General features: G+C 43.3%; 159 protein-coding genes and 7 non-coding genes across 166 annotated transcripts; 76 read left to right on the top strand and 90 right to left on the bottom strand.

Annotated features, from left to right (window-relative positions):
• Nucleotides 1-3,667: 3,667 nt before the first annotated feature.
• Nucleotides 3,668-10,302, bottom strand: P175DRAFT_0439477 (uncharacterized protein; the record flags this gene model as incomplete). The annotated part of the gene is made up of 3 exons (XM_040893966.1): nucleotides 3,668-3,823; nucleotides 9,189-9,260; nucleotides 10,201-10,302. Coding segments are annotated over 3 exons (330 nt in total), but the record flags the coding sequence as incomplete, so codon positions are not given.
• Nucleotides 10,303-61,230: 50,928 nt separating this feature from the next.
• P175DRAFT_0517386 (putative MFS phospholipid transporter (Git1)) lies at nucleotides 61,231-63,331 on the bottom strand (the record flags this gene model as incomplete). Its single annotated transcript, XM_040898977.1, has 6 exons — nucleotides 61,231-61,651; nucleotides 61,711-61,981; nucleotides 62,046-62,356; nucleotides 62,416-62,434; nucleotides 62,488-63,086; nucleotides 63,167-63,331. 6 exons carry the CDS (start codon nucleotides 63,329-63,331, stop codon nucleotides 61,544-61,546), a joined length of 1,473 nt encoding a protein of 490 aa, XP_040751847.1. The 3' UTR covers nucleotides 61,231-61,543.
• Nucleotides 63,332-64,768: 1,437 nt separating this feature from the next.
• Nucleotides 64,769-66,545, top strand: P175DRAFT_0502574 (uncharacterized protein). The gene is made up of 8 exons (XM_040897417.1): nucleotides 64,769-64,984; nucleotides 65,048-65,152; nucleotides 65,216-65,235; nucleotides 65,309-65,414; nucleotides 65,483-65,576; nucleotides 65,643-65,914; nucleotides 65,992-66,099; nucleotides 66,158-66,545. The coding sequence occupies exons 1-8, from the start codon at nucleotides 64,876-64,878 to the stop codon at nucleotides 66,370-66,372; spliced, it is 1,029 nt and encodes a 342-aa protein (XP_040751846.1). The 5' UTR covers nucleotides 64,769-64,875; the 3' UTR covers nucleotides 66,373-66,545.
• A 264-nt stretch (nucleotides 66,546-66,809) lies between these two features.
• Nucleotides 66,810-67,063, top strand: P175DRAFT_0285456 (uncharacterized protein). Its single transcript, XM_040892765.1, has one exon. The coding sequence runs from the start codon at nucleotides 66,864-66,866 to the stop codon at nucleotides 67,017-67,019; it is 156 nt and encodes a 51-aa protein (XP_040751845.1). The 5' UTR covers nucleotides 66,810-66,863; the 3' UTR covers nucleotides 67,020-67,063.
• Nucleotides 67,064-68,199: 1,136 nt separating this feature from the next.
• Nucleotides 68,200-68,946, bottom strand: P175DRAFT_0510353 (GPI anchored serine-threonine rich family protein; the record flags this gene model as incomplete). The annotated part of the gene is made up of 1 exon (XM_040898504.1): nucleotides 68,200-68,946. One exon carries the CDS (start codon nucleotides 68,944-68,946, stop codon nucleotides 68,200-68,202), a length of 747 nt encoding a protein of 248 aa, XP_040751844.1.
• Nucleotides 68,947-69,859: 913 nt separating this feature from the next.
• On the bottom strand, nucleotides 69,860-71,118 carry P175DRAFT_0533461 (uncharacterized protein; the record flags this gene model as incomplete). Its single annotated transcript, XM_040900058.1, has 2 exons — nucleotides 69,860-70,835; nucleotides 70,904-71,118. The coding sequence occupies 2 exons, from the start codon at nucleotides 71,116-71,118 to the stop codon at nucleotides 69,860-69,862; spliced, it is 1,191 nt and encodes a 396-aa protein (XP_040751843.1).
• Nucleotides 71,119-71,535: 417 nt separating this feature from the next.
• On the bottom strand, nucleotides 71,536-73,337 carry P175DRAFT_0517382 (uncharacterized protein; the record flags this gene model as incomplete). The annotated part of the gene is made up of 4 exons (XM_040898976.1): nucleotides 71,536-72,198; nucleotides 72,251-72,412; nucleotides 72,479-72,990; nucleotides 73,046-73,337. The coding sequence occupies 4 exons, from the start codon at nucleotides 73,335-73,337 to the stop codon at nucleotides 71,635-71,637; spliced, it is 1,530 nt and encodes a 509-aa protein (XP_040751842.1). The 3' UTR covers nucleotides 71,536-71,634.
• Nucleotides 73,338-73,702: 365 nt separating this feature from the next.
• Nucleotides 73,703-75,186, bottom strand: P175DRAFT_0439305 (uncharacterized protein; the record flags this gene model as incomplete). The annotated part of the gene is made up of 5 exons (XM_040893954.1): nucleotides 73,703-74,016; nucleotides 74,116-74,561; nucleotides 74,631-74,754; nucleotides 74,812-74,944; nucleotides 74,998-75,186. 5 exons carry the CDS (start codon nucleotides 75,184-75,186, stop codon nucleotides 73,703-73,705), a joined length of 1,206 nt encoding a protein of 401 aa, XP_040751841.1.
• A 513-nt stretch (nucleotides 75,187-75,699) lies between these two features.
• On the top strand, nucleotides 75,700-77,289 carry P175DRAFT_0524665 (cytochrome P450; the record flags this gene model as incomplete). Its single annotated transcript, XM_040899382.1, has 1 exon — nucleotides 75,700-77,289. One exon carries the CDS (start codon nucleotides 75,700-75,702, stop codon nucleotides 77,287-77,289), a length of 1,590 nt encoding a protein of 529 aa, XP_040751840.1.
• Nucleotides 77,290-77,555: 266 nt separating this feature from the next.
• On the bottom strand, nucleotides 77,556-79,307 carry P175DRAFT_0558624 (uncharacterized protein). Its single transcript, XM_040900855.1, has 4 exons — nucleotides 79,150-79,307; nucleotides 78,785-79,074; nucleotides 78,119-78,716; nucleotides 77,556-78,039 (listed from the first exon to the last, which is right to left on the bottom strand). Exons 1-4 carry the CDS (start codon nucleotides 79,214-79,216, stop codon nucleotides 77,678-77,680), a joined length of 1,317 nt encoding a protein of 438 aa, XP_040751839.1. The 5' UTR covers nucleotides 79,217-79,307; the 3' UTR covers nucleotides 77,556-77,677.
• A 2,649-nt stretch (nucleotides 79,308-81,956) lies between these two features.
• Nucleotides 81,957-84,390, bottom strand: P175DRAFT_0438443 (uncharacterized protein; the record flags this gene model as incomplete). Its single annotated transcript, XM_040893913.1, has 6 exons — nucleotides 81,957-82,109; nucleotides 82,161-83,453; nucleotides 83,503-83,534; nucleotides 83,589-83,811; nucleotides 83,871-84,249; nucleotides 84,305-84,390. 6 exons carry the CDS (start codon nucleotides 84,388-84,390, stop codon nucleotides 81,957-81,959), a joined length of 2,166 nt encoding a protein of 721 aa, XP_040751838.1.
• A 1,622-nt stretch (nucleotides 84,391-86,012) lies between these two features.
• P175DRAFT_0438762 (MDR family MFS transporter) lies at nucleotides 86,013-88,046 on the bottom strand (the record flags this gene model as incomplete). Its single annotated transcript, XM_040893928.1, has 7 exons — nucleotides 86,013-86,557; nucleotides 86,624-87,127; nucleotides 87,200-87,295; nucleotides 87,379-87,553; nucleotides 87,617-87,668; nucleotides 87,726-87,802; nucleotides 87,873-88,046. The coding sequence occupies 7 exons, from the start codon at nucleotides 88,044-88,046 to the stop codon at nucleotides 86,013-86,015; spliced, it is 1,623 nt and encodes a 540-aa protein (XP_040751837.1).
• A 98-nt stretch (nucleotides 88,047-88,144) lies between these two features.
• Nucleotides 88,145-88,544, top strand: P175DRAFT_0502566 (uncharacterized protein). Its single transcript, XM_040897416.1, has one exon. The coding sequence runs from the start codon at nucleotides 88,343-88,345 to the stop codon at nucleotides 88,520-88,522; it is 180 nt and encodes a 59-aa protein (XP_040751836.1). The 5' UTR covers nucleotides 88,145-88,342; the 3' UTR covers nucleotides 88,523-88,544.
• Nucleotides 88,545-88,918: 374 nt separating this feature from the next.
• P175DRAFT_0404613 (uncharacterized protein) lies at nucleotides 88,919-89,551 on the top strand (the record flags this gene model as incomplete). The annotated part of the gene is made up of 3 exons (XM_040893011.1): nucleotides 88,919-88,985; nucleotides 89,075-89,364; nucleotides 89,435-89,551. Coding segments are annotated over 3 exons (474 nt in total), but the record flags the coding sequence as incomplete, so codon positions are not given.
• Nucleotides 89,552-89,783: 232 nt separating this feature from the next.
• On the top strand, nucleotides 89,784-90,487 carry P175DRAFT_0502564 (uncharacterized protein). The gene is made up of 2 exons (XM_040897415.1): nucleotides 89,784-90,053; nucleotides 90,102-90,487. Exons 1-2 carry the CDS (start codon nucleotides 89,828-89,830, stop codon nucleotides 90,407-90,409), a joined length of 534 nt encoding a protein of 177 aa, XP_040751834.1. The 5' UTR covers nucleotides 89,784-89,827; the 3' UTR covers nucleotides 90,410-90,487.
• Nucleotides 90,488-90,731: 244 nt separating this feature from the next.
• Nucleotides 90,732-91,925, bottom strand: P175DRAFT_0439724 (MBL fold metallo-hydrolase; the record flags this gene model as incomplete). Its single annotated transcript, XM_040893978.1, has 2 exons — nucleotides 90,732-91,764; nucleotides 91,831-91,925. 2 exons carry the CDS (start codon nucleotides 91,923-91,925, stop codon nucleotides 90,732-90,734), a joined length of 1,128 nt encoding a protein of 375 aa, XP_040751833.1.
• A 677-nt stretch (nucleotides 91,926-92,602) lies between these two features.
• Nucleotides 92,603-94,783, bottom strand: P175DRAFT_0548952 (cytochrome P450). Its single transcript, XM_040900424.1, has 6 exons — nucleotides 94,342-94,783; nucleotides 93,905-94,270; nucleotides 93,612-93,835; nucleotides 93,102-93,555; nucleotides 92,920-93,009; nucleotides 92,603-92,862 (listed from the first exon to the last, which is right to left on the bottom strand). The coding sequence occupies exons 1-6, from the start codon at nucleotides 94,657-94,659 to the stop codon at nucleotides 92,764-92,766; spliced, it is 1,551 nt and encodes a 516-aa protein (XP_040751832.1). The 5' UTR covers nucleotides 94,660-94,783; the 3' UTR covers nucleotides 92,603-92,763.
• A 527-nt stretch (nucleotides 94,784-95,310) lies between these two features.
• P175DRAFT_0558619 (uncharacterized protein) lies at nucleotides 95,311-103,713 on the top strand. Its single transcript, XM_040900854.1, has 6 exons — nucleotides 95,311-96,057; nucleotides 96,116-97,198; nucleotides 97,282-97,657; nucleotides 97,762-98,516; nucleotides 98,573-102,587; nucleotides 102,654-103,713. The coding sequence occupies exons 1-6, from the start codon at nucleotides 95,410-95,412 to the stop codon at nucleotides 103,595-103,597; spliced, it is 7,821 nt and encodes a 2,606-aa protein (XP_040751831.1). The 5' UTR covers nucleotides 95,311-95,409; the 3' UTR covers nucleotides 103,598-103,713.
• Nucleotides 103,714-104,140: 427 nt separating this feature from the next.
• Nucleotides 104,141-106,426, bottom strand: P175DRAFT_0481835 (GMC family oxidoreductase; the record flags this gene model as incomplete). The annotated part of the gene is made up of 7 exons (XM_040895479.1): nucleotides 104,141-104,278; nucleotides 104,340-104,363; nucleotides 104,444-104,485; nucleotides 104,544-104,999; nucleotides 105,062-105,923; nucleotides 105,996-106,037; nucleotides 106,127-106,426. 7 exons carry the CDS (start codon nucleotides 106,424-106,426, stop codon nucleotides 104,232-104,234), a joined length of 1,773 nt encoding a protein of 590 aa, XP_040751830.1. The 3' UTR covers nucleotides 104,141-104,231.
• A 1,882-nt stretch (nucleotides 106,427-108,308) lies between these two features.
• P175DRAFT_0548914 (uncharacterized protein) lies at nucleotides 108,309-116,627 on the top strand (the record flags this gene model as incomplete). The annotated part of the gene is made up of 7 exons (XM_040900423.1): nucleotides 108,309-108,566; nucleotides 108,630-108,713; nucleotides 108,773-108,830; nucleotides 108,888-109,221; nucleotides 109,284-109,809; nucleotides 109,875-110,463; nucleotides 110,540-116,627. The coding sequence occupies 7 exons, from the start codon at nucleotides 108,309-108,311 to the stop codon at nucleotides 116,401-116,403; spliced, it is 7,713 nt and encodes a 2,570-aa protein (XP_040751829.1). The 3' UTR covers nucleotides 116,404-116,627.
• A 223-nt stretch (nucleotides 116,628-116,850) lies between these two features.
• P175DRAFT_0494195 (uncharacterized protein) lies at nucleotides 116,851-118,344 on the top strand (the record flags this gene model as incomplete). The annotated part of the gene is made up of 1 exon (XM_040896007.1): nucleotides 116,851-118,344. One exon carries the CDS (start codon nucleotides 116,851-116,853, stop codon nucleotides 118,342-118,344), a length of 1,494 nt encoding a protein of 497 aa, XP_040751828.1.
• A 2,796-nt stretch (nucleotides 118,345-121,140) lies between these two features.
• P175DRAFT_0533443 (uncharacterized protein) lies at nucleotides 121,141-123,226 on the top strand (the record flags this gene model as incomplete). Its single annotated transcript, XM_040900057.1, has 3 exons — nucleotides 121,141-121,454; nucleotides 121,535-121,702; nucleotides 121,765-123,226. The coding sequence occupies 3 exons, from the start codon at nucleotides 121,141-121,143 to the stop codon at nucleotides 123,224-123,226; spliced, it is 1,944 nt and encodes a 647-aa protein (XP_040751827.1).
• Nucleotides 123,227-123,698: 472 nt separating this feature from the next.
• On the bottom strand, nucleotides 123,699-125,571 carry P175DRAFT_0517373 (uncharacterized protein; the record flags this gene model as incomplete). Its single annotated transcript, XM_040898975.1, has 1 exon — nucleotides 123,699-125,571. Exon 1 carries the CDS (start codon nucleotides 125,346-125,348, stop codon nucleotides 123,699-123,701), a length of 1,650 nt encoding a protein of 549 aa, XP_040751826.1. The 5' UTR covers nucleotides 125,349-125,571.
• A 256-nt stretch (nucleotides 125,572-125,827) lies between these two features.
• Nucleotides 125,828-127,516, top strand: P175DRAFT_0440096 (flavin monoamine oxidase family protein; the record flags this gene model as incomplete). Its single annotated transcript, XM_040894004.1, has 3 exons — nucleotides 125,828-126,146; nucleotides 126,204-126,624; nucleotides 126,670-127,516. The coding sequence occupies 3 exons, from the start codon at nucleotides 125,828-125,830 to the stop codon at nucleotides 127,514-127,516; spliced, it is 1,587 nt and encodes a 528-aa protein (XP_040751825.1).
• A 682-nt stretch (nucleotides 127,517-128,198) lies between these two features.
• P175DRAFT_0439004 (uncharacterized protein) lies at nucleotides 128,199-129,706 on the top strand (the record flags this gene model as incomplete). The annotated part of the gene is given in 4 exon segments (XM_040893937.1): nucleotides 128,199-128,803; nucleotides 128,885-128,907; nucleotides 128,924-129,281; nucleotides 129,346-129,706. 4 exon segments carry the CDS (start codon nucleotides 128,199-128,201, stop codon nucleotides 129,704-129,706), a joined length of 1,347 nt encoding a protein of 448 aa, XP_040751824.1.
• Nucleotides 129,707-130,893: 1,187 nt separating this feature from the next.
• Nucleotides 130,894-132,260, top strand: P175DRAFT_0439885 (phosphatase PAP2 family protein; the record flags this gene model as incomplete). Its single annotated transcript, XM_040893991.1, has 3 exons — nucleotides 130,894-130,972; nucleotides 131,009-131,546; nucleotides 131,627-132,260. The coding sequence occupies 3 exons, from the start codon at nucleotides 130,894-130,896 to the stop codon at nucleotides 132,258-132,260; spliced, it is 1,251 nt and encodes a 416-aa protein (XP_040751823.1).
• Nucleotides 132,261-132,937: 677 nt separating this feature from the next.
• Nucleotides 132,938-133,467, top strand: P175DRAFT_0284359 (uncharacterized protein). The gene has a single exon (XM_040892762.1). It carries the CDS (start codon nucleotides 133,059-133,061, stop codon nucleotides 133,359-133,361), a length of 303 nt encoding a protein of 100 aa, XP_040751822.1. The 5' UTR covers nucleotides 132,938-133,058; the 3' UTR covers nucleotides 133,362-133,467.
• Nucleotides 133,417-134,592, bottom strand: P175DRAFT_0502558 (class I SAM-dependent methyltransferase). Its single transcript, XM_040897414.1, has one exon. It carries the CDS (start codon nucleotides 134,525-134,527, stop codon nucleotides 133,574-133,576), a length of 954 nt encoding a protein of 317 aa, XP_040751821.1. The 5' UTR covers nucleotides 134,528-134,592; the 3' UTR covers nucleotides 133,417-133,573.
• Nucleotides 134,593-134,828: 236 nt separating this feature from the next.
• On the top strand, nucleotides 134,829-136,743 carry P175DRAFT_0558608 (Zn(II)2Cys6 transcription factor domain-containing protein; the record flags this gene model as incomplete). The annotated part of the gene is made up of 5 exons (XM_040900853.1): nucleotides 134,829-134,888; nucleotides 134,962-135,507; nucleotides 135,561-135,704; nucleotides 135,771-136,296; nucleotides 136,349-136,743. The coding sequence occupies 5 exons, from the start codon at nucleotides 134,829-134,831 to the stop codon at nucleotides 136,681-136,683; spliced, it is 1,611 nt and encodes a 536-aa protein (XP_040751820.1). The 3' UTR covers nucleotides 136,684-136,743.
• A 152-nt stretch (nucleotides 136,744-136,895) lies between these two features.
• Nucleotides 136,896-137,672, bottom strand: P175DRAFT_0510334 (CIA30 family protein; the record flags this gene model as incomplete). The annotated part of the gene is made up of 3 exons (XM_040898503.1): nucleotides 136,896-137,076; nucleotides 137,133-137,582; nucleotides 137,632-137,672. The coding sequence occupies 3 exons, from the start codon at nucleotides 137,670-137,672 to the stop codon at nucleotides 136,896-136,898; spliced, it is 672 nt and encodes a 223-aa protein (XP_040751819.1).
• A 228-nt stretch (nucleotides 137,673-137,900) lies between these two features.
• P175DRAFT_0481806 (uncharacterized protein) lies at nucleotides 137,901-139,982 on the bottom strand. Its single transcript, XM_040895478.1, has 3 exons — nucleotides 139,370-139,982; nucleotides 138,897-139,304; nucleotides 137,901-138,831 (listed from the first exon to the last, which is right to left on the bottom strand). Exons 1-3 carry the CDS (start codon nucleotides 139,616-139,618, stop codon nucleotides 138,121-138,123), a joined length of 1,368 nt encoding a protein of 455 aa, XP_040751818.1. The 5' UTR covers nucleotides 139,619-139,982; the 3' UTR covers nucleotides 137,901-138,120.
• P175DRAFT_0502549 (uncharacterized protein) lies at nucleotides 139,983-142,033 on the bottom strand. The gene is made up of 4 exons (XM_040897413.1): nucleotides 141,974-142,033; nucleotides 141,811-141,917; nucleotides 141,532-141,753; nucleotides 139,983-141,473 (listed from the first exon to the last, which is right to left on the bottom strand). Exons 1-4 carry the CDS (start codon nucleotides 142,025-142,027, stop codon nucleotides 140,102-140,104), a joined length of 1,755 nt encoding a protein of 584 aa, XP_040751817.1. The 5' UTR covers nucleotides 142,028-142,033; the 3' UTR covers nucleotides 139,983-140,101.
• P175DRAFT_0502548 (cytochrome P450) lies at nucleotides 141,735-143,349 on the bottom strand. Its single transcript, XM_040897412.1, has one exon. It carries the CDS (start codon nucleotides 143,329-143,331, stop codon nucleotides 142,198-142,200), a length of 1,134 nt encoding a protein of 377 aa, XP_040751816.1. The 5' UTR covers nucleotides 143,332-143,349; the 3' UTR covers nucleotides 141,735-142,197.
• Nucleotides 143,350-144,349: 1,000 nt separating this feature from the next.
• On the bottom strand, nucleotides 144,350-146,107 carry P175DRAFT_0284605 (uncharacterized protein). Its single transcript, XM_040892763.1, has one exon. It carries the CDS (start codon nucleotides 145,991-145,993, stop codon nucleotides 144,707-144,709), a length of 1,287 nt encoding a protein of 428 aa, XP_040751815.1. The 5' UTR covers nucleotides 145,994-146,107; the 3' UTR covers nucleotides 144,350-144,706.
• Nucleotides 146,108-146,251: 144 nt separating this feature from the next.
• P175DRAFT_0533432 (GFA family protein) lies at nucleotides 146,252-146,739 on the bottom strand (the record flags this gene model as incomplete). The annotated part of the gene is made up of 2 exons (XM_040900056.1): nucleotides 146,252-146,530; nucleotides 146,590-146,739. 2 exons carry the CDS (start codon nucleotides 146,737-146,739, stop codon nucleotides 146,252-146,254), a joined length of 429 nt encoding a protein of 142 aa, XP_040751814.1.
• Nucleotides 146,740-148,342: 1,603 nt separating this feature from the next.
• Nucleotides 148,343-148,760, top strand: P175DRAFT_0548890 (uncharacterized protein; the record flags this gene model as incomplete). The annotated part of the gene is made up of 1 exon (XM_040900422.1): nucleotides 148,343-148,760. One exon carries the CDS (start codon nucleotides 148,343-148,345, stop codon nucleotides 148,652-148,654), a length of 312 nt encoding a protein of 103 aa, XP_040751813.1. The 3' UTR covers nucleotides 148,655-148,760.
• Nucleotides 148,761-149,089: 329 nt separating this feature from the next.
• P175DRAFT_0502543 (sugar porter family MFS transporter) lies at nucleotides 149,090-151,151 on the bottom strand. Its single transcript, XM_040897411.1, has 4 exons — nucleotides 150,804-151,151; nucleotides 150,496-150,752; nucleotides 149,733-150,421; nucleotides 149,090-149,650 (listed from the first exon to the last, which is right to left on the bottom strand). The coding sequence occupies exons 1-4, from the start codon at nucleotides 151,095-151,097 to the stop codon at nucleotides 149,226-149,228; spliced, it is 1,665 nt and encodes a 554-aa protein (XP_040751812.1). The 5' UTR covers nucleotides 151,098-151,151; the 3' UTR covers nucleotides 149,090-149,225.
• Nucleotides 151,152-152,495: 1,344 nt separating this feature from the next.
• P175DRAFT_0533428 (uncharacterized protein) lies at nucleotides 152,496-153,539 on the bottom strand (the record flags this gene model as incomplete). The annotated part of the gene is made up of 3 exons (XM_040900055.1): nucleotides 152,496-152,943; nucleotides 153,013-153,233; nucleotides 153,348-153,539. 3 exons carry the CDS (start codon nucleotides 153,537-153,539, stop codon nucleotides 152,496-152,498), a joined length of 861 nt encoding a protein of 286 aa, XP_040751811.1.
• A 2,604-nt stretch (nucleotides 153,540-156,143) lies between these two features.
• On the top strand, nucleotides 156,144-156,795 carry P175DRAFT_0481787 (carbohydrate esterase family 5 protein; the record flags this gene model as incomplete). The annotated part of the gene is made up of 2 exons (XM_040895477.1): nucleotides 156,144-156,332; nucleotides 156,430-156,795. Exons 1-2 carry the CDS (start codon nucleotides 156,150-156,152, stop codon nucleotides 156,793-156,795), a joined length of 549 nt encoding a protein of 182 aa, XP_040751810.1. The 5' UTR covers nucleotides 156,144-156,149.
• A 693-nt stretch (nucleotides 156,796-157,488) lies between these two features.
• P175DRAFT_0558598 (uncharacterized protein) lies at nucleotides 157,489-158,530 on the top strand (the record flags this gene model as incomplete). The annotated part of the gene is made up of 3 exons (XM_040900852.1): nucleotides 157,489-157,601; nucleotides 157,754-157,900; nucleotides 157,934-158,530. The coding sequence occupies 3 exons, from the start codon at nucleotides 157,489-157,491 to the stop codon at nucleotides 158,112-158,114; spliced, it is 441 nt and encodes a 146-aa protein (XP_040751809.1). The 3' UTR covers nucleotides 158,115-158,530.
• A 338-nt stretch (nucleotides 158,531-158,868) lies between these two features.
• Nucleotides 158,869-159,896, top strand: P175DRAFT_0502541 (uncharacterized protein). The gene is made up of 2 exons (XM_040897410.1): nucleotides 158,869-159,238; nucleotides 159,297-159,896. The coding sequence occupies exons 1-2, from the start codon at nucleotides 158,903-158,905 to the stop codon at nucleotides 159,570-159,572; spliced, it is 612 nt and encodes a 203-aa protein (XP_040751808.1). The 5' UTR covers nucleotides 158,869-158,902; the 3' UTR covers nucleotides 159,573-159,896.
• An 81-nt stretch (nucleotides 159,897-159,977) lies between these two features.
• P175DRAFT_0533423 (uncharacterized protein) lies at nucleotides 159,978-160,477 on the bottom strand (the record flags this gene model as incomplete). The annotated part of the gene is made up of 3 exons (XM_040900054.1): nucleotides 159,978-160,021; nucleotides 160,137-160,364; nucleotides 160,420-160,477. The coding sequence occupies 3 exons, from the start codon at nucleotides 160,475-160,477 to the stop codon at nucleotides 159,978-159,980; spliced, it is 330 nt and encodes a 109-aa protein (XP_040751807.1).
• Nucleotides 160,478-161,003: 526 nt separating this feature from the next.
• On the bottom strand, nucleotides 161,004-163,428 carry P175DRAFT_0510324 (beta-glucosidase; the record flags this gene model as incomplete). The annotated part of the gene is made up of 5 exons (XM_040898502.1): nucleotides 161,004-161,410; nucleotides 161,475-161,881; nucleotides 161,937-162,091; nucleotides 162,138-162,854; nucleotides 162,904-163,428. 5 exons carry the CDS (start codon nucleotides 163,426-163,428, stop codon nucleotides 161,004-161,006), a joined length of 2,211 nt encoding a protein of 736 aa, XP_040751806.1.
• A 430-nt stretch (nucleotides 163,429-163,858) lies between these two features.
• Nucleotides 163,859-165,587, bottom strand: P175DRAFT_0438753 (putative general amidase; the record flags this gene model as incomplete). Its single annotated transcript, XM_040893927.1, has 3 exons — nucleotides 163,859-163,980; nucleotides 164,040-164,124; nucleotides 164,175-165,587. The coding sequence occupies 3 exons, from the start codon at nucleotides 165,585-165,587 to the stop codon at nucleotides 163,859-163,861; spliced, it is 1,620 nt and encodes a 539-aa protein (XP_040751805.1).
• A 759-nt stretch (nucleotides 165,588-166,346) lies between these two features.
• On the bottom strand, nucleotides 166,347-167,384 carry P175DRAFT_0461248 (sterol desaturase family protein; the record flags this gene model as incomplete). Its single annotated transcript, XM_040894759.1, has 1 exon — nucleotides 166,347-167,384. A coding segment is annotated over one exon (1,038 nt), but the record flags the coding sequence as incomplete, so codon positions are not given.
• Nucleotides 167,385-169,438: 2,054 nt separating this feature from the next.
• On the bottom strand, nucleotides 169,439-170,369 carry P175DRAFT_0517357 (MscL family protein; the record flags this gene model as incomplete). The annotated part of the gene is made up of 4 exons (XM_040898974.1): nucleotides 169,439-169,634; nucleotides 169,691-169,835; nucleotides 169,947-170,147; nucleotides 170,230-170,369. 4 exons carry the CDS (start codon nucleotides 170,367-170,369, stop codon nucleotides 169,548-169,550), a joined length of 573 nt encoding a protein of 190 aa, XP_040751803.1. The 3' UTR covers nucleotides 169,439-169,547.
• Nucleotides 170,370-170,879: 510 nt separating this feature from the next.
• Nucleotides 170,880-173,574, bottom strand: P175DRAFT_0439936 (putative glycosyl hydrolase; the record flags this gene model as incomplete). The annotated part of the gene is made up of 2 exons (XM_040893994.1): nucleotides 170,880-172,274; nucleotides 172,330-173,574. The coding sequence occupies 2 exons, from the start codon at nucleotides 173,572-173,574 to the stop codon at nucleotides 170,880-170,882; spliced, it is 2,640 nt and encodes an 879-aa protein (XP_040751802.1).
• Nucleotides 173,575-175,222: 1,648 nt separating this feature from the next.
• Nucleotides 175,223-177,981, top strand: P175DRAFT_0517355 (uncharacterized protein; the record flags this gene model as incomplete). The annotated part of the gene is made up of 5 exons (XM_040898973.1): nucleotides 175,223-175,888; nucleotides 175,946-176,461; nucleotides 176,818-176,887; nucleotides 176,936-177,223; nucleotides 177,296-177,981. 5 exons carry the CDS (start codon nucleotides 175,223-175,225, stop codon nucleotides 177,979-177,981), a joined length of 2,226 nt encoding a protein of 741 aa, XP_040751801.1.
• A 323-nt stretch (nucleotides 177,982-178,304) lies between these two features.
• On the bottom strand, nucleotides 178,305-179,826 carry P175DRAFT_0558592 (Zn(II)2Cys6 transcription factor domain-containing protein). Its single transcript, XM_040900851.1, has one exon. It carries the CDS (start codon nucleotides 179,590-179,592, stop codon nucleotides 178,378-178,380), a length of 1,215 nt encoding a protein of 404 aa, XP_040751800.1. The 5' UTR covers nucleotides 179,593-179,826; the 3' UTR covers nucleotides 178,305-178,377.
• An 806-nt stretch (nucleotides 179,827-180,632) lies between these two features.
• Nucleotides 180,633-182,157, bottom strand: P175DRAFT_0558591 (SDR family oxidoreductase). Its single transcript, XM_040900850.1, has 4 exons — nucleotides 181,553-182,157; nucleotides 181,393-181,500; nucleotides 181,181-181,337; nucleotides 180,633-181,127 (listed from the first exon to the last, which is right to left on the bottom strand). The coding sequence occupies exons 1-4, from the start codon at nucleotides 181,861-181,863 to the stop codon at nucleotides 180,942-180,944; spliced, it is 762 nt and encodes a 253-aa protein (XP_040751799.1). The 5' UTR covers nucleotides 181,864-182,157; the 3' UTR covers nucleotides 180,633-180,941.
• Nucleotides 182,158-191,267: 9,110 nt separating this feature from the next.
• P175DRAFT_0558590 (putative MFS pantothenate transporter) lies at nucleotides 191,268-193,231 on the bottom strand. Its single transcript, XM_040900849.1, has 2 exons — nucleotides 192,478-193,231; nucleotides 191,268-192,381 (listed from the first exon to the last, which is right to left on the bottom strand). Exons 1-2 carry the CDS (start codon nucleotides 193,036-193,038, stop codon nucleotides 191,548-191,550), a joined length of 1,395 nt encoding a protein of 464 aa, XP_040751798.1. The 5' UTR covers nucleotides 193,039-193,231; the 3' UTR covers nucleotides 191,268-191,547.
• A 1,365-nt stretch (nucleotides 193,232-194,596) lies between these two features.
• Nucleotides 194,597-196,136, top strand: P175DRAFT_0481764 (magnesium transporter CorA family protein). Its single transcript, XM_040895476.1, has 2 exons — nucleotides 194,597-195,433; nucleotides 195,491-196,136. The coding sequence occupies exons 1-2, from the start codon at nucleotides 194,862-194,864 to the stop codon at nucleotides 196,062-196,064; spliced, it is 1,146 nt and encodes a 381-aa protein (XP_040751797.1). The 5' UTR covers nucleotides 194,597-194,861; the 3' UTR covers nucleotides 196,065-196,136.
• A 9-nt stretch (nucleotides 196,137-196,145) lies between these two features.
• Nucleotides 196,146-196,698, bottom strand: P175DRAFT_0533410 (uncharacterized protein; the record flags this gene model as incomplete). The annotated part of the gene is made up of 2 exons (XM_040900053.1): nucleotides 196,146-196,382; nucleotides 196,585-196,698. The coding sequence occupies 2 exons, from the start codon at nucleotides 196,696-196,698 to the stop codon at nucleotides 196,146-196,148; spliced, it is 351 nt and encodes a 116-aa protein (XP_040751796.1).
• A 562-nt stretch (nucleotides 196,699-197,260) lies between these two features.
• Nucleotides 197,261-199,224, top strand: P175DRAFT_0284156 (NAD(P)/FAD-dependent oxidoreductase). The gene is made up of 3 exons (XM_040892761.1): nucleotides 197,261-197,526; nucleotides 197,581-198,119; nucleotides 198,179-199,224. The coding sequence occupies exons 1-3, from the start codon at nucleotides 197,517-197,519 to the stop codon at nucleotides 199,055-199,057; spliced, it is 1,428 nt and encodes a 475-aa protein (XP_040751795.1). The 5' UTR covers nucleotides 197,261-197,516; the 3' UTR covers nucleotides 199,058-199,224.
• A 166-nt stretch (nucleotides 199,225-199,390) lies between these two features.
• On the bottom strand, nucleotides 199,391-201,820 carry P175DRAFT_0502536 (uncharacterized protein). Its single transcript, XM_040897409.1, has 3 exons — nucleotides 201,456-201,820; nucleotides 201,020-201,372; nucleotides 199,391-200,964 (listed from the first exon to the last, which is right to left on the bottom strand). Exons 2-3 carry the CDS (start codon nucleotides 201,318-201,320, stop codon nucleotides 199,697-199,699), a joined length of 1,569 nt encoding a protein of 522 aa, XP_040751794.1. The 5' UTR covers nucleotides 201,321-201,372; nucleotides 201,456-201,820; the 3' UTR covers nucleotides 199,391-199,696.
• A 611-nt stretch (nucleotides 201,821-202,431) lies between these two features.
• P175DRAFT_0502535 (ATP-dependent 6-phosphofructokinase) lies at nucleotides 202,432-205,619 on the top strand. Its single transcript, XM_040897408.1, has 3 exons — nucleotides 202,432-203,558; nucleotides 203,623-204,084; nucleotides 204,146-205,619. The coding sequence occupies exons 1-3, from the start codon at nucleotides 202,815-202,817 to the stop codon at nucleotides 205,289-205,291; spliced, it is 2,352 nt and encodes a 783-aa protein (XP_040751793.1). The 5' UTR covers nucleotides 202,432-202,814; the 3' UTR covers nucleotides 205,292-205,619.
• Nucleotides 205,576-207,646, bottom strand: isn1 (IMP 5'-nucleotidase ISN1). Its single transcript, XM_040897407.1, has 8 exons — nucleotides 207,365-207,646; nucleotides 207,299-207,309; nucleotides 207,223-207,243; nucleotides 207,159-207,173; nucleotides 206,954-207,101; nucleotides 206,079-206,873; nucleotides 205,829-205,968; nucleotides 205,576-205,737 (listed from the first exon to the last, which is right to left on the bottom strand). Exons 1-8 carry the CDS (start codon nucleotides 207,387-207,389, stop codon nucleotides 205,642-205,644), a joined length of 1,251 nt encoding a protein of 416 aa, XP_040751792.1. The 5' UTR covers nucleotides 207,390-207,646; the 3' UTR covers nucleotides 205,576-205,641.
• Nucleotides 207,647-208,928: 1,282 nt separating this feature from the next.
• On the top strand, nucleotides 208,929-209,769 carry P175DRAFT_0502531 (uncharacterized protein). The gene has a single exon (XM_040897406.1). It carries the CDS (start codon nucleotides 208,975-208,977, stop codon nucleotides 209,695-209,697), a length of 723 nt encoding a protein of 240 aa, XP_040751791.1. The 5' UTR covers nucleotides 208,929-208,974; the 3' UTR covers nucleotides 209,698-209,769.
• Nucleotides 209,770-209,992: 223 nt separating this feature from the next.
• On the bottom strand, nucleotides 209,993-211,819 carry P175DRAFT_0510308 (putative MFS quinate transporter; the record flags this gene model as incomplete). The annotated part of the gene is made up of 4 exons (XM_040898501.1): nucleotides 209,993-211,054; nucleotides 211,113-211,241; nucleotides 211,305-211,494; nucleotides 211,542-211,819. 4 exons carry the CDS (start codon nucleotides 211,817-211,819, stop codon nucleotides 209,993-209,995), a joined length of 1,659 nt encoding a protein of 552 aa, XP_040751790.1.
• Nucleotides 211,820-213,424: 1,605 nt separating this feature from the next.
• P175DRAFT_0533402 (Zn(II)2Cys6 transcription factor) lies at nucleotides 213,425-215,784 on the top strand (the record flags this gene model as incomplete). The annotated part of the gene is made up of 5 exons (XM_040900052.1): nucleotides 213,425-214,270; nucleotides 214,361-214,539; nucleotides 214,620-214,918; nucleotides 214,965-215,182; nucleotides 215,239-215,784. The coding sequence occupies 5 exons, from the start codon at nucleotides 213,425-213,427 to the stop codon at nucleotides 215,782-215,784; spliced, it is 2,088 nt and encodes a 695-aa protein (XP_040751789.1).
• A 1,490-nt stretch (nucleotides 215,785-217,274) lies between these two features.
• P175DRAFT_0461210 (hybrid sensor histidine kinase/response regulator) lies at nucleotides 217,275-220,915 on the top strand. Its single transcript, XM_040894758.1, has 6 exons — nucleotides 217,275-218,235; nucleotides 218,305-218,973; nucleotides 219,039-220,094; nucleotides 220,156-220,432; nucleotides 220,490-220,604; nucleotides 220,662-220,915. The coding sequence occupies exons 1-6, from the start codon at nucleotides 217,658-217,660 to the stop codon at nucleotides 220,871-220,873; spliced, it is 2,907 nt and encodes a 968-aa protein (XP_040751788.1). The 5' UTR covers nucleotides 217,275-217,657; the 3' UTR covers nucleotides 220,874-220,915.
• A 638-nt stretch (nucleotides 220,916-221,553) lies between these two features.
• P175DRAFT_0438748 (putative ABC multidrug transporter) lies at nucleotides 221,554-226,307 on the top strand (the record flags this gene model as incomplete). Its single annotated transcript, XM_040893926.1, has 14 exons — nucleotides 221,554-221,748; nucleotides 221,803-221,847; nucleotides 221,908-222,315; nucleotides 222,372-222,916; nucleotides 222,971-224,092; nucleotides 224,142-224,416; nucleotides 224,470-224,645; nucleotides 224,693-224,786; nucleotides 224,838-225,145; nucleotides 225,196-225,310; nucleotides 225,361-225,452; nucleotides 225,500-225,659; nucleotides 225,708-226,147; nucleotides 226,209-226,307. The coding sequence occupies 14 exons, from the start codon at nucleotides 221,554-221,556 to the stop codon at nucleotides 226,305-226,307; spliced, it is 4,074 nt and encodes a 1,357-aa protein (XP_040751787.1).
• Nucleotides 226,219-227,819, top strand: P175DRAFT_0502523 (uncharacterized protein). The gene has a single exon (XM_040897405.1). It carries the CDS (start codon nucleotides 226,685-226,687, stop codon nucleotides 227,618-227,620), a length of 936 nt encoding a protein of 311 aa, XP_040751786.1. The 5' UTR covers nucleotides 226,219-226,684; the 3' UTR covers nucleotides 227,621-227,819.
• Nucleotides 227,820-228,857: 1,038 nt separating this feature from the next.
• Nucleotides 228,858-229,810, top strand: P175DRAFT_0517341 (5'/3'-nucleotidase SurE; the record flags this gene model as incomplete). Its single annotated transcript, XM_040898972.1, has 2 exons — nucleotides 228,858-229,054; nucleotides 229,114-229,810. 2 exons carry the CDS (start codon nucleotides 228,858-228,860, stop codon nucleotides 229,808-229,810), a joined length of 894 nt encoding a protein of 297 aa, XP_040751785.1.
• Nucleotides 229,811-229,987: 177 nt separating this feature from the next.
• Nucleotides 229,988-231,111, top strand: P175DRAFT_0283550 (NPP1 family protein). The gene is made up of 2 exons (XM_040892760.1): nucleotides 229,988-230,391; nucleotides 230,500-231,111. Exons 1-2 carry the CDS (start codon nucleotides 230,165-230,167, stop codon nucleotides 231,002-231,004), a joined length of 732 nt encoding a protein of 243 aa, XP_040751784.1. The 5' UTR covers nucleotides 229,988-230,164; the 3' UTR covers nucleotides 231,005-231,111.
• Nucleotides 231,087-232,548, bottom strand: P175DRAFT_0502520 (uncharacterized protein). The gene has a single exon (XM_040897404.1). It carries the CDS (start codon nucleotides 232,415-232,417, stop codon nucleotides 231,218-231,220), a length of 1,200 nt encoding a protein of 399 aa, XP_040751783.1. The 5' UTR covers nucleotides 232,418-232,548; the 3' UTR covers nucleotides 231,087-231,217.
• Nucleotides 232,549-234,229: 1,681 nt separating this feature from the next.
• On the bottom strand, nucleotides 234,230-236,021 carry P175DRAFT_0524622 (carotenoid oxygenase family protein; the record flags this gene model as incomplete). Its single annotated transcript, XM_040899381.1, has 3 exons — nucleotides 234,230-235,299; nucleotides 235,333-235,896; nucleotides 235,959-236,021. The coding sequence occupies 3 exons, from the start codon at nucleotides 236,019-236,021 to the stop codon at nucleotides 234,283-234,285; spliced, it is 1,644 nt and encodes a 547-aa protein (XP_040751782.1). The 3' UTR covers nucleotides 234,230-234,282.
• Nucleotides 236,022-238,669: 2,648 nt separating this feature from the next.
• On the top strand, nucleotides 238,670-242,190 carry exg9 (putative exo-beta-1,3-glucanase; the record flags this gene model as incomplete). Its single annotated transcript, XM_040895475.1, has 7 exons — nucleotides 238,670-238,824; nucleotides 238,895-239,190; nucleotides 239,243-239,661; nucleotides 239,717-240,091; nucleotides 240,151-240,627; nucleotides 240,690-241,787; nucleotides 241,846-242,190. 7 exons carry the CDS (start codon nucleotides 238,670-238,672, stop codon nucleotides 242,188-242,190), a joined length of 3,165 nt encoding a protein of 1,054 aa, XP_040751781.1.
• A 341-nt stretch (nucleotides 242,191-242,531) lies between these two features.
• P175DRAFT_0524620 (uncharacterized protein) lies at nucleotides 242,532-243,991 on the bottom strand (the record flags this gene model as incomplete). Its single annotated transcript, XM_040899380.1, has 1 exon — nucleotides 242,532-243,991. The coding sequence occupies one exon, from the start codon at nucleotides 243,989-243,991 to the stop codon at nucleotides 242,549-242,551; it is 1,443 nt and encodes a 480-aa protein (XP_040751780.1). The 3' UTR covers nucleotides 242,532-242,548.
• Nucleotides 243,992-244,310: 319 nt separating this feature from the next.
• Nucleotides 244,311-245,422, top strand: P175DRAFT_0558571 (LysM peptidoglycan-binding domain-containing protein; the record flags this gene model as incomplete). Its single annotated transcript, XM_040900848.1, has 2 exons — nucleotides 244,311-244,911; nucleotides 245,254-245,422. The coding sequence occupies exons 1-2, from the start codon at nucleotides 244,328-244,330 to the stop codon at nucleotides 245,420-245,422; spliced, it is 753 nt and encodes a 250-aa protein (XP_040751779.1). The 5' UTR covers nucleotides 244,311-244,327.
• A 626-nt stretch (nucleotides 245,423-246,048) lies between these two features.
• P175DRAFT_0440011 (uncharacterized protein) lies at nucleotides 246,049-246,601 on the top strand (the record flags this gene model as incomplete). The annotated part of the gene is made up of 3 exons (XM_040894001.1): nucleotides 246,049-246,100; nucleotides 246,158-246,301; nucleotides 246,363-246,601. The coding sequence occupies 3 exons, from the start codon at nucleotides 246,049-246,051 to the stop codon at nucleotides 246,599-246,601; spliced, it is 435 nt and encodes a 144-aa protein (XP_040751778.1).
• A 316-nt stretch (nucleotides 246,602-246,917) lies between these two features.
• P175DRAFT_0461186 (uncharacterized protein) lies at nucleotides 246,918-249,093 on the top strand. The gene is made up of 10 exons (XM_040894757.1): nucleotides 246,918-247,304; nucleotides 247,374-247,387; nucleotides 247,441-247,513; nucleotides 247,562-247,893; nucleotides 247,947-248,090; nucleotides 248,139-248,353; nucleotides 248,405-248,602; nucleotides 248,658-248,685; nucleotides 248,741-248,856; nucleotides 248,907-249,093. Exons 1-10 carry the CDS (start codon nucleotides 247,126-247,128, stop codon nucleotides 248,988-248,990), a joined length of 1,383 nt encoding a protein of 460 aa, XP_040751777.1. The 5' UTR covers nucleotides 246,918-247,125; the 3' UTR covers nucleotides 248,991-249,093.
• A 659-nt stretch (nucleotides 249,094-249,752) lies between these two features.
• Nucleotides 249,753-250,153, top strand: P175DRAFT_0533387 (uncharacterized protein; the record flags this gene model as incomplete). Its single annotated transcript, XM_040900051.1, has 2 exons — nucleotides 249,753-249,906; nucleotides 249,984-250,153. 2 exons carry the CDS (start codon nucleotides 249,753-249,755, stop codon nucleotides 250,151-250,153), a joined length of 324 nt encoding a protein of 107 aa, XP_040751776.1.
• Nucleotides 250,154-250,583: 430 nt separating this feature from the next.
• On the bottom strand, nucleotides 250,584-252,575 carry P175DRAFT_0533386 (ferric reductase family protein; the record flags this gene model as incomplete). The annotated part of the gene is made up of 1 exon (XM_040900050.1): nucleotides 250,584-252,575. The coding sequence occupies one exon, from the start codon at nucleotides 252,573-252,575 to the stop codon at nucleotides 250,584-250,586; it is 1,992 nt and encodes a 663-aa protein (XP_040751775.1).
• A 600-nt stretch (nucleotides 252,576-253,175) lies between these two features.
• Nucleotides 253,176-253,667, top strand: P175DRAFT_0411976 (high-affinity Cu transporter CTR3; the record flags this gene model as incomplete). Its single annotated transcript, XM_040893058.1, has 2 exons — nucleotides 253,176-253,206; nucleotides 253,267-253,667. Coding segments are annotated over 2 exons (432 nt in total), but the record flags the coding sequence as incomplete, so codon positions are not given.
• Nucleotides 253,668-253,816: 149 nt separating this feature from the next.
• P175DRAFT_0502518 (aegerolysin family protein) lies at nucleotides 253,817-254,694 on the bottom strand. The gene is made up of 2 exons (XM_040897403.1): nucleotides 254,572-254,694; nucleotides 253,817-254,506 (listed from the first exon to the last, which is right to left on the bottom strand). The coding sequence occupies exons 1-2, from the start codon at nucleotides 254,655-254,657 to the stop codon at nucleotides 254,185-254,187; spliced, it is 408 nt and encodes a 135-aa protein (XP_040751773.1). The 5' UTR covers nucleotides 254,658-254,694; the 3' UTR covers nucleotides 253,817-254,184.
• Nucleotides 254,695-255,805: 1,111 nt separating this feature from the next.
• On the bottom strand, nucleotides 255,806-257,511 carry P175DRAFT_0517333 (sugar porter family MFS transporter; the record flags this gene model as incomplete). The annotated part of the gene is made up of 3 exons (XM_040898971.1): nucleotides 255,806-256,877; nucleotides 256,924-257,232; nucleotides 257,285-257,511. 3 exons carry the CDS (start codon nucleotides 257,509-257,511, stop codon nucleotides 255,833-255,835), a joined length of 1,581 nt encoding a protein of 526 aa, XP_040751772.1. The 3' UTR covers nucleotides 255,806-255,832.
• A 476-nt stretch (nucleotides 257,512-257,987) lies between these two features.
• Nucleotides 257,988-260,288, top strand: P175DRAFT_0548756 (Zn(II)2Cys6 transcription factor; the record flags this gene model as incomplete). Its single annotated transcript, XM_040900421.1, has 8 exons — nucleotides 257,988-258,041; nucleotides 258,113-258,141; nucleotides 258,216-258,290; nucleotides 258,351-258,422; nucleotides 258,513-259,127; nucleotides 259,176-259,337; nucleotides 259,441-259,986; nucleotides 260,042-260,288. 8 exons carry the CDS (start codon nucleotides 257,988-257,990, stop codon nucleotides 260,286-260,288), a joined length of 1,800 nt encoding a protein of 599 aa, XP_040751771.1.
• Nucleotides 260,289-260,498: 210 nt separating this feature from the next.
• Nucleotides 260,499-262,717, top strand: P175DRAFT_0558567 (glycoside hydrolase family 2 protein; the record flags this gene model as incomplete). The annotated part of the gene is made up of 3 exons (XM_040900847.1): nucleotides 260,499-261,910; nucleotides 261,961-262,368; nucleotides 262,418-262,717. 3 exons carry the CDS (start codon nucleotides 260,499-260,501, stop codon nucleotides 262,557-262,559), a joined length of 1,962 nt encoding a protein of 653 aa, XP_040751770.1. The 3' UTR covers nucleotides 262,560-262,717.
• A 583-nt stretch (nucleotides 262,718-263,300) lies between these two features.
• On the top strand, nucleotides 263,301-266,578 carry P175DRAFT_0481708 (putative beta-galactosidase; the record flags this gene model as incomplete). The annotated part of the gene is made up of 3 exons (XM_040895474.1): nucleotides 263,301-263,889; nucleotides 263,949-265,338; nucleotides 265,402-266,578. 3 exons carry the CDS (start codon nucleotides 263,301-263,303, stop codon nucleotides 266,576-266,578), a joined length of 3,156 nt encoding a protein of 1,051 aa, XP_040751769.1.
• Nucleotides 266,579-266,784: 206 nt separating this feature from the next.
• P175DRAFT_0533379 (uncharacterized protein) lies at nucleotides 266,785-267,273 on the bottom strand (the record flags this gene model as incomplete). The annotated part of the gene is made up of 3 exons (XM_040900049.1): nucleotides 266,785-266,913; nucleotides 267,014-267,142; nucleotides 267,211-267,273. 3 exons carry the CDS (start codon nucleotides 267,271-267,273, stop codon nucleotides 266,785-266,787), a joined length of 321 nt encoding a protein of 106 aa, XP_040751768.1.
• A 965-nt stretch (nucleotides 267,274-268,238) lies between these two features.
• P175DRAFT_0283107 (aldehyde dehydrogenase family protein) lies at nucleotides 268,239-269,854 on the top strand. The gene is made up of 2 exons (XM_040892759.1): nucleotides 268,239-269,064; nucleotides 269,127-269,854. Exons 1-2 carry the CDS (start codon nucleotides 268,267-268,269, stop codon nucleotides 269,751-269,753), a joined length of 1,425 nt encoding a protein of 474 aa, XP_040751767.1. The 5' UTR covers nucleotides 268,239-268,266; the 3' UTR covers nucleotides 269,754-269,854.
• P175DRAFT_0524613 (amidohydrolase) lies at nucleotides 269,813-271,546 on the bottom strand. The gene is made up of 3 exons (XM_040899379.1): nucleotides 271,106-271,546; nucleotides 270,793-271,037; nucleotides 269,813-270,727 (listed from the first exon to the last, which is right to left on the bottom strand). The coding sequence occupies exons 1-3, from the start codon at nucleotides 271,475-271,477 to the stop codon at nucleotides 269,956-269,958; spliced, it is 1,389 nt and encodes a 462-aa protein (XP_040751766.1). The 5' UTR covers nucleotides 271,478-271,546; the 3' UTR covers nucleotides 269,813-269,955.
• Nucleotides 271,547-271,760: 214 nt separating this feature from the next.
• On the bottom strand, nucleotides 271,761-273,235 carry P175DRAFT_0502514 (glycoside hydrolase family 88/105 protein). The gene has a single exon (XM_040897402.1). The coding sequence runs from the start codon at nucleotides 273,072-273,074 to the stop codon at nucleotides 271,776-271,778; it is 1,299 nt and encodes a 432-aa protein (XP_040751765.1). The 5' UTR covers nucleotides 273,075-273,235; the 3' UTR covers nucleotides 271,761-271,775.
• P175DRAFT_0502513 (putative 2-ketogluconate transporter) lies at nucleotides 273,236-275,444 on the top strand. Its single transcript, XM_040897401.1, has 5 exons — nucleotides 273,236-273,867; nucleotides 273,940-274,217; nucleotides 274,299-274,817; nucleotides 274,867-275,078; nucleotides 275,150-275,444. The coding sequence occupies exons 1-5, from the start codon at nucleotides 273,535-273,537 to the stop codon at nucleotides 275,389-275,391; spliced, it is 1,584 nt and encodes a 527-aa protein (XP_040751764.1). The 5' UTR covers nucleotides 273,236-273,534; the 3' UTR covers nucleotides 275,392-275,444.
• A 146-nt stretch (nucleotides 275,445-275,590) lies between these two features.
• On the bottom strand, nucleotides 275,591-277,425 carry P175DRAFT_0439084 (GMC family oxidoreductase; the record flags this gene model as incomplete). Its single annotated transcript, XM_040893941.1, has 3 exons — nucleotides 275,591-276,540; nucleotides 276,609-277,322; nucleotides 277,386-277,425. The coding sequence occupies 3 exons, from the start codon at nucleotides 277,423-277,425 to the stop codon at nucleotides 275,591-275,593; spliced, it is 1,704 nt and encodes a 567-aa protein (XP_040751763.1).
• A 1,354-nt stretch (nucleotides 277,426-278,779) lies between these two features.
• Nucleotides 278,780-281,629, top strand: P175DRAFT_0533371 (uncharacterized protein; the record flags this gene model as incomplete). Its single annotated transcript, XM_040900048.1, has 4 exons — nucleotides 278,780-278,915; nucleotides 280,251-280,412; nucleotides 280,495-280,649; nucleotides 280,694-281,629. The coding sequence occupies 4 exons, from the start codon at nucleotides 278,780-278,782 to the stop codon at nucleotides 281,627-281,629; spliced, it is 1,389 nt and encodes a 462-aa protein (XP_040751762.1).
• A 566-nt stretch (nucleotides 281,630-282,195) lies between these two features.
• Nucleotides 282,196-283,752, bottom strand: P175DRAFT_0517324 (uncharacterized protein). Its single transcript, XM_040898970.1, has 6 exons — nucleotides 283,634-283,752; nucleotides 283,330-283,610; nucleotides 283,091-283,267; nucleotides 282,714-283,001; nucleotides 282,593-282,629; nucleotides 282,196-282,547 (listed from the first exon to the last, which is right to left on the bottom strand). Exons 1-6 carry the CDS (start codon nucleotides 283,743-283,745, stop codon nucleotides 282,213-282,215), a joined length of 1,230 nt encoding a protein of 409 aa, XP_040751761.1. The 5' UTR covers nucleotides 283,746-283,752; the 3' UTR covers nucleotides 282,196-282,212.
• Nucleotides 283,753-283,892: 140 nt separating this feature from the next.
• P175DRAFT_0461156 (alpha/beta hydrolase) lies at nucleotides 283,893-285,555 on the bottom strand. Its single transcript, XM_040894756.1, has 3 exons — nucleotides 285,243-285,555; nucleotides 284,417-285,185; nucleotides 283,893-284,364 (listed from the first exon to the last, which is right to left on the bottom strand). The coding sequence occupies exons 1-3, from the start codon at nucleotides 285,397-285,399 to the stop codon at nucleotides 284,202-284,204; spliced, it is 1,089 nt and encodes a 362-aa protein (XP_040751760.1). The 5' UTR covers nucleotides 285,400-285,555; the 3' UTR covers nucleotides 283,893-284,201.
• A 639-nt stretch (nucleotides 285,556-286,194) lies between these two features.
• Nucleotides 286,195-288,369, top strand: P175DRAFT_0524606 (uncharacterized protein). Its single transcript, XM_040899378.1, has 3 exons — nucleotides 286,195-286,695; nucleotides 286,761-287,008; nucleotides 287,047-288,369. The coding sequence occupies exons 1-3, from the start codon at nucleotides 286,672-286,674 to the stop codon at nucleotides 287,978-287,980; spliced, it is 1,206 nt and encodes a 401-aa protein (XP_040751759.1). The 5' UTR covers nucleotides 286,195-286,671; the 3' UTR covers nucleotides 287,981-288,369.
• On the bottom strand, nucleotides 288,370-293,187 carry P175DRAFT_0524605 (putative RNA helicase/RNAse III). Its single transcript, XM_040899377.1, has 6 exons — nucleotides 292,973-293,187; nucleotides 292,752-292,910; nucleotides 292,425-292,677; nucleotides 292,222-292,369; nucleotides 291,069-292,151; nucleotides 288,370-291,011 (listed from the first exon to the last, which is right to left on the bottom strand). Exons 1-6 carry the CDS (start codon nucleotides 293,078-293,080, stop codon nucleotides 288,440-288,442), a joined length of 4,323 nt encoding a protein of 1,440 aa, XP_040751758.1. The 5' UTR covers nucleotides 293,081-293,187; the 3' UTR covers nucleotides 288,370-288,439.
• A 932-nt stretch (nucleotides 293,188-294,119) lies between these two features.
• Nucleotides 294,120-295,461, bottom strand: P175DRAFT_0439927 (uncharacterized protein; the record flags this gene model as incomplete). The annotated part of the gene is made up of 4 exons (XM_040893993.1): nucleotides 294,120-294,614; nucleotides 294,671-294,945; nucleotides 295,099-295,114; nucleotides 295,408-295,461. The coding sequence occupies 4 exons, from the start codon at nucleotides 295,459-295,461 to the stop codon at nucleotides 294,120-294,122; spliced, it is 840 nt and encodes a 279-aa protein (XP_040751757.1).
• An 805-nt stretch (nucleotides 295,462-296,266) lies between these two features.
• P175DRAFT_0502502 (GNAT family N-acetyltransferase) lies at nucleotides 296,267-297,642 on the bottom strand. The gene has a single exon (XM_040897400.1). The coding sequence runs from the start codon at nucleotides 297,330-297,332 to the stop codon at nucleotides 296,736-296,738; it is 597 nt and encodes a 198-aa protein (XP_040751756.1). The 5' UTR covers nucleotides 297,333-297,642; the 3' UTR covers nucleotides 296,267-296,735.
• Nucleotides 297,193-298,902, bottom strand: P175DRAFT_0502501 (uncharacterized protein). The gene is made up of 3 exons (XM_040897399.1): nucleotides 298,452-298,902; nucleotides 297,912-298,376; nucleotides 297,193-297,846 (listed from the first exon to the last, which is right to left on the bottom strand). The coding sequence occupies exons 1-3, from the start codon at nucleotides 298,857-298,859 to the stop codon at nucleotides 297,670-297,672; spliced, it is 1,050 nt and encodes a 349-aa protein (XP_040751755.1). The 5' UTR covers nucleotides 298,860-298,902; the 3' UTR covers nucleotides 297,193-297,669.
• A 43-nt stretch (nucleotides 298,903-298,945) lies between these two features.
• On the bottom strand, nucleotides 298,946-301,707 carry P175DRAFT_0524601 (anoctamin family protein; the record flags this gene model as incomplete). Its single annotated transcript, XM_040899376.1, has 5 exons — nucleotides 298,946-300,509; nucleotides 300,580-301,011; nucleotides 301,062-301,350; nucleotides 301,416-301,593; nucleotides 301,623-301,707. 5 exons carry the CDS (start codon nucleotides 301,705-301,707, stop codon nucleotides 299,256-299,258), a joined length of 2,238 nt encoding a protein of 745 aa, XP_040751754.1. The 3' UTR covers nucleotides 298,946-299,255.
• Nucleotides 301,708-302,164: 457 nt separating this feature from the next.
• Nucleotides 302,165-303,535, top strand: P175DRAFT_0558553 (uncharacterized protein; the record flags this gene model as incomplete). Its single annotated transcript, XM_040900846.1, has 4 exons — nucleotides 302,165-302,530; nucleotides 302,578-302,829; nucleotides 302,892-303,314; nucleotides 303,490-303,535. The coding sequence occupies exons 1-4, from the start codon at nucleotides 302,394-302,396 to the stop codon at nucleotides 303,533-303,535; spliced, it is 858 nt and encodes a 285-aa protein (XP_040751753.1). The 5' UTR covers nucleotides 302,165-302,393.
• P175DRAFT_0t89 lies at nucleotides 303,481-303,554 on the bottom strand. Its single transcript has one exon. It is a non-coding gene; the product is annotated as a tRNA-Ile (tRNA).
• A 169-nt stretch (nucleotides 303,555-303,723) lies between these two features.
• On the top strand, nucleotides 303,724-303,797 carry P175DRAFT_0t90. The gene has a single exon. It is a non-coding gene; the product is annotated as a tRNA-Ile (tRNA).
• Nucleotides 303,798-303,826: 29 nt separating this feature from the next.
• nte1 (lysophospholipase) lies at nucleotides 303,827-309,305 on the bottom strand. Its single transcript, XM_040897398.1, has 2 exons — nucleotides 308,443-309,305; nucleotides 303,827-308,355 (listed from the first exon to the last, which is right to left on the bottom strand). The coding sequence occupies exons 1-2, from the start codon at nucleotides 308,808-308,810 to the stop codon at nucleotides 304,110-304,112; spliced, it is 4,614 nt and encodes a 1,537-aa protein (XP_040751752.1). The 5' UTR covers nucleotides 308,811-309,305; the 3' UTR covers nucleotides 303,827-304,109.
• Nucleotides 309,306-311,800: 2,495 nt separating this feature from the next.
• P175DRAFT_0494125 (putative vesicle-mediated transport protein (Imh1)) lies at nucleotides 311,801-315,514 on the top strand (the record flags this gene model as incomplete). Its single annotated transcript, XM_040896006.1, has 3 exons — nucleotides 311,801-311,809; nucleotides 311,939-315,420; nucleotides 315,472-315,514. 3 exons carry the CDS (start codon nucleotides 311,801-311,803, stop codon nucleotides 315,512-315,514), a joined length of 3,534 nt encoding a protein of 1,177 aa, XP_040751751.1.
• A 361-nt stretch (nucleotides 315,515-315,875) lies between these two features.
• P175DRAFT_0502494 (GNAT family N-acetyltransferase) lies at nucleotides 315,876-316,635 on the top strand. The gene is made up of 2 exons (XM_040897397.1): nucleotides 315,876-315,961; nucleotides 316,037-316,635. The coding sequence occupies exons 1-2, from the start codon at nucleotides 315,922-315,924 to the stop codon at nucleotides 316,519-316,521; spliced, it is 525 nt and encodes a 174-aa protein (XP_040751750.1). The 5' UTR covers nucleotides 315,876-315,921; the 3' UTR covers nucleotides 316,522-316,635.
• A 322-nt stretch (nucleotides 316,636-316,957) lies between these two features.
• P175DRAFT_0t88 lies at nucleotides 316,958-317,031 on the bottom strand. Its single transcript has one exon. It is a non-coding gene; the product is annotated as a tRNA-Ile (tRNA).
• A 612-nt stretch (nucleotides 317,032-317,643) lies between these two features.
• Nucleotides 317,644-317,717, top strand: P175DRAFT_0t91. The gene has a single exon. It is a non-coding gene; the product is annotated as a tRNA-Ile (tRNA).
• A 7,754-nt stretch (nucleotides 317,718-325,471) lies between these two features.
• Nucleotides 325,472-325,545, bottom strand: P175DRAFT_0t87. The gene has a single exon. It is a non-coding gene; the product is annotated as a tRNA-Ile (tRNA).
• A 1,388-nt stretch (nucleotides 325,546-326,933) lies between these two features.
• On the bottom strand, nucleotides 326,934-327,404 carry P175DRAFT_0533358 (uncharacterized protein; the record flags this gene model as incomplete). Its single annotated transcript, XM_040900047.1, has 1 exon — nucleotides 326,934-327,404. The coding sequence occupies one exon, from the start codon at nucleotides 327,402-327,404 to the stop codon at nucleotides 326,934-326,936; it is 471 nt and encodes a 156-aa protein (XP_040751749.1).
• Nucleotides 327,405-328,162: 758 nt separating this feature from the next.
• On the bottom strand, nucleotides 328,163-329,503 carry P175DRAFT_0282277 (uncharacterized protein). The gene is made up of 4 exons (XM_040892758.1): nucleotides 329,059-329,503; nucleotides 328,894-328,997; nucleotides 328,704-328,826; nucleotides 328,163-328,644 (listed from the first exon to the last, which is right to left on the bottom strand). The coding sequence occupies exons 1-4, from the start codon at nucleotides 329,200-329,202 to the stop codon at nucleotides 328,500-328,502; spliced, it is 516 nt and encodes a 171-aa protein (XP_040751748.1). The 5' UTR covers nucleotides 329,203-329,503; the 3' UTR covers nucleotides 328,163-328,499.
• Nucleotides 329,504-331,019: 1,516 nt separating this feature from the next.
• P175DRAFT_0502492 (actin-related protein ARP5) lies at nucleotides 331,020-334,117 on the bottom strand. The gene is made up of 5 exons (XM_040897396.1): nucleotides 333,600-334,117; nucleotides 333,209-333,529; nucleotides 332,216-333,156; nucleotides 331,387-332,163; nucleotides 331,020-331,332 (listed from the first exon to the last, which is right to left on the bottom strand). The coding sequence occupies exons 1-5, from the start codon at nucleotides 333,793-333,795 to the stop codon at nucleotides 331,300-331,302; spliced, it is 2,268 nt and encodes a 755-aa protein (XP_040751747.1). The 5' UTR covers nucleotides 333,796-334,117; the 3' UTR covers nucleotides 331,020-331,299.
• Nucleotides 334,118-334,155: 38 nt separating this feature from the next.
• On the bottom strand, nucleotides 334,156-334,761 carry P175DRAFT_0282203 (DASH complex subunit DAD4). The gene is made up of 5 exons (XM_040892757.1): nucleotides 334,726-334,761; nucleotides 334,615-334,671; nucleotides 334,518-334,562; nucleotides 334,376-334,460; nucleotides 334,156-334,320 (listed from the first exon to the last, which is right to left on the bottom strand). The coding sequence occupies exons 1-5, from the start codon at nucleotides 334,726-334,728 to the stop codon at nucleotides 334,292-334,294; spliced, it is 219 nt and encodes a 72-aa protein (XP_040751746.1). The 5' UTR covers nucleotides 334,729-334,761; the 3' UTR covers nucleotides 334,156-334,291.
• A 125-nt stretch (nucleotides 334,762-334,886) lies between these two features.
• On the top strand, nucleotides 334,887-335,875 carry P175DRAFT_0502491 (uncharacterized protein). The gene has a single exon (XM_040897395.1). It carries the CDS (start codon nucleotides 335,138-335,140, stop codon nucleotides 335,705-335,707), a length of 570 nt encoding a protein of 189 aa, XP_040751745.1. The 5' UTR covers nucleotides 334,887-335,137; the 3' UTR covers nucleotides 335,708-335,875.
• A 638-nt stretch (nucleotides 335,876-336,513) lies between these two features.
• P175DRAFT_0481648 (Got1 family protein) lies at nucleotides 336,514-337,885 on the top strand. The gene is made up of 5 exons (XM_040895473.1): nucleotides 336,514-336,874; nucleotides 336,974-337,000; nucleotides 337,092-337,140; nucleotides 337,202-337,217; nucleotides 337,297-337,885. Exons 1-5 carry the CDS (start codon nucleotides 336,844-336,846, stop codon nucleotides 337,591-337,593), a joined length of 420 nt encoding a protein of 139 aa, XP_040751744.1. The 5' UTR covers nucleotides 336,514-336,843; the 3' UTR covers nucleotides 337,594-337,885.
• Nucleotides 337,886-338,067: 182 nt separating this feature from the next.
• pfy1 (profilin) lies at nucleotides 338,068-338,926 on the bottom strand. The gene is made up of 3 exons (XM_040897394.1): nucleotides 338,839-338,926; nucleotides 338,643-338,777; nucleotides 338,068-338,538 (listed from the first exon to the last, which is right to left on the bottom strand). Exons 1-3 carry the CDS (start codon nucleotides 338,917-338,919, stop codon nucleotides 338,410-338,412), a joined length of 345 nt encoding a protein of 114 aa, XP_040751743.1. The 5' UTR covers nucleotides 338,920-338,926; the 3' UTR covers nucleotides 338,068-338,409.
• Nucleotides 338,927-340,472: 1,546 nt separating this feature from the next.
• Nucleotides 340,473-342,407, top strand: P175DRAFT_0481641 (uncharacterized protein; the record flags this gene model as incomplete). The annotated part of the gene is made up of 2 exons (XM_040895472.1): nucleotides 340,473-341,484; nucleotides 341,638-342,407. The coding sequence occupies exons 1-2, from the start codon at nucleotides 340,665-340,667 to the stop codon at nucleotides 342,405-342,407; spliced, it is 1,590 nt and encodes a 529-aa protein (XP_040751742.1). The 5' UTR covers nucleotides 340,473-340,664.
• Nucleotides 342,408-342,606: 199 nt separating this feature from the next.
• On the bottom strand, nucleotides 342,607-348,972 carry P175DRAFT_0502486 (RNA helicase SLH1). Its single transcript, XM_040897393.1, has one exon. The coding sequence runs from the start codon at nucleotides 348,867-348,869 to the stop codon at nucleotides 342,888-342,890; it is 5,982 nt and encodes a 1,993-aa protein (XP_040751741.1). The 5' UTR covers nucleotides 348,870-348,972; the 3' UTR covers nucleotides 342,607-342,887.
• A 373-nt stretch (nucleotides 348,973-349,345) lies between these two features.
• P175DRAFT_0502484 (DUF3431 domain-containing protein) lies at nucleotides 349,346-350,953 on the bottom strand. The gene is made up of 3 exons (XM_040897392.1): nucleotides 350,267-350,953; nucleotides 349,594-350,163; nucleotides 349,346-349,543 (listed from the first exon to the last, which is right to left on the bottom strand). Exons 1-3 carry the CDS (start codon nucleotides 350,566-350,568, stop codon nucleotides 349,486-349,488), a joined length of 930 nt encoding a protein of 309 aa, XP_040751740.1. The 5' UTR covers nucleotides 350,569-350,953; the 3' UTR covers nucleotides 349,346-349,485.
• Nucleotides 350,954-352,860: 1,907 nt separating this feature from the next.
• On the bottom strand, nucleotides 352,861-354,307 carry P175DRAFT_0502483 (uncharacterized protein). The gene has a single exon (XM_040897391.1). The coding sequence runs from the start codon at nucleotides 353,832-353,834 to the stop codon at nucleotides 353,205-353,207; it is 630 nt and encodes a 209-aa protein (XP_040751739.1). The 5' UTR covers nucleotides 353,835-354,307; the 3' UTR covers nucleotides 352,861-353,204.
• A 1,157-nt stretch (nucleotides 354,308-355,464) lies between these two features.
• P175DRAFT_0510258 (putative MFS monosaccharide transporter) lies at nucleotides 355,465-357,240 on the bottom strand (the record flags this gene model as incomplete). The annotated part of the gene is made up of 4 exons (XM_040898500.1): nucleotides 355,465-356,311; nucleotides 356,385-356,925; nucleotides 356,990-357,097; nucleotides 357,147-357,240. The coding sequence occupies 4 exons, from the start codon at nucleotides 357,238-357,240 to the stop codon at nucleotides 355,465-355,467; spliced, it is 1,590 nt and encodes a 529-aa protein (XP_040751738.1).
• A 2,385-nt stretch (nucleotides 357,241-359,625) lies between these two features.
• Nucleotides 359,626-361,202, bottom strand: P175DRAFT_0502480 (metallophosphatase domain-containing protein). Its single transcript, XM_040897390.1, has one exon. It carries the CDS (start codon nucleotides 361,042-361,044, stop codon nucleotides 359,935-359,937), a length of 1,110 nt encoding a protein of 369 aa, XP_040751737.1. The 5' UTR covers nucleotides 361,045-361,202; the 3' UTR covers nucleotides 359,626-359,934.
• Nucleotides 361,203-361,569: 367 nt separating this feature from the next.
• P175DRAFT_0481623 (uncharacterized protein) lies at nucleotides 361,570-362,152 on the bottom strand (the record flags this gene model as incomplete). Its single annotated transcript, XM_040895471.1, has 2 exons — nucleotides 361,882-362,152; nucleotides 361,570-361,808 (listed from the first exon to the last, which is right to left on the bottom strand). Exons 1-2 carry the CDS (start codon nucleotides 362,090-362,092, stop codon nucleotides 361,570-361,572), a joined length of 450 nt encoding a protein of 149 aa, XP_040751736.1. The 5' UTR covers nucleotides 362,093-362,152.
• A 1,373-nt stretch (nucleotides 362,153-363,525) lies between these two features.
• P175DRAFT_0461086 (alpha/beta fold hydrolase) lies at nucleotides 363,526-364,792 on the top strand. Its single transcript, XM_040894755.1, has 3 exons — nucleotides 363,526-363,920; nucleotides 363,976-364,329; nucleotides 364,402-364,792. The coding sequence occupies exons 1-3, from the start codon at nucleotides 363,564-363,566 to the stop codon at nucleotides 364,579-364,581; spliced, it is 891 nt and encodes a 296-aa protein (XP_040751735.1). The 5' UTR covers nucleotides 363,526-363,563; the 3' UTR covers nucleotides 364,582-364,792.
• A 167-nt stretch (nucleotides 364,793-364,959) lies between these two features.
• P175DRAFT_0524584 (uncharacterized protein) lies at nucleotides 364,960-366,419 on the bottom strand (the record flags this gene model as incomplete). Its single annotated transcript, XM_040899375.1, has 5 exons — nucleotides 364,960-365,238; nucleotides 365,295-365,872; nucleotides 365,926-366,153; nucleotides 366,214-366,309; nucleotides 366,377-366,419. The coding sequence occupies 5 exons, from the start codon at nucleotides 366,417-366,419 to the stop codon at nucleotides 364,960-364,962; spliced, it is 1,224 nt and encodes a 407-aa protein (XP_040751734.1).
• A 419-nt stretch (nucleotides 366,420-366,838) lies between these two features.
• Nucleotides 366,839-367,885, bottom strand: P175DRAFT_0461083 (putative short chain dehydrogenase; the record flags this gene model as incomplete). Its single annotated transcript, XM_040894754.1, has 2 exons — nucleotides 366,839-367,500; nucleotides 367,600-367,885. The coding sequence occupies 2 exons, from the start codon at nucleotides 367,883-367,885 to the stop codon at nucleotides 366,989-366,991; spliced, it is 798 nt and encodes a 265-aa protein (XP_040751733.1). The 3' UTR covers nucleotides 366,839-366,988.
• Nucleotides 367,886-368,287: 402 nt separating this feature from the next.
• Nucleotides 368,288-369,737, bottom strand: P175DRAFT_0481614 (uncharacterized protein; the record flags this gene model as incomplete). The annotated part of the gene is made up of 4 exons (XM_040895470.1): nucleotides 368,288-368,450; nucleotides 368,512-368,861; nucleotides 368,929-369,441; nucleotides 369,498-369,737. 4 exons carry the CDS (start codon nucleotides 369,735-369,737, stop codon nucleotides 368,288-368,290), a joined length of 1,266 nt encoding a protein of 421 aa, XP_040751732.1.
• Nucleotides 369,738-375,073: 5,336 nt separating this feature from the next.
• Nucleotides 375,074-377,034, top strand: P175DRAFT_0438868 (serine/threonine-protein kinase; the record flags this gene model as incomplete). The annotated part of the gene is made up of 4 exons (XM_040893930.1): nucleotides 375,074-375,258; nucleotides 375,330-376,268; nucleotides 376,321-376,546; nucleotides 376,597-377,034. The coding sequence occupies 4 exons, from the start codon at nucleotides 375,074-375,076 to the stop codon at nucleotides 377,032-377,034; spliced, it is 1,788 nt and encodes a 595-aa protein (XP_040751731.1).
• A 301-nt stretch (nucleotides 377,035-377,335) lies between these two features.
• Nucleotides 377,336-378,167, bottom strand: P175DRAFT_0481610 (MGMT family protein; the record flags this gene model as incomplete). Its single annotated transcript, XM_040895469.1, has 3 exons — nucleotides 377,336-377,734; nucleotides 377,809-377,935; nucleotides 378,053-378,167. 3 exons carry the CDS (start codon nucleotides 378,165-378,167, stop codon nucleotides 377,563-377,565), a joined length of 414 nt encoding a protein of 137 aa, XP_040751730.1. The 3' UTR covers nucleotides 377,336-377,562.
• Nucleotides 378,168-379,109: 942 nt separating this feature from the next.
• Nucleotides 379,110-379,979, top strand: cwc26 (putative cell cycle control protein (Cwf26)). The gene has a single exon (XM_040897389.1). The coding sequence runs from the start codon at nucleotides 379,122-379,124 to the stop codon at nucleotides 379,692-379,694; it is 573 nt and encodes a 190-aa protein (XP_040751729.1). The 5' UTR covers nucleotides 379,110-379,121; the 3' UTR covers nucleotides 379,695-379,979.
• Nucleotides 379,980-381,126: 1,147 nt separating this feature from the next.
• P175DRAFT_0533334 (uncharacterized protein) lies at nucleotides 381,127-381,738 on the top strand (the record flags this gene model as incomplete). Its single annotated transcript, XM_040900046.1, has 2 exons — nucleotides 381,127-381,290; nucleotides 381,354-381,738. 2 exons carry the CDS (start codon nucleotides 381,127-381,129, stop codon nucleotides 381,736-381,738), a joined length of 549 nt encoding a protein of 182 aa, XP_040751728.1.
• Nucleotides 381,739-382,515: 777 nt separating this feature from the next.
• On the top strand, nucleotides 382,516-384,301 carry P175DRAFT_0461069 (putative nuclear envelope protein Brr6). Its single transcript, XM_040894753.1, has 3 exons — nucleotides 382,516-382,713; nucleotides 382,779-383,680; nucleotides 383,732-384,301. The coding sequence occupies exons 1-3, from the start codon at nucleotides 382,599-382,601 to the stop codon at nucleotides 384,071-384,073; spliced, it is 1,359 nt and encodes a 452-aa protein (XP_040751727.1). The 5' UTR covers nucleotides 382,516-382,598; the 3' UTR covers nucleotides 384,074-384,301.
• A 1,015-nt stretch (nucleotides 384,302-385,316) lies between these two features.
• P175DRAFT_0510247 (uncharacterized protein) lies at nucleotides 385,317-386,908 on the top strand (the record flags this gene model as incomplete). Its single annotated transcript, XM_040898499.1, has 4 exons — nucleotides 385,317-385,596; nucleotides 385,667-385,884; nucleotides 385,980-386,220; nucleotides 386,280-386,908. The coding sequence occupies 4 exons, from the start codon at nucleotides 385,317-385,319 to the stop codon at nucleotides 386,906-386,908; spliced, it is 1,368 nt and encodes a 455-aa protein (XP_040751726.1).
• Nucleotides 386,909-387,741: 833 nt separating this feature from the next.
• Nucleotides 387,742-388,537, top strand: P175DRAFT_0438940 (cutinase family protein; the record flags this gene model as incomplete). The annotated part of the gene is made up of 3 exons (XM_040893933.1): nucleotides 387,742-387,915; nucleotides 387,970-388,184; nucleotides 388,270-388,537. 3 exons carry the CDS (start codon nucleotides 387,742-387,744, stop codon nucleotides 388,535-388,537), a joined length of 657 nt encoding a protein of 218 aa, XP_040751725.1.
• A 1,460-nt stretch (nucleotides 388,538-389,997) lies between these two features.
• On the top strand, nucleotides 389,998-391,615 carry P175DRAFT_0439429 (fungal specific transcription factor domain-containing protein; the record flags this gene model as incomplete). The annotated part of the gene is made up of 2 exons (XM_040893962.1): nucleotides 389,998-390,432; nucleotides 390,485-391,615. The coding sequence occupies 2 exons, from the start codon at nucleotides 389,998-390,000 to the stop codon at nucleotides 391,613-391,615; spliced, it is 1,566 nt and encodes a 521-aa protein (XP_040751724.1).
• A 3,916-nt stretch (nucleotides 391,616-395,531) lies between these two features.
• On the top strand, nucleotides 395,532-396,374 carry P175DRAFT_0533328 (cell wall mannoprotein 1 family protein; the record flags this gene model as incomplete). Its single annotated transcript, XM_040900045.1, has 1 exon — nucleotides 395,532-396,374. The coding sequence occupies one exon, from the start codon at nucleotides 395,532-395,534 to the stop codon at nucleotides 396,372-396,374; it is 843 nt and encodes a 280-aa protein (XP_040751723.1).
• Nucleotides 396,375-413,679: 17,305 nt separating this feature from the next.
• Nucleotides 413,680-415,381, top strand: P175DRAFT_0461054 (SANT/Myb-like DNA-binding domain-containing protein). The gene is made up of 6 exons (XM_040894752.1): nucleotides 413,680-413,823; nucleotides 413,885-414,003; nucleotides 414,060-414,165; nucleotides 414,227-414,294; nucleotides 414,352-414,452; nucleotides 414,519-415,381. The coding sequence occupies exons 1-6, from the start codon at nucleotides 413,748-413,750 to the stop codon at nucleotides 415,012-415,014; spliced, it is 966 nt and encodes a 321-aa protein (XP_040751722.1). The 5' UTR covers nucleotides 413,680-413,747; the 3' UTR covers nucleotides 415,015-415,381.
• Nucleotides 415,382-415,575: 194 nt separating this feature from the next.
• On the bottom strand, nucleotides 415,576-416,944 carry P175DRAFT_0481585 (FAD-dependent oxidoreductase; the record flags this gene model as incomplete). The annotated part of the gene is made up of 2 exons (XM_040895468.1): nucleotides 415,576-416,328; nucleotides 416,414-416,944. 2 exons carry the CDS (start codon nucleotides 416,942-416,944, stop codon nucleotides 415,576-415,578), a joined length of 1,284 nt encoding a protein of 427 aa, XP_040751721.1.
• Nucleotides 416,945-417,418: 474 nt separating this feature from the next.
• On the top strand, nucleotides 417,419-419,982 carry P175DRAFT_0510242 (fungal specific transcription factor domain-containing protein; the record flags this gene model as incomplete). The annotated part of the gene is made up of 7 exons (XM_040898498.1): nucleotides 417,419-417,459; nucleotides 417,645-417,719; nucleotides 417,810-418,222; nucleotides 418,281-418,351; nucleotides 418,376-419,008; nucleotides 419,076-419,305; nucleotides 419,376-419,982. The coding sequence occupies 7 exons, from the start codon at nucleotides 417,419-417,421 to the stop codon at nucleotides 419,980-419,982; spliced, it is 2,070 nt and encodes a 689-aa protein (XP_040751720.1).
• A 2,789-nt stretch (nucleotides 419,983-422,771) lies between these two features.
• P175DRAFT_0502465 (uncharacterized protein) lies at nucleotides 422,772-423,258 on the top strand. The gene has a single exon (XM_040897388.1). It carries the CDS (start codon nucleotides 422,777-422,779, stop codon nucleotides 423,047-423,049), a length of 273 nt encoding a protein of 90 aa, XP_040751719.1. The 5' UTR covers nucleotides 422,772-422,776; the 3' UTR covers nucleotides 423,050-423,258.
• Nucleotides 423,060-424,826, top strand: P175DRAFT_0510240 (SGNH/GDSL hydrolase family protein; the record flags this gene model as incomplete). The annotated part of the gene is made up of 10 exons (XM_040898497.1): nucleotides 423,060-423,258; nucleotides 423,311-423,317; nucleotides 423,374-423,410; nucleotides 423,464-423,516; nucleotides 423,574-423,698; nucleotides 423,820-423,907; nucleotides 423,956-424,049; nucleotides 424,101-424,160; nucleotides 424,218-424,454; nucleotides 424,524-424,826. The coding sequence occupies 10 exons, from the start codon at nucleotides 423,060-423,062 to the stop codon at nucleotides 424,824-424,826; spliced, it is 1,203 nt and encodes a 400-aa protein (XP_040751718.1).
• A 381-nt stretch (nucleotides 424,827-425,207) lies between these two features.
• P175DRAFT_0533321 (uncharacterized protein) lies at nucleotides 425,208-425,619 on the bottom strand (the record flags this gene model as incomplete). Its single annotated transcript, XM_040900044.1, has 2 exons — nucleotides 425,208-425,288; nucleotides 425,386-425,619. 2 exons carry the CDS (start codon nucleotides 425,617-425,619, stop codon nucleotides 425,208-425,210), a joined length of 315 nt encoding a protein of 104 aa, XP_040751717.1.
• A 295-nt stretch (nucleotides 425,620-425,914) lies between these two features.
• On the bottom strand, nucleotides 425,915-427,259 carry P175DRAFT_0481575 (Zn(II)2Cys6 transcription factor domain-containing protein). Its single transcript, XM_040895467.1, has 2 exons — nucleotides 426,567-427,259; nucleotides 425,915-426,517 (listed from the first exon to the last, which is right to left on the bottom strand). Exons 1-2 carry the CDS (start codon nucleotides 427,245-427,247, stop codon nucleotides 425,963-425,965), a joined length of 1,236 nt encoding a protein of 411 aa, XP_040751716.1. The 5' UTR covers nucleotides 427,248-427,259; the 3' UTR covers nucleotides 425,915-425,962.
• A 330-nt stretch (nucleotides 427,260-427,589) lies between these two features.
• On the top strand, nucleotides 427,590-428,605 carry P175DRAFT_0502464 (class I SAM-dependent methyltransferase). The gene has a single exon (XM_040897387.1). It carries the CDS (start codon nucleotides 427,633-427,635, stop codon nucleotides 428,431-428,433), a length of 801 nt encoding a protein of 266 aa, XP_040751715.1. The 5' UTR covers nucleotides 427,590-427,632; the 3' UTR covers nucleotides 428,434-428,605.
• A 32-nt stretch (nucleotides 428,606-428,637) lies between these two features.
• On the bottom strand, nucleotides 428,638-429,513 carry P175DRAFT_0481567 (uncharacterized protein; the record flags this gene model as incomplete). The annotated part of the gene is made up of 2 exons (XM_040895466.1): nucleotides 428,638-429,276; nucleotides 429,346-429,513. 2 exons carry the CDS (start codon nucleotides 429,511-429,513, stop codon nucleotides 428,638-428,640), a joined length of 807 nt encoding a protein of 268 aa, XP_040751714.1.
• Nucleotides 429,514-429,689: 176 nt separating this feature from the next.
• Nucleotides 429,690-430,543, bottom strand: P175DRAFT_0461032 (uncharacterized protein). The gene is made up of 4 exons (XM_040894751.1): nucleotides 430,509-430,543; nucleotides 430,384-430,448; nucleotides 430,220-430,306; nucleotides 429,690-430,162 (listed from the first exon to the last, which is right to left on the bottom strand). The coding sequence occupies exons 1-4, from the start codon at nucleotides 430,518-430,520 to the stop codon at nucleotides 430,072-430,074; spliced, it is 255 nt and encodes an 84-aa protein (XP_040751713.1). The 5' UTR covers nucleotides 430,521-430,543; the 3' UTR covers nucleotides 429,690-430,071.
• Nucleotides 430,544-430,825: 282 nt separating this feature from the next.
• On the bottom strand, nucleotides 430,826-432,251 carry P175DRAFT_0524564 (WW domain protein; the record flags this gene model as incomplete). The annotated part of the gene is made up of 2 exons (XM_040899374.1): nucleotides 431,005-432,251; nucleotides 430,826-430,932 (listed from the first exon to the last, which is right to left on the bottom strand). Exons 1-2 carry the CDS (start codon nucleotides 431,777-431,779, stop codon nucleotides 430,826-430,828), a joined length of 882 nt encoding a protein of 293 aa, XP_040751712.1. The 5' UTR covers nucleotides 431,780-432,251.
• Nucleotides 432,252-433,171: 920 nt separating this feature from the next.
• On the bottom strand, nucleotides 433,172-435,919 carry P175DRAFT_0494090 (putative membrane bound cation transporter; the record flags this gene model as incomplete). Its single annotated transcript, XM_040896005.1, has 10 exons — nucleotides 433,172-433,232; nucleotides 433,285-433,471; nucleotides 433,526-434,699; nucleotides 434,752-434,829; nucleotides 434,881-434,952; nucleotides 435,006-435,113; nucleotides 435,165-435,180; nucleotides 435,234-435,236; nucleotides 435,302-435,779; nucleotides 435,916-435,919. The coding sequence occupies 10 exons, from the start codon at nucleotides 435,917-435,919 to the stop codon at nucleotides 433,172-433,174; spliced, it is 2,181 nt and encodes a 726-aa protein (XP_040751711.1).
• A 2,403-nt stretch (nucleotides 435,920-438,322) lies between these two features.
• On the bottom strand, nucleotides 438,323-439,962 carry P175DRAFT_0440125 (UbiD family decarboxylase; the record flags this gene model as incomplete). Its single annotated transcript, XM_040894007.1, has 3 exons — nucleotides 438,323-438,865; nucleotides 438,924-439,038; nucleotides 439,112-439,962. The coding sequence occupies 3 exons, from the start codon at nucleotides 439,960-439,962 to the stop codon at nucleotides 438,323-438,325; spliced, it is 1,509 nt and encodes a 502-aa protein (XP_040751710.1).
• A 968-nt stretch (nucleotides 439,963-440,930) lies between these two features.
• On the top strand, nucleotides 440,931-441,623 carry P175DRAFT_0438710 (UbiX family flavin prenyltransferase; the record flags this gene model as incomplete). Its single annotated transcript, XM_040893925.1, has 1 exon — nucleotides 440,931-441,623. A coding segment is annotated over one exon (693 nt), but the record flags the coding sequence as incomplete, so codon positions are not given.
• A 1,344-nt stretch (nucleotides 441,624-442,967) lies between these two features.
• Nucleotides 442,968-447,756, top strand: P175DRAFT_0558505 (anoctamin family protein; the record flags this gene model as incomplete). Its single annotated transcript, XM_040900845.1, has 8 exons — nucleotides 442,968-443,434; nucleotides 444,634-444,727; nucleotides 444,779-444,932; nucleotides 444,990-445,284; nucleotides 445,342-446,972; nucleotides 447,317-447,323; nucleotides 447,397-447,497; nucleotides 447,555-447,756. Exons 1-8 carry the CDS (start codon nucleotides 443,249-443,251, stop codon nucleotides 447,754-447,756), a joined length of 2,670 nt encoding a protein of 889 aa, XP_040751708.1. The 5' UTR covers nucleotides 442,968-443,248.
• A 466-nt stretch (nucleotides 447,757-448,222) lies between these two features.
• On the top strand, nucleotides 448,223-448,849 carry P175DRAFT_0494085 (putative GPI anchored protein; the record flags this gene model as incomplete). The annotated part of the gene is made up of 1 exon (XM_040896004.1): nucleotides 448,223-448,849. One exon carries the CDS (start codon nucleotides 448,223-448,225, stop codon nucleotides 448,847-448,849), a length of 627 nt encoding a protein of 208 aa, XP_040751707.1.
• Nucleotides 448,850-449,046: 197 nt separating this feature from the next.
• Nucleotides 449,047-451,079, bottom strand: P175DRAFT_0481555 (putative GABA permease (Uga4)). The gene is made up of 7 exons (XM_040895465.1): nucleotides 450,745-451,079; nucleotides 450,633-450,680; nucleotides 450,428-450,575; nucleotides 449,833-450,365; nucleotides 449,698-449,784; nucleotides 449,260-449,641; nucleotides 449,047-449,186 (listed from the first exon to the last, which is right to left on the bottom strand). The coding sequence occupies exons 1-7, from the start codon at nucleotides 450,883-450,885 to the stop codon at nucleotides 449,056-449,058; spliced, it is 1,470 nt and encodes a 489-aa protein (XP_040751706.1). The 5' UTR covers nucleotides 450,886-451,079; the 3' UTR covers nucleotides 449,047-449,055.
• Nucleotides 451,080-451,611: 532 nt separating this feature from the next.
• P175DRAFT_0439800 (aquaporin) lies at nucleotides 451,612-452,813 on the bottom strand (the record flags this gene model as incomplete). Its single annotated transcript, XM_040893983.1, has 3 exons — nucleotides 451,612-452,054; nucleotides 452,118-452,418; nucleotides 452,496-452,813. The coding sequence occupies 3 exons, from the start codon at nucleotides 452,811-452,813 to the stop codon at nucleotides 451,612-451,614; spliced, it is 1,062 nt and encodes a 353-aa protein (XP_040751705.1).
• Nucleotides 452,814-453,724: 911 nt separating this feature from the next.
• fhpA (flavohemoprotein) lies at nucleotides 453,725-454,966 on the top strand (the record flags this gene model as incomplete). The annotated part of the gene is made up of 1 exon (XM_040898496.1): nucleotides 453,725-454,966. One exon carries the CDS (start codon nucleotides 453,725-453,727, stop codon nucleotides 454,964-454,966), a length of 1,242 nt encoding a protein of 413 aa, XP_040751704.1.
• A 709-nt stretch (nucleotides 454,967-455,675) lies between these two features.
• On the bottom strand, nucleotides 455,676-456,625 carry P175DRAFT_0533306 (uncharacterized protein; the record flags this gene model as incomplete). Its single annotated transcript, XM_040900043.1, has 4 exons — nucleotides 455,676-455,934; nucleotides 456,268-456,317; nucleotides 456,376-456,500; nucleotides 456,553-456,625. The coding sequence occupies 4 exons, from the start codon at nucleotides 456,623-456,625 to the stop codon at nucleotides 455,676-455,678; spliced, it is 507 nt and encodes a 168-aa protein (XP_040751703.1).
• A 158-nt stretch (nucleotides 456,626-456,783) lies between these two features.
• On the top strand, nucleotides 456,784-457,619 carry P175DRAFT_0533305 (uncharacterized protein; the record flags this gene model as incomplete). Its single annotated transcript, XM_040900042.1, has 2 exons — nucleotides 456,784-457,002; nucleotides 457,077-457,619. The coding sequence occupies 2 exons, from the start codon at nucleotides 456,784-456,786 to the stop codon at nucleotides 457,617-457,619; spliced, it is 762 nt and encodes a 253-aa protein (XP_040751702.1).
• Nucleotides 457,620-458,090: 471 nt separating this feature from the next.
• Nucleotides 458,091-458,939, bottom strand: P175DRAFT_0533304 (uncharacterized protein; the record flags this gene model as incomplete). The annotated part of the gene is made up of 2 exons (XM_040900041.1): nucleotides 458,091-458,375; nucleotides 458,706-458,939. The coding sequence occupies 2 exons, from the start codon at nucleotides 458,937-458,939 to the stop codon at nucleotides 458,091-458,093; spliced, it is 519 nt and encodes a 172-aa protein (XP_040751701.1).
• Nucleotides 458,940-459,862: 923 nt separating this feature from the next.
• Nucleotides 459,863-461,238, top strand: P175DRAFT_0439284 (intradiol ring-cleavage dioxygenase; the record flags this gene model as incomplete). The annotated part of the gene is made up of 5 exons (XM_040893953.1): nucleotides 459,863-460,106; nucleotides 460,161-460,307; nucleotides 460,358-460,500; nucleotides 460,561-460,709; nucleotides 460,776-461,238. 5 exons carry the CDS (start codon nucleotides 459,863-459,865, stop codon nucleotides 461,236-461,238), a joined length of 1,146 nt encoding a protein of 381 aa, XP_040751700.1.
• An 859-nt stretch (nucleotides 461,239-462,097) lies between these two features.
• Nucleotides 462,098-463,149, top strand: P175DRAFT_0517274 (uncharacterized protein; the record flags this gene model as incomplete). Its single annotated transcript, XM_040898969.1, has 3 exons — nucleotides 462,098-462,136; nucleotides 462,353-462,766; nucleotides 462,819-463,149. 3 exons carry the CDS (start codon nucleotides 462,098-462,100, stop codon nucleotides 463,101-463,103), a joined length of 738 nt encoding a protein of 245 aa, XP_040751699.1. The 3' UTR covers nucleotides 463,104-463,149.
• A 1,366-nt stretch (nucleotides 463,150-464,515) lies between these two features.
• P175DRAFT_0502450 (S53 family peptidase) lies at nucleotides 464,516-466,649 on the top strand. Its single transcript, XM_040897386.1, has 3 exons — nucleotides 464,516-464,697; nucleotides 464,751-465,727; nucleotides 465,789-466,649. The coding sequence occupies exons 1-3, from the start codon at nucleotides 464,589-464,591 to the stop codon at nucleotides 466,512-466,514; spliced, it is 1,812 nt and encodes a 603-aa protein (XP_040751698.1). The 5' UTR covers nucleotides 464,516-464,588; the 3' UTR covers nucleotides 466,515-466,649.
• A 20-nt stretch (nucleotides 466,650-466,669) lies between these two features.
• P175DRAFT_0278055 (uncharacterized protein) lies at nucleotides 466,670-467,574 on the bottom strand. The gene is made up of 2 exons (XM_040892756.1): nucleotides 467,367-467,574; nucleotides 466,670-467,135 (listed from the first exon to the last, which is right to left on the bottom strand). Exons 1-2 carry the CDS (start codon nucleotides 467,459-467,461, stop codon nucleotides 466,766-466,768), a joined length of 465 nt encoding a protein of 154 aa, XP_040751697.1. The 5' UTR covers nucleotides 467,462-467,574; the 3' UTR covers nucleotides 466,670-466,765.
• Nucleotides 467,573-469,395, top strand: P175DRAFT_0481542 (putative amino acid permease family protein; the record flags this gene model as incomplete). The annotated part of the gene is made up of 2 exons (XM_040895464.1): nucleotides 467,573-467,723; nucleotides 467,789-469,395. 2 exons carry the CDS (start codon nucleotides 467,573-467,575, stop codon nucleotides 469,234-469,236), a joined length of 1,599 nt encoding a protein of 532 aa, XP_040751696.1. The 3' UTR covers nucleotides 469,237-469,395.
• Nucleotides 469,396-469,471: 76 nt separating this feature from the next.
• Nucleotides 469,472-469,543, bottom strand: P175DRAFT_0t86. The gene has a single exon. It is a non-coding gene; the product is annotated as a tRNA-Ala (tRNA).
• Nucleotides 469,544-470,349: 806 nt separating this feature from the next.
• P175DRAFT_0481539 (uncharacterized protein) lies at nucleotides 470,350-473,133 on the top strand (the record flags this gene model as incomplete). The annotated part of the gene is made up of 3 exons (XM_040895463.1): nucleotides 470,350-471,427; nucleotides 471,494-471,970; nucleotides 472,012-473,133. 3 exons carry the CDS (start codon nucleotides 470,350-470,352, stop codon nucleotides 473,121-473,123), a joined length of 2,667 nt encoding a protein of 888 aa, XP_040751695.1. The 3' UTR covers nucleotides 473,124-473,133.
• Nucleotides 473,134-473,170: 37 nt separating this feature from the next.
• P175DRAFT_0278006 (uncharacterized protein) lies at nucleotides 473,171-475,337 on the bottom strand. The gene is made up of 4 exons (XM_040892754.1): nucleotides 474,666-475,337; nucleotides 473,840-474,610; nucleotides 473,533-473,787; nucleotides 473,171-473,476 (listed from the first exon to the last, which is right to left on the bottom strand). Exons 1-4 carry the CDS (start codon nucleotides 475,086-475,088, stop codon nucleotides 473,219-473,221), a joined length of 1,707 nt encoding a protein of 568 aa, XP_040751694.1. The 5' UTR covers nucleotides 475,089-475,337; the 3' UTR covers nucleotides 473,171-473,218.
• On the bottom strand, nucleotides 474,839-475,787 carry P175DRAFT_0278046 (uncharacterized protein). The gene has a single exon (XM_040892755.1). The coding sequence runs from the start codon at nucleotides 475,605-475,607 to the stop codon at nucleotides 475,113-475,115; it is 495 nt and encodes a 164-aa protein (XP_040751693.1). The 5' UTR covers nucleotides 475,608-475,787; the 3' UTR covers nucleotides 474,839-475,112.
• Nucleotides 475,788-479,137: 3,350 nt separating this feature from the next.
• Nucleotides 479,138-479,992, top strand: P175DRAFT_0461003 (uncharacterized protein). Its single transcript, XM_040894750.1, has 3 exons — nucleotides 479,138-479,578; nucleotides 479,653-479,720; nucleotides 479,788-479,992. The coding sequence occupies exons 1-3, from the start codon at nucleotides 479,328-479,330 to the stop codon at nucleotides 479,841-479,843; spliced, it is 375 nt and encodes a 124-aa protein (XP_040751692.1). The 5' UTR covers nucleotides 479,138-479,327; the 3' UTR covers nucleotides 479,844-479,992.
• Nucleotides 479,993-480,323: 331 nt separating this feature from the next.
• Nucleotides 480,324-480,395, bottom strand: P175DRAFT_0t85. Its single transcript has one exon. It is a non-coding gene; the product is annotated as a tRNA-Arg (tRNA).
• Nucleotides 480,396-480,520: 125 nt separating this feature from the next.
• P175DRAFT_0510223 (uncharacterized protein) lies at nucleotides 480,521-482,522 on the bottom strand (the record flags this gene model as incomplete). Its single annotated transcript, XM_040898495.1, has 8 exons — nucleotides 480,521-480,617; nucleotides 480,681-481,033; nucleotides 481,108-481,109; nucleotides 481,226-481,410; nucleotides 481,459-481,747; nucleotides 481,836-482,058; nucleotides 482,132-482,291; nucleotides 482,359-482,522. 8 exons carry the CDS (start codon nucleotides 482,520-482,522, stop codon nucleotides 480,521-480,523), a joined length of 1,473 nt encoding a protein of 490 aa, XP_040751691.1.
• A 111-nt stretch (nucleotides 482,523-482,633) lies between these two features.
• Nucleotides 482,634-483,840, bottom strand: P175DRAFT_0502442 (uncharacterized protein). Its single transcript, XM_040897385.1, has one exon. It carries the CDS (start codon nucleotides 483,582-483,584, stop codon nucleotides 483,123-483,125), a length of 462 nt encoding a protein of 153 aa, XP_040751690.1. The 5' UTR covers nucleotides 483,585-483,840; the 3' UTR covers nucleotides 482,634-483,122.
• Nucleotides 483,841-503,731: the final 19,891 nt, after the last annotated feature.

Raw genomic sequence — 503,731 nt, 5'->3', positions numbered from 1 at the left:
ACCCTAACCTAACCCTAACCCTAACCCTAACCCTAACCCTAACCCTAACCCTAACCCTAACCCTAACCCTAACCCTAAACCCTAACCCTAACCCTAACCCTAACTCTTACCCTTATATTATTCTAAACCCTAACCCTTATCCTATTCTAAACTCTTATCCTCACCCTCACCCTTATCCTATTCTAAACCCTCACCCTTACTCTTACCCTTATATTATTCTAAACCCTCATCCTTACCCTTATCCTATTCTAAACCTTCACCCTTACTCTTACCCTTATATTATTCTAAACCCTTACCCTTACTCTCACCCTTATTCTTATCCTCACCCTTACCCTTATATTATTCTAAACCCTTACTCTTACCCTTATCCTATTCTAAACTCTTATCCTCACCCTCACCCTTATTCTTATCCTCACCCTTACCCTTATCCTATTCTAAACTCTTATCCTAACCCTCACCCTTATCCTATTCTAAACCCTTACCCTTACTCTTACCCTTATATTATTCTAAACCCTTACCCTTACTCTTATCCTATTCTAAACTCTTATCCTCACTCTTACCCTTATCCTATTCTAAACCCTCACCCTTACTCTTACCCTTATATTATTCTAAATCCTTACCCTTACCCTTATCCTATTCTAAACTCTTATCCTAACCCTTACCCTTATCCTATTCTAAACCCTCACCCTTACTCTTACCCTTATATTATTCTAAACCCTTACTCTTACCCTTACCCTTATTCTTATCCTCATCCTTACCCTTATATTATTCTAAATTCTTACCCTTACCCTCACCCTTATTCTTATCCTCACTCTCACCCTTATCCTATTCTAAACCCTCACTCTTACCCTTATCCTATTCTAAACTCTTATCCTTACCTTTACCCTTACTCTTATCCTTACCCTTATCCTTATATTATTCTAAATCCTTACCCTTACTCTAACCTTTATCCTTATCCTTACTCTTATCCTTATCCTTATCCTTATATTATTCTAAACCCTTACCTATACTCTTACCCTTACTCTTATATTATACTAAACTCTTATCCTTATATTATACTAAACCCTTACTCTTTACTAAAATTATAGGAAATTCTTGCCTGCTAATTTCCTTAATCTCTAACTATATATAATCTCTTAATCTTAACTATTAAATATATTCCTAATTTAAACCTATATATTAATTTATATCCTAAATAATATTCTTATCTTAATACTTCTAATCTTCCTCCCTTATATTATAGATCCTCCCAAACTTTCTTATATTTTATTTTATAATTATTCTATTATTTATACTAATTTACTATCTTAACTCTTATTATTAAATCCCTACTTTTCTTATAATAAATCCCTTTATTTCTATATTATTTAAAATCCTATACTCTATTTACTCTTATAAATCTAATTATTTATTTAACTTCTTTTTCTACTAGTTTATCTATTTTTATTTCTTAATTAATTTATATTATTATTTACTTTTTAAAATTTACTTATTACTAATTTTATCTACCTACTATTTTACTTACTACTCTACTAAATATCTTATAAATTATTAACTAAAACTATCCTTTTAATATTTATAATATCTAATTTACTTACCTACTAATTATATATTATTACTAAATCTTAATTATAAAAATATAATTTAAATTTTACCTGAACTAATAGACCTTCCTACTAATTTATAATCCTTAATAATACCTAAATATTAATTACTATTCTAGCTTATCTACCTATATATCTAATATATAATTATAGATGGCCCTATCCTAACCCTACTTAAAATAATATACTATTACTAAACTACTTAATATACTTATAATAATCTCTTACTTTTCCCTTAAATTAAAATATATTCCTTAAATTATATATAAACTTACTAATAAAACCTGTATAATATTTCTATATTTAATTATAATTTAATAATTATTCCTTAATATTTATAGTATATATATATTACTACTAATATTATATATCTACTATAGATTAACCCTAAATAATTAAATAGTATAATATATATAAAATTACTATAATATATTCTTAATCTCCCTGCAGATCTACCATAACTAATAAAATACTATCTAGATCTCAACCTCTTGCCTATTAATAGTTCCCTGCCCAAAAAATACTATAATTAATATAATCTAATATATATCCATAATATAGGGCTTAATAGCCTGCTGATTCCCCTTATTAGGGAATACTATACAGCCTTTAATAATCTAGCTATATAAATACCGCTCGAATATATCATGTATAGCCTCCCCATGTAATCTATATAATATCCTGGTAATAAGTAAAACTAATGCACCACACTATATATATGGCTGGCGGGCCTGCTACTCTAAATAAATAGATTAGGGCATACCATATATATAATAATACTAGAATAGGATATAATCTACCTGGGACTAGACCTAAATTATCTACTACTTAATAGCCTGGCTATTAAGGTATTAGTATAAATATAACTTATAATTATTATCCTAGCTACTAGTAGTATAAATATAATACTAATTTAACTATATCTAGGCTTCCTACTTAATAAATTTATAGTTAATTCTAGCCTGCATGGCCCTGGACTGCTGACGGATAGCCGCCAGGAGATATTGCGGATAGGGTGGAATAGCTGCTAGTATAGGGGCTGCTGTATGGGGGCTACTTCCACGCCTAAATCCAGACTCAGGGGGCACCTGGGACATGAACAAATTATCTATCTAAATAGATACTACGCAGGTGACTAGATAGGGGGTAGACAAGAATATAGGTAGTACTAATTAGGTAGGTAATAGAGATAGTAGTACCCTAGATATTAAGCTAGGGGCTACTAGGATTGGTAATATTAAGGTAGGACTAACTAGCTCCTATACTTCCTACTTAGGATTGCATGTATTACATGGTAACTTCTCTAAATTAATATCCTGGCACTACTACTAGAAATACCTATTAATAATCCTGTTTAAGTACTAGTCTAATATATACTATTAATATAAAACTCCCTGGACCTCCATATACTGCTGCACATGCTTAAAATTAGCCTCAACAATCTAGTTAATTTATAGATCTAGGCTATCCCACCCCTAGGGCTAGATAATAATAGCTTTACTAGTAATACCATCATGCCCAGCATGGCCACTTTCCTGCCTATAATCTAATAACATTCATAGCTAGCTAATATAAATTACATACTAAATATCAGGGATATTAATCCTTATACCTAATATACTAGTAACACTAATAACCTAAGTCTGGCTGGCCTGGAACTACTACATGACCCTAGCTTAATCTAATACCATACTATAGTACAGCTCACACCTAATTTCCCAACTAATAGCCTCCACCTGACTCTTGATATTGGTATATATAATAACCTAGCTACTATAAGCCTAGTAGATGCATGCCTGGATAAAACTAATTACCCTAGGGGTAGTCAACTACTAGTACAGCTCCTAAGGCACCCTATATAGTAATATTAGCTGGTGCACGTGATATGCTATATTTAGATAGCTGGTCTGGCTGTAATATATACCAACCTTACTAGGCTAATACTAGATCTGCTGCAAAAATATAGCTTTACTAGATAGGGGTAACATAGCTGTTAAATATACTATCTACATGTGGGTGCTGGCCAATCAGCCTAACTAGGCTATAGCAGGCTAGAAATCCTTCTACAGGTTTAATATTACATGGCATTTATTAATAATAATCCAGTCTAGCTGCCATAGCAACCACTGCCGGTTCAAAAATATGTAGAAATTAGGGTTTTTAGTAAATTTAAACATGACTAGTATAATCATAGCTTTATTAAGAGGGTGGTAGCTTTCCTATAATATATAATAAATCTCTAGTATCTAGTACTACTGTATTAAATTAGCTTATAATAAAATTAATAGAATAATTATAATAGTACAACCCCCCAGGGCAGTATATATAAGTAATATAAATAATATACTTTTCCTGCCCCTAGTAAGTATAATAGCCATAACCAGGCTGGCACTATCCTAGATAGCTTTAATAGCTGGCCTCTACACCTCATGGAATATAATCTCCTGCCTAATTATATACTACAATACCTGCTCTAAATTAGCCGCCTGTAATTATACTTGCTACTAGATCTAGTAGTCTATTACTTGTTCCTCCTACAGGTTCTCCCACTTACCTAATATAGGGTAGTCCTCCTAAGTAAATCCTAAAAATCAGTACTAGTCTATGCTAGATACCTAGAATTTTAACTGCTATATAATAATACTGCCTTTAAACTTAGTTACCTCCTAGCTATATATTATCCTGGCTATATAAAGGGTATAGCTAGCCTGCTTATTTATAATATTCCTAATCTTATTAGGATCTTTATCTACCTCTATAGTAACTATCTCCTACTCCTACTTAACCTATATATTATTCAGGAATACGCTAGATAGATATAAAAAATAATAGCTAATACTTACTATAATATCCCAATAATAAGTAATATTAAGCAGGTATAATAACCCTATACTAGTCTGGCTCTCTTACTTTAATACCTTGTGGAACCACTCACTAGTCTAGTCCTAGCTACTACTAATATTAGGTCCCTATAATCTTGAATTATAGTAGTAACTAGGATAGTAGTATAAGTATTAGTTAGTATAGAATATTACTAGCTACTATATAAATAGTAATACTAACTATAAATACTATATAACTAACTTGCCAATTACTTAGGGTAAATATTAGTAGATAATCTTTATATTATTACTAGTATGGAATCCTTTATAATATATAGTAATAAATACTACTATACTATCCTTAATATATATATTTTAGCACTAGTTAGTCTTAGTATTTATATACTAGATACTTAATAACTCCAGGGCTCATACAGGTACCCCCCTAATTAAATGCACGGCCACTACCAGCTTCTCTTTAAACTAGGCTACCTGCTAGAAATATTTCTAGATCTTAGGACTGCTGACCTCCTTCTAGGTAGTAAAGATATAGGCTATAGCAGGTTCCTATATGATCTAGTCTAGTAGCTAGCTATATCCAGCCACAGGCTACTAGGTCCGCGCATCCTGCAAAAAACTCTAGCTAGGGGTGGCTTTAATAGAGTTATTAAATAACTAATCTTATAGAATGGCAGGCTATTAATCTAGATTAGGTTAGTATAATAACCCTGCTATAAACTCCTGCACAGCCCTAATCAAGCCATGTATGAACCCCTAGAACTTGCCTATAGTAAAACTTATCTCCTTATATAATAACTACTCCTGTCCTATCTAGGTCACATGCCTGGGGGTGATGGTGTTATAATAAATCTTTAATTTAAAGGTCTGCTAATCTAGCAACACCTTTACAGGCCCATGCTGGCCATGAATTATAAATTACTAGACTATCTAGTCTACTCTGGCTTGAAATAGCATTCCCTGGGTTTAGGGAATCTAGTAAATAGGGGCTGCAGGCAGGCTAAGCAGGCTAGATAGTAGACTAGATAGGGGGAATATAATAGGGGTATTAGGTCCCTCTATATACCCTTTATTAATAATGAATCCTAACTCTTTATTTATAGTATCCCCTATTTATGACCCTTGCTCTATAGCCACAGCCTATATATAGATAATCTCTATATACTATAGATCTAGCTATAATACTTTTTATATAAGCATGAAATATATTACTTTTAATATCTAGAAAATAATAGGTGGGTAACTCTTAGGGCCCTACCAGGTTACTTCCCCCTAACCTAATATAGTTATAGCATAGATTAACAAGCTCTTATACTTATAAACCTTAATTTTCTAATTTAGTAACTTAATGCAAAACTCTAAGCATATAGTCTTGATTATAGTTATAATAAATAGCTAGACTATGGGGGGCTGATCCTTAACCTCTATAGGATTAGGACTGTGCCAGGATTCCTGCATAGTTATTTACTATAATTACTATTATGTTTTCTACTACTAGGTAGTTATAATATACTATAGCTATTACTTCTATAACTAGTCTATCTATATATAGATAATAAATAGTAAAATCTACTATTATAACTAGATATAATCTTAGATATTCTTCTTATTTATATACACTTGCAATAGCTAGTACGGGGTCTGGTGCAGTATAATATATATAGCAGCCATTTAGATCCTATTCCCATACTACTTTACTATATGCTAGCTATACTAGGCCAGTAATTTTATAGTATCCTATACTACACGCATGGTACTGCTCACAGGGTCCTCTAGCTTAGGATTAGGAGTAGCCACCACTACAAGCAGGTCTAGAATATACATATTAGCTAAATACCAGGCCCAGTAGGTCATGCACAGTCATGGATTAGCATCCTAGAGCTCCCTAGTCTAGATAACCTAGGTAGCTACCTCCTACTTGTCCACTACCGCCCGCGCCTTGATCTCCGCGACCAGCTACTCATAAGTAATAATTAGGACAGGTTACTCCTTAAGCTAGGGATCATGCAATAAAATATATACTAAATAGAAATTTTTCTAGCTAGGGAATACCTACTACTAGGTAACTAGGTAGAATAATTACTAAAGCTAGATCTATTATTTCTCCTACTTCCAGGCAGGAATCCCTCTATAGAACTAGTACTAGGTCTAATCATATACTTCTTTCTAGTAATTTCGCATAAATTTAATACTAGTAGTAATATATATATATTACTCTAGTCCCTTACTATAATCATGCTAGTATAATAGCCTGTTAGTATAAATAAAGATAATAGAAACTAGCATGTCTAGTATATAGGGAATATATAAATTATCTAGCTACTAGATAATTCCTGCCTAGCTAGCTACTACCTGAGCAATAGATTAATTATTCTATAGCTTAAGAAAATACTTCTTCTATAGATATATTATAACCTCCTTAGGATAAATACCATGCTAGCACTAGTAATATATAATAATTTATAATATAAAGATCTTCTTAAATAGCTAGTATTCTATAATAAAATATAGATAGGTAGCAGCCAGGTATAGATAAAAATATAATATTAGATAGGAAAACTAATAGAAATACTTAGAGAAATTAAAGTTTAACTAGGCTTTTTAACTAGATAAGCCCCTAATTATTTAGTTTACTAATACAACTAATCTATTACTACTATATATAGCTATCTAAGTCTATCCCCCACCAAATCTTTAACAAAACCCCAACTAACTTTAACATACTACTATATATTTACCTAATACCTACAGGCTCTAAAACTTAGGAATCTATAATTTAAGTAGCTAATCTATATCTAGTAAAAATTTAAACTATAATATATAACAGGTTCTATAGGCATCCTACTCCTGAAAATTAAGCTACCCTATAATAAGTTGACCAATCAGCGCTGGTCCTCCACAAAACCCTAGAGCCACCCTAGTAGCCTTCCTCAACCCTTGTGGGATAGGGAACCCTTACCTACTAATTTCCTTAATTCCTAACTATATATAACCTCTTAATCTTAATTATTAAATATATTTCTAATCCTAATCCTAATTAATTTATATTCTAAATAATATTCTTACCCTAATACTTCTAATCTCCCCCCCTTATACTATAAATCTTACCAAACTTTCTTATATTTTATTTTATAATTATTCTATTATTTATACTAATTTACTATCTTAACTCTTATTATTAAATTCCTATTTTTTTTATATTAAATTTCTTTATTTTTATATTATTTAAAATCCTATACTCTATTTACTCTTATAAATCTAATTATTTATTAAATTTCTTTTTTTACTAGTTTATTTATTTTTATTTCTTAATTAATTTATATTATTACTTACTTTTCAAAATTTATTTATTACTAATTTTATTTACCTGCTATTTTACTTACTACTCTACTAAATATCTTATAAATTATTAATTAAAACTATTCTTTTAATATTTATAATACCTAATTTACTTACTTATTAATTATATATTATTACTAAATCTTAATTATAAAAATATAATTTAAATTTTACCTAAATTAATAGATCTTTCTATTAATTTATAATTTTTAATAATACCTAAATATTAATTACTATTCTAGCTTATCTACCTATATATCTAATATATAATTATAGATGGCCCTATCCTAACCTTACTTAAAATAATATACTACTACTAAATTACTTAATATACTTACTATAATCTCTTACTCTTTCTCTAAACTAAAATATATTCCTTAAATTATATATAAACTTACTAATAAAACTTATATAATATTCCTATATTTAATTATAATTTAATAATTATTCCTTAATATCTATAGTATATATATATTACTACTAATATTATATATTTACTATAGGTTAACTTTAAATAATTAAATAATATAATATATATAAAATTACTATAATATATTCTTAATCTCCCTGTAAATCTACTATAATTAATAAAATATTACCTAAATCTTAACTCCTTGCCTATTAATAATTCCCTACCTGAAAAATACTATAATTAATATAATCTAATATATATCCATAATATAGGGCTTAATAGCCTACTAATTCCTCTTATTAGGGAATACTACATAGCCTTTAATAATCTAGCTATATAAATGCTACTTAAATATATTATATATAGCCTCCCTGTGCGGTCTATATAATATCCTGGTAATAAGTAGAACTAATATACTATACTATATATATAGCTGGTAGGCCTGCCACCCTAAATAAATAGATTAGGGCATGCCACATATATAATAATATTAGAATAGGATATAATCTATCTAGGACTAGACCTAAATTATCTACTACTTAATAGCCTGGCTATTAGGATATTGGCATAAATATAACTTATAGTTACTATCCTGACTACTAGTAGTGTAAATATAATACTAATTTAATTATGTCCAGGCTTCCTACTTAATAAATTCATAATTAATTCTAGCCTGCATGACCCTAGACTGCTGATGGATGGCCGCTAGGGAGTATTGCGGATGGGGTGGAATAGCTGCTAGTATAGGGGCTGCCGCGTGGGGGCTACTTTTATACCTAAACCTGGACCTAGAGGGCACCTAGGATATAAATAAATTATCTGTCTAAATAAATACTACATGGGTAACTAGATAGGGGGTAGATAGGAATATAGGTAGTGCTAATTAAGTGGGTAATAAGGATAGTAGTACCCTAAATATTAAGCTAGGGGCTACTAGGGTTAGTAATATTAGGGTAGGACTAACTAGCTCCTGTACTCCCTACTTAGAATTACATATATTATATAGTAACTCCCCTGGATTAATATCCTAGTACTATTACTAGGAATACTTATTAATAGTCCTATCTAAGTACTAGTCTAATATATATTATTAATATAAAACCCCCTAAATCTCTATATACTACTATATATACTTAAAATTAGCCTTAGTAATCTAGTTAATCTATAGATTTGGGCTATCCTACTCCTAGGGCTAGATAATAATAACTTTGCTAGTAACTCTATTATACCTAGCATGGCTACTTTCCTACCTATAATCTAATAATATTTATAGCTAGCTAATATAAATTATATACTAGATATTAGGGATATTAATCCCCATACTTAATATACTAGTAATACTAATAATCTAGGTCTAGCTAGCCTAGAATTACTACATAATCCTAGCTTAATCTAATACTATATTATAATATAGCTTATATCTAATTTCCTGACTAATAATCTCTACCTAACTCTTGATATTAGTATATATAATAATCTGGCTACCACAGGCCTAGTAGATACATGCCTGGATAAAACCAATCACCCTAGGGGTGGTTAATTACTAGTACAGCTCCTGGGGCATCCCATGTAGTAATATTGGCTAGTGCACGCAGTATGCCATATTTAGATGGCTAGTCTAGCTATAATATATACTAATCTTACTAGGCTAGTACTAGATTTGCTATAAAAATATAGCTTTACTAGATAGGGGTAACATAGCTATTAAATATATTATTTATATATAGGCACTAGCTAATTAGCCTAACTAGGCTATAGTAGGCTAGAAATCCTTCTATAGGTTTAATATTATATAGTATTTATTAATAATAATCTAGTCTAGTTACTATAGTAACTACTACTAGTTTAAAAATATATAGAAATTAAGATTCTTGATAGATTTAGGCATAACTAGTATAATTATAACTTTATTAGAGGAGTAGTAGCTTTCCTATAATATATAATAGATTTCTAATATCTAGTATTACTATATTAAATTAGCTTATAATAAAATTAATAGGATGACTATAATAGTGTAACCCCTTAAAGTAATATATATAGGTAATATAAATAACATGCTTTTCCTACTCTTAGTAGGTATAATAGCTATAACTAGGCTAGTACTATCCTAGATAGCTTTAATAGCTAGCCCCTATATCCTATAGAATATAATCTCCTACCTGGTCATATACTATAATACCTGCTCTAAATTAGCTACCTATAATTATACCTACTACTAGATCTAGTAGTCTACTACCTATTCCTCCTATAGGTTCTCCTACTTATCTAATATAGGGTAGTCCTCTTAAGTAAATCCTAAAAATTAATACTAGTCTATGCTAGATATCTAGAATTTTAACTATTATATAGTAGTACTACCTTTAAACTTAGTTATCTCCTAGCTATATATTATCCTAGCTATATAAGAGGTATGGCTAGCCTGCTTATTTATAATATTCCTAATCTTATTAGGATCCTTATCTACCTCTATAGTAATTATCTCCTGCTCCTACTTAACCTATATATTATTTAGGAATATACTAGATAGGTATAAAAAATAATAGCTAATACTTACTATAATATCCTAATAATAAGTAATATTAAGTAGGTATAATAATCTTATACTAGTCTAGCTCTCCTACTTTAATATCTTATAGAATTACTTACTAGTCTAGTCCTAGCTACTACTAATATTAGGTCTCTATAATCTTAAGTTATAGTAGTAACTAGAGTAGTAGTACAGGTATTAGTTAATATAGAATACTACTAGCTACTATATAAATAGTAATACTAACTATAAATACTATATAATTAACTTACTAATTATCTAGAATAAATACTAGTAAATAATCTTTATATTATTACTAGTATAGAATCTTTTATAATATATAGTAATAAATACTATTATACTATCCTTAATATATATATTTTAGTACTAGTTAATCTTAATATTTATATACTAGATACTTAATAACTCCAGGACTTATATAAGTACCCCCCTAGTTAAATATATGGCTACTGCTAGCTTCTCCTTAAACTAGGCTACCTACTAGAAATACTTCTAGATCTTGGGGCTGCTGACCTCCCCCTGGGTAGTAAAGGTATGGGCTATGGCAGGTTCTTATATAATCTAGTCTAGTAGCTAGCTATGCCTAGCTATAGGCTACTAGGTCCGCGCATCCTGTAAAAAACTCTAGCCAGGGGTAGCTTTAGTAAGGTTATTAAATAACTAATCTTATAGAATAGCAGGCTATTAATCTAGATTAGGTTAGTATAATAACCTTGCTATAAATTCCTGTATAGCCCTAATTAAGCTATATATAAACCTCTAGAACTTACCTATAGTAAAACTTATCTCCTTATATAATAATTACTCTTATCCTATCTAGGTTACATGCCTAGAGGCAGTAATATTATAATAAATTTTTAGCCTAAAGATCTACTAATCTAGTAATATCTTTACAGGCCCGTGCTGGCTATAGACTATAAATTACTAGACTATCTAGTCTACTCTAGCTTAGAATAGCATTCCCTAGATTTAGGGAATCTAGTAGATAGGGGCTGTGGATAGGCTAAGTAGGCTAGGTAGTAGGCTAGATAGGGAGAATATAATAGGGATATTAGGTTTCTCTATATACTCTTTATTAATAATAAACCCTAATTCTTTATCTATAGTATCTCCTATTTATAATCCTTACTCTATAGCCACGGCCTATATATAGATAATCTCTATATACTATAGATCTAGCTATAATACTTTCTATATAAGTATAAAGCGTGCTACTTTTAATACCTAGGAAATAATAGGCAGGTAATTTTCAGGGCCCTGCTAGATTATTTCCCCCTAACCTAATATAGCTATAGTATAGATTAACAGGCTCTTATACTTATAGACCTTAATTTTTTAATTTAGTAACTTAATATAAAACTCCAAGCATGCAGTCTTAATTATAGTTATAATAAATAGCTAGACTATAAAGGGCTAATCCTTAACCTCTATAGAATTAGGACTATACTAGAATTCCTACATAGCTATTTACTATAACTACTACTATATTTTCTATTACTAGGTAGTTATAATATACCATGGCTACTACTTTTATAGCTAGTCTGTCTATATATAGATAATAAATAGTAAAATCTACTATTATAGCTAGATATAATCTTAGATACTCTTCTTATCTATATATACCTGTAATAGCTAGTATAAGATCTAGTATAGTATAGTATATATAGTAGCTATTTAGATCCTATTCCTATACTACTTTATTATATGCTGGCTGCACCAGGCTAGTAACTCCATAGTATCTTATATTACATATATGGCACCGCTCATAGGGTCCTCCAGCTTGAGATTAGGAGTAGCTACTACCACAAGTAGGTCTAGAATATATATATTAGCTAAATACTAGGCCTAGCAAGTCATATATAGCCATAGATTGGTATTCTAGAGCTCCCTAGCCTGGATAACCTGGGTGGCTGCCTCCTGCTTATCTACTACCGCCTGTGCCTTGATCTCCGTGACTAGCTGCTTATAGGTAGTGATTAGGATAGGTTACTCCTTAGGCTAGAGATCATGTAATAAGATATATACTAAATAGGAGTTTTTCTAGCTAGAGAATACTTACTACTAGGTAACTAGGCAGAATAATTACTAAAGCTAGATCTACTACTTCTCCTACTCCTAGGCAGGAATCCCTCTATAGAACTAGTACTAGATCTAATTATATACTTCTTTCTAGTAGTTTTATATAGATTTAATACTAGTAGTAATATATATATATTACTCCAGTCCCTTACTATAGCTATACTAGTATAATAGCCTGTTAGTATAAATAAGAATAATAGGAACTAGCATGTCTAGTATATAGGGAATATATAAATTATCTAGTTATTAGATAATCCCTACCTAGCTAGTTACTACCTAAGTAATAGGTTAACTATTCTATAGCTTAAGGAAATACTTCTTCTATAGGTATATTATAACTTCCTTAGGATAAATACTATACTAGTACTAGTAATATATAATAATTTATAGTATAAGAATCTTCTTAAATAGCTAGTATTCTATAATAGAATATAAATAGGTAGTAGCTAGATATAGATAAAAATATAATATTAGATAGGAAAATTAATAGAAATACTTAGAAGAATTAAAGTTTAACTAGACTTTTTAACTAGATAAGCCCCTAATTATTTAGTTTACTAGTATAACTAATCTATTATTACTATATATAGCTATCTAAGTCTATCCCTTATTAAATCTTTAATAAAACCCTAACTAACTTTAATATACTATTATATATTTACCTAATACCTACAGGCTCTAAAACTTAGGAATCTATAATTTAAGTAGCTAATCTATATCTAGTAAAAATTTAAGCTATAATATATAATAGGTTTTATAGGTACCTTACTCCTGAAAATTAAGCCACCCTATGATAAGCTGACCAATCAGCGCTGGTCCTCTGCAAAACCCTAGAGCCACCCTAGTAGCCTTCCTCAACCCTTGTGGGATAGATCTTCCTACTAATTTATAATTCTTAATACTACTTAAATACTAACTATTATTCTAGCTTATCTACCTATATATTTAATATATAATTATAGATGGCCCTATCCTAATCTTACTTAAAATAATATATTACTACTAAATTACTTAATATACTTATTATAATCTCTTATTCTTCCTCTAAACTAAAATATATTTCTTAAATTATATATAAACTTATTAATAAAACTTATATAATATTTTTATATCTAATTATAATTTAATAATTATTCCTTAATATTTATAGTATATATATATTATTACTAATATTATATATTTATTATAAATTAATTCTAAATAATTAAATAATATAATATATATAAAATTACTATAATATATTCTTAATCTCCCTATAAATCTACTATAACTAATAAAATACTACCTAGATTTTAATTCCTTATTTATTAATAGTTCCCTACCTAAAAAATACTATTATTAATATAATCTAATATATATCTATAATATAGGGCTTAATAGCCTGCTAATTCCCCTTATTAAGGAATATTACATAGCCTTTAATAATCTAGCCATATAAATATTACTTAAATATATTATATATAGCCTCTCCATGCAGTCTATATAATATTCTAGTAATAAGTAGAACTAATATACTATATTATATATATAGCTAGCAGGCCTGCTACCCTAAATAAATAGATTAAGGCATGCCATATATATAATAATATTAGAATAAGATATAATTTACCTAGAACTAGACCTAGATTATCTATTACTTAGTAGCCTAGCTATCAGGATATTAGTATAAATATAACTTATAGTTACTATTCTAGCTACTAGTAGTATAAATATAATATTAATTTAATTATATCTAGGCTTCCTACTTAATAAATTTATAATTAATTCTAGCCTACATGGCCCTGGACTATTAATAGATAGCCACTAGGGGGTATTATAGATAGGATAGAATAGTTACTAGCATAAGAGCTATTATATAGGGACTACTTCTATACCTAAATCTAGACCTAGGGGGTACCTAGGATATAAATAAATTATCTATCTAAATAAATACTGCTTAAGTAACTAGATAGGGAGTAGATAGGGATATAGGTAGTACTAATTAGATGGGTAATAAAAATAATAGTATCCTGGATATTAAGTTAGGGGCTACTAGGATTAGTAATATTAGGGTAGGACTAATTAGCTCTTATACTCCCTACTTAGAATTATATATATTATATAATAACTCCCCTAGATTAATATCCTAGTACTATTACTAGGAATACCTATTAATAGTCCTATCTAAGTACTAGTCTAATATATATTATTAATATAAAACCCCCTAGACCTTTATATACTATTATATATATTTAAAATTAGTCTTGGTAATCTAGTTAATTTATAGATCTAGGCTATTCTACTTCTAGAACTAAATAATAATAACTTTACTAGTAATACTATTATATCTAGTATAGCTACTTTCCTACCTATAATCTAATAATATTCATAGCTAGCTAATATAAATTATATACTAGATATTAGGGATATTAATCTCTATACCTAATATACTAGTAGTACTAATAATCCAGGTCTAGCTAGCCTGGAATTACTACATAACCCCAGCTTAATCTAATACTATACTATAGTATAGCTTATATCTAATTTCCTAACTAATAGTCTTTACCTAACTCTTAATATTAGTATATATAATAACCTGGCCACCATAGGCCTGGTAAATACATACTTAGATAAAATTAATTACCCTAGAGGTAGTTAACTACTAGTACAGCTCTTAGGGCACCCCATGCAGTAATATTAGCTAGTATATATAGTATGCCATATTTAGATGGCTAGTCTGGCTATAATATATACTAACCTTATTAGACTAGTACTAGATCTACTGTAAAAATATAACTTTACTAGATAGGGGTAATATAGCTGTTAAATATATTATTTATATATAGGTGCTAGCTAATTAGCCTAATTAAACTATAGTAGGCCAGAAATCCTTCTATAGGTTTAATATTATATAGTATTTATTAATAATAATCTAGTCTAGCTACTATAGTAACTACTACTAGTTTAAAAATATATAGAAATTAAGATTCTTAATAAATTTAGGTATAACTAGTATAATTATAACTTTATTAGGGGGGTAGTAGCTTTCTTATAATATATAATAAATCCCTAGTATCTAGTATTACTATATTAAATTAGCTTATAATAAAATTAATAGGATAATTATAATAGTATAACTTCTTAGGATAATATATATAGATAATATAAATAATATACTTTTCCTACTTCTAATAAATATAATAGCTATAATTAGGCTAGTATTATTCTAGATAACTTTAATAGCTAATTTTTATATCTTATAGAATATAATCTCCTGCTTAGTTATATACTATAATACTTATTCTAAATTAGCTGCCTATAATTATGCCTGCTACTAGACCTAGTAGTTTACTACCTATTCCTTCTATAGGTTCTCCTGCTTGCCTAATATAAGGTAGTCCTCTTAAATAAATCCTAAAAATTAGTACTAGTCTATACTAGATGCCTAGAATTTTAATTATTATATAGTAGTATTATTTTTAAACTTAGTTACTTTCTAGCTATATATTATCCTAGCTATATAGGGGGTATGACTAGCCTACTTATTTATAATATTCCTAATTTTATTAAGATTCTTATTTACCTCTATAATAGCTATCTCCTACTCTTACTTAACCTATATATTATTTAGGAATATACTAGATAAGTATAAAAAATAATAGCTAATACCTATTATAATATCCTAATAATAAATAATATTAAGTAAGTATAATAATCTTATACTAGTTTAGCTCTTCTACTTTAATATCTTATAAAATTACTTACTAGTCTAGTCCTAGCTACTACTAATATTAAGTTCCTATAATCTTAAGTTATAGTAATAATTAGGATAGTAATATAAGTATTAATTAGTATAGAATATTACTAGCTACTATATAAATAATAATACTAATTATAAATATTATATAACTAACTTACTAATTATTTAGAATAAATACTAGTAAATAATTTTTATATTATTATTAATATAAAATCCTTTATAATATATAATAATAAATACTATTATACTATTCTTAATATATATATTTTAGTATTAGTTAGTCTTAGTATTTATATACTAGATACTTAATAACTCTAGGGCTTATATAGGTATCTTACTAGTTAAATATATAGCTACTACTAGCTTCTCCTTAAACTAAGTTACTTGCTAGAAATACTTCTAGATCTTAGGGCTACTAACCTCTCTCTAGGTAGTAAAGATACAGGCTATGGCAGGTTCTTACATAATCTAGTCTAGTAGCTAGCTATATCTAGCTATAGGCTACTAGGTCCGCGCATCTTATAAAAAACTCTAGCTAGGGGTAGCTTTAGTAAGGTTATTAAATAACTAATCTTATAAAATAGCAGGCTATTAATCTAGATTAGATTAATATAATAATCTTATTATAAACTTTTATATAGTCCTAATTAAGTTATATATAAATCTCTAGAACTTGCCTATAATAAAACTTATTTTCTTATATAATAATTACTCCTATCCTATCTAAATTACATGCCTGGGGGTAGTAATATTATAATAAATCTTTAATCTAAAAATCTACTAATCTAGTAATATTTCTACAAGTTTATACTAGCTATAGATTATAAATTATTAGATTATCTAGTCTACTCTAGCTTAGAATAGTATTTTCTAGATTTGGGGAATCTAGTAGATAAGGGCTATAGACAGGCTAAGTAGGCTAGATAATAAGCTAGATAAGAAAAATATAATAAGAGTATTAAGTCTCTTTATATACCCTTTATTAATAATAAATCCTAACTCTTTATTTATAGTATCCCTTATTTATAACCCTTACTCTATAGCTATAGCCTATATATAGATAATCTCTATATATTATAAATCTAGTTATAATACTTTCTATATAAGTATAAAGCACGCTACTTTTAATACTTAGGAAATAATAGGTAGGTAACTCTTAGAATTCTACTAGGTTACCTCCCCCTAATCTAATATAGCTATAATATAGATTAATAGGCTCTTATATTTATAAATCTTAATCTTTTAATTTAGTAATTTAATATAAAACTTTAAGTATATAATCTTAATTATAATTATAATAAATAGCTAGATTATAAGGGGCTAATTCTTAATTTTTATAAAATTAAGATTATACCAGGATTTTTATATAGTTATTTACTATAATTACTATTATATTTTTTATTACTAGGTAGTTATAATATACTATAGCTACTACTTTTATAGCTAGTCTATCTATATATAGATAATAAATAGTAAAATCTATTATTATAGCTAGATATAATCTTAGATACTCTTCTTATTTATATATACCTATAATAACTAGTATAGGGTCTAGTATAGTATAATATATATAATAATTATTTAGATTTTATTCCTATATTATTTTATTATATACTAGTTATATTAGACTAGTAACTCTATAGTATCCTATACTACACGCGTGGTACTACTTATGGGGTCCTCTAGCTCAAGATTAGGAGTAGCTACTATTATAAGCAGGTCTGGAATATATATATTAGCTAAATATTAGGCCTAGCAGGTTATATATAGCTATAGATTAGCATCTTGGAGCTCCCTAGTCTAGATAACCTAGGTAGCTATTTCCTACTTATCTATAGCTACCTATACCTTAATCTCTATAACTAGCTGCTTATAAGTAGTAATTAGAATAGGTTACTCCTTAGGCTAGGGATCATGTAATAAGATATATATTAAATAAGAGTTTTTTTAGCTAGGAAATACCTGCTACTAGGTAACTAGATAAAATAATTACTAAAGCTAGATCTACTATTTTTTCTATTTCTAGGCAGGAATCCTTCTATAGAACTAGTATTAAGTCTAATTATATACTTTTTTCTAATAATTTTATATAAATTTAATACTAGTAATAATATATATATATTACTCTAGTCTCTTACTATAGCCATGCTAGTATAATAGCCTGTTAATATAAATAAAGATAATAGGAACTAGCATGTCTAGTATATAAAGAATATATAAATTATCTAGCTATTAAATAATCCTTATCTAGCTAGCTATTATTTAAGTAATAGGTTAATTATCTTATAACTTAAGAAAATATTTCTTCTATAAATATATTATAACTTCCTTAGGATAAATACTATACTAGTACTAGTAATATATAATAATTTATAGTATAAGGATTTTCTTAAATAGCTAGTATTCTATAATAGAATATAGATAGGTAGTAGCTAGATATAGATAAAAATATAATATTAGATAGGAAAACTAATAAAAATACTTAGAAAAATTAAAGTTTAACTAGACTTTTTAACTAAACTAGTCCCTAATTATTTAGTTTACTAGTATAACTAATCTATTACTACTATATATAGCTATTTAAGTCTATCCTCTACTAAATCTTTAATAGAACCCTAACCAACTTTAATATATTATTATATATTTATCTAATATCTATAGACTCTAAAACTTGGGAATCTATAATTTAAATAGCTAATCTATATCTAGTAAAAATTTAAGCTATAATATATAATAGGTTCTATAGATATCCTACTCCTGAAAATTAAGCCATCCTATAATAAGCTAACTAATTAGTACTGGTCCTCTACAAAACCCTAGAGCCACCCTAGTAGCCTTCCTCAACCCTTATGGGATAGGAAATTCTTACCTGCTAATTTCTTTAATCCCTAACTATATATAATCTCTTAATCTTAATTATTAAATATATTCTTAATTTAAATCTATATATTAATTTATATCCTAAATAATATTCTTACCTTAATACTTCTAATCTTCCTCTTTTATATTATAGATCCTCTTAAACTTTCTTATATTTTATTTTATAATTATTTTATTATTTATATTAATTTACTATCTTAACTCTTATTATTAAATCCTTACTTTTCTTATAATAAATTCCTTTATTTCTATATTATTTAAAATCCTATATTCTATTTACTCTTATAAATCTAATTATTTATTTAACTTTTTTTTTTACTAGTTTATCTATTTTTATTTCTTAATTAATTTATATTATTATTTACTTTTTAAAATTTACTTATTACTAATTTTATCTACCTGCTATTTTACTTATTACTCTACTAAAAATTTTATAAATTATTAATTAAAACTATTCTTTTAATATTTATAATATTTAATTTACTTACCTATTAATTATATATTATTACTAAATCTTAATTATATAAATATAATTTAAATTTTACCTAAATTAATAGATCTTCCTACTAATTTATAATTTTTAATACTATTTAAATATTAATTATTATTCTAGCTTATCTACTTATATATCTAATATATAATTATGGATGGCCCTATTCTAACCCTACTTAAAATAATATATTACTACTAAATTATTTAATATACTTACTATAATCTCTTACTCTTCTTTTAAATTAAAATATATTTCTTAAATTATATATAAACTTACTAATAAAACTTGTATAATATTTTTATATTTAATTATAATTTAATAATTATTTTTTAATATTTATAGTATATATATATTATTATTAATATTATATATTTACTATAGGCTAATCCTAAATAATTAAATAGTATAATATATATAAAATTACTATAATATATTTTTAATTTCCCTGTAAATTTACTATAATTAATAAAATATTACCTAAATCTTAATCCCTTGCCTATTAATAGTTCTCTACCTAAAAAATACTGCTATTAATATAATCTGATATATATCTATAATATAGGGCTTAATAGCCTACTAATTCCCCTTATTAGAGAATATTACATGGCCTTTAATAATCTAGCTATATAAATATTACTTAAATATATTATATATAGCCTCCTTATGTAGTCTATATAATATCCTAGTAATAAGTAAAACTAATATATTATATTATATATATGGCTAGTAGGCCTGCTACCCTAAATAAATAGATTAGGGCATGCTACATGTATAATAATACTAGAATAAGATATAATCTATCTAGGACTGGACCTAAATTATTTATTACTTAGTAGCCTAGCTATTAGGGTATTAGTATAAATATAATTTATAATTATTATTCTAGCTATTAATAATATAAATATAATATTAATTTAATTATATCTAGGCTTCTTATTTAATAAATTCATGGTTAATTCTAGCCTATATAGCCCTGGACTACTAATAGATGGCTGCTGGGGGGTATTATAGATAGGGTGGAATAGCTACTAGTATAGGGACTACCACATGGGGGCTACTTTCATACCTAAACCTGGATCTAGGGAGTACCTAGGACATGAATAAATTATCTATTTAAATAGATATTATTTAGGTAACTAGATAAGGAGTGGATAGGAATATAAGTAGTACTAATTAGGTAGGTAATAGAAATAATAGTATCCTGGATATTAAGCTAGGAGCTACTAGGATTAGTAATATTAGGATAGGACTAATTAGCTCCTATACTCCCTATTTAAGATTATATATATTATATAATAACTTCTCTAGATTAATATCCTAGTACTATTATTAGAAATACTTATTAATAGTCCTATTCAAGTACTAGTCTAATATATACTATTAATATAAAACCCCCTAAACCTCTATATATTACTATATATGCTTAAAATTAGCCTTAGTAACCTAGTTAATCTATAGATCTAGGCTATTCTATCTCTAGGGCTAGATAATAATAGCTTTACTAGTAATATTATTATACCTAGTATAGCTACTTTTCTACCTATAATCTAATAATATTTATAGCTAATTAATATAAATTATATACTAGATATTAGGGATATTAATTCCCATGCCTAATATACTAGTAATATTAATAATCTAGGTCTAGCTAGCCTAGAATTACTATATAACCCTAGCTTAATTTAATACTATATTATAGTATAGCTTATACTTAATTTTCTAACTAATAGTTTCCACCTGACTCTTGATATTAGTATATATAATAATCTAGCTGCCACAGGTCTAGTAGATGCGCGCCTGGATGAAATTAATTACCCCAGGGGTGATTAACTACTAGTGCGGCTCCTGGAGCACCCTATACAGTAATATTAGCTAGTACACATAATATACCATGTTTAGATAGCTAGTCTGGCTGCAATATATGCTAATCTTACTAGGCTGGTGCTAGATTTACTGTAAAAATATGGCTTTACTAGATAAGAGTAACATAACTATTAAATATATTATTTATATATAGGCACTAGCTAATTAGCCTAATTAGACTATAATAGGCTAGAAATCCTTCTATAGATTTAATATTATATAATATTTATTAATAATAATCTAGTCTAGCTACTATAATAATTACTGCTAGTTTAAAAATATATAGAAATTAGGGTTCTTAATAAATTTAGGCATGACTAGTATAATTATAGCTTTATTAGAAGGATAGTAGCTTTCTTATAATATATAATAGATTTCTAGTATCTAGTACTACTATATTAAATTAGCTTATAATAAAATTAATAGGATAATTATAATAGTATAACCCCCTAGGGTAATATATATAGGTAATATAAATAATATATTCTTCCTATTTTTAGTAAATATAATAGCTATAACTAGACTAGTACTATCCTAAATAGCTTTAATAGCTAACTCCTGCACCTTATAGAATATAATCTCCTATCTAGTTATATATTATAATACTTACTCTAAATTAGCTACCTATAACTATGCCTGCTGCTAGATCTAGTAATCTACTATCTATTCCTTCTATAGGTTCTCTTACTTATTTAATATAAGATAGTCCTCCTAAATAAATTCTAAAAATTAGTACTAGTCTATACTAGATATCTAGAATTTTAATTACTATATAGTAGTACTACCTTTAAATTTAATTATCTCCTAGTTATATATTATTCTAGTTATATAAGAAGTATAGCTAGCCTGCTTATCTATAATATTTCTAATCTTATTAAAATCTTTATCTATCTTTATAGTAGCTATTTCCTACTCCTACTTAATCTATATATTATTTAGGAATATACTAGATAAGTATAAAAAATAATAGTTAATACCTACTATAATATCCTAATAATAAGTAATATTAAGTAAGTATAATAATCTTATACTAGTCTAGCTCTCTTACTTTAATATCTTATAGAATTACTTACTAGTCTAGTCCTAGTTACTACTAATATTAGGTCTCTATAATCTTAAGTTATAGTAGTAACTAGAATAATAGTATAAGTATTAATTAGTATAGAATATTACTAGTTACTATATAAATAATAATACTAACTATAAATATTATATAATTAATTTACTAATTACTTAAAGTAAATACTAGTAAATAATCTTTATATTATTACTAGTATAAAATCCTTTATAATATATAATAATAAATACTACTATATTATTCTTAATATATATATTTTAATACTAGTTAGTCTTAATATTTATATACTAGATACTTAATAATTCTAGGGCTTATATAGATATCCTACTAGTTAAATATATAGCTACTACTAGCTTCTCCTTAAACTAGGCTACCTACTAGAAATATTTCTAGATCTTGGGGCTACTAACCTCCCCCTGGATAATAAAGGTACAGGTTATAGTAAGTTCCTGCATAATCTAGTCTAGTAGCTAGCTATGCCTAGTTATAAGCTACTAGGTCTGTGTATCTTATAAAAAATTCTAGCTAGAGGTAGCTTTAGTAAGATTATTAAATAACTAATTCTATAGAATAGCAGGCTATTAATCTAGATTAGATTAGTATAATAACCCTACTATAAACTCTTGTATAATCCTAATTAAGCCATGTATGAATTTCTAAAACTTACTTATAATAAAACTTATCTTCTTATATAATAATTATTTCTATCCTATCTAGATTACATGCCTGGGGGTAGTAGTATTATAATAAATCTTTAACCTAAAGATCTACTAATCTAGTAATACCTCTACAGGCCTGTGCTAGCCATAGATTATAAATTACTAGACTATCTAGTCTACTCTAGCTTGGAATAGTATTCCCTAGATTTGGGGAATCTAGTAGATAAGGGCTACAGGCAGGCTAAGTAGGCTAGATAGTAGGCTAGATAGGGGGAATATAATAGAGGTATTAGATCTCTTTATATATTCTTTATTAATAATAAACCCTAATTCTTTATCTATAGTATTCCCTATTTATAACCCTTATTTTATAGCTATAGCCTATATATAGATAATCTTTATATACTATAGATCTAGTTATAATACTTTTTATATAAGTATAAAGCATGCTACTTTTAATATTTAAGAAATAATAGGTAGGTAACTCTTAGGGCTTTACTAGGTTACCTCCCCTTAATTTAATATAGCTATAGTATAGATTAACAGGCTCTTGTATTTATAGACCTTAATCTTCTAATTTAATAACTTAATATAAAATTCTAAGCATATAATTTTAATTATAGTTATAATAAATAACTAGATTATAGGGAGCTAATTCTTAACCTTTATAAGATTAGGATTATACTAGGATTCTTATATAGTTATCTACTATAATTATTACTATATTTTTTATTACTAGATAATTATAATATATTATAGCTATTATTTCTATAGCTAGTCTATTTACATATAGATAATAAATAATAAAATCTACTACTATAACTAGATATAATCTTAGATACTCTTCTTATTTATATATACTTATAATAACTAGTATAGGGTTTAATATAGTATAGTATATATAGTAGCTATTTAGATCTTATTTCTATACTACTTTATTATATACTAGCTATACTAGGCTAGTAACTCTATAATATCTTATACTATATATATAGTACTACTTATAGGGTCCTCTAGCTTAAGATTAGGAGTAGCTATTACTATAAGTAAGTCTGGAATATATATATTAGTTAAATACCAGGCCTAGTAAGTTATATATAGCCATGGATTAGTATCCTAGAGTTTCCTAATCTAGATAACCTAGGCAGCTACCTTTTACTTATCTATAGCTACCTGTGCCTTAATCTCTGTGACTAGCTACTTTTAGATAGTGATTAGGATAGGTTACTCTTTAGGCTGGGGATTATATAATAAGATATATATTAAATAAGAGTTTTTCTAGCTAGGGAATACCTATTACTAGGCAACTAGATAGAATAATTATTAAAGCTAGATCTATTATTTTTCTTACTCTTAGGCAGGAATCCTTCTATAGAACTAGTATTAGGTCTAATTATATACTTCTTTCTAGTAATTTTATATAAATTTAATACTAGTAATAATATATATATATTATTCTAGTTCCTTACTATAGTTATACTAGTATAATAGCTTGTTAATATAAATAAAAATAATAAGAACTAGTATATCTAGTATATAGGGAATATATAAATTATCTAGCTACTAGATAATCCCTATCTAGCTAGCTATTATCTAAGTAATAGGTTAACTATTCTATAGCTTAAGAAAATACTTCTTCTATAAGTATATTATAACCTTCTTAAGATAAATACTATACTAGTACTAGTAATATATAATAATTTATAGTATAAGAATCTTCTTAAATAGCTAGTATTTTATAATAGAATATAGATAGGTAGTAACTAGATATAGATAAAAATATAATATTAGATAGGAAAACTAATAAAAATATTTAAAGAAATTAAAGTTTAATTAGGCTTTTTAGCTAGATTAGTCCTTAATTATTTAATTTACTAGTATAATTAATCTATTATTACTATATATAACTATCTAAGTCTATCCCCTACCAAATCTTTAATAGAACCCTAACTAACTTTAATATACTACTATATATTTATCTAATATCTATAGGCTCTAAAACTTAGGAATCTATAATTTAAATAACTAATCTATATCTAGTAAAAATTTAAGCTATAATATACAACAGGTTCTATAGATACCCTACTCCTGAAAATTGAGCTACCCTATAATAAGCCAACCAATCAGCACTGGTCCTCTGCAAAACCCTAGAGCCACCCTAGTAGCCTTCCTCAACCCTTGTGGGATAGGCATTAATAGTTGCTGCCTAGTAAATAAGGTACCTATATGGTTGCCTGACCCATCTAGTTAACCCTAGAGTATTAGGGCTACCTAAATAGGTCTAGACTACCCGCAGCTTGGCATACCCCATCAAAAAAAGCCTGTTTTTTTCTTTTGACTTTCTACCTTCCTAATTAGGGAATTTTCGATTTTTTTTTAAATATTATAAAATTCTACTTCATTAGCTATCTAGATATCTAATTTTTATTAAAAAAGACCTAGAATTCATGATTTTAGGAGGGGGTATCGTATCAAACCCAATACCCCCCCCCTAGAAACCCTAAATTTTTGCAGAGTACCCCCCCCGGTATTGTGACAGAATAGTAGTAGTTTAATTAGACTTTTTAGCTAGACTAGTCCCTAATTATTTAGTTTACTAGTATAATTAATCTATTACTACTATATATAGCTATTTAAGTCTATCTTTTACTAAATCTTTAATAGAACCCTAACTAACTTTAATATATTATTATATATTTACCTAATATCTATAGGCTCTAAAACTTAGAAATCTATAATTTAAATAGCTAATCTATATCTAGTAAAAATTTAAGCTATAATATATAATAGGTTTTATAGGCACCCTACTCCTGAAAATTAAGCTACCTTATGATAAGCTGACCAATTAGTGCTGGTCCTCCGCAAAACCCTAGAGCCACCCTAGTAGCCTTCCTCAACCCTTGTGGGATAGGGTAGTAGCTATTAAAGATAGGTATAGTAAATTAGGGATATTAAGATATTTATTAAAGGTGTCAGGGGACAGAGTCAGATTCAGATATTCATTAACTAGGAGCTAACCAGACAGAATAGTAGAATAGTAAGTATTAGGTAATAGACAGGATATAGCTTAAAGAGCTATAATAGGATTAAGAATAATATAATTTAAATATAGAAATAAGAGTAAATAATTAAGATAAAATCTAATTAGATAAGTATTATAATTTTATACTATAATAATACCCCCTTTCTTAGGATTAAGCTTTATTAAGACTAGGGAGGAATTAGCTAGAGTTTCTTAGGATAATAAAAATAATAATTATTTACTAGTTAATAAATATTCTTTAGATATTTAATAGGCTCTTTAGTTAGCTTATTATATTTAATTTATTTAATAATATATTATAGCTTAGGTTTACTATAATTTTAATAAATTTATTAAGAATTAAGAACTTCTTTAACTTCTTATTCTTTTAATCTTTCTACTTTAATAAGTAGTAGTAAATTAGAATATTAATTAAGTAAAGAGTTATTAGTAGTAGGATAGAGTAAAAATATATTAAATATAGAATAAATTCTTATACTTTTAAATAATTTAAATTTATAAATATATAGGCTAATAATTCTCTTAATATAATATAGCCTAAAGTTCTTCTAGTCTAATTTTTTTTATAGGTAAAGTATTTAAATATTATAAGTATCTAGCTAGATTTCTTATCTTATAGTATAGTAATATATAGATTATCTTTAATAATTAATTTATATTTTATAATAGGCTTAAGTAGATAAAATCTTAATATAAATAAATTTATAAATCTTATATATAATATTAGTAAATTTCTTAATATTTTTTTTAATAAAATAAATAATAAAATAACTTAATTTAAATTCTAATATTAAATAAAATCTATAATTAGCTATAAATAATAATACTCTTATAAACTTAAAATAAATAGAGTTAGTAATAAACTTAATTATTAATAATTATTTAGATTAATTATCTTATAAATATAATATATATATTTATAAGTATTATTCTAAAATAATATTAATATATTTAATTTAGTTATTAATTTTAGAGTAATAAATAATAAATAATAAATTATAGATTTTTAAGTAGGATATTAAGTATTTTTAGAAAATAATAATAAACTAGACTTTATAATTTAATATAATTATTTTAGGAATATTATAGAGTTTTTAAATATATTTAAGATATAGATTAGTTACTCCTTTAGTATTAATTATTCTAGTATAGGAGAGAAAGTACTTTATCTTTATTAAATAATTAATTATAATTAAGATAATATTATAGCTATTACTTAATAATAAGTATATAATAAAATTTATACTTATATCTTATTAAGTATATTTAAGAATTAATAAAGGCCTTAATACTCCTTACTTTATTTCTTAGAAAGAAATAATTTAATAATAAAAATAATAATTCTAGATTTATTAATTAATATATTTATAAATTCTAGGCTAGAAATATTTATATAATATTAATTTATATATCTTAGTTTTTTTAAAATATCTAGTAGTAGAATTTTTATAATAAAGTTTTAATATTTTAGCTTTTATCTTATTATAATTAGATATATAAAATTAGTCTTAATATCTTAAGTATAGACTAGTATATTTATAGTTAGCTAGTATAATATTAGGGTATCTTAATAGATTATTCTTTAAGATATTTAGAATAGACTAGAGCTTCTTATTTTATAAATAAGTTTTATTAAATAGTAATTATAGTATTAATAATAGAAAGATTAGTTTATTAGTAGTAAGTTATTTAGTAAAGTATATTTAATATTAATTATTAATATTTAGTCTTAGATTAGTAGTAATCTTAGGTAGCAAGTTTTTAGATTTTAGAATAATCTAGGTCTAGTAAAGGAATTATTTATTCTTCTTCTTAGATAGGTTCTCTAATCTCCTAATTAGTATATTAGGCTTAGTACCTAACTTTCTAGAATAATAATATATTTAGAAATTAAATTTTAATAAAAATTTAAACTAGTAGGCTTATTAATAATTTAGTAACTTAATTAATATAAAATATTCTAAATTTTAGTAATTTATAATAATCTTTATAAGTAATAAAATTTCTTCTAGTTTAAGATATTATTCTTTAAAATAATAAATAATAATTAATAATTCTTTATTATAAATCTTATAATTATATTTTATTATAGAATATTTCTTAGAAAAAAATATAATAAAATATAATATATCTTTATTATTATATTATAATAATACTTTAATAAATATATAATTAAAAATATTAATTTCTAGAATTATATCTTTTAACTAATTAAAAGATTTTAATATTAAGATATTTATAAAAATAGTTTTTAATTATTTAAATATTTCTTAATAAATAAGTATCTAATTAAAGTTAATATCTTTCTTAATTAGATTAATTAATAGTCTAATAATTTTTAAAAAATTATAGATAAATTAATAGTAAAAGTTTCTAAAGTTAATAAAGGCTTAAATATTAGTTAGATAGGTTAGTATTTTTTACTTAATAATTATTTTTATTTTATTAGAGTTTATTTAGAAGCTATCTTTATTTATAATTAGTTTTAGGAACTTTATCTTGCATATAAAAAATTTATATTTACTAAATTTAATATAAAGTTTTACTACTTATAAGTATTTTAATATTTATTAGATATAATAAGTATATTTAATATAAATTTAATTATAAATTAGAATATTATCTAGATATATAATATAGAAGATATCTAAATAATTATATAAGACTTTATTAATAAATCTCTAGAATAATACTAGGACTCTAGTAAGTCTAAATAATATTATTAAGGATTTAAATAGGCTTAATTAAGTTTAGAAAATAATAAAATATTCTTATCTTTTTTTAATCTATAAATTATTAAAAGTAAAAATAATATTAATTTTTAAGAAATATTTTATTTTTTTTAGATTATTTAATATCTCTTTTATTAGTAATAGTAAGTAATAATCTTTTATAATAATTATATTTAGAACTTAATAATTTATATAGAATTATAAGCCTTCTCTAGATTTTTTTATAAATAGGATAGGGAATATAGTAAGAAAAAAATTAAAATAAATAAAATCTTTTTTTAAGTTCTTTTTAATCTATTCTTTTAAAATTTTTAATTTATCTTAAGATATATTATATAAGTTTCTAAAAAATAGGATTTTTCTAGGTAGTAATTTAATCTTATAATTATTAAATTAGTAAGATAGTAAGTACTTAGCCTTCTTTAATAAGAATATATTATAGAATTTAGTAAATTTAGGAGATAGTTATTCTTATAGCTTAGATTTAATAATAATAATAGGATTTAAAGTAACTTTAATATTAATAATAATAATAGTAAATATCTAGTATCTATAGCAGGTATATATAGTATAAATAATAATCAAGACTTTAATAATATCTTAATTCTTTAAAGATTTAGGGTAGGAATTAAGGTATTAAAAAGAAGTTTTTAATAATATATTATATAATATTAAAATCTTTATAAGCTTTAGAAATATATTATAGTATTTTTTATAATAGGAATTTTTAAATAAAATAATATAATTAATAAATTTAATTTAGAGATTATAGATCTTTAATTAAAGTAAGTTAAGAATAATAAGAAAATATATAAGTTAGATTATAAGAAAAATAATATTTTTTTTAGTATAATTATAAATTTTTTAAATTAAATAAATAAAATAAGTAATATAATTAAACTTTACTAGAATATTATTAAATCTCCTTAATAAAATAGGATTTCTTAATAATAATATTTTTAATTAATTATTTATAACTTAATTATAATCTATAAAATATTTATTCTTAATTTTAGAGTTAATTATAATAAAGATTAATAAAATCTTATTAAGGATTTCTAAATTAATAGATAGGATTATTAATTTAAATTAGTAATTTTTCTTTTCTACTATTATTCTAGTTATTATAGCCTTTAATAAATAAAGAAAGTACTAGGGGTATTCCTAATTATAATTTAAATTAGGAATACTCTATTTTTTAATTTAGAAGATATAGGATATTTAGTAGATAGGATTCTAGTTAATAGAAAATATAAGTCTAGTTTAGTAGTAAATATAAAGGTATAGCTAGTTAATCTTTAATTAGAATATAGGTAGCTACTTACTAGGTAGTTAGTACTACTATAGCAGTAATACAGGTATTAGATTCAATAATTAAGATAATAGATAATAGACAGGTCTATTAAGTCTTTAGTAGGAGTAGTAGTAATAATAGAATTAATAAGAATTATAGGAATTTAAATAGTAAAAATTAGCTTTAAAATAGATTAGGAAGGCTAGAAATTCTTTATAAATAGGGGTAGGATAGTACTTATATAATAATAATAATAATTTTCTAGATTTTATAAGTAATTAATAAAGTTATAATATTATAATAAGATTTTAAAATATATTAATATTTTTTAAAGTTTTTAACTAATAATTTATTTTAAAATTATAAATAAAATATTTTTATTTATATTCTTTTTTAATATAAGATATTAAAATTTAGTAAAAAAAATACTAAACTTATAATAGATTTATTAAAGGTAAAATAAGTTAATATAAGTATTAATTTCTAGATTTAAGTCTTTAAAAGTGTCAGGGGGCAGAGTCAGATTCAGATATTCATTAACTAGGAGCTAACCAGACAGAACAATAGAATAGTAGATATTAGGTAATAGATAGGATATAGCTTGAAGAACTATAACAAGATTAAGGACAATATAGCTTAAATATAGGAATAAGGGTAGATAGTTAAGGTAGAATCTAACTAGATAGGTACTATAGCTTTATGCTATAATAGTACTCCCCTTCTTAGGGTCAAGCTTTATTAAGACTAGGGAGGAATTAGCTAGGGTTTCTTAGGATAATAAAGGTAGTAATTATTTACTAGTTAATAGATATTCTCTAGATACTTAATAGGCTCTTTAGTTAGCTTGTTATATTTAATCTACTTAATAGTATATTATAGCTTAAGTTTGCTATAATCTTAATAAATTTATTAGAAATTAAGAACTTTTTTAATTTTTTATTTTTCTAATTTTTTTATTTTAATAAGTAGTAGCAGATTAGAATATTAATTAGGTAAAGAATTATTAGTAGTAGGGTAAAGTAAAAATATATTAAATATAAAATAGATTTTTATATTTTTAAGTAATTTAAGTTTATAAATATATAGGCTAATAATTTTCTTAATATAATATAGTCTAAAGTTCTTCTAATCTAATTTTTTTTATAAGTAAAGTATTTAAATATTATAAGTATCTAGCTAGACTTCTTGCCCTATAGTATAGTAATATATAGGTTATTTTTAGTAGTTAACTTATACTTTATAATAGGCTTAAGTAAATAAAATTTTAATATAAATAAATTTATAAATCTTATATATAATATTAGTAAACTTCTTAATATTTTTTTTAATAGAATAGATAGTAGGATAGCTTAATTTAAATCCTAATATTAGATAAAATCTATAATTAGCTATAAATAGTAATACTCTTATAAACTTAGAGTAAATAGAGTTAGTAGTAAACTTAATTATTAATAACTATTTAAACTAATTATTTTATAGATATAATATATATACTTATAAGTATTATTTTAAGATAATATTAATATATTTAGTTTAGCTATTAATTTTAGGATAATAAATAATAGATAGTAAGTTATAAATCTTTAAGTAAAATATTAGATATTTCTAGAAAATAGTAATAAACTAGATTCTATAATCTAATATAATTATTTTAGGAATACTATAGAGCTTCTAAATATACTTAAAATATAGATTAGCTACTTCTTTAATATTAATTATCCTAGTATAAGAAAGGAAGTACTTTATCTTTATTAAATAATTAATTATAACTAGAATAATATTATAGCTATTACTTAGTAATAAATATATAATAAAGTCTATACTTATATCTTACTAGATATATTTAGAAATTAATAGAGGCTTTAGTATTTCTTACTTTATTTTTTAAAAAGGAGTAATTTAATAATAAAAATAATAATTCTAGACCTATTAATTAATATACTTATAAATCTTAGGCTAGAAGTATTTATATAATATTAGTTTATATATCTTAATTTTTCTAGAATATCTAGTAATAGGATTTTTATAATAAAGTTTTAGTATTTTAGTTTTTATCTTATTATAGTTAGGCATGTAAAGTTAGTCTTAATATCTTAAGTATAGACTAGCATGTCTATAATTAGCTAGTATAATATTAGAATATCTTAATAGATTATCCTTTAAAATATTTAAAATAAACTAGAGCTTCTTATTTTATAAATAAGCTTTATTAAATAGTAGTTATAGTATTAGTAGCAGGGAGATTAGTTTATTAGTAGTAGGTTATTTAATAAAGTATACTTAGTATTAGCTATTAATATTTAATCTTAAATTAGTAGTAGTCTTAGGCAGCAAGTTTTTAGATTTTAGGATAATCTAGTTCTAGTAAAGAAGTTATTTATCTCCTTCCTTAGATAGGTCCTTTAATCTCCTAGTTAGTATATTAGGCTTAGTACTTAACTTCCTAGAGTAGTAATATATTTAGAAGTTAAATCTTAATAAAAATTTAGACTAGCAGGCTTATTAATAATTTAGTAGCTTAATTAATATAAAATATTTTAAGTTCTAGTAATCTATAATAATTTTTATAGGTAATAAAGTTCTTTCTAATTTAAAATATTATTTTTTAAAATAATAAATAATAGCTAATAGTTCTTTATTATAAATCTTATAATTATATTTTATTATAGAATATTTTTTAGAGAAAAATATAATAAAGTATAATATATTTTTATTATTATATTATAATAGTACTCTAGTAAATATATAATTAGAGATATTAATTTCTAGAATTATATTTTTTAACTAGTTAAAAGATTTTAATATTAGAATATTTATAAAAATAGTTTTTAATTATTTAAATATTTCTTAGTAAATAAGTATCTAATTAAAGTTAATATCTTTCTTAATTAGGTTAACTAATAGTCTAATAATTTTTAAAAAATTATAGATAAATTAGTAGTAAAAGTTCCTAAAGTTAATAAAGGCTTGAATATTAATTAGATAGGTTAGTATTTCTTATTTAATAATTATTTTTACTTTATTAGAATCTATTTAGAAGCTATTTCTACTTATAATTAGTTTTAGGAACTTTATCTTATATATAAAGAATTTATATTTACTAAATTTAGTATAAAGTCCTATTACTTATAGATATTCTAATACTTATTAAATATAATAGATATATTTAGTATAAGTTTAGCTATAAATTAGAATATTATCTAGATATATAGTATAAAAGATATCTAGATAATTATATAAAGCTTTATTAATAAATCTTTAAAATAATATTAGGGCTCTAGTAAGCCTAAATAGTATTATTAAGGATTTAAATAAGCTTAATTAAGTTTAAAAAGTAGTAAGGTATTCTTATTCTTTTTTAATTTATAGATTATTAAAAGTAGAGATAATATTAATTTTTAAGAAATATTTTATTCTTTTTAGGTTATTTAATATTTCTTTTATTAATAGTAGTAAATAATAATCTTTTATAATAATTATATTTAAGGCTTAATAATTTATATAGAATTATAGGCTTCTTCTAGGTTTCTTTATAAATAAAATAGGGAATATAATAGAAAAAAAATTAGAGTAAATAAAATCTTTTCTTAAGTTCTCTTTAATCTATTTCTTTAGAATTTTTAGTTTATTTCAGGACATGCTATACAGGCTCTTAAAAGGTAGGGTTTTTCTAAGTAGTAATTTAATCTTATAATTATTAGATTAGTAGGGTAGTAGGCACTTGGCCTCTTTTAATAAGAATATATTATAGAATTTAATAAACTTAAAGGATAGTTGCTCTTATAATTTAGATTTAGTAATAGTAATAGGATTTAGAATAGCTTTAATATTAGTAATAGTAGTAGTAAATATCTAGTATCTATAGCAGGCATATGTAGTATAGGCAGTAATTAAGATTCTAGTAATATCTTAATTTTTTAGAGATTTAGGGCAGGAATTAAGGTATTAGAGAGAAGCTTTTAGTAGTATATTATATAATATTAAAATCTTTATAAATTTTAGAGATATATTATAGTACTTCTTATAATAGGGACTTTTAAATAAAATAGTATAATTAATAAATCTAATCTAGGGATTATAAGTCTTTAACTAAAATAAATTAAGAATAATAAGAAAATATATAAGTTAAGTTATAAGAAAAGTAATATCTTTTTTAATATAATTATAGATTTTTTAAGTTAAATAAATAAAATAAGTAATATTACTAGATTCTATTAAAGTACTATTAAATTCTTTTAGTAAGATAGGGTTCTTTAATAGTAGTATCTTTAATTAGTTATTTATAGCCTAATTATAATTTATAAAATATTTACTCTTAGTTCTAGAGTTAATTATAGTAAAGATTAGTAGAATTTTATTAGAGATTTCTAGATTAATAGATAGGATTATTAATTTAGATTAGTAACTTTCCTCCTCTACTATTATTCTAGTTATTGCAGCTTTTAATAGGTAGAGGGAGTACCAGGGGTATCCCTGATTATAGCTTAAATTAGGGATACTCTATTTTCTAATTCAGGGAATATAGAGTATTTGGTAGGTAGAGTTCTAATTAATAAGGGGTATAGATCTAGTTTAGTAATAGATATAAAGATATAGCTAGTTAATCTTTAGTTAGGATATAAGTAGCTGCCTACTAGGTAATTAGCACTGCTATAGTAGTAATACAGGTATTAAGTTTAATAATTAAGGTAATAAATAATAAATAGGTCTATTAAGTCTTTAGTAGGAGTAGTAGCAATAACAGGATTAATAAGAACTATAGGAATTTAAGTAGTAGGAATTAACTTTAAGATAGGTTAGAAAGGCTAGGAATTCTTTATAAATAAGGATAGGATAGTACTTATATAATAATAATAGTAATTTTCTAGATTTTATAAATAATTAGTAAAGTTATAATATTATAATAAGGCTTTAGAATATATTAATATCTCTTAAAATTCTTAATTAATAGCTTATTCTAAAATTATAAATAAGATATTTTTATTTATATTTTCTTCTAATATAAGATATTAGAATTTAGTAAAAAAGATATTAAACTTATAATAGATTTATTAGAGGTAAAATAGATTAATATAAATATTAATTTTTAGATTTAGATTTTTAAAAACTTTCTTTAAGATTTCTAAAATCTTAATATAATTATTTAATTTATAAATTTTATTTTAAATATATAATAAGATTTAAGTATATAGGATTTCTTTAAAGTAACTAGTTATATAAGCTATTCTATTATTTAGGATTAGAAAATAATTAAGGTTTATAATTATTTTCTAGTAAATTTAAAAAGTAAAGTATCTTAAATTACTTTATTAGTTATTAAACTTATTAGAGTTAGGAAGTTATTTAGAGATTTAAGTAGTAGAAATAGATATAGTAAGAGTAGTAGTAGTAATAAGAGAGGTAGTAATATTAGTATCTCTTTTAAAAGGAAATAGTAATTAAGAAAGCATATTATTTTAAGTAAGTACTTTAAATAACTTTTATTAAGTTTCTTTAGCTTATATTTTCTAGTACTTAATTATACTATTTTTTTATTAAATATAATTAAAAAAGTTAGTAATAGTAAAATATAGAATAAATAATTTATAGAGTTCTTCTATAATAGTAGTAAAGAACTAGTATATCTTAATAATATATTATCTTAATTTATTAGGGGTATTATATAGGAGGGTTTCTATACCTTTAGGTAGTATAAGTAGTAAGGTAAGTATAATAGTAATAATTAACTCTTAATAAAGAGAAGCTATGTAATATTAGGGGGTAGAATTAGATTTAGATATTTATTAATTAGGAGCTAACTAGATAGAATAGTAGAATAGTAGGTATCAGGTAATAAATAGGATATAGCTTAAAGAGCTATAATAGGATTAAGAATAATATGGCTTAAATACAGGAATAAGGGCAGACAGTCAAGGCAGAATCTAACTAGATAGGTACTACAGCTTCGCGCCGTGACAAAAAGCTTTCTCTAGGATTTCTAAAATTTTAATATAATTATTTAATTTATAGATTCTATCTTAAATATATAGTAAGATTTAGATATATAGAATTTCTTTAAAGTAACTAGTTATATAAGTTATTTTATTATTTAAGATTAAAAAATAGTTAAAATTTATAATTATTTTCTAGTAGATTTAAGAAATAAAGTATCTTAAATTATTTTATTAATTATTAAACTTATTAAGGTTAGGAAGTTATTTAGAGATTTAAGTAATAGAAATAAATATAATAAGAGTAATAATAATAGTAAGAAAAATAATAATATTAATATTTTTTTTAAAAAAAAATAATAATTAAAAAAATATATTATTTTAAGTAAGTACTTTAAATAATTTTTATTAAATTTTTTTAATTTATATTTTCTAGTACTTAATTATACTATCTTTTTATTAAATATAGTTAAGAAGATTAATAATAATAAAATATAGAATAAATAATTTATAAAGTTCTTCTATAATAATAGTAAAAAATTAGTATATCTTAGTAATATACTATCTTAATTTATTAGAAGTATTATATAAGAGGATTTCTATATTTTTAAGTAATATAAGTAGTAAGGCAGGCATGATAGTAGTAATTAACTCCTAGTAGAGAGGAGCTATATAATATTAGGGGATAGAATTAGATTTAGATATTTATTAACTAACCAAACCCTCTGACTAAGTCTCCGGGATCGCGCGTAGCGCGATCCCAGCAGCTTAACAAGCAGGTTGGCTCAATATATACCTATTTAAATACTTTAATTTCAAAATATTCTAGTACTACTAAATTAAAGGATATTATTATAATTTATAAACTAAAATAAAGCTTATTACTTAATTCTTCTTTTTAAATGCTCGCGACTATTTTATAATAATTTCCTATTTAATAGCATGATTAATAAGCTCCTTTATAACCTTTTTCTATTATTTCTAAAGCTATAATCTTTCCTTCTACTTATTATATTTCTTCTTAAATTACTTTATTTTTTGTATCCAGGTGCTTGATAATGTGCCTCTTATTTGTATTTAGGATCTAGATGTCAGGGGGCAGAGTCGGATTCAGATATTCATTGACTAGGAGCTAACCAGACAGAATAGCAGAACAGTAGGTATTAGGTAATAGACAGGATATAGCTTGAAGAGCTATAATAAGATTAAAGATAATATAGCTTAAATATAGGAATAAGGGTAGATAGTTAAGGTAGAATCTAACTAAATAGGTACTATAGCTTTATACTATAATAGTACCCCCCTTTTTAGGGTTAAGCTCTATTAAGACTAGGAAAGAATTAGCTAGGGTTTTTTAGGATAATAGAAGTAGTAATTATTTACTAGTTAATAGATATTCTTTAGATATTTAACAGGCTCTTTAATTAGCTTATTATATCTAATTTACTTAATAATATATTATAGCTTAGATTTACTATAATCTTAATAAACTTATTAAGAGTTAAGAACTTTTTTAACTTCTTATTTTTTTAATCCTTCTACTTTAATAGATAGTAGTAAATTAGGGTATTAATTAGATAAAGAGTTATTAATAATAAGGTAGAGTAAAAATATATTAAATATAAAATAAATTCTTATATTTTTAAATAATTTAAATTTATAAATATATAAGCTAATAATTTTTTTAATATAATATAGCCTAAAATTCTTTTAATCTAATTTTTTTTATAAGTAAAGTATTTAAATATTATAAATATTTAACTAGACTTTTTACCCTATAATATAGTAATATATAGATTATCTTTAATAATTAGCTTATACTTTATAATAGGCTTAAGTAAATAAAATCTTAATATAAATAAACTTATAAATCTTATATATAATATTAGTAAATTTTTTAATATTTTTCTTAGTAAAATAAATAATAGAATAGCTTAATTTAAATCCTAATATTAAATAAAATCTATAATTAGCTATAAATAATAATACTTTTATAGACTTAGAGTAGATAAAATTAGTAATAAATTTAATTATTAATAATTATTTAGATTAATTATTTTATAAGTATAATATATATACTTATAAGTATTATTTTAAGATAATATTAATATATTTAATTTAATTATTAGTCTTAAGATAATAAATAATAAATAATAAGTTATAAATCTTTAAGTAAGATATTAGATATTTCTAGAAAATAATAATAAATTAGATTTTATAATTTAATATAATTATTTTAGGAATATTATAAAGTTTCTAAATATACTTAAAGTATAGATTAGCTACCTCTTTAGTATTAATTATCCTAGTATAAGAAAGAAAATACTTTATTTTTATTAAATAATTAATTATAATTAAGATAGTATTATAATTATTACTTAATAGTAAATATATAATAAAGTCTATACTTATATCTTATTAAGTATATTTAGGAATTAATAAAAATCTTAATATTTCTTACTTTACTTTTTAGAAAAGAGTAATTTAATAGTAGAGATAATAATTCTAGATTTATTAGTTAATATACTTATAAATCCTAGACTAGAAATATTTATATAATATTAGTTTATATATTTTAGTTCTTTTAAGATATTTAATAGCAAGATTTTTATAATAAAGTCTTAATATTTTAGCTTTTATCTTATTATAGTTAGGTATATAAAGTTAGTCTTAATATCTTAAATATAAACTAGTATATTTATAATTAGCTAGTATAATATTAAAATATCTTAGTAAATTATTCTTTAAAATATTTAGAATAAACTAGAGTTTCTTATCTTATAAATAAGCTTTATTAAATAATAGTTATAATATTAGTAGTAAGAAGATTAATTTATTAGTAATAAATTATTTAGTAAAGTATATTTAATATTAATTATTAATATTTAATCTTAGATTAGTAATAGTCTTAAGTAATAGATTTTTAGATTTTAAGATAATCTAGCTCTAGTAAAGAAATTATTTATTTTTTTTTTTAAGTAGGTTCTCTAACCTCCTAATTAATATATTAGGTTTAATACTTAACTTCCTAAAGTAGTAATATATTTAGAAATTAAATCTTAATAAAAATTTAAACTAGCAGGCTTATTAATAATTTAATAACTTAATTAATATAAAATACTCTAGATTCTAGTAATCTATAATAATCTTTATAAGTAATAAAGTTCTTTCTAATTTAGAATATTATTTTTTAAAATAATAAATAATAACTAATAATTCTTTATTATAAATCTTATAATTATATTTTATTATAAAATATTTCTTAAAGAAAAATATAATAAAGTATAATATATTTTTATTATTATATTATAATAGTACTCTAGTAAATATATAATTAAAGATATTAATTTCTAGAATTATATTTTTTAACTAGTTAAAAGATTTTAGTATTAAAATATTTATAAAAATAACTTTTAATTATTTAAATACTTCTTAGTAAATAAATATCTAATTAAAGTTAATATCTTTCTTAATTAAGTTAATTAATAATTTAATAATTTTTAAAAAATTATAAATAAATTAATAGTAAAAGTTTCTAAAATTAATAAAGGTTTAAATATTAATTAAATAAGTTAGTATTTCTTATTTAATAATTATTTTTATTTTATTAAAGTCTATTTAGAAGCTATTTTTATTTATAATTAATTTTAGGAACTTTATCTTATATATAAAGAATTTATATTTACTAAATTTAATATAAAGTCTTATTATTTATAAGTATTTTAATATTTATTAGATATAATAAGTATATTTAATATAGATTTAGCTATAAATTAAAATATTATCTAAATATATAATATAAAAAATATCTAGATAATTATATAAGGCTTTATTAATAAATCTTTAAAATAATATTAAGGCTTTAGTAAGTCTAAATAATATTATTAAAGATTTAAATAAGTCTAATTAAATTTAAAAAGTAATAAGATATTCTTATTCTTTCTTAATCTATAAATTATTAAAAGTAAAAATAATATTAATTTTTAAAAAATATTTTATCTTTTTTAAGTTATTTAATATCTCTTTTATTAATAATAGTAAGTAATAATCTTTTATAGTAATTATATTTAGAACTTAATAATCTATATAAAATTATAGGCCTTCTTTAGGTTTCTTTATAAATAAAATAAGAGATATAGTAAAGAAAAAATTAAGATAAATAAAATCTTTTTTTAAATTTTTTTTAATCTATTTCTTTAGAATTTTTAATTTATTTTAGAATATACTATATAGGTTTTTAAAAAATAAGATTTTTCTAGATAATAATTTAATCTTATAATTATTAAATTAGTAAAATAGTAGGTACTTAGCCTTCTTTAATAAGAATATATTATAGAACTTAGTAAATTTAGGGAGTAATTACTCTTATAACTTAGATTTAGTAATAATAATAGGGTTTAAAGTAGCTTTAATATTAGTAATAATAATAATAAATATCTAGTATCTATAGCAAGTATATATAGTATAAGTAGTAATTAAAACTCTAGTAATATCTTAGTTCTTTAGAAATTTAGGGCAAGAGTTAAGATATTAGAGAAAAGCTTTTAATAATATATTATATAATATTAAAATCTTTATAAATTTTAAAAGTATATTATAGTATTTTTTATAATAAAGGCTTTTAAATAAAATAATATAATTAGTAAATTTAATCTAAGAATTATAGATTTTTAACTAAAATAAATTAAGAATAATAAAAAAATATATAAATTAAATTATAAGAAAAGTAATATTTTTTTTAATATAATTATAAATTTTTTAAGTTAAATAAATAAAATAAATAATATAACTAGACTTTACTAAAATATTATTAAATTCTTTTAATAAAATAAAGTTCCTTAATAATAATATCTCTAATTAATTATTTATAGCCTAATTATAATCTATAAAATATTTACTTTTAACTCTAGAGTTAATTATAATAAAAATTAGTAGAGTTTTATTAAAAATTTCTAGGTTAATAAATAAGATTATTAATTTAAATTAATAACTTTTCTTCTCTATTATTATTCTAGCTATTATAGCCTTTAATAAATAAAGGGAGTACTAGAGGTATCCCTAATTATAACTTAAATTAAGGATACTCCATTTTCTAATTTAGGGGATATAAGGTATTTAATAGGTAGGATTCTAGTTAATAAGGGGTATAGGTCTAGTTTAGTAGTAAATATAGAGATATAGCTAGTTAGTCTTTAATTAGGATATAGATAGCTACCTACTAGGTAGTTAGTACTACTATAATAGTAATATAGGTATTAGATTTAATAATTAAGGTAATAAATAATAAATAAATCTATTAGGTCTTTAGTAAAAGTAATAGTAATAATAAGATTAATAAGGATTATAAGAATTTAGGTAGTAAGAGTTAGCTTTAAAATAGATTAGAAAGACTAGGAATTCTTTATAAATAAGAGTAAGGTAATACTTATATAATAGTAGTAGTAATTTTCTAGATTTTATAGGTAATTAATAAAGTTATAATATTATAATAGGACTTTAAAATATATTAATATTTCTTAAAATTCTTAACTAATAACTTATTCTAGAATTATAGATAAGATATTTTTATTTATATTTTTTTTTAATATAAAATATTAAAATTTAGTAAAAAAAATACTAAATTTATAATAAATTTATTAGAGATAAAATAAATTAATATAAATATTAATTTCTAAATTTAGATTTTTAAAAGCTTTCTCTAGAATTTCTAAAATCTTAATATAATTACTTAATTTATAGGTTCTATTTTAAATATATAATAAGATTTAAGTATATAAAATTTCTTTAAAGTAATTAGTTATATAAATTATTTTATTATTTAAGATTAAAAAATAGTTAAGATTTATAATTATTTTCTAATAAATTTAAAAAATAAAGTATCTTAAATTACTTTATTAGCTATTAAACTTATTAAGGTTAGGAAGTTATTTAGAAATTTAGATAATAAAAATAAATATAATAAAAATAATAATAATAGTAAGAAGAATAATAATATTAATATTTTTTTAAAAAAGAAATAATAATTAAAAAAATATATTATTTTAAGTAAATATTTTAAATAACTTTTATTAAATTTCTTTAACTTATATCTTCTAGTACTTAATTATATTATTTTTTTATTAAATATAATTAAGAAGATTAGTAATAATAAAGTATAAAATAAATAATTTATAAAGTTTTTTTATAATAATAATAAAGAACTAGTATATTTTAGTAATATATTATCTTAATTTATTAGAAGTATTATATAGGAAGGTTTCTATATTTTTAAATAATATAAGTAATAAAGTAGGTATAATAGTAATAATTAACTTTTAATAAAGAGAAGCTATATAATATTAGGGGGTAGAGTTAGATTTAAATATTTATTAACTAGGAGCTAACTAGATAGAATAGCAGAATAATAGGTATCAGGTAATAGACAGGATATAGCTCAAAGAGCTATAACAGGATCAAGGATAACATGGCTTAAATACAGGAATAAGGGTGGACAGTCAAGGCAGAATCTAACTAAATAGGTACTACGGCTTCGCACCGTGACACTAGAAGACCTTACTTGCTTATAGTGGGCACTATCTGCCTAAATATAGCTATCTAATTCCTGTATAAGTACCTCTACTAGATATATTTATATAATACTACCTTTAACTAGTAATTCTAAAGTATTATAAAAATTATACCCTAGATCTCTAGTAAAAGATAACTAATTCTTATAGAATCTAAAATATTAGACTATTTTTAGGGTATTTCTAAAAAATCTAAAAGAACTATTATTTCTAGCTTCTTTAGGTATCTCTAGGTAATTAATAGGTAGTTTATCAAGTACCTTACTAGGATTAAAAGGCACTATTCTAGTATATTAAAAGCTATATTATATTATATGCTTTTTAAAGATTTTTTGGTAAATTCTAGTAAGTACTACTAGGAATTTAACTTTTATAAATTTTCTACTACTTATATAGATTATATCTATAACTACTTTAGTATACTAATACTTATAGGTATGAAAGATACCTATATTAAGTAATTAAAGAAGATAGCTTGAATATAATAATAATAAGAATAAAATAATATTATTTTACTTATAAAATAATATAAATTTATAGGTTATATAGGATCTAAAGCTATTATAAATAAATAGCCATTTTTTGCCTTTAATATAGTACTTAGTAGAGGTATTAAAAATCTAAATCTATTAATAAGCAAGCTTATTAGTTATATATCTAGTCTTAGATACCCCTATATAATATCTCTTTTCTAAATATTTAAACTAACTCTTTAAGATTAATTTAGTACCTAAAATTACTAGTAATTCTATAATATATCTACTAGTATTAATAGCTTCTACTAAAGTTATATATTTCTGGTTAGTATTAATCCTAATATAGGCCTTTTTGTATTATTAATCTTATATAATAATCTAATAATCCCTTCTAATACTAATTTAGAAGCTAGTTTTATTAAAATTTTATATATCTTTACTTGTAATCCTATAATTTTAAATAATCTAGTATAGTAACTAGAATCATGCCTAAATAATAGTATAACTTTCTACTTTCTTCTAATCTACTTTAATAGCTTGTATATGCTTTTGATTATAAGTAAGATTCTAATTTAGCTAGTATTTTAACTAACTTTTACTAACTTATAGTGGTTTGCCTGGTAGGCTACTATAGATAAATTATAGAATAAAATTAGTATAATTTATAAGTATTATTAGTTATGGGGGAATCTCTAATTTATCTAGAATATTAATATAGTATCTAAAAATAAGATCTTAAGCTAGAAATAGCTTTAAATTTATTAATTATCTTATAGATTAATTTGCTCGTCTCTTAAAGTATATATTAAGATAATATCTTGGAATATTAAAATCTTATGTAATTTAGGAGATATTTGGTTTTTCTTAGTGATTTAAGGTATTAATAGCCTTCTAGATTTAGTCTTTAATTTTAAAATAATTATTTACCATGTTATGGTTGAATAGTAACGTGTTAAAGTATGGTATAGGATTATTTAAAGAAGTGCGTGTTGAGCCAACCTGCTTATTGAGCTGCTGGGATCGCGCTACGCGCGATCCCGGAGACTTAGTCGGAGGGTTCGGTTAGGAGCTAACTAGATAGAATAGTAGAATAGTAGGTATCAGGTAATAGATAGGATGTAGCTTGAAGAGCTATAATAGGATTAAGGACAACATGGCTTAAATACAGGAATAAGGGCGGACAGTCAAGGCAGAATCTAACTAGATAGGTACTACAGCTTCGCGCTGTGACAAAAGGTAGGTTTAATTACTATTTTAGTTAAATTATAGAGATTTTCTATATACTATTACCTAGGTAATATCATATAATAATAATAGGTAATATTTTTACTAGGATCTCTATCTAATTAGGTAGTAGATCTCTATACTAGGGTATAGGAGTATAATAAGAGTTTCTAGAGATCTATAAAGTATAAAATAGAACCTTAAGGAGGGCTTATAACCTAATAAGAGATTATCAAACTATAATAGTAGAAAGTTAACCAAAATAGGTTTAATTAGGTCTAACTAGGAGATGAAGAGATGCTTGGAAGAAGCATGGAGATCTGGAAAGAAATGGTGGCCTAAATACATTTGTCGGATATATGATGATCCTAGGGGTAGCTCAATGGAAGCAGGTGATCAGATCTATTGATGTGTGTGTCTCTTAGGGGGTTGTGTGCTTGCCTAAGGCCTTAATATAGGATAATAACCTCCCTTTACTTACTAAGTATATCATAAGATACCCCTTTAATTTAATATATCCCCTCAGGTTCAAAGGATTTTATCTAGTTTAAACCTATAATTATATAATTTAAGATATTATTCTTATCCTAGATAGATTTAAACTATATCTAGTAATAGGTTATTTATTAATTTTAGTCTCTTTACTATCCCCAAGTCCTTTATAAATACTTTAAAGCTTTGGTAGGGTAGTATCTTAATTAACCTATCTATAATTATTTTAATAATAAAATAATATAATACTTTTATTTTTTCTTTCTAGGCTTCTTACTTAATCTAGTAATTATAGATATTTATATAGTATAGTCTTGTATTTAAGTAATTAATTTCCTTATTTACTAATTAAATAGTTTATATATTATTATATTAAATATTAATAATTAGATTCTCTAATTCTACCTAGATTTTATCTAATAAATACTTAGTAAAGATTCCTTTCTTTACTATATATAATAATGCTAATAATTCTACTTTAGTTATAAAGGTTATTATAGTTACCTACTTACTAACTTTCTACCCTATTATATTTCTAAATAGCTTTATAATATACCCCTACAAGCTTCTTTAGTCCTAATTATCTATAAATAAGGTATTACTATATAATAGATAGTTATCTAAATCTTTAAGTTATAGGGTAAGTTTATTTATTCTTTTTAGATATTATAGATATTAATTTATTTTAATATAGTATTCTTTACTAGGATTTATAAGATACTAGAATAACTAGAATATTATAAATATAATATTTAATTATATTATAATTATTATATATATTATAAATCTTACCTTCTATTAATATTATTAGGTATATAAGTAAGATACTTTATCTTAATCTTTCTAGAGTACTATTTTTTTTAATATAGGAGTAGTATCTAGATCTTTCTTTTTATCTACTAGGTTAGTAATCTTATTAATATATACTAACTAATCTAACTAGATAAGTTTATTCTCTCTATCCTAAATAATTTCTATTTTTAGAAACTATTATAAGTTATTTCCTCCTATTATCTTAAACTAGTCCTAAAGCTCTTATATAGTGGCCTGTATTTATACTAATAATTTTTAATAATAGATAAATATAATATTATTTATATAAAAAAATATTAAAATCTTATTTCTAGTAATATAATATAGTTTATATAAAATAGGTTTATATTCTAGTAACTTTAGGATTTTTTAGAAAATTATCTACTATAGATAAAGAGATTATTTAAATTTATATAGTACTTTCTTTAGTTTTAATACTTTATTTAATTTTTAATATTCTAAAAATATTTTTATATATATTTCTTTATTATTATTTATATTAATAAATATATTTATAATATTATATTACTTTAATTCTAGATTAAATTAGACTATTACTATTAGGAAGATTTAGAAAGATCTTATTACTAAAGTTATAATATATAAATTCTTTATTAAATTCTTTTATTAATCTCTTCTTACTACTAGATATACTTTATATTTAGTTAAATTACTATCTTAATTACTTTTATATATATATATTTATTTATATTCTAATATTTTTATATACTTAGGTTTATCTATCTCTATTTATATTTTTATTATTTTATAGCTAGCTAGGTAGTCCTGCTTTGCCTTTATAAATTCTTTAGATAATAAGTAGTTTTTAACTTAGTAGTATATCTTTAGAAGGGTTAGTAGTTAATCTAAGTAAATCCTAATTAGATCCTCTAGTTACCTATTCTATCTTTATATTTCTACCTTAGAGGCTAGTATTCTATCTTATTAGGTTAGTTATATTAACCTCCCTATTATAAATACTAATTTCTATATAATTTAATAGCTTTTATTTAGCTTAATTTCTTCTTTAATTTTAGCTATCTTATATTAGTAAGTACCTGCTAATATTACTATTAATTATTCTAGGCTACTATCTAATAGTATTAGATAGGCTATTTACTTATTTATATTAGTATTCTTATCTTTATCTACAGCTTTAAATACTAATCTTGATATTTAAACTAGATAATTAAGTAAGTTAAAATTACCTTCTAGAATATCTCTTATTATAGGGTAATCTATATTTAATACTCTCTAGATTAAAATATAGATTTTAACTTTAATATTCTTAATTATTTATTTAAATTTATTAATTTTAATTATTAGAAAATTATTTTTTATTACTTAAATAAATATATCTCTATCTCCTAAAAAAAATTTTTTTTTATTAAATATAATATTTCTTATATAAATAATCTTTCTTTTCTTCCTTAGATTTTATATTTAATAGATATTAATAAATTTATATTTTATTATATATTTTATAAATATTCTTAGATTAAATTATTTTTTATACTTTACTATTATAATTACTTATAATTTAATTATTATAAATACCTTATACTTATATACCTTTAAGTAAGCTTTTTAGAATTTTTTATATTTTATTACTATTCTATCTTAGTAAGTAATATAAATATAGAATTAATTAATTAATATTTTCTATCCTACCTAATATTTAAATATTTAGTTATATAGATATACTACTATATAGATATATTTAGATTATAAAAATATAAATAATTTTATTTCTTATTTTATTATATATATTTTTTCTTTTATTATACTTTTTAAGTATTCTATATCTTTATTTTAGGCTAGTATATATAGAGTAGAGTAATTAAGTCTTGTTTTTTTAAATTATATAAAGTCTTCTAACTATCCCTTTATCTTACTATCTAATTTAATTACTTAGGATTTAATATTATATTACCTCTCTAGAAGGGTAAATAGGTTAAATAAGATATTTTTAATTATCTTTATATATTAGTTTAAGAGGTAATAGTCTTATATAAAATCTGACTATTTATCTATAATTAATAATAGGGCTTAGTAATTATCTATTCTTATTTTAAAATTATAAAAGTTAATTACTAATTATAAATCTAGTTCTTCTATAGTAATATAGTCCTTTTAATTAATTCTTTACTTTATTTTTACTATACTATAGATATTATATTCTATTATAGTAGGTCCTTTAATCCTTACCCCCTTAATATTCTTAATTAGATAATCTAATACTTATAGTCCTAGATATCTAAAGTATAAATATTACTATTTTATATTTCTAATACTAGTAATAATTTAGAATATTACCTAGCCTGTTATATTATATAATTTATTATTATATTTTATTATAAATTAGCTATATTTTTTATTAAGATAGGCTGCTACTATACCTTTAGAAGTATAGAGTAGGTTAAAGTTAGGATTATTCTTAAAATAAATACTTATTTAGTTTAGTAATATAAGTAATATTAAATTATATACTATTTCTTTATAATAAGTTATATTCTTAAAGATTATATAGTTATATTTTATATTTTTATTTTATTAAATTATAACTTATATATTAATATCTTTATATCTTATAATAAGTACTTTTAAATTTCTTATTTATATATAATTATCTTATATTAATTTTATATATTACTTAAATTAATATAAATTATTAAATATATAAATTAATAATCTTAAGTTATGTCACAGTGTAGCCGTGTACCTATCTAGTTAGATTCTGCCCTAACTGTCCGCCTCTACTCCTGTATTTAAGCTATATTACCCCTAATCCTATTATAGCTCTTCAAGCTATATCCTTATCCTAATCTAATCCCTACCTATTATACCTGTACGTAGATAGCCTAAATATATATCCTACTATTAATTATACCTACTACCTGCCTACCCTCCATAATATTATATAGCTCCTACCCTAGGTATAGTTATTACTAGTATGTTAAAACAACCTGAACTACCCCTAATTATAGACTTAGTTAAGGAGTTCATGAGCCATATTATAAATAACCCTATTATCTAGATTATTTACCTCAAGTCCTGTAATAAATATACTAATTCCCTAGAGAAGGAGATTCACGCCCTCTAAAACTAAGCTAATAAAGCTAGCCTGGAGCTGGCCAAGAAGGAAGGAGTAGTACTATACTAGAAGGAAGAACTAGAAGCTATTTAATAAAAGTTAATTAAGTCCAAGCATGTATTTACTATATTATAGGTTACTACTACCTCTACTATACTTATTCCTGCTACTACTCCTGCTCCTATTAAACGCGCCCCTCTTACTAAAGCCGCAGCAGCTGATATAATAGAAGTACCTATGCCTATTTTTACTAGCCTGCCCCCTAATACCTATCTTAGTAAGAAACTCCCTAACTTATAAGAATTTAATAGTATTTATTCTAATCTCTATTACTTTATATAATAAATCTATAGTAAATTAGATATTAACCTAGACTATTTCCTAGCTACTAAGGCCTGACTAACCTATATAGCAGGATGCCTGACTAGAAAGGCTTATAAACTAATCCTATCCAAGATAAGACTTAATATTCCCTAGTTCCTGGACTATCCTAACTTACTTAATTATCTAGAAACAGTATTTAGAGACCCTAATTAAATTTAAAATACTTAGAACCACCTCTATAGTTAGAAATAAAGAAACTTAAACTTTAATACTTACTTTATAGAGTTTTATTACCTTACTTTAGAAGGGAAAATACTTAATAACTCCCTAATATTCCTCCTAATCTAAAATATCTTAATTAAACTCTAAGATATATTACTTTATAATCCTGCCCTGTTCTAAGACTTCTAAGAATATGCTAACCACCTCTAGTTACTAGAAAACTACTACCACTAATACTAGCTATAAGTATCCTATTCTTGCCTAATATCTAGTTCCTACTACCCTAGCCTGGTAGTACTAAGGAATTTCCCTAGTTCTATTCTACTTAGTTACCCTATTACACCCCCCGCGCCTAGAAGAGATTTAGATACTATAGACCTATCCTATACCCACCATATATCATACTCCCCTAAGGGAGAATAATATAAGTGTAAGAAATATTTCTACTATAGAAATAAAGTATATTATATAAAGAACTACCCCTTACCTAACTAATACCCTATATAAATCTAGAAGTAGATAAATATACTAGTATATCTTCCCAGCCTGACCCTTACTATAATATTACCCACTCCCTGTACTATAACTTAGAATAATCCCTTTGCTACCCTAGAGAAACCTAACCAACCATATTTACCTAATACCCTGCCTAACTTGGAAAATAGAGTCCACCTAGCTATAGTTACTACCTAGTACTAGAACACGCGTAGAAGCCCCTACTACTAGACACACCACTCTACCTATCCTATACTATTACTAAACTAACTAACTCCCCTAATCCCTATTACGTGCGTGCCAACCTCATGATATGGCGGGTATAACTATACTAAAAAAACCTAAAAATACTAATTTATACTATAACTAATTCTAGAGTTAAAGGAGTTAGCTTTATAAATTATTAATAGATAGAAATATATAGATTAAAGACTATTTTACTTCCTTATCTAATACCCTTATCTAGCTTCCATAGCAAGGAGGTAGAAGAAGGTATAGTAACTTATTATATAAAGGCTGACCTATTATTAAATAATTACTATAACTAAAAATCTATCTTCTATATTACCTATCTTTCCTATTACTTAATTATCCTGGGACTAGCCTAGCTCACTATATATAACCCAAAGATATATTTCTCTAACTAAATAGTTATATTTAATAGCTAATACTATTATAAACACTATAATATACCTCTCAAGCTTATAAGGGTAAGAGCCCTAATAGATATCCCCTAGAAAGATCAACCTAAGTAACTAAATTAATAAAAAGAACCACTAGAGTCAAAACCCCCTATATCTATAAAAATACACTAAATATCACTAAGAGCACTAGCTATATATACCTACTATCTAGTATAGAAACTATACTAAACCTCATTAGATAAAATTAATAAAAAACTAAAGTATAAAGATACTAGTCCTAAATCACTACCTATACTTTCTCTAGAACTACAAGATTTCTAAAACATATTTAATCCTTAAGAAGTAGAGAAGCTGCCACTGTACTAATTATATAATTATAATATTAAGATCTAAGAAGGAAAATAGCCTTTATTTAGTAAATTATACTTAATATCACAAGTATAATTAATTACTCTAAAGGAATAACTAGAAGAAAACCTAAAGAAGGATTTTATATATTCTAGCTTATCTCTAGCTGCCTCTCCTATCCTATTTATTAATAAGCCTAGAGATGGCCTCTACCTGTGTATAGATTATTAAGGACTAAATACTGTATTAATTAAGGACTACTACCTATTACCCCTAACTAAAGAAACCCTAAATAACCTATAGGAAATATAGTACTTCTTTAAGATTAATCTAGTAGCTATCTTTAATAATATCTATATTAAGAAGGGGTTAGAGTACCTAACTACTTTCTAAACCTATTTTAGGCTATATAAGTCCCTAGTTATACTATTTAGCCTAACTAGTACCCTAGCTACCTTCTAATATTTTATAAATAATATCCTATAATAATATATAGATATATTCTATAATATATTCCTAGATAATATCCTAATCTATAACTATATAAGAAAAGAATATACTAAATACTTAAGATAAATATTATAAATCTTAAGAGATAATAACCTACATGCAAAGATATCTAAGTATAAATTTTACTAGCTAGAAGTCAAGTTCCTAGGTATTATTATCAGAAAAGAAGGCACCTATATAGACCCCAAGAAGATCAAGACTATAGTAGATTAGAAGCTACTTAAGATAATTACTAATATCAAGAGTTTTACAGAATTTGCTAGATTCTACTAATACTTTATTAAAAGATTCTCGCAGATCCTTGCGCCTGTTACTACCTTGGAGAAGAAAAGAACCCTATTCTTATAGACTCTAACTTACTAGACTACTTTTAAAATATTAAAAGCAGAATTTATTAAGGAACTGATACTATAGTCCTTTAATTAGGATTAACCAGCTATTTTAAAAATTAATACCTTAGACTTTATATCTACTAAAGTACTATTATAATATAATAATAATAAATTCTATACCTGGTAGGATTTTACTTAAAGAAAATAACTCTAACTAAGTATAATTATAAAATATATAATAAGGAGTTACTAGTAATTATCTATTATTTAAAAGAATAGATCCTAGAACTAGAAGAATACTAGTATCTAATCAAGATTATAACTAATTATAGAAACCTGGAGTATTTTATAATAACTAAGATACTAAATTAATAATAAGCCTGATAGTTTAAATTCCTGTCCTACTTTAACTTTATAATTAATTATTGCCTGGGTAAGTATAGGGTAAAACTAGATAACTTAACTAGAAGGTTATAAGATCTTCCTAAGGAGGGGAATAAATACTTGCTATATTAGAGTTAAATAATATTAAAAAGAGAAAATTTAGCAAGTTTCCTGCCTAAATATTTAGAGAAGTTGCAGAGTTAGTAGATACTATAGTTAATCTAGCTCTAAGCTACTACTAGAAGAAAGTTAGTATGCTTCTAGCTACCTAAGCCTAAAAAAGAAGAGATTATCTAGCTCCCTAAATAGCTAAAAGAGTGCCTAAATAGAGGTTATAAATAAGATCCAGCCCCTAATAATATTCTGGAAAGTCTGGAAAAGGGCTATAATTACTATCTACTAATTATATTATCTAAGTATACCTGCTATTCTAGACTCTTATTTTACTATAACTAACTATATATCCCTAATATAGAAGAATTAAAGATAGGACTAATATATAAATGCTATAAAAGTATAGTTACTAGCTACCAAGGTAGATTAAAGACCTATAAATTACTATTATAATTATACTACTAGTCTGGAATACTATAGTTTATAGAGTAATAGATTTATAACTACTATACTTATAAATAATCTATACCCTACTAAGACAGGTATTAAAGTATACTCTATTTCTTACTTATATTTAAGGGTCCCTAGAGAGATATATCTATTAATTTTATTATATATTTACCCTGAAGCTTAGACTTTAATACTATTATAGTAATAATTAACTAGTTAATAAAGTTTTAATACTACATTCCCTATAGTAGTACCTATAATACCAAGGGAGCTACCTACCTATTTTAAGACTATATTTAGAAATTTTATAGATTCCCTAAGTCTATTATATTTAATCAAGGACCCTAATTTATATTAGTATTCTAGATATACCTGAACTATACCCTAAAGATAAGATTACTTCTATCTATTACTTACTATCCCAAGACTAACAAGCAAACTAAATATATAAATATTATTTTAGAACAATATCTATAAGTCTATATTAACTACCTGTAAGATAATTAGGCTAAATAGCTATTTATAGCAGAATTTGCTACTAATAATGCTAGTTCTAAGATTACTAGATACTCCCTATTCTTTACTCTATATAGTTTCAACCCTTATATAAGATTTAAGCCTATCCTACCTAATTACTATCTATAAACTTACAATGCCTACCAATTCACCCTGATTATAAAGTAAATATAGGAATATTACCATATTACTATAGTTACTACTCAAGCCTGCTATAAATACTATGCTAACTAAAAATACTACCCTACTAGATATTATACCAAGGGCTAATTAATCTAGTTAAATATTAAGAATATCATGACCCTGCGCCCCTAAAAAAAATTAGACTAGAAAAACCTAGGCCCCTTCCCTATTAAGAGGATTATTAGCCCTTATATCTATAAACTAGACCTGCCTAAGAGCATGAAAATATATCTAGTATTTTATATTAAATTATTATGCCTGACTACTAAAGACTTACTACCTAGACAAGAAAAAACTAAACCCCTATATATTAAAGTTAATAGTATTAAGGAATAGGAGGTTAAGGAAGTAGTTAACTCTTACTAAAACTACTATAGCTAAGGTAGCTACCCGTGTTTAAAGTATACTATCAAGTAGGTTAGATACCTTACTATTACTAAAGTTCCTGCTAGCTACCTAGAGAATACTACTAAATATATTACTACCTATTATTATTACTATCCTAGAAAGCCTAGACCCTAGGAATACTTTGCTAGAGCTCAGCCTAAAAAAGGGGATACTATTATAATATAGCCATGTACCTATCTAGTTAGATTCTGCCCTAACTATCTACCTCTATTCCTGTATTTAAGCCATATTACCCCTAATCCTGTTATAGCTCTTCGAGCTACGTCCTTGTCCTAACCTGACCCCTACCTATTATACCTGTACGCAGATAGCCTGAATATACATCCTGCCGTTAACTACACCTACTGCCCGCCTGCCCTCCATGACAAGTTAAGAATAATAAAGTATTATAATAAATATAGTATATTTTTAAATTAAATATTAAATAAAGCTTTAACTTTATCTTTATTTTTATTTTTTATTTAATTTACTCCTTAGTTACTTTTTCTTTCTAATTATTCTAGATCTTATTTATTTTATTCTTATTTTTTTATTACTTTTTTAGCTAGGGCCTTATTTATCTTAAGTTATATATTAACTAGCTTTCTTATTATACTTCTTTTCTTAAAATTCTTAAGTACCTTTTCTAGGAATAAATAAAAGTATTATATTTATTTATATCTTTAAGAATATATATTATATAATTAATATAAGTCTTTAGAAGTACTCTTTTTAAAATTTATTCTTTCTATATTATTATATTTATATTTATATTTTATTTCCTTATCTTATAGTAAGAATATTTCTTTATTACTAGTTATATTTATTATATCTTTAGTAATAAATATTAGTCTAAAAATTTCTTTACTAGTCTTATTATATTACTATAGGAATATATTAATAATATTATAAAAGTTATTTATTATAGTATAGAATAATAATATTCCTACTAATATCTTTTTCTTATAGTCTAATTAATAGAATATAGTCTAGGATAGAGCTAGATAATATATTATATTTAAAAAGTCTTTTATCTAGTCTAGTAATAATTTTATAATTTTAAGATTTACTTTAATTATCTATTAAATAGTAAATTCCTAGTTATTTAACTAACTAACTAGATTACTTTTTAGAGATTAGATTATCTTTATATAAGTATTATAGGCTATATTTTAAATTTATCTTTAGTTAACTATTATATATTCTTTTAGTTTAAGATATTACTCCTCTAAAATTTTTATTAGCTTGTAATAAAAATAATAAATCTTTAAAGAAATTATATATTAAATCTATTTTTTTAATTTCTTAAGTTCTATATTCTAATAATTATACTTATTTATTTCTATTTTATAAAGTACTATTTTAGAGTTAAAGTCTTATAATAATATTATAGAATTTTTAATATTATTTACTAGTAAAGTCTTTTTACTATCCTTAATTAATCTAGTAAATTATTATAGATAACTCTTACTACCTTTTATTATCTCTTATAAATAGTTATCTCTTACCTATACTTTAAATAAGAATTACTATATTAGCTAGTCTTTCTACTTAGTAAGCCTTATTATATTATCTTTATTATTAATAGTTAGAGATATTATACTTAGTATTTTACTAATTAATAAGTTTAGTAGAGGTTATTAGTATTTTAATAATTAGTAGGTTTTAGTAGGGGTTATTAGTATAGATTCACGTGCTTTAAGTAAATATAAGATTCTTAATTATTAGATATATAATAATCCTAGGGGTAGCTTAATAGAAGTAGGTAATTAGATCTATTAATATATATGTCTCTTAGGGGGTTGTATGCTTGCCTAAGGCCTTAATATAGGGTAATAACCCCCCTTTGCTTACTAAGTACATCACGAGATACCCCTTCAATTCAACAACATTTGTCGGATATATGATGATCCTAGGGGTAGCTTAATGGAAGCAGGTAATCAGATCTATTAATGTATGTGTCTCTTAGGGGGTTATATGCTTGCCTAAGGCCTTAATATAGGGTAATAACCCTCCTTTACTTACTAAATATATTATAAGATATCTCTTTAATTTAATATACCTCCTTAGGTTTAAAGAATTTTATCTAGTTTAAACCTATAATTATATAATTTAAGATATTATCCTTATCCTAGATAGATTTAAATTATATCTAGTAATAGGTTATTTATTAACTTTAGTCTCTTTACTATTCCTAAATCTTTTATAAATATCTTAAAGCTTTAATAGGGTAGTATCTTAGTTAACCTATCTATAATTATTTTAATAGTAGAATAATATAATACTTTTATTCTTTCCTTCTAGGCTTCCTACTTAATCTAGTAATTATAGATATTTATATAGTATAGTCTTATATTTAGATAGTTAATTTCTTTATTTACTAGTTAGATAGTTTACATATTATTATATTAAATATTAATAGTTAGATTCTCTAATTCTATCTAGATTTTATCTAGTAGATATTTAATAAAGATTTCTTTCTTTATTATATATAATAATGCTAATAATTCTATTTTAATTATAGAGATTATTATAGTTACTTACTTACTAACTTTCTATCCTATTATACTTTTAAATAACTTTATAATATACCCCTATAAGCTTCTCTAGTCCTAATTATCTATAAATAAGGTATTACTATATAATAGGTAGTTATTTAAATCTTTAAATTATAAGGTAAGTTTATTTATTCTTTTTAAATATTATAAATATTAATCTATTTTAGTATAGTATTTTTTATTAGGGTTTATAAGATATTAGAATAGCTAGAATATTATAAATATAATATCTAGTTATATTATAATTATTATATATATTATAGATCTTATCTTCTATTAATATTATTAGGTATATAAGTAAAATATTCTATCTTAATCTTTTTAAGGTATTATTTTTTCTAATATAGGAATAATATCTAAACCTTCCTTTCTATCTACTAGGTTAGTAATCTTATTAATATATACTAACTAACCTAGCTAGATAAGCTTATTCTCTCTATTTTAGATAATCTCTATTTCTAGAAACTATTACAAGTTATTTCCTCCTATTATCTTAAACTAGTCCTAAAGCTCTTATATAGTAGCCTGTATTTATACTAATAATTTTTAATAATAAATAAATATAATATTATTTATATAAAAAAATATTAGGATCCTGCCTCTAGTAATATAATATAATTTATATAAGATAGATTTATATTCTAGTAACTTTAGAACCTTTTAGAGAGTTATTTACTATAAGTAAGGAAATTATTTAAATTTATATAATACTTTCTTTAATTTTAATATTTTATTTAATTTTTAATATTTTAAAGATATTTTTATATATATTTCCTTATTATTATCTATATTAATAAATATATTTATAATATTATATTACTTTAATTCTAGATTAAATTAGGCTACTATTACTAGGAAGGTTTAAAAAGATTTTATTACTAGAATTATAATATATAGATTTTTTATTAAATTCTCTTATTAATCTCCTCTTACTATTAAGTATACTTTATATTTAATTAAATTACTACCTTAATTACTTTTATATATATATATTTATTTATATTCTAATACTTTTATATACTTAAGTTTATCTATCTTTATCTATATTTTTATTATTTTATAGCTAGCTAGGTAATCCTACTTTACTTTTATAAATTCTTTAAATAATAAGTAGTTTTTAACTTAGTAGTATATCTTTAAAAGAATTAATAATTAATTTAAGTAGGTCCTAATTAGATTCTCTAATTACCTATTCTATTTTTATATTTCTACCTTAGAGGCTAGTATTCTATCTTATTAGATTAGTTATATTAACCTCCCTACTATAAATATTAATTTCTATATAATTTAATAGTTTCTATTTAGCTTAATTTCTTCTTTAATTTTAGCTATCTTATATTAGTAAGTACTTACTAATATTATTACTAACTATTCTAGGCTACTACCTAGTAATATTAAATAGGCTATTTACTTATTTATATTAGTATTCTTATTCTTATCTATAGCTTTAAATACTAATCTTAATATTTAAACTAGATAATCAAGTAAGTTAAAATTATTTTCTAGAATATCTCTTATTATAAGGTAATCTATATTTAATACTCTTTAAGTTAGAATATAGGTTTTAACTTTAATATTCTTAATTATTTATTTAAATTTATTAATTTTAATTATTAGGAAATTATTCTTTATTACTTAGATAAATATATCTTTATCTTTTAAAAAGAATTCTTCCTTATTAAATATAATATTTCTTATATAGATAATCTTTCTTTTCTTTCTTAAATTCTATATTTAATAAATATTAGTAAATTTATATCTTATTATATATTTTATAAATATTTTTAGGTTAAATTACTTTTTATACTTTACTATTATAGTTACTTATAATTTAATTATTATAAATACCTTATATCTATATATCTTTAGGTAAGCTCCTTAAGATTTCTTATATTTTATTACTACTCTATTTTAGTAGGTAATATAGATATAGAATTAATTAATTAGTATTTTTTATTCTACCTAATATTTAGGTATTTAATTATATAGGTATATTACTATATAAATATATTTAGGCTATAGAAATATAGGTAGTTTTACTCCTTATTTTATTATATATACCTTTTCTTTTATTATACCCCTTAAGTACTCTATACCTTTATTTTAGGTTAGTATATATAAAGTAAAGTAGTTAAGTCTTGCTCCTTTAGATTATATAAAGTCTTCTAATTATCTCTTTATCTTACTATCTAATTTAATTACTTAAGATTTAATATTATATTATCTCTCTAGAAAGATAAATAAATTAAATAAGGTATTTTTAATTATCTCTATATATTAGTCTAAGAGATAATAATCCTATATAAAATCTAATTATTTATTTATAATTAATAATAAGGTTTAATAATTATTTATTCCTATTTTAAAATTATAAAAATTAATTATTAATTATAGATTTAGTTCTTTTATAATAATATAGTTTTTTTAATTAATTCTTTACTTTATTTTTACTATATTATAAGTATTATATTCTATTATAATAGGTTCTCTAATCCTTACTTCCTTAATATTCTTAACTAGGTAATTTAATACTTATAGTCCTAAATATTTAAAATATAAATATTATTATTTTATATTTCTAATACTAGTAATAATTTAAAATATTACCTAGCCTGTTATACTATATAATTTATTATTATATTTTATTATAAATTAGCTATATTTCTTATTAAGATAGGCTACTACTATACCTTTAGAGATATAAAGTAGATTAGAATTAGAATTATTCTTAAAATAAATATTTATTTAATTTAATAATATAAATAATACTAGATTATATATTATTTCTTTATAATAAGTTATATTCTTAAAAATTATATAATTATATTTTATATCTTTATCTTATTAAATTATAATTTATATACTAATATCTTTATATTCTATAATAAGTACTTTTAAATCTCTTATTTATATATAATTATCTTATATTAATTTTATATACTACTTAAATTAATATAAATTATTAAATATATAAATTAATAATTTTAAGTTAAGAATAATAAAGTATTATAATAAATATAGTATATTTTTAAATTAGATATTAAATAAAGCTTTAACTTTATCTTTATTCTTATTTTTTATTTAATTTATTTCTTAATTATTTCTTCTTTCTAGTTATTCTAGATTTTATTTATTTTATTCTTATTTCTTTACTACCTTTTTAGCTAGGGCCTTATTTATCTTAAATTATATATTAACTAGCTTTCTTATTATACTTCTTTTCTTAAAGTCCTTAGGCATCTTTTTTAGAAATAAATAAAAATATTATATTTATTTATACCTTTAAAAATATATATTATATAATTAATATAAGTTTTTAAAAGTACTTTTTTTAGAATTTATTCTTCTTATATTATTATATCTATACTTATATTTTATTCTCTTATTTTATAATAGAAATATTTCTTTATTACTAGTTATATTTATTATATCTTTAGTAATAAATATTAGTCTAAAAGCCCCTCTACTAGTCTTATTATATTATTACAGGAATATATTAATAATATTATAAAAGTTATTTATTATAGTATAGAATAATAGTATTCCTGCTAGTATTTTCTTCTTATAATCTAATTAATAGGATATAGTTTAAAATAGAGCTAGATAATATATTATATTTAAGAAATTTTTTATTTAATCTAGTAATAATTTTATAACTCTAAAATTTACTTTAATTACTTATTAAATAGTAAATTCCTAGTTATTTAACTAATTAACTAGATTACCTTTTAGGGATTAGATTACCTTTATATAGATATTATAGGCTATATTTTAAATTTATCTCTAATTAACTACTATATATTTTTTTAATTTAAGATACTATTTCTCTAGGATTTCTATTAACTTATAGTAAAAGTAATAGATCTTTAAAAAAACTATATATTAAATCTATTCTTTTAATTTTCTAAATTCTATATCCTAATAATTATACTTATCTATTTCTATTTTATAAAGTACTACTTTAGAATTAAAGTCTTATAATAATACTATAAAACTCCTAATATTATTTACTAGTAGAGTCTTTCTACTATTCCTAATTAATCTAGTAGATTATTATAGATAACTCTTACTACCTTTTATTATCTCTTATAGATAGTTATCTCTCACCTATACTTTAAATAAGGATTACTATATTAGCTAGTCTTCCTACTTAATAAGCCTTACTATATTATCTTTATTATTAGTAGTTAGAGGTATTGCGCTTAGTATTTTACTAATTAGTAGGTTTAGTAGGGGTTATTAGTATTTTAATAATTAGTAAGTTTTTAATAGGGGTTATTAGTATAGATTTATATACTTTAAGTAAATATAAGACTCTTAATTATTAAATATATAATGATCCTAAGGGTAGCTTAATAGAAGCAGATGATTAGATCTATTGATATGTGTGTTTCTTAGGGGGTTGTGTACTTACCTAAGGCCTTAATATAGGGTAATAACCCCCCTTTGCTTACTAAGTACATCACGAGATACCCCTTCAATTCAACAACATTAGGTAGTCACGTGTCGCTATCTGCTTTATGGTGGTGCTGGTTGCATTCACTGAGTGCAGCACTCCAACACAACATATATTCTGCTATCTCCCACATCAGGGATAGCCTATATTTCAACAGTGCCCATGTCGCCGGTCGGAGTAGTTAGCTAGCCAGTCGGTGGCGTGGTCCTACATAGCCGTTGGGAGCACGACATATGGAGCAGGAAACAGGGTCCACTCCCAATATCAGGTGGCAGCAGCAACAAGCTAGCCACCACATCTTTTGAATTAAGTAACTATTACAGGGTAATACTATTATAATTTTTTGCAGTAATATATCTCCCAGACACGCAATCAGCAGAAACATCACGCTCTCAACCTTGACCGCCCATGATTCATCGCACCTACTCCGTCGCCGATGCGGGGGCACCAGATACTCCCATAGTTGAGGTGTCATAGCCCTCTGACTCGAGATAGGCTCGGAAGCGGGCATCTTCGTGGGTGATAGTATCCTACCCGACGGTCAGAATGTGATCTCCTCAATCAAATTGAAAGGGGTACCATCGCTTACCTGGTTGATCTGGGGCAGTAGGAAGTAGGCTAGGAAGGCGCTGAACATGCAAAGTGCGCTGGAGACATAAAAAGGGTCCTGCCCTTGGCGCACCGCATTCGGGGCATTCTTGATAATGACAGGAAAGACATAAGTGCCGACGAAGGCCCCGATCTTACCGACAGCGGCTGCGCCTCCATAGTATTGACCGCGAATGGGAGTGGCGCAGGTTTTGGCCGCACAGAGACCGATGTTGTCACCGGGACCGACTTCACCCAGGGCAAGGAAGATACTAGAAGACGGGATGCATCGTCAGACACGCTCACAAGTAAGCAGTAAGACCGGACATGACTTACCCATATAACACCACGAAGGCCGCGACATATTCGTTGGTATTGAGATAGGGGTAGCAGCCCGTCATAATGAAGCCGACCGCACCTTGAAGGAAGACACCCAGGGCAAGTGTATTGCGGGGACCCATCCAGTCACTTAATAAGGCACCCAAGAGAGAGCCCGGTAGGTAGAAGACGTTGATCACCGTGTTCCACCCAAGTGTTACCCATAAGGGAGCGCTGTCCCCAATGATAATATACAGCCATTGGGAGGAGTAAATGCCAAAGGAATAGGCCGAGAAATCGTAAATGAACCAGATCAGGGAGACGACACACTAGAAGACAAGACCATCAGCTTTGCGAGTTTAGGTTCTCGTAGACCTTCATTGCTTACCCAACGCTTCCAATAGAATCTAGTGGCTCGTGATTAGTATTCTGCGATCACCAGGGGTTCACTAGCACTTACTTAGCAATAAGCCAGACAGGGAACTTGTGCATTTTCTCCCGGGAGTACTCGATCGGCTCCTGGAGCCTCATCCGCAGATAGATTAGACTCAAAGGGGGGATCACACCAAGGCCCAGGCAAATGCGCCATGCTGCACGGAGATGATCCTCACCGGTCGCGAGGACGACAATCATGGGGACCAGGGAGGAGGCGACACACGCAAGATCCAATTGGAAGTTAGTAAACAAGATAAACCAGCGGTGCCGGGTACCCTCTTTCATTTCTCCACTGCTTTCTGCGGCCGCCACCGAGCCCGCTGGATATTCGCCGCCCACGCCCAGACCCAGGAAAAAGCGATAGGCCGTTAGGGCATTGAACATTCCCGGGAGGCTTCCGTGGGCACCGTATGCACCGGCGCAGAGGGCTCCAAAAACGAAGAGGATGGAGGTGGACACCATCAGGGTATTCGCGCGCGACCAGTGGTCAGAGAGGTAGCCGAAGAACAGCATTCCCACGACGGTGCCGACGAAGGCAATGGAGGAGACATTCTGACTGTAGGTGGAACCTTTGTAGATGGTGGGGTAGAGTTTATCGAGGATGGTATTGACCGTGCCAATCACCTAGCGAGAGCAGCAGCAGCCCGGGGGTCAGATCCCGATCGTTCTTGGAAGCGAGATGGAATGGGCCGGGAGCAACTTACATATTGCAGATACCCATCAGACCACAGACCAGCACCACATGCAAAGGTCGGCCAAGCACGTTCCCAGAAGGTCTTCGTCGGGCCTCCCAACGGGTCCTCGTCAATCTGGGGTTCGCCTCGCGGGAGAACAGTAAGCTCCGACTTTTTCTCGTCTCTGGGATCCATAGTGATCCCTCCAGAAGTCAGACACACAGTAAGCTCTCCAAGAATTAAATTGAGTCAGATGACTGTGGAACCTCTGCTGTCGACTGACGGGGATAAGGTCGATGTCTACCTGAGATAAAAAAGAATTCCCCTCCAGATGCGAGGAGGGCGAACCTTTATACCACTACGCGCGGCCGATATGACTTGCTTGGGCTGTAAGGTGTGATTTCGAACGCATGGTGATACATGGGAAAAAAGCAAAAAAGCTCAAGATAATCAGGAGAGAAGACGAGCGCGGGATGAGTCCCCCACCCTGGCGAACGGGGAGATATCCTTTTTCATACTGATGCGAGGAACTAAGAGCTTCGTATCATCCATGACCCACTGTCCCCGAGTCAGTGTCCTCTCCGCCCGAGACGAGATGGGTTTTGTGTGGCATCATGAATAAGCTAAGAACGAGCCTAAGTTACCGGACTCTACCTCTCAATATCAAATACCAAGCTTAGCGGGAGTTTTGGCCTGGTCTAATTAAGCCTTTTGCTAACTTCTGTCCATGTGCGAGCCTGTGGCCTTCTTACTAGACGACCAACCACAGACACGGCACACAAGGCCACTACTCAGGACTAGTACGTTCGTCCTAACTACCATGACATGAGCCAGCCGTTTTCTTGGCTCGTCTGATGTTCTGATGTTCTTCCGATGTTCTGATGTTCTTCCGATGTTCTGATGTTCTTCTGATGTTCTGATGTTCTTCTGATGTTCTGATGTTCTTCTGATGTTCTGATGTTCTTCTGATGTTCTGATGTTCTTCTGATGTTCTGATGTTCTGGTATTTAGGGTTAGGGTGTTTGATGTGCTGATGTTCAGTGTCCCATTCCTTATTGCAGCGCTATCGTGTTTAAAACTTTGCTTAGTCCTAGAATTCTAGTCGCATGGGCAGTGTATAGTTATACAGAGCAGTTATAAAGTATTATTCTGTACATCCTGGGGGGAAGGAAGTCACTCAGGGGGGTTCTGGCTATTAGTATTAAATAGCTTGCGTACTCCGTATGTACATAGTTCCCACCAACGGAGGGAAAAAAAAAAAAAAAAAAAAAAAAATCGTTGCCTAATATCCGAATATCACAACCAAGTGCATCTCCAACACTTAATCCAAGGTAGAATCGACCAACGTGCCCAGTTAGCAAGGTGATAATAAGCAACGATGAATTTTCTGTCCAAGCAATACATCACACGCACCATTCTCAGCCATTAATGGCTAAGCTTTTAAGACACTCCACCGGTCCACTATACATCGGGCCAATAGTGTAGTTCACTGGGCCCCCATAAGCACCGGCCGGGACCTTTTATCGATGCACGTGGGCTTCACTATCTAGGGTCAGCGGAAAGCAACTGGGATGGCTCGCGAAAAGCAGGAACCCGAAAGAACTGCTCGTGCCTCTATATAAATCGGGTCTACTCTTGCCTCATGGTCAGTTCCAGCTCTCACTCATGTGCTAGGTTTTCTTCTTTCCTCGTCAATCTAACCAAGATACCTGGCCATCGGCTCCATACCTGTTGTCAAGATGAAGCTTTCCATGAGTCTGGTTCTGGCTGGTCTGTCCTTGACAGCCGCCATGCCCTTCGAATCCCGGTCCTCCCACAAGACCAAGGTCAAGGGAAAGTGGTTTGAACGTAAGAGAACAGTCCTTCCATCTGCAGTCGCGGAGACGCAACATACTAATCGCATGATAATAGGTTTCGTGGTGATTGTCCTGGAGAATACCAACAAGGATGTCACTTTCGGAGATCCTTATTTCCTCAACCTCACCAACATGGGCATGGTGCTTGGTGGCTATCACGGTAAACATTCCCCAGACATCACTGATGATCGCAGCTGTTTCTAACATCGCAATGTAATTCTAGGCACCACTCATCCCTCCCAGGTAAACACAAGGCCTCGCTCGCTCCGCTGGGAAATAACCCCACATGAAGTCACTCTAACATCGAACTCTATAGCCTAACTACATCACTATGGTTTCCAATACCATTGCTGGTGGTGTTTTCACTGATGCCGATGCCAACACTACCCAGGCCAGTGTGATTGACCTGTTTGAGCCCGCCGGTATGATAACCCTGACCCAACCTAACCTTGCGTCACCAATGGGTGGAAGGCTTATGAAAGGAAAATAGGTATTACCTGGAAAGCCTATATGGAGGGCTACAGCCCCCTCGATAACGGCGACTGCAACCCTTACTCGGAAGACAAGACCACTCTCTATGTCCGGTGAGCATTATCAGATGGCCTGACAGGCACCCAGTAATGTGGATTGGCGCGCTTACTGTCAGATAGCAAGCACAATCCCTTCATGTCCTTCGACAACATCCGCAACAACCTTACTCGCTGCCAGAACATTGTCAACGCCGAAGAGAACTTCGCTAAGGATGTTGCCCTGGGTGCCGATGCCCCCAACTACATGTTCTACACCCCTAACCTCAAGAACGACGCCCACGACACCAATATTTCTTATGCGGCAAAGGACGTGCAGTATCTGGTCGACACTATGCTGCTCAACAAGGAGTTCATGAAAGATACCCTGATTCTCATTACTTTTGACGAGAACAGTAAGCCACCCAACCCTTGTCAGGGCTTATGCTCTTTCGTCAGCGACGGCAATATAGTTACTTACATACCCTCACAGTGATCTACCTCAACCCTAACTTCGGCCAGCCCAACTCCATCTATACTCTCGTCCTGGGTAACGACACTGTCAAGTGCTATGATTGCGTGGACCAACAGTACTACAACCGTAAGTTCTTCTCAACATATTTCTCTTTGCCACGTCAAATTCTGACTTGTTTCACTAGACTTCTCCCAGGTCGTGACTCTCGAGCGCAACTGGAACCTGACCACTCTTCCCCAGCCTGATGGCAGCGAGGAAGGCTGGGACCAATGGATGCGCCCCTTTGGTATGCTTCGTAGCCGTCATGACGACGTCTGCGCCTACGCTCCTTGCGACGAGTACTATGATGGTAAATCCCCTAAAGCGGCCGACGGCAACTGGGGAGACCAAGACTACTAGGGGAGCTGCCAAACCGGAATGGGACCTCGGAAAACGCTTTGTTTTTTGGGCCTAGACCAACATCGTCCGACTACTGTAAATTTATTGAGCCGGGACTTGCTTAATCTTTTAGCATACTGATTGATCCCTGTTTACATATTTTTGGGGGGGGGGGGTTGTTTTTTTTTCTGTTTCTGGTGGTTGTTTATCACATGAACCTCGTGAGATCACCCAACCTCCAGTAACCTTACACCTAGTTAGTTACGTGATTTAGTTAAACTGTTAATATCTATCAAATCAATCTTTCAGCTAATTATCTGCTAATGTGCACTGCTTAGAGATCAATACGAGGTCGCCTATCGCTAAGTAACTGGACTCATTTAACTACTATCTTAATCACCTCAACACAGTGTCTTTTTTTCGCAGTTTCAAGGGGAGGTCGAACCCTAAAAAAAAGATTGGAGCAGCCTTCCATATCGGTGAGACAGGTTCCACTGCGAGCCATGATATAAATGGGATATCCAACACCGTGGGGGTACTCCCATGAGATCGACTACGCACTATTCAGTGCTAGTATTCGGATTGATCGAATTTTCTTTAGCAAGGGCGGTTTCTACTACTCCATGTGGGACCAGGGCATCTCAACGCTTCTTTTCCCGCATATATAAATCCAACGCAAGCCCACCATCTTTTGGGTAGCAGGCATCTGGGCATAATTAACTGAGAAATCGCAGTTACTATAGTATGCTGACCTCCCTTCGCCACGTATTCACCATGTAGAACATCTGGATACCTTTGACCTAGCGGATGACGCAATTTATGACAAGGATCACTTCCGGACATTAGTTCTCCTTACAGTAGAACCAAGACCCGATAAATTCCTTGATGTTTCACAGGTTTGGTGTCATAGAGTGCAAGTAGCGCTTGACAGCCTGTAGCTTGACTAGCAAGCATGGTGGTACATGGGCTGTTGTCTTCGGATCCACACACGTTATAAGGTATACATATATTACTACCGGAGGATTCCCAACATACCACCACCCATGAGTGAGCCAGGGTATTACTTCTACCTCTATATTTTCAAGTATACTGGGTATATTTCAATTGGGTTGGTCTACTAAAAACATAATATGAAGACAGCATCAAGAGAATGGTCCCATCTTGTTAGAGGAGAGAGTACAGTACGTATTCGTATTTGATGTCCCTGAAAGGGTTATAATCCTTGGTCCATAAAGACCACAATCATTATTTTTGGACTCTACTCCGTACAGTTCTTCCACACACGAGGTTAAGTTCCATCTTAGCCTCACTTCCCATCCACCCGATTGTAATCCCGTAAGCCTAAACCCTTAGCCCCATCTACCCCGTAAAGTCGTTCTGAATGTTTCATTATGTTTGAGTGGAAGTGTGGCAACGTGGAAACCGGGGTAAATAGCCCATGGGGTAGGAAAAACCACACACAGTTAGTTAGGGTTTATCATTCCGTTTCACCAATACCTAGTTTTCATTCGATCAAAAGAATTACCTAGCAGCTCTAAACTTGGGAACCCCGTGAATAAGAACAAGACCAAGACAGTAAGTATCCAAGGGCGTCTATAACTACCTGTAACGATCTTATTCTGGAGTACCAGATATTAGGACTTAGACGCGAGTGAAGCAAGAGGCACAAAAATTAGACATGCAGCATTAACATCAGGCCTCACATTCACACGACTAGCTACCATAACCCTAATGGGTTTGCATAGGTCAGACAGAGAGTTGAACATTCATTGACGCCATGTGAAGCAGGGTATCTTTGTTTAGGGCCGAGTATCAAAAAGGGAGAACGGAAAGACTAAATCAATATCTTTACAAAGCCAAAACACCGATGAGTGCAGCAGCAAGAGCGCCACGGCCAATGATGTTGTGTGCAGCGGCGCCGGTGAAAACAGGTGTGTTTGCAGAAGTTGAGGGAGATCCAGATTCAGGGTTCACAGAAGTAGGCTGGGAAGGCGCAGGAATGACGGGTTTCGAGGTCCAAGCGGGAGTGCCGGTGGGCACGGGTGCGGAAGAGGACTGGCAGTTGCAGCGGGTGGTAGTGACGACAACGGAAGGAGTAAAGGTGCTGTAGGAAACAATGCTTGCGGGATTTGTCGTCGTGGGGGCAGTGGTAGAAGCAGTTGTAAGGGCAGTGGTGGGCGCAGCAGTAGTAGTTGTAGAAGAGGAGCTCGAATCAACACCCTTGGAGATGCCGAACTGGGTCGAGTACTGGTACTCGCCGGTGGCGTCCACAATCAGGAGCAGGCCGTAGTGGGTGACATCAGGCTCCAAGCTGGCGGCAGGAGTCCAGGAGTACTTGCCAGAGTTGGGAATGCCCTCAACCAGGGTTTCGAGAGGAACGACGTTGGTGCTGGGCCCGCGGAGGAGAACCAGCGAAACAGTTCCGGTAGTGGTAGGGTCCCAAGTGATCGTGTAGGGCTCGCCGATTGGGACCTGGTCATTCAATCCGGGCAAGCGGATGGGGTTGCCCTCAGGGCTGAGCGAATAGTCGGGCTGGGTTCGAGCGGAGGCGATGGCCACGAAGGCGGAGAAAATGGCAAGAGCAAACGAACGCATCTTGAGGAAGAGGGCGATGAAAAGCAGCAAAAAGAGTGATATGAAAAGAGCGGCAATGCAAAAAGCAAAGAATGACTATGGTGAGAATCGTAGAGAATAGAGAGCGTGGGAAGAAGAGAGAAAGAAGGAAAGAGAGAAGTTGGAAGCAGCAGACTTTTGAGGAAAAGGTTAAAGAAGAGGAATCTCGAGTCTGACTTTTTTCCAAGACTGCAATTTCCCCAGAAGCCCAATGGAGTTGTTCGAATGGCTTCGGATATGGGGCAGCGGAATCTGGATGGAACCTTTCTTCGTATAAGATGAGCCACCACCCTGTCTTGCGGGCTCCAAAACTGAGACATTTTTGATTCGAGCGTTTTAATTAGTAGGAATGGCTTCCATAGGCTCATCTTGAAGGTAATCTCCGTAATAATCGGGAGACATATGATGCCCTAAAGCCGTCCATATCGCATCATCAACTCGCACCGATTTTCAGGGGAACAAAGCCGTTATAATTATATGGAGACAGGGGTTGAGCTGGTTAAGGCCCAGACAACAATCCGTTCTAATTTTCAATCCTCCTGTGTCGAGATTAAGTGGATCCGTACTTCACACATCCGAGACTCGGGCGTAGCCGTGATAATCAAAGTAGTGGAAATGAGTATGAAGAATGTCCTACTTAACTATATATAAGGAGCTCCTAGGGCCCCCTAAACGCCGAAATTGCAGTGCGAAAGCCCCCACGAAACAGTGGCACATTATTCTAAATACGCGAAAATCGTTGAATTACTTCGTCTTGACTCTCTGCTCTCGTGGCGCTATCTACTCCCAACAGGCCGCCCCCTCCATATCTCGGAAACGGTCGCTGTCCCTATATATTCTTGGTCCAGGACTTCTCCCGTGTATATCACTGATGAACCCCTCCCTCATACGAGGCTCATACAACGGCATGTCCGGTTTGTTGCGCTCGTCGTCCAGTTCCCACTCCATCCACGCCCTTCTCTTGGTCCTTGCCCAGCCACGGCTTGTTCGATTCACCCATCTGGCCCTCCTTGATGAAATAAACAAACAGGCCGATAATGATGAGGACAAAGGCAATCGGATACAGGAAATGCACGGAGTAATGGAAAACCTTCAGACCGATAATCAGACCCCAGAAGTTCATCGTCAAAAGGGAGATGTTAAAGAAAGTCGCGGATGAAAGGCGGAACATGATCGGGGCCAAGGTGTAGAAGATGAACAGGACGATGGTGTATCCGGCAATATAGCCACCCACTTTACCATTCCAGGTGGCTCCGTGGAAGGAAGTGCGGTCGAAGATGGCACACTGCACGCCATTAATGAGCATGCCCCAAAAGCCCATCTGACCGACCACCTCGTACATCGGGCGTTTGGATACCATGAACTCCTCAAACAGGTTGCTGAAGGCATAAATGGTGGATGCCAGCAGGGCGAAAAGGTCCCCCTTGACTCGGTCCTCCGCCGCGTAGTTCGCACCGCGCAAGTAGTCGGAGGCGATGAGCATTCCCAACCCACCACAGGCGAGGAAGATCCCGAGATATTGCGTGATATGATAGCGGACGCCGAGGAAGATGAAGGAAATGATCACGATGCAAATAATCGTCCAGAAGCTAAACAGCTCTGCGCTCAGCAACGACGTGTATCGGTAGGCCAGTACCATAAAGTAATTCCCCTCGACATCGAGGAACGACAGAATAAAATATCTCCAGCAGTCGGTGTACAGCATGCGGAACCATTTCTTGAACCCGTACTTGTAGAGGGTGATGCTCGTGTAGACCAAATTGAGAAGGACGTAATTCCATAGGGTTTGGAAGGCGGGGATGCTGGTGCCCTCGTTGGACAAAAGCGAGGAGAAGGTGGAGGAACTAATGTTGGCTAACGCGATAACTTGACTACATATATAACCGGAATCAGCGACTAGTTCCTACTTATACCGAGGAACAAGCTGTCAACCACTTACCCCATGGCCAGCAGAATCCAGAAATCGCGGGTCTTCATATACTCAAACAGGGGCCATCGTTTTCCTTGTCGCGCCTGCTCCCCACCAACATCCTCCTCTGGCGAAGACGACTCTATCACCGCTGGTGTCGCTTGGGTTTTCTCATCTCCGGTCGGGAGCTGGTATTCCACATCGGCCGCCGCCGAGGGTCTCTCAGGTTCCACGGCGATTGACATAGTAAATGGAGGGGTAGAGCTTTTCGCCAGCATATGTGAGCGCAAAGCCCTGAAGTCGCTCACTGCTAATTAGAGGCGCAAAAAAAGAAAGAAAAAAAAAGTTAAGAACCGATGGCGGGGCCAGGGAGGTTTTATACCTACTTTACCTATGATTTTTCTCCCAGCTGGCGTGAAAAAAAAAAAAAAAAATATCACATTTAGCGGCGAGACTAAGCATGACGGAATCCTGGATGTGAACGGCACAACCCTCCATGATTGGGTCAAGACTATAAAAATTTGGATCGAGTCCACCATGTGAAGAGGGTATGTATTCCTCATTGGCTTGTTTCTTTTCATGGTGACTCGCCGGGTCGCTGATTCGGATTCCCTTAAGTTGCATTTTCACTGCTTGTTACGATATACATACGTACTTTCCCCCGGGTTGTTACGTACTGGCAAAAAGGTGAGCTGATCAAGGATAACGAACTTCGCAAATAAATCCCCCCAAAACCTTCCCCTCTGCGGTGCACGGGTTGGTTAGGCGCTTCTAGCTTTAATCTTCTTCCTGAGGTGGTAAACTGCCACTCCAAGCAACCAAAGTACGAGAAGGATACACGCTTGAAACGGCGCAAAGGCAGCTCCACGGATAACCACAAATCCACTGGCCAAGGCGAAAACGACCGGGACCAAGAGGAATGGCTTGTAAGGCCGCTCACGGTGTGGCTCGCGAAAGCGAAGTAGTATGGCTCCGAGAACTGTGAGGCAAAAAAAGCTATATTCCCCGAGGCCATTGAAGGTAAGGAGTGCCCTAAAATTGCCCAGGAGAATATAAAAGATCGGAAGAAGCGTCGAGAGGATAATAGCATTCAATGGCGCATCAGATATACTTCGCTCCGCCGCTGGGTGATTGAAGGGACGAGCAGAGGCGCGTACATGGCCTATAAACCCGAGAAAGCTGGGAAGCCAATCCTGGTGTGCTGCAGCAACTACCATGCGACCGGCGACGAAAGAATTCCCGAGCAAGGAACCAGCAACGACCAGGCAAAAAAGGAATGCAGCGACAATGCCAAATCCGGGTCCAAGAAGGCGTTCCATCGCGGTCTGATTCCCGGGGTCAGCCTTGTAAAACACCCTATACCACCCATAAACTCACCACAGCAACGCTATCGGTGGAAGGAATCACATCCCATGGTAGAAGTACATAGTAAGCCGCATTGGCTATGATAAAGCAAAGAATAATTATAGGAACTGCCGAATTAATAGCCAGCGGGAGTTGGCGGGCAGGAGCGGATAGTTCATCGGTGATGTAGATCGCCTAAGAGAAAGCACAATCAGTATGCTAGGTAGTGTACATATCGTGCCCTCCGGAGCTTCGACCTGCCTTATCCCATCCCGAATAAGCCCACAAGGCACCGTATAGAGCCGTAGAGTAGTGTCCTAAAAGCTCCCATAGCGGGATTTCACTCCACTTGATTTCCCGTCCATCAGTGGCTTGGGTGTCTCTGAAGCCAAACCAAGGTCTACTATACCAGTCCTTGGATCCCGTATGCCCTTCGCGGTTGAGCAGGTGTATGATCATGACTATAGCTGCTGCCGATACAATCCCCAGGACGGAAACGAATTTCGTCGCCACAAAGAACCTATTAAGTCGGGTGCTCACTCTAGTGCTAATGCAGTTCGCGACATTGGCAAAAATCAAAACGAGAATTGATAATAGCTTGTGGTCAATTCTCTGGGCCTGATCGGTCACCCCAAGGGCCGAGTAGATGCTTTCGATAAAAACAATACTGATAATCGCCAAGGTAGCGGGCATAATGGCGAGAATCCAGGTCCACGCGGCCAGGAAGCCAACAATATCCCCGAAAATATACTGAAGGTAGGGTTGCACGCCTCCTATACGCAGCCCGAGTCAATCTTCTGCCTGGGATTTGAGCTGGGAAACACAGACCTTGACCGGGGATTGTTGTACCAAGCTCCGCCATAGTGCTTGCCCCCGTCCACGCGAGAATCCCACCGGCGAGCCATACAATCAGAGCAGCACCAGGCGAAGGGACATTTGCATCGATGGCTCCGGTTGATGTAAAGATACCACTGCCGATCACGACACTAACGACGACGCCAAAGGCTTCCGCCGCTCCCAAGTTCCGGGCGAATGCGTTTTGCTGAGCCGGATTGGTCTGTTGGTCTGGCAGTAGGGGAGTATGGATGCTATTTTCGCTATCCTGAGCGTAGTTCGACATGGTTAAAGCTTTGGTGTTGGAAGAAGCGAGGAGGCGATTGGAATAATCGGTCCAAGTGCGCGCCTGAAAATGACGCCATGAAGCATGCTCTTCCCGCCCGGTACAGAGTCTATATTGCATAATATAAGTCTGCCGTTGTGAACAAGAGTGAATGAGGAGACGAATCACTAAGTGTGGCCAGCAAGATAAATGGAGAACGAGGATATCGATCTGGCAGCCATCCCACATCATTTTCAACTGAAGCTTTTACCGGAGAGACTACATGTTGCCTTGAAAAAGACTGAGCATTTCATGTAAATAGACCAAATAAATTGACTTCCACCACCATCCTCCCCTTTCCCTTCCGCTCCCGAATGTCCTCTGCATCAAGCAAGCTCAGCTTCAATCACGCTTTGAGTGGCCACAGGCGAGCTCCAGATCTTGACCATCCGGAAGCCGACTGACTCCAGTAGATTTTTCCACATCGACTCGGTTCGCTCAAATGCAGAAACCTTGACCATCATAGTCAGATCATAAGCTGTCGCTTGGGGATGTGGGTTATCTTCAGGTAGAACATGGTCATGCACTAGTAGTTTGCTGTAGCCTGGGGTCATTGCATTTCGCAGATGGATCAGGATGTCTTGGGCTGGCTTGTCGGACCAGTCGTGGATTACACCGTGCATATAGTACGCGCGAGCTCCTAGTTCATGAACACCAAATTAGCGGCTGAGGAGATCTCTTTCCGTGTTGTGATGTTAGAGAACTAGAGAGGGAGGGAGATGGATAAAGGAGCGCGAACCTTTCACGGGCTGGGGGGTGAAGAAATCATGAGCCATGATTTGAACGGTGGACGGGCATTTAGCAAGACGCACAACATCTGGGCGATCTTGAAGCACCAGCCGAGACGCAACTTCCGGGTGACGAGAACGGAATTTCTCAATATCGTGGCCGACATTGCCACCAACGTCCACCAGAAGAGGTGTCTTGGAGTCGTTGGGCTGCGAATCAGTCAAGCTTTCATACGGATAGACATCCAACATGCCGGCCTGGTTGGCCATAACACCGCCCATAACGTTGTTGAAAGAGTCACCCTCGGTAGAGTGAGTATCATAATATTCAAACAAGGATCCCTTGAAACCCTTGGTGTACTGGAAGATGCCATCGTTGGGGTCGGCCGGGTTCTTGTAGCCGGTTTTGGCCAGGTACTCGGGCATCTTGTGAAAGCAAGGAATTGTCGCGTCATACCTAGCGGGCAAATGTGAGAGCTCGTCCTTGAGAATCAAAACCGCCCAGGGAGGTATATCTGCTACTTACAGATAATTAATCCACTCCCCGAAGACGGGCTGGATGAGGGACTTGCTAAAGGTGGTTTGTTTGTATTGTCCATGAGAGACCTCTTGAATCACATTGGTGGAAGTGAAGTGACGAAGAATACGCTCTGAGGAGATCAATAAGTCAAATATTCTGTATCAAGAAGAAGCTTCTTGTTCCTTACGAAGCAAAACTGGATCACAGCCGACCAATTTCGCGAGCTGTTCGCCGGATTGCGGAGCATTATCGCCCAGTTGGTACCATTTCTCGAACAGATGAAGGTCGCGAGCAACCTTCAGCGATGCTCCCAGAGCAGGCTAGGAGAAATAGTTGAGAAAACAGAGTGCAGTGGTGGCAAGGCACGACCTACCTCGGTCATGCACAGACGCGCAACTGTATCCCATGGCGTCTCCAGCCGACTAACCAGACTGTACGCCGCCGCAAGAGCCTGAATGCGATCGCCATCAAACTGAAATGACGAGGCACTAATTCCTTCAATGGAATGGACAAAGTCGTTTACATCGACCTGAGAGAGGTTGGTTCCTTTGAGGCCCGGCATTGTGATGCGGATGCTGTGAAGTCACTTTCGGATGATGAGTCTCTTACCGTGAAGTAGCTAAATGGAAAGACGGCACTAAATGTATCATTTCCCCCAGTCTATAAGAACAAGAAAATCACTTGATCTAAACCCGTTCGCTCTGGTGCATGACACAGAGTACGGTATGGTTTCCCTATGTCTGCGGCGGGAGGCCTATTCGCATGGGGTGCCCGGCACCGAGTAAATCGACAATCCTGAGTGCTTGTAGTACCCAGTCCCTATACCGGTTGAAAGTTGACCATTTCCTTACTCTTATTTTATTTTTTTTTATTTTTTTTTATTTTTTTTTTGCATATGTTCCAGTTCATTGAACATCACCCCACCGGCTGCGTGGTGGACTTCAACGGGCCAGGACCAAATTAATCCTGCCTGGGATATATAAAGACTGTAAATGCGCAGCAGGCGCGCTAAACGGCCCGTCAGAAGCTGAATCCTATGGACGAAGATCTTGCACTGCCTTAGAAATTCCACATCATGGGCCTACTCCAAGGTCAGGTTGGCCTCTTGTCCAACATCCTGCCCAGCTTCTCGCAGGTCCCCATTGTAATAGGAGCCCTGATCGTGTCTGTGGGCTTGTACAGACTATATTTCCATCCTCTCTCACACATCCCTGGGCCGCCATTCGCTTGTGTGTCTTCTTTGTTTCTATACGCGATCTGCTACTATGGCACCGAAGGCCATATCCTTCTGTATTATCATCAGAAATATAACACCCCGGTGCTAAGAATAGCGCCCAACGCGGTTTCAATCTCCGATGGGGATGCTCTTCATTCCGTTTATGTTGCCGGCGGCGGTCTACCGAAAGACGCCCGCTATAGCAACTTCCGGGTGGAAGGACACGACACCATCTTTTCAACCCTCGACACGGCCTACCGAGATGCAAGGGCAAAGGCTGTCCTCCCTTTATTTGCACCAAGCCGGATCAGGTCTTCCTGCGAAGATAATGAGATCATCGGGCAATTGGTGGACAAATTTGTCACGCGTCTCGAGATGGATAAAGCGAGCGCTTCTAAGCCTCAGAACACTGCGTCGCCGGCGAAAAAGGTGGACATTCTGGATCTCTCATCGCGTCTGTCCCTTGACGTTTTGACGGGATATCTCTTCAATAAGATCTATGGGGGATTGGACGAACGAGAAGATATCAACCCGACTACCACATCCACGATGAAGCCCCCTAGTGTTTGGGCAAACAAACTCTCGGCAACCCCATTTGTCCTTGCGATTGTGGCCTTTAGTCGCTTCTCACTATTGCCCAACTGGCTCTTCAACCTCATCTTCTCGGCTCTGGCGGAACGTGTGCTGTCAAAGGAGGACGTCCTCGCGTCCCTCAAGAAAGTCGATGGCTTCACCAGTGGCATTCTGGAGTCAAATGCCAATATTCGCTCCAAGGCTGATACGTATCAGTCTCGATTGCTAGCTGCGGGGATATCGCGCGCAGAGACCCTCATTCAATGCAAAGCCGCGATGTTTGCCGGCGCTGACTCCACTGCCGTTATCCTAGCAACTATTCTCTTTCATCTCGTTCGGTCCCCGGATGTTCGGAAGCAGCTTCAAGAAGAGATTGCAAAGAGTCCTGCAGGTTCCGATCCCCAGGGACTGCCCTACTTACGGGCAGTCATTCGGGAAGGGCTTCGTCTGGGAATGGCCAACCCAGCACGTCTCACGCGGATTGTGCCTCGGGACAGCAAGGGCTTGACTGTGAGTGGATTTTATCTCCCCCCTGGCACGAAAGTAGGCGCAGCGGCCTATGTTTTCCATCATAACCCTCAGACATATCCTGCTCCATTTGAATTTCAGCCGCAACGATGGTTGCCTCAGGGTATCGATAGGACGGACGGCGACATGCAAGCCAGGCGCATCCAAGAACGAGACATGTTTGCGTTTGGCCTGGGAGCGCGAGCTTGTGTGGGTCGCAATCTTGCCACTCAGCAGCTGTTTGTGACGGTCAAAGCCATAGTTGAACGAGGTGTACTCGAAGGGGCAAGAACCTGTAAAGACAAGATCGAAATAATAGAATGGTTCAACGCGGAAATCATGGGGCATACATTGGAGATAGAATGGTAGAGTCGGGAGCTCAGGCCAGACAATCGTCGTCGCCTCTGCACAGCCGACCGATTACAGGATTTGTTGACTCTGATGGTGAAGTAGCTGAGGCTTTATTTCATCACCCCGAAAAGACCGCACAAGAATGAGAATCGATATCTTTCATTAGCTCTCACCAACAAAAGAACTGCGGGTGACGTGGTAAGCAGAGAGTCCATATAAAGAATGACAGAGAATATCAACCACGATGGGGAAATATAAAAGATAAAACGAAAGATATAGCACTCCTTGATTGATAATAGTCTAAGTCTTAAAACGTATCTATACACCTGTATACCCTTTCCCAGATCCAACCCAATCCCTCATCTGGCTGTACCAACTGTAGCGGGACCCTCTTTACTGGCCGTTATTATTGATCTAAGGCCTCGTTTCTTATGGTTCGATGTTCGAGTTTCAAAGTCACTGAGTTAGCTATTCCTACTACCGCCCCCATAATGTGCGATAGCTGCTGGGAGGTACACACTACATTGATGGATGCGTGTTGCAACGGTTGAGAGGGGATCTCCGACGGCTCCAAGGCTGTAAGAGGTTGACAGGCGGGGTCGCATGGCGGCAGGGACTCTAATGATGACAACAGTGCGACGGGATTGGTGTCTTTGCGGGCAACCTGCGGTTGGTTGTCAAGTGGCCTAATGCCTGCATTATGTGCCGGCATTATCTGACCAGGGGGGTAGATTGCCGAAAGATCTGACGGGGGGTATGCGTGAGCCACTGGAAATCATCCGACTTGTCAGCTGCAGGAACATGCGATTTCATGCAACAACTACCGGGGGGGGGGGGGGGCTCTCACCGTTCATGAAATTCTCTCGGTCAGGTATCGTGAAAGAAGAAGCAGCGGCGGCGGCGGCGGCGGGTGGGTGTAGAGTGGCCAGCATTGTATCCAGGCTGGTATGATGGTCATAGTTACCCAAGTCCAGGTCAGTGTCAAAGGGAACCGTAAATTCCGGGGTGGAGCTAAGCTTCGAGGCCTGATATACAGGATACTGTGCATACTCCGGCAAGGCTAGAGAAGGGGATGACAGGTCCTGCAGCTCCATCAAGTCCGCGTTTGAGCCTGTGACAGACGAAAAATGGTCTTCGTCGGAGGTTTTGAGATCATCACTGTCATCAAGATCAATTTGAGCATAGTTGCCGTCATCTTCATCGTCCTCCATCCCCCCCTTTACTGCCACCGAAGACCTTCGTTGACCCTTTTGTCGGCTAAGGGAGGCGGTCAAATGGCGACCTTTCGGATTACAACTACTCTGTCTATTATTGTTGGATATCTTTTTGCGCAACGCATTGTACCGATTCCTAAGCGCGAGAGTGGTTCGCGTAGGAAGATGTTTAGCAGCAATCATTGCCCAGTTCGTCCCCAGTCTCTCCGTGGCCTGCAGCAGCGTCTCGTCCTATTCTTATTTGAGCTGACCTCGTCTTGCTTGCATTTGCATCTGGGGATTCAGTTGTCGGGACTGACCTCTTGCCATGTCCAGTCACTGAAATCGATATCTGGATTCAGGGTCTGGCTCCAGTGACTCGAACACTGATCCGAGTTCCGCGTGCGGACCTCTTGGGCTACCTGCGCCCATTTTTTCCCGTGTTTTCGCACGGCGTTCCATAGTCGTTCGTCTTCCGATTCTGTCCAAAACCCCTTGGAAAGACCCCGGGCCAGGGAGTTATGCCAGCGGCGCCGACAGTCTTTGTTGCTTCGGCCCGGGATACCTTTGGCGATCTCACACCAGAGAATAGGGGAAGATTGTTCAATTGCTGCCGGGTGGGAGAGTTAGAATCACTTCCTAGGCTAAGGCCGGATGCTAGGGACTAGGGATAAACCCGACAAACCTGTCTGTACTAGCTCTCGAAGACGTGCATCCTCTTCCGGAGCCCACTTCCGACGTGCTTGCGCCATGGATACTTATCAAAGGAACAAAACGAATATTGAGTCGTATCCCGTCATGAGCAATGGTAGCTGATCCTGAGGTAAACGATGTTATAACCTCACCCATCAACGCTTTGGTGGTACCATTCCCCCCCCCCCCAAAAAAGCCCCCATCGAACAGGCGACAGGCTGAGCCGGGTCGGTTCCTCGTCATCCACATTACTCCGACGCGATATCTCACCTTCACTGTGGGATCAGTAGTATTTCCAAATGATACGGCCACGCCTCTAGCGCCCTTAATGGGCAATGGGCATAGTCCAAGGCTTAGCTCTTCCTCATCATGCAGCCGCTCTTGATAATCTAGGTAAATTATCATTGCATTCCAGACCTGAAACCGCTGGACTATCCCACATAGTGCTTGGTTAGATCGCTCGAGACTACTAAAGTAATTGGATAGATATCCCTGCTCACCCTCCAGCTCTTTCGTTTCCATAATCCGGTACAGCCCAGTCAGCACTAACTCAGGCGCAGGGGTTTGAATCCTACCGCCCCCAAGCTATGCCGATTGAGCGGAGACACGAGAGCTTTGGCCGTTATCTCATATCCATTATCGAAACAACGTGGAACTGAGAACTAACTCTTCAGTCGTAAAGCGTCTGGTCTAGTTTCTCTCTCTCTCTCTCTCTCGCGCGCGCGCAAGAAAGCAACGGAGGAGGCATCTAGCCCCTCGCTATGCCCGCCCGGGAAGAGAGGATCATAGTATAACTTGCCTAGAAGTGTTGATTGAGTATCTCGTTAGGCATGATGATGTGTCTCGCTCGCTCCAAGCTGAGGGTCCAACATCTTTCACGTGGCAGGCTCGGATATTGTGGTGAACATCGCCAATGACTTTAGGTAGGGGTTTTTAGGGTCTAGAATGGTACAGCCCGGAGTATATAGCGATATCTTTGCCGGAATATGCGCGCTTCATTCGTCCTTTTCAGCCCCCAGAGTCTAGTTGCCACCAAATCGGCCTCCTTCGTATTATGCAGTCTTCAGTATGGCTAGCGCATCGTGGTAGAGGGCCTAGCTCTAGCAGCATGGGATTCTTCACCTAGAAGAGACGGACCAGAGGATGGGTCAATTCATCTATTTACCCCTCACTTGAGGGACATTTTCCTTAAACGACATCGCCAATCAAGCAGTGACTACCATCGTAACCGAGGTCCAAGTACGTATCCTTCAGATTTAACGGGGCCCTCGATCAAAAGTGGGATTGGAATAGAATTGCAACCCAGATTCATTATTTATATCCGTGACGGTTCTCTGCGAACATTTCGACATCCGCCGCGTGGGGGAGGGGGAGGGGAGAGGCTTAATCTTAAAGCCTCTTCGAGAAATTCTACAAACCAGCGAAAGTACGAATGTGCTCAAAGATCATTATCCATAAATCAAAAATGAATTAATTCGGTGAATAAAATCAAATTCAACAGGACATCTAGATTTACGCCCTTGAATCCATCTAGTTCCTCATGGGACTTTGCATGCAACCTGACACCAAACTGACAATATATGGGTAGGGCTGGCGGTATTGAAATCCGTAAGATGATGATATTTTCCGACCCATCTTAGCTAAGATTTAATTTGAAAATACTTGGAATTAACCTATTAATATTCTAGCGTTGCCAAATAAGATAAAGCGAGTGGTCTTGGAAAAGCTAAGCACTGGAAGGATTCCGTCAGAGTGGATCTATCTCGACTTGTTAGATCGCTTCCAAGGCATCCTCCCGATGATGAATATCCATAGCAGTTTCCGTTCCGGTTGCCTTGTTTGGGGGGGAGGGCTGTGTGCAGGGGAGATGAACGTTCCAATGCATGGCCTCTTGCAAGCAAGACGTAGCAACTGCGGATCATTCACCCATGCGCAAAGTCCAGGGGGCTCCAGATCTCACGATCCAGCCACGGGCTCCATACTGAAGTACTGAGTACTCAGTAGACACGAGGTTGGCTTTAGCTTCATAATTTGTCAACGCTATTCGCTTCTGCTGGTATATCTCGGATTACTTTCGGCGTAGCCTTGATCTCGGCCTCTGCCGTGAATAATGATCGGATAATAATAAATGCACTCACCAAAAAGAGGACACAATCTGCCGAGTTTGGATGTGGTAATTCGCTTTGCCCACGTTCCGGGGGTTGGCCCGCAATGAATGGACCATCCCTCGGGGAAGGTCCCGGTAAATTACGTGTAGCGCCAGAGTTGCATGTCCAAATTGTATCATTGATTCACAGGAAGTTGGCCCATGCACATACATGACCCAGGCGCCGTTCCCGATCGCTTATACAGTATTCTTCCAACATGAGCCCCCCCCCCCCCCGGGATCTCAGCATACTAGGCACGGAAAATCCTCGGCATTAAGCACTGATAAGTCTGGAGAGTCAAATCAAAGCCCAAGATATTCAGGCAATTCCGGGAACAATAATCTTCCTTGGTGATCCGGGTATTGGCTGAAGACACTAAAATGCCGCAGGGTTCGCCGCCGGTTCCGTATATGGGGGAATGATTACGGTGTCGACGAACTTCTGCTTTTGCACGCGACGGCGCAAACTTTGTCCCCGTGAAGTGTCTTCCCTGTCTACTAGACATCGTACTCTATATGTTCTCTAAACATCAGCCAAGGGCGCGCCGCACTCACGTGGCATGGTAAGCCCCGTTCCTTCTCTTGCGTAGGCGGCTAGGTCATTATTTGTCGTGCGTTGCGTAATATGTACGGTACACCTCACTTGCTTGAGGTTAGTTGATAGTTGGCCACGCTAGTCCATGGTCGTCACGCTGAAGGATTGTCGCGTCTCCAGGCCTCCCTTGAACGCTAATATCAACCATCCCCGCAACCTCTTTACCTTCTGGGAGGAAGCTAGCCCGCTCGATCAACGCATCCCATGTGGTCTGTGCTATAGTCAGTATGATACCTCCGCAGGTGGCACTCAGGGAACAAACCCAGTCAATATCCATGTCATTGGACATGGCAAAAAGGTCTTTTTCTAGGGATAGATTGCCACTCATCCATTGGAAAGGTGGGCTAGGATCAAAGTGTGATCTTGGACTCTGGGCTTCAGAGGAGCTAGTTGCAGAAAGAGGACGAAAAGTCGAGAGCATGCCAGAGAGAATTTGATAGACTTCCCGAGCCTCATCACATGAGGTTTGCGCGTCCGCCCAGAGACCACAGGACTTCTCTAGGGTCTGTAGCAGTATGCCACTGGCAGGGGATAGTTCGGGATCGTGATCTCTCCGTCTATATTCCAACTCTAGAAAGAGTAGCATCCCGGCAAGTGTTAACATTCTTCTGGTCTGTGGGAATTTGTACCAGGATGGGTCTACAGCATGTTGGAAACCAAGCAAGGTTAAAGCTGACGAAATACATCGAGATTGGGAAAGATTGAATTGCGGGTCGATTCGGCCCTTGGCAATGAATTGCCGGTGTAGGGTACACATCCCGTAATGATACATCGACTCCAGTTGTAAGTTCGAAAAGTCGGATTTGCTGGTGAAGGGAATAAGATTACCACTTGCATCCAGAACTTTCATGTGGGGTGGGATATCTTGATATGCATTATACAGCGCCTTGTCAATTTCCAGGACGGTGTGATAAGACGTCGCATTGGGGGTATTTTGTAGATCCGGGACACGACCGAGAGCACGGAATAGGCGACCCTTGACAATCAAATAAGTAGTTTCAGTAGGCTCCGTGAGCGGTCTCGATGGTGGAAGAACGGGACTTTCGTCAGACAACTCCCAGTCATGAAGATTGCGTGGCTCTCGCGTATCTGAGTAAATCGCTGGGAACATCCGAGGGAAGCCCGCGAGAAACGAGGCAACGTCATCCATGCTGATGATAGATAACCAGACGCGCCGCCGATACTCGGCTTGTACGGGAGTGATGGAGGATGATTGGCCAGGGTCCCGATGATATCCCATATTGATCGCTGCTCGAACGATGACCCCTGTCATGATCCATAAACCCCGGCTGTTATCGTCCCTTCGGTTAAGCTCAGCGGTTGCGTTGAAGCGTAGTGTCTCCAACGTGTATGGCAAACATTTAGCGATATCACCAGTAAGCAGGCAATGTGCCGTGCGGAGGCGATAAAGTTGGAACAAGGACTCTGAGAGGCCTTCATACTCGGGCGGTTCACCGTACTGGTGGTAGGAGAGCATAACAATTCCGAGGATAGAGAACAGCAGGCCGAGCCATATGATGTTTGTCTTGGAAGGCTCTTTCCAGTGTTCCGCGTACTACGAAGAAGTCAGCCGAACGATTCATGGCTTCGGGCGGGAGTAATACCTCACGCATGAAAGTGGGCTCATGGAGAATGGCTAAGAATCTCGTGAGCTTTTCTTCACGCTAAGATGCGAATTTGCAAAGCTTACCCGGGACAGTTATAGGCAAGGTTTTCCGATCGAAGAATTGCCGGATCAGTTTATCAACTTCGGGTTTCGGCGGGAAAGTCGCTAATATCTCTATTCTTTCCATGGGCTTAACGTGCCCAAAAAGAAAGCTCGATCCATCCACAATGTTTGAAAAGCTAGGGGGGGAATCATAATCGATTGGGCTGTCTTGCGTTTGGCCCCAGACCTTCTTAAGCTCGTTGATCTAGTGTGCGGTTAATCCTGTTTCACTGAAGAGAGTAGAGAGATCGGGACTAATAATACCTCTCGCAGCACGTCATGCCAATCATCCGACCCTTTATACACCGAATGGACGCCATCAATTATGGTTGTATGCGGCGTACTGCCGGTTAAACCTGGTCCGCTGGGAATTTCCGACACCACCGGAGTCGGCATCGCCTCCGTCCGGGGCGGAATAGTATCCAAGCCTTGGGATAAGTCATATGCCGGAAGCTCTTGTTGTTGGGTTATCAGCCTCTTCACCAAATCCTCCAAGTGATCGATCCTCTGCTGCATGGGATCGCCCTGGTCCTGTGGATGGGATACCGGGGGGGTGGCGACTTTGGAACCTCTGTATCTGCAGTTGATTGCTTCATTGCGCGTAACACAGTTCTGGCAGGGCTGTTCGCGGTTGCATTTCAGTCTAACTCAGTCAGCGCTCATCGTACAAAGATTCCAGATGTCTAGCGGCGACGCACTTTCTAGTACGGCAGGGATCACATGATAGAGGTACACGAGAGCGTCGAGCAGGCTTGTAAGATTTCTTAACTCCCTGAGGCTGCATCACAAAGAAAAGAGAGAAAAACGCGAGGCTTCTGGGTGATATCTATCTGGAGAGGGGGGGTTGGGATAACGGGGAGCTGGGTGGAATCCATCGGACCGGATTTACCCAGAAGCCGCCTCACCCTCTTGTCCGGATAACTATACAGTGTTGAGTACTAACGAATAAACTATTCAACTACTCGAAATATCAATCAGGAGGGAGTGTTTATAGTCATCCTCCATGCTTCTAGTATTTCTCGTGTGCCTTGTAGTTTTACCACGAAAGTGAGTCCTCAAAAGTTGGTCATCCCCAAAACAAACCCTAAGTATGTATGTAGTTGAACCCCTATGTTGCAGGCAAGACGGTTTAAATCTCTTGAGATTTGGTCTTCTATTATCCTAAACTAGGCGCAGCCAATATAATAAATATCATCACATACAGGGTTACTGCACCACTATAGTTAGGGGTGAGAACGAGTGATAGTTAGGCTTGACTGCGCTTGATTACATATATATTATGTATGTATAGTTATATATATATATTGAAACTCATACTCAGTAACCAAACTCCAACTAGATCCTTTATTTTCAAAGTAATCCGGTTTTCCATCATCTAAACCTCAGTAGAGAGAGTTAACTTGCTGTCTAGGTTTGTTCAGATCAAGAAAGATACTATCATGCCAATCTTATATCCGCTTTAAACACTAATACTTAAGCATCTCCTAGACAGGGGTAGGTTCTTTTATATAAAATAAAGTGATAGAAATTAGGATTATTCACCAAATAGGAAGTTTAGATTGCTCTATAGTTTTATATGTGTAGCTTCAATATGGGGTGGGCGTCTTAAATCCTCGAGCTCCTAGTGTCACTCTTTTCACCACTTTTCTACTACCTGGATACTTGCAAAGAATATATACAACATTCTCATAACCTCGACATAGCAAGTAATAAAGTAACAGTAGCTTGGTTTCCACCTATCTTACATATCCATCTGACCAGGGTGGCTACATCTCCTTGTACATAATCTACAAGCCTCAACAACATCACTTCGCGGAGGCAAGTTACCTATTCTTAGTACATCTGATGATCTTTGAGCACTGGTTTATGTCCGCGGAGGAGTAGGGTTTCACTGGAATGAACCCTCGAGATGGATCATATCCGTGGACTTAACAACGGAGTCTTGTATTGTTTTGTCCAAACAGATGCATGTAATACGGAGTACTCCGTCCCTTATATGGGGCGCAACTCCAATCATATCCTCGGACTACATAGGTACCTGTTAGTACGTATTTTAAATGCCTAAAAAGACCGGGATTTTTCCCCGGCGCTGGCATGTGGGCTTCCGTGTTTAGTTGCCTTCACCATGGCAGCGTGGCGATGAGAGGCGTCGACTAAGAAAACACCGGCATCCACAATCGGATACGGATGTAACGGGAACTAAGGAGAAATTTGGCATTAATTTATGTAATTCTACGTAGTCAAATCCGCGGGAGATCCGAGCCGGTTAATGATGTTTATTTGAATGGCTCTTGATAATACATAACCCCTTTTATGGAAACTACCTAAAACAAGACTACGGAGTAGAGAAGAATAAATTCCGGATGATCATGCGCGTGTTCCATCGCTTAATTTAACCCGCAGCATTCAAGTCTCTGCGGCTGGAGGACTAGTGTCTTCTTTCCTGAGACGTACCCATCCCATCCCAGTGGCAGATAAGAATGCTCCGCACGCAGCGCCGGTGGCGAGGTACATGACATGATTGAATGTTTTGCTGTATGCTAACAGCACACCTGGGAGGAAAGCGGGCGCCACGGCGGCGCGCACATCGGCTGCAGAAGCACCGGCCGCAACCACCGCATCAGCGTCCACCCCCTGAGCGTAGATTCCCAGCTCGTGTTTAAGCTGGTTATTGAAGATCACCTCGGCCAATGACAAAAATACAGCACCGCTAAGATTCTGCGAGAAGACGACCAGGGCGGCCGCGACAGAGATCTCCTTTTTTCGTACCCCATTCTGCACCGCGAGGATTGGGATCTGGAAGCCGAAGCCTTGTCCACCTTGAATGATCTGGTATCCTATCCGATGGGCGACAGATGACGTTGGTGTAACTGTAGTGATGAGCCCAGACCCGAGAGCTGTGAAGACCCCACTGGCCAATGCGAAGGGCATGTAATAGCCTACTCGTCCCACTAGTGACAGTTCAGCATTTGCCTACCTATCTAGGTACGGCTTGTGAGAATGCAAACTCCACATACCTAATGCTCCAGTCACGATGGTCAGAATCATATTGGTGATGATTTGGGGAAGCATGTCAACACCACTTTGGGTCGGGCTTGCATCTCGCACCGCTTGGAAGTAAATGGGGAAATAGTAGGTGGTGGTGAACGCGCAGCCGACAAAGCACGCCATGTTCAGGCAGCTGCTCCATATAATGCGCCTTCGGACGAGGGAGAGTGGAATCATGGCTTCGTCGCCCAGGCGATGTTCCCATAGCAGGAAAACAAGTAGATTCCCAAACGAGCCGCAGAAGAGGCCGATAATTGTCGCACTGCCCCAGGCGAACTTGGACCCCCCCCACTGCAACGCAAAGATTAACATAATCGTCGCTGGGGTAAATAAAAGAAATCCAATGAAATCCAGTCTCCCCAGCCGTTGAATCACAGTTTGCTTTCTATCGCCCGCGATTCGATAATCCGGAATCGGCACCACGAGCAGGAAGAGAGCTACAATGACACCGCAGGGTAAGTTGATTAAAAAACCTATCATGGAACAGAATCAGATCGCGTCATTTGAATTTGACCAGTCAAGCCGGGGGGAGGGGGCAAAAGTACACCATCGCCAACTTGCATATTGGGTCAATGCACCTCCAACCAAAGGACCAGCTAGCAGACCAAAGAATGAGAGGCCCATCAGGATCCCGCGGTATGCTGTTAAAAAAAAAAAAAAAAAAAAAGAGGGCACCCTCATGGTTAGCTACAGTATCTTGACAAATGGGTCTGGGCTTCCGTACAGGGTTGCTTAGCCACAGGCAAGATTGAAGCTATGATCGTGTAACTTCCGTTCAGGAGCCCCGATGCTCCCAAACCGGCGATCGCTCGTCCAACAATGAGCATTTTCGACGAATTAGCACCACCGCAGAGCGCAGATCCTACTTCAAAAAGGGCGAAAAACACTAGATATGACCACTTTGCAACTTGGGGTCAGATATATACGGTTTGCTGGTGGGAAATGATTTGAAGAGAACGTACTTTGACGTTAAAATGGGAATAGACTTTGCCAGTAAGAGGCTGGAAAGCGCAACTAGACCGTGGCGCGTTAAAAAAAAAAAAGTATCACAGGTGTTATATCAGCACTCACTTCGCCGTAAGATATGCCGTTCCGTACCATCCGACATCATCCAGGGAGTGGAATTGGCCTGTGATTCGGGGAATCGCCTGTGGGATACAGATTTAGCGATGCTGTGAAAATCAATCAATATACAGACGTGGGAATGCAGGTCCTAACCGTAGCTATGATCGAGGAATCCAGAAGCATCAAGAAAGCTCCTAATGTTAGACTCAACATCACCGCTGCTAGCCTCAGACCGGAAAGATAGCCATGTTCCTCGCCTTGCTCAGGAAGAGTACTGTCTGTGTCACCCACTTCGCCTTCCTTTGAATCTGCGGTATTGTTTGGCATGGGAGAAAGGATTGGTTCTTTCCCTTCGTTTAGATATATCGAGTCACCCGTATTCATGATATCTGAGTTTGAGTTTTCCGAGATTTCCATGTTGATCCGTTGCGACTGCCCTCGTTCTGCTCCTGGGAGTAGGAGCTATGGATTGATTCCCTTCGAGATCGAAGGAACTATATTCATCTGTTTCAGTCGCGCCGATCGCGTAAGAATCTAGCGAGCGCCCTCACAACTTGCCAACCTTTTCCAGAGCTGCGATCTTCAGTAAGACGCTGGGGCTATATGTACGCCGGGTGAATTCCATGGCTGAATCTCAAGCTGCGGGCTCCGATGCAGGCATGTGGAGAGCGCTCTTTAGTACCCCGAGTACGGCCATAAATCTCGCCTCGTTCCTGGCCAACTGCCTGCTGGTGTATTTACACCAGACAATGAAACTAAGCCGCGGGTGGTCGAGACTTCCAGCCCCAGCCGTCGCCGGCTAGTAACTAATCTCAGCAATGTTCGTCAGACGGCTGAGGCATCTTCATTTCCACGGCGCCCCTGCGGACTTAAGCCATGCTTCTCCACGGCTCCATGGGCCTGCATTGTGTTAATTCCGATTAGGCTAGATGCTGCGCCCGTACGAAGAATGGACTGGACGCGGAAGAGTCGTTTGCGCAAAAGCTTAGTCTTCCCTCCGTTGTTGCTTGTATACGAGATGTGGGGCTGACTTGCTGAGCCGATTAACATCCATCTGTTCTTCTGTTAAATTGTAAATCATCGCTGCTCACGGTCTGTGCTCTGGATATGTGGTTGGATTTCGTCTCCTCTCTTTGACTTGCGATCTGTCGGTGCCTTCATCCAGAATTTCACGACTAGATCCAGCCTCGCGAACAATCATGAGGAGAATTAGAAGTAACTGGACCCCGAGAGAGGACGCTATTCTTCGCGATCTTGTTCACAAAGGTAGGTGGTGATCCATGAGAGCCTCATCCCACACGGCACTGCTGTCCCTCTGTATCCCCAATGTACATTTTGATTCTGAACTCGCCCAGAGCTGGAAAATTCCCGTCCCCTTCTATGGCGCGAATTAGCTAAACACCTACCGGGCCGCTCGAATAAGGACTGCCGCAGAAGATGGTGGAACAGCCTGGCAGGGGGAACTGTGAAAGGGCCATGGTCCCATGAAGAGCATACTCGGTTGATTGAAGGTGTATGTAAACATGGCACCAATTGGGATCAAGTTGCTGCTGTGGTTGGTTCCAGGCGTGCCGAACAGTGCTCGATTCGCTGGGCCGAGGTATCGACTTCGGACTGCAACTACCCCACCTGGACGACACAAGAGGTTCGCTAAGATGCTTCAACGCTGGATCCAATTATCCCGGGTGGCAAGGCTAATACGATGGGGGTGTTAGGACGAGCGGTTGCTACACGCGGTGCTCTCATACGGCACCGACTGGTCCACCATCGCGGCGTCACACAAACCACAAAGAACTATCATTGCACTGGAAAACCGGTACTTGCAGCTGCGCCTTCGACATCAGAATCTCAATGCACATGAAAAATACTCCCTAACTCAGCTACCCGCGACTGTTTCCCCAGAAAGATTGACAAGCAAAAATGGGAAGAACTGTATACCGCCCAATAAGCTGGACAGCCAATGCATCATCACAGAAGATGAAGGGCGGCCCGCGGACGAAAATGAAGAAACTGACGCCCGAAAGAGTCAGGGCAATTATGTCCAAGCTAAAGGCGAGGTGAAACCTTTGCGGAAGCGCAGGGATTCTAACTGTCCGTCTGGTACGGATATGTCGTCACTGAGTCCCGATGAGATGTTAAGAAACATTCCTAGCCCTGAAAGTTCACCTGGGAGCAAGAGACAGCTGAGTTGTGGCAGCCAACCGTGGATGGATGATATGATGGGCCAAATGATCAGTGGTGAAACTGTGTCACCGGTATACTTTGGCGAAGGCTTCTTTGGTGCTACTCCCCAAGGTAGTGAGGAGGACACGAGCATGTCGTTCGGGGTTCATGGTAGGTGGTTTTGGTTAACCGCAGTGAATCTGGCTAAGCTTTTTGCAGATGACGACGAAGATGAGCAATCCCAGGAATTAAAGAGAGCCCTCTTCCCGGAATGTGAAATGCCTGACAGCTTTAGCCCGACTCCAGGATATCTGTTGACTCCCGGAGGATCGTTGTCATGGATGGATGGTACAACTCTCAGCCACCAGAGCTCTATAAAGGGAACAACGATGGATATGGATGTTTCAGAGTCTCTGCTGTACCAAGTTTCAATTGACCTGTCATGCACAGCCGACCAATTGAGCAATATCATGACTCGACTAGCTAGTACCGGGTCAGCTGTAAATGTCAAGATCGACACATGTTAGACTCATTAGAGGAATGAATGAGACCGTATATTTTAGGTTTAGTTGACATGCACTCCCAGATGGTGGGAGATTAGGGAACTTTACTTGAATAGATTGACTGCCGTATTGCCAAATAGTTTAAGAAGTCCAGACGCTCTCACTACCTCATATCATAATGCGATTCTAACCCTAAATCTTAAAAGGCTGCGGGACTGCCGACGAGGAGGAAAACCCCTGCGTCAGAAATTCAAACATAGCACCGCAGGAGTTACTTAGATGTGGTAATGTTTGTTGTCATAACAAATGTTATTCTTCCGTCTAAAATACGCAGATCTCATGTAGCCTAATGCAGTGCGTCCTCGAAATCTTTACAGAAAAGCCACCGGGTCTCTGAACGCAGACCCTTTGCTTTCCAATCATTGATTGGCCGCGGAAATAAATCTAGACTTTCTTTGATCGATTCATCATGGGCGAGAATAATGAAAATATTGTCTGCCGCGTCTAGCTCTTCAATCTTTCGCACCGTATCCAATGCCACGTCGTATTCGGGAAAAAGAACAGGTGAGAGGGTAAAGAATGGCTCTGTGGCGTTGCCATGAGGCTGGAGACCCTGTAGCATCTCCCCAGGACATATATGTGGATATTTCCTCACTGGTGACGGGCTAATGCCCACTGGCAGTGGCAGGTATTCGGTAGGGCGAAGAACACCGGGATGATGGCACGCGTCCGCTCCCATAAAAACAAATGAACTATTGTCCGAATCTCCATCAGGGCCGGCCGTGACTCGTGCCAGCGCACAAAGGTGTCCTAGGGAATGACCGGGTGCATCTAGAAGGTAGAAAGAGCCATCGCCAAAATAATCAAAGGCGTTAAAGCGGCCAATTTTGCATATCTGGGGCGAGTCGGCGGCGAAATCAATCTCTCTCACCTTGCGACCTTGGATATCGCTATCCAGAACGAGTGAGTCTGGATTGGACGGATATGCTGGCCAGCAGAATGCCTTCACCCCCGGACCAAGCACCAGGTCGGTAGATGGAGGGAACGTGGATGGATCCCCAATATGGTCAAAGTGATGATGGGACCAAATTACGGCTTCAATATCCTTACTGCGAACTGCCGGTCCTGGGCCTACCCAGTCCTCATGGGAATCTAAGATCTCCGAGACATTCTTCTCTGTTTTGACTTGAGTAGTGCGACGAATAAGGTCGACCGTCTTTGGAGCATAGTTATCCCAGTCACGGCGCACTCCCAAGTCGAAGAGGACATGTCGATCTCCGTTCGAAACGAGAAAGCAGTAGATAGGTACGTTTATTCCATTGAAGCCTTTCACCTCTGGCTGCCAGAACAGTGGTGGATTCAAAAATAACGAAGTTGTCCTGAGTAAAGATGACCGGATAAGTGCTTTTGTAATATCAAGAAGGGAGATTGGCTAAGGGCCTTACGAGTCGATTACTCGCACCGTCACAGTGGATGACGAGGATGGGATATGCAGTTGTGGTGGCGTCTTAGGCCGCGCTAGGAATAGAGAAGAAGACATTGTGCTGTATCATTCGATTACTCACAAACAGACTAGACGAGGAAGGTCCCATAGGATATTTAAACTATTTACCTGGCCTTTTTGCACAAAGAGGCCAGGCTGAACGAACTGGTTATGGGTTGGGGGAAGTATTTGACCCACATGGTTATGACAACTACATTCTCCATGCATCCTCTCAACCATTCATGAATTACTGGAATATGGGATTCAAAGGGTAATTGTCCAATGTTGATTGATCCTTCTGGACGGTGACAATGACTAAAAGCACCGTGTAAGCAGCAGTGGACGTGTCTGTTGGGTTGGCACACGGGGGATTTACTCGGTGCCGCCTAAGCCCGGAGTTGTATAGTAAGATATAGCGACGTGGCGTAAGCTCACAGTATCAAGACTTACTTGGTTATCGTTTCTGCAGAATCTTGGAAAACCATCCAGGATATCCGAACGAGACGCTTAAGCATAGTAGAGCCTCGCTCTTACCGAAAGCAAAACATTCGTCAGCGTGCTTGAAACGGCGCTACTTCTCTAGAACTGCCGGGACATGGAGGAGATATTGCCCCAGACCTGGCATTTCTTGTCCGGATGGATAAGAAAATTCATCAAGCCCGCCTGGCTATAATTTAACAACGGTCATGTTGAGGTCACGCTTTATATATTCCTTGTATTGAAGAGACGGTGTGGTTCATTTTGATAGCTGCATCTGGATAAAGATTGAAAAACGGCCCCCCCTCCTCAGGCTAAAATCCAATGGAAACGTCTTCAGATCATATATTCGATCTTTCACTTACTCATCCTCATGATAGTCTGCCCCATCCGTGGTGAGATTAGGCAGCATGATAATCTACTGTTGCAGCCTCTGCTTGACCTTGACGTCCATTCCGTACTGTCGAAAGAACCATGAGTTCTCAACCTTGTATCTCTTGGCATCAACCAGTTCAAACTGAAGTTATTAGCTTTCATCAATGACAGGCCATTTGTCTATAGTTTGGATGCGTACCTCATATCGAAGGAGCAAAGCTGGGACAATCTTTTTCAGTTCTAGGAGAGCGACGTGACGTCCGAGGCAGACACGTCTCCCAGCACCAAACTGCGATACGGCTTCTGTTAGCAAGTGACATCGAAGTGATTGTATGCCCGGGAGAACGAGCCACTGGCATAATAGTAGAAACAGGTACTTACGGTCATTACGCTTGCTTCAAGCTTTCGCTTTTTCTCCTCTGGTACCATCCACCGGTCCGGGTTCCATATCTCCGCATCTTCGCCGAAGGTTGGCTTGTGGCGATTCACCACATAGGGGCTCATTCCGACCACAGTGCCTTGCGGGAAATACTGGCCACCGATCACAATTCCTCCCTTGGGAACGACCCGCTCAAAAGGGAGGCAGAAAGGTGGGTGTAACCGGATACCCTCGAGGACGCAGGCATCGAGATAAGGCAAGTCACATACGTCCTTCCAAGAGGGGAATGGTTTCGAAAAGCCACCGGACTTCTTAGATTCTGCCTCGAGTAACTCGGCCCGGAGTCGATTCAGTGTATCTGGGTAAGCTAGAAGGTTATACCAAACGGTCTTCATTACAACAGCGGTAGAATCCGACCCAGCGATCACATTCGAGAAAGTCCAGGCAGTGACACACCTTGCTACAATGTCAATTGCTTGCTGCTTGCAATGTTCAGAGGGCTATCAGCGTACCAGGGTGGGAGAGAAGAGTTCGTGGCTTGGATTTCGAAGAAGTGAGACAACATGTCTCGATCGCCCAAGTCTTTATCGATACCCTTCTGAGACTTACGTGCCTCTTGTCGTTCCGCGATATATTTTCCTACGATTCCAAGGATTGAGAAACCAGTAGTCTTTTGAAACATGGCCATGAATGAATTCTTTTGCCATACTTCATCAAACCATGGAATTTGCGTCATCTGGCAAGGTCAACCACGTTATTTCCGCCGGCCGTCTGTCTCTCCGAGAGGTTCCTGAGTGACACATACCGGTGCTGCCCTACTCATGTAGCTCCAAATGGTACTCAACATGTCATTAACATCGCGTCCTTGCTCCAGAAATCCGTATCTCTTCGAAAAGGTCAAAGTGCCCATAACGTCAAATGCGAAGTACTGTAACCAGTCGGCCAGGTCAAAGGTAGCCTCTGAGTCAACAAACCGCCGATCTAGTTGCTCTGTCATTACGGCGATCGTTTTATTGACAAAGATCTCCAACGGCAAGACATTGGATAGAGAGAAGAGCGGTGCAATGGGCGACTTGATTCGCTTATGGAGCTCTTCATCACGGGTATTGAAGACCGCGGGCAGCGCTCCTCCCTTTTTCGTGTACGGCATTAGAGTCCTATAGAAGTTGCTCTGTTCAATAACTAATTAGTATTGGCGCCGCGGGATTTGATTTTCACAATGGCCACATGATGCAAGCTTGCCTTTGGAAATCCTGGTCGAATTGGATATACTGTAGGAATCCACTCGGGATTTGCAAGAGAAACCATATTGGGACCGAATTGCACAATCTCGCCATACTTTTCATGCACCGCTTGATGAATTTCATGTGCACGCTTGGTGTTCACCCATGAGATTCGCTGCAAGTTTGTAAACCTTGCCCAGAATGGGCCGGGGACATGTCTCAGTCTCCAGTAAACCCCGAAGAGATGCAAGACAATACAGAATGCGGCTAGTCCGAGGACAACCTGGGCAGTGAATAGCCCTTTGGAAGAAAGTAAACCAACAGAAAGGTCCATCATTTCCCTTGGTCTCTGGTCGTAGTTCCGTTGAGAGCAATACTGGTCTGAATAAGCACTCGGGGAGCGTCTCCCGCAAAATCAGCCCAGAGAAAAGGGAAAAGAAAAGGGAAGGAAAGCAAGCAACGGTATAGGGCAGCCTTATGTGTCTTAGGTTTCTGGAGTACCGCTGGTCCTTTATGGTCCACCGCTGAGGTATAATTTTTACAATCCCAAGGCAACTTATCCGGCTTGAATCGCATGGCCTGACTACCTCGTCATCTCGTCGACCCAACCACAGGAAAAAGACAGGCATGGCCGACAGGTGCTCCAAAGTGAGTCCTACATTATGCACGTGGCTGATTGGAGACCGAGAGCACTGAGTATACTCGGAGTGATGGAGTCACTCTAATACACTAGGGTGCATAAGCCCTTGAGTTGACGGGTCCTTTGAGCCCTGAGTAGATCTTTCGGCACCAAGTACCGTCGTCGGAGACGCAGTCCCTGCGAGAGACGAAGTACCATGCATGCATTGAATACGCTCTGAGTCTATTTGAATTTAACGCTTGCTACAACATTAAGACGATCCGAACGCTATTTTTCCTGTACTATGGCCCTTTTTTGCCTATAGCTTCGCCACTGCTTCAGAATACCCCCGGGCGATTGCCTTGCTTTACCGTGGAATACCATAGATTCAACATCAGTTTCTTTTCTGTTCTTTTCTTCTTTTTTTCATCTCTTACCCAGTATTATTCCTCTATCAGGACTTTCAAGATGTCTGTGACCAATTTAAGGAAATCCCTTTTGTTGATCGGCCCTCAGAGATCTCGAGTTACTGCCAAAGCCCTGAGTGAACTTCGGTCGACAATCATCAACACTCCCCGATTGGCGTTCCTTCAAGCTGCGATTAATGAACTGCCGTCAGTATGGCCAACAATCATTGAAGCCTATCCAGCGCTCGAGAAAGTTCACGGTGACAAAACCCTTCAGACCCTGCAGCAGATCTTCAAGGGCGGCGAGTTGGAGAATCTAGACATGTTTCCGGAGGGTATGGGTAGTATGCTATTTGATGTCATTACCGTCCTTTATCATGTCGTCGACCTCTGGGAGCTTGTAACAGGGGAAGTTCAGAGCAGTATACTGCCTAACACCTCAACGAAATGTGACAGAACGTTAGGAGACGTTCAGGGGTTCTGCATCGGATTTTTGACCGCTGCGGCTGTTTCCGGTTCCAAGAACCTGGCCGAGTTAGAGAAGCACATTGCAGTGGCCCTGAGACTTGCGGTTTGTGCCGGAGCTCTGGTGGAATTAGACAGCCTTAAACTGGGTGCCTCTCAAAATCGAGCAGTGTCGTTCTCAGTGAGTTGGAACTCCGAGGCGGATCACCAGGAGTTTACGGGCATTCTTAGCCTTTGGCCTGATGTGAGTATAGCATTCAAGGCTCTTTACCACTAAGAGACGCTGACTCACGACAAAATAGGCCTATGTATCTTGTTTGACTGATACAAACCGTGTTACTGTGACTGTCCCCACGAGCGAAGCGAGTTCCCTGGAACAAAAACTATCCGCCATCGGCATGTCGGTTCAGCCTATCAGCCTCCAGGGACGATATCATTTCGAGTCCGCCCACGGAGACGGAGTTCGCGCTTTGAAAGCGCTTTGTGAAGGAAATCCCAGCTTTCAGCTTCCAAACTCTGCAGAGCTTCAGCTCCCACTGAGGTCCAATGTTGATGGTGGCCTCATTTCCACTGGCACATTGCATGATATTGCCCTGGAGTCCATTCTTTTACGCCAGTGCCAATGGTACCAAACCGTCCAGGCGGCCATTACTTCCTCGGCCATCGCAGCAGATGATATTCTTCCTGTAGGTCCCGAGGCCACAATTCCCCGTTCAGTGGCCAAATCTCCATTGTCGAAAAGCAAACCCAACGGGGTTACAAATGGTATTGGACATGAACTGAAGAATGGGTCTGGGGCGGAAGATGGAGTTAATGCACTGGACAATGCTGCGACTTTGCAGGATACATCTGCCGTTGCCGTGGTTGGTATGGCCTGCCGATACCCTAACGCAGACACCCTGGAGGAATTCTGGAAAATGATCTGTGCAGGAGAGTCCGCTGTTCGGACGATTCCTGAGGATCGATTTAAGCTCTCCGAAACTGCCCGTGAACCCAAGGGCACTTTCTGGGGCAACTTTCTCCGCAACCCAGACGTATTCGACAATCGATTTTTCGGTATCTCCGGCCGCGAGGCCAAGTACATGGATCCCCAACAGCGCCTGGTGCTTCAGGTGGCATATGAAGCGCTGGAATCAGCCGGTTACTTTGGACTAAAGTCCTCCCCTGACAAATCCTCGTTGGATGTCGGATGTTATCTCGGTGTCGGCTCGGTTGACTATGGCGATAATATTGCATCCCATGATGCCTCCGCTTTCTCCGCTCTCGGAAGCTTGCGAGCCTTTATTAGTGGACGCGTGAGTCATTATTTTGGATGGAGTGGACCATCAATCACCTACGATACGGCCTGCTCTTCAGGTGCCGTTGCTATTCATGCGGCTGTTAATGTAAGCCTACTTGCTCGGATCTGACAGCTGAGATTTTCATGAATTCCTTCCTTCTTCAAAGCTAACAATGCATGTTTCCATAGGCAATCAGAGCCCAAGAGTGCTCTATGGCTCTTGCTGGTGGTGTTAATGTGATAACCAGCCCAGCCCTGTTCCAGAACCTAGCCGCTGCATCATTTTTGAGCCCGACAGGGGCCTCGAAAGCATTTGATGCCGGAGCCAATGGTTACTGTCGTGGAGAGGGGGCTGGCTTGGTGCTCCTGAAGCCACTGGCAAGAGCACTTGCGGATGGTGACTCTGTGCTTGCCGTTATCACTGGTTCTGCCGTCAACCAAGGAGCCAATTGCTCGCCGATTACCGTCCCGGTATCCGAGTCCCAAAGTGCCCTCTACCGCAAGGCCTTGGATATATCTGGAATTGATCCTAAAGAAGTCAGTTTCGTAGAGGCACACGGTACAGGTAGGCAACGCTTTTTTATTATTATTACCATTCATCTATCACCCACTGTCTTACTCCCGAGAGCTATTATATTGAAGTTATACTGACTGTCTGGGCGGCAAAAGGTACACCAGTCGGCGACCCAATTGAGTGTGAGAGCATCCGCCGTACTTTTGGAGGGCCGGACCGCACTAGCCAGCTATATATTGGATCTGTCAAGGATAATATCGGACACACTGAAGCCGCTTCAGGGGCCGCTGCGCTTATTAAAACGATCATGATGATGCAAAAGCGAGTCGTGCCCAAACAAGCCAACTTCACTCGCCTTAACCCGAAGATCACCTCGCTGGAGGAAGACCGTGTAGCTGTTTCCCAGAATACCCAGCCGTGGGACGTTGCCACACGTATCGCAGTGGTTAACAACTACGGAGCGGCTGGAAGCAATGCCGCGATTGTGTTACGGGAGCCAGCCTCGGAGGAAAACAACGTGCCTGCCCAGGGCACCACTGCTCCCCATCTTGTTGAAGCCGAAATTCCCTTCTTTATTTCCGCGAAAACTGCAGAAAGCCTGCAGGAGTACTGCAGGGTTCTGAAAGGCAGCTTGGCGAGTATTGAAGACGCTCAACGAGCCAGAGCAACTTGGACTCTTGCGTACAACTTGGCCGTCAAACAGAATCGGGATTTTGACTATAATTACGCATTCACTGCCTCAAACCTCGCTGAGGTTGCTACGAAGCTCGATCAAGCTACGACCACCACGCTGAACAAGCTCCCCTCAACCAAGCGTTCCGTTGTCCTTTGCATCGGTGGTCAAAACGGCCAAACTGTTCACTTGGATGAGACTATGCTTCGCAGTAGTAAGCTTTTAGAGAAACACCTGGTAAGTTATGGCCTTGAACTATGCACAAAATTCCGAGGGCTAATATCCAATCTTAGAATGACTGTGACAGAACATGCCACAGCCTGGGCCTACCCAGTTTGTTTCCCGCAATTTTCAAGGGGGAACCTGTTGATGATCTAGTGAGCTTGCACTGCATGCTCTTTTCACTACAGTATGCCAGCGCCAAATCATGGCTCGATTCCGGACTGCAGGTCGACACCATAGTTGGCCATAGTTTCGGCCAGCTCACGGCTTTGGCAGTTGCAGGCGCGCTCTCTCTTTCAGACGGCCTGCGTGTGATCTCAGAACGTGCCCGCCTCATTCAATCATCTTGGGGAAATGAAGCTGGCGCCATGCTGTCTGTGCAGGGCGAGAAGGGAAAACTTCAACACCTCATGGACACGACCAAGTCAAAGTATCCGGAATTTACTGCAGACATTGCCTGTTACAACGGGCCTAGTTCGGTTGTCTTAGCTGGAGACCGGGCATCCCTCAATGCAGTTGAGCAGGTGGCCGACCTGGAAGGACTGTCTGATTCACTGAAGCTAACGCGACTACCCAATACACATGCCTTCCATTCCAGTCTTATGGATGGTATTCTTCCCGGTCTACGCGAAGTTGCAGCAACCCTTACTTTTAAGCGCCCCGCTATTCATATCGAGGCTTGCTCTCAGGACCAGGATTGGAACGATTTAATCACTGCGGACATGCTTGTTCAGCACAGTCGAGACCCAGTTTATTTTGACCTTGCGGTCAAAAGAATTGCAGACCGGCTGGGATCCTGCGTCTTTGTGGAGGCTGGATCGGCATCACCCATTGTCCCTATGGCACGGCGAGCTTTGATGGATATGAAAAATGAGGGTGAACATACCTTTATTCCCGTCGATATTGGACCCCCGAATGCACTCAGCAAATTCGCAGGAGCAACGTGCAATCTGTGGAGTGCCGGGGTTAAAGCCCAGTACTGGCCTTTCCACCACAGCCAGAAAGCCCCATCGACCTGGATTAATCTCCCACCTTATCAATTTGAGAACACTGCACATTGGATGCCGTATATTGAACGCAATGTAACCATTCCAGAGCCGACTCCAGTGGTTGTGAAGGCAGAGCCACTCCAGCTCCTTGATCTGCTTGAACGCACGCAGCAGAGCATTAAATTCCGAGTGAATTGCATGCACGAAATGTTCGAGCTTTGCACCACAGGCCATGCAGTCCTGGGCCAAAGCCTGTGCCCCGCATCCATGTATGTGGAAATTGCAGTCCGGGCAGCCAATGTACTCGCTTTCGGGAAGGGTTCTTCTATCGCGCCGCGCGTTCGAGACCTGAAGATATCCTCTCCATTATCCATCAAGACAGACCAGACTGTGCTCCTCCAGTTGGTACCCATCACCACAGAACAGGATACCTGGGAATTTACCGTCATGAGCCCCGGCCCTCTGGCGGGAGGACATTTGACAAGACATGCGACAGGAACTGTTTCTTTGATCCAGTCGGATAGATATTTCCAGGCCTCTAGAATGCAATTTCTTGAGCGCATTATTGGACAGAATAAATACGAGCATCTGCTCAACACCCCTGGCTCCAACGCGCTCAACGGCAAGATCGTGTACCAGGTCTTTGGCCAGGTCGTCGACTATGCCCCTTATTACCGAGGTGTGAAGGAGATTGTGTCGCAGAACAACCAAGCTGTAGGAGTCGTGGCGCTTCCCAGCAACCAGATAGCCGTGATGAACGAGGCAAACTGTGACCCAATAACGCTGGATAACTTCCTTCAGGTTGCAGGAATCCATGTTAATTGTCTGACTGAACGGAACGAGGATGAAGTATTCATCTGCACTGAGCTTGGGGAACTATTCCTGAGCGACAAGTTCCTGGCCAAACGACGCGAAATTCAGACATGGAATGTCTATTCATCTTTTGAAAAGAGTTCCGGCAAGACTTTGGTTAACGATATCTTTGTTTTTGATCCGCAAACCGGCGATCTGCTCGTTGTTTTCCTCGGTGCTATTTTCCAAGCGGTCCCTCTCAAGTCTCTCGCGAGGACTCTGGCAAAGCTGAACAGTTCCGCCAGCCCGGCAGACCCTGAAAGCCACCCCAGGACAGTTCTCCCGAAACCCATTGACTCCGGACTTCAATCTGGATATCCAGTGGCTAAGGAGGAAAGAAAGATGCCGATGAATGGGGAGCCCGTGGGCAGGACCCCAGTCAACGCAGGGATCCAGAACGCAGGCGAGGAGATTCGTCAATTGCTGAGCCGAGTTATCGAAATCCCCATTGAGGACGTCCAGCCCAGCTCTAGTCTGGTGGATCTCGGAGTCGATTCCCTGATGAGTACGGATGTTCTCAATGAGATTAAGAGCCGGTTTAATGTGACAATTTCTGCTTCGGAGTTTCTCGAAATCCCAGATGTCCAGTCCCTCGCTCGCCGTCTGGGACCGGTTACGTCCATGTCACAAGTCCAGCTCCCATCTTCTCACCCGCAACAGGCTTCTGCTCCTGCTGCTGTTACTGCTGTCAGTGTGGCCCAGAAGAATATTCCCTCTGCATTTAGCCAGGTGCAGCAGTTTTTGGGCGATATCTTGGGTGTTCCAATGAGTGAAATCGCCGCAACCACCCCCCTCGGCGATCTGGGAGTCGACTCTCTCATGGCCACGGAAGTTTTGACCGAGTTGAAGAAACAGTTTGGTGTTACAATTCCGCTGGATGAGTTCCAGGACATTGAGGATGTCGGTTCACTCGCTGGACGTCTTAATTTGCAGCCTTCAGCGTCATCCGCCCCCGCGATAACCTCTCAGCAATCGAATGGGCAAGATCCAAGCGACAGGTTTGACGACGTCGGCAGCAAGAGGCCATTTGTATCCCTCACACACGAAAGTTTTGTTCAAGTTCGTCGTGAATTCGATGATATCTCAAAGTTGACCAACCTCACCGGATTTTATGAGTCCGTTTATCCTGCGCAAATGGACCTTGTCGTTACATACGTGGCGGAGGCCTTCCAATCCTTTGGATGCGCATTGGCAAATCTCGCGCCTGGCGATAAGATCCTTGATATCCAAGTGCTGAAGAAGCACCAGAAGGTGAAAAGCCAAATCTATCGCATTCTGGAAGACGCACGCATTATTCAACAAGATTCAACCGGACAATTCGTGCGAACTAGCACTGCACTTCCACAGGGTCAATCAGAACAGCTTCATCAAGCGATTATCTCTCAATACCCCCAACATGCCTACGAACATGATCTTCTTGCATCCACAGGATCGAAACTTGCCGACTGTCTCACGGGGCGTACTGATCCGTTATCCATCCTGTTTGGCAGTGCGCAGGCTCGGACGTTGATGGAGAACGTGTATACTCATGCACCTATGTTCAAGACAGGCACCATCAACCTGGCGCACTACTTGGTGGACATCTTCAATAACTTCAAAGAACGCAGGCCCATCCGCATCTTGGAGCTGGGAGCTGGCACGGGTGGAACAACAAAACACCTCATCGAAGAACTCACTGCTACCAAGCAAGAACTCGAATACACCTTCACCGATCTCTCACCGTCTTTAGTTGCAGCAGCCCGGAGGAAATTTGCCAAGTATCCTTTCATGAAGTACACCGTGTTCAATATTGAGGAGGAGCCCGCCCCCCAGTTCCTTGCTCAGTATGACATCGTGATTTCAACCAACTGCATCCACGCTACTAAGGATCTGACGCGTTCCTGCACAAATATTAACAAGGTTCTCCGTCCCAGCGGTATTCTTTGCCTGGTCGAGCTCACCCGCAATCTATTCTGGTTCGATCTGGTCTTTGGCCTGCTGGAAGGCTGGTGGCTGTTCGAAGATGGTCGTCAGCACGCTCTGGCAAACGAAAACCTATGGAGAAAGCATCTTTCTCGCTCTGGATTCCATTGGATGGACTGGACGGTGGGAGACTCAGAGGAGTCTAACCTACTCCGCGTCATCACTGCCTCGCCGTCCGACTTGGCTCAAGTTGAGACTGTCGAGTTCAAAAGAGTTGGAGATGTGGCGCTTCAGGCTGATATCTACTATCCCCCGAATACCAGCCAAGCTGTGCTTCCGGTAGGTGAGAAATTGCCATGTTGAAGAAACTGGTTCCCAGGACTTTACTAATCTGCAATGGACTTACTAGCACTAATGATCCACGGAGGTGGCCATGTTATGCTCTCACGAAAAGATATCCGTCCCGCCCAAACTCAAACTCTCCTCGATGCTGGCTTTCTCCCCGTCAGCATCGATTACCGACTGTGCCCGGAAATGACCCTGGCCGATGGCCCAATGCGCGATGTATGCGATGCGCTATCATGGTGTCGGACCGTCCTCCCGACCCTCACGCTCCAACGTCCCGATATTCGGGTTGATGGCAGCCGTGTGGTGGCCGTAGGTTGGTCGACGGGCGGTCATCTCGCCCTCACTCTTGGCTTCACCGCACCCCAAGCCGGAGTTCAAGCTCCCAACGCGATCCTGGCATTTTATTGCCCTTCGGACTATGAAGATCCATTTTGGAAGCAGCCAAATCTTCCCTTCGGCCAAGGAGCCCAACTGTCCAACGGGAGCTCGCTACAATATAACCTCTTGGAGGGTGTGTATGATCACCCGATCACCGCCTACAATCCGCCAGCAGCGAAGCGAGCGATGGGGGGCTGGATGAATCCTACTGATCCCCGTTCGCGGATCGCTCTTCATATGAACTGGAAGGGCCGCGCGCTTCACGTTCTCCTTAACGGCCTGTCTCCTCAAAAATCGAATGGGATATCCACTGACGACTACACCGATGGACTTCCTGAGCCGAGCCTGGAACAAATTCAGTCCGTGAGTCCATTGGCTCACATTCAACGCGGCGCATACCAGGTGCCAACATTTATCATCCACGGCACCAATGACGATCTGATCCCTTGGCAGCAAGCAAAGCGAACATACGATGAGCTACGGAAACACGACGTTGTCGCCGAGATTCGTATCCTGGAAGGGGCCGTGCATCTCTTCGATTTGTACCGATCATATGAAGTTGATGAGAATGCAAAGCGCGTAATCAAGGAGGGCTACGAGTTCCTTTCTCGACAGGCGGCGGCCTAAACGTGCCGCGGACGAGGTATAGAAGAGCAAACAAATCACACTCGGAAAACGATTCATAAGTAATATATAATCATAGCTAGTTCTCAAATAGCCCTTAATCATAGACAGGGAGCTAGAACCATTTTGATCTGCCCATTGATATCTTTTACCCTAGACATCGGCGAGACCGTGAAGAAAGACACCGAGTGATCAACCCTTCTCCCAAGTTGTAGTAGGCATAGTCACGCTCGCAAGAAATGAGAAGCTAGTAATGCCCTTCAAAATGGTTATCTATATACCAGAAAATGTATAGTTAGTACTGGACTCAGCCCATGAGAGCCTTGCACCGACATATAGAGACCTCCGACGGGCCCAATACGTCCCTTACAAATGTGAAAGCTGCATCTTAAGACGTGGAAATCGGCCTACGTTGACTTTAGGCTCACAAAACTATTCTTCACAGGTTGAATGGAATTATGTTTCGGCTTCAAACCCATTAGAGAGACCAGAATCGAATATGATATTTTTGAGCACCTTGCTCCATTCTTCTTGTAATTTCACAGCCTATCTACGTACGTACGTACAGCGTCTTCCATTAGACTATAAAAAAAAAAGAAAAGAAAAGAAAAGAAAAAAAAAGCCCTAGTCACAGTCTTCACCACTCCTTCTTGATCTGGTCAGCGAGTTTCTCAGCGAGCATGTCTGTGATATGATATTAGCCTCCAGCAAAAGTCAGTCTATATCGCGAAACGGGAGCACTCACAGACATGGGCTTGAGGGGCGGGTCCTAGAACAGGTTATCCATGCGTTAGCTCCGTAGTACTTATAGAAAGAGCCAACATATATCCGAATTGAATGCTTGCTTACCTGGTGGCAAAAATGGGAAAACAGAGGCGTCAATAACGCGAACTGAATTAAGGATAGTTAGATCAAGGCTGAATGTTGGGCTGGAAACCTGAAGACTTACGAGACTTCACCCCGAACACCTTGCCCTTACTATCAACAACCGCCATCGGGTTGGAGGATTTGCCCATGTGGTTTGTCGCGGAGGCGTGTGAAATAGCATAAAATCCCTCTACGATATACTCCAAGATCTCGTCATCAGTTTGCACACTCGGGCCGGGCAAGAACTCGTCGCCAATCAGGATGCTGGACATGGCGTCTGAGGCAAAGAACTCGCGGACGCGCTTGAAGGCAGCCAGGAGAACGTCCTTGTCGGCCTGGGCCGTGAACCAATTGGGGTTGATCAGAGGAGCAACACTCATTTTGGAAGACGCAATTGTCACGTTGCCCCGGGATTGAGGAGCGACTAATGCGGCCAACGCAGTACCATACGCAGCACCCTCCACAGTGTCTCCAAAGAGGGCGGCGGGAAGGAAGAGATATTCTGCTTCCGGCCAATCGGAAGGCAGCTTAGATAGAACTATATTCATGCCAATGATATCAGTCCCCATTCTCAAGAGCTTTGCTGTCGTTTTCCCTTACCTTCCACGGTCTCTGCGGACCAATTGGCCCGGAGTGCCTGGGGGATTTTCTCCAGTCCAAGGTAGTCACCACCAGGGTTAGTCAAGGGTCCAGTAGCATCGTTATTAAACTCCTCCATATCCTCAACCGTCACGGTGCTTTGGCTCTCGAGGTTGGTCCGATATGTGAGAGGGACGAAGATGTGGTCGTTCATTCCCTGGCCAACGCCGGGTCGATCGGCCACAACTGGGATATCATACTCCTCCAGGACAGCAGCCGGTCCAACTCCGGAGACCATTAGGAGTTGAGGAGACTGGAAGACTCCCGCGGAGACAATGACTTCCTTTCTAGCGCGGATAGTGTAGGTGGTGTTGGCGGTGGTAACTTCCACCCCCTTAGCTGCTTTCCTATCATTGAACAGGATACGCTCGGCCATTGTCTCTGTAAACAGAACCAAATTCGGGCGGCTGAGATAAGGGCGCAAATAGGCCACTTCGGCTGAGGCACGATGACCATCAGCGTGATTGACCGTCTGGAGCTGCCAGGCGGAGCCATTCAGATTCCCGTTGATGAACGAATCGGTAGGCAGGATCCCGACAGCTGCCATACCCTTGGCCACCCAGGTACTCCAGCTTTCGGAATAGGCGGCATAAGTGACGGACAGCGGACCGCCAGTAACAACATCGGCAGAGTCATACAAGGGGGTGGCATTCGCCAACCTCGTTTCGCTATCAGGTGGAGTGAAGTTCATGCTTTTGTGGTAATACTTCACCACGTTTTCATACGTGTAGGATTGATCGCCAACGGTATCTGCCCACAGCTGGAATGCACCCACGGACGAATGGCTGTAGGCCATGCTGTTAGCCACGCTACAGCCACCCAACTAAAAGACAAGACAGAGTCAATATACACTTTCAAAACAACAAAACCCGGAGCTACACAAGGACCAACTGACAGCTTTGGCACGAGGATAGTCGACGACCGAGCCATTTTTGCCCTACAATACCCCAGTTAGCGATGTTGACTTGTCCAAATCTCTATACCAATCCGGCGAGGGAACAGAGATGACCAAATGGAAAGACTCACAGCCTGTGGAGTGGTCTCAAATCCCCATTCAATCTCGAGATTGCTAAGTTCGGTGCTTGAGAATAGGGTTGCATAGGCAGGGACCTGGCTTATGTTTCCAACGACATCTTCGGGGAAAGTACCGGCCTCAATCACAGCCACAGTCACCGATGCATTCTCAGTCAGTCGATTAGCGACAGTCAAGCCGGCCGTACCACCGCCGACAATCACATAATCGAAGCTGCGGGCGTTAGGCGAAGCCCACGCAGGAGTGCAAGCAGAGACTGCGAGGGCTAAAAGCGCGGGGCGTGTAATGGGCATTGTTGAGGGTACCAGACCATTCACGAATAACGGAACAAGTAATGCACGAGGCGCAATTAAAGGCTTTGGTTTCAATAATGCCACGGTATGTAAATATCAACCCTTCGTCTGGCCGTAGGAGTCAAGTCGGCTCCAGCCCGATGGCGACGCCTGTTTAATATCATTTTTCCACGCTCGTGGCCTGAGGGTTCATTCTGGAGCATTTACTCGGTGCCCGTGAGGCGATGAAAGTGTTCTACCCAGTAGGCCGTATTCTTAATCTCCAAACTCAACTCCATATTGTCCTTTCAACTTTCTGTCAACTAGTGTGGGATGTGGGCGGCCGAGCGTACGTAATCCATCCAACAGTATACTTAGCTTCCTGGTTGGCTGATGATGGTTTATTTCACCGAGTTCACAGTAGGCTAGGTGGCATGCTGAATACGACACTCGAGGTCTGACGCAGAAAATAGTGTTGAAGCTTAGGGTCCAGGAATGCCCCGTGTTTTTGGCTAAGGGGCGGCCTGCAGCATGCGATATTCCCAGCCAGGTACCCGGCAGTTAGACTCCGCGTATCTAAATATAACTTCTTCCCTTCATTGGCCTGGCAAGAGTCGCAGAGTCGCATTTTCCGCCCTAAATGGCACCCGTTAATAACGTTGTAACTCAGTAATTAGTAGAAAAAGGAACTATTAGAACACCAAGTGAGCCCCAAGCCTGGACTCCAAGTGAGCTGATCATTGCACTATACTTTCCGCGCATTTCACTATGGAATATGTTTGCTTATTTGGTGGCCTAGGCGAATTTTTACCGTAGCCTTCCAGCTATTCCCTTCTCTGCCTCGATCCTCTATTGTGGGATCATCCCGGAGCCGCAATAGTAGCATCTAAATGATTTGGTTCAAAATGACTGGCGGTATGTTTGCTGGAATCAGTACCTCTAGCTCCTAGCTGGGCTGGTTAATGTAGTATGGATAATGGGGGAGGATTTTGTGGCTGGACAGGGAGACCGATATCATTTATATAGGGTTATCATTGAGAGCAATCCCGTAAGCTTCTCTATCCATATCAACACCACTAGAATCAGGGTATCCTTGTTTGCAGATATCGGAATGAACTATACCGGGTATATTATAGTCATTGATCATGATACATTAGCACTCTGGAGTATTCTAAAACATCATTGACGAGTGATTTGACACCATATCGTCCGGTTTTTTTTTTTTTTTTTTAACGTGTGAAATTGAAAAAGAAACTCCGAAGCTGGCAGATACACAGCAGGAGTGCTCTACTGGTTACTGGTTATGTTCTGTATAGAGCTCATGAGCTATGTAGGATAGGGCGAGTCGTACGGAAACAAAAAACGGCATTCTCCCCGTAAATTGACCCCGAATTCTCCCACTTGCATGTGTAATATCCAGTTCAGATGGGATAGAGAATAGTGATAGAAAAACCAATGACTTTCCTGCGTTCGGCTCTAGTCTATTTCCTGGGGTGGCATCGAGCCGAACAGGAACTGCTTGGGCTAGGTTGTCGTTCGAATTGCAAGAGGAGTAGCGCAATGTCGGGGCCAGGGAGGGGTTTAAAGCAGGCAGTACTACCATATCCGAAGGCTTTACTAGGCTGAAATCGCGTCCTGGTTGGGACGTTTTAGTCGGGGGTGAAGCTGGCTCACTCGGGGTCCCAACTCACTCGGTGCCAATGAACGTTGCCAAGTAGACGATTTCTTTCGGCGGAAGGAGTGTATATACGTTGAGAAGAAGCTAAAACAAAACGAATCTAATAATATCTCTCTTAATTTCACCTTCATGAACGGCTGAACTTTAGAGTAGACCCCATCCAGTAGTGGTTAATCCAAGCGTCTTTTTTTTTTTTTATCATTTGGTTCTCGATCACGGTTAAACATGGCTGCTCAGGCTACGACAGACGCCCCCCCCAGCACACAAAATGGAACTACCAATGGCCATGCGGAACCCTCTGCGAGTTCGTCATCATTCCCTGTTGCCATCGTCGGCATGAGCTGCAGATTCGGAGGAGATGCTACGAGCCCTTCGAAGTTGTGGGAACTCTGTGCTGAGGGGAAGGACTCCTGGTCGCCTATCCCCACGGAGCGCTTTGATGGCAAGTCTCTGTATGATCGGAAGAAAGGCAAACTTGGCCGAGTAGGTGTCTCCCTGATGTCGTGGCGAATCGTGAATATCTATTAATCAATGCGGTTGCTTTAGCACAATGTCCTGGGAGGATACTTCCTGAAGGATATCTCCTCATTCGATGCGCCCTTTTACAACTATCCCGTGGATATGGCTAATGTAAGTATTTCGGGTCGCGTTGAGAATTTGACGAAAGATTTGTCCTGACTTCTGCATAGGCCATGGATCCTCAAATTCGCATGCTGCTAGAATCAGTATACGAAAGTGTGGAAGATGGTTCGCTACCTTGGCCCTTGATGGTATAGCTTCCTGCGCAAAACTGACACATCGCAGCGGGAATCCCCATCCATTCACTCGCGGGATCAAATACATCAGTATTTTCGGGTAGCTTTGGCTCTGATTACTCGGAGTTGACAATCAGAGACCCTGAAGTGATGCAGCCCGCCTACAAGACCGGCAATGGCACAGCGATGCTATCAAACCGAATATCCCATTTTTATGATTTCAGGGGAGCAAGTATGACGATCGATGTCGGCTGCTCCACTGGCCTGGTAGCGGTGCATCAAGCCTGCCGAAGTCTCCAGTCCGGCGAGTCGGACCTCTCCATCGTCGGTGCGGCTATTACCCTTCTATCCCCCGACATGTTCATTGCGTTAGGTCTAGCAGGGTAAGCCGGCTTCTCCCCAGTTCATTTCCGGACAGGATTCCTCGGGACTAATGGTAACCCAGAGTGCTTGGCCCTAATGGAAAATGCTTCGCCTGGGATGATCGAGCAGAAGGATATGGCCGTGGCGAAGGTGTCGCATCGCTGGTTTTAAAGCCACTTCATGCCGCGTTGCGGGATGGAGATGTTGTGCATGCAGTCATTCGGGAGACAGGGTTAAACCAGGATGGAAAAACCCCGACCATTACTTCCCCATCAATGGAAGCACAGGTGGCAGTCATTGAAGATGTCTACCGCCGTGCTGGCCTGAGCCCTGCGGACGTCGGGTACGTCGAGGCCCATATGACGGGTACCCCCAGCGGAGATCCTATCGAGGCTGAAGCCCTTGCACGAACCTTCGGAAAGCATCGCAGGGCCGACGATCCAGTGATTGTCGGTTCCGTGAAGCCCAATGTTGGGCATACGGAGCCGGTCAGCGGCCTGGCAGCCATGATTAAGACGGTATACGTCTTGAAGAACAGGCTCATTCCTCCCAACTTGAACTATCTGAAGACAAACCCCAAGATTCCTCTGGACGAATGGCACTTGACGGTATCTCTATTCCGAAAGATGGCGTGATATAGTAGAGACATGCTGACAGCCGTGAAACAAATTAGGTGCCGACATCCCTTACCCCGTGGCCGGCCGACAAGCCTCTCCGGGCCTCCATCAACAACTTCGGTTATGGAGGAACAAACGCACATGTTATCATGGAGGCAGCTCCCGAGACCTCTCCGACTAATGGCGCCAGCCATTCTAACGGCGTGGACTCAGCTAATGGGGCTGTTAACTCCGCACGAGAAGTGGATGAGTCCCTGGTTTACGTGGTCAGTGCCAAAGACTCGGTCGCTTCTCAGGGAATGAACAAGAATTTTGCTGCTTATATCCGGGAATCTATCGCAAATGGCACGGCACCATTGCCGGCTGATTTGGCCTTTACGCTATCTGAGCGCCGTTCATTGTTCACCTGGGTCACTGCAATTCGAGCCAAGAGCCTGGAAGAGTTGGCGGATCGGTTGGATGAGCCTGACCGTAAAGGTTCTCGTGCGACCAAAAAGCCTCGACTTGGTTTCGTTTTCAATGGTCAGGGAGCTCAGTGGTATGGCATGGGTCGGGAACTAATCAACGCTTATCCTGTGTTCCGCGCGGCGTTGATGGAGGCGGATCGCATATTGAAGGAGTATGGCGCGACTTGGTCCTTGCACGGTAGGTGTATCCCTTTCTTTCTTTCTTTCTTTCTTTTTTGATGTGCACTGTGGTTCCCGTCTCTAACAATAACAAGAGGAGCTTCTGCGGGACGATAAGTCTACCCGTGTGCACGAAATTAGGCTCAGCCAGCCGGTCAGTGTTGCTCTACAGCTGTGTCTCGTGGATTTGCTTACATCTTGGGGCATCACTCCATCGGCTGTGACGAGTCATTCCAGCGGAGAAATCGCCGCGGCCTATGCTGTTGGAGCTCTTACCTTCCGAGAAGCGCTAGGAGTAGTCTACTTCCGTGGTGAACTCGCTCAGAAGCACCACGAGCGCTTGTCCCTCGACGGAGGAATGCTTGCTGCTGGTCTCAGTGCAGAAAAAGCAGAGGAATATCTCCAAAGTACTTCCGGGGGGGTCGTTGTGGTTGCCTGTCATAACAGCCCCGATAGTGTTACGCTGTCCGGTGATGTACCAGCTCTACAAGAAGTGGCATCGCGGCTTGAGAATGATGGCGTCTTTGCCAGGAGACTCAACGTTCCTTTGGCTTATCACTCTCACCATATGGTCCACATGGCTCAAGACTACACGGATAGTCTGAAAGAAATTTTAAGCCCCTCGCCCGAGTGGAGCGGAGCGTTGTTTGCCTCTCCAGTGACTGGCGGTATTCTCACTTCGCCAAAGGCCCTAACGGCAGAACATTATGTCCAAAACCTGACCAGTCCCGTTCTGTTCACTCAGGCATTCGAACAGATGTGCTTTGGGACGGTGGCCTCGGATGAATCCCAGAAACCAGCCGGCCAAGATGGAAACGTCGACCTGATTGTCGAGATTGGAGCCCACAGCACCCTTTCCGGTCCAATCAGACAGATTCTCAAGGAGCGCAAGATCCCCTATGTCTCCTGCCTTAAAAGGTTTGTGAATGCTGTTCACACAATGCAAGACACTGCTTGTGAGCTGGTTTCGCGAGGTTATCCCGTATCTCTCTCCGCGGTAAATCTGAATGAACACGCCAAATTTGTGCCCGGTCTTCCCTCGTACGCTTGGAACCATACGTCCACCTATTGGATTGAGTCGAGGGCATACAGAGAGTACCGGTATAAGCGATTCCCGCCTCATGAGCTTCTTGGAACTCCTGTCTCGGGAGGCAACCATATTACACCTACCTGGAGGAACTTTCTTCGCACCTCGGACATCTCTTGGTTGGTTGAACACAAGCTTGGATCCGACACCGTTTTGCCAGGCGCTGGATATGTTGCTATGGCCATCGAAGCCGTGCGTCTGCTTACGGACCCTTCGGAAAGCAGCATTCAAAAATACAAGCTACGAGACATCGACATTGCTAATGCGCTGACCATCCCAGACTCCGCCCAGGGAGTTGAGATCCAACTATGCCTGCGTCCCTGCAATGACAAAGAACTGGATTACAAGGGTTGGTATGAATTTGAACTTTGCTCTGTCTCCGGCACGGATGACTCCTGGATTCAACACTGCAAGGGCTACGTTACCACCGAGGCCGTCAGTTCTACAAAGCCCGCCGCAACTAGCATTGAAATGAAGGCACCGGTCTCTTCCGCCTTTTTCCCTGCTGGTTCCAAAGTCAGCAATGTTAACCCAGAATCCATCTTCGAAGGCTTGCGTGAGATGAGCCTCTTCCATGGGGGTGTCTTCCAAAACCTCATCAGCAGTCGCGAGGCAGAAAACAAGTCGATTACCAACCTGGCGGTGTCTCCAGTGGCTTCGGAGTGTGAAGAGACCTACGTTTTGCACCCGACCACTCTCGATTCTCTCATTCAAGCCGCGTACGTCTCAATTCCCGAAGTTACGCGGGAGAATGCCATGGTGGTGCCGCGCTCCATCGGCAATCTTATCATTCCTCGCGACCTGAAGAGACTTGCTGGTGACAAGCTTAACGCTTTCGTGACTCTCGTGAAGGGAGATAAACGTGGCGCCCACATGAAGGTCGTTGCCGCTAATGACGATGGTGGTGATGAGGCCTCTGCCGCGTATTTGCAGATGGACGACCTTTACTGCCAGGCAGTAGCTCAGGAGACAAGCGACGCAACATCTTCCAAAGCATCTCCCGTTTGCTCGGAGAGCCGATGGGAGCTGGATATCCTGCACGATATCCCGGTCTCTGTCAAGGAATCGATGAAGATTGATTTGAATGACCCGGATGTCGACTTCGAGAAGAAACTTGACCGGGTGTCGTACAATTTTATTTCTGACGCGGTAACCCAACTTGGCGAAGATGCCAGCACCGAGACCTGGCAATCGCATCAGAAGTCGTTTTATGAATGGATGAAATCTGTTGTCGAACGCGGCAAGGCCGGTGAACTGGGTGCAGGGAGCCAAACCTGGTCCAAGACCAACAAGGGCTTGAAACAAAGACTTGCGGACGATATCGAAGCCGAAAATGCTGCCGGAAAACTGATTGCTCGCGTTGGTCGGAGTCTTGCAAGCATCGTTCGTGGTGAAGTTGCACCACTCGAGCTCATGGCGGAAGACGGTCTGCTTAACCAGTACTACGAAGAGATTCCACGACTGAAGCAGCGCAGCTATCAGCATCTCCAGAAAATCGTTGAATTCTATGCCGTGAAGAATCCTGGAGCCAACGTGCTTGAAATTGGAGCTCGTACTGGCGCAGCCACCGTCCATGTCCTCGAAGGCTTTGCTGCTAAATCCGAGGACGGTTCTGGGACTCTCCTAGGCCACTACGATTTCACCGACGTCGCTGAGTCCTCCGAAGAGGTCCAGTCAAAGTTTGCTGGCTTGGGGAGCTTGATCAATTTCAAACAGCTTAACCTCGGCTCCGACCCGGTAGAACAATCCTTTGTGGCTCACTCTTATGATCTCATCATCGCGCCTATAGTATTGCATACCACTCCTGATCTCCAAAAGACACTGTCATCCTTGCAGAAGCTGCTCAAGCCGGGCGGAAAGCTGTTGATGATCGAGACGACTAAGGACCGCCTGGACACTCAGCTGCTGTTCGGTACCCTGCCAGAGTGGTGGCTGAGTGAGGAGCCAACCCGCCAGTCTAGCCCGACAATTTCAGTTGAAGATTGGGACAAAATCCTAAAGACCTCCGGCTTTACTGGCGTGGACTTTGAAATTGGCGACTGCGTAGAGCCGCGATTCCAGTCTACCAATACCATTTTAGCTACTGCCACGGACGCCCAGGTGCCCACTTACCCTGCCTCGATCTCCATCGTCAGTGGTGAAAAGTCGTCCGCTAGCCAGGAATGGTTGACAGAGCTTACGAATGCGATCAGTCTCCAGACGGGTGCTGCGGTTGCGGTTGAGGATTTTGAAAGTATCCAGGCTGCCGCCAACACTCTGTACATTTTCACCCTGGAGATGACGCGTCCGTTTTTGGACACAATGGACAGCGCTGCCTTTGAGAAACTTCGCAGCATTCTGGTCAACGGCCAGGGAGCCTTCTGGCTTACTTCTGGTAGCATCGTGGATGTGAAAGAGCCACTGTATGCTCAGGCTCAAGGCCTTCTGCGCACCATGAAACAAGAGGATTCCAACAAGCGTTACGTTTACCTTGACTTCGACACACCTTCGAGCAACCCATGGTCAAGAGACCATATTCGTCATATTGTCCACGTGCTGCAGCACAGCTTCAAGACCAACGCCGATTCTCGCAGCATTGAATGGGAGTACGCCGTGAAAGACTCCCTGCTTCATGTGCCTAGGGTCTACCCCAGCCCGTCCCAGGATATCGCGTCTAGCGAAACCTCTGTCGATCGGGCCCCAGAGCTTCAGCCGTTCTGGCAGACTGGTCGCCCCTTGGTATGGGAAACCGCCAAATCAGGCGTGTTGAGCAGCCTTTACTTCACTGACAATGTCGCCGTTGCTGATACTGAAGTGCCTAGTGGTGTGGTTGAGATTCAGGCTCAGGCAATGGGATTGAATTTCCGTGATGTTATGGTTGCCCTAGGCCAGATCGATGAATCTCTTGTTGGACACGACTGTGCAGGCATTATCACCCGCCTGGGACCCGACACCGAGCAGAGTGGCCTCCAGGTTGGAGACAGGGTCTGCGGTGTTATGAGAGGGCGCTTTGCTAGTAACACACGGGCCCTGGCCACCAGTGTGATCAAAATCCCAGACGATATGTCTTGGGAAGATGCAGCGGCGCTTCCCTTCATTTTCCTCACTTCGTACATTGCCCTGGTCGATATTGCCAGACTTCAAAAAGGTGAACGTGTCTTGATTCATGCCGGAACTGGTGGTGTCGGGCAGTCTGCTATTATGTTGGCGCAAAACATCGGAGCCGAGGTGTTTGTCACTTGTAGCACGGACGAGAAGCGCAACCTGCTCATCGAGCAGTACAAGCTCGACTCGGCCCACATCTTGTCCAGTCGAGATGCTTCTTTTGCCCCCGCCATCTTGGCTCACACCGCCGGTGCAGGAGTCGATGTGGTGGTGAACTCATTGTCCGGCCCGCTGCTCAAGGCCACATGGGAGTGCATGGCTCGTTTTGGGCGCTTTGTTGAGATCGGTAAAGTCGATCTAGAGGCTGCCCGACGACTGGACATGACGCCCTTTGGCCGCTCTGCCATGATGGCTGGGTTTGATCTCCTCCAGTACTCGGAGTACAATGGCAAAGTGGTGCAGAACGGTCTGAAGGAGCTTATGCGTCTGTGGCAAGAAAGGGCCATCAGATCTGTTTACCCGGTTACGACGTACCCCATTTCGGAGATGGAGACAGCTCTCCGACGCATGCAACGTGGTACCCATATCGGAAAACAGGTCCTTGTTCCTGGGCCCGAAGATCAGGTCAAGGTTGTCACTCGTTCCATCCCGAAGCTGAGCCTCGACGACCCCAACAGCACCTACCTAATTGCCGGTGGCCTTGGAGGTATCGGTCAAGTCATTGCCGAGTGGATGGTTGAGAAGGGGGCTCGCAATATCCTACTCACTTCTCGAAACGCCGAGTCGCACCCGAATGCCATTACATTAATCAACAAGGCTTATGCTGAGGGCTGCAAGATTTACGTGCGCAACTGCGACGTCTCCAGCGAGGAAAGCCTTGCGAAACTACTGAACGACTGCGCTTCTACGTTGCCGCCGATTCGTGGTGTTATCCAGGCGGCCATGGCCTTGAATGACACGATCCTGGAGCTTTTGACCTTTGACCAGTGGAAGCGTAGTATTATGCCCAAGGTTGCCGGAACTGTGAATCTGCATAAACAACTCGCCGGTCTTAACTTTTTCGTCATGCTATCCTCCATTGCCGGAGTTGTCGGCCACGCTTCGCAGTCTAACTACGCTGCCGGCAATACCTTCCAGGACGCTCTGGCACGGCACCGCAACGCCCATGGTTTACCCGCAGTTGCCATTGACCTTGGTGCCGTTGGATCCGTCGGGGTTGTAGCCGAAGCAGGAGATGGAATGCGGGAGCGTATTGAACGCAACCTGGGCTCGAGCGTAATCCCGATTGATCGAGTTCTACGGCTGATTGAGGCGGCCATCCGCGATCCCCTTCGCAAGAATCCGGACCAAAGCCAGGTCATTACCGGGATTGGCGAGTACAGCAGCATTCCCGACTCGGCGTCGATTAAGAAGGACCGACGCTTTGCCACCCTCCTACTGGGCAGTTCAGGAAGTGCAAGCGCTATTGGTCAGGCGGTTGCGCTTACTCCTGACGAGGAGTTCAAACAGGCTCTTGCCGTTGCGACACCGTCAAGCGCTGAGGCAGTCACACTTGTTACTGGTGCATTGGCTCACAAGCTGGCCAGTTTGTTCAATGTCGCGGTCGCGGAGATTGATACGAGCCTGGGTCTCTCCAACTTGGGAGTGGACTCACTAGTTGCGGTTGAACTGAGGAACTGGTTGAGCGGAGTTGTGCAAGCTAAGGTGACAATCTTTGAGATTCTGCAAAGCGCTACCGTGAAAGAGTTTGCTGGATTAGTAGCTGGACGAAGCGCTTTAATCGTGTAGGCTCTATCAGACTTCTAGGGGGGGCTACATGAAATTATGGTATGGGGATTTTTTTTTGTTTTCGAAGTTAGGGTTGATTATTTTTCAGCTATACGTAACCGACGTTATTCCATGTATTTACAAATATAACATCTTCTCGAGAGGCAAGATACCTACATGCACTTCATTATTGAACCTGCCTCAACCTTCTTAGATGAAGAATCCTGTGAATCTTAGTAATTCTTATGTTGAACCACTGTATCCCGAGTAATGCTGTGAGGCCCGAGTAACAGACACACTACTTCTTTCCCAACATACCAGTTGGATGCTGACGGCCCCGAGTAATTATATTGATAGCCCGAACCGCCGCTAATAAAAACCGTAGCCGTATGCTAGGTTATTCTATCTTAGTTCCAAAAAAAAAAAGGGAGACCAAGGGCAAGATCCAAAGGCTATACCACCATAACCATGACCCAAGTTCATATTCCTCTAACCCCGTTTGACCACTGCGTGCCGAGAGCATATTACAATGGTGCTTTTTATCTCGCTCTGAAATCCGGCGTCACTGCTGCAGAGGCGTTTGCAGTTCTCCATGAGGGACTGCATAGAACCTTTGTTCGTCTCCCGTGGCTAAGTGGCAAGGTCTATCTACAGGCTTCAGATACACCTGGATGGCGTCCGGGACAGGCGGAAATCCGACACAGCCCCGTCGAGATTAACGGAACATGGCCACATCAACTGAAATGCAAAGAGTTGGATTCCTCGACCAGTTACGAGGAGCTCAAGGACGCTGGCTTCCCCACCGACGCCTTCAAGGATGACGACTTGGTGTGGTCACCCTTCTTCGCCGAGGTGAACAGTGAACCAGAGGTGTTTGTTGCCCAGGCGAACTTCATTCCGGGTTGCTGTATTATTACCGCTGCGATCCACCATGCTGCGAGTGATGAAACGGCGTTTATCCATGTGCTCCGGCTTTGGTCGGAAAATTGCAGCGCCCTACAGCGCGGCAGCAACCAGCTGGCCGATATGCCCGCGGGAAGCTCCGATCGCAACCTCCCCGATCAACTGTGGAAGAAAGAAGGAACCGGGAAGGGTGTCGAGGATATCGACTTGAAGACCTGGATGCTCATCAATCTTGCTCCTACCGATGTTCAGCAGGATCCCATGAAGATCCCCAGTGGTTCCGTGCAGCCCCAGGGCGGCCCTGCTAAACCTCAAAGAGTCCTGAAAGCCGGGGTGTTTTACATCTCGCCGGCCAATTTCACCGCACTACAGAAGGCCATCACGACGGAACTGGGAGCATCCAGCGGGGTGTCTGGAAACGATGCGATTTGTGCGTTGATTTGGCGCTGTTTCTTGCGGGCACGATCCACCGTGCGAATGGCGGCGAGTAGCAATGCGGATGTCGATGCGGCGCTCGCCGGACTCAATATGGTGTGCGATGGCCGGCCCAGTTTTTCGTCTAGCATTCCTCCAACTTATCTCGGAAACATCACGTTCAATGTCCAATCGCGTTTCCCACTCTCGTCGCTCACCTCGACCGACACAAGCATTGCCAACGTGGCGGCCACGATCCGAACGGCAGCCGGGAGCATTGACTCGGCGCACTTGTTGGATCTTTATACCCTGTTAAGGAACCTATCTGATTTTGATCACCTGGCCAGGTGGAAGCGAATGAGGACGTCCTCCATCGAGGGCAATAACATGTCTATTTCATCCATGATCATGTTCCCCATTTCCAGCGTTTGCTTTGGGGAGGGCATCTTCAAAAACAAGGGGATGCCGGAAGCCGTGCGCCCGTTGATGGAAGGATGCAATCGATATACTCGAATCTGTTTTATCCTGCCCAAGAACAAGAATGGAGGCATCGAGTTTGTGGCTAATCTGTTTGATGAAGAAATGGAGGTGCTGATGGAGGACGAGGAATTTGGGAAATACGCAGCATGCCTGTGCTGGAGCTAGATCAAGTAATATATATATATCTCTCTCCTCCGAATAAAGCTCTATAATATGTATTGGACGAAATTAAGCTCGATGATCTGATGAAGAAGTTACAATGTGGAAATATTGTGTTGAACGACCACCTATGAGTACTTGATAGGTCTCTCTCTATCATCCATAACAGGTATCTTGCACGATACCTACCTGTTCATTCCCAATAACCTCTCTTTCCTCTGCTCAAGTCGATATTTTACTATAATATTCCACCAATTCACAAGGGAAACTGGGGCCGGGACCCAGGACTAGTCCGCGGCCACTTGGAAAATCATGCAACCAAGGTCAGATCCTGCCACACTCTGTACTTTCTTATGCCAATCCTACATGGTCCATACCGGGTTTTCTCCAGTCCTCCTGTTCAGTACAGCGACGAGACCCGCCGATTCTAGTTCCGGGTCCTCGCGGGACAGGTCTCTTGGGCCCGCTAAAGCAGTTCTACGTGTGTATGGGGCCCAGTTACGCCGTTTAAGATGGAGAAAACAACCCAGGCTAATGTTGACCCTGGTCTAGATCGAAGAACCCACCTGGAAGATTTCTTGTGTTGGTTTCGATGCCTAGGTATACGCCGTACGGGGTATTGACGGAGGAGTTCGTATCCTCTTTCCTGTTCTAGACCAGCAGGACGAGACCACGATGAGGGTTTCGAGAAAGCACCCGCTGTCCATCTCCGTAGCTAAAAAGTTAAATCTCAGGAATATGGATAGAAATGGCAAACAGGCACGTGCGTGTTTATTCGAATGTTCTAGCCGGGATACTAGAACGGTTGCTTGGATGGAAATGTATACTGTATATCATGAAAATCTCGTCTTGATCGCCGTCGAAATGTAGTCTCAGGATCCTGAGATGGAAAAAAAAAACCCAAAAAAAAAAAAAAAAAAAAAACCGAGGCTCAAAGGAAAGTAAGAGCACTGGAATTCTTTCCGGGTCATCAGCAGTCAAGTAAACTCCTGGCCAGTGCACCAGGCAGGTCGTTGGATTCTTTGCATGCATTTCGGATGCAAAGGAAAAGGGGAAGAAAAAAAAAATTTTTGTATCCGCAGGGATTTTTCACATTAGAGACTTTGACATCCAATGACTTACCGACCAAGGTATCCACCGAAATCACCATCCTACGCAGCTCGCGCGGGAAAGCCGCGAGGATAGGCCCATGTGGCGCCATGGCTGGTGGTCTGGGACAATATCCAGCACCTGATGGATATTGGACGTGATGGAAAACCGGATGAGAGCAGTTCCTAACGTTTGTACTGCACGTGGTGAGATTTTTTCCAGGCGCAAAATTGCTATGGGCCCTCTCAAGTCTTGGGTAGGAAACGGGTTAGCAATCCGTTTTCGCTGTTGGCCCCTCGTATACCCAATAGAGGCCGCACGTTGAGCAAAGGGGACCATGGCCGATCCCGTTGCTTGTTACTGGTCGTGATAGGGATCCAATGGCTGATGTGAAATGAACCATCCAGGGATTAGCCGAGTCACAAGACATGAAGAACTCTTCAGATTGGAGTGGCATGCAGCAGAGGAGGCCTTTACTGTAAACAGACATGAAGCCGAATTCAAGGCGCATGTTTGGTTCTGCGGTGCCCGTGGGAAAGATGCGTTTCATCAGCGAGCCAGGGATCCATTCAGATATCGCGGATCCCTACCGGTTTTCCCTCATACAATCGAGAGATATGATCATCTCGCTGCATGGAAGATTCCGAGAATTCGATCCGGATATGATTTGGCGAGCTCCAAGCTTTTCCTGACCCATTCGTGAAAACCCAGTCTGCATGATCCCATCTCCTGCTAAGGTCTCCCCGGCGTGGCGAGGTCTGTTCAGCTGATTGGCGTGAGATCCGATGGGTTCCAGTGTCGACCGAGTAGGGTTCCAGAGTTCGCCAAATCAGTTCAGGCACGAGTATCGGAGTTATGGACGGGAAGGATTTGTGGACGGGGTGGAACACATCTCGGAACAAAACCAATTAAACGAAGTAGGGTCCCACGTGCAGATTGTATTGCCTGACTGTTGTGTATTAATTTTGCACTGGATCGGAGCGTGGGAGAGGAGGAGCTAGGAATCAACATCGCCGTGCTCCTGTCAGGTCTGGATTTCGACAACAGTTCCAGTTCCAATCCCAGAAAAAAAAAGAGACCAAAGAGCAAGCCAGACAGAGCTCTCGGTCCTGCCGTCCCAAGAGAGAGTGAGAGAGGGAGAGAGCCCTCTCTTTCCCATGTTTTCAGTCACCCACGTGCCTGGATTTCCCATCACGTCCCCCAATGCCCTAAATGGCCCTAAATGAAGCCATCCCGAACCCGCCATCACCATTGGCGTAGAACAAGCTCAATCCACTTTTCTTGGGTCGCATTAGGGGCCGCACGTGGGTAAACTGGAGAATCTGAATGGATTGGGATATAGATGTCAGGTCAAGGGCAAGCCTCGCCAACCTTTTCCGCGCCGAAGCTTGTTTGCGCCCCGTATACACACGCGCTTGGATGGTAATGGCTTACAAGAGTTGGGAATACGGGCGTTGCCTCCTCAATCCTTCACTTAAATATGTCTGATCTCCTCCCCCTGATCCTGCCTTGGTTCTGTTGATCGTATTGAGAAACCCATCTGATATATCCGGTTCATCGGCTACTTGCCTAGTATGTTCTACCCCCCCCCCCCCCCGTCTTTTCCCTTGCGCGAACTCGTGCATTTTCCTTTATTTTTTTTATTTTTTTTTTTCCTTCTCTTTTTCTGTTTTGGTGCAATGTATACTAACCAACAGATCAGGCATAGATCCAATGGCCTCTCTAGACCAGGACTTCCCCGTCTCCGCCGAAAAGGCCGGCCTGGAAGGCACCGACAAGATGGATGCCCACGAGAAGGAGGTCTTTGACCAGGTCATCCGTCCCAGCGACAGCTATACTCCCGATGGCACCTACTGGGCCGATCTCCCGCTCGGCCAGCGTATCAACTTCATCGCTTCCGTCGATGGCGAGGAAGCCCGCAATGAATGGAAATGGCTTGTGGACATGTTCAAGGCCGATCCCTTGGCCCCTGTATCTTACTACTTCAAGAACATGGTCCTTCCCGGTGCTGGTCTCGGTCTGGAAGGGTAATTCCCCCCCCCCCCCCCCCAATCTCTCTGGAAGGATCCGTAGCAACTGAACTAAACTTCTCTCTTGCTCTCTCCAGTTATGTGCTCTTCTCTATCGGAAACGTTGGCCCCCTGTTCAAGGCTTCTTTCAAGGAGTGCTGGGGCACCCACAAGGTCTGTAACAGCAACTGGATTGCTGCCGTCAACTACCTCGAAATTGTTGGAATTCTTATCGGCCAGCTTCTCGTTGGATATCTTGGTGACAGGTAGGCTGTGCTCCCGGAAGACCTGGTATATCGGAATCGCAATTCTAATGGAAGGATTACAGCATCGGTCGTCGCTGGGGTCTGATTCAGGATGCCGCCATCATGTTTATCGGTTTGCTCATGATTACCGCCGCGTGGGGTGTTACTCTGAACGGCTGGGTTATTTGCTACGCCTGGTCCCTCTTCTTCTACAGTATCGGTGTTGGTGGCGAGTACCCTATGACTGCCACCATCGGGATGGAAAACGGCATGAGCTCCGGAAAGCTCTCTTCTCGCGATGACCGTCTGCACCGTGGACGCAAGGTCGTCAGTGCCTTCCTGATGCAGGGATGGGGTCAGTTTGCCAACCAGGTCATTCTGATTCTTCTCCTGCTCATCTTCCACCACGGCGATGGTACTCCTCCCATCTCCGCCGTGGCTACCCAGTGGACCTACCGTGTCTCGTTTGCTATCCCCGCCGTGGGTACTCTGTGGCTGGTCTACTATCGTGCCTACCACATGAAGGCTGCCAGTAAGCAGCTGGCAGCCGCCAAGAAGAAGGCGTCCGTCACTGGTTATGATACCCAGTCTCTTGCGCTGACCTTCAAGCATTTCAGCCCCCGTCTGATTGCCACCACTGGTGGTTGGTTCGCCAACGATGTCTTCTTCTATGGTAACAAGCTCTTCCAGAGCAACTTCATTAAGGTCATTAGCCCTAAGTCGACCTCTCTGATGACCAATTGGCTCTGGAACTTGGTGAACATTGGTGTTTCCCTGGGTGGTTACTACTGCGCTTCTTGGTTTGTGGATAACAAGCTTTATGGTCGCAAGTGGATGCAGATTATTGGTTTCATGATGTGCTTCATCATGTTTGTTGTCCCGGCCTTTGCTTTCCATCACTACAAGGAGCCTGCCAACATTCACTCCTTCCAGGCCATGTACTTCCTCAGCTCCTTCTTCAACCAGTTCGGCCCTAACTGCATCACTTTCCTCGTCGCTGCCGAGGTTTTCCCCACTCCCATCCGTGCCACTGCCCACGGTATCTCTGCGGCCGCTGGTAAGCTCGGTGCTTTGATGATTGCCATCGTTGGTTCCTACACCACTACCCAGCAACAGTTCTACATTGTGCCCTGGTTTGGTCTGGGTGGCACCTTGCTCACCTGGCTGTTCCTCCCTGACACCACCGGTCTGGATCTCCGGGAGCAGGAGCGCCGCTGGAAGTTCATCCGTGAGGGACGTGCGGATGAGTACCACGGCCCCGCGGTGCACCCCAAGCATCTGTCCGTGTGGGAGCGCATGATGGGTGTGGGCAAGGCCTACAATGCCGAGCTCGACTACCAGATGAAGGTCAAGGAGTTCCGCGCTGATTGGGAAGCCGCCATGGCCGATTCCTCCGCCGAGTCTGACAAGTTCGAGACCGATGATGTCGACGAGAACATCCTGCACGGCCCCATGCACAGTTATTTCTTCCGCACCAGCCCTGAGATCCGGGCCAAGGAAGGTGCCGCTCCCCAGGATGTTACTTTGTCTCCTCCCGCCAACTAAAGGCGCTCAAAATGTCACCGTTTGAAGTGATTTTTGACGAACCTTTTCTTTCCTCCCGGGGCCTGCCAGCACTTGCCCGCCCCCCCCTCCCCCTCAAATATGTGATTCCCTCTACTTGTGCTAGAATGTTATTCCACTCTGTTTCCCACCTTACAACGTGTGGACGTGGGTCCGAGAACGTCGATCTATAGTCGCACGGCTTGTATTCTAGTCTTTTAATATACTGCTTAATTGATACCATTGGTAATAACATATTATCCCACTGAATCGCTTTTCTTTTCTCGTGGAAACGCTCCGAGATGTACTTGATCATAGGAAGAAGAAGGAGAAGAAACTGATAACAGTGTGGTGACAACAGGAGATAGAAGATGCCTCTATAGAATGAACATCCCCAAACCTGTCAAATATCGGTCTACAGTGTATATTCCACCAAATGTGCGGGGAAAAGAGAAAAAAAACCAAGAAAAAAAGGCTAAAGACGACCATCGCGAATCTGCAGAAAATTCTCATAGCGCCGGCGAGTCATTTTCCGGCAGGCCTTGCCCCAGTAAATCATAGGAGCCGTAGTCATGATGAAGATGAAGCTCAGAATGCCGATGGTCACAAACAGCATGGACAGACTCTGGGCTTCCAGCCAGTACTGGGCGGAGAAGGTGAAAATACACCCGATGGTGTTGTTGATGACGGAGACACCGACCATGCCCTCCAGAACCATATCCGGATATGCATCCATCAGGTAGGCCATGCTGAGATCGCCGGCACAGCCCCAACCAAAGCCCACGAAACCCAGTCCCAGGTAAGGCAGCGGCCAGTTCCAGCCCCTGTCGGTGCCAATGCCAAAGAGCATCAAGCCAGCTGGACCGATCAACGCGACCGGGAGCATCAGCCAGAGTCGTTGCTCGGCTTCCACGACGCCATGATTGCGCCGCGCCATCCACTCCACAAAGTAATCGGAAAACCAGCCGCCGTAGATACAGCCGATGCAGGAGCCGATCAGCGTCGGAACCGTCATAATCCCCACGGCGGCGTCGCTGTAGTTCCAAGGCGGGCTGTACCAGTTATCATCCTCCACCGTCAGGTAGAAGGTCAGCCAGGCGTCTTGCGCGCCCCATTGCAGACCCGAGTAAAGCACGGGCGGGAACGTAAAGACCCGCAGCGTGTGCCAGAGACGACGCACGTATTGTTTGAACCCGGTCCCGACCAAGGTAGGAGAGGGGGTAATGAGAGCGATGCGCTGGAAATAACTCTTGCCTTTCCGTTGGCGACTCTCCTCGTCGTCCACGCTGGACGACACCGGGGATGCGGGTTGTGCCTCCTCTGCTAGGTCTTTGATCTTTTCTCCGTCTAACCGCGCGTCGTTTGTTGTTGTTGTTGTTGTTGTTGTTGTTGTCGCTGCCAGGGGCGCATTGTTCAGTCCCTGGATAACGCTCTTGCGATCAAAGGATGTCTCCTCCAGTCCGAAATAAAAGACACCGAGGAGCGCTCCCGAGCAGATCACGGCGAGCCAACCCACCCATCTCCACCCCAGGACGGCGCTATCGGTGATGAATCCCGCCACCAGCGGCCCCGTAAACGTCCCGATACTCGTGGCGAGAACGTATAATCCGAGCACGAGGCCGCGTCGGTGCTGGTAGAACAGGTCGGAGAGGGACAGTTGGGCGAGAGCTTCAGCACAGGACTCGGACGCCCCGACGAACAGTTGGTTCCAGATGTTGTCTTGCGTGGTCTGGATCCGGGCCATCCAGATCGAACCAATCAGCGAAAACAGCAGGCAGAGCAGGTAGGAGATCCGTCGTCCGTAGAGGAACGGGGCGGGGCTCAGCAGCAAAGTGCAATACCCGATTCCCACAAACAACACCCCGGCGGCGATGTTGATGGCATCCCACGAAATCCCCAGCTCCACGTTCATCCCATTGCCGGCCGTTCCTGCATCGTTGGAAGTCGCCGCGGTGAAGGCCACAATGAACAGGATGAGAAAGGCATGCCAATACCGTCGACTGGTGCTCCAGTTCAGGGGATCATCTGGGGAGTTGGTCGGGGGAGGGATTAAAGTCACCCCCTCACCACCATCGGCACTGGGGAAGAAGTGAATTGTTCCAGGGAGAGGGGACTCCTCGTCCATCTCTAGGAGAGTACGTAGTCGTGTGGGAGAAAATCTTGTTACCGAACCGAATTGACAGGATTAGAATGTGAAGAGCATCGTTGGCTGCCGCTTTGGGTGCATTAAAAAAAAGCCCGTCCCCCCCTTCTCCTCGATGCCACTAGGGTTACGCAGGGATCGCGATACAGACTTAAATGTCTCAAGACACAAGAGACTTGAAGAGAGGATGTTGGTTTGCTCGTCAGGAACTAAAACCAACTAAGCGAAAATCCTTGAGATATTAGTGAACTAAGGGCCCAAAACCCCGGTGAGACCAGCCCGATTAAGATTGCTTCCGTTGTGGCTGACGGCGGATTTATTTCAGCTCCCCTCGCTCGCTCTCTCTCTCTCTCTCTCTCTCTCTCTCTCCTGCTCTCCTGCTCTCCTGAGGGGATGCTCTGGTAACCTAACAGCTCCCTTTCACGAAGGGGGTTTTCTTTTCTTTTCTTTTCTTTCTTCGAATGTCAACTTGTCAGCTCAGAATGGCTCAGTCGTTCCATGTCACCTCCTCCATTCCGGGTAGTAATAACCCCCTAAAGCCCAGTAATCGTGGCTCCGATCTGGTTGCGCGCTTCGACGCTGTGACTCTCCAGCAGTCGGCAGTGGAGGAAGCAAGGTCGGAGCCCCAGAAGGTGATTGTGGTGGGAGCTGGGATTGCTGGCTTGCGTGCGGCTGCGCTGCTGCACCGGTATGGCTGTGAAGTCGTGGTGCTGGAGGCTCGCGATCGCATTGGAGGACGAATCCTAACCAGTAGAAAGGGGGACCATGTACGGGATATTGGTACGTAGGCCATCCTGATACCGTAGGGTTAAGGGGTTTTGAAAATAAACTATACAGGTGCCGCCTGGATGCACGAAACTTCCCAGAATAGCCTCGTGAAGCTCATCCCCGAACTATCCATTCCCTATTATTACGACGACGGGGCCCCCCTCTACTTTACCCGAGATGGTCGCGCCGGATCCCAGTTCAAGGCCAAAAAGGTGGCCGACGAGTTCGCCGACTATTGCGAGTGGTATTACGAAACTCACCCGGACGAGGAGGACCGGCCGGTCGCTGAGTTCGTGAAGGAGTTCGTCCGGCAGCATCAGCTCATTACCGATGACGAGCGTCTTTGGGCCCCGCAGGCACTCCGGGAGGTCGAATTGTGGATTGGCACCAGTACAGACCAAGCGTCCTCCAAGCATCTGTCGTATTTCATCACCGAGCGCAACCTCTACATGAAGGGTGGATATGATCGGATCGTCAATTGGACCGCCCAGTCGCTCCAGAGCGACCCGGACCCGGACCCGGACCCGGGCAGCAGCAGCAGCAGCAGCATCATCCGGCTGAACCACCATGTCGAGCATGTCGAGTGGAACGAGCATGGCGACGAACCGATGCGCATCCGATACAAGGATCCCCTGGGGGACACGCAGTGGATTGAAGGTGATGCCGTGGTGATGACGGTCCCCCTGGGCGTCTATCACCACAATCTGCTCTCCTTCGAACCGCCCTTGCCGAGTGACATCCAAGAGGGCCTGTCCAGGTTCAGCTATGGCGCCCTGGGCAAAGTGTTCTTTGAATTCACCGATGTCTTCTGGTCGAAGGACAACGATCAGTTTATTTTCTATCCCTCTCCGCCCGAGGACGCGGACTGCTTCTCGGGGTCCTCTGTTCGTTCTACCACCAGCGTGAGTTCCGTAGGAGAAAAGGACAACATCCTCAACTATCCCACCGTCACCATCAACTTGTGGATCATGACCGGTGGCAAGGAGCTGTGTGTGCAGATTGCCGAGCCCCTAACCCAGCGCATTGAAGCCATGGACGACCCCCACGAGATTTACGGCTTTTTCGAGCCGCTCTTCAAATTGCTCCGGACCGAGCCCTACAAAGCTCTCCCTGGCCTGGTAAATGTTGAGACTACACATTGGACCCAGGATCCGTTGGCTGGGTATGGAACCTACTCCGCCGACAAGGTTGGCGATGATGCAGAGCTGTTCTTCGATGCCGTGGCCAGGTGCAAGCGCAGCCGCTTGCAATTTGCCGGCGAGCACTGCACTCTGGTTGCCAATGGCTGCGTGCACGGTGCATTTAAGACGGGCGAAACTGCCGCCAAAAACCTGCTGGAGACTTTTGGCATCCCGTATAATGGAATCGATATGCTCGGCTGAAATAAGCGGTGCTTTCAGGTTCATGGGATTCATAAGAAATCCTGACTCGGAGCTGACCCGGGGGGGGGGGAAACCACTTCTTGAAATATATACATAGTCCAGATACCCTTACAGATATAAGACCATCTACCTGCAACAGCAGCTGCGTGCGTACTCCGTAGTCTCAGGATGCTCGTAAAGACTTCCGATAGAAAAGGCTGCGTAACCGCAACTTGTTTGACTGGGTAGAAACTTGAGTCGAGGGTAGTCCTGATTCAGTTGAAAAGTTGAATCCGAACTGCCCAACCATTGCTTCTTGATATGATGCAGGAGACTGACCTGGAAAGGTGATATCTTACTTGAGGAATACATATCTTGCAGGCCAACGGGTGAAGAAGAAAAGAGGTCCACATCAAGCACCAGAGCATTCCGCCGTGTTAAAGAATATAGAATCAATCTACTATAACTTGGATAGGAATTGGACCAGACGCGTTTTGTAACTTCATCCGACAAAGTAGGAGCCCTAATATCAGTAAAGATAGTGGTAAGTTGTAACTCTGTGCGCCTTCCTGCAGTTGCTCACCATCCTGGCCCCAATCCTTCTCGATTCTCTGCCCTTTTACTCTCCTCTCGTTCCCTCCATTTTGCAAGTGTCTTTCCGGAGCCGTGTCAAGATTTCCTCTCACCCCCTGAATCAGCCATCATGGCTCACCATCAGAATGACGAAAAAGCCTTGGGAGAGCCGACTGTGATTCAATCTACTGAGGTTCCTCCCCTCGAGAATGTCTCCTCTATCGCGTTCGCAGGCACCGTTGTCGGAATGCTTTTCTTCGGTGTCCTGAGTGACCGCTGGTCCCGCAAGGGTGCTTTGCTGACCTCAACTGGCGTCCTGATTCTCTTCGCAATTCTTTGTACCGCGTCATACGGCGCCCATGGAAGGACCTACGGTCTTTTCTCTGCCCTCGCCGCCTCTCGCTTCTTCCTTGGTATCGGTATTGGTGGAGAGTACCCTGCTGGATCGGTGGCAGCCGCCGAAAGCAGTGGTGAATTGAAGAAGGGCCATCGCAATCGCTGGTTTATCTGGTTCACCAATTTGCAGATCGACTTTGGCTTTGTTGTGGCTGCCTTTGTCCCCATGATTCTGGTCTTGATCTTTACGGAAAACCACCTGCGAGCCGCCTGGCGTGTGGCTTTGGGTCTGGGTGTTATTCCTCCTCTCAGTCTGCTCTATCTCCGACTCAGGCTGAAGGAGCCCGAGGAATTCAACCGGGAACGTATGCACAAGTTTCCAGTCTCGCTAATCATCAAGTAAGCTCCCTCAGATCCCCTCTTCCTGCCTTTGGTCTAATCTTCCCTTTTTTTTTTTTTTTTTTTTTTTTCCCTTGCTAGGTTTTACTGGAAGCGCTTGGTATGTTTTCTCTCGTGAAGTGTCTTGGTTGCATGAATGGTGGAACTTACTTACCTTGGGCCCTGAGCTTGTGGTGTCCTTTATCTGGTTCATCTATGACTTTTCTGCTTATTCTTTCGGCAACTACTCGTCCGCATGGCTCGCGATCATCCTTGGCCACTCGGCTCCCCTTTGGAAGAGCTTTGGATGGAATACCGTGATTAGCCTCTTCTATATCCCGGGGGCTATCATAGGTGCGTTTGTTAGTGACTGGATTGGCCCGCGCAAGACCTTGGCAATTGGCGTATTCCTTCAGGGAGTCGTCGGGTTCATCATGTCTGGCTGCTACCAGTACTTGAATACGGCAAAGAATGTGGCAGCATTCGTTGTTATCTATGGGTGTGTTACAACAACGCTGGCCCGATTCCCCCCCCCCCAAGTCCTTTTGCTAATGTTAATTTAGAATCTTCCTGGCTCTGGGCGAAGGTGGCCCTGGCGATAACATTGGCTTGTGTGCCGCCAAAACGAGTGCTACATGCATTCGCGGCCAGTACTATGGTATCGCTGCGGGCGTTGGAAAGATTGGTGCTTTTGTTGGCACCTACGTCTTCCCAGTCATCCAGGATCGTGCTCCAAACGCCATCAGGGCTGGCCAGGACCCATTCTTTGTGTCCAGCGCTCTCTGCATCTTTAGCGCTTTCCTGGCCATTTTCTTGCTGCCCCATATCGGACAGGACACCATCACCGAGGAGGACAACAAGTTCCGTGAATACCTTGAAGAGAATGGGTACGATACATCTACCATGGGTGTCAAAAAGGGTTGAATGAGGTGGAATGTGATACAGAAATCACCAACCCTGTGTGTGATTCAAGTATTCGATTCTGCCAACCTTGGAAGCTCACCTTGGCGAGAATTCCTAGTACTTTGATGTGACAGCACAGTCGGCTTGTTTCAGCAAAAGGCCCGATTCCAAAGATTTTCGTCTTGTTTTGCTGGTGGTGGAGAGCTATTGGCCAGGCCCGCTAGAAATTTGGCTGACCCACGGGCTGATTCGTATTTTTTGTTTCTTTCAGCCTGGCGCGATCGAGAATCCAAAGTCCGAGGGAATGATTAGTCTCCGGATGTACGTACTTTGCACTCTGTGCTCCGTCTCCGTACTCCGTACTCCGTACTCCATGCCTACATATTCCCTGGCAGTTCGATGATCCCTTCTCATTTGGTTCTCCGAGGTCTAACAAGGAGATTAGAAGATTCTGGCAAAGGGGTCAAAAAGAACTCGGGTTCTCCCTTTGGTCATACGTACTGTACCTTGACTCCTCTACAGCTACTTGCCATGAACTCTCAAATAATCCCTATGGCGTGGATCCCCGAGCAGCATGACACGCGTCTCGGAATGATTACGCCCACCACCACCACCACCACTGTAGCGAATGATAGGAGGAATCCGGTCTGCTGACAACTTGCCTTTCCTGTCTAACTAGTGGACTAAAATTAAGGGACAAAAAAGTCAACAACCAACCGGAGATTAGAGGCGGGTAGAAAGCTCTGTATTCCCGTTAGGTAGGGTTTGTCTTTCTCCACTGAGTCTCCGTACAGCATATGTACAGAGTACGGAGTACACCAGAGCACTTACAAAGAGATATCCTGTGTAGTTGTACATTAAGATCGGATCGGATAGATCCCCCCTCCGTTCTCCGTCTTATGGCGTTCGTTTTTCTCTCGGTGTATTTCTCCATGCTTCGTATTTGATTCCAGATCTGATAGCTGCCAGCCAGGGTTGTCTTACCTTCGTTCTTTAGACCTATCACAGCAATCTAGACTTGTTCTTTCATTTGCCTTGGCTTCTCGATATTCGTCACTCTCTTTGGGTCCAAGGACTCTGCACTCCTTTCTCTTTCGTTTCTCCTCTTTTCACATCTCTTCAAACCAGAACTGCCAGCATTCTCGCCGTTCAAACCAACGGACGTGCGACCTTTTCTCATTATTTACACCTTTCCTGGCGTCAACGACATGTCAGGCCATGCGGCAGACAAGATCGAACTCGGCAAGCCGCAGTTCGCATCGCACTCATGGCTAGAGCCAATTGTCAGTCTGGCATCTCATTCTCCCTCCACTGACTAACGAGATTTGCAGATTGTGGTCAGTATTATGATCAGCTCATTAATTATCAATCGACACAGAGCCCTCAAAATCCTCTCCAAGAACCAGCACCCTACAATCAAAGTCTCAGAACCCGAGGACGTGGAGGCGAGTCCGACCTCGTCGCAGGGCCAAATCAGTGAAAAGAACCCCCCGAAACGGCGCGTCTACGGATTCCTGGCAATAAACACCCCGAATTCCTCGCGGTTTGCCCGCCATCTCCATAGCAGAGTCCTGCAGAAATTCCCCTTCTTGGTGGAGATGTTCTACTGGATCCTCAACTACCTGTTCTACTCTTGCACAAAAGTCATCTCGCAGCACCTGTCTCCCGCTGGCCGTGACGTGGTGCAGCTTGCTCAAGATCACGCGATTGGTATCCTGGATTTCGAGCATCATGCTGGATTCAACTTCGTTTTCCCCATAGAAGAGTCTGATTTCCAGGCCTTTTTTCTGAATGGTCATCCGCATTGGATGACTTTTTTTAATCGTATATATTCCCTAGTACATATCCCTGGAACAGTGCTGTAAGTTACTAACCCGCTCCCCCCTCCCCCCCCTTCTTCTGGTGCGAGGTTCGGCACCCGCTGATCTTGGACATATATAGCTTCATTTCTTGGTACTATTGGGCTGCGCCTGACTTCGAGAAATTCGCTGTTGTCCGTCGAACTATGACTCTCGGCAATTTTATCGCCTTCTTGGTCTTCTGTTTCTTCCCCTGCATGCCCCCACGTCTGCTCCCCGAATCCTTCAATTTCCACGATACCGTTCGTCAAGAGCACGCTGAAAGTGTTTGGGTCGGAGGCAAAATGGTTAACCAGCTGGCTGCCATGCCTAGCCTACACTTTACATATGCCTTCGTGATCGGAGCCACACTCATTTATCATTCGGGTCTGGGAGTCAATTGCCTCAGCAGAAAGCGGACCACGGGTTCCCTGCTGACGACCACTCTCTTCTTCGTCCTGGGAATTGTGTATCCTCTGCTTGTTTTGAGTGTGATTGTGGCTACGGCAAACCACTACTGGCTGGACGCCGTCGCTGCGATGATCTCCGTGGCATTTTCCTTCTATATCAATCGTATCTGGTTCATTCTTCTTCCCTTGGAAGATTTATTCCTCTGGGTTCTCCGACTCGAGAAGCCCGTTCCGACAACGGGCATGAGACACTTTGGTGCTGCTCGCCAGGCCAGGTCTGACCATGCCGATGAGGAACTGGAGGGCTTATTGAACCGTTCTATGTAATATGTATGGCTTTCGTTCGAGCGCATCCGCAAATGGCGAAATCAATACCCCCCCGGTAGACTTGCCACTTCCGAGTTTAATCGAATACAAGTCGATGCTTTTCGAAATACCTGACGAATGCCGGGGTCTAATCCACTGAAATCAAAACATCAAAAGTAATCTTACACTTGGAAAACGAGCCTCGATAAATAGTAGGCGGAGCATCGCAGAAGGACCTCAAGCCAAACTAAGCTTGGACGTGGCTTAACTTCTCTCTGCGGATTGGCGACATGAAGGCTTTAGCCTCGCCTTTCGCCACGGAAGGTCCTCCAGAGCCCATTCGGACACTTGATGAGGTCGTCCACGCGTTGCGCAGTTCGAGCTGTTAAGACAACTTCCTCCATTTTTTTACCTCTGCGCAGCGATGTTCCTGCTCAACATTCAGCCTCGTACGGCTTGTTTTGCGCGTTGGACCTTCACCAAGCAAGGAGTTTAGTTTGACCAGGACGTGGAGGATCAGATAACTGGGTATTGAATACTGGGAAGGTACATGATGATTATCGCTGTGGTATTCCATAATTTGTGTCTGCGCTCCCTTTGTTTTGAGACAACGTAAATTTACAATCCCGTCTCGTTAGAAACCAATGGGAGCGAATATCGATATGTATTGATTGGGCGCTTTTATACGTTTGTATACGTAGTCCAAAACGAGTCCATTTCCTGACACTGTTACCTCTGTATATATATCCAGTGATAATCAATAGAAAACATATTGCGCGCAAGACAGATACTTGAGAGATACTCGGCAGCAGACTGGTAATGCCAACAACTTTTTTACTGGACTTCAGCCGTGCCGGGGCTGACACGAGAGGAGGAGCTTTCTGGCCCGTATGCAAGAGTCTATGCAGACCTCTCCAAGCCAGAGTTCTGATGGAGCAGTTTCAGAAGATGGACGGCAATGAGGAAGAATGTATCAAGGCGCCTCGGTTCCAGGCACTGAAGGGCAATCTTGAGAAATATCTCGACACGTCTCCGATGAGATTTTCTGAATGGGTAGAGAGACACAAGAAAGAATTTCCGGCTTTATTTTGGCGCGTTCTCTTGATACCGTGCGCACCTTGAGTAGCATGCGTTTATACTATTATACTCGCTGCAATGTAGTTATCCGCAATCTGTCCTCCAGGATACATGCATGTCGTGGAAGAAGATATAGCATTCTTTACATGTCATGGGGCCTTAAATACTAAAATATCAAGAAGTGAAGGGGAACGAGGTTAGCAGTAACAGTCCCGTCCAATGGTTTTTGGCATTGTAAAAAGAAAAAGCACATCGAATTATATTCCAATTGATTTCTTGACCATGATCAAGGCTCCGCGGGCGGTTCCCTTTACCATTTCCTTCCCTTGCTGTACGCCGGCCTCCCGCAGGAGTCGTTCAATCTGCCCCCGGAACATTTTCAGCACATCACGTTCGGTCCCTGCATCTGCTGGATGGGCCTGACGCCATCGAACCACAGGACTGGCGGTCGCCATCATTTTCTCAAATGTATCCAAGTCCACCTCTGAGTTCCCAAGAAAGAAACTGTCGCTTAGGCCCCAGTCTTTACGGAAGAAAGACGACCGGTCAAAACAGGGGATAGGCTGGTCAAGGTCCCATGGAAGCGGCAGGCTGGTATAACAATCTCTAGTCAAGAGATTGCCAGGCAGAAAGAATGGCTTTAGCTCCTGCTCCTCGATCTCGTCCATGGCAGCTTGGATCGCCACCGCATTCGGCATAGATGGGTGAATGCGGATCTCACCACTAGTCCAAAGAGCGACAGTTCCGCCAGGCTTCAGCATACGACCAGCCCTTTCCCAAAACCTTGGGATATCAAACCAATGTGCCGCGTTTGCAGCAACAATAAGGTCGACGCTCGAGTCCCCGACTGGTGGGGAGAGAGTTGATCCCAGGTCTTCCGCAGTAGATATCTCGAACCGCACCGGCTCAGACATTGAGGTGATACATTCTAGGGACCGAGCAGTTGCAATCATGCCTTCAGAAGGGTCTAGCCCGATTGCATGTAGGAACTCTCGAGCCAGGCGAACTGTTGCCGTACCGGGACCACAGCCCACATCGAGGAGGGTCCCAAACTGTCCCCCGGTAGAAACATGACGATCAAGGATAGTGTGGTACACACTTGGGTGATAGTTCCGTCGGTTTAGAGCGTATATTTTGCCTTGTGTCTGATTGTAGGAACTGAATGTCGTTTCGTTCGAAGGTCGACTGGAATCGGGTCCAGGAGAAGTCATCATCGTCACGACAGCGGGAAAGCAGTAGGAAAGATTTTGCAAATATCTTCAGCGGTACTTTTTTTTAATTTCCGGGTCAACTCTTGTATCCAACTGTGGTTGCCTCATTATATAGATTTCGCTGAAGCCGTAAGCAACTATTCCGGTTTGAGGGGACGAGTGCGAGACTAAACCAGGGCAGGAAGCGTTTCCCCATTAGCACTATGGATCACATTTCTTGCGGACATTTAAGACTTTCTCTTGCTTCAAATAAGCTGGGGGGGGGTTTTTTTTTGTTCACTAGATCAGGATCAGCTAAATCATGGTATACTATGGCGCACTTAGTAAGGGTTGCCAACAGTGTCGCCAGCGCAAGATCAAGGTACACACGAGGAGAGTGGTATCCGGCAAACCCCGTTCATACTTCTGGCTAACAAAAGGACTATGGATTTCAGTGTGACGAAGGGAAACCCGGATGTTTGAAGTGCGCAAAGTCAAATAGAAAATGTCCGGGTTATCGGGATCTCAAGGAAATTCTTTTTAGGGACGAATCTTCACGCATTATTGGGAAAGCTCGACGAGTAGCGCGCTCAGATATGCCGTGCGACCAGAAGACAGCGTGTTATTATGGACCTAATTTGTTACAGGTATATCACAGAGGTTTACCCATGTCGTATGCACTCTCTCAAGACCCGAATACCCTCGCTGGCAACTTCTTCTTCGCCAGGTATAACAGCTTTAGTGGCCCTCCATATTGCCCCGAACCAGACTGGCTGGCCCAGTCTTACCTTGAAGAATCGCCCAGCAATGCCATTCGGGAGGCCATTGAAGCTGTCGGGTTGGCAGCAATGTCCAACATCTCCTACGCACCCGATATCGCCTACAAAGCAAATCAACAGTACTGCAGGGCGTTGGTCGCCATGAACCAAGCCTTAGATGACCCAGGAACAGCGATTGCGGATGCAAGCCTTATGTGTGTCATTTTGTTAGGTCTCTTTGAGGTAATGTTGGTATCTGGGTCAATTGCAACCAATTTTTCTAACCGTGTTCGCAGGTGGTCAAATCCAACGAGTCGAGTCGAAGCAATTATTGGGCAACCCACACCGGAGGGGCGTTGGCTCTCTTGAAGCTTCGGGGCCATGAACAATTCACGCGGGAACGCGGCGCACAGCTTTTCATTCAGATTCGGTCACAAATTGTAAGCTTTTCTCTAACCATGCATCCTTTCTTTCGGTGGGACCTGGCTTTCTAAAGCGTGCCATAGCTCTTAGCTTGTATGGAACGAAATATAGCCGTTCCTCCTGCCCTGGTAGAAACTACGTGTAACTTCCAAACTAGCACCGTTCGGAAACTTTGGAAAAGTCGCTCTGTGGCTAGTCCCGGTTCTATCTGTGAGATTTCCTTTCGACTCGTTAATCTCCAGGCCGCCATGGCAGGTGGTAAGATAACCGACCCAACGGTTGTCACCAACAAAGCACTCGATATTGATCATGACCTTCAGCTCTGGGAGGCATCTGCTCCGGCCACCTGGGGCTTTTCAGTAGTCGATGCTGCCGAGGCTGAGGCTGGTAGCTTCCTCGCTGGGAAACGACATGTATACTCCAGTCTTTGGGTTGGGGAAGGCTGGAACAACTGGCGTGCTCTGAGGATAGTTGTGAATCAATTAATCCTCCGGAATGAGCGCGCTCAGGCAGAACCTGACAGCAACCGCTTGTCTCGGTCCAGATCCATTGTCTGTCAACTGTCGACAGAGCTATGCATGTCGACATCAGGTTTTATAGGCTCTCCACGTGAGTAATATTACCGACTCGATCTTCCGTCCACCTTTTCACATGGCTTTAGACATCCTTTCGCTTATCCAACCTCTCTACCTCGTGTCGACGGAGACATTAAACCCTCAGGCTCTGCGCTTCTTCGCTGCCGAACAGCTGCACCAAATCGGTGTGTCGATGGGGGTTGGGCAGGCGGCACGGTTGGCTGCAGTTGCATTCCAGAGACTCAAGGCCAGAGATCCTCCACTTTCGTTGCACTTTACCGAAAAGCAACACACTCCCCATGGCAGCAAAGAGAATTCTGGAGAGATCGGCATGGTAGAACAGCAATACTGGGAAGATAAGGCTGTGTTCATAGCTGAAGATAACGGCAGCAATGTAAATATTCCTAAGACCTTTGAATAAGGGTTGCAATACTGCAACAAGGGAAAAGATGACTATTATTAGGAACCTCTCTTGGTCGATGAGATTATAGCCTGTATGAGATAGTTTCTGTCCATATTCTCTGAACCTAGAATAAAGGTTGAATACTGGGGATTCTTGCGTACTCCAGCCATGTTTATGTAGAGAAAAAGCCGTCGCGGCGTTGTTGATGGATTGAGGGTATCGACGATGAACTATAATATCACACAACATGATGTTCCCAAATTGTCTTGACTCTCTGGTTCCCCGGCTACTTCCTCGCAAGCAGTGACAACCGGACCTCCTTTGTTATCCAAAGCCTTGCTCTCATTTCCTCGAAACGCGGCAATTGACACGAGACGCAGCGAGAAATCCCCGTGTTGCGTCCCAAAAAAACTAAAATTTTCGATCAGACCCCCAGAACATGATTAATATAGCCAACGGGAGCTTACCTTCGCATCATAATACTCATTCTCTTGATATTAGTCAAGTCCAGACAGGGTGGGTTCTTCATCTCCCTTCCGCGATATGTCGCTTTAAAACCCGCCCATTTCACCACCACCTTGCCCGTCTCTGGCGTGCGGAAGTCGATCTCCCAACTGACGCTACTTTGTTCGCGGCCGTCGGGCCTTTTGGGCAAGATTTCGTTCTTCAGAGTGATCGTGTACAACTTGCTATCGGCCTCGTCGATATTTAACTCTAACCCGTCATACGCCGACAGGTCCCAACATCGCTCACCGGTCGTGCGCTGCGATGCGAATCCAGCTCCCCCGAGAGTTTCGATATCCAAATTGCCTTGGAAGGCAGCCGTTTGGCCGGTGGGAGAGCGGACTAGTGTGGAGTACGAGGATCCGCCTCGCACTCGGTCATCGGATGAAGTCCAGTCATCCTGCGACCAAGGGCTACTGATGTGTTAGAAGACGGCTATATCTCATCCCGCTGGGGGCATACTGTGGTCCTCCAAATAGGTATGCTCGGGGTAATTCAGGCATCGTGTGAATGTGTCTGGGGGATAAAAAAAAAAAAAAAAAAAAAAAAAGCCAGACCCACGTAGGGGGGTTTTTTTTTTTTTAGTTACTGCGGCGATCGATCGATCGATGGGATGGGATGAGATGACGTCGATTTCCAGCGGCTCGATGCGGCCGCATTCCAGAACGAGTTGGTAGAAATTGAACCTTGAGAAGACCGAAAGGATACGTACAGCATCGGAATATAAGGGCTCTTAATTCCAACAACCCCGAAATTGGGTCATTTCCATTATCTCAATCGTTAGCAGACTCCCTGTGCAGAGCGGATAGCTTTAATCAGTGTCTGCTTTACCGTCCAGCTAAAACGGTGTCAAGACATCCATTTCTACCTGATACACACTATTATATTTGGTCCACAATCAGGAAATAATAAGGTATCATATCGGCTCGGTCAGCCGGCGAGAGCATTTATCTAGCTATCCACTGGGTTCCAACCGTCATTTGCGAGCGGTTGCCTTAGCTTAGCACAGAGCTCCTTCAAGGCGTTTATATCCTCGTCTGTGCATCTCAAGGGCTCCCCATCCTCCCACTTAATATCTCCTTCTTGTCGGATCGTGTATATCATGTGCGCCATATATTGACTCGGTCCGTACCCGTCACAATATACCATGTAGGAATCATGCCTGAGGGCAACCTCGATCTCTGTCTCGCATTCCAGAGGTGTTGTATCATGCTCCCACCAGGCAAGGCAATGGCCGTATCGGAAATGTTGCAGCAGCGGCAGCCCTTCCTTGAACGCCTGGAAGTAGTCCTTCCAGCGTTTGTCATAGCTCGCGTAGCCTTCGCCATCGAACCTGGGGTCGGGCTGGAGATCGGCCGGGTCAAGATACGTTCTCTCCTTGTCTCGAATCGCCACCTCATAGAGGATCGGGCAGTCGTCGAGATACAGCCCTGTCAACGTTGGAGCATGGGACAAGATCCAATCGAGCTGAGAGTCATGAACAAATGTATAGTTCCCCAACGCTAGGGATTCAAGTCGTGGGAAATGGGTGCCCCGCAGATCGCATTTCGGATAGAATCCAAAATAGTTACTCGAATATATCGTCAAGTGTTCCAAGCTCGACAGCGCGGGCTTTAGCCAGAAGGAACTCAGCTCGGGAAAGAATTCATGCGGGGCATCTCTCTATGCCCGTGTTTGTCAGTCTCGACTCAAACGGTGCAGGAGATATAGAGGGAATCCCAGCTCACTTCGAGGTCAGTCTCGCCATTGCCTTCACTGTGCTCATTGGTAATGTTTAGTCGTAGAGACTTTAACCCCCCGAGAATCTTACGAATGTTGGCCACTACGGTCGAGTCGGTGTCGTTGATATTTTGCAGGTCTTGAATGATCAATTCCTGCGGTAAATGAGGTAAAGAGGCCACAACATCTGTGAACCTCTGCATGACTGTGGAGCGAAAGTTGATATCCTGCGGGATATCGTCGACCCAATGGTCACTTGTTTCCTCAACGCACGTATGGTGGAAACAGAGGGCCACGCTTTGTAGCTGAGGAAACTCCTTCAGCCGTTCAAACAGCGACCAGAATCGACGAGGACGGACCAGTTCGTCCTCCGGGTCACTTAGTTCGTACTCATCCTCCCCATCACTGTCACCTTGCTCGCTTGTGATGTCCTGCAAGAAAGGTAAGCGACACGTCGCTCCGGAGCGGCAGCAGAGCTCACAGTGTCCTCATCGTAGGTTTGCAAATAGACCTTGCGCACAAAGCGAATGAGATCCGGGGTTTCCAGCACTTTCTCGAAGTGATCGCAGCTCCGGGGTGTCGGCGCGAGCTGCGTACTGCGGAAAACCCATCTTTGGCCAATTGTATTGAACAGCGAGTGAACCAGTCGGAGGTTTCTACGCGAGTCACGGTCCACACAGGCGAATATATGGCTAATAATCTCTAACGGCAGAGCGAGAATTGCGGCCATCTTGACAAGATTTTTCGACAAAATCGCCAAACTCGGTCGGCACAGCTGAATTTATAAATTGACTAGTCCAGGATGCAGGCAACAGAGCCGAGGATTCTGCCTACCAACTAGTGATTTGGCTCCATATTTGCTGCTAATATAGAGAGAGAGACCAGTTGCTGTTCCACTGTCCAAGTTAGTCAGCCGGGCACTAGAAAATCGCGTGTAACTATATCTATATATATATACACATATAGTGATGTATATATGACTCGAATGATGTCTGGTCTCTCTACTAAAAGGCTTCTATAAAGCGTTGTTTGCTACAGTTATAACTACCTGGATCCGTGTCTATAGTGAAGGGCTCGAAACCGGCCAAGCTGCTATGTATGTACCTGCCTGAGCTTCTGTCTATTTTCTCTCTTGATCGTCAGTGTAAAAGTACAAGAAAAAAAAAAGTCATTATTCATTAACAACCGGGGTTCAACGCATCGTATATAGAATCTAAAAGTCCAACCAGGTATCAAATAATTCAGTCCAGTCTAGCTCATGTGGGGGGCCTGTGTCTTGCATGTCATGTAATCCGAGCTCCCGGGAGGCCATGGCAGTAGACGAACCCTCACCTTGACTGGCAGTCGCACATGCCCTTGCCCTCATTGCGGTACTGAATGTGATATTAGCACCCATGCGCGACTGCACTGCCAACAAATCTTCAATATTGGTGTTGGTGGGGGACACGTCGCAATAAACACGGTATCTGTCGAGTAGGGCGCATGCGCGGGACATGAAATCACCCTCTATAACCGAGAGTGCCTGCATCATTTCCCAACCGCAGGATATTGCATTAGACACGGTGTGGCGGTCAACCAAGTCCTGATGTCTGGACACCTTGAGGAGAAGGAGGAAGCATATCGCATTCATGAGGATCTTATGGAGGCGCGCCGGGGCATAAATCAGGTAACTCTTCATTGAGGACGCGGCCTGGATCGTCGTAGTCGCGGTCAAATAGGCACGGATAAGCCAGTGGGAAGAGGTCTCATGCTGCAAAGAATCCTTCCATTTCCCCCTGTCGGCCAGCGCAAATGTATACAGCATGATCCGACAACCAAGAAACAGAATCTGATCGGCTGGCGACCAGGAGGGGGAGAATTGGTAATCCAGCGCTTGGAAATCAGTTTCAAAGTTGCGAATGAACGGATCTGGCTCTTTCAATAACCCGGTCGCCGAGGTTTCAGAACACCCAAGAGTCAGCGTTATGCTCAACGCTCTTCTTGCGAGATGGAGCTGAAAGTACAGAGTGTCTGGTAACCAACGCGGCTTTGCGGCCAATATTTCTAGGAGTCCCGGGTCGAGGCGAGCTGTAGGTGGAAGGCCCAGCTGGGCACTCAGGCTAATGCTTGTAAGACAAGATTTCATTCCACGTGCATGGCAGCAAGATACTGACCTAACGTTGGTTATAAAACATACCACCCACGTAATCCGTTTGAGGATCGTTGTTGTGTTATCTTCGGACGAACTGCCCTCAAAGTCTGCTCTGTGATGTGGCCTATGAAGTCCCAATCGCAGGCCGAGATGGGTAGCGATTGCCAGAAGGGAGTGTGATGGATCCTCGTTTCTTCGGAATGGAAGCGGCCAGTAGCAGAGAAGTAGCAGACCCTGGAGCGTCAACAGGGACTTATGCTGAGGCGAGGCTGCTTCGAACGCCATTGTCTGAACAACATCAACAAGGGATGAATATAGCTCTCTATGTTCCGATTTCCTCCTCATGGCGGTCACCAGCACAGTCCAGAAGAGGAGTGGACAGGAGTCAGAATACTTGACGAAGACACCAACCCTCGGCAAAATGGGACAGAGAGCATCATAGTGTGTGAAATACCTTTTGAGAAAGTTAAATGGAATTCCGTGACCGCAGTTGAAGATGGGATATGGCTTACTCGTCTAGCAGGACGCCAATCAACGTGGATGGAACATGTACCATGCCGATGGCCTTTCCATTGGAGTGGATTGCAACATCCGGAGACACCTCGATAACTGAGGTATCGGTCACTGGCACATCTGCCAGCTCGATATTATCAGGATTTGGCCGTTGCGGTTGACGCTGATCAGCTCTATCTCGTTTTATCTGTTCGAGCTCCTGCTCAACTTCTTCAAGCCGTCTATCCATAATTAGCCCCAACACCCAGCAATCTCATGTGCTCAGCAGATGTACAGACTTTCTTTTATTTTCCCTCCTGAATGAAGGGTCCACGGAGCATACCTTGTTGGTCTTTGCGCATCGCGAGCATGCAGACGGAAATTGCTTGTTTCGATCACACGCCAGCTAGGCGAGATCAGTAATACATACACCCAGTCACTCTAATATGGAGACATGCTGACCTTCATCTGACGGCAATTCACACAAGCCACTAGATTTGGCTTTCTCCCTCTCATGACGTCTATTATCGAAGTCTTGGTCTTGGTCGAGTTCAACAGGTCGCGTAACTGCGTCGAGTGGCGTCCCTCCCGAGCGGGCCGGGAATTCTTTTACAAGAATGCACCGTCCACCAATCATCTAGGGATATTTGTATATTTTATCTATGATGCAGAATACTATTCTGGGCCTACCAGCCGTCTATAACTTCAAACTTTGCCCGCACTCCATCTGCCGGCGCAGAGCCCACTCCTTGCTTTTTCATTTCCTCTTCCTTATGCGGATTCTCTAATTCCAGGCGAAAGCGACCAACCAGAGCAGCCACGAGACACGCCAGCTCAGCCTTAGCAAACGTCGCCCCGATGCAACTCCGCGGACCCTGTAGAAAGGTCAAGAATCCATGGTGACTTTTTACACCTCCCGAGTTCGCACAGCCTTCCTTCATCCACCGCTCCGGGTTGAATTCGCCCGCGTCAGGGCCCCAAAGTTCAGGGTTTAGATTGATGACCCCTGGGGCGATGGCGAACGACGTCCCTCTGGGAATCCGATACCCTGCGACCGTGGTATCCTGCACGGCCTCCCGGACCGTAGTTGGTACAGGAGGGTAGAAGCGCAGAGTTTCGCTGCAGACTGCATGCAGGTATGGGAGACCGTCGATATCTTCCGCTGAAACCGAGGCTTCCCGGTTGCTGAGTGACGGGAGATTGTCCCGAAGCTCCTGGCGTAAACGTGTCTGCATCTCTGGATTTTTGCATAACGCATAGATTGCCCACTGGAGGGCGTGGGAGGTGGTTCCATGCCCAGCGGCCAGAAAGGTCATCATCTGGTCGACAAGGTTTGCATCACTGAAAACCTCGCTTCTCAGAGCGATGTCAATGATATCTCCGTTCTTCTCTTGGCCTAATTCCCGCTGTTTTGTTGCAACAACCTCTGCACAGGCCTGGCGGATACTGTCAGAAGCCGCCCTGATCTGCTTCACACGCTTGGTGGGAAATCGTGATAGCAGACTGTTGGGATACCGGGAGAATAAGGATAAAACGAATAGAATGAGCGATTCTGTGCGCGAAGGTTCCTGCCGTAGCTGCCGGTATTGTCGCACCAGGTGATTGTTCGGATCCTTTAATGACTCAAAATCACATCCCATACCCGCGAGTCCGATGATATCCAGCGTTGCGCGAGTGGACCAGGCCCGGACTTCAATGACCTGATCTCCTTGCTCCTTCTTGGACTGTATTTCCTGCTTCAGTAACTCTGTTAGGCCTGTAGCCTTTGACCAGAAGATTGGATACAGCGCTTTGATATGGCGAAAGGCGAACGCCGGCATGAGTGCTTTGCGTTGGATCTATTCATTCATCACGTTAAAGGGCAAGGTCATGGAGATCAGACATGTATACCACCACGCACCCGATGGACTTCCCCTTCTGCCAACAGCAATCCATTACCAGTGATGTAGGATAGGCGGCCTTTAACAGCCTTGGGCTTCGCGAAATGGCTCTCACGTACAACCAATATGTCATTCAATGCCTCTGGGCTAGTTGCGAGTAGACGTTCACTGTTTCCAGTTTGGTAGTATCGGATGAGACCTTGGTTGGGTACGGTGGCGCTCCAATGTCTTAGGCAGTTGAGCAACGAGTCGGAGCCAGACTGAAGGTAATTTCCACGTAAGAGAGACCGATTTGGTGGAGTAGGAATGTCGCGAAGAGGTGTGAGAAATTCAGGATATAGTATTGTCTTGTAGATGACGGACACCAAAAGAAGAGAAGAAATTGTCAATATGACCGCCACCGCATTAGCGACAAGGGTATCCCAGAGGGGGGAAATCATTCTGAATACTTTCTAAAGTGAAAGAAGGTCGAAGATGGTAATAAAGACAAGAAATGAGGCTTGAGCGAGAGTACGAGTTTCGCCGAAGGGAGTCTGATTCTTATAGCCTCTGATTTGGAAACCGAGATCGGTATAGAAAGCGTCATCGGTATAACTTGCATTTGAATAAAGTAACCGGCTCTCAGGTCTCAAAAAGGGTCCTACTACATCATGCAAAGAGCAGGCGAATTCGGGATTAAACTCGTCCAGCACATGTCGCACGGTATGAACGTTGAGAGAACTGGTTTTTCCGCAAAATCTGGATCAACACGCTCTACATTTCCATTACTACTAGTCTCTCCTCTCTGTAATTCATTGGAGAGCAGACGCATATCGGCACCTGATTTTCCAGTTCTCGCTCTACTAGAAAAATAGACATCGGATTTTTCTGCCAGATTCCGGCCAAGTATACAAGGAGAGCAGCGTTTATGTAAATCGGTTCTTACCTTTGGCTCGGGGCGACTGATAGACAAGTGTAAGACGATCAAGGACTCCTGAGTACTTCAACGGGCTTTCTAGAAGTAATTCAACCTGGGTTTCGCCAGTTGACTGTGTTTGGATGCGCTGCTTCTGTAAGAGAGTGCATTGGCAAGAGGGGCGTGGGTTGTGCTGCTCAGTTCCTATACACCCTATACATCCTCTATTGAATAACGTGCTTGCAATACCAAAGTGCTAGTACTTTAGTTGCGTCCGTATTTGTCGCCACAAACACTCAGTCGTAACACTCCGGACGATCTACTACTGGGATGACTCCAGGATCATAGGAAACCCAAAGCAGTAAGTATTTGCTCCAAGCTACTGATATCGATGTAGAACTAAAATGATGCAGATTCCGTTCAGCTGGGAGATCCAAAGACCTCCATATGGATTCGATCCAGGGGGACACCCAGGGCCTGCAGCTTCTGACTTTGCGCCTTCATGAATGGGGATGGCCCACAGATATAGTAATCTGCATCTGGCAAAACCACCTCGTCCTTAATCTTGGCGATGTCAGCCCTGCCAATGTAGTCATAATCGACTCCCGGCTTATCATTCGCAGCTGCCTCCTCGTAGAAGATTGCGCGGGAGACCTGCGGATTGTCCGCCATGATCTTGGCCAAGGTCTGCCTCATGGCATGGACGCGACCATTGCGAACAGCGTGGATAAACATCACCCGTCTCGATTTCGAGGAGTTGGTGACGGATTTCAGCATCGAGATCATCGGTGTAAGACCAACTCCGCCGCTTATCAGAACAACCGGGGTAGTGGAATTAACATCGAGAACAAAATCCCCAAACGGCATGCTGATTTCTAGCTCAGAACCCGTTGGGAGCGATTCATGCAGTACGTTGGAGATGCGACCCGCCGGTCGTTCCCCGGATGCAAACTCTTTCTTCACAGAGATCTGGAAGTACTTTCGGTTAGGCACGTCGGATAGGCTGTACTGTCGTGGCTGGTAGACCCCAAGCTCGGGGACGTAGCAGCGGACACTGACAAATTGCCCTGGCTTGTACGCAGGGAGCTGGCCCTTGTCGATGGGGGTTAGATGGAAGGAGATGATTTCGTCGCCCTCATTCACCTTTTCCGAGATGGTGAATTTCCTCCACCCTTTCCATCCACCGGGGGTTTCAATTGCTTCCCGATACAGATTTCCTTCAAACGCGATAAAGATGTCGGCCAACTGTTGGTAGGCTGCCGTCCATGCATCAACGACGGGTGGGGTGACTGCGTCCCCGAGAACTTGCTTGATGGCACTGAGAAGATGCTCTCCTACAATGGAATATTGATCCGCTGTGACCCCAAGACTCGCATGCTTGTGGCCGATCCGAGAAACCGCCGTCGCCAACGCTTCTGGCTGCTCAATGTTGGTTGCGTATGCCCACACTGCGTGGGCTAGTGCGGCAGGTTGCTCTCCAGTCGCCTGGTGTGCGGTGTTGAAGATGTTTTTGAGCTCCGGATGCTTATCGAGGATGTTCTTATAGAAGAGCGTTGTGATTTCAACTCCATGCTTTTCTAATGCGGGGATAGTTGCCTTTACGATTTGGATTTGCTGAGGGGACAGGCCTGTCTTTACCGTCGAGGCGTAAGCGCGGCGACTCAACACGGTCGGTACTGTTCGACGCAGAAATCTTGTTGAGAACATGGTATCTATCAAATCTGTAGAAACATTTTATTAAGAGCGACCTAATTGTGGTGTAGCTGGCGATGGTGTTTATTTAGTATGCGTGGAGAGTCGTGATGTCAACCCTAGTGGGAAGGCCGCGCGTAACACACAGAGTTTGTGTAAACTATTGGGAAACGTTCCTCTTCTTGAATAACTTTCTCCAAGAACCGTCGTAATACATGTATTGTTCCTCATGGAGCTATCTGTATGGCGAGGACACACCCACCAACGCTCGTCTCATTGTGTCTCCCTCCTCTCCGAGCCCTCGATACCACCAGGTTGAAGCCAGCTACGGCGACGCTGGCACCAATATTCTAGGGTTGGCTGGAGACCACTTCGATCATTGATGGTTCCACTGGTGACTGCTATGATCCCATTCCGTTCCGATATTTCGTTCTGTACAAAGAGACACGACCCGCAAATGCTGCAAAACGAGCGCTGCAGAGCTTGACCGGAGGATGTCGCTCGGTCTTCATACGTTGCAAGTGCCCCTTGTCCATGCGTTATCTCTAAATTCTGGGTGCAAAGTTAGCGGTCCTGTAGATATATGTACCAGAAGAGACCGACGTGCGCACCTCTCTCTTGAACAAGCAGTTCGCCATGCATACGGAGCCCGTAGATTTCTGGCAGCTCTCACAGTAACATATAACACACTTCTCGGGAGCATCTAAAAGCTGATATTGCACAGCTCCACACAGACAAGAGCCCGAGTTGGTTGATGCCATAATACCGCCTGCCTGGTGGGTGCGGGTGTAATAGAATGGATGAGGAATATATAGACACTTTCCCACCCGGAAGACACTGAATAAATGAGGAATATATAGATACTTTCCAACCGGTTAGAGGGTGACCTCCAGCTTACTGCTCAATGAATCTGGTTCAACCTAGACATTTCTAGAATATTCATCGCTATGACTCAGGCAAGCCGTGAATTAATTAGTTAACTAACTGACTGCATCCCAGCCCCGCGCACACTAAGCCCCTTATCTTCTTCCACGAGAATAAATAAGCAAGCCTGCGCATAGTTAATCGAGCTTCTTGGCCGCGATGAGTAAGATTAGGGTTACATTGTGTCGACGAGCACCGGGTCGAATCCAACAGCTCTCTCAATTTTTTTCTCCATCATAACAGGTGCGCCTTTCCGGAAATGAGCTGCGGGGAAGCTACATACACTACGGAGTATCCTGAACTGAAACTGATTGGCAGACACGTTGTTGCGGGATTTGCTGACGTTTTCCATAAATCCATGTCCATAAACGCGTCACTCAGGCAAGAAAGGTACCATTGCTGTTTACTATTGGCAGATGGGCAATCGGAAATATTATCAATGACATCAGAGGCTTGAAGAATACGTAGTCCGAAAACATATTTACCGGGGGTAAGGGAAGACTGGATCAACCACCAGGAGGAGGAGTGGAAAGGTCCTGACAGGTAAAATCAAAGATTGGATTAGACGGATTAAACTCGAGCTATAGAATTTCCGCCTGAATTCAATATACAATCCTTGATTCTGAGCTGGGACGAACCGTTCTTCCTTCGAAGGCTGTTGCCACCTCCAACATTCATTCCAAAGCTTGTTAATTCTAGGTTTGCCTACTTAAATGCATTGTAAGATGTATATCAATCCAGACAATGGAGGGACTGTGTCTTATGACTACGCCCATTATGTAGTTAGAATTGTACCCTGACAGGGATTCCGTGAGATGCTCTGTTAGGTACTTTGAACCTCTTTAAAAGGTATAAACATCTCACAAGCTCGTTCGTATGCCATCTAGGCCCATACTGTACATTAGCCAGTCTGCATTTAGGTCGTGAGACCAACACTAGACATTTCTTCACGGCACCTGGGAGAGCCACAGCGGACAAGTCCGCTAGTTCATGCAGCTTATTAGATGCTTAGGGCAAGTGTGGTATCAAGAGAGATGCTCAGTGTTTCTTCACGCAATTGATGACAATACCCCATGCGTCCTAGTCTTCCGCCTGATGGTTGTCAAATTGCATCCAGAGGCACAGATAGCGGCCAATTTATGTGTGCTAATGATTCCGGTGAGACTCTTTCCATGATCTGTAGGGTGAGGGGATCTTGAATATGGGGTCCCCATTGTGGCCCGGGCAGTGTAGGGAAAAGGAGGCGGACAAAAACCAAAGATTCTCTTGGGAGGATGAATTTGGACAAACAAATTATAACAGTCAGTCATGGTCAGTCTTGACCTTTGTCGTAAGATTTTCAATCTTCCATCTCCAGGTAAATAGAACATCGGGACGTGGATTAGTATAGTCCTCAATAGACGTTAACCTTGGCCTCAGGCTGTTGTGCTTGCCGCCGCTATGTCTACCGGAGCCATGGCCACCCTTCATGTCGAATTTATTCGTTATGCTGCCGAAGACTGCACCGAAGAACTTGGACCTGTCACCGTGACGGAAGGATATTGCGTCGCTCTAGAGAACTTTCCTGTTCTTAGTGTCGAGCCCTCTCTTGTCACTGGAGCTTGTGAAGATGCTTCGCAATCCCCTGTTCTTAGCATCTACGGCAACAGCGACTGCGCGACTGGTCTCATTACCACAGTTGATGTTGGGTCCGTGGCACAGTGCTCAGCCTTGAATGCCACTGCTGAGAGTTTGTCTCTTGCATGTGCTTAGGCTTGGGAGTTTCCCTCATCCGGACTCAGTGGACTATACCGCAGATGTCCTGGTAAAAGGGTGGAATGAATTTGTATGAAGGGTACATTACATGCCGATGTTTTTGGCGGAGAAGCTTTCTCAGCAGTTAAGAGCATTGAGTGGCTGTCGAGTGAAGGGAGTATTCGATTCTCTTCGAGATGAAAGTTCATTTGAATTGAAAATTAGTGATCAGTATATCGTGGTTCTGTACAGAGTGTGTGGAAGTCTGTCGATGGCGACTGGATGTAGGCATAATGAGCTCTTCTCATAAAATAAAACCCAGTTCGCCTTACTCTATGAGCTTAACGATTACTTTAACCTGGCCCATGGAATCAAGAAATATGAATCTTGCATCAAATGAATCAGAAATTCAGCAGTACTTAGATAGAGCGTTTGTGAATGAACACTGTATCAGGACGAAATTGTTCTCTAGACCCCTTTTTAGCTGAACGGTCAAGTTGACAAACTATATATACACGAAGATTCAAATGTTAACAATCAGAAATTAAGTCAATGAGCTGCATTCGAAAAGAAGGGTTCCCAAGTCCACCTAGGCCGTCTCTTGGGCATTTGCAATATGTTCTGCAGTACCCTCCGCCGTAAAATCGTGAGATACGGACCGTTTCTCTGGGATAAAATGGCCCTCCCCAGAAGCCGACTCCGGGAAGACAAACTTGGAGCTCTTCCATGGCTTGACCTTCATGACATACATGGTATCAATCTCCTCCAGGGTGCGGCCCCGTCCTTCCAGAACCGCAAAGTATACCAGACCAGCGGCGAGGAATAGACAGCCTGCAAAAACGTACCCCAATCTGAAATCAATAGCGCTCGTAATGAACGGGGTAAAGAACGCCAACAGGAAGTTCCAGAGCCAGTTGGAAGCTGTCGCCAGGGACATCGCGCGGGCTCGAAATTCCGAGGGATAAAGCTCCGCAATGATTGTCCAGACCATTGGACCCCATGTTGAAGCAAATCCTTCGCGAGTCACATACTCCGTTAGTATTGAATGATATGAGGATGGGTGTTGAAAGTGGGCCTTTGTTCTCGAATAACTTACCGAGGATGAAAAGACAGGCGAAAACCACCATCACGACGCCGGGAGTCTTGGTACTGGACGGATCCTGTCGGTCGAGGAGGAAGTGACCGACGGAGGCGAAGACCATGAAGCACACAAACATCCATAAGGCTCCGGCGATGAGGGAGCGACGGCGGCCATAGTTTTCAATCAGGTAGAGGCCGAGGAATGTGGTGCCAAAGTTAACTCCGCCCAGAATCATTTGCGTGACGTAGCTATTTTGAATCCCGGCGCCTTGGAAGATGGTAGTGCCGTAGTAGAAGAAGTAGTTTGCCCCGGTGAGCTGCTGTAGAGCTTGAAGCGCAACACCCACGGCAACACGATATTTCATGCGTGGAGCACGAAACAGTTGGCCCCAGGTGACTTTGCCTCGTTCGACCTCCAACTGGTACTTCTCCTTGATTTCATCGAACTCGATCTTGAGTGCGCGGTGGTTTTTAGGAATACCATACATCTTGGAGAGGGTAGACACGGCTCTATCCACCTTGCCATGGCGATAGTCAAATCGCGGGCTTTCTGGGAAGAACGCTATACCGGCGCCCAGTATGATCGCCCAGAGGTATGTAATTCCCATGGGGATACGCCACGAACTGGTATCGTCCCGACTCTCGGTGCCGAAATTTATGCAGTTGGCAACAAAGATACCCAGGGTGATGAACAATTGGTAGGTACTAGCCATTTGTCAGCTCTATCAATACCTACATCCGAAAAAAAAAAAAAAAGCCCAAGTTAAACAAGAATGTACCTAACCAAAGAACCTCGAATGTGTCTGGGCCCGGACTCTGCTTGGTACATGGGGACTAGAAGAGATAGGGCTCCGACTCCCAGACCAGCAACCCAGCGTCCCATCGCGATCTGGTACCATTTGCCGGTTGGAGAGGAAATTTGGACGGTAATTCCGACACAGAGCATGGTGCACCAGGCACTGATGGACCATTTTCGACCGATCCAATCTGCAATGGGAGCAGCAACCAGTGCCCCAATCAAGGTGCCGATTGATAACTGTCATATTGTTAAGGGTATGAACATTAAGCTTGGTAATCGGAAACTTACCAACCCGACAATCAACCCGGATCGTACGTTGGAAAAGTGATAGGCCCCGTCAGAGCCCAATTCGCCATAGCGACGAAGGAAATCCTCCATCTCTAGAAATCCCGAGATTTGACCAGTGTCATACCCGAAGCAAAACCCACCCATGGAAACGAATATCCCCATGACAAAGGAGCGCCATGTGAGAAGGGGAATGGGAGTGTCTACATCATCCTGTCCTCCATCTGTACTACCATTCTGATCCTGAAAATATTTGTCCGCGTTGGGACGGGGTGGTCGTATGTTGAGAAGTGGCATATCTGCGAACTGGCATCGGTTGCCCTGTGTCTCATGAGAGCTATAGACCAGACAATGAGACTATGCGTGACGAGGAGCGAACCGAGCCGAGATCCCTTTTAATACACCCGCCCGCCACACAGTTAATGCACGAGTCAATGACGCGGGGGAATCAAGTTTGGTTGTGTAAATCGGGATTAAGTGCCGAGTGGAGGTGATATGCGTTGGTCGCCACCTATGGAGATCAAATCCTCAAGTCCCCAGACTATCCCCAGCTTTTAGTTCCATGGCCGAGTATGTCAGGTGGCGGACTTGTAATGAGTTCTAAGTTGGTCCTGAGTTCGTTTCACGTCATCCCGCTTGATCCGTGGAGGAACGGACGAACCATAGTGCTTGGAAGGCGGGGTTGAGTATTTCGAGGGAGCAAAACCTGTGGCATAGAGCAGGAAAACTTACTTGAAAAGGCAATTGCTGCGTAATAACTAACTGAAGTGATTTCATGATGAAAGGGGCGCCTTATGTGTAAGAGAGTTAGGGCACCCAAAGATGGGCGGAATGTGGCGCTGGACGCTGTACAATATCTCGGATGATCCTCGCGCTCATGCACCGAAGACGGTCCACACTATTTTTCCGGTTCAATCCTATCGTGTCAATTCCAGAGGTCAGTAAATAGCGCAAAGTTTGTTATGGAATTCAGTGTAACGTCGCTCCCACGACAGACGGATATCCAGTGTCTTCTTTTCGCGCAAAGATTAGTATGATAGCTCTCAAGGCTGGATCGTTACACCTTGGCATGACTAGATATATATTAAACATTTAGCCATCAAGGTAAAAAGAAACGTGACAATTTGTCCTACCCATAGATCGACTGGATTGGTGCCTATCTATACATAGTGTGGGTGGAACGGAGGTAAAAAGCTCAATTACTAGCAATTTGCCAAATAAGAATGATGGATTCTTAACTGGAAGGAGCCATGTCGCGGAATTTGTCCTCGAAGAGAACTTAACATCTCTTAATTTGTTTGATCCCTGATAAAATCTTCCGAGGAACCACAGTGAACTCGAACATACGAGAACTTTGAGACGCGGACTCTACATACGCAACAAATGGGTCGGCGACGTATTTTCATGAGATGCCGATTCCAGTACAGGCGCCCGCAGAGTCCACAAGGCATCTGTTTATGGAGTACGTATGACCGCTGTGATGGATTAGACTAGTTCTGCTGCTTGGGATAGGCTGCTATCAGAGTAGCGTATCTGGCGCCGGCTATTGGCTCTCACCATGCATTTCGGTGCAGGTTTTTCCAAACAAAAAACACAGAAATTACCCAAAATAAGAAGAAATAGAACGTCCCAGCTTGAAGGTACATAGGCCATATATAACTCTTTGGCTATAAGAGGCATAGAACCCCCACGGGATTAGCGTTTCCTAACAACCTCCCTTTCAATGGTTTCTTCAACAACTTGTGTAGGACTCTTCCCATCAAATACTCTCCTAATCCACTCCATTACCACCTGCCCCGACCAAGGTATAGCCCATCTTAGTGGACCAAGCCACCATGCTGTCGGGGCGACCAACAGAGAGGCCCCGCTTGCAGTCTGCATTGCCATTAGTGTGGCACCTAGGCTAGGGCTCATATTCAAGCGTTGCCCGTGGAGCGCATCAACAAGCGACAAAAGCGCTAGGAAGAAAGCGGCATCCATATCAGGCGGGAAATCCGTGGTAAGTGTTCCTTTTGCAGGATCATTCCGGGTTTTTGGATGTCCCCAAATAAGTAGAGTTGTATCTGAGTTGCGACCACTGGGCTGTTGCCTTTCGTATACCCGGCCTTGTGCAGTGGACCAGAAGGGATGGTCTGGTGATACTCTAGATATGATGTTAGTTCTCCCGGGACAACTCAAGGGTCTGAGGCATCTAGGAGAGGAATAAACTGACGGCCAGAAGGTGTGCGGTGTGTAAGGAGGAATTACAGTGACACCATTAGCAGTACGGCTGGGGAGCGGTGGCGAAAGCCCAGGTCGAGGCGGTTTCTGAGGGTAGGCGCGGGTAGTTGTGTGAATAGTGTCAATTACATCGTAAGTGGTGGTCGTGCCAATAGCGCCAGATTCCACTATGAAGGATTCGGCTTGATGGAAATGGATATGAAGTGGAGGTGTCTACTCAGTATGTCAGTCTCGGTTCATAAAACATACATATCGGCCCGTTTCGATCTTCGTGTCCCGCGTATTGTACCCCAACGACAAGTAGGGTTAAGGAAGTGCTGGCTTTACCTGTGGATGAGCCTTCCCGAGCTTTGTCGCGTCGTGCCCACCGACATAGGTCGCGCGCATTAACACCGTGGCGTCTAGCCCTGGTGGTACCTGCAACAACTCTATGATAAAGGAGCCATCGAAAAGCTTGTGCGGGCCGCCGAGTGGTGCTGGCAGACGCAGTTCTTTACGGCTAGGTAACGATTGCGCCATGCTTTTACCCTGGAGAAGTTGATACAACCATGATTTTGCGTCTCGTCTTTCTGGCGTCGGGTCGCTACTCCAAATATATAAGAAAAGAACGCACTTGGTCTTTAGGCATATGGACCAAAGTCGCTAGCGGTTTCAAACCGCACGATGGGCTAATTAAGTTACCCTGTACTTGAGGTCGATTGGATCCAACATGAGCTCGAGGCTGAGCTAAAATCTGATTGCTGACAGGCGGATGATTCATCCGGACACTCTCGCAATGCAGCTGGGAACCCTATCAAACTATGTTTATGGTGGCTTACACTACCATTGCTGTCGCCCACAGCACATACCTACTTAAAGCCTCTTCATGCGGTTGAAGATACTATATTGTTTCTCATACCATTTTTATGGTAGAGCATGTCTTCAGAGAACGGCTTATACCGGACAGTCTTAATTTCTGTTGTGCTTATACGCCATATATGTACTAATCGTCGTTGCCCGATTGAGAGGACCGCAACATGTACCTATATATTGTTTGATAATATTATCCGGTATTACGAGAATCAAAACCAAAGGGATATACTCAAGGGGAGCATATCGCATCGTGCATAAAACTCCGGCACTTTCCTGTGTATTAGTCTTTTAGTTTGGTGGATGTTTTCCTGATCATTTAGCATTAATAACTTGTGTGATCAAAATCACATATGGGAGAGTCCTAACGATGTAATGAAGAGAGTGGAGAGTGTAAAGGGGATTTTCAGCACGTCTTGTCGTCCGATATGTCACAGTATATAGGACCTTACAGCTCCTCACTGGTTTTAAATAACTACTCCTTCTCTTATCTTATTCCTCGGAAGCAGGTAAAGCATTGATGAGACTATAACGAATCTTGAAGCCGAGGGCTATGAATGTGATATCGTTCCTGTTAAACTGAGACAATATGGGTGATGTAATTGTTGACCATCCCATCGATACCTTTGGAGTTTCAGCTACCCTGCTGGGACTGCCCACAGGTTACAGTGTGTCATATTGTGCCTTCTCCCACTTCATTGGATCCGGGTAAAATTAAAACGGTGCCTTGAAGGTCGGATCTTGTCTAGCAATTCAATTTTTGGGAACGACAAACTCCGTGGATCCTTTTGAAGCCATCGGATAAACATACAATGTGCTGTCCTAAGTCTATGGGGTATATCATCTCACCCCTATCTTCGATGTTCGAAAACAGGCAGATGCGCCAAGTCAGGCTGGGGCCGAGAACTCCTGCATATCTCGAGTTCGTCTCAAGTCTGCTTCGGAAGCTCATGGTGAAAGCCGAAACACACTTTTATTTCGCATCCCATTCCAAATTGAGCTCTCTTTCTTGGGGATTCTATGGAAAGAAAGAGATTTATGGTAAGACATGCCCATTCACTGCATGGTCTTGTAACCTAAGCCGGTTTTCCAACCTTGATTAGGTATAACATCGATTCCCAGATCTAGATCCTATTTCAAATCTCGAAATTTCGATGTTGGCAGGATTGATCCCATAGAAGCCGGTTAGGGGAGTCAGGCCTAAAGATCTCAGAACATCTGAGGGATCTCATCTTGTTGTAAACGGACTATCAGGCTCAGACAATGTTCTCTGACGATTTCTGTACTATTGGAAAAGATATCAAGAGATGCGAACCACGGATCTCTAACAAAGCCACAATACTTTACATTGTTGGCGCACTAACGAACGGATGAATTTTAATCTCGACTGAGTCTCTAGTTTAGCTTTCTCTCCAGGTTCAGTAAAGGGTATCGGGTTGAAGTTAAGCATTCATGGACCACCGCGTCGCACCAGTGCATCGTAGCGTTAAGCCGAGATTCGGTACTGATGACTCGGCATTCAGACTGAGCTCGGCCCGTTGGAGACTCAATTCTATATACTTAAATTTAAGATACGTCAATCTAGAGTCGGAAATGAGGTTGATACTACCGACCAGGCGGTCCCATGTGAATTTACTCTTGCCCTATGCCCGAATCCTGCTGGAGTAAAGCCCTGAAGCACTGTCGTTGCCGTTGCTATAGCGCTCGGCCTCGGCTACCAGGACCTTACACTGTGTGAAACATGCTATAATACCGAAATTTTTCGCTCGTCTTTAGGAATGGGATCATGTAATGCTCTCTCTATATAAATGATATAGTCTCTCCCCATTGTTATGTTTCTTCCTCCCAAGCAGTCACTTCAGGATTCCTTCATCTAAACCACCCCTGGTTCTCTTTGTCATTCATTCTTTGTCATTCATTATACAAACTTCAGAGCTGTGCTCCGTTTAGTGATTTAAATACTTATATCAAGATGAAGGCTATCGTGGTTCTCTTTCTGGCTGCCGGCGTGCTGGGCGCGCCAACCCACACCTTTCAGGAGCGGGATTTCGACTTGTCGTCCCTGGCTTCTCCCTCTGCCGCATTGGGGGGATCTCCATCTTCTGTTGCATCCTGGCCCAGCGCCACTGGTCTCAGTGCACCTGATAGCTTGGAATCATCTGCCCCGATCTCCTCACCCGAAGGCGCTCTCCGCAATCTCGCCAGTGCTTTTGCCAAAGGTAGGCTACCCGACTACTACACACGTCACAAGTCTTCAGCTAATCATTTTGCCTAGGATCTATGAATGCAAATGATGTCAAGGACAACACTGGCTGCAAGGAGTACACCTTTATCTTTGCTCGTGGTACAACTGAATTTGGTAACATGGGAGCAGTTGTCGGACCCCCAGTGGCTTCTAAGCTTAGTGATTTAACTGGCGGAAAAGTTGCTGTCCAGGGAGTCGACTATCCTGCTTCAATTGAGGTACAGTCTTCTTTTGCTTCTTCCCTTTTCCCCCCCCCCTCTCTATTCTGTTCAAGACTGCTCTGTAAACCAGAATATTTGCTAATTGCAATACTAGGGTAATATTGCAATGGGCGCTGCTGGTGGTCCTGACATGGTGTCCCTCGTTGAGAAGGCTATTAGCCAGTGCCCAGACACCAAGATACTTCTTGGTGGATACTCTCAGGGTGCAATGGTTGTTCACAATGCAGCTTCCAAGCTTCCCGCTGGTAAGGTCGTTGGGGCAGTCACTTTTGGTGATCCATTCAAGATCCAGGACCCACCCAATGTCGGAAAATTCAAGACATGGTGCGCCATGGGTGACCCGGTTTGCTTGAACGGTTTCAATGTCATGGCCCATCTGAGCTATGGTGGCGATGCCGCCGAGGCTGCTCAGTTTTTACTCGGCTCTGCCGGTGCTGCTGGTGCTGCTGGTGCGGCTTGAGTTTTGGTAGAACGTACCTTAGAGGGACGGATTTGTGGTTGAGGTTCTTCTATCATGTTGTGTGTGGAGATGTTGAGTTAACTTCCAAGTATGGGACTGGACTTGGATGCAGTTCTATATCAGGAGTAGTGAATATTATAAGTTGAATACGGAGTACTGGTGTATGCATCATCTTAAGTAGACAACAAAACCTTGCTAATTCACTCTTAGTAGTGGATTGAAGAGAGGAAACCACCTTAGAATACATAAGTTGAACCCCATTCCATGCCCTGAAATAGACTAGGATAACCCTATAAACTACTGGAATTCACTATAATATATAAAATTATATTAGCTAGCTCTTTACTTCATGTGCCAGTAATTAGGATAATTATTGAATAGTTCACCCTGGAGGTTATACCAGTGCTTACTCAAGGCTAAGTGAATGAATGTATTAGTGATAAGCTAGATGAGGGTAAAGTTAATCACGCGATGAACATAGTTAGCGCCAGGACTGCCTATTTAGGAAAATATCATCACATGCCTAATCTGGTAAGAATGAAGTGAATAGCAGTACTTATACCATATTTTATATATATACGAGGATAGGGCTTGTCAATAATATAGTTAACGCCTAAAATCGCAATTCGCACATTCGATTTAATATCGGAACAATCCAGACCTGGTAGAAAGCTTTTTGGCTCTTCAGCACTCATGTCGAAGAATTCCAATAAGCAGAAGCCTCAAGGGGGCTCGGCCCCGAAGCAAACCCCTGCCAATGGTTCTGATCCTCAACTTCGCCAGCAGATCCGTTCGGAGATCCGCCAGTTATATAAAGCAAACAAAACAGTTAACCAAAAAGCAGTTAGGGAAAAGTATATAGCATAGAATCCCGGGATAGCTTCCAAGTACATCAAGAAAATTGTTTACGAGTAAGGCTTGGAACCCTCTTGGAGTAACCACCACTAATCTGTATTAGGTGTTCTAAACATCTGGCAAGGGAGGAGGTGCCGCAATCCCCAAAGGCTAACCATGCTCGCAAAGAGCCTACAAAGAGGAGCCCTGTGAAGATTTGCCAGCAAGATTCCAACCCTAAATCTGTCTCCCAGCCGCGTATGGAGGACAGGTCAGTGGTTGTATTTCGTGCTAATCCTAATAGATCAAAAGCACACCAGGAGCCCCCTACTTTACTCGACTCGACGTTAGAAACTGACTCTGAACTATCATCAGAAGATAGATCTACTGATTTGGTTTCCCTTAATTCATCTAGTGACAGTACTGAACAAAACCATGCTAAGGGATTGGATAATGCTATCTTGCAAGGCATGTTGCCCACTTAGATCTTTATGGCATTTAATTTTTAACAAGAAGCATAGATTTCCAAAAACATCTTAACAGAGCTGAATTTGAGAAATATTCCCGCTCAACAGAAGATGCAATACACCCAATACCGTCTTTGGAGGACCAAGTGCAGTTTTTGAATGACAGTAATAAGGATGATCAGACTAGCAACTCGCCACTTTAACCTACTAATCTTGAGCATTCAGTCCTGGTTTCGCCTGCTCTTGGGGATGCCGGATATAATATGCCCTCCCAGTCAGCCCTTCTTGGTCAGCTCAGCTCTCAGCAGGTGAAAAAAATGCCGGACAGAAGAGTCTTGCTTAATACTAATATCCCATTCTCTGCCTTCATTTGCGGGCTTCAAGGAAGTGGGAAATCGCATACCATATCGTGTATTATTAGTAGGCAATCAACGAGATATTTCTCTGGGGTCGGAAACTAATGAGGCTTATAAGAAAATTGTTCCATGGTATTCCCTGCATTGGGCAATATAAAGAAATCCGTGTCCACCTTGGTTTTGAATTTCAATGAATATAGCTCTAATGTAAGCTCCTAGCCTAGTGAAGCAGCATTTCTTGCATCAGTAATGCCTGAATATGCCTCACTGCAACAGCCAGTTCCTCTACGCGTCCTTGTTTCGCCGACTAATTTACACAACCTCAAGAGAATGTACTCGAAGATTCCTAATATAGAGATTCGCCCGTTTAAACTGCAACCCCGCCATCTTAACATTAGCATGATGCTTTCGCTAATGTCCATCTCGCAAAATAGCTCTATGCCACTTTACATGGCCCAAGTGACCAAGATTTTACGAGAGATGGCCATAGAAAGCAATAGTTATTTTAACTATCCTGATTTCCGGACGCGGCTGAGTGCTCTACGGCTGGATCAAGCACAAACTCCCTTCCTGTACCAACGGTTGGACTTGTTAGACTCCTATCTTGATCTTACACAGCCGATGACTGGTGATTATTTTGTTGACGGGGGAGTCACCATCTTAGACTTGTCTTGTCCATTTGTTGACTCGAGTACGGCCTGTACTTTGTTCCGCATTGCTATGGACCTTTTTCTTTACGCTTATCCGTCCAGGGCCAAGATGATCGTAGCGGATGAAGCGCACAAGGTAAATGTGCATTAGCTAGCTATATATTAGTATTATCGCTTACTTGTTTCTTGTGCAGTACATGACAGACACACCCGCAGCAAGAGAACTTACAGACACTTTCCTCAATATTATCCGCCAGCAGCGTCATCTTGGAGTTAGAACACTCATATCTACCCAGGAACCAACTATTTTCCCTCGCCTGCTTGATCTTTGCTCTATTACCATTATCCACCGATTTACGAGCCCGGAGTGGTACAAAGCAATAAGAAACCACGTCCCAATCGAGAACAAAGAAGGCGGCAGTAACAAGGAAAAAATCTTGGATGGGTTATATGATATTGCTAGTCTTTAAACAGGCGAGGCGCTTGTGTTTGCACCATCTGCACTTTTGCTGGATGAGAACGACGCGGTACTGGACACAAAATATCGTACCTTCAAGATGCGTATTCGAAAGCGCGTTACCTAGGATGGTGGACGGACTATTACCTGTCTATCCTGACCTTTTACTACTAGATGCGTTCTCATGCGGAACTAGTATTTATCCACATATTTTGGAGTTTTTTTGAGGTTATCTTTTCTTAATTGCTATGGTTGATGATCAGGTACATTACCTGACTAAAGATGAAAATCCCTACAGATAGAGATAGACAGTTATTATTTGAATCTTTAACTCCTCTATGTCGATTTTATCTGTAATATTGTATATTCCGACACCTCACTTTTCATGCAGCACACGTATCAGCCATATACTATTTGCCTAACGAATGTCTGAAGCAGTTAAGGGTCGCAAGGTTGTTCCAACTATAATCATATCTAGAGGTCATCACTCCCAAATTTAACCTAATGTTCGCCGGCGTGATGTACAACCACCCGGATAAATGGACGTCTCCATGCCTAATAAAGGGGTTTGTCTTACCAGTAATGTTGAAGTATGAATAGACTAAAATATCTCCCAAGTCTCTTTTAATATTTAGACCGCGCCATTCCAGAGAATTAAAAGCTTTTCGAGCAGCAACAACAGCAATATCAACATCCTCGGGGCCAGCGGAGGCGACCTCTGCAATTGTGGATTCGTCGTAGGGGTTTACCGTTGCCAGGGTTTTGCCGGCTACAGCAGGGACAAATTCATTGTTAATGAAGAGACCTGCCATATAATTAACTTCATTTACAATGCCAAAGATACCGCGAAATAGCCTTACCCGTGGGTTGGGCATAGCTTACACCATTCGGGGCTGTCAACTGAATTGATAGAACCATGTTGAGCAAGTGGAAGATATGGAGCGCGTTTCGCTGTTCCTCGTTGGAGCATCCATCCTTCGTCTTATTTATGGAAACCTTGGAATGCAGCCTGTGTCATTGCTGACTCTACTCTAAAAGGGAATTATTCTTGGGGATATGTAATACTGAACTAATAGCAAGGCCGTATCTACGTACATGTATCTATGTACCTACCTAGGTAGTACCTCTATGTGTCTACCTACCTAGGTACCTTATTGGTCTTGAGATCCTATTGGGAGGCTCGTCTGATAATTCCACCGACATACCTATAGGCCAGGAAGCCCGGGGATCTTGGGATTCCTCCCACCACGACGCCCATTTTATTTATAGTCTTAATTCAATACAAAACTTCTTTTGGGATAAAATAATCAGGACCTGCATTGTATACGGTAAAGGGATAAGATTCCTACAACATGGGAACCACGAGAAAGTTCTCTTGGGGAAAAAGCCCACCTTGTCAGATAAGGAACAAAGCAGCTACCAGCTTTCACTGTGAGAATACATATCAAACATCAAAGCTACCAGTCAACCGAATATCGCGGCTGGAACTTCCGACATAGACCTTAAAGGTACCCCTGGATACAATCCAACTCTGCTGGCCGACATCCCAGTAGCTAATATCTCGACGCGTCAGGTCAAATGCAACCACCCCGCTCTCTCCCGGCGCAAGATCTATTTTCTGAAAACCTCGCAGCTGCTTAGGAGGGGTCACTGGAGCCGAGTTTGGAAGCCCGATGTAAAGTTGGGAAACTTCAGCGCCAGAGACACGTCCAGTATTCTGGATGGAGGCGCTTATGGTTCCGATAATGTCGAACAGATCTGAAGCGCCACCCACTACAACTTTGCCAGTAGTTGGACCACATTTAACATCAATTCTCACCTGCAAAATGGAGTAATTGAATGTGGTATATGCTGAAGAATTCTAATGTTAGCTGGCTCTTCTTTGTTTGCCGACTGGCGGCTTCGAAAGACATACACAATCCAAACCCAAACTCATATCTCGGGGTAATATTGTGATAGTCAAAACGGCGATAGTCAATGAATAACCCTTCCGCGAAGTCATCAATCGCTCCAGAAAGCCAGGTAAGCCCATAGTCATCTTCCGACTTAGCGATGGTATATGGAAGCTTGCCGCTTGGAGAGCTGTCGCCGAACAGTACCTCTGCCAGCGCATTTCCACTTTCCTGCCCAGGGAGACCAGCCCACACCACTGCGACAACGTTTGGTTCCGCTAATATAGTCTCCAAGATGATCGGTCCGACACTATGGATGACGACAATGGTATTGGTGTTGGCCCGAGCAACGGCCTGGACAAGCGCATTGCCGTCATGCCAGGGGTCGAGGTTATTGCGATCTCCCACATTCCCTTCCACAGTCAGATAGCTATAATACAGCAGTTAGCATTCAGGGAGTCTATCCTGCGAGGCTAACATATTACCCTTCTCCCGAGTCTGCTGTGATAAACACAATCGCGGTCTGGGCACTGCTGGCTGCTTCCGCCCCAGAAGAAGCATCATCTGTGATACTGGTCACCATTTTTGTTTCGCTATTCGATAGTCTTGCTTGAATGGCATCTAGAGGTGCGACCAAATACTGCATTTCTTAGCGGGTGCCCCAATAAGTATGAAACCATGCTTACCGGATACTCAGCAGTCCCGCTGCCCCATCCTTGAGCAAGCGTTCCGATGTTACAACCTCGGTCAAAACAAGCATTTGGTCCATTCGGGTTCACAATCGAATCCGAGCCTATGATAGCCAGACTCCCAGGATTCCTCAGAGGCAAAGTGTTGTTCACATTTTTCAGGAGCACCACGGAATCTCTAGCGATGGTTTTGGCAAGATGCCCATGGTCGCCTGTCACATTGACCGAAGCAGCAGCATCATTCCACGAGCTGAAGGCTACAGAGGGATAGTATTGATCTTGTCCTACCAGGTACCAAGAAGCAAGAATGCGGGTGACCATATCATCCAAACGCTCCTGGGAAACCAACCCATTGTGAACTGCGGCTGCTAGGTTCTCTCCCCAGTAAATGCTGCCGGGAGTATTGCTAAAGTCACTGCCGGGCATAGCCATGTCCAATCCCGAATTCGCACTTTCCACGGTGCTGTGTTGCGCGACCCAATCACTCATCACATATCCTCGGAATCCCAACTGCGTTTTAAGTAGGTTATTCAGGATTTCCCCATTCTCACAGGCCCAAGTCCCATTGATTTTATTGTATGAGCACATAAAAGAGGCCGCATTTGCTTTCACTGCATCATAAAACGGCCAAAGATATAGTTCATGCATAGTACGATCATCCACGTTCGAACTTATAGTTTCTCTGTTATGTTCTTGCTCGTTGAGGATAAAGTGCTGCAGCGGAGTCAGATATGGGAAAGGTCTTTTTGTTCCTTAAACATACCTTCGCACATGCTTGAACTCCAGAACTTTGCATTCCCAAGATCGTCTCTGCCATTGCGATGCCACTAAGGTACGGATCCGATGAGAAGCCCTCCCAGTTTCGCCCGCCGGTAGGAATCTTTCCCAGAGGACCAGCAACAGGGCCGAGCTGGACGTGCACACCAAGCGCTTTTGCCTCCTCACCCGTCGCAGCTCCGCGGGCCCGGATAAGATCGCGATCCCATGTAGCTCCTGCATTTATTCCTGCTGGGAAAACGGTCACGGGATTGGTGAATCGAAGGCTCAACGGGCCGTCCTGGAGGCAGAGTGAAGGGTACGGAATGGAATTTGGAGCATAAGTATTGCCCACACATGGTCCTCCCTCCCATTTTACACCGGTTACAATGCCAACTTTCTCCTCTATGGTGAGAATTTTCAGATCGGCGTTGGCCTTTTGATACGCATCGTCCCATGGAGACGGGGCTTGGGTGAGCGTAGCCCCTACCGCCGTGGTGGCAGCAATAACAAAGGTAATTGAGTATCGCATTTTATAGATATGCTGTGTGTTCAAACCATTGTCATTCCGGAGGGCCGATCTTGTGGACTTTACATTGCATGTCCTATACTCACGCGGAGCAGGTGCCCCTCAGGCCCAAACAGAAGGAGTTGCGGCAGGTGCGAAGACACCATCGGCTCTTATTTGTAGCTATACGGTTACGTCAATGAAGGCTTGGGAGATATCTGATCCTCGTGGGTCTGTCACATTAGTTGGCTGCCTTCAACAGGGCTGGGGTAAAGAGATCAATCAAATCTGAAAGGGCCTATATAACTCTTCAAATGTCGCTACGTTAACATGACACTTTTAAGAGACTTATATTTGACTATCTGTCTCTGAATCTCGATTGCAGGTATTTGCAACATGAATTTCATAATCGTTAAAATCACTACATACAATCTCTACGTAGGTAGGTGCCTTCCTACTTTCCCTGGTTCAAAATCTCTTCTATCAGCCTCGCATTTTGTAACAAAATTTCATCTTTCAATCGTCGTCCGACCAGCTGGAGATGGCACGGCATTCCCTCAATCTCTTTGGGTTTATCTAGATAGTATAGCGTCAGTTAAATTTAGATGCTAGGTTCACCGAATAAGAATACATACATTCCGGTTTATAAACTACGTCACGCACAAATTCTGCATCGGCTGCCTCCTCTGCGCGCCCAAATGGAATTACACATGCTGGGTACTGGAAAATGGTCAGCAAGAGCTCGTCACAATATCAGCCAAGGGACATACATCAACCAGATTCCAAACGACTGTGTACGGGGAACCGCCGTAGCTATCATGCAGCGGGGCGCAGCTTTGGTACGCAGGAGCCAGAATGACATCAAGTCCCTTAGAGACGCAGGCTTGACGCATCTTCGCGCAAACGTGGAATTTTGACATGTTCAAGTCGTAGAGTTGGCGTAGTGTCGGTTCCGGACCCGGGTGTTCGGTGTCATAAATTATGCTCAGGGATGGTATAAACGGCTCTCCTCCATCAGTCACATTGCGCAATGCTATATTGTCGGGGTCCATATTGAAGAACTGGTGTGCTAGCTTGTATACATCCGCCAATGATGGAATATCATCAGTAGACAAGTTGACGACATGGTGTCCGGATACCGCGAGTTTTTGAGCGGCGTTGCGTATCGTCCGGAGCATGCAAGGATGTAAAGGAAATGCGGTGTCCTCTGGTAAGATACCAATCGTAAGTTGAGGTTTTGCTGGCGGTGGCTCGATATACGGAAAGCCCAAAGAATTTTCATCCAAATTCTCGGGCTTTGATGAGACCACCGTGCGGAAGAAGAGGTCAGCGTCTCGTGTAGAAACGCAAAGTGGCCCTGAGCATGGTATAAGACCCCCAGCTGTAACTCGCCCCGGGGGGGTTTGGCCTGCAAACGGCAGTCGGCCAACTGAAGGCTTGAAGCCCACAGTTCCGCAACAGAACGAAGGAATTCGAATTGAGCCCGCGACATCGGTGCCAACACCCATGATAGATCCACGCATAGCCAGAAGGGCGCCCTCCCCTCCACAGCTCCCACCGGGGGTAAGTAAACGGCTATAGGGGTTGCGAGTTCGACCAAACACATTATTCTGGGAATCGCACGTCATCATCGTCTGTGGTAGATTGGTCTTGACGTAAATAACAGCGCCAGCAGCGAGTAAAATCTCCACCATGGGCGAGTTAAAGGTAAGCGCGGGTCTGTCAAGAAATGAGATATAGCCCAGTGTTGTCTGGACGCCTTTGACGCTGTATGAATCTTTCAGACTGATGGGGAGACCATGTAAGGGGCCAACAGGCTTCCCTGTTTCCGCGAATTGCCTGTCCAATTCCTGCGCTCTGGAGATAGCTTGGTCGAAGAATATCTCAGTTAGGCAAGAAGTGAGTTGCTGGGCGATGGCAGCACGCTTGCAAAAGGCTGTGGCTACTTCAACAGCACTGACCTGACCGGTAGTCAGTTGCTCAAGCAGGTTTGTTGCGTCATGGCTTTCCGTTAGAAGGATTTCGCGCTGCGTAAGCATACCTGTTTGGCGGGGAATGTCGAGGATATTATCCAGAGAAGCTACCTTCTTCAGTAGCTCTAGCGATACCCGCCATTCGGATGGAATCTTGCCCTCTAGATCCTCCTGCTTACGTTGAGCTTTTAGTTGCCAGTCGATAGTCATGATGGAAGATTGTCGAAAAGTATGATAGCGGACACTGACAGAAGGTGCAGAGGTGGTCTTACCTATCGGTGCTACTTATACTCAAGGGTCGGGAAATATGTATGTATATATGCAACATTGCTGTCGGTATTTTCTCGCGATTGCCTTCTGTACATAACCCGACGGTGGGCTCTGACTCCCTGTGATAACATCATCATCATCATCATCGTCATCATCATTCCAAGAGAAACGTCTCCTCCTTGTAACACCGTGCCTCTATCTCTCTACCTCCGAACACTGTTCCGTTGGCCGGATGCGGGGAAATCCGACAGAAGATTACCTTGCCGTAGAAGTGCCACCAATGATTGCAGCAAACTGCGGAGTGGGAACAATTACAGTATATGCAGCCCTTCGGTGGCCGAAGACTGCTCAACGTTCAACCAGTCAGTGCAGCTGGCAAGATCAAGATGACCGAATGCTTAAAACCCATGATTAAGCAAAATGAGGTGGACCATCTTTAAGGAGATAACTATAACTGAAATATCTCATCTTCTTAGCTTTAGACGTACAGCAGCAAAATGATCCATCATTCTTGACGTCTCGCAAGGGTTTCCTAAAATGGCCCTAACTAATATGTGCAAGGTTTTAGGGCTATTGCCACATCGCCTATTCATATTTCCAAATACACATTCGCAGAATCGGGATCCTCTTGAGGGTATATACATCTCTCTAAAGCAATGTCAAGTTCATCAACCTTCATTAACTAGTCGTTTAAAGCAAAGGCAGAGATACTGTATTCACATAATCAATATTCTTCTCGTCACACTCGACGCGTTCACGACATGTGCCAAACACGCGATCCCACAGTCGGGTCTGCTTGCCATAGTTCCCACTCTTCTTCCATCCGAATCGATGGTGCAGATCGTGGTCTTCAATGATCAGTTCTGCCTTACATAGTCGCAAGAACCAACTCAGCGTGTTTGGTGGGATGGCAGCCATGCGCAATCCGCTGTGGCCTGCGAGTTCGGCGAATACCACGTACTGGTGACAAATCCACCACTCGTAAAAGCCCATGGGCATTCCCATTAGCTTCATCGTAAAGTATGTCATGAGTGGGATGCCGGCAATATCGAAGATCTCTTGTTCGAAATCCGCGTACAGGGTCAAGAGAGGATTGGGATGCTTGGTAAGGTGGTGCGTACGATGGTACTTCCAGAGGCCATTGATCTCATGCATCAATCGGTGGTACCAGTAATACCAAAAGTCCAAAATGATCCCGTACAGTCCCATCTCAAGGGGGAGCCAGTACCAATTCGTAGCGGAAGGAGGCTGGCTCACACGATAGCTGAGAAACACAGTGAAGACAGGACGGAAAGTTGAAGTCGAGATGAGCGAGCTAGCCACCTTCCGAACTCCAGCATCGGGCACACCGTCACGTTCGTGCACGTCGCCATCCAGAAACCCTACCTGGTGTCCGATGCGGCGCAGAGCGTGCATTTCATGGATAGCGATGAACTTGAATGCAAAACTATAGAAAACCAAGGCGCCAAGCACTGGAAAGTTCCGACCCGTGTAGGAGAAATAGAGCTGGTGGATGGCGAGTGGGATGAACGAATGGATCAACACCCATCGATGCTGATGCCACTCCGGCAAGTAGGGCACCTTATCCGTCTTGGGGTGGACAGGGACCTCTTTGTCAAGAACAACAGGGTGGATACGAAGAATCTCGAAAAGCCAGTGAAAAAAGGTCCACTCTCTACGGTCCATCTTCCGCCAGGTGGACTTCATCGAGTCCTTCTCGTTGCGTGGGATATTCATCATGGGCAATAATATTCACAGGAGTGATGTGATGATCATAGCCCCCAGGTTTGACTCTTCATGCTATGCTGGGACGTGATGTCTGGGTCTTTACAGGACTTTTATACCCCATCCCACCAGTAGTGTCTTAAGGCCCCAGTCGGCTAAAACTCTACGCATGTGAGAGGGTTAGTCGTTTCTCGCGTCTTCAAATTATACATAGTGGGTGCCACTAAACCCGCGTGAGTCTTGCAGATCTTCCAAAGGGTGATGAGAACGAGGCTAGTCAGTGGATTCCCAATTTCCCAACGCACCTGAATTCAACCCAGCCTGGCAAAGGCCAGTCAGTCACTCACGATCTTTGTGCCTCGGAGGTCGCCAGAATGAGTTTTTGTTTGCTGCACTTTGTCGCGATTATCTGATCGAGGCATGTATTCATTATTGCAGCCTAAATTAGTTGATCATGGGGTGGCTGGCCTTTCCCCCGATGCTCCAGAAATGTCCGAGTTATTCCTCATTCCCTCTTGCTGTAACGCTCGTGAGAGTGCACTGGATTCGGATACAACACTCATGGAGACTTCTTTTGCCACGAGGCATTCAACTTGATCCCTGTGTAGACAGGCCTGGAGTTGGTCCAACGCAAGGAGCGCGCCTCGCTGAGAGAGACCTGGTAACTGAAACGGATCGAAGCTTTTACGCCCAATTTTTTCCCGCATAATTCAGTATGGCCTGATATGACATGTTTCAATAATCATCGATGTTGTCTAGATAGAAGAATCGATAATTTCTGCCTGGAATGAACCTTTCTGAAAAATTGCCCAACTAGTGCCGATCCAACCGTCAGGGGAGAGAGAGGGTTAGGCGCACGAGGAAATCGTCGAAAGCCGCGTCCTGTCCTTGATTTCCCATTCTATCTTACGAAGACAAGTATTTCCATTCGAGACTAACAAGGAGGGTCTTTGGGAAGTAGACATTGTACCAGTACCGGCCAGTTATTATCTCTTGTGTCTGTCATAGAGATTAAGCGTCTATCCCTATCCGTCATGCTTCTCTCGTTCTTGAACCGTTTGTTTCCATATTTTCCCTTCCAATTTGATCTCGATCGAAAAGAACCGGTCTTTCCGCAAGAGGTGAAATTCTAGTATCTTGTTCTCCTTGAAATCCTGTTATCATACTACCTACCCTGCAGCCATGTGCATTGAGCCACTTTGAGATCGAGAGACAGCCTACAACAACACCGACCTACCGAGGGTACGGATTATTCAATATTCAGGGAATTTTCGAGGTAATTTAGATGCCTAGAGCTACCTGATCCCAGCTGCCACTTAGAGCCTGGCAACCAGCCAGGGATCACATAGCGAGATACCCATCCTTTGACCCCAATGAGACTGATATCTAGCTCTTTGATTAGTGACATAACCAAGGTCAATGGGCTATTTCAGAAGGGCATAAGGTATAGTTTTCATACGCTGTCTTTTATCAATGTCGACGTCACTTCTCAGTATAATCGAATACTCAGAGTCAATAATGATCTACAGGTGTCGACCTTGTGCTATCGTCCCAGCCCTCAACATGAAGGAACATCTGCACTATCTTTGAGCAAGAGTATCGTGTTTCCCATGCTCCTGTCAAGACTTTCCGAACGGCCGTGAGCTAGCATAGCTGTAGAAACTCTTCATGCCATGCCATACCTTGACGATGCTGTGATTTCATCTGGCGTGCCTGTTGGGACAAGCACTTCCACAGCGCAAGAAATCGCTTTGGCAGTGACATTTCACATGTTTCTAGTACCCTCGGATAGATTCCGTATACGTCAACTACATTCATAGATGACTCTACTTGGTCCTTCGCAATGTTTGCCGCTTTAAGACTAGTTGCATTCTCAACAAAATGGCATATTTTTCTCAAAACATCCGACTTCCTTGTGAATTTGGTTGGGCCCGGTCTGGCCCTCAAAAGGTGAAATTCTCTATGATTATGATCGCCGCAAGAACATACTTGCTTGTTGCCAGGATTATCAAGGTTAGAATCAAACGCGTTCTCTTCAGTGCTATGATAACTATACCAACTTGATACTCCCTATGTCTATTATCTCTTAGTGGTCCGTCATCACTATGCCGGCTCTGCGGCATCTAACACGCATCCAAACTCGACTTGACCATGAAATCAATCCCCAGGAATCATTCATGAATTTCCTATGTTGAGTTGGGATGACTCAATCGGATCCTCCCTTCCGTCTGTCCAGCTCCCACAGTGAAGACAACGGAGTGCCTAAAAGTCAGGTTAATACTAGACCAAAATGCAGGAGGAGAGGCAGCGAACGTTACCTGTTCACTAATGAATTGCCTGCAGTATCTGCACCGCACAGTCGGTTTGATGATCTTGTTATGGGAGACATACATATACATCTGTGCGACCGCATATAAGGTCAAGCTGATACCGCAAAAATTAAGGACATTTTCCAGAAACAGGCTAGTTTTTGGTCTTGTTAGGACAACTCCTAGTGATCCCTCGTCCAGGTTCGGAGTCAAGTGAAGCGGGACAAAAAATAAAAAAAAAAAAAAAGGAAGGGAAAAAACATACCCATATGCCAAAACTAAGGCTCCATCGTCGCGCGCTTGTTGGAGCGTGTTGTATCCCTTGCCCTCTACAAACCTCGGCCCCTGAGAAAGAACCGCGAATTTCTGGTCCATGTTGCGATTCAAAAAGGGCAGCAGCGAAACAATGGGCAGGATCATATCAGATACAAAGGATTTCACGACCGTCGTGAACGCATTAGCGATTCTGATGTTCAATATGTCTTGGTTAGTGGGCCGAGAAGTCGCTTTCAATCTCTTTTCAAGGGGTGCAAGAATGGGATCTCTACATCAAACCCAAGGCGACTTCCAGGACATTGTCTCGAGCGGCGAAATTAATGAAGCCATCCCACGCGTGTTGGACCTGATCTTTGGCATCCTGGCTAATCCGGTAGAGAATAGAATCACTCGACTCGTCCAGACGCGGCATTTTCATGCTCTCTTCTATCGCCACGTACTCTGTAGGGCTCGCGTATTTAGGGGAAGAAGAGACTCTAGAGGGGCACTGAAGGTTTTTAAACAGAAGCAACGCCTTCGGAGAGTGTTATCTTGACTCCACTGGCGCCATGGCACTGTTACTCTGCCGTGTCTCTGATTTGATCGCAGTTCGTGATCGACGCGTTTAGTTGCTCGACGGAATACGAGGGGCGTATCATTTGATCTATGACCACATAATGCAGGATATCGCTAATTTAAAACTGGGGGAGTCAGTATGAATTATTTAGCACGTTATTAGGCATTTGCTAAACTATGAGGGGATAAAAGTGTTGTGGCTGTGTAGTGAAAGAGTGATATCCATATATCTTGTCCTGTCCGGGATATGACAAGATATATACATATCCGACATACTCTTGAACAGGGACGAAACACGGAGCTTTCCTCGAGCATCAGGCAAACTAGCTACTTTGTGAACAATGAACAATATTCTCAGAATCATATGTTAACCTCTCGCGATAGTGCTTTCTTCTACATTCATCCCTTCCATTGTTATCACCCACCCGTGTTGATGCTCCGCCTTTACTGTGAACGAAATGCGTTCCTGCGGAAGAAGCGTCACATAGTTATCTGACCAAAACACAGGGACCAGCTCCTCTAGAGTAGCAGCATCGAGTAATGCAAGTCGCAGGAAGAAAGCAGGTGTCGTTGATCGATTTTCTAGAACCACATGGATGGGCATCGCCGAACTATTCTGATCCGAGCTCAGCGCCGTTGCGTGAACCGTAGCTGTCTCCAGGCTGGCCAGGGCTGTGAAATCAGCATAAGAAGAAACTGGAGTCGAATACCACGTTGACCTGTCCCAATCAAGCACATCGGCGCGCGATGATATCCAGTACACGTTTCGACTGAGGCTCTCTCCAGCTTCATTCTCCAAGACCAGCCGGAGGAAGGCGATGGTGTCCAGGTTTCCAATCTCAGGAACATCTAGCACAGCCTTTGATGCTGTCGGGATCGTTTCGGCAAGGGTCTCGCGACGCAGTAACGTTGTTCCATTCACGCCCACAAGATCAAGTAATACTCGACGCGAGCCGCTGGAGTGTAAGGAGTGGTTGATCAGATACACAGTCTGAGAACCATAGTCCAACAGAACGTGCTCCTCTCGCGTGCTGGCCTTGACGCCGAAATACGCCCCCGCAGGCCGCAGATAGTAATCGAATAACTGCCAGTGCAGACTCGGCCACGCGGTGTTCAACATCCAATAGACAACACCGGTTGCAGGACGGGAAGCGTTCTGACGCGCCGCAAAGGCTTCGAATTCTGCACGGGTTGCTTCGTAGTCCATAACCTGGGCTTTACGTACATACTCCTTCAAGCTCTTCGGGCGGCCGTACCGGGCCACCAAGGCGCGGTTATAAATCCTCCGGTCTTGGAAGACAGTTCCCGCGGGGGATAGATGATACTGTGCTGAGGCTTCACTTGCCCATAAATCCTCCAAATCAGAGGGGGAAAGGAATTTACGTAGACTGCCGAGCTCGGGAGTTCCCACTCCAGCGCCTTGTTCGGACCCGAATCCAAAAGCTGCACCGAGCTTGTTGCCGTACCAGTAGTTCGGTGGAACCCAATCGTACGGACCATCCATCTTCATCCCAGACGGCCCAAGTTGTTCTGGGTGGCCACGTTTACTGGCGGCCGCGATCACCGGGTTGGGCCAGTCCATGTGGTGCAGGGCCGACAGGTACTGGTCGGTGGCGCGGTTATTGGGCCAGTAATCCGACCCGACAAGAAAGGCCAGGAGCGACGGGTGTGCCTGCATCATCTCAGCTTCGTGCAGCATTGAATCATAGGCTTCCGGGTAGTCCTCGTCGTGCCATTTCTCTCCATCGGCGTCGTCGTCGTACTGAATGGGTTAGGCTGACGGTGAAAACAGCGCGACTGGAGAGTGAATGGCTCACCTCCCATCCCTCCCACTTATCGCAACACTCCCATCCAGCCATGACCATTAAGCCCATGCGGTCTGCCAAGTCATAGAGCTCAGGATGCTCCTGTTTACCTTCGAGTCGGATGGTATTTAACCCAAGATCAAGGACATACTGGAACATAGCCTGAAGACGCTGGAGATCAAATCGAAGGAAAATATCAGGTGCATACCCTGCTCCTCGGACGCGAAATGGGTGTCCGTTAACGGTGAATAGGGTGTCATTGTATGAATTCAGAGCGGATATCACTCTACGGATACCAAAATGCGTTGCCGGTGCAATATCGGACAATGTTCCTGAAGGAAGAGACACGTTGAGGTTGACTTGATACAGTGATTGTGAACCCCATTCAGCAGGCCACCAGATTTCGGGATTTGACACACTCGTATTCAGAGAGACGGTTACATTCATGTTTCCGGAGAGATGAACTTTCTGGAAAAGATTGAGGACAAACGACCCATCTGGTGGAAGGATTGTGCCTTGAACAATGGCATCAACAGGAGCGTTTTCGTGGTTGGCGATAGTGGTTCTTACGGTAATGGCGACAATAGAAGATTGGGACTCGCTGGTAAAGTTCGTGATAATTCGAGGAGAAGACAACGTTACAGGGCCAGTAAGCTTTAGGTCGACGTTTCGCCAGACACCAGTGCCATTATCTGGCGGGCGCGGATTCCAATCTCCAAATCCCACGGCAAGATCACGAAGATAGTTGGTTGGATAGGCCTGGATTAAGAGGGCATTCGAGTTGACCTGCAAACGAGGCGTCAGATCGTACATCTTACCACCATAAGATCCTCTCTGGGCCATTGCTGAACAGATCCGACCCCCATTTAGGAAAATATCGGCTTTTGAGCTAATACCATGGACCATAAGGAACAAATGTTGACCTGGCGCTAGTAAAGGGACAGAAAACTCTTCCCGATACAGCCAGGGAACTTGGAAATCCGATTGATTCACAGTCGAAAGATTATCGGAATAGAATAGGTTGGTTTCATTATAGACATTGTTAGCAACTAGGCCAGCTAGAATCGTAGCCCGAGACCTAACACGATGCCAGGAAGAGACATCAGCGCCCGGGAGAGACCAATTCGTGAGATTGGGTTCGTTGATAGACTGTGTAGATTGGAGATGCCATCCAGGAATAACGCCTCTATCCCCAGGGCCCTGGAGGCTGAAGCTGATAGCACAGGGAAGAAGCAGCAGCAAAGTTGGGAAAGTCATTGTGGGTAAATTTCTGACGAGAAGAAAAAGAGGAGGAGGATACATTAGATGAGGTAAAGAGATCACATATAGACTCTGCTTCGGCTAATATAAGAAGCTCATATGTCACCAAGATCTGCGAACCTATGATAATTGCATCTGAGGTAGATCCCCGTAGGTTCGTCTCTGTCGATTGTTAACATACAGGCCCACGGAGGCTCTCGTCATTATTATGATTCCATCGGAAGATCTTACAAGTCTTTGCTGACCGGTCTTCGAACCGTAGAGTGTAAGATATTTCTCAGGTGGGGAGACTTGCAAGGTTGCTATGATGGGAGAAAGGATGATAAGTCTGCCACCGTCGGAAATCGAGAGATGACCCTCACAATCACGGTCTTTTCAATGTGACAGAAGAGTCTATTTGGTAGGAGACCAAAGAGGAGGAAGTGAAACAAGATACACAGTTGCCCTAGTCTGTGGGGGTTCATGCAAGGCTACTCTGCTTTATTTTAGAAAGGAGCATCCGGTCTGGAGTTAAACCGGTTAACCCGTTAGCTTTTGTTAAAGTTCTGTGCCCGAAGCCAGTGGTCCTAGGATGTTATATCGTTGCTCACGCCTATCCATATTGTTGAAGCTACTCGGAGGGTCCTTTCGGCCCTTGTTTCGGCCCATGCCCGCAGGAATGATGGACATCTCTTATTCGCTTATGGGTCGCTTCTCTGGGGAGGAAGCTCAAGGCGAATCTTGGGTTGTCTTTCACGGCAGCTTCGGACAAGGTCGATTAACAGACTTGATATTGATCCCCACAGAATTCCGAGAGAGAGATGGACTTTGGCTGTAAAGGGAGGTGCTTTCCAAGGGCGAGGTAATGGGATTGAACACTGCTGAGCGGATCTTCACTGCTTACTTTGTCTACCCATATTTAAAGCTTCTCACTTGTGGAAGTAATTCCAGAGTTTCCACCATACTCTGCCGAAGTATACTGACCAAGCACGTTGACATCAGCAATCTACAGATAATCGACCACAGGAATACAGCACAGCACGTGGAAAGGCAAATAAATGCTAAAATAATATCAAGAGATTCATTGTTCCAAACCCTGACGTGGTATTTCCTCAGGTCGCGCGTGTGGTTCATAGTCAAGGGGCTGTACTGGAATGTGTCATTCGTTACCAGATGCGGAGCTACAGAGAAGTTGTCTAGGAACTATCTACGCTCAGTCGCTTATTCGACATGTTGTCATATCTGTTAGGAGAGCAATAGCCTTATTTGGAATTGGCATTGTCCTTGAAGCCAAAAAAAAAATCAATTCAATTGATAGGCTGGTCATTGCAAAGCAATCATGTGGAACAGTTTCCAGGGCACAACAACATTCCCATTACCGGAATGTCAGTCTGACGTCGATACGGAATGATAATAATCAATTCACTTGTCCCTGGTTAATCTTTCCCCTCACATGAGACTCTCTCTCTCTCTGCCTCTGAGTTTCATGCAGTGTTGTTCACAATGCGAAAATCATGGCATCTGCTGCTTCTCTTGCTAGCAGGCGTTCGGGCAGTGGAGATGCAGATAGATAATACCGGTACTCCTCTTGACCCTGAATAATTTCAATTGGTATTGACAATGCATAGATTCGGTGAAGAAAGCATGTAAAGCGGTCGCGAAAAACATGCTAACCCACTACACGGGCATGAACCCGGGCGATGTTCCAGGTAACCTCCCGGATCCTTACTACTGGTGGGAAGCTGGAGCAATGTTTGGCGCTTTAATCGATTACTGGTACTATACGGGCGACGATACGTGGAACAATATCACGATGCAGGGCCTGCTGTGGCAGGCTGGGGACTCGGGAACATTCATGCCTTCGAACCAGACACGGACGGAAGGGAACGACGACCAGGGATTCTGGGCCTTTGCTGCCATGTCAGCTGCGGAACGAGGCTTTCCGAATCCCCCCGATGACCATCCAGGATGGTTAGCAATGGCGCAGGCGGTGTTTAATACGCAGGCCCGCCGATGGGATACCTCGACCTGTGGCGGGGGGTTGAGATGGCAGATTTTCACTTGGAACAATGGGTACACATACAAAAATACAATATCCAATGGGTGTTTCTTCAATCTTGCGGCTCGACTGGCTAAATATACTGGAAACCAGACATACGCAGATTGGGCGACAAAAGTATGGGACTGGACACGGGATGTTGGGTTCCTGACAGATGATTACATGTTCTATGATGGAGCAGATGACGTCTCGAATTGCACCCATTTTGACAAGATCCAGTGGACATATAATCCCGGTGTATATCTTCTGGGAGCGGCAAGCATGTATAACTTTGTAAGTTCTCGTACTCTGCCGGTGTGATGTGAGCTTCGAAGATGTTGACATTGAAAGACCAACGGGGATCCTATGTGGAAGGAACGAACAGAGCAGATTATCAACTCGACAAGCATCTTTTTTGTCAACAACCCAAAAGATGTCCTACAGGAGCGAGCCTGTGAGCCTGTGAACACCTGCGAGGTCGACCAGCGTTCCTTCAAGGGCTACCTAGCACGGTGGATGGCCGCTTCCACCCAGATGGCTCCGTTCACGTACGACACTGTTATACCTAGACTACGAGCATCAGCTACTGCAGCCGCTAAGACATGTACAGGGGGGGCGGATCAGGCGGCTTGCGGGCTCAAATGGACTGCAGAGAAGTGGGATGGCGAGCAGGATGTCGGGATACAAATGGCTGCCCTGGAGGTAATGCAGTCGACACTCGTCACTAAAACAGACCCTCCCCTATCACAGAATCACGGAGGAACCAGTAAGGGCAATCCAGGGGGGGGAGCAGGCACTCCCCCGCCTGTCGCGCCGGATATAATTACGAGAAAAATCACAACTGCGGATAGAGCAGGGGCTGGCATTGTAACGCTGCTGGTGGTGATGATTTTGGCGGGGACGTTGGGCTGGTTGATTTGGGAGCCACGCACATGAATCCCTACTATCTATAACTAATTCTGCTTTCTTCTTCATAAGCTGTAATATATTTCTGTATTCAATGTATTCTTCTTCCAATTGGACATTTGGGGGTGTCTATGGCCAGGGTCAAGAGGGGAAAGAGGGGAAGTCTCGGATGAATTTGCCCACTGACTTACTTATATTCAGGAGATGCGTAGACTTGGATACAGATGGCTCCTATTTCTTGCATGGGCACTCAGTTGAATATATACCTTTCCGCCTATCTTCGCAAAACCATGGATGGCATTCCTACGCATTGCAAGGCAGGCGTGGTGGAGAATCCCGGACCGGACTTTACAGTCAAGGTTGAATCAGTCCCAGTCCCTCAGCCAGGTGAGTTATGAATATGCTCTGTTTAAGACACCTAGACTAAGGCGCTAGGTCCCAATGATATCCTTGTTCGCCTAAATGTCACTGGCCTCTGTCAATCGGATGTGCACTACATGCTCGGTGACATAGGGCTAAGCATGTCAAAGTTCGGCGTTCGTTCCCCAGGACATGAAGGTGCAGGTATTGTTGTAAAAGTGGGAGCAAACGTCACCAACTTCAAGGTAGGTGACCGTGCTGGCATTAAGCCCATGATGGACACTTGTAATTCCTGCAGCCTATGTTGGGATGACAAGGAGACTTATTGTCGGAAGGCCATCTATACCGGGATGATGGTTCCAGGTAAGCTTTTCTAGAGAGAAGAGGATAAAGAGAGAGAAAGATATGAATGCTTCAATTGGCTAAAGCAACTAGGAACCTACCAACAATATCTTGTTTCGCCAGCCCGATATGCCAGCCCAATCCCAGATGGAATTCCCGATGAGATTGCTGCACCTATCATGTGTAGTGCATCTACTATTTACCGTTCTATCCAGGAATCTCGGTTGGAACCCGGTGACTGGGCTGTTTTCCCCGGGGGTGGAGGTGGTGTTGGCATCCAAGGGGTCCAGCTTGCACACGCTATGGGCATGAGACCTGTCGTCGTGGACACTGGGGATGAAAAACGCTCCCTAGCCTTACAAATGGGAGCAGAAGCGTTTGTAGACTTCAAGGAAGTTTCCGACCCTGCTGAGGCTGTGATGCAGATCACGGATGGTGTGGGAGCGCACGGAGTGTTTGTTACTGCGCAGGCGGCGTACCCTACAGCTGTAGCGTACCTTGGAAAAAGAATCGGCGGCACAATCATGTGTATTGGCCTAGCAGCGACGGGTTCAATAAAGCTTGAGCTCGACCCAAATCTCTGTATTAAGCAAAATATCAGAGTCCAGGGGACCATGGTGGGAAGCCGACGCGATACAGCTGTGGCATTTGATTTCGCGCAGAGAGGCAAGCTCAGACAAATTTGTGAAGTGTATCCCATTGATAGGCTACCTGAAGCAGTAGAAAAACTGCGTAAGGGGCAGGTTGCTGGTCGAATTGTTATAGATTTCAACCAGTAGATACTGAATGAAGGTGACAAGTGTTGTTTGACATCTAGTTCTATACGAGGGAAATCTTCGCCCATTTCAACTGGGCTTTCTGGTGGAGATGCAAGTTGCTATGTCACTATATTTATGCGGGAGTTTGAATGAAGGATTCTCAAAGTCCTAGTTAAGCCTTTTACTACTGTTCGAGTTGGTTTATCATCATCCGAACATTTTCCCACGGAGTAAACCAGGATATACAGCATGGCAGCTCGCTTTTGGTTCCCGGATTTTGTTCCCCCTCCTGATTCAGGCAGAGAGAACGGACTAGGAAAGGGCAGATGTGGTAGTAACTATACGTTGATAACCAGCACAACAAGTTTTATTACCATAAACCATATTAGAAGTTGGGACAAACAAAAGCAAGAAGATCTATGTCCTTGTGTGAGAGCCCTGCTCGTCTTTACATGACTGAGCAAACCATACAAGAAGCATCGCACCCTCAATAGCCAACGGCTGCTCCCAGAACGAGGGCGACCGTACTTCCTTTATTGCTAATCTATAGCAATTCCTTAGTAATTGGGTTGTCGTCTTTCGACCGTCTTTTTCCATCCGTAGGGCAATCGCCATTGCCATGTACACATGATATCGCGCAATGGATGGCGGATATAGTGGCTCATGCCCACCAACATACTCCCACTGATTATAAATGATGTCTAGAAAGCCGAAAAGTTTGTCTCGCTCAACAGGATATCCAGATCCGCCCGTTTTCGCGAAGAACCTATCTAATAGCATCTCGGCCTCAAACCTAGTCGGTGGAGATAGAACTTCAAACTCAGGGTCCGTGGCCGGCCCCGTCATGGTCATTCCGAGTTCTGGGTCAGTGAGACCAGGTAACGAGATGTTTTGCGAGGCTGGCACCCAATCAAGACTCAATGATGAGACTGAGGAACTGCGCGACCGAAAAGTTTCCGGCACACTTGGTGGGGAAAGATATGGGATAAACTCGTGATTTGGTGACGAGCAAACAGTGGTTGGCGGCGATATACCAGCTCCTGCACTTCGGGGCCTTAGCCCACTATCAAAACTATTCGGTGCTATACTGGGCGGTGTTGCCATAATTGGATGAAGTAATGCTGAGGGTGAAAGCGACGTTGGTGAGGATTCAGCATAATCAACCACCTGAATGCGAGGAATCCCTATCGGCGATAAGCCGGTATCCGATGCAAATTGGCCAGATGTCTCGTCTGTCGGGAAACTCGGGTCAGGAGATCCAAAATCCGTGATCAATCGAAGATCTGGTGTCCACAGTCCCGGTGAAGATACCGCTGCCCATTGCTTCTGAGTTTGAGTGTTAGGCAACCCGGCGGTCATATTGGCTATTTGGGCCTCCAGCTGGCGGACACGCTGCTGCAGAGCTTGGGTGTCGTTTTTCTGGACTCGCACGCAATTCATACGGAAGCGTCGACACGTCGCACACGGTGTCTCTCCATCGCAACGAATTTTTCTTCGTCTACACCTTTCGCAGGCATTTGTTACCGGCTTTCCGCGGATTGCTGGCGAGGAGCCTCGCGGGGTTTCGTCCGCAATACGCGGCCGCTGGCTATTAACTTGGTCAAGCCCCGCAGACGCCTGAGACACATCCATGACGAAAGCACGAGGAATTCCTTTTCATGGCTCGTGGAAAGACGACACATCTACTCCCCGAGTTGATCCGAGGGAGCGAGGTAGGCTGATATGAACGGTATCGAAAGATGATCCCATGAGCTCACGATCCTGAGTGGTAGCAAGAGAAAGTCCAGGAGACACAAAGAAGGGATGAAAACCCAATACGCGTCAAACAGACCATATTCAAGTCTTACCTGGCAAAGAGAAGCCTCGATTCTTGGTTGGGTGTCCGTACGGAGTAGTCAAATAATAAATCCCTTGTGTGAAAGGCAAGGCCCCGCAATGCACGACTGCACTGCCACTGCCAACCTCATCCCGTCACATCAACCTTTCTTTTGACTTTTGTGCGTTCCGTTTAAGGGCTGGATGCCAGCGTATTTAATTGAAGACAGTCGATTAATTTGGGGGGTCAAAAGGGATCATGTTGAATAAACCCGCCAGCTACTTGACGGAGTTGACACGAATCCATCTCAATTCCGGTGCTTGCCAAATTAGATAAGCTTAAAACCTCGCGGGCATGAAAGGTGGGACAGTTTAAAGGTTCTCGATCGTCTTCAATAATATCTCTTCCTCATGTTTCTTGTTCGTCGTATCTCACTTCAGGTGAGGAAATACTTTAGGATGTTCAATCATCAATGTTGGGCAGTGTTGCCGTTTAAGGCCAATATAGGGCATAGGGTATAGGGCTAGGCCCGATCATCGACGCTTATATCCAAAAATTTCTAAACCATGTCAGTATTCAGACCTGTGATTGCATTAATCAGCTCATTGTCACTTAGTTATGAATTGCTCTGCCTGATAACCGCCCGGTTTGCTTTGATATGAAACAACCTAGGCGCTTACGACGTTGTTAAGTTATGTATTGGCTCTAGGAGTATCTGACAGGATTGGGTCATCCGGAGTACTGTAGTACAGTATGCTTTGAAAGGGCACCTATGTGCAGTCGAGGCCACCTATATTCAAATGAGGATAGTAATGCAAGACTCGACCAAAGGGTTCAAATGCAAATATGCATTTTGCTAAAGGTATATTCGAGGCATTTTTGGTTATATTTGGTGATAGTATCACCGAATATGGAATCCTTGCGCAACTTCGCGTGTACTGTACATTCTAGGCCAAATACTGGTTTTTGCCCAAATAAATACACCTATTAAGCCCAATTCCAAGTGCAAAGATAATGGCAGTGCTTTTGAACAGCGAATAAATCGCTAGTAAACCATAAGGTTGAGCCGGATGCTGACTGCAGAATCATCCAACCCCTCAGCTGTCTCGCTCGGCCCCAACTGACAATTGAACAATTGAACAATAAAAAGGAGTTGAAGAGTTCATCACCAAGGTGCGTCCTTTCCATCGTATTTATTTGGCCCTGATTTATTCTCCCATCCAGGGACGTGGATGTTTCGGAATCGCCCATTGAACTCCGAATCGGCTTCTCTCAGCATCCTAACCACTTCCTTCGCACCAGTTTCTACAGGAAGATCTGCTTGCGAACCTCCCATTTCGGTTTTCAACCACTGATTCAATCAGTATCATGCTTGGGGGGATACTGGATTCGAGGAGAACTTACTCCAGGGCTGATGACGAAGAAGGTGAATCCCTCATCCTCGTAGCAATTTGCATACTGTGCCGTGAGCATGTTCATGCCGGTCTTGGAAATGTTGTATGCGTATACTGGCTTGCCTTTGAACTCTTTGGCCATCGTAATTGAACCCATGGTGCTTGAGCTGCCATTGATTGATTAGTCGTAGTATATCCGAGGAATACTGCGTGCATTCTTACATGTTAGCAACAATTTTGCGTGTTCCCTGGCGAAGGAGTGGCATAAATGCCCCAGTCACCAGGTGAGTCAAGGTGACATTTGTATGGAAAGTCTCCGTGAGACCTTCCCTGGTTTATATGAGTATCTGAATTTGAGTCCACAAAGGCAGGAAGAATATACATATTTTCGATGGGACCCTGTGTACTGGGCATAATACCCGCATTGTTGACCAAGACATCTAGACCCTGGCCGTTGAGCTGGCCCTCCACAAACTTGACCGCGGCTTGGAGGCTCTCTGGAGTATTTGCATCCATCTGGACGGGTACCACCCTACCAAATGTTGATTCAGCCAGCTTCACCAACCCAGGGGAGTCGGCCTGGCGGGTGGTGGCGAAGACGATGCTCACCTCGGTCTCGGGCAGGGCGGCCAGCTGAGTGACCGCGGCCAACCCAATACCGCGGGAGGCGCCAGTGACGAGATAGGATGACATTTCACCAGATTTGGTTATATTCTCTCTGGATAGCTGGCCAAACTACTCAGAATCATGGTGTTAAGCCATTCATATAGTGGAGTTTGCAGAGCCGGATGGCGTCAATACCATGTGGGTAAGAACGGAGATAGGGCGTCGCATTTGTCAGCAGTCCCATATGCCTAACTAACTAACTAAATGAATGACTCGGGTTATCAGTAAGCCAAAGAAAGGGACGATGAGATGTAAAAGGGAAATCAGGATATTGGCTATTTCTGGAGGTTGCGGCTCGCCAGGTCGCCAGGTCGCCAGGTGGCTACCAAATTTAACTAGTTGGGACCAGTAATAACCAAATTTCATTACTATATATAACAATACTAGTAGTAAGTTAGTAATATATTCTATAAAGCTGCAGGATTCAAAATCACCTATCTAGTAGTACTAGTCATGACTAGTCAGGACTAATTTAAGTAGTAAAATACTACCTGGCAAGACAAGATTTAGTATAGTATACTTTTTATGGTATAATATAGTATATTATTTCTAGTTAAGACTAATTAAGACTAGTACTTACTTAAGTAAAATATATATCTAGATTAGATTATTATAATTATTTTTAAAAAAGAACTAATCTTATTAATAATTACTAGATATTACTAGTAATAACTAGAGGGGACTATTAACACCACACCCTGTATCAATCTAACCACACCCCTTCCCGATCATACCACACCCCCTAACCTAATAATGCCATACCTATTCATTACATGATTTTTTTTCTTGCTATATATAGTTTAGTATTAGAATAATTTTATAAGATATTACTATTATTATATATATTATAATATTAATAACTATACTAAATATATATAGACCACGCAGACTACTAAAATACTGCCTAATCTTATTAGATATGAGAGCTCAGATAATAGCAAGGATGCTAGTAAGATCAGGCCTTAGCTACTTCCTCTACTAACTAACTAGACCTTCCTATCCTGACCAGTAATTATAGAGTTTCTTAATTTATTTATTATATAGTAAGAATATATCTTGACTACTAAGTAATTAAAATAATATAAAATTAATAGGAAGAAGGAGATATACTTAATCTATTTATATTATAGCTATAAAGGGGAATACTAGACTTAAATTAATAAAAAAAAGTACTTTTAAAAAAAAAAGACTTAACTTATAAAATACTTATATAAAGTATATTTAAAGCTTAAATTTAATAATAAAATATAATATTTTAAAATTAAAAATATTTTATATAATTATAATTCTACTCCCTATTTAATATATATAAAGCTTTACTATTATAAAATAATAAAGAAAAAAGCTAATATTAAGTCTTATCTTAATATTAGCTTATTAATAAGTAAAATCCTTTCTATACTATATAAGGATAATCCTAATTATATTATAAAAGATTATAATATTTATAATTAGAAGTAAAAGTTATAAGATAAGTTTTTTAATAGTAAAATCTTTATCTAAGTACTTTTTTCTATTATTCTAGAAATTAGTAACTAGATAGTAATATATAAAATAAATAAATTAAATATTATAATAATAGTATTCTATATTTATAAGACTTTTCTATAATTCCTATAATATTATTTAATAATTTTATTTATAAATTATATATATTATATAAATTAATATAAGATATTATTATTAGATATTATTAGATTAATTATCTATAATAAGACTTTTTATACTAGATTTAGATTTATCTCTAATAAAAAATAAAAGAATTATAAATATCTTTTAAATTATTTATCTAAAGTTCTTTAATAGGTAGATATTACCTCTCCTATAATTATTATTACTAATAAGAAAGATATCTTAATAAATATAATCTATAAGATTTTTCTATTTATATATAACTTAATCTATATATAGTATATTTATTAAAATATTCTTATAGAGGTATAATCTATTCTTACTAGCTAAATTATATAGAAAATCTATAGTAATAATATAATAGAGATAAGAAAGAATAATAAGGAATATAAAGATTATATTAACTAGTAGTAGAAAATCTTCTAGATATTATTTAATATAATTATATATATAAAAACTAAGGAGAAAAGAGACTTAATAATTAATAATTTTAAAATTATATATAGTAGTAAAATCTAGTAAGAATTTATAGAATATATTACTAATAAATAATTAAATTGTCATGGCGTAGCTGTGTACCTATCTGGTTAGATTCTACCCTAACTGTCTGCCTCTACTCCTATATTTAAGCCATATTACCCCTGATCCTGTTATAGCTCTTTAAGCTATATCCTTGTCCTAACCTAATCCCTACCTATTATACCTATATATAGATAGCCTGAATATATACTCTACTATTAGCTATACTTACTACCTGCCTACTTCCTATAATATTATATAGCTTAAATTCTAGGTATAACTATTATTAGTATATTAAAATAATCTAAACTACCCTTAATTATAAACTTAATTAAGGAGTTTATAAGTTATATTATTAATAATCTTACTATTTAGATTATTTACCTTAAATCTTATAATAAATATATTAATTCCCTAAAAAAGGAGATTTATACCCTTTAAAACTAAATTAATAAAGCTAGCCTAGAGCTAGCTAAGAAGGAGAGAGTAATACTATACTAGAAGGAAGAACTAGAAATAATCTAATAAAAATTAATTAAATCTAAATATATATTTATTATATTATAAATTATTATTATTTCTATTATATTTATTCCTATTATTACTCTTACCCCTATTAAATATACTCCCCTTGCTAAAGTTATAATAACTAATATAATAAGAGTATCTATATTTATTTTTACTAGTCCTTTTTCTAGTATCTATCTTAGTAAGAAACTCTCTAATTTATAAGAATTTAATAGTACTTATTTTAATCTCTACTATTTTATATAATAAATCTATAGTAAAATAAATATTAACTTAGACTATTTTTTAATTACTAAAGCCTAACTAATCTATATAATAGGATATCTAATTAGAAAGGCTTATAAATTAATCTTATTTAAAATAAGACTTAATATTCTCTAGTTTCTAGACTATCTTAACTTACTTAATTATCTAGAAATAATATTTAAAAATCTTAATTAAATTTAAAATACTTAAAATTACCTTTATAATTAGAAATAAAGAAACTTAGACTTTAATACTTATTTTATAAAATTTTATTATCTTACTTTAGAAAAAAAAATACTTAATAACTCTTTAATACTTCTCTTAATTTAAAATATTTTAATCAAACTCTAAAATATATTACTTTATAATCCTATCTTATTTTAAGACTTCTAAGAATATATTAACTATCTCTAGTTACTAGAAAATTACTACTATTAATACTAGTTATAAGTATTCTATTCTTGCCTAATATCTAGTTCCTATTACTCTAGTCTAGTAGTACTAAGGAATCTCCCTAGTTCTATCCTACCTAGTTACTTAGTCATACCCCCCATGCCTAGAAAAGATTTAGATATTATAGATCTATCTTATACCTACTATATATTATACTCTCCTAGGAGAGAATAATATAAGTATAAGAAATATTTCTATTATAAAGATAGAGTATATTATATAAAGAATTACCCCTTACTTAATTAATATCTTATATAAATCTAAGAATAGATAAATATATTAATATATTATACTAGCTTAATTCTTATTATAGTATTACCTACTTCTTATACTATAGCTTAGAATAACTACCTTACTACTCTAGAGAAACTTAACTAACTATACTCCCTTAATATCCTGCCTAACTTAGAAAATAGAGTCTACCTAGCTATAGTTACTATCTAGTACTAGAATATATATAAAAACTCTTATTACTAGATATATTACTCTACCTATTCTATATTATTATTAAATTAATTAATTTCTCTAATCTCTATTATATACGTACTAATCTAATAGTATAGTAAGTATAATTATATTAAGAAAATCTAAAAATACTAACTTATATTATAATTAATTCTAGAGTTAAAGAAGTTAGCTTTATAAATTACTAATAAGTAAAAATATATAAATTAAAGATTATTTTATTCTTTTATTTAATATTTTTATTTAACTTTTATAATAAAAAAGTAGAAGAAAGTATAATAACTTATTATATAGAGACTAACTTATTATTAAATAATTATTATAATTAGAAATCTATTTTCTATATTACTTATTTCTTCTATTACTTAATTATTCTAGGACTAGCCTAGCTTATTATATATAATCTAAAGATATATTTCTTTAATTAAATAATTATATTTAATAGCTAATACTATTATAAATACTATAATATATCTCTTAAGTTTATAAGAGTAAGGGCCCTAATAGATATCTTCTAAAAGGATTAATTTAAGTAACTAAATTAATAAAAAAAATTACTAGAATTAAAACTTTTTATACTTATAGAAATATATTAAATATCTTTAAGAGTACTAGCTATATATACCTACTATCTAGTATAAAAATTATATTAAATCTTATTAAATAAAGTTAATAAAAAACTAAAATATAAAGATACTAGTCCTAAATTACTATTTATACTTTTCCTAGAATTATAAGATTTCTAAGATATATTTAATCTTTAAGAAATAAAGAAGCTATTACTATACTAATTATATAATTATAATATTAAGATTTAAGAAAAAAAATAACCCTTATTTAATAAATTATACTTAATATTATAAGTATAATTAATTATTTTAAAGAAATAGTTAAAAAAGAACCTAAAAAAAGATTTTATATATTCTAGTTTATTTTTAGTTATCTCTCTTATCTTATTTATTAATAAACCTGGAAGTAGCCTCTACCTATATATAGATTACTAAGGATTAAATATTATATTAATTAAGGATTATTACTTATTATTCCTAATTAAAAAAATCTTAAATAATCTATAGGAAATATAATACTTTTTTAAGATTAATCTAGTAACTACCTTTAATAATATCTATATTAAGAAGAGGTTAGAGTATCTAACTACTTTTTAAACTTATTTTAAACTATATAAGTCCTTAATTATATTATTTAGTCTAACTAGTATTCTAGCTATTTTCTAATATTTTATAAATAATATTTTATAATAATATATAAATATATTTTATAATATATTTTTAAATAATATTCTAATTTATAGCTATATAAGAAAAAAATATATTAAATACTTAAAGTAAATATTATAAATCTTAAGAAATAATAACTTATATATAAAAATATTTAAGTATAAATTCTACTAGCTAGAAATTAAGTTTCTAGATATTATTATTAAAAGAGAAGATACTTATATAAATTTTAAGAAAATTAAGATTATAGTAGATTAGAAATTACTTAAAATAATTACTAATATTAAGAATTTTATAAAATTTACTAGATTTTATTAATATTTTATTAAAAGATTTTTATAGATTCTTATACCTATTATTATCTTAAAGAAAAAAGAAATCTTATTTTTATAAATTTTAATTTACTAGACTACTTTTAAAATATTAAAAGTAAAATTTATTAAGAAACTAATATTAAGATTCTTTAATTAAGATTAACTAGTTATTTTAAAAATTAATATCTTAGATTTTATATTTACTAGAGTATTATTATAATATAATAATAATAAAATTTTATACCTAGTAAGATTTTATTTAAAGAAAATAATTTTAACTAAGTATAATTATAAGATATATAATAAGGAATTACTAGTAATTATTTATTATTTAGAAAAATAGATTCTAGAACTAGAAAAATACTAGTATTTAATTAAGATTATAACTAATTATAGAAATCTAGAATATTTTATAATAATTAAAATACTAAATTAATAATAAGTCTAATAATTTAAATTTCTATCTTACTTTAATTTTATAATTAATTATTACTTAGGCAAGTATAGAATAAAATTAGATAATTTAATTAGAAGGTTATAAGATTTCTTTAAGAAAGGAAATAAATACTTACTATACTAGAATTAAATAATATTAAAAAAAGAAAATTTAGCAAGCTTCCTGCCTAAATACTTAGAGAAATTATAGAGCTAGTAAATACTATAATTAATCTAGTTCTAAGCTATTACTAGAAGGAAGTTAGTATACTTCTAGCTACCTAAATCTAAAGAAGAAAAGACTATCTAGCTTCTTAAATAGCTGAGAGAGTACCTAAATAGGGGTTATAAATAAGATCTAGCCCTTAATAATATTCTAGAAAGTCTAAAAAAAAGCTATAATTACTATTTATTAATTATATTATTTAAGTATATTTATTATTCTAGATTCTTATTTTATTATAATTAATTATATATCCCTAATATAAAAGAATTAAAAATAGAACTAATATATAAATATTATAAGAATATAATTATTAATTATTAAGATAAATTAAAAATTTATAAATTATTATTATAATTATATTACTAGTCTAGAATATTATAGTTTATAAAATAATAGATTTATAATTACTATATTTATAAATAATTTATATCTTATTAAAATAAATATTAAGAAGTACTTTATTCCTTATTTATATTTAAAAATTTTTAAAGAAATATATTTATTAATTTTATTATATATTTATTTTAAAGTTTAGGCTTTAATACTATTATAGTAGTAATTAATTAATTAATAAAGTTTTAATACTATATTTTCTATAATAATACTTATAATATTAAGAGAACTACCTATTTATTTTAAGATTATATTTAGAAATTTTATAAATTTCTTAAGTCTATTATATTTAATTAAGGATTCTAGTTTATATTAATATTCTAGATATATTTAAATTATATCTTAAAGATAAGATTACTCTTATTTATTACTTATTATTTTAAGACTAATAAGTAAATTAAATATATAAATATTATTTTAGAATAATATTTATAAATTTATATTAATTATTTATAAAATAATTAAACTAAATAGTTACTTATAATAGAATTTACTATTAATAATACTAATTTTAAGATTATTAAATACTCCTTATTCTTTACTTTATATAATTTTAACCTCTATATAAGATTTAAACTTATTCTACCTAATTATTACTTATAAACTTATAATACTTACTAATTTACTCTAATTATAAAGTAGATATAGGAATATTACTATATTACTATAATTATTACTTAAACCTACTATAAATACTATATTAACTAGAAATATTACTTTATTAGATATTATATTAAGAACTAATTAATTTAATTAAATACTAAAAATATTATAATCCTATATCTTTAAAAGAAATTAAACTAGAAAAATCTAGATTTTTTCTTTATTAAGAGGATTATTAGCCCTTATACTTATAAACTAGACCTACTTAAGAATATAAAAATATATCTAGTATTTTATATTAAATTATTATACCTAATTATTAAAGATTTATTATCTAGATAAGAAGAAATTAAACCTCTATATATTAAAATTAATAGTATTAAGAAATAAGAGGTTAAGGAAGTAATTAACTCTTATTAGGATTATTATAATTAAGGTAGCTACTTATATTTAAAATATATTATTAAGTAAGTTAAATACCCTATTATTACTAAAGTTCTTACTAGCTACCTGGAGAATATTACTAAATATATTACTACTTATTATTACTACTACCCTAGAAAGCCTGGACTCTAGAAATACTTTGCTAGAGTTTAGCCTAAGAGAGGGGATACTATTATAGTATAGTTATATACTTATCTAATTAGATTTTGCCCTAATTATCTACCTTTACTCCTATATTTAAGCTATATTACCCCTAATCCTGTTATAGCTCTTTAAGCTATATCCTTATCCTGACCTAATCCCTACCTATTATACCTATACGCAGATAGCCTGAATATACACCCTGCTGTTAGCTATACCTACTACCTGCCTGCTCCCCATGACATAAATAATAAAACTTAATATTACTTCTTATTTTATTATCTTATAGATTATATATATCTTATATAGATAATAACTTCTTATAATAAGTTAGATTATTAAATACTTAAGTAAGAGCTTTAAATCTTTATAAATAATTTTTTAGAAATATAGTAATTCTTTAAATATATTATAGTAAGATAATATATTAAAATATAATAAATTTATAATAATAATAAAGTAAAATACTTACTATAATTTATAAAAAATCTCTTATTCTAAATTATATTAAATTAGATCTTTTTATTTATACTTAATTATATTATAAAGATTAAAAAATATTTTTTAAGATTTAATAAAATTTTATATAATTTAGATTATAATAAAAATATAAAAAAAATAATAAAAATCTTTTATATCTATATTATTAAAAAATATATTAATTATAATAAGTTTTTATAAATTTATTATTTTTATTAATATTAATAATTTTATATAAATATTAATTTATTATCTTTTATTAATTTATAGCTATTAATTCTTAATCTTATAATTTATAGGACTTATAGCTATTTAAAAGGCTTAATAAATATCCTAATAGTAAGCTAGCTAGTAAGCTAGGGTAATATAAATAGATTTACCTAAAGAGAGCTATCTTATTATAAATATATCCTGGTACAGGAGAATTTAATACCTTGTAGAGAATATAGAAGAGGTAGAGGAGATAGAGAAGATAGAGAAAGTAAGAGAGATTATTAACTTATAAAAAATAGAATAATTAGTATTCTTCTTCTTAATTAGGGTGATAATATTTAATAGACTTATAGCTAGTAATCTTGCAGGCTACTAATCTAGTAACTAATCTAGCAACCAAGCTAGCAACCTTGCAGGTCACTAATCTAGCAACCAAGCTAGTAACCTTACAGGCCACTAATCTAGCAACCAAGCCAGTAACCTTGCAGCGCGGAAGACGTGGTAGAAGATATGGAAAATAGGGAGGTAACTAGGGGCATAAAGAACATGCTACTGCATGGAAATAAATTCTAAATACTAGTTTCTAATTAGCTAATAATTTATATAATTAGAATTACTTAAATAATATATATTTTATTACTTTTATAGGTACTTATTTTAATAAATTTAAATATAAATATCTAACTCTATATATAATATTTTTATTATATAATAAATAAGTATAGCATTATTAGGTTAGGGGGTATAGCATGATCAGGAAGGGGTGTGGTTGGATTAATACAGGGTGTGGCATTAACAGTCCCCTAACTAGATATATATTCTACTATAATATACCATGAAAAGTATATTATACTAAATCTTGTCTTGCCAGGTAGTATTTTACTACTTAAATTAGTCCTGACCAGTTATAACTAATACTACTAGATAAGTAATTTTAAATCCTGCAACTTTATAGAATATATTACTAACTTACCACTAGTATTGTCATGTATAGTAATAGAATTTGGTCATTACCAGTCCTACCTGGTCCCAACTAGTCAAATTTGGTAGCCACCTGGCGACCTGGCGACCTGGCGAGCTGTACATTCCTATTTCCGCTAGCTCAACTAAACCCACTGGTGGATGAAAACTGACGATACAGTAGTTGGATCGATGATCACAGATGGATGAAAAGGAGAGAGAGGAAAAGGAATGAAGTAGGCAACATGATAGGGTTATTCTCCTTTCTAATCCGGCTACCAGGTACTCCAACTGACAGTACTAATTATAACCTTTCTTCGGACAACTAGGATGGGTGATGGTGTAAAGAACAGGATATCTTGGGAATGTTAAAGGCGCGAAAGATATACTTGTTTGGATTTATCAAGGCAGAAGATAGGTATCAGTCATATTTAATCATCTGGGGCTCAGCTCCGGGCAAACTATACTGCGCCTGCTCTGTTGAAGACGCCTTCTTTTCCCTGTAGGTCTGAATGACGATCACAGTGGTCCATAGGGTCAATGCAACCGAACATCCAATCATCGCCCACATACCACGCGTGAACCTAGGTGCTAAGTCGGCCGAATAGAAGATGATACTCCACCAGGCATTGATAGCGTTGTTGCCCATGTTCATACTAGCAATTACTACCGAACGCTGTCGCGCATCCTGTGAGCGCATCGCATCATTGCACCACGCGAAAAACGTCGCCTGGCATGCATACACTGCGCCTGCCCAGTAGTAGGCACCAAATACTGTCGGAGTTGAATCAAATCGAGTCAATATCAAGACAGATGTTGCAATACCCGTGACTCCGATGAAATAGCCGACCAGGTATCTTTTCCCATTAAATATGTCGGTTATGGTTGCCCAGAATAACGTGGATATAATCCCGACTGCAGGAACACCAGTTGGATAATCGTTTAGCTGCGAAACGGAGTACTTGATTGTCGGATGGGCCTTCATATAGAGGGCCAGCAGTGAGTTCGATGAGAAGGATTCAGTCTCGCCAGCAATTACCCAAAGGATAACAAACGCCCACCAATACCACGTCGTGAATAGCTGCTTTAAGAATGCCTTATTAATGGGGGCATGCTCAGCATTGGCTATTGGAAGTCGTGTGACGGCAAGAGTCTTTTCGGAAGGACTAAGATAAGGTGCTCTAGTTGTTGTAGGCGTATCCGGAAAAAGTAACAACCCATATAGTGCGATGGGGACAGTTATCAGCCCGTCGATCTGACACGTTAGAAGACGTCTTCAAGATCGGAATTGAGCGGCATGTTCTCGCGGGATGTACGCCATGACAGGCACGGATAAGCTTGATGTACTTACAATAAACAGCCATCTCCAACCCGAGAGGCCATGCGTACCATTCAGCGAGGCATGAATACCAGTTTGGATGAATCCGCCAAACATCGTCCCGGCGAGTCCGGAGGCAGTAAAAACTCCACTCCGTTTACCTAACTCGCGTTCCGTATACCAAGAACCAAGGATATAATGGGTCCCTGCAAAGGTACTGGCCTCAGCCAGACCCAGGAAGAAGCGAATCACCATAATGCCTTGCGGGTTATGGACAGCAGCAGTGAGCATCGTCAGACCCCCCCAGAGTAGAATCATCGAGGGGAAGAAGATGCGAGGGCGGAAGTGTGTCAAAGCCAGATTCGAGGGGAGCTGGCCTAGAATATAACCGACAGTGAATATGGTGTTGATGATATTAAACTGGTTGCCTTCAAAGCCCAACTCCTCCCTCATGCCCGAGACATATGCATTGGTGAGGTTGGAACGGTCGAGATAGTTGAAGAAGTAGGCGATGCAGCAGAAGGTTAGGATGAAAAAGTCAATTTTGGCAACCAGTTTGGTCTCTGCATCCCAATACCACCACATATTCTGCATGCAGCTATGGAACTTGACTTGTGTACGAATTTTGTGGTCGAATATTGAATCTGGATAGGAGGGCGATTTGCACTCATGGGCCTCACCGACAACCCATTGTGATAAGCGTGGGTCAATCCATGCCTAACTCATAACTATAACGCTGAGGATGAAGCACTAAGATTGATGCAGCAGTGATCACAGCGATACCCAGATAGATTCCCGTCGTACAAAAAAGTTGCACCCGAGGATAAAATCTGGATTGTTGATTGGGCATCAGTTGCTGCCTGAGGCATTAAGCGATTATCATGTGATGGGCTTGGCATTTAGAAAGGAAGCTATCCCCAAAGTGGGAGATAGCGTATTAATAAGCAAGGCGGTCAACCTATGGAGTAGATACAGCTCATGCAGAGGGTTCAAGAATACACACTTCAACCTCTATGCAATCAATTACCATGTTTGTTCTACCAATTGAGCTACCTCTAGGGATTATCTGATATCCAATAATTAAGACTCTCAAATTCGCTCAAAGCACGTGAAAATATCCAAAAAGACCTAAATATCCTAACAATCGTTGAAATCCTACTGATTATGGAAACCCTGCTTACCCCTGAGATCCTACCTAAATCAATCATTGAAATACTAAGCGCAATACCTCCAATCGATGAGAATTATGATTAATATGATAATTATGATACCTTGCGCCTTACCTCCCAAGAGGATTGGACAATATGACAATCAATATTCGAAGGGCGAGCGAGAGATGGCGGGATATGGGAAATTATCAAAGGAAGCGAGCAACGACTTCAACGGCCTATCTTTCCTACTCCAGATGGTTTAGCTACTCCTCCAGCAAACAGCACTGGGAGTTCTACTACTGACTCTGTGGGAGCAAGGGATTTCCTGTTAGAAGCGATGCTATACAAGATAAAAATCCACACATACAACTGCCAGCGCCTTGAAATCAGAAGACTGAAAGAATGGGTCCAACTTACGGTATCCCCCAGGGTTTATTACTTTTGCTGCAATCCGACAGAGACTTTAGGGGAGTGGTATACCAACTTGAAGGAGCATATGGCAATCGATGAACGAAGGATTCGGAATACGGCACAATCGGGTGGAAAGCAAGCAAGAAAGCAACGGTGACAGCATCTACAACCGAAGCAGGGTTGTTAGCACTGCCATACGCGGTTAAGGAAGGGATATTTACCAAACACCTGCTCAGCGAGTTCCAGGTGGAGTTGGATAACGAAACGATTGAAATCCGGTGCGATAACCAACAAACTATATGGCTGGTCAATGAAGAGATAAGTCTTATATCATAAATTAATAAGCGACGTGGCCAACTCCCTATATTTAAGCCCTGGGGTTAAGATCGGACAAGAATATAGACTTTAACCTCTATATAATTAATTATTATATTCTAGTTAATTGAGCCCCTAGGGATTATCTAATATCCAACATGACATCACGCCCAAGCTCCCTAGTACTCCGTATTGAACCACTTATATCGCTTGTCCCCTCCCCCATGCATGATGATCCGCATGAGGCATTTCCTTGAGGCTTTTATACCTATGAGGGATGAGAGCGGAAGACGGACCGTCGCCTGATGCTAACCCTTTTTAATCCGAGGTGATCAACCCCTTGTATTTCAACTTCTTCTCTCCTCCCGATCAGGCTTCACGAGTTACGCTTTCCTTAACCTCTATCCAGGATACTATGCGGTTCTCTATCCGCTTCCAAACTGATGTTGGAACCATTGGAACATTTGGTTCTGATCTTCTCGCGGCTTCCCCACGAGCGACAGACGTACTCACCGTTCGACTCTCGCACCCAAACAAGGGATGAGTACCTTCAAGCTACCGTTTATGGTTCCTTTCACCCGGACCTTTAGGGGAAAAGGTGAGGATAAGGGGACGAACGGAAAGGAATATGGACACTCTGAACCTACTCAGCTAAGCTTCTTCTCTTCGCACCTCGATTCTTGCCTACATGCCTCGAGTCTCGAATCCTTAGAAGCAATATACGAGCCGATTCGTACTCTTCTTGACCATGGGAGACACAATGAACTGTGGTGGCTGGACATTACTGCTCCATCGGAAGAAGATATCGAGATTCTTTCTCGGAGATTTAGTCTACACCCTCTGACAACAGAGGATATTAAAACCGGCGAAACTCGGGAGAAGATAGAATTATTCGGGCCATATTATTTTTTGTCCCTGCGGCCGCCTAGCCCTGTTGATACAAATGAAGGGGTCCGTACCTCTCCCCTCAACGTCTATGCTGTCGTCTTCCGGGATGGTGTTCTGAGCTTCTCGTGGTCGAGTAACCCACACGCGGCGCATGTCCGTAGCCGTATGAAGGAGCATCAGAGTCACTTCCCCCTGACTAGTGACTGGATATGCTATGCGCTTATGTATGTACATCTGCCTCTTACCTGGCGATACCTTTTTTTTTTTTTGACTCGTTCTAGTGACGACATTGTCGATGGATTTGGTCCATTTATTACCTCTATAGACGGTGGCGTGGAGATGATAGAGGATAGTATCTCCATAACTCGACCGGACGATATTGGATTGGCATTGCAGCGAATTTACCAGTGGAGGAAAGAGGTTATGCATGTCCGACATCTTCTTAACGACAAGACCGATGTCATTCGCTGCTTCGCTCGCCACTGCGATGCCCCTGGTGCCTCGTCGTCGCAAATGAGTCTCTATCTCAGTGATATCCAGGACCATGTTTTGACCATGATGGGCAAACTGGATGCATCTGAACAGATGCTTTCCCGCAGTCAGTCGAAGTTTCTCAGCCAACTCTCATTTGACTCATCTCGGATGAGAAATCAGATCATGCTTACGCTCAGCCGGCTCACTCTTGTCCCGTGTATCGTCGTTCCTCTCCAGTTTATCACTGGTTTGTTTGGCATGAATACCCACGTACCTGGACAGGGCGCTGATGGGCTGGCCTGGTGGTTCTCTATATTAGGAGTAGTCCTGACGCTTGTCGTGTTGTTTTACAATATTGCAAAGAGACTTGGGGTAATCTAGATGGGAAGTATAGAGTCTGCGCGGATTTACTCTCTGAATGATGTTATAAGGGGCTAGATACTACAATATAAGACCTTTAAATTATGACGTGATGAGAAAGCCATACTTGTTCACTCCGTGGAAGATGATATAGTTGCTATCTAGGGCTAAACGTTTTCGCCATGACTGATCTACTGGGGTCTTCAGTGCTAAACCGATGTAACGAGACAATTTCACATTATGGCCGTGGATGTTGATACCATCGACAGGGAGGAGGTCTCTAGGTACCAGGTGAAGGATGTCTCCAACACGGACATCAACCTCTGCGGAGCTCGTTTCCTGAAGATCTCAGTCAGAATTGAATGCCTACTTATCGAAACTTCAACTGTGATTTGAGGAGACTTGTGCTGGCACGAAGCACGCTTGTCGTCTTTCGACCATGCCATATTGCCGTTTCGAGCCATGTTAATCTCTCACATGGATACGACGAAGGACCGGTGTCAGGTAAATGCTTCGTCCTCATTTGGAGCGATCACTGCACAGCCTCCTTGTCGATCTGGAAAGCGAGAAGGATAGCGGCCGACGAGCCGTCTGCGGAAAGACCAGATGGCATTGGCCAGTCAGGAGGAGATCCCAGAGGCAAGCACGGCGCCATGTCCGTACATGCATGGTTTTGTGGGCTATGCAATGGAATTTGAAAATATAGCAGTGGCCTCGCTGTCCGTCCTTTTTTTAAGAACGAACGAACCTCTCGCGGGGGCTGCGGCCGTTACTGATACTACAGTAAGAAACTTACTTGGAACTTCCCATCTTCCCTCCAATTCTCATGTATGCATCTAATATATAAAACAGAAATCAGTGCGCCAATATCTTTCTGTGCACGTCTTCCTTACTATAGTCAAGTATAAGCCGCCTCACAAAACTCTGTCAAAATATGTGTGACTTCAGCTGATGGATTTTCTAGAAAATAGTATACGTACAGGTTGATCGATATACAAGACTAGTTGGTTTGACTATTAGGTACTCTGTATATGTATATGCCCAGATTCCTGACAAGAAACTCTAGTAAATACCTAGTCTCAGCCTTGTTGTTCACCCTCAGATGCAGTCACCATACCATACCCAAAGGCAAGACTCCCCGGACTATTCAAATTGTTACCGTAGTGAAACTAGCTCCAGCTAAGCAGAGTACCGGGATCTATTATCATGTTTGCAAGCCCTTCGTCTCCAAATTAGCGGCTCCTCCACCGCACTAAACAGTAGGTCTCTCGGGTCGGGAAGGTCCATGCTATCGCTGGGCAGACGGTTAATTCACTACGTACATATGTACTAGAGTAGCTGGATAGAATCTGAATCGCAACGCGATAGAGAACAGCCGTGTTTCTTTTTTCCACCCCGCAGTCCGCATCGTCATCACACTACTGTAGCCTGATACTTACCCGCGCCTAGAAAAAGCAGTAAACGTACAGCAACATGGCAGACCGCAAGTATATTCCCATTCCTAGAGCATGTCCGTCCATACTAATATACGGCGAAGTCACCGGCCTCATCACCGCCGACCCTGGACTCCCCCGGTCCAACCCGACCCCATCCTACTGGCAACATGTCCCGCACCCATTAGCAAGCACTCAATCGGCATCGCTACCCAATCACACGGATTACGCGGTGATAGGGTCTGGAATAACAGGTCTCTCGGTGGCACTGACCCTTCTTGAGTCCGACCTGTCTGCAACCGTGACCGTTCTCGAGGCCCGCACGCTTTGCTCCGGCGCCACCGGTCGTAACGGTGGCCAACTCGCCGCCAATGCGGGAGAGGAGTACTTGCATTTGGCGCGGGTCCATGGAGCGGAGAGAGCAGGGCAAATCGTCAGGTTCACTTTGCGGAATCTTGAGCGGATGCGAGACCTCGTGAATAAATATGCACCAGACGCAAGTGAGCTACAGGATGTCCAGAAACTGCGGGTCTTTCAAACGCCAGATACCTTCGCCGACTTTGAAGAAAGCATTGCAGCGCTGGAACGTGATCACCCATCGCTCGAGGGATTATACACGATCATCAGTACTGAGCAGTTAAAGGTACGAATAATACGTTTTCACCAGAACTGCGGCACCTGTTCTAATATTGTTCGATACAGGAAGAGTATAAAATGGACGGCGCAGGGGGCGCGCTCCTCCGCGCGGGCACAGTCTGGCCCTATCGCCTCATCACACAGACCTTCGCCAGCCTGCTCGAGAAGTACCCCTCGAGACTGAGCATTGAAACAAACACGCCGGTGACCGGTGTTGATGTCGACTCCAGCTCAGGATACACCGTCCAAACATCCCGAGGATCACTTCGCGCTGGGAAAATCGCCTACTGCACAAACGGCTATACCGGCCATCTCCTTCCTCGTCTCCGTGGACCCATATTCCCCTTCAAGGGAACCATGACCGTGCAGGACCCCGGCCCTAACACACGGAACTGCGGAAAGGAGATCTCCTGGGGCTTTCACTACCCTGCAGTTTACGATGAAACGTCCAACATTTACTCGGGAGGACTGTACTACCTCCTACAAAGTGCACGAACAGGCTACTTCTATTTCGGCGGGGAGCACACGAAAATCGAGAACGGCCTATCATCAGACGATACCGAAGTTGACGAGGGTTCTATCGCCCAGCTGCGGGAGAAACTTGCACGGTTTCTGGGGGAAGACAGAAGCCGCGAGCCATGGGCGGTGGTCAGCGCATGGAGTGGTGTCATGGGGTTTTCCGCAGATGGCTTACCGGTTGTAGGGCGTCTGCCAGCATCAGTAACCGAGCGGGAAGGAGAAGGGGAGTACATCGCAGCCGCGTTTAACGGGTACGGGATGCCAAATTGTTTGTTGTGTGGGGAGACGTTGGCCAGGTTCATGATGGGCAAGAATGAAGTAGTGCAACTACCCGAGGCCTATGGGATTAATGAGGACCGATTGAAGAATCTTTTGACTGTGGAGAATTCGGTTGGCTATTTCACTGTCAATTCTTCTACCAACTAAAGTAGTGTAGTTCATAAACAAATCGGGTATCTTGACTACGGGCAGATAGGGCTTCTTACCACAACTTCCTATAATCCACTTAATAGTGTCCCACTGATCATAATGTTCTTGGGAGAATTAGAGTGCTTCCTGCTTCGCTATGGTCCGGACCATAAGATGAATATTAATTAATTAGACGAGAAGTATTATCCATATATATAAATAGTAGCTCACCATGAAATAATAAAGAACCAAAGTAGCACTATGCATATAGTAGAGAAGTATTTCAAAACATCTAAGGAGGTTTACCAGGCTAATATATCAATGGAAAAGTAAGGTAAAAAGGATTTGTAGCTATTAATAGATGAGTAGGTTATCTGGAAGGTGAGGAAATCCCTTGATTTACATCCTAAACAGGGTGGAAAAGAGGTTATGTGTGAGGTTCTGTATGGTAGAATCACCAACTTCATAATTCATTGATTGGAAACATCCATGCACTGAAAGATAGAGGGAGAGAGATAATTAGGTGCCACATGAGCTACAGGTATTAAATCTGGCTTGCACAGTAAAACATATCAAGACCCGAGGTTGGGATATTTCCCAGCCGCTTTCAAGCATATGCCCCTGGGACCATATCACAATTCATCTGTGAGTCGGTCCTCAAGTTTGGGATACTCTTGCCACAAAATCCATTACACTAGGATGTGACCCTCCAAGGTTAGGCTTCCACGTCTGGGACTGTAATGTGGGAGATTTGGCCGCAATTGGCTGGTTGATATCATCCGCTCGGCCTGAGGAGTAGATCTGAAGAGCCAACTCCTGTCGTGAGAGGCTAACTTTCATTTTTTTGCTCTGTCCTGTACTAGTGACGGCCAATAGCTCACCATGGTGTGGGTATGCCACCTCCCAAGACACCTTGCTCGCAGTTTCCTGGTGACTGTTCAAGATGTCTTGACCAATTTGCGGGCTTTGTAATGCGATAGCAGAAGTGATATCCAGCATGATAAAATGTGTGATCACCGCCGCGACCTCATCTTGCAAGCCAATTCGGGTGGGGGGCTGAACATCTGGGTTTTGCGGCAGATTGATGGAAATGTCATAATGGGTGCCAAATGGAGGTACGGCAGGATTCGTCCGCACTCGAACCTTGAAGAAACTTTGAGGAGTTACCAAATTTCCAGAAAACGTAGATTCAAACGGTGTTAAAAAGACTCTGACCAGAGCTTCCACCGTGGGGACAGACTTGTTTGGCTGTAATGTGCCGATTGACGCGAAAGGGGTCGCGTGAAATTCACACTTGAGTCCTGCAGAGTTTAGAACCCCATGGATATCTTTCATGAAAGATTCCAGCCAGCGGACGTGAGAGTCATGTTGGAGATATGCTATGATTGGTCGGAGGATGTGGTATTCGGGGGCTGGTCGACGGTTTTTCGAGATTGGAGGTGGCGGTTGGGTTCTCCTTCGATGATTCTGGCGATGGGAATATGAAAGGAGAATACGAATAGAGTGTGCAAGGACATCCGCAAGGACGTCATGCTCGCTAGAGTCAGACGCGTCCTCATTTGAGGTCATGTCTTCACCATCCACCAAATCCAACAGTATCTCCTGCTCCTCAGATACGGGAAGCTGTACCAGATTCTGACGCGTCGTGACACCTTGACTCCCTAGTATCCTAGCCTCTCGAACCAGTTCATGGAAGAGCTCCTCCTCAAATAGTGTGTCACGGGCTTGTAAAATCCGTCGTTCGATCGATTCCGCCTGTTTTGTCGGTCGGTAGGCTTTAGAACATCCAGTTACGCGACCGCGACTCTTGACCCTTACTCGGACCGCTTGAGCCTTTTGAGGCATTAGCCCTTTATCCAATACCAAGTTTCCATCGTCTGTCCTTCGTAGCGCTGCGAGGCCTCGATCGCGGAAAATCGGCGTAGCTGGATGAAGGTCAGGTCCAATCTGCACCTCATAAATTACAAAGCGGTCGCTCACCTTCTAAAAACCCGTATTGCACTCCAAGGGCTTGTCCCTCTCGTGGTAGTCGACAAACCTTCCAGCCCTTCTCCTTCACCGCTAAAACCCCATTCCAATATCTTGTCTCTGCCTGGACCTCGGTTTCCAGTCTGGCAGCACATTTGAGGAGTTTGTTGGCAGCGGCGTCAAAGTTCTGTAGCCTCCATCCTCGCGATACCGACTTGACATCCGTAATCAAAGCTTCCGGTCTGGGCGGGGGGTTCACAAGTTCGGAGTTGAGAGTACCAAGGGGCGCGGCCGACTTCAGGAAGGCAGACATGGACGTTTCAGCCTGGCGGGGAGTATATTTGGAAAGCAACAGGGAGACAAAATCTAGAGCAAATAACGCTTCCATATGAGCCTGACTACATCCAAATCATGAGCACCACACCGCAATGCAATGGATTTTGCGACGCTTACAGGGCGAATTGGGTGATCTCTGCCCGACGCTTATACAATTGATCCCTCCGCTCAGAGGTGTCTACCTCTGCGGCGGCATTTTCGCTGTCACGATCTCCCGCCCACGGGTCCTTGTCTTCATCTTCCTCAATCTGAGCCCTTAAACTAGCCTCGCTGACGTCGCGGAACGAACCCCATTGGGCGTTGATCTGGGCGATTTCACGCGGTAAAGAGTCCGGGCGATCGTGTTTTTCGATAACAGGGCGCAAAGGAAGGCTAAAGGGGTCGGGCATGATGGTAGTTAGGAAGCCACTCTACAGGGGGGAGTAGCAGACATGAAGGAAGCAACAACAATCACCTCCAAGAGCTCCGGGGATTGGGTCATATTGCACGTGACCAAGCCGGCGCCCCAAGGGAAGTAGAGGGGAGCGACAGTTATTGACCATTAAACCTACAGATGATATGCATGCAACAGAAGATAAAAGAGTTATAATATCCGGTATATAACATTAATTACATTTTCAACATCAAATAGCGTATGGGTTGGTTGCCCTCAAAACAAGGAGAGCCACCAGGATATAGATCGAAATAGATTAAGGAGGCATAACTAGGTGCCACTACGGAGTAATCAGCATATAACACCGCCACCAACGGTTCAGAATCCTGTTTTTGGGCTCCCAAGGAAGCTGTACAGATTAGTAGTTCATCTATATCACACCATTCATGCAGGATATATCTGGGAAGATGCAAGCAAGTGTATCAGAAGCCAGTCAGCCAATCATGCTGTCACATGTGCCGAAGAACCCTACCCTAGATCCCTAATACGGACTCCGACCGAGGACGAACTTGCACGTGACTTGCCCCGCGCTAGACCCGGATAGGAAATACAGTGGTGCCATTTGGTGACATCAGCAGATCAACCACAAGAAAACCTGGTGATGCCAACAGAATTCCTTCAATCTTACTGGTATTTATATATATAAGGTATATCATATATATCAAGAAGAGTCTGAATAAGAACAGAACATGGGGCAATTATATACATATATATCTATATGATATAATATATATATATATATGCATGTACCCGACTATTGCAGTGTCCCCTGTACTCTTTTATCTTCCCCCCTCACCCATGGTAACAAGAACAGAAAGCTGAGTCTGTGACGTACATTCTGCCCGCACCCGCTTTTTCTCACCGAAACCTTTCACCCCACCGCGCACAAGCTATCTTCATGATTTCATCTCCTCTTTCACCCTTCCTGTCTCTCTTATTTTAACCTCTGTAGTACCCCAGGTCGTTGTGCCAAGCTCATTCGATTGGGCTGTCTGTTTTCGTCCTGGAGACCTGTTTACCGATTCCGTCACCGTCGTGATGGCTACATCAACCCAAGCGTCCACGGAGCCTGTCAAGCGACGCCGAATTGGTGTCTTGACCTCCGGAGGAGATGCCCCTGGAATGAATGGCGCTGTTCGAGCGGTGGTTCGCATGGCTCTCCACTCTGATTGCGAAGCTTTCGCCATCTACGAGGGGTATGAAGGTTTGGTCAATGGGGGGGATATGATCCGACAATTGCACTGGGAGGATGTCCGTGGATGGCTTTCTCGCGGTGGTACCTTGATTGGATCCGCTCGCTGCATGACTTTCCGGGAGAGATCCGGGCGTCTTCGTGCGGCTAAGAACATGGTACTCCGTGGGATTGATGCACTGGTTGTCTGCGGTGGTGATGGTAGCTTGACTGGTGCTGATATCTTCCGCTCCGAATGGCCTGGCCTGCTGGAAGAATTGGTTAAGACCGCGGAATTGACCGAGGAGCAGATCGAACCCTACAAAGTATTGAACATTGTCGGATTGGTTGGATCGATTGATAACGACATGTCTGGCACAGACGCTACAATTGGTTGCTATTCGTCCCTTACGCGCATTTGTGATGCGGTTGACGACGTCTTTGATACTGCGTTTTCCCACCAGAGAGGTTTCGTTATCGAGGTCATGGGACGACACTGTGGTTGGCTGGCCTTGATGGCTGCTATCAGCACTGGTGCGGATTGGCTGTTCATTCCCGAAATGCCACCTCGGGACGGTTGGGAGGATGACATGTGCTCAATCATTACAAAGGTACGATGGAATTCGCTAAAAGTCTCAAATTAACCGCTCATTGGCTCACCGTCCTGAATTATAGAACCGCCACGAACGAGGCAAACGCAGAACGATCGTTATCGTCGCAGAGGGGGCACAGGATAGGGAACTCAACAAGATCTCAAGTTCCAAGGTCAAGGATATTCTCACTCAACGCCTGGGTCTGGATACCCGTGTTACTGTATTGGGGCACACGCAGAGAGGAGGCCCCGCATGCGCCTACGATCGGTGGTTGTCGACTTTGCAGGGTGTAGAGGCCGTGCGGGCTGTGTTGGACATGAAGCCAGATTCCCCTTCTCCAGTCATCACAATTCGTGAGAACAAGATTATGCGCACTCCGCTAATGGAGGCTGTGAAAGCTACGCAAGCGGTCACTAAGCATATCCAAAACAAGGACTTCGCCACTGCGATGACCTTGCGCGATTCCGAATTCAAAGAATATCATTACGCCTATCTTAATACTGCTACACCTGTCCACCCAAAATTGGTTCTTCCGGCAGAAAAGGTATGACCGCTCTGATTCTCTGGGACTCAAAAATTAGCGTGTATACTTACAATGTTTCCAGCGAATGCGAATTGCAATTGTCCACGTCGGTGCGCCCGCTGGTGGCATGAACCAGGCTACACGCGCCGCTGTGGCATACTGCTTAACGCGCGGACATACCCCACTGGCCATCCATAATGGATTCCCTGGCCTTATTCGACACCACGCTGATGAACCCCTTGGGTCAGTGCGAGAGGTTCGATGGATCGAGACAGACGCGTGGGTGAACGAAGGTGGTTCCGACATCGGCACCAACCGAGGCCTGCCCTCAGAAGATATCGAGAAGACTGCCAAGTGTTTCGAAAAGCACCAGTTTGACGCCTTGTTCGTCGTTGGTGGATTTGAGGCATTTACAGCTGTGAGCCAGCTCCGTCAAGCTCGGGACAAATATGATGCATTTAAGATTCCGATGACTGTATTGCCCGCCACGATTTCAAACAACGTCCCAGGAACTGAGTACTCTCTTGGCAGCGATACCTGCCTCAACGCACTTATTGAGTTCTGTGACTGCATTCGCCAATCCGCATCCTCCTCCCGCCGTCGTGTGTTCGTTATCGAGACACAGGGTGGCAAGTCTGGCTACATTGCAACCACAGCTGGCCTCGCAGTGGGAGCTGTCGCAGTATACATACCCGAAGAAGGAATTGATATTAAGATGCTGGCCCGCGACATCGACTTTCTGCGAGAAAACTTTGCTCGCGACAAAGGCGCCAACCGTGCTGGAAAGATTATTATGCGGAACGAGACTGCCTCCAGTACATACACCACCCAGGTCATCGCAGATATGATTAAGGAGGAAGCCAAGGGTCGCTTTGAGTCCCGCGCGGCTGTTCCGGGCCATTTCCAGCAGGGAGGCAAGCCATCGCCCATGGACCGCATTCGTGCTCTGCGGATGGCGATTAAATGTTTGATGCACATGGAAAGCTACGCCGGCAGATCCAAGGATGAGATCGCGCAGGATGAAATGTCCGCCTCGGTGATCGGAATCAAGGGCTCCCATGTCCTGTTCTCGGCCATGGGGGGTGAATCCGGCCTAGAGGCCAACGAGACGGACTGGGCTCGACGTCGTCCGAAGACCGAGTTTTGGCTTCAGCTCCAGGACACAGTAGACATACTCTCTGGCCGCTCGAGTGCAAAGGCCACGTGGACCTGTTATGATGATGTTTGAGGTAGCGATGAAATGAAGGGATTGCTTGCTTGCCCTATATTCCCGCGAGATTAATTCGAAATAAATACATCCCCATCTCCGAAGCCTTACCCTACTACCACTGTACTTCTTCTCCGAGTAGCTAAGTCGGCCTGGAAGGAATACTTCACAGTATATATCATGGAACGAGAGAGACCCTCGATGCACCTGTCTTTAACATACAGAGAGCAGACTCAGTTAGATGTTTGGCATTAGAAATATATCTGACACATGTAAAACTCCAACGCTAAACCATACCAACACCATCATTCCTGGAATTATTCCCGAGGTATCCAAGATATAAGTCCACTAACCAAAAGAAGACAACAAATCTACAAGAGCTCCTTCTCGAAGCTCTCCAATTCATCCAACAGCTGCACTGTTTCAGCAGGGCTTGCAATCCAAGCCGTCGTCGATGCGAGTCGAGCCTATAATTTGTTAATTTCAACGGGGATGTAGATAAAAAAAAACACACACACACAGAAATCAATTTTCACCGACATAACATGACGGACGCACCTTGAAATCGTTGGCTCCAGCAGATAAGAACTGATCGCCAACGTGGAGAGTTCTTGCTCGCTTGATTCCACCAAAATATTGCTGACAAGCGCGCACACCCCAAGATTTATCACCAATATCGACGAAGACGTCGTTTCCGCCTGCAAGGGAAAACCCAAACCATTAGCATACAAGATCTAAGGAGGTGCAAAAAAAAAAAAAGAAAAGAAAAGAAAAGAAAGCTACACGCAGTGGTAGGGAGATCGCATACCGTTAAAAGCACAGAACGGGAGCCGGGACCCAACCGCTGATCGTTCCACTGTGTTTTGGACTACGAGAACCGTTTCCTCTAATTGCTCACGGTGAAGCTGTCCCCTGCTCTGTGGGTAAACGCCCACAGCGCGATCCTTTCGCAGAACCGAAACAGGGAGATTAAGGTTCGCCGCACAAGCACGCAACGAGGACTCAGCAATATCTAGTAATTGGGTGATATCATCGTCATGCCAGGCGGCCATCTCAGGGAGCATCCACTCGGAGCGCGGGACGTAAGTTAGTTTGGATTCCGAGGACGAATCAAAGCGGAAGAGAAAGTTGCTCTCGCCGCCCATGACGACGAGTCCTGCGCGCTGGGTATCCGTGAGATCTGGCGAGTTGTGCATTGTGTCGAGCAATCCCTTCAGACGCTCATAGTACTTGGCTGCCTCGGTGTAGCCTGCCGCAGTGACAATCCCGATCTTGCGGTCTTGAGAGAGCAGACGCATAATCCGGGCGATGACGGGATTGTCATCTGTCAGACAAGCGCCATCGTCATAGAGAGTGACATCTCCATCGAAGGTGACAAGGTCGATCCCCTGGGTGCGGGTGAGGCCGAGAAGTTGAGCCGAGTTGAGAATTAGGCGGATGTCGTTGAATGAGGGAGCTACGAAACGGCGGCGACTGATGAAGCGTTGTTTATCCTGGTAGTTGAAGGCATCTTCGAGGTAGAGAGGCGTGAAGAAGGTGCCTACGGTGGGTACGAGTAGCTTTAATTTAGATTTGCCCGGGGTGTTTCTTTCCTCATGGGCGACTGTACTTTGGTATTAGTTTTTTTTTTTTTTTTTTTTTTTTTTTGATTTCTGGATTGATGCATTGTTGAAGAAAACGTACTATGGTCATTCAGAAGACCCTCCACATCTCGGAGAATTTCTGCATACCGTTGATGGGTGTCCAGAGCGACTGCAGCAAGCTTCTCACTGTGCTCCTGATAAACTGCGGTAGGCTGGGAGTGTAAGACGAATGGTACGGCCAGCAGGCCCTAATAATACACATCAGAGTCAGGATACTTAGGTACCGTGCAACAGGAGTTACCAACTTTGATCCATTCAATCTACAGCAGTTAGCAAATAAATTTCTGTCAACCATGGTGGGATCCTCACCAATTGGTCTCGACGATGAGACTGGAGATGCCAATTTAGTTAATACTATCAATAGGCCCGGCGATCAGAAGCATACCTTGAGAGCATCTGAGAAGATATCAGGTTAGTTTCCATTGCAACATGACGCTGGGCCAAAACTTACATTCAACACGGTACCGGGTAGTCATGATGAGCAGGCGACGAGCAGGATAGAGTGAGGACTGACTCAGTGGAGGGAGCTCTTGAGATGCGTTGAACAGGGAGGGATAGGGGTCCTGATAGAAGCAGACGAGGGGGAAGATCCCCACTCGAACGAGACGGTGAAGAGAGGCCGAATGTGACACCTGAAAGAATCAATCCACTGTAAGGTTATGCATCGAGTGACCTGTTGCTCGGTCTGGATGAGTCCCACAGAGCTTTATGCAAGGATTTACCTAATTTTCCAGTAGTAATCACGATGTTCTGTGTCCAGCTTCTTGGATTTCCTGTTGTCGTGAGTGGTTGGTGCCTGTGAGCCTGGGGCCGCAGGGAGGGGGTGGCATTACCAGATTAGGACTAGTGTCATCCTTTATCATCTGACCAGGTCCGTGCTGAGTAGCGCTAGCCAGACTAGGAATAGCCGGGATCAACCGGTGAACAACATATTGGTAGCCTAAATGATCTGGCATCCGCATATTTCTGCCAGGTTATTAGTTAGTAGGCAACGCAATCTAAAACCTCCATGTCATTTCCTTCAACCAACAATGAAGATGAAGAGTCCAGAATGATCCTTTTACGGCATCATTCCCTCGCCCGTTATCTCCGGTCTATATCCCAACGGCCCCCACTTGAGGTCTCCAAGTTCGTCGAGGGTGACGACCTCCATGTCATGGATATGATATGCTACTGGTCGGACAAGACTGCCTACAAAGATGCCATGCTCCATCTAAACCGGACAGCATATTGGGGCGCAGCTCAGACCGGGTTCCGGACGCAACATAAGACTCATTCGCGCGGTAGAGCATGGAGACAACACAGCCCCCCGCGGGTATTTCGGTGGATCTCGACCAGCGTTTACTTGGATGCAATATGGTGCACATCCGCTCGGGCCAGTTTTGACGAGACCCGAGTCTGAATATTCATGGTAGCGTACTCTATGTTGTCATATTATCGGCAGGGTCCAGCTGGGATTTTGACCCAATGGATGACCGTCTTGAAAATTAGTATAAGAGTAACCTGGTAGGCTGAAAATTTTAATTGATCAACACACACTGCGAAACATGATTCAACGACTCCAACCCTTTTTCCCCCCCCTTTATTTCCGTAGGCAGTGCTATTCTGTTATCTGCCTTAGCTGTTAAGCAGTGACTCACGTATGACTCAGGCAGCAACCGTAACCCCTACTAGTGGGAGAACTACGAAGATGAAGACGGCTTTGAACCTCGGATTGTTCGAGAATTTCCCAGAAACGGGATAGAACGAGCCATTAGCATGGCCATTCGGGGACTCATCCAAGCTTTGCGGGGCGCACAGTGCGCGAATTGCTTAGCTTGTTGTCACCAGTAACTTGAAGCCCTGATATAGGGTTTCCAATTATTGCGCAGCGTCAGTACGCAAGAGAACAGCAGTATAAAACATGTCATGGAAGCCTTGTTGATTTGGGTTTCAAAACCAGGAACAACCAAGCCAAAGCAAATCGAACAGTCTCGAAGCGAATTTTATAAATATATATATCCACGGGGGAGGGAAAAAAAAAAAGGGAAAGAGAAAAGGAAAATAAGCATAGCCCTAATAATGGCTTCTTCAAACTCTGCACATTCTTGTCCCCTGTCCTTCGTCGATTCAGATACCCTTTCTACTGCATCAACATCTGTCCCCCCTCAACCAGGCAAAGCCGGCTTCGCTCCAGAGAATACGCTCAGACGTGGTCTGCAAGTTCCCTCCCGATCCGATTTGATTACCTCCGGCTTCGTATATCCCGATATTCTCGCCAACTACAATGTCTCCAAGGATCTCTGGCAACAGTTCGCAAGTGACATCACCGAGGAGGCAAGACTGTCCAATCGTCAATGGACCACCGCCGTAGGGAGAGGGCTGGGAGTGCTCGCCGTGGGCGGCCTAATGGTAGGCGTGCTAGGTGCAGTGCCAGCGATCTGGGTGGCACGACGAACGCGCCGAAACCGCGAGGAACAGAACATGATTATGGCGGCGAACAAGGGCGAGGATCAAGAGTCTCGGCTCTCGCGCAAAATCGACGCATGGAATGCCTCGTATTTCAAGCCGCGGGGTGTTTTGATTAGGGTTGATCTACCGTGGGAGGAACTGGAGGATATGGAGTTCATGGATATTAGCACGAGTCGGGACTTCCATCGAGCTCTCAGCGCAAACCCGAATACGCTGAAACATGAGTGGAAGATGAAGGACGACCAGACTGCGAGGGAAACAGCATCGCGAAGGGCCCGGATCGTTGTGATCCCGTTGGCTAGCAGACCAAATGGTAACAGGAGCGTCGGGTAAACAAAAGTATACAAAAGCCAGGAATGGGGAAGACAAGGCCCAAAAACATTTAGCTTTCTTTCTTTTTTCTTCTGGTATTATTTCAAGCTACAGGTTTAATGAATAATCATGATAAATTCTTTCGTATCAGCGTTCTTTATTATCGGTTGAGCAACAAACAACAATACTGTATCAGGACGAAATGGTTGTCCAGGCACCTTTTTAGCTGAACAGTAAAGTTGACATTATCAAAAATCAGAAGACCGCCCTCAGACCTTCAGTTTCCTAGAGCAATGCGCCGTTTTGACGAAACGTCCTACACTCGTTCTACTTGACTCTCCCCGGGAATGCCCTCCTTCATACTTTCCGTCTTGGTCCAGTTGGCCAGGTCGCGTTGAGCCGCGTCCTGCTGTCCGTACAATCCAATTTTATACCAAGGCAGTTGGAAGAGATCATCCATGCTTTCCAAACTCCGGCCCGCGGTCTCAGGGACACTAACGAGGACCCATAACCCTCCTAGAATGGTGACCACGAAGAAGAGCCAGAACGTCCCCTTGGGTGTGATCCCACCCTCGGGACTAGGCAGCAACATATTGGGAACGGCACGCGAATTGCCGTATTGATTGGCAAAATGCAACGTCATGGCAGTTGAAGTCGCTAGTGCTCGAATGCGGAGGGGGAATAGTTCCGCAGTGAGGAGGTATTGCATGGAGTTCCAACCCAGCGCCCATCCGGCTCCGGAGATGTAAATCATGGCAATAGCACCTCGACTGGCGCCCTTCTTGGAGTCTGGAAGGGCAAACCCGTCAACTGTGCCAAGCTCTGGGATGTCCGTCAGATAGGCAGCCACATAAAGCATGGAGATAGCTTGCAGCGTGATTCCCAACAGAAGAGCCCGTTTCCGCCCAAGGACATCCACCAAGAAAAGGGCACAGATCACAGCTGAAGCCAGCTTGACGAGGCCAAAGATAGCTGTCACGAGCAAGGACTCCTGTGACCCACTAATTCCCATCAAGGTGAATAGGTTGGGGGCGTATAGCGTGATGGACCCAGCGCCGGACCATTGCGAGAGGATCTGAACCATGAGAGCAAGATACAATCGGTACAGATTGCTGGGAATCAACACTGCCTCCTTGAGCACTCCTGACCAGCCAAGCCCAAGCGTAGCCTCCATTTCTGCCTCATGGGAGGCCCGAATGGAGGTGATCTCCTGCACAACGTATTCATGGTCTGGGGGGAGGTTTCGAATTCGCGCCAAATTCTGCAAGGCCTGGGGGAAGTTGTTCCGCTTGATGAGGTACCGGGGAGACTCGTATTGGATAAAGGAAAGTACAAAGACAAGACCCGCAAATATAACATGCAGACTCGTTGGCACTTCCTAGACGCATATCAGCTGTGGTTTCCGGGCTTGATGCGGCTCCGTTGTTTCCACCTACCCAGCGTTTCTGGGTGTTGTCCCCCATGTTTACCTCGCAGCCGTAGTTGGCAAAGTAAGCGAGCACTATTCCCAGGTAGACGAATCCGGTGAAGACACACGTACAGAGACCACGGATGGAGGCTGGTGCCTATGGCGGAGAGATGCATTAGCACTATTGATACTAACTTGCAGGAAGGAAAGGCAAGCCGACAATTTCCGCGAGATAGACAGGCCCAACAACAACTGTCTGGCCGACTCCCAGTCCAGCAATAAATCTTCCAGCATATACAGCGCCCAGACTGCCGTTTGATCCCATAAAAACCGCGATACCGAGAATCCACAGCACGCAAAGCTCACGGGTGGCCCAAAGACGTCCGACTCGGTCACAGACAAGGAAAGCACTTCAACCGGTTAGCATTCGCGGATCTTCCGTCCACAGCGAACCTACAAGAGAGCTCCCCCGATAGAGCCAAGCTGCACCATAGCAGAAACATTGCCTTTAATATTCGCCTGTTCGACAGTGCTGTAGGAGTCGAAGTGGATTGACCTTTGGAAGTCCTTCGAGTCAAAGGCACCCGATATCAAACCCTCATCTACACCACGGGCCGCACCCATGAGGCCGAAGGAGACCACGGCGAACCATAATTTCCAGTTAAAAATCTCCTTGGGATCATTTCCACGATTAAGCCGAAACACATTCAAGGGTTGCTTTGGACCACCGGCCATGTTGTCATGAGTCGCCCGACTACTGACTGACCTCTGAGTGCGAAACGAGTGAGTGTGTGCAAAGGAAGGGTAAACAGTTCTGCCAGGGACGGATCACAATTTTGACCAGAAGCGACAATCGCAGCGTATATCTGATGTAACTTCCGGCGAACCTCCTCGAACACAGTTACAGAGTTTGTGAGCCAACTTTGCGACCGAGAAAATTCTATATATACCCTGCTGGATCCCTCACAAAGCGTGAGACAAACGTGAAAAGAAAGCCCTAAAGGACCCATTCTCAGCAAGGTAACATGATCTGTGAAACAGACTCTGCATCAAGGGACCCCTCACGACCACGTCCGTCGTCCTGCCCCATCGGTGCATCCTATGCTTCGGAGCCTATCTGGTGACTCCGGAAAGTTTCCCCGCGCCTGATTAGTCGTTGTGGACAATCAGAGAAAACGGCGATTGGCTTTAAAACAGACTACTTGGGGGGGGAGGCTGAAGAAGACTGTCGATCAACGCGGGGGAATCCGCAAGATGTCCGAGTCCTTCGTAAGCAGGCTTTCCACGGTGACTTGGGAGAGAGTCCGCATTGCTTCCGGACAGTGGAGCATTATGATATGCACGCCGACATACTACATACACTGGACGAACATTGGTAACGCAATGGTGATGGTGGTACGACGTTTACTCGTTAGGCCTATCAAGGGGTGCAGTGTTCCAAGTGCTAGACTGAGAGCGAGTCAACACTTACGAAACCCAATATATAGAGTATATCTCTTTTGTGAAATAAGCTTAAAAGTAAGCAATGATCCTGGAGAGGATTAAAAAAGGCCGAAAGAGGAGAAGCTGACGAGAAGAAGAGGAAAGAAGGTATGCATGGTTCCTGGATTTGCTAATGAAAGCGAGAGAGAGGTCTCGTGATGGAAACAAGGATTTTCAGGGAGAAGAAGAAGACGAAGAAGACGAAGAAGAAGAAGAAGAAGAAGAAGAAGAAGAAGAAGAAGAAGAAGAAGAAGACGGCTATCACATTATAAAAGAAGATACCCCGGTCTTGGGCATCATAAATCATCCATTTGGAACCAGGTTTACAAGCACCGGCTTCCATATATACATGAAGCTGTTCTCACCATCAAGGCGAGAAATGTAGGAAACACACATACACATAATACAGCTCTGTTCCGCTATCTAAGGTCGCCATTTGAACGCCGGATTGCGCCAGTCGAGATCTTGGATTTGTTTCTGGGACATTCCCGACAATGCCTGATCGATGTCGGTTTTGTCGGAAGAGTCCAGGTATGTAGGTATAACTGCAGCAGCTTCCTAAATTACCACGGTAAGCCAAGTATAGAAACACAGAACAACCGTCAGAATTTTCAAGTTATAAACCTGTTAAATCCCGCAGCTTTTAATAGTCCGGACTCTTCAGCACGTTAGGGACGCAAGACCTCGGAATAACGGATAGGATCACGTGAGCTATATCCGAACACCCGGCGGTTGTGGTGACGCGAATCATTCCCCGGCACATAACGACCGCGTTTTCAAATTGAAAGATAATTGGGCTAAAGGGGAGACACACCTGGAAAAAATCCGGCCCTCTAATTCCGCTACATCCTGGCAATCATGGCCGATGTCACTCCTTCAGCACAGACGGCTGGGTGGCGAATATCAAAGGCCTGCCAGGAATGCAGGAAGAGGAAGATCAGATGCAATGGCGACAACCCTTGCAAGACTTGCCAGTTACGCAATACGCTGTGTGTTTATCGCGAGGTGATTCGCCAGCGAAGAAAGAAGCATCAGGACCAGCCTGGCTCTGAAGAATTGGTGCCTCCGAATGGGTCCTCTCGGCCCGAGTATGGTGCACGGCAGGAGTCGCCCAGCTCGCTGCAACAGCAGCAACCATCGCACGGCCGAGAGCCGCCGTTGAGTATCAACAATAGTGTCTCGGCCACGCATGTGACCTCATCGTCAAGCAAGGTGCGACTGTACTACGGTTCAACCTCGCATTTCGCCCTGATGCATGAAATTTATAGAGATCTGACCTCCACACCGTCAGCCCACCCTACTGAGAGCCCGCAGGGGCGTGTAGAGGAGGCTGGAGCGGGCCTGGATATGTTTCATTTTCGCCGTATTTTCTTCGGGGTCTCTGCGGATCCAAACGATTCTACCCGGGGATCTCATATGTCGGACTCCCAGATCATGTTTCTACCCTATGAACTGGCCAATAACTTCCTCCAGAGGTTTTTGTGTACAATCTATTTTCTGGTGCCGTTCTGGTCGACTGAAACATTCCAGCAACGTCTCGAGCAGTTCTACAGTCCAAAGTCTACGAATCGTACAGACAAATGGTCCAATTGTATCCTCTTGATGGCGTTGGCGATCGGTGCTCTGGGGACGGAACATGATTCCTGGGCGGATATCCTCTACGAACGGGTCAGGGCCGCTTGCGATTCTACCTTTGAGGACACCGTGAATCTCCAGACGATCCAGCTTTCCATGATCATGATAAGTGCTGCTTAGTTGATCTATTGAGCTAATTGGTTCTGACGCAATCGCTAGCACGCCCATTTTCAGAATGAGCATGGGAGGCCGAACTCGTCGTTTCTCCACTTGGGGACGGCGGCCCGAAAGGCCATCTCCGCCGGCTTGCATAAGGAATCCCCCCATGAGAGTAGCGAAACATCAGACGATGCCTACGAAAGACGAGTGACATTTTGGTTCCTTTACTTTTACGAAAAGTATGTCGGCCTTCTTTCGGCGTCTTCTTTTCTTTTGTTTTCTTTTCCTTTTTGCTTGACGAAGCTGACTGCGGCCACAGCTGGATTTGTTTCCATCTTGGACGTCCAAGTTCACTATCGCGACGGGATGTTGGAATTGCACCGCCGCAAGAGCCGTTTATCCTTGCTCTGATTCATCTTTGCAAATCTATTTCTAGGTCCGCCGATGAGCTCTACGGCCAGCACCACGATTCATTGCTCGCGATGTGGCGGATTGCCAAGTCAATCTGGGATGACCTTCGTTGCTTCGACTCCAAGATGCAGACCGCGTTAGGATTCGGGTTGGACAAAAGTGCTCAACCGGGAAGCATTGGGGTAAGACAGACAATGCTAATAACGCGTAAGTTGGTTGCTCGCGGGTCGTTGAAGTATCGCTGACCTTCCAGTGTATTACCACACTATTCTTTTAACGTTTCGCCCTTTCTTGATCTTCCGCGGTCGATGGAACCATGATATCCGGGTGTCGTCACAGGCCACTTTGAAAAATGGAACGAAGCGGGAAATCCCTTTATGGCTGAATGAGGCCTGTGGTTACGCACTAAGTGCTGCCTGTAGGACCATTCACTTTCTGGGCGAATGTTTTGTGGTCAACGAGCTTGCCAAGGTCGATATTTCGGCATCCATACCTGGTATCTTCACTATATGCTAACGAACATATAGGAACTCCGCTACCATGCCTATTTTCTGTCCAGTTCATGCTTTGCGGTTATTTTCGATCTCCTCCATGGCCAGAACCTTGCTCCTACACATCTCCCATGGATCCATGCAGCCGTCCAAGCCCTTTCGTGCATGCGAGAAAGAGAAGCCCTTGAAAGCTCCATGATTGCCATACAGACCGTGCTTAGGAAAATAGACCCATCCTACGAATGGATCCCGCCCTCTAAAAAAGAGGTCCAGACCTACGGTGTCGACAAGTCCCAGCCGATGGGATTATATGCGAATGACATAGCTTCGTCACGAAGCGGAGAGTTTGTTGAAACTACTGCAAATGGGCAGCCGTATCCTGGGCCTTATCCAATGTATGATTTCCAAGGCAACTCCCTACAACAAGGCATGCATACGCTCTCCGCCAGCGGAAGTGTACACAGTGGCGACGACCTTCTGGATTTCACGCAGTCAGACATGGGATGGAACTTTGATTTCTCCACGATGGATTTGGAGTCGTTCTTCTCGCTCACCCCCACCCTTGACACGCCTCTGTCTTGATTCACTCACGGCGATTCTTGTTGCCGACGACTTGAGTCTAGAATTGATAGGTGCGCGCCAGCTGCATTTACCCGCGAGAAAGTTGTGCCCCCCACAGACTTTAAATTGTCTTCACTAGAAGCGAGCCAATCGTGGTGTCAAGCATTTGGTGGCAACCTAGCACACTAGTGCCTGAGGCAATCGGGTTCGACAATTATAGCGGCTGTCTCTACACCGGTAGATCTTGGATATTAAGCCACAAAAGGCTATATATTCTGGATGGAAGACTGTATACCGCGATCCTACGTCGGTAGGTGCTTTTTTGATATGCTTGGATGTTGATGCTTCATAACCCATATCATATCATGCACTTGGCAGCAGGTATTTACGGGTTTGGGGGTGGTCTTGGGGAGACCTCGCTTGTGTTTCCATTCCTCATATGTAGGGATTCTGTGGATGTGTTTGAGCTCCGCCGAGGTGCGAAAGTTGTCTGTCTCTTCCTAGAGAAGGGATTCCAGCTGTCTATGGATGCCTGATCCCTGAGGCAAACGGCCAAAAGCAGCAGGAGCCGGAGACAGTTCCCGGGCCAATCAGAGTCTGGTTATGTAATCCACTCCACCACAGCGAGTCAAGAAGGTTGCATCGCGGCGGATCATCAGATCATCTATTGGGAACGATGGGAACGAATTTATTGGAACTGCCCTGACCAGGTAGGAAAAGTTTTCACATCCACCATATGGAGATCTATATTCGGGATGGCCCCTCCGCTATCAGGCGGATGACATGGTCCCTGTCGGTCCACCTAACCCTGTTGTACGTCGTCTCCAAATTCTTTCCTGTTATGTAGGAATCACTGCGAGGATATCCCTCTCCCGATTAAAAGCGTTTGGACGATGGCTTTTCGCTTCCAGGAGGCCGTAGGGAGCAGCGGGGGACAAGCGGCCGGTCCCGGGAAATGGCTGGCAAACCGTTCATCCAGACCCATAGATAGTCGGCTTATCCCTGGGTCGTGTAGTTGCAGAGCCCTGCATCTGCCCCGTTATCCGCGAGCTTAAAGTGTACTACTGGACGGCCTAGACCCAGTCGTAGAGGTAGATAGATGATCGGACTACTCTCGACCACAACCTTTTCTTCCGTCCGAACCATGGATCTCAACCCTCCTGTAGGCCAATGCATCTTGATTTTCCCACGTCCTTGGAAAATATTTAGCCTCCTCTCTCTCTCTCTCTCTCTCTCTGGCTCCTGGGTATTTCGCTCTCTCGTGGCCCTGGATCGTGGACGAGGATTGTAGTGTTCTCCGTGACATGCACTAGCACAGCAATCATGGTCCTGTTGGATTCAACAGCGTCCCGTGCTCCCCATTCGGAGCGTTCGGGGGAACGAATGGCACCGGAGCTGGCAAGGTATGTTCTCAGCCCGCAACTCCTGTATGCAGGTCTCCTTGCTGAGGGGCTGTTTGCCCTATTGTACTAGGATATATAAGTTTCGTGCCCTAGACAGCGATAGTGGCCGACGAAATCCCGATCAACAGCAGAGCTCGACTAGCCCGGCTGCAGACCCTGTCTTAGCAGCCCTGGCCCAGCTAGGGCTATATCGATTGGGTTGTAGTCAGGCCTTTGTTACGATCCTCGAGGACAATGAACCATATGTGATTGCGGAGGCCACCACCACGAATTCGGCGACAAGGAGTACCGCAGAAGAACCTAGTCTCGTAGGTGTTGAATCGCTTGGCCCTGACGAGTCTGAGAAAGGACTGGAAGACACAAAGGATACCTCTCGTGTGATCCGGGATATAAGCGTGACGGAGGAGAGCGTGAAAAGCCATCCTCTGATTCTTCGACGGCCTCGTGCTCGATTGTATGCGGAGGTCCCGCTGCGTGGCTCCACGGGGGAGATGATCGGGTCATACGGTGTTCTGGATGATGCTCCTCGCCTTTCTTGGGGACCCAGAGAGTTGGACGATCTTCGCGACGTTGCCGGGCTCGTTGTAGCACATCTAGAAAATGTCTGGGCCGTGGAGTACCACCGTCACTCTCAACGCCAGCTCGATGCGCTCGTCACGTTTGTCGGGGGGCAGTCTGATTTCCAAGAGACTGAGCGAAAGCCTCGCAAGAAGAGCAGTGGCGCAAGCAACAGCATGTCTTCTCGCCCCTCGGACGTTCCCAGTATTGAACATCTTCCGGTGTCAAGCATCGCTCCCGGTGAAATTCTTCCTATACGAACCAAACCGCACCACCCAGAAACCACAGCCAACTCCTTGAACGAACATCAACTACAACTTTCGCCGCGAGAAAAGCACCAGCAACATGTAAGGAGGTGCTCCGAGGAGACAAATAATATCGTTCTCGTGACCGAGACGGGTTCTCCACGTCGGACATCCTGGATTTTCTCTCGGGCCAGCACACTACTTCAGGAATACATGGATATTGACGGTGTTATGTTTTTTGATGCCGCTCGAAATAACTCTAGAAGGTAAGTCACTGTTTTTCTACTTCCCAGATCCATAAGAATACCTTTTTTTTTTTTAACCTGGAAACAAAGCTCTTCCAATGCCAGCGCCAGCGACTGGGACATAAATTCTCATGATGCCGATTCCGGTATCTCACATCGCTCGTTCAGCCAGTCTTCTCATGGACACTGGTCCGACAAGCTATGCGAGCCGTTGGGGGTAGCTGTCTCTGAGAAATCCTCCCTAAATGGCCCCGGCCATTCCCGCAGCGCATTGACTGAAGGATTACTTCATGACATGTTCAATATATTTCCCCACGGCGAAGTCTTTCATTCGATTCAATCAGCCAAAGAAGGTCATCCCCTTCACCAATCAGTAGCTCACCGTTTATCGCACTGCTATCCTGATGCAACATCGATCGTATTTCTGCCCCTCTGGAGCTGGGATAAGTCCAGATGGCTAGCTGCAGCCGTTGTCTGGACATGCGAGGAACAATGGGCATTTGGAGCCGAGGATCTCTACTATCTCAGAGCCTTTGGGGATTCCATCGTCTCCGCGTTCTCCCAACTGGATCGCAGCGCGACCGAGAAGTCCAAGTCAGACCTCCTTGCATCTGTCAGCCATGAGCTGCGGTCTCCGCTCCATGGAATGCTGGCCAGTTCCGAGCTGTTGCAAACTACGGCATTGGAACCAGCCCAAAAGGATATGGTGACGATGGTCGAGACTTGCGGTCTCACTTTACTCGACACGATGAACCATCTGTAGGTTTTTTTTCACTATTGTTCTGGGTGAATCTAATGTGGCTAACACAGCAAAAAACAAAAAGGCTGGACTTCGCGAAAATCAACAATCTGACCCGGGTCCATAAAAAGGGCGGCAGCCATGAAGCGGACATGGAGGATTTGACCTCCGAGTTCGATCTGGATACCTTGGTGGAAGATGTGACTGATTCCTTGTACGCTGGTCACCGGTCGCTCGTCAACGCCTCGAAAATGGCCGGTCGCTATCTTCCTGTTGGAACTGGAGTGGGCCATAGAGGCGGGGGAGGGACTGAGCCCGAGGAGCCAAAGAACATGGGGGATTTATCCGTTATCGTCCGCATCGAGGAGCGGGAGTCATGGAGGATTCAATCCATCTCTGGGGCATGGGGACGGATCATCATGAATCTACTGGGGAATGCGTTTAAATTCACGCGTTCGGGGTTCATCGAGATCTCGTTGGCCCAAAAGGAAGAGAGACACAACGGCTTCAAGTCAGTGTTCGCGCACCTGACAATAACCGACACTGGGTGTGGCATCTCGCGCGACTTCCTAGACAACAAGCTCTTTACTCCATTTTCGCAGGAGGATATCTTAACGGAAGGCGTGGGCTTGGGCCTCAGCATTGTCCAACAACTAGTGGCCTACGTGGATGGTCACGTCGACCTCAAGAGCGAAGTCGGTGTAGGCACCCAAGTGGATGTGTATATTCCGGTTGGGTTTGCCGAACCAGAACCACGTCACCCGAGGTTTTTCGATGCAATGAATCGACCCGGTTGCAGGATCATGAAAAGAGTCTGCTTGGTAGGATTGACGCCGTATGCAGATCTGAGGGAAGCACCGCGTGGGTTGCTGAGCACAGACGCGAAACGCAAGCTCTCTATCCGAGGCGCCATCAGCAACATTCTCCTCAGTCAACCGGGATGGATGCTGTCGTTCGCTGACTCGCTCAACAAGGCATCTGGCGACATCGTCGTGCTAGAAGAGTCCACCTTGAAGAAGATTGCGGAGAAAGGGCCCATCAAGACTGGATTCCGATCCGTTATTGTCCTGGGGGAGCATGGTGTTTCCATTCCGGGGGACTTTACTATTGAAGGCGCAGATGTGATCTATATCCCGCAACCGTACGGGTTTCCCTGATCCATTGGACCCCCCCAACGAATCTATGCTAACCGACGATTACAGACTTGGGCCCCGGAAAGTTATCCAGGCCTTGCAACGTTTCACAGAATCCCAACAACCACATTGCAGCTCGGGTGAGGAAAGCCCTATCTTCGGCCCGATGCCCGGATTTCCGATGCGAGGACGATCACTTTCCGAGGCCTTTGCGATGGCCAAAGGATCAGAATCCCCACCAGTGGTCCGGGAAAATGTGTCCGAGTTTTCCCCTCCGTTGCCACAAGGCTCTGCACAAAGAGATATTCATGTTTTGATTGTGGATGATAACGATATTAACCTGAAGGTATGCCCAACTCTACCGCCAGTCCATCCTCCGACACATCACATGCTAACCTGGCAGATATTGGCTACCTTCATGCGTAAGATCGGATGCAGTTACGAAACCGCGTCTAACGGACTTGTAGCCCTCGAAAAATACCGGAACAGCTTTCGAAAATTCGACTATGTCCTGATGGGTATGTTCCCTTCCCCTCCCCCCGGTCATCTTTTCGGCTTTAACTCACGTCACACAGACATATCCATGCCAATCATGGACGGGATCGTTGCCTCCAGCAGGATCCGAGAGTATGAAGAGGAAAAGTCGCTCCCACGATCGGCCATTATGGCTGTTACGGGCGTGGCCTCCAGTGAAATGCAACAGCAGGCCTTTGCAGCTGGGATAGATGATTACCTGGTGAAACCACTTTCACTTCACGACCTGAAACGAATTATGAACATACCATGAAAGATGTACGGAGTACTTGAGAATTAATCATGAATGAATCTGATATACGTAGAACTCTTTCTAGATACCCCATAACTAGACGGTGGTGCTTACTTGCCGAAGCTTTCCCCTATCTCACGGATTTAACTAGCGTCCGCAAGATCGAGACTAAAAAGAAAAAAACAAACATTAACACCCCTGAACTTGTAAGCGGGTTTGATCTTGGTTTTTTTTCCTGAATTTGGTGCTGGATTGGGATAAACCAGTCACACAGACCACGTCTTCGTAATCGTGGAAACCCACCCCAGACAGATTTGGATTTGTAAGTGCGCATGGTAGTTTTTAATTTCCTTCGCATGTAACTGGTTTCATTGGCTGTCAATTGCCTTGATCTCCGTTCTAGATTGGCGGAAATCCGGCTGTAGGGCAATACGGATGTACGGATTTACGGGTATACAGACTCTGCGCTGGCGTCAGATTGGTAGAAATATAAGAAATATTGCACGGTGCATTCCAGCAGGGACGAACGATGGTAATAAGAGTGTGAGTTAAGAGCTGCGTATCCAATCATCGCGGGAGTACGTGAGGTTGCTAAACAGACGTGGTTAGAGTGAGTATAGAGGTCAATGCTGAAGCTTACACGGTCAATTTCAGTTATACTAACTGCAAACAGTCAAAATCCACGCCCAATACCTAGAGCGATGGACACTCCTTCGTCGGGAACTATCGATATAGAGCTTGGAGACTCATCAACCTCCAAGCGATTAACGCTCACCTTCCGCGATGTCAGTGTACATGTGACGGCTCCCGATGCGGCCTTGGGAGATACATTGTTGTCGGTGGCCGACCCGCGGCAACTATTGGGCTTCCTGAAGAAGGGTTCTCGACCAAAGAGAGTATGGAGCTGTTTGCGATAATTGAAATCGGGTTGTAGCTGACAGATTCAATAGACAATTCTGAACCGAGTAACAGGCCAAGTGAGACCGGGGGAGATGGTACTTACTATCATTGTCTAATTAGCTACATTGGAACACCTCTTGGCTGACAAGTTATAGCTCCTTGTTCTTGGTAGACCTGGATCCGGCTGTACTTCCTTCCTCCGGGTGCTGTCTAACGACCGAGAAGCATTCGATGAGGTTGAAGGCGAGACGCGCTACGGACATATGGATCACAAGGAAGCGAAGAAGTATCGACAACAGATCATGTTCAACACTGAAGATGATATACATTTTCCTACCTTGACGGTCAATCGCACGATGAAGTTTGCCCTGCGCAACAAAGTGCCCAGGGAAAGAGAAGAGGGTGTTGGAAAAGAGGACTTTGTACAGGAACGGAAGGACGGTATTCTGGATTCCCTGGGAATTCATCATACTAAGAAGACGTTGGTGGGTAACGAGTTTGTCCGTGGAGTTTCGGGCGGAGAGAGAAAGCGTGTCTCTCTAGCGGAGGTCATGGCGGGCCATGTAAGTTAACAAGGCTTTCCAATTCGGCCATCGACCGTACTGATACAGGGTGACAGAGTCCCGTTCAATTCTGGGATAACCCAACACGCGGCCTTGATTCCAAATCAGCTGTCGAGTTTGCTCGAATGATTCGCCGTGAAGCTGATGAGAACAATAAAACGATGGTGGCCACTATGTACCAGGCAGGAAATGGAATCTTCGACGAGTTCGACAAGGTCTTGGTTCTTGCTGACGGATTGGTGACCTATTGTGGCCCACGAGGCGAGGCGCGACGTTATTTCGAGGACCTGGGTTTTGTATGCCCTAAGGGAGCCAATATTGCAGATTTCCTCACATCTGTCACAGTACTGACTGAACGTATCGTCGCTCCGGGAATGGAGGGAAAGGTCCCAAATACCCCTCAAGAATTCGAATCGCGCTACCGCGAGAGCTCCATTTATGCTGAGATGCTAGTCTCTATTGTGGCCCCGGAAAAGCTGGTCGGCGAAGAAGAGAACCTGGCCATGGCTGTAGCCCGCGAAAGGAAGAAGAGGCATATTCCCCGCCCTCAGAGTGTGTACACGACTGGACTGTGGGATCAGATTATGGCTTGTACAGTTAGGTACGTCAGCGTAAGATTAATATCAGTCATGAGAAACTAACAGTGAATCGGTAGACAATTCCAGATCATGGCTGGCGACAAAATGTCTCTTGGAATCAAGATGTGTTCTTCAATCATCCAAGCCCTGGTTTGCGGAAGTCTGTTCTATAACCTGAAGCAAGACAGTTCCTCCATCTTCCTCCGACCTGGCGCGCTCTTCTTTCCAGTTCTTTACTACCTTCTTGAGTCGATGTCCGAAACAACCGGGTCATTCATGGGGCGTCCGATTCTTTCTCGTCAGAAGCGCTTTGGATTCTATCGGCCCACGGCGTTTTGTATAGCGAATGCCATCACTGATATCCCAATCACAATTGTCCAGGTCTCATGCTTTTCGCTCATTCTGTACTTCATGACCGCTTTGCAAATGAATGCTGCCAGATTTTTCACATTCTGGATTATCATCATCGTGAACACGCTTTGCTTCATGCAAATGTTCCGAGCTGTCGGAGCTTTGTGCCAGAAGTTTGGAAATGCATCTAAAGTGACCGGCTTACTGTCCACCATTTTCTTCGTGTATGGAGGCTACCTGATCCCCTTCGAGAAGATGCATCCATGGTTCCGCTGGATTTTTTATCTTAACCCCGCCGCGTATGCTTTCGAAGCTGTCATGGCAAACGAATTTACAGGCCTCCAGCTGCAGTGTGTGGAACCCGACTATATTCCTTACGGACCAAGCTATGCTAGTTCCGTTTCTGCGTATCGTGGCTGTGCAGTGCCGGGAAGCAACGACGATGGCATGATATCCGGAGCAGCTTACATTCGTGACCAATATGATTACTCCCGCGGCCATATCTGGCGCAGCTTTGGTGTTATTGTTGGAATGTGGGCGTTCTTCATTTTCCTCACGGCTGTCGGGTTTGAACATCGTAATAGCCAGTCCGGCTCATCGGTACTTCTCTACAAGCGAGGCAGCAAGAAGCAGACTGTCGACGAAGAGAAAAACCAGGCTGTTGCTTCCAGTGAGAACGGCCACACTTTGGGTGAGTCAGGGAAGCAGTCTACCTTCACTTGGAATCATCTGGACTACTTCGTCCCATTTCACGGCGAGCGGAAGCAATTGCTCAACCAAGTTTTTGGATACGTGAAGCCTGGAAACTTGGTCGCTCTTATGGGTTGCTCTGGCGCTGGAAAGACAACGTATGCCCCCTGTTCTAACAAGAATGATCCATATGCTGACATCCAACAGGCTCTTGGACGTCTTAGCTCAACGCAAGGATAGCGGTGAAGTTATCGGATCAATCTTGATCGATGGTCGACCGCAAGACGCCAGCTTCCAGAGATTGACTGGATATTGCGAGCAGATGGATGTCCACGAGGGCACGGCCACTGTTAGAGAGGCGCTTATCTTTTCCGCGTTCCTCCGCCAACCAGAGAGTGTTCCCGAAGAAGAAAAGTTGGCCTACGTTGACCAAATTATTGACCTTCTCGAACTCCGCGATATCCGCGATGCTCTTATTGGAGGTGAGTCTGATAAGAAGATTGTTACCCTGCTTGGTCTCTAATAATGTCTGCAGTCTCTGGAGCTGGTCTTAGCATTGAACAACGGAAGCGAGTAACATTAGGAGTTGAGCTTGTGGCTAAGCCAACGTTACTATTCTTGGACGAACCAACTTCGGGTCTTGACGGGCAGTCCGCCTACAATATAATTCGTTTCCTAAGGAAGCTGGTGGACAACGGCCAAGCTGTTTTAGTATGTATTTCGTCTCTTTATTTGATGGCATCTGCTAACTAGGTCAGTGTACCATTCACCAACCTTCTGCTGTTTTGTTCGATGCGTTTGACTCCTTGCTCCTGCTTGCCAGGGGTGGAAAAATGGCCTATTTCGGAGAGAGTGAGTAAAATCCCATACCATAGATGCGAGGGCGATTCTAACAACCTACAGCCGGTAAGGACTCGGAGAACGTTCTCGGCTATTTCGCACAGAACGGTGCTCCGTGCCCACCAGAAACCAACCCGGCGGAACACATTGTTGAAGTAATCCAAGGCAGCGCAGATCAGAAGACTGACTGGGTGGACGTTTGGAACAAGTCCGAGCAGCGTGAACGCGTCGTCGCGGAGTTAGAGGAACTGAACCGTATCAACCAGGCAAACGCAGGGGAGAAAGAAGACCAGTCGAGCTTTGCGACTTCCCGCTGGTACCAGTTCCGGATAGTCTTACAGCGCATCATGATTCAATTGTGGCGTGAACCCGTACGTTTTCCTATCTCAAGGGAGAGACAGTGGCATACTAATCTGGACAGGATTACATGTGGAACAAAATCATTTTGCACATCTTCGCCGCTCTTTTCAGTGGTTTCACGTTCTGGAAAATGGGTGACGGCACATTTGACCTGCAGCTGCGACTGTTTGCAATCTGTAAGGATTTCCATATCCGTTCTTTTCTAGTGGAGTCCTAACTGGGATAGTCAACTTCATCTTCGTGGCACCGGGGTGTATCAACCAGATGCAGCCATTTTTCCTGCATAACCGTGACATATTTGAGACCAGAGAGAAGAAGGTGCGTGTGCTTCGAACAAATCCAAGATCGGATCTAACAAGACGCAGTCCAAAACATATCACTGGCTGGCTTTTATTGCTGCTCAGGCGGTATCTGAAATTCCCTACCTTATTATTTGTGCCACGCTTTATTTTGCCTGTTGGTACTTTGTGGCTGGTTTCCCTGTGGATGCGAGTGTATCCGGGCATGTGTACCTGCAGATGATTTGTACGTGGCGCAGCCCAGATGCCCGATTTGAAAACTAATCTTGAGTAGTTTATGAATTTTTGTACACATCTCTCGGTCAAGCTATCGCCGCGTATGCACCAAATGAGTACTTTGCCGCCATCACGAACCCGATTGTGATTGGTGCAGGTATGATCACTTTCTGCGGTGTGGTGGTCCCCTATGGGAACATGCAGCCTTTCTGGCGGTACTGGATGTACTACCTTGATCCCTTCAACTACCTGGTCGGAGGCCTCTTGACCGAAGTGCTTTGGGACGTGGAGGTCAAGTGTTCACCCTCTGAATATGTCCAATTCAGCGCCCCTGCGGGACAAACCTGTGGCGAATACATGGCCGACTTCCTCGCTCAACACTCGGGTTACCTACTGGATGCAAATGCCACCACCACCTGCTCCTTCTGCCAGTTCTCCAAGGGAGCAGACTATGCGAAAACGTTTAATCTCCAGGAGAAGTATTATGGTTGGAGAGATGTGAGTAATGCCTGAATTGTTTTTGTTTCTTCGGCCTTGAATCGGTGCTAACATTATATAGACCGGACTTACGGCGCTCTTTTGCATTTCGTCGTATGCAGCAGTGTTTGTGATGATGAAGCTGAGGAGTAAGAAGACCAAGGAGGCTCGCTCGGAGTAAGGCAGTTGTTGAAGACCGTCGGTCAACGCGTCGGATACAGCCCTGGGAGGTATTGGGCACTTAATATTGGCCATTTGCCAGCTGTCCGTTTCGACTTTTGAATTTCATGGTGTTTATAAGATTGTTTTTGCGAATATACTGTATATAGAATAGAAACCGACACGATGTCGAGATAGAATAGAATAATAGAGGGGGAGGTGGACTGAAAAAGCGTCGAATGGGACTAACCCCAAGTAGGAAATCCACTGTATTATGTAAGAAACCAACAAATCCCAGCGATTTTCCCCCTAAAGCGAACGAACGCAACACAACAACACGATTTCTATAGGCAAAGAGTGAAGTCGCGTCCATCGCCCTAGATCCCCCCTTTCTCGATCATGGCTCCTATTACTTCCAAGCCGTATGATCTCTCCGGTCGCACCCCTATTTATCGTCTCAGCAAGAATCCGACGCCGCGACAGCAATCACCACCACCGCCCGTCAACAAAGCTGCTGCTCCTCCCACGCAGCAACACTACCAATCGCCCTACCAGTCTCCCTACCAGTCTCCCTATCCTTCATGCCAATCAGCCCCAGAGGATGGCAAGCAGGCCGCATCCACACAGCCTCCTGCGCAGAATGCTGACCCGGAAGCGAAAGGCTCGCCGTTAACCAAGCGTCGCGGGAGAAAGCTGCAAGAGAATGAAGTCCTGATTCTCGTCAACTATTGCTTGGAGTTTCAAAGCATATGGGCCTCTGATCGATCCCGGTTCTGGCATTCCGTCGCTACGAACCTGAAGCGACAGATTAAACGGAATTTCTCGTGGCAATCCTGCCGACAGATTGTGGATGAGCTGGTGTCGGAGCGACGCGACCGTCTCCGTAATGTCGCAGCTGGAACATCCAGAGAGCAGGTTGTGACTGAGCTTCTTGTCGCAACGGATAAATGGATTGCGTTTAACGACACGGTACAAGGTAGACCTAGTATTTTAACGCCAACCGCCCAAACCCCCAAGCGCCCTGGATCAGTCGACGCCGGCCCTGCAACCGACCCTACCGCGAAACGTCCAAAACAGCAAGGCCGAACGACACCTGCTATCCTCATGCCAGCCCCGCCCGCAGCATCCATAATGGCACCGCCAATCCCCCCTAGTCCCATGATGCCGGCGGTAGATTATCAGAACCTGAAAGTGGATCTCCAAAGTATGAGGATGGATCTGCAAATTTTGCGACGCGAGATGCTGGACCTGAGGCAAGATATGAACGCCAAGCTGGGATCGGTGCTGCAGGCTCTCCACGAGGCCAAGCAACTTAACACCGATTCCCAAAAGTAATGATATCCCCGGAATGGTTCGCGCTGATCGACCCATACCGTTTGAAACTGGCGGCCTCCCGCGGCTTGGATCGGTCGCTCCAGGCCAGGATCTGTAAATGACACCCAGCAGTGAGCAGGCATCCCTGCAGGGCCACCCCCCTCCCTCCTTTCTGATCACGGAGTAGGATCCTCCTATGCTCCCCCCCCCCCCCCCCCCCCTGTGGTAGCCTTGAAAGCGTGGGGGGTGGAGATAGCACTTCCCAGGATGCCCGACGACGCAGCGGTCAACTTCTTAGGCGACCTAGGTCGGGACAATGCCATACCGGATGCCGACAAGGTTTATAGAGAATCCACTTATAATAGACTAGCTCTATATCGGATGATGTGCGAGAGTCGCGTGCAGCGACTCGAGGATGGTACCACCTCTGTGCTCATTTCCTTTGCCGAATCTTCTTTCCTTCATTCAACCCAACGTCTTCCAATATCTCGGTTCTCTGCATCCTTCTCACGCCGTTCAGTTTGTCACCGTTCGAGAGGACCCGGCAGCTCATGATCTGGAAACTCGGAAGTACTTGTGTCCCCGAACAAACCCCCTGTATTGAATACTGCCTAGTTACAGTTTCCCCGATATTCTACCGAGAAACATGTTCATACAGCGAATGAAAGAACCCGTTTGATTTGACTTGTATAACTCTTCTTGTGCTCGAAGTATGCCGTAGCCAGGGTGTTTGGTGCGCCAATGGGTTCCAGCCAGATTAATGCTCACTTAGAAGACACCCACTAGACAACCACCATACCCAATTGGAGCGGGGATAAGCGTTTCCAAATTTATGCAGGTCATTCTGCTATAATCCTAGGCTCTAGCACCGTCTTGGTGGCTTCTCAGGGCTTCGGCAGCAGGTTATTTGACAGAGTTCTCGCCAAGTGGTTTATATTGACCAAGCCATCAATTCCTGAATAACCTCAAAACCCGCTCTGCCTGTCGCAACCATCCTTTATCCCCACGTGTTTGGGTGTCTGGTCCACAGAGACTCCGAAGTTAGTGGAGGCGATCGTCCGCTTAATCTATTAGATTTCCAGGACTCCGTAGTTTGGCATTGTCTGAAGAATCGTCGGCGGAACTGCTTCGTTTCGGCCACCTCGCTGCGAGACGAGATCACATTCCAGGGCAATCCCTTCAGGTGCTTCCTGCCACATAAATTGTGAACATCGCCGTCCCTCCCCCGCTGCTTCGAATCGCCAAGGACTTTTTCACCATGCGCTTTCCGCTCGCGGCGGCTACCCTCCCCCTGGCTGCTCAAGCCATCAACATTATATCCAGCAACGATGACGGCTGGGCTGAAATCAACATTCGCTCGCTATACGGCGCGCTGACCGCTGTGGGATATTCGGTAGTGGTCTCCGCACCGGCAGAGAACGAAAGTGGCACCGGTATGGAGCAGCCTACACCGACGTGGAGTTCTTCATGCCACTAATAGTTAAACTACCAGGCTCTTTGGATATTGCTCCGAGCGATCGCACTGAACCTTGTGAATTCAACAGCTGTCCTGCGGATAGTGGAGCATACGGCAACAACGCCACGGATCCACATCTCAATTGGGTCAACTCTTACCCTGTGACTTCTATCAAACACGGAATTGAAGTGGTCGCACCGCAGTTTTTCGGTGGTAACCCAGACCTAGCCGTCTCCGGGCCCAACGTCGGTAACAACTTGGGGCTCGCGGTTTTGTTGTCGGGCACCGTTGGCGCCGCCAACTACGCTGCGGGGACCGCAGGCATTCCCGCAATTGCATTCTCTGGCGACACTGGATCCCAGACCGCATGGAACGCGACTCTTCCCGTCTACAGTGCAATCTACGCGCAACTGGCGACTAAAGTGACGGAGCGCATCGTGGCTGCTGGAGCACCGTACCTACCCGATGGCGTATGGCTGAACGTGAACTTTCCAGCTGTGAGCGACTCTAGCTGCGCGAGCGTTGGTGACTTCGCATTCGTTCTGTCCCGGATCTACACGGCCGTGCCTCTTCTCACATCGGACGATGTGGAAACATGTGGTAGCAAACGTCTGCCTACGGAGACAACCGTGGTCGATACGGACGGGTGTTATGTCAGTATCTCGGTGGGCGACTCAAACAAGCTAGATGCCAATGCAACTCTGCAGGGGGATGTTTTGGAGAAATTAGGCGATTTCTTGACTTGTCTGCCGTAGTTCAGGAGCTACGGAACTAGTCGGTTTTGTGCAGTAGCTGCTAGTCGCATAGTGATATAGTCTAAGTGTCTTTGGCGGATCAACTCCGCATGGGTCCAATATATCAATTCGCCGTTGATTCTTCTCGAATCCAGCACGTTTGCAACCCAGTGGCTTGACACTGAATCGTAATTCTTCACTCCGCGTGAAGGAATTTTGGAGTCGAGACGGGCCCGACATAGCTCCACCACGGGAAGATATTGATCCTCATGGGGGAACATGGTGAAGAGTTGAAGATATAAATTTTGCACGGTTTTCCGGCTCTTGTGATGATATTCCTTCTCACAAAGTATCACAACCACCGAAGAATTCAAAATGCCTTCCCGAACCATGCTGCTGGCTTCTCTCGTGGCAAGCACTCTGTCGCTTGCACAGGGCATGATCATTCCCCGCGCAGTCATTGACCATGACAAAGTCGTCGGGTTCGCTGAGACCGTCCCTGACGACACCATCGGCGAGATGTATCTTGCCTACAAGCCATACCTTTACGTGGTTAACGGCTGCGTTCCATACCCTGGTGTCGACGCCGAAGGAAACACTAGGTATGACCCCCCCCCCCCTTTTTTTTTTTTTTCCCTATGTGATATATGCCATCCATATGGAAAATCAACCACAGAAGAAAAGCAAAGAAGCCCTAACAATCACATTAGTGGCGGTCTCGCCCCCACTGGTTCCCCCAGTGGTGGCTGCTCCTCCAGCACCGGCCAGGTCTACGCCCGTGCCAACATGACTGCTGGAACCAGCGGCACCGAGAAAGCCATCATGTACGCCTGGTACGCCCCCAAGGACGAGCCCTCCGATGGGCTCGGCCACCGTCACGAGTGGGAGGGCGTGATTGTTTGGCTCAACGACGCATCCTCGACGGATGCCTCGAACGTCGTGGCCGTGTGCCCTTCGGCCCATGGCGCCTGGGACTGCTCTACGGACTCGTACACGCTGAGTGGCACACACCCGCTCATCAAATACTACAGTATCTGGCCCATCGACCATCACTGTGGGTTGACGGATACCGTTGGGGGCATGCAGCCGCTGATTGCGTGGGAGAGTTTGACTGATGCGGCCCAGACGGCGCTGCAGAACACTGACTTCGGCAAGGCAAATGTGCCGTTCAAGGATGGGAACTTTGTATCGAACTTGGATAAGGCTACCTATTAGATAGACACGTTGTCGGGCCTAGGTCACGACTACTTGGGGAAGCGGGGAGGAGGCAGGTATTGAGGCTTCCTCTAGGGATCATGGATGGATGGATGAATTTTACGTTTCAGGATATGAAGTATGAACTCTATATATAATGGAACCCATTGATGTATTTTCATTTGTCATGGAATGACCAAATCTTTGTGTCCAGAGGATCCTGAAGATAATTGTCTATGCGGAGATACATTGGGAGTAAAATTCATTCCACTCGTGGCACACGGCGCCTTCAACGCAGGTCGTGGATCCCGTGTACATACGGCCACCGCATTGGTAGTAGAGCGCCACGGCTGTGCCGCTGGATGCAGCGGAAGACGGCGTGCTGGTAGCCTTGGTTTTGGTCACCATAGTAGTGCGTGTGGCGGAAGGAGCGAAAGGCAGAGAGGATGCGATGCCAATAGGAGCGGTCAAGGTGGAGGGGGCAGAGGGAGAGGAACGAGATTCCGAGACAGAAGAAGTTGCAGGCGACTTCGCAGCAGATGACATAGATGAGATATCATCAGAGGTTGTAGACGAGGTAGCAGCAGAAGTAGCGCTTGCGGTAGTGGTAGTGGTGGCTGCGCTGCCAGAGCCTGTCACGGCCGTGCCAGTGGAAGTGATAGCAGAAGTAGCCTGGGAGATTGACGTAGCACCACTGTACATCGTAGGACCTGGAACCGTATAAGAGCTGATGCTCGAGTAGATGTTGACCAGAATGCCAGCCTCTTCCGGGGTGTACAGTGCTGTTCCCAACACACCAGTAGGCTGGTCGCTACCAGAACCAGTCACCTGAAGGTTAAAGCACTGGGGATAGTTCTGGGCACCGTCCTCCGACCCAGCGCTGTGGAGGGCAATGATCTCATGGCGCAGGACATAGTTTCCCGGTGCGATGGATTCGGGAATCTTGACCATCCAGCTGTTGTTGTTCGCAATGAGCTGGTCATCGCCCCAGGTGCCGGGAACGGCAGAGTCACTCACAAGACCAACCCCGTCGATCTTGAAGAATTTCAGACTGGTCTTATCAACACTCTCGCAGGACCCATCACAGCTAGCGAGGTAGTCAATCACCGGGCCATGATGGCTCTCCGGCCAGTCAGTCCACTGGAGGTTGATGCTGTCGCCAGCTGCCACCACCACATGAGCCTCGGCATTGGTGGCGTTGAGATGGCAGATAATATCAGACGAATTATACTGATCCGGAGAAATGAAGCCATTGGCAGTGTTTGGTGTTTGCCATGCAGCGACCTTGGGAGGATCCGACATGTAAGGATCGGTGTTGATATCCCAACCCGCGTAGTAGACACCGTTCACGACGATATTGGTGACATGGCCATGAGCGGCGACTTGGGTGGCAGCCACCAAGAGCGTAGCCCAAACCGGATAGTTGAAAGGCATTTTGAATGATAGAAGTGAATGGTTTCAAAGAATGGATGTCGCGAACCGGCGCAATGAAGAGAGTAGAAAGAATGAAAGGAAACCGCCAATCAATGGGGCAATGAATGATAAAGACGGAAGAAATGCTTGAGTGAAGGAAACTGATGCTGGAATCGAGGGCATACTGGACGCTTTTAAGTCTACATTTTTCAATCCTTCGACCTTCATCTTACCGTGCTGAATGTATCCCAAACCGCCGTTCGATAGCTCTCCCCACTTGGGCTTTTGAGTTCAAACCCCCAGCGCTAAGCATTGTCCAAGCGTCATTGCGATTCGGTCCGCATGAACATTTGAGCTTCCGGGTATAATATGAATAACGCAGAAGCCGCGTGTTGCAGGGGCTATTCGTGTTCCAGCTTGCAGCGAACCCTTAATGGGCCGTTTAGGATAGAAGGATACAGCGGCTTGTCTACCAATAATAGCCGGCGCTACGTGTTGCAAGTATGCCCCGGTTTCAAGTCTGTAACAATAGTGCATTAACAGTGCATGCATCTCTGATTCTTGAATACTGCATTATGCTTAAGCTTGATAGCCTGGGTTCTGTCAGTTTTCATACTCTTCATTCTTCGGTGACAGCAAATTACTAAAAATGGTAACTATATATAGGACTCCAATGGATTCACCTTACAGTTGCTCAGCATTAAAGTGCATGCTTATGATATTGAATGGATCACTTAGCTTTCCGGGATTTAGGAGAGTGTGAACTAAACTCATCTTCCAGAGTGGCAGCTGCACTCGAGCTTTATATCGCCACGCCTGATTCTATCCAGTTGGCTCCTTGGACTGAATGGATAAAATAAAACACGCTCCCTCTCAACACAGACATGCATGACGTGTTCATTCATTACCTGGGTCTAAGCTCTATACGTGTGTCATGCGGCAGATATGAAACATTGGTTTATATCTATTTGAGAGACTGCAGAACCTAGGTAGTAGTACCCACTGCCAACGTAGTTCAATTTTCATTGACGTTAAATACAATCGAAGCCACGAGGTGCTTCTCATGTTGAAGAACCTTGATCATAACGACAGATACATAGCAACTCCTCCCGGGTTATTGCATCACCTCCAACGACGTTATTCAGCATCATGCATTTGACCTGGGTTTCTTTTTGGAATTTGGTCGTAAGCTGAAATATACCAATAAGAGGTATCGCTACACTCCTAGAGATTGCGTGCAAAGTTTCCTGCTCCACATACTGGGAAAGCCCAATACGCATCTTAGTCTCTCCCCTGATAGTGGCTAGGTAGGCTTGGAGACACCCGTTGACATCTCGAGCCCAGTCTATCGGTTTACAAAACGGACCTTCAATCCCCGTGAAGGATGAGTAGTGGTTTTCAGGGGTAGGCTCTGGCAGGGGGGCCCCCTGTATGGCTCGAAAAAGAAAGGTTCGGGTTGGGCCTGATCATTATTTTCCAGATCCATTGAGATAATCTTGACAGAAGAGGGAGGTGGGTTTCCCTGCTGTACGCATACTTCAATTCTGCCCATTGCGTTTATGCGGTCTTGAAGGAGATCCATCGTAGGAGGCTAGCGGAAGGGAGATACGAAGTGCTTCTTGGAGTAATAATGGGTGGGCAATATTACAGTCTTAATATATATTATGGCATGATAGCTACTATATTAATGCAACTATTAGCAGGCATTCAAACAGGTATTGAGGTAGGTATTGAAGCAGAAGATATATAACAGTATAGTAGAATACCACTAGGATCCGCTTCAACAGCCTAGTCAGATGAATTCTACTCTTCTACTCCGTACTATTCGTAAGTCTCCAGAATTTACCAGCAGAAACCGTCTGATATCGCTTTTTTGCAGACCAAACTCAACAGCCAACAGGATCCCTGACATGAGTCCCGTGGAGGGTTATTGATATTGCGTGGTCAATTTCAGCTCTTGCGACCTCCGTCATGTCTCTAGCATTCAGACACATCAAGTAACTAGTTCCCTTTTCTCCATCCAGAACTACGCTTAACAAATAGCCGGCATCTTCGGACTCATCCGTGCCATCAGACACAAAGATAGCCTCGCCAGGTGTATGGGGCTTCGGCTCCTTCCCCCAATATGTGATCTCATTTGTCTCCAGGTCGATTTTTCCAAGTCCATCCACGAATGACGAGTATCCCCGGTCGACGATCCCATACGTATATCGCTGCTTCTTCGTCCCATAATGTGGGTTTAGCGTAGGGAGCTCTCCTGCTCCCTTGACGGCCTTGATGATCTCCGCAGAGCGAATCTTTCCCTTGGGAATTCTCCCCTTCATAGGCACTCCCGCGAGCTTATAGCGAACGAACGTTGGGCTGGCCGATTCATGTGGTGGTCGCCCTGATCCAGTGGAGAGGACATTCTCATAGTATAAGTTTCGCATCAGCCGGTCGTCGGGATACTGGATAATGTCACAAAGGATATCAACCGTTCCCTTCTCGCTCTTTGCCTCCTGGAACGCGTTCACCGTGTGGAAACTAAAAAACGCTGGACTTTGGAATGTTACGACCTGCCCCCGTCCTCCTTTCCGGTCCACCACGTACCACTTGGTCTGAGCGTGTGGGTTGAACTTCAAAGCATCGATAATATTTCTCCCCCACAGCACAGACGCCCCATGCCCCGTGAAATACAATGGCCAGACGCAAAGGATAATGAAGTCTTCCGTGAGGAAGAAAGAGTGAATATAGGCGGCTTTGACCCCTGGACCGCGTATGGTCGCAATTATTTCGGTCTTCCCTGTATCTGCAGAGGTCTTGAAAATCCGATAGGCCCCCCCACTGAGCCCGAAATTCAAGTTATAGTTGTACAGATCTCCGGTTACCTGGTCATATCTCGCGTGCGCACAGGAAAGCGGCCCCTGTTCCGAAATTAGTTACTGCATTCGTTCCACGTTGCCAGAATGGTGTAAACAAGCCTTCAGATCAGGGTGGAGGGAAGCCTGGCTTGTGACCCCTACTGGCTCCAGCGTGTTTATATCCGAATACTGAATCTGGTTCGCATCCGTCAGGTTTGTCAATGTGCCTTTTGGCATCCCCGGCATATTTGGTCTGACAGTGACCGCCACGTTTGCCATTCCCGGAATGCGACTGTCAGGCCTGCTCGGTTGGAAAACCGATTTGACTTTCTCAAAAAACGACACGCAAGGATCCCTCTTTTGCCCGAAGGTAATGATACCGTCGAGGTGACCGGTCTTGCGCGCTCGCTCGATCAGGTCATCCACCTGGCTTCTAGACGTGTAGTAGACGCGACAACTGCCAGAGCCATCTGGAACAATCTGAAATCTATGTAGCTGAGAGAATCCGTCAAACCAGTGACTTCGAGCGTATTCCCCCTTCTCTGAGTCGACCTTGTAGGACCCTGGACCTGTTCGATACAGTGTCCCAGCTAGTTGTGGCGGGAAGGTACCGACGACCTTGAGTTCGATCGGGGTAGGAGATGTGAAGGAAGCATCAAACTAAACGGGGCTTAGTCCTGACTAGAGTCCTAGAAGCTGATATGGTACGAAAGGGTGCCTACAGCTGCATCGTTCGGCCAGTCTTTGTATGACGTTTTCGCTTGGTTCTCCTCAGTCGCAGGCATGCCGAAAGTACTAATTCAGCGGCAAATTGATGTCAAACGATTATATGAACATGGCTTTTCAGACATGAATCACCCTTAAAGCGATTGATTTCGGGATGTTCTGGAAGCTTTTTATACCTAATAAACCTTGTAACAGCTTCGCTAAAGGCTACCAACCTAGGTATTCTTTGGCTTCGTATTCAACTGGAGGCATCCACTGGGGTTCGTTTTAGGGTTAGGTGTAACCTATAAACAAATAAAAATACTTTTTACACTTTTTTGTATATTTTCCACAGCTTTGTAATACCGCTGCGTATTCGATTCGGAAAAGTTTTAAAATCTCAAAATATCAGTGTAATTTATATTACCCTAATCGGTCAGCTAGATAGATCCTGGTAACTACCCAAGTAAGTACGGAGTATACCGACAGGCCTGAACAATATTGAATCAAGTCATAAATACTAATATTCTTCTAATTCTAGAGTTTATTCTTCTAAATAATAAATAATTACATTACTGTTAACTATGGAGTGGAATCCAGCCAGGAGTCATCCAGTAGCTCCTTTGCTGCCTTTTCAATGACGAGGTTTGGAAGGCCATATCGATGCCGCTATCACTGATATTCAAGGACTGGCAGACAAAAGTTTTGAATACTGTTCAATAGTGCACCCCGAGACAACCACAAGGCGGTGCTCTTTTTCTCCTGTATTTGCCGGCCCAGCCCTTACCGTTACCAGGGGTGTAGCCCTAAGTCCGCGTGTGAGACTGTACGTTCTATATTCTCAATAGTATGGGAAGTAAAGTTAGCAACTGCGGCGAGGACGCATCTAGCTCCTCACTACGTAAGATCGGCAGGCATGTTGATGCCTTTGACTTACAAAACTTGATTTATGCCCATCATATTGGAACTGAAAATTGAGGAGCTACAGTCTCATTTCTTACTCAATAAGCCCTGGGATCATAGGCGGTCCGGACAGGAGTTGCCGTTTATATTATATAGATTTAAATCATTTGGCACAAACTAGATCTGTCTTTCCCTACTTTTAGTCGAGATGCTGCCCTTTTTTCCAAAGACTTCCCCTCTTCTCAAGGCATGTTGTATTCCCGTCGGCTTTAGGGTCTACTTAGGGAAGTGGAGCAGAAACAATTCGCTTCGGGGGCAAGCTCCGCTCGATTTGTAAGAAAGAGGTTATGTGGACCCTTATAATGACGTTCATTTACTATCGGAATCGTCTCCTGCAGGCTTATCACATATCCTTGCCTCCTGGCACGAATATTGAGTAGCACGGTTATTATGAACCCGGTAGATTAGAATTAATTAGTTTTCGAATAGGACCCGGCCACGGCACTGGACACAGGGAGTCCCGCTGCGCTTATAATGCTGATCTCGCACCGTTTTGAGGATTCTCTGCTTTACTATGTATACAACGGCCGTGCAATATAGGGCTGTGGCACTGGGTTGCAACCAGATTGGCCAACGTAGTTTAATGATCCAGATGAATCTGTCTGCTTATTCAAAAGCCCCACGGCCTTTGTCATTCACACTCTTAGTTCAGCCCCTATAACTAATTCAATGTAACAGTCCGATTGTACGGAGTAAGCCCTAGCGGTCCTACCCTCATGAAACAGCCATGAATGGTAACCGAGGCTAAGGAAGTTTGCGCGACTAGACTGAATATATTGGTTTAATCTCCAGGTCTAGACATAGTTGTTGCATGACATGCATTAATGTTGGCGGAATGAAGGGAAGGAAACAAGTCACAAATCCAGCGCAATTGGAAGAGCGGAAATGTCCTCTTCACCCCATGATTCTGTAAGCAGTTTTAAAACAACTGTCCTGCATTTTGTCCCAGCTGAAGTGGCCCTGCACTAGATTCATATCAAGTCTAGAGCGGACCTGTGGATCATCCCGCCAGGGTCGCGATTAGTTCTGATGCTTGATGATGCTCGATTAGTGCGCTCAGCTGAATATTTGAAATGCGGACTATGTAGTCTAGCAGATCTGGTCTGGAGGAAGATTCTTCATACTCGGGATATTGTCAGGGTTTGGTCTAGTCTGCCTAATGAAGCCAATCCAATGCACGCAATAAGCCCTGAGGAAACCCACATGCCACGACCCTTCCGATTCATTAACTAGTACCAGTATGATAGAATTGTACCCCTGACACTACGGCTGAACGGATATGAGTTAATATGAATTACCCTCGAAGAGTTCCAGTCAGGTAGCAATGTCTATACGCTAGCGGTCGGTCAATTATTGCCATACCTGATAGAGTACGCTAATTTTCTCTTCGAAGCTGTCCCCTGGTGCCAGCCCTCGGATACTAGCTACGACCTCAAGACTGCCTAAACGGGAAAATGGTTCTCTGGACGTGACCTAATGCTGCCCATGATCGGTACGAGGCCTCACGGTGACCTCCTGAAGTCATTTCCACCCTTTTATCTTCATACAAGTTCGATAAAGCTTGGATGACCACCAAAGCTTAGTGCTTATTCTATCAATGATGTACGGAGATTGAGCGAAGTTGATGAATCCATATAGTCTGTAGGTAATCTAAAATATAAATATAGAGTATATTCACGCCGTGCTATACTTGAGTTCTCCAAAAAAGAACAGAAGACTTTCATCACTCTTTTCTTCTTGCTTCTTCAAGACCAGGCTTGTCACAATGGCCAGACTTGGTTGGTTCTTGACACTCAGTCTCTCATTTTCGACCTTTTCTACAGCGTTCCCAGCTGGCACTCATTTTGAGGTTTCAAAAAACTTCAGTACTTTCAACGTTGAACAATGGGTTCCATCCCTGGACTACACTCCCCACAGAGGGTAAGCAAACTCTCTCCCTGCGCTGCTAACAAATGGGCAACGCAAGGTTTGGTTAACGCAATATGTATAGAGGTATTCCTTTCCCACTTCAAAATGCAAGCGCTCGACCGTGGGCTCAGCTTGCCCAAGCTCCTCGTGTCAAGAATATTACAAGCTACAGCTATAAAAGAGACAGTTGTGGCGGGCCAATTCCTGACAGTCCGAGCAAGTTCTGGTATGAGACGATTAGCCATAATGGACAGTCATCTTTCTTGGACTCGACATATAAGGATACCTATAGCGTTTTCCGTAATGTAGTAACCGACTTTGGGGCGGACAACACCGGTGCTACTGATGCTTCCGCAGCCATTCAGAAGGCTATCAATGGTATGTCCTCTACCTTGCGCGCATAGTGGAGGGATGGCTAACACTGCAGCAGCGGGTGCTTCTAATGGCCCAGACCGCACAAGCAACTCCATGGGCACTACAGGTCAACCTGCTCTCGTATACCTGCCCGCGGGTACATATCTGCTAGAGAGTAGCTTGCAGCTCTTTGTCGGTACGGTCATTGTTGGTGATGCCCTGAATCCTCCTACCCTCAAGGCTAGCTCGAGCTTCAGCACCAATCATATAATATTCGGCAAGGATCCGAATCAGGGTGGTACCGTGAACTTTTACATCGGGTTCAAGAATGTGATTATCGATTCTACGAGCATTCCTGCATCGACTTCCGTTGCGCTGCTTGACTGGACAGTTTCGCAAGCTACGCAGCTGACGAATGTTGTCTTTAACATGCCTGATAATTCAAACCATGTTGGTGTGACCAGCCAGTATGATTCGAACAGCAATATTATTCTTGTAAGCTTGCGAGACCACTGTTCGCTAATGGGGGCTTTTTACTGATGAATGCCAGAATGACCTCACCTTCTATGGTGGTTCCATTGGTCTGGAGCTAAGCGGGCAGCAGTGGATCCTGAAAGGTATCAAGATCAACGGCGCGAACGTCGGCATCAAGGCTGGCGGGTTCCAGCTCGTTTGCCTAGACTGCAACTTCCAGAACGGCGCGACAGGCATTGACGCCAGTGGGATTTCTGGATCCCTGACGGTGATTGACTCCAGTGGCAGCGCCTTGGGGAACATGATTATCTCCTCCAATGCGGGTGGGAGTGCACAAAATTCAATCATCCTGGATAACGTACAATGCACCAACAGCGGCAGCACTGTTTCGCTCAATGGTAATGCGGTTCTCACAGGCTCTGTCACAAACACCTGGGTGCATGGAAACATGGTCAGTCGCAATCTACCTTCCCGTGTGTCTTATAGATGCCATTACTCACGTTGTACTAGTATTCGGGCGGAAGTACCTCCCCTATTAACGAACAGGGTCTCGGGGTTACCACTGCTCGTACAGATGCCTTGCTCGGTTCCGATTCTAAGTACTTTACTATGGCCCCGCCAACTTACAGCCAATATTCATCCGGCCAATTTATCAACATCAAGAGCGTGAGCGGCTATCCTGTCATGGGAGACGGGGCTACGGATGACACAACGAATATCAATGCGATTCTCTCTCAGTATGCCGGTTGCAAGATCGTCTACTTCCCCGCTGGAACGTATATTGTAACAGGGACTATATTCGTGCCTGCTGGATCTATTATAGTCGGAGATGCATATGCTTCAGCTATTAGTGCAACTGGCTCAAACTTCTGGAATCCTAATGCCCCGACCAGTATGGTCAAAGTTGGCAATCCCGGCGACGTAGGAGTGGCCCAGTTCACAGACATGCTGTTCACAGTAGCAGATGTCCTGCAGGGTTGCAAAATGGTAAGAAATGACTAAACCTTCCCCTTATATTCACAGCTAAAAAAAACCCCCCTACGCCCTAGGTCGAGGTAAACATCGCTGGTTCATCTCCCGGAGACGTTGGCTTCTGGAACACGCATTTCCGTATTGGCGGTGCGGTAGGGTCTAAAGTACAGACCAACTGCTATGGCACCGCAGATGAATGTAAAGCTGCCTGGGGAGTCCTTCATCTCACCAACACATCGTCCGCCTACATCGAAAACATGTGGGGTTGGACTGCGGACCACAATCTAGACGGAGCCAGTCAGACTACAACTATCGCGACTGGCCGTGGTCTCCTGGTGGAAGCAACCAAAGGGACTTGGTTGGTGGGAACCGCTATGGAACACCACACACTTTATCAGTATAACTTCGAGTACGCAGAAAACGTTTTTTCTGCCTTCCAACAGAGTGAAACCCCTTACTGGCAGGGCTGGGGAAGTCCCGAACTTGCTCCCACGCCATGGTCCGACAACCTGATTGCTAGCGACCCCAGCTTCAGCAATTGCGACGCCAGTGATGCCGGATGCCGGATGGCTTTCTTTGAGCGGATCCGCGGTTCCTCCAACCTGTTCCTTTATGGCGGGTGTGTTTGGGCCTTCTTCAACCACGGCGGTAGCTGTAACGGGGACTGCCAGGCCAACGCCATCCGAATCCTCTCATCGTCCGGCTCGATCTATCTCTACGGCACGAACGTCAAATCTATCAGTAACATTGTGCTCGAAAATACCGTGGCCGCGGCCACAGAAAGTGTCAACTCCGGAGGCTGGGGTGGAGTTGTCGCTGCCTATCTGCACAATACAGCTTCTAGTAGTTCCACGGGGAGTGGCAGTAGCAGCGGTGATGGAAACAGTGCCGTGGTCACAGGCAATGGACTGAACTGGTATAGTTCATCACTCACCGATGGCGCACCCGCTTATGAAGATCCCGAGTATTATTATTGCTTCGGCGGCCCTGCCGCTAACTTCCCACCGCTGGCGAACTGGATGGGATTCACCGCTATGTTTGACCTCAACCAGGAGACCTCAATGGCACAGGTTGAGTCCGGCCCCATTCAAGGAGACATATGGAACGCCATCGTGGAGGTGTCTGCTGCGGCTAAGGTGGATGCCCGGTTGGTCCTAGCTGTGGTTATGCAAGAGGTACGTGGGTGTAATTGCCGTCTTTCCTCTCAGCAGATAAACTAACTTCGCACCTCAGTCGAGCGGCAACGTATACGTTGGTTGCACCAACAACGGGGTTCAAAACTGCGGTCTCATGCAGGCTTACATTGGCTCTGTCTCGTTTGATGCCAACGACCCACAAGGCAGTATCACCCAGATGATTATCGACGGCACACAGGGCACCTCTCAAGGCGGCGGTCTGGTCCAATGGTTCAACTACGATAATGTTGGCGCTGATACGGCTGGGAACCCGTATAATGTGCTCCGTGGGTACAACTCGGGCAGCATCAACTTGAATGATTTGGATGATCCTCAGGATGCGACTGGTTCGTATGTGAGCGACATTGCAAATCGGTTGCAGGTAAGTCAACATGGATTCTGATGGTCAACTGGGGACTTTGCTAACCGTTCAAGGGATGGAATGGCAATGACGGCCATGGTTATAGAGCTGCTTGTGGGTGGTCCTCGTAGGACTATCAGAGCATGGATCAAGTATGAGAAACGGAGAAGAACCGTTCTATTTACTAGAGATTATTTTAATACTTGCACAATATAATAAAGGTAAGGGTGCTCATGGGGTGTTAATGCCCAATTTACATATCTTTACACCTTTTCCTTAGTTAGATAGTTGCATCTCATACAGAGAAATGTAGACGAAAATCGTTATATGTGAAAGAAACCATATCTGCTCATAAGATTAAACGCTCCTGGCAACGAAAGAGACACCGGGATAACTCCACTTAAACCTGATGCAATTGTATCTCATTACAATAGTGATATTGAAGAGACTTGCGCCGGTGGAACTTCTCCTCGAGCAAACAGTCCAGCACTTTTGTATAGTCCGCATTATACGTATCATGGCTCATGGCCCAGACAACTACACCTCCAAAGCCCAAGTCCCTCGCAGACTCCAGCTTTTTCTCCAGCGTTTCTCGGTCTTCATAGGCGATCCACTGGTGCTTATTCTGGGAAATACGGACGCCGGCGTCCGCATCTAAAACGCTATATTGAAGCGCTCTCGACCCCCAGTCATGTCTGTGGTACAGTCGGCCATGCGCTCGCTCGTGAAAGGCAGGGTCCATCAAATCCTGCACCTCCGAGTTCATTAGCATCCCCTGCTTCAAGCTGCTAAACCCTGGCGTTGCGCCGGAGAGAGCTGGGCAGCCAACATGAGTGCATTCCCGGTCCGCTGGGACCAAGGAGGCGCTGTACAACGCAATGCCAAAGTTTACATTGTCTGGCATAACATGATTCCTCCACAGGAGATCCATTGCCTCTTCCACCTGGGTCATATTCACGACCGGCCCGAGTGACTGGCCCTGCCACGTATCCCCCATCTGCAGTTGCGAATGTAAGTCCAGCGGCATTAGGTTGAAATAGTCGACGTATCTAGGCAGCCTTCGTAGGTTGTAATGATGCAAATTTGGCAGCGAAACAGGGAGTGTCATGCTCAATCCGTAGCGGCCACCGGTGAGTAACAACGCCGAACGGATGTTCTGCATTAATTTTGGTAGGTTCTCGTAGTCATCGGAGAACCCATCCGGGTGCTCCCAGTTGATGTCTACTCCATCTATGTCGTAGGTGGATATGAACGACGTGAGAGATCGGAGAAAGACAGTCTGATGCGCGTCTGAGCGGGCGAGTCGGGAAAATACAGAGGCATCGGGCTTGCTCCAGTCGTGTGGCGCCAGCCCACTGACAGTCACGAAGACTCTTAGATCAGGATCGTACTTCTTCCGCTGGGTGAATCTCTGGATTGCATTGGCGTGTGCAGCCGGGATTGGAACCACCTCGAAAGTAGTAGGGTCAATAGTGATGAAGGCCAGGTTCACGTGTGCGTATGTCGCGGATGGTAGCTCAAAGGCCGCCATTCTATTACAAGGCCTGTCTGCACTCCATAGCTCATAATAGCCAACGAAGCGTCTGAGATGGGAGGTTTTGCTCCGCGGCCTCGCGCGTGTACGGCAGTCAATGCAAGTATCCGCGCCGCAGTATTCAGGTCCTACTCCGCAAATCCCGGAATGGGAACAGCAGCCGCTTTGGCATGGATGCCGATCATCGCATGGGATTCCCCAGGGCTCTTGGATCACCTTGCTTTCATGGTGATCGGGATGGGAAAAGAGGGTTATGCCGGCCAGGGCAAGGATGCACCCTAGAAAGATGCATTTTTCGAATGTCCCCATGGCTGTCGCAAGCTAGAGAAAGAAAAGAACAAGACTGCGGACATTGAGCCGCGCCTGCTTTTACAGATTTGGACCCTGGGACGAAGCGGACTCTCATTTCGCTGTCTAATTTGCCCGTCGAATGTTGAATTGTCCATTGATTTATTTGATCCACTATGTTGGCGCGCCAAGGAGGCCGTCGGTCAATAGTAGATTTTAAGCCCAGGTTGTCTCACAGTTATTTCCGGTGTAAAATTGAAGATTTTATGGTTTTGTGGCCCATTTATTCTCTACTTGGTCCCAGGTCTTTCCTGACTCGATCTCCCACGTTAAAGATCCCGGTGACTGGCCTTCATCATGGGCATCCCTAGCGAGAGACTTGATTATACGATCAGAGCGATCCTGCCGAGGGTACGTGCGATTATCTACATCGCTCTCTCGATTGTTCTATCCATCAAGCTTATTCGACACATTCTACCGGACCCGCCTTATGAGTGGCGTCCTGAACCGAGCCCGCTCTGCGCAACGGAGCTTTACACAGTTCGAAACGGAGATACTTGCAATAGCATCTCCGTGATGCATAAGATCCCCTCCCACGGCCTCTGGGAAGGAAACAAGAACACCATCCCATGGTGCAATGTTATCCAGCCGGGGATGGTCTTGTGCCTTCCGCCCTCTTGCGATGTAGTTCATCAGCTGCAGCCAGGGGATACCTGTGAAAGCATTGAAATAGACCATGCGGATGTATTAAACGGCGCCACCTTTCTAAGCCTGAATCCATGGCTCCAGAATTACCAGGACTGTGAGAAACTCCATTTGAACCCAGAACTTGCTGGCACAGTATACTGTTTAGGTATCCAGGGAGGGTATTTTGGGAGTCCGCAGAATGCCTGGAATCCTGTATCACTGAAAAATATGAAAACCGGCGAGAGGGGAAGATAGTCAGACTATCTCGAAGTCTTTTTTCCCACTTGACGGGTTGGTTTATGCCAGAGAATGCATAATCCAAGGGTAAAAACCTTGCGATACCACCGCACAATGCTGCGGCTTAGAAAGCCAGTGCTGTTTAATACAACATATTGCTAGAGTCATTTCGCAGAAAACTTATTGAGCCGAGGATGTAAAGGACTTTAGTATTCTATCATAGAATCCTAGTTTGCCCGGGTCAATGTACACCTTCATTGCATACGGCAAATCCCTGCATGTCAGGGTTGAGAAGAACTTCAGATCGTTTTCCATCTTTCTTCAGCTTTTTCTCCCATTGCTGGACACAGCTGGCATAGTGGGCTCTCTCCTCGAGGCAACGCTTTCGGTCTGGATCCTTGTGTTGCCCATGCTTTAAAAAAGTCGGTTGCTGTTGCGAACGGTCCGCCTAACTTTGGAAGCGGCCCAATGTTAAAAGGAACTATCAGCCCGGCGAGTAATAGAACCGATTTTTGGCATTCTCACTGAAGCGGTTTCCACCTTTAGAATGGGTGAGTATGCATCGAGGAGATTGCTGAACACGCATACCTGAATCCTTGCAACTTCCGTGAAGAAGGTCTCCCTTCTCTCGAATTTTACGACTTGACAGATCAACAAAACCCGAATTTTGTATATGTTTATTAATGAGTATCTGTCATGCAAATCATTCTTTGAAAGGCAATATGCAGTCCACGATAATAGTTGTCCAGCAGTATACGCATCTCATTTCACTCAACTCACCTAAACACATGCTATAATCACCAATTATCACATCCCACGTCGACGCAATCAGCCCAGGTCAAGTTACCGTCAACTCACTTCGATTTGTCTATCCTCCTTGAGATCATGTTTCCTGACTTCCAAGCTGTGAGACCTGCCGTATCCCTGCGCTCTTGGCCGACCTGTTTCCAGACTTCTCATATGCCAGGATCAGGCTTCACTTCGTATTTCGATGGTCATCTGCATTTGAACTGCCAATCGATTCCACGGGGCTGAGACATTGCCGGCCATGGTTCAAGAGTACCATATATAAAAGCTGCTTCCATTTCTTGGTTGGAGAACTTGAAGCATACTTGAACCTGTCCCTATAGTTTGATATACGACTAAATTAAACCATGCATTTCCCCAAATCACTCGCCGTGGTTCTTATCCAGCTCACTCTGGGATGTAGGTTATATCGTGTCGTAAACATATCCTACCACGCTAACTGTATTCTCACGATAGCCGTGTCTCCTGCAGCAGCAACAGGTTGCGGTGAGTACGATGCTTGCATTGGCACTGAATACTGTGCAACCAAGACATTCACCACGCCCGTCTCCACGATTATCACTACCTGCCTACCTACGGCGACTTGCCTAGGGGTTTATGGTAAGTAGAAGTGATTCCCGAGCCTCTCCCAGACTATAAACAGGCCTAACTTGGCTTTTAGAGGGCTGTAGTTTTGGGGGCGGGATGACGTGCTGCTCGGGATACTGCGCAGCTACCAGGTGTCGCAGCACGGATACAGACTGGCCAAACTGTTCGGAGGATATGGGCGCTTGTATTGCAGATGAAAACTGCTGCTACGGGAACCAATGTGTGGATGGGCTCTGCATTCGACCTCCATATTCGTCCACGCAGACTATGACTACGTCTTCGCCGACATCTGTTTGTTATTCTGATACCTAACAATATTATAACCTATCTACCGTCATTCACTCCTTTCACCTATTCAGCCGAGGCAGGACCAGTTGACAGACGCTGAATTCCACAATAGGAAGGTACTGGTTTCTCCGCCCGAATAGGAAAGAGCGATCTGGGCGGCGTGTATTATTAGTCAGCAGGCTCTTGGCACCTTCCCGCTTCGGGCGGAATTGGGCATTTCCTTTCCGCTACTTCACATGATTGGCTTCCGCTTCCGGGCCCTAATCTGAACAAGAGCCAAATGTTTTCGGTAATTAGGTAACATCAAGAGACAAAAAGTCTTGGGTCACACAGAGAGATGCCCAGAATGACAGTTTTTCAGCTTAAATCCGGGGGAGCGGATGATTTTACTGCACTTGGTTCTACGACGAGCTTTAGTTCTGTTAGTCGGTAGTATTCATATACGTATTGACTATTACCGTTTGCAACTTGATCTCTTTTTGGCTTGGATGAGCTCTGTGGACATCCGAACAGACCTGGGATCTCCGCAAGTTTTGAAGCTGTGAGTCATGAGTCCAAGTGCTCATCCAAGCCTTGACGCCGTCCCACGACAGGATGCGTCTCCTGAAGTGCAACATCATTACAAGCAGGGAGATGAAGAAACCAATTATGACAAGAAGCCTGTTTATCAGGATGCCTTTGGAGACGAACAGTATGCGGAGATCAGGTACAAGGTGTTGAGCTGGTGGTATGTATTCTCAGACTAATTGAGCTATCATTCGATCGCTAATGTGTCTGCCTCTCTCTATGTGTATAGGCAAGCTGGGTTCCGTAAGTGATTGGTATTTGTCTTGTATTGACTATGGCTCAAGTTTATTTTCCAGTCATGGTCGCGGAAACCGTCTCGATTGGTATTCTTTCATTGCCCGCCGTGGTGGCTTCATTAGGTCTCGTGCCGTATGTCCCTCATGAACTATTCTATACGCCTTCAAACTAACCCTGTAGTGCTATTATCCTCCTTCTTGGCCTAGGTGTCATTTCTACCTATACAGGCTATACTATTGGCCAGTTCAGATGGGCGTACCCCCACGTCCAGAGCATGGCTGATGCTGGTGAGGTATTGCTGGGGAAATTTGGTCGTGAGCTCTTCGGCATGGGCCAATGGCTCCTGATTGTATTCGTCATGGCGAGTCATCTGTTAACCTTCACTGTTGCGATGAATTCCATCACGGATCACGGCACATGCTCGATTGTCTTTGGCGTCGTCGGGCTAGCTATCTCGTACATCCTATGCCTGCCGCGGACCGCCGCGAAAGTCTCCTACCTCTCCATTGGATGTGAGTTTCCTTCTTGAACCTTTCATATACCGCATAGCTAATATCTCCAACAGCATTTCTTAGTGTGTTCTCAGCCGTCATGATCGTGGTTGTCGCTGTGGGCGTTGAGCGCCCCTGGAAAGGAGGCATCAATGCTGTGGCTGACACTAACCTATACCATGCCTTTTTGGCCGTCTGCAACATCGTCTTTTCATTCTGTAAGTCAGAATCCTTTCATAAAAGACTATCCTGCTAATGTTTCTCAGCCGGACACGTTGCCTTCTTTAGTTTTATTGCCGAATTGAAAGATCCCAGAGAGTACCCCAAGTCTCTCTTCCTTCTCCAAGGCACCGACACATGCTTGTATATTGTCAGTTCGGTTGTAATTTACTACTACGCGGGGCCTGGCGTAACATCGCCTGCGTTGGGTTCTGCTAGCCCTCTGATTGGCAAAATTGCATATGGGATCGCCCTTCCAACAGTGAGTACTCACCCATCCAACTTGATAAAGAACACCCATCTCACTCCTTAGATCATCATCGGCGGCGTTGTCAACGGCCACGTGGCCTGCAAGTACGTCTACGTCCGCATCTTCCGTAATAGCGATCGTATGCACAAGAAAGATTTCATTGCCGTCGGATCTTGGGTTCTCATCGGCTTCATAACCTGGGTAGTGGCGTGGATTATCGCATCCGCTATTCCAGTCTTCAACAATCTTTTGGGTCTTATTGTATGTGTCATGCTTGTTCTCCGGGTTCAAGGGGCTCACTAACAGACTGCTCCAGGCCTCTCTGTTTGCCAGTTGGTTTACCTGTACGCTATGCCTCCTCCTTTCTCTTCCGGGGAATGTACTGCTGACTCTTTCCAGATGGATTCAGCGGCATTTTCTGGCTCTACCTAAACTGGGATCGACTGTTCTCGACGCCAACCAAGATATTCCTCACTATTGTCAATTTTGCGATGATTGGCATTGCAGCTTGCATTGTAAGATTTCCCCTATGCCTCAATTTACCTACCGACCTGACCATTCGTAGTGCGGCCTAGGTTTGTACGTCTCTGGCAAGGCTTTACATGACAGCCCAAGCGGTTCGAGTTTTTCTTGTGCAAACAATGCATAAAGCGTTGTAAATAGATTTGACGTGATTATTTGGAGGATAGGTATAACATTTTGTACTTTATATATTCGTGTTTCTTGGCATGGGCTGCTTTCGGGCAAGGGATAAGGAATCAACAAGATATTCTAGGTTCCGCTCGCGTGATACTAAATTTATAGCCACCGATCCAATCTGATTATACCTCCAGAGTTAATTGCATCTTTGACCAGCAGCCTCCATTTACATAGAATCCTACCTTTGCAGGAAGCTATGTCAGCCTCACTGATACACCTTTGTAAAGAATTCACATACACCTACTCCATGATGAAGACAGGTAGATAGTATTATTTGCGGTTAAATTTATATAATTGTAATTCAATTCTTTTACTTTAACTGTCCCACGATATATATCTATCCATTGATCAATCCAATGCGGGGAATTGGATAGCATTAAAATTATTTTATGGCAAATTAGGGCACAGAAAATGTGAGCATGCTTCGCGCTAGTTACGCGGTCAGCAATTCATTTTACTCAAAACTTACTACCCAAGTGCCTATTTCATTCTATCTTATTCAATATCCAGAATGAAAGCACGTATGCCCTATGATGATGCTGCATGGGAAAGGAAAAAAGCACCGATATTTATGAGGCCTGGCCGGATCACCTGCTTGATGACAACAACATCTATAATGAAATTGGAATGTTTCTTGCCAAACACTATACGCATCTTAATCACAAGGATTTCACTCCCGTTCAAGATTGGCGGTTTCAATTTTAGCCTCGGGATGACATTTACCAATAACAGCGGCGCTGTCATCCGCCTCCCAATCCCTGGTGCCATCATGTTTCCCGAAGAAAAAGTCCGGAACGAGGTCTCAACCCTGCGATTCATCCGGGAGAGTGATACATCGGCCTCTGTCCTATTCCATGGACGAAATCGTGCAACTGGGGACGCTACCCCGAGCGAAACTACGACTCCAGACCTTGCTCAAGGCGATGGATGACTCGCTGCGAAGAGGCCGCAATCCGGACGGGTCGGCTGCTGGAGAATCAGCGGATTTCTGGCCGCCTGCGAGACAGTTGGGAGAGCGGAGACTTTTGGATCATGTACGCTGCGCGGAATAATTTCGCCTTCGACGCGAGATACCGGCAGAAGAGTGACGAACGGGTTTTTCGGGCCGGCTAAGCTGTCTTGACCCCGACGATATCTGGAAGGAGAGACTGGATCTCTTGGAACTCTACTTTGCTTCTCGAACATTCACTGTTTTGTCCGAAAATCCGCTTTATGTGCGGTTCAATTACCATTGCGAGGCCAATCAAGATACCATTAAACGTCTTTTAAGATTATTGTTCCGCACTACGAAATCAAGATAGGAACAAATCCGCGAAGGCGGAAAACTTCCCGACTCGGCTTGCATGCCAAGACGTGGGGGTATGCGCTCATGTCTTGGCGTTGTCTTGGCGTGGATGGGAATTTCTCTCGCTCGGAGTGGAACATCCCGACGTGAGATTTTCCTGCTGATGGAGAGGTACGGGGGTATTGGCTCGCATGAAAAAATAATTCAAAACTCCTACCTAGTGTATATAGAATAAAATATTGAAATAAAAAAGGCTGCTCAGGATTCTAGACGGTCATCATGAATCAACTGGACGTCATATCGCTCATCACCACGCCACACATGGCCAGGCTGGTTACACGAGGCTACTGCGCTTCGAAGGTCCCGGATCATTGATAACGGACCGCTGGCCACAACCCGTGTTGGGCCGCTTACCGTGCGAGAAACAAACTCCGTCACCTGCGTCGCCAGGTCAGGATGTCTTGTGTGGCCGCTAGCCAGGGATGCAGACGATGAGAGTTCGTGAATAGCGAACGTCTCTGCTTTCATCTCGGAAGGCGATGAAGAGAGCGATGAGGGCCGCTCCCCTGCCACCGGGGCTTCTTTGGACTCCTCCAGTCGCGCAGGTTCCTGACTGATTGGCACGGCAGAGGTATCAACTTCTCCATCGCCACGGGTAACGAAGATGCGAATTCGGAAATTGGACACTTCGGCTGCCGCTTTCCGTAAGGGTTGCAGTTCGCACTCGATCCATTCCATGTCGGCTTTTCGGCGAATCGCCCAGATGAGTTCGACGATACCGCGGCGTGGCTGGTGCTGGGCGATGAGGGCCAGAAGCACCGGGAGCACGAAAGTCACCCCAGTGCCGCCTGCTACGCAAAGGACATTTATATCGTCTTCCAGATAGAAGTCTTCCCCTAGGATAGACAGCCCGTAGGGACCGGACAGAACAACGGACGTGCTTGCGTTCTCCTTTTGCTGTGCGATAGCCGCCAACCCCTTCGTCAGCCCCTTTCTGCTGCGGATGATATATGTGTGGTCTTGAGTCTTGGGATTCTGTCCAGGGACATTGCATGGCGTCATGGGGTGGCTTTGCCAGATGCTGAGCTCCGGGAAGCATAGGAAATAGTGTTGGCCGATCTGCCACTCGTCATGGTTATGGTCAAAGTCTAGACGAATCACGTCTCCGTCGTGGGTGCGCGGAAAGAATGCCATGCGCGCTCTGGGGATATGCAGACCAAAGGCAGAGGTAGTGTGCGGAGTATTCCGGTGGTGGAGTACTAGGGTCCGCGCAAGGCGAACTCCTCGATCGAAGAACCACACGGTAAGCGACGCAATCATCCAGCATGATAGCTGTGACCAGTGCCCCCAGCAAGCGCCGATATACAGCATGGCAACGACGTAGTGTGCCTTGCGGAAGAACTCATATCCAGTCAGCCGGATCCCCCATTGGGTACTGAAGGCGACGAGGAACGACAGGAAGATCATGGCCACAACCCCCCAGATAATATAAACCTGCGCGATGAATGCGTCCCATACGGTCGGCTGGGGCTGGTAGAGCCGGGCTTCCACGATGGTCCAACCGAGGGTATGGAGAGCGGACTGGATGAAAATAAGGTAGCCCAGCCAACGATGCAAGAACATAAAATGGTGGTATGGAATGCCAGTGACAAGAGAGAGCAGGGATTCACGGCTCGAGAGGAGCACAGACAAGGGAGTGAGGGCAAATGCGAACACGCCAATGCGATCAGACCAAGGTCCCAGCCCAGTCCGTGTATTATAGAGGCCGGGGGTATTTTTCACTGGAGTGACCCACGTCTTGTATACAATACCGGCAAAGGTGAAGATGGTCAGATATCCCGTCAGGATAACAAGAACCAAAATCTGTAGCCGGGTGGTGTGCCCAAACAGGCCGGTGAAGCTCTCCGGTAGCAGATACCGGCGGCCCAATGCCTTGGCCGAGGTTCCCAGGCGGTAGAATGCATTTTGGCGGGGCCGTGAGCCTTCCAGGAGCTGTTCCTTGGAAGAAGTAGTCACTCGTGTCAAAGGGAAAAGATGTCGGCCTAGCACCCACAGGAAAAGGATTCCCAAGATGACCGCCCATAGGATGAAGCTATAGAGCATACCAACATCGTGTGCGTCGTAGACCGCATCGAGGTACTCGCAGGACCCCGCATCATTCAGACATGGGACCTGCCGGGGGCTATACCCCCAGTGATACTCCAGCGCAGAGTCCTCGGAGAAATCCTGAATATGACGGGGGGGCAGCATAATGATCGCAGGTTCATGGCGAAGCAGGAATTCTTAGCGCGAGTGCCGTGGAAAGACTGGTGAACACTTCGGTAGCTCCTGAGGAACGTGGAGAGTGAAGTTATATAGGTTATATAGCTGGCTGTTTACTATATGAGTATGTACATACGTCAATGGCCAACAGCGCGGGAATGTTTCAAATCTGCTCCCTGGTGGATGTCTGAGCACATTAGGGCTGTGGAAGAACTGGCGATTGGCCGGGAATAACCTGCCAAGAGAGAAAATAATGTGCTCAAATCTGCTTTCAGGCCCACTGATTACCCCTATTTTGAACATCCTGTTTGATATTAATTTTGTAAGGTATCGCGCTCATTTATAGGAGTCAGTTTCCTCTCGGAGGGTTGTTTCTCGATTTGCTACTCCGAGAATGACAGCCATGAGTAATATGACCATGACCAGCACCACATCCGCTGCTTCCGCGACGAGCACCTCCAGCTCACACGATATGTCCAGCATGTCCATGGGGGGGAGCTCTAATTCCTCGTCATGCTCGGTGGACGTACGTATAACCGTCCACTTCTAGTAATAGTTATACGCCATGATTTGACTAAACCGTCGCAGATGCTCTGGAACTGGAACGTGATAGACACTTGTAACTCACCCCGGTAGCTCTTTCATCGGTAAAACTGTTATTAATTTATCCATGAATTAGGTTTCCTTTCCTCTTCATGGCACGTCACAACCCAGGGCATGTTCGCTGTCTCGTGCATCGGAGCAGCTCTCCTAGGCGTATCACTGGAATTCCTCCGTCGGGTCAGTAAAGACTATGAGGAGAGCATCATACGCCAGTTCCAACGATATGCTGCTGCCCAAATGGACAGCGAGATCTCTCCATTCGTGTGCGGTGCACCTCCCACATACATCACTTATCGAGCGAGCCCACTGCAGCAAATCATTCGCGCCGTGCTGCATCTTGCGCAGTTTGCCGTTGCGTACATCACCATGCTTATTGCGATGTATTACAATGGGTATATGATTATTTCAATCTTCCTCGGCGCATTTCTGGGGAAATTCCTCTTTGACTGGGGGCAGTATCGCATTGTTCTTGGGCAGACACCGGGGCCGGCTGGGTCGAATATGGTAGTCGAGGAGGAGGCCACCAAATGCTGTGGTTGAAAGCTGCACCTGGTAAAATTAAATGTTGTAAATAAGTCCAGCATTATCCAATGTACATACATGCATAATAGACTACTGTGCTGGTGGTGAAACCATGTATTGCCAAAGTCCAAGGTAAAGCCGTGGATGTCAATGACTACGTTTGACTCGGTGAGATTTATCAACTTCCTCTGTATCGCAGGGAGCGGAAGATATACGGTATACCAGGGGCCACGCATTCACAATCAGCATGTTCGGCGGCCAGTGCAGCCCAAAAACCATTCCATCACACGCAAATGCCCTGTATTCATATGCAACTACCTGGGATAACGAGTACATATGCCTCCCGAATATCTGTAAGCGCTCGATTTGAGTGGCTTCCTCCTGCTTCCTTCATTTCAGGGCAAAACATTCAAAAAGCAAACCGATACACAAGAGAAGGAAGCAAAGAGGCTCGGGAGGTGCGAATGGATAGTTATTTCTTTTTCTTGTCTGCAGCGGAAATGTCGATGAAAACATGTCCCAGTGGGCCAGCCGCTGGGCTCCACCCACTGCATTCGATCTTGTAATCTTTATTACCGTCTACAACCTCGAAGGTATTCGCGGAGCTTGAGGATCGATTGTCCCAGTACAGCTCGCATATCTTGGAGTCGCCGTCGAACAGGTCCATCCATCCCTCACTTCCTCTTCTTCCACGGGCGCAAACCTCGCCGATGCCGTTGGCTGGGATGACAAGCTTGTCGACCTCGTTTTCGGTCATGGACTTGGCCTGGTCGTCGGGATTATGAAATTTGCCCCTAATGAAGGTAATCAGTACGGCCATGGCATATTCCTGCCAACTAGCGGGGTTGGCGAAACAGACAGGTCAATCAAAGAGTCCTTGACATTAATGCTGCCAGATTCAAGGCGGTCTCGGATATGAATCGAGACCCACTGAGATGGTTCCATCTTGCAAAGACTAAGTATTGGAGATTGAAGGGAGAGACAATTGAAGCAGTAGTCGTGAGGGAATGGGCCCATCAACACCAGGGAAATCAATCGGCTTATAAGCTTCTTCAAGCGGGTTCCGTGCTTATGCGGGGTAATGCCAATGAGGGTAGAGCCCTCACTTAGTGATGTCATGATTGGTATAACTAAAAGGAAAGAAGTCGCGTTCAAACACTCTTTTCAGCCATTAAGAGAATGTGGTGAGGTCATTGAGCATACGGGCACTTAGGGTTCCGGGATGTCTATAGGTTGGAGATCTTTGGATATCCAGAAAACAACCATGGGCCGTAACTCAGCTGATTGCGGGGAATGCTCCCCGTGGGCATTCTTTGTTGCAGAATACTCCGTATGCAATATAGAGTGGGAATCGAGTAGTCCTTTGCCAATTTAAAGCACACGCGGGTTTGAAAGGCAGGCGAAACCCTGGTCGAGAAGAGTGACCCGCAGAGAACCTAACTGAATGAATAGAGAGGTACTTCCAAGGTTGGTATGTCAATCATAAATCATATTATTATTATCTGCAAAGCTCGACGTACTGGGAGGGTATGTTGAATGTCGAACAGAGACAGTGTGCGTGGATCAAATAGCACAAGATGGAGCGTCTATCAAAAGCTATCAGTGGTCATTCTCTATCAATAATCAACAATTCTTCCACATGTATATCTGCATTGTCTCTGAAGGTTAATCAGTTTGGCTAACGCACAGGTAATAATGGGTAATATCTGATGTCAATTTTACCGTTCAGCGAAAAAGGTCATTTTATCCTGATACAGTATTATTGCTTGGTGCTCAACATCTGATAATCATGGTGTGATCTATGTTGCGGGTGACAGATTTGCATTCCTAACGTCTCTGTTTCCCAGCAGCTAGAAACAGACGCTTAGGATGGCATAAATAACGCCAGCTGAATTGATTTGCTTCGAAGAGATCCGCCTACGATGGTATGTCTCTAGATGCTAAGAATATCCCTAATTTCTCAAGAGAAACGAAGAAAGACAAGAGGTTGAATGCAGATAAGAAATTTAGGATTGGTTTTGTGTTATTAGAAGTAACTAGATCGTATTCATGTATCGTAAAAAGCTCTGCGTGCCATAATGGAATTAAATCGTCCGGATGTTAGCCCACTTCAATCAACTTTACACCTGAATCTCCTTGGGAGCTTCCGCCTGCATGGTATGGAGCACAGTTCCCGTATCTCGCTTGATCAGACTGCGCTTTACGGGGTTGAGAGCTGCAAAGACTTCCTCAAGTTCCTCCAGCGTGCGGGCCTTGGTCTCGGGGAAGTAGAACCACATGATGACAATCTCGACAAGATCCCAGAACACAAAAACCAGGTAGAAGTAGTATTGGATATTCTCGAAGGCTGGACCAGAGCTGTACTGGATTATGACGCTGCTGATAGACGACGCCAGGTTTCCAACGGCAGTACCTTTGGCGCGTGTTGTAGTTGTAAGTGTCTCTGCGATGTACATCGACTGCAGTGGTGTCCAGCCAAAGGAGAAGACAATGCCAAATAGATAGATGAAGGCAATGGTAGTGTTAGCGGCAGCAGAATTGGAAGGATCCTCGGTAGCCATTTTGGAGGTTCCGGTAATGATAGCGAACGCGATCGAGCAGAAAAGTAGAGACCAAATGAGCAGAGGACGGCGGCCGATTGTGTCAGTCATTCTGGCACCACAGATGGCCCCAACAAACGACAAAGGCGAATAGATACCGTTGAGCAGAAGCTTCGTGTTCTCCGAGGTAATTCCTGCGTTTTCCAGCATCACCGGAAGGTAATAGCTAGTGACGCTATTTCCGGACAACTGCCCAAAACAAGCCATTCCAATAGCGCAGATGAGACGACGACGTGCAGAGTGTCCAGTATATAGTTCACGGTAGTCCCACCAAGCCTTATCGGATGCGTCGGTTGCAATACTACGTGCCATTTCCTTCAGCTGTAGAACAACAATGGGATGGCTCGCGTCTCCCTCTCCGTGGTATCGCGCAAGAACAGCAGCGGCTTCATCGGCCCTGTCCTGAGCCATGAGCCATCGAGGAGACTCGGGAATAAACCAGATACCAAAAGCGACGAAGACGGAGGAGATTAGCTGACACCAGATGGGAATGCGGAATGAGTCCGAATTCTCCAGTTTGGCACATCCGTACACAACCCAAGCGGCAACGATGGAGCCGATGTACCTAATCACGTCAGATATGAAGAACACACACTATATGAGGCACTGACCATGTGCAGTTATACAATCCCGTGAGCGTTCCTCTCCATGCAGGGTGTGCCATTTCACTGACATAGCACGGAGCACTGACGCAACAGAAGCTGACCCCAAAGCCCAAGATGAATCGTCCTGCGAGGAACATGCCTTTGTCAACCGATGGGCTCTGGATACAGGTACCTATGATAATAATTACGGCGCCAGTAAACATGCCGATACGACGACCGAAGGCGTCATTTACCGGTCCAGTCAGGAAAACAGCAGGGATCGAGCCAATGTTGTACATGGCGAAGACAAGACCAGTGCTTGATCCAGCAGATTGCCTGGCTGTGCGTTAGCCAAACTGATTAACCTTCAGAGACAATGCGGATATACATGTGGAAGAATTGTTGATATGAGGACATGGCATTCAGCCCACCCATGAGCGAACCATCGTAACCATTCAGACAACCACACAAATAGGCGATGGCAAGACATCCATAAAGGCGGATCATTGACCAAGTGAAAGGGTTGCATTTTGCATTGAGGGCATCATGAGCGACTCTGATCTCAGAGTCATTCTCCACAGATTCATGCTGCTCAGTAGCAGCTTTCATTGCCATTTGGGACGGTTTTCTCATGAAGACCTGTAATGTGCGTTCAACCCTGATGGATCTTCTCCTTCTCCGGAGGTACACCTACGCCCACTACTTATATTTCCTGTTCATCATGTCAGGGAAGCAAAAGCTACAAAGCAACGGCGGAAAGAGAAAGCCCATCGGGTAATTCAAGAAAGGGAAAGGATTCTCCCCTGGCAGTTGTCTAGCCGAGACCAGGCAATTTCCCCACGGGGGATGCGATTCTACACTGGATTACGCTGTCGGGGATGTCGGAACCGATCAGGTTCAAATACAACCATGCCACTTGAATGTACCCCGCTTTGAATTCGCCAGTGCTGGGACTGCTACTGCGAGGGATGCTCTCTCCACGAGCACTGCGGCTGTGTGGTGGAGTCCATTCGAGACCCTAGACCCGACCTGCTTCACACAAAGACCAGCGATAATTCCATTCGACCCAGTTCCCAGTGCTGAGGACTGCAATGGCTCTCGACGGCGCATACGACAGCCGGAAGCGCAAGAGAACCTCACATGCAGTAAATATCCCCCCGAAAGTAGTGTCCTTGTGGTAATCGACCGTGCGTGTCGCGCTGACTCTGTTGAACAGTGTGACTCTTGTCGCCATCGCAAAGTTCGGTCAGTTCAGGAGTCATTTCGGGCTATTGACCTATCGTTGTTATATATCGCTAACACAGCTAATTTCCCACCAGATGTGATGGTCGCCAACCGTGTACAACCTGTTCGTCCACTGGCGAGGAATGCGCATACGGCGCCGAGGCCATTCCGTGAGTTCCCCTGCGGTAAGAGAGGAATGATATACATAGTTGGTTACTGATTTTTACCAGAAAGAGCAAATCTGATTTGATTCTGGACGTCGCCTTACGTTCCGAAAACATACTCCATGAAATGTCTGCGAAGTTGGTGAGCGCCTGCAGCCAATCCTGAACCCCCTTCCCCCAGCTGAACCATCATGTATGGAAATAGCAGACTCTCTTGGGAGCCGGCAGCCCCGTAGACCCCCGAGTAGCGTTGTCTCCGCTGGAATTCGTCTCTCCGACTACGATTGAATCAACCCATCGACCGGGGAGCCCGCCGGATCAAATATCCAACGCGATTCTGTCCCAGTTCCACTCCTCCACTACCGAGTCCATCCTCGCGTGGCCGCACTTCAAGGATTACCATGCCTTGCGTCAGAACTATCGTGGGTCTGTTTTTCATCTAGAGAGTCTGCGGCCGCCGTTCAAGTATCGTGCGTCGAGCGTGCTGCCATATGTGAGCAAATCAGAAGTCGACTCTATTCTGCGGAGCTTTGAACGTAATGTCAATTTCTGGTATCCAACATTATCGCGGGATGTCAGCACAGAAGTAGAGGTGCAAGTTTTATCGAATAATCTAGACGACGGGATCAGCTCATGCGTTTCCTTGCTGGTAATGGCGCTTGGGTGCGCCAGTGAACTGATCCAATCCGTCGCTACGGACTCTCCTGAGAACCCAGCGGAGCTGGAACAGCGCCATCGATGGCAGCTAATGGGTAGATTGCACTTTGATCTCGCCTTTAAGAAGGTTCATTTGGCGCAAGCAGAATGCACCACGGAGGCAGTGCAGTGTCTCTTCTTCACAGCGTAAGTCAACCAACCCTTCGGATGCACGTATAAGATCTAACGGACAAGTGTGTTCTTCGCTTTCCTCCAGCGCCCCATACAGGCTTGGTCCTTTATTAGTGCTGCCGCCATAAAGTGCCGACTGCTGCTCTCTTATACTGCCTCTGAATCAGCCCCAGAACAGCTAGAATGTCTTCGACGTATCTTCTGGTCCTGTTATATCCTTGAAAGGTGACCCCCCCCCCCCCCCCCAACTTTCTTCGGCACCCTTTCCTCTTATTTACCTAAGTTTATCTGTCCATGTTTATCTAGAATGACAGCTAATGGAGCCCAGTGATTACCTTGCGGAACTCTCTGCTCTACCCCAAACTGGTATTGCTGGTATCGAATCTTCGATCCCCCTACCTGGGGAATACCACACTCATACCTCTGCAATAGAGGAAGAACAGTCTTCATTATATTTCTTGGCCTGCATCTCCATGCGTCGCCTGCTAAACCGAGTTCACGACCTGCTTTACGCTCGAAATGGCGGCGTCGGTTCTGACATCCACCAGTTCCCTACGGTTGTAGCAGAATTAGACCACCAGCTCGAAAGATGGAAGGACCTGCTTCCTCCCCCATTTCAATTCGCATTGAGTCGCGAACCTGCGCCGTCTCCAGAGGGAGGTTTCCTACGCCAGCGATACTTGGCCTGCAAAAGTGTCATCTACCGGCCGTACTTGACATGGGCTCTATCGTCGACGACCACCAACGCGGAACCAGTAACGCCAATGGTTTATGAAGGGTGTAAGACGTGCATGGAGGCGTGCTGTCTGCATGCACAGAACCTGCAAAGTTTTCCCCAGACGGTCATGGTAGATACGTGGATTTGTTCACTGTCGTAAGTTCTAGATTACTCTTGTCTTAGTTAAGGGCTGATGCTGATGTTTGCATAGAATGGCTTCCGTGATGCTCATAGCCTTAGCGACCTCGCGAGAAAGTGCATTGCGAAGGTGTCTCCTGCCAGATGCTGTAGATATCGGACCGAATCTAAGCAAGAACTTGACGCGGTGGATGCAGATTCCAGGGCAGGGAGTATCGCCCAGTGTGCTGCAGAGCGTCAGACTCATTGACGATGCCAGTGTATCTCTTCGAGCGATGTTGGATAGGTGGCTTGCCATACCATCAGACCTCGTATACTAATGAAACTAAGTTAATTAAAAAGGCGTCCCTCATTAATTCCGAGGACTGTTTCTCCGATGGCCACGTAAATGATCTTCCTCTACGTCACCCGCAGGCGGGGTAATAGTTGATACTTTTAAGACGCATTCGTGTACTATGAAATAAACAGTACCAACTACAACCCTCTAGTCAACATCGCATCGGTCAGAAGAACGATTACCCTATCATACCATGGCAAAATATGAACCATATCCGCGCCCGGACTTTGAGCGCAAATGCAACTGGTCCTCTCTTAATGGGCTGTGGGACTTTATATTCGACGACGCTAGCTGCGGGCTGCTCGAAAAATGGCACGAAGCTGGGCTCCCGATGCAGGCAGGCAACCATAGCAAGAGGGAGATAAAAGTCCCTTATGCATTCCAGACCCCAGCGTCGGGGATCAATTTGCAGGAAGCCCACGAAGTGATCTGGTATGAACGTGTGATTGACGATATCCGCTCAGATGAGGAGCGGGCGAAAGGGTACAATCTGCTGCTTCGTTTCGGAGCCGTCGACTTTGAATCTACGATCTGGTTAGATGGTCGTCTCGTTGAGACTCATGTCGGAGGCCAAGTTGGTTTCGACGTCGATGTTTCTTCTGCCTTCAATGAACTGGGGAAGAAGAGTGCTCGTTTGACTTTACGTGTCCGAGATTCGCCAACAGACCTCACGCAGCCGCGTGGAAAGCAGTACTGGGGTCCGATTCCTGAGAGCATATTCTATACGCCCACCAGTGGAATCTGGCAGTCTGTTTGGTTAGAGAGTGTTCCGATGATGCGCGTTGGCTACAGCGATCACGGCACTGTTGTTCGCGCCGTTGACGATGTCAAAGGAAAGGCTCAAGTTCAGGTTGTTGTAGTCGGGCGGCCTACCCAAGCCAAATGTCACGTTGAAGTCCAGACAAAACTGGGGAGACATTTTCTCCAACCCGTATCGGGAGACATCTTGCCGGGCAAGGACATGATAGAATTTGAACTAGACATGCGGCTGGGCAAGGCAGATATGGAGGATGGAGACAGGCCCTTTGCTGATGTTGAAGGTGCATGGAATAATTCGATTGGTCTGTGGGCCCCCGAGCATCCGATTCTTTACGATCTTATTATCCGTGTCTTCGACTACCAGCAGGATGTGGTAGATGAGGTTCATACGACGACGGGCGTGCGCAGTCTTTCATGGGAAACCGGGGACGGCACATTCCGAATCAACAGCAAGCCGTACTTCCAGGCTTTAGTACTGGATCAAGGCTACTGGCCGGATACGGGCATGACTCCTCCTTCTCAGGAGGCATTGAGAGCGGATATAGAGATGTCAAAGAGAATGGGATTCAATGGGTGTCGCAAGCACCAAAAGGTGGAAGATCCTGTCTTCCTGTACTGGGCTAATCGGCTAGGATATCTGGTCTGGGGCGAGATCGGCAATGCCTACGAATTCAAGGACGAATATATAAACAGGTTCGAAAGTGACTGGGTGCAGGTCGTCAAGAGGGATATCAACCACCCGTCTCTTATTACTTGGACGCCGGTTAACGAAAGCTGGGGATATAACTCGCTGAAGGACAACATTGACCAGCGTAATCATATCCGCCGTATATATCTAGTGACCAAGTATGGTTTTATTTTCATACTAAATATCGCGTTGAGGCTAACGGACGCAGGGCAATGGACTATACCCGCCCCATAAACGATAATTGCGGCTGGGAGCATGTCAAAACTGACCTGACCACATACCATGACTACAGCGACTCTGCCCAGCTGGCAGAAGCATGCTCAAGGATGCAAGGTGGAATCCTCGCCAGAAAGAGCCACGGCGACATGTTCGTCAAGCCTTTATATTCCGGCTCAACCGTGTTGGATCCTGGTGCGGCTCATAAATCCGGTGCTCCTGTTATCTGTAGCGAATTCGGTGGCGTCAACATTGCTCCGGCAAAGGACAGTCAAGCGTCCTCGCGAGACTGGGGATACACCACGGCTGCGGATCCCAAGGACTTGTTGGCTCGTCTCGAGAAATTGATCATGGCAGTGGTCAAAGGAGGGCATTCGTGTGGTTTCGTCTATACACAACTGTACCTCACCTTTATTACCCAATCCTATTCGCACACTAACCGAGTATAGGACGGATATCGAGCAAGAAGTCAACGGCCTTTACTCATATGATCGCCGGGAGAAGGTCCCAGCAGAGAAGGTAAAGGCCATTATGGATGCTGCAAAGGATTATTATTATAAGATGGTCCTGCCATTTCACGTAAAGCACTGAGCTGCTTTGATAACTAACTAGAACATCTCCGGCAAATGGACCAAGTCGCATATTTCCCAAGTGATTTCGAGTCTGGAGCGAAGGATTCCTCTACATCGGCGGAAAATAGGGTCAGATGCAGCACAGTCTGCCTCAGAATGTACACCTGATCGGTTCATACTACAAAATTCAACCCTATTTCTTACGGAATCTAAACTTCTCCCCTTGATCTAAGATCTATAGCCCAGGATTCTGAATAGCTCCAAACCGAACCACGGAACAGGAATCCCCCCATATGGTTTTCTCTTGGTCGTAATTACGATCTTGTCGTAGGGATAGCTAATTAATCGAATAGTACCTTACAAAACTCTGTGTTAAGTGTACTTCTCCAGTGTTCGACTCGATTCGTCATTCCTAGTTAGGAATCGTAGAATTCGACCTTCTTCGGGCCCGAATTCCCCGTCCACTGGCTTCAAGACAGACTAGACCTGCAGGCGAGAATCACTGCCCTCCTGTCCAGAGTAGTCTTACCTGCTGTCGTGGCATTCCTTCCTCTAGCAACATCCCGATACCCCCGTAAGACAGAGCTAGCACAGATACATTAGCGGACCATGATTCCACCAATCCCGGGATATTTAAGGCAGAGTACTGACCATGTTAAGCCATTGGAGAGCATAAGAACAGCCGGAATCTTTCATCCAAGACGCTCAAGCCACCACCCATATTCTTTCCCCCCTTAAAGCCTGGTCGAGAAAATAAAAGATGGTGGTAAAACAGACCGTGAATGACTGGGAGAACCCTCGAGTCTTCGAGCGCAACCGCCTCAAGCCCCGCGCTTACTTTCTGCCCGATACTTCGCTTTCACTTAATGGTAACTGGGACTTCAACTACGTATCCTCGCCGCTACTTGCTCCTTCGCCGGTGACCGGTGCTGCCTCCACGGAGGTTGGCTCCAAGGATAGTGCATCGTGGAAGCCCATTGCCGTGCCGGGACATTGGCAGCTCCAAGGATATGGCCATCCACATTATACTAATGTGATCTTTCCCTTCCCTTCCTGTCCTCCCCATGTGCCTAGTGAGAATCCTACCGGCACGTATCGCAAGAGATTCTACGTACCATCGGACTGGGATACATCTTCTCAGCTACGGCTGCGCTTTGACGGGGTAGACAGTGCCTATCATCTCTGGGTAAATGGCGTAGAGGTGGGGTATGCCCAGGGCAGTCGAAATCCGGCAGAGTTTGATATTACAGAGTTAGTGAAAAGAGGCGAAGCCAACGAGGTGTTTGTGCGTGTTTACCAATGGTCGGATGGATCCTATATTGAAGACCAAGATCAGTGGTGGGTTTCTGGTAACTGCATCTACTGGTCATCATCCCATACTCATTAATTAGTATGCTAATGCATATAGGTATCTTCCGCGATGTGACTCTCCTTGCCTTTTCATCCATTGCTCGCATTGAAGACTTCCGCATCAATACAGTGCTTGACAAACAGTATGTCGACGCAGAGCTAAAGGTCTCCCTTGATCTCACAGCTACCGTCTCAAGCACGGTAACTGTGTCCCTCTTCGATCGACACAATGACCAGAAAGTTATTGTATCTAAGACAGGCACCTTCCAAGACAAGCAAGGAAGAGTCGACTTTTCTCTACAAGTCCCCAGCCCTAAAAAGTGGACTGCGGAAACACCCAACCTCTACAACCTCGAGATCTCTCTCACTACCACCGAGGACCCAGCAAAGCGGTTACAAAAGGTCACCCACAGAGTTGGATTCCGACAAGTAGAGATCATCAATGGAAACATCACTGTCAACGGAACCCCGTTGCTTTTCCGCGGTGTCAACCGTCACGACCACCATCCTCTCTTCGGACGGGCCGTCCCCCTACCGTTCCTCCGCCAGGACCTCCTACTTATGAAGCAGCACAATGTCAACGCTCTCCGATGCTGCCATTACCCGTCTCACCCGAAGCTTTTTGAGTTCTGTGACGAGCTCGGGCTCTGGGTCATGGACGAAGCCGATCTCGAATGCCACGGGTTCTACGACGCTGTCGCGCGACCCCTCGATATCCCTGAATCAATGGACTACGAGGAACGCAAGAAGCTCACGTTTGATAAGGCGGCGCAGTTTACGTCCAACAACCCCGAGTGGAAAGGTGCGTATCTCGATCGTGCGATCCAGATGGTGCAGCGGGACAAGAACCATTCGTGCGTGATCATTTGGTCGCTCGGTAACGAGGCGTTTTACGGCCAGAACCATAAGGCAATGTATGATTACATCAAGGGCGAGGACCCGAGCAGACCCGTTCATTACGAGGGCGATGCGCAGGCCCTCTCGGCAGATATGTTCTCGTACATGTATCCGTCCGTAGAGCGGATCGTGCGTCTTGCAAACGAGGAGGGGGATCATTTCAAGAAGCCGATCGTGCTCTGTGAATATGCACATGCGATGGGCAACGCCCCCGGAGCCCTGGAGGAGTACATGGAAGCGTTCCGTGCGCACCGTCGACTCCAGGGCGGTTGGATCTGGGAATGGGCCAACCATGGCCTTTGGGACGAGGAGAAGGGGCATTACGGTTACGGCGGGGATTTCAACGATTTCCCAAATGATGGCAATTTCGTGCTAGATGGGCTATGTTTCAGTGATCATACACCTACCCCAGGATTGGTTGAGTTGCGCAAGGCCTATGCTCCGGTCCATGCTTGGGTGAACGAGGGTGCTATCAACATCGAGAACCGACATGATTTCGTCGGGTTGGAAGATCTGCAGGCAACCTACAAAGTCGAATCCTTGGGTGAAGAGTATGTCAGCCTGGCCTTTCTTCTTCAGACTCGACTGGTGTCTATTGACTAACGCTTAAACAGGTCAACCATCCTCAGTACGGGAACCCTCGAGCTCCCCGAAATCAAAGCCGGACAGACTGGACAGATTGCCCTCCCTGCGAACATACCAGTTTCCAAAACAGGGGAGACATGGCTGACAGTTATATTCAGTATGAAAACGGCCACCTCATTCTGTGACCGCAATTACGAAATCGCTTGGTGCCAGCACCGCCTCGACCAGGCAAGCGCAACAACCCTGACCAACACCACCAGCCCAGCCGCTCCCAAATTCCCCGTAACTCTCAGCTCATCGCAAACCCACCACACTATTTCCGGGCCCGACTTCAGCCTCTCCTTCTCCCGCACGACTGGAGCCCTAACAAGTTGGAAAGCAACAAACAACCAAGACCTCCTCTCCCCAGACGACAAAGGCACATCTCTCTCTCTGGGCTTCTGGCGCCCACCCACGGATAACGATATCCCGTGGGACTTGGGCGAATGGCGCCGATACGGGGTCGATACGCTGGAGTCGCAGCTTCGGCGGATGCAAGTCACGCAGATCGACAGCACGCGTGTCGAAATCGTCACGCAAACGTATATCTCTCCGCCGATTCTGGCGTGGGGGTTCCACGCCACCACCATTTACAAGATCACCGGCGATGGAGCGCTGAGTGTCTCGGCGCACTTGAGACCACAGGGGCCCATGCCGAATGATCTGCCGCGAATGGGATTTGACTTGCGGGTTGCGGATGAACTGGATCACGCGAAATGGTTTGGGCTGGGTCCTGGGGAGTCGTATGCTGATAAGAAGCGCGCGCAGAGACTCGGTGTTTACACTGGCACGACGGCAGAGTTACACACTCCGTACGAGGTTCCTCAGGAAGGTGGGAATCGGATGGAAACGAGATGGTTGAGATTAGGTGGTGGAAGGGGATGGGGTGTGAGGATTGAACGGGAGAGCGTGGAGAGTGATGAGCATGCGACGAAGCTGTTCCAGTGGGCGGTTACTCGGTACAGTGCAGAGGCTGTTGAGAAGACCAAGCATGCGAATGAGCTCGTAGCTGAGAAGATTGTCAAGGTGAGGCTGGATGTGGAGAGTTGTGGTGTGGGAACGGGGGCTTGTGGGCCACGCACTTTGAATAAGTACCGCGTGCCTTGTGAGGAAAGGGAGTTTGCATTTAGACTTGTGCCTTATTATGTCAAGGAGGGCTTTAAATAAGGGTTGTTGGATTCTTCGCTCTGGTTGGGATATCTAGAGGTGGGATATGGGCTAAATTGCCCGTGCATGATATACTTGGATTTCCGTGAAGTTCTTATGGATGTGGACGATATGTGCCGCAGGCTTCAAGTATTATTTCAGAGGATCATATGAATATCATTCACACGATATCTGTTTTGAACCGAGAAATCACTTCCTGGGGCATTCTACGCATCTTCTTCGCGGGGAACAACCGAGAGGGTCGGTACAGAATCGCCACAGGGTAGAGGGAACAGCATATCACGTCGCCACTGGATGAGCTCTCTATTGATTTCCTGCAGTGTATCCTCGCGTTCCTGGGACGTCATTTATCCGGCAATGGCAGATCAGCGAGCGTAGCCTCACTGTCCATCGCATGAGGTCCGGGGTATTTCTCCAAATAGTGAGGGGGCATACAGTATTGAGTGATTCAAGTCTTCCAACGATCTCGAATTCAAATATAGACCCGCGAGAAAGCGAGAGCGTCGGGTAACCCTTGCCGGTGATCAAGGTCTGGCTCATGGTCGAATACAGATTCGGCCTCGCCTGGAGAGAGCCGTTGCGTCCCAGAACTACACCGAATGCTCATCCCTACCGAGAGCTCTACAGAGTACTTCGTGCAGGTCAGAAGGCAGTAACTGGAGCACGCTGATTCCCTTTTCTGCTGACCGGAACATGTTGCTTGACTTTCACACTCTCACCGTGGGAGCCGCAAGAAGATAACCCAAGACCCAGCTCTTAGCCATGGCCGATGATAATCGTCTTTAGCACAGGTATAATTGGTGGAGTACTCTTCTTGTCAGGATCAAGCAGGGCAAAGCATCGCACTCGCTCTCTCATATACCGAGGAATAACTTGGAATATAGAGCTGATCTTGAGGTCTGCCACGGAGGCGACAGACAAATATGCAGCACCAGGCTTCCAATATCCGACTACCTTTCGGACCATAAGGTGGGGTTCAGAAGAAGGCGTCGGCAGCTGAGAATATGTCCAAGTACTATTAGAGCTAGTTGCGTCGGTCTATGTACCCTGGAGTCTAAGGGGGTTGCCATTACTTTTTGTCACCGATTTCCTGCTTCAAGGTATACTCCGCATCCGCTGTCCCGGCTTCCTGGAGTTTTGAAATAGTCACATGAAATCTTCCTTCCGCTTGTTTCCACATGTATCAGAAGACAAGGAATTGGCCTCTTAATATATCAGTTACCTGTTGTTTATCGTGTTTTGTTAGTGGTTTCCGTACTCACCGTCTGCTCGACCTAGTTGTGCGGCCGCAGGCGACATAGATAGATTAGGAAACTTGCATAGAATCGCCTGGGCCCAAGAGATTGCACAAGAATCGTTCGTAAATGCTAGTCAGCCACTTCGAGACTCTACCGCATGAGCTCAATTCTAAAGCGGAATCGAAGGGAGGGGGGTTGGCCCTGATTCGAGCGTCTTCTCCACCGATGTCTCAAGCATCTTAACTCCAGTCTGAAACAGCCCAAAAGCAGTAAGCTTTCCGACTAGTGGTAAATCAAATAAGCTCGTATGGAAGTCTATAGGCATCCGTAGGTGAGCAGAACTGCCGAGTTGTGGTCTGATTATGATCACATATAAAATCTCTCGGGTTACCTCTCTCTCTCCCGCCTCTTCATCCCCCCCCCCCGGCTCCCATCCCAGGATACAGCATCATGGCATTGGATACTACAAAGTTCTATAATGTCATTAATAATGAATTGATATCCACGACTGAGACTCGACAGGGCATCAACCCTGCCAACAGACAACCCAACCCGGCAGTCCCTGTGTCCACAGCAGAGGATCTCGATCGTGCCGTGAACGCTGGCAAAGCTGCCTTCAAGAAGTGGTCTCGCACTACCTTTGATGAGCGTCGCACTGCAATTAAAGCCTTTGCCGATAGTATTGAAGCTAACAAGGATGTCCTGGCCCGGCTGCTGACCCAGGAGCAGGGCAAGCCATTGAGCCAAGCTGCCCAGGAGTTGGGCCTTGCATTGCACTGGTCACGCACCCTGATCACCCTTGAGATCCCAGAGACAGTTCTCGAAAGCACTGAAGAACGTCAGATTATCCACCGGTACACTCCTCTCGGGGTGGTCGGCGCCATCGTGCCATGGAACTACCCCGTTTTTCTGGCTATCGGCAAGATTATTCCTGCTGTTTACACAGGAAACACCGTCATTATTAAACCATCTCCATTCACGCCATACTGCGATCTCAAGCTGGCTGAGCTGGCTATTGGTCATTTCCCTCCGGGCGTCATTCAAGCCCTCAGCGGTGGTGACGACCTGGGCCCGATGATGACAGAGCATCCTGGTATCAATAAGATCAGCTTTACAGGCTCGACGGTGACCGGCCGCAGGGTAATGGCTAGCTGTGCGAAGACCCTAAAGCGCGTCACACTTGAACTCGGTGGCAACGACGCCGCAATTATCTGTGATGATGTCAACATCGACGCGGTCATTCCCAAGGTAGGTACCTCGTAACTAGAAGCGTAACCGAAGCATAGCCATCACTAATCAAAACGGAATAGATTGGAATCCTCTCCTTCCTCTGTTCGAGCCAGATCTGCGTAATGATCAAACGGCTCTACATCCACGAAAGGATTTACGATCAGTTCCGCGAGAAGCTGGTGGAATTTGTCAAGGCCTTCCAGGTCGGTGACGGCACAGACCCCGATGTCTTCATCGGCCCCGTGCAAAACAGCATGCAGTACGAAAAGGCCAAGGACCTTTTCAGCACAATCAAGACAGACGGTCTCACTGCTGCGTTGGGGGGCACCATCACAGAGTCAGAGGGATACTTCATCCACCCCACCATCATCGACAACCCGCCGGAGTCGTCGCGGGTCGTGCAGGAGGAGCCATTTGCGCCCATTCTGCCGATCCTGAAGTGGTCCGACGAGGACGATGTCGTGGCTAGTGCGAACGCCAGCGACAGCGCTCTTGGTGCGTCGGTTTGGGGTTCGGATCTCGTGCGTGCGAGACGCATTGCGGATCAACTCGAGGCTGGCAATGTCTGGGTGAACTCGCATTTCGAGGTCTCGCCAACCGTGCCGTTTGGAGGACACAAGGACTCAGGGATTGGATTTGAATGGGGTGTGCAGGGGTTGACGCAGTACTGTAATTCACAGAGCTTGTGGGTGAATAAGACTCCTTGAAGGATATATATATCCTTATTCAACCTTGAATGAAGCAGATCAGAGGGATTCCAGATCGAGGAGAGATTGAATACTTTTTAAGAGATATTCAAGAAAGCAGAAGAATTCCCATACAGCTAATATGACCCGTTACATATGTACTGAACTCCGAACACATTCGGGAACTTTGCATACGTATGTACAAAGATCAGAGTATCTTAATTTATTCCACCGGCCAGCGAGGCTGGACCTTTTGCAGCAACCCGGCTCTCTCAACCACCTCGCGGCTTCTCTGCTGAGCTTCTCGTACAATCTCCTCCTCGTCCATGGTCAACAGCTTGCCTCCGGCAACCAGCACCTTGCCATCTACGACAACCACGTCCACGTCTCTTCCGGTCGCGGTATAGATCACCGCGCTGACGGGATTAAACCACGGCTGCGAATGAATCCCACGCATATCGATCGCTACAAAGTCGGCTTTCTTGCCAACCTCCAAGCTTCCAATGCGATCGTCGAGCCCGAGCGCCTTGGCCCCGTTGATGGTCGCCATCTCCAATACAGATTCCGCCGGGACCGCGGTTGGATCATAGGAAATGCTCTTGTGAATGATCGCCGCCAGTTTCATTTCCTGGAGCAGGTCGCAGGTGTTGTTGCATGGTGCTCCATCGGTTCCAAGTCCGATATTGACTCCGGCCTCTTGCAAATCGGGGACGCGGCAGATTCCCGACGCCAGTTTTGCATTGGAGGTAGGGCAGTGCGCGACGTGAGTACCGGATCCGGCCAACACGCGGATATCATTGTCGTCAAGGTGGACCATATGCACCAGCACCGTGGACGGCGACAGTAACCCCACGGAATCGCAATATGTCATCGGGGTGTGGCCGACAGAGGCGAAAAAGTCCCGATCCGCCTTGACTTCGGCGCAGTGCATCGTGATTGGAATACCCTTTTCACGGGAGATTCGTGTCATTTCTTGGTACAGTGCATCAGATACTCTAGTATTGTCAGCTTGTTTCCAACAGAACAAGATAAGCTGGGGCCGGGGGGGGGGGGGAGATACCCTCCAGGCGTACGAGCTCCAAACCACACTCGGATTCGATCATTCGCTTTTCCGTTCCACTTATCCCACATCTTCAGGGTTCCAAGTAAGGATGTCTCGCGGTCTTCTACGAGACCGGGATGCATTGCCCAGGCGTCATCTTTGGCATACTTTGCGATATCCATGACAATCTTTCCCAGACACCCACGGATACCACTCTCCTCAACCGCACGACAAAGACCATCAAACCCGTACCGGTCAGCAAACTACTCTAGTCAGCGATCTAAAGACCCGAAACAGAGAAGAAGAAGAAGAAGAAGAAAAGGGAACACACCATACTCTCTAAGAAACAGGTAGTCCCCGTTTTCAGCATTTCGCCAATACTCAACCGCGCACCCGCATACCCATCAGCGGCCGTGAAATTGCCCTGGAGCACCCAGATGCGCTCACAAAGCCACGAAACCAGCTCCAGATCATCGGCTGCACCTCGTAAGAGAGTCTGGGCAGTGTGCATGTGGGTGGAAATCAATCCAGGGATGACAATCCGGCCTGAAAGATCGTACTCCTCATCGTCGGGATATTTCCCTTTCAGCTCGGCTGTTTTGCCAATATCCGCGATGATATCGTCCCGAACACAGATTGCACCGTCATTGATGATGCGACGAGACGGGTCAACGGTGACGATCGTGGCATGTGTATAGAGCATTTTGGCCTTTGTATTGGGTGTTTTTTTTTTTTCTGCTTGGTATGTACTGAGTTCTGGATATATGCGAAAGTGAGAGCTCCGTGCTATGGTGAACTATGTATATTGTATGTGTTGGCGCTGAAGGTCTTCGGCGACCTCCGACCCGATACATATGTATGTTAAGATCAGTATCTTAACTCGGGATGCGCCGCGTCCACTCAATTCGACTGAGGATGCAGCAAAAGCTAGGTAGTCCATAGATCATACACAAATGGCGCTTAATTCAATCATATAGATACATGTAGTTCTATACCCAAATCTATAAGCAACCTCGTAAGTATTCTCCCAGAGCCATAATCGCCATTGCCTGCCCATAGGGCATCGCCGTCAGCGGGATCTGCTTATAAAAGTCTAATGTATCACCCATGGCAGTTCCAAAACTCGTATTTAGCAGCTCGCCTTTCTCATCCACAGCCTTCACGACAGCAGCGATCGCCTTATCCGCAACGGCCTTGTAGTCGGCCCGGATGTACCGCTTGCGAACCGCCTTCAGGATCCCATACGCGAATCCAGCCGTGGCAGAGGACTCGACGTAGGAATCTTCATGGTCGAGCAGGGTCCGCCAGTAACCTGCGTCGGTTTGGAAACGCTGAAGAGCTTCACATTGTGCTTCGAGGGTATCGATGAGATGAATGCGGAGAGGATCCTCGGGCTCGAGATCCAGGAGCTCAATAATCTCGGGAATCGCAATGGTCACCCAGCTGTTTCCTCGAGCCCAGCGCGCGTTTGCAAAATTGTGGCCGCCGTCTTCGAAGGTCCAGCCATGGAACCAGAGTCCCGTCTTGGTGTCGAAGAGGTACTTGATATGCACGAGGAATTGGCGCTTCGCCTCGGCAATGTATGCGGGGCGGTTCAGGAGCTTTCCGATCTTGGCCAGCGGCATCACGGTCATCATGAGCGTGTCGTCCCAGAGCTGCTGGTGGTTCTCTGTGAGGTAAGTGGCGTGTTGCATGCCTCCATAGCGGGTGCGGGGTAAATCATGCATCGCCCATTCGGCCCAGGCGTCGAGCCAGGGGAGATACGTGACGTTGCCGGTTTTCTCGTAGACGTAGGCTAGCGTCAGGAAGACAGCCATGGTGTTGATGTTCTTGGTGGTGCCGCCTTCAGCGAAGCGCGCGGCGAACCAGTCCTCAATGATACCCAGGAGCTTCGCGTCGCCGGTCATCTCGTAGTATTTCCAGATCCCGTAGAGGCCAATTCCGTGGGTCCATTCCCACCCAGCCCATGATTTTGTATCGATAATGCGTCCATCCTGGAGGTGGAGGAGAAACTGGCCGGTGGTGTCTTTGATGTTGACCAGGTTGTTGATGAGGAGGTCAATGGTTTGACGGGCCTGTGGAGGGGGGAGAGAAGCCATAGCGGAACAAGCAAGAAAGAAAGAAAAAACAAAGATGTCTATAGGAGTGGCCTGGTTTTCAGAAAGCAACAGACCGCAGCCAGACCTTAATGAACTGTTTTCTCTTCTGAGGCGGAGATGAAGCCTAAAACATGACCCGCCGCCATACGTGGAAGAACTCGGCACATTTCTCCATTCACGACGGAGACCTTTTCGGGCCATCATTTGCCGAGTTGAAGGCTAACGATGGGCCCAAGGATGCATGGACTCTTGGTGATTGGACGTTCTGCAGTGCCCTGCCACGGAATGCTCGAGTGCTTGTCTATATTCGACCAAGGTCTCGGCGATCTCGGGCCAATATTCCCACTTCTGCCCCCCTCGGGTACAGGTCCGGGGGAGGGAAACATGGGGAAAACTACGGGGGAAAGCTGGGGAAAGGACAGGCAGTTGTTGGCCTTTTGGCTATCGACATGGTTAGAGAGTTGATGTGAATAATGCGCTGCTTGAGGCGGTTGATAAAAGGTTGAACCTCCCCCCGGCTTCGACTCTCTTTCTCTCTCTCCCTGCGGTCCGCTGTGGGACTTTTTCTATATCTTTCCCCTCAATCTCCACTTGAGTCCACGGTAGAGAGGGGTTCTACTGTCGTTCTGTTCTCTTCGCCCCTGTGTTCTACCCTAGCACAATGTCGTCCAACAATAACCCTAACTCCGCCCCCGAGGTGTCCAAGGAGGTCAAGGACTCGGCCCATGTGGAAAGAGTCGTCTCGGAGGCTGAGGGCATGGGCAAGGACGCTGTTGACGTCTCGCGTGTCGACAAGGAAGTCCAGCAATATACCACCCAGGAACAGATCGAGATCGATGAAGCGACTAATAAACGCCTGCGAAGGATGATTGACAAGCGTGTGCTGGTGGTTATGGTCTGCACGTACTTCCTGCAAGCATTAGACAAAGGGACAATGTCATTCTCCTCGATCATGGGTATCAAGGAGTATGCTGGGTTAACCAACGGTCAAAAGGTTAGTTCCAGCACCATCCCTTACATTGGAGACCCTGTCGTGGTTATCATCATGTCTGTCTGACTCGAGCAGTACTCCTGGTTGACTACCTGTATTTACATCGCTGTTCTGGTCGTCGAATACCCGACCAACTGGATCATCCAGCGCGTGCCCATTGCCAAATATCTCGGGATCAATATTTGTCTCTGGGGCTCTACCCTTGCACTTCATGCCGCTTGCCACAACTTCCCCAGCTTGGTCGCGGTGCGCACCTTGCTCGGGATCTTCGAGGCTGTCTGCCAGCCCTCGTTTGTCCTGCTTTCTAGCATATGGTACAAGCGACACGAACAGGCCGAAACCGTGACTTACTGGTACGTTTCATTTTTTTTTTTTTTTTTTTTTTACCCTCAAGTCCTCAAGCCACAGCCCTAATCGTCATCGGCATCGAATAGGTACATGATGAACGGCGCCCAGCAGATCGTCGGCGGTCTTCTCGCCTACTGTTTCAGTCTGATCGGCAACAATCACAGCATCAAGTCCTTCCAGGCCCTCTTCATGACCTACGGCTGTGCCTCGGTGCTCTGGGGCGCGTTCGTGATCTGGTGGATGCCCGATTCCCCGATGCGTGCCAATTGCTTCAGCGAGGAAGACAAGCGCCTCATGGTCGAGCGTGTCCGGTCCAACCAAACCGGTCTGCAGAACCGGCAGTTCCGCTCGTACCAGCTCTGGGAGGCGGCCCGCGATCCACAGGTCTACTGCTACATGGCTATCCAACTCTTCACCACGCTACCCACCAGTGGTCTCGGCGCATTCGCCAACATTATCATCGCGGGCTTCAAATTCTCGGTCCTGCAAACCCAGCTGCTGGCCATGGTTCTGGGCTTCTATATTATCATTGTGCTCCTGACGTCTGCTTTTCTAGTGAGGAAAACCGGCCAGAACCTACTGATCATGCTAGGCTTCATTATTCCGTATGTTTCTTCCATGTTGGGGTTTAACGAAATACTGACGATTTTACAGCTCATACATCGGTACCATCGTTCTTATGACAGTAGAGAACAAGAACATGTCCACCAAAGTCGGTCTCCTGATCAGTTACTACATCACATTGTCCTTCTGGTCCGCGCAGAACCTAGGTCTCTCCATGGTTTCCCGCAACATCGGCGGCGCGACGAAGAAATCCGCCGTGATCGCGGCGACATTCGTCTCCTGGGCTGTTGGTAACGCCATCGGTACGTGATACACCACACGGACAGTTGCCCTTGAGAGTCCAAGCTAATGCAAGTGACTGAGTGAATGATAGGCCCCCAAGTCTTCCTGGACCGCGACGCACCCCGTTACTTCATTGCCTTTGGTGTGCACCTCGGCTGCTACACGTGCATGACCATCGCGGTTATTTTCCTGCGATTCTACCTCGTTCACCAGAACAAGAAGAAGGAGCGGTTACTGCGCGAGGCTGGTCTTGATCCTAATGATCAAAACCTGGCTCATGCGTTCGAGGACCGCACTGACCGGGAGAACCTTTACTTCCGCTATATCTATTAAACCATGCTCATGATAATGATGGGGGATGATTCGAGTACTAACAATGCAATGAAACAGATTCTTTTGAAAGGGATTCCGTAAATGAAAGCAAAAAGGATTCATTCCATATGTAAACCATTTCAACCAAGGCAATCTTTAAACGGCGTAAATTGATGTACTCGGACTGTCCTGTATATATATATATACGGGTGTGGTTAAATCATGCTCTATCAAGCCCATACTCGGCAATCAAAATATCCGCGCACGACGCTCCAGTCACATAAGCTGTCGCCTGAGTATGGTTATTTGTCATAACTGGAACGACGCTCATATCTGCAACACGCAGGTTTTCAACACCACAGACCCGGAACTTGCTGTCAACCGCGGCGTCAGCTTGGCCTGGCTTGCCCATCTTCACTGTACCGGTCATATGCCACGCGGATCCCACCAAATTCTTACAGAACTCGAGAATATCCTCGTCGGATTCCGAAGCGGGGCCGAGAATCATCGACACCGTATCTTTCTTGAATGCTTCGTGATTTGTTACACGCAGTAACTCTCGGGCCGCCTCAATGCACACTCGGCGATCATACGGATGAGCGAGGAAATTGGCGTTAAACAGAAGAGGCTCGTTCGGGTCAGAGGACTGCAGACGCACTTCCCCTTTAGATTGCTGGTTCATCAAAAAAAAAGCGAAACAGACATAGCTGTAGTCCTGCGTTAATTCGGGCACGAGCATGTGGATGGGAAAGTGCGATGCCAGTTCATAATGAGGCACAGTCGGGCGGTTGAGAAACTCCTGCGTCGATGCGGGGAGGGCCTTGAACTCCGCCGACTGTGTAATTCGATCGCTCTTGAACCATCCCATTAGAATCTGACTGGCGTAGCGTGCCCAAGGGCCCGTGCCGTCAATCATCCACTGTTCCATGGCTGCGTCCATGGCCTCCTGCTTGCCGAAGAAGCTGTTGCGGTCGTTTGTTTCGGGATTTCGGAGGAAGCAGAGGGGGACAAATGGGTGGTCGCGCATGCCGTGGCCGATTGCGCGTATGTCCTTGACTACGGGGATATTGAATTTCTCGAGTTGATCTGCTGGTCCGATGCCTGAGTGCATTAGGATCTTAGGCGAGTCCAGTGAACCCGCAGAGATAATGACGTCCTTTGACGCGAGATCTGTAAACGTTTCCAGTTAGTACTATCACAAGCACTTGCGAGTATGTAGGGGGCCATGTAGAACATACACTGCAATCCATTTGATTCCACACCAACCGCTATTTTCCCATCCAGAATCACTCGTTGCACTGGCGATGCAGGAATAATGGTAAGATTCTCGGGTGCATCCCGCAACAGATCAGCGGCAGTCGTTCTAACACCCGAATAGGCTGAATTAATACCCACTGCCATTCCAATCGGGTTGCCCGAGTTGTGGTCCAAGTTCAATGGCAGTCCAGCCTCGTTCAGAGCCTCCAAAACCAAGGGGAGGTCCGGTTCCCATTCTCCCGCATACCCCAGCCGTAGCGCACCATCCTTACCGTGGTCGGATTCCTTAGGATCCGCGAGATGAGCATATCTGGGATCAGGAACACCTCGATGGAAGGTCTCCAGACTCTTAAACCGCTCCTGGATCTTTTCCCACCGAAACGCATCATCTTCAACCAACGCCGCCCATTCGTCATAGTCGTCTTGCGCGCCTACCGTATACACGCCAAAATTAATCGCACTACTCCCTCCGAGCACCTTGCCTCGTGAGAAGTCGATTTCTCGGTCGTTGCAGTGCTCCTGGGGGATAGTCTTGTACCCCCAGTTTGTGTCGCTTTGCCGGAAGCTCATCCATCGTTTTCCGTCCACACGCAAGGCCTTCTCGTCCCTCCGATTACCGGCTTCGAGTAGTAGCACTTGAGGCCGTGCAGCAGATCGTGCAAGTCTCGAAGCTATAGCACAACCCGCGGGACCGCCTACATTCCCGTCAATATGTCTTCCTGCTTAGTAGTGGTGTGGAGGAAGGCCAGGGCACTGACTCCCGACGACTATAAAGTCCCACGAAATAGAGGAACTCATTGCAGAAAAAGGCAGAAAGTAACTCCCAATAGTTACGCGGGGAAGATTGAAAATGAGAAAGGCCGATGAAGTCGAGCGCGTCAGACTGCGTGTCGAAGAAAGGGAGCACCAGGAAATGCACTGCCATTGCGGTGGCCACTTGACATACATATATGTCTTTCAACTCCGGTCGCCTTAGACGTCCCGATTTTCTTTATGCCCTCCGAATCCAGAAAAGCGCATCATTCGAACGCATCTAGATCTGGTACATCCAGCTAGAATATCCAATAACCACTGGGTATATACATTACTGCAGATGCAGCGGTTTAGGCAATGCTGACTGAGCCCGCCCACTGTGTCACGCAACTGGTTGTTTGCAGTAACCACGCCTCTCTGTTGCAGATGCATGTCTGGCCATTTAAAAAACAAGAAATGAAGAGAAAAGAAAGCTCGGGGAAACCAATCTTTCGATTCATGTTGTCATAACTGTATCCAGCTTGGAACCCCGAATTCCGCAACCGGATATGTCAGTAAGAAACCTGATATCTGGTAGTTAATCAGAGTCACGACTAAAATAGAAATGATCTTAGCTATTCGAGATAGAATCTTTTAAGCCAGGCCGCTAGGGCCACCGCTAGCGGATGTCAGATAATCAAATATTAATACGACTTGCCTCCAGGGTTATAACTAATTCAATCCGCTGCTGACAAGTCATCATTCTGTCGCCACTAGTGAAAGAGCGGTTGTTCATCCAAGTCGGAGGTATCTTTCGGGTATCTTTCGGGTCTCTAGCGCTAGGGAATTGGGTGTCTTTCCTGTCGACTAGTCATTCGTTCGCAGCAGAACCAGAGCTTAAATTGAGCTCGACTAGGATGAACGGTTCCAGAGCATTAGTGCTCTTGGAGAAGCTCGATCTTGCCCACTATTTGCCATCCTACCTCTTGAGAGGCGGCTATTCCTCTAACACCGGCCTCTTTGCGACACAAGTATCACACACGATAGGCCACTGCTCTGTCTAACGAGTTTCCATCTGATACCTGGTTGCTGACGTGACATACTCCGTATGTACAGGGAGGGTAGGCGTAAGGATCAGGTTAGTGAAGGATGAAAAAGAGAGCGCATTCAGCGAAGATGGCATTGTAAGTGGATTCAGCTCTTCACTCCTGGTGGAGAGACGAAAGACACCGGTCGCAATTTCTACAGCGAGTCACGGACATCTATCCGCATGTCAGGAGGCCATGAACATGGAGTAGGTATCTTAAGCAAAAGAATATCATCGCGTGGCCTCTAGGAACAATACCCCGCTCCACCAGGCTCTATTCTGTGGCTTAACCAATTGATTGCTTTGCAAACATTTTCTTTCCGCTTCTCGCATATGCCTTCCCAGACAGTCGATTCCGTCACAACGAGGATGACGTACCGCGCGCGTCCATCTTACTCTACACGCGGCACAAAACTCTACAACGGCAATCGGAAGAATGTTGACACGCTCGGGGAGAGGAAATGGAAGAGTTCGTCATCCACATGGCCCGGGCAAGTACTCCGTATCTCGCGGAGGAAATGAAGATCTTATGGCACCGAAGGTCGCGGATCCATCACTCCTTTTTTTCAAGGCCACGAAGAGATGAGAACTATTCCATCACGCAAGGGACACTCCTGAGTTGGTTTTGTCGCATCATACATGGCTAAGGTAGCCGTGAATGGGCATTGGTGGTGTCAAGGTGAAGGAGGTCATCCTAGAGAAATAGTGGTTAGAATAGACTAGTATCCGACGTGAGGCAGTGTACTGTATACCTGGCTAGGTAACTGTTAAAAAAGTCTGGGGAAGCTCCCATCAAGTCGCCTTCCTCGAGTGATCCTCGTAGAATAACTAGTAGGTATAGTCAAATTGCTTATTACCCCATGGGCTTACAGCTCGGCGTGGGTAGAAAAAAACTCCGCGTGGGTAGAACCCCGGAATGGATTAACTCTCGGCGTGGGTAGAGATTCTACCCATGATGAGGTTGGCCCATACTAGCTCTACCCACGATGAGCTATTTATCTAACTATAATAGGGTCTCGCTTAGAATTAGTACTACCACACCAAAATTTACTACTACTACTCCGTACCATTAATATAAAGGCTAATTCTAGCTAAAAAAAAGCCTTTTTCTAGCTAAAAAAAGAATAATAAATAATAGTAGTATTAAAATTACTATTTCTACTAAGTATATGCCTATTACTAGTATATTAGAAGTAGTAAATATTTTATTCGTGTTAGGTGTATACCCTAATGATAAGAGATAAGCTCATCATGGGTAGAGAATTGATTTTCTACCTATGGTGAGGTTAGACCGCGCTAGCTCTACCCATGCCGAGGTCCAGAGTTCATCGTGGGTAGAACTAGCGCCACGCTAGTTCTACCCACGCGGAGTTTTTTTCTACCCACGCCGAGCTGTATCCCCTTACCCCATCTGGACGGAGACCAGACAACCGGATGACTCAGCCGGCGTTGCGGCTCCGGATAATAAAGTTTCCGAATCGCCGTCTGCTTGTCCCGAAATGGAATAGCGTTATTTCCCCAAACTTTAACTTTTTTCCCCGGCTGATTATGTCAGCGTCTAGAGTTGTCGATCCACGAATCAAACCATCGACGTTCCTTTCGTTCATGGAGCGACAGACTCATCTGTCCAACGGCTCAATTTTGCTGGACTTTACCACAGCCTGTCGTCAAATGGTCCGTCCATTCTCTGGCCTTTCAGTATCTTCGTCTTCCCCCCTTCTCCCCTCTCCCTTTATGGGAGGCTAAAGTTCACGGCCTCCCCCTTTCCCCGCCACCTTAAAAAGGGTTCTCTGGCTCTGTGCAGTCTGCTGCCGTTCCGCCGAGTGTTTCGCCACCGCCGTGAACCGTGAGAACCTGGGGACTGAGGTCAGCCTCATAAGAAACGTGGCCGCTCCCAGTATTCTTGCCATCCAGGGGGGGTTTGGTTCAGCAGTCTTGTTCTGGACCGCAGGAAGGAGCAGGCAGGGTACGAGGAGACAAGAAAGCGCGCGTGTTTCTTCACAATCTTTCCTCATCTTCGTCTACCTGTAATCCAGAATACAGTACAGCTCCAGCCTATCCTCCCCGGCTGCAGCGCGTGAACGAACATGGCGTTTCCTCACAACTGCTTCATGATCCTACAAAACACACAATTCCGCCGACTGTTTGTATTTGCGCCTCGAATCCCGTTACCCATACCGACCCGAGCCCTCCACCGGCATGGGTGAGCTCACGCACCCCCCCGATGGACTAATTGGCGGATATCAGGGCAATAGCGTTGCGGTAAAGATTTTAATGGTGGTATTCAGCTCTCTGGCTTTGTACAATGCTGTGGAGCTGGTTATCCTCATCCTTTTCACCTTCAATCGCTATCATGGACTATACTTCTGGACCATGCTATTGTCGTCCGTCCTGGGGGTTATCCCGCACGCGATCGGATACATCATGGAATTCTTCGCCTTGGGCCCCATCTGGCTGGCGGTCTCTATCTCAACCGTGGGGTTCTACTTTATGGTCCCTGGTCAATCCGTCGTCCTCTACTCCCGACTACACTTGGTGGTGCAAAATCGCAAACTCCTCCGCGCTGTGTTATACATCATCATTATCGATACTGTTATCCTCCTCGTGCCTACCACCATCCTTACCTATTCTACCGTCTATATTCGAACCACCACAATTATTATCGGCTACAATGTCATGGAGCGTTTGCAGGTGGTCTGGTTCTGCGCCCAGGAAATCATGATCTCGTCAATCTATATCTGGGAAACAGCTAAGCTTCTGAGGCTCATGCCGGAGAAGGATACGCACCGCACTAGGGTCCTCTACGAACTCCTGACGATCAATATGGTCATCATTATATTGGACGTTGCGCTGCTCGTATTAGAATTTCTCGGCCTCTGGTACCTCCAAACGACATTAAAAGCTCTTGTCTACAGCATTAAACTGAAACTCGAGTGCGCAGTTTTGAGAAAGCTCGTTTCCGTAGTCAACAACCACCCGCGAGATACCAGCTCCTCTGAGCAGGAGCAGTTCCCCAACTTCGTGAATCCTGAACAGATCGTCGGCGATGTGACCCACGCACCTGCCATGACTCGCCAAACTCTAGCCCGATACCCATGGAGCGGCGCACTATCCATGGATAGCCTCACTCTATCGGAACAACGGTCACGTTCCCAAAGCTCAGCTTCCTCCCAACCACCTTGACTTGATTTTCTTTCTATATAGATACACCTTTCAAAACGCAATAGCACCTCGGAGGTGCTAAAACACTTGCCACTTTTGCGCAGACCGGCACACGTGTGTGGTGAGCATGTAACATGCATCCAGAAATGCCTCGCATGGCGAAACATGGGCCGACTCCGCCCCGATGCCACAGCTAGAACAGGATAATAATACGCTCTGCCAGTGTATGCAAGCATTATTCGGATGTCAAAACACCCGATCGACTTGCCCAGCAAGTCTCCCAGCCAAGGACGCAATCGTTCCAAGTCAAACGAAGCGCGCCTACAACATCCCTATTCCCGTGCGAGAGGGTAGGTGATTTGTGACATCTTGAAAATTTAATTTCCCTGATAGTTTTCTACTCATGTTGTATATATATATATATATATTCCTGAAAATACATGTGTGTATGTACATAACTAGATGAGCCAATGACGGGGCTAGTACTCCATATCCTATGCAAGGGGATCGGTTCTATATAATTACTATTAGCGTCGACTCGACGCCAAGGGAGAGATGATAAAAATTGCAAAGCTTTTCTACTCACAGAACACTTCCAGTCAATCTAATAAAGGCATCCAGATCCAGTCACAGCAAGCGACGCCCTCAGCCATGCCGCATAGGCCGCAAAATGCGCAAGTTCTCTAATCCCCACTTTCTCACAGAATTCCAGAAGCGCCTGGTATCGCGCCTCGACGGTCATCCCAGTGACGAAGAGCAGTTTCGCCAAATCAACCGGACATAGACACGGCGGCTGCCGAGCATCCTCGGAAAGAGAGGCGCTTCCCTGCATAAGACATGCACATGCATAGTACACGCAATAGTCTATTCCGAAGCAGTGGCCAAGTTCATGGCTTACGGTGCGGCATATTCTCGCTAGCCAGAGCTTTGACAGAAGTGCTGGAGACGCATTAAGATGCATAGGCGTATCTGTCTCGTGCGAACTCGAGAAAGCAGCAAGCGCCGCTTCAAGCGGGGCGGACTTGTGGTGGTGGTGGTGGTGGTGGTGGTGGTTGGATTCCGAAGAAGAAGAAGAAGAAGAAGAAGACGACGAAAACGAAGACACTTTCCGCCTTTTCCGGGTGCTTCCTGCTTTCGTACAGCTGGCTTCGAGGTATGATTTGCAGTGCGATGCAGGCCAGGCATGCTCTCGCTCGACGGACTGCGCGGCGTCGAGAACGGGGTTATACCGGGCGCTCGAGACGACTGCGACGCGACTCCCACCGTATGCGCGGCCGCATACGAACGTGTCCTCTTCGTCTTCGTAGAGGTCATCGTCAACCATCATGCATAGAGCATACGCGTCACTCGGGAGAATGCTTATTGCGGCATCGAGGAGATCGTCCAGGTTCAGCTGGTAGGGGTACATTTTGTCCGGGCAGGGGCGGGCCACGGATACATACGAATACATTCCCGTTCCGCGTGGAGGCCGATAGAGCGGACTCGTCCCTTGGACTTTGCGTTCTCTGTCCACGGACTGAATTCCCAGTTGGAGGGCTCGAGTCGTTTCACAGGAAGCCCGTGATAAAAGGCCGATAGATAGTCCAGAACATCCTCGGGTTCTGGCGCCGATATGGGAAACTGGGACTGAGATTGACACTGAGACCGAGACGGAGGTGTCTTGGGGTTCACCCATGATTGTACAAGAGTATAGTCTTTATTAGGTGTCTTGGAGGGGGCACCAGGTATACTGTCTTCCTTCTCAGTTGTATGGGGTTACGGTCCTTATCGTCGTGCCATTCCTGGAAACACTGTGGAGGATAGCCGGGATCTAAAGCCAGATCGTCATCTGGAAGGATCAGTGCGGCTGGAAAGTTATTTAGATCGTATCTATACGGTGGTTCTTTGAGTTTCGATGGTGAAATGGGCTTCGTGGCATTGCGGCGTTCTTTTGCTGACGGTTGTTTATATCCAGGTTGGCCCGCATGAGTGGAGGGGATGTAACTGGGAGTTGTGAGCACATCTTTTTTGAGCCTGAGCCATGACCAACTACTCCAGAAAAACAAGATCTTTTCAGGAGAGCCCTTCTATTCGACGAGCTTGCGGCTGATGAGATTTCAATGTTGTTTTTGAAGCTCAACTGTGGAGATGTTGCCATGTAAGCTGCCAGATCACTAAGGCATTAATTAATATTGTCGCCTGCTGAAAAAACGTCCATTTTGAAGTATGAACAAGAAGAGGTCAAAGATTTACAAAAGGATATTCACTAGTAATGTAATTCAATAGATTAAGGCTATCAGGGAGTGTGTATTAACTGTCAACACTGAATCATGCCCATGTCTACTCCATACTCCATACATATATTTTAAATCTTCGCCTATAACAAGCAACACACAGCACAAGTTTAGAACTTCACAAACTACCCCATGAAACCCACTACTGAGAAACTAAGGAGTACTATTCTGCGTATGTCGGAGGAAGGTATCGATAGATAGACCTGACTGGAAGGATGGTTTATGACCAGTCATCTATATTGTTCAAATAGTCTATCGATTCTCGGGGCTTCATCGAGACTATATCTGATACACTTACCTTGCTTTCTTATTCCAAGTCATCAAAAGACCTGAATCACAAACGGCTCCGGAACGGGGTCTGAAAGCGCAAATCTGATACCCTCCACCATCACTTCGTCCCACTTCTTAGAAGCAGACAGCCGATCCCCGTATCGACGGAATCCATGAGGAACGCCTTTGAAGACATTCGTGCGAGTGGGCACTCTATTTTTTTTTCATCAGCATTTTGTCCTCATACCAAGGAAGCAAACTTTACCCAGTTTCACTAAGCAGCTGCGCATAAAACAACGCCCCGTCTCGCAGTGGATCCAACCCGGCAATCCCAAACGTAACCGGAGGCAATCCGCGGACCTGTTCAGCAGTCGCATTTCCCGGGTTTAATCTTAGGTCTCCAGCGAGACTTTTTACGCTCTCAATTCCTAGCAGTCTCATAAACAGCTTCATCCGCTCCAACGGGAGAAAAGGCGCGTTGCAATTCTCCACCCAGCTAGAAACTTGAGGGTCCCGCAACCGCTTGAGCTGCGACTCATAGCAGTCATAATGCACGAGAGGAGGAATCATGAGGACCTGCCCCTTGATCCTGGGCCGAGCCGCCAGCTCCTTGTCTTGTCCCAGATGCTGTGCAAGAGCAGTGGAGGCAGTCAGCCAAGCCCCGGCGGAGATACCACCCATAACGAGATTCGCTCCGTCACCGCCAATTGCTTCAATATGGTCATGGATCCAGTGGAAGGCGTCTTCCACGTCCTCCCACGCTGTTGGGTACTTGTATTCTGGAGTGTGGCGGTAGTTGACGTTCACCACGACAACCGGAAGGCCAGTCTCCGCTAGAGAGACGACGATCCGCGCGCAGCTAGCATCCTCCGATGACAGTGTGCCGAAGAGGAAACCACCGCCATGCAGATGAATGTATACAGGGAGACGCTGTGTTGGGCCTACACCTGCGGGGCGGTAACTGCGTGCTTCGATGGTGAAGCCATCACGAGCCGGGATGCCGAAGTCGCGCAGTGTAACCTTGGGGTGCAGGCCTTGGGGCAGAGCGTTAGCCATTTGATTCCTTCCCTCCAGGGGAAAAAAAAAATTACCCTGCTCGACCATCTCCTGCGCGGCAAAGTCCTCACGGCCCTTGTTCTGTGCATCCTTCAACTGCTCGATCGTAAGATCCTGCGGTAAAGGGGGGAGAGACCGCTCGACAGCGATCCACTCCTCACTAGGACCGGTATATTCAGAAAAGTCCGCCATTCTGAGACTGGATTGCAAAACTAATAGTGAGTGATATCTGTTCCGGCTTGCAATAAGGGTAACCGGCTGTTCGTAGTACGACGCGGCACGTTGTCTATTTAAGATCTGGGACTCTCGGCTTCGGCTTTCCAGGCTCCAAGCATGCAAAAGAAGAACAGTTGTGAACCACTATGCCCCTTTTGGAGGTCATGCATATTATTAAAAGAGGCGGTGGAAGCAGACCGGCTGCGGTGAAAAGGGAGGGGGTGTATGGACATAGATCGGCATATGCATATCATACATATCGTCTAGAGAAGGATACAGAAGAGAGGAATAGCCGAACTACGGGGGAGAGAAAGAGAGACTTACAGTCCCTGTATACTGTATGTATATAGATTCAACCACTACCTCCCGCTAAACCCCGCAATTCTAATAAATCAAAAGAAGCACGAGCCTTTCCCGAGCCCTAAATTTAATCAACAATACCGGGAAAGACGAGCCGAAAATGAGCGCTCGTTATCCGGTCAATCCGCCGACATCACGGAGGCTGGCTGCCTCGGCGATGGTAATATCAAAGTCAAATCTAATACACAGCTTTCCAGTTATTCTCCAGCTCCTTAGAAATGCCCATTTCAGCTTCTTCCCGCAGCCCTGGGCCTTCTGCTGGTCCACCCCATCGCACACTATAAAGTCGTGCGCAATGATGACAAAAATATGCTCATCACAGCCCAAGGCCCACAGCGTCTTAACCGTCTCTTTAGTTAAAGGAATATCATGCCGAAAAGTGGTAGATATCGTCCCAGTGCCAATGACCAGAGTCTCCAGAACAGTAGCTAATATCTTCAGAATCCCCAACTCCACTACGCTACCAAAGAAACCAACAAGTGATAGTGCAAAGTAGTATCCTGCTTCATTCATCACATTAATACATCTATACCTAGGTATTCTTCAGCTATACTCGGGTGCTGGGAGTGGAAGCTGCAAGATCGTGTATAGATATACACTGGAGGCGGTGAGGAACCCAGGCATCCAATTACCGCATTTGTGCCGCCTTCATCGTCGCTCCAACTCCAGGTCGCCATCTTTTTCTTTCTATCTTCCTTCCTTCTCGCTCTCGCTCATTCTTCTTCTTCTTCTTCTTCTTATTCTTATCTTATATATTCAAGTCGGGATTGTTGATGATCCCTTTTCCTGAGCTCCATCGAAAATGTCCTTGATCTAGCTTCGTCCACTCTCTCTACCACCTAACTGTCCATTTCCTTCTCTTTCAACCTTACCTCGCATCTCCACGTCATGGTGTCTCTCTGGCCTTTCAAGGTATGCTGTCGCTCCTTCAGCGCAATAGCCTGCACCGAGACTGATTTTATCTTCCTCGAATATAGGGTGAAGATAACTCCCCCGCGTCTTTTGAGAAAGCGCTCTCAACCATCTCCACCAAAATCACCCAGACCACCTCCCGTCTCGATCTTCACCGCCAGCATGCTCGCCGCTTTAAAGCTCTCTGGACCCTCTACACCACTTTCATTTACCTTCTATATTCGATCATTTTAGCTCTGGTATTAGGATGGCAGAACTGGGGTGTGAAAGAATACGCCGCGATCGCTGGAGGTCCAGTAATGTTAGTCCTCTCTTGCGGAGCCCCGTTGCATCCGCGGCTGACCAACTTAGAATCTACGTCGTTCGTGCCGGTGCAGTCAAATACTACGACTACCGTATTAATAACACCCAACGATACCTAGACCATCTCCAGAAACAGCGAGACGAAACGATCGAGAAGCTCAAAGTCGCTACGAGATACAACTCCACCCAACAGCTACTAGAGAAATACGCCGGAGACTCGCCCAAACAGTCGCGCGCAAAGGGCGGCGACGACAAGCGGAAGCCTGAAGGCAAACGCAAGCCATCTTCCGCCCAGCCTCCAGTCCAACGCACAGGTCTTCCCCCCCCTCCGACCGCGAACATCCGCAGACCTACCCAACAGCCACCTGCGGAAGCGCCCAGCCCGCAGCAACAGCCACCACCCCCCTATCCTCCCCAGCAGCAATTCCCAAATCCTCCTACTCCTCCATTTCCACCTCACGCCGTAGATGAGCCTGGTTTTGCGCCCAACGCCTTCCCCGCCGCTCCTCAGTATATCGAACAGCCCCGATGGTATGACCGTTTCCTTGATGTACTCCTCGGAGAGGACGAAACCCAGCCCAAAAACCGCATCGTGCTGATTTGCACCACGTGTCGGTTGGTGAATGGTCAGGCACCACCTGGAGTGAAGTCATTGGAAGAGTTAGGCCGCTGGCGGTGTGGCAGCTGTGGAGCATGGAACGGTGAAGAAAGCGCGGCCAAGAAAGTGCTTGCGGATATCAAGGGTGAATCTCAGTCCGTAGAGGGAGCGTGGGAGCCTGTCTCGGATGCCGAAGCAGAACACCAGTCTTCTACTGGGGAAGCTACAGATGACGGTGTCATGGTTCCCAGCGAAGACGACCAAGTTGAGTCGCACAGCTCCGGTGCTGAAACCCCAAGCGAGGAGACAGAGGAGGAGCCACAGCCCGAGCCGACGACAAAATCAAAACGCCAGACTCGGGGCCGTGGGGCACGAAAGGGGTGAATCCCATGTCCTTTCCTTTTTATTCCTTACTTTGCCAGATTTCTGTTCCTGGTTCTCCTTGTGTACCCTGTTCTCCTTGTGTATAGTAAAGCCGTAAGGCTATGAAGTGCGCTGTCAGTCTTTTGATTCATGCCTTTTTCTCCTTACCCTAGTACCTGGAGCGGATGTGCGTCAAGTACTTTTCCAATCTATTCTCTTCGAGATTGCGTGTATACCTCCCTACCTTGCTAAACCTATCATCAAACCCCAATCATTTCGCACAGCTTCCTCCTACAACTGAGCTCCGGAGTCATCGCTGTCTACACAAAGTCATAAAAGGAAAAAAGAAAAAAAAGAAAACATAGTTACTTAGCTAAATAACAACAAAACGCTTGCTACACAAAGCAATCAAAAAAAAAAAAAAAAAAAAAAAAAAGAGGAAGAGGAAGAAAAAGAAACGAAAGAAAAGATCAAGCAAATTTAAACCGAACTCACAGCTCTCGCTCTCAAGACTTCCACCGCCGCACTTGCAGCCTGAATCTCTGCCTCCTCACTACTCAAACACCCTTCGACAAAGATATCTGGGAGACCAAGTTGACCCATCTCAACTGTGGCTTGGTACGTTGCCCCGAGGCGTTGGCCTTGGCCTTGGCTATGGACATGGACAGTACCATTGTCGGCACTGCCACCAATCGCGATCTCATCCTGGATCCTCTTCACCACAAACCTAAGATTATCCTTCGCGACCTGCTGCGCCACATTTCTAGGATGAACGACGCTAACGTCCCCCGTAAGGATACGTCTCAGATAAGTGAGTAGTCCAATGCGCTCGAGGAAGTTCTCGCAAACGGCCAAATCCCCCGCGGAATCAACAAACAGCGCACCAAGGACACTCTCGATGATATCCGAGAAGAACTTATCCGGGTTCAGCTGCGAAAGCAGCAGCCAGGGGTATTGATCGCCATGGGCCATGCGGGCAAGAATCTCTGTGCGGAGCAGAGAGTGTCGCGCAACGGCTCTTTCGCGCGCGTTTTTCAAATCCATGCTTCCGTCGCAGCGCAGGAAGTGCCACAGGTGCAACGAGTTTTCTTTCGAGGTGAGGTTGATTTCACCCGTGGTGGAGCATACTGATACGTCGGAGGTTACTTCGGTCCAGGCGTATTCCATGCAGAGGAAGGCGAGGAGGTTTGCGTTTACGACGGCGTGCTTGATGCGGGTCATGTCGCCTTGGGGGATTTCGGTTTTGTGGGCGAGAAGGGTGGAGACGATGGCCATGTCGAGGACGGCGTCGCCGAGGAATTCGAGGCGTTGGTAGGATTGCGTTGAGGATTCGGATTGGCAGGAAGGGTGGGTGAGGGCTTCGACCAGGAGGAGTTTGTTGGTGAAGGTGTAGCCGAGGTTGGCCTCGAGGGTCTTGTGTTGGATGTGGTGGAGGTGAGGTTGAGCCTGCAGTTCAGGGGGAGGGTCCTGGACCACGGGGGTATCTAGTTTGTAGATTTGGACTTCGGGGAGGAATCGACTGATGCAGGCCTGTGCCTTTGCGTGGCCGCCGTCTATGTATGCTGCTCCGATTAGGGCTTCGACGACGTCGGCGAGGACTTTGGTGGACATGGTTCGCGGGGTTGAGGTGCTGCTGAGTTTGTCGGAGATCAGGGGCGCTGACCACTTGCGAGGTGTGAACATCCTACTAATAACGAAGGCGTCAAGGCCGCGGTCGAGTGCAGCTCGTGCCAGACGAGGATTCTGCACGATTCCATCCCGGCCCTCAGATAGGTATCCTTCGTGCCAGTTAGGGTGGTGGTAAAAGAGGGAATATGAAACTGTAAACTTGAGAACCGAGTCCCCAAAGAACTCGTAGCGCTGGTAGTTGGTCGGGGCCTGGCAAGAGGGTGTAGTAATTGCCGTAACAACATGTTGAAAATCGCTAAATCCAATACCTTGTAAAGTCGTTTCACATAATTTGGCTGCAACCAACGCAACCTCCAATCTATCGACAATAACGGAAATAAATCGTCCAAATATAGTCTCCGTAGTGGGCAGCTTGTCAATTGTGCATCGGTCCGCAGAAATAATGCGCTTCTTCGTGGGTGGCTCAGGCACTTTGTCGTCACTAACCTCGGACCGTTTTACGGCTAGGGTTTGCTGCTGCAGAAGGTTTCTTCGCTTTGGGAACGAGTCGCATTCCAGTTCAAGCCCTGAAGAGGAGTTGGCGTCAGATACAATCCAGCTCCTGAATAGTAACAATTCATCGTAACGCGAGCGGTCCCGCACGATTCCCATAAGATCACGGCTTCTCGCGCTGGAGTATACGTCCAGTGCAGCCTCGCACCCGTTATTCCTATCGAGCCAGGTTACCAGCTCAGGCTGGGGCACATCCGGACTGAACAGCGTAATAAAATCCGTCTCAGTACCCAAGCGCTTAGTAGTCGTTGCCTGGAGGTAAAGAGCGGTGATAACCCTCATATTTTCCAAACTCTCTGCGGACATACTGGGAATACGTTCAGGAGTTTCAAACTCCAGCGAAAAGGTTGTCTCACTATCCCAAAAGAGAGTCATCGGCCCTATTAATGGAGGTATAGTAGGGCAAATCAATCTCATATAAGCATTATCTTTGACCCCGTTTTGTCGCACAACAATGCGACTTTGGTGTATATGAGGCGATGACCAAGAATACGCCCAATCCACCCAAGGGTCATATTGTTGTGCAACCTCCACCATCGAGGGAAGATTGCAGAGATCTTTCTGGGTAAATTCTCTGCTCTTCGTTAGTGGCAAAAGGTGATCGTTCACAAGCCCGGATTCGTAAAGAGACTTGTAGGACTGAAAAGCCGCATCTTTCCTTGCAGCGCGCTCGGTCAAAAACCACGTTTTGCCTTCAGTACAGCGAACTGTAGGATGAACGCAGCTCGGTAGCGTTACTTTCCCTTTTAAGAGGCCATTGTCATTGCTCTCAAAAGAAAACTCGGGCCTATTATCTCCATACGGTTGGACAGGAAGGACTGAGCAAAAATGGTAGAGATGTTGCGTAGCGTTATCTGACGTCAAAACAGCTCTATCGCATGGTGTCAATTAAGGCTCAGGGATAGAAAACTTGAACCTCAAGACTTACCCCGTAGACTCGACGAGAAATCTCTCACAGACTTCTTCATCTGTTTCCTCAAGAGCCCATAACTCCTGCAAAATGCGTTGGTCATCTTGGTACGCCTCTACCATGGCCTTCTCTAAATCTTGCCACTTGTGCAGATCGAGAGAATCCTCATCGGTTGAGACTAATATTGCATATGTTGACTGTTGTCGCCGTGCACGCCCTCGTCGCTGAACAAACGACTTCAAGTTTGGCGGCTTGTTATAGCAAACCACCATGCTGCAAGCACTTACGTCGATTCCTTCCTCCAGGACGTCTGTCGCGACGATCAAATTCTTCCGACCACCACGGAAATCATCTAGCGTATCGCGCTGCATTTTCATTGTCAAAAGCTCGCCTAGTGCATCTTTTCGACTGCTGCCACTAGACCAGCCAACGTATCCAGCGGTTCGAAAACGGTCTCTGGTGGACGGGTGAACCGATAGGAGCTGTGCCATGACTCCGACTGTTGCTCTTTGCTGTGCAAAGATCAACCCTGAAAATTCATTTTCGTTGATATTGCTCAGGAACGATATCAAAGCTGCGAACTTGGGGGAAATAGGAAAATCATCTGGATCACTGGAGTGGAGGTCGATGCCGGGAACAGGCAGCTGAGACAGGATCTCTATGAGATACTGTTTCTCCTCGTCATCCCAGTCCATCATCACAGACTTGTCATGAGTCTTGGCTCTGAGTTGCTCAATAGATTCCCAAATAAAATAATCTGCCGCCCACTCACCGAGCTCCTCAAAGATATGACGGGCCCGGTCAGCAAGCCTTTTCAGCTGCTCCCCGCAATAAGTCTTGCCCGTTGAAAGTACTTTCTGGAGCGCCTTTCCATCCACAGAGCTTTCCCGTAGTCGTTTGACATACGGATCCTTTTCAATGTCTAACATTTGCCAAGAACGGATAAGAGCTCGTAATGTTTCGCTCCCATGCACAACGTCCTCCGTCGTGACCGGTGAAAACAATATGCGCTGTAATTCAGGTCTATGGGTATGCTCCAACAGTTCATGACGGTGGACTCGAGGAGTCACGCATTTCGAAGCAAGATTAGACTCGATCGTCCTATTTATCTCTCAGGGGGGGAAAATAAGAATAAGAGAAAAAGACAAAGCAGAAAGATTGGTTGGCATACAGTAACTCGTGGCGACTGGACCGCACGACCGGACTCGCCGTTAATCCCATAATCCGTGGAACCGCATCAGGACCATATTTTGCCATAGCAGGATGATAGAAGTCCCTCATGATCTTATTGGCAGGATGCTTTCGCATACAATGATGGGCTGCAAGCCTTCGTTAAGATAACGCTCCCGTTGAATTAGTAGAGTAAACACATACCTTCATCAAATATAATGAGGCCCAGCTGCGAAACCTTAATGAATCCATGGGTCATGGCATCCGCAAGAACAGCATGCGTTGAGATCACCACCTGAATGTCCTTCAATACAGCATCCCAAACCGGCTGCTCTGTCCACAACTCAACCTTGTCCAGTCCAGTAAGGGTCCGAGATCTTGCGGCTGGGATATGCTTGGAGATGACTTCATGCTGCTGAATACACAGCGCGACGGTTGGCGCCAGAAACCAGATCAGCTGGTTCAGAGAAGAGAGAGGTTATTCCCTGTTTTGCATTTTCTTGGAGTACATAAGTAGAGGGTGCTGCTCACTTGTTTTCCATCAGAATTCTCCAGCTCATGGATGATTCGTAACAAGGCTCTGTGAGTTAAATCGCCAGTTAGAATACCTCTTGCAGTGGATGCAATATGGACCAGAAATGCTAGCAGTGGGAAAGCATACATGTGCGTTTTACCACTCCCTGTATCCATCTAGAGATGTTAAAAACTATCAGAAACTAGACACAATTTGAGAGCAGCCTAGAGTAACATACCGCAACGATGATGTTGCCCTTCAAACTAGCCTCGAACATCTCCCGTTGATAGTTCCGTGGGCGATACGCCGGGACGTCTGTGTCGCCGGTGGGAATAGTGGAGGCCATTCTCTAAGAAAGATTCCAATCCCAGAATGGCGGCAGATTCGAAGGCCGAATGGAGGTTGACTAGCGAAAGACATCAACAGTCAGACGAGCCATTCCAGACATAATAGATTCCCAGTCTTGAGGCAGCCTTGTTGGTTGAAAGGTGGGCTGGATGTGATGTTGAATTGAACTATCCCCAACTAGGAAATAGACTCTATTATATAAAGTTAGTAGCAATCGACAAATCTCGTCGATTTTCTACGTCGAACCACCCACAGAAACACCCGAATTCTTGAATGCAATTAAATTCAACATTCTACCGATTACCTACCCCTAAAGGAATATTATATTTCCAGCAGGTCAGTAGAGGGATGGAAAGTAGAGGGACAAGTAGAAGAGGGGCAGAGCAATCAGTGGTGGGGTAAACAAACAAAAACAGGTCCTCAACCTCCACCACTTCAGACAAGAATCAGCCTGTCTGATCAACGATATCGCCGCAGGAGGGTTCTACTCTGGTGCTTAGTCCTAGAGGTATACAGTTCCATTTTAATCCAAAATCGAGTTATATACGGATGCCCCACGAGTTGCGCATCGACAGAGCTCGCCCCCAAAGAGGGAACATCAACCTATAAAAACGGAGAGAGAGAAAATATAAAAGAAAAAGAAAAGAAAGAGAAAGAGAAAAAGAAAAGGCTCCTTGTGAACATTCCTTGTGATTAGTAGTGACAATGCAACCCACAGATATTAATGATAACCTATGGTACGAGTAGCTTTTGTCCGAGGTGAATCGGAGCCTCACCGTAAATGGCACATCCTGGCCGACCACAAGGACAAATGCAAAACACCACCGCCCCTTCCAAAGGCCAGAATCAAACCCTAGTGACACCACGCCATACACACTGGTAATAAACAGAAACAGGAAAGAGAAAATCGAGTAACGCAAACACGTGCTGGCCAAAATAAAGCGAAAGAGCCGCGGGGGCTCGCGAGTAGGATATAACAAACAAAATCGAAGTATTTCATACACAGTGAAAAAAAAAAAAAATATATCCCGTCAAACTTATGACACTAGAGGCAGCCCATGAGTAGGCTCTGTTTTGGTGTTTGAAGGATCTGCCTGGCCATCGTCATTCCGCCCACGACGAGGCTGGAAGGTGTTCCCCAGGTAGCTCGCCTCTTCATTGGGATGCTTACGCATTCCAAGACCGGCGACGGCTATCCGATTCAATGAGTTCATATCGTCATTGGAGGCAGAGACCTGGCTTTGAGCGGCCTGGGCGTTTGGAGCTCCAGGAGCAGCAGGTCCCCCAACAGCGCCTGCGGCAGACTGGGGCACAGGGATTTCCGCCCGTGGCTGGCTCAGATCAATATTTCCCGGCAGCTCGGGGACCTCACCCTGCGAGTCTAGGAGTCGAGACTGTAGGTTGATAATGTATTCGCGGAGCTGATAGTTCTCGGCCTGTAGGGCTTTGGATTCCTGCGACATCGCGTCGAATTCCTTAACTTGCTCCTCCAGTTTACGGATATAACTCTCTTTGCGCTGACGGAAGGCTCTCTAGATCCAAGTTAGCAGAACCCCGGTATAGGTGTCTTGGGCTGGGGCCCACGTACTTGAGCAGCACGGTTCTGGGCCGCACGCTTGGAGGTGGACAATGGGCGTTTGCCATAGGTTTTCGGAGTATCCTGGCCGGTCGCATCCTGCTGAGTAGGGGTCTGGGGTGGCCCACTCAGCATAGTCGCCCCCGAAATGGCCGGGTCGATATTATTCTGGTCTCGGGGACTTGTAGTGTTCGGTTGCAGGTGGTGTTGCGCAGTCGAGGGCTGTGGACGCCCTTGTTGCGGGAGCGATAAGTGCTGGTGGGCAGCTAGAAGCTGATCGTGAAGTACTGCAGATGATCCAAACATGTTAGCGGCGCGTCAACAAGGCGAGAGGTGCAATGTTTGGAAGCTAGAGGAATGATCAAAGACCCTCTGCTAGGCCGGAAGGTCCGGGTGTACTCCTGGCAGTGCGGTGGCAGCGACGAAAACACGTTGCTTACCTTGATCAGCATGGTCCTATCATCAATGGTTAGCATCAGCTTGATATATCAACAGGCTCAAGTATAACAATGACGCGACCGAGGGAGTTGTTCACGCGCTGCCATTGTGGCGGCGGCGGCGACGCGCGGGTTAGGGAAACTCGCAGCCGGGGAGACGCCAGGCAGGCGAGCTGCGACGGCAATGGCAAGAAGCAGGAGACCCCGGGGCCACATGCGAGATCTAGCGGTTGGGAGAGAGGATTGGGGAGATGAAGGAAGCTCAACAGGCGATCTGATGACAAACCGCAACAAGCATATAGACTTGCTTACCTGAGCAGATGTTTGCATGCTTGGATGCGGCGCTGGAGCTAGTGTAGGCTGCATGGAGAGTATGAAAGGTCAAGAGACGACAAAAGACGCGCCCAACGGGAAACACGATCGAATCAATTCAGAGAATACAGCGGATAGGGTGATTCCCTCGAATCGACTCTATGCACAGTCTCGTGAAGAGAGGGGAAGAGGGTGGGAATAATGGGGGGATGTACGCAGAAGCGCGAGGATGAGGTAAGCAAGACTTGAGTTGGGGAGTTTTGGATGCTGAGTCAGTAATGAACGTCCCAAGATCCCCTTCAAGCTGCTAAAGTGAAAATATATTCGGTAGTCTTATTGGTGATGGTTTAGCTTAAGATCTCGTAAGCAGGAAAGAGGAAAATGGAGGAGGGAAGGAGGAAAAGATGCTTACTTAAAGAATCAGTCAGAAAACGCGAATGTGTGTGACGTGTGGGAACTGAAATCGGAGGGCGGAGGAGCCGGTTGGGGTCGGGTGGCTGGCAGGAATTCGGAGGCCGACTTTTCCACAGGAATGTCACTCTTATTCTTCCTGATTAATTTAGGTGTATTTTTCTTCGTCTCTTCTAGCCACAGCTTAATTCCAGATTAATTCCTCCCTATCCAATTCTGCGACGAGAGCGAGATCTGTTCTGTTCTGTTCTGTTGTGGTCTGCCCAAAGGAGTAATGCTTACTAATCTATGGGAATGCTGACTAATAATAGCATCTCCGGCTAAATAACTAGTCTCAGTGTTCGGACTACGCCGTAGTATAAGAGAATACAAGAGAATAACAATAATAAATAACTTGGTAGGATAATCGATTTTTATTTCTGGTGTTTAAATCCTGCATAATATCCTCGAAGGTGAGTCGGGAATTGTAATTGTCCATCTAAGCATCCTTAGACTTGCTCTACAGAATCGGACTTGGGAAATTCCAGTATGGAACCTTGAGTACTATCCTTGCTCATAATACAGTAAGTCCATAACACGCCAACGCGTTGGATTGACTGATCAACTTACCTAGGTAGTTGGTGCCTACTGGACTAATCTGAGGACTGTTCTAGATCTGATCTTACCCGGGATATCATACGTCGGATAGGTTCATAAATTCCACTAATGCATCTGCATGCCAGTGAATCTACAAGTGTAATCTAATCTAGCCATTCATTAACTTCCTCAGAATAATATATATCCACAATCATGGCTACCACGCCAATTTACGCCAGGGTATATTGCAAGTAAATCGTATCAATCCTATTCATCAAATTAGTTTAAGCAATATCCAACCATCCACATAAAGTTAAAAAAGAGTGTGTTAGGTAGTATGCTTACCACTCTCCCCTCTTAAACCCAATCTTCTCCATTCTTCCCCTCTCCACAAATCCCCGTTTGATATACCACCTCCGCAAGGCATCTCCGCCATCTAACCCCTCAGAACTAACCGCCATAACAGCGAGAATATTCCTCAGCGGGAGTCCCCCTTCACTCTCCCCTTTCTCCCCAGCAAACACTTTCCTCGGCTCCTCATCCGACCCTGTAACTTCATAAGCCCGATGCCTCACTGCCGGAGCAGCCTCCAACACCGCCGCAAGAAGCCTCGATCCCAGGGACCGCGACTGATGGTCCGGGTGCACGAAGAGTGAAAGCTCCACTGTTGCCGCGTACGACAGCATATGGCTGCGAAAGGGCGAGAGATAAGCGTACCCGAGTACAAGGTCGGCGCCGTCCTCGGCGTTTGTGAGTTCCTCGTCAACGGCAACGACATAAGGGAGGCCGCGGGACTTGAGGTCGTCGTATTTGGCTTGGAAGACGGCAGGTGGTGGCGAGGTTTGCGTGAATATGAGGGCTGTGTTGAGGATGTAGTAGGTGCTGATTGCGCGGACTTGGGGAAGGTCTGCTGGGGTTGCGGGGCGGATGATTGCCATTTTGCTTGTGCTTCTTTCTTTCTTTTTTTTCCTCCTCTCTTCCTCTTTGGCTGTTATTGTTGGTGTTGGTTATGTTGGGTGGGTTATCTGGAGTAAGGATTGTTGTAGTAGGTTTCAATTGTCAGAAGAAAAAAATTGGATGTGATCCGTTCATGGTGGGGCGTTCCAGAATTCGTACGGAGTACTTGGACATATATACTTACTCTGTACCTGGGGTAGTAGGCACTAGGTTTAAGAATTGTCCATTTCTTGTGTTCCAGTGTGATGATACTTGGGGGGCTATAGATATCAAGTGTTTATAGGTATCAGGTACTATGAACAACGTAATATCAACCTGCTAAATCCTCGACGGAGCATCCACCAATAATGTTTTCTCGTATTCTAAAACATGCGGATGTTGGACTCCTCCAACGCTTAACTTACTCCAATCCCTCTCAACCCCCTCCTCCACATGCGGAAACGGTCCCATAGGTGTGATCGCCTTGGGGTTGATATCATAATGGCTCTTCGTATACTGTACGCACAAACTGTCAGTACTCGACTCCTCCGTGAAATCTGAAATGGTAAAAAAGCACCTACATTCTCTTTTATATGCTTAAAATCCGTCGTGGCCCGTGCAGCCTCCACGTCCCAATACATCCCCTTCAGCCAATTATTCAGGACCGGGTAATCATGTCTAATTGTCCCCAGATTACACTTGAAATGCTGCACATAGACCGTGTCGAAGCGAATCAAGGTCGCATACACTATAACATCGAGCTCTGTCATCTCTGAACCAAGAATAAATGGGCCGCCGTTTCGGGCGACGATGCGTTCAAGGGCATTCAGTGCACCGAAGACCGGGACGACCTTTTGATCGTAGACCTCCTGGGACGGGGCAAAGCCGGCTTTGTAGACTCCTGTGCAAAGATCCGATTGAATCCATTTACTCAAGGCATCAATCTCAGTTTGGAGGTGTGTTGGGTATAGAGTGATAGATGCTAGTGATTCTGGAAGGAACGAGTTAAACGCCGATGGGAGCCAGCGCAGAAGCTCCAAGCTTTCCTGTTTTAATCAGTATCACGATTCCCCCGTCTAAATCTTAACAAGAGAGAGAGGCGGCGGAAAGAATATTCATACATTACAAACCGCGGTATTCGTTTTCTTATCCCACAGCAACGGCACTGAATACCTCCCCTTATACTCTGGATCCGCCCGAAAATACACCTTATGCATGTAATCCTCTCCAAAGAGCTGGTCAACCGTCGCTCCAGGGTACTCGTCATTAGAACTGGGGAATCGCCAACCCGGCCATCCCTTGGAATCCCCCTTGGGATACGGCATTACAACGCTGATATCGATTATATCGGTAAGCCCCTTCAAATGGCGCACGAAATTGGCTCGGTGGGCGAATGGACAGAAGAGTCCGATGTACAGATGGTACCGGCCTTTTTCGGGGTTGAAGGGGCTACTAGGGGATATGGTACCATGCCAGCCATCGCTTGTGCCGGGTCGATGATGCGAAGAGGGCTGTTGTTCGGATGCCATGTTGATTGTGATATGTGGCGGTGGTGGCGAGAGGAAGATCAATTGGATGTGAATTGGAGAGTATGGAAATTGCGGCAGGGGTGGGTCTTAAATCTAAGTCAGTTCAAATTGCTTTGAAATCAGAACCAGGGAATTGATAATACACTATGGTTTACTTCCGCTGGAGTAGGTAAGTTGGTAGTTGTAAATGAGGTCCGACTACTCCACGCATCTCCTCATGCGGAAAATTAAGCATAGATCATGTAGATACGTAAAGTAGCTTACGTCCCACTTCTCGTCGATGTAAAAGGTTCTATAAACATAAATGTTCTGACACAAACCAGCATGCCTATTACATCAATCATATCTTCTGGTCTAGTCTTGCTCGCCTTCCACACACGAACAACCCGAATATCCTCACTGATCCTTCTTACCATCCACCTTGGCTTGATTCTGAATAAACGAAGATGCCACCTTAGCAGACTCCTTCCAACCCTTCTGTCGCATCCAGAATCGCTCCTCGGGCTCTGTGCCATGTCGAGACCAGTTCCGAGCGTCGTCTTCGAGAGATTTTCGCGTGATGTCGGATACTTCCATGGAGTGATCCTCCATCACAATATCTTCTTCATCGTCGCTAGACCGTACGCCCAAGGTAGACTCAAGGTACTTCTTCCGAACCAGGAAGTTTTCAGTGCGCTCCTTCCGTACGCTGGGAGGCTCAAGCTTGGACATCGTAGTCTGCACAACATATTGCACCATCAGATAGAGGTGTTCGGAGAAGAATATCGTCAACAGCAGAGCCCATCCTTTAATCGCTGAGGGCTCACCACTCGGGCCACCAGTGCCAGTGTTGAACATGTACACGAGCGCAGCACCAGTAATACTACCGACCCATGATAAAAAGCCTAAACTATCCAGCCAAGGTCCAATAGTATCTGCACGCTCAGGCGAGGGTCTCTTGCATTCCATAATGATTTTGAAAAAGTCGGAGCGGAGTTCGATCCAATTGTTAACCAAAAACGACACCGGAACGAGCGGCCAGATGGGGGAGAACAGAGCCAGATATCCAAACTGAATACACATCTCTCGAAGATCCTCGGTGACATCGTAGTCGTCTAGTTCAGCTTCTTTCCGAACGCGTGTAAGAAACTGGACTTCATCTTTCGGGTCATCAAGGGAAGCTGCTGAAGCCTTTCTAGCCTCTCCATCAAGGCCTGAGTCCGTTCTTTCAGTGCGCTTTTTTTGATATTCCTTATATTTGCGTAAAGCCCGCTGCTTCAGCATAGGGACAATAGTCTCCATAGCGAAGTTGACCGCCTGAGCAGTGACTGTAAAATAGATCACTTGTTTTCGCAACCGGGCCGGGTCGATAGCAAATTCGGCACGTGCGGTAGTTGCGTGCTCCTTCGAAACGAATGGTCGGACAGTTAGGTGGAACACGTCAAGATAAGGTACTATCAAGCTAGCGAACGGAATATAGACAAACGCTGTTAGGAAAACTGGGAGGTAAGAAGTAATAAAATTAATTACGAAAATCTTCTGTGTCAAGGCCATGTCGTATGCGGTTTGGGTTTCGTAGTTTTCATAGTCGTTAAGTTTAGTCGCAACGGACACAAGGACCCCGCTCATCGTCGGAATCAGGGCAGTAAGCAGAATCGTTGGAATAAAGACCTAAATAATTAGCCTACCTTAATTCGAGAGAGAGAAAAAATGGAGGGGGGCGTTGCCATCGTAATCTTACCAAGTACCCTTTGAGCGGCCCGTTGTATACCTCCGAAATGAAGATTTCAATCGCAAAGCAAGTAGCGATTATCACACCCAGAGCAACAGCTGAAATGAGCGTAAACGGAACCTGGAGAAGTTGTCGCTGTAATCGTTTCGTCGCTGGGAATACACCTCTGACCTCTCCAGTAATATCATCCACGATTTCCTTGGCCGGTTTGAACTCGCGTCGCTTGTGTCGAACAACTGAGACACCTTTGGTTTGCCATCGGCAACTAAGATCCTCCTCTTCTCTCTTCCAGTATTCAATAAAAATAACGCACCAAAGGCAATTGACGACAGTGTATATAATAGAAAAGGAGCCGAGAATGAGCCAGCAAGAGAAGCCGAACGCCGCAGGAAATATCAGGGATTTGAAGTAGGATTGCAGGAACGCAAAGTAAAAGCCGACCTGTATCTCATCAGCTTTAGAAGCTTCGTGACAGAAATTAGGGTACATACGGTTTCTCCAAACTTATCCCGTATTTGGTCCAAATCGTCATCAGACAAGAAGGTTTTCTTGCTCCATTCCCTCATATACTGATTATTCTTCTGCTCATCGTGGAGAGGGAACATTGCAATCACGTTCTTCCATTGTCCGTGTCCGGGAGTGATACCAGCGCCGCCGTACTCTCGTGGAAGAACCATCAAATGGTGAATTATGCGCAATCGTTCGGACTCCGTCTGTGGCTCAGCGGAAGATTCCTGTTCGGGTTCAGTAGAACGGACGCCGTGCAGCCAGTCGCGAATGCTAATAGCCAACATGAAGTTAGAGAATGAATCGCGCGAAAGGTTTATATGGGGAGAAGCACGTACCGCGACTGGTAGACTGCCCGCTGCAGGCTCTTCTTCCGCGAGGCCCGAACAAAAATCAGGAGCGACGAATCCTCCCCTTGTCTCACCTCCGTCTGCAACCCTACTTCGAATAATTTCTTCAAGAGCAACTGCAGCTCATCTTCTGCCAGAGAAGGTTCTATACTGGTCAAAACCCGCACTATCATACAAAGCAAACTATACTCTTACCGACATCTCCGAAGCTGTACCGAATGACGTAGTCCACATAATAATTATGATTGGACTCAATCTTGGGCGGGGGATGGGAAGACATTTCTATATCAGTATCAAAAATAGCCAAATATCCCCTAGAACCACCGACGATATACGAAAAGGAGAAAAGGGAAGAAAATAAGAAACGGGGCAGAAAAGTGTCGTCACCACATGCAGCAACTTGCCGGCAACGACGTCAACTTGGTTATAAAAGCTCCGGCAGGGTTGAGCCCTGGTTCCGACTTGGCATCACTAGCCACGATCTGTTCTATATTTAACAACATTACTATGCATGTATGGAGTAGGCACGGAGTATATTGGAGCATCAACCTCATAATTATTCTTAATCATATATCCCGGAGAGTACAGAGTAGTTTGATTAGCCAGTATGCACACGCACTGTTCTCTTCTAGATCTGCTTATTTGGGTGTTTCTAACTTATTCTTATTATTATTGGCAATCTCTTCCGCATTCATATAGCCACGCACCTATAAAATTATTCCCACACGACACTCCGTATAACTACCAGTTACCAGCTACTAAGTAGCTCTCAATCTTCTGTCTAAACTCTACCAAGAACCATCCATACTCTTACAAACTCTTGATTCAACAGCTCTCTCTAAGTGCATCTTTCACTTCAGAGTTGCCTCTTTTCTACTTTACCACGCTCGTCAACGCGCTGCTTCTTGTCTTCTACCTTCTTCAAACACCAACACTTACACTTACATACAAAGCCACAGCCTGAATATGGCTCTTCAAGCTTCCATTGCCTCCTCGGCATCATCTCTAGCTGCAACTTGTACTGAAATCATTAATACTGCGCATACGATTGATCTATTCCAAGAGGATGACAATCACCTACAAGACTTACTCAAGGAGACACAGTAACCAGCACTCGCACAATTCACCCGAAATCGACTAATATTAGCAGGATCCTCTCTGCAACGCTGAGCACTATTGCCCTGTTCTGGACCGTGAATCGCTTGGTAGCCATCTCGAATGAACTTTCGGAAATCTTACAGATCCTATCTATCTCCTTTCACCATTGTAACCTCACCTTGAAGCAGATTCAATGGATCTTCAAAGAGGAGAACAGAGACAGCCTCTCAAGCTTTAATCTGTGGCGCAAAAGAATTCGAGTTCATGCCGATATTACAGCACTTGTCCTGGATGCGATTGTTGAGTATGTTGCACAATCGGCTTGTTGTTTCGTATTTTGGTGTCTAATAACTCACTCTAGAGTAGTCCAGATTTTACAGGTGTCAAGGTAACCAATATGCAACAACTCCTTGAGGACATAAAGCAGATTGTGGAAGGTGATGGCAAAACTGTGAGCCCGAGCAACACTCAGGGTCTTGAGATGAAAGACTTCTTTGAGAATGGCCAAATCCTAGTGGATAAGGTTCATCAATATACTACATCCACGCGCAGTGAAGGGGGAACAGTCTCAGATTCCCCGGCGGAGCACGGCCCTTCTGCTCCCGATACTGGCAGAGTCCTGGCTTTCGAGTCGGTTTCTGCGACGTCTGAGAATGACCGCACCCTAAGCGAGAACCACGCTTTCTCAGAGATTAGGGAGCTCATTTACAGCAAAAATTTATCTGCAGCAGAGGAATATTCGAGAACATTTCATACCCGCGTTGCACTCACACTTGAGTCAAGGCGACTGTTGGCAGAATATTACTATCTATTCCTGACTACTTTGGACATCAGAGTTCTTACAATGTTTTATGTAAAAAAAAATACATGGTCACCTACTTACTTACTCATTGATCAAGGCCATAGCGATCAATCATCAAAGGTAAAAAGAGTGAATGAAAAACAAAAACAAACGTGGTCCCAGAGGGGGTCGAACCCTCGACTTTGGCGTTATTAGCACCACACTCTAACCAACTGAGTTATGGGACCCAATTGTTGATGACTGGCGGAGATTATTCTACTTCATTCTCATCGGGTTATTTGGGAGCCCAATGACTAATAAACGCACGTGATCGATAAAATGATCACATGATTTAACCTCTTAAAACTAGGTTTAGGCTATAATACAAAAATATTGTCAAGGCTACATCAACAATTGGGTCCCATAACTCAGTTGGTTAGAGTGTGGTGCTAATAACGCCAAAGTCGAGGGTTCGACCCCCTCTGGGACCACGTTTCTTTTTTTGTTTTTTGCTCTTATTGTCTACTTGTGCGGTCTTCTTCTGCTTTACCCACCCACACTTTGCGGGGAGACAGACATAGTGCGGATCCAGAATTCGTTTGTAGATATCATCAGTTCCTGATCGTGTCTTTGGTTTATCTATTACTTCCTATAAACCCCCAGTGAAGGTATCCACGTCAGTCAACACTTGATCTATACGAAGGTTCTTTCGAAATTCACAAATATACCGACAACGCCGCATTGTCATCAGTCATGCACTGAACATAGCAGTCCAGGCGGAGTACAAATGTCAAGATACAGAACTATATGCTAGCCCGGCGTGGCGCTAGCGTACGTTGGAGCTTCTTTTTCTCTTCAGTTTCCTCAGGCAGCGGAAGAGAACCTTCGTTCTTGAGTTTCTCGAGGTATTCTTTACCGTAGGCATACCCCACCTGGTAAATCTCGTCAAATTTACTGAACTCCAGAGTTCCGTAGCGATCAATTGGTGGGCGAAGGTAAAGACAGCCAGGGGTATTCTTCGCGCGTTCCAGGTTGTCGATTGATGACACGTACGCAAGTCTTGCCTGTATTTCGGAAAGGGTGGGAGGATTCGGGCACGAAGAAAAGGGATTCCAGCGATTGATCACTGCCCAAAATCCAGAAAGAGAGTCACCATAACCCTGTGGGGTATTGTCATCAATCGACCCCACGTCAATTGCAAAGATCACATCCGCACCCAATCCTTTCATATAAGCCACCGTTAGATTGTCAATATAACCTCCATCAAGTAGCATGCTGCCCTCGTCACAAATTGGAGGGATAAGGCCTGCGAGTGACATGGATGCACGCACGTAACGCCAGACGTATCCAGACGAATGGAATTCAGCGCGAGACCGGCTGATATTAGTAGTGTTGCAATAAAATTCGAGCCAGAAATCCTCAATCTGACTATCCCCAAAGGTTTTGAAGATCCCACGATTGAATTCATGGCCAGTTGTGTAAGAAACAGAAGGGTATGTCAAGTCTAAAGCGAATCGCCACATGCTACCCATACGCCCGGCGAACTTCTTCGCACGGCCGTACATGGGCACGACGTCCGCATCTCGAGCATACAGAGCGCCAATGAAAGCACCAATCGAGGTACCACCGATGATGTCGACTGGAATCCCTGCTTCTTCCAAGGCCTTAATTACACCAACGTGAGCAATGCCTCTGGCACCACCGCCACCAAGCACGAGTCCAACTGATCTGCCACAGAGGCGACGCGCCAATCGATGAAAATCGCCCTTGAACGGCGTTTGAGACGAGTAAAGTGGCGTCTGTCGAATTCTGCGCGAGGTGTATTTCTGAATCTCTGCCTGAAGAACCTGAACTCTTTGCTTCAGGACCGTTCCAAATCGCTTGGCTTGAGGATGTGATGGCTCTGCAGTAAGGCGGAAAGCCATCTGGATATGATGATGGCCTCCATTGATCCATACACGGTTCTTCAGCCACCTGCGCGATAGCCCAGGAGGGCAATATCGATCGGCGTGCAAGAGCACCAGCTCCTTTCTCGCTGTAGTTTTCATTCCAAGCAAGAACCTTTCATACTCTCCGATGCTGGACGAGGACTCTGCGAGACCCACAAGAAGAATGCAATCCGCTTGCGTAATGCAGGTTTGGGTCCAGGGAGCGTTTACATTGGTGTCCGCGATATAGAGAACCATTCCGTACTTTTCCTCCAAATCTGCCAGGTACTGAGATAGTTTTAACTTTCCCATCTTGCTAAAAGCGTGTCGCCCTAGATGGTTTAAGATAGCCGCTTGATTTAAGGATGTCACTCCATTAGTCACCCCAATTTGGTGAAGGGCATGCAGCAGGCGATGACCGAATTCAACTACCGGAACCCCAGCGGTCACCGGAAGGATACCAACAGTGCGGAGGTTGAGAGTCGATGTCGCCGTCTTGACAGTTCCAACGTTGCTTTGTTCGATTCCCTGCTCAGATACAGGGTTTTCAACCAGATCTCGCATTCGCTGGGCGATTAGTTTGGAGACTTGAATAGTAATTCCAGTATGCTCTTGAGCGAGACTGTTGAAAAGAGATCGAGGGAACTTGGCCAGCTCCGTGTCTCGAATAGCATGGAGAGTTGCAGGTCGGGTTGACTCAGTCATAACTTCCAACTCACCAACGCTTTCCCCTTGACCGTGTTCGCCAACAACTGTAATTTTGCCTCTAGGACCTTCAAGGACAGACCGCAAACGTCCGTTAAGGACAATATAGATAGCATCACTCTCATCTCCTTGATGATAAATGACCTGGCCGGCGTTCACTTGCACCCATTCCAAGGCGAAATCGATGTGGAGGAGGAGGCGTGGAAGAAGACTTGTCAGTCGCTTTGCCAGAGTTAACAAGGCAATAGGATATCGTTCCGCCAATCTCTCCAAGGACGCTCGCGGAAGAAATCCAACGTACACATCTGTCTTTGCAACAACATCTGTGTATGAACGGTATGAGGCAATTGAGCCTACGTACCCCTGGATTCCACCGGGTTTGATCAAATATAGGGATTTCCGGGATTGTCTCTTGCGTCTAGGGTCGCTTGTGGCCGTCGCAGCAATTGATGAACGCGAGGAGGCCGTCTGGGTCCGCTTGAGAGTCGGGAAAACTTCTTCGTCGGGTTTCAAATAAGTAGACTGGGACGCTCCAACAAGATCCTCGCCTTTTTCACTCACAGGGATTCCCACATCCAGGAAGCCATCAATCACATAATATAGGCCCGGATGACGCTCCCCTTGCTCCACCAACACCGAGCCCTGCGGGAAGTAGACAATCTCGATATCATTCCGAAGCTCCTCTTTCAAGTTGACAATAGGTGATGTACCACCAGCACTAGTAACCGACAGGGACATCATAGACTCCGTTTCACCGTCCACAGACTCGTCATAGGGGTCAATAAATCCGAAGGCGTTGTTAGAGAAAACAGCTTTCTGACGACGAGAGTCATAAGAAACCAACTTCGGGGACGCATCCCCAGAGGCAAGACTACCCTTGCGCAGCGCATCATGAGAGCTCTTACTAAGACCAATTCCTTTCATAATGCATTCTAATACAGATTCGCGGAACAACGCATCCTCATCAACTGATTCTTTTCGCTGGAAAGGAGAGCCTCGTGATGTTGAACTCAAAGGGCGTAAAGGAGACTCCTCCTTCTCAGCCAGAGGGCTATGAAGTTGAGGTGTGGAAGAGAAAAGCTCGTGTCTAGGACCAAATCGAGAGAGTTGGATTGTGGAAAGAAGGTCACCCGGGCTAACTCCAGCAGTGTCACGCTCACCCGGGAAGTATTCTGGGTTTATAAGAGACACAGGACGCTTTGGGGCGGCAATCCTTGCCTGAAGGGCGGCGTCTTTTCTCAGAAAGCTGTTCGACCGACGCCTCCTACCAGCATAAGGGTTATGCAGGGCAATGCCTTTTGTAATTTCTTCGGGGCCCAGACGATTTCGCTCCTTCAAAAACTTGTCCTTGAGCCGATCAAGGGCCGATCCACGCATATCATTCGGTAAATCATGGGTAATAAACTTAGTCATTTGTTTTTCGATGCCCAGAACCTCGTTCGTAAGGCCTAAATAAGAATGCGCCGTTGCAAAAGTAACCCGTTGTAGTCTTGTAAGAATCACCTGGACTATATGCGCAGTCGCCCTAGGATACACCCGTGTGAGGCGACGGAAAGCACTGGCTGGAATAATTGCAATTGTGGTGTCTACCATGGCCCGAGCAACGATGTCTGGGTGGACTGATTTCCGTCCGTTGTTCTGTGACCGCTTGGTGCCGTTAGGCCGAGAGTCTTGACGGTTCGGCGGAGACGCTCTGCTCTCTCCCAAGTGTAAGGGGGGCACCGAGGGCAGAAAATCTCCATTGCCATTAATATGAGAGGCAGTATCAGCACGATCGCTCGGTATCACAGATGGTGACCCATCCGCTGTCCCTCGAGGGCTGCCGGGAAACAAATCAGGCACCCTGGCAGGGCTTGGCTGGATGCTAGATATGCTAGATGAGGAACTCTCTGCTGTTTGTAGTTGGATATCCTCTGTGAATAAGGATAGAATAGAGAATAGTGAGGACATGGATGCACCGTTCTTAACCTCGGTGAGCAGCTGATATCCCTGTTTCCCGTCACCTAGATGATATTCTTCGTCCGACGACTCGCCAAGGTGCTCATCACTAGAGCGTGGTTTCCCATCACGGATAGACTTGACAAAGATTTGAACCAATCCATCTACGACCAAACAGAAGCCTTTCTCTTCTTCCAGGAGAAGTGTCTCGCCCGCGATCAACTTTCTTGTTTGCATCGTACGTGTCAACTCGTGGAATACCGGCCGTTCTAGGTAGCCGAAGACCTTAATAGCACTCAGAAACTCGTCCAGGTAGTTCGCCAGGCCCGGTTTCGAATCGCCTTCCTGTACATCGGGGAAGAGGTCGAGCTGGGGTTCCTTGCGTTGTGGCTCCGGAGGCAGACGGCTGTACATGTTCAGGAACCGGTAACGGATGAACCAACTGATTGTCGAAACAACGGCCAGTACGATCAACAACCTATCAATTCAATCGATTATTCGTCAGTCACTGTTGGGCACCAAGTACGGTAGGAAAACCGGTCGTTATGAGACTGGAGGAACATACAGCGTTGTAAAATTCATGGTGAAGGTCAAGCTCATGGAAAAGAGGGTGAAAAGCCATGTGGGCAGGGTTATAGTGGAAAAGGTGATTATCCAGTATAGAATACTTGGAATGACCTTGAAAACGAGGGTAAATACCCAACCAATCCACCCCACCATGGTTGACGGCGTTGGAGGGGACAACGGTGGGGGGGGAAGACAGGTAGAAAAGCGCAGCAAGTCCGAGAAGCTGGCGGTTATGGCGGGAAGGGAGGTCTCAAGCGAGGATGCGGAGGGAGAGGAGAAGGAGGAGGAAGAGGAGAGAGACACATGAAGAGAATCCAGGTTTGGAGGCGATTCAGACGAAGAAGGAAAGGCCCCGCTGTCGGCCATGGCTATTCCCCAAGGATGAAGCTTGGATGCAGCAGGATGACGCTAAAGTTGGCAGAAAGTCAAGACGCAAGACGCAAGGCAAGACGCACGAGATTTTGAGAGTTAAGACACTGGGCAGACCAACGCCACACAGGCCCCGTTCGTGTAGAACCGCAGCGTCGACAAGACCAGATGGAGTGCAGGAAGTCAGAAACAGCGCAAAAAACCATCACCAAAGCGAACCGCAACAACGTGCACGCATATGTCCCGTTGGCTGGCTGGAGGTCCAGTCCAGGCAGGTCCCTGAGAAAGTGGATTCGAAGGTGAGGGAGGGGAGGGGCCGGGAAGCCACTATTAGATAGGGGGGAGATCAACCGGAAACCAAAGGTTGGCTTGAATCAACAACCTAGTTCGAATGGCTATGTATATAATAATATCGATGAGATGGAGATGGAGATTGGAAGACTTGAGTTTAGATGTTGTTCTTATGTACAGTAGAGTAGGTAAATTGGTTTGAACAAGATGAGATTCTGTTTTAACACCTGATCTCACATGATTTCTGAATTAGCAATGATATACTTGTGTTTCTTTCGGTTTCTTCTTATAGTTTATTCAGTGAAATACTGAGTGATTATAAGTAGATCTGTCTTCTACTATCCTAATAACGTAATTCCTAGGTCATCCAGCCACTACAAGTCATCCAGCCACCCACCAAATTTTCACGCGTTTAATTACACGTTACTATTCAAACCATCACCATGCCACCAAAAGCGCGTCAATTAACTTGAAACTTGGTAGAGCAAGAGAGTAGGATCTAGCTTGCTATCCAAGCCTTTAAAAATGGCAAAATTCCAAGTATTTGTCATGCAGCTATTATTTATAACATGCCTTAATCTACTTTAACTAATCACCTATATAGTCACCAATATTAAGCAGAACTCTATAATTATAATCTCTGGCTATCTAAAATTTAGGAGGATACTCTATTAGAATAGATTATATCTAGAGATAAGTGTGGAGTTACTCCTAGACTAATATATATAGTAGAAATAGCTTATATCTTATTTTAATCAGGTAGTTTGACTACCTAACCACTAATTAGAAAAAACTAGGCAACAAATTTTATTATATGCCATGATTTAATTAAAAGTTGATTTGCAAGAAAATATAATTACTAATAAGCTAAATATAAGGATCTAAAGGTATTAAACTAATAATTTAATTAATTATAAGCTACCTGATTATAATATGGTATTACCAATAAAGATATTTATAATTTTAATGAAACTGGCTTTGTAATGGATCTAATAGTAACTACTAAAGTAGTTGCTAGATCTAGTATGCCTGGAAGACTTTATCTTATCTAACCAGGTAATTAAAAATAGGTTACTACTATTAAATATATTAATATAAGAGGTTAGAGTTTACCTTTATATATTATCTTTAAAGGAAAATACTATATTAAAGGATGGTTTGAAGAAAACCTTTTATTATTAGATTAGAGGATTAAAGTCAGTACTAATAGCTGGACTATAGATAAAATAGGTCTTTAATAGCTTTAAAAAGTCTTTATCCCATCCTTTACAGGCTGTATAGTTAGAAAATATTAATTACTAGTCCTAAATAGCCATGGAAGTTATCTAATACCTGCTTTTAATAAGATATGTAATAATAATAATATCATTACTATCTATATACTACCCCATTCATCCTATCTTTTATAATCATTAGATATTGGTTGCTTTGGATTATTAAAACATGCATATAGGGGCTTGATAGAGGCAAAGACCTGACTAGGATCTAATTATATTAATAAACTAGACTTCCTAAAGGTCTATCTAGAGGCCCACTAGAAGGTCTTTACACCTTAAAACATTCAAAATAGCTTTACTGCAGCTAGAATACTATTATGGGATCCCTACTAGGTCCTTGCTAAATTAAATATCCTATCTATACCTACCCCTCCTGGAAGTTATAGAGAATCTATTAGCTCTTCTATTATTACAACCCCTTATACTATTTACTAGTTACATAAAAAGGCATCTTCTATTAAGAAGACTCTTCAAATTTGATCTGAAAGTCCTTCTTTGCCTTCTAAGATAGTATCTAGAGTAGTATTTAACTAGTTGGTTAAAGGATGTAAAGTTACTATCTATAATATAACTTTAATAGAAGCTGAAATTCGCAAACTCCGGTCAGAAAATATAAAGGAGAAGTAAAAAAGGAGTCGATTTAAATACTAGATAACCCCTAATAAAGGTATTTTAGTACAGGAAGCAAGAGATCTAATTTTATTATAAAATAGGCAAAATAATGGATCTACTAGTAAAAATATTAACCCAGTATTAGTTAGAATACCATCTTTAGAAGGTTCAAAACGCGCTCTACCAACATGCTCTAATTATAATATTCAAGGTCATACTAGAATTAGATGTCCTACATATCTAAATAATTAGAATTAATAGAAATACACGTATTTTGGTAGTTGGGGATAGCTTCAAGTTTTTCAACGATTGGTAGAATTTGGTGGGTGGCTGGATGACTTGTGGTGGCTGGATGACCTAGGAATTACGTTACCGTCTACATTCCGTGCTCCCGTATACATAGGGGTTGAATAGGAACAGTGTACGGAGTACTCCGAGTCCCTCCTCAGAGCGAACCAAAAAGATGGATCCTTCTTCTTTCCTTCCTTCAATTTATCTTGTGATGTGGGAATATTCAGATTAACTAGTGAATATAATTTCACCTACTCTCAACTACCTTACTTGAGTTAGAATCCCCATTGATAAAAGACATCAGCTCTATTTCTGACAGGTCGTCTTTCTGCCACTCCAACTTCTCTCCGCCTGCCACGTTCCATTCATTCACCAGAAGCCATCCATCGCTTCATGATCCTTCTACTTCCTCTCCTACGTCTGCTTCTAGTTCTTGTCGTTTTATCTCGCATTTTTCTTCTTTGTTTTTCTTTAATACATATTGCTGTGGCCTTGGCCCACAGGCCCGCCACAGTCATGTTTCAGGTACGCCTTCATTGCTGCTCTTCCAGCCCCGGATATTTACTTCGTCGGCGAGGTAGCCGCGCCTGGATGCGGGCTTGATGCGTTCCTGAATGCTAACCAGTGCCAATAACTTCTTTGTCTTACAAATAGCGTCTTCGCGAAGCTATCGACTCTCGGATTGCAGAGGAACAAGCCCGACAACGATCTTCTCAAGACTCCCTTGCCCGCTCTAACTCCGCTCGCCGCCCGCCTGGTCGCAACCTGTCCCCGAGCAGGCGAACCACTCGTCCCCGGCGGAATACTGGAACCCCCGTGCGAGGTCCTGACCCGATAGAGTTTGAGCCAGAATTTGCTATTGGAGATGACGACTCATCTAGTAGGTCGGCCACACCGCGACCGGAGACCGCTACGGGCCCCGAGGCGACCGCAGAGGAAAACGCTGGAGAAGGTGGAGGCGCAACGGAGGGCGTGTCAAATGGGAAGGGGAATGCTACAGTTACAGATGCTACTCAGCCCTCTTCAGAGCTCCCCCCTGACGTGAGAGCAAAGCTACGGAGGTTGAGCAAGCTGGAAACTCGTTATCAGGGTATAGTACAGCCTCGTCGTAGTTGTGGGCTAAGGGCGCTAATTTTCTGGTACAATTTAGAGCTCCTCAAAGCATATCGAGTCGCCCATTCCCGCATCCTATCAATCGAACCCTTCGAGGCTTCCTTACGCGAGAACACTCCTTTGACTTCAATCAGCGATCCCAAGGCCTTGACCGAATACCTGAACCAGATTTCACTCAAAGGGGATATGGTGCTGGAAGAGCTGAAGCGTGTAACAACTGACAGAGATGAATACAAGGGGAAATTGGAACGGGCACAAGAGTCCGAGAAAGCTGCGTTAGAGGAATTAAGAACCCTCAAGGAAGCTAGCAAACAAAACGCACGGTCAGAAGGTGGTGAAAATAGCTCATCACCCAAGGAATCACTCAAGGAGGCCAAGCAGGAGAGTGAGGAATTCTTCTCCTTTGACAATGAAATCCCGCGCTTGGAATCAGAATTGAAAGAGAAACAGGAAGAAATTGACAGCCTGAAGACCCAAGCAGAAAACCTAAAGCGGGATTTGTCGGTAGCACGTGAGTCGACTGAAGGCATGGTGCTTAACCTGGAGTCCGCCACTCGAGAGCTCACGGAACTACGCGACTTCAAGGACAGGCAGGAAACGGACATGGAGAAGCTGAAGGCCTTGAAGCAAGGCGAAATCGACGACCTCAAGTCCAAGCTTGAAACATCGGAGAAAGTCATGGCTGACACCAGCACCGAAGTGGACAAGCTCAAGGCTGAGCTGAAGCTGAAAGCAGATGATATCGAGCAGCTTCAGACTCAAACCGCCCAAGCCGGAGATTCTGATCAACAGGCGGAGCTGACTTTGAAACTAGAAGAGGCTAAACAAGAAAAAGAGGCGAACGAAAAGCGTCTTGGAGTGTTACAGGGCTTAGTGGACAACCTTAGAACCCAGCTCAAGGATGCTCAGGAGACAATGTCAAACTTGAAATCGGATGTGGAACAGAAGACGGAAGATTTTGGCAGACTGAAGAATATTATTGATTTCCTTGACGGAAATATGAAGGACAATTTGAAATGGCAGCAAGCTAAGGACAAGGTGACGAGGGGCCAAACGGCCGATTTTGAAGCGCTTCGACAGACCCTAGCTCCCTCTCAAAGTTTGGAGCCCGCAGACGAGACGGCGGAAGCATCTAGCCAGCCTGTTAATCTCCCAAGTAATTCGGGAGGCGGAAAGAAAAAGAAGGGCAAAAAGAAGAAGGGTGGTAAAGGTGGAGAAGAGGCCAGTAACTCAGCAAGTACTACTGACAATAAAACTGCACAACCGCCGTCATCTCCCCCTCAAACTGAGCAAACAAGCACCCCTCTTATTGAACTTGAGAAGAAGATTGAAGAATTGGCGCAGCAACTCAAGGAGAAGGAAGCAGCAATCAACCGGCTTGATTCTAAACTCAAGGGGGAGGAGGAGCTGAAGGAGGAGATCGAGTCCCTTCGTGATGATCTTCTCAACATTGGTCAAGAACATGTCGCAGCAAAGGACAAGATCAAGGAGCTTACCGCTGAAAAGACAGCTTTGGAAGGAACCATTGCCATATTAGAGAAAGAGATTACTGATCTTCGTGAAAATAATGAGTCCAAGAATGCAGACTCTGAAAAAGCTCACAACGATCTCAAGGGCGAGTATGAGGACCTCAAAGTTAAATTCACCTCCCTTGAAACCGAGCTATCTGCCGCGCAGCAGCTGGCAACCACGCGTTTTAAAGATCTGACGGATCTGCGAGAGACGCTCCAAAAGGTACAGCCTGAGCTCAAGAAGCTGCGAGCTGAAAGTGCAGAACTCAAGTCGACTAAAGAGGATCTAACAAGCAAAACTGGCGAGTTGAGGACACTGGAGGGCCGACATGATGATTTGCAGGCGGAGCTTAAGACCTTGAAGACCACTATCTCTGACCGCGAGACCGAAGTCAAGACGCTTAACCAGAAGATTAAGCAAGAAATCGACAGTCGCCTGAAAGCCGAGGAGAACTTGACAATTGCACAATCTGACCTGCGGTACTCCGAGAGCCGGAAACAACAAGCCATAGAGACTAAACAGAAGCTTTTGACCGACCTCTCCAATGTCCAGGATGAGCTGAAGACTGCCCGGGGCCGACTACGGGAGTACGAACAACAGACTACTCAGCTCAACAAGGATCTCGAGGGCTTGCGAGAGGAAATCCAGCTGAAGACAGCTCAACACGCAAGCGCACAAAGCCTGATGAACAGCATGCGCGACCAGGCTGCAGAGTTAGGTATGCAGATGAAGGAGGCCCGAGAACGCTGTGAGAGCTTGGAGGAGGAATTGGCCGATGCCCATCGTCTCCTCAGCGAGCGCACGCGTGAAGGTGAAACCATGCGACGTCTGCTCAACGATATCGAGGGCCGGGCCGAGGCAAAGACCCGCGATTTCAAGGAGAGGATGGAGGCGGCCATCGAAGAGCGAGACCGCGCGGAGGATGAAGCAAGTGCTCAGGGACGACGCCGGTCTCGAGAGTTAGAGGAGCTCAAGGCGAAAATTCGCGAAATCGAAAAGGCTTTGCGGAGCGCGCAGGAGGACAAGGAAGAATTGGAGCATTCGCAAAAGGACTGGAAGCGCAGACGCGATCAACTCGAAGCACAATCAGAAAGTGCCGCACAAGAGCTCAGCGACATACAGCAGGCAATGGCTCGAATGCGCGATGCCCTCGATGAAAGCGAGAAGCAGGTCCGCGATCTGGAGAAAGAAAAGGCTGAGCTGCGTCGTTCAGTGGAGGAAACCAATGCTCGACTTGAGAAGGTGCGCAAGTCCAACAAGATGCTGGACGAGGGCCGGTTTGCCGCCAACCCCCAGTCGTCGCGCTCGTCGATTGACTCTGGTTCTCGGAGAGGAGTAACTCCTCCCATGTCCAAGGACCGCAGCCCATCGATACAGAGAGGTGAAACCCCGACGGGCACCATTGACTACATCTACCTAAAGAATGTGCTCCTCCAGTTCCTAGAACAAAGGGACAAGAATTATCAGAAGCAATTGATCCCTGTCCTGGGGATGCTTCTGCATTTCGACCGGTAAGGATATCTTACACTACTCCTGCCATTGTCTTACACTAACGGTCACAGAACGGATGAGCAAAAGTGGATGGCAGCTATAACCTCTAAATAAGTTCATTCTGTAACGAAGATACCCCCCAACCTGTGCTGTGATACTACATTTAGGGCAGGCTATCCTGGCAATTATTTGGGTACATAATTTTCTTTTCTCCACTTGTTCTATATATCAATACCAGGGCTTTTGTATTATTTTGGATTATCCAATACAGTCCAATTAATGTAGTAACTAATTACCTTGTGACATTGCTAACAATTCTGAGAACCCCTATGTCACTCACAGGGCGTGGTGATAGTGGGGAAGAGGGAGGCAAGATCGATGACACGCGGTACTTCTCTTTCTTTAAAGCTCTCTCCAGTGTCCTCAATCCACTCGTAACTACCAAAATCTCACTCACTTCACTCATCCATCTATTCGTGCATCCATCCATACCCAAGAATACCACCTACTATATCATCATCATGTCCACCGAAGCCACAATCCGACTCGCAACCCCCGAGGGCAAGTGCCCCGCACCCCTCAAAAAATGTACATATTGTGCATACACTGTGCAATCGCTAATTAACTAATAACCAGATGTCCCTCTGATTCTCCAATTCATCCGCGAACTAGCCGACTACGAAAGAGCCCTCCACGAAGTCGAAGCTACCGAAGAATCCCTCCTCGCAACACTCTCCTTCCCCAACGCCCCGCCTAAGCGAGGCTCCGTCTATACCGCGCTAATCACCCCCCCGGCAACAGAGGAAAGCCCCTCCCCGATCCCCGTGGGCATGGCGCTGTTCTTTTACAACTACTCGACCTGGCGCGCGGCTCCGGGGATTTACCTGGAGGACTTGTATGTGCAGCCTTCGGCCAGGGGCAAGGGCTACGGGTTTAAGCTGCTGAAGTATCTTGCGGGCAAGGTGTTGGAGATCCAGGGCAGACGGTTGGAGTGGAGTGTGTTGACGTGGAATGAGCCGAGTATTAAGTTTTATAAGCAAATTGGGGCGAGGCCGATGGAGGAGTGGATGAAGATGATGGTGGAGGGCGAGGCGTTGGGGAGGTTGGCAAAGGAATTGTAATGTAGATACGTATCTTTCTACCTGGTATTAGGTAGTTGTTCTCGTGTTTTTATGGGTGTTATACATAGTGATTGATGTAGAATAATTGGGCAGAGTTGTAGGTGGAAATGAATACATATATATATATCCACTACACAGTAACATGACTTTCAAACAATATCGATCTCAGCACCGTCAAAGCACGGGAATAACTGTACCACGGACGAAACTGTAATTGCCTCGGAAATGCAGAAACTCTCTCTCCTACCTGCGACTCCCAGACGCAGAAACGATTCGACTCGTCATTCCCTAGTGGCCAACCAATCCTGGTACGTGACAGCTGGGTTCTCCTGGTCAAAGCATGCACTGCTGTCAACTCTGTAATTTGTCCTTCCATAAATCTATATCAGACGTTCCAAAAAGAGAAAAAAATTATAAAATAAAAGAAAAAGAAACGTGGTCCCAGAGGGGGTCGAACCCTCGACTTTGGCGTTATTAGCACCACACTCTAACCAACTGAGTTATGGGACCTTGTTGAAGCTTGAACCGCATATTTGACTACATGATCCAGGGCTTGCATCATATGTATTCGAATGCAAGGTTAACTATGGAGTACGTGAGTAGAGTGTTGGACTGGCTGGCTCTTTCTCTCCGATTGCCAGGGGTAGTAAATCAATAGCGACTCGGGAGGAACCATCCTAGACAAACCGAGCCTTCAGCGGTATCCCCGAGATAAAAAGTGTCGGATTTAAATGGGCATTTGTAGGGAGGAAAAGACGACATGTCCAGTGTCGGTCGATGGTCGAAACTCGACAGTCGAGAGAGAATGGATGCCTTGGGGCATCGAGGAAGTGGAGACTTGTCTAGGCAGATTGAGTCCGGACGGTAAGGAAAACATGGTTCGGTGCATCTGCAAATGGTTACCACGAAACAAAACGACTGTCGGATCCATACACGGGGAGAAAGGGGGATTTTCGAAGAACCATGGTGGACGGTAAGAACAAATGCTTCTGTGTTATTGATTCTTGGACTTGATTTAGGAAGGATGAGCGAGACAGGTCAATGCAGAGCCAAGGCGGCGACTGTTGGCAAAATATAACTCCCTTACTTGAGGCACTTAGTGTGGCCAACTTTCAACAATTGGGTCCCATAACTCAGTTGGTTAGAGTGTGGTGCTAATAACGCCAAAGTCGAGGGTTCGACCCCCTCTGGGACCACATCTTTTTGCTATTTTCTGGCCCTGTCTCAATTTTTTTTTTTGTTTTTAGGCGGCAAGAACGTATGTATATATTTAGAGAAGATGTCAATGGTGTTACTTTGTCTTGTATTTCCAGTCTAGTTACTTGGTGCTGGAGGAATTGATGTTGGGTGCCAACTATATTTCCCCCCGCCCACGCACCGTGTAGATGTCACGGCGACCATGTGACATGCAACCACATGCTGAACCACATGCCGAACCACATACCCAGTAACCAAGGGTAATCAAGAGAATGGCAATATTCAAGTTGCCTGTACTGTGCTAGTAACTTGACTAGATAATATAAATAGTAATATAATAACCCCTGAAGTACTAAGAGATAAGTACTTTATTTTATTACTTCTAATACCTTCCTACTACTCTTATATTCTATGTAGCTTTACTTTCTTTACTAATACTACCTATACCTAAGTACCTTGCTAGTAAGATACTTATAATTTAAAGTACTTTCTTAACTAAGTAAAGTAATATAACAAGTATAAAAAAGATTACCTACTCCTCTTCTTAAGAAGTAATAAATCTAAATTTTATAGAATCTATAACTATAGTACTAGAAATTATTATTAAAAAAGATTTAATAATACTAGTAACTCTTTAGTATTAATCTATTAAGTTAATAGAAGATAATAAACTATAGTATATAACTTAATATATAGCGCAAGCTATATAAATAAATAGGGAGAAGATATCTAAACTTAAGTTCTTTAAAATATAAAATTTAAAAAAACTTAATATTTTCTTAAAAAATCTTTAAGACTATTTTAGGTTATAAGGGAAACTTTATAAGAGTAATATAGTTAAGATTTATTATATTATAGATTACTTAAAAAATAATATAAAGTAAGTATAATATTCTAAGTATAGAATAAATTCTAAAAAATTTACTTATATAAAATTTATTAAATTTTTATAAAATTTCCTAAAATTAGAAAGAGATTATAAGTAAATAGTAATTTACTAGCTCTTATATATAAAATAAGAACTATAATAAAATATATAAATCTTAATAACCTAAATAAAGAAGTTTATCTTAATAATTAAAGCTAATCTTAAAGAATTTCTCTACTAGCTAGCTATTTAAATAGCCTAGCCTAAATTATACAAGGAAATCTAGTAGGATATAATAATATTATAAAGTCTAGCTAAAGTTACTAAACTAGAAGTAAGATATAAGAAATTTTAAAAATAAGAGAAGTAGAAAAGGCTAAATAAAATATAACTAAACTAACTCTTAGAATCTTATATATTAAAGAATAATTTAAGGAAGAAAAAGAAAGATAATAATAAAATAATAAATTTCTAACTAAATAAATTCTAGTAAAAAGAATTAAAGAAGAAGTAGTAAAATTACTAAAATTAATAAAAAAAAGGCTAATATTATTAATATAATTAAATTAATTATATTATAAGAAAATACCCCTAGTATAAAAAAAGTATTAAGAAAATAAGAGAATTAGAAAACTAAAATTAATAATAATTAAATATTCTAGAATCCTTAATACTTTAATAGAATAAAAAGATACTAGTAAGATTCTTCTTAACTATTATAGCTATCCTAATAAGTAAGAAATAAGTTATAATAAAAATACTTATAAATACTAGAATAAATAAGAACTTTATTTTTTATTATTTCTTAATTAAAGAAGGAATAAATTTTAATAAAATAAAAATAAAGTAATCTATATATTTTATTAATAGCTTAATAATACTATATTATATAAGATTTTAGGTAAAGAGCTAAATTATAGATAGTTTTAATAAAATTAGAGAATTTAATATAGAATATTATATAATAAATTTAGAAAAAAAAGAATATTAATTAATTTTAAAATATAGTTAATTAAGTCTAGTTAATCTTAATATTTCTTTAATAGTAAATACCTAGTACTATTAAGAAAAAAAATTAAAGATTAAAATTAAATTACTTAAGTAATTTAAGAGTATAATAAGATAAGGACTTATTATACTAGTCTTAAACTAACTATATAATAATAGTAGTATAATAGAGGCTCTCTTTAAATATTATAAAGAATAGAAATTAATATTCTTAAAGAAAGAGATAGAGATACTTCTCTTTAAAAAAGCTAGTTATAATATATTATTAATTATTAATATAATATTATTAATAGGCTGGCTATATAATATATTAAGAATAGAATTAATAATCTTAAGGAAGTATATTAATTAAATATTAAAAAAAAAATAAATCTAGTCTTTAATAAGTATAGCAGGCGCACTAGTACTTTTTATATAAAAGATTAATAAATTATTATAATTCTATATAAATTATAGGGGCCTAAATATAATTATTATTAAGAATTAATATCCCCTCCTATAAATTAATAAACTAATAGACTAATTAATTAGAGCTAAATAATTTATTAAACTAGATTTATAAGATACTTACTACTAGATTTATATTTATTAAGATAATAAGTAAAAGATAATATTTTATATAAGATATAGATACTATAAATATCTAATTATACTTTTTAAATTATATAATATCTTAACTATCTTTTAAATATATATTAATAAAATAATAAAAAGAATTCTAGATAAATTTTATATAATATATTTAGATAATATCCTAATTTATTTATAAATAAAGAAAAAGTATAAATATTATATTAGTAAAGTACTATTATACCTTTAAAAGTATAATCTTTATATAAAACTTTTAAAGTATAGCTTTTATTAAGAAGAAGTATATTTCCTTAACTTTATTATAGGAATTAAAGAGATCTAAATAGATTTTAAGTAAGTATATACTATAAATAACTAGCTAGAATTATACTTATTCTATAATATTTAAGTATTTCTAGGATTTATAGGATATTTTTAAAAATTTATTTACTAATATTTTAAGATTACTACCCTACTAAATAATATATTAAAGAAGATAGTAAAGGAGAGAAAGAGTAACCTCTTTAAGATAATAAAGAATAATTAAAGTACCTTTAAGGTATTAAAGTAGGTATTTTCTAGATTTCTAATACTATAATATTTTAATCTAAAATAAGAGATATTTCTAATAATTAATATATTAGGTTTTATAATTATAGGAATCCTAATATAATATAATAGTATCTAGTCTATAAAGATATAATATACTATTTAATAACTTATAGTCTTTTACTTAAGGAAGTTAATTAAGGTAAAGAAAAGATATAAAACTTATAATTAAGAATTACTAGCTATAATAAAATACTTTAAGATATAATATTATTACTTTAAAAATAACTTATATATAATATATATATAAATAGATTATATAAATCTAAAATATTTTTATATTACTAAGACTTTAAATTAATATTAGGCTAGATAAGTTAAGCTTTTAGTAATATATAATTTCTAGATTAAATATTAGTCTAGTAGCCTTAATCTAGCTAATATATTTTTAAGATAAAAAGATTATAAATCTACCTAATAAAATATAGCTAAAGAACTCTTGCTTATACTTTAGGTAAAGCTAGAAGATTTATAGAATAATTAAGATAAAAGTAAGATAGTAACTCCCTAAGAGATCCTAATTATATAATTAAAAGATCTAGAACTATTAATCTAAAGAATACTAGTATAAAGAATAGCTAGTAATAAGTAAGTCTATAAGATACTATTAATTACTTTATAAGACTTACTTTAGGAGATATAATATAAAGATACCTATATAAATTAAATTTAGAGTAATACTAGTAAAGAATACCTAGTATACTAGAAATATACTTAAATAGTAAGGAAACTACTTAAATAAGAAATAATAAAGTAGCTTAAGAATAATACTAAATAAAGATAAACTTATAAGAATAGATAATATATTAATAATAATAGGCTAGTATAATATAATAAGATTATTTATATTTCTTCTAATTAAATAATATACTAAGAATTACTAAGGGTATACTATAATAATCTATATATAAGTTATTTTAATTAAGAAAAAATATTAGATTTTATTAAATAAAAATTTTATTAAAATATCTTATAATATAATATTAAAAAGTATATAAAAAATTATTTAATTTATTAAAAAATAAAGATATCTAGATAACTTTTACTAGGCTAGCTTATAAAGCTCCTAATACTAGAATATCCTTAGCAGGATCTAACTCTAGACTTTATTATAGGCTTATTACTATTAATATAAAAGGGGCGCGTGTATAATACTATCTTAGTAATTATAGATTAATATACTAAGGAAGTTAAATATTTTCTAATAATAGGGAATATTAATACTAAAGAGCTAACTAATATATTTATAGAAAAGATTATACTTAAAATAAGAATATTAAAAAGCCTGGTAAGTAATTATAGCTTGTTCTTTACTAGTAAATATTAGATCTAGCTATACTAAGGGCTTTAAGTTAAAGAATAATTAAGTACTATATTCTACCTATAAATAGATAGCTAAATAGAATATTAAAACTAGATATTAAAGACTTATTTAAGGACCTATATTAGTTACTAATAAATTAATTAAGTAGACTAGCTAGGCATGGTAGAATTTATATATAATAATATAAAAAATATATTATTAGAAATATCCCCTTATAAAATATAATATAGTTACTAGCTAGTATTACTTAAGCTTACTAATATTAGAGACTCTAGTATAATTATAATAATAGAAGAATAATTTAACTAATTATAAGTAAAATATTATTAGCTAGAAAAGAGCCTATATTATACTACTAAATAATAAGTAAGGAACTATAATAAAAGATATTACCTAATTAAATATTATATAGATTAATAAGTACTACTATTTATAAAAAATATCTATATATAGAGGCCTAGTAAGAAGCTAGATACTAAATATAAAGGGCTATTTAAAATAATTAAGATAATAAATTAATAAGTATACTATTTATAATTACCTAAATTATATAGAAAAATCTACCTAGTCTTTTATATATTATTCCTTAAGGAATAAAATATAAGAGATAGTAACTTACTAGTACTATTCTAGCTAGTTATTATTAATAATAAGGAAGAATAGAAGGTAGAATAGATTATTATATAATAAAAGTTATATAATAAAGACTAATACCTAGTTAAATAAAAAGAATAACTAATATATAAAAATATTTAGTAATTAGTAAAAGACTTAAAAAATATATAAAATATTCTAAATAAGTTTTACTATATAAATAAGATATAAGTAAGATACTAGTAAAATATTATAAAATAATAAAATATAAAAATAATAAATTAATAAGATTAAAAAATTAAAAAAATTATAAAAATATATTAATAGTATTATTCTTTCTCTTTTTCTTATTAGATTTTAAGATTTAATAAAGATATACTATAGGTATTAAGGAATCTTAAAAAAATAATTTAATTTTATTATATAAAAATAAAAATAATAAAATATTTATATTATAATATTAGTAAATTCTTAATTATTATAATTATTCTAAACCTTCTTATTATTATTCTCTAATTTTATTATACTACCTCTAATATACTATATATTAAGTAGGTAAAATATATTATAATTAATAAATTAAAGTAATCTCTTTATCTAGTTTTTAGTCTTAAGATAATAAATAAAAATCTTAATAATATAGGTTTATTAGGTACAGGCTACTATATTTATTACCTTACTAAATATTACTTAAATTTCTCTAAGATTAACTTATATAGGCAGGATAATAGGGAAATACTTTTTATATAAGCAAGTATATTAAATATATTACTATCTTAAATTTAAGTATATATAAGAACAGGCTTCTATAGGACTATTATCTATATACTATTAAGATTTAATATAATATAAGTAATATAGTGTCCATGTAATAGTAGCTAGGCTAGTAGAGGTAACTAGAATAGTTAGAGTAGCTAGAGCCATAGTAATAGCAGGAATAACAGGAGCTAGTGTAATAACAGGAGCTAGTATAGTAATAGTAATAGGAGTAGCTAAAGTTACTATAATAGAAGAAGTAAAAGGAGAGATAATAGGAGTTACTATAATACTAGAAATAGTTATAAAGAATAAGGGGGATATAGTCCTGCTAGATAATAAAATAATAATAATAGGAATTATAAGAAATATACTAGTAATAATAGAAGTTATAGGTATTATAATTAATATAGATATAGAAGGATTTACTATAGGAGCTTATAAATAATTAGTATAATAAATTTATATTACTAAAATAAAGGTATTTATAAAGAAAGAAATAATAATAGTTAAATAAATTTTTTTTTATAAAGATATAGCTAGTATAATACTAAATAAAGAATACTTTAAAGGAATTATAAGATTTATAATATAATTAATTATTATTATAATACTTAAGTAATAATAATCTACTTAATATAATATATTAACCTATTAAAAGGGATTTTTTAGAATATAAATTAAACTAAAAAAAGTATATATAAAAGAGTATTCCCTTATAATATTTATACTATAATAATATCTTTATCTACTACTAATATATCTAGTAAACTATTTATTCCTATTTATTATCTTATTTAAAGTAAAATATAATATTATTTATATCTTATTTAATAAAGCTTAATTAATAAAAATAATATTATATATACTATTATTATCTCTAGTATTAAATAAAAAAGTAGGTTATATTATACTAACTAGGACTAGCTCCTCCTTAATAGAATACTAAGCTAGATTAGGTATAGTATATATAGCGCGCAGATATATTACTAAGGAAAAAAAAAATAATTATTATAATAACTATATAATATATAATTATATGCTAAACTATATGCTAAACTATATACCTAGTAACTAAGAATAATTAGGAGAATAGTAATATTTAAGTTACCTATACTATACTAGTAACTTAACTAGGTAATATAAATAGTAATATAATAACCCCTAAAGTACTAAGAGGCAAGCACTTTGTTTTATTACTTCTAATACCTTCCTACTACCCTTGTATTCCGTGTAGCTTTGCTTCCTTTACCAACACTACCCATACCCAAGCGCCTCGCCAGCGAGACGCTTACAGTAGAAACCATATAGTTGGTTAGTTAGTTGATGGGGATTGACAAATAATATATATGCCTATCTGGGTTTTACCATCTGGGGATTGAGCAAAATCTATATTCGGTTTTACTAGGGAATTTAGGTAGATGGCTCGTCTATGGGGTGCGGTTTAGCTGTTGCGATACATCATATAGTCTGTCTGCTCATGAGTTATTCCATCAATATATATTTCCGGGCCCTCCGCTCACCACAAAACCACTATCAAGCCAGCGTCGATGAACTCGTCATTCCTGCGACCACTTTCAACTCAACCCACTGAAGCATCTGTTGACATTGGCTGAACTACGAAACTCGGAACCACGAACGGAACAAACGTGCCCCAAAGTTAGGCACATACACCAAGAAGAGAAGACCTTAGCTATACTTCCGATATCTGTCTCCGAAACAGCACATTCGTCCAGAAAAGTGTACAAATATTGGCCTTGATGGGGCTAGGATATGATATATAAAGGTAGAGACCCCAATTAGAAACGCAAGATAAACTGGAACGTATGGTATGAATTAATTCTACGCCCAAATTAACCAGTAGTAACAAGGGTAGTAACAATGGCATGTCATACATTTAGCACTTGAGGAGCTCCAGCGCCATTCCACGCCCTTGATACACCGAGTGGTTGAATATCGAGCCAGCCAAATGGAGAGGCAAACCGAAGCAAAAGAAAATAAAAAAAAAAAACAAAAAAGAAACGTGGTCCCAGAGGGGGTCGAACCCTCGACTTTGGCGTTATTAGCACCACACTCTAACCAACTGAGTTATGGGACCTTGATGGAAAATGGCGCGGGATATTTGACCACATAAACTAGACGTAGAATAATACAGTAGGAAAAAAAGCCATCGTCCAACAACCTAGGCACTGTTTTGTTCTATCTTGACATTCTATCACTACTTTGTCTATCCAATGGCTATGGGTACAAGCACAGAGAGAGTAGCATCAACGATGGGATTATTGTCTTGCCTGGAACTACTATGTAGGAGGTAGCTAATTTCCATGGACATACAATTTGTATCTAGGGCTAGTACCTTGACCCAATGGGCAAGGTGGAGGACAGCTTCTTAGCAGAGTTGTAGGGCGATGTTTTGACATCACTTTATGATTTACTTCGATCGTTTATATGGGTAGTTTAGTTGCTTATTCGGCGCTCTCAGCATATATAGTTTAATCAGACTGTTTTCCTCGTTGCAACGGAAAAAACGAAAAGGAAAATGCTATACAAAGATATCCGAAACTGCAGATAAGTTCTGCCTATTTAGGGTAAGAAGAAGAAGAAGAAGGAGAAGGCAACAAAGAGGAGGTCATGTAATGCATCTCAGGTGTAAGGACTGCCAAATCCCACGCGAGGAAGGGGAGGCGCTTTGTCCTGAGAGAAGCAATGATATTTTGATCCTAGCCACTGCCGTTCTACTAGTAGGAGATTTCTGCTTGTAATACCATGCTACCTGAACTATATATGTAAGTTAAATATTATCTTTAAATTAGGTGATACAAACTGTACTCTTATATAGATCGTATGGGCTTTCTCCTTTCTTACATTTGAAAAGCACAAGATATTCTCCCCCAGTTCTCCCTAAAAGTATATTCAGGCCATGTGTAATGGATAGCTCCCAGTGTTAGTATAATATAGTATTACTATCACTGCTGGCTATGGTTCTTTAATATTATACTGAACAAAACAACAGCTAAACATATAGGATTATAGGATTTGTTGTTGCGTGAACAGCCTTTGCAAATCATCGCAACAGCGCCCAGGACACAATCAATTCCTACCGGCCTGGAGCGGCAGAAGCAAGACAGGCACCAGAAAGATTTGGGGCAGATGGTATTTGAATGCAGCTGACGGCGAACCATTGTGGAAGACGTGGGAGACGGGCGTATTCGTTCCACTTGCACCCTGCACAGGCCCCGCCCCAATATCCAGGTACCCGTACGGTGTCATTAAACATCAGCTGGGTGTTTAAATAAATGGGTACGGTGACTGACTCCTAAGAAAGCAACTCATGAAATGGATGCCCGTCACCTAATCCTCCCTTTTTGGCACTGAGGTATCTAATAAGTGTAGGGTGTTGAATGTATATTTATTGTTCACACCTTGCTGGCGAGTGTGATGCCCCACGTGGAGAAGAATATCGGGGCCTTGTTCGAGTTGCACGCATTAGATATGGTATGCTTGATTTAGCCCAACTAGGTGGTGTAGCAGTTTACGTGCATGAGATCCTGTCTGACCCCGTTCCCTTATTCGGCGACTCCCGTTCCGCAAGAATGCTTCTGCATTCCGCGGAGCAGCTGAGTGAGTGCAGTTATCTGTATCCTCCTCATCCAACGAGATCGATCTCTGGATAGTGGCCATGCCTCTGCCCCGCGCGAGCGCTTGCGAAATGTTGATATCGATGTGACGAAACCATGTAGAATCGCCATGTCGTGCGTACTTGGCGTAATAGGGGTAGCTGATTAGCCGCCCAGCAGTGATCTGGCCGCAAGAGAACGTACCATAGATAGTACGCAGGGTCTTGTCTGGCCAACTGCTGCGCAATTCTGTAGTACATCGACCGTGGCCACCCATAGCTGGGACGTCCCTCGATCTCTCTCTGGTGGTGAAGATATACGTCAAACTCGCGAAAAACATCTTGGACAAGCGCCGTTCCTGTATCAGGCGGATTCCTCCTCCGCCGCGAGATATAGAGGAGTCTGTAAAAAGCCTAATAGTTTAGGCAACGTAGGAAATGCAGACCTCGGAAACCCGTCGTGTCCGAAGAGAGCCATACTCTCTAGGTAGCAGTAGTAGTACGGGTAAAGCTATCGAGGTATGGCTAGTATAGGCGATTGAGAGCGGACGGTAGAAATTATTCCTCGCTTTGATGTGAGCGCAACAACATGCCATCGGATTCTAGACTCCTTGGAATCTTTCTGATGATCTCCACGTTTTTTGGAAGCATCCTTCGAGAATTTTAGCAGTATATCCATAGTAGAAATGGGCGTTCCGATATACTAGCAATGTATGGTGTAGGGGTGCAAAGGGTAGCTCGCACGTGAATCTTGTACTTGATTATAGACTCTGAAAAGATATCAGCAACTAAAAGAGAAAGAAAAAGATAATGGACAGCTTCAGACCAGGGAAGTGGGTGTATTATATAGGCAAGTAGAGAATAAGTCCATGTAATCATGTGTGAATTGGAACTAACACAGGAATCTGGATAATAGTGAATATAGAGATTAGTAGGATATTGCTTACTGCAAGTCAAGAGTAGAGTGTAATAGATAGTGAATATACAGTTGAATATCTAAAGGTTACCTATTATTCAATAAACTATAAGAATTAAGTTATTGAAAGTGATATATGTAAACTACAGGCTAGAATCAAGGCAAGCAAATCGCGGTCTGTTGACTTGATGAATAGCCATAGTCTTTTAACTTCAGGAAGTCTACATAGCACCAGTAAGTAATTAGCATAGTATAGAGACACAAGAGCATTATTATTAAATATCACTAATCTCAAAAATTCTCCGTATCGTTAAACACATCATTCATCAACAGGTTTCGTGGATTGCTCCGGTACAGTTATCCAGTTCAATATTACCTGGCTGCCGACGAACAAGAAGAATACATGTATGACGAAAAAAAAAAAAAAAATAGTATACATCAAGTTATCATAAACTCATCTTCGACGCATGACTGGCCCGCAAGAATTGTTGTACTTGGCTGGAAGAATTCTTTGGGGCATCTAAGGGGCGACGGTGGAGGGTCCGTCGAGAGGTGCAGGGGCAGCACCGTGTTCGTTCTTCTCCATGGCAGGGGAGGTGTTGTTGCTTTGGTTGTGGGACCAGAGAGAAAACACTTCGAGGAACATGCCGAAGAAAGTGAAGATGCTAGGTCATGTTAGGCCCAAGGTCAGGAAAGAACCAAGTGAGTGAATGGTGCAACTTACAAAGCCAGGAAGATGAATGCTTCATTGGCCTTCTTCTTGGAGCAGCCCATGGATGCTGGAGCGTCCCAGTAGCAGTTGTGCCAGTTGTAGTCCTGAGCAGCGAAGATGAAGGAAGTAAGCCACCTGATGGGAACCGAATAGTCAGTCTATATAAATCTTGAGAACTTGGCGGATGGTTGGGTTGATATACAGATAAGAGAAGACGACGTCAATGATCAGCACAAAGCGGCTGAGAGCATTGGGCATAAAGGGCGAGACGAAAGCTGGCAAGAAGAAGACAACAGAAATGACAGCCTGATGGATTGTGTCAGTAGTGAAGGGCAAGAAAAGACTGGGAAGCCGAAGCGCTTCATACAATGATTTCCTGGTAGGTGATGTGCTGACCACGAGGTCCCCTGTGGATGAAGTAGGAGGTGAGTCCCATCACAATAACAGCGCTAGACCATTGCAGCGCTCGAGTCACGAGCAGAAGAAAGCGAACAAGAGTGTTGGACACCATCTTGGAAGTATTCAAGATTGAATATAAGGGGAAAGGAATTGAAAAGTTCTTGCTTGAGGGGAAGTTCTTTGAAGTCTGGATAGATGGGAAAGACAGCTACCATGGAGAGGAGACCACGGCAGGTCTTTATATTCATCGAGCAGCAGTAAACAAGGGCAATTGACTGCATTGGCATCAGTCAATCCAGATCAACCTACAGATAGATGGTCTGGCTTTGCGTCATAGTATTTTGACCGTGGCAGCTGATGCAGCAGACCCACGGCGAATAAGAATTGACTACATCCCTTTGGTCTATGCGACTTCACGCTAGTCGAAAGCCCCAAGGAAGAGAAAAAAAATAATCAGTTCAAGTGGAAAGGGAGACTGTGAATGGGTACAGGAGTGGTGGCGCTGGCTTCCCCGGATCACGGATGCGTCATAACAATCCCTGAGAACTATACTACGCAGCAGGGTCTGCATCATTCGAGATGGCATATTCCTGAGCTGGTGAGCGACAAGCCGTACGAGCCATATCCCAAGGATATCTCTTTTGCCAGTGGATGATAGCATTGTGTTGAGCATTGTGTGACCTGCTACACCAAAATGTTTTTCTCAATGAGGGGTTGCTATGCATGGCTGCAAGTTCCTGCTGGTCTAGAGCAGAGGCGACCTGCAACGAAAGATCGAACGAGACTTAATTACTCAATCGGAAAGTTGACAACAAAGTCCAGACGGCATCCAGCGGACAGCAAGGGATCCCGGATCGTCGGCCCATCGTTGGAGCAAGAGGGCATGTTGCGTGACCTGGAGTCGGGAGCAGGCGGAATTATCAACAATCAAGAAAAAAAACCCGCCCAAACAAACAAGAGAATGGCCTGGATAAGAACGGAAAGGTCAGCATGAGGAGAAGGGGACCCTTAGCTCACTAGTTTGACGAAAGGGAGCCCTGTGGCCGAGAAGGTGTCAAGTTCTACTAGGATCTGAAGCCCTAACTGATCCAACCTGATCCATTTCTTAGACTCTTAGCATACATCTAGAACCCTGAGCATTTCCTCTTTCTTTTTTCTTCCCTGGACTCGATGTTCTACATGTACCCCGCATAGGGATTCTCTCTGCTAGACAGAGTAGTCGACCAGGAAATCCCTTGGTAAACTTGGATACTGGTCTCGCCACATAGAAGGAGGAGAAACCGGAGATCCGAGCCCTGACGATAAAGAGTTGGTATCCCACATTTTTCCTTTCCTTTTCTTTTCTTTTTAGCGGCGTGGATCCTCCTCACATCCCGTCACATCCTCACTCATTCCTGACCTAAGCTTATGTTGCCCGAAAGTGCAGAACAACAGACAAATCATATTCAGGAGAATCGTGCCACTTCCCCCACCCTGTGGACTTACTCACTCGGGTAGCTTTCTCTATTTTCCTCTTTCGGGCTTTAGTTTGAATAGTAACTAACGACTTGGATCCGTGCTTGCCGGACGCTTCTTCATCGGTGAGTAGGGCAGGACAATTGATCTTGCAATCCTGTACTCAATAGCCAGAGGTTAGTTTGGATGATTGATTCTTAGTCTGCTCGCTGAGTACCAACTAACAGAGCTCTAGGGATTATCACTGTCATCATCATTATCATAGACATCAACTAGGAGGGTCGTATTACACAGTAGTAGTTAGTCCAGACCCACAAGGCTGAAGGCATAGCTTGATGGATTCGAGCCTGGCTGACTCTGCAGTGCATCCAACGATATGCACCCGGGGGTAGATGACGTCGGGGCTACTTTCTGTTTTTAAACGGAGTCTTTAAGACGCAATGAACTCATGAGAGATTATCATGTGCTTGCTGGGAATAATTTAAATTATTAACTATTAAACCAGTATAGAGGTAAGGAAGAATTATACAAACTGCCAATGTAAACCGAGGAATTCAATATGGATGCTTGCTACCTGATAGTCTCTGATGAATAATGTAGTACAGATAGTTAATGTTTTGCGATCCTTGATGACTCTGTAGAAGCCATAAATCTCATCCAAATAACGACCAATTTATACGCCCGACTCCCGAGTCCTACCGCCGTACTTTGTAGTCGACATTAGTCTAGTCGTATCCTTGCAGCTGGCAGCTAATTACCACGAAGTGACATTGCCCAGACTGTGCTCCTGTTGGTCGTGTTAGAAAATATCACCCAAATCAAATGTAAAAGTTGGACTTACTTTGAGATATTCACTGCCCTTCTCGAGATACTCTGCTCGTGAAATGGAGGATTTGGCCAACTCCGCCCCCGAGGCCCATTGAGCAGCTCCCTTCCAAGCATCTAACACTGGATCGGCGGCGCGACGGACAGCCAACTTCGTATTAACAGGAAGGAAGGCTCGGAACTCTTTCTGGAATCGTTCGTCGAAGTTCTGGAAAAGAGAGTTGCCACCGGTTAGGAAGACATCCCGCAGTAACTTCACCTGTTCTTCCGGACTCGAGAATCTTTGATTGACAATGTCGGCGGCAATTTCAACCAATCCTGCCTGGTCAACACCCGCGATGGAGGGTTTGAAGACGACCTCAGGCACCCGGATTCGTTCCACGTTCAGGTGGATTTGATGCGCCTCACGTTGGCTCTCTGGGTCAAAGGGCCAGGGACCACGAAGGAATACGTGAACCAAGCTCTTCGTCCAGTCGGACTGCGCAGCGAGCGTATGGTTCTCCGTGAATTCCGGGTCGTGTTCGAGAAGCTCCTTCTCCACGTTACCGAGCATTCCACCAAGGTCCTCCTCCTCCTCCTCGTCACTTTGATCTCCAGTGGCTACCGTTCGGTAAACGCCCCAATCCTCGTCATTGGCTCCGAAATTATCATCGTCTCCACCTCTCCTTCGCTTCTTGGGGCCGTCTGCAGCAAGATTGGCGAGAGTCTTCATACGCATCTGACTGGCGAGCGACTTGCGATTTCCGAGATCCGCCTTCATCCTATCACGCTCTTTGATTTTTTGGAGAATATTCTGGAAATAATTCCGTTAGCTTTAGTTTACAGATCAGTAGAAACAGACTTACCTGGCGCATGGCTCTTCGCTCAGAAACCCAGCCTTCAAAATCGTTCTCTCGCTTTTCGCGATCTAGACGCTCTTCTTCTTCGCGACGGGCCTTTTCCCGTTCTTTCTCTGCCTTTGCTCGTTGCCTCGCCTCGACATTGGATTTCATGAGTCGCTGATGGCGCTTTTCCTTCAATCCAGCCTCGTCTAACTCCTCGTCTGGCACATCTAGTAGAGGGAACGACATTTCCTCCGGAGGTTCTTCGGTTTCTTCAACCCCTAGATCTCTGTTCCTGGATCGTTTGATGGACCGCTCAAGGTCCCGGATCAACCTCTCGAGATGTGCTTCGTCCTTCAGATCTTCAGCATCCAGAATGCGCTTCATCTCTTTCTTCGTCTCGGACTGAAGACCACGCTGCAGGTCTTTGTAGTACTCTAATTCCTGCTCTTTCTTCATGAGCTTTTCAAGCCTCATCTTGGCGGCTTGCTCTTGTAGTCGGCGCCCACTTTCCTTTTTCCTCTCTGCAATCCGGGCTAATTCTTCCTCTGTCTTCTCAGGCACAATGTGCTCCGTATACGGGTATTGGATCACATGGTCTCTGTCTTCCAAACCGGTCCAATCTAAGTAGCTGCTTATTTCTTGGTCGTAGTCTTTGGAAACATAACAGTGGCGGTGCACAAGATCCTCCATCTGGTTTTCAGTCATCCTCGCGGGGAAGGTGGGGTATTTCAGTCGCATTAATTTTAAGAGGTATTCCGAGGCATGCATACCACCCCAGTTCAGGCGCGAACAGTTGGATAGCAGGGCTTTCGAATTGAGGACGGGAATGACGTGCGTCGAAGTGTGCGACGAGGAAACAATGAGGCCATCCGTTCCACGGTTATATCGGTAGGAGAAGAGTGAATCGATACCGTACGCGACGGAGGGAGCGGAGTAGCACTCGAACAGGATCTCGTTCATCACTGATGTTTGTTAGCAAAGGTAGGCAGGATCATATTCTGGGGAAGATTTCACTTTTTCTCGGGTAATTGAGATTTGCAATAGGTTCTGTCATGACAATAGGTCTGTCAACTCCTCCATTGGCCCCATCAATTCCCAGTTTGATAAACAGATAGTCAAGCACTCCTTCCATCACATCCCAGTTGCCAACCACACTGGTGCCCGGATCGAACGCATAGCGCAGCTGCCCACGCGTAGTAGCATCGACGTAGGCATCGTATCCGATAAACTGACAGGCTTTGTTTAATTTTCGGTCCCTGTAGCGACTCATCACAGGCGGCAGAATGAAACGGGGGCTTTGGTCGAATGACCATCCGGCTTTGACGAGATTCGATCCTTGACGAGAGAAAAATGGCATTAGAAGACCATATTTAGCCATAGAACAGAGCGACGTATGTCAACTCACCATTGTCAATCACGATGGCGCTGGTATCAGGCTTGGATCTGCTCTGCTCGTACCCCTCCGGCTGCGGTGGCTGGTAGCCTTTGAAAGGAGGATCCTGCGCATGGTATATTTTAGGGGGAGGTTTGGCGGCACCATTCTCGGACGAGGACATCGCAAAGCGAGTCGGGAGAACCGACTGCACCGATGTGATGGTCATGGTGGTGATTTGATGGCGCCGGCTGGGGTGAGATCAACTGCAACTAAGGAGCTTCCGGATGGGAGCGATCAGCGCATGGTAGTTTGTCGCATAGGGGGATCTAGCAATATAGGTGAAGGGTTTGATGGAAATGGAATTTTCGACCTTGCTGCATTCGCCTTAACGAACGCGGAGGTGGTCAGCGGCGACAATGGAGACGAACGAAGAGGTTTGGGTCAATCCCCAGCTTCGGCGCGGTGGAAAGTCTGGCCACCGCCGGCACCTTTTGTATGGCGCCAAGACTGGCTGGCGTTAGTATAGCCATCATTTCGTGATACTGAGGTACTCTCGAGCCAGATTTTGAATTATAAATTAAGGAGATGATAAAATAGTACAATAGAAAAAGGTTATAAAGAAGATAAAAATGATACTGGATTTCATGAAGTGGTATCTAAGTTTCGTGTTCAACGTTCAATAGGAAAAGCCGTTAACAATCATCACATGTCCAACGAAATCTTCAAGAGGGCTCCTTCAAATTTTCCGTGGCTGATAACTAATTAGCTGGGAACTCTGGATGCTTTGAAGTAGCGAAATAGCCAACCTTCGAGGTGGAAGAGAACATTCGACTGGTAGTTCTTGAACATCTGGGCCACCAACTCGACGTTCATATTCTGAATGTTTACCTCCTATGGACTGGTTAGTCCTGGATAAAACACGGTAGTGGTAGTTGAGGCACAACATACTTGCAGGCTCTTGTTCATGACCATAACAGCTTCATTTAGTTTTTCCTGGTGCTTGTCAGCGCTGCCGGCTTGAGGAAATGACGTTCGCACCACATACAATATTGGTGATTATTCGGGAGAGCAGGAGGGCCTGCTGATGCTCATGTGGACTTTCCTGTATTTCCACTGCGTTAATATATGTATCTTGAGAATGAACCAGGGAGTTTACCATTTTTGGGTCTATTAGGTGGTTGTTGACGGGAAGCCAGTGTTTGTTGTCCGCAATTGATTGACATTACTTTATATAGCTGGGTCACGTGCAATGCCTCCCTCTGGCTGTATCTCTGGCTGTCGTTGGAAAAAACCAGGACTATTTCCTTCAAAATAAAGTATATTCACCTTTTCAAACTTGTCAAAATTGAGAAATCAAGTTCTTAGGTACAGACTCTATGAATTAATCACCGCGTTGGACTCTCTCCTTGTGTCCCTCAATCCAGCTTCTGCGCCAAGCACACCCGAACTCTCGCTTCCAGCTTCCGAAGCTGCCTCACTACCAGCGTTCGATCGAAGGTGAAACGAGCTCGCATCATATTCTACTCTCAATCATTGAATCAAATTATTCAATCGTCGAAACATTCGAAATGGCTCCCCCTACCCCCGCCGAAAGCGAAAACCACCAGCTGCTCCTCGATCGTTTGGATATTGCAGCGGTTCCGCGCCCTTTCCGCAGCCACACCTGGAGACCATCCCAGCGACGCAACAAGAACGTCAAGCAGCTCATCTCTGATAGTTCGAGAAAGGAGGCTTCGGTTATGGCTACCCAAGCCAACTCTGGAATGACAACTCCTTTGCAGCCTACCACGTCCGCCAGTACTGATGGAAGCGTGACTCCTGCTGAAGGGAACCCACGCACATCGAACATTGCCCAGGCGGCGCAAAACCTCTCTACGCTTGTGTTAGAGAAGAATGCACGTGCTATGTTTTCTTCAGGACCTGCTGTGACCTATACAAATGTTGAATCTGCACCATCGCTACACCCGGCGCAGCAGCGGCGATACTGCGATATTACGGGACTCCCTGCGGCATACACTGACCCCAAGACACGGCTCAGATATCATGACAAGGAAATTTTTAGTGTGATTAGAACTCTGGGACAGGGTGTGCCAGAAAGCTACCTTGAGCTTAGGGCAGCGCATGTGGTGCTCAAGTAAATGACAGGATCCATCAGGACGAATTCGATTTTATATGTGGATGCGTAACGACTAGGGTATGCAGATGCAGTGATTCATATTAAAGAATTGCAGGTCATGGGTGACTGACTTTGATAATACATTTCAGACACTACGATTCCAATACAAGCGTTATGTACGACCAACACAGTCAAGCCCTTTCCACCCACCGTGCCCCTTTCGAGACAGGCTCAAGAAAACGCTCCGGCTTATTAGTGATCTTGTATATTATAATACGGATTGATCTTCGCCTTGTGCTGAAGCACTCGACTAGTACCGGTGCTCCACGGATGGAACATCAGTTACAGCATCCTAGGATGCTGTCGCCGCGGCGTATGGGACGGAAACTAGCTCCGCCAAAGATAATTGGAACGTATTGAGAGCGAAAATAAGGAAACTTCCAAGGAGGGACGGACTGATATAACAAGGCTGTATATATGTGCTCCTGTACCTGTACCTGATTCTTTAATCAAAGTTGTGGCACAAACTTCAGATCCGAATTAGTTAATTGCAGTTGAAAATGCCATTTTAAAGAGCATGATAGTCGTAAATAAGTCAAGCTTTGCTTCCTTTCATTAATGCAGCTCGAGCCGACCGCTTCCACGACCATGTTGGATGAATTTTTGGTGGATGGAAAAACGAGATTCAGGAGCTTCCCCGAAAAGTTAGTGTGTGCGACTAACAGACCGCCATCCGAAACCAGATTAGCGCCAACGAACTTGGGAAAAGACGTGGCAGAATTCTGGTTATTGTGCGCGATTCTTGGGAATTGTTTACCTGGAGTTTTTTGATAATTCAGTTGAAGAATATCTGATTTGTCTGATCCGATAACAAACGCCCTCCAGCGCACATCTATGTCTCGCAGAAGGGGACAGGATTCATTTTCAAACTACTTGGCGTCTTTTGCCAGACTCTCCGTCTAGTTTAACCCAGTTCCTACCTTCCTGGAACCTCCTGAGGCAGCAAAGTGAAAGCAAGATACGCTGAATTCGATATTTTGAGACCCGAATAGAAGTCAAGATTATTACTTATCTATTTATTGTTATTTTTGCGCTTCTCTCTCTTGTTTTTTTTTTTAAAAAAAATCCAGCGATACTTTCTCGTGACGAACTTTCAAGATGCCGACTATGTGGATGACCGATAACCAAAGTAAGAACAATCGCTTGCTCTCATATATGTCTCTTACCTGCTGAAGCCGATCATGGTTATTTCTTATAAGTATATACTAACTGGTATGGCGTCGGATAGAAATCGGTATGATTTTTTGCTCTGCTGGTAGGTTGACGCATTTCTGTTCTACTTAGCCTGCGGCACTTGACGCACGCGACAAGAAGAAACCAGGCCATTGACGATTGAATTTTCCTAGGGGGTTTGTTCCTTTTCGGTGGTGTTCTGATGTTTTTCGACCGCTCATTGTGTGTATGCCCAAGTCCTATCGAAGCATTTTCTTGCTGACATTCTTCTTCCTCTTTCCAGACTGGCGATGGGGAATGTGCGTACACCTCAAGTCCACCACTAGACCCGCGCTCTCGCAATCCTTTTTTTTTTATAGATATCTAACCTACCTCCAGATCCTGTTCCTCATCGGGCTGACTCTGATAATCGGCTTTGAAAAAACGTTCGCTTTCTTCTCGCGCCGCCAAAAACTCAAAGGCACCGCTGCCTTTGTTTGCGGAATCCTCCTCATCCTCCTGCGCTGGCCTCTCACGGGCTTCTTGATCGAGCTCTACGGCCTCTTCATCCTCTTCGGCGATTTCCTCCTCACAATCGGCCAATTCGCGGGTAACATCCCCGTGGTGGGACCCTATATCAAGAGTGCCCTGGAGACATTAGCCGGTGGACGAAGAAACGCTGAACTCCCTGTATAACTAGTGGGCGCTGCCTCTTGTTTTTTTTTTTTCTCTCTCTCTTTCTCTTTAACTCGACGATGTTAAGACTCTTCACGTGTTACGGTGTCTTAGGGCGTCTTTAGGGACAAATATGAACAGCTGAGCTGTATGTTCTTCTGCGGGAAGAGGGGGGTGGTTGGATCCTCTTCCTTATGTTTATAATTACTTACTACTTCTACTACTATCCATATAATAATGTGCCGCGGTTGCTATGATAATTGCGGCAATGTCAGTTTAGATTAGATTAAACCTTTACAGGTTTTCTACTTTGCCATATTATCGCGAGAGGATTTATCTAGTGAGTGCCTGCTTTGAGATAGGATCCGAGAAAGGAAGAAAAGCCACATGCGAGTCATCGTAAACTGTTTTTTTTTTTTTTTTTTTTTTTTTTTTCTTCTCCACAGCAACAAGCACGAGTTATAATCGTGGTGCCTGATAGCGTAGCTCGGTGTAGTTCGGACCCGAAAGAACAGAACAGAAAACAAGTGTAGGCTGCTCTCATATTGCAGCAAGAAAGATACACGGCTGAACAAGCACTCATCATGTAGAGCACATTCCCCAGGTATCTGATCTGATTCATTCAAGGCATTATAAGAGTACATGTTGCATATATCTACGTGGCATGGGTGATACTAAACAAGAGGAGAAAAGGCCGGAAAAGAAGAAGACGAAAAAGAAGAAGAAGAAGATAAAAGAATTAGAAAGCACCACCATTGTGATTTACATTTCAAGAATCGAAGCTGACATATTGTCTGATCCCAGGACTAAATTCAACATACAAGATTTTCCTCTTTCTTAGGCGCCGTTGATATAATCGGCGACCTTCTCGATGGCAGCGGCAGCGTTGGTGGTCTGTACGGCCTCAGTGTGGTGACCGACCATAATGCACGAGACGGCCCTGACAACGATGGCACCCTCCTTGCCCTGGAAGAAAAGAAAAGAAGAAAATCAGTCCAAGGGAACGATAGAGAGAGCGAGGAAAGCAAGACATGGAAGTGGGGAACTGAAGCAGTAGTGGAGCTGAATACCTTCTTGCCGTACAGACTGCGCTCGTCAGCCTTGATGGCGAGGAACTTCTCTCCTCCAATGTGGAACCCGTGCTGCATAGCATAGCCGGTATCCCGGAAGGCAGCGGCCAGACCGGTGATCTCTTCCTGGGAGATCTGGATTATTCGTTAGTGATGGTGGGATCCAGCGAGCGAGGTTCTTTGGAATCCGCGTTACCGTAAAGCCCGGCGAGGAAGCCTCCACGCCGGAGAAATCGTGACTTAAGATAGCGGCTTTGTCAAATTGACCGGATCCCATCAAACTGTAAGAGTGGACTCGTCAGAACCATTGCGAACAAATGCGGAGGTCCGGAGGGGGTTGAGATTGGTTTGGAGCGGGGTAATAATCAAGAAAGAAAGTTGGGTACCTGGAATCCACGTAGCCTGGACGGTAGCAGCAAGCAGTTAGTTATAGAGTCATAGAGAATGGCAGAGCTAAGAGGGGTGGAAAAGGGAGAGATCTGAAGTTGTACCTTGCCAGATAGCAGAGTGAGCACCCATGGTAGCGGTTGAATAAACAAGGACTGAGGAAGCGGAAAAGGGGTACGGAGTAGAAATGCAGATGATCGCAACTGGAGGCGGCGGGATAGAACAGCTAGCAAGAAGAAAGAAGAGGGGCGGTCGTCCAGCAATACCGCTGTATAGAGATTCTTTTGTTTTTTTTTTTTTGATGTGAAGAGATGGGGGGATGAAGAAGTCGTGGGAAGGAAAATGAAGTCGAGGTAGAGAAACTAAGTGGTGGTGGTGGTGGTGGTGGTGGTGGGGGTCATGGGCTGTGCTGGCAACGGAGAAAGAGCCCCGCCAATTCTACTTCAAATGCCTGACAGTTCGCTCTGCTCCTTTTCACTTTAAAGCTCTAGATATATTTTGGACGGTGAGAATTGATTGAGAAGGTTCATATTGAAATAGTCTCTTCATTCAGCGTGTCTCTATTGTTTTGAACTTTCTCGATGCCTTGCGACTATTTTCTATAGTCCCTGGAGTTGCCCACCGCTACTCTTGTTCGGCAAGCTATATGTATTAGACTAGGAGACTAGGAACCTCAAAATCCTGATAGAGGTCTTGATTATCAGCTACCTAGGTCGATGATATAGAGTACTTGAGATATTTCTTGTAAGAAAAGTAGTCCTGGCTGCAGGAGCACGTGTCTTGCATCCGATGATCTCCCACTAAGGATGGCAGCCATAAATATATACGGAGATCTATATATACTTTATATATATGGAGATATATATATGTATAGAGAAAGGAAAAGAAGATTAGAATCGTCTAATCTCATCCTGACGGGACAGATATCTGAACTAGTACATATCTATGTAGTTACCTCTCCTAGTTACCTCCTAGTTACCTCCTATATGTACTCCGTATGCACTCCGTATAAAGTCAGGATTATGATTTATTGGTCAAGGCGGGTCCGGGTCTAAAACCTGCTGAAACCAATGAAACCAAGAGGAATCCTGACTTGGATGTCTGTCGGGCCCCTGCAGGCGTAATTTAATCTCTACATAGTCCCGACTCGGGCGACTTGGACGGCTGCGACAATTTAACCCTGAGGATCTTGTTGGCTGATCTTCGCTGGTTGCTTCATATCTTAGGTTCCGTATACTGGGAGTAATCTAAAATCTTTGCGCCAACCAACCATCTGTTCCTTGTCCCATCGTGATGTTATTAGGGCTTTGGGAAACAGCTCCACTACGTCTGCCGCACCGTTGTCATAAGGCTTTCTTATTAACTTATTGACTCTGCCGTGTACACCATGCTTGCTTGACCTTTTCTCTCTCAATTTCTTTCCTCCCCCTTTTGTTCATACCTAATTAGGCCTTCTGGAAGGCTGTCCATTCCTTTGGTTGATTTTTGATATTGAGATAGATTCTCTGTCCCTCTCTTCTGTCTCTTAACCCAGACCCACGTTCTTTCCATTCGCTCCTCTCCTTCTTTCACATTGATTGATGTTTATCGCTATCATTTAAAAAAAATCTCAAATACTTGAAACAGTGGAAGATAATGGCCAGGGGAAAGTTGGGAAAATCGCGACCACTCCGACAGACAGATGCTATCTCGACCCCGGTGTTGAAGTATTCGGATGCGGTTCCACGAAATGATCTGAAGGCGATCAACCATGGCGTCAGCTACAGTCGTCCAATTCACCAGTCCCCGTGGTTGGATCCACGCCCGACCACGTCGCAAGACCGGCGCATGAAGAAAACAGAGAAAACCGAGGGTGTTCCGCCACCACCGGGGCTCGATTTTCGAATGGCTGGCCCGCCTGCCGCTGCTGTCCAGTCGCCAACAGGGACGGGCTCGAGAGGAGACGCCGCCATGATTGGTATCGCCTTAGGAGGTCCGGGATTGGGAGAACCCGAGAGCATGACGGCGCAGACGCAACAGAGCCCGCCGCCTCCGGTTCCAGAGGGAGAAGACCCCCAAGCGTTGCTGCGCAAGTCAAGTAAATGGAGGAAAATCGGGGGGTTATTCAAGGCGAAGAGCGCAATGGCAGCAAATGTGAACAAGCCGTTTTATCAGGTTCGCTCCGGTAATGACTGGCCACTGCAAGATTCTTCCTCCCATTCAGTAGACTTGAAATCTCGACCGGCAGTGGAAACCCAGCGGAGCCCTGTTCAAAATACGGAGGCCTGGCCCTGTCTGGTCCCCGAATCAGAGCCCCATGCGCCGCCAGGTCCTTTACTCCAGGTGGAAATCCCGAACGTGGAGATGGAAAGGTATAGTGTGATGTTTGGCGGTCTTTTGCAGAAGGGTCAGCCTTCTTCATGGAACAGACGGAGTAGAACCCTGGATGGTGTGGCCGTCAAAAAGAACGAAGTAAGTTACTTCTCTTCGGGACTGTATACAGGAGGAGGACTTAACACAATCTACTAGGAATTACCCCTATTCGAGCCACCGCGACGACGAGCAACGTCCCCAACCCGTTCCAGATCACCCAACTTCACCTTGTTTCCCACGACCCCGACAACCAAAGCATCGAAAGTCCTGGGCTCTCACAACCTACCGCAGGGCACCGATATTTTGCGCAAAACCCCGACACACCCGTTAGAATCACGGCCGGAAAGTCCTGCGAGCGAAGATGAAGATGATCATGTTACCCTCCCCGTCTCCGTCCAAGAACAACAACCACCACCACCACCATCGCATCATCAGCCACAAGAGTCCGCCACTTCAGGACCAGGCGCGGAACCGCAGCTCGCTCATAAAGTAGACATAACCCCAAACCACGTCGACGCGCAAGAACCCCAGTGGGAGATGATGGTCCATAGAAAAAACCAACAAGTCGAGGAACCAAAGCCGAAACTCAGACTCGACACACAGAATCTCCGCCCAAGTGCCACAAACAGCCGCTCGACCTCGCCCTCCTCCTCCCCCGCCTCCTCCCTGCTATCTCCCCTGAGCGCCGTGAAACGACGCGACGGCCAAGCACTGTCATCATCATCATCATCATCATCATCATCATCATCATCCCCTATAGGCCCCAAACCCACAGGGCTGACTCCCCGATCAGCGCATCTCCCGCGCAACCACGACGCGATCCCCGCGATTGAAGTGTCAGTCGCGAGATCCGTCTCCGTCTCCAGGGGTAAGAAACAGGTTATCGTGCCGGTTCGACCGCGCGCTGACCGGTTGAACACCAACGAGCGCCTGGTTGTCAAGCGAGTCAATACGCCCAAAGTCACCGATGGCCAATACGGCCACCGACACGGAAATTCCCAAGATGCAAGAATTGAAATGGCCTAATTATTTTTTTTTTTTTTCTTTTCTCTCTTCTAGTTCGTTTCATTTTATATTCATTCAACACTGACGCTGGGTTGGTTGGCTGTATGGGTAGTTAGCCTGGGGGTTTCGATATTGCTCTCCCCCTTTTTTTCTTGTTTCTTTTCAAATGCGCAGGTAGCAGCAGTATTCTTCCATCACTGGAAATACCTTTCTTTTTGTCATTCACAATATTTTAGGGGGTCTTTGGACCCTGAGTTTTCTTTCTTGATGATCGTTCGTTATATATATATAGGGGTTTGCATCGGCAATTCCATCATGATGAGTTCTTTAGTACCCGCTCTTTTGGATCTATAAATTTCTATATATTTACACACACACACACTCACTCTCTCTCTCTACATACAATATTTAAATAATGGATATTTTGCACCTTGACTTGGATATTAGATGCGTAACTATAAGAAAGTTACTCCTTAGCCTAAAACTAATCAGAGGTGCGTTTTAACCCTTCCTCGGATAATTCGATGACTCTGGAACGGGCTGGCTCGGCGGTCCCAAATCCACATCTACCGTCGGGATCGCCCATTCCATCCCCGGATACGAATCACTTATCACTTTCACATTAACACCCTTCGGCATGGGCAGGTTCCGTGGGAACTTGACTGAAGAACTTGTCGACAACGGGCCTGTCCTATCCCGCAGCGGCTTGCTGGAACCAGGGCGACCAGTGTTGTTCTTAGTACTGGGCCACGACACTCGCTTCAAGGCGAGGAGGTCGCCATCCTGGCCGTCTGATTTGGCGCTACAGACAACGAGGAAGTAGCCTTCTGTCTGGGGTTTCGGGAACTTGGGCGCGTAGATGCGGTATTCAGAGTTTATGGGGCGGTTCTTGCGGGTTAGGGACACGGTGATCCCCGTGGAGGTAATAGTTGGGACGGACATCGATAGTTGAGGGAGTTGGGATACGGCTTTGGCGAATTGGTTGGATGTTGTTGGTGGGAGCTGGAGCTTTGCAGCGAGAGATGAGATAGCGCCTGAGGGGAGGGAGACAAGAGCGTTGAGGGAACTAGGCAATGAAGATGGAGCGCTGCTTGCATCGACGCCGGGGAGGATCGAGAGTGGGTTGTCCTCTGGCCACCGAGAGGATTTGATGCATTGCAGGAGATTAATAAAGGTGTAGCATGCGTGTGTGTAGCCTAGTTCAGCCATAGCGTCGATAGATGCCTGGATAATACGGATACTCTGGTCTAGAACGGAAGTTTGATCGCCAACGTAATCGGAGATCGGGAGATCAATGCGTGACATATATGCCTGGAGCAACAGGAAGGCTTTGACATGCGGATCCCACATGGGTAGATCTCCCATTGGGTCGACCGAGAGAGGCAAATTGCGAGAGAGCTCGGCATTTATAAGGTCCTCGTTGTGCCGAACGGGCAATTCGTCGAACTCGGTTGCGGAACACATCCAACTAAGCACGTCATGAAAGGTAGGAACTGGCTTTGCGTGGGACAGCAAGTAGCGGATTGTTTTGTGTGAGAGATAATAGTAGCTCATAATCTTGCCGAACGGGGTTGCATCGACGTCACCTGTTGCTGAATCCAATACGATACAAGTAGATTCTGAGAGCTCCTCGAGTGACTTATCGACTAGGTCAATCATAAAGTCTTGGGCTAAGCTCTGTGCTTCGAGAGAGTTGTGCTGATCGGCCGAGATCTCCAGACCATAGTAGGATGGATTCTTGTGCAAACGCCGGAAAAAGAATGTCCAGGTCAAGTAATCAAGAGCATCCTGTTTCGTGGTGACGGTACCTGCGGAGACTTCGGCTCCCAAGTGATTATCTAGGACCTTGTGTAAGGTTGATTCGACCGGGAAACCAGTATGCAAGAAGTGCTTGTAAAAGGCCTTCTTTGAGTCCTGAGTGAAAATGCGGGCAATACCAGATGAGTCAAACTGTGGACGACCGGCACGACCCAGCATCTGCAAAACATCAGTCAAATCCATGTCCTTGTAGCCTTCGGTTTTGGCGTCGAAGAATTGGGTTCCTTTGACAACCACGAGATGTGCAGGAAGGTTAACACCCCATGCGAGGGTACTCGTTGCGACAAGAATCTGAATCTTGTTGTTTGCAAATAGCTCTTCAGCCAGTTGACGATCTGATTCGACCAAACCGGCGTGATGAAGACCAATGCCGAAAGACAGAGCCTCACGTTGGGCATCGTCTTTCACTCTCGCAAGGTTCAATTGTAGGTCTTCCTCCGACATGCGAACGAATCGACGTGGGTTATCTTCCATTCCACAGAAGTTGATCAGGTCCTTAGCTGTCAGTCGTGTTTGTCTTCGAGAAGCGACAAATACAATCACAGGTTTCTCCGGGGAGTGACTTTTGATCGCCAGGAAAGTAGGCCGGTTCATCGACTGCATAAGGGGACAGAACCCACGTTGCTCCGGGAATCCATCAATATAAATCTCGAGTGGTACAGGTCGAACAGAGTGTCGGAAGTTATACAACCCTTCCCTAACTCCCAGCCAATTTGCAAGATCCGTGGCGTTGGCACAGGCAGTAGACATACCCATCAAACGCACGGAACCCTTTGATTGCGAAGCAATGTAGTTCATGCGAGATACGATGATTTCAAGAATAGGCCCACGATCGCCACCCAACAAGTGAATCTCATCGATGATCACCAGACTAACTTTTCGGACGTAATCTCTTGTCTGCCAGCTACGGGAGATACCGTCCCACTTTTCAGGAGTCGTAATAATGATATCTGCATCTCGGATTGTGCGTGTATCGGGGGTGTTGTCTCCAGTTAACTCGACAAGCTTTAGGCCCATTGCTGCTGTGAGGCGCTTCCTCCAGTCCTGGACACGCTCACGAACAAGAGCTTTCATCGGTGCAATGTACACAACCTTTGAACCCGGTCGTTCCCTAAAAGCCCACCACATGGCCAGCTCTGCAGCAACTGTCTTTCCACTACCGGTCGGGGATCCCAGGAGGACATTGGCTGGAGTGTGGTAAAGAAGGTGGAATATCTGCGTCTGCATTGGGTTGAAATATTGGAAGCGCTGCCCATACAGCTCTTCTAAAATTGGGTTATTGAGAGCAGAGATTGGAAGAGGCTGGAGGTCGAGAAGATCGGTATATACACTTTCGGTATCTGGGCGGATGAGGTGCTGGAATGATATCGGTGTAACTGTCTCTGCGCCCAGCCAGCGATCGGATATTGCTCTGACATATATCTGACTGGGCAGCGGGTCCGAAAGCGGGATAGTGAAGTTTAGTTCATGGTCATCGTAAAGCTTTTTCCTGTTCAAAATGAAGTACTCGTGGTGGTAAATTTCTGATGTTTCCGAGTTCTCAACCCAGATCCAGTATGACTCTGAAGCACCATGGTGGCGGTCGTTCCAAGTAAACTCGGGGTAGAGGCAAAGGCGTACGCGTAAGACATCACGGTTCAGCGGTGCAATTTCGGCCTGAACAGTAAGTGTTGGGAAGTTATCCAGCAATTTAGATAACGTCTTGCCCATCCTATTATTATGAACGAGCTGGCCAATTTCTGCGATTTCCATATCCCTCATCGACTCAATCGACGAGGTTGGGAGCTTTTCGTCAAGATTTTTAAGTATCGGTTGCGGTAGGTCAAATTGACGAAACGGATGGTCGAAGGGCCAAATCTGTTTCTCAATAGACTTGCACAAGGACAGAAGAACCTGGCATTGGTAACCCCAACGTCTGTTCAATGCAATCATAAATAAGGCACGGCATATACGTGCGGCGTTTTGTGCAACGTAACCAGTATCAGAGACTAGAGCAAAGTCTTCAATTTTAGCACGAGAAATGTAGGACTGCAGCAAGATATTGGTCTTTGCATGGGGAGAATCATTGCCCCCGTCCACCTCAGTCTGGATTGCCTCCTCGCGTAATCTGTTGAGCTCTTTCGACTCATTTTCGCGAGATTGGATGTTATCAAATTCACCACTCATACTGATCATCCGCAGGATATCGGCTTCTCCAGATCGAGGACGCATCATTTCATTGAATATTTCAATACTAGTTTGCAGCACGTAGTATTGACTGGCAATCCGACCGACGTCTTTCGATCTAAGCTCCTCAGTTTTCTCGTTGAAGATAATCATCTGACTCTTTTGCAAAACAAGAGCAGCTTGAATGATAAGTTGACGACGTCTTTGGACCAGCATGGGGTCATCCCTCATCTCAGCGAAATCGATTCCATAATTGCGTGGCTCGCGTTTCATGCGCACAAATAGATAGGAATATCCTAGCCATTGAACTGCCTCTGAAACTGATGTGACTGTGCCGAGTGAGATCTCAGCATTCAAGTTATCCACTAGTCTACTTGAGAAGCGGGACTCAATCGGCTGTTGCGACGTTATAGCAGAAAGATAGTGGTTCAACTTGTCGTGGGTGGTACAAATAAAACCGATACCCGTATCTTGGAACTGGGGACGACCAGCACGACCGAAAATTTGCAAGACATCGAGAATACCGAGATCAACGAATTTACCTTCCTGCGGGTTGTACAACTGAGTCCCCTTGATAACAACTGCAGCAGCTGGAAGATTAACACCCCAAGCAAGTGTAGCTGTACAGCATAGCACCTTAATCAGGCCCTCAGAGAACATGCGCTCCATCAGATTTCGGTCACTTCGAGTCATTCCAGCATGGTGTGTACCGAAGCCACTGGCAAACAGATCCCGTAACTCACGGGCACGAGCGTGTTTCATGTCTCGAAGAGCATTGGAATAATTTTCATGCTCGTGACAGCTAAATAGCGATTCACATCCCTCCTGGATGGCCATTTGGCGCAACATGCGCGCAGTCAAGACTGTGTCCTTACGTGAGTGCACAAATACCATGACCTGGTGCCCTCTCTCGAGCATATCGCGGACCTTCTCAAAAGCCACAATATCAATGTTGTCGCGAGATTGCTTGGACCCTGCTTTGCCTTTCACGCCGATGAAATGCTGCTCTAGAGGGACTGGGCGGAAGGAGGAATCAAAGAAGAATAGTCCGGCCATTTTGTTGACTTTGAGAAAGTCGGCGACATCGATATAGTTAGGCAGAGTTGCGGAAAGACCGACGATGCGAATAAGCGACTGTGTACTTTCTACCTGACGCTGGGTACGGGCTACCAATGACTCGATGACCGCACCACGCTCATCATGAAGCATATGGACCTCATCAATAATCAGCAAGCGTACCTTTTGTACTAGCTCTGTATCCCCAGTGCTTTTTCGGGTCACCACGTCCCATTTTTCAGGGGTTGTGACTATGACCTGAGTTTCTACAATCTCGCGCTTTGTCAACTGCATATCGCCAGTCAGCTCGCGGACTTGAATTCCAAGCCAGGCGAGGCGTTTTCCGAGCTTCTCGGTGACTTCAGCCGCTAGAGCTTTCATGGGTGCCACATAAACAATTTTGAAATCGTCTACTAGTACCGTGAAATCAGTTGCATCGGGCTGTTCCACAGGGCTAGGAACGGTGTTCTTCCCGATCGCGTTCAAAATGGTCAGCATAGCGGCATCCGTTTTACCAGCACCAGTGGGGGCGCAAATGAGCATATTTTCACTCGTTTTGTACGCGACTTCATACAGCAAGCTCTGCATCCTGTTTAATGCTTTGTAGCCTTTGAAAGTTCCCTGGCACAGCCCGTCCAGAGATGATATCTCGACTAACTTTTGTTGAGCTGCGAGAGTACCCACTTTCGCAGCTGGAACCTCAACCTCCGTATACCTCTGCTCGTCAATCTGTTTACTACCCACAGGCAATCCATAGCTCTTCCCGTTCAAGGCTAAGACGTTCCTTGAATCGTGCCTTTTGAAAACATGGGGATATTTCGGCTCCTGTCGCACTTGTTCGGGAAGCAGAGGGGTATGTTTGTGCTCGTAGTCCTGCCGCCGTAGAGCCTGCTCTCTCTCAGCCCTTGTCTGCAAACCACCCAACGCAAGACCATCCGTTTGTGCCTGGGTCTTTGAGCCCGTATTTATGCTCCCCAGAATCTCCCTCCGATGTGCGATCAACTCAATCACAAAATCCAAGTCGTCGAATCCAACGATTTCAGCAAGCGACATTTGTAGTTCGTCATCTCTACTATCGGTGGCCAGGGAGGCCGTCAGCTGCTGCACTAGCTCGTTCGCATCCACCCCAGGATTCTTGTATGCGAGAAGTTGGCATCTCTGTTCTAGCCAAGTCTGATCGTATTGCATAGAGCTCGGAGGCAGAGGTAGATCGTCGATTTCGTCTAGACTCTCACCAGTAGACTCATCGTCGGAGCTGATCAAGTCCCAAACATCATCGACCGTTCCGGGGGAGGAATAGTCATCGTCAAGATCCAAATCCAAGTCGCTACCGTACGTGAGCTGGTCGGTGGTGGGGTTGGGGAGCTTCAGATCGGCAATGGCCTGGCGCATGGCCGTGAGTTGCGTGAGCCACTGGGACTCGACGGATTCTGTCCCGTTCATTTTGAGAATTGTAATCAAACGAGATCGAATCGGGTTCTATATATGTAGGTTGCTGCAAGGGGAGAATTCGCGGGGGTAAGGTTGGGAAATGTAAAGAGTCAAAGCCGTGTTGGAAGTGGGAGGCTCAATCAAGTGAGACTGATGCCTGAGGATCAATCCAATACGGTGCTTAGCCATCTTCGGCCTAGACCCAATTAGTTACCAGTACGGCCGCATGGCGACACCGCAAGCCACAGCACGGAAAGGCCACAGTTTATGCGCCAAAGGCCACGCACAATCAAGGCCTTTGTGCTCAGGGAGTACAACCGCTAGTGGCCTCCACTACCTTACTCCAAGAGCTGAATGTCAGAATATCTTCGTAGTTTGATGTGATTTTGTTATCTAGAATAGGGATGCGGAATCAGCGCTAGTAGAATGTCTGCCGCTTTGGAACTTCCATTCTACACACAGCCAGCAAAAAAATAATGGTCAATGGCCAGTTTTGATGCAAAAGTTGATTAATATACAACAAATGCCGTATAGGCAGAAGCGAAATGTAGTCACATATATCATCATAAATGCAGGGGAGAAAAAGGGGAAATGCAGTGAAGAATAAAAGGGTATTTATATACAAGAATCACCAGAAATAGGGGTTGCCGTAGACATCTTGGTAACACTGGAAAACGTCGGGACAACTGTGCTCGTTAGCAAATAGGCCCCGGGTAGAGAGGATAGAGGAACGTACTAAACCGGATCCTGTCCAAATATTATATGCCAAGTATACTCCATCACTCGCGATGTCATATCATCTGGGAGATCGTTGTTCAACACCCAGTTGTAGAATCGTTGGTAGTCACTCAAGGGGCGCTTTAGAACTTGATCGCGAGAAACTGCAAACTGTGAACAACACGGCACACCAATCACCTCGGGGACGTTGGTGTTATGGAACAACTCCTGCCAAGCCTGGGCGTAGATCTTTTCTACAGTTTTGCCCGGTCGGGGAGGGTCGCGGAAGGGTCTAATTTCATCGGGACAGCCAGGGGTCTCCTGGCATCGCAAATTGGCGTAGCCGTTCTGCTGGATAAAGTCGGTTTGAAGGGCGCGAATTGATTCCACGTTGCTGTAGTCCATGGTGTCCGTGTGCCAGGCAGCAGGCCATCCATCTTTATGGCTGTGAAGGAAGACAATGGTCGAGGGGAGGTCGTCGTAGTGCTCCACTATGTACTGAAGGTAGGCCAGACTCTCGCGGCCTTTGTTCTTGGGAGTGTGTTTCCGGGCATTGACGTCGTCAACGGTGTAAATGTAATTTCGCCAACTAAAAGGAAGAACAATTAGGCAACAACCCTCGTTGAGAAAGCGCAAGAAGTTTAAAAAGGATAAAAGAAGAACAGAAAAAAAAAACAATAGGGAATATATACTCTGCCAAATCAGCGCTGACCCAGTTGGTATCCTCGGTCGACAATCTGGCCATAACGATGACCCGATCGTTAGGCACGACAATGGGGGTAGTTTCGTACTCCTGTCGAGAGACGCCGGCTTCTGAAGCAGACCATTTTGATTTCCAGAGATCGAACTCGGAATTGTCGGATTTGCTGCCAACGTTGTAGTTCCAGAGGGTTTTAGGACGGGGGGCGTCGGTGGTAGAATCGAGATGGCGCTTGATGAGGAAGATGAGGATGATAAGGAGGGCAGCCGCCCCGATGCGGTGGGATACTCTCATTTCATAACCCTGGTAGCAGTGTGAATATTCAAGAACTCTATGGGAGAAAGGAAGGAAAGAACGAAAACGAAGGTGCGACGGGGAGGAAAACGAGTCAGGGGAGGAGGAGGGACATGAGAGCGAGAAGGAATACCTAGAACTTAGCAGTACTCTGGTACGTTGTCCGGGAGTACGTACTACTTAGTCCCTACTAGCTGGTACTAAGTTAGTCCAGAGCTGAGTCTCTTGGAGTGTGAAAGATTTGACGGTTCCCAGAAATTAAAAATTCCGGGAGGGAAATTAAAAGAGGACGAACAACGCCAATTAGAGGTAGATCGAGGGAGGCTTATTAGCTTCTAGGAATTACAATTCGTCAGCAGCGATAATTTAGTTAAGACCCGAGGCGGTACATAGGTAGTAGTAGTTATACAAGATCTACTTGGGGAAATACCTACTACAGGTACATTTTTTTCTTTCACAGATTCACAGAGTCCCTCCTACTGCTACGAGGCCTACAAGAAGAAAAAAACCGGATATATTATTGTGAATCATGTCTCTCTTCTATTTACGGTGGTCTGTTGCCTATTCTGTATGATAATACCAAGTGGATACTGCGAAGTTGTGTATTATTACATGATTCCGAACACAGATGAGGTAAGCATCGCATCCTCGGGTGTCTGAACTCGGATTTCTTACCCAATTCAACAATGCTTCTACTTGCTCTCCTATTCAAACTGTTTTCTTTTCCCGTGCACATTCCTAGACTGGGTGACCTTGCCAGCTATCGCGTACACAGATCTGGTTATGATCCACGCCGCAATCAAGTCTATCCCAAACGTCCCACTAGTCTGTACCGTGTCGCTCTTACTGGCCCCTCGATCTCCTCTGACCAGGGCCCCAGCTGAAACCCTCCCCGATCCAGCCATGGGCGATTTCACTAGTGGTTAATTGGCGAACTGCAAAAGGGTTTACCCGTGTACTGTACAGTGTACACCTTTATCATATTATATTGTGGGTGTTGTCTGTTCGGGGCTTGCGACTTGACCTTTTCGATAACGAAAAGAATACAAATGGCTCTCTTTCTCTCTCTCTATAGACTCATACTTTGAATAGTGTGCTTGATGAACACAGAAATAATTAGTACTGGCAAATCTACGATAAGTTGCCCAATGCAGCGGACAAAATACTACCGTCGATCCCTCGACTCCGTTCGGTATTCGGTAGCCGGCTGAGCGCTTCCCGATTAGGAAGAGGAATGCCACACTTCTCTGCAATCTACAATTGCCGTGATGGTTGAGTTTCATCCTCTCCGCTCGCCTTATATCTATGGAGAAGTTTTCTGCCAACCGTTGCGTCGACCTTGCAGGGCTATTCCGGCTGCACTGAGATGTTTGAGAATATGTTCAAACCCCCCAAGAGCTAACCAAATTGTATGTATTCTGGTGATGAGTTGTGCTTGAGTGAGGGGAAACCTCGTACACGTATCGCATACATGCTAAGAACCTAGTAAGAACTACAAGAATCACAAGTGGCAACCAAAAATATCAAAAGGAATGCAAATAAAGCAGATTGAACATGTGAAACTGCATAGTCGTGCTTGGAGGTATCTAATTCACCATAAGCAGCACCAGGTTGACTGACGGGGTATGACCACAGCTTCTAAAAACTCGTAGAGTGTATGTCCAAGGTTATAATATGATCTCTTTCCTTCTAATATACTAGTAAGTCTTCACTTTTTTTTTTTTCTCGTATTTGTTGTGATCTTTGACAGCTAATTTACCTCCAGGTACTACGATATATGTCTCCCCCGCACACTGTTTTAAAGTAGACCTTTCTAAACCCGACCTCACTTGCTTCGTTCATTGAGAGGTCGATGGGCAGCTTGTATGCCAGCTTGAGTGGACAAGATAATGAATGCTTTCTGTTTTCTTTCTTTTCTTCTCTTTCCTCTCAAGTGATGTGATGTGAGTGTGCGGGTTTGTTTGCCACCTCGATTACCGTATGGTCGAGGAACTTTTATAGATCCATTAGAACATAACAGATACACTTGCGGCCATATTGACTCGGAGAACTATGTATGAACAAGTAGGCTTTGCGAGTGAAGTGGTTGATTTACCTTCTGTGTCTGTTGTTTTCGACTACCTGAAGATTGAAAGCTGCTTCTTGCCTACGTTTGAACAGCTTGGGAGGTATTCCACAACAGATAGTATCTAATAATTAGCATAACTACATCAGACATCTCATACCATAATAACATGAATCATAATAATCCAATCCTTCTAAGTTCCCCGAGGCGCCCGCGCCTCGGCCACGTACTCCTGTATCCAACCATACCAACATTGTATCTGGTGTCGGAATGAACAAGATCGAAAGAAAGCCAGCCCATCAATCAGCAAAGGAAAAAAAGGGGATATGCGAAAACGCCAAGCCAGCCATGTTGCAAAACAGATAAGATGCATGGGATGCAAGAGACCAAGAAAAAAAGAGAAGAGAAAAGAAGAGAAGAGAAAAGAAGAGAAGAGAAAAGAAGAGAAAGAAAAGACAAGACAAGAAAAGACAAGAAAAGACAAGAGAAGAAAAGAAAAGAAAAAGTGCACGACGAAAACCAACAGCCCACGACCTTGGTATAATAAGGTGGCAGTCAACAAAAACCATCATCAACAACATCTCCCCCTCTTCTTCACAACCTCCAGCGCCTCATCCCCCTCATCCCCCACACTGCTAGGTGGAAACATCAACCAACTGCGCCGCTTATCATTAACCCCAATCCGGAAACTTCCGCCAGAATTATTGCCATCAAACGGTCCGTTCGCACCAAACCCAGCAGATGAAATCCCATCCACCCCAGACGATGAACCGGGTGACATCATCCCCGCAATGCCTGCTTCCCTTTTATTGCGCTGCTCGACCAACTTCCGCGCAATGACACGGAACACCTCCTCGACACCCTCGCCGTCCTTGGCGCTGATTTCATGACAACAGTCCCACCCAATATCCTGGCCCCAGAACCCACTACTCCGCTTACTATCTATCCCCTGCAACGTCGCGCCAGAGGAATGCCCAAATGAACGGCCCCCCGCGGTAGGCGGCGGTGTCGACGCACGCGACGGATATAGCTGTTCTGCAACATACGCGATTGTCCGTTCAAAGGGCACCCGTCTCCGCGCCGGGTCCAGGGCGACAATATCTGATTTCGTGCCAACGACGTGAATCACAATGGGGCTGTTGTCGCCATCGTCGCTGCCGCCCCCCAGGTTCTTCTTCAACTCAAGTAGCCACCCGGTCATCTCCTGGAAGCTTTGTTCATCGGTGATATCGTAGCAGAGCAGACAGGCGTTCGCGCCTCGGTAGTAAAGCCGGGAAATACTCCGGAAGCGTTCCTGGCCGGCGGTGTCCCAGATCTGCAAGCGGACGATGGTGTCTGAGGCACTGTCAAGCACGCGCTTGGTGGCGAAGGATGCGCCTACAGTGGAGGTTGTTGCGGCTGCATTGAAGGCGTTCTTGACGTAGCGTTGGACGAGGGAGGTTTTGCCTACGCCTAGTTTTTTTTTAAAAAAAAAAAAAAAATTAAAATAAAGTTAGTCAGTTCGTTCGCTCGTTTTATAACTATGCATTAGAAGAGCACTAGGGTCGTTGGAGACGTACCTTGCGCGCCCAAGACGACAATCTTAGCCTCGAGAGAGGAGCTCATGGTGGGGTAGAGGCAAAGGCAAAGGCGGGGCTGAGGGAAAGCTGGATTTGCATGATCCAGCAATGTCAATACTGGCGGTCCGGGGAAGTAAGAGGGAGGAAGAGGAATGCGCGAGTTGAGAAAGGACGGAGGGAGAAAGGAAGGGGATACAGAGCAAATAAGAAGAAATTATTCGAGGGATAGCCGGAGGCGAGGAGGAAGAGAGCGGAAGATGAGGGGAGCTGAGGAGACAGGCGGAAACTTTCTCAGTGGACAGCAACAAGATCAGCCGATCACAACCAACACCACAGTCATCATCAGCTGTTCGTTCAGCTCGAGACTTCTAAGCTTTGGATTCTGCTTAATTGTGACTATCCAGAAACTCAGCCGTGGCCAGTGACTAAACTGTGGCATAAATACGCACGAGAAACCTTCAGAGCAACGTAAATAAACGAATCCCTTGCATGAAATTCTCCTTGTGCGGAATCAACCAAGATCTCCTCCGACCTGCAGATGCAAAGTGGCTGAAAGAGGACTTGTTGCGTTTAACTTGACAGCTGAGTGTTTTTTCCTTCTTCAGTGTCATAACTAATAACTCCTCAACTATATCTCCTTGATGACTGACAATGTGACTCACAACAGGCAACCAATAGCCTCTACATTACATGGAACGAGTTCTTACGGGCTACTTCTTAAGCCTGGGCCATCTAATTGGGAGACGATGGAAGTTATTTTAGGTCAATATAGGATAGGCCCCGTCATATCGTCTGGCAGACCACTCGATCCACTCACAGCAGTATAAGTTTAGAGCTTCGAAGTTGAACATGGGATAAAAAATTCAGTTCAATGCAAAAGACATCGCTCTATCATAAGCAGTGCCCGATAACCAGGGCAAACCATATACACATGGAGTTATATCATATCTATAAGAAATCTCAAACCAAACCAAACAGACCACCAGTAGCCCGATCCACGGGTTTAGATCTCCGGGGTATAAACCAAGCAAACCGTCTATCAATGAACCGATAATTGTCATGAGGGCATCAATAAATCACAAGGAAAAAAAAAAAAAAAGAGAGAGAGAGAGAGAGGAAAAAGAGGTCATTTTATCTGCAGGTATGTGTAACAACCATACCACCGTCATGGCCCGCATAGTGGTATGTAAGGCGTAGCTTTATTTTCTTTCCCTCTCTCTCTCTCTCGTTTTCATACGAGATACCAAAAAAAAAACAAACAAACACCGGATTTTAATCAGACAACTCAGGAGTCGTGGAACCAGAGTGCTCAGCAACGGCCTTTTCAACCTCACTGGATGTGTCCGTGCCACCGAAGCCGTATTCGGCTGCCCTGGCCTCGATTTCGTGATCGTGCAGCTTAGGCAGCTCCTGAGATGCCGTGACGTAGCTGATGTTCTCGCTATATCCCTTGGCGAAGATGATATCAATTTCTTCCAAGCTTCGGTTGGCGGTCTCGGGATAGAAGAACCAGATAACAGGGATGAAAAGGGCGTTCATCACCGCAAAGAAGAGATACGTGCCCCAGCCGATGTTGGCGATCATAACAGGGGTGATCATCACAATGGTAAAGTTGAACAGCCAGTTGTTGCAAGTGGATACAGCGTTAGCCTTGGCTCGCGTGCGTACGGGGGAAAGCTCAGCAGGATATAGCCAGGGTAGTGGGAGCCAGGCGGCACCAAAGGCGGCCATGTAGAGGAAGAGTCCAAAGACGGCGCCCTTGGAGACTTGCTGATTACCAGGGATCAAACAACCGAACGTAATGATCATAGCGATGGTTTGGACGATAGAACCGCCGAGGAAGAGCTTGCGACGACCAATGCGCTCGATGAAGAACCAAGAAAAGGTGGCGAAAACGGCGTAGACGATCATATTGATACCACCGATTAGCAGGGCCATGTCCTCTCCCTCGTGCAGAGACGACTTGAGCAAGACGGGAAGATAGTAGATGACCGCATTGCAACCACCCAGTTGCTGAAAGATCTGAGAGGAAGATCCGATCATCATGCGGCGGAAATGCTGAGAGGGCCCACCGGTGAGGAGATCGCGGTAGGTAGTCTTTTGACCAAGCGCGTTGGATCTATGTAGGGTCAGTTATACCTGCACGGGACTGGAGGGCATGATGGCGTGGGAGTAAAGGTTAGGGTACGCACGCTCTGAGTGAATCCAGGACAAGCTGCTTCTGCACCTGAGTCTCATGGTCGTGGATTTCATATCCGCCAAGTGCAGCAAGGACGTACTCTCCCTCCTGGATACGGTCCTTGGAGATCAGGTACCGAGGCGAGTCAGGGAGGAACCACATGCCGACGACCAGGAAGATACCGAAAACGATTTGGAAGGCAATGGGGAAACGCCAGACCAAGTCATCAGGACCGTAGTGGGCACCATAGTCAATCCAGTATGCAATCGCAGTGCCGATAGCAATGATACCGCCCTCGATACAGATAAGCAGACCACGGTTGCTGGTCTTGGAGCATTCGGCCTGGTATGTGGGGATGGTGGAGGTGTTCATTCCGTTTCCGATACCAGTGATAACACGGCCAATGAAGAATTGAAGAAGAGGGATATGGCCTGAGAAGGAGGTGACCTGGATAGTCACCCCGATAATCATGACAATAGCACCGGAGAAGATCATCCAGCGTCGACCGGTCCTATCGCCGAACATTAGGGCAAATAAAGCACCCGCGAGACAGCCTATACCAAGGGGTGATGCAGGTTAGTAAGGGATAGCTCAAAAAAAAAAAACACGGCAACCTACCTAATTCATATACTGCAGTTACAAGGGCCTGCATTGTAGGATTGTCCTTTGTAGCAGTAAATACGTCGTTGAATGCTGGGTCGCTGATAATACCAGACATCACACCCTCTGGTACCAGTTAGAAGGGTTGTTTGACTTGCGGGGAATTTTAACTGACGGTCATATCCGAACAACAAGAAACCCATAGTAGCAACAGTCGAGATAGCCAGGGACAGTGGCTTGCCCGACATACCGGCGTAGGTGGGCGCCATGGTGAAGTTGAATCAACTGAGTAGCCAGAGTCCGGCAGCCAAAAATAAATAACAAAAAGACTCTGTTTCCCCCCAATCAATATGTTTACAGGAGGGGTTTTAGATCAAGGATAGTCTAATTCTATTGAGAAAGAGAGATAGAAAAAAAGATCATGAAAAGAAGTACAGAGAGGAACGTGGAGATCGAGGAGAAGGGGGGGGGTATTTCTATCCCTTCAAGACCCCTTGAATGGAGACGGAGAAGAGGGGGTTCGATTGTGGCGACGACATTTCTCCGTACTTTGATTCAGGAATCAGCATCCATGGTGACGCTTCACCAAACTGCTGAGCCCTAGGTGTCTTGAGTATACCGTTTCTTATGTGGGTGGAGTCGCCGCAACCGCATGCGGAAATCCAATACAATAGGTTAAGCATTACCTCCGTATCTGTGGATGGTTCATTAGGTCCACTCACCGTAAGCAAATGCTTAGGATTTCGCACCCGCAATGACATCACGGAGGAGAGCCCATGGGGCCGTCGAAAATTCAACCGCCAAAGAAACGACAAGAATTTTAGATCCGGTGGAGTCCTTGTTATTTTGAATTGTGTATTCTCCGAGTATGCATGTACGTACACACACACACACACTCTCTCTCTCTCTCTCTCTCTCTCTCTTGCCAACTCACTCATCTTTGCAGAGTATGTATGACTCTCACAAACTTAACATACCTATGTATGTACTGTCTAACTTGAGAATTTGGAGATCGACGGTGGATGTGGTTTATCCATTCCTCGGCTATGTAGTGATCGGGAAGCCGTTCCCGATTCCTTGTTCGTCGGTTACCTCATATTCTCTTCTCGGGACGACGTTCGGACGTGGGACGTCATTTTATCTGCTTTCCCGGTAATTAATAACTAATAATTAAGGTCTTCCCCAATTGCGGGAGAATGCGCCACACCCATTTGACGCCAGAGGAAACCCCGGTCAGGTCCCTCCCAAACTTTTTCTTTCTCCTCCCCCCCCCTCTCCTAAATTAGTTTTTAAATCCCTACTCCGTAGGTACGAGTCAAGAATGATTTCTCCACCTCCCCCTGTCTGACTCTCCAGTGAGAACGTATGGCGGAGGAGACGGAGTAGAAGAGTTTTCCACCCACCGTGTTAGGGTTAGGGCAAGAAAGGGCAAGGCTAGTTGGACAGTTGGACAGTCGGTGGGTCGATCGATCACGAATGGCGTTGACGTTGTTTCTCTTGGATATTTATTTATTTGGTGTATTGGATGAAATTAACTTCTCGCGGCTATGGGATCGGCACAGCACTCGTGTTTATCTTGAATGTATCACAGCATCATGGTGTCATTGCATCATTGTACTCGGTATACTCCGTATGTAGTTGCATGTTGCATGTTCGCGTGGGCGAGAGATAGCCCACCTACTCCGTAGTATCGGACACCCATTGTAGAGAGTATCTAGGATCTAGGATCTTCTCCGTACCTAGTCTGTACTCCTCAAAATTACAGGTGGGTGGATAAATATCTCACTCCACTCCACTCTACTACAGTACTTACCTTAGGTCCTAGGAGGTCAAGTAGCGCTCGGGTCACCACTTGAGCTAAGTGCCCACTTGGAGTAGAGTGAAGCTTTGCGTTATGTTCCCGTGCTTGAGTTGGTGAAGAGGCGAGTTTATGAGCTTGTTTTGAAGTTCAGTTCAGCTTTTCTTGTCCCTGCTCTTTTTGACAGTATGGAGTTTTCAGTTCTACTCTACATCCTTACTTGCCTACTCCGTACTTACGTACAGTAACTCCGTGGGTGAAAGCTGACACGATTAACCTTGACTTGACTCCTTAGTCCAACTTAGGGCTTTTAGTCATATACACAGCGGAGAGCACCTACCTCGGTAGTGCGAGCAGCAGTGCCCAGTACGGACTACGGAGTACGTTGAGTGGATAGGTGTGGACTGGTGGATCACCACTAACTTATTCGAACGACGAACAAATACTACTGGGCATAACTGGGGAGCTGTGGAGCTGTGGAGCAGAACCACAGGGGATCGTCCTCTGTTTTCCTGTATACATATACGACGTGCCTACCAGAGTGCGCGCCTATCAGCATATCATATGTTGAAGCATCCATCATTGTGGATTCTTTATCCCCCTCACTTGGTCCCCCCCCCCCCTCATTTCCCCTTCCTCTCTTTTACTTTGCTGTTCTGCAAGAGAGGTGAAGCACTACTGCATCATAAGTTCCAAAATATGCTGTAACTTGTTCCTGTCCTGAGTGTGGCATGCCCGACATCCCATGTGGTTGTGGTGGTGTGGATGACAAAGGTAAATCAAGACTGATTGTAATCTGGTTTATTGTATCGTATCCCCAAGAGACAGTAGCAGTTGACTGACGATTTTCGAATGGTGCTAACAGGCGCTTTCTGTTAGTCGTAGTTTAATTATGACATCAGTGAATACTGTGCTAGTACTAGTAATTATATGGAGCGCGAGATTCGAACGTCGGTTATGTACAGAACACCTATAATATGGAGGAATAAAGCCAAGTGCTTCGAATTTTATGTGTGCCCAACGCCCACCCTATGTATGGGGATCAGATATTAAACCAAGACAAAAACTATATACAAAACGATTGGCGCCCCTGGGAGTACAACATGCACCCATGCTGTATGCAGTTATGCCAGTAGAAACTAAGCCGGAAAAAGAATTCCTTCGCCTACAAGACCACCACCTGTGGCTTATTGGCCAGACGGCCAGAATCCCGATACATACACGCAGCATTAATCATCCAGCCCGAAGCGTGGTTCTCACCGCCCCATACCTTGGCCCACACGACCCCCAGTACGCCATATACCACCACCCGCGCGGAATCTATCCACCCCGAGATATCGAACAAATCTCGCAGGAAACCGAGCAGGGAGCTTAGTCGGGAGAACTGTGCCCGTGCGCGGCGGGAGGTACAGAGTCGCTCCCATGCTTTTTGCGCTTCGTCCCAGTAGACGGGCTCTATCCCGTAGGCCGCGTGGACATGGCCAAAGACGTGGAGCATGGGCCGCACGCGCCAGGTCTCAGCCAGAAGGAAGGGACAGCCAATGGAATATATGGGCGAGAGGTCGAGGTGGGATTGCGGGGGGGTGTGGGTAATTAGGATGTCTGTGTTTGCGGGGATGGTGCCGGACCAGGCGTCGTGTTGCGCGGGGTAGGTGAAAGCGTGTTCAGGGCCAAAGGGTACGATGGCAGGTATTTGAGGAGCACCGTAAACTGTTAGAGCCCGGGAACGGGAGCCGGGAGCCAATAAGGCGGAAGAGGAAGAGGATGGTGGTTGAGGGAGAGGAGGGAAGGTCAGGGTGACCGAGGAGTGTTGGAGGTAGTGAATATCACCCCAGTCGATCTTGTGACGGGCGTCAAGGTCATCGATGGAGCGGATGGAGGCTGTCGACGATGAGATGGCAGCAAAGGACTGATCCCGATCTTCAGCACATCGCGAGCGGATATCGAAATAGCTATCATGGTTGCCGCAGATCACGACTTTCTGCGGATGAGGGAGCTTGCGCAGCCAGTCGACAGCAGCTTGAATTTCACGGGCGCTTCCGCCATTGCAGAGGTCGCCTGCATGGATGAGAAGGTCGCCTTCCGGTACGTCTTGCCATTCTAGCGTGTGCGTATCAGAGATACAGACGACACGGATAGGACGAGAATCGGGAGGAGGTAGTCGAGGAGGACCGCGAAGTCGCAGAAGGAGATGGTGGAGAGGATACAAGAGGGCGACCAGAGGAGACGAGAGGAGGTAATCGGGAAACGGACGGCGATGGAACGGGGAAGACATGTTGTGACGTGGATACAGGAGAAAAGAGGAGAGAAATGGCGGCGAAGACCAAACAGTCAAAGTCTTCTTCACTTCTCTTCTTCTATAATCCTGTTTCTTCTTTTGACTCCTCCTCCGTCTTCCAAGTGGTAGCTCGTTACTTCGCACCTTGAAGTTCTCCGAAGCGTTCAAGCCAAGCAGGGCCGCATTGACAGCCCGAGGTTGTTTTGTTGTTTGGCGGAGAGAAGAGAAAATTCTCGATTTAGGTAGGCGGTGTGAGAAAGTCCAATTAGAGGGTGAGAATTGTTCATGTGATGGCTTTTGTGTATTTGTATTACCCGCCCATTACGAGAATTACCGGGATTACTAGTACGTACTGGTAAGGTATTTTCCCAATTTCCTTTTTGGGACGTTTTCTTCCACTTAGGGCTTGATATACAACAGGGCATACCAACTTGCTCACTAGTTAAGAATGGTTCGGTTCCTCCTCTCAGCACACAACCTTTCCAATCTGGTCCATCGCTTATGAATTCTCTAAAACATCTCTCATTCGGGCCAGGTCAAGCCAATGACAGACATGGTATGGTGCAAAACATCCTGATCCCAACCCTTCTCTTGAAAGATAACGCCGATAATAGCTTGCACAGTTGTCGCCATAAGATTATGAGAGATATAACCTCTCTGCGATGGGTTGTTATAGATATGGCGACCCAGGCCCAGGTCGAATCCTCGCTGGGCCAGGTTTTTATTCTGCCTAATTTGGCATACAACCTGGTCGATCAGGTCTTTTCAAGTCGAAATAAATAAATTAGCTCTATTGCCCTGCTCAATTATGACAGCGTCGATGGAATTACATACCAACACTTGCATTCCTGGCCAGGCCTTGGGAACGTAGGTAGAGCGCTATGCAGCTATCTCCGATCAGACTCTCGGGTCTGTGGCCCTCTTTGTCCAAGGCACCAGGAGCCAAAAAGGCTTTGGCAATTTTAGTATTGTCTGCAAACTCCATATCGAAAAGGGTTGCGAGAAATTCAACACTGGCAGCGGCGGATGAAGGAGGTGGAAACATATTCGCTAAGAACTTTGCGCTTGAGGAGAGTTCAAGGCGACTGCTTTGGGATAGATTGAGAAATGGATGGGAAGGAAGTGAGTAGTCTGATGTCAATGATAGCGAGTATATCTAGAGGGTATCAAGGTGGTTTATATCTCTTTTTTTTTTTAAAGAAAAGAAAGGCCGTGGCGCATATATCCCAACTTTGTTATTCCCAACAATTCCATGACGTTCTTCCTAGAGCCTTGTCCAAATAATGGCGCTTAACTCTTCCTCCCGACGAGAACGAAGGTTAGGAACCAAGAGGCAAGAAACCTAACAGCAGGCATTCGTATAACTCTAAGATAGCTCTCAAAGTTGGTTAAAGAGACTGCTCCATTGCTCGGGTCCTTTACAGGTAGGCAAAGGAGGCTGACGTAGCCTTGGGTAATGATTCGGCCGCAGAAAATTGAGCCTCGTGGAAAACTCTCGCTCTCATGAGCCCCTTGATAACGGCTGGATGGCAGATAGCATGGTCATGATGAAAGTGAAATGATTAAAGAATGACGGTTACTGCGCCAATTATTTCCTCCGATTCCTCGAGGTTGACACCAGGCGGAGTCAGTCAGTGTCTAGTGCTCCCCATCTTCGGCCCATGCAGAATACTATGAAACCCCAATGGTATGTTCTAGGCTGTAATGCGGTAAATTTTCTGGATGGAGATATCCATGGGTTGATTCCGAAGTGAAGAATGATGAGAGCTTGCGACTAGCCTACGCTAAATACTCATCTCAAAGTCTATGGATTCATGAAGGACCTCAATAGCGTGCGGAAATGTCCTGAGCGCTACCTAGGGTTAGGGAGGCGCTCAAAAGAGAAGCTCGATGAATAGTTTTAGGGTAAACAAGTTGAATTTTTGTCTTCAGACACTATTCCTGGAATTAGAGCTCTACAAGTGAAATGCTAATAACAAAATCGATAGAATGCGCTATTGACAATATTCGACAAGGCATCGTGATGTGTCTGTTATAGGAATAATAGCTGGATGAGAGGGTCTTTCGTAGAGCCGCCGATACGCAGAATGGGAAGGCTATCCGTATTCTTTACACTTGATATTGGTTTCTGATAGTAAATACTAGCAGTGTGCTGCCGATATAGACCGAAATTAATGAACAAGAGCGGCTTCATAGCTCGTCCGATGTTATCGGGACGAATTTTTAATGGCCATGTATTGATCGCTAACAATAACAGAAAGAAGCCATACGGAGTACATAGAATACATAGAGAGAGTGGAGCTTCTACGTCTAAAGTGGCACTAATTCCATGTCGGACATGCGAAATGGATACCAGGACCATACAGAGTACAGCGGACCCAGGGCATAAACCCCTCCTGCTCTTTTGGGCGTAGAGAAGATTGAGGGGTTAGGAAAGCGTACAACTCTTCTGGACCAATTCTGGGCTGGTCGTCACAGTCATTCTACACGACTACATTCGCCTATAATTAAGAATCATGACCCAGACAGTTCAAGTCCCTCACCTTGGCGGCATCAAGGCGGGATATGCCCTTGCGCGCGAGTATGATCCTTCCAAGCCAACTTGTGTGCTAATCAACTCGATGTGCATGACGTCCGCCTTGTACAAGCCCCAGTTTGAGGATGAGAAGTTGACCCGGGCGACGAATCTGCTTGCCATTGAGCCCCTGGGCCATGGTGCGACTAGCTGTGTCTCTGAGCATTTCACCTACTGGGATTCAGCCATCATGGCAATCCAAGTGCTAGATGCACTTGGTGTTAAGAAGGCCTTCGCGCTAGGAACTAGCCAGGGAGGCTGGATTGTGACCAGAATGGCACTGTTGGCACCAGAGAGGGTGAGATATTCTTCGTTTAGAACAAGGAAGTAGACGCTAAATGCCAGCACTGCAGATCCAAGGTATTCTTCCACTTGGGACGTCAATGGACTACGAGTCCTCCGATTCACGAAGCAAGGGATGCTGGGATCCGGCTTCTCTGTTGTCCCCATTTTATGTAAAATGGACAAGTGAGACAGCAACCCCAGAGTTCGTGGTGGACGACGTTTGGTGTGGCATGGTAGGAGGGGTTGGATTCGGGGCCTTTGCGACCGAGGAGGTCGTTGAATTCTGGAAACAGATCCTCCAGGAGGTGTACCGGGGAGACGAGGGGCGAAAGAAGGTCCGAATGGCGCTAAATTGTCTTCTAGAACGGGACGGATTGTTGCTACGTCTCCGGGATATCCAGTGCCCCGTCTACTGGCTTCAGGTGAGTGACATTTCCGTAAAATCGGGAACCCGTTCGGGGGTGACAGCCTGACAGCAATACTAATGGTTTTAGGGTACTGAGGATACTCCATTTGGCAAAACGGTTCCCGCAGAGCAGATTAAACTATTCACACGGTCGAAGGAGGCCAAACTGCAGATGATTGAGGGGGGAGCCCATTACCTCAACGCGACTCACCCAGAGCCCGTCAATGGGGCCATTTTGGAGATGGTGCAGAAGTATGCTGGCCTGTAGGATACAATCGAAGTGTGTACTTATTGGACCTCTAAACACCAAGACGGATATTTGGATCTTGGTGGATTTATGCCGCTATATTTAGTAAGTGGATGCTATGTATCCGAGAAGGATTTGGAGCATCCAGACTAGATTCATTTCTGCCGAAAGCATTGAAGCTCGCAGGTGAAAAGTGTGAAGTAGTATATCTCTTAACTCTCAGAGTCCTAAGAAAATGGGCATATTTCAAATTCCTTCCGTTTCGATCATCTTATAGTCCATGAAGCAGGCTTGGTCAATCGCCCAATCTCTGCTTTGCAATAATTGAGTAGAATCCCCGAAACCCTAGAGATGCAAGCACGGGTAATAAAGCCGTAGATTTACTTAACAATACATGCGTTAAAGCACAGTCAGGGCTGGTCTGCCCGGTGATGGAGACACTGAATATCTCGTCTGCAAGAAGACTTTCTGAACACCCTTCTCATGTCTGCTCAAGAGAGCATATACCTTGTCAATATCTTCCAGACGGTACCTATGGCTCACCATATGGAGCGGGTCAATTTCATATTGTTCAACGAGTTCCAATAATCCCTCCCAGTACTTCTGCACAGGAGCCTGGCCGTTTCCAATGAGTCGAGCCCCTGTTCGAATGAGCGATCCGATGTCGAAATGGTTTGTCTACGGTGAGTATGGGTGAGCAATTGCAATCATGGGGAAAGGGCTAGCCGACTTACAAAGCCTGCGTAGATCCCCGAAATTCCTACTCGTCCGAAGGGCCTCAGACCGTTGATCATTCCATTGAGAACCTCAGGGGTGTTTGTCTTGTCCTCGAGCAGTGCGTTGGAATGAACTCCCAAGTGCTGGATAAGTCCTTCACCTGCACATTCGAGAAAAACATCCGGCTCTCCACCAATGATCTTTACCAAATGAGAAGATAGAGATTTGTCATGAGGGAGGCCTGTGAAATCGAGAGTCTCGACTTCGGGAATCTTGGACTTGACATATCCAAGTCTCCAAGCGGTGTCGCCGCCGTCAATGAGTATAACTCGACTAGCACCATTGAAGAAACCGAAATCAACACACATCTGGCCCACTGGGCCTGCGCCCCAAACAACAACTACATCGCCTGCTTGGATTCCGGTGTCGGCAACACAATGCCACGCAGTCCCTATGACATCGGAAAGATACAGAGCTTTCTCGTCAGACACGTCGTCGGGAATCGGCAGCAGGTTAACATCGCCGTAAGGAACCCGTACAAACTCAGCCTGGGCCCCAACGAAACCACCGGCAAAGTGAGAGTAGTCGAAACCCCCTGCTATCAAATTAGTCTTGTTTGTTCAGCAGGTTCGCGCCGTGAAAGCATACCTACGGCTCTTGTGCCTTTCGACGCATTGGTGATACAATTTTCGCTTGCCTTTTCACAGTGGGAGTATAACTGCATCTTGCATCTTTTGCAGTTCCCACATGCCAGTGGGAAAGACACCATGACGCGTTGGCCTTTCTCGACCTTGGTGATATCCGGTCCGATGCTTTCCACGATTCCACAGCACTCATGGCCTAACACGTCGCCTATTTGTAATTCTGAAAGTGTGCCTGCTTGATATATATATAATGTTACATAATCTGTGGTCTGTATTCAAAGGGCGCGCATACCGTTAAATAAAAGTAGATCGTTATCGCAGACGGTGGTGCCGGTCACTTTAACAACAACATCGGATGCATTGATGACTTGGGGCTTCGGAATCTCCACTAGTTATAAATTAGTAGGTAAGGAATTGATACAATATATATATTAGGTACGATTGCTCTAACTAACCAACAGTGATGGTATTTTTACCCTGCCAGGCTGCTGCAAGCATTTTTGCTGCCACTGTGGTATTGTTGGAAGTAAGTAATTTTTCTTTGCCCACTCTGACTGATGAGATTTATTTCCTCTTGCTTTTTATGGCTTCCAAAGACTGTGCGTATAAGAGGAGAGTTTCTGTTGCGAGAGAATCGAGGGGCTACACTGACAGCTATTATGTGGTTATCTAGTAGTATATTCGACAATTTAGAGTGGAGGCAAAATCATATCACTGTGGTTTTCCAATCACCTGTCAGAGGTATGTTTATCCGTTCTCGATCTTTATTTTATATACTTTTGAAAAGTGAAGCTATTCAGGGTCTTGCATCAACGTGACATCACCTCCCTGTTCGCTTGTCGTAGCCGACCATTCAACGTCAATATCCTCAAGTGGCATCATTATATAAAGTTGGATACCTATAGGTACCTCAAGATGACGGTATAGATTATGTTAAAGCAGTGCATCCCGTTGACCCTCCAGACTAGCTGATGTAGGTTTTATTCCAATAGCAATTCAGAACCTCGAGGCAGGTTCGATTTCCCGTAAAGACTAAACCAAAGTGGCTGCATAAGCTCTCGCAGGCTTTACCAAGGCTGGATTCCATCTCTGGAGATGACCTTGCCAACGTCAGCATCTCGAACTCCCTCAATAACATCTCGGATGAATGGCCCAGCCACAGCTGGATCTCCTGCTCCTAGTTTCTTGAGGAATTCTGGGTTCCCACCCAGCCCCGTCGCCAGCAATCCGGGAGCAATAGCCCACACTTTCACTCCATCATTCTTTAGCAAACGGTGCCAGTTGCGCATCATCATATTTAGTCCCGTCTTAGCGCTGCGGTAGGCAGTCGCGGTGAAGCCGCGCTTAGGCCATCCCTTATCGGGACTTTGATTCGCGCGGATAGCCATGTCCTCTGTACCTGAGAGGGTGGAGAGACCCGAAGTGATGAAGAGAATCCGCGGGTCGGTGCTCCTCAACAGTAATGGGATGAAAGTAGAGGTCATGATTTGTGTACCGGCTGTATTGACGTTCCAGGACTTATTCCAGACTTCACGCTCCGTCATCTCCCCCTTTGAAACTAGCGAGTCGAATTGAGCGCCTTATCTTACCTGTCAGCGTGTTTTCTTTTTTTTTTGGGGGGGGGGGGGGGGGGGGTAGCAGGATATATATATATATATATATTTCTAGGAGACCGTACCGGCGTTGTTAACCAAGGTGTCCAGCTTCCCGAATTTGGATTCTATGGCATCATGGGCCTCTTTGATGGAGTCATCGTACTCAACGTCGACCTGGAGGGGAATAAGTTCATTCGACGAGGATGGGAACTCGGCCTTGACAGCTGTAATCGCGGCCTCACCCTTGGATAGATCTCGACTCGCTACGATGATAGTGTAGGGCTTTTCAGCGCTGTAGAGAGCTCGCACAATATGATAGCCAATACCAGTGTTGGCCCCAGTGATCAGAACAATGTTTGATTCCGTCATAGTGAAGGATATTTGATTTTTTATATTCTCCTGAAGATCTTCGTCGAGGAAAGATGGCTTTTATATACACGAGTCTTATAATTCTTAAGTCCGGAATGGTGTCAAATCTCCGTCCTTAACTCCTACATGCGAGTTCATCATTGAAAAAAAAAAGAAAAAAGTTCTAACGGACGGTTTATGAATGGTATCATTTGCTGTTGGATTATATTTGGTATGAAGAAATCTAACTGGAATGTGTGACACAGCCACTGATCCAAGCTATTTCTACTTCCGGCCGATATATATCTAGAGAGAGAGAGAGAGAGAGAAATTACTCAAGCAACACAAGAAAACCACAAAGACTATATACTCTTCCATCTACTTGCACCTAAGTTGGCCATTCGGTAGGCCTAGTTGCAAACGTTAGTTCTCGAATCCAACCTCAATAATCGAGTCCAAGCATTTGGTGGGCTTGTACACGCCGAGGACCTTCAGGCGGGGATCGGCTGCAGAGATGATATCCTGCCAGACTTCGATACTGCGCTCTTGGGTGTTGAGCCACTGAAGCATTGCAACGTCCATATTCCTATAGTTGACGGTTAGTATCCGCGCCGTGATTCCAATTACGAGAGCAGCCGCAGACGAACCTGCAATACCTCTCCTGCATGACGTCTACCACGCCGGGAGCAACAACCACAGCATCGATAAGCAGGATCTTACTCGTGGGCTTCATGGCCGGTACAAGCCCCTTGATAATCTTGGTTGAGTTGGCATCAGACCAGTTGTGACAAATATGGCGCAACATGTAGACATCCGCTGTGGTAGGCTGTACATCGAAGAAGCTGTGCTGTTTGAAGCTGACGCGATTGTGAAATTCAACAGGGAGTTGAGCCTGTCCTTGCTCCAGAGGGAACTCTTGGTAGTCTTGCACTTCGAACGTTAGTTCCGGGAACTTCTTCGCAATTTGGACACTGATGTATCCATACGCTCCGCCTACCTGCGCGATACGAGTTAAAACACAGGATCCCTGGGTTATCTGGAAAAGGGCCATCTCAAACGCTTACATCGACAACACTCGCCTTCCCCCACTTCGCCCAGTCGTATCCGTCGACAATATGGACTGCACTATAGCCTGCATCTTGTCCGATACTCATCATCCCATCGAAGAATCGCTGCTGCAACTCCGGGAAATTCTCCATGTACTTGAAGTAACCCTCATCCGTGTTGAACGCGAGACTAAAGGCAGAATCCTGGGGCCTGTCACTTGTAGAGTACTTCTTCAGTGCGTCAGCCAGCTTGGCGCTGACAGCAAGCGTATCGTGAGTGTACAGATTGTACCAATTGCGCATCGATTCCTTCTTCAGGAGAACGGCCGAGGCAGCGGTATGTGCGACCTGATTGGGCTCTATCTCTTTGAAAACACCATTCAGTGCGGACTGGCGGATGATGAGCATCACCTGGCGCTCGGTCAGACCGACTTTCTCAGCGATCTCGGCATAGGATGCCGTGCCGTCGAGGGGAACAGCCTCGTAGAGCTTCAATTGGAAGACAATGCGCTGGACTGAAATGTCCATTTGCTATCCGGTCGACGTCAGCATCTATTGAAATTCCTTGGAGACAGGGAACAGCGTACCCTCCACGACAGTTCCCTCATCAAGTCCGTAGGGCCAAGCATGAGGTCGCGTAACTTTCTTGTGTCCTCGATGAGCGCAAACCGAGCAGCGTCGATGGTAGGGTCATTGTCGGGATTGGGGAACTCGAGATCGGCATCTGAGTCCCAGGAAAGTGGTTTCAAGCCATTCGACTTGATGTAGTTGTCAATCACCCCGGCATTGGAGGTGATCTGCTGGGCAATGTCAATGATGGATGGCATTTTGAGGCTGTTTCAACTAGGGTTGCGATGAGAAGTTATTCGCTGGGTTCACGGATTTAAAGTTACTACCAGGATCAATTGACTTTTAATACTCGAAATAACCATTGCTCGCTTTCCGTAGTCGGAGACCGACCTACTCTGTAAAGAAGACGGTTACACGGAAGCAAATACAATCAACGAAGAGTGGACTTTGAAAGGGAACTCGAGTTGAAACAAATCGAACGGCAAGACGCTAGATGTTGTTACTTTCCCTGGGCGTCGATCACTCGATACATCCGTGCATGGCAGCCAATAGTAGACAGAAGAAGTCTTACAACCTCCAGAACGGAGTGCATGTTATGCCTACCCAGTATCTACCCAAGGACGGAGTACCTACGGAGTAGAACTGAAGTGCCGTTCCTGCCCCATAACATGAAAGCTGTAGAGAGGCACTGCAATATGGAAAAAGGTGCCAATACCCGGGTCCCGAAGAAAGAATTCTCGCATGTCGATTTCATAACACAGGGTGCTTGCGGGATCCCAAAGCTTTTACATACATGGATGTGACACAGCTTGCATCCACAGACTCCACACGTGCTTGTGATGCTCTGCTGTGGCAGCTTAGACCATCCCGAGTCTGCATACCGCGATAATCGCGCCACCAAGGCCCCTTGGAGAGAATAGAGTACGCTAGGTCTATTCTTTTATCATGATGTTTTCCCGATTGTTCTGTACCGAGGCAGAGAGACTAATCCAACCACTCATCGTGTCGTAATTAGGGTTGTTGCAGCCACGGCATGCTTATACAGGACGACTATTAGTGGCCAAGAGACGAAGGCTATAGGGGAAAAAAAAAGGGAAGTACAGATTTATTAGCGATCTGTTAGCAAAGGTTTTGCATATCTCAAGCTCAGGATAAATTAGGATGCATTGGTCCTGATAGACGTGGCGGAAGATGATTCCTTGCCCTTTGTCGGGCGTCCTTTCATACGACAACCGCATTGAATCTAGTAGAATATGGAAACGAAAAAAGTACTGGATTCGTTATTGAAAACCCGGTAATACCGGGACTACTACTCTGTAGGTATGTTCACTCATTTCAACATAAGACTCCGTCCAGTAGAATTCTTCGAAACGTTACACGATCAAGATGCCTAGCACTGACGCTATCAGAATCTAAACACTATACACCCTCATATTGCTGTAACATAATGCAAGGGCCCTCGAGCCGCATCGGATCATGGAAGTAATGATATTTATGCATCGAGAGATAACCCTTATGTCGGTTGAAAACAAGAGTATCATCCGAGTGGTGCACCTGATTAAGCCCTAACTATGTAGGTCGGCCTCGAGCTTCCCATTTCCCGCGTTTGGAATCATTAATCTAGTCAATATATGCCGACAGGGTTTCCTGAGACTCTGTTCCAGTTTTTGAGGATAGAGGAAGCTAAGCTCGCTTTTTTTTTTAAATATGGCTAGGATCCAACTAAAGCCAGTTAGTTCCCCCGACTGCCACTTTGTAGATCACTACGTACTTGGAGGTTTAGAATTATCCGTTAGTTACACAACTTCGAAGGCGCCAAAAGAAGCAATCAAAATCCCAACCAGTAAAAGCGACGTAAATATACGGTGTAAGGTAGCATCGCGGCCTCAGAGTCCAGAGTTGTTTAGGATGAACTATTAGTAGACTAGGGAAGATCCATCGGCCTTCCACATCTTCCCCAACGCCTGAAACAGAGTCAGTACTCAGTACGGGTTCGAATAGCTAAAGCGAGGGAATTCGTGGATCATCCTTGATTAAGAATCCACAAATTACTTTCTTCCCCTCCGGGTAGCGTGAATAGATCGCTTTGGCGGCCTCTCAAGCGGCCTACTTGATATTTCCGGCACGATTGCCGAAGCCACGCTAACTAGCAGGCATATCTCGGCTGGCGGATATCCTCCGTCTTCTAGCATCGATACGGTAAGATCTAATGGGTTGGAGGATTTAATAGGTTCTAAAACAGTCGAGGACCCAGAGGAACTCACCCGAATTGGCATCTGACATGAGATTTAAAAAAAAAAAAAAAAAAAAAAAGGAAATACTACGTAGATCCAAATAGTTTGTAGAGTGGATAGATTTATTGGCGGCTATGGAGTATGTATTGAGAAAATAAACGCAAAAAAATAAAGAGGCAAGCAGCAATGCCCAGTAATTCATCATTCTCAGTCGGACACCGAGCATTCGGGGAGCGAAATATAAATCGTCCAGCTGTTGATATATTCATTCTCCTCAGGGTTGTCCCGGATGAAGGAATTATGGGATCTGATCGAGTCGATTCTTCTCTCTCAAGTCCGGCCAAGTTAGATATCCGACGGTTTCCATGTGGACTCGAGTAATCGCGGAGATCCCGCCCGAGACTGGGCTAGACCACCATAGATTGTGTACCTAGGTACTCTTCTTGAGCGGCTTCGTCGGTTGTATGCGCTTGCTAACAATTCCTCTACCCGAGACTTATCTACCCACTCGTGGGCAAGCCAGAGAAAGAGACAATCGGACAAGAACCGTCGGCGACGGAGCTTTCTCGATCCAGAATCACCTGTTTCTTGTGCTGGTTGCACAAAATGCGGTGTGATTTTACGCGCAGGGGCTGGCTGGTGTGCAAGAACTGCTTCTTGGACTGGACAGAATGCGTGGTGGATGTCATCGCGAAGGGTTGTTTGGAGCTTATACCGCTGTTCGTGGGTATGTGTTAATATTCACCAGCGGTCGTCGTAGAAATGCGGAGATAAAAAGGAGGAAAACAGCGCATGAAAAGGGGTTGAAAAATGGCGTTAACACTCCTGGCAGATTAAATCCAGGCAAGCTTCCGAGTCTATTACTTTATTAACTCTTTACAAGATGATATCAAGTATTTAGAGGCCAAAGCTGTTTATGACTCCCTCAACGCGATCTATTGACAATATCCGTCCACTCCTCTCGCTTTTATGAGGCAGGTTTCTGGACTATGTACCATCATGTATAATATGCTGAGACTGGCTTGTTGCACGAAACTACGTCTGTATCCTTTTTATTCTCCAAGCAATGCTCTTCGCGCCGTGTAGTTTTGTGCCTGTTTCCAAACTGCAACAGGCTTCCGCAACATACCCGATGTTCAAAAATGCCTGTACTCAGGGCAAAGATGCTTTATTACTTTGATACTAACTGACCAGAAATCCCTTGCACAAGGTGCCCTTCTACTATCATTATACTGCCCCAAGGATAATGATCAGAAGGTAAATAATCAGTGACTAACAGTTATAATGCAGCATGCACACTCTGCACAAGCACATCTTTACTGGAAGCAAGAGCATTTATCATAAAAAGCCTAGTTAGCTCTTAAACGTCCATGGTGGTCGTGTATTATCCGAGATCGTGTAGTGCCCTAATATAACACATGAAACGTTTGATTTTGAGGCTAGGAAACGATAATAGCAGAAGTAAAAAGGAAGAATGGGGGCCGAGTATACCTAAAGAGACCTTATGCTAATGCTCCCAGTTCTCACAATCTCCATGTGTGATTAATGCTGTGTTATAGCGGACAGTTTTACGCTTGCCGCCGCACCACAATTTGCCCTTCCTAACGCAACATATCACTAACTTTGCAGGCAAAAGAGCTGCGGGGTGGCTGAAATGATATGTGAATATGAAACATCATCTCTCAGCCCTGCAGGGACGAAATTGCTCGCATATTGGTATTACGCGTTTCCCTTATCTCCTTCAAATATGCCATCAGTAAGCGCTGAACAAGCGTGCAAGGTGCCGTCTTGGGTCTTCATATTCTCGATTCCAATATTTCCTCGGCTCGATCTTGATCTTGCTGGAAAACTACGAAATTCAGCTAGAGGTAGAGTCTCCGCCCCGAGGAGTGAGTATAAAGTGATGAAGGCCGTCAAACTATGACGGTAGAAAGTTGACCGAAATGAATTCAATTGGGTCTAACTAGGAGATGGAGAGATGAAGAAGATGCTTGGAAGAAGCATGGAGATCTGGAAGGAAACAGTGGCCTTAAATACACAGAGTAGTCACGTGTCACTACTTGCTTAATGGCAGTGCTGTTTACATTGATTGCAGCACTCCAACATAAACTGATCTTTTCCAAAAATAAGCTCGAGGGCAGGATGGTCTTCTTCAGATATGTCCAGAGAAAGCTTGATAATCGAGTCACGATTAAACTGCCTCGTGGATTTGGGCTGCAAGGACGAGCCCTCGTTCGTCTGACAGTTCGGGAGGATATGCCCTGGTGAGATCTGATATAAGATGCCGGGAAGAAATCGACAGTAGTAGTATCTGTCTTGTCTGTATCTGTGATCTTGTTGCAGCTTCAGCCACTTGATGCTGGGATTAAATCGACGACCAAATCGTCTCTATTTCCACGTCCCCAACCGCCACCTAATGGTATTATTGAGTAGAAGATGTGATAAATATATCCCTGAGTGCATAGATAGATTCTTGAGGATATATATGTATGTTCACAAATGCCACGTCCAGATTTAAAGCACACAGATAGAATGAGCATCGTTATTGATATTGACTCGTATCACATAGTATACATGATTATAGCTAGGAATTCCAAATATCAATCAATGTGCATGGCTCCTGCATCGATTCTTCAGCTGCATCGATACTATCCCATCTCATTCCCATCCCTGTTAGAATGTTAGAATCTAAATAGTTGAAGCATTCGCCACATCCGTAGTGCTCTTTCCACCATCCACGCTGCTTGCGGACATAAATGGTCTCGTTCGTGAAGAACTGTGGAATTTAGACTGTCTTCTCCATGATCTCTGTCTGTCTCGTCCCATCCACATTGCATTCCATCGTCGACTGTCGTGGTGGTTGATCTCTGGGGTCTCATATCGTTTGCGTCATACGCATTGGGCGGCCCTCAATTCTCTCACTCGCTCCAAACTCATTTTCCTTCAAATCGGACGTCCCTCTTTTCTCTCCCTCCTTCTCTCACAGTCGCCTTGGCTTCTTTTCTTTTTCTTTTTTTTGCCCTCTTATGTTATTTAGTATTTGTTTTTATTTCTCCAGATTTCTCTCCTGTATCACGATCTGTACGGATTCCCTGTGATCCCTCGTGTTCGATTCCAGACGGTTGCGGGAACACGCTCAACCAACCCCTCAGCTTCGCACAACCTAAGCCGCCTCCGCCTCCGCCGCCAACCACCACCACCACCACCATCACATCACATCCGGCGCCCATCATCTTTTGCTGCATCTTCTCTTCCAGCCGGCATCATCCCCCTCCCAAACCCCACCCTTCTCTCCTCCCTTCTCCCCCTTATTTCGCGCCTAGTTCATTCCTTCCGGTCCGAATTCCCTCGTCGGAGTCATGGACGGGGTTGATCTTACAAAGGCTGTTCTCAACAAGGGCAAGCAAATGGCGACTAGTGTTGCTGCGTCCGCTACCAATGGCAATGGCGGTAAGAAGAGAAGAAAAGGCACGGATCTGAAACCGATCGTTACCAACGACCCTACGGCCCCGGTGGTTGATCCTGCGACCGCGAAGACTGAGTCGTATGTGATCTTTGTCTCTCCTGGACATCTACTTTTATCGCCCCTCCGTTGTTCGCTTGCATCTCTGGCAGCTGGCTGGCAGCTAACCATTTTCTTCCCTCCACCAGGGTTCCGCCGTCGCGATCCGGCTCCTCTTCCTCCGGAGAAGAACTTGAAACTACTGCCGAAGAAGAAGATTCGGAGGATTACTGTAAGGGTGGCTATCATCCCGTCACGATCGGGGAAACTTACAACAATGGTCGCTATGTCGTCGTGCGCAAGCTGGGGTGGGGTCACTTTTCGACCGTCTGGTTGTCCCGCGATACAACCACAGGAAAACACGTCGCTCTCAAAGTCGTCCGTTCTGCCGCCCACTACACCGAAACCGCCATCGACGAGATTAAATTATTAAATCGCATTGTTCAGGCCAACCCATCGCATCCGGGAAGGAAGCATGTCGTCAGTCTGCTCGACTCATTCGAACACAAGGGACCTCATGGCGTCCACGTCTGCATGGTTTTTGAAGTGTTGGGAGAGAATCTGCTCGGGTTGATCAAGCGCTGGAATCACCGTGGTATCCCCATGGCGCTGGTAAAACAGATCACTAAGCAGGTTCTTTTGGGTCTCGACTACCTGCACCGCGAATGCGGCATCGTTCACACCGATTTGAAACCGGAAAACGTTTTGATCGAAATCGGCGACGTCGAGCAGATCGTGAAGACATACGTCAGCGAAGAAGCGAAGAAGGAGCAAAAGGAAGATAATCGCAACGGTCGACGACGACGCAGGACGTTGATTACCGGAAGTCAACCGTTACCCAGCCCCCTCAACACAAACTTCGAGTTCAAGCACAGTTCGCAAAATTCACACAGCAGTCTGAGCCAGATGCTCAGCGACTCCGGTATGGGATCTTGCACCCAGGATTGGAATTATTTTGCGCTAACCGTTGGTACCTCAGAAGGTTCGTCGATGAAACAGGTGTTGGGAATCAAGGATGAGGATGAGCAGCAAAATCAGCGAGAAAAAACCGCGTTGGGTTCTCCGTTTCTACTCATATGAGCATGCGCAACTAACCCGCAACAGGGACCTGCTGGAACGAGAAGTATCGGGAATATCTCTTGACAAGTCATCCAAGCCGGAAGAATTCGACTGCGACATCATTTCCGTTAAGATCGCGGACCTCGGCAATGCCTGTTGGGTCGGCCATCACTTTACTAATGACATTCAGACACGTCAGTACCGTTCACCGGAAGTTATCCTGGGATCGAAGTGGGGGGCTAGCACAGATATATGGAGCATGGCTTGCATGGTGGGTTCGCCGTCGCGTACTCTTGCAGTTCCACATCTAACACCGAACAGGTCTTCGAGCTCATCACTGGTGACTATTTGTTTGATCCTCAATCAGGTACCAGGTATGGTAAAGACGACGACCACATAGCTCAAGTCATCGAGCTTCTCGGTCCCTTCCCGAAGTCCCTATGTCTCTCCGGGAGGTGGTCACAAGAAATCTTCAATCGTAAAGGAGAACTCCGCAATATTCACCGACTGCGCCACTGGTCGCTACCAGACGTTTTGCGGGAGAAGTATCACTTCTCCCTGTCTGAAGGCATGGCTGTCAGCGACTTCCTCCTCCCGATGCTCGAAGTCCTACCCGAGAAACGTGCCAACGCCGGTGGCATGGTATCCCACGCATGGATGAAGGATACAGCTGGTATGAATGGCGTTGATCTCGGTCTCCAGCCTGGCAGCCGCGGCGAGGGAATTGATGGATGGGCTTCGGAAGTAAAGCGAAGATAAGCCGAGTTACACTCAACCGCACTGTTATAATGGTTATACTATGTGTCAAGTGACGATTTTCCTTCATTTATTCATGATTTCCTTGATTGCGGATTTTCTCCATTTTGGTCCTGTTGGCGGGTTGTTGGTCTTTTATGACTACTCCAGACATTTTTTATACATACATACATCCTCTTCAAATACGTCACACCTCCTCCTGTTTCTCATCCTACCCTCCTCATTCTTTACCCGCATAGAGTCTCGATTCCGCCTCCTCTTTCTCCACCTCCCCCCCCCCCCCCCCCCCCCCCCCCCCCCCCCCGGCTACCTTAGACGTCCCTCAGGGCTCGCCATCTCAGAAACCCGATGTATGACACCGATGTTGATGCCTGTTATTCTCCATTATCGAGTTCGTTCTCTCTTATGTTACGATCAATTAACGTACGGATGGTGCGGCCTCTGGAGATAGGATGATTCAATTAACCAACTCTCGTTAAAGAGTGCAATCATACCATTTAAATATTTGCCTAGACTCGGTAATAGCCAATCTTACACTTCTTCTTCTTCTTCCGCGTCTTCCTCTAAAACCTCACTCGGTAGCCGATCCGGAAACCAGCCATATCGCGCAACGTCCACATAAAACTCCCCCATACTGTCACTCTGCACCTCAACGCCTTCCGCTCTCAACGCCTCGGCCTGACGCTCTGCGCTCCCCGGACCACTACACCAATCAGCACCATAGCGGTTCCCAAACCACGATAGATAAAAGATAAATCAACCGGAGAAGAAACATACCGATGCGAAACCATCCCCTTGGAATTCACCACCCTCTGCCACGGTACATTCCCCGAGTGGAAGAAATCCTCCCCTTCCTCGGCGGGGAGATGTTTCAAACACACGCCGACTTGTCGCGGTCGTTTTGCTATAGCATACGTATCAGTGATTGTAGATCAGCTTGCTAGTATCTCGTCAAGGCTTCCAGGTAGAAGCTGGGCTTGGGGTGAAGGAAGGAAAGCTGACGTGACGTGACGTGACGTACGGTACCCAAGTAAGAGCGCGATGTGTCCGTAGGAAGTCACGCATCCGGGCGGGATCTCGCGGACCGCTTCGTACACGGCGTTGAACCACCATTCTGCTTCGTCTGTTCGGGGCATTTGGTTCTGTTTCTGTTCTCTCTGGGGGTATGGAGTACTGGGTGGTATGTATGTATGTATGTATGTATGAATGTATTACTTCGTCGCTTGAATCAAAGTGCAATTCAGCTGGGAAAGAGCTACATGTTACGTCGGTAAACCAGAGGATTCTATGAGCTCTTCCAGAGATGAACGAGGACCTTATCTGAAGAGGATGTGGATGAAGAGGTTGATCATTGATAATAATTGCAGACTCTCAATACTGTACAGTGTATACCGGTAAAACTAATAATCCGGTTATCAATCACCAAATCCCATCAAGCTCCAGCCCAGCTTCAAATATTGGTAAAGCAACCTACACTACGACCTAGGTAGTAGTCTATCTACTACGTCCATATCCATACATACCTCATAAAAAAAAAAACACAAAATACTTCTATCCCCCCCCCCCCCATTTTATTACAAATCCAGCTCGAAAGGGAAGAAAAAAAAAATGCCCTCCTCCTCACTAGCAGAATATCTCGCCAAAAACTACCTCACCGCCGACCCATCGTCCGCCCCCGAACGCCCCCCCAAAAAGCGCAAGAAGAGCGGCAAACCCCAGCAACCAGATGGCTTGATTATCGCTGACGACGACCCTCCCGATCTCCGGGCGATGGGGGGCGCATCGTCCCTTGACGCAGACGAGTACAGCCCGTCGATCGTGAACTCGGGACGAAGCGCGGAGTTCCGACGGACGAAGAAGTCGAATTGGAAGGTGGTCGGGACGGCGGATGAGCAGGACGCGGCGGATAAGATCTTGGCCGATGCGGCGGCTGAGGATGCGGCGAGGCGGCGGGGGCAGGACGGGGAGGGGGGTGAGGATGCGCCGGCTGTGGTTGGGGGGGGGAGGAGGACGATGACGATGAAGGGATGATGGTGAGGATGGAGTCTGGGGCGCGGGCTGGGTTACAGACAGCGGCGCAGACGGCTGCCATGGTTGCGGCGCAGGAGAGGAGGAGGAAAGCGGATGAGGCGCGGTATAAGAGTGGGGATGGGACTGGGACTGGGACTGGGAGGGGAGGGGAAGGGCAGGAGACAATCTACCGTGATGCATCTGGACGAATTATCAACGTGGCGATGAAACGGGCGGAGGCGCGACGAGAAGAGGAAGAGAAGAAGTTGAAGGAGGAGGCCGCGAAGGAGGCCCTGATGGGCGATGTGCAGCGGCGGGAGAGGGAGGAGCGGAGGCAGCAGCTGGCGGAGGCGAAGGTAATGCCGTTGGCGCGGACAGCAGAGGACGAGGCGCTGAACGAGGAGCTCAAGGCTCAACAGCGCTGGAATGATCCTGCTGCGCAATTCTTGACCAAGTCAACGGGGCCGGGGACGAGCACCACGGGGAAGCCGTTATACAAGGGAGGGTTCCAGCCGAATCGGTATGGGATTCGACCGGGACATCGGTGGGATGGGGTGGATCGGGGTACTGGCTTTGAGAAGGAGTGGTTTGCAGCGCGAAGTAAGAAAGGGAGACTGGAGGCGTTGGAGTATGAATGGCAGATGGATGTGTGATTTACTCTTATCTACTAATAGTAGATGCTCCCGTACTCTACTTTGTTGTGCTTACATGGGAGGTGTTTATTTGGTCGTGCTGGACATGGCCGATTATGCTAAAAGATATGAAGACCCAACCCTCGAATCAGATAACTAAACTTCTTCGATGACGAATCTCTTTTCCATCTCAAGGAAGCTAACTCTAAGATGAGAGAGACATGATATGATGATTCCGGGCATGTTGGTGATATTTTCATGTGACCATGGCTACCTCAGGAATCTAGAACATGTGATAATGAAGAATGATGTCTTATCGCCAGCATTTAATTCTCTCTTTCAACTCTGCCTTCCTAGGTCAGAGGCCCGGAATATTCTGTACACCATCAAGCCGATGATGACACACGCTAAACCCCAGCCCAGCCCCTCCGTCAGTCAGCCTACTTCTAGCTTAGACATGGAGCGATATTATTAGCCCATTTCGCGCTGCCTGCAGGTGCCGACAGAGGATTGCTGATCCGCGATCGAGTCAGCCGGATCCTGCAGCTAACTTGGACGCATGATGATAACTTGATAAGGACGCGCCTCCGCTTGTGTTGGGGGAAAGACAAGAGGAGGTAGAGGTGGTAGAGGTGGTAGACGAGGCATAATTCCACACGAATACTACCTAGGTCATCAAGGCTTGCTCTGGACTACTACTAGATTAGCTTCCGCAAACCAAATACCCAGTTCACCGGATATGCAGCAGGGAAATCGCATCATACCATGACATCACCCACAAAGAGATAGGATACCTAGGTAGCCCTGGATGGGACAACGTGCCTGAGGCAGTGGATTAAATCGACGGCTGCAGTATACCCTCTAGGTAGGAGGGTCGGAATCCTCGGTTGGAAGGTCGGTTCTTGGTTACGAAGGCAACTCCAGGGTTGGCGCAAGTGGCGGTTACTCCCAGAAGAGAATGTGCTGCATCGATAGGACATGATAGCGTGCTTACACTTTCCGAGAGCTGGATGATAATAACCCCTGGAGATGACGGATGACTCCATCGTTCCCCCCTCCCAAACAATAAGTACCTTGTAGATAGAAACATCCTCCCCCCCCCCCGACTCGGGTCTTCTCTCTTTGTTGTCTCCTCTTTGACTGCATCAAAGACTCAAAGCCACCCCGGTGACTGTTTCATGGCCGATCCTTGGTGACTCACCCGAGCTATAGCCACCACCACCACCGAGATCCAGCCTTGTATCCGTGGTTCATTACTCATTCTTCATTATTCATCCCTATTCCTGCTTTGTTATATTACTTCTAAAACAAGAATCACCACCCACTTGTTACGTACCCTGACATACTCCCGGAGATTTATACATACCAGACGACGAACGACATCTCAACTCTACTGGCCCCATCTTCCCTTTTACTTTCGCCGGAACAGGGGGATACCTGTCTAAGCGCCATCATGGCTCAATCTACTCCTTCTCACGACTTGCGCCAGGCTGGTACTGCCGCGAAACGGACCTATAACCACAAGGCTAAATGGGCGCATGGAGGCCGCACTGCTCGAAGCAGCAATGACCCTCTTGCAGGCGCAGCCCCTATAACGCGCCCTGCAAAGCCTCTCTTGTATGTCTCGGCCCCTATCAAACAAAAGAAAAGAAGCTCCAGACCCTGACTAAACTCAAATAGCACTCACTCCGCGATCCGACACGAACGAACCCGGAGTACTAACCACCTCTCCTCCGCTGCCAAGTTCGACTTGCGAAAGGATGTCCGGGAGGCGCTCGACCTGGGCCCTTCCGATTCCTCTGGGGTAGAGGATTGTGACGACATCTCCGCCACCGTTCGCATTGTGGATGACTTCCAGGGGGAGGACTGTGCCGTTCATCTCTACGAGGCGTCGGGCCAGATGATCTTCAAGGATGTGGTCAACAAGGCCGTCGAGAAGTTCGAGACCAAGGAGACGGAGAAGCTGGTCAAGGAGTACGAGATCATCACTCATGAGAGCGAGATGGCTATGGGCTACCTTGCAGATGAGGATGATTTCGAACTGGTGGACCACATTCACCTGTGACTATTATGAACCCTGCTGTATTTATGCTTCCTGTTTGCCACCTTCTTCGCGCCTTGCGTTCGCGTTCCTGTATGATGATTGTTGGGACTGGAGTTGGGCTAGAAGTTTGATTTGATTCATTTGCCTTAGATAACTTTGGAGCTTACTGGGTTGGACATGTTTGCGCGTTCTTGTGATATGGATTGTCAGATTCTGGAATTCTTGCGGTCTGGGAAGTCGATTCGCGCGGGTGACAACGTATATATGCGATTCCTCTCTTGTTAGCGTTGATCGCGCAACTGGGATTTTGGATTTTGGATATTGTTATTATGCTATCAGAATGAACATTATACCATAACCACATATTTCCTCTGGCGGTTGTAGCTGGAGATAAAAGGAGAGCGGGGAAAGACGAGCGAATCTTAGTGTCGCTTCTACCGTTCAAGTACTTGATATTTTTGCACAAAGATAGAGTGTAAAGCAACCGCTTTAATCAATGCTAATTCCATTGAATTTTCTTATTATGATCCCGTCGATACTGAGGATTTCACCAGTCTACGTTGATGGCGACTCGCTGGGATAGAGAACCTTAGGAAAACACACACAAACTAATAGCCCTCATATAGATTAAATTCTTGGATGCAGTCATTTTCCATAGTAGATACGGAATCTGTTCTGGTTTATAAACCTGAATACCATCGCCGTTGCTACAGGAGCTGAGTCTGGATTGTTTACCAAAACAAAAAAGGAAACCGGCAAAAAAAAAAGTCATCCTGCCTTTCCCCGACGACCTCCGTTGTTCAACCTCCACCATTTTCTCGCTGGCAGCCTCCTTTCTCCATCCTTTCGCAGTAGTCTTCTGTTCTTCCATCTCCGGCACGATGGATAAACGAACTGCTGAGAGTCCTATGGACTTTGAGTGGCAAACCCGGGCGCCCGGAGATGTGACTTCGCCGTTCTACCAGCTCAGCATGCAGCACGACAACCAGAAGAAACGTACGTTACGATGATCAGTTCTTCGACGCCTTTGATCGTAGCGCGAGAATCTAATCGACGAATAGGACCCCGCAATGTTTTCGATTCACCCGAGAAGAAACCGATCCCAGCCCTACGAGAACCTAACTCCCAGCCCTTCCTCTTCTCGCAAACTCGATCTCAACCCGCTCCCGGAACCCCCAAGTCGGTATTCGCCCAGCCTGCGTTTATGACACCGAGAAAATTCGACCTCGACTTTTCATCAGGAGCAGAGAATATGTCGTCGCCCGAGAACGCAGATAATGATGATACCCCCGAACAACCTGCGAGGTCTGGCCACCGAAATTCGCTTTTTGGCATGTACGGACGCTTTGCGCCCAGTCCGGGGAGAGGCGAAATACCTCGTTTGAATCATTACTCCAACGCAGCGGCTCGACGGGTGCAGAAGAGGCGACGGAGGGACAAGGCGTTAGATCTACAATTACGAAGAGAGAGCGATGATGAAAGCGACCGGCCGAATAGCAGTGAGGGCAAGGGCGTCAATAAACAGAAAATGAGCCAGCCACAGGAAGTGGGCCAGCGGCCTTCGCGGATGTCTACCTTCTCGGAGCTTTTTACCTTGCTCGAGGCCCATCCCAACGTTCCTAGCATTTTGTCGTGGTGGGCGCAGCTGGTCGTGAATCTTTCGTTGTTTTCGCTTGCGGTTTACGTCGTTTTTGGATTCGTATCAGCCATCCGGGCGGAGTTTGATCAGGCCGCCGAGGAAGTTTCGGATTCGATTCTGGCGGAGATGGCAACCTGTGCGAAGAGTTATGTGGACAACAAATGCGGCGGCGGAGGGAGACTTCCTGCGTTGGAAACTGTATGCGAGAACTGGGAACGGTGCATGAATCGTGATCCGGCCAAAGTTGGACGCGCAAAGGTGTCTGCCCACACAATGGCCGTAATTATCAACAGCTTTATTGACCCGATCAGCTGGAAAGCCATCGTATGTCCAATGTCTGCCGCGCTTTTAACGTGCCTAGCTAATGGTTTGCAGATGTTCTTTCTTGCCACTATATCCACCGTCACCGTCGTCAGCAACTGGTCATTCCGTTCGTTTAGAAGTCGCTACACTCAGCACGAATATAGCCATCCGGTCCCTGCGTACACGCGACAGCCCTCTGGCCAACATCCCTCTCAGCTGCCCGAACCACAAACCTCTGGCTTTGGATATATGGGAGGACAAAATCAGGTGAACCCATCTACTTTTGATAAACCTGAGATGCCTCTGCTGCTGGAGCAACCACCGTTGGCGGATTTTGTTAGCGAACGAAGTCGCGAACGAGAACGCAACCCGCGAACTCCAAGTCCTGTCAAAAGAGGCAGAAAACTTTTGTGATTCCAACTGCAGTCTTATCCTGGCAGACCCTTAATTTCCTTCAAAGCATCAGCGGCTGGAACATGGCGTTATGATTATCTGCTCTTTTTCTCTCTCTTTTTTTTTTAAAAAAAAAAAACATTCGTCATTCATCTTGGTACAATAGACGCTTGTTTGCATTTTAGGCGGAGGGGATTAGTTCTAAATGATGGCCGATGGGCTTGGGGAATTTGGAAATTTCATGTAAATAATACTATTTATAATATTGAAAAGTATTCTCTATCAACCATGGGGTGACTGACATCTATGCAGTATCTTGCAAGGATTACTCTTGATAATTATTGATGATTTAGCATAGCCACGATATGAGACTGAGACCTGGAAATTGAGTGATGCCTTTTGTTTCTGCCTAGAGTAGTATGCTGGGCAAATATTGGTGATGTTCATTGATCGACCAGAGACTGTTACGGGATCATGTCTTCATATTCCAGTATAAGTCGATCTACACGTTCTCTGGATGGTGTCTCGAGATTCCCGAGCGAATTCTAGTCGGTATTAAACGGCCAAAAGATGCAGCACACTTTTGGTACTCCGTACACCGAGTGTATATATAGGTATATATGGGCGTGAAGTGAATCCCCTCCACCCATTAGTCGGAATATAAATAACCAGGACAAGTGAATCTCCAAACTGAATACATACCCTACCTTGCACTTGAGCATTCTAATGCCGAAAAAAAAAAAAAAACCCCCTTTTGACCCCTTCAATCTATGCAGAGTATACGGAGAAGCCAAGAACTGCCCTCACATTGCGCAGCGAATCGCGCCGTTCAATTGAAATCCCGGGGTCTCGATTGGTTGCAACCCAAGATATATATAATTGGGGTTTAGAACTCTTGGGGGTTTCTTGGACGGTGGGCTTCTATTTTACCTTGCTCGGGTTCAGAGTGAAACGGGACCAAGAACAAGGAGATAAGACGTCTCGTAGCACCGGCGGTGCCCGCCCTCTTGGTGGCAGGGCCGCTGTAGATAATGATCCCTTGGCTGGGAATATCGATAGTTGACGACCAAATAACAAAAAGATCCCCGGGGGGGGGCGGGTGAGCACTTGTATATAAAAGGCAGACCGTGCAGCCCTGAGCACAAGTCAAGTAAGTCATAGGGACTCGAAGACATCACCTGTTTTACTTACGATTCCTATTCATCATTCTTTTTTTGGTTGAAAAAAAAAAAAACAAACAAAGGTAAAAAGACAGACGATCACCATGAAGCTGTCAATTGTTTCTTTCCTTTCCTTAGTCTGCTTGACGGCGGCATCCCATGAAGGTGCAGAGACAATGGACCACCTGATGTCGTTGAAGATGCAGTCTCGTGCGCGTGCTCGAACGCAGGGTCTCTTTAATCTGAACCGCTACTCGAACAATGGCCGGACAGATTGTACTGGTGGTAAGGCGGGAGAGTACTCGTGCAATAATGTTGATATGCAGAGTTTTCTGAGCCACCAAGCCATGGGTAGTGTCACTCGTGAGGGAAATGATATCTGGGGTAAGTAGTTTTGTGTGCCTATGGACGAAGCTTTTTAGGTCAGAGGCTGAATAAAGAAACCCTCAATTAGGTTGGACAACTGCGAATAATCGGGAGTTTGGAATTGTCGGCCAGACGGATGGTGTCGCCTTCGTCGAGGTTCTCAAAGATGGCAGTCTGGTGTACATTGGACGGTTGCCGACACAGACGGTACCTAGTGTCTGGCGGGACATGAAGGTGATTGGGGATTATGTCTATATCGGCGCCGAGGCTGCAGGACACGGGCTTCAAATTTTTGATCTGAATAAGGTGAGGACTTCAACTGGAAATTAGAATGTCCTTTTGGTTTTTTTTTTTTTTTTTTGGAGAGGGGACACCAGCAATTAGGGCTAACGGTTGGGTAGTTGACCAACGCGTCTAGCTCGAATCCCACGGTTTTCTCGATCGAAAAAGACCTGACGGCCTGGTACAGTGAGTTCGGAAGCTCGCATAACATTGTCGCGCATGAGGAGACGAACATGATTTATGCGGTTGGCACCGCGAGAAACCTCACTTGCGCGGGAGGCCTGTGGATGGTGGATGTGTCTGACCCTGCTAAACCTACTTCGCCTGGCTGTGTCCGCGAGGACGGCTATGTTCATGACGGTGAGCCTCTCTCTTTAGGATTGAGCATAATTCCAAAGTTACCTAACACACCCCTTCAGCCCAGTGTGTTATCTACAAAGGCCCCCACAGCAAGTACATCGGACGAGAAATCTGCTTCAACTACAACGAAGATACCCTCACTATCGTCGACGTGACGGACAAGAAAGCCCCGATTCAGATTTCGAAAACCCCTTATGCCGGTGCCACTTACACCCATCAGGGCTGGCTCATCGACCCAGAGGATATGTCGTATCTCCTGCTGGACGATGAACTAGACGAAATGAATGCGGTGGGCGCCGCTGCCAACGGACACACAACCACCTATATCTTCGACGTGAGCGATCTCACTTCTCCCAACCACACCGGCATTTATCAGTCCCCCGTGCGCGCTATTGACCACAACCAGTACGTTGTGGATGGCCTATCGTACCAGGCTAACTACGGCAGTGGTCTCCGCATCGTAGATGTCAGCTCAGCTTTCAAGGACCCATCCGGGTCTAGTTTTCGCGAGGTTGGATTTTTTGACTGCTACCCGGAAGATGATGAGCAAGGAGGCCAGGTAGAATTTGCCGGAAGCTGGAGCGTTTACCCATACTTTTCCAGCGGCAATATCCTGCTGAACAGCATCGAGCGTGGTGTTTACTCTCTAAAGTATACCGGCCCAAGCGGAAAGCATCGCCGCGGCTGAAGTAGGCCATGTGGAGGGACACCTGACGCCGACTAGGATACCTGGAATTTCGGGATATGAGGATCCCTCGCCTTGCATCGTTCGGTATATGATCATCCGGGGTTGCGACTGGCATTGTTACTCCCGATATAGGAAAGGCCGAGGCTATTCCCAATCTCAGCAGCCAAGACGAGAACAAGTTAGACAAGAGGTGGAAAAATGTCCGTTGTTCTGCAGAATCTTGTTTCATAGGGCCCATATTAGTTTCCGATAAAGTGCCATTGCGTTTGCTTTTGTCTCCAGCACCGGCCGCGGATCCTTGCCCTCAATATCGGCATTTCCTAGCTTCGGCACTGTACTATCTATACATGTCTACTTGTTCCAAGCACAACAAACCATCCAATACCGAGAGACCCAATCACGAATCTATTTGTTCCCCATAATATTCATAATTCAGGGCCCAATGTACCTTTGGCCCCTGCATGAGGCTTAGCCAATTTCTTTTTCGTCTTCAGCCAACAGGAATATGGCATTCCCTGAGACATCCGGAGAGAGGTGTAAATTCTGCACTCTCCCAACTCACAAAATAGTCAAGGGGTTAGGGACGCATTGCGTTTTAGCCATCCTTGTACTTCCTAGGGTCGGTAGTCACCATCATCATTAGCCGTTGGGCATGGAAAAAGCACTTGAGAAGCAGACTAGGGGAGATGGAGAGGGTATAAATAGGGCCGTGAAGTCCAGGCAAGAATCGAGATATTCCCTCACTTCAGAACAACAGAAGGCAGAATAACCCAATTGCCTCACTTCATCTCCAGGAGACATTCCTACCAACTTTCTTTGCCCACTCTTTCAAAATGAATCTTCGTACTCTTCTCGTTGCTGGCCTGGCTGGCCTGGCTATTGCAAGCCCGGTGCCTGCAACCGATATCCAGCGCCGCCAGTCGACCAGTGCCAACGACCTGGAGAATGGGGTGTGTAAAGGCGTGACCTTTATTTTCGCCCGTGGTTCCACCGAGACGGGCAATCTGGTGCGTATTGTCCTCGTGCCCATCAATAAGTGGGAGAGAGCTAACCGGGATTAGGGTTACATTGTTGGCCCTGGAGTCTGCTCCAATCTGAAGGCTAAGCTCGGGGGCGACGTCGCCTGTCAGGGTGTTGGAGGTGCCTACACAGCTGGCCTGACTCCCAACTTCCTTCCCCAGAATACCGACCAAGCGTCGATCAATGCCGCAACTGACATGTTCAACATGGCCAACACCAAATGCCCGAATACCCAGATCGTGGCCGGTGGATACAGGTACGCGCTCTACCCGTCCTCTGCATATCGCTTGCTTGATTGCTTGCTTGCTTCTTCGTCTCGGAGGCTAACAGTCACAAAATAGTCAAGGATCTGCCGTCATGGATAACGCTATCCAGGCGCTCCCCGCGGATCTCAGGGCCAAGGTCAAGGGCGTTGCTCTTTTCGGCTTCACCCGGAATTTGCAGGATGGGGGCAAGATCCCCAACTACCCAGCAGGCCAGACTAAGGTCTACTGTGCCATAGGTGATCTGGTCTGCGATGGCACGCTTGTCATCACTGCCGCTCACTTGACTTATGGCCTTGATGCGGGCAATGCTGCATCCTTCCTCGCCTCCAAGGTTTCCACTTAAGGGAGCGTTCAGGGACGAATCCCATGCCTGGGGCCGACAAAGTGGAGCTGCTGGGGTCTCATTAAGCTATGGCTATGCTTCTGAGTCCCGAGTTTTATTTTTCAGGAGGAACCTGGAGTATGGTGGTGGCATGGATCACGAGCAGTGAGGTGGATTCGTAGTTTCGTTGCCCGGAGGTCGTCGCATCTTTATCTTGAGTATCTTGCTATGTAGAGTGTCAGATTTATGGGCCTTGGAGCATCCAAAAACAGGGGTCTCTCAGATCATATATGATTGATCATTTTCCGATTATCTGTTTCAGTATCAGCGGTCCGAGGATTCGTGAAGCGTGACCGGACAAGAGACCTGGGTCAAGTAGAAATCACTAAACGAATACGGATTTAAGCATATTCTCTTTGGCCAGCATTGATCACGCTGGTCTTCTAAATTTACCATTATTTTATACGACGTTGCCGCGGGACCTTCGGACCGAGTACCTCCATGATATGCAGTACAGTAGGGCAAGGGTGACCTGCGAGATTAGAGGGGACATCAAGACTGCGGTCCGATATTGTCGCTCCGATATCTTTGACCTGTTCCCATTCAAAAGAGTAGTACATAAGTGGCGCGCTCTGGCCAGCAGATTCCACTGCTAAAATCAAAGCTGTAGTAGTACATTGCGCGAATCCGTTCGAAATGGACGGTAACCTGATAAATTTCAAGCCACAGGCCACGGACCGGATCCGATGACAGGCAGATACATATCTCTTGTCTCCAGCCGGGGAAATGCGGGGCGCTGGTACTATCTCCATGCAATGGTTAATACTTAATAGATTGAATGCTGGACGGATCCGCTCTTAGACCGCTATTTCTCGAAATCTGGCGCTGTGAATGGCTATAGACGTTGTACAGGCACGCACTCTCTCCTGCTATTGGGTAGCTTGAATTCAAAGTCCGTATTCCGGCCTAGGGGGGGCCGCGGTCGAAGTCGGTCATCGGTAATGCAGCGAATTGTCTTTCTAACGCTGTCGTTTGTCGATGAAAAAAGCATCTGACGGCCAGGTTGCCTTGATCCCAGCCCAGCTCGGTTTCACATTCACGGAAGAATCGAATAGCACCCTACCCTGTGCAGTTGGCGAGATCAGCCTTAAGGGGTTATTAGACTGTGTGCACCATGTATCCACTCTCAGTTGGGTGTGGTTACTGTCTTTCGCGTCATATCTGCTGCGATTTACTGGAAGAAATACCTTGTTTGACATGTCGCGACTATCATATCAAATGTCCCCCAGAGCCTAGTGCGGAGGCCAATGGTGATGGGCTAGATGGCTCGCCTCGGGAGGACCTGATTCGTACGTAGAGAAAAGGTGAAACAACTATTCTATAGTTCAGGATGGCTAATAGTGCTAGATACCCCGGAATCTCACACCCCCGAGGCCTCCATTCAACTCGCAGGCGATGCAGCATCTCCTCCTATCCACTGGATGCAACCGCTCGATCATTATAAATCTGTGGCCCATGACCTGCTCGGTCATCCTGTCCCAGGTCTGCCGGACTTGACTCCCCAACCGACCTTTAATACACTCCTCCCCTCCTTTATCCAGAAGCTTCCACCAAATCTCCCCGACGAAGACCTCCAGTTCCTGGCAACAAAGGGCGCCTTTTCACTGCCAGACGAAACCCTGCGGAACGAACTCCTCAAGACATTCGCCCTACATGTACATCCCTATCTACCTGTCCTCGACCTTTCGATACTCCTGGAAGCTATCGCCAACAATAATGGGGAATCCCGCATTAGTCTCCTATTATTCCATGCTGTCATGTTCTCAAGTACCGCCTCCATAGACCCCAAACACATCCATCGCGCTGGATACACGTCCCGAAAAGCCGCACGCCAGGAATTTTTCCGAAAAGCGAGGGTGAGTATATCCCTACTGCTGGCTAGGTCTTTTCTCTCACACACGTACGCAGGTGCTATACGACTTTGATGTGGAGCGAGACCGGGTCATTCTGATCCAATCCGTTCTGTTAATGACATACTGGCACGAGACACCAGAGGACCCCAAAGATTTCAGATACTGGCTAGAGATAGCCCTTTCCCTTGCGGGATCAATCGCTTTCTATGACCGATCCGAATGGGCGTCAGAAACCGCATCCAAGGGTCTCTGGAAGCGCATCTGGTGGTGCATGTATACCCTTGATCGCCTAGTCGCCCTCAACCTCCGACGGGCGGTAGTGATCAAGGACGAAGACTTCACCGTGCCGCCACCCTCAATGGCCGATTTCAATATTCAGCGACATCCGCCACATGTGCTGAGAATGCTAGGAAACTGCGAGGTGCTTCGAGGGGTAGGTAAACAACAGCAACTCGCGCAAATGTTTATTGAGAAATGCAAGCTTTGCACCACCATCAGCGGCCTTATTTCCCCCATCTCAAACGCATCCGGTTGCTCACCGTCGGTGTTCACATACTATATCCAGGCCCTCGAGAACTGGCAAGCCAACCTGCCCTCAGATATTCAGTACCAGGCCCCGGAATCGCCCGTTCTGTCCGAGGGCGACCGGTCCCTCTTCGCATATCGTGCGTGGTTAGAAATGATTTTTCTGGCAGCATCGGGCGCCCTTCACCGGCAGCGGCTGGGAACCCAAGAATACCACCCCTGGCATGAACAGGCAAGTCCGCCAGAACGCGGCATTCAAAAGATAACCCAGTCTATGGCAGTTGTCGCGGAGGGGTTGCATGAGCTGGATCTTGTGCATTGCCTTCCGACCACGACGGTGGGGCTCCTCATGCCCGTACTTGCAACGCATATCATGAACATCCGGTCAGACAGCCCCGATCTGTGGGGGAACGCCTTTCGATCGTTCTACCAGTGTATGAAGGTTTTGGAGAAGCTGGGCGAGGTCTACATGCTAGCCGAGTCGATGGCGAGCTTTTTCCAGTCTGCCATCTGTGGTGACAAAGACGGAGAGATAAATGCTGCTGGCAGTAGCACCGGTACGCCAGGGCTGCTGCCCACGGCCTTTTTGGAGAAGGTTCTCACAGCGTCGGAGCTGAAGACCTTTTACGCATATCGTGAGCTAGAACGGGCAAGCAGTTAAGTTGGTATTCTTCTTGGCCATCCACAAGTCTGTATGGCCCGATAACATTGTAGGAATGAAATGAGTAAATGAATTGTCAACCAATGTCCAGACCGTCAAATCTGAGTCAACTTCCCCCTGTTCATACTATGTAGTCTCCCAAAGTAAAGCCCCTCGTCGATAGTGGATAGTGGCACTATTCAGAGACTGATAGGTTGTTCATAACGGCATCGCAAGGACGTTCGTGATTGCCGGTACTTTGTACGCAGGAACCCTCGATATTTCTGACTGGAATCCTCTAATTGGAATCATGGCCAGAGAGTCAAGTAGAGCCACCAGGCAGGTATTTAGGCGTATCCTCGTCTTCTACATTGAGGCAGTAGTCGTATTCTCTACGCGCTAATATACAGAGCTGAAGAAACCCAGGAACCATGTTCTTGATTGGCATCTTGACGCCATACGCCGAGAAGAAAGCGACTGCTCAATTCCGATCCAGACGGAGCCAACTCACCCTTGACTATCGCTTTCAGGCGCCGGGATCATGCCCGCTGCTCTTCATAAAGAAACCAACTTGTAAACTTGTATTTGTTGTACATCTGGACGCGGAAACACATGAGGAATGATAGGGTTTGGCGCTTTGAGGCGTCATCGTTTCTGGATCTTCAAAGGAGTGGGTGTCGCTCGTGTCGGCAGCATATCAATCGTACGAAGGACCTGCTGTATGTACGCCCGCGTTTGTCATTCGTTCTATTCAATCTCGTATTAAGCCGTGGCGGATGCCATTGATGGAGCACTTAGCCTGCTCATCTGGAAAATGGGATTGGATTCTTGATGGTAGTTAATCGTTGACTGATGCGATGACGTAGAACATGTACTGTACATATATAATATTGGCCGTTGATGTGTATCCCAGAGCTGTAAGGGGAACAGAGCTAAGAGTGTTACCTGGTAATAGTTAATTAACTAGCTATGTCTGAACACTTGTAAGCAATTCCTATGATGGCTAGGCTCATTAGTTGAAAGTACCATTTCAATCACTCCCAGAGAGTAAGCAGGGGGGTTGTTGAAAAAGTACTCTGCATCTTCAACAACATGATGCTCATTGAGGCCGGTAATGGGAAAGTGAGAAATGTTGAAAGCATAACATTTTCCGAGACCCTGGGGGCATGGAATACCTCTGGACACGGTGAAAATGGGTGCAGCTCTTGATAAGACTGAGTAAGGATCGAGAACGAACTGGTGTCTTCAAGTTCAGACGCATAAGCGCCTACCAGGGTACGGCGCAGACAATGTACTTCCTACCTAGTCTTGAATGCGAGGTGCTTGCGCATCATTAAGATTTGGATGACGAGTCCCCTGTCAAGGGTCGTCATCCTACCTACATAGGAATCATTTTCTCGCGATGATCACCTTGATGTCGCGATGGAAGTCGCAGTCGTTCGTGGAGAGGCGTTAGCCCTTTGCCCTAAAGCAGCTACCCCTGAGGCCAATCTCGCGACAGATACCCAAAAGGGCTCTTAAGCTTGAAACACTACCAATGGCAGATAGTCTAGACCAATATCTCGCACTTTGTACACTCTGTAGTTAGCTGTTGGAGGGGTGATAAAACATGCAGGAATAACTCATGATTGATTGACCCCAAAGGCCGATTAACACTATAAACACTACGTCAGGAGGAACAAGGATGTCAGGAAGGAAATGATGCCATCTCGAATATTAAAGGAGCCCTTGATGATGCCATATCATGTGAAAGTAATCTGGGAATCTGATATCTTTGAAATGTGAATTCAATCGGCCTTTCCAGGCCCCGGCCGGTTATATCTACTTGGCATCTTTATTGAAGATCGAAGGAGATGAGTACGCCTGAGTTTCAGCTTGAGTGGCCTCAGAAATTCTCTGCTATTGAATTCACAGAAAAATGCCATTGCTACACAATGGGGGTACACAGAACAAAAGCCAGAGGGTCATGAGCAGCGAGTGGGTTCTCCGTAAACAATAACTTGTGCATATAACGCATCTTAATTGGACTAATAAACCCCGCTATTAGCCCTGAACGAGTGGGATTAATTGGATGTACGAGGAGCTATTCATTAACGTTTCCCTTCAGCCCCCGGTCTCCATTCCCACACCCCCAGACTCACCCTTTTTGCCAATAAAAAATTGCCCCTGATCCGGAAAGGCTGCGCTAGACGTGGCCGGAGTTCACATTACTACTACTCTGTATGCCGTCCAGGCCCCTCAAGTGGGACATCCGAGCATCAATTTCCTGTCAGGTACAGATCGGCACCCGCCGTCTTCTGAGGCTTTTCACACCAGGCAAAGATCGTTGGCTGGCAGCTGGCTAATAATGCGCCCTTGGTATACTTCGTATTTAGAATAAATTCCTGACACGAAATGAGTGATTTCCCGCGTGGTTTTGGAGATGGTGCGGAAGAGCCCGCGAGATTGTCGAGGGACGGAGATTAGTCTTCTCTTACCAACAATAATGTGCAAGCAAACTAAAAAACGCTCGGACGGCTTCGTATCTTGGCTACGGAGTACAGCGAGCTAATTCGGCTTCTTTGCTGGTGAGACTCGTGCGTGAGAACCTTGGAAGAGCAACCTTGACTCTCACCATGTGGGCTCCAGCACGGATTAGTAGTTCTGTAGGCTAAGCAGGGCAGATGTTCTTTGCCAAGGACCAGAGAGGGCAAAGACGGATCAGATCGTGTCTATAAAACTCACCCGGAGGTGAGTCCATCCAGGAGACAAGTGAAGGCTGAATGTCAGGCGCATTTCCCAGTTTGGAACTTTCCTTCCGAGGTGGTAGCACGAAGGTCCAAGCACAAACCAAAGGATTGCTTATAAAATCAAAAAAAAAAAAAAGAAAAATTGAGGCGGCAGCAGCCAGGAGCAAGCGTACTTTTGCCCCCGTGGTCGACGGCGACGACTAGCTCAACCCTTGTATGATTCGCGGTGGTGGACTGGGGTCCAGATGAGCCTGGTACAGCACTATTTCCCCTTGGCTGCGGGGTATCCAAGGTCTCTCTCCATTCGCAACCTTCCAAATGCCGTGTCTTCTCCAGTTGTCTCACTCCGGCTTCCCTGTGGTGGAGCCCAACGACAACTTACAGAGTACTATGTAGAAACGACTTCCTTCACCCCCAGCCAAGAAAGAACAAATGAGAATCCGGGGGCGGCCCGGGAAAAGCAGGATGATGTTACATTGATTGGCCTGCCTGCAATTTGATTGCACCGTCAAATATCTTTCGAGGCTGGTCCTTCTTGCTTCTGATGATGGTGACTGTGGTGTTGTCACTGGCTTAACCCCAGCCAATGAATACTTCCTGTTTATAAATTAGGGCTAGTTTGTCTTGGCTCTTGAGCGAGTACGTATTCCCTCTACGCAGATCGCGGACGCGTAGCTTGGACAAATGCTGGGATGAACATACGGAGTACGAGAGAAACATGCATTTCTCCAATGTCGAGGGTGCAATTTGGACCAACGCACAGATCATTGGACGCAAGGCATACTATGTAGTACCTTGATAGAATATGAATGGGATGACAAGCATCGTGACAGTGAATCATCCCTCCCCTAGGCTAGGATCCTAGTCCCGTCTATAGCGGAGCATCAAAGATTCCAACAACACACTAACGCTTGATCAGGGCCGATACCAAATACATGAGATGCTAATAATAACATAAGCCAGCTTTTGCTTCCCCTGATTTGAGCTCGCCTCGGCCCCAGTTAGTGCATGTGAGCTATTTTCCAGGGCTGCCTTTGTGGTTATATAGTCGGGGTATCTCCAGGTTATTCCTCTTCTTCATCTCTCAGTCAGTACAGCTGGTCCTTTCGTTAACAAGCTTCGGTCCCGGACACTCGTTTACAAACCCCCTTTATATACAGCCACACATTTAATATATAATAATCAACAACCATCGATCCACCGGCACCATGAAGTTCACTGCTTTGTTCGCTCTCGGCCTCGCCTCCGCTGCCCTGGCCACCCCTACCAAGGTTGCTCGCGAGCCCTCTCTCATTGAGCGTGACAGCTCGCCCACCAGCGTGCTTGCTGCCATCAGTGCCAAGGTCTCTGATCTCGCCTCCGCTGTTTCCGCCTATAGCGGTGGTGACCCCTCTGCCGTTCAGTCCGCCTCTGATGCTGTTATCACCGTCACCAACTCTGGTGTCGCCACCATCAAGAGCGGTGCTGACCTTACCAACGCTGATGCCCTGGCCCTGACCAGCCCCGTCCAGGACCTGACCACTCAGATCAAGGGTGTCGTCTCTGACCTCATCGACAAGAAGTCCAAGTTTGAGGCTGCCTGCGCCGCCGGCCAGGTCCTCACTTCCCTCAACGACCAGTACACTGCTGCCTCTAATCTCGCCAAGGTCCTGTCCGCTAAGGTCCCCTCTGCTCTCTCCAGCATTGCTGAGGAACTCTCCTCTGGCATCACCGCTGGTATCCAGAAGGGTATTGATGCCTACAAGGGTGCTTCTGACTCTGGCTGCTCCACCTCCACCTCCACAGCCTCTGCCTCTGGAACCGCTACCACTGAAAGCGAGACCGCCACGAGCACTACCGGAAGTGCTACCACTACCGCTACCACCAGCTCTTCTCCTGTTATCCCCACCGGCAGCTCTAGCGCCTCTGGCTCTTCCAACCCTACTAGCACCCCCACTGGCAGCTCTACCTCTTCTGCAGCTTCTTCCTCCTTCACTGGCGCTGCCAACAAGGAGCGTTTCAGCTATGCTGCCGGTGCTCTTGCTGCCGTTGTTGTTGCCGTTGCCATCTAAGTGGCTGAGTCTTATGTCTCGATGGAATCGAACGCCATTCGACGAAGTAGCCATCCCTGGCCACCGTTGATGATGGTGATGAGCACAGTCGCCACAATTGCTTGAATCTGGGGTCAGAAAGTTCGAACAAATAGTCAATAGGGGGGGGGGGGGGGGGGCTCGCTCTGTACATTTCTGTTCCATCTCGGTCAAATCCTGTTAACTCATGCTAAGGCCTGCATTTACTGGTTTTCTTCATTTTTTTTTTTTTTCTTTTTCATGTGTGGATAATATCCCTCCTCGTAATACAGTATAGCAAATGCCTCTATTTATATCGAGGGTAATGAATGATGGGTTATTATCGATTGCTTTTTCTTTTCCCAGTATATTTTCCTCTCGCGACCTACTTTGCTTTTCCAACATAAATAATCTAATCACTACGCAACTGAAATTAATCTCACCATTTCACCTTTACAACACTCAGCAACCCAGGGGTACCTTTGAATAAGGGCCCAAATTACTATAAAACCAACTAATATATATATTTCTAACCTACTATTACATATTCTACCCCTCCCCCCCTCCTCCAACCATATTTTAATACATGGCAAGCTAAGATAGAGGTACTGACCCCCAACTACTTATTTAGAGGTATTAATATAACTAATTTTATATAACTATAAGAACCTCTATCCCCCTTAAACTTATATATTACTAAAAGATATAAAGAAAAAAATATCTTATTAAATTATATATCTCTCCTAGTCTATAAAGGTACCAGCACCTTAACTACTAATTTAGGCTCTACCGCGAGAATTCTTTAGGGTTATCTTAATAAAGAGGAATACTAGGTAAAGACATATTATAAGATACTAGTTAAGCTAGCTATTATAATAGACAAGCTAGTTAATACCTAAAAGAGTTAGGATAAGAGGGCCTATATAATAATAATTTATAATAAATTTATCTAGTTTATTATTATTAAAGAATATACTACTATAAATAACTATATACTTATATATATATATAGTTAGCCTATAATAATAATATTAGTAATCTTAGACAAGACCTCTAGTAAGTCTATAGCCTAGGGGACCATATAGATCCCAAAAAATTCAGGGGGAGGACCTATACTAGCTAGAATATATAATACTAGGTAGCCTATACCTAATTTAAGTAGGACTAGCCCTACTACTATAATAAGATTAGCCTGGAATAAGTTAACTATATTAATAAATATTAGGAATAACTATAAGATCTTAATTACCCTACTAGGGAGGCTCCTTCTTATATATTTTAAAACCTATATAATATACTAAGCTCTAGTAAAGTATATTCTAGGACTTATAACTATTAATATAATATTTAAGATTAATCTAACTAGGACTAGATAAATAATTATCTTAAGTAATCTTATTACCTGGGACCTTCTAGTAATAAAGAAGGTAATAAATATTATAAAGAAAGTACTAGATATAATTAATATCTATATTTTATAAAAGTAATATAATTATATAATGCCTGGGGTATTTAGTATAATAGTATTCTATAATAGTATATATCTAGAGATAGGTATACTAATAGTAGATAAGATATTAGTATAAATAGATATAAAGCTAGTTAACTACTACCTGTTAAGATATAAGCTAAATATATAGATAAGGTATATAATTTAGATAATCTCCTTTTTAATACCTGCTAAGAACTTTACCCTATTTAATAATAACTAGTAATCTTAATTTATTAAGAAGCAGGCCCCTATAAAGTAATATAACTTAAGATATTAAGAATACTATTACTTTCTAAGATATATAAGATAGCCTTATTATATCTAGTATAGTATACTAACTAAGGACCATGCCAGGCCTATAGGACTAAATTATAGTAACCCTCTCTACTATATTAACTACTTTAGATTATTTAAGGCAGGATATAAGAGCTACCCTATAATCCTATATAAGGTTAATAATTCTCTTATTAAACTATTTAAATAGGACCTAATATATATTAGATACTATAAGATATGCACCTTCTAGAATACCTATAACTAGATAGTAATAATAGTATAGCTATATATAAAGATAAGTAAGGCCTAATCTCTAAATTTTTATAAGTATGTAGTAGAAGCGCCCCTATAATTAGATATAAATATAGAAGGCTTTTAAATTATAGGATAGTACTTAGCCTAGGCTATTATATATATAGATAATATAAATTTAAAAGAGCTCTTTATCTAGAGCCTCTATATCTTTCTAAGCCTTAAGTAAATAGTAAGTGTGTGGATTCTAGGGACAGAGACTAATATTAATAAATTATTTAATATCTAATATTAGGGAGACCTAGGATAAGATATAGTAGGAACTATATAAAATAGACCTAGTATTAGTAGAATTTCTTAATCTACTAGACTAATATTAGTAGATTAATATTAAATTATATTATAATCTTATAGCTAGCTTATAAGTAGGGCTATACTATAATCTATATATAAGAACTATAGACAGGCCTAGGAACCAAGATATAGAATTATCTAATATTTAATTATTACTTCTTAGTTAATAGCTAGAGGGACCTAGAAAGATAGATAAAGGAATAATCTAGGATACTTATATATATATATTAGGACCCAGGCCTGAGAGTAGAATAATATAAACTAATTAAGAGCTAGAACTTGCTCTAAATAATAGTAAATAATATCTAGGTACTAAATATATATTAAGAACCTACTATATATAAGGTAGTAGACTATATAGTAATATTAATTCTTATTCCTAACTATATTATAAGGAGTAACTTTAATATTATATATAATATCTTTAAACTAGAAGTATAGAATCTCTATAAGGGAGGGGAGCTTATATAATAAATAGTTAATAATAAAATAGGATATATAGAGAAGTTAGGAGTAGCTACTTATATAATAGGATATATTCTAGACCTAACCTTCTCTAATATAGCCTTTACATGCATGGAGGTCTACCTAGACCTATATTATAGCTTAGACTATTAGATATAGATTACTATAATTCTAGGGTACAAGCCTATATCCCTAGAAAGGTAATAACTCTAGATCCTAGATAGGGACCTAAAATAACTAGCAGGACTAGTATAAAATAGGATAACAGGTCTCCTAAATCTAGAAAGCCTACTAGACAGACTAGTATTAGACTAGTATATAAGGGACCTAGGGGAGATACTCTAGGAAGTTATTAAGATAGTTAGGAAACTCTTTAACCTAGACTAGAAGGCCACCCCCTAGTAAATAGTAGAGTGTGTAGACTCCTATAGCAGGTAGCTAGTAGAGTTAAGCCTAGAAGGGAGGAAATACTTCTAGAATATAATTTAGAAAGCTAAATATTAATATTAGGCAGGTATTATTAATAGGGTTAGTAGTAATAAGAAATTCTATTAGATTATAGCCTAGTATAAATTAGAACCTAGGATAAAGATACTACTCCTCTAGATAAATAGCTATATAATTAAGAATACCTAGGAGAAGACTAAAATCCTCTAGTAGGCTATTTTTAGATAATTTAACTTAATAGATAATCTAGAGTTTAACTTTATAGTAGAAACTTACTAGACTAGAAATAAGTACCTCTCTTAGAAAGAGAGAATATTAGAGAAGGAGATTAAAAAAAATATAATTAGGGTAAGTAGTATCTTTTCTAGAAAAAATATAGTTATAATATAAATTTTAAAAGCCTGCTAAAAATTTATAGATAAGATAATATATAAATTATATAATAAGTATTTATAGCTAAACTACTTTCCTATATTATAAAAGATTATAGAGGTAATTATACTTTTTAAAATAAGTAAATAAGATAGAATATTTCTTAAATCTTAGAGATTAATTATCTTACTATTAATAATTAGTAAAGGCTTAGAAAGGATAATAGCCTAGAAAATTATATATATAGTACTTATATATAGGGTCCTAAGCCTATAATAATATAGTATACTTTCCTAATACTTTACTATAGACCTAGTTATAGTCTATATATATAATATAAAAATAGCCCTTACTTAGAATAAGAAAGTAACTATAGTTATAATAAATATATTAAAGGCCTTTAATACTCTCCTATAGTATAGATTACTAAGATAAATAATAAAGTAGGGGTAACTCTAGGCCCTAGTTACCCTTATTAATAGCTTCCTAACTAGTAGGCTTACTAGGATCTAACTAGAGGTAATATTAATAGGAGTAAATCTAGTATTTTATAAGATATTATAGGGCTTACCTTTATCTTTAGTTCTCTTTCTATTTTATATAATAAAACTACTCCTACAAGATATAACCCTCTATTTTAAATATACTAATAATCTCTACCTAAGTTATGCTACTTAGATACTAGAGGATAACTATAGGCACCTAAAGGTAGATATTTAGGGAGTACTAGCCTAGAGTAACTAGAATAAGGTAGCTTTTATACTAGAAAAGCTAGAGATAATCTATATTATAAGGAAATAATATAGGGAGGTGTCACGGCGCGAAGCTGTAGTACCTATCTAGTTAGATTCTGCCTTGACTGTCTGCCCTTATTCCTGTATTTAAGCCATATTGTTCTTAATCCTGTTATAGTTCTTCAAGCTATGTCCTGTCTATTACCTGATACCTACTGTTCTGCTGTTCTATCTAGTTAGTTCCTAGTTAATAAATATCTGAATCTAACTCTACCCCCTGATATTATGTAGCTTCTCTCTACTGGGAGTTAATTACTATTATCATGCCTACCTTACTACCTATACTATCTAAAGGTATGGAAACCCTCCTGTATAATACCCCTAATAAATTAAAATAATATATTACTAAGATATACTAGTTCTTTATTACTATTATAGAAGAACTTTATAAACTATTTATCTTATATTCTACTATTACTAATCTTCTTAATTATATTTAATAGAAAAATAGTATAATCAAGTACTAGAAGATATAAGCTAAAAAAACTTAATAAGAGCTATTTAAAGTACTTACTTAGAATAGCATGCTTTTTTAATTACTATCTCCTTTTAAAAGAGATATTAATATTATTACCCCCTCTATTACTACTATTATTCTTACTATATCTATTTCTACTACCTAAATTTCTAAATAACTTCCTAACCCTGATAAGTTTAATAGCTAATAAAGTAATTTAAGATACTTTATTTTTTAAATCTACTAGAAAATAACTATAAATCTTGACTATTTTTTAATCCTAAATAATAGAATAATTTATATAACTAGTTATCTTAAAGGAACCCTATATACCTAAATCTTACTATATATTTAAAATAAAATCTATAAATTAAGTAATTATATTAAGATTTTAGAAATTTTAGAGAAAGCTTTTAAAAATCTAAATCTAGAAGTTAATACTTATACTAATCTATTCTATCTTTAATAAACTTATTATAAATTTAGTATTTTTTTTACTAAATTTTAATACCTTATATTAAAAGAAAATATAAATAAAAATATCTTATCTATAATTCTAAAATAGGCTATTAACTAAAAATTTTAAGAGATATTAATATACTTTAAGGTCCTATTATAATATTATAATTTTATTAATTACTTATAAAATCTAGAAAATTACTATTATTATTATATAAGTACTACTCTACCCCTATCTATAAAGAATTTCTAGCCTTCCTAACCTATTTTAAAGCTAACTCCTGCTGCCTAAATTCCTGTAGTCCCTATTAATTCTATTATTGCTGCTACTCCTACTAAAGACCTAATAGACCTGTTTACTACTTATTGTCTTGATTATTAAACTTAATACCTATGTTATTACTATAGTAGTACTAATTATCTAGTAAGTAACTACTTGTATCCTAACTAAAGACTAATTAGCTATATTTTTATATCTACTACTAAACTAGACCTATATCCTTTATTAACTAGAACCCTGCCTGCTAAATACCCTATATCTCCTAAATTAGAAAATAGAGTATCCCTAACCTAAGCTATAATTAGGAATACCCCTAGTACTCTCTCTACCTATTAAAGGCTGTAATAGCTAGAATAATAGTAAAGGAGGAAAGTTACTAATCTAAACTAATAATTTTACTTATTAATCTAGAAATCTTTAATAAGACTTTACTAATCTTTATTATAATTAACTCTAGAGTTAAGGGTAAATATTTTATAAACTATAATTAGATTATAGATAATTAATTAGAAATACTATTATTAAGGAATTTTATCTTACTAAAGAGATTTAATAGTATTTTAGTAGAGTCTAGTAATATTACTTATTTTATTTATTTAATCTAAAGAATCTATAATTATATTAAAAAGGATATTACTTTTCTTATAACTTAATTTATATACTTTCTTATTATTCTTAGCTTGCCTTAATTAAAGATTTATAATTCTTAAATTAGATTTATTAATTATACTATTTTATTTAAAAGCTCCTATTATAGAAAGTACTATAATATACCTCTAAAGCTTATAAAGATTTTAATATTATATAATATATTACTAAAAGCTTCTTCCTAATATCTTAACCCTTATCCTGAATCTCTAAAGAACTAAGATATTATTAGAGTCTTAATTACTGCCTATGCTATATATACCTACTATAGATACTAGATATTTATTATTACTATTACTAATATTAAAGCTACTCTAAACCCTATTACTATTATTAAATCTAAGCTATAAGAGTAACTACCTCCTAAATTTATTAAATTTTATAATATATTCTTATTAAAGGAGGCTAAGTACCTGCTACCCTACTAATTTAATAATTATAAGATTAAATTATTACCTAGAAAAATCCTACTTTTTAGGAGCCTGTATAGCATGTCCTAAGATAAATTAAAAGTTTTAAAAGAATAGATTAAAGAAAATCTAAAAAAAGATTTTATTTACTCTAATTTCTTTCTTATTATATTTCTTATTCTATTTATAAAGAAATCTAGAGGAGACTTATAATTTTATATAGATTATTAAGCTCTGAATATAATTATTATAAAAGATTATTATTTATTACTATTAATAAAAGAGATATTAAATAATCTAAAAGGAATAAAATATTTCTTAAAAATTAATATTATTTTTACTTTTAATAATCTATAAATTAAGAAAGGATAAGAATATTTTATTATTTTTTAAACTTAGTTAGGCTTATTTAAATCCTTAGTAATATTATTTAGGCTTACTAGAGCCCTAGTATTATTCTAGAGATTTATTAATAAAGCCCTATATAATTATCTAGATATCTTTTATATTATATATTTAAATAATATTCTAATTTATAGTTAAACTTATATTAAATATATTTATTATATCTAATAAGTATTAAAATACCTATAAGTAGTAGGACTTTATACTAAATTTAGTAAATATAAATTCTTTATATGCGAGATAAAGTTCCTAGAACTAATTATAAGTAAAGATAGCTTCTAAATAGATTTTAATAAAGTAAAAATAATTATTAAGTAGGAAATACTAACCTATCTAACTAATATTCAAGCCTTTATTAGTTTTAGGAACTTTTACTACTAATTTATCTATAATTTTTTAAAAATTATTAGACTATTAGTTAATCTAATTAAAAAAGATATTAACTTTAACTAGATACCTGCCTATTAAGAAGTATTTAAATAATTAAAAGCTACTTTTATAAATATCCTAATATTAAAATTTTTTAACTAGTTAAAAAATATAATTCTAGAAATTAATATCTCTAATTATATATCTACTAGAGTATTATTATAATATAATAATAAAGATATATTATATTCTATTATATTTTTCTTTAAGAAATATTCTATAATAGAATATAATTATAAGATTTATAATAAAGAATTATTAGTTATTATTTATTATTTTAAAGAATAATATCTTAAATTAGAAAAGATTTTATTATCTATAAAAGTTATTATAGATTACTAGAATCTAGAATATTTTATATTAATTAAGCTATTAAATTATTAATAAGCTTACTAGTTTAAATTTCTATTAAGATTTAACTTCTAAATATATTATTATCCTAGGAAGTTAGGTACTAAGCCTGATATACTAATTAGAAGGTTAGAGGATCTATTTAAGGAGGGGGATAAATAATTTCTTTACTAGAGCTAGACTATTCTAAAATCTAAAAATCTGCTACCTGAGACTATTACTAATCTAAGATTAAATATTAATAGCTAATATTAAGTATACTTTACTAAATAACCTATTACTAATAAATTAATCTTTTTATTATTAATATTATAACTACTATTTAATAGAGCTTATCTATAAGATAAGAAGCTCTAGTCTATTCTAAATATCCTAAAGGATAGTCTACTAAAATACCCTAATATTATACTAGCTAACTATAGATATACTAGTCTATACCTAAGATACTAAGATTAATTTTATATATTTAATTATAATAAGATAAAAGCTAAAATATTAAGACTTTATTATAAAAATCCTATTACTAGATATTCTAGAAGAATTAAGATATATAAATTAATATTATATAAATATTTCTAGCCCGGGATTTATAAGTATATTAATTAATAAATCTAGAATTATTATTTTTATTACTAAATTATCCCTTTTTAAGAAGTAAAGTAAGAAATATTAAGGCTTTTATTAATTTCTAAACATGCCTAGTAAGATATAAGTATAGACTTTATTATATATTTACTACTAAATAATAGCTATAATACTATCCTAGTTATAATTAACTATCTAATAAAGATAAAGTACTTCCTCTCCTATACTAGGATAATTAATATTAAAGAAATAGCTAATCTATATCTTAAGTATATTTAGAAGCTTTATAGTATCCCTAAAATAATTATATTAGATTATAAAGTCTAGTTTATTATTATTTTCTAAAAATACTTAATATCCTGTCTAAAGATTTATAACCTATTATTTATTATTTATTACTCTAAGATTAATAATTAAATTAAATATATTAATACTATCTTAGAATAATACTTGCAAGTATATATATTATATTTATAAGATAATTAGTCTAAATAACTATTAATAATTAAGTTTACTACTAACTTTATTTACTCTAAGTCTATAAGAGTATTACTATTTATAGCTAATTATAGATTTTACCTAATATTAGGATTTAAACTAAATTACTCTATTATTTATCTTGCTAAAAAAGATACTAAGAAGTTTATTAATATTATATATAAGATTTATAAGTTTATCTATATTAAGATCCTGTCTACTTAAGCTTATTATAAAATATAAGCTAATTATTAAAGGTAACCTATATATTACTATACTATAAAGTAAGAAGTCTAGCTAAATACTTATAATATTTAAATACTCTACTTATAAAAAAAGTTAGACTAGAAGAACTTTAGACTATATTATATTAAGAGGATTATTAGCCTGCATGCTTATAAACTTAAATTATCTAAAAGTATAAGAATTTATCCTATATTTAATATATTTTTACTCTACCCTGCTACTAATAATTCTCTACCTAGTTAATACCCTAATCTACTATTACTTATTAAAGTAGAAGGATTAGAAGAATAAGAAGTTAAGGAAGTCCTTAATTTCTAATAGGTTTATTAAGGCTATAGTAAATCTAAGCTATAATATACTATTAAGTAAATTAGATATAATAAGCTAACTAAAGAGCCTGCTAAGTATCTAGAGAATACCTACTAACTAGTAAATAATTACTATCTTTATTATCTTAAGAAATCCTAGCTAATTCCTCCCTAGTCTTAATAGAGCTTAATCCTAAGAAGGGGAGTACTATCATGGCACGAAGCTATAGTACCTATCTAGTTAGATTCTGCCTTAACTGTCCACCCTTATTCCTATATTTAAGCCATATTATCCTTGATCCTGTTATAGCTCTTCGAGCTACGTCCTGTTTATTACCTGACACCTACTGTTCTGCTGTTCTGTCTGGTTAGCTCCTAGTCAATGAATATCTGAATCCGACTCTGCCCCCTGACAGGAGGTACTTATTCTAAGAATTAGTAATTATCTAATAGTATAGTCTATTATAGAGATACTAGAGTAGAAGTAACTAGTACTTAAATAGTTAAGGATCTACTTTAATAGGTAGCTCTTCTAGAGAAGATATATTATAGAGAGGGCTATTAAAGTAAGAATAATAGTATAATATATATAAGATTTAGTAAGGATAGTCTATAGCCTGCTAGTAGTCTTATTATAAAAGATAGTTATTATCTATATTTTATTTAGTATACTTTATAGCATGGAAGTATAGTATAGGGGTTATATAAAATTAGAATAATATACTTAGAATATAAAGATTAGTATCTATTTAAGCTAGTATATAAATATACTAGAGAAGATTCTAGCTCTAGTTATTAAGGAGATTTTTCTAGTTTATAGGACTATACTAATAGTAACTCTTTTTAAAAATACTAGCCTACTATCTATAATAGTAGCCCTAAAAGAAGCATACTTATACTTTATACTTTATCTCTAACTAGTAAATAAGAATAACCTCCTAGTTAAAAGGATCAAGCCCCTATATATATAAAGAGGTTATAGGGTGGGCTTACTTTAGAGACTAAAGATTAAGCTCTAGATAATAAGGGCCCTCCTCCTAATTATTTTTTAACTAATCTTAAATTAACTATATTATACCCTAGGATGCATGGTAGATCCTATAGAGGGGAAAGAAAAGAAAAAGGTAATAGAGGCCTTTAAAATATAATAAGGAATACTACTAGTAGGAAATATAGTTATCTTTAATAATAAATTTAAAAGAAGTTACTAGGGCTAATATTATATAGGCTATAGATATATAGTATATAATAGATATAGGAAGATTATTTATAATAGAGTAATTATTAATCTATAATTATATATATTTAATATAGAGTTTATAGGAGCTCTCTAGAGCTTAGAGGTAGCTATTAGGGTATTACCTAATACTAGTTATTACTAGCTATATATAGATAGTACCTTAATAATATAATATAGTAAGAGGGAGGCTATAATCTCCTCCTACTAGGCCTTCCAGGTACTATACTATCTAGTTAGAAAATATAGGGTAGAGCTCTGCTGGGCCCTAGGCTATAAAGAGATTAAAGGTAATAAGAGAGTAGACTAACTAGTTAATTAAAGGGCTTTCTTTAAGGCTAGGGGCCTAAAATAAGGCTCCCTAGAGGCTATGTCTACTACTAGCAAGATTAGAATAATAAGCTATTAACTTTACTAAAAGGTATAGGCTAACTAGTAAGTAAAAGTATCTCTAAAGCTATTAAGCTAGTACTAGTAATAGCTAATAAATAGAGTAAGAGTATATAAAATAGCCCTATTCTTAAAATTATATCTTAAGTACCCAAATTTCTATTACTAGCTAGTAATTAGGTCCTTATATAGGGACTTTAGCTAGTACTATAAGTATTTCTAGTATAAGAATGCCTAGCTTATATACTTCTATAGTAGGAATAAGAGTCCTAAGTATCTAGTCCTTTACTATTATAGTAAGTAACTCTTTATCTAGTAACCCTAATAATTACTATAGCCCTTAATAACTAAGTATAAGATAATTAAGTATTTAAAGTAATTAATATTTAAAAATTTTACTATATTCCTAACTATTATAGGATTTTATAAGAATATATACCTATACTAAACTAATTTAGAGCTAGCCTAAGATTAAGATACCTTAGGCTAGAAACTAACCTAGGGTGGAGTAAAATATAAGATCTAGAGCCCTATAATCTTTCCTCTTTCTTTTCTAGTAAATATTAAATTAATATCTATACTCCCTAATTCTTTCTTTTATTCCTACTATATTAAGTCCTTCTTTCTAGACTAACTAGTCTTACCCCATACTCTTGTATATAAATAAGGGCCCAGTACCTGAAGATATCTAGGATAGCCCTGGCAGTCCCTAATAGAGATTACCCTATAGCAGCGGCCACATATCAGGATAATGCAGGGACAATAGCCCCCCCCTGATAGGAAGAAGAAGGCCCCTACTCATGCTAGAATTACCTTCTAGAATGGTAAAAATATGTACTATATCTATTTAGATAGATAGGTAGATAAATACACCTACTAGCTTAGCACGCCCCTATACCCCTAGGGAGGTCAGGAGCCTTGGGCCCACGCCCAAGGATGCCATGTGGCATTAAGCAATACAACAACAACAACAACCGAAATTAATCTTACAAGAACCCAACAGTCATGCTCAGCACCATATCCAGCCCTGTAAACAAGGTAGGTACTCTACATGCTTCGTCCTGGCGCGTCCGATACGACGTAATCCCCAGGATCTCACTCGTCCTGCACCGCAGGTGACTCTTGCCGCTCATGTCCAAACGCGTCCGGATCCTGGGGGTCCTTGTCACATTGGGCACCGAGATGATCTAGTGCAGAGTCTAACTCCCTCGCACAGTCCCGTAAGTCATGGAAAAACGCCGGGGACAGACATCCGAACTTGCCTTCGCTAGCGCAGGCGTTAAAAATTTCTTATTCACCTAGACCTAGCCTGCTTATAGAATCAACACACTTGAAAATTCTCTCCTGGAGGAAGGGAAGGAAAGATCGGTGATCACTTGTGTGAAGGAATAGCGTTACTAGACGGGCAGTCGATGGGAGAATTCTGACAAGTTTTCTTGCAATTAGGTACTGAATAGCTCTTGCAAGATCTATGACAGAATGAAAGGCCAACCTTTTCGATCCCCAAGGCCTGTAATCTGTGAATAGTGCGAGACTAGTCTTTCTGTATCTGAAATGGCTAGCGCAGCTAATCTGGATACTGCGCGTCATTCGACTTGCCTGTCCAGTCAATCGAGCACCCGCATGTAAAGCGGCCGATACAGCCAAAGATATGTAGACAGTATGGACCTCGTAGGGTGATGCCTACCGAGGAAGCAACGTGCCTGATTTGAATTTCATTCAACTCATGTTTGGAGAGAGAGAGAGATAGGATCTTCAAGGCCGTTGTCAAGGCGTGTTTTCCTTTTCTCGCGCTTTGAAACGGTTCGATGCCCCCCCGTGACTCTAGAAGAGCGTGTTTTGTAGTACCCTACTAGGCACAGCATACACTATCCAATATTTGAAATTGAAGTCCCGGAGTGTCTGAAACCGGACTTGATTTTCATATTCTTGTCTTGTTTAGCGGGGTGTTTGATTCGCTCTCTCGATCATGCTCTCTTCGAGGCGTTTCGGGAGAGGTTCAGAACGAGCACTTCCCCTGCCTTTACCGTCTGGAACCCGTGGACTTATATGTTGATGCAATTCACGTTCTTGGATTCAGTTACGTCCGCTTTGAAGCCAGGTGTAAAATGAACTAGGAAGAATCTTGAGAAGCCCGTCGAAAATGATATTTGCCATAGTATCTTGTACTGTAGAAGTTTATGTTGAAAATCTCTCTCTGGCTTGGGCACTTCCACTTCGAATAAACGAGCTTGAAATCACCAAATAAAAATAACCTTTGCTATTGTTCATTCACGTTGGTTTATAGTCTTGGTGGTGAATATCGACCTGTGCGGTCGATAGTAAATCATAATGTAGTGGAGGTCTCAATCAGCCAGATAAAACTGCACCCCATCCCACAAAGACTCAATCCGGAGAAAATAGAAAATAGAATATTCTAGTAAGCGTGCTCGAAGTCTTGGTAAAGGGTAACGATATGGCTACTTTTGGGCCCTACAAATTGACTTCTTTAAGCGCGTGGATCCTTCGTGTCGTAAACCGGAGTTGAGTTTCTCGGGAACAGCCCTAACCAGACATCATATGGAAACATACGCCCCGCTCAACCAGGTACATGTGGTTGTTACACTTATGCGAAGCCCTCGACTTCTTTCAGAACGATAGTGCTGATTCTCAAGGTCTGGCAATTCGTGTTCGGGTCGAGCAAGCGTTACCAGGTATTCAATGTTGACATGCCGACAGGAGTTGGAATTCACCAACGCGGGAGTAAGCAAAGCTGTTTTTTTTTTTTATTGGTTATGGATGATGCTAGTGGTTGGCGTTTCGCGGAGGCATCTGCAAGCGAGGCAGCATGCCTGCGCCGTGGGTTGATTCGATACGACGACCTACTATACTTTCATTGCGTTAGGATATCCCATGTGGAATGTAGGAATACGCGATGAATCAGCAAAAGTCCAAAGTCCGTTTGCTTTGAAACCGAAGCTACTCTATACCCAATCCAGATACGATGTTTGGCTACCTAGTATCCGGGGGTAGTTCAGGTTTCCGTGAGAATAGTTGAGTTGTTGCTGATCGCACCCTGAACAGGCATTTTTGAAGTCATACGACTTATACGCAGCGGTCAAAAGCCCATCATGCGGCTCGCCCGCATAATTGAGGGGCCCCTAGAATGTGGGATAGACTTTCTGTGCTATTTCAGAGGAAATATTGTCCATAGAGACCTACCTCGATTATCTCGGTCTTCTTTGCGAAACCACGCCAATTCCAATAGTACGCTGTTTAACAACCCAGGCAAGTGAAGGAACCCATGTGGATACAACAACACCTAGTCGAATTAAATGACCCCTGGAGAGATGTTCCATTCCGTGTCGTTGGATTTCCTTTCCCCGCGTAAAATGAACCTATCCTTGAGGTGGAGCCTACCTACCTATACTCAGGAACCGAAATTTTGGTCAGAAACGTGCTGGCGATCCTAGCCTCGACTTTTCCATACCTTTTCAATACCCCTTCACAATTTTATTTGCTTCGGCCGAAACCTTGCGAAATCCAAACTGGCCGGGTGAAACAGGATTTGCTGGCGTGCCAACAACGACACCGTACGGATAGGGCTGAATATCGAGATCGACGGAGAGAGGCAGATGAGGCTCGATGAAGCTGCTCGGCACGAGGTGTTGCTAACCTTAAAAGGTATCAGTATCATGATAGGTCTCTGAAGCGTAAATATTTTCTGGCTGGGGAGGATTTATCTTGCCCTTTCATACCCTTCTATTGCGCTACATGCAATATAGCATCGTGTTTATCGTTGCTCGGGCTATTGTCGAGCAGAAGCAGAGAATATGAATATAGAGACTGTTGCGGGTGGGCGGAGCCTACTTTGCTTGAGTTAGAATATCTCGCTCATACACGAGCAGTAAAAAACTTGTATGTTGTTTCTTTTGCTTGAGATGAGACTAGGGCATAGAGAGGATAGCACTAGACCAATCGTGACCGGCTGATAGACAACGTAAACAGGGACAGTTTCCTCTTCTACCCATGCTCAGCTAAATGGATACCTTGCTGTAAACATTCTCAAACAATAGTCATATTAATCCTATGGTATCGTTCTGTACTCTAACTCCATTTTCCAGCAGTGTGGTGTATTAATTGCTCCAGGCAAGAAGAGACTTCGGCTGGTGACATGGGTGTGATTCAGGTTTGAAGGCAAATGTTTTCAGAATGGAAATACCTGACTATCGTCCTCAAGACGAATGCTAGATCAGAAGATTGTTCGAAATTCTTGCTGTTTGGCCACTTCCAGCGGTACTCCGTACAGCCGAAGCCAAGCAGTGGAGCGTAATAACAAAGATGGATAAATGGGTATTTATCCCGCTTGGAGGGAGTCAGTCAACTCAAGGGATATACAAGAAGGATTGGTAATTTGTGTCAAGGGGTGTGTCACCACACGAAGGAAACCCTCAGCTCTCATCTAGCAAGCCTCTGTGTGATAATCCCTTTCGCTGGGCCACCCTCTGGTTGCACAGCGTAGCAGCGAGTGGTCTCAAATTCCAGTAAAAAAAACAGTGCCAGCCAGCCAGCTTCACAGGATTTTCGATCGAGTAAATACCCCCAGCGGAAGATACTTCCGTCTCTACCCATATTCATATTTCGACTGTTGTGCTTTCGGGGAAATGCACAGGTGGTGTTGCTAATCAGAATCGCCACAACCAGAGCGGTTCTAAATATAGACTCCATGACTTAAAGCTTAGATGCAAATATCTTTGTCAATTGGCCCGGACAAATCGACATTGAAGAATTCTGGATGCGAGATGACGGGATTAGTGATATCTGCGATTGACGCGGCAAGGGAATTTCGAGCCGTATGCCATCTGATCGAAATACAACTGTCTGTTAGTGCCGTGGATAGCAAGCGGATAAAGACCGGGCTTCATTGGGAGATTAAATGGGGTCATTTTCCTGGGCAAGGGGCAAAAGTGACGTTGTGGCTCCTCCTGGTGTAGTATTCGAGTATACATACAGACCTAGGGTATTGCGACAACTAGACTGTATTGAGTAACCAATATGGTCAAGACTAAGCATCATTCTTTGCATGCCCGAAGATTCACCAGACCAGGGAAACCCCAAAAAAAAGGGGACCCCTTCAAATCTGCCCTGTTATACCTAAATACAAGGAAGTTGAGAACTCAAATTAACCTTCTACGGGGGTCTTCCACTGATCAACGTTCGGTACACATTCCAGCAAGATGAGCCCACGTTGCGGCCACCGATACAGAAGTAGAAGGGGAGGGAGGGGGGGGGGGGGGGGAGGTCCTGATCTCCCTGACCGTGTCACCTATTAATACCCTAAACAGTCTTATAGGGTCCCTTCGAGTTAGTCCAGTTAAACCTGGCGGTATTCGAGTACACCAATCAAGGAGGCATGTAGAGCAGCGATCTGCACCAACTCTCCGCTGGCATAAAAGCTTTTCAAGCACTCAGAGCAGGACATCTCTCGACTCAGCCCACAACCTGAGACAATTTGTCAAGGGTAATGGTAGGGGTGCATTGCCAAGGCAAGAAATTCCCTTGTATGCGAGTCCAGCCGTTCTCCGAATGAGGTATTCTCGACGCGCACTCTTATCGTCTTATGCACGCCGTTTCAGCCGTACCAGGACTAACGTCGATACTTGCAGTCGCTTGAGTTGCAGGCTCCCTGGCTCCCTGGCTCCCTGGCCCGGACTGGGAGACCCTCCGACTTCTTGGATTTTACCGGGCGATTATGTGTAGAAAATTCTAACAAACATTGTCTTGCCATGCGAGCGTGGCCGGCCTTACGTGAGGATCTTCCGCTGCTGCGGCTGATCAAGTAAGAGCTGACACGATGTTGGTTTCTCCAGATATCTCCAGAATTCTCCTTCGTAAAGAGGTCCAATGGACGAGTGAAACGCAACAACGGGCACACATTATCGGGGTCTTGTGAAGGTGGGGATCTCTGCCTGCCGGCGCCCAGACAGAACAGTTTACTTCTCTCCTCTCGTAAGGTCGCAACTCGACTGCTAAGAGTTCGTAAATGGCTCAGATGATTTGCGCTATGCATGATTTTAATGATCCTGCTCTATTGCTGAGAGCGTGGCGCAGTCTAGTCTGACCGACGGTCAAGTTCGAGCAATCCTTTTAATTCCAGCATGGGCTCATCTTTTCACTAAATCTTCACATTATCAAAGCTTGACTTTCCTGTCTGATCCAACTGCACTGTACTTAACGGCCGGATCCGATTTAAATCTGACAAGATGGGAGAAGCACGCAGACGTTGGACCGCTACGGAGGATACCCTTCTCTGGGAACTCTATCAGATACAGGAAAAGGGTATTCAAATCGTCTTCCTCGCTGGAAGAGGGAATGATGAATCACTGACAGACAGCGATAGTGCCTACCGGCAAATGTCGAAAGGTCAACTGGAACGAAATCGCCCGACAGATTCCTGGACGGAGTAATAAAGACTGCCGGAAACGATACTACAACCGATTCACAGGAGGACTGCGAAAGGTAGTTAGTTCATTTGACTCAACATGGGTATCTTGGGTTCTAATCGATTGCTATAGGGATCTTGGACCCCAGAAGAAGATGAAAGGTTAACGGCTCTAGTCGAGAGATATAATTACAGATGGGCCATGATAGCGCAAAAGATGGAGACGAGGAACGCAGACCGTAAGTCAACCTGACCATCATACCCCCCTTGAAGTCCATGCCACTCAGACAGTATATATAGAGTGTTCTAAGCGCTGGCACCACTGCCTGAATCCGGAGCTAGAGAGGAGTCCGTGGACAGACCATGAGGTATGCAACGAAACCCAAAATCAACAACAGGAAGAGCCAAACATTGATGGAAAACAGAATCAACTACTTTTAGCAGCAGTCAAGACACACGGAAGCAGTTGGAAGGACATTCAAAAGTACCATTTCCCGACTCGATCGGCAAACAACATCAAGAACCAGTAAGCCCATCACACCCATTCTATTTCACTATGAACAGAGGTTTAAATGTAGGCACGTCACCTCAGATACACGATATTAAGCCGGAGGATTACCGAGGCAGTACCTGTTCGGCCCTGCTGTGATTCTTCGTTGCTCGATGTACCTCGAACCAAACTTCCCCCAACCTCGAACCCTACGATCCAGAATGGCCAGACTAGTCGCGAGGCCAGTCAGGATGCATATTCCTATTGCTCTCTCTCATCGACACCTCAGTTGTCTGCCATGGACTACATGGCCACCATTCCAGACATGCCTATGAATAATCTCGACTTCGACGCTCCCCTACCTTTCGTCCAACCTGATGTGTCCGGCCAACTTGCGGGCTACTGGCCGCCACAACTCTTAAACGGGACCGCCAGCTCAGATATGGTTGGCTGTGAGTCTTCATCGATGGGATATGGCGTCGGAGTGCCCCCGGCTGCAGAAAATAGCCAACCATACTTCGTCGAGATGGAAGATTCATGGAACCAAAGGGGATCTTTCGAACGGTTTCCCAATATAAATACGGCCCCTGGGTTCTAACATTGTTGTGGAGGTTCTGAAGTGATTGTTACGAGTTTAACGACATGGGAATAAATACCAGGGCGGATTATGGCGCAGTGGGTATTCCAGGATAGATCAGTTTGCGGGGAAACACGGCGTGCTCGCAAATATGCCTCGATGGCTAAACTATTGAAATTCATTTCTTTCTCTATCTGTGTATTTCTTTCTCTATTGCCTCTATTCTACCTGGCGCAGTCCGGGGGGGGAAGCTTTCACACAAAACGGCTGACAAGTATAGAAATCACATCGTGGAGTATATACATGGGTTCATTTGAGATGTCACTCTAGAGATATAAGCTAGGGAGGTTCACCTAATATATATAGTGTATTTTACGAGCTCAATCCCTATATGAAGTGAATCATTACAGATATGACATGAAGCAATATTAGACACCGAAACTACTGGTGATCAAGACAAAACACACCTTCGGGGTAAGGGTTTAAGAGGATAGCAGTGCTCTATACATCCGAGTACAATATTTCCTAGAGACGAGAAAGTTATGGGGAAAAAATGAACGCATCCCTCTCTCCTAAGTCTTCTTAGTTCTGCTGGGCCGGATTTACATATCCTGACTTCTCGATACCGCCATTAAAGAGCTCTAAAAGCAATGTAACAGCGTCATCAGCAAATATTCTTTCTTCGATTTCCATGCTGCGCCGAATTAAGTCCCGGCCCCTGACAAACATGTCTTCTTCATACGAAGCGAGAACCGTTTCTAACGCTGCCTCCTCAACGTTGGCAAGGATTGCACCTTTTCCCAGGTGCGCTACCAGATAATCTGCAAGCACAACGGCGTCATTCATGCTACAGTTAACTCCCTCGCCAACAAATGGGGTCGAAACGTGGGCTGCATCTCCTAATAATGTTACCGCGGGAGCTATGTTCCGCTCCCAACTGACTGCCTCCGGTTCCATGCGATATAGCGGCCAAGCGCGGAAGGGACCTTCGGAGTTCTCGATAAATCTTCTGAGCCCTGGCGCCCAGCTCGCATAGAAGTCGTTTGAGGATAATAACAGGCGGCGTAGGGTTTCGGATTTACTGGATTCACAGCTCGCACTCACTTCTCCACTTGAGTCCCGGTGGTCATAGAAGCTTTCTGGAACACATAGCCCAAAGTATACGCGATACGTGCCGTCAGCGACCTGCTGGACCGCGATTTTCTTGTGGTGACCCATTGCCATCATGTTTCCTGCGCCTGCCATTTCCCTAGCCGCCGTATAGCTCTGGTTGTCGTGTGATAAGTAGCCCTCAATGAACATCTTGCCAGAATATACTGGTTTTGCTGCTGTGAGCTACACATCAAACTATTAGTGGCTATGTATGCTCCGAAGCAAGAAAACATTACGCGGAACGATCAAGTATCGCAAGCACACTTACCAAAGAACGAACCTTACTCCAGGCTCCATCAGCGCCAACAAGAAGACGGAAGCCGCTCGCGGATTCACCATTAACAAAATGAACAATACACCCATTGTCCTTTCTCTCGCTGTCGCTCTCCTCCTTCCTCTCAATGGACTTCACAGCGTGGCCCCAGAGGATCTTATGCGCAGGGATTGAATCGAGCAAGAGCTGACGCAGCTGGAGACGATCGATTTCAGGGGCGTTGCGGTTCTCCCCAAGGAGAGCCACTGTGGCCCCAGCTGGGTTAACAATGCGAACACTTGAGGCATCCCATCGAGCAAAATCATGGCTGAATTTCTCAAACAATTCGGCCCGTTTGAGTGCAAGCTGTCCGGAGGGCCCATGCAGGTCAAGTGTGCCCCCTTGCTGCCACCGGCCCGGTTGTTCGCTGGACTGATCACGTTCAAAAACGACATAGTCGCTGATGCCGTTCAGCTCGAGTAACCGGGCGAATAGCAGCCCACTGGGACCACCTCCAATGATCGCGATAGATGGCGATTGCTCCATTCTGAGCACGGGCTTAATGTATGCTCTGAGCTAATAGAATGGAAGAAAGAAGATGTCTGACATACAGAGACAATCAAGAATACGCCCAGACAGAACAAATCCTTTTATAGTCAAATGGGGGTCCATTGGAATCTGCGGTTAGCTCACAGACGTACCATCTCCCGCGCAGTACTGGAGAAGCAAGCCCTTTGATACGAGACTCTATTGGACATGACCGGACAGCTTTCGGATCTGTTTCCGAGCTTGGATAGACATAGGATACATTTCTCCAATCCTCGTGTTTCCTTTTCATAGTACTTGCAGAGCGGCCCACTCTGATAATGACCATTTTCATTGGTTCAGCGCGGAGCTTCCGGACTGAGCCTATCAGGTTCTTCACATTCGGACGACGTAGGCCATTTCCCTCGCAGTCCCTATGTTTTTCGCATAATACAATACAACACCACCATCGGATAAGGGATTCATTTCGCTCTTATGCGCCGGATGAGTCCGGAGGTCCTTGCTGATGGAGGCAAGTATGTCGTCCATGGTAAGAAGGGAGCTTGCTCGATTCGCGGTAGGTGGCAATGCCCTCAAGCCCATGATTAGCGCGGCTTCACTAACGGGCATAGTGTGACTTTTGCCGACTGAAAAAGCTCAAGTACTTCTCTTGCTTTAGGGTCTAGGGAAAAAAAAAATAATTCGTTTAACCTTTTTGTAGATGTTCCCGGGAGCTACCGAAGTGCAGCACTTGCAAACCATGGCCGAGTCGCTGTGAGTATTCGCGTGACATATCGTCTTTGGGCCTGCCAAAAATCAATGATGCGTGAGATTCCAACATCGCGAAATTCATACGGAGGAGATTGACTGAACTTTTTTCTGCCAGAAGCCTCGAGACGCAAGGCGATATCGAGAACCGCTTGCAGCACCTTGAGAAGACGGTGCAACAGTTGGCTCACTCGGTCAATTGCGCTTTGCAGGACATCTCCCCTGCGTCCTCGACAACTGGTCGTAATCAACAATCAAATCTGGCTCTGCAGCCAGTAAGAGTGGAGAGCAACCCAGCTGGTTCAAGGCTTTACCTTGGACAGTCGCATTCTTTCTCCTTTTTGAGGGAGACGCCGGCTAACATTGAGGCAAGCCGTCACCAACCGGGGAATGTCACTCGCCAAAACGCCTACTCGGGCTTACAGGATCTCTCCAATAGCCTGACCACATCGCAAGTCGATCTACGTGGAGGGGAAAGTAATGCAGGTTTTTATGTGCCGTCAAGACCAGCAGGATACCAGTTGATTAGCAGTAAAGCCGCATCCATCCCCGTCAAATAACCCAAGAAACTAAATTCGTCCTTTACTAGAATTCTTGGAACATTCCGAGCTGGGGGAGCCATTCTTCAAGACGCCATCGGATGATATCATACGGAAGATTGTGTTTGAACCGCAAAATGTCCAGGAAAGGGCATGGATAGTACACTTTAACTACCTCCTGCTTTCGCTTGTTTCGGCAGAGCAGGGTGAAGGCGAGGAGACCGCCAGATTTCGCCATAACGCACGGCTAGCGCTCAATGACAGTAGCATATTCATGGAACCACGCGAATCTAACGTACAGGCACTACTGCTGCTGGCCATTCATGGCGAGGACTATGCCGCCCCCCATTTATCGTGGATGCTGCTGGGGCATGCTTGTCGGCAGGCGGAGGCTCTGGGGCTGCATGCACCTGCTCCCCAGCTCTCAGAGTCGCGACAGCAACAGCGACTGTGCCTTTTCTGGCTCATTTTCATGATCGAGAAATCTTGCTCGCTAGCATTTGGCCGTCCAGCGCTTCTTCCAACAGCATTGTATAGCGATGTTCCACTTCCAGACCCTAATTTCTTACGGAGATTCCATCCCCATCAAACAGCGGACTCGGGAAACGGACAAGCCGCTTCGGAAGAGTCCAAATTTGGCGCTCAAGTCTTCATGAAGTATCTTGAATTCGCCAGATTAACGGGGATTATATTAGATTTACTCGCTACCAGCGGGTCGGTCACAGAGAAGAGAGATATTTGGCACAAGCTCGATACTTGGTATAGGGAAACAAACCAGGTTGATTCCCTTCTCCTGATCTACCTGACCCTACTACACCCGAGGCTTTCCTGACTCGTTTTACCAGGCCCTGACAGAAACTATGAATCGTGAGAGGGTTCCGGCGAATTCCAGGCAGTCTCGAGAGATGACACTAGGAATCAGCAGCATCAAGATCCAGTATTTGCACGTCCTCATTATCCTGCTGAAAGGCGACAAGGCCTACTCAGAACTCCGCCTCTCATCTGCTCGCGAGGCTATCTCCCTCCTAACTTCTATGGTCTCGAATTGGAGTTCCTTCTATAACGGAGTCGTCTGGTATGTGACCGCGAGATATCCTTCCCCCACTGTCTTGCCAAGTGTTCAGCAACTGATATTGATGGTCAAGGCAACTGCTCTATTATCCCTTCACTCCTTTCTTCGTGGTATTCGAAAACATCGTCAACCGCAAGAACTCTTCCACGCCAGCGACAATCGAACAAGATCTCGCTCTGTTAGCCACTACTGTGGCTTATTTCGCAAATATGCGGACGCAGATGCGCTTGCTTGCTCCGATCTGTTCCAGATTGCAGCACGTCGCGGCTGGTTTCCTTGAACTGGCACAACTCCAGGCCAGTCATCATGCTTCGACTGACACTGGTAGCAATTTTGATAGATCTTTAGAAACCCATGATATGCCGCACCTTGACGGGGCTAACAAGGCGACATCACGGCGCTGCGATCCGCAGACAATGAACGAGATCGCTACCGGCTACGGACACGCTCGCGAAGCGCTGTCTAATGGTGATATGAGCGATCCAGATGTTGCTAGCTATCTAGAATGGCTGCCTACTGACATTGACGCGTCGTGGCCAATGTTTGACCTTGGAGGTCAGGGATCTGCAGGCGATAGAGACAGTCATGGAAGGAGGAGCTCTCAGACTCGCAGGCGGGCGTTCGATGGCATGTTCGACTGGTTCTCATGGGATGCCTACTATGCAGGGACTGGCCCATGAATAATTTGGCCTGTTCCTTGCAACCGGTCAAGAATAATAACCATTTATATTTTCCCCGAGTTAACCTAATAACATTCACTTCGCTAGCTATGTTTTGTGTATCAAATCCCAAGAGACTGGACCTATTCCTTGTCACCCATAGTATAGCTATAGAATTCTCTGACTGATTACTCCCTGATTGAACCCAGCTTTGTAAAGGCCAGAAGATAGAATTCCATATTAATTTTTTTTTTCATTTTGTCAACACGCAGACAACGGCATCATTCATCCCCTTCACTGCCTAGCACTTCAACCTGGTATCATGCGAAACGCTGGCTGCATAAAACTCCGGCCAGCCTTTCTCACAAGTAAATTCGCCACTGCTGTACCTCGGGCTTCACTTCCACGCGTATTTCTTGCCAGATACTCTGGCGTCAAGCCACGGCTGTCCCTGGAGGCCGGGTCAACTCCAACCTCAAGCAGAAGTGCGACTACAGTTTCGTGGGCGTAGAACGCCGCCCAAAATATTGGGGTCCACCCATTGTCGCTCATGGAATCGGGATCGGCCCCCGCATCAAGCAGCGTCTTCATAACGGCATCATGGCCTCTCATTGCGGCCAGCGATAACGGGGTTCGCCCGCTGCTATCCCTCGTTTCCACGGCCGCGCCCCTTGCCAGCAGGAGTTGAACGGATGCAAGTTGTCCGCATTCAGCGGCCCACGAGACGGCTGTCTGGCCCAGGCGGTCTTTACTTTCCAAGGCGGCGCCATTGTCCAGGAGCAGCTTCAGTATCCTTCCCCGGCCCTCGCAAGCTGCCAGTGCCAGGGGGGTTTGATTATCGGAGTCTTTGCTTTCGCGGTCCGCGCTATTCGCAAGCAACAGTCGAACCATTTCTTCGCGCCCTAGGTATGCTGCATTCGCAATGGGCGTGCGTCCAACCAAGTCTCTCGCCTCGAGATCCACGCCGGGCATTGTAAGAAGGCGGTGGAAGATCCCCAGGCGGTCGAGTTTGACGGAAAGCAATAGAGGCGTGAGACGGCTTTCATCTCGTATCTCGGTATATGGTTCTTCACGGAGTGATTTCTCCAGGGTGCCTTCGTGGCCGTGTCGCACAGCCCAAAGTAACGCGGTCCGGTTGAAGCGCCTTGCATTGCAACGGTAGAGATACCCGTTAAAGTTATCGTAGAGAGCGTGGCCAGTTCTTACAAGTGCATTCAAGTCTCTCTGGGCGTCTAGATACTCGACTATCAATTGCAGTAGTTCATACGGAAGGGATAAGAGTGGCATGCTTTCCTGCTGGTTGGTCGGGGGGGGGGGGCAGATCACAACAAGCGAGCGTAATCGAACCGAGGAAAGCACGTAGAATATGACGGTCTAGTCTGGTGAAAGAGTTCCCGAGAAGTTTTATTAAAGTTCAGGACACGAGGAGGGGAGGTCGTGGAGTTTGAGGCGGTGGAGTTTCGGACTGCTCCTGAGAACGTCGTACGTGCCCGGCCAGGCAAGTTGGGCAGTTGCTGGATGCAGCCTTTACATACTAGTTCCTGGTCGAGTTTGGCATATTAAACACGCCGTTGCGAGCCCAATGAGAAAAAGCCTATGAAACCGATCACCAGACATTATAGTTAGCGCTAAGTGGCGTCTTTCCCGATGATAAATAACGCAGTTCAAGAAATAACTATGGTCCAACATGGCTTAAGAGGCGGGTTCCCTATCTTCATGCTTTTTTTGGTCTGTTTAATAGAATCATGGACCTGGAACTATTAGACACGAACAACACTGAAGATCCTGACGCCTCGGTACTACAAGGACCCTATCGCGTCTTTCATTTCTTCAAAAGCGTTCGTCTCTACCTATCTTCAGGGAATATCCCTCATTAATATCAAAGATATTAGAGTACTCTTGGGACAAATGGGCACCATTTCTGCATCCAAATTCACCCTGGCGGCGGGACAGCAAGTAACCTCCAGCCCAACGTATTGCACTCCGCGCCTTTCATTCTTCCAACGCAAGCTTTACCTTCCGCCATCTTTCAACGTCTACTTAGGGGGTCAGCTAAACCAATCCCACGCCCAGAAGCGGATCTCGCATGTTCACTATCAAACTTTCGAAGGACTCTTCAGGTTACGTGTAGGAGTTCGACGAAGGGGAAGAAGGAATGCTGGAAGAAGTTGTCCTTGGCTGTCTTGCCATTGTGCTTGCAGAGAGAACCTCGTTCAGGGGGGGGGGGGGGGGTTAGGTGGTTTAGGGAAAGGGAAATAAGAAAGATGCCATTTTATATTGTCAATCACACTCATTGAACATGACCAAGGTCGGATTTTGGGTCTTACACAGTATCCATAGGGAATTATATAGGCTTCCATCACCAACAATCACTCTTTCAAAGTGGAGGAGCGCAAAAGAAAGGTCCAGTAAGAAAAGAGGCGGAAGGCGAATAGGAACGCGTGGAGAAGGATCGGGATCGAGCTGCTGATCTCGAGTCAACCGATCAATCAATCAGATGTTCACAATACCCAGCAGGGTCCTGTGCAGTTTTGTACCCAAAGATGTATTCTTGGACTCCAGGCTAGTAGCTTTCTAGATAAAGAATGCCCAAATACCAATAAACATAAGTGAAGAGAGCTTTGATCATTCACTGTTATCGTTGGAAGTTGGATAATAAATGATGCAGCCAGTCAAGGGAAGACACCTTAACAATGCAGGTATAAAATTATAATTTAATATATTTATACCCCGAGCCCTGACATAAATATTTACCCTCGTCAATGAGGAACCAGGCTCCGGCCGGTACAGTAGAGTAACATCCGCGAATCCGGTAATGAATCATAGAGCGGAACTATCAACTGCTTCCGCCCTTTGCGCCTCATACAGCATCTTGTCAGGAACTCGGGTGCATGAAGAACAAAAGGGGACGGTTTTTAAAGAATTGAATTACTTTTGGCTACCTCAAGAGAGTCCGAATCATCAAGGAAGGAGCGAGCTACAGATTGCGGATCTATTTTGGCATATGTCTCAAGATAGTCTGGGAAACGACGACAACACTGTATTCGCAAGCATCGGCATATATGAAGGAGTGTTCAAACAAGTTTGAATAAAGAAATATGTTAGCATTGCTGCTTCTCGCGTTCATCTCATGGTCTCAATGGGTATCTGCAACAATTCTCCAAAACGGCCAGGTCCGAGAGAATCCATATCCCGGCCAAGCTGTGACTATTGAGCTTGATGGGAATTGGAGAAACTATACTCGCGATGCACCAGAGATCTCATACAAAGGCCGGTGGGATAGCTACTATACGTCTTGTCAGTTTCGCCTCTAGCGCTCTATTCTCAGGCTAACTAAATGTCTGTCTAGGGTGGTCGTATGTGAGAATTGTTAGGCTTCTAGGTATTATTATGCATGCACTAACCTGTGCAGAGTCCCAGGTATTAAGTTCGCGTTTACCGGCGAGAAGGTATGCAAATCCATTTACATTGCAAGCACAGCCCTGAAACTAAACCCATCCAGCTTGCAATTGGCTTTGGACAAAACACCAGCGACGGCGTTCTCGTTGCATATAGGTAAGAAGGGAGTTTGCTTGATGTGTCGTGTGATAGGACTAATGGCTACCACCACAGACTGGGAGGAATGAATTGGCAGTTCTCGAATGTAACGGCTGATTCAACCTGCCAATTCATTGGGCCGTGGACTCCTGGATTAAATGAGACCGATCAGGCTCAGAATAAGACATTCGAGTTACGAGGTACGCGCTCTTCTGGTTCTCTTGACCTGGTTGCTGACTGACACGCTTCAGTGACAAATTGGGGCTACGGATAAGTACAAGCATTGCAAAGAAAGAGTCCGTCTGCTGATATCCTACACAGTCCAAATAACCGGTATCTCGGTCACGGAAGGCTCTAAGCTTGTTGCCGTTCCCAATTTGAAGAAGAGTGTCGAGATAATCGGGGATTCGTAAGTTCTTGAAATTGCTCGAAATTTTCTTTGGTCTAACAACCAAAGCCTGGCAAGTGGAATGCATGGTACCTATGAAGGACTTTCTGGATGGGCATTTGGCTTTGCAGCGGGCCTGGGAAACGTCGAATATTCTATCACTGTACGATCCCAAACTTTGGATTCTAAATCGCACTCACTAACGGCACGTCAGGCATATCCCGGGATCTGTCTTGTAGACAGAGAATGTTATAACGGGAGCAGTCGTGGCATGGTATTATTGTCCCTTCCATTCAACAGCCTTTTGCAGAGCTTTTAACCCCAGTTCCAGACATATGCATGGTATTACACATCCGACGTAGGAGTCCGTGCCCAAACCGCCTATGGAGACAACCCTGAGCCATGGAACTTCACTTCTCAGCAATCGGCTGACTTGGCTGTGATTGATCTGGGTACAAATGATGCCAGATACCCGAATGAGATCCCGGGAGACCACTTCGTCTCAAGCTACGTGGAGCTGATAAACACTGTGCACAAAGTGTGGCCCGAGGCGCAGGTTGTCCTCATGGTATGTAATGAGAAATAGAAAGCGTCCAACTCTAGAAGCCAGGGCTGTCTGTCTAACCTCTTGTTATAGTCTCTTTGGGGCAACTTTGAGCGGTCCAGAGATACATACATCCAAAGACCAATGTATCAATCCGCGGTTCAGCAAGTCCAGGCGCATTTTCAGAAAGCGGGATTCGTGCATTACTTCGATACCAGAGGCATCCTCCAACACAACGACATCGCCCCGTTGAACCATCCCACTGACATTGGACACATCAAGGTCGCCAGCCATCTGATGCAATGGGTCCAATTGAAACTGGGGTGGGAGTTTGGTACTCAGGGAGAAGAGATTCAATCCGGCACGACGTACTGGAATAACCAAAGCAGTTATTAAGCTGAGCTGGGATTCACAATGCATATAGACGGACCTGATACGGGTCTTAGAATAGCGCGAGAAATAAAACGCATTACGGTTTACTATGCGGAATGAATGCAGGATATAAACCTTGTGCTTGTATACGCACCACCGACCAAAGGCTACCTGTATTTGAATGCTCAGTCCTGAATTCAAGGGACTGGGTATGGATTTGTGTAAAATCCGCCCGCCTGCTTCCAGGCCGCTTCGAGCAGTCATAGAGGCGCCCTATAGAACAGTTCTACACTGTTGTGAAAGTCTTGCTTTGCCTTATGTACCCGGATTGTCCCCAGCACTGTTATCGTCTCATTCCAGAGATTTTAGCACAGATCTGTCCCTCGGGTGCGGAATTTCAATGCATCATAATAACCAATCATCTTCTGCAAAAGTGCTAGTGGCTTCACGGAGTGTGTCCACTTGGCTCTGGCCAAAATGATGCCTCTCGCGTTAACAAGTCAACTCGCAGGATAAAGGAATCGTCCCATTTTTCTGTTGAAACTTCCTCTCGTTCGAATTATCCACTTGATATAAGTCACACCTGTTCATCAAAAGTGATTCTCCTGTCCTTAAGCCGCGCATGCTGATCCATCGCAACCAAGCCCGCTGCCGCCACCACGTTCAAAAGAATTGCCACTGAAGATGATCTAGTACTCAAATCTATGAGACTCTTGAGGGGGTTGAAAGACTTGAGAACTATCGGCCAGGGGCTATCATCCCGTACAAATTGGAGATCGCTTTCGGGGTCGACATCAAGTAGTTCATACTGGGACATGGCTCCTATTCCACTATATGACGAAACAATAAGTATGTTGCAATGAAGTCTGTACAGCAGACTCGAATCCAAAAGAAGTGGATATTATATCCACCCTTTCTCATTCCTTACTGTTCTTCTGCGGTCAAAGGTCCAAGCAAGATAATGGTCCCTTCAATCCTAGATACGTTTACTATTCATAGTCTGAATAGCACTCATACCTGCTACATCACTACCCTAGCAAGGGCTAGTCTTGCTGGTCTCAAAGATGGCTCGTGGAATCACTTATTCCAAATTAATATAGTCTAAAATGTACATTGAATTAAACCTGACTTGGTTCACTCTTGGAACTTCAATACAACTGTTAGCATCCATGTATATGAGCACACACTGCAAATAACATCATCCCATACTCGTCCACCGTCCGTAACCATCGCTCAATTCGCTTTCGTCGTACGGCCGAGCCAGTCTCTGGCGACTTCCATAGCTCTGAGATCTCGAACATCCCGTCTTCCCAGCTGAGCAGATGCCGATCATACTCACGCATCCAGAGTTTGCGGTCACTAGCCTCCCAGAGGGATTTACCTTCCGGCACATACACTCCCCTGAGTTCATCTGCAATGAAGTTCGGGAGTGATCGGTCCGCGTTATACACGCTACTAAACAGATACATGGTAAAGATGGCTCGACGTTTCGTGGAGGCTACAATCCATGATTCCCAAGTAGGTCGACTATGCGATATTTCAGATGCGCTGAATAGACCATTCCGTGCGGTCCGGAAGGCCATCTCCATGAGAGTGATCATGGTCTTGTCATTTACCGCGGAACTTCCGCTAGGTAGTGAAAAATACAGCATGATGGAATAAAGAAGGTATGCTTGGAAAGCGGATAAAAGCTCAATGTCGTAGAGCCCAGAGGTCTAGATGTATATTAGCCTTGTATATATATATATATAAAAGAATGCATACCTCAATTGCCAGTCGTTCCATTTCTTTCTCAACAGTACTCACCACCATCATCTCACTGCCCGGGGCCGCTTGAATGCACATCCGTACCAGGCTATAACAATTGGCCAGTGCAACAGGCATTGTGGGCCCAGAAACCTGGCAGCGGTGAATAATAGGCGGGACATCGCCATCCTTTAGCATCACATGGGGATAGGTGCTCAAGACCCTTGATATATACTGTAGTGTAAAGGGGTTATACAGCTTTGGAGTCTCCTCTTGTCCTGGTGGGGGGAGAATGTACGGTCTCAGCCATCGATCTCGAATATTCTCTGCATTCTGGCTAGGAACGAGGTCGACTTTTGTGAAATCCAGCCCGTCATCTGCGGGTCTGATAGGAGGGATTGCAGCTTCCAGCCCCGGATCTAGCTGCACAGCCTCGAGAATTGAAGAGCTTATCCATGGAGTTATGGGCTCTCCTTCTTCTCCCTCTCCCTGGGTGGATTCGTGCTGGGTTGCAAGTGGAGGAATAGAGCTCGGAGTTGCGTACTGGCAGACGCGACGCAACGATCTGCACCGGGAACAGGCGGGTCTTTCGAGATCGCATCGGACTTTAGATTTTGTGCAACTCCCGCATGCTTTTTTGCGTGGCGGGGCGCTGCATTTCCTTCTTGGAGTTCTTGCTGTGTATCGAGGTGATGCCATCCTTGACGCTGGGGAAAGTTGAGTTCGGAACTCCGAGAACGCGGGGGGGGGAGACAGATTTATACCATCCCTACTTGACAGTTCCGATAAAAAATCTTATTCTTCTACGATACCAGTATATGATCAAATATCGTTATTAACATGATATATACATGATATGTATTGTACGGAATGGCTCTGGAGAAGACCTGATTACTTGTTTTAATATCTTCCTATATTTACACATTATAAGCTGTTTGAGCTGGTGATGCTATAGACATGCATGTCTCGGAGTTCCGACCACACCTACCGGTATATAAAGGCGTGAACTCATCTCAACACCAACTCCTACAACAACAATAAAAAAACCCAACAGAGTAAGCCACACACACATACAGAGTTCAAAATGCCAGTCTACACAACAAACCACGCGCTCTCAGTCCTCCAAACCCACAGCTGGCGCACGGCCTCCAACTCCGCCGCCTACCTCCTCCCACACATCAAACCGGACATGCGGATCCTCGATATCGGATGCGGCCCGGGCACAATCACAACGGACTTCGCGCAGCTCGTTCCGCAGGGCTCCGTGACAGGAATCGAATACGTCCCTGAGCCACTGGTGCACGCGCGCGCGCTGGCTTCCTCGAGGGGGGTGACGAACATCGACTTCCGCGTGGGGGACATCCACGCGCTGGACTTCCCCGATGACAGCTTCGACGTTGTCCACGTGCACCAGGTTCTGCAGCACATCGCGGACCCGGTCCAGGCGCTTGGGGAGATGAGACGCGTCGCGAAACCCGCCGGGGGCGTGGTTGCTGCTCGCGAGTCGGCGTCGTTCACGTGGTACCCTGAGAACGAAGGGATCGGGTCCTGGCTTGAGTTGACGGAGCGGATGGGGCGGGCCAAGGGCGGGAATCCGCACCCGGGGCGCATGATTCATGTCTGGGCGGTGGACGCTGGGTTTGCGCGTGATCGTGTGGAGCGGAGTGCAGGGACGTGGTGCTACAGTACCCCTGACGAGCGGAGGTATTGGGGAGGGTCCATGGCGGATAGGGTGACGTCGTCCGGGTTTTCGAAGACAGCGATTGAGGAGGGGTTCGCAACGAGAGAGGAGCTGGATCGGATTGCCGGCGGGTGGAGAAGGTTTGTGGATGATGAGCAAGGATGGTTTGGATTGCTGCATGGGGAAATGTTATGTTGGAAATGATTTCACTGCATTATGATTATTGCGCAAATCCCGACTACTATAGCGAGGTGCAGATAACTTGGAGGATTGAGAATCCATATAACTAAGCTGTTATTTTGGGGCAATCTGGCAACTAGCAACTAGCAACTAGCAAAATAACTAACAAACTGAGCTGAGGAAAGCAATGGAAAAGCAACAAGAGACAAGAGCAATCATACACGTTGATCAATCATCAGCACGCTTAGGAGGAGGAGGCAACTCCCCAGCCATAAGCAACCCCGCCCTCAACTCCCCCAAAATATCGCAAGCGGTCTTCGATTCACGTTCTTTAATACACTTCCAGAAGACCGAGAACCGAGGATCCAGCTCCTTGGGGTCCGGGTCACGGACGACAAAGGTCGCCATGGAGGACAGCGCATCAATCCAGACTCCGCGCTGCGGGTTCCTAGAATCAAAATCCCGGCAGCAGAGGAGAATCAGCGCCTCGACCAGCGCAATCTTCGTCAGGATCTTAACCGGAGGGAAGTTATTAGGAAATGGACCGGAGCCGCAAGACGTGCCACCCTTCCAGATATGGGACACTGGGTGGCGCGCATCGCTGGCGAGGATGTAGGTTCTGTCGTTGGTGGATGGGTTTCCGGGTTTCATGTCGGGGAGAGACCAGATCAGGGAGGATTTCCTATAGAAGTCAACAGTTTGGGTTACTTCGTCTTCGTTGATGTGGAAGTGGGTATTTGGGTAGGGCTCGTCGCGGCCCTTGATGACTCCGCAGGTGCTGCCGTGGGGGCAGGGATTCAGACCAGCTACAGATATAGCATCAGTTGCGGCCTGGGCAAAGCGGTCGGGAATAATCAGCTGGGTGTCCTGGTCTTCTATTAGTGTCTAATCACTGAATTGGGGGATATGGGAAGGGGAAGGGGAAGGTTTACTTACCTCTCCTACCTCGGGGCACCCCAGGACATTCATCGCAAGGGACCCCCAGAGAACATTCGGGACCCCAGCTGTGTCAAGCACTTGGGCGACCTGCGAGGCCAGTCTGGACCCAGCATATCTGGGGAAGGAAAAGTCATCCCACTTAGGGAAGGTGTAGCTGTCAGCCATGTGGGAAAGCTTGGGATTTGATGGATTGCAGAGTAGGGCAATAATCCAGATGACTGTGGTGGTCATAGTAGATGGAATCAGATGCCTTCTTATATAGATTTAGCAAAGACCATGGATCCGTCTTCTGTTGGGAAATCTCCTTTAATTTACAAGATGATGACAACCTCTTTATTCATGTAACAAAGCAATTGCAATGAGATTATCTTTCTTGATTCATCCCCTGTCCAGGCTGCCTTTATTAGGGCAACAACATGTGCTTTGTCCCATCTTGCGTACAAAGCATATAAAATAAGCCCTTCTCCTGGTTAGGGATAATGGCAAGAAATAAGACAAGTCAACTAACTAATTAGAGGGTTCAGAGTGTCAACACCCAGACAAAAGTAACTATCTAAATTGTCCAGCTCTGATGACATCTTATTGCAAGTTTAGGTTAATATGTAGAGAGGCTTTGGAAGTGTTTTATAGGGATATTCAAGGTACTGCATCCTTAAAGACTATACCTTCAACCCATAAACATGGAATACATAAAGCAAAACCTCTGATAGGTAGCATACTATACTATGCCTCCTTATGTATATCAAACCTCACCCCATCACCCAAATTCACCCTCGTCAAGTCCTCCAAACATACATGATCCGGTGCATAGAACCTAGCTCGATATAAGCAACACTTTATATATAATCTCTCAAGGTATAGTAATGCGTACGAAGTAGTATGAATTGGCGGTAAACTTCGCGTGGAGATGAAGAGTGTCTGCTCGATAGCGCCTTTTGCCAGGAAAGACTGTTTTGTTCTGCATGAGTAGTGTTAGACAAGAATATACAGTTACCTACAGCACTAGTAGGTAGATGATTGGAATCTGCAACGCACAGTTCTTCCATGTTTCCGCCATGGCGCTGGTAGGCTTGCAGGGTGTCGTATTGGATAACGATCGTCTGATACTCAAGGTTGGTCAGATGGTGCAATTGAAACGGGGAGTCAAGGTGTATATGTACATATCGAGGCATTTATATATATATATATATATATATATATATCATTAAGGTGATGTTAGTGTAATTAATTGAAAGAGAGAAATAATATAGGAATAGTGAATCAAGAACTCATGGAAAGATCTTAAATACAAGAATAAAACGGCCATAAAATGACATCATAGGCAAAGCTCAGATAAAAGTCAATTCCGCGACGGATAAATCTAAGTGTGATTCTAAAGTTACCCTATAGATAGAATAGAGAGGTAATATCGCTAAGATCCGAAAAGCCTGCTAACTACAACAATATAATGACTCCCACAAGGCAGGATATCTACAGTTTACCAGTCATCCCCATGGTCGGAATAATGACGTTCCTCGTCATCCGAAGAGTGGTGATGGTGTCTCTCTTCGCGCTCTTCTTCGCGCTCTTCGTCATGGTGTTCAGCTACGTCAAAAATTAGTCGTTTATTTCCTCCAGATTTACCAAAGACGGAACAGAAAGCGAGGGAGAACTTACTTATCTCATGCCCCAAAAAGGCACCACCGGCCACACCAAGGGCCAACGCCCCCGCACCAACAGCAAGCAGCTTCTTCTTATCACTCTTCTTCTCCTGCTGCATCTTCTGCTCATAGGCCTGCTGGTCGTAAGCTCGCTGGTCATACGCCGCCCGCTGCGTATTATCCTGGTAAGGAGGCTGGCCCTGCATATTAGGTTGAGGAGGAACCGGAGGGGCGCCACGATAATAATCGCCCCCTCTGGCCCCGCCCGCAACAACCTCAGCTGGGAGGGTCCATTCTGTCCGTCCCGTGGCTATTTCAACGTAGAATGCACGGCGGACATTGGATTCCCATTCTTGAGCCCAGCCCGTGGGGAGGGGTGGGGGAGGAACGGCGGGAGGACGGGCAGATGGTGGAGGATTGTTGTAAGGGGGTCGAGAGTTCTGGGGATAATCGTGGCGTTGTTCCTGGTAGGGGGGATGGCTATCGTGAGATTGGTCACGGTTTTCGTAGGGGGGACGGCTGCCGTAGGATTGGTCGCGGTTTTCATATGGAGGACGGCTGCCGTAGGATTGGTCGCGGTTTTCGTATGGAGGGCGGCTATCGTAGGTGGGACGATCGTAAGGAGGACGATCGGAGGGAGGGCGGTCGTATGGAGGATGATTAGATTGGGAATGATTAGGTGGAGGTTGATTAGGTTGAGGACCGCCATATGGAGGACGGTCGTAAGGACGAGGTTGCTCTCCTCCTCCCCCTCCTCCTCCGTAGTAGGGGCTTTGTCCGTAGTAGGCCATGGTGGGGTAGCACTGGCTACGCAGAATATAGAACAACAAAGAATGAATGAGGGGAAACAAGGAAGAAGAAGGATTTAGCAAGGAAAGCAGATGACGAGGAGGGCTTTATATATTAAGTGGAACGCAATGGAGGGGAACAGAAACTTCCTATATGCAGCACCTTGTTATGGAGTCGTCGTGGAGATATGAAGGCGTGGAGACATGGACCTCCGTAATAAGTTATAAAAACTAGGCAACCACATAAAAAACAGCCGGGGGTGCTATAATTACAACTATTCAGGATTGTAATGGGCTGAATGACTACAGAACACAGCAAGATGCAAATCCAGATGCAGCTTGTCAGAAAGTCCAGCGCCAACAATGACCGGAAGACAGAGGGAATCATGGAGGGGTGACCCGGATCGAGGAGTCCAAAGCAGCCGAGGAGGGCCGTTGGACATAGTCTACCCAAGCACGGAGTATACGGAGCAGTTACAGAGTAGGTACAATTACATACCTAGGTAGTTCATTAGCAATCTATAGTTGGATGAGAATTTATGATAGGTTCCAGTGAGGCCCCACTAAAAGCAATAGTGGCCTCAGGCGGAAGCGCTGGGTTGTCTTGGCGCCACACAGAGGCTGATGGGTGTGGCTCCGGGCTTGTTAGTTTGCCCAATCGGAGGACAAGGAATATACATTAGCCACATTTATCCTGGTGCCACTTGCTGCTAGTCAAGCCACACTGGACACGATTAGGAGGATCCTAAAGACTGGTTGATTATTCGCTTCAACAGACAAGCAGTTCTGTCTCATTTAGCGCTGGATATGTGCTGTCACCCCTGAAATCATTTTCTTTGTTTCTTTCTTTTTTTTTTTTTTTGGTTTTTTACATGACCATCTAGTAGCCACTCTGGGTTGTGGCTGTGACATTGGCCTGAGCCACATTTCTTTCCTATCTGGTTCACCTAGACCCCTTGTCCAATTTCCCAGCTGAGCCACACAATGACGAAACTTGCTATTCCTGCCATTCCTCGTATCATTTGTGGATGAGCAGAGAAATCCTGACATCTTGGGAAATTCCGCAGCTGCGTTCAAGTTCGATTTGGAGGAGTTTGAGCAGTCCTGCTGGATTATAACCGTACGCCGGATGTGGGATGAGGATGGTGTTTGATAGAGAGTCTTTTGCTTGAGTATTTATACAATCCACTACGCAACTACATACATGAACATAGTCAAAGCGGCATCCATAATTTATATGTACTGTAACTAGGGCTATGGCTTAGAATGGGCTAGTCACAAGATAATCTCACTCGACAATCTGGTCACCAATTCAAGGAACCTCTGCAGACTATTGCTGCGAACCCCCGCTTACTTGCAAAGTATCGGCAAGCGTAGCCTCAAAATATGAATGGCTTATCCAGCAGCTCCGAGGCTACTGGACTGACTGTCGCCGGGATAGTAGAAGGATGCAACCCTACAAAAGTATTAGCATTAGGCCCGCAAACTGGTCTCTGAGATGAACTTACGCAATGATCACATATGCAGCACATAGTAACAATCCCTCCAGGTAGTTCGATCTTCCATCCAAGATGAGGAAGTTGACGACAAAGGCCGTGACAAACAAGGAAATGGTTTCGAACAAGGTGAAGTACAAGCTCATATCCTTGTCCATGCACCAACCCAAGATAACGACCAGAGGGGTGACAAAGAGGGCTACAAGTAAAATTAGTTCCGGCTTAAGACACTGGGTTGGTCACCAAGGCTTACCGATTTGAATACTACTTCCAACCGACACACCAATAGCCAAGTCCATCTTGTTTTTGGTGGCCACAGTCACAGCAGTCACGTGCTCAGCGGCGTTGCCGACGATAGGAAGAATGATGAGACCAATAAACGCTTCACTAACGGGAGAGCTTGCAGTCATGTCAGGAATGGCACCGACAAGAAATTCAGCGCAAGCTGCCACTAAACCAGTAGACAAAAGCAACATGACAACTGCCGCAGTACGCGACATTTCAGGCTCGGCGTGCTTTGGGGGTTGTTCGGGGGGCGCATTGTTGTTGACCGTGCTGGGTATGCGGGCAGCGGCCCTGGCGAACTGAACAGGATTTCCGGCAGAAGGACGGTTCGCCATAGACGGGAGAGAATGGGTGCGACGAAGACTGCCAAAGTTGCCTGCTGGATCAGCTAGCGTGGTGCCGCTGACGGGTGGAGGGCTAGCGAACACGGTGTTGGAAAGTAAACGGCTCGGTAGGTTTGGGCGAAATGGAGAAGACCACTTGCGTGGAAGTTCAGACTCTCCCTCAACACGGCCGCCTGGTGCAGCTAGCTCCATAGCAGGGCCAGGAAGGGCCGGGTCTAGCTGTGGATCAGAAAGCGCGCTTTCCTTGGTTTCGTGCTTGCGAGACATTCTTCTCTTCTTCCGATCACGTTTCTTTTCTCTTTGGTTCTCTTCAAACTTGATGCTGGTTGCGTGGCCAAAGTCTCTAGAGTGAGGCCCATTTGGGCGATTGTTGTCATTATCGGCATTGTCTCGAGCATCCTCGCCAAGCGCGACAATAGGTGACCCAGTCTCATCACGCTGACTAGGGACTGATTCACTGGTAGAGCTCAGTTTCCGACTTTGGGCAATGGATGGCACGTCAACGTAAGACGGCTTTCGAAACAGCTCGGGTGAGGAAGTCCCTCGAGAGCTAGTGCTCGATTTGCGGTGTCTTCGGTACTTCATAGCTCGCTTGATGCGCTTGGCCGTTGTCCACGAGGTTGTAGTGTCGTCTGATTCATCAGAAGAACTACTAGAAGAGTCGGATGAATTCATAAACTCAGCCAGAACACCTGGGTGAGATTCCTCATCGATGATCTGTTGGGGTACGCTGGCGTAGAGATATGAGTGGGACTTGAGCTGGAAGATAATGTAAAACACATAGACAAGAAGTAGGACCTGGTAACAGAAATTAGACCTGAAATATCGAAAAGCTCTGACAATTACACACCACACTTGTTCCACGGCTAACTTTCAGGGTGTACCGGTTGGCCTCCGTACTATCTGACCAGGATGCATGGAAAGCGGTCTAAATTGAAGTTTAGCCCATGAAGAAATAGGCAAGTCGGATATCACAAACCGGCAAAAGCAAGCTAGTTACACTCAAGCTAAGTAGACAGGCACTCATTTGGGTGACGGTGCTGTTATAGACCTGAAAAGTGGTTATTATCACCTGGGACCACAAGGACTAAGTATGTTACTCACTTGTTCTTGAAAACGAAGACCTCCAAGGAGGAAGGCCATTCCGAGAATCAAAAGAAGATTTGCAAGAATAGATCCCAAAAGGGAAGCCTGGACGATTCGAATCTCATTCTATCGCACGTTAGAGACGCTATAAAATCCGCATGCATGGGCTAGTCTTACCTTGACAAGGGCAATACTGAGCGCCAGTACTGTTAGAATTGTTGCTGAAAATGAGAAAGGCAAACTTACATGCTATAGTCAAGTTAGTGCATGGAAATCGAATAGAGAGAGAGAGAGATAGAAGTGGCATAACATACAAAATAATCAGCTCTACTGCGTTACCGAAGGTGACATTCAGTAGTGCTCCAACCGTATCTCCCAGACGGCTGGCGACCGATTCAGTAGCATGGCTGAGCAATCCAGCCAAAGGAATGATCGCCACTGCGTTCATGGCAAAGACTACGGCAGGGTTTAGTCCAACAGCTTCCACAGCAATGCCGATAGGTACGAAAACCAGCAGGACATTGACCCAACTATGGCAGAGCGCATTCTTGGTGTGTCTGAGGAAGCGGATGGTTCCATCCTTAGCACGAGGGATAAGTCCCCGTTTCTGAGTTTCTGCATCTGTTGGCAACTCCGGGCTGGCCGAGTTGCCAGCTTCTTTATTCACTTGACCATTTTGGCGAGTTGATGCTTGCGCCAACTCTCGGGTGGGTTGAGGCTTTGCTGCAGCTTGAGGTTGAGGTTGTGAATTTCCACTAAACGCGTGAGCTTTCGCCCACGAGTGAATACGGTCTGTAATAATAGAAAAGACGGAGGCTGTCAGCATCAAAGTCGGATAATTTTCGAGACGCCACAATGGACCGATAGGGGAGGGGCGGGGGGGGGGGGGGTTTCTAGAAACAAAGAGCAGTATCCAGCGACCACTTACGCATGTATTTCAGGACCAGGACTGGTTGTGACAGTGGAATGGAAGGCAGGAAGAAGCCTAAAGGCAGTGTAGAAGAAGAGAGAAAAAAGGGGGGGGAAGAAAAATGAAGCAAGCGGAGCTTCAAGGACGGAGAAGCTGAGAATGACACAGGAGGCTTGGCTGGTTTTATGATTCCCAAAGTTGGGATGGATGATGTTTGCCAAGGCGCGACGGATGACGATGACCACACCAACCACGGAGAAAAAGCGTCAATGGGGCTGTGTAATTGATTTGACAACCGAAGTTGAGAATATGAGAATAAGAAAAATATCAACTATCTTTGAGTTGAGCCGAAAAGTTGAGATTCACAAAGCTCGTTGTTGTTGTTGTTGTTGTTGTTGTTGTTGTTGCTTATCTCCGACCAGACCCTGATGATTGATGATATTAATATACTACTACTATAGAAGATGTTCACCTGGTCTACGGATGATGCCGGTTCTTACGCACCCCAAAGACCAACCGGCTTGATTGCGCAGGCTGCCATTGCCCTTGGATGAATTTTCAATGTCAAGACGCAAGGAGGATTCCATGCAGCATTCTGGTCGGGGTTTTCGAGGCATTCGATGTGCTCCTCAGGCGCTTAGCCTTACTTTGGTTCTTCCATCGTATTCTCGCCTGTCCGGTCGAACGAAACCGAACCCAGATTCCTTATAAGGCTTAGGGCCTCCACCAATCACAGGGCTTTCTTCTTGCCAAGGGAGATTTTGATTGGTGAGGCTCCACTCGGAGTAGATTTTCCGAACCCCGATGGCGTTCTCTCCAATACCGTAATTTACAGCAGGTATTCGCCCTTGCCTATATCGGAAGTGATACGTCATGCTCGCCTTGTCGTCCAGATGAACATATGTACAGTAAAAGATGATCACTGGGATAGTGACGAAGAAGGCAACCCGCAGTTGGATGTTAGATCTTTCTTTCAGCGTCACTGAACATCCATGATACTCATTGCTTGCTCCCGAGTGTGCGTTGTTCAGATCAGAGTGGGAAAGGAGGTCGCTGGGATCTCCGAGACTGTAGTTCAAGTTCAACGTCAAGGACTGCCAAAAATGGCTGTTAGTCTCGTGCCCCTCTGCCTCAGGAAATTCAAAGCCCTGATTCACATTGCATAATAAATGTCTAAAATAGACTTACCTACTATCCCGGGTGGATTAACCCAGCTCAATACGGATCCGAAGAATGTACCAAAGACTGTGCTCTCGCTGGACATATAAAGATGGAAATCCAACCCTAGTCTACGCTATGTACTTATTTATCAACACTATGAAGCCTAGGGAACTCTCATGGAATTTCTAGAGCAAATACTAACCGCCAATCTTCTCGTTATAAAACACTAAATCATCCTTCACCCTTGCGTTTATGTAGGGAAGGCAACAACCCCTGCAGAAGCATATTTCTCCGCTTGAGAATTCTCCCCCTCCTCGGGTTGTTTATCTTGTTATGTACATTGCTATGCACGGACAGAACGGGAAGTAGTATCCGAGACCATGCACGATCATGGCCTTGACAGTGGAAGACAAAACTGGAGGGACCAGGTTAGCCTTGTAGCGGAGGATTTTGAGACACGCAAGAAGGTCCTTCTGTGATGAAACAGTATCCCGATAATTGGATTCGATAAAGACACTCACCAGGCAAAAGCTGGCACGGGAAACAAGGCATCTTAAACTCTATATTATATGATTAAGGATACAACTAGTAGTGTTCCTGTTCAGTCCAGGCAACTCTGAACCTCCGAGTTGTGTATAGGGACTCTACCGGAGTACTTATAACGTCCTTAATCTGACCCGGCCAAACTTCTAATTAGGATATGACCCTAGGAGGATATGTATGTACAAGATCCGCTATCCGGGATATTAGAGCGAAACTGACCTAGCAAGAGATACCATTATCAATCCTGCTGAGAAAAACACATGAACACCTTCAATTCACCGAGTACTCCGTACATCAAAGGTCTAATTGGGCAAGAGGTACTTGGCGCGTGCATCGAAGAGGAGAGGAACCTGAACCCTTACACGGCGCCTTATGGATGACTATTCCTCAATATTAGTCAAGAATGCGCGATTTTTTAGGTTGGAATGGAGCTGGATAGCATTGCTTTTGGACTTTCCACCTTGAACTTATGGCCCCTTTCTTCTGCCGCTAAATGCTACTGGGTCCACCTCCTATGAGACTGAGAAGGTCAGATACAAAGTGTTCAAAGAAATGATGCTTCTGCTGCTAGTATTAATAATGCTAGCACTATAGTTAACTATAACTAGTTAACCAACTATTCAGCCTAAGCCCTGGAATCCACTTTCGTCCCAACAACTTGCAGGCACAAAGAGAACAAATATTTCTCACTGTGGCTTGATGAACTATAATCAAAGAAAGTCTAATCCAACTGGCGGAACCCCATATTCTCCCAGTTCTCAAGGACCTTTGTCTTAAGCTCCTCAGGATAGGAATCTTTAAAAGACGCAGCCTCCCAGTCCTTTCCTATGGTATATTCGCCGGCAAGCAAGGCATCCGAAACAACCTTGCCACCTCTAACAGGTGACACATCGCCGTTGTGGGAGTTATACGGCACAAGTACGAAGGCCGGGACATCGTCGAAAAACATCTCGTCCGCGCCAGGTCGGCAGCGGGTAGAGAACGCCCACAGGACGTCTGCGCCATTGTAGACATCAATGTCTTCACCCACGAGAACCACCCTGTGAGTAGTGTAGCCGGCTCTATGGTTGAACACCAGGTCCCCCACTTTCTTGGAAAATTCCTTGGAGTTTGTCTTCATTTCCCTCAACTTGACGGTATCGATTCGGAGTGCAACCCATGTCACTTGGGACTCAAAGGGAGCGAATGCGTCAAGGACCGGAAGACCAGCTTTTTGGCACAGCTTGCGGATCTCAGCAGCGCAGAGAGAGCCAATCATTGTGTGCTAGTATTAATATATGAGTGATACTTATTCTTAGCCCCCCTAGAAGACATATACTCACAGTTTCGTCAGTCACTCGACCGCAGGAAGACATAGGAAGGATGGGGTTATTGCGGTACGTGATCATGTTGACCTTGTATTTAGGGCAATTATGAACATCACTAGGAAAGACATATCTTAAGAAGGGGGGAAAAAGGGGGGGAAAAAAAGTTAGAGAAACTAAATCTTCAAGTGGGCTACGAGACTTACCCATGCATTTCGCCAAATGGTCCCTCTGGTCCTGTCTCCGAAATCGACAGGGTACCTTCGAAAACAATCTCGCTGTTTGCAGGGACATGCAGATCGTTTGTATCACACTTGGTCAGCTCAATAGGCTGTCCAATTATAGCACCAACGTACTCAGCCTCTGTCACACCATCGGGGATGGGCATGCTACTGGCCATGATACCTGCGGGAGGAACACCAAATGCCAGGGCCCAGGGAACATCCTTGCCTATCTTCTTCCATTGTTGCTGAATTTGCCAGATATGTTGCGGCTCAATGACAAGACCAGTGAGATGATTCTTGTCGTGCACCATCGCACGCGCAATCGACCAGTTGGTCCACTTGCCATCAGGGGACTGGACGATATGCATTCCATAGGTTTGGATATACTTTCCACCATCAGACTTGTGGATCAAGGGCGCAGGGAGCTGGGTGAGATCGATTTCATCTCCTTCGAGCTTATTCTCTTTACACGGCCCGGTAGGAACAATGGATGGGGGGATTGGAGGCAGTTCATCCGCGGACAACATTTTGTCGAGGATATCCCGCATAGAAGCCGTAGGCGGAAGGGCCAGGTGTCGGGCAAGGCGGCCATATCTTTCCTTTGGTGACTTCCTCAGGGACCCGGGGGCGCCAAGAATACGGAACAGACCGTTCTTAGAGCCGATCAAGTTGTTAAACAGAGGCGCCTTGTCGTCCGTTTCGCAGGCAAGACGGGTGATGGCCGCTGCCTCGAGGTTCGGGTCGACAGGGCGGTTAATTTCAACCAGGTCGCCATCAGCTTTGAGAGCTTCAACAAAGGAGCGGAAGCAAAGATGAGGTTCAGTGGAAGCCATTTTGTACAATATGGGGTGTTGATGTGTGCAGTGTGATTGAAGAAGGAAGACCATTTCCCTCAAAGGTCATTATCACGGCGTTTTATATCCTGCTTCACACCCATTTTTCTGGCAGTATTCCCCCCATTGCTGCCCTCTAGGACCAGTACTAACAGGCTAACCTCTTGTTCTGGGCCCGGTCTCGATAATTTGGGATGGTCACTTTTGGGGGATTCGGAGACTCGGAAATCCCAACGATGATATCAACCGTGGTGTGCACCTTCAAACCGGTAACCGAACCTGGTGAGCCTCGCCTGGTTTTACTACTGATATCGTAGTGATATATGCATCTTGCTGCATTTGGAAGCGCCATTGCTGGTATTTCATAACGCACATGATCGTGCGTCACATAACTTTTCTCCGAAAATGAATGAAATGAGTCTCACGTCGCCCCGTGGAAAGTTATATCTCCGAAGCTCGGTGACTATTATGCCATCGAGCGCATTGCAGAGGATTTGTGTAGGGTGCGATCCTGGGAGCCGATTAGTTACGATCAACTCATTCGTCATGCCGAATTCGATTAGGTACATATGGACGAAATGTACAACCACTCTTTGGGAGCCCAAATATTGACCGCGAAGAGATTGATCGCGTTCTAGAATCCAAGGCAACCTGTCAGAAGCGTGGGCATCTGTAAATAATACCTCTACGAGTTATGTATTCTCTGAGATGATTCTGTGGTATTCCATCTGCAAATGAAAAGTAGCACTTTTGATCTCCCGAGTAGTCGAGTTTTCTAAAGTAGTGACGGACGAAAAGCACAGCGTTTAGGCTTAAGATATAAAGGAGGAAGAGCCCTTGAGAGTGCTTCCTGCCAAAAGAAGGCGCTTCCATACCTGCCCTTGCGTTATCATCGTTTACTCATACATAAGTCACAAACCCCTTATTCATCTTGTCTTTCCGCTAACATCTTTTCCAATATCAACCCCGGAACCATCAGTCCACAGTCCATGCGGCACTCCCCAGATTTAGAATCTGACAACATGCAGACAGCCGTCAACAGTCCCGCCTGCACGGACACCGCAGGGTATACCGGGCCATCTATCCCCCAACGCAAAAGAATCGTTGTTGCAATGACAGGCGCCACCGGAGCCCTCATGGGAATCAAAGTTCTCATTGCTCTACGGCGACTGAATATCGAAACACACCTGGTCATGAGTAAATGGGCAGAGGCGACAGTCAAATACGAGACAGACTACCACCCATCAAACGTGAAGGCGTTGGCAGACTACAGCTACAATGCCAACGATATGGCCGCGCCGGTTTCCAGCGGTTCGTTCCGAACAGACGGCATGATCGTGGTACCCTGTAGTATGAAAACACTGGCGGCCATCCACTGCGGGTTCTGCGACGATCTGATCTCCCGAGCCGCCGATGTAATGCTCAAGGAAAGGAGGAAACTGGTTCTCGTCGCTCGTGAAACGCCCCTGAGCGAAATTCATCTTCGGAATATGCTGGAGGTGACGCGAGCCGGGGCGATTATCTTTCCGCCTGTACCGGCCTACTATATCAAGCCGGCAACGGTGGAGGACTTGGTGGATCAGAGTGTGGGGAGGGTGTTGGATTTGTTTGATCTCGATACCAAGGATTTTGAGAGGTGGAATGGCTGGAAGAAGGCGTGAATGGGTTGCATTGTTTACTTCAAAAGGCGTTGAGATGTTTTGGGGGTATGAGTATTGGGATGGTTCCTTGTTTGTTTTATCCGCGGATAGTTAGATGTCATTTCTTTGGATGTATGTCCTATCCCTCTTTCTCCTCACGATCTGTAGGCTAACGCAGTCTAGAACATGTCTTAATTGTCAGTTCGGTACATACATGCATGAAATACGAAGAAGGGCTTTTGTAGTTCGGTTTAGTTTGGGGGAAAGCCGGAACTGCGAGGTGTCCGAGTTGAAGTGACAACTTTTGCCCTTCATCTAAGAAGGGAGATTCCATGTGAGCGGGACGAGGGGAATGGGATATTAAAGGAGGAAATTCACTTGAAAGTTTACTTCATCAAATTGCCTGTGTTCGAACCATACCATCGCTAAAGGCCAGTATTTTCATAGCCTACCACACAGCGGCCTATTTAAGGTACTTGTTTACTTTAGCGTCCAGGGTTCCGATACGCATCGAGCAGTAGAGGCCTACGAGTCAGCACAGATTATAAGAATGGAGCGTGTGGACTTCACACTGTGATATCTAGAAATCGGGGTGAGACGGTTAATGAGAACAACCTATAGCCTGGAATAAAGTTGAGCTCTAATGGAATAAGGGGTGATATACACCACTGTATTGCAATATTGACACCAGACTGGACCTTGATTACCACCTTTAGGGTTATCATTCTAGAAACATTCTGGCCGGAATCCGCTGGCTGACGTTTGTCTCACTGAACCATGTGTTTATCACCGAGTAGTCACAATACTAAAACATGCAGGAATTCTTGACTCTGAACGATGTAAGTGCCCAAGAGATATGGTTTATATAGTATAGGCGTGACAAAACCCTATCTTTACTGGAAACATGCAAAATCCATGCGTGTAAACTGCAGCTTACTTAAATACCACCCTCCTGACGGAAGTGTAAATTCCTCTTGAGCCTATTTATATACAGCCTAATGTAAGACTGGTTCATTTGGAATATACCTCACCTCACGTTTATGACAGTGATAAAGAGGTGCATGTGTACGCTCGTAAATCTCAATGGGATGTTGGAGATGACAAAAAAAAGAGACCAGTGTTGGCGAGGACTTCTTACACCGGGATGATAGTGTCTGAACTGCTGGTCTCTATTGCAATATATACTTTTACCTGGGCGAGAGCCAGTATTGTGTCTTGTCATAAACATGAATATTCTGGCAACCCTGCTGATCTATCTTGTTGTCACCAGGCAATGCAAGAGGGAAATATCAAGTAGCCGGAATTGATAACTGAAATGTCACAAGATACTCATGATTTCGCATTTCATCATATAAAAAAAACACTAAGCCATTGTAGTCGTAGGTGCAGCAGTCATTATCGTTCTCATCACTCAATATCAACCCACGTAATGCGCCATCCCGAGCCGTGATGCAAAAAAAAAAAAAAAGAAGAACTAAGTGGTACAGTATGGTACAGAGGATATCCCAATTTCATCTCAATATTAACCGGCATCACATCATGTCGGAATATGTGTATTATTTTGACGCTCTGCTGGATCAGTTAGTCTTGTAGGAATAGAAACAAGTCATAGTCCACACCGACTTTTGGAGGCTTGTTGTTCTCTCATGCGGTTTCCGGAGATGCGGGTAGTAAAAGAGGAAGAAGACGACAACAGCGAGGAGAACCACAAGAGTAGGGAGAAACATAAAGGTGAAGAGGAAAACGCTGAGGCCAAATGCGGCGTGCTGGCCAGGGAACAAGGGACGAAGTATGAGGTCGAGAGTAGCAGCGAGCATCTGGTCGGTGTAGATGTAGATCAAGCAGTTCAGGGCTTTTATTGGAGAATCGTTGAAGAGAGAATGGAGTGGGAATGCTCAGCCTGACTCCAGTAGGCGAACGAACAATTCAGATATACTCGACTATTGAAGGGGGTTTCCCAAGTGGAAAGGAGGGCCCCCCAGCATAGGGCTGCTGTCCTTTCTGCTGATCCCTTCGAGCGTGAGCTATAAAAATCCTGGAGGGGAGGAAAAGATGGCGTATTGAAGTTGTATCGGCGATACCAACAAATGTTGGATGCCTGTAAGGATGACGGATTATTGGTGGACCAACTGAATTTCGATTGGATGAGAGCAGGGATCTATTCAATCCGGGCCCACTCTACCGTGGGGCGTTAGTGGGTCCGAACCATAATATGCCCTCCCCAAATAGGACAAGTGCATTCGAAAGGTTCAGGCAGCAGAATTACTGGTACTTCGGCTCAAAGTACCACAGACTTGTTCCGACAATGATTGAATGAAGGGAATTAAAGGTGCCTATATTTGGAAGAGTCCATCTTGTAACGCGTTAATCGGGGGTAAGAGTCCATGCATGAGGTGGCCTGAGTTCCCCCAAAGACTTCCTTCGTCTCCTTGCACCTCCATTCTATCCTGAACTATACCTACAGACAGTACGACTTCACATCCACCCCTTCTATTCGTGTCTTCATTCACTCTGTTTACTCCGTAATTCCGAATGCAAAATACACCGTACATACAAGCGCCCCGTAGGGCTGAAGCTTGGCCCGGTTCCTCCGCGGTTTGGACGCCGGGGTTGGGATGGATCACACTGCCGACTATAAGCCTTTTAGCACTACTGAAATTAAAAGCGCTAGGCGAAATCTGTCCTCACTCCTCAGTAATTAAGGAAGAATCCCCTCTCCATTAAGCACTGGACAAGTGTGGGATTGCCTGCTTGTCCACAATGGAATTTGTCAGATTTAGTTAATTCTCCCTCTCCTTAACACCCCCCCCCCCTTCCCCCCGCCTGCTCCCCATGTTTGTGAAATTCGTGCTTTCCCTCGGCCTCATTCTTCTCTTGCAACTGGGTTACTGCAACTGACCAGGGACTGTCCTTCGTAAATAATGGACTCTTATCCCTCGCTGCAACCCTCCTGCTGCTGATGATGACCCTATCCGATCCATTTACTCGACGGTTTCCCTCATTCCCGACGCCCCAATAACCCCCAAGCCAGATGAGTCCGTTTTCCAGCCGCCGGCCCTTTGAACAGGCCGAATTAGAGAATCTGGGCGTCGACTGGGTCCTTCAATACCAGTTTGAGGATCTTAGTAAGTCTCTACATCGGCTTTGAGGGTCAGCTTCTTCTCACATTCATGTAGCCGCATCCCAAGCCACGGACGAGTTCCAGGCGCTTGTCCAAACCCTTGAGGAGGCTCATCTGCAAATTCAAGTACGACATGGACATGGAGCATCGCTCTTGATCTTTATCCGGGTCCCCCATGACCGCCTGGGGAACATGATATACCAATCCCGGTACGGATGCCTGACAGGGTCTCCGCAGTGAGACAAATCCAGGCTGACCTTGTCTAGAGTAAAAGACTGGCTGTACGGAATCACTCACGAACTTCCCACCGGCGTCAGGAAAGAAACAGTGGAACCGGACACTCCAGCCGAAGCCCTTCGATCGGTGTACCATGCAGTGACCTGGAGCAAATCACAGGGAGGCGCGGGAATCACTCCCGGGCTCGGCAAATGGAAGAATATCACGGCAGCATTTCCCCTACATGACCACTCTGCCAATGCAGAGCTCCTACGGAAATGGAGTAGAACGATCCTTCTGACGGCGGAAGATCTGGATGCCATCCGGGCGCTGTTTGGGGAAAAGGTACGATAACGCCTGGGGGATCCCTCAGTCCGTGCTGACGCGAGGGGATCTATCTAGGTCGCATTTTACTTTGCCTTTATCCAATCCTATTCGTCGTTCCTTGTATTTCCGGCTATTTCAGGAGCAGTGTGTTGGTATTATCTCGGCTCGTACTCAATCACCTTTGCAGTCCTAAACTGCCTCTGGGCCATTGTGTTTGTCGAATACTGGAAAATTCGAGAGACAGATCTTTGTATGCGATGGCATGTTCGAGGAGTCGGCGTTCTCAAGGTCACTCGTGCCCAGTATATCTGGGATAAGGAGGTCAAAGACGCTTTTACGGGTGAAACGCTTCAGGTCTTTTCAGCCTGGCGACAGTTTGCCCGCCAGCTATTACTAGTCCCGTTTGCCTCGATCGCTAGTTTAGCTCTAGGGGGCTTGATCGTCGCGACCTTTGGTCTCGAGGTCTTCATTTCCGAGGTGTATACTGGCTCCCTCAAGGGGTACCTAGAGTTTCTTCCCACCGTGATTTTCTCTCTCTCTCTCCCATCCATTACGAACGTGCTCACCAGCATTGCAACCCGCTTGACAGACTTTGAGAACTACAGAACCCAGGACCAGTATGAGCTCTCCCAGACCGCAAAGAAGTTCGTGATGCATTTCATCACAGCGTTTCTCCCCACGATTCTTACAGCGTTTGTCTATGTCCCGTTTGGCACTCGGATTGTTCCCTATCTCAGCATGATGCCGATCCGACGCGATTCCATGAGGATCTCTCATGAATTCCACGTGGACACCAATCGGTTGCAACAGGAAATCATTTACTTGTCTCTCACTGGCCAGGTGCTGAGCTTCGGGGAGGAGGTGGTGCTTCCCTACATCAAGGGAGTTCTCTGGCGGAAATGGCGCAATTATCAGGACCGAAAGGAGACTACGCGCCGTAGCCGACGTTTATCACTGGCCACCAATCACATCTTGGTTGATTCGGTGGAGGAAGCTACCTTTCTATCCCGAGTCCGAAGCGAGGCGGGGGCCGACGAGTACGACGTGCACGAGGACATCCTGGAGATGTGTGTTCAGTTCGGGTACTTGACCCTCTTTGGTGCAGCCTGGCCACTGGTGGGCCTTGGGTTTTTGATCAACAACTGGCTTGAAGTGCGGGGAGATTTCTTCAAACTGACCCGAGAATGCCAACGGCCGCCTCCAGTCCGCACAGACTCGATTGGCCCCTCCCTGGAAGGGCTCGAGGTTCTGACTTGGCTCGGAGCGCTGTCCACGGCGGCGATTGTCTACCTGTACCGAGATGGCCTGGCAGATATGCAGCTGTCATCATTCCTCTTGACGATCCTCTTGGCCGAATGGGCATACCTGGCAGCACGGTTTGCAGTGCGTACCGGTCTCCGCAAGGTCTTATCGGGGGCCCTGCGAAGCGAGTCTGCGCAGCGATATGCCTTCCGTAAAAGTTACCTCGACGCCGCCACCAGTAGCAGTCCAACACGGGGAAATCTGCGAGTGCGCTTCCGGGACCGTGTCAGTGTGTACACTACGGCCACTGAGCCTCCCTCCCCTCAAGAGGACGATGTCTTGCGGCGCGAGGGCCGCATTGAGCCAGAGGCGCAGTTCTGGGCAGCGACCCGATCGGAAACTATCAAAGATGGTCTGAGGCTGGTCAAGGCGTTCTGCAACTCAAACATCACCGAAAAGGGGGGGTAAGCAGATATAAATTTATGTTTTGCATGCATTCAGGCGGCCCAGTGTAGTTGGTTCTTGTGTTATAAATCTCCACATTTGCGTGTTTCTTATACAGTCTAGCGTTGAAATGTATGGATATAGCAATCTATGAACCTCGAATAAGGTGTAAATTCAAAGCATTAACAAAGTTAAGAATCCTCTACACCTCTTTCCGAATGGATACACCCCGTAATATTGCGGGCTGCTGCATGGCTGCGAGATACCCGTGCTCGTTCCCGTTGCATTCTTTGTGCGCAAGGCAATGATGAGCAGAGGGTTCACGGACCACAGATCACGGATCACCTCTCTGACTGAATGATAGGGCCTCGGTACCAGAATAGAATGCTCCTGTGAGTTCTTTTCCGTGTCTAGTGTACATATGCTTGTTGGGACGCTCCGCAGGTGGAAGATCGCAACGTCGTCATCTCACGGCCGCAGCCGAGCGACACAAGCTCGACCCCGATTGGCAAGGCATCACCAATAGAGGGGGTCTGGCAGGCACGGTATTTCTGTTGCGAGAGGCTTGGTCCTGTGCATTTCCATGCTGACCCGTAAATCAGACCGAAAAACGAAGTCTGGCGTGGTACAACTGGACTAGGGTTCCGGAGTCTCCGGATAACCCTCTCCACACTGCGGTGGCTGAGGGAATTTGGACTGGGCCGACGTGTATTTCAGGTTTTCTTTATTTCTTTTGGTTTCTTATTCGGGTGTGTATGTGTATATCGGAATATGAGCAGTCGTGACGCAAACGTGTGCTCTTGACCCCTGCTATATTGACCAAACATATCTCTTTTTGTAGGTAGTAAAGAAACAATCTAGATCTTGGAGCCTTGAACACTCACTCTCCTCTTCCAAAGTACAGTAGACTTACTTCCCAGCAGGCTGAAGCATACATGACACCGCATCCTGTAAACTCTCGAGCAGCACAAGGCAAACATGATGAAATGATCTGGTTGGCGCGCTGCGTTTCAGGATAGAAGAGATCAACAAGGCTTAGACTAGGGTAATCTCTGGGCGATGCAATTTCTTTTACATTTCGACATTGTGGCGCAGTCCCTGAATCTTCGCTCTATAAAACAAACGGCACCACCCGGCCCCAGGCAGACCCTGAATAGCTTTTTATATTCAAGACCGACACAAGGCCACAACCAGGATCTAAACCCAACCCCCAAAACCCCCACTCGATTCCCTCTTTCTCAAGAATTCAAAGCCCTGTCTCATCATCACAATGAAGTTCCTCCTCGCGTCCGCTTCTGCTTCTCTCCTTCTTACCTCTGCCTTCGCCTCCCCTCGACCCCAAGACCTCGGAGACATCGGAAACATCGTCAACAGCGTACTCAGTGATGTGGGAGACGTTGCCACCAACGTCGGAGATGTTCTTTCCACTGTCTTCGCAACCTTGACTTCCGAGGGCGCCGCCCTGCCGACAAACATCGAGTCCTGGGCCGAGAGCGTCGCCTCCGACGCCGAAACCTTGGGCTCTACCGCCCACTCGGACATTGAAAGCCTTGCTTCGAGTATCGCGTCGGCCGCTGAATCGTGGTACTCCAGTATAAGCGGCGACGTGCACTCGACGACCTCGACGGCGTCCAACCAGCCCACGACAGCCTCGGCCACGACTACTCCTGCGACCTCGGCGACGGTGCTTACCACCACTGGCTCGGATGGCTCGGCTACCACCACCACTGCTGCTGCTGCTGCTGCTGCTACTTCTTCTTCTTCTTCTTCTTCTACATCGACGGCCGCTGATGCAACTACCACCTCATCACACACTGATAATGCGGCTCCCAATGTGACTCCGTACATGGGCATGGCGGGAGTCGTCGGTCTCTTGGGTGTGGTGGCAGCTCTGTGATCCGACGCCGACGCCTTTGCATTGGGCTTGTATTTTGATGAATTCCGAGGACATGTGGAATGATGATCGAGCGGTTCATTCAGGACAAAGTATATGTATAGTACATGATGATATTCGTTTCTAGTGTATGTGATGTGATGTGATGTGATGTGATGTGATGTGATACGATATTTATACATTACATTCCTGCTTTTGTTGCTGTAGTCTCACTGTTCCATGCCCGGCTGCAGAGTCGTCTGTGGACCACGGAACCACTTCCTAGCAAAGAGAAAGTAATAAAGCATGCACGCGATCCAAACGAACCCGTTAATAGCAATGGTGTAGTTCATGTCGTTCGCTGCAGAAAGGAAGAGAGGGTCAGCGCGCCGGCCCGGAGAGGAAGACCAGGCAGAAACGCGAATCCGACTTACGTTGGGGATTCTTGACAGACGGGAACATCGACAGAACTAGCCCAAACACCAGCCAGACAACCGCCACCCAGGCAATCGGCCGACTGAGCTTGCCCGTGTAAAACTCCCCCGGCTGGAACCGCGGGGCGCCCCAGAGCAGCCGGCACAGAATCGGCGTGCCCCATGCGACGTAGTTGCTCGCGACGAAGAGAGAGAAGAGCGCGTTCGCGGCGACGCTGTTGATCAGGCAGAGGAGCCCAAAGACAATGCACACGGCGGCTAGGCCCAGGATTGCATTGACTGGCTGGTACCGGATCCGGCGGCTGATTTGGCGGAAGAAGGAGGAGAAGGGCAGGGCGCCGTCGCGAGAGAACGCCCACGTTTGGCGAGAGGCCGCGACGATCTGGTTGGGGTCCCTGGTTAGTTTGCTTTCTTTCTTTCTTTCCGTGGTCGTCATACCAAGCTCAGCCCGATCAGGAATTGGATGAAGATCAAGACGGCCATGAAGCCCAGAGCGCCCGTTTTGCCGAGTGCGTCGTAGTATACCTAATCCTGTTAGTGAGGGAGACTGGGCCGGAAGGATGGAGGAAATACCTGGGCCATAGGTTGTCCGAATGTACTCCCTAGGGTATTGGCGACGTTGGGATCCATCGACGCCGCGATAACGCTCAGCAGCAAAAACCCAAGAACACAGGCACTCCCCGCCGAGAAAAGGATCCCCTTGGGCACGGCGCGCGCCGCATGCATGGCCTCCTCGCTCATATGTACACAGGAATCGAAAAACCCAATGGACCAGATTGGCGACAGGAACGCCAGGACGAAAGTCCACCCGGTCGGCCAATTGCTCGAATTCTCGACGTGCCCGAAAACATAGCTGCCCGGGTTCAGCGTCCCGCCGCGCGCAACTTTCCCGACGGGGAGGGCGATGACCGTGGCAATGACGATGGCGATGTTGATGTAGATGCAGAAGGTTTGGATCCGGGGCATGATGTGGCTCGCGAGGATCGTGGATATGGCGTGGACGCAGATGAGGCCGGCGTACAGACCGTAGATGGTGCCTTGCGATGCGGTCCAGTTGCCGTCGCGCGCGATCGAGACGCAGGCGAGAATCATCAGCGACAGCGTATCTATGTGGCTTGTGAGTATAGATCGGGGACCGTCAGGGGGTGGACTGGACGGGGGGCTCAACAGTCCACGGAACAAATCCCCCCAATTAATCCCAGGGTATTGCTGTATCCTACGAGGAAACTGAGCGGGTTCTTGTACTGATCCCCAGCAAAGTAATGCGTCCACCAGTACAACCCGCCAGCAGTCGGCATCGCAGAAGCCATATCGGCCTGTTGGTCAGTCCGCGCACGGCAACAAGCATCGTCGAGAGAAAACAAGAAGCCTACCATTGTCAATCCCACAAAGAAGATCAGGATACTCGCAGTAAACCAGCCCTAATTTCCTGTTTCGTCAATCCAGGGATCCCCTCGAAGATAGATCCGAGTTCTCATAACACACCCAGACCATGCCCGCGGGCCCAGCAGGCAGCGAAAACGCAAGGGTCGATGCGATCGAGGGTACCAAGCCCATAATACTAAAGGCAATCGCGAAAATCTGAAGCGTGGAGTATTGTCGCCGCAATTCCTGCTGATACCCCATTTTCGCTGCGTGTGATCAGTATCTGTGTCGTCGCGTTGTTGTGGAAAGGGCTAACCTAGTAATTCGCGATCGTCCGCTTGCGCGAGGACGAGGACATCCCCCCCGGATTCAACAGGCTCGGATTCGAGTTTGGCCATGGCGGCGGTGGTGGTGGCAGCAGCAGCAGCAGCAGTAGGGATTGGGATACCGGCGACACGATCAGGAGCAGAGAGACGAGGGTTTTTGTAACGCAGGTTGAACATGCCACGCGGACTTCAATCGTGCAGGTTATCTCCCTGCCAAGGCAAAGGGCGCTCGCCCAAAGAAGATAGGATTGACTGCGGCATCTTTATGTTGTGTCAGAAAGCTGGGGGTGGTGGGTGATTCCCATGAGAGACATACATTAATAGTCTCGAGGTTTCAGGGGCAAAATCAACATTGCTATCTTTATATAATTGACTATTTGACTACAGAGTACGTACTCCGTAGTGGGTGTTCGTGCCCTACTCTGTTAAGAAGCCCCTGTATGTATGGAGTACTGCGTAAGCGCGAAGGAAATCACTTAGTTATGGCCGATGGCTCCCGACAGCTCATTATTGGCATTAACACGAATTATAAAGTAACTCTGATAGCTATACAACAAAATCTAACCCGCCCGGGAGAGATCAATTAGGATAAAACACTCCATACCGTGGAGAGAAATGCAGCAGGATACAGCGGCTGCCCGTAAAAATCATCCCACACCGTTTACACCTGATCCGCGCCCCGGGCTGGCTGCGGATAATGATAATCAGTCCGGTGGCTAGTCTCAAGCCCACCTCCTCTGGTTCCTGCGCCGGGGACGTTGGATTGGTGGTGGTTGGTGGGAGTCCCGTTCGCACGACGCCCGCCGCTAGGAGAATGCGACCGGTCTAGAGTGCTGGTGTCGGAGAAATTCGCGGACGGGCGCTGATGCATCGACGCATCCCAGGAACCGGGGCCCATCTTGGCCTCCCACTCGTTGAAGTCCTGGCCAGGATTCACCGACTCGTACGAGAAAAGCGTCAGGAACCCGTAGAAGCCACATGCCAGCAGCGATCCGAGTAAAGGCCCAACCCAGTAGATCCAATGGTACCCGGGGAAGCTGCGATTGATCACATCGGGGCCGAGCGAGCGGGCTGGGTTCAGCGAGCCACCGGTATAGTAGTCTCCTGCGGCGAAGTTAGGAATTGCTCTCCTAGACAAGAACTGGGGGGGAGAGGGGGGAACAGCACCGATTAATTCTGCAACAAAGAAGACTAAGCCGATTCCGACCGGGGCTAAGAAAGTGGATTTATGCTTGACTACAGCCAACATGATGATTACGAGTACGAGCTGCGCGGTCAGGAACATCTCGATGAAGAGACCCTGGGAGATGGACGCTCCACCCCCCAGACGCGTTGCAACGTTCAGAGGACCAGGAAACAGAGCGCTGACAACCCCGGCAGATGCGATGCCTGCCACGAGCTGTGTTCCGAAGACAAGCAGGCCCCGAATAGGAGGCATTCCCCCGACCAAGCAGAGAGCCAGAGTCACCTACAGTACACACACAGTCAGCAACATTCCGGAAGAAGGCTGCGGAAGAAGAAGAAGAAGAAGAGGGGGGAACGAACCGCGGGGTTGAAGAGCCCTCCGGTGACGCGGTAGAAAGCCCAAACATTGACCATGAGCGAGAAGCCGAACGACAGCGACGCATAGAGCAGGTTCGAGGTGTTGGGAGGAGCTCCATCCGCTGGCTTGGGGGTATTGGCGACCTGGGTGCCTGCGAAAGAGAAAAACAGGAACAGAAAGGTGCCCACAAACTCGCCGACCACAGCAATGAAGTTATTCCGCGTGGTGTCGGCGAGATGCAGCATGGGCAGGAGGCTGTGGTTAGGACGTACCACGGGCTGGTCACCCTGGCCACCTCTCAACCACTTGGAGAATCGCATTGCTCTATTTAAGATTCGTCGCAAACTGTTCAAAGATGTTCGCGTCGCCTTCCAGTCATCTCAATCAGGCTGTAGATTGCTCTCTTATACCTCTTTGAATTCCCATCTACACCGCGTTCTAGCTCTCTCTTCGTCAACGTCATGACTGGCCACAACCACCATTGGTCCCGGAACCACTGTAACGTTGGCAAATGATTCCAGGCGGGTAATAGAAATGGACTATCATGATGACAGTTGAGGTGGAAAGTATCCATGGTTGCCGGAGGGTATATCTTGCCTCCAAAAGTCTCTTCTCGTACATAGGGCACAACCTCCCCCCGTTCGACCCTCGTCGGTTTATGTATCCGGTCTCGACGCAGACCATCATCCGCTTCATTCGTCCTCTTACTTACTTCTGATAAGAATGAACCACTTGGCGGATGGCAGCCCTACCGATATCAAACTCCCCCCCCCGGGCTCTCCACGAGCAGGGGTTCGTAATAGTCTACTATTAACTATCACTCCAGTCATGATTCATCACTCCAGTCCTCCCAAAAGACCGTTAAAGTCGTCCCCTCCTGTTAACTCTCTATATCTCGTGTCTTGATACAAATTCCATCTCAGTGTCGACGTTGACGCTGCCTTCCTTACACTCCGCGGAGAAAGCTCGCCTTTTGCACCACGCCATACATCCCGTTCGCTACCGCAAATGAATAAAATCTGACTCACATATTGAAAATTTTTGACACGTTACAAATTCTTTAGTAGATTTAACTAGTTAGCTGAGAGGGAGAGGGGACTATAAATATAATAATGACTTCATGTTGACCAAAGACTGCTGGTTTTCCTCACCATTTTTAACGTTTCTCGAACCAGTCTTTCCGGAAGTCTATCGTTTCCATTCTTGCTGTTATTTATTTTTCGAGTATACCATGGCCCTCAATCCGGAACAAGTCCAGCTCATCAAGGCGACGGTGCCTGTCCTGAAAGAGCATGGAGTGACCATCACCAAGGTGTTCTATAGCAACATGCTCGATGCCAATCCGGAACTGAAAACCATCTTCAACCACTCCAACAAGGTCAACGGCAACCAGCCGATGGCCCTAGCGGGTGCTCTCCTGGCCTACGCAACTTACATCGATGATCTTGGGGTTCTCAGCCCGGCCGTCGAGCGCATCTGCCACAAACATGCCTCGCTCTACATCCAACCCGAGCACTACCAGATCGTGGGCAAGTACCTGCTTGAGGCGATGGGCCAAGTGCTTGGGGATGCCCTCACCCCGCCACTTCTCGAAGCCTGGGGTGCGGCCTACTGGCAACTGGCCAATGTCATGATCGGTAAAGAGGCCGACCTGTACAAATCTGCCAACGGTTGGACGCAATTCCGCGACTTCCGGGTTGCGCGCAAGGAGCCCGAATCGGACGAGATCACGTCTTTCTACCTGGAGCCGGTGGACGGCAAGCCGCTCCCTACTTTCCTCCCGGGCCAATACGTTTCCATCCAGGTGCCCGTCCCCGAACTTACCTATGCGCAATGCCGCCAGTACTCTCTCAGCGACGAGCCACAACCAACCTACTACCGCATCAGTGTGCGCCGGGATCCGGGCGTCCTCGATGCCGCCGCAGCACACCCCGGCTACGTGTCCAACATCCTCCACGATACCGTCAACGCGGGAGACATTGTCCAGCTCTCTCATCCATATGGCGACTTCCACCTGGACAATCCCGCGGCCGAGCATCCGCTGGTGCTTCTGTCGGCCGGGGTCGGGCTGACCCCGCTCACCTCAATGCTGAACTCCCTCACAACGGCGGACGCTCTCCCTTCACGGCCCATCCATTTCGTCCACGGCGCGCGCACTTCCGCCGCGCGGGCCTTTAAAGCCCACGTCCAATCCCTCTCGACAACACTACCAACCCTCCACACAACCTTCTTCACCAGCCACCCCACGGACCAGGACAAGCAGGGCGTCGACTACGACTACCAGGGACGCGTCGATATCAGCAAGCTCGACGACACCCAGGGCCTCTTCCTCCACAACCACGCAACCGAGTACTACATCTGCGGGCCCACGGCATTTATGCTGGACACCCAGAAAGCGCTCCTGGCCAAGGGGGTGGACGGGAGTCGCATCAAGATGGAACTGTTCGGCACGGGTGGAGTTCCGGCGGCATAGTGCCTCCTCCTCGTCGTCCCGATGAATCCACTGATCTGAATTCTGAAGGGTGAGACCGTGGAATAATCCCGATTCTTTTACATAATTAGAGGTCATTAGAATTCTCGTGGCGTTCTTGGTAATGAAATCTCTGCTCTGAATAGTATTCTCAAGCCGCTTTTTAAGTTTATCTCCACTTGGAAATCGACTCTTCCGTCGTATAACTAGTTAACTCCCTAAAGATAGAATTCTTCCATGGCATAATGGTCGATTTTTGATTGGCTAGTGTATTACTGATTAGTCAGCAGGTTATGCGCTGTATAATGACTAATCGGCACAATAATGAGTTTAGTTATGCAGGTTTCTCAACAACCCAAATCCAGAAAAAGGAAGAAAACTGGAAGAAAACTTCAACTCGGATAAAGATGTACACACACCCCTCTCTGAGTCTCTGGCCTGGAATATCATGGCGTCTAGGTAGATCTTGGTTTCCTGGAATATAAATTCCCGTACGTACTAGCTAACGGCAGGGGAGAGATCCACACCGCGATCAACATGCAAACGAATACGAAGATCCATCCCCCTTTCGCCGAGGATAGGATACAACGTCAACGCAGCTCCAGCTTCATTTCTGTACGGAGTACTCCGTACTGTATGGCAGCATCCATCTGACTCTGCGAACACCGCTACACATAACAAATTCACGGCAATGTCTCCAGGCCGATTTCCTCTAGAGATAGGTACGAGGATCGCCAGGTGTCTGGATGGTGAGGGGATAATGTCGTGAGCTGAGCTTGTGGGATGTCGCATGCGAGTCATATCCAGGAGGTGGTCGACGGTCTGGGGAAGAATTCCGACGGAATGATTTGGTGAGTAGAGCTCTCCCTGGATCTGTGGAGGTGATACTGATGCGAATCGTTGCTACACTACAAATATAACTGCGACGATTCATCCGGCTGCCCCCTGCCTTCCTCCCGAGCACTCCAGCGCTACATTAGTACCGCTTTACCCTCGAGATATACCGGGCATGCCTTTCTTCAGTGACGGGGATTAAACACCTCTCCCCTTCCCGGGGATAGGTGTTGGATGCCTGGCGTCCAGCGGATATGATTATTCCCGGATGGACTGCAGGATCCGGGGAAGGGTCCACGACATCATCATCATCATCATCATCATCATCATCATCATTTATTATTATTATGTTGAAGTGACAGCAGCAATGGGCCGTCCCGAGTTACCGATAAGGCTGAAGAACTAGTTACCAGGTGCAGGTGACGGATGAGGTGACGACGGAGAAAGAGTATCCAGGTCAGACCACGAACCACGAGCCACGATAGGGCGGGAGAATTAGGATATACAATTTAAGGTAGTTCTAGGGAATTGAAGTTATTATCGTATCCAGTAAAGTATAGTAAAAATAACATTAGTACCTCGGGAGTACTCCAGGAGTCCAGAGTCCAGAATCCTCCGCCGAATTCTCGTATCGTATCGGCCCCGAGACTCGGCCGGATCTCATTCGTGGTACAAATCGAGGATCCAGCGATGATTTTCGTCGCTCCACACTTGTTATCATCTTCAATTCGGATCCGGCCGAGTCTGATTCTGACGCTGTCGTGATCTCTGGATGTTCACCATCCGGCCTGGGGTGATGTCGGCTGTACTCACCGGGGCAAAAGTCATCGTTCAGAGATTTGTTGCAGTTTGATCGCGATTTGGGGGGGGGGCGTATATATAGAAATTTACTCTTTTTCTATATATCTATCTATCCACGGTTTCTCATCCTCCAACTTGCCACCTCTATCTTGGAGTCCAAATCACTCTACTTCTCGATCTCTAACATGTCGTTCATGTCTCCTGATCCCCTGTCGGCCAATTGGTCCTACGACAGTGCTATTGACCTCTTCTCCCTCAACACCGTGATGCCCGAGACCTTTCCCCTGGATATCCCCAATGATATGCTGTGGGATCCAAAGGATCTCCCCGCCGACTTCTTTGCCCCCCCATCCGATATTAATGGCTTTGCGGTCTCCAACCACTCGGGTGAAGAGTCACTTTCTGTATGTTCCCCTTATTAAAAAAAAAAAAAAAAAAAAAAAAAAAAAAAAAAACCCCGTATCTAATAGATATATAGGATCTCGACAGTGACGATCAATCCTACTCTCCCACCAACTTCATGTCCTCCGAACCCATCACCTCTCCCATCGGAGTAACCGATCTCCCCTCTCCAGTGGCTGCTGCTGCCCCCCAACCAAAACGAAAACCCGCCCGATACTCCTCCAGTCCTGAAATCCACCCGCAAGAATCCACTCCCACCACCACCATCACCACATCAACAGGAACCTCGCGCAAAATCTCCCGTAGTCTCTCGGACGACTCTGCGCGTGGCCGCAATGCCGCCAAGCGGGCGGCCCACAATATCATCGAGAAACGATACCGGACCAACATGAACGCCAAGTTTGTCGCCCTGGAGAAGGCGATGAGCGGCACCAAGAACGGCGGCGTGTCGAAATCGTCCTCGTCCGCGAGCAGCAGCAAGTCGTCGGCGTCGTTGAAAAAGTCGGAGATCTTGACCAATGCGATCGCCTACATGCAAGAGCTACAGGAGACGAATGAGCGGTTACGAAAGGAACTTGCGTCGCTGAACCACAGCATGGGGCGACGGATGCCTTTTTAATTCGGGTTCTTTCTTTCTTTCTTTCTTTCTTTCTTTCTTTCTTACTTCCTTTCCTTAACTTTTCTGCGGGGGGGGGTTTGGTTTAGCTGGTTGGACTGGAGTTTGGAGTGATTTCATGTGTATTCATTATTCTTTTATTCTTCCTCCGATGTACTCTACGACTTTTCTGGGATGATGGGATCGGTCGGGCTTGGTTTGGTTGGATGGCATACCCCTGGAAAAGTTAAGATCCTCTCTACTATTTTTGGGAGATTTCATATATCCCATTATACAATTCTCATTCTCATTCATATTCCGCCACAGCTGTAATCGGAATCTAGCGATTAACCGCCGAGTCGGCTCCGTAAGATATTCCAATATATTTAGTTTGGTAGAACTCACCCTAAGACGCTTCCTGGCATCGATTGCCTTCCGGGGGGGGGGGGGTTTAAGCAGCTTTCACCAAGACCTTATTGGCCGTCGTTTATGAATCTAGACCTCTCCGAAGAACGATTCGGCGCAAAAAGCCAATCCACCCCTCCAGCCATCTATACGATTACGGAGGACATAATAATGCAAATCATTAACTATATCGTGATTATTGTCGGAGGTCGCCGTGGTGGTGATGATTCCTCGCCTAATTCTCCCCTTGCTAAAATTATCCTGTATTCTTGCATCTAGAGATTCAGGCCCCTGCGGTGCAATGTTCTGCCTACGGTGGCCGTGAAGTAACATGTCCTGTATTCCAAACTCCTGGCCCATATACAGCTTCACCACCTATTCTTAGGATTCATAAATCAGCTACCTTACTCACTATTAGGGGAAAGAGGAACGCCTGGCGTCTAGCAACGACTGCGAAAGAACCAAGAGAAGAGTTTCGGTGATCAGGGTTTGGAACAAGCTTTGTTCCTTTATCCTGCTACATCCACACTGGATAACCTTGCGAAATAAGGGGCCAGAATAAAGTAGCATGATGAATCAATCGAGCTAAAGGAAGGAGCGAAGACGGGGTCAGCATCCAGCCCAAGAACAAGGTACAAGGTACAAGAGACAGGCCGTCACCTCTTACTCCGATTCGTTCCCGGACACAAGCCTCTATCAATATACATCCAGATCCGTTTCCTCGCCCAGGCCGCGGGTCCGTGCAGGGCTGGCTTTTGAGTCGCTGTGGCTCTCCTTTGCTATGCTCTCCCATTTCGTCATTTCGTTGAGCTTGCGCTGCCAAGTTCCGGTAGTGGCATCCGTGGGAACATGGGCTACTCTCATGGTAGCTATATCCTTTCTCGGGGGATGTGAGCAGACCATGTTGGGCGCGGTAATTTGCCGCTCTGGAGAAGCCATATTCAATATTCAGCCCTTGCCTTAGCATGGAGAAATAGAACCCCATAAATAGTTCTGTTGCAATGGCGAAGCATAATCCTGTACAAGGAAGGAGGACTCCGGAAGATAAGATTCAACCAGAAGAAATTGGAACTAAAGACGCGGCCTAGGTTTTGACCACGGGGACTCTGTATGTACGTACAGTGTATGTATATTATCCGACTCGAGTAGGTCAATGTCGATCCTCCGGCACCAGAAAGGGATCATCTCCCGGTTTCGTCGGGGGGGCTTGAAGATTTGAATCTCTTCGGGATCAGGGCTGACGACTGTGCCAAGAAAGCGTACGCATGCACTGTGGGAATGAGCGAATGGGGAGGCAAAGATTACTATTCTAGTCCTTGACGCGCTGATTTCAGTGAATCGTTAGGGCTCTGACGTTGTTCGAATATCTGGATGTAGATGCGAATGAGAGTGACCAGACTTTGATATCTCCGTTACTTCTTCCAATGTCCTTCATATCTGATCCGATCATTGGGGATAGATGTGGTACGGAGTAATAGCTGGGGAAACCTAGTTGTCTAGAGCCGTTCACACGTTGTGATCGACAACAGCTTAGCTTGCCCACTATTTGGCTTCCTGAGTAACAGGATACTCTTGATGGATGATCCAGGTAGATCAATTGCCGGTTTAGCCCCGCGGAAGTATAGGAGCCTAGGAGGTTCCTGCATCAGCCCTGGCGGCGATGGTGAATCTTGCTTTTAGCATTGGTTAGTATGCCCCAGAGGTATTCGTCACCCGCATATCCCAGCTAACTATGTTGTGTTTTCGATTATCGTCTGGTAAGGAGAGAAGGGGGGAGATAAAAGGCCCTCAGTCGCCTGTCTATCTTGGAGAGCAGATTCAATTCAACCTCATACTCTCCCTTCCAGTCACTCTCGAACACAATGGTTCACCTTGCAACTACTCTCATTACCGCCGTCGTTGGCGTGGCCAGCCTCGTCTCCGCGCACCCTGGCCATAATGTCAAGGCTGAAGCTGCCGAGCGTGCGGCTGCTTTGAAGAGCATCCATGCTCGTGGTGTTTCGCAGTGCTCTAGTGCCTTGCAGGCTCGTGGTCTCGAAAAGAGCAATATCGCTCGTCGTGAGCGCACTCTGCAGCAGCTGCGCCAGAAGCGTGGACTTGATGCTCGTATGCTACTCTCTGATAGCGATGTTTTGGATTGGAAATATACTAACAGACCAGGCGCTCCTCTCACGGCCCGTGACACCTCCCCTCTGAACGAGACTCACCATTCCTCTATGGATGTCAACCTCTCTACCGATCCCTCCGTGCTGTTTGCTTCGGAGGGATCTTGTGTCCTGGCCGCGGATGTTACCCAGGGTCCTTACTGTATGTCCTGCCTACCCCAATGCTCTCCAGTGTATACTCACCAGGTGTAGACGTGACGGGCGAGTTGATTCGCAGTGCGATTGCCGAGTCCCAAGAGGGAGTGCCACTCTACCTCGACGTCCAGCTCATCGACTCGACCACCTGCAAGCCTGTTCCCGAGGTCTACCTTGACTTCTGGCACTGCAACGCCACTGTATGCTCCTGGAACTTATGCAATTGAACCCTCCTTCAAGACGTGTACTGACGGACCTAGGGTGTCTACTCTGGCATCATCGCCTCTGGAAACGGCAACTCCGACGACGCGTCGAATATCGATACGACCTTCCTGCGCGGTCTGCAAAAGACCGACTCCGAAGGTGTTGCCTTTTTTGAGTCGATTTTCCCAGGGCACTATACTAGCAGGTATTTATTTCCCTTTATCCGACGCAAGCAGCGAGAAGAAAAAGAAAACATATTGATAGAAGCTAGGGCAACTCACATCCACGTTCTGACTCACCCCATCAATGAGACCACCGTGAACCAGAACAACAACACCATTTCCGGCCTTTACACCTCCCACACGTCTCATGTCGGCCAGATCTTCTTTGACCAGGACCTGATCTCCGCTGTGGAGGCTACGGAGCCCTACGCCAGCAACACTCAGGATCTGACTGTCAACGCCGATGATAGCATCTTGTCGCAGGAACTAGAGAGCGATATCGATCCCTTCGTCGAGTACGTCTATCTTGGCAAGGATGTGTCTGATGGTATCCTGGCTTGGGTTTCCGTCGTCATGGATGCCTCTGAAGATTCCGACGTCACCCCCGCGGCTTACTACACGGAAGAGGGCGGTTTTGAGAACGAGAGCAGCGGCGGCAGCATGGGTGGTGGCTCTGCCCCCAGCGGTGCGATGCCCAGTGGGATCGCCCCAAGTGGCTTTCCCTCTTCTTAGATTTGGAGAAGCGTCTTGAGAACCGAGGCCTAGCTTTGCTGTATAGATGAGCGTGTAAGCGACTTGTAGGAGGGAACAGGGGGATGCATGAATGGCAGAACAGACTGATGCAGGCTACTATTCCATTATCTGTCCCTTTGCGGGGGTGTTTGTATTTCAATTCTTTCTGTCAATATTATAATCGTGCAATTCCATTAACTATCGGGTCTCTTCGTCTCCCGCCGGAAAACAGAGACGAAAATGAAAGCCCAGCGCCTGTTTCGTGAGCTCGAGCCGGTGCTTAACACATGCCAGCTCCCTGATTAGGCGCATCCACGCGTCTGCAGTGTGTTCCTGATGTTTTTTTGAGAAAACCTAGTTCTACTATAACCCTCTCTACGTACGCTCTCCCCCATGATGTCCTTAGTCTCTCTATGTTACGAGCCTTTCTTCTCTATAACCTCATCCTTGCCAGGCTTCTCCAGTGTCAACTGTGGGCCTTATCCGATGGAGTTATCATTTCGGAGCACTATAATCAAAAGGAAGAACAACAAAATCACCTCATCATTACGCAAAAGTCCTTTCCATTTCCGCTCGTTGCGCAAGAGTGATCTCAGCCAGCGCTTGGGCGGAACGTCTCGATCCTCCATCTCGCCAGGATGGGTAACCCTAACCCTACTATATACGCATAATCAACATCATTTGACGCAATACTAGAGTATCTCCAACTTAAGCTATCCCTAGAGTCAAATAGAATAAATTCGATCGGTCCAGGCCTCTTCATTTTCCGCATTCTCCTAGCATGGACAAATCTGCATGCCAGTATACTTTACTAAACTGCCTTACCTCGACAGTCGTTCATGAATAGAAATATAAAAGCATGCTAGCCACCCAGACCTCTGATGGAAGTGGTATCAGTGTACACAGATTGGCCCATTCCCGCTCTCTTGTACTGCTAAAACCAGATCTCAGCCGAGCTAACCAGATGTCCTGCAAGTCCTTTTTCCTAAACAACAAGAATCTCTGTTTCTAACACGCATTGGCAGCGCCCATAAATACCAAGCCCTCCTCCCTAGAAGCGGAAGACCCCGAAATCCAAGCGATTTCAGCATCGTTGAAGAAAGCAACAATTCAGGAGAATCCAAATCCATCCTATAATTTGGTATCAACGAATGCTGATGTAGCAGAACTTGTTGAGCTATTGAAGAAAGTCCCTGCTGACCCGCCTTCACTGTTCATCGACTTGGAAGGAGTGGATCTTTCGCGACATGGAACCATTTCGCTGCTTCAAATATTCGCTCTGCCGCAGAAACAGACTCACTTGGTGGATATCCACAAGCTAAAGGAAAGTGCTTTTACACAGGCATCAGTCAGCGGTGCAACCCTGAAGGACATCCTAGAGTCCCATTCCATCAAAAAAGTCTTCTTTGATGTGCGCAATGACTCGGACGCCCTTTATAGCCACTTTGGCATCAATCTGGCTGGAATACAAGATCTCCAGCTGATGGAGCTTGCCACACGGAGGTATTCGAAGAAAACGAATTCATGGGTTAGCCAAATGCATTGAAAATGACGCTCCCATGAGCACCGAAGAAATGCAGAGCTGGAAGGCCACAAAGCAACAGGGACTGGATTTATTCGCCCCGGAGCGTGGGGGCAGTTACGAGGTCTTCAATGCCCGGCCACTTGCCGGGGAGATTATACAATACTGCATTGAGGACGTCAGGCTCTTGCCCAGGCTGTGGGAGAAGTACAACCAAAAGCTGACCTCACATTGGAGAAGGAAAATCGATTTGGAAGGCCAAAATCGGGTTCGGGAATCGCAGTCCAGTACCTTCAACGGCAAGGGGCGCCACATGACTTTCGCGCCCAAGGGCTGGTATTGAATGCTGGCTCGCGGATGGAGCATTTCGTTCGACATCGCTTTCGGAGTTGGGAAATGCTGAAGCTATAAAGATCGCAGTTAACTCATTAGCTAGGAGCCACCACGTTCTGTTTTCATTCTGTCAACCCTAGCAAAAAGAACAGTAACTTGGCTTTTTGCGACTGCCTGCCACTGTAGCACCAGTCAGTGAAGTGAACCCTCTATATCAGTAGTTGACTCCGATATACGGAACTCAACGGATGGTATTATTAGGGCAAGATAAACAGAACAATTCTTCCAAGAAGAAGTATTTAAAAGTTAATCACGCCTCCAAGGACTCTTTCCCTACGCGAGTGTGGATATGTTGACATTTCGCCAGTTCGGTCGATTTCATTGTTTACCACCCGAATCCGAGCGAGGGCATGACTTTTCCCACCGGGACAGAGTATACTAGCTTGCCGAGGTATCGTCAAACCCTTGTTGAAGATTAGAATCGGGAGTCCGGATGTAACTGTATACATTAAGCAAGATGAAGTCCGTCAGGCAAGGGGATCTGATCAGGTAAGCTATGAACCTGTATTGCCGGGGCCTACTACTTTATTGTTTCATTGAACAATGGTCAATTCATGTATTGGTTTGGATGCACGGAGAGAGTACATATATAGATACCTAGGTAGGTAGGTATATCTATCCCTTCGTCCCCAGCGATTACCAAATATTACCTATCAATCAATCACCCCTGGATTGCCATCTAATTCAGGGAAAGCAAAGAAAGCAAAGAAAGCAAAAATAAGCCAATAGTTTAAGTCTCTGGGTGGACCTCCTGCAGGACCCGAATCCTGACTCGGCCCAGCAGAAGACACGTCCCACACTCCGTAACCAAGCCTGAGATGAAACATCTCCCGGAATCAATCGACGCTTAAAACAAACAGGAAGTGAGAGAGGGACAGGAAGTGTCTCCAGCCCCCTACAAAGTCCAACCCAGCCGTAACCAACCCCCTTCATTATAACCCTAACCAACCTCCTCTCCAAGCCAGTGAGCATCTTGCATTCCTCCTGTCGATCTCCTGACGATCCAATTCCCCACGGGTGCAAAACAGAGTGGGGATTTCTCTGGCCTCTGTTAGGCTGGGATGCGAAGGCCCTGAAGACTAAGAGTGACAGCCGGGGGTTACCATGGGATTTATTCTTGGTGGGGACCACGTCGCCAAAGTCTCTCCGAGTGCAGATGCACCATCTCATTCGTCTACAGGGTATATTTTTAAATTACTATGGGGGGGGGGGGGGGTTATTGACCTGATATTTGTTGATTGTCGATTATCGTTGATTTTTCTCGAACGATATTAGTCTGTAGTGCTCTGGGAATGTTGTCTCGCATCTCACCGTCAATTAGTAAATAAATACCGGCTGGATTTCCACCCCCCCCCCCCCTTGATTAGGATTCCTTTGTGTAAGTTGAGAGGAAAGGCTTTCTCGGTCCAGTTCTGCCCTCGGAATTTTTCAAGCCATGCCATCGTCCCTTTCTCGTATAGCCGCGTTGACGCTGGCTGGCCTGTCCTGCTTGACTTCCCCCGTCGCTGCTGCGGCCTTTGAGCGGTTGGCGACAATTCCAGAGGGTATGGTTCTTCCTGAAGAAAACATAGTGAGCAGTGGGTTAATGGATGTCCAGGCTGGAAATACAATGGCGTCCCTGCCGGAAATCAACCGATTCGTCTCCGGATCGCGCTGCACCAGCACAATGCGGCAGGGTTTGAGCGGGCTCTCTTAGATATGTCAACGCCAGGACACCCCGACTACGGAAAACACTATGGGTCTTACGATGAGATGAAGCGCATGCTGCTCCCAACCGGCCAATCGGTCACCACAGTCACGGACTGGTTGACATCGGCGGGAATCACCGAATTCGAGGAAGACGCCGACTGGATCAACTTCCGTACGACGGTTGATGTCGCTAACAAGCTGCTGGATGCCGATTTCTTATGGTACACCCACGGCGAGCAGCCCGCTCGCGTCCTGCGCACGCTCGAATACTCTGTTCCGGATGATGTGGCCTCGCACATCAACATGATCCAGCCGACTACGCGCTTTGGCCAGATCCGTGCCAACCGGGCAACGTTGCGATACATGCCGGGAAAGGTGGATGAGCGTCGCTTGATGTCCGCCGTGCGCAACGGTTCTACAGACCATTGCGACGACGTGGTCACCCCGCAATGTCTCCATAAGCTCTACCGCACGGAGGGTTACCAGGCCGTCGCTGCCCGCGGCAGCAAGATCGGATTCGCCAGTTACTTGGAGGAATATGCCCGGTATGCTGACCTGGCAGCGTTCGAGGCCCACTACGCGCCCCACGCCATCGGTCAGAATTTCACTGTCGTCCAGTTCCACGGTGGGCTCAACCAGCAGAACGCCACCAGCGATAGTGGCGAGGCCAATCTGGACCTGCAGTACATCATCGGGGTCAGCGCGCCGCTGCCCGTGACCGAGTACAGCACTGGTGGCCGCGGCAAGCTGGTTCCCGACTTGAGCGAGCCCGATCCAAGTGATAACGAGAACGAGCCGTACCTGGAATTCCTGGATGCCATCTTGAAGTTGCCGCAGGAGGAGCTTCCTCAAGTGATCTCCACTTCCTACGGAGAAGACGAGCAGGTCCGTATTCAGCCTCCGCCTGATGATTTTGCTCCTCACACCCGGCTCACAAATCTCCTAGACCATCCCTGAGCAATATGCCCGTTCCGTGTGCAACATGTACGGCCAGCTCGGCAGCCGTGGAGTGTCCGTGCTCTTTTCCTCGGGCGATTCTGGAGTCGGAGCCGCCTGCCAGACCAACGACGCAGCAAAACGTACCCACTTCCCCCCGCAGTTTCCCGCCTCGTGTCCCTGGGTGACTTCCGTCGGTGGCACCAACGGCACGCAACCCGAGGCGGGCGTGTATTTCTCTTCCGGTGGTTTCTCCGACCTGTGGGCTCGTCCCTCGTATCAGGACTCTGCCGTGGCAGCCTACCTGGATATCCTCGGCGATACCTGGTCCGACTACTTCAACCGGAGCGGCCGTGCCTTTCCCGATGTCGCCGCGCAGAGCACCAACTTTGCAGTCGTTGACCAGGGCTCTGTTGGATTGTTCGCCGGCACCTCGTGCGCATGCCCTGTCTTCAGTGCTGTCGTGGCCCTGCTGAATGACGCCCGCCTGCAAGCCGGTCTGCCGGTGATGGGGTTCTTGAACCCATGGTTGTACAAGACGGGTGCTGCCGGGTTGAACGATATTGTGCACGGGGGAAGCAAGGGCTGCGACGGCCAGAATCGTTTCGGAGGCACTCCTAACGGAAGTCCCGTTATCCCGTACGCCAGCTGGAACGCGACCCAGGGCTGGGATCCGGTTACCGGACTGGGGACCCCGGATTTCGTGAAATTAAAGACGCTGGCATTGCGGAGGTAGATAGTTTCCCCGGTTTCTTTTACGGCTGTGGTATTTGTTTGGATTGGATGTTTCACTGCGGTGCCTCGTTCTTTGCGTTGATAGAATAGTATGTAGTTTATTTCCAGTATAATAGAATTTCAACTTTATTCATCGGCTAGAGTCGAGTAGGATTCCTCTCATAACTTAGACATGAACCATTTAGCATCCTTTATCTCGAGTACGCAGCTAGAATAAGAACAAAGCTCCCTACCATCACCATAGCCTGCATGTTAGCTTTGTTCACAGCCCCAGCCCCAGTTCCAGTTCCACTCCCGCTCGCCACCACTTGCGCCGCCGCTTGTCTCTGTAGCCGCTGGAGTGCTCGTCGGAAGCTCCGAATCAGTTGGGGATGTAGTTATGACCGTGGGATCCCCCGAGCTAGCCGCTGTTGCTGTACTCGACATGGCGTTTGAGTCTGAAGGCGTCACAGACGACAAATCCGCGAGGCCTGGTTTTCTTGTACTTGCCGTAGTTGTTTCCGATGTGGATGGCGTTGATGTCGCCGTGGGAGTGGCAGCAGTAGTAGGTTCATAGGAGGTGGTTCCAATATCCTTAGTCGTCGTGGCCTCAGATAGAACGCCTTTTTCCGCAAGGACCTGCCTGATGGGGAAGCCCACGATGATCAGTATAGTCAGTCCTCCATCTGCACACTAAGAACCAGAAGATAAGTACGCCGTAGTCGAATACTTTCCGAATCCCATATCGCTCTCTTCCGACTAGACAGGGGCTTCTCCTAATGATGCAACGGCACCCCACTTAGCAAGCCCTATGTACCGAACCATACATAGAACGGCTACATTTCCCCGCGAATACTAGATTTTCGCCGCTTACCGAAATCCTTGACCAATTTGCCTGATTCCTGCGATAAATCCCTCAACGCGGAGTAGAAACACCCAAATGTCCCCCCTCCTGAGGAAAAAGTCCATGCCTTGAGACTCTAATCCTAGAAGTATCCCCCGTACATCCGGGTGTCTGGGCCACTCGAGACATGGCTTGAAAACGTTTCTCCTCGTCACTGAAAAGAGATTTCATCTGTTATGGAAGGCTCCAAATTTCCGATGAAATCGGACCAATTGGCCGATCAGGTCGATCAAGATGCGCATGATCTGGTAGCCATGGGCCACCAGGAGGCCCTGACGCGCAAATTCAACATATGGAGCATGCTAGCACTGGCCTTTTGTGTCCTGGGTCTGTTGTACCCTTTCTCCCTGCGGTGGTCCAACGACGCGGAACACTAACTGATTGGGCCTCAGGGACATATTCTACCTTCGCTCAGGATCTGAGCAGCGGCTTGTCTAATGGGGGCCCTGTTTCGATTCTTTGGGGCCTGGTTCTGGTCACAGCGTGCAACCTATGCGTTGCCCTTTCGCTCGGTGAACTCACCAGCAGCATGCCTACGGCCTTGGGCCAGGCATACTGGGTGTGTAGGCTTTGGGATACACCGTTCGGCCGCTTTCTATCCTACCTGTGTGCTTGGATCAACACTTTTGGCTGGTGGACTTTAACTGCCTCGCAGGTGGCGTTTATGACGTCTTTCATGCTGGGTCTCCAGGAGATGTATGATCCGAATTGGAACGGTGTTAAGGAAGGCTGGTTGCAATTTGTCGTCTATTTCGGGTTGGTGCTGGTCCTGACAGTCATCAACGTGATTGGATGTAGGCGCGATGAAATCCTTCCCTGGTTCAACAGCTTTGTCGGTGTTTGGTTCACAGGGCTCTTCGTCGTCCTGTCACTGGCTCTTCTCATCTCCGTGGGCATCAGATCTGGGCTGACTTTCCAACCCGCTTCATTCGTCTTTGGCTCCTGGATGAACGGAACTGGCTGGCCTAGTGGTGTCGTCTGGTTCACTGGTCTCGTCCAGGCGGCTTACGGCCTCACAGCATTTGATGCAGTTATTCACCTGGTGGAGGAAATTCCTGCGCCCCGGCGCAACGCCCCTAAAGTCATCGGGCTCGCCGTCCTCATCGGGGCGATCACAGGCTTCGTCTTCATGGTCATTTGCCTGTTCTGTATTCAGAACGTGGACAACGTGGGGAACGCCGACCTTCCCTTCATCGAGTTGATGCAAGAAACCGTGGGCCTCACCGGGACAACAGTCCTCATCGCCCTCTTCATCTTTAATGGCGTTGGCCAGGGCGTGAGCATCCTGACTACCGGCTCTCGACTGACATGGGGCTTCGCACGAGACGGCGGTCTTCCCTGGAGTGCGTATTTCGCCGTCATCGATCCGACATGGAAATCTCCCGTTCGAGCGCTCTGGCTACAGGGCTTCCTGATCGCCCTGGTTGGCATCCTTTACCTCTTCGCCAACACCGTGCTAGAGGCCATTCTCAGCGTAAGCACAATCGCGCTCACAGTCTCATACGCTCTTCCCATTGTCGCATTGCTGGTTGTGGGCCGCGACAAACTGCCCCCCGGTCCATTCAGTCTCGGCCGCTGGGGTCCGTTCCTCAACTGGGTTAGCATCGTCTACTGTGTAGTGACCACGATCTTTTTCCTATTCCCTGGCGGGCCGAACCCCGCAGCTGCAGATATGAACTACGCTATTGCCGTGTTTGGCGTCATGCTGGTTGTGGCGCTGGCCTTCTGGTTTATCCGTGGCCATCGGACATACCTGACGACAAACGACGCGATGGCACAGATGATTCTCGCCCAACGGCTGGAGCAGGAGACCGCGGAAGCGAGGGACAATCTGACATGACATGACACTGGGAAATTCTCCTGTAATGTAATGTTCAGTAGGCCACAGTCATCATTGAATAGCAAGAGCCGTGGTCTAGAGCAGATCACAATTAGCGTTGAACGGAGGCAATGCGGCGGACTTTATGATTGATGATTTATTTTATAGCTTCGAAACGTATAATTATTAAGAAGTTAGGTGAATCGTCAAGCCTATGATAATCCCGCATGTACGATGAGTTAAAAAAAAAAAACTTTGGAGTCGCGGGTAATCGAAACCCGGACCTTTCCGATGCAAACGGAACGTTATACCACTAAACCACAACCCCAAGATGCAAGACAGTCTCCGAACAAAGAACTATAGCCCCATGAAGCACATTCTACACTTCTATAACGCCCCGGAGATCTGTTTTATAAGTTAGAAGATGTAGCATGCAGGGTGTTACATGCTGATTTTATCTGCATGGATAGGGCAAGGTCACTACTGTTCACATACTTTATATGATCTTCTGCTCTCTATAAAACCACAGCTTTAATCGTGTAGGAGGCATGTAGCAGCCCTGCCTTTCAGCCTATCCATCCCACGGTTGGCTAGGGCGGGGATTTCATGTAGAAAGCAGAATAAATGAATGTCAGTTACATGGCATCTTCCGTTACAAATAATCCACCCTCTTATTAGGTCACCGTCCAATTGTACGTGGATCTCAAAGGACTTCGGCATCAGCTATACCGACCAACAGAGTCCACACTAGACATGTTACCTTCATACAAGATGTCATCTGCTTCTCCCGAGGGCGACATTTCCCTGGAAATCCAGAGTCGATCACAATTGATCACGGAGGCCCAGTTGAATGATCACCCTGGATTATCCTCCCGAATGCGGGGGTGCGTATGAGCACTCCGAATCAACTCACCCTCATTTTATCACTCAAGACCTCTGACCAGGATGAAAAAGGCTCGGGCTAGTATTACTCCACGACATGGATTTCAAGTCGCAATATTCCCTAGCGCTGGGGGAGGGGGGGTTACATTGCATCCTGATGAAAGGAGGTGCGAGACGGCAGAGCTTGAGATAGAAGCAAGGGCTATTTTATGCCCGCTGCGCTCCCTCCAGAGTTCTATTCCAGACCCAAACATGGCTCTCTCAGTTTCCAAAGTGTTCTTTGAGCACCATCGTACCGCTCTTGGGATTGGGGAAACGTCCCCTCGAATCTCCTGGCGGTTCGATGGCAAAGTCTCGGACTGGTACCAGGGTGCCTATGAACTCGAAATTCGACGAGTCGGTCAGGAACCGGCTACTACGTTTCATATTGACTCGTCCGACTCGGTGCTTGTGCCATGGCCTAGTGATCCATTGAACTCAGGCGAAGAGGCTACGGTGCGAGTGCGATCTTTTGGCCATAAGCACCAGCCAAGCACCCCTTGGTCTGATCCTGTAACTGTTGAACCGGGACTTCTGAGCCCAGATGCCTGGCAGGGAGCCGCGGCTATTGGATCTGACCGTCCGACGGAGGTGAATCGGACTCACCGACCGATCTATTTCCGGAAAGAGTTCATCTTGGACGAGCAAGTGCTCGCGGCTCGGCTGTACATTACAGCTTTGGGCCTCTACGACGCTCGTCTGAATGGCCAACGTGTCGGGGATCATGTCCTCGCCCCCGGCTGGCAGTCCTACAAACATCGGCACGAGTACAATACATACGATGTGACGGATCTCCTTCGTCACGGGCAGAACTCAGTCGCCGTCGCCGTCGGAGAGGGTTGGTACTCTGGCCGCCTGACCTGGGCGAGCTTCCGCAATATCTACGGGGATAGCCTAGGCATGCTGTGCTTACTTGCCGTGACAAATTCCAATGGTACGAGGACCTACGTGCCCAGTGATGGGACGTGGAAGTCGAGTACCGGACCCCTGCTCACCTCGGAGATATACGACGGGGAGACGTACGACTCAAGACTAGAAATGGATGGATGGGATAGCCCCGGATTCAATGACTCTAGTTGGCTGGGAACGCACGAGGTACCGTTTTCCAAACAGGTTCTCGCCGCCCCCGATGCTCCGCCCGTAAGACGTGTGGCAGAGCATAAACTGGTGAATGTTTTCCCCAGTGCGTCGGGGAAACCGGTTCTTGATTTTGGGCAGAATCTAGTAGGATGGCTGAGGATTCGTGTTAAAGGGCCAAGGGGCCAGACCATCCGGTTCCTTCACACAGAAGGTGAGTTAACAACCTTGTGATCGTGACTGCTGTAGGTTTCCAGTTCATTGATTGAGCTCATTGCAGTCATGGAAAATGGGGAGGTTGCTACTCGCCCCCTCCGCACCGCGAAAGCAACAGACTACTTCACTCTATCCGGCGATGCTGTCCAAGAATGGGAGCCTTCGTTCACGTACCATGGCTTCCGCTACGTGCAGGTTGATGGCTGGCCAGCTGAAACGGAGCTCAACGCGGACTCTGTGACGGCAATCGTGGTGCACTCGGATATGGAACAGACTGCATTCTTCGAATGCTCCGATCCACTTATCAACAGACTCCACAAGAACATCGTATGGAGTATGCGCGGGAATTTCTTGGGTATACCGACTGACTGTCCCCAACGTGACGAACGCCTCGGCTGGACCGGAGACATTAATGCTTTCTCGCGCACGGCAAATTTCATTTACGATACGGCGGGATTTTTGCGCGGATGGTTGAGGGATGCATATTCAGAGCAGCAGGAAAACTCATGCAAGTTCTCCGAATCCTCTTTTCTTTACATATGTACATAGAAACGGACCCCCCGCGGCTAATTTTGATTTTAGTCGCGCCGCCACAGACTATCCCTAATGTCCTCGGGCCATCATCGCCCGCCACGTCAATCTGGGGAGATAGCATCGTAGGCGTCCCATGGCAACTTTTCCAGAGTTTTGGCGACAAAGCCATGCTGCAGGAGCAGTATCCGGGAGCCAAGGACTGGATTGACAGGGGCATCATCCGGAATGAAGTCGGGCTGTGGAATCGCTCTACCTTCCAGTACGCTGACTGGTTGGACCCCAAGGCACCACCCGATAGCCCAGGGGCGGCAACGACAAACAGCTACCTAGTCTCGGACGCGTATCTCATCCACAGTACGGAGATGGTGGCTAATATGTCGTCTGCGTTGTCTCTTGCACAGAATGCAGAGGGATATGCTAGCTCTCGTGCCGCACTAACAAAGGCGTTTCAGGATGCCTGGATCTCCGACTCAGGATTAGTAGCGAATGAAACGCAGACAGGGCTCACATTACCGCTTTATTTCAAGCTATTCGCTAAACCTGCCCATTATACCGCTGCTATCGGTCGACTGGTGGACATGATTACGCAGAATGAATTCAAAGTCGGCACGGGATTTGCTGGAACGCATCTACTCGGACATACCCTCTCAGCGTACGGGGCCGCAGACACGTTCTATAACATGCTTCGACAGAAAGACGTGCCGGGCTGGCTGTTCCAGGTTATCATGAATGGCACGACCACCTGGGAGCGTTGGGATAGTATGTTGGCGAATGGAAGCATAAACCCTGGCGAAATGACCTCCTTCAATCACTATGCGGTTGGGTCCGTGGGGAGTTGGATCCATGAAAGCATTGGCGGGTTAAGTCCACAGGAGCCGGGCTGGAAGAAGTTCAATGTCGAGATTATCCCCGGTGGTGGATTGGATGAGGCGTCCACGCAGTTTCTGAGCCCCTATGGCCTCATCGCCACGCAGTGGTCGGTCGATGCTCATAAGGGCGAGGGCTGTGCGAAGGGTACCAGGAATTTCCAGTTAGCTTTGGAAGTGCCTCCCAATACACAAGCCACTGTCAAACTGCCTGGCAATGGAAAGGGAAAGGGAAAGAAAATCTTGGTGGTTGGATCGGGGGTATATCACTATCAAGCTTGTTTGCCAACTTAAGGAGCACCTCACTTGGGAGAATGACTGTTGAGCCTGATGCTATCCATAATAACCCTTGCTCTCGAATATTCAAACTTAAAAACCCTTACATACACTTAGAAACGACAAACGTATTCCTGTATCTTATGCCCTTGATAGGCAAGGGTCATGCAGAAAGTCACAACCAAGATAGTCAGCGGTACCGCAGAAGCCCAGTAAACCCATTGCCCAAAATCCATATCGCGGATATCCACTGTATTCATACCAAGATAGCCGGTCACGAATGAAAGCGGTAGGAAGATGACAGTCACTATGGTGAAAATCATAATGGCTTTGCTGTTGGTATCCTCCTTCAGCTCCAATTGTAGCGTGATCTAATTTTGCCGTCAATAATCGAGAATGGTGAGTGGAATTTATTAGGCCAGCTCACCTGTCTCCTTAATTTGTCGATTTGGACTTTCAGGTCCTCGTAGACGCCAATCTTGTTGTCCAGGATCTTGTAGGCCGAATTCAACTCCCCAACCCAGGCATTCTGCGTGGGTTGTCTCTGGAAGCTCTGGCGCAAGAACTCTTTGATTACCTCTTGCTGGGTTTCAGATGTTTTGATAATGCTATCCAGCTCTTCTTCCGCTAGGTCTAGGTCATCAAGGAGATTCCGAGCAGGGCGTTCGCGCACAATCAACCTCTAAGCATCGTTAATATCAAAGCCAAGCAGCACATTTTGTATAAACGCATACCAATTTGGAGCAATAATCCTGATATAGCGCTCCCAAATCCAGTTGTATCACAGAATTGGAGCCCCCACTCGCGGAGGTCGTGAACATTGAGGAGAGATACGCATTCTCTGGCCCAAGTGGCAGGGTCAGGTCACAATCCCCATGTATGATAGAGGTGATAATTGAAGCAATAATACCGCTCGAGTTGACAGTAGAGTAAGCGGCCAGGTTAAGTGGATTCCGGGACTCGAATCCCTGCAGCACTTCTTCCTTAGCTTTGCTGAGTCTGCTAGTAAATTTTTCAAAGGGGCGTAAGATATCCTCTCTATTTATGGATATGTTGGAGGATTCGGAAGAATGAGTTTCACTCTCTGAATTAAAAGGCGAGGAAGGTCGAGAGGCACGCCCAGTGCGAGTTCTAACATCGGTCCTCTTCCTACCCCTAGCTCTAGCTATGTTTTCAGTTTCTGGATCCGAGTCCGACGAGAATCGGGATGCTTGAATGAAATTGCTCTGCCTGGTTATTCTCCTTGTCCTATCATGCCCATCGATATGGGCATTGGTATATTCCAGGACCTTTTCCTGGGCTGGGATTCGTTTATTGAACTGTGTCAGTGCTAATACCAGGAGAATGCATGCCTCGACGAAGGAGTTTAAAAGAAAGAGGTCGGATTTATGGCCGTGCACCCCTTCCCTAATGCATTCGGATATCAACAGCGCTTTTCCGAGCTCGGAGGAAACTTGATATATGTAGAATACGTCCGATTGGGATCGATCCAGTTGGCCACATTTCTAGTATCTTGTATCAGAAACACCTTGGGTTGCCAGGTGGAGATAGAGCACCTACCTCCAAAATACCGTACAATGCTCCGTAAGCCTTTTCCTTGACCGTAACGTCAAAATCGCTGGGAATAAAATGATCTATGAGAGTGCTCGCATCGACCACAAGCGCACCAATGCTAGAGGTTCCGGCCTTTAGCTCCCGCATAAGACCATCAAGGTCCACTTTTGACTTGGGCTCCTGGTTACTATATTCGCGACGCTCGCTCAAGCTTCTATAAACATAGGACGCAGGAGAATCGTCAATATCCACAGTATCAGCATCCCCGCTGGGTTCTCTCTTGGGAGCTGTGCCCTTGGTAGACTCTCGGTACAGTCCAAAGGTGTCCTCAGTATCTTGGACTTGAGACAGTCCGTGGCGGTCCGTCATCGCACTCACGTAGACTGGCCAGGATAAATAAGCTGCATTTCCAGTTAGCAATATGTACATGTCTGGCTCAACAGGCGCCCAAGCTCAACCGCATTGTGCAAAACAGGTCACCATACCCTGGACATCGTCATCCGCCAGTTCAGGCGACGAGGTTTGTGTCGCTTTCGATGAGTTCCAGAAAAGGTCATTCAACGCATCCCTGCAGAGCGGCTGCTTATATTTGCTATAACATCCTGGCCAACTGCAACAGTCGCGAGGTAAGTAAGACGGATATCGCTCTCTTCTCCAAAGTATACGATTGGGCCTATCGCTTCTAATTAAGGGCCGTCGTCGTCTGTTTGGGCTTCCGGTGTCAACCACATTAGAGATGACTCCTCTTCTACGTGAGGTGAGCCACTCATCATCCGATGAGGATGAAGCCGAGGAATTTCTGGTTTCATAATAACGGGACACTGTAGGTGGAATTCGCACTATATCTCGGCGACGTCGCGTTCTGATTGGTGAATCTGACCTCGTAGGTGTGTATTGGCCTTCCTGAAGTGCCCGACGGGTTTCGGTATGCTCAGTAATCCTGTCCATCAAGGCTGGAGATATCGCACAGTCAACCTCGTATTCATCGTTTGTCTATTTAATCAGAGCCAGAGTTATCCTCATGCGCATAGCCTGTATTATTGGACAGTTAACCTACCACAAATCTGCCCCGTCTGAATCCAAAAGCATCAATACTTTCATCGTCCACGTCGTCCTCATTGACCTTGTACCGTCCAAGGCCGGAAGTATCCACATATTCTTGTTGGATTGTTCGAGAAACGGATACGTTCCAGCCCGTATTTTCTTCCGGCAGGAGAACCCTGATATCAATCAGTGAGCCAGGATAGTCTTTGTTTTGAACAATTGATGCCCAGTGGCTATGATTGATCTTCAGGTCTGCGTGCCAATATGTACACCTCTCTGCGTCGACATGCATCCGTAGCACATGGGAGTATATATGATGAACTCTTAGCAAGAATTCCTAAGCAAATTAACTAGCTGTAGGTCACAATCACGAGTCTCGAGAACTTACAAACCAGGATTTGCACTCCTCCAATTTGATACTGAATGTCAACCCCCAGCGGAGTCGAAGACGGACACTCGCGGGATATTCACTTGCGGCAACTGTCGCAATGTAGCTGGTTGGGCGGGTGTGAAGCTGACTAGGGCTGCATGTCACCAAATAGTCTATTGCAATCAGCACAGGTCTATATGCAAATAACACAGAAGGAGATGAGATACCATCATTGACGATTAGACACCAGATCTGCGGGACGTATATCACTTTACTCGTCCCGGCATGCTCCAGACGATTCACAATCTGTCTGAATTCTCTTGAAAATGGAGATTCATTGCGATATAAGGTCTGGACTAAGGCTCTCACGGGATGGTTCTGCTGCCCTTGGTACTCAAACCTGCGATCACTCAGGAGAAAGTACGGGAACGTAAAGAACAAGCATGTGTCCTTGACTCTTAGATTCTTGCCTTCGGCCATGGTACCAAACATACTTCCCTTAGCGGTCCCAGGAAAAGCCATTCCCGCAAACACACTTGTTTCTAACTGCGACTGTAGGCCCAGAAGCCAGTCTTTTACAGCTGACTTGGTTGTAGACGTAACATTGGCGTTTTCGACAGCACGGTTCTGTGGCATGTCAGTTGGGCTACCATCTACATGAATTCTCTTCTCCACTTACAGCAAACTCTTCAAATTTTAAGCCAGAGTGCTGCATTTGCCTGGTTGAATTAGTGCCGGTCTGCGAAACCATGGGACTTTCTACGTACAGCCAGCGTATATCTCGGGTCTCACGTGGGGAGTCATTCTTACCCTCACGAGTAGTAAGAAACAGGAGCGCATTACGACTTCCAAAGGGAACCCGTCGACAAGAAACAGGGATATCATAAATGGCCTGGATGGGACGGTTCTGTCGCATCGGTCAATTCTCTATTCACGGAAGCCCGCTGCAGAGCCAGCTAGGGTATAGGTATAGCTTACATATAGCCCGTCCTTATGTTCCGGATTCTCGTCATCTTTGGACTTGACATAGGACTTCCGGTACCATGCTCTTTTCGGGGGACGGTCGCTTGCAAAGGTTGGTCGTAAACGAGGGGCAAGATGGACAGGCTGCAATTCTTGCCGCCGTTTGTTAGCGGCACGGGCAAAGGGCTCGTCGAAGTCGCCCGTTCTAATACGCTTCGGAGGCTTTATGGTATCCATTTTCATTCGCTCTCATTCACCACTGATTGCTTTTATGGTAGCTTCCCTGGTTGTTTTTTCTTGGAGTTTGCTGAGATTGTGCATAAGAGGGGAAACCAGGGCGTACGGTGCGGCTGAGATACATACAGCACTAAGAACTAGGTGCATTTTAGAATAGTCCAACATGTTAGCGTGAAGCCCTTCCCGTGGCGGAGTAGAGGATCCTCTGCAGCCGTGAATTGAAAGGCCATCCGCAAGCTTAAGGTTGGCGTGAAGCTCATTCCCTCGATGAACGATCTGGATTCCGGGCACAGAATCTTTGCCGAACGCAGGGGATCAAGGACTGGTTTCTATCCGTAGTTTGAGATGCCAACACAATGCCTATGGTTATTGATTCACGCAATCTGAGGCAAATAGCATACATTGTTTACCAAGTGAACCATGAACCTTGTGGAGACGTACTCTGGTCCGTGGGCAAAGGTCACCTTGCAAAGTAATAAGGTCTACAAGGGAATGCTTTCAAGTGCCTACTTAGTTCCGCATGACTTATCCGGCAATTGATATCCATCTCTCCACACTTCTGCCCTATGACATTAACCCTTAGGGCTGAGCATGGGGCGCCTAAATAACCGGCTTACCCTCCCGAACATGCAACAAAAAGATTCTGCATTAGTCTTTACGTAACTCTTTTTTGTTCCCTTATTTCCCCTGATCCTTTTATTTAAACGGGGATGGTGTTTATAGTGAGCTTAGTGGAAGCATGGCATCACTGAAGAAAGTCTTCGTTCACGATAGGGCTGTGGTTTGGTTCTAAGGAGCCGAGGCACATCTTTCAAAACACACTCCAGGGCCTTCCAGATAGTAGCCCCATAACAAGTGGAATCCTCCACGAGTTCTTTAGATGCGAATCAGCAGCTCCTCGGGACATCTCACATTCTCCGACCCTGAAATATCTTTGTATTGGCCTGCAAGCCTGATCGACTACCTGCTTTCTTCTATCGGGTCAGAGTGCAGATCCAATTCCAACCATAAGAAACAAAACCCTGGTCTGATATACGTGCGCTTCCGCTGATTCCGGACAGGGAGAGCAAAAGTCCGAGTAAGCCCTAGGCATGGCTATGTCGTACGTGGGGTGATGTAGTTATTCGACAAATATCATTACTATCTCCTCCAAAGGAGACATTTACTGTAACACCTAGCCATATATGCTAGATGCTCCCCCTGCGGTACGACTGGGGGCCTTAGCCACGGAATATACCCGTTTTTTTTTTTCAAATCAAAAGCTATTATCCAATGTAACTATATCAGTTTTACAGTATGGGTAGGTGAGATTGACATGTACATACCTATCCTTGTACCTCGTGATAATGTTCGGCTACACGCAACGCCTGAACCTGGGTTGTAGGATCGATCCCCTTGGCTTAACAGTTGAGAAATAATCATGAAGTCCTTGCGAACGCTTACACTAGGTTAGGTAGTGTGGTCTGCCCGAATTGAAAGTAATGCAACATGGAGCGCCAATGTATTTTTCGAAAAGCCCTAAAGCGAACAATATGTAATAGATAGACTCCCCTCTATTCATTGTCCATGTCACAGCTTGCAAGTTATGCAGAAGTTCCATGTATTTAGCATCTTATGATCAATGAAAATGACCGAAAAGATTAGGACTCGGGGAGAAATACCATCATACCCAGGCAAAGTCTGAGAACTCATCAGGCCTTCCATAATGGCCAGCAATGCCTCAGAGCGGTGGAGTAAAACTCATAAGATTATAGGCTAGTTATCCAGTAATGGCCCGCGGTGTAACCTCGTTTATGCATGATAGTGATCTACAATGCCAGTGCTGCTAAGGAAAGAACGCCTCTGTATCTATGTTCACCTTCCATTGCCAATGCTCCGTGTCTGATGCTCCCAAAAATGTATAAAAGGGAGTGTTCATACCCTTCAAACCTCACTTTCTCCTCATCATTCACACAAGCTCCAAAGCCTCAAGCCTCAAGCCTCAAGCCTCAAGCCTCAAGCATTCTTCAGTTAAACAGCAATAACTCTTTTTCCTCAACTTCAAATCTATCACAATGATGTTCTCTGCCGTTGTCCTCTCTGTCCTCGCCATCTCAGGCAGTGCCCTCGCTTCTCCTGCTGAGAAGCGCGCCGGAGTTACCTGCGGCGGTGTCGGCAACTATGCCCCCATCAACGATGTCAAGACTTGCATCGACTTCCTGAACAGCAAGGGCACCGCCGACTGCGGTGTGGGCAATGGCTCTGGTGGCTTCTGTGTCCACGGACAGGCCGTGATCCTTGGTAGCGGTTCCGGCAGCACTCCATGGTATGTTCCTATATTGATTTGCCCTTTGTTTTCGCTTCGCTGGTGACCGATAATAACCATGTTTCTGTCTTTAGCCAAAACGTGGCCGCCGCCGCCCAGGCCATCCTCGGAAGCTGCACCACCGCTAACCAATACGTTGGAGGTAATATTTCATTCCTTGACCCCGAGATTCCTTATGGTATGGGCTAACTTGGGGATTCTTAAATTAGGAACCTCCACTGTCGGCGGTGCTAGCAGCGTCGTTGTCACTGTCAGGCACTCATAGATTATCTATTACCCATGTCAGGATGAGTTTGCGGTAAACGCCAGCCTGATATCTACCCGGTCTGAATGTATGTAAAGCCACGGTTTTATAGGGGAAGTAGCTAGCGATGGATGGATGTCACTCTTTAGATTACGGAACTTGCAAGAAGCCCGCAATGATATTTTGGTTTTGCTCTACTTCACATGGCAGGACATGATCCATCTTATAGCCTAACAAGAAAAAGAAGGGCTTTTGTAGGTGGTAGAGCTTGCGACGCTGTAAAAGGTCTGATACGGCAACAACGTTGGCAGTCTTGATATTCGATGTGATAGACCTACATAACACTACTTCTATTTGGGAGATACAGTACATATACACAGTAATACAATGTGATGTGATATGGAATTATGGCCACTGACATGGAAAAAAAAAAAAAAATAAAAAAATAATTTATACGAACTCGGTAAAGTGAAATAAATAGAAAGGGAAAAAAAAAAACATTGACCGACGCAGGGATCGAACCTGCAATCTCTTGATTCGTAGTCAAGCGCCTTGCCATTGGGCCAGCCGGCCTTGAATGATAGAAGGGAACTAATTTTACAACCTTATACGAAGCAAGTAAGAAAACAAAAAATCTTTCTTTTCAGTCGTCAAATATTACTCGTGGGTTCTGGTTTTTGGACCACGCCGAGGCCTATTCAAGCGTGGAGAATCTGTGGTCCGGAAAACTTCCCTCGTCGTTCGATATACATCAGTAGAATGGCGAGGAAGATCCCAACTAGCACGACTGATCCACTGCGAGAATTGTCAGCACGGGCAGCAGTCTCAAAGCGCGCAAGGCCGGGAAAAAAAGCATACTAGTTCATGGAACTCAAGGTAGTTGGAAGCGTTACCGGCAGGCAGAATAGCACCCCGGACAGAATGAGCCACAATACAGAAAAGATATTCACCGGATACCCAAACCGCCCCAGATTGAAATGTCGAGCAGGTAGCTTGTTTCGACCGCCGATGGCTAGGATACCCTGCGGGATGGTGAACGCCACGTTAGCCAGGAGGGTGGTAATGTTGATCATGGAGTTGAAAGCTGTAGTACTGGCAATGTAGATAACGCCAAAAAGCACGGTAAACGCAGCCGAAAGGAGAGCAGTCCGGACAGGGAACTTGTACTGGGGGTCAATGTGGTTCCAGTATCGGGAGAAAGGGAGACCGTTCTAGGTGTGTGTTCAGTACATAGTCATTCATGGAAAATAGTTAAAACATCACGCCGGGAAAGAAATAGTTGTACATCTCGGGCTAGAGTCCATGCAATCCGACTATTTGTGATCCACTGCGCACATATCGCAGCTTGAATCCGGGAATGTTAGCCAAAACCGACGAGGTTTATGCTGGGCCTGCACACATACTGTAACAAATCAAAGCTATGCACGCTTGGAGAAAGGTCGCGGCCGCTTTGCTCCCCGTCACCTGGTAGTAAGCCTCGAGACTCGGTACGAATGCTCTCTGGACTGCATCCACGTCGTCAATACCGCAGAGCACGCCAATCACCCAGGGTATCACTCCCAGCAAGCCGATTAGCGTCGTCATATTGCTGTCGCCGTCAGCCGATCCAATATCCAGGGAGACGGGGGGGACTCACATCACGAACGGAAGGATTCGATCAGGTCTCGGAGTCTCCTCTGCGAGATGAACGATGGTCCCTGCTCCAACAAAGGAGTACTCAGCCTGGGCCATACTCAAAAGCCACCCGGTTGGCGTCGCCCATCCGCTCTGATTGCGATTGATCATGATGTTTTCCGGATGATAGTCATTACCGCCCATAGCGGGGAGGATGACAATTGTCACCACGAGCCCAACAATCGACACCGCAAGGGTTGTCCGGGTCATGTAGTCGGTCTTCTCCACAGGAACCGAGAAAAGAGGAATTACTGTATGATTCCAGGCCCGGTCCGGTCCGGTCAGCCAGCCCCAGAGACCCAGCCTTCAGTCCGCATCACGCATCTCGCGGACACTCACAGGAAAGAAGCATTGCCAACAAGTACCCCAGATATATCTGCCATTCGCGTATCACAAACCCGGGGGTCCAAAAGGCGACGATCCCGAAAACCGAGGTAGTAATGTATATCAGCCCCGAGATTAAGCTGATCCACCAGGCCAACAGCGTGATCATGCCCACCGTGAACGAGGCCAACTTCCGCGTCCCCCGTGGAGCCAACCAATAGGTGAAATGGTAATGGCCCTATGATGACGGTTTCTGGTGGTGAGGAAACGCTTCGAATTACGCAAGAGGCATGCTTTTGCATCGCACTTACACCCGACGACGGAAACGCCGAAGCCAGCTCTGCTGTTCCCAAGAGCACTATCCACTGCGCGACTCCGCCTAAAATCGCGCCAAAAAGCGATGTCTGGCCGCCGCCGTATGTGAGCATGGTTCCTAGTGTCGCCGCATAGCCAATCCACGAATTGGAGATGCTGTCGCGCGTCAAAAAAAAAAAAAAATAAAGTTCCTGGGTTAGGGTTCGGGAAGAAGCCTGGTTACCTGAATGCTAATCCCAAGGCGCCTAGCCAGGATAGAGAACGTGTAAGTTCCGGGCCGTGGCTCTGGTGAATGAGGATGATCTCTCCTGTATGGAGAGTCGGTTTACGGGAGACTTTATGCAGCTCAAAGTCGAGCACCTTTTCGGCTTCTTTCAGATCAGCCATTGTGCTGTATTGGACGTTACTGGGCGTTATTGCTGAGCGGGCAGGGGGTTAAAGAGAATGCTGCCCCTCGAGTTCGGACTGCTATGTATCGGGAGGCATTCATTCTTGAGTGATGAGACATATTCTTTCATTCAGGTCTATTGCAAGGGTAACGCAAGGATGAATAGTACATACATTGGTGACGCAGGGAGGGAGTCATCGGGTCTGATTTATTCTAGACCAAGGTAGCTAGCTAGGGAGCTATACGTTCTCTACTGAATATGTGAATGACGATAGCAACCTATCGCTCAACTATGCGAATATCAAGGCCGAACTAGCATTCAGGTGCTATTCCAAGACGTAGTTTGGAAACCACATCAAAAACAAGCCACAAAGTAGGCGAAGCAAGGAGTGGGATCTCAGTAAGTGCAGCCCGTGAACTGCTGCTCATTTGTGCTGCTCTCCGCCTGCAGTGAGTTGTAGCGACTAAGAAGTCTATAATACAGATCAGCTAGTCAGTCAGCCCAGGAACTATGTAGAACTGCAATACAACCTCGATTATTTCACCTGCTAGATTCTGAACGCAAAAAAAAAAAAAAAGAAAAAAAAAGAAAAGCCCAATTAAGCCATAACCCCCACAACAGTCGAGCAGAATAACATTGCCAACACCCCCAAGCCAGACATAGAAAGAGGCTTGTTCACTACACCCGCGTTGTCCGTATTCGAGGCCGAGGCCGAGCTATCGGCGGAGGTCTTGGTCGAGGAACTTTCAGCAGTCTTGGTGGCAGTGGCAGTGGCCGTTGCAGACATGTTGGCGTTACAGAAGAATTCACCCGCCGTGGCGCCGTTGTCTTGGATGCAGCTCAAGAGACTGGAAACCGTCTGGCCCTGGGCTAGACAGTACAGACCGCAATCATTATCGTAGGACCGGACTTCTGCAGACGAGCAGCATTTCTTCATAATATCGGAGTAGTTGCCCGAGGCCGGCACAGCACAGGCGGCATCTTGAGTGGGAAGCACCCAGATGTTGCCTGTGCAGGTGGAAGAGGCGGCGGTGGTCGTGGTCGTGGTCGTAGCAGCCATTTATTATTCTTCAGACCTATTCCAGGGGTCTCTCGTTTCTTCTCTTCGTCGTGAGGGAGGAGAGTCAAATGGTGGTGGGGTTGTGAGCGAGCAGCGTTAGGCACGAGAGACAGTAGAATGAAGAATGAAGCAAAAGCAAGGGAGGAAACGCACTTTTAAACGGTCCACCCAAATGATCAAGTTACAGGTTGGATCAGTCTCTATATTTATCCCAGAACAAGTGGCTCTGGGTAAGCCTGGGGGATTGTGATTGATTGATGGCTCTTGTCGGATGTTTCACTTGCGGTGGAATAAGGCAACCAGTCAGATTAATAGACATGTTATTGCATGACTGGATTACTTGTTGGCCATTAAAAACATGCAAGGACGGGCTTCCGCTCTCTTTGTGACCTATCAAAACCCTAATAGAGCTCGTAACTAAGATGAGAGACTGAGAACTATAACTATACACAGGGATTTCTTGTGGAGTTGCGCATGGAGAATGGCATTGACTACTGGGCTATCTTGCTATGATATATGACTTGATGAGAGGTCGTCAAACTATGACGGTAGAAAGTTGACTGAAATGGGTTCAAATTGGGTCTAACTAGGAGATGGAGAGATGAAGAAGATGCTTGGAAGAAGTATGGAGATCTAGAAGGAAATAGTGGCTTAAATATACTGGGTAGTCATGTGTTGCTATCTTCTTCTTTATAGTGATGCTGCTTTATAGTGGTGCTAGTTGTATTTACTAAGTGCAGTACTCTAATATACCCCCCTTAGTAACATATCTATTATATGAAGCTATTTAGAGTCTATCTCTAATCTACTAAAACCTAACCTCTTAATAAATTTATTAAATTTTATAATTAGTAGTACCTTAATTAGCTTACAGTCGGTGATCACCTGATGCACGGCCCCATCTCATGCACATTTTGCCCCTTACTGACTTTCTAGATAGCAATTTTCAACTTCACATATCTTATTTAATATAACTCTAATTAAAGTAGTATTAGAAGCAATCGATTCCTTAGAACCAGGCACTTTAATTAACTATACTAAAATTGTAAAATAATTTAGTATTGAGTAATTAATATTATTAAGGTACTATTATAGGGTTTCATATTTAAAAGATTATTAATATAAGTAATAGCAAGCTCTTAGTAATTAATATGAAAAAGAACTTATAAGATATATTAATAAACTTACTAAATAAGGCCTTTTTATATCCCATAAAATATTATATAATTTTATAAAGGAAATAAGTAGATAGAAGTCTAGAAAATACTAGCCTAGCTACTTTCTAAAGTAATACTAAGATAATCTTATTTTAACCTATATAACTACTATTAATACTATATGAAAATAAGCTAATTCTATATATAAATATATACTATATTTTAAATTACTATACTAGAAACTAGAGGAATATAAGCTATATATAGAGGATATCTATAATATAAATAAAAAAGGATTTCTTATTAGAATACTTGTTAAAGGTCTTAGGATCTTTTTTAAGTAGAAATATAAGAATAGGGCCTTTAAGTAGTGCCTGTAAAATAGAAATTAAGAGTAGATAACCTTAATTACTTATATTTATGCTAATAGAAGCTTGCTCTTACCAGGTCTTATTTACTAGGCTACTAGTAGTAATATCCAGGATTCCTGGCTATAAGACTTTAATCCTAAGCTTTATAATTGCTTCTTTACCTCCTCTACAAGTAGTTAGATAAATAATAAGCTAGGATATACCTAGTTAATAAATATATTTAACCAGGAGATAAAAAAGAAAATATAGAGGTATTAGAGATTTCTAATCCTTAATAATTATAGATCTTACCTTACTATAAAGTTTATTAATTACTATAATACTAATAAGATTCTTTTAATAATTTATCTATTTTATTTAATTTATTTACTGTAGCTACTTAATATTAGAATCTTTAGTTCTCTTTCTACTACTTATAGTAAGAATCTAGAGAATTTCTTACATAAATTAATAGATCTTAACTATATTACTAAGTAGGATTTTTTCTATCTCTTCTAGCTAGCCTGGAATTAGACTTTATTATTAAAAAATATACTTTCTTTATAAAAAATTATTAGGATATTACTACTTAATCTTAAGATTATTTTAGTCTAATTTAATAGAAAGATAGACTTATAGCTATTATCTAGTAATTTCTTATGATTAATCCTATAAGTAGAGGATTAGAGAAAGATTAAAAGGCTTCTAAATTATATAGTTACTAATATATATAATAAGAATACTAAGAAGTTAAGTTTTATAATATATTATTTTTTTATAGAGAATATAATTCTTAAATTATATTATAAGGACCTTAAATTAACTCTCTAGAATAAGAAGAAGAAGTACTAGTATAGTAAGCCTTTAAAATTTGAGCTTATAGTACCTAAGGATAGTAGTATAATATTTTACTCTCTATAAAAGATCTAGCAAGCCTATAATCTTTAGAAATAGAAAGATAAGGCTATATAACTTATTAAGGCCTTAAAAGAGGAAGAAAAGGTCTGTTAGTAGCTTGCTAAAGAAGAAAAATAATACTTACTTAAAGAGTATAAGAGAAATTAAGTATCTTAATAAGAATTATGGTTATTAGAGGTAGAGTAGAAAAAATAATAGAAGGAGAAGACATGCCTGGTAAAAAAGGTAGATTATTAGCTTTAAAATAACTTCTAGAAAGTAAAGAAGATCCTAAAGAAGATATTTATAACTTTATACTAGCTAAAATCTATAGAAATCAGGCTAATAACCCCTATAAATATTATTGAGGCCCCTCCTATAGTAAATTATCAAGGCTGCGAGATCTAACTACTATACTACTTTTAAGGTGACTAAAAATTATCTATAGACTATATCTAATAACTACTTTTAACCACTAAAAATTTAAGAGATAATATTAATTATATATGGTTAAATTACTTCATGTTGGTTCTTATAGTTAGTAGTGATTTTGTGCATCAGGTGGGGCCGTGTATCAGGTGATCACCGACTGTATTAGTAATATTATCCTTTTTACTAACTATTTATAATTAAATTCTACTATTTTTAATTATCTCTTTTATAAAGAAATAGTGTAAGTGTCTTGCTGGCGAGGCACTTGGGTATGGGTAGTGTTAGTAAAGGAAGCAAAGCTACACAGAGTACAAGGATAGTAGGAAGGTATTAGAAGTAATAAAATAAAGTACTTACCTCTTAGTATTTTAAGGATTATTATATTATTATTTATATTATTTAATTAAGTTACTAGTATAATATAAGTAACTTAAATATTATTATTTTTTTAATTATTTTTAATTATTAGATATATAATTTAATATATAGTTTAATATATAATTATATATTATATAATTACTATAATAATTATCTTCTCTCTTCTTAGTAATATATCTACATATTATATATATTATACCTAATCTAGCTTAATATTCTACTAAGAAGGAGCTAGTCCTAGTTAATATAATATAATCTACTTTTTTATTTAATACTAGAAATAATAATAATATATATAATATTATTTTTATTAATTATACTTTATTAAATAAAATATAAATAATATTATATTTTACTTTAAATAAAATAATAAATAAGAGTAAGTAATTTACTAAATATATTAATAATAAATAAAGATATTATTATAATATAAATATTATAAGAGAATACTTTTTTATATATATTTTTTTTAATTTAATTTATATTTTAAAAAGTCTCTTTTAATAAATTAATATATTATATTAAATAAGTTATTATTATTTAAATATTATAATAATAATTAATTATATTATAAATCTTATAGCTTCCTTAAAATATTCTTTATCTAATATTATACTAACTATATCTTTATAAAAGAGAGTTTATTTAGCTATTATTATTTTTTTCTTTATAAGTATCTTTATTCTAGTAATATAAGTTTATTATACTAATTATTTATAAACTTTTATAATAAATCTTCTTATATTTATATTAATTATAATACCTATAATTTTTATTATTACTAGTATATTTCTTATAATTTTTATTATTATTATTTTATTATCTAATAAGATTATATCCTTCTTATTTTCTATAACTACTTCTAATATTATAGTAACTCTTATTATTTTTTTTTTTACTTTTTCTACTATAGTAACTCTAGTTATTCCTACTATTATTATTATACCAGCTCCTATTATTATACTAGCTCTTATTATTATACTAGCTTTTATTATTCTTACTATTATTATAATTCTAGCTACTTTAACTATTCTAGTTATCTCTACTAGCCTAGTTACTATTATATAAATACTATATTACTTATATTATACTAAATTTTAATAATATATAGATAATAGTTCTATAAAAGCTTATTCTTATATATATCTAAATCTAGAATAATAGTATATTTAATATACTTATTTATATAAAAAGTACTTTCTTATTATTCTATCTATATAGGTTAGTCTTAGGGAAATTTAGGTAATATCTAGTAAGGTAGTAGATATAATAGCCTATATTTAATAGGCCTATATTACTAAGATTTTTATCTATTATTTTAAGATTAAGGACTAGATAAAGAAATTACTTTAATTTATTAATTATAATATATTTTATTTATTTAATATATAATATATTAGGGGTAGTATAATAAAGTTAGAGAATAGTAATAAAAAGATTTAAAATAATTATAATAATTAAAAATTTATTAATATTATAATATAAGTACTTTATTATTTTTATTTTTATATAATAAAATTAAGTTATTTTTTTAAAATTTTTTAATACTTATAATATATCCCTATTAAATTTTAAAATTTAATAAGAAAAAGAGAAAAAATAATATTATTAATATATTTTTATAGTCTTTTTAATTCTTTAATCTTATTAATTTATTATTTTTATATTTTATTATTTTATAATATTTTATTAATATCTTACTTATATCTTATTTATATAGTAAAACTTATTTAAAATATCTTATATATTTTTTAAATCTTTTACTAATTATTAAGTATTCTTATATATTAGTTATTCTTTTTATTTAACTAGGTATTAGTCTTTATTATATAGCTTTTATTATATAATAATCTATTCTATCTCTTATTTTTTTTTATTATTAATAATAACTAGCTAGAGTAGTATTAGTAAGTTACTATTTTTTATATTCTATTTCTTAAGGAATAATATATAAAAGATTAGATAGATTTTCTTATATAACTTAAGTAATTATAAATAATATATTTATTAATTTATTACCTTAATTATTTTAAATAGCCCTTTATATTTAATATCTAGCTTCTTACTAGATCTTTATATATAGATATTCTTTATAAATAGTAATATTTATTAGCTTATATAATATTTAGTTAGATAATACTTTTTATTATAATTCCTTACTTATTATTTAGTAGTATAGTATAGATTTTTTTCTAGCTAATAGTATTTTACTTATAATTAGTTAAGTTATTTTTCTATTACTATAATTATACTAGAGTCCCTAATATTAGTAAACTTAAGTAGTACTAGCTAGTAATTATATTATACCTTATAAGAGAATATTTCTAATAATATATTTTTTATATTATTATATATAAATTCTATCATGCCTAGCTAGTTTATTTAATTAATTTATTAATAATTAATATAAGTCTTTAGATAGATCTTTAATATCTAATTCTAATATTTTATTTAGCTATCTATCTATAAATAAAATATAGTATTTAATTATTCTTTAACTTAAAATTCTTAGTATAGCTAGGTCTAATATTTACTAGTAAAGAGTAAGCTATAATTATTTACTAGATTTCTTAATATTCTTATTTTAAATATAATTTCTTTTATAAATATATTAGCTAGCTTCTTAATATTAATATTTCTTATTATTAAAAGATATTTAGCTCTCTTAATATATTAATTTATAATTATTAAAATAGTATTATATATATACCCCTTTTATATTAATAGTAGTAAGTTTATAATAAAGTCTAGAATTAGATTTTATTAAGAATATTCTAGTACTAGGAGCTTTATAAGCTAGCTTAATAGAAATTATCTAGATATTTTTATTTTTTAGTAAATTAAATAGCTCTTTATATACTCTTTAATATTATATTATAAGATATTTTAATAAAATTTTTATTTAATAAAATCTAATATTTTTTCTTAACTAAAGTAACTTATATATAAGTTATTATAATATATCTTTAGTAATTCTTAATATATTATTTAATTAAAAAAAATATAAATAATCTTATTATATTATACTAGCTTATTATTATTAACTTACTATTTATTCTTATAAATTTATTTTTATTTAATATTATTTCTAAATTACTTTATTACTTCTTATTTAAGTAATTTTCCTACTATTTAAGTATATCTCTAGTATATTAAGTATTTCTTACTAATATTACTTTAAATTTAACTTATATAAGTATTTTTATATTATATCTTTTAAAGTAAGTCTTATAAAATAATTAATAATATTTTATAAACTTACTTATTACTAGCTACTCTTTATATTAGTATTTTTTAAATTAAAAATTCTAGATTTTTTAATTATATAATTAGAATCTCTTAGAAAGCTATTATTTTATTTTTATTTTAATTATTCTATAAATCTCCTAACTTTACTTAAAGTATAGGTAAGAGTTTCTTAATTATATTTTATTAAATAAATTTATAATTCTTTTATCTTAAAGATATATTAGCTAAATTAAGATTATTAAACTAATATTTAATCTAGAAATTATATATTATTAAGAGCTTAACTTATTTAGTCTAGTATTAATTTAAAATTTTAATAATATAGAAATATTTTAGATTTATATAATTTATTTATATATATATTATATATAGATTATCTTTAAAATAATAATATTATATTTTAAAATATTTTACTATAATTAATAATTCTTAATTATAAGTTTTATATCTCTTCTTTACTTTAATTAACTTTTTTAAATAAAAAATTATAAATTATTAAATAATATACTATATTTTTATAGACTAGATATTATTATATTATATTAGAATTTTTATAATTATAAAATCTAATATATTAGTTACTAGAAATATCTCTTATTCTAGATTAAAATATTATAATACTAGAGATCTAGAGAATGCCTGCTTTAGTATCTTAAAAATACTTTAATTATTCTCTATTATTTTAAAGAGACTACTCTTTCTCTCCTTTATTATTTCTTTTAATATATTATTTAATAAAGTAGTAATCTTAGAATACTAGTAAATAAATTTTTAAAAATATCTTATAAATCCTAGAAATATTTAAATATTATAAAATAAATATAATTCTAGTTAATTACTTATAATATATACTTACTTAAAATCTATTTAAATTTCTTTAATTCTTATAATAAAGCTAAAAAAATATACTTCCTTCTAGTAAAAATTATATTTTAAAAGTTTTATATAAAGATTATACTTCTAGAGATATAATAATATTTTATTAATATAATATTTATATTCTTTCTTTATTTATAAATAAATTAGGATATTATCTAAATATATTATATAAAATTTATCTAGAATCTTTTTTATTATTTTATTAATATATACTTAAAAAATAGCTAGAATATTATATAATTTAAAAGATATAATTAAATATTTATAATATTTATATCTTATATAAAATATTATCTTTTACTTATTACTTTAATAAATATAAATCTAGTAATAGATATCTTATAAATCTAATTTAATAAATTATTTAACTCTAACTAGTTAGTTTATTAGTTTATTAATTTATAGGAGAGAATATTAATTCTTAATAATAATTATATTTAAATTTCTATAATTTATATAAAACTATAGTAATTTATTAGTCTTTTATATAAAAAGTACTAGCATGCCTGCTATACTTATTAAAGGCTAGATTTATTTTTTTTTTAATATTTAATTAATATACTTCCTTAAGATTACTAATTTTATCCTTAATATATTATATAGCTAGCCTATTAATAATATTATACTAGTAATTAATAATATATTATAATTAGCTTTTCTAAAGAGAAGTATCTCTATCTTTTTCTTTAAAAATATTAATTTCTATTTTTTATAATATTTAGAGAAAGCCTCTATTATATTATTATTATTATATAATTAGCTTAAGACTAGTATAGTAAATTCTTACTTTATTATACTTTTAAATTACTTAAATAATTTAAATTTAATCTTTAATTTTTTTCCTTAATAATATTAGGTATTTATTACTAAAAAAATATTAAAATTAACTAAATTTAATTAATTATATCTTAAGATTAATTAATATTTTTTTTTTCTAAATTTATTATATAATATTTTATATTAAATTCTTTAATTTTATTAAGACTATCTATAATTTAGCTCTTTATCTAGAATCTTATATAATATAATATTATTAAATTATTAGTAAAATATATAGATTACTCTATCTTTATTTTATTAAGATTTATTTCTTCTTTAGTTAAAAAATAATAAAAAATAAAGTTCTTATTTACTCTAATATCTATAAGTACTCTTATTATAATCTATTTCTTACTTACTAAAATAATTATAGTAGCTAGAAAGAGTCTTATTAGTACCTCTTTATCTTATTAAAGTACTAGAGATTCTAGAATATTTAATTATTATTAATTTTAATTCTTTAATTCTCCTGCCTCCTTAATATTTTCTTTATACTAGGAATATTTTCTTATAATATAATTAATTTAATTATACTAGTAATATTAGCCTTTTTTTTATTAATTCTAGTAATTCTATTACTTTTTTTTTAATTTTTTTTACTAGAATTTATTTAATTAGAGATTTATTATTTTATTATTATTTTTTTTTCTCTTTTTTAAATTATTTTTTAATATATAAGATTCTAGGAATTAGTTTAATTATATTTTATTTAACTTTTTTTATTTCTCTTATTTCTAAAGTTTCTTATACCTTATCTCTAGTTTAGTAACTTTAGCTAGACTTTATAATATTATTATATTCTACTAGATTTTCTTATATAATTTAGGCCAGGCTATTTAGATAGCTAGCTAGTAAAAAAATCCTTTAAAATTAGCTTTAATTATTAAAATAAATTCCTCTATCTAGATTATTAAGATTTATATATTCTATTATAGTCCTTATCTTATATATAAGAGTTAATAAGCTATTATCTATTTATAATTTCTTTCTAATTTTAAGAAATTTTATAAGAATTTAATAAATTTTATATAAATAAATTTTTTAAAATTTATTTTATATTTAGAGTACTATACTTACTTTATATTATTTTTTAAATAATTTATAATATAATAAACTTTAATTATATTATTTTTATAAAGTTTTTCTTATAATCTAAAGTAATTTTAAAAGTCTTCTAGAAAGATATTAAGTTTCTTTAGATTTTATATCTTAAAGAATTTAAGTTTAGGTATTTTTTTCTTACTTATTTATATAGCTTATACTATATATTAGGCTATATATTATAACTTATTATCTTTTATTAATTTAATAGGTTAGTATTAAAGAATTACTAGTACTATTAAATCTTCTTTAATAATAGTTTCTAAAACTATAGTTATAAATTTTATAAAATTTAGATTTATTATTTCTTAAAAAAAGAAGTAAGTAATTCTTCTTATACTTATTATATTATTTTATTTAATTAAGAAAGTACTTTAAATTATAAATATCTTATTAATAAGATACTTAGGTATAAATAATATTAATAAAGAAAGTAAAGCTATATAGAGTATAAGAATAATAAAAAAATATTAAAAATAATAAAATAAAGTACTTATCTCTTAATACTTTAGGAATTATTATATTATTATTTATATTATCTAGTTAAGTTACTAGTATAGTATAGGTAACTTAAATATTACTATTCTCCTAATTACCTTTGGTTACTAGGTATGTGGTTTAGCATGTGGTTTAGCATGTGGTTGCATGTTATGTGGTCGCCGTGACAAATAGTAAATATCTATTTAATAAAGTATAAATATATAATTTAGCTTTTTTATTAAAGTAATAATATTAGTAGAATTAATATATAAAGATATAGTATTTTTTATAGATTTTTCTAATTTAATAGCTATATATAGCTTTTATAATTATATAGTTAGCTTTATTATAGTATTCTATATAATAAATTTAGTAATAATTAAATTTAGGATAACTAGTAATTACTTTACTAATCTTTATATAATTAGTACTCTAAATATAAAAAATATAAAGTCTTTTATTAATTTTTTATCTTTATAATCTATATAGGAGGTATTAATATATATATATAATAAATTATTTAAATAATCTAAAATTATTATATAATCTAAAATCTTCTTTAAATATTAGAAAACTTATTTAATTATATTATAGTCTAACTTACTAGGATTATAATTTCTTTATAATAGTTATATTATTATATATTAAATATCTAGTTAGGTCTAAATAGTGATCCAATTTAAAGATCTAGTTAATTCCTAGTAGTAAGTAATATTATCTTTACCAGTAGAGGCATACATAATATCTGGAATAACACTACTAGTATCTTAAATAATACTGCTAGTTTCTGGCATCTCTTTAGTTAATTTCTATCCTGGAGTTATTAGTATATGACATGACTAAAGATCATGAAAATTCTATTTATGGAGTATCTTTTAGATATATATATATTAGAATATTAATATTAGATTACTAAGTAGTCTATAAATATTATATCCTAAGAACTATATAGGTTTACTTAGTTATTTTAATTTAAAATATTTTTTTAGCTTATCTATAAATTATTAAATATTTACTTTATTAGGGCTAGTAACTATTATATTATTAATATAGATAATAAGTATTAATTACTAGTCTAGGTTATAATAAAAGTATAGGTTTTTATTAATTACCTTTATACTAATTTTTATTAGAATATTATAGAATTCTTTATATTAAAGAAATACTAATTATTATAATCTATATAAGACTTAGAGTAGTAGATATATTATACTATCTTATTTATTAAAATTAGTTAGTTAGTATATATAGATCTTTTAATCCTTAATTATTATATTAAGATAGGTAATTACTATATTAAATTATACTTATTTTAAATTAAAATAAATAACTATATTTAAAAATAATTTTACTAAAGTATCTACTATTACTAGGAAGTAGATTTAGTTAAAATCTATATTTAATTTTTAGAAATTTTTATATATAATCTATCTTATATAAAATTATAATATATTATTATTTATATCTAACTTTAAATTATATATTTATTTTTCTAGTAAAACTTTTATATTCTTTAATAATAGTATAAATTTATAAGTTTAAATAGCTTTAAACTTGCTAATTTAACTTTATATTACTTATATCTAGTAATCCTTTTATAGTAACTTTATTACTTAAGTATAGGTTTATAGGATTCTAATTTTATAAGTCTTTATAGGCTTAATCTCTAGTATAAAATTACTAGGATCTAGTAATATAGTATCTAGTAATATTATAATAATTATATTAGGTGATTTTTCTAGCTTTAGATAGGATCCTGGTAGATAAGATATTTCTAGAAGTATTTTTAGAGGTAATATAGACTAGAATTAAGATTATTATTCTTATTTTACCTTCTCTTCTTATAGTTACTTTGCCTACTTATCTTTAAAGCAAATACTTTAGTATTAATCCTTTATAAATCTTAAAGATCTCTATAAAATAATAATATTATTACTAGTATTCTTATTAGTAGGATTTTATACCTTTACTTAATTAATTATTTCTATATTCCTAATATTAAATTTAACCTACTTTTTAGTCTTTAAATACTTCCTTTTTAATATATCTATAAATATTAGAGTATAGTTATCTTTAAAAAATTCTAAAATTAGTAAGATCTTCCTATATTAGGTAAATAATTTTAAAAGCCTTTATATTAATTATAATACTAGTATTCTTTTAAAAATAAGTTAACTAATATATAAATTATTTATAGTAAAATAATTAATTATTCTTTTATATCTACCCTATCTAGATTATTCCTTTATACTAGATCTTACTATCTCCTTTATATCCTTGCTAATTACTTGATTATTTTACTTAGTAATAGTTTTAAAAATAGCCCTAGAGGCTAGTATCTACTCTAGTATAATAAGCTTAGTAGTTTTAGAAATAGCCCTAGGGGCAGCCCTAGAGATAGGTAGCTACTTAAGTATGATGAGTTTAATACCTGCCTCTAGGTTAGGTAGGGTAGTTTTAGTAATAGCCCTAGAGGTAGGTAACTATAGATATATTAAGTTAGTACCTACCTCTAGATTAGATAGACTTAGTTTAGGTAGGGCTAGATTAAGTATTAATATTTAAATTTTTCTTATAATAACTTTATTATTAATTATTAATAATAAGATTTAAAGAATAATATTATTTTAAAATACTTTATTATAAATTATTCTTTTTTTTTTAGTATTAATAAGTATAGTTACTCTAAATAAACTATTATTCTTTAATTTTAATCTATTAAGAAGTTATAGTTATATTCTATCTATTTTATTAATATTATCTTTATTAAATATTATATCTCTTAACTAAATTATCTTCCCTATATCTAGATATTATACCTTATAGATATAATCTTTATTATATTTAATTAGTTAACTAATTTTTACTCTAGGTAATATTTTTATACTTTTAATCTTATTTTTATATAAGATATTTATAAATATTTTATATTTTTATATATAAATATATTATAAATTAATATTTTTAATTAGAATATTTAATTCTTTATAAAAAAATTATATAAGTAACTTTTCTTTATTATTATCTTTTCTAACTAATTTATTTAAAATTGTCACAGCGACCACGTAACATGTAACCACATGCCAAACCACATGCCAAACTATATACCTAGTAACTAAGGGTAATTAGGAGAATAATAATATTTAAGTTACCTATATTATACTAGTAACTTAATTAAATAATATAAATAATAATATAATAACTCCTAAAATATTAAGAGATAAATATTTTATTTTATTACTTTTAATATCTTTTTACTATTCTTATACTTTATATAGCTTTATTTTTTTTACTAATATTATTTATACTTAAGTATCTTACTAATAAGATATTTATAATTTAAAATACTTTCTTAACTAAATAAAATAATATAGTAAGTATAAAAAGGATTATTTACTTTTTTTTTAAAAAAATAATAAATCTAAATTTTATAAAATCTATAATTATAGTTCTAGAAACTATTATTAAGAAAGATTTAATAATATTAGTAATTCTCTAGTACTAACCTATTAAATTAATAAAAAATAATAAGTTATAATATATAGCCTAATATATAGTATAAGCTATATAAATAAGTAAAAAAAAAATACCTAAACTTAAATTCTTTAAGATATAAAATCTAAAGAAACTTAATATCTTCCTAGAAGACTTTTAAAATTACTTTAGATTATAAGAAAAACTTTATAAGAATAATATAATTAAAGTCTATTATACTATAAATTACTTAAAAAATAATATAAAATAAATATAGTACTCTAAATATAAAATAAATTTTAAAAAACTTATTTATATAAAATTTATTAAATTCTTATAAAATTTTCTAAAATTAGAGAAAGATTATAAATAAATAATAATTTACTAACTTCTATATATAAAATAAAAACTATAATAAAGTATATAAATCCTAATAATCTAGATAAAGAAATTTATCTTAATAATTAAAACTAATTTTAAAGAATTTCTCTACTAGCTAATTATTTAAATAGCCTGGCTTAAATTATATAAGAAAATCTAGTAAAATATAATAATATTATAAAATCTAGCTAAAGTTATTAAATTAGGAGCAAGGTATAAGAAATTTTAGAAATAAGAAAAGTAGGAAAAGCTAAATAAAATATAATTAAATTAATTTCTAGGATCTTGTATATTAAAGGATAATTTAAAAAAGAAAAAAAAATAATAATAAAATAATAAATTCTTAATTAAATAAATTTTAGTAGAAAGAATTAAAGAAAGAGTAGTAGAATTACTAGAATTAATAAAAAAAAGGCTAATATTATTAATATAATTAAATTAGTTATATTATAAGGAAATACTCCTAGTATAGAGAAGATATTAAGGGGATAGAAAAATTAGAAAATTAAGACTAATAATAATTAAATATTCTAGAATTTCTAGTACTTTAATAAAATAAAGAGGTACTAGTAGGACCCTTCCTAGTTATTATAGTTATTTTAGTAGGTAAGAAATAGATTATAATAAAGATACTTATAAATATTAGAGTAAATAAAGACTTTATTTTTTATTATTTTTTAATTAAAGAAGGAATAAATTTTAATAAAATAAAGATAGAATAACTTATATATTTTACTAATAATTTAATAATATTATATTATATAAGATTTTAAATAAAAAATTAAATTATAAATAATCTTAATAAAATTAGAGAATTTAATATAGAATATTATATAATAAATTTAGAAAAAAAAAATATTAATTAATTTTAAAATATAGCTAATTAAATTTAATTAATTTTAATATTTTTTTAATAGTAAATACCTAATATTATTAAAAGAAAAAATTAAAGATTAAAATTAAATTACTTAAGTAATTTAAAAATATAATAAAATAAGGACTTATTATACTAATCTTAAGCTAATTATATAATAATAATAATATAATAGGAGCTCTCCCTAAATATTATAAAGAATAAAAATTAATATTTTTAAAGAAAAAGATAGAAATACTTCTCTCTAAAAAAGCTAGTTATAATATATTATTAATTATTAGTATAATATTACTAATAGGCTGGTTATATAGTATATTAAGGATAAAGTTAGTAATTTTAAGGAAGTATATTAATTAAATATTAGAAAAAAAATAGATCTAGTCCTTAATAAATATAATAGGTATGCTAGTACTTTTTATATAAAAGGCTAATAAATTATTATAGCTTTATATAGATTATAAAAGTTTAAATATAATTATTATTAAGAATTAATATTCCCTCTTATAAATTAATAAATTAATAAATTAATTAATTAAAATTAAATAATTTATTAAACTAGATTTATAAAATATTTATTACTAGATTTATATTTATTAAAATAATAAATAAAAAATAATATTTTATATAAAATATAAATATTATAAATATCTAATTATATTTTTTAAATTATATAATACTCTAATTACTTTTTAAGTATATATTAATAAAGTAATAAAAAAAATTCTAAATAAATTTTATATAATATATTTAGATAATATTCTAATTTATTTATAAATAAAGAAAGAATATAAATATTATATTAATAAAGTATTATTATATTTCTAAAAATATAACCTTTATATAAAACTTTTAAAGTATAATTTTTACTAAAAAAAAGTATATTTTCTTAACTTTATTATAAAAATTAAAAGAATTTAAATAAATCTTAAATAAGTATATATAATAGATAACTAGCTAGAACTATATTTATTCTATAATATTTAAATATTTCTAGAATTTATAAGATATTTTTAAAAATTTATTTACTAGTACTCTAAGATTACTACCCTACTAAGTAATATACTAAAGAAAATAATAAAGAGGAGAAAGAATAGTCTCTTTAAAATAATAAAAAATAATTAAAGTATTTTTAAAGTACTAAAGTAGGTATTTTTTAAATTTTTAATACTATAGTATTTTAACCTAGAATAAGAGATATTTCTAGTAATTAATATATTAGATTTTATAATTATAAGAATTTTAATATAATATAATAATATCTAATCTATAAAGATATAATATACTATTTAGTAACTTATAGCCTTTTATTTAAAGAAGTTAATTAAGATAAAAAAGAGATATAAAACTTATAATTAAGAATTACTAGCTATAATAAAATACTTTAAAATATAATACTATTATTTTAAAGATAACTTATATATATAATATATATATAAATAAATTATATAAATCTAAAATATTTTTATATTATTAAGATTCTAAATTAATATTAGATTAAATAAATTAAATTTCTAGTAATATATAATTTCTAGATTAAATATTAGTCTAGTAGTCTTAACCTAGTTAATATATTTTTAAGGTAAAAGAATTATAAACTTACTTAATAGAATATAGCTAAGAAATTCTTACTTATACTTTAAATAAAGCTAGGAGATTTATAGAATAATTAAGGTAGAAATAAAATAATAACTTTTTAAAAAATCTTAATTATATAATTAAAAGATCTAGAACTTTTAATTTAAAGAATACTAGTATAAAGAGTAGCTAGTAATAAGTAAGTTTATAAGATATTATTAACTACTTTATAAAACTTATTTTAAAAGATATAATATAAGAATACTTATATAAATTAAATTTAGAGTAATACTAGTAAGGAATACCTAGTATATTAAAAGTATATTTAAATAGTAAGGAAATTACTTAAATAAAAAATAATAAAATAATTTAAAAATAATATTAAATAAAAATAAATTTATAAGAATAAATAATATATTAATAATAATAAATTAATATAATATAATAAGGCTATTTATATCTTTTTTAATTAAATAATATATTAAAAATTACTAAAAATATATTATAATAACTTATATATAGATTACTTTAATTAAGAAAAAATATTAAATTTTATTAAATAAAAATTTTACTAGAATATCCTATAATATAATATTAAGAAGTATATAAAGAGCTATTTAATTTATTAAAAGATAAAGATATCTAAATAACTTTTATTAGGCTAGCTTATAAAGCTCCTAGTACTAGAATATCCTTAGTAAAACCTAATTCTAGACTTTATTATAGGCTTACTACTATTAATATAAAAGGAGTATATATATAATACTATCTTAGTAATTATAAATTAATATATTAAAAGAACTAAATATCTCTTAATAATAAAAAATATTAATACTAAAAAGCTAGCTAATATATTTATAGAAAAGATTATACTTAAAATAGGAGTATTAAAGAGCCTAGTAAGTAATTATAGTTTATTCTTTACTAGTAAATATTAGACCTAGCTATATTAAGAACTTTAAATTAAAGAATAACTAAGTATTATATTTTACCTATAGATAGATAGCTAAATAAAATATTAGAATTAGATATTAGAAACTTATCTAAGAATTTATATTAATTATTAATAAATTAATTAAATAGACTAGCTAGATATAGTAGAATTTATATATAATAATATAAAAAATATATTATTAGGGATATCTTTTTATAAGATATAATATAATTACTAGTTAGTATTATTTAAGCTTGCTAATATTAAGGACTCTAGTATAATTATAGTAATAGAAGAATAACTTAACTAACTATAAATAAAATATTATTAACTAGAAAAGAGCCTATATTATATTACTAAATAATAAGTAAGAAGCTATAATAAAAGATACTACCTAATTAAATATTATATAAGTTAATAAGTACTACTATTTATAAAAAATATTTATATATAAAGGCTTAGTAAGAAGCTAGATACTAAATATAAAGGACTATTTAAAATAATTAAAATAATAGGCTAATAAATATACTATCTATAATTATCTAGATTATATAAGAAAATCTACCTAATCTTTTATATATTATTTCTTAAGAAATAAAATATAAAAAATAGTAATTTACTAGTATTATTCTAGTTAATTATTATTAATAATAAGAAAGAATAAGAGATAGAATAGATTATTATATAATAAAAGCTATATAATAAAGATTAATATTTAATTAAATAAAAAAGATAGCTAATATATAAGAATATTTAATAATTAATAGAAGATTTAAAAAATATATAAGATATCTTAAATAAATTCTATTATATAAATAAGATATAGGTAAGGTACTAGTAAAATATTATAAAATAATAAAATATAAAAATAATAAATTAATAAAATTAAAGAATTAAAAAAATTATAAAAATATATTAATAGTATTATTCTTTCTTTTTTTCTTACTAGATTTTAAGATTTAACAGGAGCATATTATAGATATTAAGAAATTTTAAAAAAATAACTTAATTTTATTATATAAAAATAAAAATAATAAAGTATTTATACTATAATATTAGTAAATTTCTAATTATTATAATTATTTTAAACCTTCTTATTATTATTCTTTAATTTTATTATACTACCCCTAATATACTATATATTAAGTAAGTAAAATATATTATAATTAATAAATTAAAATAATCTCTCTATCTAGTCCTTAGTCTTAAAATAATAAATAAAAATCTTAGTAATATAAGCTTATTAGATACAGGCTACTATACCTACTATTTTACTAGATATTATTTAAATTTTTCCAAGACTAACTTATATAAATAAAATAATAGAGAAGTATTTTTTATATAAGTAAGTATATTAAGTATATTATTATCTTAGATTTAAGTATATATAGAAATAAGCTTTTATAAGACTATTATTTATATATTACTAAAACTTAGTATAATATAGGTAATATAGTATCTATATAATAGTAGTTAAGCTAGTAAAGATAATTAGAATAATTAGAATAATTAGGGCTATAGTAATAGTAAAAATAATAGGAGCTAGTATAATAATAGGAGCTAGTATAATAATAAGAGCTAGTATAATAATAATAATAGGAGTAACTAGAGTTACTATAATAAAAGAAGTAGAAAAAGAGATAGTAAGAGTTACTATAATATTAGAAATAGTTATAAAAAATAAGAAAGATATAATTCTAGTAGATAATAAAATAATAATAATAAAAATTATAAAAAATATATTAATAGTAATAAAAATTATAAGTATTATAATTAATATAAGTATAAAGAGATTTACTATAAAAGTCTATAAATAATTAATATAATAAATCTATATTACTAGAATAAAAGTACTTATAAAGAAAGAAATAATAGTAGCTAAATAAGCTCTCTTTTATAGAGATATAGCTAGTATAATACTTAATAAAAGATACTTTAAGGGAGCTATAAGATTTATAATATAGTTAGTTATTATTATAATATTTAAATAATAATAACTTATCTAGTATAATATATTAACTTATTAAAAAGAACTTTTTAAAATATAAATTAGGCTAGAAAAGATATATATAAAAAAATATTCTCTTATAATATTTATACTATAATAATATTTTTATTTATTATTAATATATCTAATAAATTATTTATTCTTATTTATTATTTTATTTAAAATAAAATATAATATTATTTATATTCTATTTAATAAAATATAATTAATAAAAATAATATTATATATATTATTATTATTTCTAGTATTAAATAAAAAAGTAGATTATATTATACTAATTAGGACTAGCTTCTCTTTAATAAAGTATTAAACTAGATTAAGTATAATATATATAGTATATGGATATGCTACTAAGAAAAGAAGAGATAATTATTATAATAATTATATAATATATAACTATATATTAAACTATATATTAAATTATATATTTAATAATTAAAAATAATTAAAAAAATAATAATATTTAAATTACTTATATTATATTAGTAACTTAATTAGATAATATAAATAATAATATAATAATTCTTAAAATATTAAAAGGCAAGTATTTTATTTTATTATTTCTAATATCTTCCTACTATCCTTATACTCTATGTAGCTTTACTTCCTTTACTAACACTATCCATACCCAAGTACCTCACCAGTGAGACACTTACAAAAATATAAACTACTATATTTATATTATATAACTATATAATTAGCTTTATTTTTACTTATATATATATTATATAGGTAGTCTAGATTATATAATTACTAAACTATTTAATAGTATTATTTTCTTTAAGGATTTATGGTAATATTAGTTTATATATAGTATTAAAATCCTTACTCTATCTAGTATACTTATTAAATTTAAAAGTAGAGTTAAATCTAATCCTTCTAATATAGATATTAGTTATATTTAGCTAATTATTATATATTTTCTTTAATATCTTTAAAGATTTATTTTTTACCTTTAAATATTATATAAAAAGGTATCTAGAATAATTATCTAGAACTAGTAGGATATATCTAATATTATCTTTTTTAATTAGTTTAATTTCTTAGAAATCTATATATATAAATTATAATAATTTTATTATATATAATTATAGTTTTTAGGATATCCTTTTCTTTAATTTTAATAATTAATATACTTTATAATATAGCTTAGTATTCT

The sequence above is a fragment of the Aspergillus ochraceoroseus genome (assembly GCF_002846915.1).
Source record: "Aspergillus ochraceoroseus IBT 24754 chromosome Unknown P175scaffold_5, whole genome shotgun sequence".
In the NCBI taxonomy this organism is placed as follows: Eukaryota; Fungi; Ascomycota; class Eurotiomycetes; order Eurotiales; family Aspergillaceae; genus Aspergillus; species Aspergillus ochraceoroseus.
This window is presented reverse-complemented; position numbering and strand designations above follow the sequence as displayed.

Excerpts from the sequence above, each read along its gene's own strand:
- P175DRAFT_0502541 (XM_040897410.1), top strand. The coding sequence starts at position 158,903 with ATGGCCCAAGTGACCAAGATTTTACGAGAGATGGCCATAGAAAGCAAT. Across the intron at positions 159,239-159,296 it reads TAGCGGATGAAGCGCACAAG|TACATGACAGACACACCCGC; the intron begins GTAAATGTGCAT and ends TTTCTTGTGCAG.
- P175DRAFT_0548952 (XM_040900424.1), bottom strand. The coding sequence starts at position 94,659 with ATGATGGACCTTTCTGTTGGTTTACTTTCTTCCAAAGGGCTATTCACT. Across the intron at positions 93,836-93,904 it reads ACATGAGTAGGGCAGCACCG|ATGACGCAAATTCCATGGTT; the intron begins GTATGTGTCACT and ends TGACCTTGCCAG. Across the intron at positions 92,863-92,919 it reads CTTTGCTCCTTCGATATGAG|TTTGAACTGGTTGATGCCAA; the intron begins GTACGCATCCAA and ends TAATAACTTCAG.
- P175DRAFT_0502501 (XM_040897399.1), bottom strand. The coding sequence starts at position 298,859 with ATGGCATCCGAACAACAGCCCTCTTCGCATCATCGACCCGGCACAAGC. Across the intron at positions 298,377-298,451 it reads CGAATACCGCGGTTTGTAAT|GAAAGCTTGGAGCTTCTGCG; the intron begins GTATGAATATTC and ends TGATTAAAACAG. Across the intron at positions 297,847-297,911 it reads TTAAGCATATAAAAGAGAAT|TATACGAAGAGCCATTATGA; the intron begins GTAGGTGCTTTT and ends TTGTGCGTACAG.
- P175DRAFT_0502483 (XM_040897391.1), bottom strand. The coding sequence starts at position 353,834 with ATGACCGGGTGGCTACTTGAGTTGAAGAAGAACCTGGGGGGCGGCAGC.
- P175DRAFT_0502535 (XM_040897408.1), top strand. The coding sequence starts at position 202,815 with ATGGCTACATCAACCCAAGCGTCCACGGAGCCTGTCAAGCGACGCCGA. Across the intron at positions 203,559-203,622 it reads TGTGCTCAATCATTACAAAG|AACCGCCACGAACGAGGCAA; the intron begins GTACGATGGAAT and ends CCTGAATTATAG. Across the intron at positions 204,085-204,145 it reads TGGTTCTTCCGGCAGAAAAG|CGAATGCGAATTGCAATTGT; the intron begins GTATGACCGCTC and ends CAATGTTTCCAG.
- P175DRAFT_0283107 (XM_040892759.1), top strand. The coding sequence starts at position 268,267 with ATGGCATTGGATACTACAAAGTTCTATAATGTCATTAATAATGAATTG. Across the intron at positions 269,065-269,126 it reads TCGACGCGGTCATTCCCAAG|ATTGGAATCCTCTCCTTCCT; the intron begins GTAGGTACCTCG and ends AAAACGGAATAG.
- P175DRAFT_0502514 (XM_040897402.1), bottom strand. The coding sequence starts at position 273,074 with ATGGCCCGAAAAGGTCTCCGTCGTGAATGGAGAAATGTGCCGAGTTCT.
- P175DRAFT_0502464 (XM_040897387.1), top strand. The coding sequence starts at position 427,633 with ATGCCAGTCTACACAACAAACCACGCGCTCTCAGTCCTCCAAACCCAC.
- P175DRAFT_0481575 (XM_040895467.1), bottom strand. The coding sequence starts at position 427,247 with ATGGCATCACCTCGATACACAGCAAGAACTCCAAGAAGGAAATGCAGC. Across the intron at positions 426,518-426,566 it reads TGGAACGACTGGCAATTGAG|ACCTCTGGGCTCTACGACAT; the intron begins GTATGCATTCTT and ends ATATACATCTAG.
- P175DRAFT_0558592 (XM_040900851.1), bottom strand. The coding sequence starts at position 179,592 with ATGGATGTGTCTCAGGCGTCTGCGGGGCTTGACCAAGTTAATAGCCAG.
- P175DRAFT_0502558 (XM_040897414.1), bottom strand. The coding sequence starts at position 134,527 with ATGACTTCTCCTGGACCCGATTCCAGTCGACCTTCGAACGAAACGACA.
- P175DRAFT_0502492 (XM_040897396.1), bottom strand. The coding sequence starts at position 333,795 with ATGACCATCACATCGGTGCAGTCGGTTCTCCCGACTCGCTTTGCGATG. Across the intron at positions 333,530-333,599 it reads CGCCATCGTGATTGACAATG|GATCGAATCTCGTCAAAGCC; the intron begins GTGAGTTGACAT and ends TCTCTCGTCAAG. Across the intron at positions 331,333-331,386 it reads AGGGCAGTGAATATCTCAAA|GAGCACAGTCTGGGCAATGT; the intron begins GTAAGTCCAACT and ends CACGACCAACAG.
- isn1 (XM_040897407.1), bottom strand. The coding sequence starts at position 207,389 with ATGACTACCCGGTACCGTGTTGAAT. Across the intron at positions 206,874-206,953 it reads GGGTCTTCTGAATGACCATA|TCGCCCATGAGGAAAGAAAC; the intron begins GTACGTTTTCTT and ends ACCAAAGTACAG. Across the intron at positions 205,969-206,078 it reads CCCGTTCTGTGCTTTTAACG|GCGGAAACGACGTCTTCGTC; the intron begins GTATGCGATCTC and ends TTTCCCTTGCAG.
- P175DRAFT_0502518 (XM_040897403.1), bottom strand. The coding sequence starts at position 254,657 with ATGGAACCATCTCAGTGGGTCTCGATTCATATCCGAGACCGCCTTGAA. Across the intron at positions 254,507-254,571 it reads AAGGACTCTTTGATTGACCT|GGGCAAATTTCATAATCCCG; the intron begins GTCTGTTTCGCC and ends TACCTTCATTAG.
- P175DRAFT_0558624 (XM_040900855.1), bottom strand. The coding sequence starts at position 79,216 with ATGGCGCAAGCACGTCGGAAGTGGGCTCCGGAAGAGGATGCACGTCTT. Across the intron at positions 78,717-78,784 it reads GTGACTGGACATGGCAAGAG|GACGAGACGCTGCTGCAGGC; the intron begins GTCAGTCCCGAC and ends AAATAAGAATAG. Across the intron at positions 78,040-78,118 it reads CCGAGAGAATTTCATGAACG|TGGCTCACGCATACCCCCCG; the intron begins GTGAGAGCCCCC and ends GATGATTTCCAG.
- P175DRAFT_0558590 (XM_040900849.1), bottom strand. The coding sequence starts at position 193,038 with ATGCAGAATATGTGGTGGTATTGGGATGCAGAGACCAAACTGGTTGCC. Across the intron at positions 192,382-192,477 it reads GTTGGAGATGGCTGTTTATT|ATCGACGGGCTGATAACTGT; the intron begins GTAAGTACATCA and ends CTAACGTGTCAG.
- P175DRAFT_0282203 (XM_040892757.1), bottom strand. Across the intron at positions 334,563-334,614 it reads CCCGAATAATCACCAATATT|GAAAAACTAAATGAAGCTGT; the intron begins GTATGTGGTGCG and ends GACAAGCACCAG. Across the intron at positions 334,461-334,517 it reads TCATGAACAAGAGCCTGCAA|GAGGTAAACATTCAGAATAT; the intron begins GTATGTTGTGCC and ends ACCAGTCCATAG.
- P175DRAFT_0461069 (XM_040894753.1), top strand. The coding sequence starts at position 382,599 with ATGGATAAACGAACTGCTGAGAGTCCTATGGACTTTGAGTGGCAAACC. Across the intron at positions 382,714-382,778 it reads GCACGACAACCAGAAGAAAC|GACCCCGCAATGTTTTCGAT; the intron begins GTACGTTACGAT and ends ATCGACGAATAG. Across the intron at positions 383,681-383,731 it reads CGATCAGCTGGAAAGCCATC|ATGTTCTTTCTTGCCACTAT; the intron begins GTATGTCCAATG and ends AATGGTTTGCAG.
- P175DRAFT_0461003 (XM_040894750.1), top strand. The coding sequence starts at position 479,328 with ATGATGTTCTCTGCCGTTGTCCTCTCTGTCCTCGCCATCTCAGGCAGT. Across the intron at positions 479,579-479,652 it reads GGTTCCGGCAGCACTCCATG|CCAAAACGTGGCCGCCGCCG; the intron begins GTATGTTCCTAT and ends TTCTGTCTTTAG. Across the intron at positions 479,721-479,787 it reads CGCTAACCAATACGTTGGAG|GAACCTCCACTGTCGGCGGT; the intron begins GTAATATTTCAT and ends TTCTTAAATTAG.
- P175DRAFT_0502494 (XM_040897397.1), top strand. The coding sequence starts at position 315,922 with ATGTCCACCGAAGCCACAATCCGACTCGCAACCCCCGAGG. Across the intron at positions 315,962-316,036 it reads CCGACTCGCAACCCCCGAGG|ATGTCCCTCTGATTCTCCAA; the intron begins GCAAGTGCCCCG and ends ACTAATAACCAG.
- P175DRAFT_0502523 (XM_040897405.1), top strand. The coding sequence starts at position 226,685 with ATGGCTCCTATTACTTCCAAGCCGTATGATCTCTCCGGTCGCACCCCT.
- P175DRAFT_0461032 (XM_040894751.1), bottom strand. Across the intron at positions 430,307-430,383 it reads GGCGGAAACATGGAAGAACT|AACAAAACAGTCTTTCCTGG; the intron begins GTGCGTTGCAGA and ends CTACTCATGCAG. Across the intron at positions 430,163-430,219 it reads CCGCCAATTCATACTACTTC|GTTCTATGCACCGGATCATG; the intron begins GTACGCATTACT and ends ATATCGAGCTAG.
- P175DRAFT_0284156 (XM_040892761.1), top strand. Across the intron at positions 198,120-198,178 it reads TCAGTACTGAGCAGTTAAAG|GAAGAGTATAAAATGGACGG; the intron begins GTACGAATAATA and ends TGTTCGATACAG.
- P175DRAFT_0502491 (XM_040897395.1), top strand. The coding sequence starts at position 335,138 with ATGGCTCCCCCTACCCCCGCCGAAAGCGAAAACCACCAGCTGCTCCTC.
- P175DRAFT_0502484 (XM_040897392.1), bottom strand. The coding sequence starts at position 350,568 with ATGAGAGTATCCCACCGCATCGGGGCGGCTGCCCTCCTTATCATCCTC. Across the intron at positions 350,164-350,266 it reads GTCAGCGCTGATTTGGCAGA|TTGGCGAAATTACATTTACA; the intron begins GTATATATTCCC and ends TCTTCCTTTTAG. Across the intron at positions 349,544-349,593 it reads TTTGGACAGGATCCGGTTTA|TTGTCCCGACGTTTTCCAGT; the intron begins GTACGTTCCTCT and ends TAACGAGCACAG.
- P175DRAFT_0461086 (XM_040894755.1), top strand. The coding sequence starts at position 363,564 with ATGACCCAGACAGTTCAAGTCCCTCACCTTGGCGGCATCAAGGCGGGA. Across the intron at positions 363,921-363,975 it reads CACTGTTGGCACCAGAGAGG|ATCCAAGGTATTCTTCCACT; the intron begins GTGAGATATTCT and ends CCAGCACTGCAG. Across the intron at positions 364,330-364,401 it reads GCCCCGTCTACTGGCTTCAG|GGTACTGAGGATACTCCATT; the intron begins GTGAGTGACATT and ends TAATGGTTTTAG.
- P175DRAFT_0502564 (XM_040897415.1), top strand. The coding sequence starts at position 89,828 with ATGTCGTCACTGAGTCCCGATGAGATGTTAAGAAACATTCCTAGCCCT. Across the intron at positions 90,054-90,101 it reads CATGTCGTTCGGGGTTCATG|ATGACGACGAAGATGAGCAA; the intron begins GTAGGTGGTTTT and ends AGCTTTTTGCAG.
- P175DRAFT_0558619 (XM_040900854.1), top strand. The coding sequence starts at position 95,410 with ATGTCTGTGACCAATTTAAGGAAATCCCTTTTGTTGATCGGCCCTCAG. Across the intron at positions 96,058-96,115 it reads TTCTTAGCCTTTGGCCTGAT|GCCTATGTATCTTGTTTGAC; the intron begins GTGAGTATAGCA and ends ACGACAAAATAG. Across the intron at positions 97,658-97,761 it reads CGTAGAGGCACACGGTACAG|GTACACCAGTCGGCGACCCA; the intron begins GTAGGCAACGCT and ends GGGCGGCAAAAG.
- P175DRAFT_0524613 (XM_040899379.1), bottom strand. The coding sequence starts at position 271,477 with ATGCTCTATACACATGCCACGATCGTCACCGTTGACCCGTCTCGTCGC. Across the intron at positions 271,038-271,105 it reads CCTGTTTCTTAGAGAGTATG|TTTGCTGACCGGTACGGGTT; the intron begins GTGTGTTCCCTT and ends TGACTAGAGTAG. Across the intron at positions 270,728-270,792 it reads GGAGCTCGTACGCCTGGAGG|AGTATCTGATGCACTGTACC; the intron begins GTATCTCCCCCC and ends TGACAATACTAG.
- P175DRAFT_0502536 (XM_040897409.1), bottom strand. The coding sequence starts at position 201,320 with ATGTCTGCCTTCCTGAAGTCGGCCGCGCCCCTTGGTACTCTCAACTCC. Across the intron at positions 200,965-201,019 it reads GCAATACGGGTTTTTAGAAG|CTACGCCGATTTTCCGCGAT; the intron begins GTGAGCGACCGC and ends ACCTTCATCCAG.
- P175DRAFT_0461186 (XM_040894757.1), top strand. The coding sequence starts at position 247,126 with ATGAGTCCAAGTGCTCATCCAAGCCTTGACGCCGTCCCACGACAGGAT. Across the intron at positions 248,091-248,138 it reads CAACATCGTCTTTTCATTCT|CCGGACACGTTGCCTTCTTT; the intron begins GTAAGTCAGAAT and ends AATGTTTCTCAG. Across the intron at positions 248,603-248,657 it reads ACAATCTTTTGGGTCTTATT|GCCTCTCTGTTTGCCAGTTG; the intron begins GTATGTGTCATG and ends AGACTGCTCCAG.
- P175DRAFT_0517324 (XM_040898970.1), bottom strand. The coding sequence starts at position 283,745 with ATGGCAACATCTCCACAGTTGAGCTTCAAAAACAACATTGAAATCTCA. Across the intron at positions 283,002-283,090 it reads ACGCAAAGTCCAAGGGACGA|CTGAACCTGGACGATCTCCT; the intron begins GTCCGCTCTATC and ends TACCCCTACCAG. Across the intron at positions 282,548-282,592 it reads GGCGCTTGCTGCTTTCTCGA|CACTTCTGTCAAAGCTCTGG; the intron begins GTTCGCACGAGA and ends ATGCGTCTCCAG.
- P175DRAFT_0481764 (XM_040895476.1), top strand. The coding sequence starts at position 194,862 with ATGAGTACCTTCAAGCTACCGTTTATGGTTCCTTTCACCCGGACCTTT. Across the intron at positions 195,434-195,490 it reads TGGATATGCTATGCGCTTAT|TGACGACATTGTCGATGGAT; the intron begins GTATGTACATCT and ends GACTCGTTCTAG.
- P175DRAFT_0278006 (XM_040892754.1), bottom strand. The coding sequence starts at position 475,088 with ATGTACATATTGCTAACTGGAAATGCAGCTTATTTATCCTGGCCAGTC. Across the intron at positions 474,611-474,665 it reads CATTGTACGGTATTTTGGAG|AAATGTGGCCAACTGGATCG; the intron begins GTAGGTGCTCTA and ends ACAAGATACTAG. Across the intron at positions 473,788-473,839 it reads AGGATTATTGCTCCAAATTG|AGGTTGATTGTGCGCGAACG; the intron begins GTATGCGTTTAT and ends AACGATGCTTAG.
- P175DRAFT_0502513 (XM_040897401.1), top strand. The coding sequence starts at position 273,535 with ATGTCGTCCAACAATAACCCTAACTCCGCCCCCGAGGTGTCCAAGGAG. Across the intron at positions 273,868-273,939 it reads GGTTAACCAACGGTCAAAAG|TACTCCTGGTTGACTACCTG; the intron begins GTTAGTTCCAGC and ends TGACTCGAGCAG. Across the intron at positions 274,218-274,298 it reads GCCGAAACCGTGACTTACTG|GTACATGATGAACGGCGCCC; the intron begins GTACGTTTCATT and ends GGCATCGAATAG.
- P175DRAFT_0524605 (XM_040899377.1), bottom strand. The coding sequence starts at position 293,080 with ATGGCCTCCACTATTCCCACCGGCGACACAGACGTCCCGGCGTATCGC. Across the intron at positions 292,678-292,751 it reads AGAATTCTGATGGAAAACAA|CTGATCTGGTTTCTGGCGCC; the intron begins GTGAGCAGCACC and ends TCTCTGAACCAG. Across the intron at positions 291,012-291,068 it reads TTTCTCGTCGAGTCTACGGG|AGCTGTTTTGACGTCAGATA; the intron begins GTAAGTCTTGAG and ends ACCATGCGATAG.
- P175DRAFT_0278055 (XM_040892756.1), bottom strand. The coding sequence starts at position 467,461 with ATGGACTTTTTCCTCAGGAGGGGGGACATTTGGGTGTTTCTACTCCGC. Across the intron at positions 467,136-467,366 it reads CAAATTGGTCAAGGATTTCG|GCAGGTCCTTGCGGAAAAAG; the intron begins GTAAGCGGCGAA and ends CTTCCCCATCAG.
- pfy1 (XM_040897394.1), bottom strand. The coding sequence starts at position 338,919 with ATGGGATCCGGTCAATTTGACAAAGCCGCTATCTTAAGTCACGATTTC. Across the intron at positions 338,778-338,838 it reads CTTCCTCGCCGGGCTTTACG|ATCTCCCAGGAAGAGATCAC; the intron begins GTAACGCGGATT and ends CGAATAATCCAG. Across the intron at positions 338,539-338,642 it reads GCAGTCTGTACGGCAAGAAG|GGCAAGGAGGGTGCCATCGT; the intron begins GTATTCAGCTCC and ends CTTTTCTTCCAG.
- P175DRAFT_0502543 (XM_040897411.1), bottom strand. The coding sequence starts at position 151,097 with ATGCCACTTCTCAACATACGACCACCCCGTCCCAACGCGGACAAATAT. Across the intron at positions 150,422-150,495 it reads ATTCGAGGTTCTTTGGTTAG|TACCTACCAATTGTTCATCA; the intron begins GTACATTCTTGT and ends ACAAATGGCTAG. Across the intron at positions 149,651-149,732 it reads CGCCTGTCTTTTCATCCTCG|GATTTGCTTCAACATGGGGT; the intron begins GTAAGTTATTCG and ends TGACTCGCGAAG.
- P175DRAFT_0283550 (XM_040892760.1), top strand. The coding sequence starts at position 230,165 with ATGCCTTCCCGAACCATGCTGCTGGCTTCTCTCGTGGCAAGCACTCTG. Across the intron at positions 230,392-230,499 it reads GACGCCGAAGGAAACACTAG|TGGCGGTCTCGCCCCCACTG; the intron begins GTATGACCCCCC and ends CAATCACATTAG.
- P175DRAFT_0502480 (XM_040897390.1), bottom strand. The coding sequence starts at position 361,044 with ATGTCTTCCCCGTTCCATCGCCGTCCGTTTCCCGATTACCTCCTCTCG.
- P175DRAFT_0502502 (XM_040897400.1), bottom strand. The coding sequence starts at position 297,332 with ATGGCAATCATCCGCCCCGCAACCCCAGCAGACCTTCCCCAAGTCCGC.
- P175DRAFT_0278046 (XM_040892755.1), bottom strand. The coding sequence starts at position 475,607 with ATGGACAGGATTACTGAGCATACCGAAACCCGTCGGGCACTTCAGGAA.
- P175DRAFT_0481555 (XM_040895465.1), bottom strand. The coding sequence starts at position 450,885 with ATGGGGTATCAGCAGGAATTGCGGCGACAATACTCCACGCTTCAGATT. Across the intron at positions 449,642-449,697 it reads TCCTGATCGGGCTGAGCTTG|ATCGTCGCGGCCTCTCGCCA; the intron begins GTATGACGACCA and ends GACCCCAACCAG. Across the intron at positions 449,187-449,259 it reads GTCTGTCAAGAATCCCCAAC|CGAACGACATGAACTACACC; the intron begins GTAAGTCGGATT and ends TCCTTTCTGCAG.
- P175DRAFT_0461210 (XM_040894758.1), top strand. The coding sequence starts at position 217,658 with ATGATCGGGTCATACGGTGTTCTGGATGATGCTCCTCGCCTTTCTTGG. Across the intron at positions 220,433-220,489 it reads ATAACGATATTAACCTGAAG|ATATTGGCTACCTTCATGCG; the intron begins GTATGCCCAACT and ends CTAACCTGGCAG. Across the intron at positions 220,605-220,661 it reads ATTCGACTATGTCCTGATGG|ACATATCCATGCCAATCATG; the intron begins GTATGTTCCCTT and ends CACGTCACACAG.
- P175DRAFT_0502531 (XM_040897406.1), top strand. The coding sequence starts at position 208,975 with ATGGCTTCTTCAAACTCTGCACATTCTTGTCCCCTGTCCTTCGTCGAT.
- P175DRAFT_0502548 (XM_040897412.1), bottom strand. The coding sequence starts at position 143,331 with ATGCCGGCGTTCGCCTTTCGCCATATCAAAGCGCTGTATCCAATCTTC.
- P175DRAFT_0461054 (XM_040894752.1), top strand. The coding sequence starts at position 413,748 with ATGGGAGAAGCACGCAGACGTTGGACCGCTACGGAGGATACCCTTCTC. Across the intron at positions 414,166-414,226 it reads GGAGACGAGGAACGCAGACC|AGTGTTCTAAGCGCTGGCAC; the intron begins GTAAGTCAACCT and ends CAGTATATATAG. Across the intron at positions 414,453-414,518 it reads GCAAACAACATCAAGAACCA|ATACACGATATTAAGCCGGA; the intron begins GTAAGCCCATCA and ends ACGTCACCTCAG.
- P175DRAFT_0502549 (XM_040897413.1), bottom strand. The coding sequence starts at position 142,027 with ATGAGAGGGAGAAAGCCAAATCTAGTGGCTTGTGTGAATTGCCGTCAG. Across the intron at positions 141,918-141,973 it reads TGAATTGCCGTCAGATGAAG|CTGGCGTGTGATCGAAACAA; the intron begins GTCAGCATGTCT and ends GATCTCGCCTAG. Across the intron at positions 141,474-141,531 it reads ATTGGCGTCCTGCTAGACGA|GTATTTCACACACTATGATG; the intron begins GTAAGCCATATC and ends CTTTCTCAAAAG.
- P175DRAFT_0524606 (XM_040899378.1), top strand. The coding sequence starts at position 286,672 with ATGGTGTCTCTCTGGCCTTTCAAG. Across the intron at positions 286,696-286,760 it reads TGTCTCTCTGGCCTTTCAAG|GGTGAAGATAACTCCCCCGC; the intron begins GTATGCTGTCGC and ends CCTCGAATATAG. Across the intron at positions 287,009-287,046 it reads CCAGTAATGTTAGTCCTCTC|AATCTACGTCGTTCGTGCCG; the intron begins TTGCGGAGCCCC and ends TGACCAACTTAG.
- P175DRAFT_0502574 (XM_040897417.1), top strand. The coding sequence starts at position 64,876 with ATGAAGCTTTCCATGAGTCTGGTTCTGGCTGGTCTGTCCTTGACAGCC. Across the intron at positions 64,985-65,047 it reads CAAGGGAAAGTGGTTTGAAC|GTTTCGTGGTGATTGTCCTG; the intron begins GTAAGAGAACAG and ends GCATGATAATAG. Across the intron at positions 66,100-66,157 it reads GGACCAACAGTACTACAACC|ACTTCTCCCAGGTCGTGACT; the intron begins GTAAGTTCTTCT and ends TTGTTTCACTAG.
- P175DRAFT_0461156 (XM_040894756.1), bottom strand. The coding sequence starts at position 285,399 with ATGGCGGACTTTTCTGAATATACCGGTCCTAGTGAGGAGTGGATCGCT. Across the intron at positions 285,186-285,242 it reads GCAGGAGATGGTCGAGCAGG|GCCTGCACCCCAAGGTTACA; the intron begins GTAATTTTTTTT and ends CTCTGCCCCAAG. Across the intron at positions 284,365-284,416 it reads CAGCTGCTTAGTGAAACTGG|AGTGCCCACTCGCACGAATG; the intron begins GTAAAGTTTGCT and ends AAAAAAAAATAG.
- P175DRAFT_0282277 (XM_040892758.1), bottom strand. The coding sequence starts at position 329,202 with ATGGTGTCCAACACTCTTGTTCGCTTTCTTCTGCTCGTGACTCGAGCG. Across the intron at positions 328,998-329,058 it reads TCACCTACCAGGAAATCATT|GCTGTCATTTCTGTTGTCTT; the intron begins GTATGAAGCGCT and ends ACAATCCATCAG. Across the intron at positions 328,827-328,893 it reads GACGTCGTCTTCTCTTATCT|GTGGCTTACTTCCTTCATCT; the intron begins GTATATCAACCC and ends GGTTCCCATCAG.
- P175DRAFT_0481806 (XM_040895478.1), bottom strand. The coding sequence starts at position 139,618 with ATGGCCGCAATTCTCGCTCTGCCGTTAGAGATTATTAGCCATATATTC. Across the intron at positions 139,305-139,369 it reads AAACCTACGATGAGGACACT|CAAGGTGACAGTGATGGGGA; the intron begins GTGAGCTCTGCT and ends ATCACAAGCGAG. Across the intron at positions 138,832-138,896 it reads ATGGCGAGACTGACCTCGAA|AGAGATGCCCCGCATGAATT; the intron begins GTGAGCTGGGAT and ends ACACGGGCATAG.
- P175DRAFT_0284359 (XM_040892762.1), top strand. The coding sequence starts at position 133,059 with ATGCCAACAACTTTTTTACTGGACTTCAGCCGTGCCGGGGCTGACACG.
- P175DRAFT_0502520 (XM_040897404.1), bottom strand. The coding sequence starts at position 232,417 with ATGCCTTTCAACTATCCGGTTTGGGCTACGCTCTTGGTGGCTGCCACC.
- nte1 (XM_040897398.1), bottom strand. The coding sequence starts at position 308,810 with ATGGCCGACAGCGGGGCCTTTCCTTCTTCGTCTGAATCGCCTCCAAAC. Across the intron at positions 308,356-308,442 it reads ACCATGAATTTTACAACGCT|GTTGTTGATCGTACTGGCCG; the intron begins GTATGTTCCTCC and ends TTGAATTGATAG.
- P175DRAFT_0502450 (XM_040897386.1), top strand. The coding sequence starts at position 464,589 with ATGCCATCGTCCCTTTCTCGTATAGCCGCGTTGACGCTGGCTGGCCTG. Across the intron at positions 464,698-464,750 it reads GTTGGCGACAATTCCAGAGG|GCTGGAAATACAATGGCGTC; the intron begins GTATGGTTCTTC and ends ATGGATGTCCAG. Across the intron at positions 465,728-465,788 it reads CCTACGGAGAAGACGAGCAG|ACCATCCCTGAGCAATATGC; the intron begins GTCCGTATTCAG and ends CAAATCTCCTAG.
- P175DRAFT_0285456 (XM_040892765.1), top strand. The coding sequence starts at position 66,864 with ATGGGATATCCAACACCGTGGGGGTACTCCCATGAGATCGACTACGCA.
- P175DRAFT_0481648 (XM_040895473.1), top strand. The coding sequence starts at position 336,844 with ATGCCGACTATGTGGATGACCGATAACCAAA. Across the intron at positions 336,875-336,973 it reads GTGGATGACCGATAACCAAA|AAATCGGTATGATTTTTTGC; the intron begins GTAAGAACAATC and ends GGCGTCGGATAG. Across the intron at positions 337,001-337,091 it reads TATGATTTTTTGCTCTGCTG|GGGGTTTGTTCCTTTTCGGT; the intron begins GTAGGTTGACGC and ends GAATTTTCCTAG.
- cwc26 (XM_040897389.1), top strand. The coding sequence starts at position 379,122 with ATGGTTGCGGCGCAGGAGAGGAGGAGGAAAGCGGATGAGGCGCGGTAT.
- P175DRAFT_0502486 (XM_040897393.1), bottom strand. The coding sequence starts at position 348,869 with ATGAACGGGACAGAATCCGTCGAGTCCCAGTGGCTCACGCAACTCACG.
- P175DRAFT_0502442 (XM_040897385.1), bottom strand. The coding sequence starts at position 483,584 with ATGGCTGCTACGACCACGACCACGACCACCGCCGCCTCTTCCACCTGC.
- P175DRAFT_0502465 (XM_040897388.1), top strand. The coding sequence starts at position 422,777 with ATGAATCATAGAGCGGAACTATCAACTGCTTCCGCCCTTTGCGCCTCA.
- P175DRAFT_0284605 (XM_040892763.1), bottom strand. The coding sequence starts at position 145,993 with ATGTTCTCAACAAGATTTCTGCGTCGAACAGTACCGACCGTGTTGAGT.
- P175DRAFT_0558591 (XM_040900850.1), bottom strand. The coding sequence starts at position 181,863 with ATGTCATCCTATCTCGTCACTGGCGCCTCCCGCGGTATTGGGTTGGCC. Across the intron at positions 181,501-181,552 it reads CAGGGTCCCATCGAAAATAT|GGAAGGTCTCACGGAGACTT; the intron begins GTATATTCTTCC and ends CATATAAACCAG. Across the intron at positions 181,338-181,392 it reads CGCAAAATTGTTGCTAACAT|CTCAAGCACCATGGGTTCAA; the intron begins GTAAGAATGCAC and ends AATCAATGGCAG.
- P175DRAFT_0502566 (XM_040897416.1), top strand. The coding sequence starts at position 88,343 with ATGGCTGAATCTCAAGCTGCGGGCTCCGATGCAGGCATGTGGAGAGCG.